Consider the following 553,744-nt stretch of genomic DNA (forward strand, 5'->3'; position numbering starts at 1 on the left):
TGGGAGGGAGAGGTTTAGTGTGTGTGTGTGTGTGTGTGTGTGTGTGTGTAGAGGGGGAAGATAAAATTGTGGCTTTTTCTGCCTAAATACTTTTTAAATTCTTTCTGGCTGCCCTAGGTCTTCATTGCTGCACAGGCTTTTCTTAGTTGCAGCGAGCGGGGCCTATCTCTAGCTGTGGTGTGTGGGCTTCTCACGGCGGTGGCTTCTCTTGTGGAGCACAGGCTCTAGGTGGGCAGGCTTCAGTAGTTGTGGCTCAATAGCAGTTGTGGGGTCAATTGTTGTGGCACACGGGCTTAGTTGCTCTACAGCATGTAGAATCTTCCTGGACAAGAGCTTTGAACCTGGGTCCCCTGCACTGGCAGGCAGATTCTTAGCCACCATACCACCTTATCCCTAAGTTGTGCCTGCTCCTAAGTGCTGCAAAGTTTTGATTTGTTATTAACCACAATTATTGGCTGAAAATAAAACTTGAATGCTTTCCAAAAGCTGCCACACACAATCACTGTTTCTCAGCCAGAGTAGCACCCTGATATCTGGGATGCTTTAAAGCATTAGAGGGTATTTCCAGTTGCCCCAATGACTAGAGTGTGAGCGCTGCTGACATTTGGAACCAGGAGCCAGGGAAGCCAAATGCTCCACCAGGAAGAACTTGCCAACCAAGATGCTAGGGTGACTTCGTGGAGAAACACCAGGAGGCAGTGCAATGACTCATACTGAGGACTGTATGAATATTACCATTAAAATGATACCTGAGAGAGGACTGAACTGGCTTGACAAATGCAGAGGACAAAGACCAGCGAGGTTAGGGGTCATGACCCTACCCAGGAAGAGGGGCCAGGGCCAGGGCCAGGGCAGGCCTGACTGTCCAGAGCTCTTCCTGCTCCAACGCATGTTCTTCCACAAAGCCTTCACATAGCTCCTGGCACATTACTTGGACTCCTGGATTTTAAGAGCTGTCAAGTCTTGGTCCACCACGTGACATCAGGATACTCTCTGGGATCAGAGAGGCCTGACTGGATGAATGGGTCTTAACCAAGGCCCAGATTCCCTAAGTGAAGGCCAGATGCAGCACGTCGGGCGTTTCCTGTTAATTTTCTACGATCATTTCAAATAACCACATCTTCACATCAACGGTGCACGTAGCATTAAACAGTATAAACACGGGCCTGTCCCTTTAGCCATCTCAAGTTCTCTGCCCTCATACTCCTCAGCACAACTTTCTTAATAAACTCTTAGTATTGCATCCCTAACGAATGTTTCAATGTATCTTAGTCACAGAGAGGATATTAACATCTATTCCTGAAGCCTGAATTCCTAGGGAGAGTACAGTGTGCCTGGGCCTTGAAGCCACATTGGGGTATTTGAGGTACCAACACCTCTGGTGTCCGTCAAGGTTGCCTGGAGTCCCCAGGCAGACTCTTGGGGGTTCTGGGGCCTGCTCCCTTGCAGCTCCTTGCAAAGGCAGGGTGGCATCATTTCAGGGACCAGGGGCACCACTCTCCCAGACCTCCCCACGTAGAGTGGGAGGGCCGGAAACAGATAAGCTTGAGGTTGCTAGCCTGGCTGAGAAGAAGAAGGGATGGCATAGGCTTTCAGTGAGCATGCAAAAATTGTCATGAAATGCACCCCTCCCCATGTGTTGGTCTCATGAGGGTCTGTTTTCTATTGCAAACAACTGTCATTGAGATTTAAACCTTCTGTATTAACTCAGCATGCTGTTAACTCCACAGAATTGCATCAACCAAAAATGTGATCCTCTGAGGCCCACCCCCACCCTGGAGTGAGTGATGCAGACACTCTGCACAGACTTCACATACAGGCCAGCATGGGGGAGCTTGTACTTTTGCAGCCTTCATCTGTGATTTAAAGTCATATTATGGACCAAGGGACTCACCAAGGGAAAAATGTGGTTTTACCCTTTGGTAGTTATACAAAGACAATACAGAATATATGTTGTGTGTATGTACATGTGTGCTGTGCTGTGTATATCTATGTGTGTGTGTATATTGGAAAAGACCCTGATGCTGGGAAAGATTGAAGGCAGGAGGAGAAGGGGACAACAGGGAATGAGATAGTTGGATGGCATCACTGACTCGATGGACGCGAGTTTGAGCAAGTTCTGGGAGTTGGTGATGGACAGGGAAACCTGGTGTGCTGCAGTTCTCGGGGTTGCAGTCTGACATGACTAAGCGACTGAACTGATACATATATATATTTCATTTGTCCTCTTAAAAATAGCAACAAAATCCTCCCTAAACTCAGTCATCACTCTTAAAAAACAAAGACAGCAAGAACTTATTGTAAAGTACATGGAACTCTATTCAAGTTATGTGGTAGCCTAGATGCGAGGTGGATCTGGGGGAGAATAGATACATGTGCAGGCGTGGCTGAATCCCTTCACTGTCCACCTGAGACTACCACGAAATTGTTCATCAGCTACACCCCAGTACAAAAAAAAAAAAAGCACTCAAACAAAACCCCCATTTCCTTTGCTTTCCTGTATCAATTTGACATTTCTTTTTCTATTTCAGTGAAATAGGCTGATGATCCAGACCTTGGTCAAGGGCAGAGTACCCAGTCATGAAAGCCAGAGCAGTGACTTCAAGGGGTTTTAGGCAGGAGGCTTTAATGTCTGTGCCCTGTCAAGTTCCTCCCAACCCCAGGACCCGCTTCACCACTGCAGTTCTCAAGTGCCATCTCTCTCTACCAACCAGTACTCTGGTCATCTCCCTGAATACATCCAGCTCCTGTAACTGGCTGTAATCTGTTCCCCAAAAGGCTAAGATTACCATGTTACTTACCTCACTAGGAAGCTTTCCAAAAGCCGCCCACACAAGCATACCCCTTCTCAGAAGAACCTTCCAGTTGTGCATAATTTAATAAAACTGACCATGTAGGATAATGCTGTTTATTAAAAATATATTCAGGGAGAAGGAAGTCAGTGCATTTATGCAATTTTACATACACATCTGTATTTTGAGGTTCCATTATTCCAACAGTTCATATAAATCACTGTTTCAGATAAGAGAAAAAAAATGCTTTACACAGGAGATCAGCAATTGGTTATAGGTTTGGTAGTATGAGTAGGCTTGTTGTAAAAATAAAACCACCTCTTCCAATATTAAAGAGTGTCTCCTTGATGCTGAACAAGTCTTTAGAGTTAAGAACTTTTTCTTGCATAAGAATTAACTTGAAGTTCTTGAAAACAGCCAATTCTCCATTTTCTATAAATATAAATGCTTTATTTTGTCTGGATTTTTTTTCTTTTGAGGTAACAAAGGAAGCATTTTCAGTGATTTGTCACTAGGTTATCCCTTACCAGGTATGTCAACTACTGCAACGTCAAACCTACGACCCATACAAAAGCATTTCTCAGAGTTAGAAATACAGAATACGACATTTTCAAACAATGTTCTCATTACAGTAGGGAAAATAAAGTGGGTCAAAACAACCAAAGCCCAAGATAACTGAATTAAAGGCTTGATCATCTTTGCTGATGAAAAATGAACCTCAGCATCCAGAACCTCTCCCAGAAGGATTTGGTTTCTGAATGCAGTTAGGTCTTTCCCCACCAAGTCTCCTTTTTCATCACATTTTTTCCCCCCGTGGAATATCAGCAACATTCCCATTTCCTCAGTCTACTCACTGACAGGAATCAGGAGCACAGTCTCAACACCTGTTGGACTAACAGGAAGACACACTCAGTTTGCTGGCAATAATCCTCACTGTGGAAAAAACAAGAGCTGAATCTCACGTCTTAGATGCAGAAGTTGGGGCTGCCGCCCGGCCTTAACGGCCTTTATGCACAGGATGCCCCAGAGGAGGACAGGAAGTGACGTCGGCCAGCCAGCTGCACCTCTCCTTTCCATGTTATGTACCAAACTCACAAGAACAGCCAAACGTGGGACACAAGGGCTTTAGGATACTACCTTCTTCAGAGAATGCTAAGTTGAAGGGCAGTTCCCCATCACCGCCAACACAGGGAAGCAGAGCTGAAGCACAGGAAGAGCAGAAAGTGTCCCGTGGACTCTGTAGAAGGGTTTGGCTAAAGCATCTAGAATTCTCTCCACGTCTGTTCCTAATGAGACTACCGGACACTCACAATCCACTTTGGGGGTGGGGTTGGGGAGAGGCTGGGGGGACGGGAATACATTTCACTAACTCTTTCTTCTTAAATAGTCAAAAATGTTTTCATCTACAAAGCAGAGCAAATCAGTCACTATCTGAATGTCAACCCCACAGTCGATATTAGCTATGACTAACATCTGACTGACTCCACCTCAGAGAGAACTATAAAGGACAACAAGATCTTAGTCACTATCCAACTGTCTATGTGTGTAAAGCATCCTTAGAGAGCAGTGAGTGGTGACAGGGTTACTCAGCAAATAAATTTAAGGCATAACTGGAGTAACAGCAAAAGAAGGGTATTTTTCCCTATGATGCAGTATTAAGGCCTCTGCCAAGGCAGACTGCTTGAAAATAGGAAGGGTCTTCCTGCCCCTAATTAACCAAGGACCAACCCCCGCCCCCCACCCCTAAGTTAAGGACTTAAGCTGGACTGAAAGCTTTTAAACAGGTTAACTAACTACTGACTTTGAAACAATCAAGCTCCGGAGTGTGATTCAAAAACCATCTAACGTACTCATTAGATGCTGACATCAATGAGGCCAAATTTGCCAGGGCCATGAAATGACTGAAATGGTAAATACAGATATCCAAATAGGAAACATTGTTTATACATATGTGGAAATTTTAACAACAGAATCCTTTAAAAAACGAGGAACAAAAATGTTATGTTCAGGCAAAAATCTTTTGTGCTTAAAGTTTGTAAAAAGGTAGGTTTCAGAACAGTTTAAAAACAAATCAGTTCATTCATTAAAACTAGTTTTGCTTGATTAAACTGCACAGGTCCTGGTGTTGATATTAGAACTGCAGAGACACAGCTCCCTCAAGGTGATGCCAAGGTGAAGCCCTTTGCTTCCTAGAGCCTCTGAAAGGACCCAGGAGGTGCCTCAATCTCCACTCACTGCTCCATCCCACCTAACACCTAACTCACCCAACCGGGGTCACTGCCCAGGTTCATTAAGAAGATGCTCGTATAAGGCCATTTGAGTGTAAAACGACAAAGTAATCTAAATAAAACAAGCCACTGAATTTCTTTAAGGTGGTGGAATAGGGAACAAAGGAGTTTCTACATCAATGAAGTAAGACTTTAGAACAAACAAAATTGATTTCTCAAAGTCCAATAAAAAAAATTAGTTCATCCCTCATTTTCAGAAAGATGAACTATTGAAATTCTCTCAAATTTTATGCAACTGGCTTAATTTTGAACCTTAGGAAGGAAGGAAGGAATCTCCTCCCACTTTTTATGTTCAAGTTGCTATTCTTAATTCTTTGAATAGCGCAATCAGCCATGACGCAAATCAGAGCTGTGATGATCTGCTTGAGTTGAGATGCATCTATACAATTGAGAGTTATGCATACAGCACAGAATATAAACCAAAAGGTGAAGCAAACTTTATTTTCAGGTAAAAACAGGAACCTGATGAATTGTTGCAGATTTGAGAAATCAGCACATCAAACAACAGGACAGAGCACTGCTTACAGGTGTTCTGTCTGTGTCGAGACAAAGGCCGGGATGTTTGTCCCAGGTGAGCACTGGGAGGAGGGTAAGAGGAGACTGGAGCAACCAAAGACGGTGGGGAAAAAACTTAAAAATGAGAACAAGGGGGAAAAGAAAAAAAATTTGTTTTTTTACTCCAACAGGGAATGAAAACTGCTAATTTTGCTTAAAACCATATATATCAATTCAAAATGCTCTGGCCATAGAATAATAAACATTGGCCAGGCCAAGTTGCAGAACTTTTTAACCGACACAAAAGAAAACAAACAAGCTCTCCCTGCGTCCACTACGGAGGGGGTGGCTGCAGGAATCACCGTGTAATAAACAGTCCTAGTGTGTCCCTGGTGTAAGGCCAGTGATACCCCACGGCTCTGTTACATCTAAACTCTTAGACAAAGCTACCTAGTTATAAGGGCTGAATTATACTGACAATATACTTTAATTCCATGAATTTTAAATTGTATCTTAATTTGAGAACATGGAACAAAAGCCCATGGCTGACGAAGATGTACCAACTGTGGATTTTGTACACAAAAAACCTGTGTGAGCGGCACAGACAGTACACGGGTCGGGGTGGGCAAACTCGAGAGGGGTGGGAGGGCACGGAGCGGAAAGTACAGAGCTCGCCTGCTCAACTGTTTCTGTCAAACACACGTGAGCCTGAATTTCTGTACAAGAGTTGTCTTTGGAGGAAGCAAAACTGCAGACTTAGCTAGATGGATACACACAGCCCAGAATTAAACTGCACAGCGACATTTATTGTTTCAGCCTGGAAAAACATCCCTTTTTTAAATTTCACACAGCAAAGCAAGTTAAAAACTTCACTCGTCAAATAAATGATAATTTAAACAAGAACTTGCTAAAGAAACCTCATCACAACAACGTTTTAGGGCCTGATCACTTTAAGTCCATGGGGCCATTAATGAAGAGGAACCAAGTGTCTCTTATATTCTGCAAGCCATTTTCCTACAACGGGAAGGCGTAACATGTTTCCTTGACTCAGGTGACACACTTAGAAAAGAAATCATGATTGCTGTCTTTTGCTGTTAACAGGCAGACACCACGCTTCCTGATGTGATCAGGAAAGATGGAACGACTGCTGCCCTTCTCTCGCAGCCATCAACAGCTTTTCCCGCATTATCTCGAGGCTTGAATAGTCCGGCAACTTAAGATAGTTCACACAGGTCATGACAGAGGGTAGGAAGTCATCTGGGTTCTCTGTTGATTCGAAGGTCTTCCGGACAATGGTCAAAGGTGGATTCAAGCTCCGGAAGCCTGATGAAGAGGGAAGGAAGAAGGACAAAGGAATGTGGTAAGTTGACAGGACGCCCGCCAGACAGCACAGGGAAAACTCGTGTCTCAACCTTGAGGAGAATCGGTCTGGAATCACAAGCATAGGCACCCTTTCTTATCTACTTCCATCAGAAAACGTCCCACACTGCTCTGCTGCACAAAATGACCACAGAGAGAAGGCACTTTTTCTTCCTGGGTAATGAACTCTACCCATTCAAGCTACACGGAGTGAAAGGACTCTGGTGCCTGCTTTAATTACATTCAAAGCCACTGTAACATGGCGGCAAACAGTGCTTTATGCTTTCCTTATGTTTTAAAGAGTGTCAATTCAACCCATATTAGGATTCATTTCTGAAAAAACAGACTTTAGAACCACTTCTCATCTAAGGGTTTATAAAATGTACAAATGCCTGAGAGTCTGAATAGAGGGAAGCAGCATTACATGTACATGAGCAATCCTACTTCAGTGTAAGAGTCTCTATGAACTGCCTTGCTAGTGATCTCTCTTATCTCTTAGTACACTGAAAACTTAACATTGCAATATTATACAACTAGAAAGAAGAAGAAAGTGTTAGCTGCTCAGTTATGTCTGACTCTTTGCAACCCCATGGACTGTAGCCCACCAGGCTCCTCTGTCCATGGAATTCTCCAGGCAAGAATACTAGAGTGAGTTGCCATTCCCTTATCCAGGGGATCTTCCCAACCCAGGGACTGAACCCAGGTCTCCCACATCGCAGGCAGATTCTTTACCATTTGAGTCACCAGGGACCTAAGAGGCACTTGTAAGTCAAAAAATATCCTGCTGTTGGCACTGAAGTTTTGCATGCACACACACTCTCTCTCTCACCACCCCCCTCCACACAGCTACAATAAATCAATAGTTGTACCCACCTCCAACAGGCAATCGTGGGCTACCTGTCACAAACTGGAGAAATAACCTCTGCTGTTCATTGTCAAAACTACTGAGAATCTCAAACAAGAACTTCACAGCCCGACTACAACAGAAATAAATACATCAAAGTTATCTCATCATATTAAAATATACTTCTGACTTACAATGAGCTAGAGACTGTTAAATGTAAATATGACTACATATGAATTCACTTTATAAATGCACACAAATTTGTTGTTACAGCTGGAATTCAAATGGAATAGTTACTCTGGTGATAAATGAGACTTGTCTGGGACTGTTACAGGTATTTCCACTCTACTGTACATAAAATGGGTAATGGGGTGACAATGGCATCCCCATCTTTGCCTATCCTGCCCATTTTCACAGAAACACTTGGGGCAAAAAAGCCCAAAACCCCTTTCAGTCCTCAAGTCCCAGTCTTGAGAGAAATGAAGCCAAAATATTGGAAAGCCTCCTTTAATAGATAAACAAACTTTAAAATCTAGACCTATGTGTGTATCTGAAACCTGGCAGAGCCCAGGCCTTACCTGTCATGAGTGTAACCGTGATCTGGCCTGCAGCATTCCATCAGTGTCTTTGCATCCCAAGTGTCTGCTTTACTACCACACAGAAGCTGATCCAGCTGTGTGTTTAAACAAGGGCAACAGATTACTAAGGACACAACTGAGCAAAGTGGCACACGTTCTGTTTTGTGGTGTGCTGATACGAAGTCCACAAGCTTCTGCCTGGTGCTCTTTATACAACGTGCTCTTCCACTATTAATCACAGATTCACTCTTCTCTGTAGCTGACAGTAACAGGTGCCCTGACCATCTGCAGGGACTAGGTTCTAGAGAAGCCTTTAACTGAACCAAAACCTACCTAATTCTTCTCATTTCTTTAGAGGCTTTAACTTCATAATCTACCTCTGACCAGAGAGATTGTATAAATCCTGACTTCTAGAAACACAAGGGCACACAATAACAGAAGCTAACAGAGAGAATACTGAGCAGGAGAGAGAAGTAGGAGAAGAAAGCTGAACCCACAGCAAATAGGGAGGTTTTCCCGCTTTGCAAAGGCACTTCTATGCCAGATGGTTGTCTAGGACTAAGACAGTCAATATAGGACAGATGTTGGAAAGAAAGAAATGCTCATGTCCTTAGGATAAAAACCTAACATCAGTATCCAATTAAACCATCTCTCACCTGGTTGACGGCCCATTTGCAGGATGACTTGTCTACTTTGAGAAAATCTATTCCGCACATGTGAAATTTGCTATCTACTACATGTCACTCACTGTCAAGTACTTTATGTATCTTGTTCAGTGAGACAGAGTTTACCTCAATTTTATGAACGAGTCAGTCAGGTTATATACGAAAACCTGGATAAGGTCACATAGCTAAGCAGTGAGGTTGTTGATTAGTTACTAAGTCGTATCCGACTCTTTGCAACGCCATGGACTGTAGCCTGCCAGGCTCCTCTGTTCATGGGATTTCCTAGGCAAGAATACTGGAATAGGCTGCCATTTCCTTCCCCAGGGGATCTTCGTGACTCAGGGTTGAACCTGCATCTCCTGCACTGGCAGGCAAATTCTTTATTGCTGAGCCACCTGGGAAGCCCCAAGTAGTGAGGACCAGGATCCAATTCCAAAAGCAACCCTTGCTGTTCCAGGTGACACTTAGTGCCTAAAGGTGCCAGGTACACACGTTTTCAATAAGTAGCAAATCAGAGTGGACATAAAAATAATTGAGATTAAAATGCTAAGTCGTTCAAAGATTTGCAGATTCAGCCAGAAAATATATTATAGAAAAAATACTCACATCATAATGAATATTCTTCCTCACTCAGGAAATGATCTTATTTTTCCCAAACTACCCTCTTAAAGCACAACACGCCACAATTTTATTTGCTCATAACAACAGGGTATCTGACTAAAAAGCACAGAGATACCTCACGAAGATAATTACAGGTATGGAACTAGAGATGACCATTTCTTTTGCACACAAGCTACTCACTTCTTCTGGGTAGAAGTACTGGAGATGACTGAGTGGGAAGACTGATTCAAATCCATCTCTAAATGAATCAAATTGTCTGGAAACACCTTCATTTAGTGCCCAAAATATAACCAGCTGCAAAAAAAAAAGAAAAAAGAAAAAAGGTCTCTTTAAAAATCTGTGACCAGAGTTCAAGTTTCTTTCCTATTTAATATTTGGCAAAGTACAGTGAAATATCCTTCCTGATTACTTAAAAAAAAAAAAAAAAATTTCCAAGGTCTTTAGAATATGTTCCAGAAAACTGCGTAACAGATAGGTGAGGTCAACTTCTGATTCAGGGTCTGGCCATTAAGAAAATGTAAAAAATGCCACATGCATTTATATTTAGTGTGTTTTACATTTTTATTTATATAATATCCCTGTGAGTTACAAATTACCTTATCAGATGAAAAACAGATGAAACTTCCCAGGAGGACGAAATGTTATTGAGAATTAAAGATAACATTTCAAGAGTCACAATTAATTTTGGAAAAGTCTGGTCTCAGATCTGTAGGTGGCTTTCTAGAATCCAATGCTCTTTCCATTCAATGTCAGGATTAAAACAAAAGAAACTTTTCCAAAAGTAGTGATGATAAAGACATATAGACTGCAATCCAAAATATAATTTGGATCAGTACAAAGTTGTTTTTCCTTAATAAATAGGGTCAAGGATGGTGAGAGGGCAAACAAACATAAACGTCTCTACACAGGTATGGAGAACATCAAAGGCAATGAGGTCAAGTTAAGTGGCTTGAGGAGAGACAACACAAGGGATGTTCCTTTTCACTCATGTTTTTCTTAAACTAAGAAAATATGATGTTATTATATGGCATTCAAGCTTGAAGGCAGAGAGTTCACAGCTATACATGAGGCACTGTGAAATACCTGACAATGTCTCAAGTGCAAACCAAAGTTAAGGCCTGAAAAAAGGGACTTCATGTAGTCACCCCAGGCATTGAAGGTCTCAAACCAGTCCTTGCAGCAGCTCCCAGACACGCACCTGTGCTCCCTGGATCACCCACCCTCCCCCTCATAGCAGTCGGCCCCACCCCACGTGACCACCGCTGGCCTTCTCTCCAGGGGATGTGGCCAGTACGCACTCTTAGATACTCCTCCAAATTGTGGATGGTGACCGGTATATCCTTTCCTCCTTTCTTTAGTTCAATGTTAGGAAACCCTGGCAGAGTGAAATCCAATCCCAGATCCTCCACGGAGCAGCCATTCATAGTCAGGGTTTCTAATGCATACTGGAGACTCTCTTTGGTCTAAAAAAAGTAGGGGAGGGTGTTTGTCACAAATAATAATTCACTCATTTATGTTTGTGTTTATAAAATAAAAGGCTAATAAACTTCATACGTTTCTTTAGCTCTTAGGCTGTTCTTTGTTATAATTTACACAAAGTCACTGAGATCACATAGGAAATAAACATAAACACTTCAAAATCCAACTATTTTTATATAAGAAAACAAGACCGAGTGTTCCTTCAAAATGAGATGTTTGCTACTCAGTTTGACCATACTCAGATTTCACAGGTCATAACAGATAGCACCACTGGCTCAATGACATGAGTTTGAGTCAACTCCGGGAGCTGGCAATGGACAGGGAGGCCTGGCATGCTGCAGTCCATGGGGTCGCAAGGAGTTGGACACGACTGAGCGACTGAACTGAACTGAATTGTCTGCATAATGGTTGATTTAAGAGTGCAGGCTCTAAAGCCAGACAAACTTTTCACAAATTTTCAGCTAATCTTAATGAATTCAAGGGGGAAAAAAAAAAGTCACTCAGTCGTATTCGATTTTCTGGGACCCCATGTACTGTTTGTTGCCTGCCAGGCTCCTCTGTCTATGGAATTCTCCAGGCAAGAATACTGGAGTGCTAATTCCAATATATGTACGTAGCAAATAATAAGTAATACAACACAGCTAGGAAATTGCAAATACAAATAATGTACTTTCTAGTCAAAGTAGTTAACTTGTTTTCCCTGCAAGCTCAAATCTAAAGAACATTCAGAGATCCTTCATTCGATTACTGCAGGCCCAGCATTAACAACTCTGTATTCATACAGCAACACTGCGATGAAAACGGTTCCAATGAATTCCTAAGAAAAGTCAAGTCCCACTCTAAAGAGAGATGCATGTTAACAGCAGTTTGTATTACTCACTTTTTAAAAATGCTTAAGATTTTGAAGGCCTTATATAAAATATTATTTCTGAATCAAAGACCAACATACACACACAACTGCAAATTCTCTTTGAAAATAAGATGTCAGGAGAAAGAAAAAGAAGTACAAGACAAAGAAGGTAAATGACTTTCTGAATTAAAGATGCCCCTGGGTATGAAATTCATAGCGGTTAGACAGTCAAGATACAGAAAAGTAATCATTTAACAACAATAAAAAAGACTAGCAAGTTCTGGTTAACAGTCACTTTTTAAAAGAGGAAACGGAAAGCCGCTTAGGATTCCAGATAATTCAAAACACAGAGCTGGGGCGGGGCAGAGTTATTTAACATTAAGGTAAAATACTTTGTTGAGAATGTTTGCTTCTCTGCAAAAACACATGCTTAAGTCTCTCTCAGTTTGGGTACATCATTTCATGACACACAAGGAAGGTTTTCCATTTATCATTTGAAATGCTTGTCAGCAAAAGGACTTAATAAAAACTCTTCATTTTAATGTTCTCCCACTGGAAAGCTCTCAACAACGCTATTATTGATAGGAATCTAGAATATACAGAATGTCCTTTAGATGTTTAAAAGGGATTAGCCATTTTACATATTACATATTAAATTAAGAGTTACGCTTTAGCCCATTTTCCACGTATTTTTCTAGAATTTAAATTACCAAGTGGACGCTCAGCTTGGACACCTTGTTCCATCTGTATGCTTTATAAATAAGGAGGTAATACATTTAAGAATACCACCAGTCTTCAAGTTCTGGTTGAAGTTTTCTGGAATGTGGTTCTTTTGCTATGCGTCTTACACTTTTAAATTGGTAACATCAGAATAATAAACATTAGAAGAACAAATCTCAAAAGATCTGAGGAAGAGAATGCAGCAGACTACACAGGAGACAAGGATACATAAGAGAGCTTGTAAAAGCTCTAAGACCATGGCCTCCAGAGCAGAGAGCCTGGGTTTGAAGTCCAGCTCTCAGGTATTTCAGCTAAGTGACCTTGGGTAGGCAACTCAAACCATCTGCCTTGGGTTTATCATTGTAAGTGTGTAAATGTGTAAAGTAGGGATAACAAAAACATGTGTATTTCACAGGGGATTAAATGAATTAATACATGTAAGGCTCTTGGAAGAGGGTCATGAATTGTACTTTACTGGTGGGTGGAGAGGTTTGAGGAGGGGTGGTTTGTGGTGGTACTGCATTATTTACCTAAGAGATGATCTTGAATAAGATTATAGTAGTTTAAATTTTACAAAGTTGGTAAGCATAAGCCTAACTGGTGCTAAAAATCCTAAAACAACAGATTTTATATAGAAAAGATGGATCTGGCTTCTTTAAAAATGAATTTCTCTTAATAAATGTTTATCCAAAAATTACCATTAATAATTATCAATAAATATGGGAGAGAAAATTCTTACAAATCATCTTCTTTCTTGACAAAAAGGTACTCTAAAAGCCCCATCTCCAATAAGCTCCTGAAACATAATGTTTTACCTAGCTATAGAATCTTAATTCTTTATTTTTATTTTATGCAGTTTACAAAACATATGAGTTGATTTATCACTGGTCCATGTTACTTGCCCCAATATAAAGACATCTGACTCTATGCTGCTTCTCAAAAAATAAAATTTTGTCTTCTTCCGATGTCAGATACAGAACCCTACTCTCAGACTGAATCAAATTATTTAATTTTGTTTTTATATGAAGAATATACATTAATGATATAAAGATCAAGATTATTCATGAGATCTAACAGAGAAATCTCAACAGAAATAGTAACACCACCATGACCTTTAAAAATACCTTCCTGAGATTTCTCTAGAAACAAATGGGTTGTTCCTAAATTAAGCCATCTTTTCAGAAAATCAATCTGCTGTCCTGAGAATAGCTTTATTGATTTAAATGCTTACTGAAAGAATTCAATATGACAGAGTATCTGCCTGGATACACAGTGAAGTCGTTCAGTCATGTACGACTCTTTGAGACCCCATGGACTGTAGCCTACCAGGCTTCTCAGTCCATGGGATTTTCCAGGCAAGAGTACTGGAGTGGGTTGCTATTTCCTTCTCCAGGGGATCTTCCCGACCCAGGAATCAAACCTGGGTCTCCCGCATTGTAGGCAGACGCTTTACCCTCTGAGCCACCAGGGAAGCCCTGGGCCCGGATACATAATGTCCACCTAAAATGTAATAAACAAGCCCTATGGTTTTAGTTAGGGTGTATTTTATTTGCTGGTCAAGTTGCTTACTCATCATCTGGTGTTATTACAGGCCATCTTACCCACTGTAAAATCATGTTTCAGCTGTTATAATAACAATTAAACTCTTCCAATATAAAATAATAACCAGGTCAAACAGAAATCACTTAACACAGACCCCATCTTCTAAACCTACCTGGGATTTATCTTGTTCAAGTCTTTTCTTCTGTCTGACGATGTCTTCGAGGTGATACACTGACCTGGCTACAACTGGGTCAATGTCAAACAAATCGTGTGACGTCAGCGAAGTTTCTTGCCGGAGCATCCATTTATAAAAAGGTAAGCCCAGGGGAAGGTCCACCTAAAAGAGAAGATGCAAATGCTGTAGTCACATTAAGCTTCTAACAGTGCCTCCATGGGAGAAGGTGATGGCACCCCACTTCAGTACTCTTGCCTGGAAAATCCCATGGATGGAGGAGCCTGGTAGGCTGCACTCCATGAGGTCTCTAAGAGTTGGACACGACTGAGCAACTTCACTTTGACTTTTCACTTTCATGCATTGGAGAAGGAAATGGCAACCCACTCCAGTGTTCTTGCCTGGAGAATCCCAGGGATGGGGGAGCCTGGTGGGCTGCCGTCTATGGGGTCGCACAGAGTCGGACACGACTGAAGCAACTTAGCAGCAGCAGCAGCGCCTCCATTCTTTAAATGACACTCCAAGAAGTCATTTTAAAAGGTGAAGTAATCCCCGGGGGGCGGGGGTGAAGACGACAAATTTAAAAGCTGTTTCTCTTATTACATAAAACTGTCCCCATTTAAACTCAATCTGGGGCCCTGACAGTGAAAAAAAAACTGAATACTAAAGATTTCTATTTAAACACTGACCCTAAAAAGGAAGCGTTCAACGATGGACGTATATTCTCCATAAGGACCTCAACACCAAGAGATGTTCAGAGGCAGCTTACTCTATTTTGGACCAAGTGAACATAATTCTACTTTAGCCTGTATTACCGCACATTCAGAAACAAGAATTTTAAAGAAACAATTAGTTGTAATTAAAATGAAACTTCAAAAATAATTAACAGCTCATTTTTTTCAACCAGGATCCCCCAGAGATCAAGCCACCCTTGATTCTCTGAACCTCTGCTACCACAGAAGTGGTCCACAGACTGGCATCTGGGTATCACCTGGATGCTGGTAAGGAAATGTGGAAACCTAGGCCTGACCCATGAGCTGCTGAACCAAAAATGGATTTTCAAAGAAATTCTCCAAGCAATTCATGTGCACATTAACATTTGTGAAAGCGCTCTCTTAAAATACAGCATTAAGTGTAGGGGATTAAGGGACTGGTGTAGAACAGAAGTATAACAGAACTGAAGAAAAACAACTCTAAACTTACCAATCTGAAATCCATGATAGCCTTGGCCATTAGTTTTCCTAAGAAGCGAAACTTCATTTTAACCTTTGCGATATGAGCTGGCTTAGCTGTCCTACCAAAGGGAAGTGCAAACAGGCCTTGGAGGTTTTGAATATACTTGGTCCCTTCTTGGCTTCCTATAAAACGAGTAAATCATCAAACTTTAGGTGTCATTTCACAAAATAAGGCAAAACCCGGTAATTAAGAACATTTAAGAAATTCAGTATTCTCAGGATCAGTCAGTAGATCACAGAATGAAGTCCTCTGGAGATGGAAGGGCCTCTCTTGTTGGATAAATGAGAAAACAAAGGTGAAAAGAAATGTCAGAGGTCCTGGCCCGCCACTGTAAGCTAAACATATATAATGAATTGTTACGGGCCCTTTCCCTGATAATGACAAACCGACACACTCACAAATGAGTTATTTACCTTTTGGATTGCTAAGAGTTACTTCTTCCCCTCTCCAGAGACCCAAGTCAGCTCTCTGCAGTTCCTGAGATACAAGTGCATAAAACTCCAGTGTAGGCCCAAGACCTGTGCCAACCTACAGAGGAAAAAAAGCAGGACAAGGGAAAGTTTACAATCTGTGCTGTCCCCTTTTTTAACCTGCTGACCTTTTGGCAAAGTCGATACTAATAGCAATTGTTTATCAGGATATATTCAAGCCTACCCCCCAAACTGTTGTCTTCCCTCAGTCCTGGTCACCTAGATGGAGAGCCCTTTATCACTTCCCACTCCTTGTGGCCCCAACATTTAAATTGTATGGTTTAAGTTCGTACACTGACAAGATTAGTCTTGTAGCCTCATGCCCTGGCCTCAGGGATAGATGGCAGTGTCTCGAAGGGATCCCCTTCCCTTCTCTCTTTGTGAACTGTTCCCCTGGTCCAAGAACAGTTTCCATGTCCACTCTGCAGCAGAAGCCTCTGTAGCTTTCCAGTTACCCTGCTCCTTTTTCAGAACTTACATTCTGGCTGCAAAAGGACTCATCACCTTACACTGCCATGATTTCACTCTATGCTAATGGCGTACCTCACCTGGGTTAACTTTAGTTCACCTTGTATCCTTTATAGTGCCTGGGAACATATTAGCCATTTAACAGAGGTTGCTGAATAAAATACACATAAAAACATGAAGGTCTGAACCCACATCAGCACCCACAGGGCTAACTCAGAGTGTGTTGGTGCTGCTTCAGATCCGGGGTGCCCTGGAGTCTCCCAAGAGCCGGGATACATACATGGGAGTGGCATGCCTTGGAGAGTCTGATTTGGGAGGTCTGATTTACAGCCTGGGCACTGATATTTTTAAACAAGCTCCAAAGGGGGAGCACTGAGTAAAAACCCCTGCTCCATGCGACACATGATCCTGGCAGTCATCATTAACTTTCATGTCCTATGTGCTTACACCATAAATCAGATATGCAACTAATGATAAGTTAATACCATAATTTATAAGCTTATTCTGTTTATAAGCTTATTCTAACCACAGTCCTGTTAGGAAGGTTCTATTTCACTTACTGATTACTAGTAAATAATGGGCATTATCGTACCATTAACATGGTTACTTTTTTAAAGGCACCCCCACTAGCTTAGATCTAGTCCACTGAGTAAGTGTAACTTTCTAAACAGCTACCTGCTTGGACCTGGCAATGCTTCCTGCCCCAGCTCACATCAGTCAGTACATAGTTTTAACTGCTATCAGCATTTACCTCCTGTTGCAACCAAAGCCTTGGAGCCATCCATGGCTCTTTCCCTTCTTGCATCCCATGTAACAACCCTCCATTAAACACTGGAAACCCCATCTTTAAAATCTGTGCTAAACTGGTAACCAAAGGATCTCTCATCTAGCCCAGTGCTGGAGCCTGCTAAGTGGTCTCTTGCGTCTCTACACCTCACATCCTACTCGAACAGCTCGAGAGTGATCCTCATACAGCCCAAGTTCACGTCATTCCTCCATGCCCTCCAAAGGCTCCCCATATCTCATTCAAGCAGAAGCTCAGATTCTGAGCTCGGCCTGCACGTCCTGTGTGACCCCTTGACACCTTCTAGCTAGCGTCATCCTTCAGCAGGACAAGAATTCTGCCTCAGGGCTTTTTGCTTCACTTTTCTTTTGCTAAGAGATAGTCTTTCCCCTAGATAGTAATGCTTGTGGTGGTTTAGTTTCTAACTTGTGTCTGACTCTTCTGACCCCAAGGACTGTAGCCCACAAGGTTCTTCTGTCCATGGGATTTTCCAGACAAGACTATTGGAGTGGGTTGCCATTTCCTTCTCCAGGGAATCTTGCCAAAGCAGGGATCAAACCCTTATCTCCTGCACTGCATGTGAATTCTTCATACCTCTAAGCCACCAGGGAAGTAACAGTACTGGCTGTTGCTCAAGTGTCAACTTACACCATCCTACCCCCGCCCCCATCATGCTCTTATTTTGCTTTAGTTTTCTTCAGCACACATCCTAACATATATATGTGCACCTGAGTGAGTGAGTGTGTATTGGCCTTCCCAAACTAAAAGCTCTGTGACAGTAAGGACTTTGTCTCTTTTGTCAGCTCTGGAGAAAGGTGGGAAAAGGCAGCAAAGAAAAAAACTGCATTAACACCTGGCGTCCACCAGATGGTGCTTTAAAGCAATTATCCCTATCTCCTTTCAGCATAATTACCCCAGGCTAAACAGAAATCATAGATCAAAGCAGCCTATTTTCTTCATCCCAATATTGTTATTTCTAACAGGAAAACAGACTCAACTTAAAATATTAAATGACATGGGAATCACTGCATCCACCTTCATTCTAGCAAGTCTCTGCGAGAGAGGAAGGACCAGGGCACAGCTGCTCTGACAAGTCACCCTCCACTGGGTGACCAACAACCCTCCAGACCAACCGAACCTTTTCAGGGATTTTCATCCTGCCCAGCCGCTTCTTAAAAAAAAAAAAAAAAAAGCAGATATTCTGGTTTTGCATAATCAGTTTTTAAATGAATGTGGAGGTAACAAAACTTGCCAATCTCAAAATGTTTCTTTGGCATGTGGATCACTTACAGCGGAGAACAATCAAGGCCCAAAAGACGGAGAAGAAACTTTGACTCACTCGCTAACTGCCTAGAAGAATTAGACAAAGGGCCTGTCCCCAGAATAGAGCTATCACCAGTGGCATCTGCAAAGAATACAGGCCAGAGACGGCCAGGGACAGTTTGGGGGGTGGGGCGGCGGGGGACAGAGCTTTGAGAGCAGAGTCCACTCTTGGGTCCCATTGTCGCTGCCTGGCCCAGCAAATATTTATTTACGAAACATCTGCTCCATGTGAATTGCCTTCCTCTCCTTTGAAGTCTGAAACCACTACCCCCACATCCTCTTTTGTCTTTGGGCTAAAGGTGGTATTTAAGATGAGAACTTTGACCATTTTGATGAGTTAAGAGTCTGTTTCATTTTTTCCTGTAATCTGTCCCATGCCAATTTTGTAGACCAACCAGAAGAATCTAGAAGGGTAGAGGAAAATGTCTTCCTCTCCAACAGGCAGGAAAAACATAAAGGTCTAAAAACAAACACTGAAAAACAAAAACAGTTTGACAACTCTCTTATTTGAAATTTTCAAAGTCTTTTTCTTTCCAAAATTAAAGCTTATATACTGCTGCTAAGTCACTTCAGTCGTGTCAGACTCTGTGCGACCCCATAGACGGCAGCCCACCAGGCTCCCCCATCCCTGGGATTCTCCAGGCAAGAACACTGGAGTGGGTTGCCATTTCCTTCTCCAGTGCATGCAAGTGAAAAGTGAAAGTGAAGTCGCTCAGTCGTGTCCGACTCTTAGCGACCCCATGGACTGCAGCCCACCAGGCTCCTCCGTCCATGGGATTTTCCAGGCAAGAGTACTGGAGTGGGGTGCCATTGCCTTCTCCAGCTTATATACTAACATATATTACTACCATGTGACAGATAATGTGCTTTTTATATTTTAGCTCATTTAATCATTTTAACAACATAATGGGGTAGGTACATTTATTGTGCCCTTTGCTGGGTTATCACTGGGGAGTTTACATAACTTGCCCAACTTCATATAGTCAGTAAGTGGCAGCACCAGACTTGCCAGTCTAGGCTCCTAACCTTTCACTGTTGGGGCGGCTGGGTCACCTGTAGCTTCAAATCCTGGGCTTGGGTGGTTTGCTGAGCCCAGAGACTGGCTTAGTTCCTCCCTGGCTTACCAGTCATCTCTATTTGATAATGGAGCCCATTTCGTTTTGACATTTTAGATCAAGTTTCTTCTAGAGCTAGTGAGAAAGACTTCCTAACAGCCACCAGCTGACTTAAACGGTTGAATATGACTTATAACCTGAGGCCCTGGGCACATATGAAGCCAGCACCTCTCCCAACTCCTCTTTCCCAACGAAGCCAGCTCACAGACTCTTTGCTTCCAGAATCATCAGGTGAGACTCATTAATGAAAATCATAAAATTATGATTTCTCTATCAGTAATTCAATCCTGTCCCCTGGAATAATCAGTGTGATGCTATTCTGAACCTGTTTAGGACTCATGTAAGATGCAACCTGAAGAGAGGCATTAAGGATGAGAGAGAAAGGACACTCATGCCTGGTGAGAGGAAAATACGGAGTTAAAAAACATAGACAAGGCATGTTTAAATAACCAAGCAGACCAAGCTGACTAGGGCAAAGATCTTACAGTTTTATAAATAAGAAATCTGGGTTTGTAAACAATTAAGTACTGTATCTCTTCAGTCTGGCAGATTACAGTTTGTGGGGTTGCAGAGAGTTGGACACGACTGAGTGACTGAGTAAGCTAGCAATCAGTATAATGGAACATTATATGTTATGTTCATGAGTTTTAGAAATCTAAAGACTTAAGTTTTGTCCTAAAGAAAAAAAAATTAAGGGAAAGAGAAAGGAAAGCATCCTCAGGAGACTCAATACTTCTGGGTCAAAGTAGACAGAAAATCATTATTTCTGTCAAAATCTGATTATTTCTGTCAAAATCAGTGAGCCTCTGGTGCACTGGCCTGGCTGTTTAAAAACATCTCAAAAGAAACAAAAGACAAAGATTAGAAAGAAAAGTTGTCTTTTTTCATTGATGACATGACGGTCTCCAACATGGATCACAGCTCACACCTACTGCCTGCTTTGTACAGTCTGTAAACTAAGAACGAGTTTACAATAATAAAAATTCTTGAACAATATCTCATCATGTGTAAAAATTACATGACTTCAAATTTCAGTGACCACAAATAAAGTTTCACTGACACAAGGCCACGCTTGTTTCATGTCTGCATTGTGCAGGGCCATGTTCACCTACCAAGGCAGAGCTGAGGTATTCTGATGAAGATCCAAGGGCCCACAAGTCTGAAATATTTATTTTCTTGCTCTTTATAGAGAAGTTGCCCAAGCCCTGTATCTACAATCCTCCCAAATGATTTAGAAATTTCTAGAACCAATAAGTTTATCAAGGTCACAGGAAACAAAGTCAAGGTGAATAAAGGCTGGGGACTGACTGTAAAATGGTCGAAAAGACCTTTTTGTGGTGATGGGATTTTATTCTTTATCTTGATGTGGTAGTGGTTATAGACCGCATACATCTATCAATTTTCAGAACTGTGTAACTTAATGATAAAAGAGTGAATTTATATGAGTTGTAGCTCAGTAAACAGTAGTTGGAAGATTTTGAAAGTTATATTTAAAATCTTTCACTTTATCAACCTAAACAAACACTTGCTTTTTTGCCAGGGGAAAAAACCCCAGTCTTTCATTATACGATGTAACCTCAAAAAAATGGAGAACTTGGAACAAATCACTGAAGGGAAAACAGACTAAATCTCAGGTTCTGAGATAAATTTCCCAATCATCTTTTAGAACTTCACAGGACCAAGAAACTCCAGTGCCATCTTGTCACAAGCACAAGTCAACAGCCTCCTAAGCTCACCTCATTTTCATACTGGATTTCTAACATGGCCCGTGAGCTGCCAAGATCCTGCATCACAGACTCCGCTTGTTTCAGCAGCTCCTCTCTGTTCACAGTACGCTGCAAAAGCAAGTACAAATGTGAGGAGATTTTAATAAACACATGGCATTTCTCTCGGTGGGGGGGGAAGGAATCAACTGTTAAAAATTATTTCTTAAAAAAGCACACCTGAAAATGTTTAAGATACAGCTGCAGTGCTACAAACATAAACAACATCCTGCTATCGTGAAGAAATGCTGAGTGTAATTACTATCTTGAGCACATGGGATATTCAGAAAATTCAAGATGGTAAAGGAAGGATCTCTGTAACCTTCTCAAACATCAATGGAATTCAGAGCTGTGGCTCCACAAAGTCTCGCTGGGTACATTTGCTGATGATGGAGAAGTAACATGCAGGTGATAGCTGAGCAGCAGACCGCCTGGCTCTGACCTGCAGAGATCCTACAAGCACTACTGCAAACATCTACTGAGGATTCATGGCGCCAAGAAAGGTACTGACAGACTCCCAAATTCTACCATTGCTTTGTGTTTCAGAATGATAAATGATACGAACAAAGACAGGATTTAAAAAATGTTTTTCTGTTTCACTTCTCATTCCTCCCAATCCCCCCTCTTTAAGGCCATCACTAATGGCTTTCATGGAGCCATTCTGGAGACAGACATTCTTATTACAAAGACAGACTTGAATAGGACTCCTCAGCAAGAAAGAAACAGATGAACACACAAGTCCTGAGGAAAAGGCAGTGCAGTGTGGGAAGTGCAGGACAGGTCTTGGATGGAAACAGCCCAGGGCTATGTGGTTTAGAGCTATCAATGTGAGGCCAGGATTAGAAGCACAAAAAAATGAAGTCAGCAACACAAGGGCTGACTGGCTTAGACACATGAACACATCAGGGATGTGATGTATCTCTTCTGATTGAACTGATTCACCAAGGGAATGATGTGGATTTGATTAATTCTACCTACAGCATAAAGGCATCAGTTATAAAAGGGAGACAGAGTTCATAATTTAGAAAGAAAAGAAAGTCTCAATTAAAGAACACAGATGATGTTTTTCTGTTTGGAGACTAAAAGAGAAAAACAATCATAAAAATCATTATAGAAACTGAGGATGGGAGAGGACTCTTACTGGAGTAAAGAAGAATCTCAAGAGATTCTAAGACATTGACAGGAAAATATGGAGAACACATTTGGATAAGAAGAAAACCAAAGACTATGACTAAGGTAGGTCCATGAATCAAGCTCCATGTTAGATCTATGAATCAAGGCAAACTGGAAGTGGTCAAACAGGATATGTCAAGAGTGAACATCAACATTTTGGAACTGGCAAACTAAAATGGACTGGAATGACTAAATTTAACTCAGAAGACCATTACATCTATGACTGTGGGCAAGAATCCCTTAGAAGAAATGGAGTAGCCATCATGGTCAACAAAAGAGTCCGAAATGCAGTACTTGGATGTAATCTCAAAAACAAGAGAATGATCTCTGTTCGTTTCCAAGGCACACCATTCAATATCACAGTAATCCAAGTCTATGCCTCAACCAGTAATGCCGAAGAAGCTGAAGTTGAATGGTTCTATGAAGATCTACAAGACCTTCTAGAACTAACACCCCAAAAAGATGTCCTTTTCATTATAGGGGACTGGAATGCAAAAGTAGGAAGTCAAGAGATACCTGGAGTACGAAGCAGGGAAAAGGCTAACAGTGTTTTCCCAAGAGAACACACTGGTCATAACAAACACCCTCTTCCAGCAACATAGAAGACTCTACATATGTACATCACCAGATGGTCAATATGGAAATCAGACTGACTACATTCTTTGCAGCCAAAGACAGAGAAGCTCTATACAGTCAGCAAAAACAAGACTGGGAACTGACTGTGGCTAAGATCATGAACTCCTTATTACCAAATCTAGACTTAAATTGAAGAAGGTAGGGAAAACCACTAGACTATTCAGGTATGACCTAAATCAAATCCCTTACGATTATACAGCGGACGTGACAAATAGATTCAAGGGATTAGATCTGATAGACAGAGTGCCTAAAGAACTATGGTCAGAGGTTCATGGCGTTGTATAGGAGGCAGCGATCAAGATCATCCACAAGCAAACGAAATGCCAAAAAGGCAAAATGGCTGTCTGAGGAGGCCTTACAAACAGCTGAGAAAAGAAAAGAGGTAAAAGGCAAAGGAGAAAAGGAAAGACATACCCATTTGAATGGAGAGTTCCAAAGAATAGCAGGGAGAGATAAGAAAGCCTTCCTCAGTGATCAATGCAAAAAAATAGAGGAAAACAATAGAATGGGAAAGACTTGAAATCTCTTCAAGAAAATTAGAGATACCAAGGGAACAGTTCATGCAAAGATGGGCACAATAAAGGACAGAAATGGTATGGACCTAACAGAAACAGAAGATATTAAGAAGAGGTGGCAAGAATACACAGAAGAACTATGCAAAAAAGATCTTCATGATCCAGATAACCACAATGGTGTGATCAGTCACCTAGAGCCAGACATCCTGGAATACGAAGTCAAGTGGGCCTTAGGAAGCATCACTACAAACAAAGCTAGTGGAGGCAATGGAATTCCAGTTGAGCTATTTCAAATCCTAAAAGACGATGATGTGAAAGTGCTGCACTCAATATGCCAGCAAATCTGGAAAACTCAGCAGTGGCCATGGGACTGGAAAAAGTCAGTTTTCATTCCAATCCCAAAGAAAGGCAATGCCAAAGAATGTTCAAACTACTGCACAGTTGCACTCTTCTCACATGCTAGCAAAGTAATGCTCAAAATTCTCCAACAGGCTTCAGCAGTACGTGAACCATGAACTTCCAGATGTTCAAGCTGGATTTAGAAAAGGCAGAGGAACCAGAGATCAAATTGACAACATCTGTTGGATCACTGACAAAACAAGAGAGTTCCAGAAAAACATCTACTTCTGCTTTATTGACTACGCCAAAGCCTTGGACTGTGTGGATCACAACAAACTGTAGAAAATGCTTCAAGCGATGGGAATACCCAACCACCTGACGTGCCTCCTGAGAAATCTGTATGCCGGTCAAGAAGCAACAGTTAGAACTGGACATGGAACAACAGACTGCTTCCAAATCAAGAAAAGAGTACATCAAAGCTGTATATTGTTACCCTGCTTATTAAACTGTAGGCAGAGTACATCATGAGACATGCTGGGCTGGATGAAGCACAAGCTGGAATCAAGACTTCTGGGAGAAATATCAATAACCTCAGATATGCAGATGATACCACCCTTATGGCAGAAAGAGCCTCTTGATGAAAGTGAAAGAGGAGAGTGAAATAGCTGGCTTAAAGCTCAACATTCACAGGACTAAGATGATGGCATCCGGTCCCATCACTTCATGGCAAATAGATATGGAAACAGTGACAAACTATTTTGGGGGGCTCCAAAATCACTGCAGGTGGTAACTGCAGCTATGAAATTAAAAGACACTTGCTCCTTGAAAGAAAAGTTATGACCAACCTAGACAGCATATTAAAAAGCAGAGAGAGACATTACTTTGCCAACAAAGGTGTGACTAGTCAAAGCTATGGTTTTTCCAGTAGTCATGTGAGAGCTATACAGAAAGCTGAGTACTGAAGACTTGATGCTTTTGAACTGTGGTGTTAAAGAAGACTCTTGAGAGTCCCGTGGACTGCAAGGAGATCCAACCAGTCCATCCTAAAGGAAATCAGTCCTGAATATTCATTGGAAGGACTGACGATAAAGCTGAAACTCCAATACTTTGGCCACCTTAAGCGAAGAACTGACTCACTGGAAAAGACCCTGATGCTGGGAAAGATTGAAGGCAGGAGAGGAAGGGGACAACAGAGGATGAGATGGTTGGATGGCATCACTGACTCAATGGACATGAGTTTGAGTAAGCTCTGGGAACTGGTGACATGACAGGGAGGCCTGGCATGCTGTAGTCCATAGTGTCACAAATAGTTGAACATGACTGAACGACTGAACTCGTCTGTAAACCAACAGGGAGAATTAGATGCATCACACGTGTAGTTTTCCCACTATTTTAAAAGCTCAGTATGACTTAACTTTAAATACTTATGGGAGAAACTTACTTTTTTTCTGTCCAATCTAGGTGCAACTCTGCTATCTTGAGAATCAGACTGGTTGATCTCTGGGTTGGTATCAAGTAATCTTTGCATTGCTCGGTCCCGATCAAATGCAGTTACATAGAAAAGCATTTGCCGGGTATCAAAAGGGAAGAAAAATGGGCTGTAAAAAGATGTGATATAAATTTATTAACAGAATTAGAATCAGAACCCACTTAAAAATCCTATCTTAGAAACAACTTTTGATATGATACAGATTAATAATTACAATGTAATCAATAAAAATGGTCTACTCAAACTAATTTTGAATAATCTTCATAATTCTTGCATGAACTTTCTAAGTGATTTAGTAATAATATATTAAGCAGCCATTCACTATGAAATCTGAAATTCAACCACTAAGATCAAGTCCATCCAAGATCATCTTAAATCTACCCAACAATCTCTTAGTAAATATGTATAACATGATTTGCTCAGTTGCTCAGTCGTGTCTGACTCTTTGCGACCCCATGGACTGTAGCCTACCAGGCTCCTCCATCCATGGGATTTTCCAGGCAAGCATACTGGAGTGGGTTGACATTTCATGATTAGGGAAGGTTAAATTTTAAAATATAATCATCACTTCACCAGCCCACCCCATTTCACCATATACACACAAATAATGGTTTTACTAAACTTACGATTTTCCTCTTAGTTTTGGCATTTGTCAAGTCACTCAAAACTGCCAAGGCAGCTGGTGGTTTTTAAAAAAATGAATGCTGCAGTAACATAGGCCTTGCTACCTCCTGATACACGATTTTGGAAGATCTTGACACAGAGCTGCCAAGAGCATTTCTTAGGGCTTCCCTGGTGGCTCAGAGGGTAAAGTGACTGCCTGCAATTCAGGAGACCTGGGTTTGATCCCTGGGTCAGGAAGATCCCCTGGAGAAGGAAATGGCAACCCACTTCAGTATTCTTGCCTGGAAAATCCCATGGACAGAGAAGCCTGGCAGACTACAGTCCATGGAATCGCAAAGAGTTGGACACGACTGAGTGACTTCACTTAAACATTCAGTATCCATCCTGTCCAATATGGAAATTCAGGCAAGGATGTGAAGAATGTGACTAGAAAACTCAATTTTCTTTCATTTTAATTCATCTAAATGTAAATACAGCCACATTTGGCTATGGTTACTGCATTCACCAGTGTAGTCCTATTGTCTCTGAGAATGTAGGTCTGGACCCAAAGAGGCTTGGCAAATCAACCAACTCCACCTTTGGTTTCCAATTTTATGATGGACAACAGTCGAATCTCTTTGGTCAAATATCCTTTTTTTCTTTCCTATTTCACATATAAAGACACTATCAAGTAGACCCAGGACTGGCCCCAGTTAACCCTGTCTGGCCACTAAAGTGACATCATTACGCTCAACTAACGACTATGCTTTTGTAACAAATTATGTTGTGTTACTGACATAAATGGTAACACTCTCAAGCCCACCAGGACAGAAGTGATTGTCTTACCAGGTTTTTCCTAGTTCAGTGAGCCATGTAGGGATGTTTCCTGTCATGATTACCAAAGGATCTTGAAGCTGCCTATTTGCTTTTGCTGTCAACTTACTGTTAATAAATTCACTAGTTGGGATAATCTCCTTGCACATTGCATTCTGTAAAAAAAAAAAAAAAAAAGAAAGAAAGTCTGTTATGTAGTAAAACATGAGGATTATGTTTCTGTTCATCTCCTTTATCCCCAAATACGTACACAGAGTGCTTAGATATCCCCTGCTGGCTTCTAACATACAGCTTCCCGTTGGTATGTCCCAACCCAAACAACAATTTTTACAATGCATAGCTGAAACATCCCAAACCCCACAGGCCGCTGGCACTAGCTCAGCCATGGACACACTAGCTGATGTTTCAAGCAAGGCCAACTCCCCTTCATTCTTCCCTCCATTATTTTTATGTATTGAAGACAGCATTCAACTTTTGCCTGACCTCATATACATCTTGAATAAATGGACTTTAAGCTAAACGTACCTAAAGATTTAATTACAATAAATTAATGTTCAATTCTTACTTTGTTGCTTGATTTCACAAATTATACCTAGAGAATAATTTATGAGTCTGCCAAGAGAACTAATCCAAGAACATGGGGTGGGGGCAGGGAGGGAGAAGCTCCGCTGACAAGTACACTGCAAGTCACTGGGCTGGGATTCCCGCTATTTGGCTGAATCACTGTTTTTCTTTCTAGTACAACAGGAAATTGATCAACCACTAGACAGAAACTATGAGATAACATGTTATGACAATACAACAGGAAAACTTCAAAAGTAGGCAGCATTACTCACATCATACAAGTAATACCAGTATCTACTGACGGCGTGTAAAACTCTTAAAAGAAGAATTACATCTAATGACGGGTCTTCAAAAGTTATATTTTCGGGTGCTGTGGGTATGAGGTAAACTTCTAAAGGATTTGATACGGATGGGCACACTCCATCTAGAGGGCAAAAGTTCAAAGTTAAGTGCTGATCAAAGTTAGAAAGTTATAGCTAATGGAGCCAGCATCATCTCTTTGTGCCTAAAACAGTGACCACAAGTGATTAAGGTTTAACGCTCAGTATCTTATTAGTATAGTAAGTACTGATAGCTTAAACATTTCTTTCTCCTTATCTTATAAATAAATCATCCAGGCTTAGGAAAATTTCACTTTTCCTCCCATACCAATACACTATAGAGAAAAACTGACTCCTTTGTATTTCCTCTTTACACTAGAAAAACAGTTAACAAGAAAATGGCCATAGAGGAGTAAAGACAAAATATTTACATTCACAGTTATAGATATTTCCTGGATTTTTTAATATCCAGTTTAAAATGACCATATAAAACAAACACTAGCAAGTTTTAAGGACATGACAGAATGTGACAGTTTCAAGTAGGAGCTGAGATTCCTTTGCTGTTAGATCTCACAAATAGCAATTTAAAAAAAAGACTGAGCTGTTATCATTTACTTTTACCAAGCAAAGAAATTAAAAAGTACAACATGATCACTGCATAAAAGGGCAATTTTTTAATATTGAAAACACAGAGACAAATATCTCAAAATAAAGACCATCTTATGTTGAAAAAAAACTTAGTTCTATGAAAAACTAAATTGCTATGATCACTTATTTCTGTAGACCCGGGAAATTTCAACATCACCAGTGACTGGAAACCCCTGATAGGGAGTGGTCCCCCAGGAAAGCAGCCTATCAGTAAGGCATGGTTACCATCATATTAAAAAAGGGTGGGAAATGAGCAAAATCAGACTGGAAGGAAATACTACAAAGAAAGGTAAGTCAACTGGGAGGTGTCAACTACTTTCGGTAGTCATTTTATATCCTGGCAAAACTTTCTATTGCTTTTATAACTGTTAGATCATACTATTATAACAAGTAACAATAAAAGCTAAGGGACACCCTGCCAATGACCAGTCTCTTCTTTAGTGAATATGTTCTACTAATGAAATTTGCTTTTGATTTCATGAAAAAGTTTTTCCCAATATTCTCTGAAAATAAGGTTTCACACGGTTCAATTTAAAGCAACCAAGTGTTTGTAGTAATTTACATCTTTATAAATTATACATAAAGCTTTTACTACTAGATATAAAACACTGTTAAAACCTTGAGGGCAGGAAGTCTACTGCCCCACAGCAGTGGCAATCCACTGCCCCGTCGGCATCGCTCACCATTCCACAGCTCATCATGCTTTTTTGCATTTCTAGGGGAAGTTTTTGTTGGAGCTGTCTGGGCTCTTCCTCTTTTACCACCAACACAATCTTTATTACTTTCTTCGTCCTCTCGCACAGGTTTGTACCTAAAGTAATAGAGTGTGAAAACCAAAAGTAGATTTTAAAACTGCAAGTTATTCTTTAAGGCCAAAGTGCAAGCCACAGATACCACAGTTACCAGAACAACTCTCTGAGATCTAGCCACTCTCTCCCTAGTTGTGGATTTGGAGAAATGTCAGTGGGACTGCAAAGACCCCCCGAGACTACCATCCTAGGAGAGGCCAACTCCAAGGGCTGGTTCTGGGAAGAATCACTCTCTTTCAGTAAGTATGCAGACATTCATCAGCAACGTAGGAAACTGCACCCAAATGCCTCTAAGGGATAAAAGGTGCCAAACTTCCTACTACCTACAGGAACATCATCTTATGTTCTTTTCTGACTTATTTAAAGAATTGAAGCTACTAGAAAAGTAGAGACAAGTTATGATTATTTATTGCCCAAACACATTTTCATGTAGATTTAATGAGGAAGCTCACACACACACACACACACACACACACACACACACACACAAAGATGGAACGCTGAAAGTGGCTTTCAATAACAAACTACAGAATTCAGAGTCCATTCTCTCGTTATGCAAGCCAGCCAGTAATAGGAATTCCAAAACACACGAACACTGCTGATGAAAAACCAAAGACATTTTCAGACTTGCCATATCGTATGAGTTTTCGTCCAAATACCAGCTCTTCCTAGAGGATTGCTCTCGTCATCCGTGGACTCCCGTTCATCTTCAGCCTGTATACTGAACTGCCGTACTGCCTGATACACAGTCATGTTATACGGTAGCAAATGCTCCCCGATGTAAAACTGTAGCCTGTGTCTCACATTTCCGGAATTTAAGAACTGAGCAGCCTAAACAGAGCAAAAACAAAATCCTTTTAAGCTATCGGCCTCGAACTTTACACATTAAAACAGGGTGGGAATAGCACCCTACCAGAGATTCGTCTATTTCCTCGTCAGAACCATCGTCGTCACTGTCTTCGTCATCTTCTCTTACTCTTCCATACCCTAAGGACCCAAGAAGTCTGTTAAATTCCTGGCAATTTTGGGTGGCAAAGAAAAACCTATATATACGCTTGTTAAACTAACATACTCCTAGAAAAATATGTATATTACATTTTGATCTAATCATTCCTGGAAAAACATATATATTACCCTTTGATCTACAAAGCAGAAAGATCTAAGGAAACTGTCAGGTACAAAATGTCACATCTATTACATTACATTACAAAATGTCATTTCTATTACACCAGCATAAATTAAGCCATCACCCACCCAGTCATCCAAGCAAGCAGTCAACCCCTAAAAAAACTTAACATTTCTATATACTACATATAAAGTAAGTAATGAGCACACAAGTTCCTGATGCTAGGTTTTGACAAACACAGCAATGAACAGGGAGATAATTTATATATCCCTTAATGTTAATTTCATCCCAAATGTACACATAAACACACAATATACATATATAGAAAGTACCTCTAACTACAAGGTATCTCTCAATAGCCTGCACCAAAGCCAGGGGGTCAATCTTGACAGGTCCACCCTTCCACTGCTTCACATTTGCACAGTCTGGATGTCTTTGTAACTGGCATTTTAACTGATGTGTGTTGAAAAATTTTAAAGCCTGTGATCCTCTGTTGAGAGAGAAGCTCAAGATAATTTGTGAAAAAAAGTTATTCTATTATTTTCAAAATCAGCATACATTAATTAAAATAAAAGCATGATAATACAAACTCTGCATCTTCCTGGGGCACAAAGTAACTATGTAAATAGTACAGCCAGCAATTCCAAGTTACTGGAAAAGACTTATCATAAAACAGGATGTGCACACATGCATATGAGAACATTCAATCAACATTTCACCTCTGTCCCACCATGAACCTATGTGAGCAGAAATACCTCACCACTGAGAATGAATTATTTCCTCAGGATAAAAATTCCTGAACCATTTGAGCGTGCTCGTTTCTGCAATATTTTGCCATTACCTACTAAGTCCTATTTATTTAAAAACAAACAATAAACCCTCATTTTTTGCTTTCAAAGATTTCAGCTACAAAATTACTTTAAAAACTAACCTTTACATTTTACTTTGCTACAGTCTTTTGAGTGAAGCAGTTTGACAGCTACATCAGTCTACACCTGGTAATGATATTTAATTACTCATTTCTGAAAAGGTCTGGCAAGAGTAAGATACAGAGGAGTTTGAAATGCAGCTATGAGGTTTGATAAGGCATGCAAATAGGGGTATAAGAAAGAATATTCCATTATATTGATACATACATATGCAAATTCAGATAAAAATGAAAAAATGTTATGGTTTTCTCTTGTATGTATTAGAAAGTACCCCTTTAGCTCATAAAAATCTTCCAGGACAGTTTAATAATCAAAATTAAATACCACTCTATACATTAAGTTTCAAAGCAGGAAAAAACCTAGACAACACTGATCACTTCATTATTCAATATTGCATACCGTTTTAACTCAGTCAAAACTTTAAATATCTTTAAGACACACCAGACTATGTTTTTTAAAACCAAACTAATTTTTTAAGTTTTCCATGCTGCTAGCCATAATATTCCAGGAAACTTGTAACATTCTGTAAAAACACATCAAGGAATTTAATGTATTCTTTCTATAGTTGAGTCCAGTAAAGCTACTACATTATGGGAAAAAATAAACATTTGTTAAAACCCATTAAAACGCAAAATTATAACCACTTGGGTCACATATGAAATCACATTATTACACAGAATGTAATCATTTTGTCATCTGTCACTACAAACTTCTTGGAGAAAAGCTTTATACATTAAAGTACATCAATTTAAGGAAAACTAAGCCTAAATTTAAGGAAAACTAAGCCTATTGAGACTTGCCAACACAAGTTGGTTTCATATTTTCAAAACATCATATTTAAGATACAGGGTATGTTTTAGGAATAAAAGTTATTTGATTCACGCACTAGAATATTTAATCTCCTCAGTCCTTATAATGAGCGTTCTTTGAGCACCAAGATGTCACCAGACCTCTTGCCACTTTACCTCAACAAAAATATAAAATCCAGTGGCAAGGGCCCACCTAGGCAAGGATCCTTACCTGCCTCCTGTCCCATTTCCACTGGGAAAGTCATGCACTTTGACTGGAAATTGTTCCATCTGGCTGAGGCAGTTGTTCATTTTGTGAACTAATGCCAACAAAGGTGCATTACCCACTGGTTCTACTCGTTCAATGGGCTCTTCTCCAGGAAGCTAAAGTTATAAATAAACCAACAGGTTAAGCAAGGCCTCATGAAATAGAACACTCAATAAGAATATTTAATAGGCAGTTTTACAAAAGACTTACTCTATTGTATTTTTTTATGATGGATTTAGCTGGAACAATGGCTTCCAAATAATTTCAATAAACACACTTTTTGTATAGGCACACAATCCCGTATTCACAATTCCTAAGTCCAAAAGGCTTGAAAACACTACTCATTTGGTGGCAAAATCTGACCCAGACAGATACGTGGCTGTTTGAAGTCTTTATTTACATTTTGTAGGAATATTCATATGTTTTGTTGCAAAAATACTTAATGTGTATGGAGTACTATTCAGAATCCACTGGGGATTATCAGATAATAAGTGCTGTACGTACTGTATGGCAAAACTCATGAAACCCATCCAGCCCCAAGGAATTTTCAGTAAGTGATTACAGACTGTACATAATTCTAGCATGGTATAAAACTATATCCAATATTAACTATACAGCTAATGAGTCACAAATAATTACCAATTCTGCTTTAGGTAGTAGAACAAATTAAAATAACGCAAGCAATGTCTGCAAACAATGACCAGAGACGGTGAGTTTGACTGACACACAAGCGAGCTGTCCTTAGCCCTATTACACAGTTGATCCAGAGAATCACCTTCTGTTAAGCCATTATGAACAAGTAGAATGGTGTTAAGTCACCAGTGTCCAGGTTACTCTTTCGCTTTCACTCACTGAGAATGAAGAAAGTAAAGCTGCTCTGTACCTTCTGGTCTTATGATCCACATTATAAATGGTGATCAACCATTCCTCAATGAAATTGTTAGTTCTGTGTCTTATATACAAAACAGAAATGTTTACATATACTCTATCTTATGCCTATAGATACATGATGTCTACCATATTTCTATTAAAAAATATACTGAAAACTGCAATATGCTTAAAAACAGATATTCAGAATCAAATACACTCACAACTGTTAGTTGTGTTAGTTGCTCAGACGTGTCCTATGCTTTGTGACCCTATGGACTGTAGCCCACCAGGCTCATCCATCCATGGGATTTTTCAGGACAAGAATACTGGAGTGGGTTGGCATATCCTTCTCCAGGGGATCTTCCTGACCCAGGGATCAAACCTGGGTCCTTCCACATTGCAGGCAGACTCTACCATCTGAGATATCAGGAAGTGAAAGTGAAAGTTGCTCAGTCGTGTCTGACTCTTTGAGACCCCATGGACTACACAGTCCATGGAATTCTCCAGGCCAGAATGAGTGGATTGTCCTTTCCTTCTCCAGCGGATCTTCCCAACCCAGGGATCGAACTCAGGTCTCCCACATTGCAGGTGGATTCTTTACCGTCTGAGCCACCAGGGAAGCCCAAGCTATCAGGGAGGCCCAAACAATTAATGGTCTGTCTTACACAAAAACACAGAATCAAGATACATCAATCACAGCACAGGCACTTGCTTCACCATTTTCTTGTGTTACTGTTTACCTAATGCATAAAAGACCAAGGAATCCAAATGTGTATAATATCCAAGTTAAAAACTTTACCTCAGTATCTTGACCAAAAACTATTACAAATTACTCCTGGGATGAAAATATCTGCATGAGTAAAAAATGACTCTCAAAATAAGACACACAGGTATGATTATTAGGTAACTTACTGGAGAAGAAAAAAATACATGAAGGAATCTCTTTAATCTGATCTCTCTGCTCACAGCGTCTTTTTCACTTTTAGATGTCAAATAAAGCAACAGTTGCTTCACAAATCCACTGTGTTGGATTTCAAACGATGAAACATCAGACTCTGAGACTATGCTACGGATTTCTACAAGGCACTCAGCTCCACCATCCACCTGAAAGAGATGAAAACAGTATTCACTGATTTAAAGAGTCCGTAATAAATACACAATTCATATTTCCACCAAAGCTACCCGATACTTGAACACTTTTAAAAAAGAAATCAGGGGCAGGTGGTACATACTTGGTATATCCTTGAAAAACAATACTTTACAAACACACACATTCACAAAATGTTATTATTTCATGACAGAAAACCAGTGTCCATTCTGACATTAAAAAAAAAAAAAAAAAAAACTTAGCATTTAACCAATGTAGTTGTATTAAAGAAAAAAAAAAGACAAAAGATGAGAAAGCAAATTGGAGGAACAGAGCTATAATACCAAAATGAAAAGAGTTTAAGGTGTGGCTTTATAGTGCATTTGAAGTCTGAATGAAATAAGACAATTTCTTAGAAAACATGTGCTATTCACACAGTTCAAAGTACATCAAAAATGGAAAAAGAATCAGATGAAACACAAAAGGTTTATGACACCTCTACCCTCTCTGAGCACTCTTAGGGCACAGGTAAAGAGCGGTGAAGGAGGGGCTTCTCCTTCACTTAGGAAACCGTTAGGCTGTAGAGTCCATAGACATTAAAACTGCCTTTTTTTTTTTCCCCCTTCATGTAGTGACATGAAATGTATTTTAAGTATTAACTGTACATTTCTCTAGGTATATCTTGGCCCGTTTTCAAACTGAAACTTAAGTGGTTTAATGGGGAATCTGGATTTACTAGTCTATAAACATAAGCTAGTACCTGTAGCTGAAGACAACTGAGAGGAGAGATGTGCCTGAGGGACACTTTTGAAATCTCTCCATTTCTTAAGAGACAAGGGAGGCAAGGGAAAGCAAAGTCAAAAATCAGATGTCTAGCACACTTAATGATAAAATGAGGGAGTAAGGAGTCAAGAGACAAGTTAAAGAAACGTCAGCGCCAAAGGTACAGGTCTGGTTAGAAAAGTTGCTCTAAGACAAATAAATCCACGGAAATCTAGAGTCACCAAGGCAAGGAGGAGCCGGATGGAAGAGCCCAGAGAAGCAGCTAGGTGCACTGGCTGCGGTACCTGGAGGTTGAGTTGTTCAGTAGCAGCACAAAGTCTCTGAAGGACATTCAATGCAGGGTTGCTTCCATCCATGTTCTCAGAACTGAAGTAACGCTCTACAAATTTATGTGCCTGCTCTTTAATCCAACCTTTAATTTTTTCTCTGCAAGAAGGAAAAAGATATTAAAAACTCAGTGTACATAGAAAAGTTTTCAATTATAACTTCTGGTCAAAAGCAGATAGCTGCTACATTTAAAATCCTTTTTTGGCCTATGTTAGCTGCTGCTGCTGCTGCTAAGTCGCTTCAGTCGTGTCCGACTCTGTGCGACCCCATAGATGGCAGCCCACCAGGCTCCCCCGTCCCTGGGATTCTCCAGGCAAGAACACTGGAGTGGGTTGCCATTTCCTTCTCCAATGCATGAAAGTGAAAAGTCAAACTGAAGTCGCTCAGTCGTGTCTGACTCTAGCGACCCCATGGACTGCAGCCTACCAGGCTCCTCCGTCCACGGGATTTTCCAGGCAAGAGTACTGGAGTGGGTTGGCCTATGTTTATAGACTAGTAAATCCAGATTCCACATTAAACCACTTAAGTTTCAGTTTGAAAATGGGCTAAGATATACCTAGAGAAATGCACGGTTAATACTTAAAATACATTTCATGTCACTACATGAAGACCAAAAAAAGAAAAAAAACCAGTTCTAATGTCTATGGACTCTACAACCTAACAGTTTCCTGTTAACCTGAAAGCAATTTTCCAAGACTGTTTTCTAAGGTATAGACATATCTGCACTGTCCCTTATGTTCTATAGACCAGAAACATGTACCTATTAGGCACATAATAAGCTATGACAACTGAGACCTCACTGTTCAAATAACAAATTCTAATAACTTCAGAAATATATCTGCTTATTTCTACTACCTGAAATTCAGAACCACCCACCAATCAAGGCAATAAACCAAAAAAGAGCTTGTTTTCCCAATGGAATTTGCTTTTTAAAAATTTCTTATTTGCAGAGGAACTAATCCCTGTTGGTATTTACATCCAGAGTCAAACAAAACAAAACAATCCTTGAGGATTTTAAAGGACTGATTTTTTTAAAGCCATAAATTGGTGTGAAATGGTTTAACCGACAGTTTTACATTTCCAAAAAAGGGCTCTGCTCTAATGCAGAAGAGGGCTATTATAAAAGAGCATGTGTGTGTTCGGAAAATACATCAGTTTTCCCTTTTCCAGAACAAAACTAAGGAACAAATTCAAAGGGAAATCTATTTGCTTGGTTTTGAACATAGAAAACTCCCAACTAGACATGTTCAAATTTTAAAATATGAGAAAAAGTCAGACATGGGGCTCAAGAACTGAGAATCTGCTCCATCCTGGACCTATGCGACCTCTGAGCAAAAATTAAAGGCCTGTGTCCATGTTTCCATCTCTATGTAATACGGACACTGACTAGAATACCATGAAGCTTTTCCTAATCTAGGAACAGAAGTAACACAGAATCCCCCCACCTCACCTATTATTGGAGATGGTGTCCTTTGAGGCGGCCCTGGCAAGACCACTAACTCCCGCAGTTCGTGCTGGTTCAATGTTGTTGCTGTTAGACTGTGCGCTTAACCTTCCCCACGTTTTTGGATTCAAGCTTGCCAAGAAAGAAGACTTAGGTGACTGAGTAGTAGTGGGGCTTTTAGCTATGGAGAGAACAATAATTAAATCATTTTAGTGCAAATGATGAAAACCAACAGAATTTTAAGACTTCCACTCAACAGATTAATTAGCTACAAGAACTAAGAACACTGGGAATTCAGCAAACTCAGGCATGATTCAAAGCTGGCAGCAAAAATAAAGTATGTGTCTTTAGCCACTAGTTCCTTTCCATTCACCTCCCCATGGTTTCATCACAAATTACCTTGATTGTCTACTTTGTCATCATCTCTCGGAGGTGAATACTTTGGCCTTCTTGATCCTCGTTTTGGCAGTCGTTTTCTCTTTAGAACATCACTTAATCGACTATCACACGGGAAAACATGGGGTAAGTTTAGCAATTATCATGATCTAATACCATCACTCACTTTAAAGCAGGCCAAAATGGCAGAAACAATGTGTTATAAAATACTGTCGTAACAGTATTTTCCATTTAGTGATTATTTAATGCCAACTCTGCACCAATGTTCTACAAGTGCACAGACACAGAAATTGATTACTTCAGAAAATACCTAGCTATACAGATACCCTGACTACTGAATTACTAAAAGAAAACCAAATAGACAGAATATCTCATTAATCCTTGTTAAACTCCATTGTTAAATGCAGTACATAAAGTATATAAAACAAATATACAATACAAAGAAAGAACCATGCAATCATAAATCAGAAAAAGAATATGTTAAATCTGAGTACCTTTTTTCTTTTCTAATCTAAATGACAGTAAGTAAAATAATAATCACAGCACACTAAAGTTAACATTATCAAAATACTTTCCGATATTACCCAAAGTAATTTCATGGTGTGCAATGATAATAATATCCAAAATGAATGAATTTATAAATACTTTTATAAAGAATTCAGTTATCTGTAAACAAATGTAGCAGAGTGATAGTGTAAACAACCTATTTGAATTAGAATATATGAAAGACAACACATATGGCCTTGTGCACTATTTTTTACTATATTTAACAACTTTAGAAATAGTTTATACTATCATTCGTAGAATAACAAAACTACGTAAGATGGAAAAGATAAAAAAAAGTTATGGTTCAGTTAAATTATAATTCAAGTAAGAAAAATTTTGACAAAAAATTTAAAGTTTTCCAACATCTGATATGTCCATTGAAAACACTTAATAGCATGATCAATATACTTGACAATCAGGACAAGTGAACTTTCAAAGAATAAACTTAATTCCATTTATACATTTTTATGAACTTCTCATTTAAAACCATATTAGAAGAGAAATGAATCACTTAGAGCGCTGAAAGTCTCTCTCTGAAAGTATTTCTCTTTCCTTAGAAGCATTGACTGTCAGAACGTATAATCAACTCTAGTTCTTTAATTTAAAGTAGCTCAGGAGCACTGCATCTCTGTAAGCTGCATCATATTTTACCAACCACTTATGCTAGAGCTCAGGCACCATGCCTATGCTATAGAGTAAAACCCCGCAATGACCTCAGGTTGCCACAGCAGCTAGGGGAGGGAACTGGGCTAGCAAGGAAAGAGAGAGGTGGGCAAGGCTGGGAGAGAAAATGGCAAGACAATTCAACTAGAGAACAGGGAAGGTGGAGGGTCCTTGGTAATACTGCTAGGTCCCAAAACCCCGGACTGTGCCCATTACATAGTACCACTTAAACCCAGCAGCTTCCTAAGATAACACTGGACCAGGAGTCACAGAACTCTCAAAACTCATACATACATCAGGGTGGACAACTGTCACCAGGGGGCACCAAGAGCAGCTAGGATTCTGAGCTTTACAGCTGGTAAGATTAAATTTTTGGACCCCACTTATTAAATATACACTTTACCAAGATCGACTTTTTAGCTTCCATCAAAGGAACAAAAACACTTTTAATAGTGTGATTTGTTTCAGTACAAAATGATAACCGACATGAGGGCTGGTAACGTTCTCAGCAGCAGAGTACAACAAAGGAATGAAAAAAGAGGTGCAAGCAGAGAATTTTCTTAGAATTCTCATTAGCCTTTATTAAGAGCAAAAGTTCCGATATGCCAGTAAAAGACAGATGGGAAATCAGGTTCTTTTCTTATATTCTAAAAATTCCAATTTTTAATATTTTTCACTATATCAATATCTAGATGTCTCAAAGTTGGTAATATATGCTGCAACATAATAAATAATCATTAAGATTATGGTATCAGAAATGAGGCTCAAATCCTTCATCGTTAATAGTAAGTTCAAGACATTATGTCAGTCACTTAGCTTCTCTGAGCCTTAGTGCCCTTGTAGGTCAATGTAAATATTATGTCTCTACTGTGGTTTCTAAACATGGCTCTGTACAGCAGGTTTTCAGTAAGTGTTCAATTTTTTCCCCATTCTCATTATATACCTAACAAAACATACGTGAAAAAATGGAAAATGTACACTCTCTGTAGTGCCCTACACCTTTCACTTCCATGGGTGCGACTCAGAGACCAGGGCAGAGTTCCAAGCAAAGAGCACAAGAGTCACTGCAGGACTCTGACTTACCCTTGAGGGCTCAGGTCTAGAGAATCGTCTCTGCTGTGCTGCAAGCTGGGGGACCCCAGGTCAGCCGAGGCATTGGTGGCGGCCGTGGCTGTTCCACTGTTGACCGATGGCGTGGACCCCAAGGATCCGGACCCATTTGTACATGCCTTTGGTGGACTTGTCAACAATGACTCAGATTCTGCTAAGTGTTTTACTTGATGCATTACACCTTTATAGAACAGAGGTTAGAGTGTGTGTTAATCAGGACTACCTCCCCACCATTACAAGATCCCTAAACGCTAATGGTGGTTCACAAGGAATGAATAAAAAGTACGAAAAAACAGGACAATAATTGAGGTGCCAGAGTCTTCAACCTGACTCCAAAAAACAGAAGGAAGTAAATTCAAATTTAAATAAACATATTTATATTGAGGGTAAGATGGTTAGATAGCATCATCAACTCAATGAACATGAATCTGAGCAAACTCTGGGAGACGGTGAAGGAAACTCATTGGAACCTGGTATGTTCTAGTCCATGGGGTCGCAGAGTCAAATGCGACTTAGCGACTGAACACACGTCTCTTCTGAGGCCTTCCAATATGCTCAAAATGTTAAATGGGGTCACATATAAAGTCCTACCAGAAATTTAAAGTACCCACTGTAAGAATCAAAAACAATTACAAAAATCAGTGCACCTGTGGCTGGATAGCCAAAAGATAAGAAAAGGACCTACAATTATTAACTTCAAATGCTACAAGGAGACAAGATCACAATAACACTACTGTCAATAAAGAGAACACCAGCTATTGAAGGGTGGAGATTTTCACATCCCTCCACGTGTACAAGGAGACGGAATAATAACCCATTAAGGCAGAGATTTGTATTTGGGGTTCGATTGTGGGAGGAAGCACATGGGGTGGTGGGCGGCGGGGGGGGGGGGGGGGCGGGGGGGGGGGGCGGGGAGACAGAATACAAAGGTGTGTGCTCACATGTTCACAGCATTCACATTTTTCTGGGGAAGAGTCCACAACTTTCCATCAGATTATTTATATTAAAAAAAAAAAAGATTTTTGAGTGAATTCAAACTTCAGGCATTCATTCCACAAGTACTATTTGCAACCGTCACATACCCAGACTGTGAGCGAGGCACTAAGAATATGGCCATGGCTAAGAAAAATGTATTCAGGGCACTTACTAACTAATGAGAAAGATATATTTAACAAGAACTTAAAAATACAGAATGAACTGCTTATGAGAAATAAAATACAGTGCTGCTGGAGCATACCATAGGGAGATCTAACAATTCAGGAGGCAGGATAGGTATTTAGGAATAAGTGATCTTTAAGTGGAACCTCAGAGAACAGCGAGACAAGCCACATGCAAAGGGGGAGAACCAATCTAGATATCTCCATATACCTCACCATGTATACGCTATACAAATACTTGGGGGTGGGAAATTCAATCTGATGGCATAGTTGATTGATAGGATCAAAAGTTTTTTAAAAAATCACTGAAAAAAAAGACTGATTCTCATATTCTCATATATATATTCATATACCAATTCTCAAATCATAAAGCAACTAAAAGTAAATGACAACAAATATAGAATACTTAAAACAAAATAAAAATGCAAGATCAGATCAGATCAGATCAGTCGCTCAGTCGTGTCCGACTCTTTGCGACCCCATGAATCACAGCACGCCAGGCCTCCCTGTCCATCACCAACTCTAAGGCTAAAAATAAGAATATACACCAAGTGTTTATGTAAGCACAGAAAAGGTACATAAATCTAGTTTGTTAACCATAGTTATTGCCTCTGGGATACGAAGAGAGTTTGCCTTCTATTTCATACAAACATGTAGTGTTGGATTTTTTCCATTATTACTTGAACAGAGCTAACAATAAACAGTGAGAATTTCTTCCCATTTGACTCAATATTATTACACTAGTGTGTCTATTACATTCTCAAGATGTAAAGAGAAATGAATCCCGCATAAGAAAAAGTGATTATGAGCATAAAGAACTGGGATTGAAGACAAAGTATTACATGCCAGGAGAATACCATTATTTTTTGCATCCTCACAAGACCCAAGTAACCTGATAGACCACAAGACCCATAAAGAGATTTCTGTTGAGAAAGAACTTCTTTTATTATCTTTGCAGGTTTAAAAAAGGATAAACACCCTGAATGAGTGACAGTTTCATCTTCCAGGTTTTCAAGAAGAGAATGCTAAAATACCATGTCCCCAAGGCTGATTTCGAAACTGAAATTCCTCAAATTAGAGGACCAGACAAATTGCATTCTGAAGATTATTCCAAGTCTTAAAATATTTCATTATTTACACAATGAAGTAAAAAATAATCCCTTATACAGCTGTACTGATCTATTAACAGGATTCCTTGGGAGAGAAAGTGACCTCTGACTTTTTCAAAGAATCTTTAGGGCAACTGTATGCTACCAGCATAAAAAGAAAAGTCAGCAATTGCTTCTAGGCCATAAACACTCAAATCACTGAAACTTAGTAAGTGTTCATCAATTAACAAGTCAATCTCATACAATCTGTAATAAAAGGTTTTAAAAAGATGCATGTTACATACTTAAGCTGAAAGCATGTAAATTATATAAAAGTAACAATTTTTGTTCCACAGATTATAATTCTACTAAAATAATATTCAGACTAAAAGATTAACCATCAATTATCATGAACGGAATTACCTTCTCTTCTGAAGTAAACACTAAAAATATCAGGTAACTTCTGCATTAAGATCTCTGCCATTTGAAGGGCTCCAACTACTATCTTCAGGTCTTGGCTTGATAGCATGGAAGCAATATGACTAAAAAAAGAAAGCATTTGTATATAAAACATCTGCCTGGATTTGATAATTATTGATGGCCACACAACTTTAAATTTGAGAGTGAAATATTTCAGTTTTGAAACCTGTTGACTAAAATAAGAATTTTTCTTAAATGCTCAACTTTTCCATTTAATCTATTTTTTATTGAAGGTGTCTGTGAATACAGAAAGACAATGAAGGGCTCAAGATACTCCAGATTAACTGTTTTGTGCATTTTATACTATAATATGGCTTTAAAATTTTCTGAAGTTAACTGCAGAGACTTGGGTTTCTAAAATGTTTCTTTTTACCACTTTCATGAACACACCTTGAAACAGCATGGTTTTTCAGGACATCCTTTAGAAGTTCGGCATCCGCGAAATAAATTATCCTAAGAATTGCTCTAAGGCACTTATGTCTGACCGCAGGTCCTGCTGAGGAACTATACACTTCATAAAGAACACCAAATAATGTCTTAATAAAAGACTTAGCCAGTTCCGGATCCTCTTTCATAAGCTGTGCTCGAGCATCATCCTTCTTTAACTCTGAATATCCACCTGCAATAAAAAATGTAAAATCTGAAAGGCTTCAGAAACACAATAAAGCGAGCTAACATAAAATTCAAGTGGATGTACAATGCTATAAAGGAAATTAACTTATATAATGCAATCAACTGGGGTCTATAAAGATGCCCCAAACAACATTAAGACAAATTTTAAAATTAAAAAATTTTAAAAACCACTGACTATTCCAGCTAGCTGCAAAACACAAGGTAGCACTACACTGTACCTCTTATTTTTACTAATACCTGTTCCACAAAATATTGGGGACATTTGAGTACTAACCAGTTAAAACTACTGGTAAGAAATAAACGCAGTTGAAGAAATGAATATTGAGTATGCAGGAGTAGCTCAGCTGGTAAAGAATCCACCTGCAATGCAGGAGACCCAGGTTCAATTCCTGCATTGGGAAGATTCCCTGGAGAAGGGATAGGTTACCCACTCCAGTATTCTCGGACTTCTCAGGTGTTCAGGCAGTAAAAATTCCACCTGCAATGTGGGAAACCTGGGTTCGATCCCTGGAAGAGGGCACGGCAACCCACTCTAGTGTTCTTGCCTGGAGAATCCCCATGGACAAAGGAGTCTGGCAGGCTATACATAGTCCATGGACTCGCAAAGAGTCAGACATGACTAAGTGACTAAGCACAGTAGACATACAGCAAGAAATTGGAAAAAGATGACCGGTCACTGGGCTTAAAGGGAGTAAAGTGTAGGAGAAAGGTAACAGATGAAAAGCTCTAGAACAGGGGTTGGCAACGTATGGTTCGAAGGCCTAACCTACCTCACCACTGATTTTTGTAAATAAATTTTACTGAAACACAACCACTTACATTTGTTTACATACTGTGCATGGCTGTGTAGGGGCTACAAGAGCAGCGCTGAATACAGACTGCGTGGCCTGCAAAGCTTAAAAGTATGCTGACCTTTATACTCTGGGCTAGAACTACAAAAGCACTGAACTAAAAGCCCTCCAGAAAGGAACAAATGACAGAAACTTGAGGGTAAAAAAATTCTCATGAATTAAAGAGAATTTTGATGCGAAAGTATAAAACAAAAGATTAGAAAGAACTGATCTGATGGGGTGTGACTGGATCTAAATGTAAAACAGGAATAAAAAGATCAGATTTTAAAAACTGCCTGGGCTGAAGAGAACTAATTAGTGACTGCTGGGCAGGGGGGGTGGTGGGGTGGAGGGTGGGGAATGGGTTGGAGGGAAAAAAGAAACAAGTGAGGAAGATTAAGGGATACAAACTTCCAGTTGAAGAATAAATGAGTCACAAGTATGAAATGTACAACATGGGGAATACAGTCAATAACTATGTAATACTTTTGGTGACATCATAAGTAGACTGATCGTGGTGATTATTTTGAAATGTATGAGGTACTGAATTCACTATGTTGTGTAACAGGAACTAACACAGTGTTGTAAGTCCACTATACCAAACTCAACATAGTATTACTGGGGGAAGGGGTGGGGGACTGGATGAAGGCAGTCAGAAAGTTACAAGATAAATAAATACTAGGGATGTAATGTACAACATGACAAAAATAATTAACACTGCTGATATTATATGAGAAAGCTAAGAATTTCTTACCACCCAAATTATCTTTTTTTCTCTTTCTTTAATTTGTATCTATATGAGAAGATGGATGTTTACTCTAACCAACTAATGTGGTAATCATTTCAGGATCTACGTGAGTCAAACTATTATGTGGTACATCTTAAATTCACACATTGCTGTGTCAATTATATCTCAATAAAACTGAAAGCGGAGAAAAACGCACAGGACAATTCTGACTAGAGTCCAGGACACTGCAAATGACAAAAGTAGGAAAATCTTGGGGGAAGATACCAGTCAAGCTATGTTGGCTGATTTACCGATTAAAGCACATGATAAAACAACAACAAAAAGAACTATTTCCTACCATGCAACTACCTCAATATAATAAAAAACACTCAATAAAACAATTAAATGTTATTGCAAACACTATTCACTAGACAACATGGTACTACTTTTGACTTCAAAAGGTACTTACTAGTGTTAGTATTGGCTAAGGGGTTAGGTTTTCTCTGAATGGCACGTGCTGTTCCCGTGTCCTCATTGATTTGCTGCATAGAATTAAAATCAATAGTATAAACTCGTCCCAGAGTGGACAAGCTTATCTCATCCTCACCGACCTGATGGGCTGCCTGAGAGCAAAGAGAGAGAAACCTTGAATATAAACATGGAGAAACTTATTAACTCAAGACACAGTGGGGACCTCCATAAATGCTAACTTACATATTTGTTGCATCAGGTTTCAGACAGTAAGTAACAGAATGTGGAAGTTTTAATAGTGTGGATATGACAAAACTTACTCAATCAACAAACCATTTTTAATTAAATATATATATACACCCCCAGGACCATTAGGTCCCCTGAGACAAATACAGGTAAAATCCAGTCATGCAGGATCGCTGACACGGAGAAGATACTATTTGTGTTAAAAAGGCCTTGAAGACACTGCTGACAGAAAAAAATCAGTTATCCTTTGGTATAACTTTTGGTACCTTATTCTTAGGTTAAAATATTATTTACATCATGGATTCCTAGGAGCCAATCAAGATCCTCCTTTAAACAAAATGATCCTACAAAATTATCCTTAGGTCATCAAAAAAAAAAGACTTTTACATTGCAATGATGCCCTAAGATTGAAAGGGACACAACTGGAAGTAGAAAAAGTAATCCCAAGAGGTGGCAAGCATTACACAGTATGTATCTCAAATGAGACAATGTAGTTAACACTGGTGGATTTTAGACAGCCTAAAGAAGTGACAAAATATACATTTTTATGGAATTCCTTGGTTGAATGGAAGTCAGGATTCTCAGAAAATACCAGAGAGTAACCTAACAGGGAAAATCCAATTACTGGGAAAATGCTAAAAAGAAGAATGCTCAGTATTAGAGACCACAACCAGCTCATAAAGTAAGGCTAACAATTACAAAAGACTAGTCACCTCTGACTTTCTCAGAACAACTGGTCCTGAGTTTAGATACTGTCATAAGAATTTGATTTCATAACATAAATTAGTGGTTCCAAAGTTTTCCAAACATTCATTTTTAGAAACTAGTGGAAGATAACTTAAAGAAAAAAAGTCTATGTGTAAATGTCCTAAAACATTCTAATTACACAGGCTGAAATTAGAAAATATATTAATACTTGAGTATCTTATAGATGAAAACATTAGTAAATGATGCATGGCATCTCAAATAAAGCAGTGACCAACGCTTCCTAAATAAGGGCAAAAATTTTCCTGAGAAAGTTCTGAAGTATTTCAATGCAAATTTAATATTGAAGTATGGAAATAAGAATAAAATCACACATAAAACCTCCACAGAAAAATCACTATAAATATTGTGGTATATTTCTTTCCTTTGCTATTATTCTTTTCTTTTGCTGAGTTTCCATGGATCACATAATTTTGTTTTCATTTATAGCATATCACACTGTAAGTAATTAAACTTTATCCCAGTAAGGTCTGTACTACATAGAAGCTTAGGTGTATACCACAATTTACTTATTCACCTAGAGCTAGATATTTAAATTCTTTCTATATTTTTGCTCTTTTAAAAAATACTGAAAAGCAGCCACTTGTATGTAATCTTTGCTTTTGAGAGATTTCTTCTGGATAGGAGACTGAAGGAACTTTTTGAGACATGTAGCCTAACTCCTCCCGCGTTTCCTTTTAGAAACGAGGAAACCATGGAACAAAGAACTTAAATTACTTGCTCCAAGTCAATCAGGTAGTGAGTAGCAGAAGCAGGACTAGAACATCATGTTTTCTGACCTCAACAGAAATGAGGACCTTGTTCTCAGGAGACAAAATGAGAGAATCGTGAGTTAATTCCACGCTAAGCACATTTACGTCCACATGCCCCCTCCCGACTCCAGCCCTACACCCACACTCCATCCAAAGAAGACATATTTAAACGGTACGAGGAAACTACTACCTCAATGATCCGGCTGTCTATCCTGTTATAGGGGTGCCAGAGGCCCCGGTCATCCCGCCACTGCCATATGGCCCCATCCGTGTTCTGTGCATTGCCTTTCTTCAGCATGGTATCAACTGCAAAAATGCCTTCCTTTGGTAAACATGGCATAAGTTCACTGAAAATGAAAGGTGCAATTATTTTAATAAGTAGCTTTCTAAGCTGTCAGTAAATACCAGGTCTCTAAAGCAAAATGCCCTCCAGTTATTATTAACTATTGGCCCAATCTTTACCAAATCAGAGATGTCAGTTCATACAGTTCTTGAGGACTTCGTGGAACAAGATCAATCTGCTCCTGACAACTTCCATTGGAGGCACCACACAGGAGAAAGTGAAGCGTTTCTGCAATGTCTGTAAAGCCAACAATGAAAAGCCAAAGCCTATGAAACTACTTGTATTGCCATATTTAAAAGGCAATCATTCCCAAGGGGAAAAACAAAAGTATTTTCCTGTTTGGCCATACCATTCAAGATAGGTGAAAATAACTTGGAATTAAAACCTTAAAAAAAACTATGAAGATTTAAACAATTTCCTTTTGAGGACTTAAGTCGTAAGTTCACTGCAGAGACTTTAAGAATCTTGTATTACTTTCCTTAAGGAGCACAGAGTTTGCAGAACAAGTGCACTAAACATTTTATCCTTGATTCACATATATCTGTGTATTTTCTTCAATTCAAATATAATATACTGAAATCGTGTGGCCAATAGAATAAAACACAGCGATTAAAAGCATCTGAATCTTGCCATTTTGTCATAAGGAAAACCTTTACTTAAATGACAGTAAGCATGCCAACTACCTTTAAAAATCAAGAAAATATCCTCTACCACAAACTTCCATTCCCAGAAGATCTCAGTTTATAGAAGAACTGGGGTGAAAACTTGTCTAATGCATTGACACAGTGAGTGGAACATGTTCCCAGTTGCCAAGGTTTTGATCATTCTAACAACCAGGACCTAAAGACAAGGCTGTGTCTCTGTTGGTTGTGGCATATGGTTCTATATGCACATACAAAACATGTATAAATATTTCACTGAAATGTCCTGCCAGTAATCAGTATTCTACTGTTAAGAAAGTACTCATCATTAATTCGGGCAGAAAGAAAGTGAAGTTGCTCAGTTGTGTCCGAATCTTTGTGACTCCATGGACTATAGCCTAACAGGCTCCTCCATCCATGGTATTTTCCAGGCAAGAGTACTAAAGTGGGTTGCCATTTCTTTCTCCAGGGGATCTTCCCAACCCAGGGATTGAACCTGGATCTCCCACATTGCAGGCAGATGCTTTACCTTCTGAGCCACCAGGGAAGCCTCAATTTGGTTAGAGGAGTTATGAATAGTTAAATCTCTGCCTCATAGAAATTTCACAAGTAGTGATTAAATCTTTAAAAATTTTTGAAAAATTCATTTTGCCAACTTTCTTAAGAAACAGGAATATATGGCAATGGTGTAATAGTAACTTAAAAAGAAAAAAAAGATCAGAGATTGAAAAAAAAATAGAACAAGATAGGTTCATGTTTCCTTTGTGTTACTGAGGGAGAAAGACAATGTAAGTCTAGTGGCTTCTATATGATGAATATGTGGCAAACTTCCTAAAATATGCAAACGAGGTAATTCCAGAACATTAAAAACAAAAACAAAACTTAGATAGCAATTTCCCAAACCAGGATATAGGAAAAATGCTGTGCCATATGGTAACAAGAGATAATCTATGTGCAAACTTCGGGAAACCAAAATTCAAGGGACTTCTAGGAATTTTAATTAGGAAAGTACATTATGACTACTCAAAAAAAAAAAAAAGATCTTCCCCAAACTTATCTTGGCAGAGAGGACTTTGTTCAGGGCATAAGCAAAACAGTGTTCTCTGGAATACTAAGTTTAGGAATGACAAAATGCTTTATGTCTTCAATAAATCACCTCAGCAACACTATTTTTCTACGAAGAACTGTGCCATGTGCTAAAATTCACAACTAATGTGACTAAATTTAAACCTGAGTTTCCCATCCTCCCTCCCCAGCAAGAAAAGTACTATCATACCGCTTAATAATCTACCTGAGGCAGAGGTACAAAGACTGTTCGTCAGTGAATGTCATCACTGACTCCCAAGATAATATTCTCAGAAAGCAAAATTATGGATATACAACTACACACAATTATGAGTGTTTCATACAGAAGTGATCAATGCTCTACTAGCAATAATCAAAATATACAGATGTTCTCTGAAACCCACAGTCTTCTGACATTAACTTGTGAAATCTAAAGTAAAGATAGTAACGGGCAACTGCAACAGCAGTGTGTGTGTGTGTTCAGGGGTGTGTGTGTGTACACATGTGTGCACTCACTCAGTTGTGTCTGACTCTTTGTGACACCATGGACTGTACAGCCCACCAGGTTCCTCTGTTCATGGGATTTCATAGACAAGAATACTGGAGTGGGTTACCATTTCTTACTCCAGGGGATCTTCCTGACCTAGGAATAGAACCACATCTGCAATGGAAAGCAGATTCTTTACCACTGAGCCACCTGGGAAGCCCACTAGAGACTGTAATAGCAGTGGTGATAAAATGTTAATATTCTGCACAGGGTAAGGTTGAGAAGGGCTTAGAAATGTTAAACCAGCAAAGATCAAAGCCATTCATCTATGTAAATATTTTGAGGGAGAAGGCATTCTGGAATCATAAAATGCTGGAAAATCTAACGTAGGCAAAAGGACTACCTGTAAGCAGAAGAGAAGCAGTTATTGGTAACATAAACTCAGAATTCTCCTAATGAAGCATCACTGCTGTTGAGTCACTAAGTCGTGTCTGACTCTTGTGACCCCAGGAAGCATCATTACTTAACTGATTGTATAGAAAGCAATGACCTTAGCCCTCCAATAGTAAAGTTTTAATACACTATATACTTTGAAAACTGGATGGAGAAAGCATTACTATATTGTCACACCCAGATTTGTTACACAGTAACATTTTTCTTCCTTTACTATCCAGTGCCTACATATTAGTGATTTCTACTTGCTTATGTTGATTCTACTTATCAACAGAGGTTAAACACACACAATTTTTCTTGTTTAAAACAGAATAATAAAATAGCACTTACTTTGCTTCATAAGTTGAACTGCTAAAGTTGGACAATTGGAACACATCAGAGAAAACATGCGAACCACCATTATAAACATCCCAGAACTTAAAATTGGTGGAGTTACTACCAACAGTTGTTGAACATTTGTTAGCAGATCTTTGGAAGCAACCTGCTGGAGTAAATTCTGCAGAAACACAAGGAAAAAAAAAAAAAAAAACTGTTACATTCTGAGTTAGCAGTTTAACAACTTCATGAGAATATCAACAGACTAAATGCTTACCTCCTCATGTTGGAAGTTGTCCACTAGACGTGCAAAACAAAGGCAAGTGCTTTCTACTGACTTTTTGTCCTGTTTGTTTTTTTTTAAATAAAGGAAAATAAAGTTTGTTAATATAAAACATTTTCACTATCCTAACCCCAAATTCTTCAAAGATGTGAGTTTTGAAAATGCTGTGAACCTAAGCAAGCAATCAGTAAAGTCATGATTTTAATACAAAGGGAAATCATACTGATAAAATCTGTACTTCCTATAAGACCTCAACAAATAAAAAGCAAGTTATATCAAAAAAAAACCAACTTTTGTGCTTCTACAATTTCAATACCTAAACAAAAACTATAATAAAAATAACATCCTATCATTTTAAACAGCCTTATAAGTAGAAACTTTTAAAACATTCTTGTGATGCCCTTTATTGTGATCTTTTGCTTTATTGCAGTGGTTGGAACCAAATCCACACTATCTCTGAGGTATGTCTGTATGTTTTATGTATCTAATTTTCCCTGAGATGCTTTTAAGCATATTTTATAAAGATGACTTAAAAGCCAAATCTCTTAAAATCTCTTTAGCAATAACAACACTTTGAAACATTACAAGAAAATTATATTTCTCTACAACCTTCAAACTTGGCTCATCTGTCCTGCAAGAGAGGCTACATAAGCTCTGCTTATCATATAGTACACCAGGCCCACTGATGCCTTCTCCTCTAGAGCTGCTCCTGTTCTTTGCCAGTCCCAGACAGCTGCAATCTACATTTCTTATTTCATTTTTATGTGGAACATACATAGTCTCATTTCTTCTCTGATCTTAATCCATACCCTCTCTGGTCCTCTCTGCCTAACTCAACAGCTTTCAGGAAAGGGTGATCTTTATAAAAGCAAATTCTCATCATATTACATAGGAAACACTCAAGTGTCTGCTGAAATAATAAATTTACCCCTAAAGTCAAAATAGTTGATACCTTGTCATTTGGGTAAATCCATTGAAATTTCATAAAATAACCTAATATGGTCTATGACTAGTTAACAGGAAAAGACAAAGATCAGAACATTTCCAATTTACATACCCAGTTGGAAGATTTAAGACTCCAGGTGAAAATGGCATTTTAAAAAAATTTAATAAACATGTTTTATGCCGCATAAGATAGGTTTGCATTTTACCTGGTGGGTTAGCCTTTGGGTAAGCAATGGGAGGGAATCCGCCACAAAATGAAATTCATCTGGCGTGATACTCTGGCAGCAATTGGCTGCAATTGCTAGCGCGTTTCTTTGGGCATTTATGCTGAAGAACTCTAGATACAGCAAGCAGTCTGCCAAACCACCCTAAAATATAGGAAAACTGTTAAAAGCGAAGAAGTACTCTTTTATCAGCAATTATGAAAAGAAAGAAAAAAGTCTAGCACATCACTTTGGAAACAGCATGGGAACCTTACAGAGGCTGCAATCTAGGAGCTAATACAAACATGGATCTAAAATTCAACATTAAAGGAAATAGTCCTTTGGTAACAACACTTACCGCCTGGAGAATGGCTTTACTGTGTCTACGTGATAACATCTCCAAGGCCGTCAAGGCCTGCTCGGCCACATCAATACACTGAATAACTTGCAGCTGGAAACATACAAATAAGGAACAAGGTTATCATTCAAGTGCTCTACTTGCTACTCATCTTCTATGGGAATAAACATCTTTAATTTTCATCAATCTATACTGCCTCTATGCTTCCCTGGTGGCACAGTGGTAAAGAATCTGTCTGCCAATGCAAGAGATAACAGGTATGATCCCTAGGTCGGGAAGATTCCTGGAGAAGGGAATGGCAACCCACTCCAGTATTCTTACCTGGGGAATCTCATGGACAGAGGAGCCTGGCAGGCTACAGTTTATGGGGTCGCAAAGAGTTGGACATGATCTAGCGACTAAACAATAAATACTGTTTCTAACCTGAAACCCACCACAGGAAACCAGTGACTTATGCATGTAAGCTATAGCATATTGGCAATATAGCTTCCTTCCAACCACTTTATAAGATGTTGAAAAATATGTTTTAAAGAATAAACTAAATTCAATTATATAACTTTAAATCTTCAGATTTAAAATAAACGGGTTGGTTTATGGAACAAATTTTAAAAAATCAAGTTTTACAGTTTTTAGCATATTTCAAGGTTTTCAGATAATGCAAATTTTATTGTGCATTAAAAAGAAAAAGGTCCTTAAAACAGACCAAAAACAACCTACCACAGACCATATGAAAAAATTTCCTTTCTCCACTGCCTCACTTTATGACCTTGAGCAAGGCATTTTGTCTGGCTCAGCCTCCTCAGCTGTAAAATGAGGGTATAAATAGCTATCAACCTCACTGGGATGTTTTCTAGAAACAATGAAATCATTTTTAATCAAGTGCTTTAAGTTCTTCTCTGAAAGATTTTTACACTAGTGCAATAACTGCCATTATTAAAAATTTTAACACTGGGATGATATAACACAAATGCTTATTAGCATCAGCTTTAAACTACGATCTGCTAAACACAAAACATTTTTCTGGAATCTTGGCTAAAAAATATACTTTAGGTAGATAATGGATGCTAAAATGTGTCTTTTAATGTGGCCTTACAATCTGATATACAACTTTAGAATTCAGTAGTCAGGAGGTCCATTGACTCCTCTATGCCTGCTTTCAAACAGTTAGGCAAAAGTAGGATTACCTTTTCTAAAAAGACAGGAATTGCATCAACTACCACAGCCGATGATCGAGGAAGTGCTTCCATCATGTATGTTAAGGCTCGACAAGCATGGTTCATCTACAAAAGAAGCCATGTTCACTCAATAAAAACAAAAAAAAAATAAGTTTGGAGTGAGTCTTTTAAAACATAGCACATACTTACAATATCAAAATTATGTTCCATCTGCAGCAATGTTATCTGTTTAAAAAGATTTCAAAGTATTAGAAGCTATATTCTTAAAATCCTAGAAGTATTTCTTCTATTTCAACTGAAATAGAACAGTATGACTCATGAACTTTACCATAAAAAAAATAACCTCAAGTTAAAACCTAGCATGCATACACAAGAAATGCTTATGCTTAGGATGGCATGACTCGTACACTGAAGCTCTGACAAGGGATAATCATCACCTCATGATTGGGGTCAGCATTCAGGTTGCTTACAACCAGCCCTCCTAGTAACACTGTCTCCCGATTCAGAAGCCCATGAAAACATCACTGAGGACTTATCTGTCAGCAAGTACTTAGTACACAAATAAATGGACCAGAAGCCTACAGAAATGTGTTAAATTAACTATCAGTACAGATTCAGTATCATAGCTTAAACTCTTATAGATCAGCTTCTCTAAAAGTTGAGCTAAGCACCACTTAATTCAGCTGTAAAATACACAACAGTATAGAATTTGAACACAATATTGATCACATGAAAAACGAATTAGGCACTAATTAAAATTCAATGTAATTATTTCAAAAACACACGAATTAGTCCAAACATCAGATCTAATTTTAGTTTTTCTTGTGGAAAAGACCTTAAGCAGTTTCCAACTGTGTTTTTCAAAAAAGGGCAAGCAAAACTGCTACAGATACACACACTCCATCTTCTTTAAGTAGTAAAAGCTACCAAAGAAACTTCCTACTTGGGGAAGCCATCATTGCAGTTCAATGGAAAAGTTTAAATGTGTCAAATTTAAGCTGTAAAGTACCAATTAAATACATGATTATAATAACAGACATCAGATATTCTAACATAATATTCATTTAATATGAATTCTTCTCAGCTCTGAATTATGCTGGGTAATTATATCTATATATAAGAGGTCTTGATAACTATTTCTATTAAATATACCACATAAACCCACAAACACATGCGAGCATGGACACTCTGTCTCATATCACCTATAAATCACTCACAAAAAACATCTACTCTAAATTGAAAGGAATTCTTATGTTAACAGATAGAACAGTAAGTTCTCCAATTCTTTAAGGGGGAATGAACCTTGTAGATGACACCACCCTTATAGAAGAAAGTGAAGAGGAACTAAAAAGCCTCTTGAGGAAAGTGAAAGAGCAGAGTGAAAAAGTTGGCTTAAAGCTCAACATGCAGAAAACAAAGATCATGGCATCTGGTCCCATCACTTCACTGGAAATAGATGGGAAAACAGTGGAAACAGTGTCAGACTTTATTTTTCTGGGCTCCAAAATCACTGCAGATGGTGACTGCAGCCATGAAATTAACAGACGCTTACTCCTTGGAAGGAAAGTTATGACCAACCTAGATAGCGTATTCAAAAGCAGAGACTACTTTGCCAAAAAAGGTCTATCTAGTCAAGGCTATGGTTTTTCCAGTGGTCATGTATGGATGTGAGAGTTGGACTGTGAAGAAAGCTGAGTGCCGAAGAATTGGTGCTTTTGAACTGTGGTGTTGGAGAAGACTCTTGAGAGTCCCTTGGACTGCAAGGAGATCCAACCAGTCCATTCTAAAGGAGATCAGCCCTGGGTGTTCTTTGGAAGGAATGATGCTAAAGCTGAAACTCCAATACTTTGGCCACCTCATGCGAAGAGTTGACTCATTGGAAAAGACTCTGATGCTGGGAGGGATTGGGGGCAGGAGGAGAAGGGGACGATAGAGGATGAGATGGCTGGATGGCATCACCGACTCTATGGATGTGAGTTTCAGTGAACTCTGGGAGATGGTGATGGACAGGGAGGCCTGGCCTGCTGCAATTCATAGGGTTGCAAAGAGTCGGACACGACTGAGCGACTGAATTGACCCTTTAAAGACCACATTTGAGAACTGCTGGAAATAGATTCTTCACCAAAATGACTGTTTATGATCATACAAGTGTATGGTGATTGATGGATATATTTTTGTAACATTCAACTGTTATGAAGGACAAATCTGGACAACTCACTACTAATAGCATGAGCTGACTTGCACAGGTCCACTAAGTACTTGAATCCAATCAATAAGCAGCAAATTAAGAAGAACTAGATTTTGTTAATGTTTTGGTCCAGATTTAACAGCTTCTTTATTTAACTAAAAGCTGCAGTTTAAAAGAGACAGTATTGCTACATGGTAACCTAGTTCTTTATTACTGTTTATTTTTAAATGAACAAAAACAAACAAGGAAGTTAATTCAGGTCCTAAAAGACAGCTGTTGAAGAAATCAATAACTTGAGCATGCATATAAACATAGGTGAATGTCAGAATACAAAGGATAATATCACTTTCATGAAATGTTAAAAAATATTAATATGCAAGCCTGTGGGATGGCACAGGTAGGCTTGAGAGCCAGCTTCTGTTAGCAGGAGGTCTGCACAGGAAGAGAGACTGCTCTATCCTTCACTACTCTCTGCTAGAGCAGAGCCAGCCAACAAGCAGAACCAAGACTGTATCATCCTGTATTTGACTGGCTCTCCACGAGACAATCTGATACTCCAATCCTGGTTCCATTTTTCTCAACTTTACTAGATGTGCAAACAAAGACTTAAATGATATTTATTTTAACTTGCAATGTAATATATGCTATGAATATATTCATGTCTATGTTAATCTTGTCTTGATTTTATTCAGATTTAATTTTAATCTTAAATTATAATCAATTTCTTTAATCTTGCATTGTGAATATTACCAAGCCACTACTTAAAAGACTTATCATGTTTAAGGGCCTACACACTTACTAATGGCAATTTCTCTTTTTGTTTTCACATTAAAAAGCATAAGGGATTAAGATGTTAAAAAATTCTAAACATCAACTCATAACTGTGTTGAAAATCATTTTTTTAACTCGTTTTTCTATTGCTGAGTACTGTTGTTTTGTTTCTCCTATTTCTATTTAACATAACCCCCTTTTTTAAGCTGGAGAATCCATTTGGTCTTCTTCTGGCTGGACTGCATGGCCATGCACACAACTATCAAGCAGGAAGTATTGACTGCCTACAAAGACAACCCACAAGTGAGCTGTTTTGTTACTGTCCCATGAATCATGAGTTTAAAAGAAAAAAAGCATGTGAATTTTGGCATAGTAAGTCAAGTTACCACCTAAAGGGGATAACCACTTAAAATGGAAAACTACATGGATCATTTAGGTATCAAAGATAAGGTAACTATTCACCAAGAGATGGTTTAGAAATTTTAGTCATTCATCATTAAGTCATGCACAATCTCTATAGGCCTGAAATAAAAGGATAAGCTACACTCTACTCTTAGTTCTATTATATTCTAAAGTTCCTAATGACAATGATCATGCTTTTATAAAAATAAGAGCAGCACTCAGGGCATGAGTGGGATAAAATGAGGGGAAAATTCTCTTACCAAAGCTGGAACTACACTCTTGACAGGAAACCCTCCCAGCGTCTCCTCATTCCCCATAACCAGTAACTGACACATCTCAATAACGGCTTGGAGCTGCTGGCTTTCGTCGCTTGCTTGTAGTCCTTGCAGAAGCTGCTGGGCCTTAGAACCTGCACACAGAAATAAAATCACTACTTTTAAACCTTTAAGAAAATTATTACTAGGTGTTAAGTGTAACTTTACACAGTCAGCTGGCTACTTTTCTTCTTTGGATCCCAACTAAAGAGGGATTTTACTCGGCCTTAAAGCAATGTCACAGTTATTTATACTCTCCTCTTTTAATCTTGTTAAATGAGAGATGTTGATTGATTTTAACAGATGCAACAAAAAGTAATATCCCTAAGACTAACATGGACTGACTACACTTAGCATGTGTATACTGAGTTGCTCAGTTGTATCCAACTTTCTGCAACCCCATGGACTGCAGTCTGCCAGGGTCTTCTCTCCATGGGGATTCTCCAGGCAAGAATACTGGAGTGGGTTGCCATGCCCTCTTCCAGGGGATCTTTCCAACCCAGGGATCAAACCCAGGTCTCCCACATTGCAGGCAGACTCTTTACCAACTGAGCCACCAGGGAAGCCTAAGAATACTGGAGTGGGTAGCCTATCCCTTCTCCAGGGGATCTTCCTAACCCAGGAATTGAACCGGGGTCTCTTGTATTGCAGGCAGAGTCTTTATCAGCTGAGCTACCTGCTTTTTAAAAATATGTATTATCTAATGAGCAAAAAGTCTCTTCTGCCGTAATAAAAACCTGGTAAACAATGATGCCCAGGCATCAAAGGAAATGTTATATACCTCTAAACACCTCCATCAGAATAAATGGAATGCAAGTAACAGTGAAAGCACAGAAATAAAGACAAAAAGAACAATAATGCATTTAACCAAAGGGAATGCCAAGAATGATTTCCCAAAACATCAAAAGATGAGCCTTTTCACCTCCTCTCACTTCATGTGCATATGCTGCTACCACAGTGCTTTAGAGAACTTCTACCTTAAAGGTTTAATTCCATCCTCAAAACATTTGAAAAATGCTAAGACTCAACTACCACAATAAATAAGTTATCAATAAACTAAGTCAAAAATAAAGTCTACAAATGTGTTTCAAATTTTCCTGGACACCCTCCTTCTTGTAACCATTATTAACTCCATTAAAACTTACAAATGTAAACCTGATGTTATTCAAACCCTTTCATTCTCAAGACCTTTTCCAATTGCTCCTTGTGTATTGGATTTTTCCCACTTACTACTGAAATGAAAAAATCCACTTACTACTGAAATGCTTAGAAATGATACACATTTGGAAACTGTCAATGAATGTAGAATTCACATGAACAGCAATTCCCCCCCCCCACCAATTAAACAGGAATGATCTTCTTGGAGGGCAAACACCTTTCAAAGGGATGCACAATAATCCGCACAAAGTCTGTTTTCTCTATTATTTAAGGCTGTGGCTATCGAACTGCAGAATATCACTAACTCTTTTCATCATAATTAAGAGTCCACCCATAAATATACTACAAGAAATTGCAGTTCAAAGGAACAGCCTCTTTAAAATTCTTCAAACTAAATAAAATCAGTTCCACTTAGGGCAGGCTTATCATTTTTGTGTTGAAATAATGTGAGAGAAAAAAAAATTAAGGGAAAATAACTGTGAAAACAAAAGAATCCTTAGCTGCTTCTGGATTTGTTTTTAAAGAATGAAATCATTCAAAGTATACCCTAAAAACCACAATCTAAAATAGGAAAAATTAACACAAGCAATGGTATGTCTTATAAATATTGAGGCTGGCAGTTCTAAGCATATGGATCATTTCAGCATGATCAAAGTAATCATTAAAAAAAAAAATTGTCATAATGCCACTGGTCTTTTGGGATGGTCGTAAAAAGACCTTATCTCAAACTGAAAGCAACAACAGAAAGTCAATGCCATTATTTTCCTTTGCTATATGAAGAGAAATAACCTCAAACAGATCAGTGAATTTTGGTTCTAAGGATTATTTTATACAAAATTACTGAGAATCCCTCCCCAGTCCCCAAAGCACTCTTGCGTACATGGTTTATATCTACTGTTATTTATAAAATGTGTCAGGAATTAAAAGAGAAAAAATTTTAAGTACTTGATTAATTCATTACATATTAATATAAACAAACTTTTTGTGGAAAAGACCATATTTTTCCAAAACAAAAAAAATGTAGTAGCACTATTTTGCTGTCGCTGCAAATCATTTAAATGTCAAGCTTAATAAAACAGCTGTACAGTCACTTTCACTTCCACTCTCAACCTATGATACAAGGTTATCTGAGATGAAGTGGAAGAAAAAAAAAAAGGACCCTACTTTGTCACGAAGATTATTTAAAAGACATGTACCTATTTAACATTGCAGAATAACATGACTGCCAGTCATTTGGTATCTCTGCCTTGATTCTTATTAAGGTACCAGCAGTTTTACACCCACCACAGCTTCTACACTTTTAGTTCAAACGAGAGAAAAGGAAAAATCTTACTAATTACCATCAGCCTTGGCCTTATGAATTCAATGTAAGGATCTCAGGCACAACCGAGGAACTCACAAACTACACTTTGAAAAAAACCACAGTATCAAAGGTTGCTGAGAGGAGCAACCCCACGTCGAAGGAGCACTGGCTGCACGGGTGCAGGAGGGCCAAGAGGAGCTACGCCACGTTCAAGGTCAGGAGCGGCGGCCAGTGAGGAGATACCCCTCGTTCAAGGTAAGGAGCAGTGGCTGCACTTTGCTGGAGCAGCCGTAAACAGATACCCCACGTCCAAGGTAAGAGAAATCCAAGTAAGACAGTAGGTGTTCTGAGAGGGCATCAGAGAGCAGACACACTGAAACTATAATCACAGAAAACTATCTAATCACACTAGGACCACAGCCTTGTCTAACTCAATGAAACTAAGCCATGCTGTGTGGAGCCACCCAAGACGGGTGGGTCATGGTGGAGAGGTCTGACAGAATGTGGTCCACTGGAGAAGGGAACGGCAAACCACTTCAGTATTCTTGCCTTGGGAACCCCATGAACAGTATGAAAAGGCAAAATGATAGGATACTGAAAGAGAAACTCCCCAGGTCAGTAGGGGCCCAATATGCTACTAGAGATCAGTGGAGAAATAACTCCAGAAAGAATGAAGGGATGGAACCAAAGCAAAAACAATACCCAGGTGTGGATGTGCCTGGTGATAGAAGCAAGGTCCAATGCTGTAAAGAACAATATTGCATAGGAACCTGGAATGTTAGGTCCATGAACCAAGGCAAATTGGAAGTGGTCAAACAGGAGATGGCAAGAGTGAACGTCGACATTCTAGGAATCAGCAAACTAAAATGGACTGGAATGGGTGAAGTTAACTCAGATGACCATTATATCTACTACTACGGGCAGGAATCCCTCAGAAGAAATGGAGTAGCCATCATGGTCAACACAAGAGTCCGAAATGCAGTACTTGGATGCAATCTCAAAAACAACAGAATGATCTCTGTTAGTTTCCAAGGCAAACCATTCAATATCACAGTAATCCAAGTCTATGCCCCAACCAGTTAATGCTGAAGAAGCTGAAGCTGAACGGTTCTATGAAGACCTACAAGACCTTTTAGAACTAACATCCAAAAAAGATGTCCTTTTCATTATAGGGGACTGCAATGCAAAAGTAGGAAGTCAAGAAACACCTGGTGTAACAGGAAAATTTGGCCTTGGAATACGGAATGAAGCAGGGCAAAGACTAATAGAGTTTTGCCAAAAGAACGCACTGGTCGTAGCAAACACCCTCTTCCAACAACACAAGAGAAGACTCTACACATGGACATCAGCAGATGGTCAACACCAAAATCAGATTGATTATATTCTTTGCAGCCAAAGATGGAGAAGCTCTATACAGCCAGCAAAAACAAGACCAGGAGCTGACTGTGGCTCAGATCAGGAACTCCTTATTGCCAAATTCAGACTTAAATTGAAGAAAGTAGGGAAAACCACTAGACCATTCAGGTATGACCTAAATCAAATCCCTTATGACTATACAGCGGAAGTGAGAAATAGATTTAAGGGACTAGATCTGATCGATAAGAGTGCCTGATGAACTATGGACAGAGGTTCATGACATTGTACAGGAGACAGAGATCAAGACCATCCCCATGGAAAAGAGATGTAAAAAAGCAAAATGGTTGTCTGGGGAGGCCTTGCAAATAGCTGAGAAAAGAAGAGAAGCAAAAATCAAAGGAGAAAAGGACAGATATAAGCATCTGAATGTAGAGTTCCAAAGAATAGCAAGAAGAGATAAGAAAGCCTTCCTCAGCAATCAATGCAAAGAAATAGAGGAAAACAACAGAACGGGAAAGACTAGAGATCTCTTCAAGAAAAGTAGAGATACCAAGGGAACATTTCATGCAAAGATGGGCTCGACAAAGGACAGAAATGGTATGAACCTAACAGAAGCAGAAGATACTAAGAAGAGGTGGCAAGAATACACAGAACTACAAAAAAGATCTTCACGACCCAGATAATCACAATGCTGTGATCACTGACCTAGAACCAAACATCCTGGAATATGAAGTCAAGAGGGCCTTAGAAAGCATCACTACGAACAAAGCTAGTGGAGATGATGGAATTCCAGTTGAGCTCTTTCAAATCCTGAAAGATGATGCTATGCAAGTGCTGCACTCAACATGCCAGTAAATTTGGAAAGCTCAGCAGTGGCCACAGGACTGGAAAAGGTCAGTTTTCATTCCAATCCCAAAGAAAGGCAATGCCAAAGAATGCTCAAACTACCACAAAATTTCACTCATCTCACACACTGGTAAAGTAATGCTTCAAATTCTCCAAGCCAGGCTTCAGCAATACATGAACCATGAACTTCCAGATGTTCAAGCTGGTTTCAGAAAGGCAGAGGAAACAGAGATCAAATTGCCAACATCTGCTGGATCATCAAAAAAGCAAGAGAGTTCCAGAAAAACATCTATTTCTGCTTTATTGACTATGCCAAAGCCTTTGACTGTGTGGATCACAATAAACTGTGGAAAATTCTGAAAGAGGTGGGAATACCAGACCTGCCTCTTGAGAAACCTATATGCAGGTCAGGAAGCAACAGTTAGAAACTGGACATGGAACAACAGACTGGTTCCAAATAGGAAAAGGAGTACGTCAAGGCTGTATATTGTCACCCTGATTATTTAACTTATATGCAGAGTATATCATGAGAAATGCTGGGCTGGAAGAAGCACAAGCTGGAATCAAGATTGCCAGGAGAAATATCAATAACATCAGATATGCAAATGACACCACCTTTATGGCAGAAAGTGAAGAGGAACTAAAAAGCCTTTTGATGAGAGTGAAAGAGGAGAGTGAAAAAGTTGGCTTAAAGCTCAACATTCAGAAAACGAAGATCATGGCATCTGATCATTTCCCATCGCTTCATAAGAAATAGATGGGGAAACAACGGCAGACTTTATTTTGGGGGGCTCCAAAATCACTGCAGATGGTGACTGCAGCCATGAAATTAAAAGACACTTACTCCTTGGAAGGAAAGTTATGACCAACCTAGATAGCGTATTCACAAACAGAGACATTACTTTGCCAACAAAGGTCCATCTAGTCAAGGCTATGGTTTTTCCAGTGATGATGTACGGATGTGAGAGTTGGACTGTGAAGAAAGCTGGGCACCAAAGAATTGATGCTTCTGAACTATGGTGTTGGAGAAGACTCTTGAGAGTCCCTTGGACTGCAAGAAGATCCAACTTGTCCATTCTAAAGGAGATCAGTCCTGGGTGTTCTCTGGAAGGATTGATGCTAAAGCTGAAACTGCAATACCTTGGCCACCTCATGCGAAGAGCTGACTCATTGAAAAAGACTCTGATGCTGGGAGGGATTGGGGGCAGGAGGAGAAGGGGACGACAGAGGATGAGATGGCTGGATGCATCGCCAACTCGATGGACGTGAGTTTGAGTGAACTCCAGGAGCTGGTGATGGATAGGGAGGCCTGGCGTGCTGCAGTTCATGGGGTCGCAAAGAGTTGGACAGGACTGGGCTACTGAACTGAACTGATCAAAGATTATGGGTCAGAAGGCAAACATTTTTTTATAAAGAGCCAAGACAGTAAATGTTTTGGGCTTTATAAGCCACAGGGTCGCTGTTGCCATTACTCGATCCTGGCATTGTGGCATGAAAACAGACACAGGCAATAAGCCAAACATGGCTATATTCCAACCAAATTTTATTTATACACACTGAAATTTGAATTTAATTTTCATGTAACAAAATATACTTCTTTAAAACTTTTTCAGCCATTTAAAAGTCATTTTTAGTTCATAGGCTATATCAAAACAAGCAGGAGGCTGACGTGGCCCATGGGCAGGAGTTTACTGACTGCTGATACTGAAGAAAAGATAAGTCCCAGCATTTTCGAGAGTCACAGGAGGCTGGTATGTTCAAGTGTGAATTGGCCCCACTGGACATCTGCTAAGTTCTGCGGCCGTGAAGAGGACCATGGATTGAGTCAGAGGTTCTGCTAAGACAATGCAAACACCTGCAGTCTCAGGGTACTCAGAGGACAAAATCCCCACAGAGGGAGGAGGCCTGACTCAAACACACATGGCCAGTGCCCCCATCCTCAAGACATCTGCAACATTTTCAGACTGCATAATGAATATAAAGTCTAAGTAGATGGAGATGTGCATGGTTCTCAACCCCACAAACCCTGGGAGAGGGAATTTCCTGGAGGTTCAGTGGACAGGACTCAGCTTTCAGTGCCGAAGGTGTGGGTTCAATCCCTGGTCAGGAAACTAAGATCCCACAAGGTCCATGGTATGAAAAATTCAAAAAAGAAAACAGGAACTCCCACCCCCCCCCCCCCACCGCCACACCTCCGCAAAAACCCTACGAGGCTCATGACAAACAGGGATAAGCCAGAGGTGAAATGAGCCATATATGAAACAAGCTACAGCCCTGACTGGAGCAAAGTGGTCAGCTTATGACAGTGTTTAACACTGAAGAAGAGGAAACACTAACAGAAAATACCACTTGGGGTCTCTTCAGTTCACATAATCAATTACCAGATATGACTGAGGAGTATGTGACTAACAATCAAAAGGGGGCAAAAGACAATAGAAGCAGACTAACACCAATAGTATGATTTGAGAGTTGGCCTGTGAAAAAGGTGAGCACCGAAGAATTGATGCTTTTGAACTGTGGTGTAGGAAAAGATTCCTGAGAGTCCCTTGGACTGCAAGGAGATCTAACCAGTCCATTCAATCCAACCAGTCCATTCTCAAGGAGATCAGCCCTGGGTGTTCTTTGGAAGGAATGAAGCTAAAGCTGAAACTCCAGTACTTTGGCCACCTCATGCGAAGAGTTGACTCATTGGAAAAGACTCTGATGCTGGGAGGGATTGAGGGCAGGAGGAGAAGGGGACGACAGAGGATGAGATGGCTGGATGGCATCACTGACTTGATGGACGTGAGTCTGAGTGAACTCCGGGAGTTGGTGATGGACAGGGAGGCCTGGCGTGCTGCGATTCATGGAGTCACAAAGTGTGGGACACGACTGAGCGACTGAACTGAAATGAACTGAAAACCAATAGAAACTATAAACTAGGTATTCTGTAACTACGATTGTGTTAGACACTCAGTCATGTCTGAGTCTTTGCAACCCCATGGACTGTAGCCCTCCAGGCTCCTCTGTCCATGGAATTTTAGAGGCAATACTGGAGTGGGTTGTCATTCTCTTCTCCAGGGGATCCTCCCAACCCAGGGATCAAACCTGGGTCTCCCGCGTTGCAGGCAGATTCTTTACTGTCTGAGCCACCAGGAAAGGCTCCATAACTGTAATTAATAAATTGCAAATTTAAGTCACGGAGGAAGTGATAGTTGAAGAGCTTGGGATCAACACGTATGCACTGCTATGTTTAAAATAGATAACCAAAAAAGTCCTACTATACATATACAGCACAGGGAACTCTGCTTAATGACATGTGGCAGCCTGGACAGGAGGGGAGCTTAGGAGAGAACAGATACATGTATATATATGGATGGCTGAGTTGCTTTGGTGTCCACCTGAAACTATCACAACATAGTTAATTGGCTATACTTGAATACAAAATAAATAAAACAAATTGCAAGGATAAACAAAGATGGACAAAATGGAATGTAATGAATTTCAAAGAGAACCGGAATCTATTTTTAAAAATCAAATAACTGCCTAGAACTGGAAAACACACCTGAAATCTAAAATTCATTGATGAATTTAACCAAAGATGGAAGAAGAAAACAGAAAAAAGAATTAGTGAATCTGAAATGTGGTCAACAGAAAGTTTTCAAACTAGGCATAAGGAAAAAAAAAAAATTCTGGGAAAAACAAAAACAGAGCTAGAGAGACCCAGTGGATGGAGTGCAAAGTCTGAACGTCTACAATCCTGATACTCCCAGAGAAAATGAAGGAGAACACCTGAATAGACAATGAGATAAAAGAAACAATGTATGAAGAGATAATGGCCAACAATTTTCCAAAACTGATGAAAGGTATGAACTCACAGATTCAAAGGTTCAGTGAAACTCAAGCAAATTGAAAATGAAAGAAAATGTCACATGGGCCTAATATAGTCAAACTATTAAAAATTAATACAAAGTAAGAAGCCAGGGGAGAAAAGAATTGCCTTGAAAAGTTTATAGTAAGATTTTTAAACAGAAACTATGGAAACCAGAAGAGACATTACAAAGGGCTAACATGAGATTTTTACACCTGGGGAAATGATTTTTTGAAACTTAAGGCAAATCAAGGATTTCAAACAAAAGCAGAGAGAAATCACTACTAGCATTTATTCCGATGTAAGAAAAGTTCTTTAGGCTGAAGGGAAACAATCCAGATAGGAGAAAGGAACTGCAGGAAAGAAGTAAGAGTACTGGAAATGGTACATATATGTGGGCAAAAATAAAAGAAGATGGATGTTTTAAAACAAAAACTGCCCCACTGTCTTTCTAACACATGTGTAAGCAAAACAAAACAACAACATAAAGGATGGCAAGAGAAAAAGTTAAACTGCTGCAAAGTGCTTACACTGTTTGGGATATGGTAACATTATTACTATAAAGTAGGCGATGTATAATAGCCCAAGGATATGCATTATAATCTCCAACAGAGGCTGATTTATTTACATCTGCCAAAATGTTGTATGCCTAGACCCTTTATACCACAATCCTCTTTCTAAAAATCTAGCCTAAAGATAAAAGTTAAAAATAGGAAAGCTGTATTTCACTGTAACACAACCAAGACTGGAAGTCACCCAAATGTGCAACACGGGACTGGCTAAGAAACTGTACATCCACACACTGCAGCATTATGACAACTTCACAAAAGGCATGGGAGACCCTCCCCTCCCTCTCTCCCCACTCCCTTCTCTGTGTGCATGATAAGGACAGCATCTATGAAGAGTGAACACCAAGATTTACTGTTAAAAGGAAGGCAAAGTTTACTACTCTTATCTAACAAAGGCAGTGTGTATGAAGTAGACAATATGGATTTGTTTTTGTTTTCTTAAGTAAACAGCAAAAGGACAGGCCATAAAATTACAAAGGTTATTTGTGTGGGAGGCGGAAACAGGCTACAGGGATAGTAAAAGATGTTAAGACTTTTAAAAATTTATTGATCTGACTTCAGGAACTTTGTAAATAACATGAATTATAAAAGCCAGATAACATTTTAAAGTCAATACCTAAAAATTATAAGCAAAATAAAGCAAAGGAGCCAAACCAACCTGGCAACATGAACATAATTATTTCAAATGACTCTAAAATACAAAAGCTGACCATAAAGTGAGATACAACCCAAGAACAAAAAAAAGAACTATTGCAAAATTAAAACTTTCTCAATGTGACTATTTTTGGTGTAAAGCTGAATTTTGTACTGTAGGATAAAGTAAATAAATGAAAGTGACATTCGCTCAGCCGTGTTCAACTCTCTTTGCCCCCAGGGACTATAGCCTGCTGGGCTCCTCTGTCCATGGAATTCTCCAGGCAAGAATACTAGAGTGGCTAGCCATTCCCTTCTCCAGGGACCGAAGGCAGGTCTCCAACGTGGCAGGTACATCCTTTACCATCTGAGCCACCAGGGAAGTCCTAATAAATAAATAACTATTCCTGGGAACTGAAATTTTTGGTATGAAATACCCGATAAATAAAATCCCTGAAGGCCTGAATTTGAATTGGCATTATCAGTATGAACTCATTATTTTTATCTTAAAATATTAAGTATAATCAAGTTTGTCCATTAAACAAGTCTAATAACAATGATCAATCCAGTAGCAAATACACCTACAGCCGAGACTGTGGGATCTAAATACCATTTCCTATAAAGAAAACCAGGGCTCTCTGAGGCAATACCTGATTTCAGGTGTGGGGTTGGAGTTATTGAGCTTGACTCACCAGAAAGCAAAGAGGGCTTCAAAAACTACTGAGATCACACCAAAAAAGATCAAAGAGTGGAAAATTTAATCATCAATGAAAATCAGTGAAATGTCTAAAACACATTTCAACCTGCTTGACAATGATAATTAATAACAGCAGCACTTTGAATGGAAAACTGGTTAATAAAGGGTAGGAGATATTTTTCCTATGCCAACTATTCCCCTGGGTAACCAAATAGAAGGGAGAGATATTCTTTCTGTGGGCTTCCCAGGTGTCTTTGATAGTAAAGAATCTGCCTACAATGTGGAAGACTTGAGTTAGATCCCTGGGTCGGGAAGATCCCCTGGAAAAGGAAATGGCTACCTACTCCAGCAGTCTTGCCTGGAAAAGTCCTTGGACAGAGGAGCCTGGCGGGCTAAAGTCCACAGGGCTGCAAAGAATAGGGACACGACTCAGTATATATTTCAACAAAATTACTTCTTTTACTCCTAATAAATGGAGACTGATCATTAGATATAAAATACTTTCATTTGTAATCCCTGTTATCTAAGAACCGAGTTTTGACGGCTTAGGAGGTGATCTAACTTTATATGCTTCCTAAATATGAGAAAACACTACCACTTCAGCTCTCCCCATCAGAGGAAAGTAAGAATCAAACTTGAACCTGAAAAAGTCTCTAGACCCAACTACCAGTTCACAAGAAATTTACTTATTTATTCATTTACTTTTGCTTTTCCATTTCAGACAATGGAAAGCTCACTGACTGGCATCTATTAAGAAGGAATTACTGGTTTCTTTTTCAGATATAACAATAGTAATCTGGATGTACGTGCCTATGTGTATGTGTGTTTTAAGGGGCATTATCTTGGCTTATATGCAGAGTACATCATGAGAAACGCTGGGCTGGAAGAAGCACAAGCTGGAATCAAGACTGCTGGGAGAAATATCAATAACCTCAGATATGCAGACGACACCACCCTCATGGCAGAAAGTGAAGAGGAACTCAAAAGCCTCTTGAGGAAAGTGAAAGAGCAGAGTGAAAAAGTTGGCTTAAATTTCAACATTCAGAAAACGAAGATCATGGCATCTGGTCCCATCACTTCATGGGAAATAGATGGGGAAACAGTGGAAACAGTGTCAGACTTTATTTTTCTGGGCTCCAAAATCACTACAGATGGTGACTGCAGCCATGAAATCAAAAGACGCTAACTCCTTGGAAGGAAAGTTATGACCAACCTAGATAGCATATTCAAAAGCAGAGATATTACTTTGCCAACAAAGGTCTGTCTAGTCAAGGCTATGGTTTTTCCAGTGGTCATGTATGGATGTGAGAGTTGGACTGTGAAGAAAGCTGAGTGCCGAAGAATTGATGCTTTTGAACTGTGGTGTTGGAGAAGACTCTTGCGAGTCCCTTGGACTGCAAGGAGATCCAACCAGTCCATCCTAAAGGAGATCAGTCCTGGGTGTTCTTTGGAAGGACTGATGCTGAGGCTGAAACTCCAAATACTTTGGCCACCTGATGCGAAGAGCTGACTCACTGGAAAAGACCCTGATGCTGGGAAAGACTGAGGGCAGGAGGAGAACAGAGGATGAGATGGCTGGATGGCATCACCGACTCGATGGACATGAGTTTTGAGTGAACTCCGGGAGTTGGAGATGGAGAGGGAGGACTGGCGTGCTGCAATTCATGGGGTCACAAAGTGTTGGTCACCACTGAGCGACTGAACTGAACTGATCTTGAGCTATATGATGAAATGTTTACAGATAAAATTATAGAATGTCTAGGATTCATTTCAAATTAATGCAAGAAGAGAGATGTTGGCGAGTGTAAAGACAGATTGGCCACGAAGCAGGCACTGCTGAAGCTGAGTCGTGGGCACGGGTGTGTGTGACTGTTTTCTACTCTGGTTCTAGTGTATGCTGCTGCTACTGCTGCTACGTCGCTTCAGTCGTGCCCGACTCTGTGTGACCCCATAGACGGCAGCCCACCAAGCTCCTCCATCCCTGGGATTCTCCAGGCAAGAACATTGGAATGGGTTGCCATTTCCTTCTCCAATGCGTGAAAATGAAAAGTGAAAGTGAAGTCGCTCAGTTGTGCCAGACTCTTAGCGACCCCATGGACTGCAGCCCACCAGGCTCCTCCGTCCATGGGATTTTCCAGGAAAGAATACTGGAGTGGGGTGCCATTGCTTCCACGTGCAATGCTGCTGCTGCCAAGTCGTGTCCGACTTCAGTCGTGTCCGACTCTGTGCGACCCCATGGACTGCAGCCTACTAGGCTTCTCCATCCATGGGATTCTCCAGGCAAGAACACTGGAGTGGGTTGCCATTTCCTTCTCCAATGCATGAAAGTGGAAAGTGAAGTCACTCAGTCATGTCTGACTCTTAGCGACCCCATGGACTGCAGCCTACCAGGCTCCTCCATCCATGGGATCTTCCGGGCAACAGTACTGGAGTGGGGTGCCATTGCCTTCTCCCCCACGTGCAATAGTCAAGCCTTAATATGGAGTTCTGATGTTTAATGACAATATGCTTAGGTAGCCCTGCAACAATTTTTCTCTCCAGAAAAAAATTTCCCCCAAAATAAATGAAGTGGCAAAATAAATGAAATCAAATTTCTATTAAAACACACACACACACACACACATTAACTTATGGCAAAGTATAGATCTTAATATAACCAGAACACTGTCTAAAAATGTTAATATCCTTACTTTTATAGTTAGAAATTCAAATATATCCAGGTGAATAAGTTAAAAAAAAAGTCTTGGGAGCGGGGAGAAGAATTAAGGGTATAAATGAAACAATGGCTGTGTGGACTGATAATTGTTGATGAGCTTATGGAAGTTATTATACTACTAATACTTTCAACTTTCATCTGTTTGATCTTTTTCATAATAAAGATAAATCCTGATTATCCTTAGGATAAACCCCACATTTGCTGCTGGCCTGCAAAGGTCTAACATGACCTGCCAAGTACCTTTACCTCTGAGATTTCATCTTCTACCACTTTTCTTTCACCTTCCTATGCCCCTCCCGCAGTCTAATGAGCAGGCCAGACTTATTTCCATCTCTGGCTGTGCACTTCCTTCTTCCTTCAGATCCTCTGCAAATCTGGTTTTCTCTCTTCGTTTTATTCAGCACAAAATCTCCACACCTGAGAAGGTTTCTCTAACCAGCCTATCACCACACCAGCAATCTTCTTCCATTCTCTGCATTGCTTTCCTTCACTGTAATGACACTACCCGAAATTTTACAATGTAATGACTGTCTTCTTTACTACAAGGGTCACACTCTAACAGGGAAGCTTCCATGTGGGAAACAACTCTGCTTATCATCCTATTCATGACTCTGAACAATCCCAGTGCCTCATAAATGACACTGAATAAAAAAATCAATTTTCCAGGGTCCTCGAGAACTCTGCAGGAGAGTGTTATTTGAGAGACGAGTAACAGGGCAATAAAAGCAAAAGAAAATAAAAACAATAATACCAACTGCTTCTTGAAACCCTCAGGTATTTGGTTGGTCAAAAAGTTCAAGTTTTTCCGTAAGATCAAGTTAAGATGCAAGTACATTAGAAATCTAGCCTTCTATTCATATTAAGTCAACAACTTAAAAAAAGAGATGTGCAACAATCAACAAAGATTTACAGTATACACTGTGTGAGTATATGCTTAGTCACTCAGTCATGTCTGACTCTTTGTGACCCCAGGGACTGTAGGCCGCCAGGCTTCTCAGTCCATGGGGATTCTCCAGGCAAGAATACTGGAGTGGGTTGTCATGCCCTCCTTCAGGGGATCTGCCCAACCCAAGGATCGAACCCAGGTCTCTCATATTGCATGCGGATTTCTAACCAGTCTGAGCCACCAGGGAAGCTCACTACAGCCAATATCTTATAGTAACCAATAGAAAATAATCTGAAAATAAATGTGTATATGTATAACTGAATCACCTTTGCTATGTACCTGAAACATAAGTCAACTATACTTCAATAACATATATAAATAATGAAAAAAAAAAAGATTCAAGCACACATATATGAACACATATACACACACGGCATTATTTTTAAAAAAAGAATATTTTATTGAAAATTGTATGAATATGTATTTTTAAGTTCAGAGCTAATAAGCTTTGGTACACTTTAGAAGTTTTTGAAATTAAGACTGAAATCTGCCAATAGCCTACTGACTCTATGGAAACATTATAGATAAGTAAAACAGAATGTATATATGTATGTAAAAAAGAATGTATGTATAACTGAGTCAATTTGATGTACATCAGAAATTAATACAATACTATAAATCAATTATATTTCAATTTTAAAAAATGCTTAAATGTAAATTTTTTTACTGCTTAAGGAAGCTAAAGGTAGTATTCTATACCAAACAGAATTTAATGGAATTTGTAATTATGTAAAATCATACTCTTAGTTACAAACTAAGACTTAAAGAGTCACTCTTATGTCTACCATATATGGTAAGATTTCTGGGTTTAGTTACTGGTTATTCTGCTGAGAAATCTTTCCTCTTGGGCTCACTGTATAATCAACTGCCTATTGGGTTAAATTTTATTATACCATAAAAAACACAAGACATGAATCTATGCAAATCATGCAATCAGATGTTACAATAACCGAAGTCATCACCTGAGAGTCTTTACTCCTCTACAGCTCAAAAAAAGGGTCTTGCTGTTAACTTTGGATGGTTTTTCAGTGGCTCCAATTTAGTAATCAAACATAAAAGGATAGAAGAAAATCTGGAAGAGTTGGTATTATTTAAGGTAAGAATATGCACAAGCTCTATTTTTAAAAATAGGTTAAAGTTCATGTAAAGTCCCTATGTGAAAACTCTCCTATATGAATAGATAAACAGTTTAAGAACAGCAATCAACTAATAAAGAGTTTTGAGGAGAGGACAAATTTAAAAGTATTCACTTACTAGCTCCGCTTCCAATTGTTCTATGGAAAAGCTGTGACATCCGAGGACCAAGAGGACCAAACAGGTGAGGGGGAAGACCCCTGGCCTCTAACAGAGCTAAGGAAAAGAGCAGAGCAGGAGAAACAGTTGAGTTGTTAATATAACTTACCTCATCTAGAAGCTTCCAACAACTGATTCATCATGTAATTCGTTTAAACAATTCTAGTTTAAATTTTAAACTTTAAGAGAAGCTACATGATATATTATCATATGTGAAACAGATCACCAGTCCAGGTTCAATGCATGAGACAGGGTGCTCAGGGCTGGTGCACTGGGATGACCCTGAGGGACTGGATGGGGAGGGAGGTAGGAAGGGGGTTCAGGATGGGGAACACATGTACACCCATGGCTGATTCATGTCAATGTATGGCAAAAACCACTACAATATTGTAAAGTAATTAACCTCCAATAAAAATAAAATTAAAAAAAAAGAGAAGGTACAAGAAACTTTTCAAAACCACACTTATATATACTAATGCAATTACTATAAATTACAACACCCATATGTATCAACTCCAGGGCATCTTAAAGTTTTATGGAGATATTAAACATTAGTGCCACCAGGGACCACGTAAATAGTCCAAGAAAAACCTAAAGTAAACATTTATTTTGAAGAATTATATGTTAAGCACATTTGCTCTGTTTTTATTCCATTACCTAATCAGATATGACGAGATTCTCTAAAAACATAGGAAAAATAATTTTTATCAGTTTCCAAAAATGAGAAAAACTGTTCATGAGAGTTTCAGTCAAAAAGACTATCTGAAACTCATTCATTAATGTTTCTTGTAAGCCTCACATTGGGGACCGACTGGATAAACAACTGAAGACAATAAAAATACATACTCATGTACTTATAAACAATGTATACATAAAATGAAGCTGCTTTTAAAAAAGCGCTTACAACATTATAATGCCTGGAATTTATGTATACACTGTACATTATTTTGAAACAGCTGATCAAGAACACAAAAGAATACAGCAAAAAAGCATCCTACCAGATGTGCTGTTATTAGGTACCAGAGAACAATATATGAAGCAACCCCTTTTCAGTATGATCCTTAACTGATTACTAGCTGCATATGTAACCATAATGGAGAAAAAAATTAACAACAAAAAATATACTATGTAAGATTTTATCTATCTAAATAGCAAAGATGAAGAAACAAATGGGTCATCTTCCAATTCCAAATCAGTAAATCAAGAGCTTTTTTTGGAGATATGGGTGGGCACTGCTAGATTATAGTTATATGAGCTTATTCAAATTAATTTCAACAAAGAGCACAGTGACAGGCAGCCCATGACCATGGCTTTGTATAAGCTTGATAACGGTCTTTACCTTGTAACCGTCCCATCTCGGAGTCATCAGATTCGCTCTCCCCAGAGGTGGTCATGCCCACAGCCCCTGCAACAGAACTAGAGGCTGGGGGGTGGGGTGGGGTGGGGGTGGGTGGAGAAGGTGAGGGTTAGGAGAGGAATATTTAAAACTCATTATGTCTGGTTTATCTTTAAAAAGAAAAAGCAGAGTTTTACCGACAATACTACATTAAAGGCAAACATGTACACTGCACACCAGCTGTTCTTCTAGACTTCATCATGTAGCTTTTATGGAAAAAAGATGGCTTGACGACAACAGAAACAAACCTAACATACAAGCCTTGCGTTTCACTCATATATGATTGTCACTGTTTCCTCCTGTCTTTGAAACTGCTCCTCAATTCAGTGTTATTCTGAACTCTACGAAAAGTCCATAAATGTAACACGGCTAAAGCCACTGTGATATTTAATAAACAGGCAAATAATCACAAACATAACATAGGGAAAATGTTCCACAGGGATGTGTGCCTTCTTCAGTCTGCTCTATTTCTGGACTAGTCTTGAAACAATCATTTGCCATGTTTTCTTCCACTTCAAGAGTATGCAAAGATTATGCTTTCTTATTTTCAGGGCAAAACACTGAAGATATACATTACAACTAACAGAAGACCACAAAACACTTAATTAAATTTAAGTACAAAAGAGAAAGCAACCAATATGTCAAAACAAAGGGAAGAAGAAGTCAGATTCAGAAGGCTTCTACTACCCAAAATGCTAACCTGATCAATACTTCAGTCTAAGTAAACAGTGGTTGATTATATTACAAATCTGACCAAGAGATGAAAATATATTCCTGTAAAACTAGCAGTTTTACTGCCCCTTCCTCTCAGTGTCTGTTGAGTCCCAAAGCACTTTTTGTACAAACAATTCATCTATGTATGACCACATCATCCACAATACTTTACTATGTCCATGTGACAGATTATTGACAGAAGAACACAAGCCAAGATGAATAATTTTGTCATTATTAAAAGAGGCACATGGATCACCTATGTGAATATACCAAATTTTTCTGAAGAAAGAGATGCTAATATACCAGCCATCAACTCCATGTTTTCATGATATTTTTTTTCACTCCTCATTTAAGTATCCTATCATTTCACTAGAATTTTTTTTAAGCTTGTAAAAAAAATAAAAGAAAAAAAGTATGGTTTAGAACAGGAATCAGCACACTGTGGTCCACAGGCCAAATCCAGTCCAGCACATCACTATGTCAATAAAATTTTGTTAAAATATACCCAAACTCATTAATTTACCTATTAACTGTGGCTACTTTTGTGCTACAACCACACAGTGGTTCCAACAGAGCTTATATAAAGCTTAAAACATCAATTATCTGGCCTTTACAGAAAATGCTGGCAACCCCCTGGATCAGAGTTACAGGCTAAGAAGAAATGGTAATATTAAAGAGTATCAGAGTTTAGTAAACTTCATACCTGTTGAAAACAAAAAAAATAAAAAAAACAAAAAAGGAAATAACCATCACTATACTTTGTAATGCTGCTCAAAGGTACTAACTAAATGCTAACTCCATGGAGAATGTGTCCATATGTTTCCTCCCAACCAAACAAAGAGGTATTACAAGAGGAAACCTAGGCTTTGTGTGTACTTGCTCAAGATCAGACAACTAACAACGGATATGAGATCTGAACCCAGGAAGTCTGACTTTACAAGCTGTACTCTTATTAACTATACACTATCAGCACCTTCAATATATTTTTCAGTACTAATTTTTAATTTATGTACACTGGCTCTTTCACATGATACAAAAACCATGTTAACAAATTCTGCTATTGGTTTCCAATTATTACTAAACTTAGCAAAGTGGCTCTTAAACTTGCCCTGAAACTTTTACAAACTGTGGAAATCAAAGTTGTGACAGACAAAATTGCTGTTATGTATTCTCTTCCCCTCAAAAAGCATACTCTGGAACCACATATTTTTTAAGAAAAAACATAAAAGTTCAGTAAGGTAATGTTGGAGGGTTTTATAAGAGGGTCTGCTGGTTTTACTTTAAACCATTCTACAGATTTACAACTTATGATTTTAAAGGTTTAAGTTACTTCTTAAAAGAGTATTCTAAGAATTTACATAATGAATTAATAAATACCTCAAACTGCCCTGCTACAAAGACCTTAACCAAGACATAAAACTTGTAAAAGCAGAGAATTAAAAGAGCTTTTAAGATTATTATAGTGAGGTCCCAAGCTTCAGGGAGCCACAGATCCTCTACAAGAAGGAGCAGGGATATTCTCACTTTTAATTGAGATGAGTGCCTATTTGGACACAAATCATTGAACCCAAAGCGAAAGATCCTTTCAAGCTGCCATACCTTTGATGTATGTGTTGTGCTTAGTTACTCAGTCGTGTCCAACTCTTTGCGACCCCACAGACTAGAGTCCGCCAGGTTCCTCTGACCATGGGGATTCTCCAGGCAAGAATACTGGAGTGGATTGCCATGCCCTCCTCCAGGGGATCTTCCCAACCCAGGGATCAAACCCAGGTCACCCACTTTGCAGGTGGATTTTTTAACCACCTGAGCCCTCAGGGAGAATAGTGGTCTGGGCAGCCTATCCCTTTTCTCCTGGGGATCTTTCCAACCCAAGAATAGAACCAGGGTCTCCTGCATTGCAGGCAGATTCTTTACCAGCTGAGCTAGCCATATCTTTGAAAGCAAATATTAATAAGCATTTGCCTACTGTAGCTCCCTTTTTTAAGTTTTACAAAATTAGATAAGCCAAACTAGCTTAGCCTATGAGTGCTGTTTGTAGTCATGCAGGTAAGGAAACGTATTCCATTCCTAGGAGTCAGTGACACAGCTCTTCAATGAACACATCAAATGTTGGGCAATACACACAAAATCCATCCCCAGACACAATGTATTAATAAAAACAAGGTTATCAAGCAGAAAAAAAAAAAATCCAATCTCAGATTTTAAGAGACATCAATCTGTTCTTTTAAATTGGTATCTTGCCCATAGAGTCTCTGCATATCATCACAGTACCATGTAAGGCAGTTTCCAATATACAGTTAAAGCTGACAGAATTCACTTTTACTTCACGGGAATGGCTAAGGGTTTGCCAGATACCCAAGTACAGGAGGCAACAAGAATACATTCTTAGTGTCATAAAAACTTTTGAGCAAGGCCAAAAGAATGGTTGTTCAGAATATAATTACACATTATACGGGTGCATGCTAAAAGATGCTCTAAACTAACACCATCAATTAATATTCAACACAAACTTAAGAGTGTTATAATTTTCTTTAAATTTCAATTTTATATACTGAAAAACTAAAGCACATTACACTGAAGAACTTAATTTAGAGCTTATAAGAAGTTTGCCTCTTCCTCTAGAACTACCTGAGTGAACTGGCAGAGAAAGCCCTATGGTATACAATGCAGCCTCCAAAACGTAATCAAGTTAGTGCTTTCTAACATCAGCAAACAGGCCACATGTATCTTTGACATAAACTTGGACAATACCGAGATTACACTCTGATTTCAAATATGGAGGCAGGCCTTTAAGGAGGGCAATCTTATGAAATCCCTTAAAGCCTTCGTCTTCTTAGGTGAATATACCAGGGAACACAATTTTACTCACCGCCCCCTCATTCTGGCCTCCAATTACACTCATATGAATTAAACCAACTAGTAACCATAGGGAAGCAGAACAACACAGCTGTTGTTACAACTGTGCACTTCAAGAGTCACACATCCAGGCCTGTAATCCTAGCAAGCTTAACCATTGTGCATTTCAATTTTCCTCATTTATAAATGAGGATAACAGTGCTCACACCTCAGCAGGTTGCTCCAAATATTAAATGAGAATACATGCAAAATGCTTAATAGTGTGTATGCAATGGGGTGTACCCTGTGTAAATGTTAGCTATTATAATTATCATAATGAGTCCACTTTAACAACACACTCAGCAGCTCCATCTCGAAGAGTCATCCACATAGGAATTGCTCCACTTTCATATTCAGACTTGAAGCATCAGCTGTGTTATGCAGAGCTTCAACGAGCTGCACGTGCAATGTACTTTATTTTCCCAAAACTCTACCACTTAACCCTTCAGAAAAACTATTCTAGGAAAAAGGCACTACCAGATGAGATGCTGTTCAGTTCACCATGTAGTTTACTATACAAAACCAGGAAAGACTGGTTGGTAAAGATGTTAAGCTGGACAGAAAAAGGCAAAAAACATGGACAGTAGTGGGCAAACCAGAACCTTCCTGTCAAACCAGAACATATGAGCGACTGTAGGCAATAAAGGAAACTGGCACATATTCTGATATTAAATAATAATACATGAAAGAACTTCATTCAAAAGAAAGAATATATATGCCTACACCTAAAGTTACACATATTATCTAGATTTAAGGGACTTATAACCATATGTTCATAATGCTGAATTCTAATATTTTTGTATCTGTTTTAATAGTAGTGACAAATGCTTATAACAAACTACTTCTTAAACTTGTTAGCCACAATCAAACACTGAAGTCTTAGCCTGCTTTATGTATTGGTAATGGATACATACTTGGAGTGGGGTGACTTAATTTTTGCTGTGCTAAGATATCAAGAATAAAAAACCCATAAAAATAGGAATAATATTATTCTTAAAGCTGTTAGGTTCAAACCAAATACTTATTTTTAACAGACTATAACACTCTAAATTAAAACCTGCACATTTATGAAGCAATTTAAACTATATCGATACATTTTTATTATGAATTTAATTTTTTCAAGCAAATCAGCAGGCAACTATTATATGTACTGATCGATGTTTAAGAAGCTTACACAGAAAGAGTTTCTGCTTCTTAAAAGCCCTTTGAACTTAGTTAATACCAATTTGGATTTGGAAAAAAAAATTATACAAAAAACAAATGAATACAACTAATCAAAAACCAAATCTATAAAACGAAAGAAAACAACAAGTTTGATGGTTATTAACACCTTAAGATGTAGCTGTCACCTCTTTTCCATTATACCTCGTATACCTAAATAGTAATTTATCTCCAAATAAAGCTGGAAGATACATAAACACATTTTAGGCCTAAGAAGTGCCAATCTACCTGCTGCTCCTTGGGGAGTCTCGTCTGTCCGTGCAGCTGAAGAGTTCACCGTCTCCTGGTTGCCTTCAGGGTCGGCCATCTTCTCCTGTCGACGAGCTTCAGCTGCTCCTCTTTTGCCCAGGCCAGAGCCTCGCCGACTACGACAGAAAAATGCCATCATAGGCAGCGCTCCCAGTGACCAGGAGCAATGTCCACACAGCACAAAGCTCCAATGCATGGAACACAAAGCGAGTTTCTTCTTTTTACATAAAAATTGTTGCAGAAAATCACTATGGGTAACAACCAAGACTTTGTATATTTAAAACTCTTCCAAGCTATATCACGTTGACAATACAAGCTTTTGTGAGGCTATGAGCTGTTGTCATCCTTTCAGACAGAAGTGATCTTTAAACACTTCAACTAAATGGAAAAGTGATTCCTTTAGCAGAAACAATTCATTCAAAATAGATCTCTAATTCTTGGGTAAATAGTGGATCAATACATGGAGTTTCAGATTGATAGTTGAAAATGGGCGACGGGTAAGAAGAGAGACGACAATAGGCAAAATCCCCATCCCTTAAGTCCCAGATGACTTACATCATCAAAAAAGTTACTATCCTCATCATGGACAATAGCTTCTCCTTTAAAATAAAGAACTAAATATTCAATATTTACAGATAGGTACAGATTAAATCTGGGAACACACCTGCTTCACACTGAGGCATTACTATAAGATGTGGAAAAAAGAATTATTAGTCATTTATCATGAAGCAAACTACATTTCATTGACACTTTTTCTATTTTAATAAGTGAAATCAGTAAGCAAATCATGCATAGACAAAAGACTTCCAAATTATTACAACTTTAAACCGCAGCTCCCCCGAATGACCTTGGAAGTGCAAAAACCTACTACTAAAGAAATGTTTTAGACTAAAGTCAAGCTACAATGAATAATGCTGCTTGGTAAAGAACAAGGAGGAAGCAGGCTTAAGTGCCCTGCAAATGAAGGCTGAATTACCAGAGTTGTAGAAGAGTTTATTCTTCCAATTAGTTAAAAAAAAAAAAAAAAAAAAAGTATGCCCCTAAACAGGGATTTACTCAGCCAGTCTTTCCTTTAGGGAAAAAAAAAACCTCATTCCAAACCCAAATTACCAAGCTACAAATTACTGCGATTCAAATTAAGTCACTTATTTAACATTTAATTTGCATCAATCATGTGACACGCTCTGTGCTGAACATTTGGTTGCTGCCCTCAAGTGTGTCAGTCTACAGAGCAATGAAACTGCAGCTGTGAGAGGCTATGAAAATACTAAATTTAAGAGAATTTCAGCAAATTCAGAAAAGCCTGAGATGAAGAACGCTGCAGACAGGCGGGTAGACAGCTTGTGTGCAGCACATAAGTAAATAACTCCTAGTACATTAAGACAGTGCTCCAGAGGAGAAGTAAAGAAGGCTGCCAAGAAAGACAGGACACTAGACTACCTGACTCCATGAACAGTTCAAACTTAATTTTTAACCACAGTGAATTCAGGTTATATCTAAGACAATAAACCTTGGGTAACCTGGATTCAAAGTTTGGTCCAAAATAGGGCAAAAGCCCTGAAAAACCAAGAAATCATCTCAGAGGTCCTCATAAAAGTACTGCCAACAAAATTCAAAGGCAAACAGGTGTACTAACTCCAGATATTTAAACAATATTTTAAACAATCCTAATAGAACCAGAAAACAAGTGGAAAAGCAGAGCTTAAAGGGCCTAGAGTCCTTTCCTTATGACTTATTATTAGGCAACAAGTCATTCTGTTTCCTTATGTTATTACTGTACCAGCAGTCAAAGGTATGAAGTTGATTACCTTAGAGAAGAACCAAAGAAGCACTAAACCTTTCAACTGACCTGAGATGGGAAAAGCAAACTAAAAATCACCCACGCCATCACTGGTTTTTGGCACATTTAGAAAAGGAGCAAATTACACATAAAGGAGGGAGAAGTCCCATATGGTTGTGATAATTAGCAGCACAACACCAGAACTGACCAATCCTGAAAATCTGACGTGAAACTGGAGTAACAAGGTTTTTTAACTTCAACCTAAGATTCTCAATCAGTTAATGAAAATATGGGAAATAACATACTATGTCGTATGTCAAAGGTAGATGATTTTCTGAAAATGGGCTCAAAGTGGGAAAAATGGAGACATGAAAGAACACAAACAAAACCCACATTTTCCCCTGAGGATGGGTGTTGTAAGGCAAAATAAAAATGAAGTACATCTCTCGCCCTCACCCATTAAACTCAATAACTCATGCCAACACTTTTAGAAACTAATTAGGCAATATTACAGCCATTACAACAGGCATCCCTTTTGATCCACTCATCACACAACTGGGAAATTTAGCTACCTTTAAAAATAACCCGAATCTGCATAAAGATGCTTATTAGAGAGCTCTTTGGCAGATAGGAACTCCAAAAACCACCAAATGTCCAACTGCTGGCAGGAACTCTGTGCAAATAATGTAAAACAACAGAGGAAAAGGCAGAAGACAAAGGTGTTGTCCCCAAAAAGGCATGATTAAAGCTTAGCAAAAAAGGAAAAAAAGTTAAGTTAAATATTGGGGAAGAATTCACAGAAATAATAGTTCTATTTAGAATGAATTTCTTTGCTCGATTTTCAAAAAGAAAACTTTCATGAAATTTTTTTTAAAACTCATAAAATGAAGGCCTTTGGGGAAAGCTGGACCCAGGAAATGAACTAATATCACACTGACAGGCCCAAATTATTACCTGGCACTAGCGCAGGAGCCCGTGGTCTTTTGGCGTGTGCTCCGCCTCAAACTGGGGAGCTCGGCAGGCGGGGATTCGCTGCGCTTCTTGGTAGATTTTCTTAAACCTACAAACGTGAAACGCAAGAGGGACATGTTTAAAGGAGTCAACTTAAATTAAAAATGACAAAATTCTTCAGGCCGCCATCCTGGTCAAAACTCCACGGACTCTTCTCACGGGCTCCCTAGCAGCCTCTAGGTCTACTTGCATGGTCAGCCTTCACTGCACCAGCTCACACTGGGGAAGTTCCTACGGTGCCTGGCATGACTGTCCAAGGAGACGTCTTCTCACTCTGGCCTAACCTTGACTCAAGCTTTCCGACACCATGAGTGATGGTCCCTCATCCGTCAAATCCTCCGCTTTAAAAAGTTCCCATCACATCTCTACTCCTCCACTGCTTTTCTCTACTAACTAAAGCGAAGAGGTTTTTTTTAAATTTTTATATATACTATATATTTCAAGACTTTCAGTATTTCATTTAGCACTTTATTGCTACATTATCTTTGCAGTACCCCATGGCACCTAGTTTCTATAATGCTCATCAATAAGGCCACAAAAGAACAAAATGTTTTCTTTCACCACCCCGTCTGCAAGGAATACACATTTGAACTGAAGCCTATTAGAATGTCCAATTTAGACAATACTATACAATTAGAGGGAGAAAGTTAAACAAGCACAACACTTCACATGATAATCTGCAATCTAACATCTTTATAGGATAACAGATTCTAAAAAGGTATAGCAACTATGTAAAGTTATTTGTTATCTTATGAACAACGGGGAAGCCACCAGAGCATTTTCAACTGCCGCCTCCCCAAACCATGTTGTTACCCTACGCCGTACATGACATGACAACACCCTGGGTGGTGTGCTCTATCTAAACACAGAACCCCAGCAGTGGAAGATCTCCAAAGTCAACAGACCAGATCTCATTAGAACTTCGGGGTCATCTTGAACAGACGTTAACGTTCTCAGAGACCAAATGTACAATAACAATTCTCCAGATCACCTGTTTCTTCTCAAGTTTTAATTTTTTTTTCCATTGAAATCTGAAAGATGGACATGGTCTATAGACAGATTATGAGCGAAATGATTCCTCAGTTGCTCAGTCATGTCTGACTTTTTGCCGCCCCATGGATTGTAGCTCGCCAGGCTCCTCTGTCCATGAGATGAGTATCCCCGCAAGAATACTGGAGTTGGTTGCCACTTCCTCCTCCAGGGTAGCTTCCTGACCTAGGGACTGAACTCGACTTTCCTGTGGCTCTTGCCTTGGTAGGCAGATTCTTCACCACTGAGCCACCTGTGAAGTCCCAGACAGCTAATGGAGTAAGCTTCATATGTTCAGCTAATAATATCACTATTTTTTAACATTTAAAAAATTAAGAAATTAAGTATTTCAGAAAATATTACTTATATCTCTATCCAAAATAGGCAATGAAGCTGGAACAGACAAAAAATGTTCAATTTAGAGGGAAAAAATCATCAGTGCACATTACATTAAAACTGCAATTAAAAAAACAAGTAAGGTACTTTGACTTATCAGTTTAGCTCAGCCGCTCAGTCACGTCTGACTCTCTGCGAGCCCATGGACTGTAGCACGCCAGGCTTCCCTGCCCTTCACCAACTCCCAGAGCTTGCTCAAACACATGTCCATTGAGTCAGTGATGCCATCCAACCATCTCACCCTCTATCATTCCCTTCTCCTCCTGCCTTCAATCTTTCCCAACATCAGGGTCTTTTCCAATGAGTCAGTTCTTTGCATTAGGTGGCCAAAGTACTGGAGCTTCAGCATCAATCTTTCCAATGAATATTTAGGGCTGATTTCCTTTAGGATTAACTGGCTTAATCTCCCTGCTGTCCAAGGGACTCTCAAGAGTCTTCACCAACACCACGGTTCAAAAGCATCAATTCTTCTGCACTCAGCTTTCTTTATAGTCCAACTCGAACATTCATAACATGACTACTGGAAAAACCATAGCCTTGACTAGATGGACCTTTGTAGGCAAAGTAACGTCTCAGCTTTTTAATATGCTGTCTGGGTTTGTCATAGCTTTTTTTCCAAGGAGCAAGCGTCTTTTTATTTCATGGCTGCAATCATAATCTGCAGTGATTCTGAAGCCCAAGAAAATAAACTCTGTCACTGTTTCCATTGTTTCCCCATCTATCTTCCATTTTCCACTTTTTGCCACTTTCACTTATAAAGCACTTTAAAAACCTGTAAATTATTGTCACTGCAGATGGTGATTGCAGCCATTAAATTAAAAGATGCTTGCTCCTTGGAAGGAAAGTTATGACCAAGCTAGAGAGCATATTAAAGAGCAGAGACGTTACTTTGCCAACAAAGGTCCGTCTAGTCAAGGCTCTGGTTTTTCCAGTAGTCATATATGGATGTGAGAGTTGGACTATAAAGAAAGCTGAGCACCAAAGAATTGATGCTTTTGAACTATGGTGTTGGGGAAGACTCTTGAGAGTCCCTTGGACTGCAAGGAGATCCAACCAGGCCATCCTAAAGGAGATCAGTCCTGGGTGTTCATTGGAAGGACTGATGTTGAAGCTGAAACTCCAATACTTTGGCCACCTGATGCGAAGAGCTGACTCACTGGAAAAGACTCTGACGCTGGGAAAGACTGAGGGCAGGAGAAGGGGACGACAGAGGAGGAGATGGTTGGATGGCATCACCGATTCAATGGACATGGGTTTGGGTGGACTCCGGGAGTTGGTGATGGACACGGAGGCCTGGTGTGCTGCGGTTCATGGGGTCGCAAAGAGTCGGACACGACTGAGCCACTGAACTGAACTGAATATGACTCAATTCATGTAATACCGAAGTGTCTTTGAATATACTATGATATACAGTAATGGACGCTAGCATAAATTTTCACAACTATTCTGTGACATTCAATATTTAACGTTATGGCCTACTGCTTTACTACTAATTCATGGTGACAGCATACTTTTGGACACTTTCACTACTCATGCCCTATTTTAGACTTCTGTGTTTAAACTCTCTTTTAAACTTCATTCAAAGGTAATTTCCATATGATAAAATGTACTCATTTTAAATGGGGTTCGATGAGTTTGACGAATATATTCACTGGTGTAACCAACACTGCAATTGAGATATCGAACGTTTCCATCACTTTAAAAAGTTCCTTTATGGTCCCTGCAATACATCCGCCATGCCCCCTCCCACACACACACTTCAGATCTCTGGCAATCACTGGTCTTCTTTTCTGTTGCTATTGCCTACTTGGGAGTTTCTCACAAATGGAATCATAGTGTTTTGGATGACCTCATGCTGTTGCGCATATTGGTCCATTCCTTTTTACAGCAAATAGGTATTCCTTTTCTATGGCTGTGTCACAAGGTCTATCCATTCTTGTTGTTAAACTTTAAAAGAACTGTACTAAGTTACAGACAAGTAGGGCAAAGAAAAGTCAAAACAAGAGTGAACAGAAAAATATTTATAATTGATGTCATAATATCATAATGTAAAATGACTCTCAGGCTAATTGACATGACTCCATCCAGCCTGATAAACTAAGAGAGAGAACCTCAAATATTTTGCTCTCTAAACTTTGTTACAGAACTATATAAATTCCTCCAAAAGTCTAAAATGTGTTTAGAACATAGAAAGGTCATAAATTCTGGAGAAAAGGAAGCTGAAACCTCAGGGACAGCTTAAACTTCTTTTGGCCATTCAGCAAACTGACAATGTTAAGCTATGGAGATTTGCAAAAGCACTTTCAGATACAAAGTTGTTATAATAATTGTTTTTCATACACAAAAATATTAACTGACTTGCTTAAAAGTGCATAATTCAACACCATTCTAAGCTTAGTTCTGAAGCAGAACTGAGTACTACATCTTCAAATACTTGTGACAAGGTGTTAAAATTTTGCTTTACTAGTTCACTTACAAAACTCGAAAACTCTCGGTATAAAGAGTATGTTTGTAGAAAACAAGGTGAAACGACAACCCTCAGAATGGGAGAAAATAATAGCAAAGGCAACAAATGATAAAGAATTAATTTCCAAAATACACAAGAATCTTATACAACTCAATACCAGGAAAGCAAACAACCCGATCAAAAAGTGGGAAAGGGACTGGAAGTGACATTTCTCCAAAGAAGACATACAGATGGCTAACAAGCACATGAAAAGATGCTCAACATCATTCATCATGAGAGAAATGCAAATCAAAACCATAGTGAGATACCACCTCACACCAGTCAGAATGGCCATCATCATGAAGTCTGCAAGCAGTAAGTGCTGGAGAGGGTGTGGAGAAAAGGAACAGTCTTGCACTGCCGGTGGGAATGTAAACTGACACAGCCACTATGGAAGACGGTATGGAGACTCCCTAAAAAGCTAGGAATAAAACCAGCATATGACCCAGCAATCCCACTCCTAGACATATACCCTGAGGAAATCAAAAGTGAAAAAGACACATGTACCCCAATGTTCACTGCAGCACTACTTACAATAGCTAGAACATGGAAGCAACCTAGATGTCCATCAACAGATGAAGCTGTGGTACATACATACAATGGAATACTACTCAGCCATAAAAAGGAACACATTTGGATCTGTTCTAATGAGGTGGACGAAAACTTGAACCCATACTACAGAGTCAATTAAGTCAGAAAAAGAAATATAAACATTGTATTCTGACACATATATATGGAATCTGAAGAGATGGCACTGATGAATTTATTTTCAGGGCAGCAATGGAGAAACAGTTACAGAGACAAACCTGTGGACATGGTGGGAGGAGGAGGGAGAAGGGGAGATACAAGGAGAGAGTACATAGAAATTTACAATACCATGGGTAAAACAGATAGACAATGGGAATTTGCTGTATGACTCGGGAATTCAAACAGGGGCTCTGCAATAGGCTGAAGGGTATGGAGAGAGGTCCAGGAGGGAGGGGACATGGGTGTACCTATGGCTGATTCTTGATGTATGACAGAAAACCACAAAATTCTGTAAAGCAATTATCCTTCAATTAAAAAAAAAAGTATGTTTGTAGAACCCAAGTGTTTCCAATCATTCTACTGGTCAAATATGGAGGATTTTCATAAAGGAGGAAACATGGAAAGGTGTAAGCCAACAACCTACCGTTGTGTGTGTACAACACATACATACACCTCTCTGTCCCAGGCTCTGTAATGCAGCAAAACTGCACCTTATCATTTATTTTTACAATGCCACTTTAAGCAGCAACCAGAATTATCATGGGTCAGATTAATATATTCTTATCCACAAAGTCTTTGATAATAAAGTTAGGGTTAGGTGTAAATCTTGTATCAAAGCTCTTGACCTTTGAACCATTCACGGTCCACTTATACTCAGATACTGTTCAATAAATAGTAAATAACTATAGGACAAAACACTTTGTAGTTAGTTGAATCCAAGGATGTGGAAGAACTGTGGGTAAGAATAGCCAACTATGAGTTACATGCAGACTAACCTCCTTATTGTTCAAGGATCAACTACGTATTGGTATAAGGAAACCTGCACTTGTTCCTAAATATATTCCTATCATCTTTATTCCTCTGAATAAAGGTGAAGCTAGCAGTATTTTTTTAAAACTAATTGATTTGTTTTCTAAAAGACAGATATGTCTTACTTTTTTTTTCCCCCCTTTTTCAAAGAAGTATTCCTAACCAAAACTAATTTATAAAAAGTCCAGGACTTCAAAATAGTCTTTTTTTCTGAAGTGTGACATTTTGAAAGTGTGACATTCGATGGTTTTTCCAGTAGTCATGTATGGATGTGAGAGTTGGATTATAAGGAAAGCTGCACGCTAAAGAATTGATGCTTTTGAACTGTGGTGTTGGAGAAGACTCTTGAGAGTCCCTTGGACTGCAAGGAGATCCAACCAGTCCATTCTAAAGGAGATCAGTCCTGAATATTCACCGGAAGGACTGAGGCTGAAGCTGAAACTCCAGTACTCTGGCCACCTGATGCGAAGAACCGACTCACTGGAAAAGACCCTGATGCTGGGAAAGATTGAAGGTGGGAGGAGAAGGGGACGACAGAGGATGAGATGGTTGGATGGCATCACCAATGCAACGGACACGAGTTTGACTGACTCCAGGGGTTGTGATGAACAGGAAGCCTGGCATGCTGCAGTCCATGGGGTCGCAAAGAGTTGGACATGACTGACTGACTGAACTGAACTGATGTTCAAGTACATACATTGCTATCAATGGCTACTTTTCTAAAAGAAATTCACAAAAATTGACCACATAATAAGGGATCGTAGATGTTTATTTAAAAATCACTCAGAAACAATAAAAGATAAGTTGTGCAGATGAATGACAGTGAGCTAAAATCCAAGTGGAATTTTCTAAGCCAAATTTTTATTTCCTAGTCAATGCATAGCAATTGCAGGCACTGATTTGACGCCATGAATTAAAACTTAGAAATGTGCAAGGATACTTGTCTAACCACTGTAATAATGAGACACTGGAAAAGCGCTAAATGTTAAATAATAGGGAATGGTTAAATAAACATCAGTACAGTAATAAAAACTGCAGCAACACAATGTTAGCTAATGAGGATGTGAACAAATTGGCATTTTTACACTGCCAGTGAGAATATAGGGGGTTCCCTGGTAGCTTAGATGGTAAAGAATCTGCCTGCAATGTGGGAGACCTGGGTTCAATCCCTGGATTGGGAAAATCCCCTGAAGGAGGGCATGGCAACCAACTCCAGTATTCTTGCCTGGAGAATCCCCAAGGACAGAGGAGCCTGGAGGGCTACAGTCCATGGGGTTGCAAAGAATCAGACACGACTGAGCTATTAAGCACAGCACACAGTGAGAATATAAACTCATATTTCTGGGAGGAGTTCAAAGTATATATTAATATTTAAATGAAAAATAACCAGTGACCTAACAAGAAAATAATGAATTACTGAGCTAGAATCAATTTTTAAGTTTACAACAACAATGTAAATGGGAATGGGCTAAGAGGTATATCCATATGCTACTAAAATGATATAACTTATAGGTTATTTTTTAAAAGGAAAAATGTCAGTTAAAATCAGTTAGGCAGATAAAACACTCTGGTTTCTTCATTCCTAAAACATGGATAACTACGACACCATCTAAGTGTCTAACACTAAGGATAACTATCATGTGTCATCATGATAATGAAATTTAATGTATGTCAACTCTCTAGTATGAAGCCGGTCTTGTAACAGGCACTCAAAAAGCAATACCCACTGTCATGTGGAGTGAGCTTCTACTCTTGATAAAAATACATGTATATACATAGAAAACTGTCTGCCTTCTAGGTAAAGACAAAGACCTGACCACACATGCATTCGCTTCTGTCCTCTAGTGAAACTCTACTAAAATAGCTTTAAAAGGATCTGAGGCATAAATTCACAAGGGTGGGAAGAATGGCAGAGACAACTATCACAACACAACACAATTTCAGAAGATGAAAAAGTAGTAATTCCAGTGCTAAATACATGGGAAAGACAAGAAGACTGAAGGCAGAAAATGGAGATAAACTACCAATCAGACTGACACTCAGAATCCCACAAAGGTCCAGGAGTTGATGGTACCAAATACCTCTGGAACAACTGCAGAGTTTAAACCAAGGACTGGTTCACAGGCTGTTTATGAGCTGTCGGAGTCTAGATCCCCTCCCCTACTTGTACAGCTGTGTAAATGTCACTCTCCCAAGGCAGGTATGCCTAAGATCTTTATTCTTCAGAAAGTGCAAAATACAGAAATTCTAGGTTAAAGTACACAGTTGCAAACAGGTGCACCAAACCAAAAATGAGAGAGGGGAGGTGATCAAGAATATATAGATCAACTGGATGACATATGGCCTCTTTCCTAGGCATCTTCTCCCACTAAGCTCCAGAATTCTGGCAGTAAGGTTTTCACCTCCAAGCAGGAGTCTGAAAGAATCTTCCCTGTGGAATTTTACCAAAGAAAAAAGATCTAAAAATGATGATCGCCCAATTAGTTCATTAGATAGTGAATCTCAGTCAAATCTCATCTATGTGCTCAGAGCTTACAGGTTACGTACTTGGTTTCCCTACTCTTGTTAATGAGGAGACAGCCAGCAATTACCAGAATTTTAATAAAGTTCCTACTATGAAGTCAAAAGCAAAGTAAACCTACCTCACAAAAAAGTACATAAGAGGTTTCTGCAAGAAAAGAAAACTTACTCTGAATGGGAGACAGAGACACAGACAGAAAGACATGTATCTATTGAAAAAAAAAAAAACAAACAGCAGGACTGTTTTCAACAGCCAAGACACAGAAGCAACCAAAATGCCTGTCAATAAATGACAAGAGTAGGGAAATGTGATGTGTACACACACACTACTGTTACTCAGCCATAAAAAAGAATGACATAATGTCATCTGAAGGTATACAGATGAACCTAGAGAATATGATGCTTAGTGACATAAGTCAGACAGAGAAGGACAAATATAATATGCTATCACATATATGCAGGATGTAAAAAAATAACAAAAATGAATGTATATACAAAAAAGAAACAGACTCACAGAAACAGAAAACAAACTTGTGGTTACCAAAAGTGTGTATGTGCTCAGATACTCAGTTGTGTCTGACTCTTTGTGACCCATGGACTATAGCCTGCCAGGCTCCTCTGTCCACGGCATTTTCCAGACAAGAATACTGGAGTGCGTTGCCATTTCCTTCTCCAGGGCACCTTCCCGAACCAGGAATTGAACCCGCAACTCCTGCACTGGCAGCTGGATTCTTTAGCACCGCACCACCTGGGAAGCCTAAAGGCAGGGCAGGGTGTGTGTGGGCGGCAAAGTACAGACTGCAGGGGACTAGCAGCTATAAACTACTAAATGTAAAGCAGATAAGCAACAGAGGTTTACTATATAGCATAGGAAATAATATCCAATATCTTGTAATAACCAATAATGCAATAAAATAAAAAGGGCAGCCATCCAGAGGTCTCATTACTTCAGGAAAATGAAACAAAATCATACAGACAGCTTGAGAACATTTGTAGACAATCAGTTATCAGTCTGGAGTTGAGTGATGGGGTCAAGAAAGGGTAAAGAACAAAATAATTATTAAATTCAGTAAAAACAAACCTGAGTAAGAAAGAAAAGTTCCTACAGACTCAAGTGTTAGCTGAGCAACGATCGTGAGTGGGGAAATGGAAAGCATGTACCGCACGCGTTTGGTGGGTAAAGTGGCAGGGTAAATTCCCCAAAAAAGGCACACACTAGCGCTCAAAGTGAAAAAATCCCAACAGATAAAGACCAATGAGCACATAATTAATACATACACAAATAAACACAAAATGATCAGCTGCGTGGAAGGGCAATGTAACAGAAAGAATACTACTTTTAATAATTTTATATCACTTGACTTTAAACTGAAAATAAGTACTGATTAATATGAAGGAAAAAAATGTTAGCAAGATACACACAGGAAGAGAGAGTTCCTAGGGACGGGATTAAGTGATTTTTTTTTCTTCTTTGTTATGTTTTGGTATTTTTCTGGATTTTTCATTTTTAGTAACAAACACTTCATAATCATAAGTATCAAAGTATTACAGAATACAGAGGCATGAATACAAAAGAGCATCTTTCATTTGATTTATATGTAAGTTCAGTAAAGAGCAATTTGGCTGAATTAACCCTCATTCCGACTTGGTACATAAAAATACATACCAAGGTTGTTTAAAATTCAGAGTATAAAAGAATGCAAGCCTAAAAGAGGCCAATAATGTTTGCTTCCATTTAAAAGTCCTTTTTTTAATATCTGGCAACTAATTTTTTAAATTTATTTTTTATAGCCTTAAAAATGTTAAGAAAACACTATTGGTAATATGTGGTTGGTTACATTATAGAACTATGAGAACTACTAAATTACTTCAACACTTGCCTTATAATATATAAAACTCTTTTAATACTCAATTCTTTTCCCTTTAAGCTTCTCATTCATTACCTCATCAGGCTAAAAGATAATTCATTTTTCTTCAAACTCAGCAGGTATGTCCCTATAAGACCTAACTAGATAAAACCAAGAGTTTATTTTTATCAATAAATTATTCTGTCCCACTCAACTCATTCTTCTTTCTTCTCTCCATGCTAGAGACTCAAAGTACCCTGTTTCAGACTGATGGAAAGAGTCCTAATCTTAGCAGAATTACCTTCCCAGAATTTGACATCTGCCTGGTTCTTGTCTAGTTCTAATAATGGCTACAGGCTGCATGCAAGTCGCAGAAGAATATGAAACTCAAGCTGAAAATAAGCTAGTAACTATGGCTATGTTATTAATAATGTGCACATGATGGTCACTTTAAGGAATGAGCTACAAACAGATATGGCACTCAAAGTATAATAACTTAAAATTTTCTATAAATACATTCCATAATTAACTCCAGATTTGATCACAAACTGTTCCTTATAGGAACGTCTATGCCATCCATCACCTTCTACTATTAAGACAGTAAGTATATACTTTGAAATAGTCAAATTACTGAAAAATTAGCCTAAAGAAAAGGTAAGCAGATTAAGCAGCATATTATAAGAATATTTTTTAAAAGTGTATGTATCATTACACTGCCCCACTGGTTTCACATTTATGCTACAAAGTATGTAAGACTGCTAAGGTTAAACAAGTCACAGCAAGAAAAGTTTCCTCATGCAGATTAAAACTGTCATATAACACTATCCCTCCTTGGGGTATTCTCAAGACTTCTATCAGTTAACACAAGGTGACCTCTGTCCCAGGGCCATTCTGATCAGCTGTAGCTGACAAGCCACAGGCTTCCAGAAGCCCATCACAAAGTAGCTGCTTCTCTAGTCTTCCTGCCCGCCCTAGTTCCTCCCCCAAAACTTGTTCAACAGTTGCCGAAGCAGCACAACAGAAAAGCTCTTCCTGCGTTAAGTGATCTGACTAAACACATCATTTCCAAAGTGAGTTCCATGGCCCACTGTTGTCTCCCAAAAGTAACAGGTGATCAAATATTTATAAAATAATGGGTTAGGGAGAAGTTACCTTAAGAATTCTTCCAGCTTTCAAGATATGAAAGCATATCCTGAATCTCCTTGAGTAATATTTGGCCATGGCAAATGGTTTTACACAAAAGCATCATGTAAGTACTGCTATTCCTACAATTTGGAAACAATTTGCTTTACCAGGAAGCTTTACTGAAGCCAACCAAATCTTAGAATAATCCTATATCTGAGGAAACATATCACCTTCAAATTAACAGGTTCACGGATTCTTAAAAGTTGAAGAAAATCAATAATGTACCAAATCTGGAATGCTTTCTAACTCACAAAATATCCACTCCATTTTTTAGATAACTTACAGAAATTTTTCACCAGAGTTGCTCATCCACTGAATGACTGTAACCATTGGAGCTGATTCTGCCTCCAGATTAATATTAAATTAAAAAAAAAATCAAACTAATTCCTGATGCACACAAATGCCCTTCAAATCTATCACAACAATTCAAAATTCACCACTGCATATTTATATGGCATTTTAATTTCACAAATGTTTCCGCCTACATTCTTTCCTTTCTGCTTCATCAGAATGAATATTATCATTCTGCAAAGACTAGGGATTAGGTAGCTATCATAAACACAATTCAATGATTTGCCAATGCCACAAAACTATTTTTTGGTCTTCCAAATCTAAAAGTAGCCATACCTTCAATTAATCAATAGTTAGGATGTGTATCAATCCTACATTCTCAGAACAATGTACTTGAATGCTTTAAGTCACTCAATTTCAGTTATACACCCTAAATTTAGTGACGCATTCTTACGTACTATAAGCGTTGTGCTATGTCTCTTCACATATATATTCATTTGTCAAGTAACTATTGTGCCTATTTTAACAATGAAAAGGTTACCAACTTTCTCAGATACCAGATGATAAAATGGCAGAACTAGGATTCAAATCTAGGATTTTTAGCTCCACAGTAAGAGCTCTCTCTCCTCAAAATAACAGTACTTGAAATCCAAGGATTCCTCTAAGATACCTCATCTTGCCTCTGTATTCTTAAATAAAATTATCAAATACTGCCAATCCTCTTGCAGTACTCTCCTGAAGTGACCCATTTAATCATGTTAAAACTCCCCCTGCCCCGATGACTCCAGGAAGCCTGTCTATATTGAGCTCATCCAATCTATCAGTTCTCCGCACCCTAATCTCACCCTAAACTACTTTGTGGAATCACATGACCTGGGTTTGACTCTTAGCTCTATCACTTCGTAGTTCTGTGACCCTGGACAGGTAACTTGATCGAACTGACCCTGAATCTCTTTGTCTGTAAGATGGGACTATTACTACCTGACACACAGCACAGGTAAATGAGATGATCCACGTTGTTTACGTACTATACACATAAACTGGTGTCTGAGAAAGTTGGTAACCTTTTCATTGTAAAATAGGCACAACAGTTATTTGACGAACGAATATATATGTGAAGAGACATAGCACAGCGTTTATAGTACATAAGTACTATAAAGTTGTCAGGCACTACGAAGCACTTTAAATATTTGGTATTATTTCATCTTGAAATATTTTTCACTTAATACTTGTAAAGAAGCCAACATGCAGTTAATGCTATAATGTGAATCTCTGGGTCAACCAGTATTATTCATTCCCAAAGATGAATCGATACTAGTAAAGAAGGATCAAATAAAAGTTCATCTCCTCTGGGAGAGCCTATTTGGATTATTAACATCTCTTAATGATCCAAACAGGTTGCAAGAGCAAAACACAAAGAACGATGGGTAAAAAATAAGTGACACAGCAAAGGAAACAAAGGTTTCATAGGCATACATACCCCTATCTTCAAATCCTAACTCTTGTCACTTAGGAGATATGTTACTATGGCAAGTTATTTCACCTCCCTGGAATAAATTTCCTTAGTAACTATTAACAAGCACCAATTTTTCTGAAAATTAAATGAGACTGCATTTGTAAAATCCTTGGCACTTTTAATGCGAAACAAATGCTGGTTCCCGTCTCTTGTTTCAACAGCTTAGGCTATAATTAGAGCTTAGAAGTAGGATAGTGGCAATAAAAATGGGAAAGTGATATTAGTGACCACAGAACACACACAGATTTTCTGAATATAAGAAAAACAATTATGAAGTGAGTTTTAAAAACTACTCCGTCAGATGTGATCATGTGCAGTGAGTACAGCAGCATATCTGGGCTTGGTTTCATTATGGCAGTGGCAACATCAACACATCGGGGCTTTCTGTTTGAGAGCAACCTCACAACCAAGGGAATCTGGCTGGTCAGCCACTGACAGAAGGGACTTCCCTTGTGGTCCAGTGACTGAGAATCTGCCTGCCAATGCAGAAGATGTGGGCTGGATCCTTGGTCCAGGAGGATCCCACACGCTGCCGAGAGCAACTAAGCCCCTGCACCATACTGAGCCCACATGGCCTAGAGCCTGTGCCCTGCAACAAAAGAGCCACTGCAGTGACAAGACCACACACGGCAACTGAAGAGTAGCCCCCCAACCTGTTGCAACTAGAGTAAACCCATGCACGGCAACGAGGATCCACTGCAGATAAAAATAAATAAAAAATAATAAAAAAAAAGCAGACACAAGAATAGGTATAAAGGTGGAGATAAATAACTTCAATTCTCAAGAAAGCCTTGTCAGAACCAGTGGACAAACAGCTGTCCCTTTTTATTGAACCTTTCATTTCCTTCTGACTTTAAGATACAGATCCTAATCTTCAACCAATATTTAAATTCAAATTCAAATAGTTCAGTGGTAAAGAATCTGCCTGCAAATGCAGGAGACAAGGGTTCAATCCCTAGTTCAGGAAGATTCCCTGGAGGAGGAAACCCAGTGCAGTATTCTTGCCTGGAGAATCCCAAAGATAGAGGAGCCTGGCTGGTTACAGTCCATGGGGTTGCAGAGTGGGACACAATTTGAGCTACTAAGCATGCACGCACACACTGCATATTTAAAATACCACATAGAACAGTTTTTACGACCTAGGAGTGAAAGAGGTTACCTTCAAATAACCCTATGATACAGATTAAACATAAAATTTTAAAATAGTGTCTACTAGTATTCTGGCCAAAGTTTCACTAATACTGAATCAACTGAATTAACAGTTTATTGACTGCAGGATTCAACTATACAGAGCTAACAGTGTGGACTCAACACTAGGTTAGGCGGATTCAATATGACTGATACTTTGACAACAACAGTAGACACGGTATAAAATCTTCCAAAAACCAAAAAATGGTCTATGCATATCAAAACATGGATCTGAAATTTTCCAAGAGGGCTCAAAAGGAAAAAAGATGGTCAAAACAAGCTTCCAGGTTCAATATTACAAAAACTAAATGCTTTAAAAACCATAGATAAGTGTCGTATTATTCTCTGTATTTGTGCCTTTTAGATTTCTCAAAATAGGGGGGGGAAAAAAAAAGGCACTTCAGCATTATAGTAATTGTAATTGAAGAGGGTCCCTATCATTTCTAATCAGTTCTAATGAAATGAACATCTGGCTTCCTGAAGTTTATCTTTTCTTTTTAAAAAAAAAAAAAGAGAGAGAGAAAGAAGTGTCTCAAGATACCTTTCTCTTATGTAGTTTCTTTGCTTGGATGTATTATTGTCAAACATTATTAGTTTTTTCTACTCCACTATACGCTTCAAGAAGGCAAAATTCTCCCCCATTTACCTAGGAGCCATAGCCCAGTGCTTTGTTTTTTTTTGAGGTATTCATTTTTAAACTAAGCTCCTTAAAGGCCATAAAATATTACCTATGAATGAGGTTTAAAACTAAGGTACATTTATATTCTAATAAAGTAGCTCAGAGTTTCCACACATCAAGAATGTACAATACCAAAACGGAATGTTTGATCTCCAACTGTGGTCATAACCACCTCGTAACTAGCAGTTATGTTTCTGGTTAAAGGAGAAAAACCAACTTGCTGTCCTACTCTGACATTAGAAAATAAGCAGCAAACACTGCAAAGATAAAGATACAAACACTAAAATATGACAATTTACTAATAAGGTGGTAGCATTCCTTATCCATCTCCATAAAACCAAATGGGGTAAATCAATTATTAGACACTGTTATGTACAGACACAAGTACAGTAATAAATCTAAAACTGCCTCGGACTGCCCAACTTGAAAACCTGACAAACCAAAGGAAATTTTCTTTAATAAAAAAACCTTTCCAGTAAACTTACTTGCTAATTTGGCCTGTAATCCAGAAGGTCCAGGTTTGGATGTTTCTGACTTAGAAGACCCTGGAAGAGACAGTTTTGTTTTAGGAAGGCTAACTTTAGGGCTGAAGCGAGCAGCCCAATCGAATTTTGAAGAGCCACCAGTTTTACTCTGTTCCTTTTCCCTGCTGCTTCTTCTGGGGCTGGGACTGGATGCTGAGCGGGAACGCCTGGCCTTGTTCTGGTCTTTTCCTTGTTTCACCCTGGCACCTGGTGGAACAGCAGAGGAGGCCGAGGCGACGGCAGAGGACGAGGAGGAGGTCGAGGCAGCGGATGACGAGTCGGTGATGGTGCTACACCCAGCTTTGGCTGAGGCGGCCGATTTTGAAGCCAGCTTGGTAGGTTTTGCAGATCTCTCTTCGGCACCAGTGGCTTCAGACACAGAAGCACTCTTTATACAAGAACTCTCTGTCCTCTTTCTTTTCTGACTCCGCGAACCAGCAGCGGCCCCACTCTTTCTGGTATGAGCCTTGCTCGTGGATGGAGACGGTGCAGATTTCAGTTGTGGCTCCTGGTCTAAGTGTCTCTTCTTTGACTTACTATGTGGCTTACTCGTTTCCGAGGGAGATTCAGTATGCTGAAGTGCTTTGGGTTTTTTGGCAGAGCTAGGAGAATTGGTCCTGTTGTAGTCTGGACTAGCACTGCGTTTCACTCCTCGAGAATTGTCTTTCTTAGGCACCTGCCCCGTTTTCTGCTTTTCTGAAGTATTGGCTCTGTCTGGATCCTCTGGTTGTGGGACTATGACAACAGATGACGAACTGCAGCTTCTAAGAGGTTAGATAAGAAAAGAGTTAGTATCAGCCCATCATCATAAAACCTGTCCTAATACACTTACATTAATTTCTCAAGTCGATGGAAATAAGATTTTTTTTAAGTGCTAACGTATTCCTGGTAAGTCCAGTAACTAAACAAACACAGGCTTACAAATGGTTCAACACTGCAAAAAAATAAAGGGCGGGGGGCAGACAGGGAGAAACTTTAGAGGGTAAAATATCAAAAAATCAGGTTCATTCTTTAGCCCAAAGATGACTGACACCAATACTCCTAATCACAACACAAAAATTAGGATTACCAAAAAAATGATGCTTTTTTAGTAGTTCAGAACCAGTTTAAACTAAAATCTTGATACTGTTTACAAGCGCAACTTGTGACAGCTTAAAGTAAATAAGCATTAACATACACATTTATAAAATGAAGGTTAAAAAGTTTTTTACTGTGGTATCAAATATTTACAGCTATATTCTTTTCTAAAGACTCCTATCAATTAGATCTTAAATCACTGACCTATGGCTCTGACAATAAAAAAACCCAAGAAAAATGGATTTTAAAATGGCACTGCAGATGCCTGTAATGGTGTGTCAAGCAAAAGGAGAAACTCAGGCAAAGGGAGAAACCTGCAGGTCTCTGATCAAGGAGAATAAAAGCACTGCCTAAGGGATGTTGCATTGACATCACTGCAGAGGTGATATACACCGTTCCTCCTAAAAGTTATACCCACAGAATGACGAAAACACATATCACAACATTTTGGCATACCCTGGTATGTTTTAATATTAGGCAATGATTCAAATGCAAATAACTCTGCCTTGAAAAATGGATAAGCAATGTGAAGTTTTACCTTTTAGAAAGGTGTCCCCTTGACAGTTCAGAAGTAGTATTAGACTGCACTTTGGGTGCCTTAGAATTAGATTTTCTACTCTCAGGAGGGCTATATCCCTTATGTTTTGCCTGCCCTAAATGTGACCTGTCAGCAGAAAACCAAAACAGAAATCTATCAGGAAAAGGAGATGCAAATACACACTGAAAGTGAAATATTTTTTCATAAAAACAAAAAAAGCCTCCCAATTCATTATTGATCCTATCCTTTTCCCAAATATTTCTATAATCAATTATTCTATCAAATAATCTGGCCAAAGAAATTACCTCTTAGAACCAATCCCCTCAATACTCAAGAGTTAAGATTTTTTTATAACCAGTTGCTTAATATCATATAGCAATATTACAGTTGCTTAAGTAATAATGAATTTTCAGCAATTAAGATATTCAAATATGTCCAATTTTTGCAAAACACAAACCTAGGCTTTAGATCTAAACACTCCTTTAATAGACAATGTAACTATAATAGCTTAAAGGGTTTACAGAAAATGCAATTTGTGATCCCTACAATTATACTGATCACCAATTTGTACACTGTAATTCAGGTTCGCACAATAAATGCAGAAGCAGATAAGAGTCAATTCTCAAACTGATTTTATACATAAAATCATTAAAAGCACTAAAAACAGTTAACAAGCTTACATGAAATCAATGGTGATATTTACTATGAATTTAAAGCACTAACTAGTATAAAGTACACCAAAACCAAGTCCTAGAGATACAGAATTTGCCACAAAATATTCCAAACACATTCATAACAATTGTACCACTGATACATGGTTAGGTTATATTTATAATAATTCAAATCCTGATGCTGCACTATTTTAAGAGCAAGTTTGAGGGATATGAAGAAACTTTTCAGTTGTTAAGATTTCTTAACCTCTGGCAAAGGTCACATGAGATTTACACAAGCAAAAGAAGCATGCATGAATATACACCCTTGAAAAGCTGGTGTTTCAGAGGAGAAATATTAAGGTTAATAGATTCAACTTATGTAATTCATGGCCAAGATCCATCCTTCATGTAAATAACATAAAAGAGCATATTCTAATGAGGGCAACAAAGTTTCATTAATACTAAAGCTGTTTATTTTGTTTAAAAAATTTTTTTCAAGTCTCATTTTGAACATGATCTCAAAGGAATTAGAAATAAGTCACTCAACACCTCATATGACAACTCCATCTAAATGTACCAGGATGCCATACAGTTCTCAATGTATCATATATGTTCCATCATCTCTTCAAAAAGTTGATCTAAGGTTTCTAGTCTCAGTGTCTTTGTTTTCTTTCATTTTTGAAGAAGAACTCAATACTGGATTCTTGAAAGAAGATATGACATTAGCTTCTCAGTGAATATTTCTCAGGTTCATACTATTATTTTCATTTTTAAGGTTCTAATCCGTAACACAATAGTATTCTCTAAACATTTAACTGGATCAACTACTGAATAACTACAGTAATCTATAGGCTTTCATGTATCTTAGTCTTTGATGATTTTTCCTTCCAGGGTATTTGTTGTATTTTCTGAGTGTATCCAAGCTGAACCGTGTAGAATTTTATATATTGTAATTTAGTCTTTATTTTTCCTAGATATTCTTACACTGGCAGACTGATATTTTGCTTTATCCCATGAGTTTCTTACCAAGAGATTTAGTTTCCAAAAGTTGCTTTTGTTTTTGTTTCATTTCTAGTTTCAGATATGAGAGTTCTAATAGTTTAGCCACCTGATGTGAAGAATCAACTCACTGGAAAAGACCCTGATGCTGGCAAAGATTGAGGGAAGGAGGAGAAGGGGACAACAGAGGATGAGATGATTGGATGGCATCACCGACTCAATGGACACCAGTCTGAGCAAACCCCAGGAAATAGTGAAAGACAGGGAAGCCTGGCTTGCTCAGTTTACGGGGTCCCAAACAAACAGTTACAACTTAGCAACTGAACAACAACTCTTTTTTAAAGGAGTTAAGATTGAGCAAATTCTCAAATCACTTCATAGTTACTTTTTAAAAAGGAAAGTAAAATATTGTTTTCAGGTATACAATTTACTATCCATGGAATACAATTTACTATCCATGGAATAATATTTATAAATTATGTCATTCAGGTTCTCTACATTCTTATTTTTTTTAAAGTTTGCTGTATCTTTTAAATGAATCACAATTTCTAATTCATGTCACAGTAAAATTTAAATATCCCTTGAAAATTTTAAGATCATATTAAAAGAAAATCTTATCAGTTCAAAGCTAGACAACTTTGTGACAATGTTCAAGTAGTTAAGTATTTAAATGTCAATCCCAGAAAGAAAAAAAAAAGACACAATATATTCCTAAGTATCAGTAACTCTCTTTGTCAACAGAAACTGACCAACATTAACCTACGCTGATCACACAGTAGAGGTAGCAGTCTTCCTTTCCTCCACCCAAATAAATCATTCTCTGGTTTTAAAACATATTGAAACTTATAGCCACCCAAACCCACTCCTGCAGTTTTCACGTCCTTATTCATCATCAAGGAACTAAAGAATATAGCAGGCAGTCTCAATGTGTATGAAAGAGGAAGGGGAAAGAAGGGAGAGGAGGAGAAAAAGAAAGAAAATGTGTCCAATCATTCAAGAAAGTGAGGCTCACAAAACTGGCTTCAATCCCATACTGATCTTATTGGATTAATAACTTTCCTAAAATTATTTTAGGTGTGATATTCTCACTGAGGCCTGGTGAAAAAAATTTTTTTAAATATTACAAAATAGTGATCTTTATGTCTTTCTGACCATTCTTTGGTGGTGATGGTTCAGCTGCTTGGTTGTGTCCCGATTCTTGTGACCCCATGAACTGCAGCCTGCCAGATTCCTCTGTCCATGAGATTTCCCAGGCAAGAATACTGGAGTGGGCTGCCATTCCCTTCTCCAAGGATTCTCCACAGCCTCAGGAATCAAACCCTCATCTCCTGCACTGCAGGCAGATTCTTTACTGCTGAGCCACCAGGGACGACCCTCTGACTATTGTTCAGCATGGTCTCAATACATTTTCTGTAAAAGGTAGTAAATACTTCCAGTTTTGTGGTGGTACTACGTGTCACAGAAGCAGGTATAAATAACATATAAACAAATGGGCATGGCTATGTTCTAACCAAATTTTTATTTACAAAAGCAGGCAGCAGGCTGGATCTGGTCCATGGCTTACCACAAGAGGAGTAGGCAACCAGATGGTTACCATAAGTAACAATGTGTGCCCTCCCAAAGTGGGACTCTATTTTATTACGCCCATTTATAAATTGTTAATGCTCAGACACTGTAAAGAAATCTCCATAAAATAATAATGCCCAATTAGAACAGCCAATGAGAATATAACAGCATTCAGTGCTAACGGAGTCTTGATGCCTGTTAGCTCATTTTATCAACTCCCTCATTTATCAAAGTTTATGATTAATATTAATTTTTATTGAAAAGCATGATCTCTTTAAGATCTGTAAAATTTATACCTACTATAAATCAAATTTGCAAGACAGTAAAATTCAGGACAAACTGTTAAGTAGCACTAGAATGAGCCCTTTAGTGAATTAGAATCCAAGATAGTTGGGTGGGTGGATGGGTGTGGGGACTGAAGCTTCTCAACCTATGGATGTTACTGGGGGGAAAAAAAATCCTCATGCTCTGCAGTATCACCTACTAAAACTAATAGTGAAAATATGATTAGAAACACAGCATTCAAACCTATGTTATTATTTTGCAGTTAGAGTCCTAACAAAACCATCATCAATTTTAATAAAGATTAAACCTCTACTAACATTTGCACCAATAATCACAGATGGTCCACTCATTAGAGTCTTATTTTTGTACTTTCTCTTTTAAGGTATTTTCTTTTAGGACCAGCTTTGACAAAATTAAAAATATAATTCTGGGGAAGACTTCCTTTTTCTCATTTTCCTTCTTTATAAATATAGGAGAGTAAATAAATGGTTTTGAGCTTCCTGAGAGTGTTAAGCAGTGCAAAGTGTGGTGGTTCTGGAAACCACTGAACCAGCTATTTCTTGCACTAAATGATTTCTTTAACTCATTTCTGCACGATTTCCATGTATTTTTTAAGAGCGACATATATGTCCAAATCTTACTCTCTTAATTGAAATGTCTGTCCCAACTGAAGTGCATATATTAACACTACAGAAAAAACTGCCTATGAACCAACACGATTTCCACAGCATACTGACATCATTTCCAAGTGGATGTGGGCAAATTCAGGTTAAAGAAATCTATGCTGCAAAAGGGCATGCTATTATCAACTCTTGGTTGTGTGCTTTCAAGATTAACTTGAAACCAAGTTTCAAATGCCTCATGGTGACTTTCCGGCAAACTCTAGTGATTGTTTTCTAGAGACTTTACTTTTCTATGCTTTAGAGTAAAATCTTTGGTATCCTGGAAGATTAGAAACCAACTCTGGTTCAGTCTAAAAGGGGCCAAAACCTGGGAGCAAAGAGCACATTCCTAATCTAATCGTAGGCAAAACGAGCAAAGCGGCTCATTACAAGCAGCTGGCAATGGCACCCACTCCAGTACTCCTGCCTGGAGAATCCCACGGACGGAGGAGCCTGGGGGGCTGCCGTCTATGGGGTCACACAGAGTCAGACACGACTGAAGCGACTTAGCAGCAGTAGCAGCAGTTAATTCCTTGTATTACAGGTCTCAGATTCTGTTTGAAATTATTATCTGTGCTAGCATATATGTTACCAAACAGAAATGATTTGGTATATAATTACACCTCCAAATGTGTGTATGTCCATAGAGACACACAGACATTTTTATGCCTTTACGTTTTACATGCACAATTATAACATTTAGTTTTATCTTCTATAAATTAAATGCTTGCTTATAATGCTATAAAACGCATGTTATAAATAAGCCTCTGATTTTCAATCATCAAGATGGAAAGTTCATTCAAAACACTTTAAACAAAAAACTCACTAATGTCTCCTGTAAAATGTACTAGTTTCTATTTCAGTCACAAAACAGAAGTAGTCTGACCAATGTTCCTATGTTGAGTTATGGCAAAATGCTAGCTCCAAAAATTCTCTAATATAGAACTCCTTATTTATTTTAACAAAACAGTGTCTTTAAAAAAGAGGGGAAAAAAAACCAGTGGTTCCTCTTCTAGGGAGTATTTTCAAAACATCTGAGGAACAGTGGTGCTATTGGCATTTTTAGCAGTTAAGCACCAGAGGTAGAAGATATCATGACCTAAGGGAAAAATGGGCTTATAATTAATTTCTCAGCTTAGATTTGTTTTGCATGGTCCTCTACATACTTAGTAATGCCCTGGTGGCTTAGATGGTAAAGCGTCTGCCTACAATGTGGGAGACCCGGGTTCAATCCCTGGGTCAGGAAGATCTCCTGGAGGAGGAAATGGCAACCCACTCCAGTATTCTTGCCTGGAAAATCTCATGGATGGAGAAGCCTGGTAGCCTACAGTCCATGGGGTCGCAAAGAGTCTGACACGACTGAGTGACTTTACTTACTACATACTTGAAGCTTTCCAGGAATGAATGGCAATCAACAAGATTGTATTTTCTTTTTTTTGGCAGCTTTATCAAGAGCCATGCATCAGTTTGGAAAAGTTTATAATAAAAATGCTGCTTACAGAATTGAAGTCTGTTGTTAGCAGTTGTCAAATTCAACAAAAATACAGATGCAAGCATCTGAATATAGTGTCATCTTGCATCAAGTACCCAAGCATTTACTTACTGAGATAATAAGTACTTTGTTATCAACCGTTTTCCTTCTACTTGTTTATTTTTACCTTTGTAAAATGCTCGTACATTGTATCAATGTTTCTCGACTGTGTAGGCAAGCATTTTATATACTTCCTAATTCAAGATACTAGAGGGGCATCAAAGAAAAGATATTTTACATTATATGATACACACTATACCGTGGGATTGACTGGTTTGATCTCCTTGCAGTCCAAGGGATTCTCAAGAGCTTCTCCAAAACAACCAAACCAGTCAATCCTAAAGGAAATCAACCCTGATATTCACTGGAAGGGCTGATGCTGATGCTCCAGTACTTTGGCCACCTTATGTGAAGAGCCGACTCATTAGAAAAGACCCTGACGTTGGGAAAGATTGCAGGAGGAGAAGGCGACAACAGAGGATGAGACGGTTGGATGGCATCACTGACTCAATGGACATGAATTAGGTAAACTCCGGGAGTTGGTGATGGACAGGGAGGCCTGCAGTGTTGCAGTTTATGGGGTTGCAAAGTGTTGGACACAACTGCATGTGCTAAGTTGCTGCATGTCTGACTCTTTGCGACCCCATGGACTGTAGTCCGCCAGGCTCCTCTGTCCCTGGGATTTTCCAGGCAAGAATACTGCAGAGGGTTTGCCACGCCCTGCTCTAGTCTTTCACATATGACATTATAACTTGCTGTTCAATTATTGAAGAAACATTTGTATATATATATGTTTAGTCGCACTGATAACTCTTCTAGGAAAAGCATTCTTCTCTTCTAGGAAAGCATTCTGAGACTGAGAAAGTATTTGCCAAAAGTGGTGAGGGACATCAGATTCCTTCAATACTGAGGGACAGGAGAATCAGAGTAAACCGTCAGTGAAGATATGAAATAATCCACGGCAGCTGATGGCTTATAGGCTTCCAGTATACTTAAAGAAGTGACAGCTGGAAAAAATTTCACACCTGATGGTTAAAGGCAAATAATCTATAATGCAAGGAAAATTGCACAATATATAAAATATTTCTCTATTGGTCCAAGAAATAAAGAATCCAATGTGTATAACCTCTACCTAGAAAAAAGTAGCCTCTGTTCCTCTTGAGGCCATAACAACCACGCTAAACGCAACACTGTCAGTCTTGCCTCCCAGCCCAAGGCCTGAGGGGATACACCAGCCTTCTCAGCATTACCAAAGCAGCCCAAGAAGTGGAAGAGTGTGTGCACATGCACTTCTGCTGGTGAAACTCAAAGTGAATAATTACGCTGTAAGATTTGCCCTTACTGAGAGGAGTACATGACAAGTTACCTGGACAACTCTAGTATAAACTGTTTGAAGTGTTTTCAATTTAATCATAAGAAACAATAAAGTCGTTTTCACATCACACCATGTCTCCCTTTAACATGTCTCCCTCCTCCCAAAGATGAAGAAGCTTCCATCTGACTGAGCAAAGGTCAGGACCAAAAAAGATGGAAGGAACATCAAAAAACGAATATTTAAAAAGGCATCCATACTGGTTAATCAGGGAGAAGAATGAAGAGAACACACAACTATACGGGCATGCTGCACTGAGCAGAACTAAGGGAAATAAACGGTCTGGTATAGATGTTTAACAGCTCTGATAGCTAACAGGTGCTGTTTACAAATATTCCACTTTCTTTCCAGGCAGACGGTAGGATAATACCTGCCAAACCACCTGGAAATTACATGCTGCCATGTAACTTGCTCTGGTCAAGGGAACATGGGTGGAAATGGATCACTTTAGGGAAGCCTTGGACAGTCAGAAAGCAATTCAGCACTTTCTCTTGCCACCAGAGCAGTGATACCCAAATACCTGAAAGTGTGCACATGGAGCAGAGCCTGCAAGCAACCCAGGATGAACAAATCTAACAGCTAGATGATAACCTAATGTTTAGGAGCTGTTTGTTACCACAGCATAATCCCTGTAGCATACCCATTTAAACTGGGCCCTATTTTAACTCTGCCTTCACTCCAGGCAATCACCTTTTGATGACCATGTCCATAAAAGAAAGTGACACTTCTGCACCTACAAATGCCAAGGAAGTAAATCTCCTTATTTCAACACTAGTCTTTGTTGAACACCTACTACTTATGAACAAAGTACCAAGAAGAACAGAAAAGAACTAAAATCTACTCTGGAAGTAACTAATGACTCTACTTTTGAAATACAGACAAACGTGGCTGACGTGTACCCTATGTTTTACAAGTGCTTCCTCAGCCTTCAAAGCCCACATCCATAAGGCCATTACTAGAAATATTTCTCTGACTTCAATAATCACCTACGTGCCAATATCCCTTACTGAGCTGGAAACTGCTTGTGACAAAGGCTATTCTACTCTCATTTTTATAACTAAGGCAGGACTTGTTAAAACTCTAAAGCCAAAAAAGAAAAAGAGGCTTTATTAAAATAAGGCATGCATACCTCCACAATCAAAACAGTTAAAGAATCAAGCCTAGAGAAAAGATTCAACATAGATCTGAAAAACTAAGGAATGGAAACTAGTCAGAACTTGAACCACACATACTCTAATACATTTGCTTTTCTCTGCCCATCTTCTTCCATAAATAAGGCAGGAGACGTGCAGCTGGCAACTTTAAATTCACACCTGTTCTTTGCAACCAGAAGGCAAACACTTGACAGAATGATGAGAAAATGCACTTTTTTTCCTGATGGTGGTAAGTAAATTGGAGGGCAAAAGATTTATGTGAAATAAGTTGACTATAAAAAACTCACTTTGACCAAGCAATTTCATTCCTTGGAACCTATTCCTTGAGAGATACCAAAATTGCAAACATCTAAAAAGCAAGAGAGTTCCAGAAAAACATCTATTTCTGCGCTATTGACTATGCCAAAGCCTTTGACTGTGTGGATCACAATAAACTGTGGAAAATTCCGAAAGAGATGGGAATACCAGACCACCTGACCTGCCTCTTGAGAAATCTGTATGCAGGCCAGGAAGCAACAGTTAGAACTGGACATGGAACAACAGACTGGTTCCAAATAGGAAAAGGAGTACGTCAAGGCTGTATATTGTCACCCTACTTGTTTAACTTATATGCAGAGTACATCATGAGAAACTCTGGACTGGAAGAGGCACAAGCTGGAATCAAGATTGCTGGGAGAAATATCAATAACCTCAGATATGCAGATGACACCACCCTTATGGCAGAAAGTGAAGGGGAACTAAAAAGCCTCTTGATGAAAGTGAAAGAGGAGAGTGAAAAAGTAGGCTTAAAGCTCAACAGTCAGAAGAAGATCATGGCATCCGGTCCCATCACTTCATGGGAAATAGATGGGGAAACAGTGGCTGACTTTATTTTTCTGGGCTCCAAAATCACTGAAGATGGTGACTGTAGCCATGAAATTAAAAGACGCTTACTCCTTGGAAGGAAAGTTATGACCAACCTAGATAGCATATTCAAAAGCAGAGACATTACTTTGCCAACAAAGGTCTGTCTAGTCAAGGCTATGGTTTTTCCTGTGGTCATGTATGAATGTGAGAGTTGGACTGTGAAGAAGGCTGAGTGCCGAAGAATTGATGCTTTTGAACTGTGGTGTTGGAGAAGACTCTTGAGAGTCCCTTGGACTGCAAGGAGATCCAACCAGTCCATTCTGAAGGAGATCAGCCCTGGGTGTTCTTTGGAAGGAATGATGCTAAAGCTGAAACTCCAGTACTTTGGCCACCTCATGTGAAGAGTTGACTCATTGGAAAAGACTCTGATGCTGGGAGGGATTGGGGGCAGGAGGAGAAGGGGACCACAGAGGATGAGATGGCTGGATGGCATCACTGACTCGATGGACGTGAGTGTGGGTGAACTCCCGGAGTTGGTGATGGACAGGGAGGGCTGGCGTGCTGCAATTCACGGGGTGGCAAAGAGTCAGACACCACTGAGTGACTGAACTGAACTGAACTGAAGCACAAGCAAAAACTTTTCCCACTGCAATTATCTAACTATCCAAAAAAGGAAAATTAATAGTGGAAAATACTGCACATTGAGTCAGCAAATCATGTGACCATTTGTAAACAAATGCCAAAAATCATAATGATAAGAGGAAATGTTCATGTTGGGATATTGAGTGGAAACAATAGTAGGATCTAAAAGTATTTACAATGTAATCAGCTACATGCTAAATGGCGCTTTAAAGACAGGGAATTCCCTAGAGGTCCAGTGGTTAAGACTCCTCGCTTCTATTGCAGGGGGCACAGGTTCAATAACTGATCAGGGAACTAAGATTCCCCCCACCAAAATAAAGACAGATAAAAATCAAAACAGACTTAATCTCTGGATGATATTTATTTTCTTTTTTGTGTTTTTCTGTATCCCAACCCTTTGAAATAATTTTTTTAAGCAAAATATTAATACAAATCTATATCTTTCTATAAAATTAACCCTGGCTTTAAAAACTCCCTGCTTTGCAATGTTAACAGAAAACAATAACCTCTAGATCTCATAATATATTACTCAGTAATAAATAACTAGTAAAACCCTGCAGACAAATTTTGTAATGGGAGTGTGAAGGTGGAGTGGATTGGATTCAGGCATTTTTTCACACCATTAAAAAAAAAAAACACTGAGAACGGAGAAGAAAATTTTATTCTGGGAGAAAGCAAAGGAAGAAAAGAAACAAACAGCTGATATACCTGACTACCTAAATTTAAAATCTACCATAAATTAGTACTAGAACAAGTAATAAAAAATACTAGCCCATCTCTGTAGATTGATTCCCTTTTCATAAAGGGTTCTAATAAAAGAACAAACATCCTCAAAATTAAAAGAGAAAAGGGACACTAAGACAACTCACAAAATATATAAAAATGCCCAATATGTGGGGAAGACCTTCAACTCTATGGTAACCAAAGAACAGTAACTTTAACCAAAGGAATCCCTTTTCCCCACAAACTTATACTAAAAATGCTGTGCTGTTTGACCAGGATTTGAAGAACTAGGCATTCTCACGAAGTGTTAGGAGTATAAACTGGTTTAATCAAAACAAGAAAAAAAAAAACCAAAGTGATTCGATCTTTCTGAAAGACAATTTAGTATTCTGTTAAAAAAGTCTTCAGGGACTTCCCTGGTGGTCCAGTGGTTAAGACTCTGTGCTTTCAATGCAGGGAACATGGGCTCAATCCCTGGTAGGGGAACTAAGATCCCACATGCCATGCAGCACCAAAAAAAAAAAAGTCTTCAAATTAATTCATATCCTTGGGTCCTATGAACCTATTGTAGGAATCTGACTCAATAAAATCAGAATCATAGTCAAATGTGATAGGCATGGGAGTAATGTATTTTACAGACAAAAAATGAGGGATAATTCAAATCATGGAGTAGAAACAGAGTAGAAATATGAACCACCATTATCTCTGGGTAGAAGGATTAAATTTATCTTAATTCTTTAATTCTCCCGAAGCATCCAATTTTCTGTTCTCATCATTCTGTGTTTTTATAACAAAGTCAAACAAACCTTCACTACAGCAACCTTAACTGAGCTTGCTATAAAACTGAATTCAATCCTACCACTGACATTTGAGAAAAACAAAAAAATTGCTAAAGAAAATGTTAATGAATGGCCAAGAGAGAGGGAGAGCCTGCTAGCAGTGGGAAGGCTAGGTAATATCTCTCAGAGCAAGCCCACACACAAGCAGAAGAGGTGAAGGATTTCCTGAAGAAGGAAGAGAACACACAGAGAGGAACAGATCAATGGTAGCCCAACAAATTATGGAAGAAGGGAGAAGAGAAAAACAACAGAAGAGGGGAAAGATATCTAGTTTCATTAGGAACAGAGATGAAGAATGGGTGAAAAACAACAGAGGGAATAATCAAGAGAAAATAAATATATCCCAAAGATCCAAGTTTATTTTACCTTATGGATGAACTAGACCTTTTCTTCTTAAGGCAAAAAAAAGGTAAGTGACCTGATTTGGGAAAAAGACAAAGTGGTCACAGAAATGAAGCTACACAAAAAAGGACACGTTCACCCAAGTTGGGAAGGAAACAGAGCAAATCAAAAAATGAATGAATTAAGAAATTCTAGGAGGGAAAAAACTTAAATTCTAAACTGAAAGAGTTAAATAATCTTCAATTGTAAGTACTTCATGCCCTCCTCTAAGTCTTTCATCATCTGCATCAAGTGGTTTGTGCAGTAAGAACAGCTGGCATAAAGAAAGAATCGGACTGGAGAGTGAAGCAGTCAGGAATCAAGCCTTGTCTCTACACAGCAGCTGTGTAAAGCTGAGCAAGCATTTATAAAACAGGGACTACATATTTACTAGCACACAGCTTCTGTGAGTCTCAAAGTGAAAGAATATGTACATCTGTTGGAGAAGATGCTCTTATTATTGCCACTATTTCAATCACTGGACCACTGTGAATACATCCACAAGACCAAAGCCACTGTGTTTTGGAAACAAAAGTCACAATAGTAGTAGTATTTTACTTAGGAAAGGTAGGCAACAGGAATCAGGTTAAAAGAATGGAAATACAGTTACAACTGCTCTCTCCCAATTAATGCCAATCCTCTCACTCCCCAACATCCCTGGAGAGGTTTCTCAGAAGTTACATAATTGGGTACTACAGCACACTCCATTGGGGCTTCACAAGTCAGTCTGGGGTTTGAGGTCCCTTCCAGTCCAGACAATCTATCACAAACAAAAGTATCAACCTTGCTAAAATGGCAAAATGAGATTCCAATGTGCAAATATATTCTCATTTGCATTATTAACCAAAATGATAAGACTTTTTGGCGGAAGTTCCAAATTCCTACGTACTGATCATAATTATACTTCTCCCCATAAAAACAGGAAACACCTGAACAATCAATATTACTAAATTATGGTATTAACCACACAACTAGACATGAAGACTTTAAAAGTCATGTTTTTAAAAAATTTTTAAAGACAGGAAAACAACACATATGATACTAGACTTCAAAAAAGTGAATATGCCCTCTTTTGTGACTATTTTTTGCCAGGACATGTTTCTTGAAGACATAAAAGTTGAAATCGTGAGAGATGAAATGAGGCTGCATTACTGAAAGGGAGGAAGGATTCAAGTCTTACAAAAACTCTTAATTACACCTTGCTTTACGTATTTTGGCATGTTTCTGCCTTACCAAAGAAACTTAAATTTCATTATTTTCCATCAATTGAGCATGCATCATTGGCTTAAAGTACATAAACTTTAGGGAAAGATCCATTCTACACATCTAATTGAATTCAATCTTGAGCACAACTTAGCTATTAAAGCCAATGCATCTTAATCAACTAGAATTAACTGTGTCTATTTGTTTTCCACTCACATTTTTAAATACATAATACAAGAGATATTTAAATAATTTTCCCTATTACTGACGTGCAGAAAAGATAATGGTGCTGAAACATCACTGGATTTACAAGTAATATACTGTGTGACAGTGCAAAATGTTTGTCAATCATATCAAGAGCCTAAGCATAACCTGAGGATTAATATGTATGCATGCACATCTAGTATGGCTCAGCGGGTAAAGAATCCATCTGCGATGCAGGAGACACAGGAGATGTAGCTTCAATCCCTAGGGTGGGGAAGATCCCCCTGGAGAAGTAAATGGCAACCACTCCAGTATTCTTGCCTGGGAAATATTACAAACAGAGGAGCCTGGTGAGCTATGGTCCAGGGGCTCAAAAAAGCTGGACACAAATGAACCACCTAGCACACGCCCATGCACGTGCACGCACATGGAGGAATGGGTCAATGTTAGCAGTGATTCTAAGTGGACTGTGAAAATATGATGTTTTTCTTTATACTTCCCTGTATTTTCCAAGTTCTCTAAAATATGTAACATTTTTGTAATGGGGGGTGTTATTTTCTAATCAGCAGCATAAATAAAGTATGCTGCTTTAAATGTAAAAAAAGCAAAAAATTTAGAACAAAACTCTGTACTAAGCACTGTTCTAAAAGTTTAACATACTATAATACTGAAATTAACTAGTAACCCTGTAAAATAAGTATCCTCACTGTACGGACTAAAACAAACAAAAAAAAAATTGAGGTTTTCTGAAGGATATATAACAAAGGACACACAGCTATTTCACAAGAGACAAAAATTACACACAAACTGTCCTAGCCCAATGTCCAAATGTTCAACCACTAAAATGGCCTGACATGAGCAAGATATACTTCAATTTCTTCTTTACATTTGACATTTACCTTTTATAAATATATAAAATATTTATAAATTATATATAAATTTTATATATATTTTACTAGGCAATATACTGGAGAAGGAAATAGCAACTCACTCCAGCACTATTGCCTGGGAAATTCCATGGATTCTGATGGGCTACTGTCCACGGGGTCACTAAGAGTTGGACATGACTTAGTGACTAAACAAGACAATATATACATGATAATGCCTCAAAATGTTGCATAAGGTAATCTTATTAGAGTTTAGCCACAATCTACTTTAATCTATGATGAGTCCATGCACTGGAAAAGTAGGCCCAAGCAAATCTGAGTATGTTATGCATAAAATGAGAGTACTTAGCTAAATGAGACATGGAATTCAACATTCAGCAGAATGTATCTGATTCTTCATATTACCTCCTATACAACGACTCCAGCTAAAAAAGACCAACTCAACATCAAACACTAAGAATGGATGTGCTAACAGACAACCTCACCAGCCTGTCAGCATCCATGTGTTGTCAAAAAATAAGATGGGGAAAAAACTCAAAAGCTAGGTAACAAAACTCAAGATCTTAAAACAAACGAAGGTTCCTTTCAAATAAGGTAAATAAACCAAGTCACTACACACATGAAGGAAGGGATCACAAATGGCTGAAAGGTATGTTGTAGCCTGTGTATAAGACAGTGAGGAGAAAGAAAAGGGGCCAACAAAACATGATGTGCCACATGTTAACAACCCAGAGATTCAAGTTTTGATAATGACTGAGAACTATTTTTTGAGCCTGGGGGTGGGTGTAGGGATGATTAAATAATCGCTCTGAATTCCAGGTTTCTGCTACCTAGCTCAAAAATTAGAAAAGAAATTCCCATTTACAGTGAACCATTTAAGCTCTGGTCCATATAGTGAGGTTTTAAAAAAACTTTCTTCAATCTCAGTTTCTTTTCAAATTACCATTAAATACATACCTTCCTCCTATCGAGTCGTCTTGTGGTTGGGCCCCGGCAGTGTTCCTCTGTGAACGTCGCAGTGACCCCCCTGGATTGTTATTAGGCCGGTTGGACATTGGCACCTCTCTCTTGAAGGGACATACCCTTTCTAGACACTACCATTCACTAAAAGGGAAAAAAGAGAGAAAAAAAAAAACGTCAACTATATATGATACAACATCAAAAATGAAGGAACCATAAAAGAGGAAACTCTATATAATACAGTTTGATCAGACAGCCTTCACCAACGCTGCACTATCTTAACCTCTGAAGTCTGCCCGATTAATGTGTCATAAAGTGTTGCTCAGTCATGTCCGATTCTTTGTGACCCCATGAACTGTAGCCCACCAGGCTCCTCTGCCCATGGGGATTTTCCAGGCAAGAATACTGGAGTGGGTTGACAATACTGGAGTGGGTCCCCAGGGGATCTTTCCAACCCAGGGATCGAATCCAGGTCTCTCCACATTGCAGAGTCTTTACCATCTGAGCCACCAGGGAAGCCCCATAAACTGTCAGGATTGTATCAAATTCAAGGCATTAGGTCCAGAACCCAGCAGATAAAATCTACTTGTATTTCTCATGGAATGACCAAGAAATTCCCAATTCAAAAAAAAAAACAAAAAAACAGAGCACAAGTAGAAATCTTTGTTTCCACATTTCTAGTAAAAGAAAGGGGCATTGCATCTAAAGTCATAACACCTTGGCTGAAGTCGTGTCACAGAACAGGTTTTAAAGGAGTCTGCCTTTGTACAATCCACAACCTCTAGCCTCAGATTCCCCAGCCACAGAATAGAAACAATATATGCCATGGGTACTTCACAGTACTGCTGTGGCCAAATGAAACCACGAATACAAAGGAAATGGCAAAGTTGTAATATCTTAATGGAGAAACCAGGAAAAAGCAGCTTAAAGTACAGTAAACTGAGAAATGGCCCCAGATCACCTGGATTTCAGCATCAGCTGTGCTGGCTCTGACTCCAGTCAAGAAACTTGCTCTCTAAATTTGTTTACCTCTTCTGCAAAATCAGTTATCATCTACCTCATGGAGATGTTAGCAATAAGAAATTTGTGAACATAGTAAGTGTAATAACAATTTAGTTCAAAACAGAGTTCTTAATTTGTTTCAACTTTTTATCTTTCTATAAGAAACTAATACACAGGGGAAAAGGCTGATACTCAAAGAAAATAAGTTTAGCTGATAAAATAGGTCAAAGTTACTACAGAGACAGAAAAAACTGCAATTTTTATAAGTCAAATCTGACACTATTTTTAAGTCTCCAGTCAAATTCCAAGTACAGTTCTTTAGTTAACTTCTATTTATTGGGGCGGGAACAGAAGGACTAATCATATGACATTACAAGCATTGTGCCAAAAGGAAAATAAATTAATCATAACTCAATCTATTGCTGGATTTTAAGAGATTTCCATCCACTGCAACAGCAAAGTGGGTTTTCTTTTGAGTCACATACTGACCCAATTCAGTAGAAAACGGCTATCTCTATCACACATTACACCACCAATTAATATACTAAATAAACTTTAGTCAGAAGGTTCAAATTACTAATAGAATTACTCTCAATTTTATCAAGAAAAAAAGAGAAAATACTATGCAAACATTAAAAAAGAAAGAGGAAAGTTCAATTTACATGAACTGATGGAAAGGTCTCTCCCAGATATGCTACAGGAAAAACAGTATAATTTCCATCTATGTGTACACATAAATTTAGAAGGTTTGCATATGTAAGTTTATGTATTATTTACACATTAAAAATTGGTAGAAATAAATTCATAAAACAGACATTGTTAATTTAACCCCTCCCCTCCGGCCTTATCACCAGTTTCACTTTCCATGGTTTCAGTTACCTACCTGATCAGCCATGGTACAAAAATATTGAATTAAAAATTAGTTTTCAATTTTCTTTTTTTTTTTTTTTGGCGGGGGGAGTTTCATCCTTTATTTTTAAGGAGAAGTCTGTATATTATAAATACAATACAAACAGTTGTATCATTGAGTACAGAGTTCATGTTGCAAATATTAAAGCATGTTCATCACATATCTGATGATATAAAATCAAAACTGCTTTTAAAAGCTTGTCTTTCACTGTTTCTATCATGAAAATCATGTCATTACGTTTCAGTGACACACTATTGTTTAAAGGCTCCTTTTAAGTAAAAATAGAACCCAATAATTTTTAACCAAAAGTGTATCCTATAATCCTGTTTGCTGTAGGATCAATAAACACTATACTAAGACATGGCATTTAGATATGAAATATGTCTAAAACCTTGAAGAATACAATAGAAATAGGCTAATTAAACTTTTCAGTTACAATTTTCAAAGTAAAGTTTTCAATTCCAAATAGCTGGTGAAACCACATGCCATCCGTGTCTGTCCCACTCAGAACGTGAATCATCCCTCTATCTACTGCGTCCATTATATATATGCTCCCCAGCCATTAGTATAAGAAAAACACACAGGATATACAGAACTCTACTATCTATGGCTTCAGGAATCTACTGAAGATCTTGAAACGTATCCCCCTGAAGATGGTACTGACTGACTGTGAGAAAGAGGACTGGGTCTGAGATGAAAGGAGTAATTGTTATCTATTCTTTGAAAGCAATAAGGTAGGTCATTTGATTACAAACGTTGGGCTCTTGTGTCAAACTGCCTCTGACTGAGTTCAGATCTTAACTCCAGTATCAACAAAATGTATGACCTTGTATGGTTTCCCTGGTGGCTCAAATAGTAAAGAATCTGCTGCAATGCAGGAGACTGCCTGCAATGCAGAAGACCTAGGTTTGATCCCTGAGTCCAGAAGATCCCTTAGAGAAGAAAATGGCAACCCATTTCAGTATTTTTGCTGGGACAATCCGATGGACAGAGGAGCCTGGCAGGCTGCATGCAGTCCATGGGGGGTCACAAGAGTCGGACACAAATTAGCAACTAAACCACCATCATCACAAACTAAATAAAAGACCCATCCTATTTCAGAATTCATCCAGGAAGTTTTACCACTTCAAAGGCCATCTCGCCTGGACCCCCAACAGTGTGGACACAAGAGAACAGCATGATACTGTTTCTTTCACTTTGAAAAGCAAAGAAAACTATTACTCAAGAGGTTTAGGATATCTTACCTGCCCACTTTTGGCTATTAAATGCCTACTGTATGTTATGGGGCGTTAAGTGATTCAAATGAATATAGAAGTCATACTGGTTAATTTAACCTATAGGTAGTAAAGTAACCTTAATGATGCTCCCAAAACCTTCAGAGTTTGTCAATCAGCACCAGGCGATTCACTGATACTTCTTGAAATTTAAGAGAGGAAAAGTGGCAAGAAGACATTTATCAAAGTGCTACCTGCTTTTAAAGCATAAACTGCTCTTTAAGTAAGGAGGCCAGGCTCTGTAAAACTTTGGAGTTTGAATTGCCCAAAAGTAAATATAAGAGTAACATATAATACACATAGGATCTCCCCCTCTGCCAGCTATCAACAAATTCAGAGACAGAAGGGACCCTTGGGGGTCATCAAGTTCAAAGCTTTACATTATAGACAATTCCAAATGAAGAACGTTCAAGTCATCTGATGAGGAACTAGTCCTCTGAACCCTGATATGCAGGCAACCTATCCCCTCTATAGAGTTCACCTGAAATTCTCAACTCTTTGGCTCCAGACATGAGCCCAAAAATCAGCATGCAATACTTTCCTTCTTGCTATGTGAGTATTCTGTGCTGTCTTCACCAATTAGTATACCTACCATATTTTATTAATTAAATTTTTAAAAACAAAGTTAGAGTTACACTAATAAAAACATTGCTGAAAATTGTTTTGACAAACTGAAATGAAAACAAACTCAAAGATTCCATCTTAATAGGCATCTCATAATGCAGAAGCTAGAAGGTTTAAGTCCAGTCTACTAATAACTCTTTCAAGTACTGAAATACGTGAGTCTTCTAACCATGGATTATATGCCTTCATTTCAGTAGAAATAATCACCAACATTTTCCACATGAAACCTTTGACATTAATTCCTAAAGCACTGAAATCAAAGAGATGGCATATATGACTTTGATTTTAATAGAAAAAGCGTAAAAACACTGATATGTTCAAGATTGAAAGCAAACTCATAGAACAGTAGATGGTTACCAGAAGCAGGGTATAGTGGGTGGGCCAAATGGGTAAAGGAGTCAAAAGACACAAACTTCAGCTGTCAAGGAAGTTTTATTATTATAGGAATTTAATCTACAGCATGATAATTAAGTTAATACTACTGTACTGCATATTTGAAAGTTGCTAAGAAAGTAGATTTTGGAAAAAATTCTGTATATATGGTGATGGATGTTAACTATACTTTGTAATCATTCTGCAATATATAAAAATATCAAATCATTATGCTGTGTATCGGAAACTAATATGATGATGGATGCTAATTATACCTCAATTAAAAAAAAAAAAAACTTGCCCTGCAAACAAACTCATAACTTTGTTCACAGCTCTAAGCATCAACAAATTTACCCACTGTATAGATTAAATGGCATATGAATTTTATGTGAAAATGTATTTACCTCTTCAGGCAAACAGAATTTCTTCAGGAAAAAAAGAACTGTATTATTAATCTATATTTTAAAATTCATTCTCAAAGTTTCATAAGGACATTCTTTCAATAAACCTTCAACTGTAAACATTCTGGAAATTGTTTTCCTTTAATTTCACAATTCAAAATCACAGAAGATAGGTTAAGGCTAGGGGAAAAAATTAATTAAAGTTATAGTTAACTTGGTATATGGAAGATATGGTACTTCTTCCTAGTCAAATGGCCAAAAGTATGAAGGAAAATAAAAGTTAGCATTTGTGCAAAATTTTTATCACATGAAGGAAGCTGGAAAGACTGGGGAATATATCTCCAATTTAGTGACCAAGAGCAGTCATGTACAGCCCCAAACCAAGCTAATACGTTTACCTATGTAACCACTATCATCTATTGACAGGCAACTCTTAAACACTGAAGAAAACTTCTATTATTTTCACAGTAAAGATAACACTTTTCTAAAAATCTAATATCCCACAGAGCATTTGTAGAAAGTTAGCAGATTTCAGAATTGACACTTAAAGGGAATTTTTTATTTATCCAACGTGTTTCCCCTCCCCAATCCTCAATTTCTTATGCTTTCATTTAGATATTGTCCTCCAAAGAGACATTTGGCTTCAGATTATAAAACTGGGGTTTAATAGCAACAGTAATTAACACAATTTCCACAGCACTTTATTCATTTGTTTATCTTAATAAACAAGATTTAAATGTGCCAATAAGTCTTATTAACCATGTTGCTTATTATTCCTACTTTACAAATAAGGAAACTGCAGCATTACAAAATTAAGTTGCCTGCATTCAACAAGTATTAGCATCTGGACATGCAGGCCGCAAGGAACAACATCCAGAATTGTGGAGGTAAACAACTGCAAACACCAGATCAAAAAGGATATGACTCACTACTATCTTAGGAGAAAGGACAGTAAGTTAAACGTACCAAGGGCAGTATTAAACAACTCTACAGTAAAATGGAATGGAAGCCACCCTAGCTTTTAACAGAAGTCACTCTGGCTTAAGCAGGAACAACAGCGTCAAACACGACTATCTTTAAAATGGGAATGAATATCCTTTAAGCTTCCCTAAAAGCAATGGATTCAGAGGTGCTGAGATACAGAGGCAAATAAAACAATCTGTGCTCACAAAGAGCTTATTACTGCTCTATATCCCCCTACTCAACTATCCTACAGAAAGGCCGAGGCTCAAATCCTAGCTCTGCGACTTAATAAGACATACAATACCTGACCTTCATCTCTGTTTCCTTCACCATTAAACTATAGAGATAATACTATTAGCTTAGGGTTTAGGAAAAAAACAATTATAAGGCTCTTGGAACAGCGGCTGACACGTACAGCAGCCATTTAATGGGTGCCTAAAAGTACAATAAATGACTGGTGAATCTGGGGGAAAAGGAGGGGATTCATGAAGTCCAATATCTTGAATAAGAAAAGAATTAAAAAGAAAAAAAGAAAAGAATTAGGAAAAAAGAAGTAGAGAAGGAAAAATAACCCCTGAAATTCTATAAAACCATTTAGAACTGTTTATATTTCACTCTGATTCAGGAAGGAGGTAATAAAAAAAAATTAATACATATAGCATAGTATAGTTACAAGTCAAATGTTAAACTCTTAGTAGTTTTATCTGAGAACAGTGCAATGTGGCTTATGAATCTTTAATGAACTAAACATTTGTTTAGCAAGCTAAACACTGGTTTCCATTAAGGAAGACAGAAATGTATTTTCTTTCTTCCAGTTAATCAGAAAAGTTCTGTTAAGAAATAAGAGCCACTGACTACAGGGAAAAGAGTAGGTTATCTGCATATGGGGTCTGTTAGGCATTTAATTCAATTTAGGGGCATTTGAAACCATTCTAATGTCATGTTGAAATACTGTGCAACACGTAAAAATAGTATTTCCAAATTATATTTTTTCTAACTCTAGAAAGTAACATTTACTGATAAAAATACAGATTTGAAAGTGAACACAGAAATATAAATGATTATGGGTAATGTTTATTTTGTGTTTACCATGTCTCAGGCAAAGTACCTCTCCAGTTAATTTTCACAACCCTACAAAATTGGTACAGACTGGAAATAAATTTCTTTCAGAGAAACTGTGGCACACAGTACACTGTAATCAACATAAGGCTACAAAGCTAACAGGTAACAAGGCCAGCAAACATGGGTTTGATCTAAACTCCAGGCTCCTATGACTATACTCTGTGCCTGAACAAAAGCAGAAAAACATTCTACATTTATACCTTTTCTAAAAATTCGAAATATTAAGAGAACATGACATTCCAAGCTAGGGGAATACCTAGAGACTACTAATCCTTGTATTTCTATGAGATAACCAGTTTAATGGAACAAACCTTAAATGAATAATTATCATGAAACATGCTAAATGGTATGAGAAGCAGTATAAAGGTAATATTGCAAACAAAAAGGGTAACTTAAATTTGCCCTCAGCAGGTTGTAAAGGTCCAATTTAAAAGGTTAGAGCTTAACAATGAAATATGAGAAAGAGAAATTAAGGAAACAATTCCACTTGCCATCATATCAAAAAGAATCAAGTACCAAGAATAAACTCTACCTAAGGAGACTTCCCCAGGTGGTGCTAGTGGTAAAGAACCTGCCTGCCAATGCAGGTTAGACCTAAGACTCGCCAGTTCGATCCCTGGGTCGGGAAGATTCCCTGGAGAAGGGAATGGCAATCCACTCCAGTATTCTTGCCTGGAGAATCCCATGGACAGAGGAGCCTGGTAGGCTACAGTTCATGGGGTCGCACAAAGCTGGACATGACTGAAGCAATTTAGCACAGCATGGCACTGCAAGGAGACAAAAGAGGGCTTCTCCCATGGCTCAGTGGTAAAGAATCCACCTGCCCATGCAGGAGACAGGTTCGATCCCTGGGTCGGGAAGATCCCCTGGAAAAGGAAAAGCCAACCCAGTCCAGTACTCTTGCCAGGAAAATCCCATGCACAGAGGAGCCTAGTAGACTACAGTCCATGGGGTCTCAAAGAGTCAGACACAACTTAGTAACTAACCAACAACAACAGGAGGTAGAAGACCTGTATTCTGAAAACTCTTAAGACGCTGATGAAAGAAAGAAAGACAACACCAACAGATGGAAAGATATATTATCTTCTTGGATTGGAAGAAATTGATTTTTTTAAAATGACCATACTACCCAAGGCAATCCACATATTCAATGCAATCCCTATCAAATTATGAAGGGCACTTTTCACAGAACTAGAACCAAAAAAAATTTGTTTTAAGTTTGTATGGAATCACTAAAGATCCCAAAGAGCCAAAGCAATCTTGGGAAAGAGAGCTGGCAGCGCCAGGCTCCTTGACTTAAGACTACACTACAAAGCTAGTCATCAAAACAGTCTGGTATTGGCACAAAAACAGACATACAGATCAATGAGACAGGACAGAAAGGCCAGAAATAAATCCATGCACCCATGATCAATTAAGCAATGACAGAGGAGGTAAGAATATACAATGGAGAAAAGATAACCGCTTCAATAAGGGATGCTGCAAACACGATGGCCACATGTAAAAGACTGAAATTAAGAGCATTCTCTTAACACCATATACAAAAATAGACTCAAAATGGATTAAAGACCAGAACCTGAGACCAGATACTATAATACTCCTAGAGGAAAATATAGGTAGAATATTCTATGACATAAATTGTAGCAAAACTCTTTTGGATCCATTTCCTAGAGTAATTGAGTTGCGAAGAGTCTGACATGACTGAGTGATTGAACAACCACCACTACCTAGAGTAATGGGAACAAAAGCAAAAATAATTAACAGGACCTAGTTAAACTTAAAGAAGTTTTTGCACAGCAAAGGTAACCATAAACAAAAAGAAAACCTACAGACTAGGAGAAAATATTTGCAAACAATGAGATCGACAAGGAATTAATTCCCAAATATGCAAATAGCTCATGTGGTTTAATATAAAAATAAATAAATAGGCAGAAGACCTATACAGACATTTCTTCAAAGACATGCAAGTGGCCAACAGGCACGTGAAAAGATGTTCAATACTGCAACTCAGAGAACTGCAAATCACAACTACACTGAAGTATGACCTCAGACCAGTCAGAATGGCCATCACTGACAAGTCTACAGATAATAAATGCTAGAGAGGGAGGGTGTGGAGAAAAACGAATCCTCCTACCCTGCTGGTGGGAATGCAAAATGGCACAGTCACTATGGAGAACAGTATGGAAGTTCCTTAAATTAAAAACAAGCATTACCATATGATCTTGCAATCCCACTCCTGGACATCTATCCAGAGAAAATTGTAATTCAAAAGGATACATATTCCAATAGTTATAGCAGCACTATTTACAATATCTAAGACATGGAAGCAATTTAAATGTCCATGGATAAGGAAGGTGTGACCAAAAAAAAAAGAGGTAGCACTTATCTATAACATGGAGTATTACTCAGCCAGAAAAAAGAATGAAGTGATACTACTCATAGCACCATGAATGGGTATAGAGATTATGAGATTAAGTAAATCAGACTGAAAAAGATAAGCATCATCTAATATAACTCATATATGGGATCTAAAAAATGATACAAATGAACCTATTTGCAAAACAGAAATAAACTCACAGACATAGAAAAAAACTTAAAGTTCCTAATGGCAACAGCAGGAGAGTGGCCGGGGAGGACAGATTTGCAATCTGGGATTATCAGATATACACTGCTGCTGCTAAGTCACTTCAGTTGTGTCCAACTCTGTGCGACCCCATGGACTGCAGCCTACCAGGCTTCTCCGTCCATGGGATTTTCAAGGCAAGAGTACTGGAGTGGGTTGCCATTGCCTTCTCCGAGATATACACTACAATACATAAAATAGATTAACAACAAGAACCTATTCTATAGCACAAGGAACTATATTCACTATCTTGTAATAACCTATAATGGAAAAGAATCTGAAAAAATATACGTGTGTACAATGGAATCACATTCAATTCAGTCTCGCAGTCGTGTCCGACTCTTTGCGACCCCATGAATCACAGCACGCCAGGCCTCCCTGTCCATCACCAACTCCCGGAGTTTACCCAAACTCATGTCCATCAAGTCGGTGCTGCCATCCAGCCATCTCATCCTCTGTCGTCCCCTTCTCCTCCTGCCCCCAATCCTTCCCAGCATCAAGGTCTTTTCCAATGAGTCAACTCTTTGCATGAGGTGGCCAAAGTACTGGAGTTTCAGTTTCAACATTAGTCCTTCCAATGAACACCCAGGACTGGTCTCCTTTAGGATGGACTGGTTGGATCCCCTTGCAGTCCAAGGGACTCTCAAGAGTCTTCTCCAGCACCACAGTTCAAAAGCATCAATGCTTCAGCGCTCAGCTTTCCTCACATCCATACATGACCACTGGAAAAACCATAGAATCACTTTACTGTACACCTGAAACTAACACAACACTGCAAATTAACTATACTTCAATTTTAAAAATGGTTAAAGAGAAAAAAAAAAAAGGTGGAACTGTGAGGAAAGGCACTGAGGAATAAGAGATTAAGATACAATGTAAGGGATGCTAGGTAAGTTCATCCCTGAGGCTGAAACATGAAGTACAGGAAGAACATGGACCTAGAAATAAGTCTAAACTGTATCATGAAGAGCCTAAAGATAAAAACTTGGGATTTAAGACCTACAGATAAGCAGATCAACTATTAAGTCACCAAACAGACTTAAGGATGGATGTTGTTGTTTAGTCACTAAGTCATGTCTGACTCTTCTGCAACCCCATGGACCGGAGCCCACCAGGCCCTCTGTCCAACTGAGCCGCCAGGGAAGCTCGAAGGATGGATGAGGGTCCAATAACAATGGAGGCTGAAATGAAGAGATGGGAATCAAGAAACATTTAGACAATAAAATCTATGCAATGAAGAAAAAAGTCTAGAATTCTGTTTATCAAACTTCAGCAGACTTTGCATTAAAATGTCACTCTAGTTTCTGGTGCTAAGGGTTAAGAAAAGTTTTTTAAAACACAAAAAATTTTGGTAACTGTTTATCTTTTCAATGCCATATGACAGAAACAAACAGGCTCACTTAGGAATTACTAAATTTTTCTAAAAGAACATTAATTTTGCTATTTCCTATTAATTAGGGTTTCAGACAATAAATTTGTATGTTGAAACTCCCGACGGTCCAGTGGTTAAGACTGTGGTTCCAATGCAGGGGGCGCAGGTTCCAAACCTGGCTGGGAAACCAAGATCCAACACGCAACTAAGTCCACAACTAGAGGGTACGTGTGCTGCAACAAAGATCCCACATGATGCAAGGAGGACCCTGCGTGCCACAATTAAGACCTGACACAGCCAAACAAATAAATAAAAAGTTTGGACCATATCTATATATGTAAAGAAAACGAATGAAAGAAAAGGACCAGGAAAAAGGTACAGTTTACTAACAAGATCATACAGGAGGAAAAGAAGAATTAAGAGCACAGGTCTTAGAAGAAAAGCACATCAATCTCCAAGACAAGAAATGACAAATGGCAGCAAGGATGTACATGCCTAGCTTAACAAAACCTGGATTTTAAAGTATGAGACCAGGAAGGGAGAACGGAGATTTCAAAGAGTTCCCTAACACAAACAGGGAAAGGAGCTGACTATGGGAACAGAGGACTGCCCAGCGGCATGAAGAACCTACCGAGATTGGAAATCCAAACCTAAGTGCCAGTCCACACCTTTTGTAGGTGTGGAAATTTTTGTAGGAGGAAACTCTCATCCAGAGTGAACTGCTCCAGAGCAACATCTACTCAGAGATGGACCAGAACAGATGAATCCAGCTCTCCAGAATAACGGGTACACTTTCCATGATGCCATTCTACTCCTAAACATGAATTTAACCACTCTGTATGTATTGATCTGTTGACAGTTAAACAGAGATGGAAAGAGGTCACAACTGACCCTCCAGAGTCCAAACTGAGTAATTTCTATACTATGCCTTCATTTACAAACAAATCACAAACTGAAGAGCTTGCAGCCAACACTTGATCTTCTAAGCATTGCCCAACACTGAACAACGGAATTCAACACTGGGCATGCATATTGATGCCAGCACCCACATTTTATGACTGCAATAGGCCTTGAGACTCTACCTTATTGCCATCTGGCAAAAGTCAATGAGATTAATTTTGGCATCATTTTCACAAAGAATACTGTTTTTTTTAGTATTAAGCCACACACTTCATACTGTAGCTCTCTTAGAAAGGTCCTGTTTCTTGTTCAGTGGAAATTAAGATTCACAACTATCTCTATAAACACACTGCTGCTGTTCAGTCACCCAGTCGTGTCAATGCATGTACTGCAGCACACCAGGCCTCCCTGTCCCTCACCATCTCCCAGAGTTGCCCAAGTTCATGTTGACTGCATCAGTGATGCCGTCCAGCCATCTCATCCTCTGATGCCCTCTTCTTCAGCCCTCCATCTTTCCCCGCATCAGGGACTTTTCCAATGAGTCATCTGTTTGCATCATCAGGTGACCAAAATACTGGCACTTCAGCTTCAGCATCAGTCCTTCCAGTGAATATTCAGGGTTGATCTCCCTTAAGATTGACTGGTTTGATCTCCTTGCTGTCCAAGGGACTTTGAGGAGTCTTCTCCAGCACCATAGTTCGAAGGCCATCAATTCTTCTGCATTCTGCCTTCTTTACGGCCCACCTCTCACAACCATATGTGACCACTGGGAAGGAAGACCATAGCCTTGACTATATGGACCTTTGTCAGCAGAGTAATGTCTCTGTTTTTCAACAGAGAAAATTAACATATTAATTACACAATAGCTACAAATACTCGAGCCTAAGCACCCTTGATTCAAAAGATTTTTTTTTAATTTAACCATGATATTATCGCAAGAATAGAAATAGGAGATAGCAGGGAAATGGCTCCTTTCTTTACTTCCTCCCTGAAATCAAGAAAAATGAGCAACTGTTTAAAAAATTAAGGAGAAATCTTCACTTATAATGGAACTAGAGAAAAGTTGGTTACACCCTAAATCAGAGAAGAAAACTTGCCAGATACAATAAAATCTGTACCAAAAAGAGGGAAGAGATAAAGACTATGGAGTATTAAAAAAAAAAAAAGGTAAGAAAATAATCTTAAAAGTTCCTGTCAATGACCCTTTCTTTGAAAAAAACTATAAACTGTGAACCAAGGGCAACAAAAGATCAAAATACCTCCTCCTAGGGGCCAGCTTCCCATGCCAGATTGGCAAGGGAGGTGTTGTTCAGTAGCTAAGTTGTATCCAACAATTTGCGATCCCATAGCTTTCAGCATGCCAGGCTTCCCTGTCCTTCACTATCTCCTGGTGTTTGCTCAAACACATGTCCATTCAGATGGTGATGCCATACAACCATCTCATCCTCTGCCATCTCCTTCTCCTCCTGCCCTCAATCTTTCCCAGTAACAGGATCTTTACCAATGAGTCGGCTCTTCACATCAAGTGGCCAAAATACTGGAGCTTCAGCTCCAGCGTCAGTCCTTCCAATGAATAATCAGGGTTGATTTCCTTTAGAATTGACTGGTTTGATCTCCTTGCAGTCCAAGAGACTCTCAAGAGTCGTCTCCAGCAACACAGTTTGAAAGCATCAATTCTTCAACACTCAGCGTTCCTTATGGTCCAACTCTCATCTCTGTACATGACTACTGGAAAAATCATAGCTGTGACTATATGGACCTTGGCCGGCAAAAGGGATGTCTCTGCTTTTGAATACTGTCTAGATTTGTCATAGCTTTCTTTTCCCAAGGAGCAAGCAAGCATCTTTTACTTTCATGGCTGCAGTCACTGTCTGCAATGATTTTGGAGCCCAAGAAAATAAAATTTGTCACTGTTTCCACTGTTTCTCCATCTATTTGCCATGAAGTGATGGGACCGGATACCATCATCTTAGTTTTTTCAATGTTGAGTTTCAAGTCAGCTTTTTCATTCTCTTTCACCCTCATCAAGAGGCTCTTTAGTTCCTCTTCCCTTTCTGCCATTTGAGCGATATCATCTGTATATCTGAGCTAATTGGTACTTCTCCGGGCAATCTTGATTTCAGACTGTGCTTCATCCAGCCCAGTATTTAGCATGATGTACTCTGTGCAGAAGTTAAATAAGCACGGTGACAATATACAGTCCTGACGTACTCCTTTCCCAATTTGGAACCAGTCCATTGTTCCATGTCCAGTTCTAACTGTTGCTTCTTGACCTGCAAACAGGTTTACTGGGAGAAAAGTAAGGTGGTCTGGTACTCCCGTCTCTTAAAGAACTTTCTACTGTTTGTTGTGATCCACATAGTCTTATAGCATAGTCAATGAAGCAGAAGTACATGTTTTTCTGGAATCCCCTTGCTTTTCCTATACTCCAATGAATGTTGGCAATTTTATCTCTGGTTCCTTTACCTTTTCTAAATCCAGCTTGTACATCAGGAAGTTCTCAGTTCACGTACTGCTGAAGCCCAGCTTGAAGGATTTTGAACATTACCTTCTAGTATGCAAAATGAGCACAATTGTAAGGCAGTTTGAAAATTCTGTGGCAGGTGAGAATCCAGGTGAGGCAACTAAAAAAGGAGGCAGGCAGGCATTTGTATTTAAAAGGGCCCTGATTAACCAAGACAAAAAACAGCCTAGAACTGGAGGAGAGAAGCAGGTAAGAAAAAGATTAAAAGGAAGATCAGCTGGGCAAACAATCACTAAGTCACCAAGAAAAAGGTAACACAATGACTTTCTACCAAGATGATATGCTCTGCTCAAAGGTAGAAAATAACCAAAAGCAAATCTGAGAATTAACTAACAGGCAGAGGAAGCAATTCAAAATGGTGAAAAGGTATTCTGAAAAAATCTGAAGGACACAAAAAGGGAGAACATGGTTAACAGAAGAAACAGAAAAAAAAAAAAAAAAAAACTATTGCACAATTGTAAAAAAAATTATAATAGGAAGAAGACAATTTTAAAGAGTTTTAACTCCGCCACAGTTAGAAGGAAAATACTGTATACACTAAAAATGGAACTCTATTGTCAAAGAGTATTAACTCTATTGTTAAGCAAAAAAGCAGATACAGAATACTGGGCACAGAATATATCAACATATGTATTACTATATATGTAATAATCATTGGCTTAAAATTATCAATACAGAATACATTAAAAAAATTATTTAAATCAGATACTTTTTAGAATAGGACCCTTTAAAGCCTTTTGCATTTTGAATCATGTGCTATTTCCCTATACAAAAAAATATTTAAAAATCTATGTATGTTGCAAATTTTAGCTCTATAGTGGGTGTTAGCCGGTAAAAGTAACCAGAAATAATACCTCAAAAAATTAAACATTTTTAGAGCATTCTTTTCTCAGCTTAATTTTCTTTTTAAATTATGTGATCTCATTATTAAAAACTGGAGAAACACTCTGCTTATTTCACAGGTTTCTATATCCCAGGCACATGTTCATCTTCAAAAAAAAAATAGTAATTTTGTAATATAAATCCTGTTTTCAAGACAATGGAATTTTTAACTGCCTAAAACACAGACTACAGAGAGTGACATACTGCCAGAGAGCTTGTATCTATCCCTGGCACCAGAAGTTTCTTTTTGTTCAACATCATAATACAATCACCAATCAACTGATCACAGTGCAGCCCAGCCCAGCTACTTCTAAGACACAGAACAACTCAGTCCCTAATATAAATCCTATCTTAATGCATATAGCTTGTATAACCTTTCAGACTACTAATTACATTTAATAGACTATTTTTTTCTTCTTTGTAAAAGTCTCAAGATTAGAGTCAGCAACTTCTAGCCCATACGCCAAAGATGGCTCATAGGTCCAGTTTCAACAAGTCCCAGTTCTGTTGGCTACCATAATTAGCCAGTCAGTGGAGGCTGAAGGTCAGCTTACACTAGCATTTTTAGTACATCCTCTTAAAGATGTTCCTCTCTACTAGCCAGGAATGAACAGACAAAAGGGAAAGGTTATTGAGCTGGTAGTTTCTAAAATCTGATTCAGCTCTAAGTGCTGCAATTCATGGGGTCGCAAAGAGTCAGACACGACTGAGCGACTGAACTAACCAAACTGGACCTAATATTTATTCTCACTTTTCCTAAATGGAACACTTCTCAAATTGCTCCTTATAAAGACTTAGGGACACTACTCTTAGGTAGTGTGATTATCAAAACGGAAGAACTACTGAGGGAGGGAGGAGAGAATTATTTATAAATGCCTCTCCACCAAGGGACAGAGAGATGCCTGCTGGGTAAGAATCAGTTACTGGAAATAAAATTCAGGGTAGCCTACACATTACACCAAGGTGCTCCCTATGGACAGAAACAATTTTATGTTTGGCAGATGACCTTTAGAGCATAGGGACATACATAATAAGGCAATACTTTCAGAGTACTTACTTTAATACATATTCTTGTTAGTGCTGTGTACTCCACCATAATAATGAAATCACAGAGGTTCATTTCTTTAACATAGCTTGTATGAGGAAGTTTGCCTGCCTTGCAACAAATATTATTTCAACACTGTGATAATCACAGATTAGTACAAACTCTTGAAAACAACAGATATGTACCCTGTCATAAATAGTATTAAATCTGGAGAATTTTCAGGAACAAATATTACTAAGTTTGTGGTTAAGGCTCAGGAGAAAGAAGGCAATGACATGTAATTCAAAGTCAGGGAGAAAATACACAGACCACTACTTTAACACAGGTGAACAATGTACAGTGCCAAATGTGTGCTTAAGATCATGTATGTCATACAGATTGCACCTAAATTCAGAAACAGTCTCAAGAGAATATTTTTCAAAGGTTTATTAAAAAAAACAAAACACCACATTTAGAATGACATACTCGAGTACTCCCTTCAATAGCTCAGCTAGTGCAGGGTTGTAGTATTGCCCAGAATGTCATACTCTAATGACCAGTGTCTCACATTTCTACAAATAGTAGCACTTTCACCAAAAATAAATATGTGCTAATGACTGTTTCTATATTGAGCCAGAATATATACAAACCTATAGCCAGGACAAATACAAAAGTTGTTATTCCTAAGATTTAGTTTTTAATACAGACTGCAGGGCCCTATCAGATTAACTATTATTCAAAAGCCCCTACACTCTTCTAATTACCTGCTAGGTTTAAGAGCAGGCAGTTACACTTGTTTTGCTATCATTACGTATCACCTAACCCTACGCAATCTTTACGTGACTCCCATAGCCCATAATTGAAAACTACCACTCATGTCCTTAGAATTCACAATTCCACTCCCATGAATATTCCAGGAAGCCAGCCTAAAGAGACACTTGCACAAGTCTGCAAAAGTATACGTAATCAAACTCTCCTCGTGGTACAATGGTTCAGAATCCACCTGCTAGTGCAGGGACAGGGGTTTGGTCCCTGATCCCGGAAGATTCCGCATGCCACAGGGCAACGGAGCCCGTGCACCACAACTACCGAAGCTCGTGTGGCCCAGAGCCCACGCTCTGCAACAAGACAAGTCACCCCATGAGAAGCCCATGCACCACAACAAACAGCAGCCCTCGCTCACCACAACTAGAGAATGCCTACGCGCACCAACGAAGACCAAGTGCAAGCAAAAAAATAAGTAATTAAAAAAGGAAAAGAATATATGTAACCAAAATGCCCGCTGCAGTATGTCACAGAGGGAAAAAACTGAAGACTGAAATATTCTTAGTAGAGAAATGGTTAAATAAGCATGTTGTAGCAGTTCTGTGGTACGCTACATGTCTTTAAGAACAGACACAGATTTGTAAACATTACACTGATATATGGAGAGAACACTTAACTGCTTCAACAGATATTTAGAAGCCTATCCAGCAGGCATCAACAGACATCATCTTTGCCTTGAAGAAGCCTGCACTCATCTGGGAAGACACAAAATAATAAAGCTTTTTGCACACTGTGGTAAGTGATATGAAAAATGGAATAGGAGAAATACAGGAAGTACAGAGAATAAGGAAGGGGAAAGAAAAAAGCTACTTGAGCTTTTTCATCAGCTAATACCTCTCTGAAGAGATATTTTAAGCTGAGACCTGAAGGAAGGGGGAAAATTTTATGTATTTGTCTGAATATGAATAGGAAAAAAATGTCCTGAAAAAATATACCTAAATGTCTACAGGAGAGAAAGAGGAACTTGTGTTAACTGCCTAGGTCTTCAGTCCGTTCAAAACCTGGCTCCACCAGAAACCTGTGACTTGGAGAAATCTCTTACCCTAGCAAAGCCTTAGTTTCCTCAACTGTAAAAGGTTAACTAGATTAAGTTATGAAAATCAACTGGAACACGGAAAATATAGTAAACGCATTACAAGGGGAAAAAAGGAAGAGAGGATCTACATATTAAGTTTTAAGAAAAATATCAACAAAACACAAGAATGGAAAATATGGACATTTTTGGATATTTACAAATATTAAGGACCTATCTTTTTTTATTATACTACCATGGTATTAGTGTATATCTTTTTAAAAAGTCAACTTTTAGAGAAGCAGTATGAAATATTTACAGATCAAATAAAAACTAGAATTTGCTTCAAAATAACTGGGGTAGGGATAAAAGTATGAGTGAAAAAGAGTGGCCACGAGTTGATGATGTTGTAGCTGGATCCTGGGTACACTGAGGTTCTTTATACAATTCTATTTTTGTGTATGTTTGGAATATCCCATAATAAAAGCCTTTTATAAAAAGAATAAGCACTCAATTCTCTGTTGTGATTATCTTTGGAAAGAGGAAACTGTTGCTTTTGTTTGCTTTCAAAGAGTCATCACCACTTGCTTTTTTAAAAAATATGCTCACAGAGATTTCACCTTTATCAGAAATGAGAAAAATTAAGTTTCTGAATATGGAGCAAATCATCCTTGATCTAAATGCACCAACCTAAATTTCATTAATTCATCCTTTGAATTCCTTGTCTCCCAATTCTAACACTGTATAAGATTATCAAAGAAAACATTGTTCCTTTCAGAGGTGAAGATATAAAAGAAAAACCCTATCACCCACCCACTGGAGAAGAGGCCACAGTGACCCTATACATCTTCCAATGGTTCTATTTTCAGAGCTCTTGAGTGTAGAATTCCTTCCTCATACAAGAAGTCTTCCAATCAGGTGGGATGCAGCCACTTAACAGTGAACTTAGAGGAGGCAGAATCAATTCAACACTTCGCCTAACTCTTTGTAGTAGTGCTAAACAAGTATTACACCACTCCATTACAGCACAAGAAAAAACATCTACACTTAATACTGTAGGATTAGTTACTCAGTCGTGTCCAACTCTTGGCAACCTCATGGACTGTGCAGCCTGTGTCAGGCTCCTCTGTTCATGGGATTCTCCAGGCAAGAATACTGGAGTGGGTTGCCATTCCCTTCTCCCGGGGATCGTTCCAACCCAAGGATTAAATCCAGGTCTCCCACATTGAAGGTCGATTCTTTACCACCTGAACCACCAGGGAAGCCCAAGAAGTAAAGGTACTAATTAATTACAGACTTTATTAAGATATACTGTTAGTTTCTAAACTATCCAAAGTCTAGAATCATACCTCTATTAAAAATAATAAATACAAATGAAAGCAACAAATTTTTAAAAATGGTAAAAATGCAATCTCTAGTTAAGATTACCAAAGTGGATTTTTAAAACATTTCAACTACAAGAGACAGAATTAAACACAAGGATATAAAAGAAGATAGAAAAAAATCATACAAAATTAGATACAAGAATGCTGCTGTAGCTATTTTAGTATCAAAAAATGTGACTTTACAAATTTTTTTAAAAGACATTACTTGGAGGTAAAAGGGATACCTTCATAATGATAAAAGGTTCAATTCATGAAGATACCAATTTAGTTTTTTTTTAAACTTTAAAACAAAAAATTTTTAAATATACTAATCCAGGGTGAATTTTAAAGCACCTCTCTCTGTAGCTAACATCAACAAGACAACCAAAAAACAAATCAGTAAGGACACAGATAACCTGAACACTGTTATCAACAGAATTAACAGACAACTGCAAATACATATTCTTTTCAAACATACTTAGAATACTGACAAAAACTATTCATATTCTGGGCCTCATTAAAGCAAATCAACAAATTCAAAAGCAATGAAATCATATACAGCATATTCTTTCACCACAATGAATAGAAATCAGCAAATCAACTACATTTCAATAAAAGTTAAAAAAAGAATGATGCACAAAGGCAGACTATAAATAATCGGGAATCAAAATAAATAGAATTAATATTCAAATGTATTTTAGAAATAAAAAATCAAATCAAGATAAAGAGGTTGTCATGCCAAAAAAAAAAAATCAGAAACAAAAAAGGTAACCATAAAAATCCCACTGCTGGAAACTAAGCACACTTCTACAGTGACTACTGTAAATACTTTTAACAGACAAATAGCAATTAAACTCAAGAGTTCACTATCCACCAGCAAGGTTGTGATTTATTGTCCCCTAATTCATTATCTGTACCTGCCCCTACAAAATTCATCTGAAATCTTGTCTATTCAAGTTTTATGAAATACGCTTGCCTTAAATTTCTCAAAGTGCACACTACAACTCCGAAGAGTTCCATGGCACTTTGCAAAACTAAGACATTTCAATAAATGCTACTACAAGTACAATTTGGAAGGAAACTTATGGCCAACCTAGACAGCATATTAAAAAGCAGAGACATTATTTTGCCAACAAAGGTCCGTCTAGTCAAGGCTATGGTTTTTCCAGTGGTCATGTATGGATGTGAGAGTTGAACTGTGAAAAAAGCTGAGCGCTGAAGAAGATGCTTTTGAACTGTGGTGTTGGGAAAGACTCCTGAGAGTCCCTTGGACTGCAAGGAGATCCAACCAGTCCATCCTAAAGGAGATCAGTCCTGGGTGTTCATTGGAAGGACTGATGCTAAAGCTGAAACTCCAATACTTTGGTCACCTCATGAGACGAGCTGACTCATTGGAAAAGACTCTGTCTGATGCTGGGAGGGATTGGGGGCAGGAGGAGAAGGGGACGACAGAGGATGAGGTGGCTAGCTGGCAGCACTGACTCAATGGACATGAGTTTGAATGAACTCTGGGAGTTGGTGATGGACAGGGAGGCCTGGCATGCTGCAATTCATGGGGTCGCAAAGAGTTGGACTGAACAGGTACAATTAAGTGTTTGCAGTCTTGTTTTCGCTATGAAATTTCCTGTGGATGAAACAACGGTTATACTGAACAAGTATTTATACTTAAGCAGTTGCATCATACTGAAATGAAAATTTAGCATGAAAACAAACTACTTGTATAGACAACCATTTGTAATATGCTGCATATAACCATCTGCCTCTTTCTATCTACTGTATCCCATAAAGCCTATGGAAGCTGGCACATGGTAACAAGTTCCCACAGCCCACAACACAGGTGAACTAGGGTTCAGTCCTCTGCAAATGACCTATGACGGACCAATGAAAGTCATCCCCCAAGACTCTTTGGGTACCTAGATTGTTAAGGATAAAGTCTGGCATCATAATGGCTGTTTAACACAGTCACACTGAGAAACTGTCTTGAGAGAGAGATAAGTAGACAAACCACAGTAAAGACAACAGGTATCTGAATTGTTGGTTTCAGTTCTTTGTTCCTAAGACTCAGCTACCTGATTTTATCCTTAAAGATTTCATTAGACACGCACAGCTAATTGATCTCAAACGTGACGGAAGTCTGCATTTGTTTTTTACATCCTACTTTACCTTTTTATGCTTCAAAATCCGTGGCACTGCTGCTCTTTAAAACCGGACTCATTTGTGAAGATTCAGTAACAAAGGCAAAACTTCAATAACGAAGGCAAAACTATTAAGTCTTTGTACACTGCTGTTCCTTACAAATCCTTTGTTTTCTTCTGACATGTGTCTAATTCTAACCACCCCAGAATTACAGAAAGAAAAAATGTATTCATATTTAACAGAAGAGAGGCTCAAACAAAATTCATCTAAGCTCAAGAATCTAAGTCTAAAATCAGATTAGCAATCTCCTGACTTACAATGTCCTTTAAAAGGATAAATCATACCCACCAAACCCAGTTTATAACTTTCCATTTGAAGTATGTTATATAAATGTTTAAAAATCAACATTAAGTGACAACATATACAATATCCTTAAAATAAGGTTCCATTCTAAAATCTGTACCAAACAGCATAACTGAATACATTAAAATCACTCATAAAATTCAGTAACTTCTTTCTCCATCCTTTATTAAACTTTAAAGAAAAATATGAAGACAAAACTTGTATTAGACAAAAGAAGGAGCTGAACAAAACCATAGCCACCAAATTTCTATGCTCAGTCATGTCTTACTCACAAATGACAGAAAAATAACCAAAATAATCCAGAGGGAGAAATATCAAGTGTTGCCACACCTCCAGAATGTAAAACAGGAGCCTTAAGTTTCTTCTGGGAAAAAAAAATCACAAACACCAACAGTAAACCAGATGTGCCAAAGGTGTCCTGAAGATTTTACCCTGTGCTGAGACCTCAACCTGCCCTGGCCTTCTTTATAAAGTCGACTCAGAGGTGAGCAGATTGGAGACTTTGCTAGGATGCATGCAAGATTTAAAGAGGCTCTGAGAGGCTCAGAAAAATGGACCACCAACATAAACAAGACAAAAAAAATTTCAAAAAACAGAAGCACTATTGTAACAAATTAAATAAAGGCTTTAAAACTATGATCCACAACAACAACAACAAAAAACTTTAAAAAAATAATAACAATTTTAAGCAGAAACAGTAAGTCAAAATGGCCAAAAGGGATGAGTGAGCCCTCCTCCGAGGAGAAAGCCAAATAACAAATAGTTCCCATTGGTAGGCCTACAGTACCACACAGCAGAGCAAGAGACTAAGATTTTTTTTTTAAATAATAGGAAGACAGCACATCACAATGGAATGGTCAATTCTAAAACATAACCTACAAGTCTGTAGAATCCAACAAATAAGAGGGTTTCTTTTGGAGTGATGAAAGTTTCTTCAGTTAGATAGTTGGTGATACTTGTACAACTCCGAATAGTCAACACGTTTTGCACTTTAAATGAGTGAACTGCCTGGCATATGAATTTTATCTCAATAAAGCTATTTTTAAAAACCCACTTTGCTCTGAAAATATCCTGCCTTCCAAAGTATTGTATAGAAAGGAAACCCTTCAATCTGTTGCTTTTAAACCTTCAAATATGCCAACCAAGTATGATATGCCAGACTCTTTCCCTGCAAGTATTGGGAAGTACTATAAACCAACTGACTTTTTAAAGATAATCATCATCTGTTAAGAATGAAATGACTCCTAAATATAGCGGACTGCATTTCTAAGGCAGGTACTAAAACCTCACTGAAAACCTGATTTCCTTATGACTTACACCACATCTTCCTATTCTCTAAACTAATGACATTTTCTCTACTCCAGGAGTTGGTGATGGACAGAGAGACCTGGCGTGCTGCAGTCCATGGGTTTGTAAAGAGTTGGACACAACTGAGTGACTGAAATGAACTACTTCACAGTCCATTAAACATAAAAATAAGATGAAAACCAGAAGTATTTAACATAAGAATTAACAAAAATTTTAATGTTAAATTCCACAGTACTTAATGTTGAATGAATTTAAGCAATATGATTTTTTTCTAAAGCAAACAACAATAAATGCAACATGGATATAACATCTCTTGCTGTTGTTCAGTCGATGTCATATCTGACTCTTCGTGACCCCTTGAAATGCAGTGGGCCAGGCTTCCCTGTCCTTCACTATCTCCAGGAGTTTGCTCAAACTCATGTCTGATGAGTCAGTGATGCTATCCAACTATCTCATCTTCTACCGCCCCCTTCTCCTGTCCTCAATCTTTCCCAGCATTAGGGTCTTTGCTAATGAATCGAGCTGGCTCTTCACACCAGGTGGTCAAAGTACTAGAGCTTCATTTACTTGTCCCCCAAGAAGTTCTAGGATTCACAAAGCCCTGTAATCCAAAACAAAGTACTGGTTTACCTTTTAACTAAGCTTTTTAACTAAACCTGAAGATTGAGGAGGAGATATTCAAGACAGTTATGGGGACTGAAAAAAGTTTATCAACATATGTTCATGTTCTAACTTCACAGAGTACTGATGTGTCTTATAGTTCAGGAATACTGCTTGAAGAAAACCTTAAAATAAGATGTAACCACCAACTTAAAATGAATGCTAGCAACCAATTCTTTCGGCACTTTCATTTAACAGGTTTGCTGCATTTTAAGTCAACCTACTTTAAAAAGGAAAGAATGCCTGCTAGAGAGAAAGCAGATAATTTTAAGGTTAAAGGGGGTTGGGGGACGGGGGATAAAAAGGTTAACTCCAGGGATATTTAATGTCCTGAGATGACAATTCATTACCAAGAGTAATTTTCTTTTTATTCCTCTATACCATTTTTCAAAAACATGTCTGCTCCTGAAGTTAACAAACTATCTGAGATATATCCTACACTTCTAAAAATGCAAGGAATCATATGAACACAAGTCAGTTTACAATCTTCCATTAAGGAAAAACATCTCATTTGTACAGCACTTCATAGCAGTGACTTTACATAAATGCTCTCACTTTTAAGCCTTTACATCAGTTGCACCTGTTTTGGGGGAGGGTGGCAATGAGAGGACATCCAGGCCTCATCTGGTTAACTGTTAAGCAGGACTGCCAGGTCTTACTCAGCTACTTAACAAGTATTTATTGATTACCCTACTTCAAAGGTTTTAGGCATTGGGGGAAAAGGGTAATAAGACAGTCTCTCCTCTTTCAGAATTTATATTCTACTAGGGAAGGCAGCTGCTATTGTTTAGTCCCTAAGTTATGTCCGACTCTATGACTCCATGGACTCTATCTAGCCCACCAGGCTTCTCTGTTCTTGGGATTTTCCAGGCAAGAATACTGGAGTGAGTTGCCATGCCCTCCTCCAGGGGATCTTCCCAATTCAGGGACTGAACTCCATGTCTCCTGCTTGGCAGGTGGATTCTTTACCACTGAGCCACATGGTAAGACCCTAGGGAAGGCAGACAAACAGCAAATAAGGTAATACTGTGAGAAAATTAAGGAAACTACAGTCAGGAGAAGGTAGAAGACAGTATTCCCTACCGAAACCTCATTTCTCCTTCCTGCTGGAAGAATCCTGCTTTACAAGGAGTACAAACTTTCTCACCTCCAAGAAGTAAGCCACTCCCCTGGCTGTAGGAGATGAGTCATGGTTGGGCCAGAGCCAGTGTGTTCCTCAAACTGTAAGATTAGTGCCTTGAAAGCAATTTACACCAGGGGTTTATAATCAAAGAGGTTCACAAATTTGGACTGAAAAACTTAATTTCACTAACCTCTCACTGAAATTTAACATTTCTATCATGAACAGGCAACAAACCACAATATTATTGGCAGTACCTTGATTTTGCACCAACAGAAATCAGATATTATCATATCACATTACAATTGTTGAAGATACTTCAAAATATCATTTACACTCATCACTACTTTGAACAGCTGCTAGATTATGTTATTGAAAGTGCTAATAAAGAAACATTACAACAACAAACTAATTTAACAGTTTGAGAGCTAGAGTTTCAGCTTTACAGATGGCGCTAGTGGTAAAGAATCTGCCTGCCAGCGAAGGAGATGCAAGTGACACGGGTTTGACCCCTGAGTTGGGAAGATTCCCTGGAGGAGGAAATGGCAGCCCACTCCAGTATTCCTGCCTAGGAAATCCCAGGACAGAGGGGCCTGGAGAGCTACAGGCCATGGGTCACAAAAGAGTCAGACACAACTGAGCACACAATCACAAGCTAAACTGTAACATACTTGGGTTTTCTCTTATGTGTTGACTTTATGAGTTTAAAAATATTACTTTGAGGAGCCCACAGCTTCAGACTGTTAAAGCCCTTATCACAATAAAGGCTAAGAATCCTTCATCATAAAAGGTCATAACCAAAAATTCTCCTCAAAATAGAAAACAGAAAATATCAATAGCAGCATGTGTAACAGTTAAGAATCATTTGTGAAGTTTATTTCAGTTACACACATGTATCTTATCATGTACTGCAGTTCAAAGAATTTAAAAGCCAGGTGGCCTAAAACTACCTCTGCACAAAAATACTTAGAAGTAAAAAATTAAAAATACATTAGTATTTTGTTTTCGTCAGAGGTATGATTCAATTCTCCCCAGTAAGAGGTATGAGGAGGTATGCTAGGAAGAGTTCTGCTTTCTTAAGTATAAAAAAAAGCCCTCCTCTTCTTCCTGCCTTGAATGTGAAATAGACAAGCCATGACATACTTCAAGCCATGATCGTTATCTGGTGTCCAAGAGAACCATGTGCTGTGAAAGGCAAAGCAGGTTCGGACAGAGCCTGGTCTGAACCACTGTACAGCTAAACCATGCTGCATGAATAAAATTAAACCCTGAGCTGTTTAAGACCCCGTTAGTCAAGTTTTCTATTACTTGCAGGTGAAATGTTTCTATCCGATAAATGAATGACTACGGATAGGGTGACAAGTAAAGCTGCTGTGAGTGCTAACATCTGAGCCAAGACCTCATGCATGAGACAAGAGCCAGGTAAGATCTAGAAGAGCACTCCAGGCAGAATGCTGGAACAAGCAGAACCAGTCAAAGGCGAAAGACACAGGAGATGATGTCAAAGAAGTGGGCAAGAGCCAGCCCGCACAAGACCCTTGCCTTCCACCTCTTCCATGGAGTGCTACAACACACACACACACCTCACACACACAGTACATTTCCCAAGTTAATACAAAACACAAGGGAGGGAGACACCTCCAAGCCAGTTTAAAAACTGGCTTGAGGTATAGAACTATTCCTTGAAACATAGTAATAGTTCTTTAAAAAATCGAACAAAGGACTGCTGCTGCTGCTGCTGCTAAGTCCCTTCAGTCGTGTCCAACTCCATGCGACCCCGGGGACGGCAGCCCACCAGGCTCCCCTGTCCCTGGGATTCTCCAGGCAAGAACACTGGAGTGGGTTGCCATTTCCTTCTCCAATGCATGAAAGTGAAAAGTCAAAGTGAAGTCGCTCAGTCGTGTCTGACTCTTAGAGACCCCATGGACTGCAGCCTACCAGGCTCCTCCGCCCATGGGATTTTCCAGGCATGAGTACTGGAGTGGGGTGCCATTGCCTTCTCTGAACAAAGGACTAGAGACTGGATAAATTATGTTGTCACATAAATACAAAGTAATAAAGAACTAATAATAAATTGGGTAAATGTTCATCACACTAGCATGGGTGGGGGAAAACATAATATGGACCCATTTTTATTAAAACAAAAGCTAGAAGAAAATATAAAAATGTTTAAATCAGGTGATAAGATTATGTGTTTCTTAATTTTCCTTTTTCTTCATTTAGATTTTAACTATCACTCTGTACTTTATGATCAGAAATACATGCCTCCAAAATTGAAGAGTTTTTAAAAGCTGCTCACCAAATGTAACGTGGCACCCTGTGTGCGTCCTGGAACAGAGACATCAGGTGAAGACTAAGCAAGCCCACCTCAAGTATGAGCAGTAGTGATGCATCGGTACTGGTTCACTAGCTGAGTCAAACTTATCATACAAGATCTTACAAAAAAAAAAAAAACTGGGGAGGAGTATAGGGTAACTATCTTCACAACTTTTCTGTAAATCTGAAACTACTATAAACTGAGAAGTTTCTTTTTTAAAATGTTTAAGTCCTCTTACCTAATAAGACTCTTCAAGCGGCAAGTACAGACAGTGGGAGCCATTACTAAAGAATGGTAGGCAAAGGGAAAGACATCTAGGAATGAAATTAGGAATTTCAGGCATTTAGGGAGAGATGAAAGTTAAGGACAAGTTCTGCATATGTCTGCCTGGTATACAACAGGCCCTTACTTACTGCAGATAATACAATACTTATTTTTTTCTTTACAATTTTCAGAAACCAGAGGTTTAATCTGTTTTGAAAAGGCCTTATTGATCCCTTCAACTTAAAAAAAAAGGCAGTGCTGAGAACTAATATACTTTTTACAATACCTTTGAGTTTTAAGAATTTTCACTCTTAAAACCGCAGGAGGACTTCCCTAGTGGTCCAATGACTGACTAAGGCTCCTAGTTCCCAATGCAGGACGCCTGGGGTTTGATCCCTGATTGGGGAACTAGATCCCATATGCTACAACTAAGGGTTTGCGTGCCTCAACTAAGACCTGGTGCAGCCAAATAAATATTTTTTAAAGGGTGGGGGGGGGGGTGCAAGTCTTCACTCTCAACTTACCCACTTAATACACAATTCTAGCAAGTAGTTTTGTAACTCAAAGCATAATAAAAGCTAGAGGGAGTAGGTCTAAACATAGCCAAGCCCATCCACTAGAGAGGACAGGGAAGGCACTTACTAAACAAAGCAAAAGCAACTAAGTCTCTTAAAAAGCAGGGAATTTAGTAATGTCCAACTGCCAACGAGAGCCTTAAGACTCAGGGTAATAATGTTCACCAATGACAGCCAAGAGTCAGGAATGAGACATTCTGGTGCACTCACAGCACTCTGAGAAGCACGTAAACACTGGTAAAAAGCCACACTGAAAAACAACATGTTCACCGTACTTTGCAGTAGATTCTACATCCATTTCTTTAAATTTTTACTGATTAACAACAACAAAACCTTGACCTCCTTACTCTACTTTTACAACATTTTAATAAACCTATGAACCTATATCAAACGGAGAAATCACTCCTCAAAAAGCTTTTCAAAACACTTAATGTACGTAATACCAAGTCAGGGATATTTTTCCTTTCAATCTTTAAAGTTTCATTTTAACCATTAAATTTACTCAACACCAAAATTATAACATGTTAAAAATAAAAAGTTTACATAGTCAAGTGTAACTTCATATACTAAAACAATGTGAAAGTAAGTCGTCATTTAGAAAAACTACTAGAATAAAAGCTACTATTAAATTTCTTCTAGAAGTCAGTTATCTTAGTCAAAAAAAAATGTAATACAGCAACTGCTTAACTATGAACCAGGCCCTGTGCTTAATACTTCACTCTCATTAAAAACTCAAAGGAATTCTATAAATTTTGTATTGAGTTGGCCAAAAAGTTCATAACATCTTATAGAAAAATCCAAACAAACTCTTTGGCCAATTCCGTATTTTCTATAATTTGCATGTTAATCAACTTGCCCAGGATCAAACAACTAGGAAACTGGAACCCAACCAGAAACCATCTCATTGCAGAGTCTACCAATACTTCTGCTTCAAACGATCCTCCTGCTTCAAAACCTAAAACTCTTGTCACTCAAGTAATTCCAATATATCAAAGATATCCATCTTCTTTCTCAAACCTGTTGTTTTATCAATATAAGAAAATAAAAATGCTTCCTCTCAAAAAAAGAATGATTACTAACAACAGTTAACACACTGAGCACTTATGCTGTACCAGGCGTTGTTCTAAAACTTCTACATATTAACTAATTTAATTCTAAAAAAAGCCTACGATAGGGACCATTATTATTATTCCCATTCTACAGGTGGGACATTGAAGCCAAAATAAGGTGACAAAACAAAAGTCACACTGGTAATAGTATTAGACCCAAAATTTAAATTGAATCCCAATGTCTGCTCTTAGCCACTTATCCTAAACTCCTTTATCTTTGAGACATTATCATGTTATCTTTGAAAACATACAGAGAGCATTTCAAATTCCTATCAACAACGTAAAAAAGCAGCTAGTAATATTCTGGAGCAGAGGTTGGCAAATTATAGCCCACAGGCCAAATCTGGCCAACCACCTCATTTTGTAAAGTTTCAAAATGCTGATTTGGCTGCTTTTTTTTTAACCCTTTAAGATCTGGCCTTCAAAACCGAAAATATTAACACCATCTGGCACCTTGCGAAAAAAGTTTGCTGACCCCGGCTCTGCAAGATGACACTATGTAAACCTTCCTCTAAATAGTGAAATTAACATATATTTTTTATCATTATAAATAAAAATAGCAGCAGCTCCTATTTATCAAGTGTATACTATTTATGAACCATCCTAACAGCACCCATTTATAACCAAGTAAACTACACCTCAGAGAGTTTAAATGACTTGCCGAAGATCACACAGCTAGAATATGAGGACCCTGTTTAAACAGCGTCTAGCCTGCTTTATTGACTATGCCAAAGCCTTTGACTGTGCGGATCACAAAAAACTGTGGAAAATTCTGAAAGAGATGAGAATACCAGACCACCTGACCTGCCTCTTGAGAAACCTATATGCAGGTCAGGAAGCAAGTTAGAACTGGACATGGACCAACAGACTGGTTCCAAATAGGAAAAGGAGTACGTCAAGGCTGTATATTGTCACCCTGCTTGTTTAACTTATATGCAGAGTACATCATGAGAAACGCTGGGCTGGAAGAAGCACAAGCTGGAATCAAGATTGCTGGGAGAAATATCAATAACCTCAGATATGCAGATGACACCACCCTTATGGCAGAAAGTGAAGAGGAACTCAAAAGCCTCTTGATCAAAGTGAAAGAGAGTGAAAAAGTTGGCTTAAAGCTCAACATTCAGAAAACGAAGATCATGGCATCCGGTCCCACCCCTTCATGGGAAATAGATGGGGAAACAGTGGAAATAGTGTCAGACTTTATTTTGGGGGGCTCCAAAATCACTGAAGATGGTGACTGAAGCCATGAAATTAAAAGACGCTTACTCCTTGGAAGGAAAGTTATGACCAACCTAGATAGCATATTGAAAAGCAGAGACATTACTTTGCCAACAAAGGTCCGTCTAGTCAAGGCTATGGTTTTTCCTGTGGTCATGTATGGATGTGAGATTGGACTGTGAAGAAGGCTGAGCGCCAAAGAATTGATGCTTTTGAACTGTGGTGTTGGAGAAGACTCTTGAGAGTCCCTTGGACTGCAAGGGGATCCAACCAGTCCATTCTGAAGGAGATCAGCCCTGGGTGTTCTTTGGAAGGAATGATGCTAAAGCTGAAACTCCAGTACTTTGGCCACCTCATGGGAAGAGTTGACTCATCGGAAAAGACTCTGATGCTGGGAGGGATTGGGGGCAGGAGGAGAAGGGGACGACAGAGGATGAGATGGCTGGATGGCATCACAGACTCGATGGACGTGAGTTTGAGTGAACTCTGTGAGTTGGTGATGGACAGGGAGGGCTGGCGTGCTGCAATTCATGGGGTCGCAAAGAGTCAGACACCACTGAGCGACTGAACTGAACTGAGCCTTGAAGTCCATAATCTTTCTATATGACACTTCCCTCAAAACATAAATGTGCATAGCCATGGAAAAACAACATTTTCTGTAAAAACTGATTAAAATTACAGGATAAAAATGTCAACTTTCAGCCTGGATGGGAGGGGAGTTTGGGGGTGAATGGATATATGTATAGGTATGGCTGAGTCCCTTTGCTGTCCACCTGAAACTATCATGACGTTATTTGTTAATCGGCTATACTCCAGTACAAAATAAAAAGTTACAAAAAATGCCAACTTTAAGAAGAAATAAGATGTTCATGTAAATGTATGCACAGGTATGAATCTTATTTTCTACTATATTTATATTTTTGATATTATTCCAATTGGAGTTATAACCCAGGGATACTCAAAGCATAATAAGAATATAGCTATCTTTCTTATGTAAAAATATGGGGCAAAGAACTCATTAAAATAAACACAGAAAGCAAAATATATTTATTTAGTACATTTAACTCTCCTCTGCCACTTCTGAAAACTGACACCCTCTTCTGCTACAGCCTTGTCCACCCTCACACAGCCCTTGTCTAAAATGCCCAGCTCTTTGGCTCATCCACTCTTCTCTCCATCCCCACCCCACCCAGCTCCCTACCCTATCCCGAGAGACTCCGTTAACATTAACCTATGTAAAATATCAGTGTACCAAGGAAAGAATTCAATCGAAGGGAGCTTCTGGTACATTGATTCATGAAGTCTTTTTTATTATTATGCTGTTAATCTCCCACACTACTGGACTGATTTAGCTATCAGACTATATTATATATATTTACAGTGAAAGCCATATCACAAAGATAATAAGGAACTGAATTCAGAACTCAGTGTGGGCAAGTATGCACGGATGCAGCTAAAACAACTATTCTGAGAAATACCTTGGTAATATTTTTACTATATTCTCCTTTCCAAACAGCTAGTCACCTGATGAGGCATCTGAGTAATGTCTCAGAATTCGGCTTAAGAGTTTCTATGATTAATTCTGTCTCTGAATTTACCACCCCCCTCCTAATAAAACTATAAACTCAAGGTCAAGGACCACATCTGTCTATCCTCATAATCCCAAACCTTAACCTAAGGCTTGAAATAGTGACCAAAGCTGCTTATAAATACATATCATTTGCTTATTATTCACATACATTAATTGTATCTCCACTGCTAACTTCAGACTAACTTCACTGAGAACAGAGATGTTTTAAACGATTGCTTTCTAGGTTTAAGAATATTACTAATAGAATTCAAGAAATAACTTTAAAAGATCAATGCACACACACACAAAAAAGATCAATGTAGTCGTTGCTGAAACCAAGATAATTTCTTCCCTTGTATCATGATGCTAATATGGCCCTTAAACAGAAATAATCGCAGAAATTTTTAGAAAAATGGTTTTACTAAGTCCTGTATTTCACATTTGTTAAAAGAACTATGGATTAATCCACTCCTAACTTTAAAATTCTTTTAAGTAATGTGGAAACTTCCCAAATCCTTTGTGTGTGTGAAAGTCGCTCAGTAATGTCTGACTCTTTGCGACTCCATGGACTATATATACAGTCCATGGAATTCTCCAGGCCAGAATACTGGAATGGGTAGCCTTTCCCTTCTCCAGGGGATCTTCCCAACCCAGGGATAGAACCCACGTCTCTCGAATTGCAGGTGGATTCTTTACCAGCTGAGCCACAAGGGAAGCTCAAGAATACTGGAATGGGTAGCCTATCCCCTTCTCCATGGGATCTTCCTGACCCAGGAATCAAACCAGGGTCTCCTGCATTTGCAGGCAGATTCTTTACCAACTGAGCTATCAGGGAAGCCCAAGAAATACCTTTAAAAGATCAATACACACACACACTCAATGCAGTGGTTGCTGAAACCAAGATAATTTCTTCCTCTGAACCTACTAACCCAAATTCTTTATTATAGCATTAAATGTTTAAGTAAATTCAGCAGGTATCCTGAAGTTGTGAGTTTCTCTAAATACAGTAAACTCAAGTTAACTGTGGAGAAGGCAATGGCACCCCACTCCAGTACTTTTGCCTGGAAAATCCCATGGATGGCGGAGCCTGGTAGGCTGCAGTCCACCGGGTCACTAAGAGTCGGGCACAACTGAGCGACTTCACTTTCACTTTTCATCTTCATGCACTGGAGAAGGAAATGGCAACCCAGTCCAGTATTCTTGCCTGGAGAATCCCAGGGACAGAGGAGCCTACTGGGCTGCCATCTATGGGGTCACACAGAGTCGGACACGACTGAAGCGACTTAGCAGCAGCAAGTTAACTGCATAATTATGAATCATCTTAATTTTCTTTTAGTAACAAATTAATATACTGATTATAAGTAAACACATGACTGAAGCAGAAGGCCCATTCCATAGAACAGAAAGAAAAGCAGCTATTCCAGCAAACATTAAGTTTCACCAAATCCTCACCTGATGCAAGAAATATAAACTGAGTATCACCTTAAAGAGGTGTTACAAGGAAAATCCCATATGATGGGCTATTATCTCCAGTAATTCGTCTCAGTTGGACTTAGTTTGTGTAATGAGAAGACACCTGGAAAAAAAAATGGCATGGCCTAACATCCAGGCAGCTGAAAGTAATCCTAGCTGGTCAGAAGAGGCAGCAGATTACCTTACAGTGCCACACCGAAGGCTGAAATTCCCCAAGTCTTACCTCACAGCAGCAACTGGAAGGGCAAAGCTTGTCAAAAGGCAGGGTGAAAAGATGAACTCTGCAATTAAGTCTAGCTTTATAACAAAAGTATTTTGAGGTCAAAAGGTAAAAATCAACACTAATATACCTAATGAGAGTTGAGAAATAACTAGCAAACAGGTCTGATCACAAAGTTAAGAATTACTCAATCTTCTCAGAAATGAGCCTAATTTTTGTTGCCATCTACTGGGAGAAGGGCCCAAATGCTGTTGGTAGAGACCAGGTCTAATCTCCTTTGGAAACTAAGTTGCTTTCCCTCGGTGATTAGAACAAATGGAAATATGTGCTTGATAAAGGAAAAAACTGGGAAGCTGCAGGACTGTCTTGCAGAAAAATAGGTACTACTGCCTGTTGCAGCAATAAAATACTGACACTTCACAAATGCTTCAACTGGAGTCCACAAAACCCCACAAATTTTGGCCTATACAGCCTTAACAGATACTATTTTAAGTCATAAACTTGCAATAACAGCTAGCATCTCTGCTGTCCCCACATTAGGGAAAAGATCAAATTAATTCAACTACAGTCATCAAAGTCTACAAGAACATGCTAGAAACAAAAGATGCTAAAGAAAGCTAAATATTATGGCTACCACACCCCCAAATATTCTCTTTTGCTTTAGTTTCCCTTCAGCCACATCTAAGCTCATTTCCCATTTTTGAAATCCTGTTGTACATACTTTTGTAAAAGTATTAATAAAATGGGTAACAAATAATCTACTGTGACATCAACCAGAGAGCAAGGGAAATATCTGACTAAAATATCTCACTTGATTAAACTGGGTAATATTAATTTCCACCTTTGAAAAAATAAAGTGAAAGTCACTCAGTCCCGTCAGACTCTTTGTGACCCCATGGACTATACAGTCCGTGGAATTCTCCAGGCCAGAATATTGGAGTAGCCTTTCCCTTCTCCAGGGGATGTTCCCACCCCAGAGATCAAACCCAGGTCTCCTGCATTGCAGGCGGATTCTTTACCAGCTGAGCCACAAAGGAAGCCAGAGAATACTGGATTGGATAGCCTATCCCTTCTCCAGCATACCTTCCCAACCCAGGAATCGGACCAGGGTCTCCTGCATTGTAGGTGGATTCTTTCCCAACTGAGCTATCAGGGATTTTATATATATGTACTAAAACCACAATTTGCTTTTGTTTTAAACAGTTTTCTAGAGCAGTAGACACTAAACAAAAGGTTCCCCATAAATAAGACTGATTTAAATAACTCAGAAATAACTCAGAAGAAATATGTATTCTTAAACAGTACTGATTTTTTTTTTTAATCTCTGAACAAACAATAGTTGAGTGAATGTGTTAGGAGATGACTGCCAGCTTCCAGTAAAGGAAGAATTCTGTGACTGAACAGAGGGGCAGTGGGAATCATTTAGATACCAGCTCCTGCCTACTGAACAAAACTTCAAGTTTTGTTAATCTATCAAAGATCTACTTAATCTATCAAGTAGGGAAATGGAACAAGAAGTAAGTTTTACCTCCACTGCTTCTACTGCCTCAAAACTTACCACAAAGACCCTTATATGCAGTCCTGAAAAGGAAGCAATTTCATAAAAAGATAAGTAAGATCTGGAAGCACTTTTAGTTTTCTTTTCACTTACATATTAAATATTTTTGTACATTTTTTTCATATTATCACTGCCTATTCATCTATCAACCATAACTTCAATATGTCTATTTGTTATATTGAATTTCTTAATCTCCCATTTCAGAACCTCAATAATCTCAGCCCAAATTTCATAAATGTGGACCCTCTCCTTCAGAGGGCCAGTTTACCTTACCATTAGATCCTTGTCAACTCCACTTTTAAGCTCCCTACCCTCCTACACCTATCCAAGTATCAGGGTCAGCTCAAGCCCTTCCTCTGTTCATAAAGTCTTCCTCAATAACTTCAATCTCTCTCTAAACTTGAATACTCACTATATAAAACTCAAATTTGCACTTAAAACCAAATATGTACGATGTTATATGTTGTGTTCTTTTGACATAGTCTGAACTCATCTGCAATATTAGTACATTTTGAAATAAAAGATCTCACTTTATAAATCTTATTTCTCCTCAGCACTCTACAAGAGGGCAGACCTTATATGGAACCAGAAATGCACACGCGTTGGTTGTTGATGAAATATTTGTGCAATGGAGGCACTTCCAACAATTTATTCAGCAAGGCCAAAAAAGCATGCCCTAATTCATCTGTTTCTTAATTTAGATTCTCGTATCAAGTTTTCTAAATGCAGAACACCTGCATTTAGAATATCTACAGAATACCTCTCTGTGCTAATTATACATAGTTATCAAGTCAGTTTGATTATCAACTAAAGAAACGTAACAAAACTCGGAAGACAAAAACTACGTCTTAAGTCCCTTTTGTATTTCCCCCAGCACAGTCCTGTGGTGCACAGTAAACACCTGATAAAACACGAACTGACAAACTTATCTACTAATAACCATAATCCCCAAATGCTAAACCTGGGGTATCCAAGTCACTAAAACAGTCTAGTACTATTTAGCAATCCCTTAAGAAGCTGATTTTAATGAGCCTGATTCTGAAAAATTTATATTCTAGGATCCTACCTTCAGGTACCAAACCCTGAAAAACTAAAAATAAGCAAGTTGAGGGAATTCCTTGGCAGTTCAGTGGTCAGGACTTTGCACTCTCACTGCTGAGAGCCCCGGTTCAATCCCAGATTGGGGAACTAAGACTCTGCAAGCCGCCAATAAAATAAGCAAGCTGACAGCATGTGCATGCATGATCAGGCACTCAGTCCTGTCAGACTCTTTGCAAACCCCTGTACTGTAGCCCACCAAGCTCTTCGGTCCATGGAATTTTCCAGGCAACAATACTGGAGACAGTTGCCATTTCCTACTCCAGGGGATCTTCTCAACTCAGGGATCGAACCTTTATCTCCTGCATTGGCAGGTGGATTCTTTACTGCTGTGTCACCTGGGAAGCCCAAGCTGACAGTAGACTATGTCAATACTATTATTTCACAATATAGTTCTTTAATGTCTCACCAGAATGAACTCTACCACTGCCATCTACCATGTACGACACATTATATGGAGACTTGTGCCAGCCTCTGTGAGGAGAGAAGAATGAGACCTCTACTCTCAAGAAGCCAAAGATCTCATAAAGAAGATGTAAACAACTAGAAAGACCGTAAAAGCCATCAGTGAAAGAAATGCTGCAGAAGGGAGCAGAAGAGTGAAGACTGAAAATCTTCACAGGAGCTACTGAAAGAAAGTTAAGAGTGTATGTAGCTACAGAGATACAAGGTTGGGGAAAGGTACTAATCCAAGTGAAGAGACAATGAAAGCCAGAGCACGAATGAAGCTCCTGGGTGTTTTCAGAGCAGAAGAGGCAGCTCCTCTGACTGCCCGCAGCCAAGACTGCAAAACGGGATTATAAAATACTGGGGCCATAGCAGAAATTATAGCATTTTCACACATTTGCTATTTATAAGGCAACTACAAGCACTGACGTTTTAAGAATTTTTTTTTTAAAGGGAGATTGGGGAAGGCCCCTTCATATGATCTCCATGAACCTGCTCTCTGAGGACACAAAGCAGCTTATATTACAACTCAACAGTGACTTTCAAACAGGTTATCCATACAAACTCACTTTGGGTTTTCAGGGCATCACACATGCTTAACAGTATGAGGACTTGAAGATGAGTTAATATGACCTTAAGACGATAGCACAAGGTCCATCTATTTATTCAGAATTGTAAAGTCAGGGTGGAACTCATTCACTGCTTGTGACAGCCAACAAGCGATTAAAACACACATTAAAAGGCTATAATTTCAAGTCTTGAAGACTTGTTGATAGACACTTCAGCTTATAAATAATAAATAACTCAAAAATCCATGTATGGGTAATAACATTTATAGAAATAAATATATCCTTTCTAAAAAGAAACAGAATAAACTAAAATTATGTGTAAAATTCAGTTCTGTACTTAAATATGCACTGTCTCAAAACATAAGTCCTCAATGAAGCATTTAAATGATCAACTATTTCATGCAAATAATGGATAATTAAATAATGTGAAATGGCTTGCCTTAATTTTTTTTAATATGATTCAACGTAACTTGCAGTCTCTAAAACATGTATCAAGAGATTAAAGAAAACCCCCCAAACCTTGTTAACATAACGGTGATCCAAAATGCTTATCAAAACAAATCAAATAGGACACTACATTAAACCATTACAAAATATTTTCACTTTCAGAATCTTATTTTCACAACTTATTCCTTCAGTAAACGTTAAAAGAATCTTTACTATGGGACAGGCCCTGCGCTTGCTTCTATGGATAAAAGAGCAAAGACTAACTTCAAGAAATTCATAATCTACTAAGGAATACTATTCTATACTCAAATATCTTCAAGCAGAACACCTACATACATTATAAAAGAATGTTCTAGGTAGAACAATGTAAACAAATCAGGCAGTAGTGATCAATGCAGGGATGAACCAGGGGAATAAGGGCTGTGTTCCAATCCATCTTTGTAGCCTGATCTCCTGAATACAGTGCCTAGCACTGATATGGTGGCCATGATCACATTTTTCAGATTAAGCACTTGAAGTTCACAAAGGTTGTATTATTTGTCCAAGGTCACAAACACAGAAAATGCATTACCAGAACTGGAACCCAAGTCTTCTACCTTCAAATCGGATACTCACTTGAACAGTGCTGTTCCTTAATGAAAGATCGGAGCAACAGGCAGCTTTTTAACTCTAGGCGTCTAGAATGACTGTTTAAATCAAGCATAACTCCAAAACTGACTATTAACAGCTTCTCGGCACACTCAAGACAAAATGAGTTTAGTCTAAATAATGGTCTACTCGAGTAGCTTTTTCTTCTGGCCAATCCAGTTTACTGAAACTACAAGAATTATAAAAAAGATCTACAAGTCCTAGGAGAAAAACTATCTAGCAGACTCATTTCAGTCTAGAAAACAACTTCTTTTGCCCATACCCTGAAACTAGCAATAAATTGGGGTAGTACTGATAAGATTTTATTAAAGAACTGCATTTGTGAAAATCCAGGACATTAGCCAAGTCCACTTAAATACAAAAGACTGGCTTGATATCAGTATACAGATCTATTTACCATAAATAACAGCAAGCACCCACTGTGTACAGAGAAATCTAGCAGACTGGGTAGAAAGTGAAGAACAATTTGCTAGGGGTTTATGCCTTTAAGAAATCTATATAGCACAGCTAAACTACACCCAGACACTAAAAAATTAAACACACACACACACACACACACACACACAAATGTAAGCTAACATTACATGTTAAGAGCTAAAAGCACCAAGATTATATAACAACCTACAAATTATATGTTTTATATAATATTCACCAAATTCTTACCCTTCTACCCTATCCAGGCACTCTGATGGCACAGCAGTCAGGAAGATGTGAGACGCTGAGCACTAAACCAGACAGCACCCTGAGAGACTTGTTGAAGCCAAGAAATTTTCCAAGCAGGAAGACTGGCTGCATAGCTGGCATGGCCAGGCTACCATTATCGCTTTGGAGTGGGAAGGAAAATGGGTGTTATTTTCAATCAGGTTTATGAGTACACCTTCAGGCAAAACACAAGGACACTGAGATAATCCTTGCCCTCAGGAAGCCCATAATCCAGTCAAGGAAACAAAAGCAATGCTTGTCAACAAATCTAGCACTATAATCCCCAAATGAAGCATAGATAGATAACAAAGAAATAAAAAGGAAAGATCATGGGGTAGAAATTTTTGAGTAAATACTTGTGAGTTGAGGTGAACCTAAAATGACTCAAAAGAAGGAAAAAAGCATGTCAGGCTGGCAGATCAAGAACCTGAAGATGAAAAGCAACAAGCAGGTTACTTTTTCAATTTGAGTACATCCAATTACCTCAGCAAACATGCAAAAAATAAATGGGCAATTGGTATCAGTTTGTTCGAAAAGATTCCCACCCACATTCCCTTGAAAGAATTAAAAACAAAAACTCCCTCAGATTCTGTAAAAGAAACCAGACCAAGATCCTGAAATACTTTTCCTTAATTGTGGTGGTCGCTTAGCTGCTAAGTCGTGTCCGACTCTTGAGACCCCATGGGATTTTCCAGCCAAGAATACTGGAGTGGGTTGCCATTTCCTTCTCCATCCTTAATTGTAGTCTCTGATATTAGAAAATCAATTTCATAAAAGCCATGAACCAGAACAGCAACAAATTTTTTCCACAATAAAAACACGAAGCAATTGTCTGAACTTTCTCTCAGCAGAATTAACAAGGTATGGTGAACAAGCATATCGCTGCAAAAAAAAGTAACATAACAATTGGGGTCCAAGTTCCACTACCAATTAAGAAGCAATTTCATATTATAAAGTGCTATAACTTCCTATCTCCAACCTACCTTACACTGACAACTTTCCACCACTCCAACTGATGAAAATTTTTTGTAATTACCTCAAAATAGATAATTTTCTAAAGCTAATGACAATTGTCTTACACTTATTTAGCAGTTTGTATTTCTTCTCAGCCATTATATCCACTGGATCTCACAATCAGCCAGTAGGAAAGAGATGGACTATCCATTCCCATTTTACAGATTAAAACAAATGGAGATCAGACAGGGTCAGAGAATAATAACTCAAGGTTACACAGCTACTAAGTGGCAGTGTTATGAATTCGTAGGCCAGCGTGTGTCTTCTTTGCTAGGATGATGACCTCAGACAGGATCAAACAAGCATATCCAGATAAAAATGCACTAATCTCAAAAGTTAGAATGGAAAAGTAAACATTACTTCAAATTTACTTTGCTAGATGAAAGCATTGCTTTTATCCTGACCAAGCATCCTGTTCTTCACTGTAAAAAATAATTTTGTTTAGCACCTTCAGAAATTCTACCAACATGTTCTAACTTTAAGAAAGTAAATGAAAAGTAAAATGCCTGTTTACAGACACAAAACAGTAAATGTCAGCTGAAGCAGACTTAAAAACCACTCAAACTCCTGAAAAACTGGGAATCGAATGGAAGCAGTGATAATCTTAATTGTTGTTCTTGTTTAGTCGCTAAGTACTCTTGTGACCCCATAGACCACCGTAGCCTGCCAGGCTCCTCTGTCCATGGGATTCCCCAGGCAAGAATACCCGAGTGGGTTGCCATTTCTTTCTTCAGGGGATCTTCTCCACCCACGGATTGAACCCAAGTCTCCGGCAATGCAGGCGTAATCTTAATTACGGCACATTCATAGAAAGGGTGATGTGGACAAAGCCCACAACCCTCAGCCATTTTAATGTGCTCTGTCTCAACTTCAAATAAATGAAATAAAAATTCATTTTTTATCCCCAAACAATTTCACAAAGATGATATAAAAGCCACACGAGTTCAGTACTTCTGAGGCTGAACGTAGAGCAGAAGTTTCTAAAACAATTAGAAATGCGCTAGAAATGTGTTTACTCTAAAATCCACACTTAATACTGAGTTCTTTCCATGCTCTCTGTGCTAAAAAAATAAATAAGCCTCAATAAAACCCTCTGCCACGTACTGTTTCTAAACCTCTGATAATTCCACTCCATAACCCTAACTGCTGTCCCCCTTACCCCAACTCGCCAGTAAATGCGACACACACTCAGGATTCATATATAGGCCTCTTGCCTTTTTCTCTAACAACTAGGACCTTTGTTCCGAACGTCGGTTTTTTACCCCACTCAATAGCTCTTTCAAGTTTCTATCCCGTATTTTTTTTGTTTTGTTTTGCTTTTTTGAGAGGAGATTCTGAGCCTCAACTTGCCGGGTCTTTTTAACAAATGAAACGCCAAAAATAGCTAGATACTGGTGAGGAATATAAAGTTCAACAACACACCACAGAAGGGCCTACAAAACCAAGGAAAATCCGGGGATCGGGTGATCTGGCAGGCCAGGCAAGACCGGGGAAGGCCGACGAGGAAGGGAGACAGCAGGGGAGCAGTTAGACGTCCACTCGGAACAGGCCCACTGCGCCACTAAACGCCCACCCCCCCCGCGCCCCATTCCACACACACCAACGTTCCCCCTGACACATTCTGTCCCCCCCAATTACCCGACGAAGCAATTAAACCATACCCACCACCAGTTACCAGGCTTAAGCTAAACCTCCCCACAAAGTTAAAAAACAAACAAAAAAAAACGGCATTATCAAAAACAAACAAATCTGTCTTAAGGGTTCAGAAGCAGCCCCTTCCGTCCTCTCCTCGCCACACGGGGCACCCAATTCCCTCTCGTTCCCTTGTCCCCCCGCAGGAGTTCAAATGTCTAAGCTACCCCTCGACCTCCCGCCACGATTTGCCTGTGTGTTTAAATCTTTCTTTTTTTCCCCTTCTCCATCAAATGAAAAGATTTCGTTTATTTTTGAGGATGGGACCGACACGGAGAAAGGACAGGATGGGGGACGCTATCACCTCCGTTATTTGCACTCCCCTCTAACTTGTTCCACAACTGGAAACCCACTCACTGTGGAGGAGGATGGAGAGAGGGTGAACTGAACGGACAGACGTTATAATAGGTTTTATGTAATCCACATATAAATAAATTAATCGCCTGACTCGCTCTGAATACTAATACGACAGGAGTGACAACCGGTCCACCTCCCTCCTCACAGGTCCTAACCCCACCCCCACCCCCAATTTCCACGCCGATCAATGGAGGAGGATGCTCCGCTCCTCTCAGCCAAGTTTCCCGGCCTGTTTCACGCCGCCCCCCTCCCCGCGCCCTCCCCGCGTCCTCTCTCGGCGTCCCCCCTCCGTCAAGCCTCAACTTCCCACAGGCAGAGAAAACAACTGCCCAGCGCAGACCCCTCGTCTGCAGCCTCGGCCGCCCTCAACCGTCTCCCCCCACCGGCGGCAAGAAACCTCTTACTGCGGTCTAAAAGTCACTCCGGCCGCTCCCTCCTCTGACCCTCGCTTCCCACAACTGTTGTCACTCGAGCTGCTCCCTAGTTTCCATTTCCGGGCCGTTCCCTGGCCCCGGAGCCTCCCCTCTCCCAGTTTCCGGGCCCCCCATCCCATTTCCGGGGAACCCTGGCCGTCTTTCACACCCCCCCACCTGCACTTCCGGCCCCCCACTTTCTGTCTTCCTAGACGCCCTCCAAGCTCCAAAGCCCACTTCCGGCCCCCCCCCACACACACGACACCCGCCGGGTTCCCCCAGACCCCGCACGCCTTTACCCCCCGGGTTCCGTGAAGGAGCCCTCCTCATGGTTGGCGCGGGGGGGGGGGGGCACCCAGAGCCCCGCCCCCCTCACCCCCCACCCCCGGCTCCCGCCCAGCCCCAGGTCCCCTCCAGCCGCGGTCTCTCTCCCTCGAGCGCCTAACCCGTCAACCCCTGTCCCGGTCCTTCCGCGGACCCGCCGACGCCGCCGCTGCCGCCGGGAATAGGCCGAGCGTGGGGGGCGGGAGGGGGGCCCGAATCGCGGCGATGACACAACCGGGCTTCCTGGGACTTTCTGTTCCAGCTCCTCCCCGCCGCCACCACCACCAACCACCACCAACCACCACCACCACCCCCCCACATTCAACCCCTCAACGCAGCCCCCTCCCCCCCACCCAGGCCTGGCCCCGCCGCCGCTCGGAACTGCGCCCCAATTACCTAGTTGGGCCCCAAAGTCTCCGGTCCGGACTCGGTGGCGCGGCAGTAACTTCCTCCTCGCTCCCCCCACCCCCCCCAAGCGGCGGCGGCGGCGGCTCCTCGGGTCCCTTCAATTATCAGCTGAGCCGCAGCACCGCTCCCGGCGTGCGCCTCCGCCCGCGCCGCCTTCTTCCCTCCCCGCCCGTTCCAACACCCTCCGGGAACTACTTTGCCCGCCGCGGCTCGGGCTGACGGTGCTCGTCCGCGGGACAGGCCCCCCGCTGCCTACTCGCGGCTCCTCACATAGCCCCTCCCCTCCCCTCCCCTCCCCTCCCACCCCGCCCCCCTCGCCGCCTCGCCACTGCCGGGCTCGACTTCCCCCAGCGGCCTGCGACCTCCTCCCGATCCCTTCGAGGGACCAGGAAGGGGAATGTGAGACTTCGCTTGGTATCCCTCCGCCGGGGTCACCGCCCCCCCCACCCCGCCTTCCCCACTCCCCCTCTGTGGTAACAGGAACTAATTCCCCTCCAGGTCACACGGGACCTCAAGGTGGATATTTCACGGCGCAAGAGTTCCTGCTAACCCTTGGATGAAGGGGATAATCATCCCCAAAGCTAGAAACACCCCGCCAGCTCGAAAGTAGGGTTCGGTTTTTTTAAACCACGGCTGTGGCCCCCGTGACCCCAGGCAGGCCCCGCCCCTTCCTGGTTGTCTTAGCGACGGCGGTGGCGTCCCAAGATGGCGTCGTGGCTGCCGGAGACTCTGTTCGAAATTGTAGGACAAGGCCCAGCGCCGAGCAAAGACTATTACCAGTTATTGGTCACCCGGTTCCAGGCAAGTGCGAGCCGCGGTTTCCCTTCCTACCAACTTTCCGCCAGCCCCGGCGGAGCCGGAAGGCGAGCCACGCTAGGCCCGAGAGCGACCGGTCGTTAGCCGGAAGCGCCGGGTCCCAGCTCCGAGCCGGGAGATTTCCCCTCGTCACCTCGGCCTCCCGTGCGGGCCTGGTGGCCCGCGTCGTCCCTTGCCCCCAACCCCCAGCCCCGCTCGTACCCGGCAAGCTTGGCCTCCTCACAACGCCTCCCGCTCCTTTCCCGCCACTCGGCGTTCCTACCCGTCGAGTTCCCTCCGCGCGAAAAAAAAAACAGTCGTCCGCGGCTTGCGTGCAGCCTCTCTGTCAGCGTGGGAAGGAGGGAAAGAAAAGACTCAGCCAAGTGTCCCGAGGAGGAGCCGGCCAGGGAGGGGAGAAAGGGAGGATTTCTTTTCCAGGGTAGGGTTTAATTACGGGAGATTTTGTACATCTTATCGCGGGCTTTTACGTATATACCAAGGCCAAGGCCACATCAAAAAAAACTTCCTTGTTTCTGGGAGGAATTGAGCGTTGGAAGCTTTCCCCTTACCTTTTTGGAGCCCCTTCTATCCCATTGGAAAGAGCGGGGCGGGGGTTGGTAAAAAATGTTTCAGCTGCTCTGCGCGTCAGCCCCACCCATAAATGACATCTGCTCTACAACAATAAGACCGCGGATTATGTTATCGCTCGAGTAACCATCGGCCTATTTTTCTGACTACTTGAGCTGTTTAAGGTGGGCTTTTATGAATGATTTATTGTGCCCACGAAACTTAGAAGTTCAACTGGGTCTCCACTCGGAACTCGTTTCTGATTTTCTCGCCGAGTTTACTTAACATCTGTCACCGAGATATTCGTGCACCTTGCACTTTTCCTAGATGGTATTTCTGTAAAATGAAATTTAGAATTCTGTATAGCGTACTTATTTTGGTGCATGTATTGACGGTTTCATCAGTTTTTCCAAGAGCACTTCAATAAACTGACTTTTGTAGCTTCAAGAGCATCTTTTAAAAAAGGAATAATGTGTATTTTTTGTATCTAAGATTTCTAAATATTACATGCGTAATGTCAATATTACAAACGTGATAGCTTGTCGAACTTAAATTTTTCGTTAAACACTTCATAAGAAATGTTTGCACATTGAACTGGGATTTCCTAAAGGCTGAAATTTACTTGTTTTGTGCATTTATTTTAGGATTGACTATTTTCCATTTGCTTTAAAATGTATGAACCTAACAGTTCTTCACATTTAGCATGAATGATTGAACAGTATCATATGTATTCTGACTTCATTTCCTATTTTATCTACTTCAAGTAAGATAGAATGTTCTGATTTTCATTTTGCAGTCATTTCCGTAACTTGTCTTTAAAACTTGTTTTTGAATATTTCTTTTCCTGTTATACTCAGTGTTGTAAGCCTCAACAGACTAAATACTGTTTACCTTTTTTTTTTTTTTTTTTTTTAGGAAATTACCATAGGAGTCCTCATGGTATTACTTTTCCCCAAGAATGGTTCTGTTGTTGGTGTTCTTCACACTTTACTCCCTGGTCTAACTTGGGCACATGCCTTCCTCCAACTTCTCTCGTGAAATTTTTCTTGGCCCACCCCCCAGTATTATTCTTTTTTTTTCTTTCTTTCTTTCTTTTTCTTTTTATTTTTTTAACACATCAAAAACTCTTGTCTGTTTCAGGCCCTATATTTTTTCTGTCTGTTGCTTGTGTATTAAATTCTTTTCAAGTTCTGATCCCTTTATTTTTTTAAAGCAGACTGAGTATATTCAAGTTCTGCCAGTGAGAATTAATCTCAAATCTGATTAATTCACTCTCTTGTTAAAACTTGTTAAAAATAGTAAACCCCAAAAATAGTCTTTTCAGTCAAATGTCTTGAGAATATGTTATTTTCTAACCACATATAATTTTTCTAAGTCTCAATCCAGGAAACTAAACATCCAGTGAGAGATGATCTGACATAAATAAGTACTAAAAGACTAGAATTACAATGTGTTTTGTAAAATGGACTTTTTTCTGGAGTAACTTTTTAAAATTGATTCCTGTGCATTTCTTCTCTCACTTTCTTTCTGCCTTTGTTCCCCAAAATGATGTATATTATCCAAAATATGCTCCAGATTTAGATGGATACTTCTTTTTCTGTGATTCCCTTTTTTATTCTTTTTCATTGCTTTTATTTTTGTTTGCTTTAAATCCAAATAGCTGCGCATTTGACATGGATTTAAAGACAGATAGATCTCTCATTAGAGCATCATACCATTGTCATAGTCCAAAATATATAAATATTATACATTAGTATTTCCTTTGTCTTCTTGCTTATACAGTGACATCAAGTACATGCTTGTAGAGACATTCCCAGTTAACAGCTTGATGCCATGATTTTTTTTTTTTCTTTCAAAAAAGGAACTTAGAGAATATAGCTTGAGGTTAATATAGCTTAATTCTCAAATCTGATCTTTTTAGTGATGATCCAAAGGCATAGAAAAATCAGTGTCCTGCTATCTAAATCCAAGATTTACCCAAGTATTCCTACTCTAGTTTTAGTAATATATATTATATCGGGTTCTAATCCTTTGAAAACTAGCAGATTTATAGTTAGGGCCAGAAGGAATCTTGAATATAGTTCAGACCAGGGATATTTCACCTAGTTTCTAAGAAAGTCTTATGTTGTGTTTCTGAATGAAGATCCTTCCTTTATTTTAAATCAGTAACTTGTAATTTATTGTGGGGATGCAAAATATAAGAGGATTCCTGCCTTCAAAGAGTTTATCATTTCCTTCAACAAAAATTGAGCACCTTTTATATGCCAGGTACCTTTTTTGATTCAGAGAATCATCAGTGAACCAAAAAAAGTCCCTCTTCTCCTGAAGCGTATAGTCTAGTGGAAAGAATATAGGTAAGTGACTTGTTTTCTATAAACACTCTAATGCTTTAACTTTTGTTTTAAGTACAAAGGAGATTCTTGAGGAATTGCCAAGTTAATGAATAGCTCAAACATTTTAAAATCAATGAGTCCAGAGGAAGCAAAAATCACTTTAGACTATGAGGTGCAGGAGAGCACTATGACAAGTTTTTTGTCTTGAAATTCTATCTTATTTGTTCCCTTGAAATAGAAGTGTTGCTTCAGGTGGTCAGAACTAGTGACTTGGATTTAATGTGACAAATACTGGAAAACTGCTAGAAACACTAACCATGTGCTAAGTAGGTAAGAGTTGGCAGATATGGCCTGTTGCTCCTAAAAACACAGGTGGTTGCCCGAAGAGCACAAGTATATTATAGTCACTCCAGCAGATGAAAGAAGGCTGAAGAATTATAAAATAGATTAGTCTTATTTTATCTATCTCATTAAATCTGAGAACTCCCAAAAAGATACCTGAAGCTAATGTCATCTGGAAAAAAAAAAATCTGAAAACTTACTCCCCCAAAGTGGCAAATATTTTTGACATGCTTTAGAGCTATAGCACTGATAAACTGAGAACTCCTGAGGTCCCATGCCAGTCTGTGATAGGAAGCTGTCATTTTAGTGACTTCTGAAAAAGGAATTAAAACTAGACTTGGTGGCAGTTGTTTGAAAGAGACTTCACAACAAAGAATTGTGCTGCTGACGCTTCAATCCACTGACCAATTTGAGAGATTTAAAATTTAGTACAGTCTAATAAAACTGTCAATCCAAACACCCTTTGACCAGGCATATCCATATCTAGGATTTTATATCCAAAAATGTGTTCACATGTGTACAAGGATATGTGAGCAAGGATACCCACCAGTGCTCGCTTCAGCAGCATATATACTATAATTGGAAGAATACAGAGATTAGCATGGCCCCTGCACAAGGATGACACGCAAATTCATGAAGCGTTCCGTTTTGTTTTTTTTTTTTTTGACAGAAAGCAATAAAATTTTGTAAAGCAATTATCCTTCAATAAAAAATAAATCACACCCCCCCCAAAAAAAAAAAAAACAAAGAATGTACACCAAAGTAAATACTTGTAAAAATATCTTTCCATAAACTACTATGCAATCTTGGGCCTTCCCAGACGGTCCAGTGGTTAAGACTCCACCCTTCTACTCAAGGGGCAGGGGTTCAATCCTTGGTCTGGGAACTAAGATCCCATATGGCACAAGGCACCCGCAAAACTAAAAAGATGAAAAATATTATGCAGTCTTTTGAAAAAGATGTGCTAAATCTCTTATTTTTTCAGTTGACCAAATAAAATCTTAAGCAAGGAAAGCAGGGTTAAACATCGTACGATCCCATTTTTAAAAAGAGCACCAATAGTTTTTATTTTGTTTTGAGTAAGTGCTAGAGGGAAAAGCTAGAGAGATTCTCTCTCATGGATAGAATTATGGGTTGCTTTTGCTTTCTCCATTACATATTTCTGACAGATCTGCAGTTTTCCTACAGAAATATTTTTATAATCAGAGAAAAACAATAAAGGTTCAAAATGAAGACACAAAGAACCCTTACTCTGAGAAGTTGCCCTCTTCCGTGTATCGTCTTCCTCCTGTTTCACCAGTGCTGCCTTTGAGCCACCTCCCACAGTAAACCATGGGCCACATCAACAACTCTGTCACCAAGATCCTGCTGTGTTGTACTTGGGGTGGGGCTTCACACAGTGCAGAAGTAATGTTTATTCCAGAAATTCAGAGGAGGTGCAAGTTGGGTTAATGGTTGCTTGTAAAATTTTAAGGAGATCTAACTGAAACTCCTGGTCTTAGGTTTTTGCTTTCAGGGTAAGCAATAATTACTTTTGAAAAACTAAGGGACAGCCCACCCATGTCTTGTTGGGTGTGTGATTGTACTAACGAGCTATAAAGAGACGTGGAGGGAATTCCCTCTCGGTCCACTGGTTAGGACTCGGTGCTTTCACTGCTGTGTCTGGATTCCATCCCTGGTCAGAGAAGTAACCTGACCAACTAAACTAACCTTCGATGCCCTGGCTGCGAGCATCGAAGCCTAAAAAAAAAAACGAGAGAGAGATGTGGAGAATAAGGCAAAGATGGTTTACTGAAGAGATTTATTTGCCCTCCAGTAAAGCTTAAAGAGGGCTTCCCTGGTAGCTCAGACTGTAAAGAATCTGCCTGTAATGTGGGAGACCCGAGTTCGATCCCTGGATTGGGAAGCTCTCCTGGAGAAGGGAATGGCAACCCACTCCAGTATTCCTGCCTGGAGAATCCCATGGACAGAGGAGCCTGCTGGGCTCCAGTCCGTGGAGTCCACAAAGAGTCGGACATAACTGAGTTATTCACACTTTAAAGCTTAAAGAACGAAATTTCATAAGTAAATTGAAATCATATCAAATAGACATCCAGATTACACATTTTTGGGAACTTGAATGGGATGCACTCAGCTTGATATTATGTTGGTATTTTCCCAGGGGACTCAGGCACCCCTAAATCATGCTCTGCTATAGCCATGCCCCCTCCACATAAGAGTCACATGAGTGGAGAAGATAAAGCAGAAGCAAGTAAACTTACCCCTTCCTTGGCCTTAGTGGAACTTGCCACTGATAGAACTTCACAGCCATGGTGCCTCCTCTACCCAGTGCCCACCAGCCACCACCAAAACGTTTCTACACAGAAAGAGCTGCTGCTCCTTTTCAAGTCCAAAGTACAGCGGAGTGCTTGCATTCACATGTTTTCCTCCCCTCAATTGCTGAAGACCAGACTCACACTGCTCTTCTTCAGGTACCTGTCAAAGGCCCTCTTCCTCTGCCTGCAAAGATGAACTTTTCCCTTCTCCGCTGCCTTTTAGGACTTTCCACCCATCCCTGCACAGGGCCCTCATCCAGGAATGTTTGGGTTTTCCCTCCCACTCCTCCTGACAGTAGCACCTGAGGTGAACATACCCTTCCCTGCCCTGCAGGTTCAGCCAGGTGTTCGTACCTCCCACATGATGCCTCTTCTCTTCCTCATATCTGAAACACCAGAGAAATGATCCCCAGCCCAGGACACTTCAGAATGGGCCCCACTCGAGTCGTGAAATTACTTTTAATCAGAAATGTAAATTCCTTTTAATTTTTTTAAGTGGCCTATGGCACTTGTCAGAGGAGAGGGATAATATAATACCAACAAGGTGGTTAGAGTTTTTAAAATAACAATATTCAGTACTTTTATAACCTAGTCTTCAAATGGGCTCCTAAATCCTCACTTCAAAATTACACAAGAACTAGCCGGAGCTTCAGGATCGGCTTCTCCCAGGTAAATCGTTCATTCAGCATCTCTGAGTGCCTCCTCAACCTGGGCAGTTAATTTGGTCTCACCCTCCATTGACCAGGTTTGTCTCCTAATTATATGGGGCAGTAGAGCACTTAATTGGGAGTCACTGAGTCATGGATCCTTTTATTCCTTCTGGTAGTCTGCAAGCCCTCGACCTGGGGCATGACACTTAATTTGTCTCGGCCCCAGTTGCCTCATCAACATAATAAGGTTACTAGTCTAAGAGATCAGTAAGGTTTATTCCATCTCTGAAATGCTGTTCCGTGTGAAAGTAGTGTTTGACCCTAGGAAAAAAGCACTAAAAAAAAAGTTTTTTTTCTTTAAATTAAGCGTGCTTTGCAGATCTTGTATTAGTGGCTTTATGACCTGTTGTAAGTTTCACCTGCCTGAGGTTTCATGTCTTTATCTGTAGAAACGAGCAGTTCATCCCTGGGCTGCTTCACACATCATGGTGAGAACCAAAAAATGTCAAAAGCACTCCGGGCCAGGGTTTCTCAAAGAGAGGTCATGATCAAATAAGACTGGAAAATCCTGGGTTCAGCACAAATCTATTTGCTTTTCTTCTCCAGAATTTCTCAGAGGCTTTCAAATCCTGCTGTGCAACAGGATTTCTCCGAGAGGAAACAGCAGGGCGAGCTTTTCCTACAAGCACGTGACTCCCGAACCCCTTTTCCTCTGAGCGTCGCAGGATCTGAGGTTCTGTGGTTGCTCTTTGGAAAATGCCCAGTGGTAGGCCTGCTGTACAACACCAAAGACTGAAGAAATGTCTGTTGGGCATTTGTGTCGCCTTACCTTCTTCCAGCGCCAAGCCAACCTTCACTTTTCCGTGAAAACGATTGTTGTAACTGGTTAGTCATCTCAGGACTGTGTTACTTTATTTATTCTTCCCATCATCTTATGTTTCCACAGAAATAGCTACTGATGTCTTGATTGGGGTTGTAATGCCTGCGTAGGTTCCATTTGTGCTGAACAAACATCTTTGCAATGCCAAATTTTCAATCTGAAAACATAGTATTTCCTTCCTTTTAGAATTTTTTAGATATACTGAAGTTTGCTCAAAGATTTCTTACAGTGTAGAAATGTTACATATATCTTGTTAACATTCTAGGTGTTTGACTTTTTTTGAGTTAAACTCCTTTTTACAATTGGATTTTCTGTTGTTTTTTGCTCCTAGTAAATTTCCTGTCATCTAGTAACCTTGCTAACTCACTTACTAATTCTGGTAATTTGTGATTCTTTTTTTTTCCAGTTTTATTGAGATATATTTGACATACAGCACTGTATAAGTTTAAGGTGTACAACATAATGATTTAACTGACATACGTTACAAAATGACTCCCACAGCGAGTTTAGAGAATATCCATCTTCTCATATTGATACAACTTCCCTGGTGGCTCAGATGGTAAAGCGTCTGTCTACAATGCAGAAGACCTGGATTCAATCCCTGGTTCGGGAAGATCCCCTGGAGAAGGAAATGGCAATCCACTCCAATACTATTGCCTGGAAAATCCCATGGACAGAGGAGCCTGGTAGACTACAGTCCACGGGGTCGCAAAGAGTCGGACACGACTGAGCGACTTCACTTTCACTTTCATATTGATACAAAATAAAAAAGAAAAGGTTTCTTAGGATAACTCTTAGTATTTACTCTTTTAAAACTTATATATATAACATATAACAGTTTTTAACAGATTAATCATGTTAATCAAGATAAATCAGTACTTATCTCAAACTGGAAATTTCTTCCTTTTGACCACCTTCATCCAGTTCCTCCTTCCTCCAGTTCCCACTTCTAGTAACCACAAGTCTGATCTCTTTTCCTATTAAGTTTGTTTGTTTGTTGAAGTTTAATTGACCTATAATACTCTGTTAATTCCTGATGCACGAAATAGTGATTCCATATTTCTATACATTACAAGCTGATCATGATAAATCTAGTTACCATCTGTCACCATACAATGATATACATGATTATTAACTGTCTTCCCCACTCTGTACATTTCATGCCTGTAGCTCATTTATTTCACAACTGGAAATTTGGACCTCTTAATTTCTCTTATGTATTCCATTCATACTCCCACCTCCTTCCTCTCTGTCAACTCTTAATACCTCCTTGCTCTCTATCTATGACTCTGTTTTGTTATATTTAATTATTTTTCAGATTCCACATATAAGTGAAACCATACAGTATTTGTCTTTTTCTAACTTTTTCCACTTAGCATACTACTCTCTAGGTCCATTCGTGTCACAGATGCAATATTTCATTCTTACATGGCTGAGTAATACTCCATTAGACATATAGACCACATCTTCTTTATCTAGTTCATCTGATGATGGACACTTAGGTTGCTTCCATATTCTGGCTATTGTGAATAATGCTGCAGTGAACAAAGAAGTGCATATATCTTTTCAAATTAGTGTTCTTGTTTTCTTTAGAAAAATACTCGGGAGTGGAATTGCTAGATCAAAGACACTTGCTCCTTGGAAGAAAAGCTATGCCAAACCTAGACAGAATATTAAAAAGCAGAGACATTACTTTGCCTACAAAGATGCATATAGTCAAAGCTATGGTTTTTCCTATAGTCATAAGTGAATGTGAGAGTTGGACCATAAAGAAAGCTGAGCACTGAAGAACTGATGCTTTTGAACTGTGGTGTTGGAAAAGACTCTTGAGAGTCTCCTTGGACAGTAAGGAGATCCAACCAGTCCATCCTAAAGGAAATCAGTCCTGAATATTCTTTGGAAGGACTGATGTTGACACTGAAGCTCCAATCCTTTGGCTACCTGATGCGAAGAACTGACCATTGGAAAAGACCCTGATGTTAGGAAAGATTGAAGTCCGGAGGAGAAGGGGATAACAGAGGATGAGGTGGTGGGGTGGCATCACTGACTCGATGGACATGAATTTGAGCAAGCTCCAGAGTTGGTGATGGACAGGGAGGCCTGGTGTGCTGCAGTCCGTGAGGTCACAAAGAGTCGGACATGACTGACCAAGTAAACTGAACTGACGGTAGTTCAGTCCATAAGAAAACCAACCCTGAATATTCATTGGAAGGACTGTTGCTGAAGCTGAAACTCCAGTACTTTGGCCACCCGATGCAAACAGTCAGCTCACTGGGAAAAGGCCCTGATGCTGGGAAAGATTAAAGGCAAAAGAAGAAGGGAGTGGCAGAGGATAAGATGGTTGGATGGTATCACCGACTCTAGATAAATCTTCACAAATTCCAGGAGGTGGTAGAAGACAGAAGAACCTGTCGTGCTACAGTCCATGAGGTCGCAAAGAGTTGGACTTAGCAATTGAACAACAAATGGTAGTTCTGTTTTTAATTTTTGAGGTACTTTCATCTGTTTTCCATAGTGGCTGCAATCATTTACATTCCCTTCAACAGTGTACAAGGGTTCCCTTTTCTCCACATCCTCACCAACACTTGTTATTTGTTGTGTTTTTGATAACCATTCTGACAAGTGTGAGGTGATATCCCACTGTAGTTTTGATGTGCATTTTCATGATGATCAGTGATGTTGAGTATGTCTACTGACCATCTACATGTCTTTGAGAAATTGTCTGTTTAGACCCTCTGCCCATTTTTTAAATCAGGTTACTTGTTTTTACTGTTGTTGAGTTGTATGAGTTCTTTGTATATTTTGGATATTGACCTCTGATCAGATGTAGTTTGCAAATATCTTCTCCCATTCAGTAGGCAGCCTTTTAGTTTTGTTGATAGATTCCTATGCAAATCTGTTTGACATAATCCTATTTGTTTATTTTTGGTTTTGTTTCCCTTGCCTGAGAAGATAGATCCAAAAAATAATTACCAAGACTCATATCAAAGAATGTGCTGCCTGAAAGAATCTATAATTCTTTTCCACTTTCTGACACATTCATGTCATCTGTGAATAATGACATGCATTTCTTCCTTTCTGATTGTCATGTCTTCTTTATCCTTTCCTTATTGCATTGGCTAAGACTTCCACTAAAACGCTGAAGAGAGATAATACCAGGCATTCTGGTCTTGTTCTGACTTTGGAGGAAGACTTTCAATATTTCACCATAAAGTATGTTGTTTGCTGTAAGTTTTTTAAAACTCAGATAAACTATGTTTCCTTTTATTTCAAGTTTGCCAAAAGTTTCTGTTTTGAATGGATAGTGAATTTTATTTTTAAAAAATCTTTTAGCTGTATAACTAAAATTTGCTGTTTTTCTCCAAATCTGTCTTCAGATCATTATCAGTTGTTTGCTTCCTGGCCGAGGCTCCTGTGCTCAACATTCCTAAGTAACACCTATTGCTTTCCCATGCAGCTGCCCCATTGTTCTTGTTCAGTAGCTGAGTGGTGTCCTACTCTTTGCAAACCCATTGACTGCAGCATGCCAGGCTCCTCTGTCCTTTGCTATCTCCAGGAGTTTGCACAAATTAATGTCCCTTGGGTCGGTGATGCTATCCAGCCATTTCATCCTCTGCGGCCCTCTTCTCCTGCCTTCAGTCTTTTCTAGCATCAGTATCTTTTCCAGTGAGTCAGTTCTTCACATCAGGTGGCCAAAGCATTGGTGCTTCAGCTTCAGCATAGTCCTTCCAATGAATATTCAATCCTTTTGGATTGACTGGTTTGATCTCCTTGCAGTCCAAGGGACTCTCAAGAGTCCTTCGGCACCACAGTTCAAAAGCATCAACTCTTCGGGGCTCACCCTTCCTTATGGTCCAGTTCTCACATCCATACATGACTACTGGAAAAGCCATAGCTTTGTTGATCTTTGTCAGCAAAGTGATGTCTCTGCTTTTTAATATGCTGTCTAGGTTTGTCATAGCTTTTCTTCCAAGGAGCAAGTGTCTTTTGCTGTGTACTTGGCCCCAGTCACCCAGGGGACTTCTGTTGGTCACCCCACATCCAAATCCTGTTCTCTTCTTTAAGTCTCATCTGAAATGTCCACTTGACATTTCAAATCAGTGGGGAAATGGAGAACCATTCTATAATTATCATGACAATTGGCTATCAAATTTGTCACAGAATAGAAACGGTTAACTAAATCCCTATCACCCATTAAAAAATCTGTACTCCTGCACTATATATTTAAAATTTTTATATGGATTTTAAAACTTAGTGCTATGCACACAAACATACACTATGAAAGTTCCATACAAAAATAAGACTGGATAGCGTTTTCATTTGGAGGTAGAGTCTGAACATTCTGAACAGCATTCTGAACCTGAAAGCCATAATGGAAAAGAATGGCAAATCAAGTACGTGTGAAATAAAATTTTTTCTTCATGAATGATACTTCAAATTAATGCCTATGGAAATGATACTTCAAATTGCCTATGGAAAGTGTTGGCCACATATTTACCAGGCAAAGGATTAGTATATCCTGTGTCCAAAGATTTTCAACCCGACAAATTAATAAGAAAAACAGCCTTATGGAGAAATGGGGGCTATGGACAGTCACCTGAAGAAATACCACATGACTAATAAGCATATGAAAAGATGCTTACTAGTAACCTTACTGAGTGATCAAGAAGTTTGAAAACCAGCAGATTCAGATTTTTCCACTGGCAAAAACAAACCATCAGGTTGTCAAGGCTGTAAGAGGTGGCTTTACTGAGTGCCATCAGCTCCAGGACCGGGCCAACAGTACCAGAATGGAGCACCTTCCCCCCCAGAATCTTGCCATCTACAGGGAGGCAGACCAACTACAGAATGTGATCTGTACAGCACAGAGGTGATCTCTCTAGTGAGGAGAGCCTTGCAGGGAATCCCGAGTAGTTGGCAGTGATCAGGGAAGACTTCAGGAGAACTAGACATGTGGCACTAGTAGTAAAGAATCTGCCTGTCAATGCAGGAGATACAGGAGACTTGGCTTGGATCCCCGGGAAGATCCCCTGGAGTAGGAAATGGCAACCCACTCCAGTATTCTTGCCTGGAGAATCCCATAGACAGAGGAGCCTGACGGGCTACAGTCCATGTGCCTCAAAGAGTTGAACACAACTGAGTGACTGAGCACAGATGTGAACTGAGACCAAGACGAGGTGGGGACAGTCCTGTGGGCCCAGGATGCAAGAGCACAGAGCCTGTCCCCAGGATGGGTGGTGGTCATGCCCTCTTGTAGGCTGTAAAGCTGGCTGGGACCACCGCGAAGCAGCCAGGGAACAGATCAGGAAGTGCCTGGTAAATCTTGAAATAAGACTTGATTCAGCTAGTCAGTGGTTTTCACATTACCTTTTGGTTTTGCAAATAAATGCACTTGGGAGGCTCCACAAGCATTTTATTTATTCCAGTCTCCTCTTTAGGAATATTTTTTGCTAGTTTAAAGCTTGTAAAACCAAAGAAATACTTACACCCTCAAATATTTTGTATACCAAGTTTTATCACCTTAACTGTGCTTCCAAAAGCTAGATGAACATGTTTTGGTGCAGACCACAGAGGAAAGCATCTGTCACTGCTGTAAATACAGTAGAGACTCTTACAAATGTGTCATTGTTTGGGAAGGTGGAGCTCTGACCAACTCTCTGGAGTCCTGCCCATACAAAGCAGGTATAATCAGAGCAAAGTTAGCCTGAAAATCAGGAGAGGCTAAGGAGCACCAGCTGTGCACAGAATCGTCAGACACTGAGAGTTCATAAAAACGCACGAGCCAACTTATTGTCGAGTTTCAACACACAGTAAGTGGTTTTCAGTGCTTTTTGTCTGAATTTGGCATTTGTGATGAGGCAAGAATTTAGTAGATAGTTGTTAATCCCATTCAACTCTGAAACAGAAGACTTTTAAAAAATTTTTTTGACGTGGACCATTTTTAAAGTCTTTATTGAATTTGTTACCGTATTGCTTCTGTTATTTTTTTATGTGCTGGTGTTTTGACCATGAGGCATGTAGGATCTTAGCTCTCCCAGCAGGACTTCAAGTCATATCACCTGCATTGGAAGGGGAAGTCTTAACCACTGGACCACCGGGGAGGTCCCTGAAACAGAAGTCTTAACTATTCCCACATTTCTGGATTTCCTGGATCCTTTGAATTGAAGAGCACTTATTCTAAAATCAGCCATGTGAATTTTTTTTTTAATGTGATTTCAATTCATTCAACAAATATTTGAGTGCCTCCTGTCCACCAGGTGCTACTGGGCACCGTGCCAAGCACAAAGTATACAATAGAGTGCAAAAGTTCATGTTCTCGGTCCTCATGGAGCTAGATGCTAATGAAATAAACCTTCAAGCCAAATTAAGATGTCAACCAAACAAGATCTCAGCCCTGGTAAGTGCTGTCAAGGGGAGATACCCACGTGCCTGAGGATGTGGCCTGGTCAGGGAGGTCATGGGAGGTGCTCCGGAGGAAGTAAAGCTTGAGCTTTGGTCATGAAGATGGGTGAATGGAAAGAGGAGGGCAGGGAGCAGGTGGCTGGGCCATGCCAGCTTCCAGCTTTGTCCTGATACGGAGAGAACCAGAGCCCTTGATTTTGAAGAGGATGCAGTGGCATACCCTATCCTAGTGATTGCAGGGCACACCTTTTTTTTTGCATCTTCATATCTCCAGAATCAAAGTGTAATTAGCAGTTTTTTCTTTCTGAGCTAGACATAAAATAATGATACATACAACTAGAGTTGATGAAGTATGGTGATCAGGTTTTGCATTTTTAAGAGATTACCCTGGATGTAATGTGGAGAACAGATAAGATTATCTGCATGGATCAGGGTTTTCTTTATATTACAGTAAAATGCAGAAACCTGCTCCTGCTGCTGAGTAACGGTAATTTCACTTTCACCTATACCTCACTGTCTAATTTCAAAGTTCTCCTTTTATCAGAAGAGTTTGTTCTCATTATTAATCTGAAATCATAGATCTACATAAAAAAACTCCTTTTATTCAATAGATAAATTTAAATTGACAAACATAAAAATCTGTACAGAATGTCCCTTAATAAAAGGGTTTTGGGGGCTTCCCTGGTGGTGCAGTGGTTAAGACCCTGCACTTCCAATGCAGAGGGCATGGGTTCGATCCCTGGTCAGGAAACTAAAATCCCACTTGCCCCCACAGCCAAAAGATAAAGGACAGGGAAGGGGAGTTCTGCTATGGAAAACTATGGTAACTATACTGTTCTAGGTAATAGGGATCCCTTGAGGATTTTTGCAGAGAAGAAATCAAAACTGCCAACAAAACTCTTAACTCTGGCTACAGCAAAAAGAAGTCCTGAGGGAGAGGGAGGAAACCTCATGGGAATGAAAGGAGGGAAGTGGGTGATCAAACTCTTAAAACTCTTGAAACTCCCATTTTCTAGAAGAAGAAGGAAAATGGAGATAAAACTTTTATAACCATCTATAGGACTTTGTGAAGTAAGATATACAAATGATTGACATGATTCCCTTCCCTTCCTTTATCCTAGTAAGCTCCTTTAGTTCCAAGATAAGTCTTTTCTCTTCTGTAAAACCATTTTGTCTCTTTGTTGTTGTTGTTGTTGTTTTTAAGGAAGAGATTAGCATTCAAAAGTAAAAAACTATACACATTCAGACCCTTTCACACTGCCCTCTGTTTCAGCGGCCGCCCCCAGCCCCTCAGTGACTGGGGCTCCAAGTAAGACACTCTGAAGAACCGAAGAGACAGTTGGATACATTTTTAGTGCTTTAGTATTTTGCTTACTCTTTCAGATTTATTTTTCCCAGTTGGTAGACTTTAAGCAGTGACTAAAGGATCTTAAGTGAAATATAAATTACTCCTCAACATTACCTTTGAATACTGGATTACTTTGTTTTGTTGGTTGTTTCTTGGAGGGAGGTTAGTAACACCAAGCTCCCTCTATTAAAGACACAGCAAACACATCCTCATCATAGTACCCACTGCAGTGTCATATGCCTTTCACATGAGGATTGTGCATTTGAGAGTAATTCTCCCAAAATAGTTAGGTGTGTGTCTGATTTGTGGAGAAATTGGCCATAAAGCCCATGTAGCTATATTGGTTATGGATTGAATTATGTTTTCCCCAAAAAAGATACTTTGAGGTCTTAACCCTATTATCTCAAATGGTGACCTTATGTAGAGATTGCAGATGTTACTAGTTAAGTAGGGCAGACCCCAAAGCAGTGTGACCACTGCCTTTATAAAAAGAAGGCATTGTCATAACCAGGGCAGAACTGGAGTCATGCCTCAAGGAATGCTGAAGGTTGTCAGCAAACCACAGAAGCCAGGAAGAGGTTTCCTCTATAGGCTGCATAAGGGAGCATGGCCCTGCCAATGCTCTGGTTTCAGACTTCTAACCTCCAGAACTGTGAGACAATACATTTCTGTTATTTTAAGCCAGCCAGCTTGTAGCAATTTGTTAACAGCAGTCCTCAGAAACCAACATAGTATATGAGGATATTCATGGCCACTTACTCAACTCACCTGAAATAGGGCAGTGGAAAAATATAGTTGTATGGATCCATCAGGCATTGCATGCCTCATCTTAAGTTGCCATCTGCCGCGTGCGGTCCCCCATCCCTCCCTTTGCCACAGTTAATTGGACCAAGATGGAACCTGTCTTTGGGCCCGTGGCTCCCTTGGCTAACCAGCAGCCATATGACTTGTGTGTGGCCTGGTGTGGAAAAGATTTGAACTAAGAGGCTCAAGGGGATATGATCAGTTAGCTGTAGGGAAGTGAAATAGAAAGGTAAAGAGGAAGCTCGAAAAGGCCACTCTTAACTGTAAGCTACTGGCCAAGAGAGGAGCGGAAAAAAAGACACCCAGAGCAGAAGAGAAAGGACCGTGGGGGTGGGGGGGTGGCACAAAGTAGGGGGCATGGAGCTCAGCTTTGGTGAGTTGGCAACTTGCCTCTCTACACTCATCCTCACTTTTTAATGAAGAGCTCAACTTTGGGAGTTCTCTGATGGCCTAGTGGTTAGGATTCCAGGCTTTCACTCCCGTAGCCAGGGTTCAATCCAGGAAAAAAAAAAAAAACTTTTAGTTGGGCTTAAAGTTGCCTGTCCAGTAGAGTACATGACCCACCATCCTGGAAATTGAGTTGTTGTTGTTCAGTCACTCAGTCATGTCCAACTCTTTGTGACCCCACAGACTGCAGCACGCCAGGCTTCCCTATCCTTCACCACCTCCCAGAGCTTGCTCAAACTCACATCCATTGAGTCGGTGATGCCGTCCAACCATCTTGTCTTCTGTCGTCCCCTTCTCTTCCCACCTTCAGTCTTTCCCACCATCAGGGTCTTTTCCAGTGAGTCAGCTCTTCACATCAGTTGGCAAAAGTATTGGAGCTTCAGCTTCAGCATCAGTCCTTCCAATGAATATTCAAGGTTGGTTTCCTTTAGGATTGACTGGTCTGATCTTGCAGTCCAAGGGACTCTCAAGAGTCTAGGTATGACCTTGAAACTAAGTATTCAGGACTTAGTGTCAGGCAGGAAGAGGGCATGGCCTTTCCATATGGCTGCTGAGAATGAAAGCCAGGGCCAGGGATAGGTGGACAGGGAAGTCAGCTCAGCCCCTGTCTCACCTGGCACAGCAGCCAGGCTTCCCAGAGCACAGGAAATAGTGCTCTCTGCCACTCCACCATTGCCACATGGTGTCCCTTTGTGTCTCTTCCTTCTTGTGTCTCTTCTCTGCATGCAAGTGTCAGTCAGGTCCTTTGGAGTCCTCCTCTCACAGAAGGCCCTCAGTCTTCATCATGAGGAAGCCTCAGGAGATAATGACAGGCTTCTTGGCAGTTCAGTCTTCAGAGCCTTGAGGACCCACAAGAGGCCAGGAGGGGAGGGTGTGCAGCTCTAGGCTGGCCTCCCTCCGCAGCAGCAGTCAGTCTGGTCTCCCCTGCTCCTCTCCACGGGGCCTTGGCTGCTGCTAATTCCTCCCTGTCCCTGGGCCTCCGTGTCCTCCTTGATGCTGCCCCTGCCAGGTGACCAGTGCTGGGCCTCAAGTTTGCTTCCTCCAAAGGGAGGACCTCATGTTTTCTTTCAGCCGCTGGTCCCTGTTGGGGAGCTTTTTTCCATTAGACCTCCCCACTGGCCAGACAATCCTGTGTATTGCTCATCCTTGGGTCAGGTGTTGAGTTGACCCTTTTGCCACCAGCATCTGTCTTCCTTCTTGTAGTAACGGTACCCAGATTTTCCTCCGAACCACGCTTCCCTCCCCCTCACTGCACGTGATTTGAATAGCTGGATGCCACATTGTCAATGGCCAGGTGATATGGAGAACCCAGTCCCAGCCAATTAGATGCTTAGACTGTTGAGAAAGGAGCGTTCCCTTCACCTCTGCTGGGAGCTGTAATGATGTCAGCCAGGGCGACGGGGGAAGAAGCAGCCAGGAGGTAAAAGGCAGAGCAGGTATTTGTGGTAGGGTTTGCAGCTCCTGGAGCCTGCTGGTCCCACTGCTGTATAAGCCAGTGAGGTTCTCTTTTTCCCTCAAACCAGTTTGAGAGGATTTTCCACCACCTCAAACTGAAAACGTTCTGACTGGTCCAGGTCAGATGGCCCCTTCAGTCCAGTTGGGAGTGGCTGGGATGGCCAGCCAGGCGTCATCTGTATAGCAAAGTGTCCTAGGGGAAGGACAGCCTCGGAGACAGGAGGCTGGGTGAGATGGGCATTTTGAAGTTCAGCATCTCCAGTGTGATTAAGAGCCTGCAAGGCAAGATCAGGTGGCTATTGTTGTGAGACAAAAGTTAAATTAAAAAAAAAAAAAGTAGCTGTGAAAAGCAGGTGAGCAGATACGTGAAGCCTTCAGGAGCCCTGGCCCATTGGTAACTTAGCTGGCACACTGTGGCTCTGTATGCGAACCTAGACCAGCTGTCTAGTGGACGGCTCCCAAGATCTGGTCATAAAAACTGCCTGAGTTTATGGGTTGAATAGAGGGGCCCGATGCTGAGTAGTGTGTGTTTGCTGAATTAAGTTCCTCCCACCCTTCTCTCTCAAAAACTACCTCTCCCAGATACTCCCCACTAGAGATCAGCTATGTTTGAGAAATCATAGTTCAATTGAAATTAAAGCAAGCAAACAAAGGAGATAATTGTGTAGATGTTCTAGGCAAGTTTACATTTCACATTAAAACACTTGCATTTATTTAACAGTTCCATTCCAGCTGTTTTATAAATATTATTATAGTATTCCAACTAGAAAAACTAGAAAAATCACTCCTTAAAACACGATTGACTTGCTTAAAGCAAACAAATAGAATTCTTTTATTAGTACCTAAAAATCCTAGATTTTGTTACCATTTTAAATATAAAAGAAAAAATTTCTGATGAAAGCTCACAAAACTCATCTAAGTGTTAGAAAATGACGAGCTTAGTTAGACTGATTCAGAAGAGAAACTTTATGAAGGTTTAGGGATTTATGAGCTAGTTTGAACTAGGTCTAGACAGCTAAAGATCATTGTTTTTTTTAGAAACAGTTTTGGCAAAGCCGTAAATCCAGTGGAGGGGAATGGTGGGAATTATTGAGATGGGGCCCAGGGGAGGCAGGAAACAGCAGTGTGGTCAAGGAGAGTCTGTAAACAGTAACCAGTTTTAGTAGTCTGACGTAGTAGTTAAACATATGGATTCTGTAAGCCGGCTCCACCATTCTCTAGTGATTGGGCTACAGGCAAGTTACTACCCTTTGCCTCAGTTTGTTCAACTGAAAAATGGGTCTATTAATGATATCGCAGAGGCTATGAGAAACAAGCTCTGCAAGAAACAAGAAAACAAGCTCTTGTCAACTGCAAGAGCCCAGGACAAGGCCTGGCACATTTTAAGTGTGCTATATATTTAGTAGTGCTCAATCATTCAGTTGTGTCTGACTCTTTGAGGCCCCATGGACTGTTACCTGCCAGGCTCCTCTGTCCATGGGGATTCTCCAGGCAAGAATAATGGACTGGGTTGCCACTTCCTACTCAAGGGATCTTTCCAACCCAGGGATCAAACCCAAGTCTCCTGCATTGGCGGGTGGATTCTTTACCACTAGCACCACCTGGGAAGCCTGTATTTAGCAGTAGTAGTAACCAGTGGGGTTTTTTTTTGTTGTTTTTTTTTAATATTTATTTTTTTGACTGTGTTGTATCTTAGTTATGTGTGTCAGATGCGATCTTTTGTTCTGTGCACGGACTCAGTAGTTGGGGCTCGTGGGCTTAGTTGCTCCTTGGCATGTGGGATCTTAGTTCCCTGACCAGGGATCGAACCTGCATCCCCTGCATGGCAATCTAGACTCTTAACCCCTGGACCACCAGGGAAGTCCCAGTAATGAGGTTTTTGATTGGAAATGGAGAGATTTAGTAGTAGAACAGTACTCATTCCTTTAAATAAATAAATAATGCAAGCCTTGCATGGAATTCTAAATTTATTGAGCTACTGATGCTCAGTTATACAGTATTGCACCACTTCAGTTAAGGCTTTTAGTTTGCATTTGGCTCATAAGTAGTTGTAACCTTAGGTTGGTCAATTTAAATACCGTGATTCCCTGTTGGATAGACGCACAGTCTATACACCCAAACGTTAATGCAGACAAAGCAAGGAGGCATTGTTAAATAAAACAACAATAGTTACTGCAACTTAGACTCTGTGACCAATTACACATGATTAAAATTACTTCCCTCATTCATATCCACAGTACTCATCCCCCATCTAACATCTCAACTAAAATGTTACACTTTCAGGGACTTCCCTGGAGGTCCAGTGGTTGAGAATCCACCTTACAATGCAGGGTACTCAGGTTCAATCCCTGATTAGGGAACTAAGATCCCATGTGCCACAGAGCTACTGAGCCCACGCACCACAAATAGAGAATCTGTGCACCTCAACAAAAGACCCTGCACAATGCAACGAAGATCTCTCATGCCTCAAGGAAGACCCGACATAGCCAAATAAATCAATGTTTAAAGAAGAAAATTACACATGTGAAACCAAGGCAAAAATACTAAACCTGTGCGTTTGCTATTGCACACGCACTATGCATAAGCAAGCAGGGGGTTCACAGTGAGAATCTGTAGCTGTAGGAGCTTTAGAAAAGGATTTACAAAAATTGTGTTTATAGTTGTGTGTGCAGTGGGGGGTCTACAACAAGTATATTTTCAAACAATTTTTTTAATATTTGACTGATGATTGCTGTACAATATTGGTTTGATTTCTGTGATACATCAATAAGAACTAACCATAGGTTAGTCCTATGTACAAACAATTTTTTAATGATTTCACTCATTACTTTTTAAGTCAGTTAAATGTATACTTAAAAAAAAGAATCTCAGTGAGGAACACATGGCATCTGACAGGGCTAAAGCCTCCTTTCAGAATTCATCACCTTGTGCCTCAAAATCAGGTTCCCTTCCAGACGGTTTAGCATTTTTCTAGGCTCAAGTCTGGCTTCTCCCTCCTTGAATTTACCCTCTTCCTTCCTTTATGTCCAGCTGGACAGTTGGAAGTGGAATCCTGTCCTTCCTCCCTTTGCACTCTGGTGTTCATCCCTGTCTCCCTCTCCACCCCCGCCATCGCTCTTTCAGACCCTCCACATGGTGCGACTACTTTGCCCTTAATTTTTCAAATATTGAGGGGAAAAGGCCGTTGATCCTTATTATTCACAGACTCCACATCTGTGGATGTGTCTGCTCCCTTGGAAAATAACCATCACCACCGCCCCCCCACCGTCAGTATGTTCTGGATACTTTCCCAGTCACCCCCAGGGCTCACACAGAGCAAGGATCCATATCGAGGTCCACCTGGATCGAGTCCGCCGGCGGGTTCCCAGCTGACACTAGTCAAGGTGATGCTCTGCCTCCTTGTTTCAGCTCATTCTGTCAACAAGCATCCTTCTCACGGCCTATTTAGTGCCATATTTTCCTCTTTTGTGTGCTTCTTGGTGATTTTGCTCTTTAAAATGGCCAAATATAGTGCTGGAGAGCTGTTCGGTTTTCCTAAGCACGAGAAGACTGTGGCGTGCCTCACAGAGAAAATATGAGTCAGATAAACTCCATTCAGGCCTGAGTTGGCTGTAACCCCAGGGTTAATGAACCAACACCATATATTAAATAAAGTGTCTTTAAGAAAAACACACACGAAACAAGGTTATGTATTGATCAGGGAAAAAGGGGACCAGAGGCTCTAAGTGCCGGCCTCTGTGATTCCTCTAGGACAGAGATTCGGGATCCCCTCACTCAGAGTTGCAGGTGACTTAATGGTGTTCATTGGAAGGACTGATGCTGAAGCTGAAACTCCAATATTTTGGCCACCTGATGTGAAGAGCTGACTCATTTGAAAAGACCCTGATGTTGGGAAAGATTGAGGGCAGGAGGAGAAGGGGATGACAGAGGATAAGATGGCTGGATGGCATCACCGACTCAATGGACATGAGTTTGGGTAAACTCTAGGAGTTGGTGATGGACAGGAAGGCCTGGTGTGCTGCGGTTCATGGGGTCACAAAGAGTTGGACACAACTGAGCGACTGAACTGAACTGATGGAACCTAAATAACTGAGTGACAAGAACCAGCTGAGCATACAGGTACACACACGCACCTGAGCTTTTCAGAATATGTGGTGCCTACATTTCACCTACAAGATATTGATCTACACAATCTGGCCCCATTTCTTTTTCTTTCTTTTTTTAGTTGTGGCATGTGGGATCTAGTTCCCTGACCAGGGATCAAACCTGGGCCCCCTGCTTTGGGACCATGGAGTCTTAGCCACTGGACTACCAGAGGAGTCCCTGGCCCCATCTCTTAATTTGGCTCCTAATACTCTTTGCCACAAGGTCTCTGTTCCAACAAAATTGGCAGATATTTTTCTGCTCCGAACTCATTTCAGCCACTGCCCCTCCCCACTCTTTCTACCTCATCTCCTTTGAGGGGATCTACTGGGGTTCGATCACAAGGACAGGCACATGACCTAGGCCAGGCCAACCATTAACCCACCTGCCTCCAGGATGGGTGTGGGGAGTGACACCAACCAGACAAATACAATCATCCCCTGGGATTTTTCATCCTCAGAGTTATTTTGCTTTGGTAATTTAGTCACTAAGTCATGTCCAACTTTTGTGACTCCGTGGACTATAGCCTGCTGGTCTTCTCCATCCATGGAATTCTCCAAGCAAGAATACTAGAGTGGGTTGCCATTTCCTTCTCCAGGGGATCTTCCTGACCCAGGAATTGAACCTGGGTCTCCTGCAGGGCAGGCAGATTCTTTACCAACTGAGCTACAAGGGAAGCTTTGAAAATCCTCAAACTGGGTGACATAGGCTTGGACTTCCTAGCTGCCAGGCTCCCCTCTGCATGAGGGAAATGCACCTGTGGTGGAAACTCACGAAGCCAACAGCAGAGAGGAGCAGAAAACAGGAGAGAGCGAGCCACTGATCTGATGCTGTCATTTTGAACACCACTGTCTTTCCAGGTTACACAAGCCAGCGCAATTGCCTTCTTACTTAAACTACTCAGGATTGAATTTCTGTCTCTTAAGACCAGCAGTCGTGAATAATACACCCAGACCTTTCTAATCTACTTGGAATGGCATTGCTCAAAGCCACACATTTCTGTCTAACTTGGATTTATTTCTCCCTAACCTGGATTTATTTATTTGCAAAAGTTAGTATACCTGGATTTCCTTCTGTGTATCTTCTCGAGACTGTTGTTGTCTGGAAAGACCTACTGTATAGCACAGGGAACTCTATTCAATGCTATGTGGCAGCCTGGAAGGGAGGGGTGTTTGAGGAAGAATGGATACATGTATATGTATGGCTGAGTCCCTTTGCTGTTTACCTGAAGCTATCATAACACTGTTAATCAGCTATACTCCAATATAAGATAAATTTTTAAAATTATAAAAAAAATTTTTAAGGCTTTTGTTGTTTGGGATAGACAGTAAAAGAGAAAACTGGGAATTGAGAAGATGAAAAGGAAATAAAACAGGAATAGAAATATTGCAGCACACCCCTAAGGGAAAGTAGAGAAGCAGAGGCAGGTAACCAGGACCTTAGAACTTAACTGAGCCAGGTGGGTGCAGTCATGTGTCAGCATTCTGTTCTGTCTAAGGTGTCTGTGAGCTAAGCCCCTGCAACCTTTATGGGGGTCCTAGGTCCGTCTAGTCAAAGCTATGGTTTTTCCAGTAGTCATGTATGGATGTGAGAGTTGAACTGTAAGGAAAGCTGAATGCCGAAGAATCAATGCTTTTGAACTGTGGTGTTGGAAAAGACTCTTGAGAGTCCCCTGGACTGCAAGGAGATCCAACCAGTAAATTCTAAAGGAAATCAGTCCTGAATATTCATTGTAAGGGATTGAAGCTGAGGCTGAAACTCCAATACTTTGGCCACCTGATGCGAAGAACTGACTCATTGGAAAAGACCCAGATGCTGGAAAAGATGGAAGGCAGGAGGAGAAGTGGATGACAGAGGATGAGATGGTTGGATGGCATCATGAACTCGATGGCCATGAGTTTGAACAAGCTCTGGGAGTTGGTGATGGACAGGGAAGCCTAGCATGCTGCAGTCCATGGGGTCGCAAAGAGTCGAACCTGACTGAGCGACTGAACTGAACTGATCCTCAGGTAAGGGCTTCCCTGGTGGCTCAGTGGTTTAAAAAAAAAAAAAAAAAAATCTGCCTGCTAAAACAGGAGACATGGGTTTGAAGCCTGGGTTGGGAAGATCGCCTGGATTTGGAAATGGCACCCCAATCCAGTATACTTGCCTGGGAAATCCCATAGATAGAAGGAGCCTGGCATGCTACAGTCCATGTGGTCGCAAAGAATCAGACATGACTTAGCAACTGAACAACAGCAACAGCAAATCCTCAGGTAAACATCTCTTTAACTCACCCAGTGTCACCTCTGTCTTTCAGTCTTTGCTTATAATACGCCTCCACCTGGAACACCCTTTCCCCCACGTTTGCTTAGTTATCCATCCTGTTCTCAGATCTACCTTCATCTCTGCCCAGAATCCCCTTAACCTGGCCTTTTTCAGGGGGTAAGTTTGAGGACAGAGCTTGAGAAATAATGGATCAAATATAGGTTACCCCCAAATTTTCCATTTTAAACATCCATGTGACCCTGGATAGTGGCAGTGAGCAGCATGGAGTCATCAAAGCAAAAATAAACATTTGAATAAGCAATAAAACACTGAAGAAACTATCTCTTGACCTGGTCACCAAAAAGGCAACATCCATTTCTTAGCATCTCATTGAGATTGATGGTGGAAAGAAAATTTCTAACAAACAAGAGACAGCAAGTGGGAATTAGCCTTTATGAACGTAAGCTGTATTGATTCTAGGCTGTGAGAACCTAAGTCTACATTCAGCTCACACATGGCCATGAATCTAGCTCTTAGCACAATGCTGAGTACATGGTGGGGATTCAGTAAATATTTATTGGATTAAGAGATATTAATCCTATTTGCTAGAATATTTTAGGAACAAGCACAGAACACATAAATGGCACAAAGAAAGGAATTGGCCCTTATGGTAGGAAGTCACATCATAGGAAGGGTTTCTTCAAGATGTGACTCTGGGATTTGGATTTTTAAAAAGGGGAACAGATCTTTTCGAGGGAAAGAATTCTAGGCAGGAGGATTGCATTTTAGCAAAGTCACCGAATTGTGATACTACAGTTTGAAACTGCAAGTGATGTGTTGAAATGTGAAGTGTAGTCAGGGGTTTAGCATGAAATGATGCTGAAGGTCACTATCTCAGAGCCCTTGTATGCCACACCAAGGATTTCAGTCACAATTTAAAAGTCGCATGCATATTGGCATTCTTCGTATACCCATGACTGAAGACTGATCCAGGGATGCTCATCCTCTTCAACCGAGCACATGGAGCAGTGAGGGAGGAAGGGGACCCCACGCCAGATCAGCCAAATCAGATCAGGGGGCTTCCCTGAGAGCTCAGTGTTTAAGAATCCGTCTGCCAATGTGGGAGACTTGAGTTTGATCCCTGGGTTGGGAAGATTTCCCTGGAGAAGGAAATGGCCACCCACTGCAGTATTCTTGCTTGGATAATCCCTGGATAGAGGAGCCTGTGGGGTATAGTCCATGGCATTGCAAAAGAGTCGGACACTTAGCAACTCAACAACCACCACAATGAGAGGCCTTTGGCTGCCATGTTGGATGTAGCCTGATTTAAGGGTAGAGCTAGAGAGGCCTCAAGAGACTTTGTCTTGATCCTCAAGAGCACAGTGGAGCTGAAGGGAATGTCAGGGGTTGTTCAGGAAGTTGAAATTAATAGAATTTGATCCTGGAGGCAGTGTTCTGTGATGGCAGAGAGGTAAGAGCCTAGAATAACCCAACTAGTGCCACCAAAATAAGAGTGGGGGAATAGGTAGGTTTGTAAGAGAAGGTGATGAGATTCAAATTTTTTATAGTTGATTGCAAGATGCTGTTGGATTACCCAGTAAGCAACTGGTGAATTTAGAAGGACTTTGGAGATTAGAAGTGCAGATACAAATTTTTGAGTCAGGGACATTTACAGCTGTGGATGAGATTACTAGGAGGGAGGGAAGGGCGAAGTCAGCTAAGGGCAGAGATTTAACCCTGAAGCACAATTCAAGGCAGAAGAATGCCCCTGTCCCCGCATTTGCATCTTCTTACTTTGGGGAGGAGAAGTGTACATCACCGATACTAGTGGCATAAACTACACAGTTCATTTGAGGATGGGTTAAACCGTTTTCCTTTTAAGTAATGAAATGCCTTTGCAGTGGAAATGGTCTGATAGAACAATGTTGATAAAGGCGGGGGAAATGGCTCCTCTTGGGTGATGTTGACAAGAGTGTAAATTAGTATATCCTTCCTATGGCAGAAACCATTTATTGTCCCTAGTATCTATTTTCCAGAGAAGGCAATGGCAACCCACTCCAGTTCTCTTGCCTGGAAAATCCCATGGACGGAGGAGCCTGGTGGGCTGAAGTCCATGGGGTCTCGAAGAGTCTGACACGACTGAGCGATTTCACTTTCACTTTTCACTTTCATGCATTGGAGAAGGAAATGGCAACCTACTCCAGTGTTCTTGCCTGGAGAATCCCAAGGATGGCAGAGCCTGGCGGGCTGCCGTCTATGGGGTTGCACAGAGTCATACTGAAGCGACTTAGCAGCAGTATCTATTTTCCCCTGTTCTTAGTAAAAAAAATTACTTGATTTTTAGCTGAACATATGAACATAGGGAGAAAAAAAGACTACATTTCCCAGTCTTCTCTGCAGCTAGATGTAGCCACGTGACCAAATTCTGGCTGGTGGGATGTTGGGAAAAGTGGTGGGTGTGACTTCACAAGTGTCCTTAGAAGTTGTATCCTTTTGTGTCCCTTCCTCCTTCCTGCTACCTGAAATACAGATGCAATGACTGGGACCTGAGCAGCCATCCTGTGCCATGTAGAAAAGTCAGGTTCTAAAGATGATCAGTCACTCAGTCGTGTCCGACTCTTTGTGACCCCATGAATCGCAGCATGCCAGCCCTCCCTGTCCATCACCAACTCCCGGAGTTTACCCAAACTCATGTCCATCGAGTCGGTGATGCCATCCAGCCATCTCATCCTCTGTTGTCCCCTTCTCCTCCTCCCCCCAATCCCTCCCAGCATCAGAGTCTTTTCCAATGAGTCAACTCTTCGCATGAGGTGGCCAAAGTATTGGAGTTTCAGCTTTAGCATCACTCCTTCCAAAGAACACCCTGGACTGATCTCCTTTAGGATGGACTGGTTGGATCTCCTTGCAGTCCAAGGGACTCTCAAGAGTCTTCTCCAACATCACAGTTCAAAAGCATCAATTCTTTAGCACTCAACTTTCTTCACAGTCCAGCTCTCACATCCATACATGACCACTGGAAAAACCATAGCCTTGACTAGACGGACCTTTGTTGGCAAAGTAAGGTGATGGAATACCCCAAATGGAAGATACCTGGTCCCTTGGGTCATGCACTGCCGCCTCCCTTATATAAACTGTCTGTAAGCCACCTTTGGGTGTTCTGTCACATTCAGCTAAACCTAATCCTGACCTATATGCTTCCCCAAAGCAGTCTAGCAATATTTAGTCAGATATTGTATGTATGTCCTTTTCTCTGGCATCCCACCTCAGGGAATCTCGGGAGATAATCACACAAATTTGAAATGATCCATAAAATGAAGATTCATCAGAATGTTTTTTATAATAAGCAAAAACTGGTTGGTGGTATGGGGGTGGGGTGGTGCAAACCAGAAGTTTTTCAACACACACAATCAATCTAGAGATGTATATAGAGTCTGAGAAATGTTTGAAGAATGTCTGTAAGAATATTCTTTACCACTAATGCCATCTGAAAAGCCCTCAAGAATACTCTTTAATGCCTGGAAATGAGATTAAAATTTTTTTTTATCTTTCTCACCATGTTTTAAAATATTTGAACTGTATACTATGAGCTTTATCATTCTTACAAAAACCGTAAAGCCTTTTTAGTGTTTTCAAATGTTCTCTTTAAAAAATATCATTAAGAAAGTAGTGTGAGGAGTTTTGCCAGCTGACTGTTCAGGAAGAGGCGTGGCCACTGTTGCTCAAAGCTAAACAAATGAGAACACACTCCAGGAAAACTGACTCAGCTTTTTTAGGTAGTCCATGGTAGGTGGAGACATCCTAATTGGCAGGCTTTTCAACTTTCTACTGAAAAAACAACTGGAATGTAGATGATCTCCTTAATGTTGCATATATTTCCATTCTTTAATTTTACTTTTGTAGATGTGAGGAGTTGAGATGGGGAAAGGAAGTATATAGATGATGTCAGAGTAAACTTGAATCATCACAATGTAAGAACTTCTTATTGTCATTGAAACTTTGGGTTTTTATAAATGGCTTCCTCCGCTACAGTAATCCTGTGTAGCTTTCCTCCCCATTCCAACCTCAGGGCATTTATTGCTTTTTATGTTTTATTTCATTTCTTTTTTTTTTTTTTTTTTTCTGGCCATTCTCTGGCAGAGTTAATGGCAATCTCCTCTATGAGGGCTTATGCCATACCCAGGTTTGCCATACCCAGGTTTGCCGCACCCAGAGGCCCTGCCCCTGCAGCAGGCCACTGCTGACCCATACCCCTGCAGGAGACACTCAAACACTCAACGGCAGGTCTGTCTCAATCTCTGTGGGGTCTCCTGGTGCTCACAAAGGTTTTGTTTGTGCCCTCCGAGCATCTCTGGCGGGTATGGGGCTTGATTCTAAACGTGATTTCACCCCTCCTACCATCTTTCTGGGGCTTCTCTTTTGCCCTTGGATGTGGGTTATCTTTTTTTTGGTAGAATCCAACATTCTCCTGTCAACGATTGTTCAGCAGCAAGTTGTAATTTTGGAGTTCTCGCAGGACAAGATGAGCGTACATCAGGCCCTGCACACACCTTATTCTTATAAGCAACCCCACTCCTGAACTATTGTTATAAAACTCCTCACCATATCCTCCTGGGTTGGGACACACAGCTTTTGAGGGTAGCAGTTTCTGTGTCCCCCTTTGCCTGGCAAAGAAATAAAGCGATTCTTTTCTACTTCAACCAAAATTCCGTCTCTGAAATTCGATTCAGCACTGGTGCCCAGAGGCCGAGCTTTCAGCATCACTCCTGGGAATTGAAGCCTTTCTGTGTCCCTGTTTCTTGTTTCTATTTCATTTCTTTTTTTAAGAAAGTAATTCTATTCAGTTCAGTTCCGTCACTCAGTCGTGTCCGACTCTGCGACCCCATGGACTGCAGCACGCCAGGCTTCCCTGTCCATCACCACTCCCAGAGCTTGCTCAAACTCATGACCATCGAGTCAGTGATGCCGTCCAACCATCTCACCCTCTGTCATCCCCTTCCCCTCCTGCTTTCAGTCTTTCCCAGTATCAGGGTCTTTTCCAATGAGTCAGTTCTTCGCGTCAGGTGGCCAAAGTATTGGAGTTTCAGCTTCAGCATCAGTCCTTCCAATGAATATTCAGGACTGATTTCCTTTAGGATTTAATTTTGGTTGTGCTGGGTTTTTGTTGCTGTGCAAGCTCTTCTCTAGTTGCAGCGCGCCGGGGTGCTATTCTTCGTTGCTGTGCGAGGGCTTCTCATTGCAGTGGCTTCTCTCCTTGCAGAGCATGGTCTCCAGGGCGCTTGGGCTTCAGTAACTGCAGCACACGGGCTCAGCAGTTGTGGCGCACAGGCTTAGTTGCTCCACGGGATGTGGGATCCTTCCAGACCAGGGATCAGATCCGAGTCCCCTGCATTGACACGCAGATTCTTATCCACTGTACCACCAGGGAAGTCCTATTTTATTTACAGAAAGCTTACTGTATTTACAAAGAAATGAGATGCATTAATACACTTCACAGCAGTTAAAAGGAAATAAAATTGTAGGGCACTTTGAAGAAGTAAGGCTACTTGTAATCTATTTCCTGGTAGACCTGTTTAAGGCAGCACTTCCCAGTTCTAAAATTCTACAGCAATAAGTCACCCTCCTTTCTTTAATTTAAGAGATTGCCTGCCAGTTTGATTGGAAATAGTCCGAAGCCCAGCCAGCAAAGTGTTCAGCCCTTTTGTGAAGTTTAATATCTTTTTCTCTTTTGTGGCCATTTATTAAATAACACTGCATGAGAATTCCTCCCTCCCTTTTATCACAATTTCCCCAGCACCTGCCCTTACTTAGCATTTCAAAAAAGAAGAAAAGCAGCAGGCAGCAATGATTTAGCCCCTTTTTAAGCCCTGCTGTAAAATCAAATGTGGCTGAATTATAGTCTTAATTTTTAAATGTATTCAACGTGATTAAATATGATTAAAATACTAAGCTTTACTTATCAGAAAATAGCCTGCTCGTTCACAGAAAAGTGCTTTTGTGATAATTCCATAATACTAAGGATTTCTGAGCTATTAAATTGCTTGGTATCTTTAGTTCATTCTCTTTGATGTTTAAAAGAAATACATAAATGCATAATGAGTATATGTATAAAGATATGTTTAAATACAAGTAAATTAATGTAAAGTAAATCTAAAATGTTTACTAATCCAACTCTGTAAATAGAAGTTAAAATATCAATATTATTTACATAAATAAAAGTTTGTATCTTTCAAAGTATAGTTTTACGTAGTTTATATCACACATTTGATGAGTTCTGATACCTAGAAAACTTCGTGTCGCTTTCAACAATATAGTCTATTGGAAAAATCTCTCACCTTTTTTTAATTTTTTAATATTTATTTTTATTTATTTATGTATTTGGCTGCACCGTGTCTTAGCTGTGGCATGTGAGATCTAGTTCCCTGACCAGTGAAGCTCAGAGTTTTAGCTACTGGACCACCAGAGGAGTCCCATCTCTCACCTTTCTTGATAAGTTGATGTTTTAATTTATTCAATAATTTATTCAATAAGCACTGACCAACTTCAACTTTGTGCCTTTCACCACGGGCACTTGGCAGGTTAAAAAAATTATAATAACAACTAAGACTTGGAGATGGCTTTGTAGTCTAGTGGTAGTAACAAAAGATAAACAGGGTTCAGTGGACTCCATGCCCCCTGAATAAAACTCTCCAGTAGATAAAGGGGGACTCTTCTGGGAGGAGGAGGAAACCAGGCAAGGACAGGTATCCCCGCTTTTCAAAAGTTTGCTTTTCGGGAAGATAGACATCAGTACCTGCTTTCACTAACTGAATCAAATCCAAAGTTTTTCACTTTTATGAAAAAAAGCGAAAAGCAAAAATAAAGCAGGGCGTCATTTTCCAGTGGCCCTTTATAGATGCAGCTCACACCCCGAGCAGCCAGAGTCGTGCTGCCAAGCTCCTTCCCCTGGAACCACACTCAGCATCTCAGCAGCGGTCACCATAGCTTTGAACTGTGTCTGTGAGCATCTGTGCTTGATCTCGATTTATTTTGTGCATCCATTAACAAAGTGTGTCCCGAAGTCATTGCTGCTTCTTCACATTATGCCATTCCAGTTTAGGAAAGATTGCATAGGAACTCGGTACTTCCAGATTGGCGGGAGGGGTGGAGTAGCTGTAAAATGAAGATTGGTGTGCCCTTAGATATGGAGGTTGACAGGATTCGAGTATTTGCAAGATGGATTCAGTAACATGATGCATAAGAATGAAAAATGAGGAAATAATGACAAGGAAGATGGTTGCTTTTTCCAAGAAATTTATTTATAAAGGTAGGGAAAGCATGATCAAAGGATTGTTGTAGTTATTGGAAAGGAAAGGTTTGAGCATGTGAAGGCTAAGAGGAAAGAGCCGATGGAAGGGGAGAAGATGACAAAAGGGTATAATTAAAATAACATGAACTTTGGTGTCAGAATTGAATTAGAATCTTGTTTTTTTAAAAAAAAAAACTTGTTGTGCAACCTCAGCCAATAAAACCACCCCATGAATCTCACTTTTCTCAACTATAACATGAAAACCCAGCATACGAATGAAGTTTCTTCACTCATTCATATAATTATCTTTAATGGCAGGTGCTGAACATGCAGTAAAGAGAAAACACTTGTCCTTGCTTTCTGGGATCTTACAGACTGGAAGATGTAGTTGTAAAGAATAGAAACCAGCAAATGTAAGGGAGATGTTTAGGAGGATAAAAAGTTTTTGAAGACCCGGTTATTGTTTGGATTTTGATTTTTGGAGTTTGCTTATTGTTTGGAGTAAGAGAGAAATTTGTACAGTAGACAGTGGTGTGGGCATGTGTCCTAATTAGATGAGAAACATGGGCAGGAATTCCTCCTTTTCCATAGTTGAGAGAATAAAGTGAAATGTGTAGAGCACTTAGTGTCTCAACAGGGCTAAGTCAATTTTGCTAACCATAATTATTAATACTAGTCATAGTATTAATAATGCTAGTAGTATTATTAATATTGATTCCCATTTGGCAAACAGTGATGCCTGAAGGTCAGCAAAATTTTTCTCTAAAGTGTACCAGATAGGAAATATTTAGGCTTTGTTGGCCATATACAGTCCCTGTTGTATATTCTTCTTTGTGTTTATGCTTTTTTGTTCTTTCCTTTTTTGAAATGTAGAAACCATTCTTAGCTCAAGCTGTGGGCATATTTGGCCTGCTGGCTGGAGTGTGCCGAGTCCTAGTAATGCCATTTCCCACGCAAGAATCAGGAAGAGGGGACAGGAGGAGAAGGCACTGGTGGCATATCCAGGTAGAGATCCTTAGGCCACAAGGTCAGGGCTGGAGAGATAGTGTGAATCATTGACACATAGATGGTAAGAAGCCAAGGAAAGAATCTTCGAGATGGAAGAGATCACCCAGGAAGACTGTGTAGAGTCTACCCACGAAGAGGAGGAAAGGGCCACAGATAGGACTACAGGGAGCCTTCTCTAGGATCGGAGCCAAGGTCACAGCCCCAAGCAGGTTAACCAGACACCCCACAAGAGGTGAACCAGTTTCAGTGCAGTGGCTTACATGCTGTCACAAGTTATGCATAGGGTCCCCTGGGAAGGCACGTGGGAAAGACATCTAACCAGCCTGGCCTTGAAACAGGAGCTCAAAATATGACACCTTAACAGTCTTATGAGATGCCCAGGAATTAGCTAAGTATTCCAGGCAGAAGGAATAGCCAGAGCAGAGAGGAGAAAGAGACAAATACAGGTGCTGGTTTGTAGACAGATTAAGGCATACATAAGGCATAGGCTGGAGAGAGCAATGGAACCCCACTCCAGTGCTCTTGCCTGGAGGATCCCATGGACGGAGGAGCCCGGTAGGCTGCAGTCCATGGGGTCGCTAAGAGTCGGACACGACTGAGCGACTTCACTTTGACTTTTCACTTTCATGCATTGGAGAAGGAAATGGCAACCCACTCCAGTGTTCTTGCCTGGAGAATCCCAGGGACAGAGGAGCCTGGTAGGAGGCCGTCTATGGGGTCGCACAGAGTCGGACACGACTGAAGCGACTTAGCAGCAGCAGCAGCAGCAGCAAGGCATAGGCTGGGACGGATAAGTAGGACCAGATCAAGAATGCCAGTACCTTGAAAGGGATGGGGAACCCTGGAAGACTTTTAGGTGGAGAGTTGACACAATCCCATTGATGTTTCAGAAGGAGCACCCTGGCAGCAGGTGTATGAAGGATGACTTCCAGGAGGGTGAAATAGGGGTTGGTGGGTATAGAAAACACCTGGACCTGTCCAAGAGGAAAATACTTAGGGTTCCTTCATCTGCCATAGTCTGGTAAATGATTTTCAACTGGTTCTCCAAGGGAGAAAGCCCTGATGTGTAGCAGTTGCCAGTTTCTGTGGTATAAATGTTTCCATCATGACCACACTAAGGCACATAGTGGGAATACAAAGAGGAGGTGGATTAGAGAGAGAAGTTGAATTGATATTTAGTGACTGATCAAATTGGTGTGAAGAAGTATAGACTTTCCCAAGCTTTTGTGGGATTGAGATGGGGATATCACTGAAATAAGGACAATAAAAAAATAAGTAAATCTACATAGTCTCTCTGCCCCTACTGGAGTGTCAACTCCATGAATATAGGGATTTTTAATTAATTCCTACACTGCTGTGTCCCTAGCACCTACAACAGTAAGTATGGGATGGCCCATGGTTGACACACAGTTTTGGGGTGGGGGAGAAGTTTGTTGTTGTTTGTTTTAATTTTCTTTTTTGACCACACCACAGGCTTCTGAGATCTTAGTTCCTTGTCCAGGGATTGAACCTGGGCCCTCAGCAGTGAAAGCACAGATGGACTTCTAACCCCTGGATGGCCACAGAATTCCCTTAATAAATTTTTTTGAATGAAAGAATGAATGAATAAATATTTCCCAATTAAACCACTGCAGGGATCACTGTTGACTTAAGAAGTAGCTGTGCCCGTGAAGCACTGTGGAGTTGTTATCTGAAAAACTGGGTTTGTCACTTGGTAGGTGTTGAGCCAAAATATACAACCAAGCCAAAGGTCAGGAGAATGAAGGATTTATTATTACTTGCAATGAGTAAGGAGAACATGGGGGACTTTTCCCAAAGCACCATCTCCTTGAACAGCAAAGCAAGCTAAGTTTTAAGCTAAGGGTACATGCACACTCATGAAGGGGCTTGGGTGGTCGGTGGACAGAGTCTAAGCTTTAGTTCACTGAAGTCACCAGGGCTGGAAAAGGTCAACGTCATCATCTCAGTAGATCTGGTTGTTGAGTGCCTCAGGCTAATCTTTACGGTTGACACAGAACGGGGAGTCTTTACCACTGAGATGTTATCTTTGCTGTTGTTACTTTTCTTGCCTGATAACACTTTGTTTCTGCATTGTTTTGTTCGATTAAGATCATTCATTGCTAAGACCCTGTTCAAGGACAAGCATTTTGGCCAGGCTTAGATCACAAAATGGCTTAGGCCCCAGTGGCTTTTGTTCTGATGAAAAAGGAAAGAATGTGCCTGGTTCTCTTTCTCCGGGACCCCCCATCCCCACTGCTGTCCCCCCACGCCCCTACGCCCCTGCCACCCTATCTGCTTACAGAGCTAAGGTGTTGTAGGTTAAAAAGAGACGGGATGCGGAGTTTGAGACAGTACACAGAGAACAGTTTGAAAATCTCTGAAAAACAGGTGACACAATGGATGGCAGCCAACAGGAGGAAGTTTTACATTACTTTGTCTAAGGAAAAGTGACTCTTGGCACATGGCTTCCAGGAACCACTGTGAGCCCTAGGACTGGGGAGCTTTTGGACAAAGTCTTGTATTAAAATCACAGCCTAAGTGAAAAATGTAGAATTGAGTCTGCAGGCGTGTGAAGGACAGATAGGGGGTGTGGAGGTAAAGTGAGTTCCACCGGAGGTCAGAAGTCAGAGCCTGGAAACCAGGAAAGATCTAGATTGTATAGCTTGTCAGATGATTTTGTTGTCATTGTTTGGTCAGCTCAGAGTCAGGTTCTTTTTCAACCCCGTGGAGTGTAGTCCACCAGGCTCCTCTGTCCATGGGATTTCCCAGGCAAGAATGCTAGAGTTGGTTGCCTTTTTCTTCTCCAGGGAATCTTCCTGAGTTAGGGATCGAACCCACATCTCCTGCATTGGCAGGTGGGTTCTTTACCACTGAGCCACCAGGGAAGCCCAAGCTGATTTTGCTTGATTCCAATTTAGTTTAAACAGAAAGAGTCTGGGATGCTTTGGCCAGCTGTTAAACTTGAGCTCAAGAATGCTAAGTCGCTTCAGTCGTGTCCAACTCTGTGTGACCCCATAGACGGCAGCCCATCAGGCTCCCCTGTCCCTGGGATTCTCCAGGTAAGAACACTGGAGTGGGTTGCCATTTCCTTCTCCAATGCATGAAAGTGAAAAGTCAAAGTGAAGTCGCTCAGTCATGTCCGACTCTTAGCGACCCCATGGACTGCAGCCTACCAGGCTCCTCCATCCATGGGATTTTCCAGGCAAGAGTACTAGAGTGGGGTGCCATTTTTGACGTGCAAACTCTCGCCCAGGCTTGCATTGTGGTCATGGATGTAACTTGGGAAAAGAACTCTTTGAATACGATATGTTTCTTTTTTTTTTTCCCTTCAAGAGAAAATGTTTTCTCTCCCCAAGAGAACATTTGTTATAAATTATTTTAATTTCTGTACCTCACATAAATATATTTAGGCATTGCTTTCTTTTAAATTGTATATTTGGAAGTTGATGCTATCATACCAGACAGCAGGCAAGCCAGATAAAACTTAAGGTTTAATTGAGGACTTTTCCTTGAATTATTTTATCTTCTTTTCCTTTAATAACTACTTTCCTCCCTTAAATCAGCTTCATTCCTAGCCTTCGGGGAGTTCCCCAAGACCAGGCTTTGAGATTCAAGATTGTTTATTCCAAAAACCCATACTTTGGGTGGGGAATGGAGACAAGTTTTTGGCGCAGACAATAGATCGGTTAGAATGCGCAGATCAACTGCCTCCCTATTCTCCAGTCCAGGAAACCTCCCAGATTGTAGGTGGGAGTAGAGATGCAGAGAGGAGGGATGAGGAGTCAGATGCTGCCGATCCACACGAAGAGTCCTTGCCTAGTTCCTTCCAAGCTGGCTTGGGGGTGAAGGTCAAAAACCCAGCAGACTCTCCAGGTATATTGAGGCTCCAGGAGCTGACCTCCACCCTCCTCCTCCCCTGCCCTGCCAGGTGAGGCATAAGAGAATCTGCTCAGAGGTCCAGGTGTCTCCCACTGCCAACTTGCTGCAAGAGAAGGTGATGGTGGACATACCTCAGAGCTTCCTGGCCCCTGTGCAGGGATCAGAGGTCACCTCCTTCTGCGTCTACCAATGAGGGAGGGGTGTGTTGCCAAAAGGGGACTGGAAGAAGACCGAAGCTACCCTTACCTGTTGCCATGGTAACCCAAGAATAGATGGGATGGGGATAGCTCCCCTGTTGCTGGCTTGTAAATAATCAGCCGCATGGAGGACTCACTTCTCCTCTGAAACTTGAACTCAGCCTCAAGCAGAGACAAGAGATTAGGTTTAGGAAACACATTCTCTTGGCCCTGGGACAGGGAAAGATGCTTTCTTTGTTTACCTTGTTCATTTTGCCATGTGCATTTATTATCTACTCTAATATGAAATAATGTTCACTTACAGAAAAAGTTTTATTTCTCACCCATGAATGTTAAGGAAATGAGAGTCCTATTTACTACATTAGTATAACAAAATACTGAGTCTAAGTAACGAAAGCCGTATATTCATCTTTGACAAGGCAACACAGATAATAGTTTTATATTACTTTGTGTTCATATTCTGGCCCTTACAATTATAATCTTGAACAAGACTGTCTTCATTTTTTACACTACCCTCCTCCCATGCATAAGACAGTTGCCTGGTTCACTGCTTTGCAAATAGCAGAGACACAGTAAATATTTATTTGATTGATAAATATATTGACCTAATGAATATGTGACCATCATTACAAACCCTTTGAAGATTTGATTCAAATCACTCTGGAAGTTTAATCATATATCAAGGGCTAAGTGTTTTGCAGAGAGCAGAGAACATTGATTAATCCAGCAAGTCATGTGAGTGGAGAACAAAGAAGATCTTTTACTGATTATCACGATATGATAAAAGTTGTTCAGCTGATCAGTCGTTTCTGACTCTTTGTGAACCCATGGACTATAGCACACCAGGTTTCCCTGTCCTTCACTATCTCCCAGACTTTGCTCAAACTCATGTCCATTGAGTCGGTGATGCCATCCAACCATCTCATCCTCTGTCATCCCCTTCTCCTCCTGCCCTTAATCTTTCTGAGTATCAGGGTCTTTTCCAAGGAGTCAGCTCTTCGCATCAGATGGCCAAAATATTGGAGCTTCAGCTTCAGCATCAGTCCTTCCAATGTGTATTCAGGGTTGATTTCCTTCAGGATTAACTGGTTTGATCTTGCTATCCAAGGGACTCTCAAAAGTCTTCTCCAGCACCACAGTTCAAAAGCATTAATTCTTCGGCGCTCAACCTTCTTTATGGTCCAACTTTCATCTCTGTACATGGCTACTGGGAAAATCATAGGTTTGACTGTACAGACCTTTGCAGCAAAGTGATGTTTCTGCTTTTATATACACTGTCTAGGTTTGTCATTGCTTTTCTTTCAAGGAGCAAGCGCTTTTTAATTTCATGGCTGCAGTCACCATCCACAGTGATTTTGGAGCCCAAGAAAATAAAATCTGTCACTGTTTCCACTTTTCCCCCATCTATTTGCCATGAAGTGATGAGACCAGATGCCATGATCCTTGTTTTGTGAATGTTTGGTTTTAAGCCAGCTTTTTTACTCTTCTCTTTCACCTTCATCAAGACACTCTCTAGTTCCTCTTCACTTTCTACCATAAGGGTGGTGTCATCTGCACATCTGATGTTATTGATATTTCTCCTGGCAATCTTGATTCCAGCTTGTGCTTCATCCAGCCTGGCATTTCACATGATGTACTATGCATAGAAGTTAAATAAGCAGGGTGACAATATACAGCCTTGACTTACCCCTTCCCCAGTTTGGAACCAGTCCATTGTTCCAGGTCTGGTTCTAGCTGTTGCTTCTTGACCTGCATACAGGTTTCTCAGGAGGCAGGTAAGGTGGTCTGGTACTCCCATCTCTTTCAGAATCTTCCACAGTGTGTTGTGATCCACATAAAGGCTTTAGCGTAGTCATCAAGCAGAAGTAGATGGAATATTAGTCAACCATAAAATGGAATGAAATTGTGCCATTTGTAAAGATGTGGATGGACCTAGAAACTGTCACAATGAAGTAAGAGAAAAACAAATACCATATATTAACGCATATATGTGGAATCTAGAAAAATCGTACACATGAACCAATTGGCAAAGAAATAGAGACACAGACATAGAAGGAAAATATATCGACCCAAGGTGAGGAAAGGTGGAGGTGAGATGAACTGGGAGACTGGGATTGACATGTATACACTACTGTGTATAAAATAGATATCTAATGAGGACATACTGTGTACACAGGGAACTCTATCCAATGCTCTGTGTTGACCCAAACGGGAAGAAAACCTGAGAAAGAGGGGAGATTCACTTTGCTGTACGGCAGAAAGCATAACTTTGTAAAGCAACTACACTCTGATAAAAATATATATTTTTTTAATTTTAACAAAATGAAAACAACCCATCTAATGGCAAATATTAATTTGTGGATCAGCACTGTTAGGGTTATAAATATCACTGCTTCTCTCAGTGATTATGGACATTGAAGAGTTGAGGCTTTTTATCATTTCAATCAGGTAACAGGTTGACCAGATTTAGAGGCTTTGGGGTCAGATAGACCTGGATTCAGATTCCACTGAATGAGCTAGGGCAAGTTTTTCCTAAACTTCCTTGAGTCTTAGTTTATTCATCTATAAAATGTACAGTGATACTAACCTTCTAGGGTTGTTGTAAAGACTGGCTGGAGTAAAGCCTGCAGCACCCTACATGTGCTGCAGAGTGTATCCTCAGTGAGACCTGTTACTATTTTCTCATGATCATTTTGGGAGCTGTGTTAGTCTGCTAGCGATGCCCATAATAAAATACCACAAACTGGGTGGTTTTGACAGCAGAAATTTGTTTTCACATAGTTTTGGAAGCTAGAAGTCCAAGATCCAGGTGTTGGCAAGTCTGGCGTCTTCTGAGGCTTCTCTCCTTGGCTTGCAGACAGCCACCCTCCATTGTGTCCTCACACGGCCCTTCCTCTGAACCTGTGCCTCCCTGGTGTCTCTTCCTCTCCTGAGCAGAACATAAGTCTTACTGGATTAGGGCCCCACCCTCATGACCTCATTGAGCCTTACCTCTTCGAAGAACCTATCCCCAGTATAGTCAGAATGAGAGTTTAAGGGTTTCAACATAGGAAATTGGGGCAGGGGGCGGGTGTGGGGGGAAACACATTTCAACCCATAACAGATGGTGAGGAACTTTCAACAAAATATTTCCAATTTTGATATTTGTTTTATTTTTTAATGTTTTCTCTTTAGGAAATATTTAATTCACAGAAACAAAAGTGTTTTTTGTTTTATTTTACTAGTAGATAGGCACCGGCATAGATACAAGTATATTCAGTAGCTGGTGTTCATTTTACAAACGAGAAGAAGGGAAGCCAAAGGAAGAGGAAAATATTATATGGAGAGAACCAAAAAGAAGACACAGAAATAAATCTATGAGGTGGGCCTCTTACTGAGTGGTAGGGCTCTACCCAAGGATGCATTTGAAGAGAACAGCAACAGGAAACGAGGAAATACAAGAAGTGGCTCCCACTGGAGAGAAAGAGGGGAGAGAGAGATTGAGAAACTGTTTTCTCTCTCTTTTTTTTTTTTTTTGGCGGGGGGCGGTGGTGCCACACCACAGGATATGTGAGATCTTTCCCAACCAGGGATCAAACCTATGCCACCTAGAGAGTGTGGCATAAGTGCAGAGTCTTAACCACTGGATCACCAGGGAAGTCCAAGAAACTGTATTTCTGATGGTGAATGTGTGTGTGAGAGAGAGAAATTGCATTTCCAATGGCAAATGTTTGTCTAGTCAAGAGATACACAGTCAGCTTCTTGGCCAGTTGAGTCTGATGTCCTCTCCTTCCCAGCCAGGGAATTAGGCACGTGCAGAGCACACCTACTTCTAACTAGACCCTGAACAACTTGGGGAAGACTTTTTTAAAAACTTTTTTTTTTTTTTACCAGTAGTTACTATTTTGTACTCAAAGTGAAACCATAGGCGTCTTCCAACTGTAAATAGTAATTTTATAAAGAAGCAGCTTACAGGCTTAGGGGCAGATACATGCTGAAATTTGCTCAGTGAGTACAGCCATGGACACTTGGACCTTCCTACCTGCTTAGTCACTTTTCCTGCCCGTATTCAGGGTATTCAGGAAGGTTTTGGCGAGGGGGTTCCAGATTGTATTATTTTTTCCAGGCATTGTTCCAGAAGATTATATTGCACTAATGCAAAAGGGAAAAATAGAAAAGAAAAGGCTTCACTTGCATCTGAGTTCAGAGCTTTTATTTTTTTTCCTTGGTTTGAACTTACTGTTCATAGAGCACTTTGAGTTCTTTGAGATTTCTAGCACACCCATCTGGCAGACGCACTTAGTATTTTGGGGTCAGGCCTCTGCAAAGTGTGTGTTAGAATTGACTGGCGTGTCCTTGACTCACACAGCCTTCCTACACTTGGGAACGGTCTCACCATCTCCAGACTTAGAAAATTGTGGGTTTCATCCAGTTCTTTAACTGGAGCTGTAAGAGTGGATCTATGCATTTTCTAAACCTAGGAAACTACATCTGTATTCTTAGCCTGTCATGTTAACAGATTCCAGTAATAATTCAAAAGGTAAAGAAAATAAAAATGTGTCTGGTACTTTGCTAAGCGCACGTATGCATATCAGTTCATGTTAAGCTTCCCAGAGGCATGAACAACAAGAGCAGGTAAACAGAGATTATGAGCTCCACCCAGGGCCATCCGCTAGTAAGTTTTCAGCTGGAATGTCCCTGAGTCCAGGACACCTGCTCCAATATGCTTGAAGCCCCATCTGTGCCTTCACCTTTAAGAACTCAGTGACATCCATCTCCTTTGGTATAATGTCCATATTTTATCCTCTCACTACTTATATGACTATTTCTCTCCCTGAATCATAAGTACTCATGTTGGATTTCTATTGGAAAAAAAATTTATCATCAGTATATGTAGTTTTCTTACTTATTTTCTTTCCTTTTGCAAAATATTGTAGAAGTTTTGCTTTCAGGGAATCGGCTGAGGGACTTCCCTGGTGGTCCAGTGGTTAAGAATCTGCCTTCCAATGCAGGGAACCTGGGTTCGATCCCTAGTCAGGGAACTAAGATCCCATACGAGTGGGGCAACTAAGACTGGGTTCTGCAACTACTGTGCCCACGTGCTCTGGAATCCGTGCTCCACAGCTAGAGAAGCCGCCTCAAGCCACAACAAAAGATTCACGTGCCACAACTAAGACCCAACACAGCAAATAAAAAAATACATAAATATATAAAAAAAGAAAAAACCTGCCTGGTATGACATTGTGTCTGAGGTGTAAATGGCTAAGTCAAGATACATGGTAAGGAGAAAACGATGTAATTATGAATTCTGTAGGGCCTCCAATATGATTTATTGTAGTATAATGTTTTTTAATAAAGACTATTGCTTAAATCGGGCTTCTCAGGTGCACAGTGGTAAAGAATTCACCTGCCAATTCGGGAGACACAGGACCTGTGGGTTTGATCCCTGGGTTGGGAAAATCCCCTGAAGAAGGAGATGGCAACCCACTCCAGTATTCCCATGGACAGAGGAACCTGGCTGGAGGCAGTCCAGAAGTTTGCAAAGAAAAAAAAAAAAAAAGAAGTTTGCAAAGAGTCGGACATGACTGAGCACACAGGCAATGCAACAAGAGCTTCAGGTTACATTTCTCGATCTCAAGAACCTAGAGAGGAAGCAAATCTAATAGCTACCACCTTTGTAGTGAATTTTTAAGTCAAAATAATAGTTTCTAGTCAGTCATCTCTAGAATTCTGATTCTAAGATTTCAGCCAGAGAATTAGGATGATACTAAAGCAGGTCTAAGCATTCTTTTTTTTTTTTTTTTCCATTCTTAGTATCGTGCTATCCCTCATTCCTGTGCCATTTTATAAAGTAAAAATAATATTATTATTTTTAAAGTAATGCACTTATCATAATAGTCCATCTAGATTTTATTTTGGAATGTATTTGGAGGTAGGAGTTTAAACTTTTTTTTTAGGTGGACGCCTTATCATATCAACATGCATGTGTACTCAGTTGCTGAGTCATGTCTGACACTTTGTGACCCTATGGACTGTTGCCCTCTGTCCGTGGGATTCTTCAGGGCAGAATACTGGAGTGGGTTGCCATGCCCACCTCCATGGGATCTTCCCAACTTAGCAATAGAACCTGTGTCCCCTGTTTCCTGCCTTGGCAGGTGGATTCTTTACCACTGAGCCAACTGTGAAGCCCTAAAATATCAACACTATTAACTAAAGCAGCCTTTCCTTCCCAAGTTGAAATAATACCTTCACCATATATTAGTTTCCCATTTACATCTGATGATACTTCTGAACTTTATCCTATTCTACCAGTAAATTTATTTATTACATAGAAATACTATACTATTTATTTATAATTGCCTTATATTATACTCTGGCAATTATAAATAAATATTGGGCTTCCCTGGTGGCTCAGACAATAAAGAATCTGCCTGCAATGCCGGAGACCAGGGTTCAATCCCTGGGTCAGGAATATCCCCTGAAGGAGGAAATGGCAACCCACTCTAGTGTTTTTGCCTGGAGAATTCCATGGACAGAGGAGCCTGGCAGGCTACATTCCATGGAATCACAAAGAGTTGGACATGACTGAGTGACTAACACACACACACACACACACACATAAATAAATATTACATTCTAATAGGCTTCCCGGGAAAAGGCAATGGCAACCCACTCCAGTACTCTTGCCTAGAAAATCCCATGGATGGAGGAACCTGGTAGGCTGCAGTCCATGGGGTCGCTAAGAGCCGGACATGACTGAGCGACTTCACTTTCACTTTTCATTTTCATGCACTGGAGAAGGAAATGGCAACCCACTCCAGTGTTCTTGCCTGGAGAATTCCAGGGACAGGGGAGCCTGGTGGGCTGCCGTCTATGCGGTCGCACAGAGCCGGACACGACTGAAGTGACTTAGCAGTAGCAGGCTTCCCAGCTGACTCAGTGGTAAAGAATCTTCCCGCAATGCAGGAGACCCAGGTTCGATCCCTGGAGAAGGAAAGGCAACCCACTCCAGTATTGTCTGGAGAATCCCATGAAGAGAGGAGTCTGGCAGGGTACAGTCCATGGGTCACAGAGAGTTAGACACAACTTAGTCTCTGAGCAGACACACATATATTCTCACATATTGCAAGATATTATTCTTTTTTTTCCCAAGATCTTCTTGGCAATTTTTTCACACGTTTACTTTACAATATGAATTTTACAAAATTTTGTCATCTTACCCAAATAGGAAAGTAAATTTCTGATTTGTGTTGCATTGGGTTTATATATTTATTTGGAAAGGGTGTGTTTTTTTTTTAATGATATTGAAATTTTTAATCTTAGAATATGAAATGTCTTTCAGTTTGTTCAGATGATGGCATTAGGACCATCAATAAAATTGAATAACATTTTTTATTAGGTTCTATAACCTTTATGCTGGTTATTTTAGGTATTTTCCTGTTGTAAATTATTGCGTGTGGGGTGCATTTTTTCCATATCCATTTCTAACTAGCTTATATTATAAATGTTATATCAATTATTTATTTTAAATAAATATGGATATTTCTTATGAATTCTAGTAGAGTAGGAGCTCTCATATCTATTAAAATAACTTCTCTTCCTTCCAGTTATTTTCTTACTTTATTGTACCCCAGTGGCTCAGTTGTAAAGAATCCACCTACAGTGTAGGAGACACCGGAGATGTGGTTTGATCCCTGGTTCGGGAAGATCCTTTGGAGGAGGAAATGGCAACCCACTCCAGTGTTCTTGCCTGGAGAATTCCATGGACATTGAGCCTAGCAGGCTAGAGTCCATAGGGTCGCAAAGAGTCGGACACGACTGAAGCAACTGAGAATAGCACAGCTAGAAAACCAAAAGTACTGTTTTTTGGGCTTTTTTTTTTCTGCGCTAGGTCTTCCTGGCTGTGCTGGGGTTTTGTTGCTTTGTGTGGGCTTTCTCTAGTTAAGGTGAGCGGGGCCTACTCTTTGTTTTGGTGTGTGGGCTTCTCACTCCCGTGGCTTCTCTTGTTATGGAGTACAGGCTCTAGGCTCTCAGGCTTGGTAATTGACACTGGCCGCTACTGCAGAGCATGGGGAATCTTCCCGGACCAGGGATTGAGCCTGTGTCCCCTGCATTGGCAGGCAAGATTCTTATCCCCTGTGCCACCAGGAAGTCCTGAAAACCAAAAATATTGTTGAATAAAAGTGGCCTTTTCCTGATTTAAATGTCAAGACTTCAGTGGATTTCCCTGGTTGGTACAGTGGATAAGAATCCACCTACCTGTCCTGGGAACATGGGTTTGATCCCTGGTCCAGGAAGATTCCACATGGAAGGGAGCAGTTAAATCCATTCGGCACAAATACTGAAGCCTGTGTGCGCTACAGCCCATGCTCCACGACAAGAGAAGCCACCACAATGAGAAGCCCATGACCTCAATGAAGGGTAGCCCCCGTTTGCTGCAACTCTAGAGAAAGCCCCTGTGTACCAACAAGGACCCTGTGCAGCCAAAAATAAATAAATTCATTAATTTTAAAAATGTCAGGGCTTCAATGTTTTACCATTCAATATGATGTTTACCTTGAGAAGGAAATGGTAACCCACTCTGGTATTTTTGCCTGGAGACTCCCAGGGGCAGAAGAGCCTGGCAGGCTATAGTCCATGGAGTCGCAAGAGTCGGACATGACTTAGCGACTAAACAACCACCATGAGGTTGACCAGGTTTATGGGTTTGTGTATATGTAAGTGTGTGTGTTATAAATAAATTTTATCATATTTAGGTAGTTTCATTCTATCAGTATTTTACTTAGGATTTATATTCACTGAATTTTGTCAGCAATTTGGGGCATTGATTATGCTAACCCTAGGATGTTTTCTCTTTATTATTGCAATGAATTATATTGATATTAAATATTAGAATGGTAGTTTATGAAAATATATGAGTATCCTTAGGCTTTCATACTAAGCTGTGCTGTGCTTAGTTGCTCAGTCATGTCCAACTCTTTGTGACCCCATGGACTGTAGCCCTTCAGGCTCTGATGTCCATGGGGATTGTCCAGGCAAGAATACTGGAATGAGTAGCCTTTCCCTTCTCCAGGGGATCTTCCCAACTCAGGCATCGAACCCAGGTCTCTCATATCGCAGACAGATTCTTTACTGTCTGAGCCACCAGGGAAGCCCAAGAATACTGGAGTGGGTAACCTCTCCCTTCTCAAGCAGATCTTCCCGACCCAGGAATTGAACTGGGGTCTCCTGTATTGCAGGCGGATTCTTTACCAGTTGAGCTACCAGGGAAGCTCAGAAAAGCCAAAAGGGAAAAGATTTCAAGATATAAGTTTTAGACAAAATTGTTGGGGGCTTTCCTGGCAGTTTCAGCAGTTAAGACTTTGTGCTTCCATTGCAGGGGGCACAAGTTCGATACTTGTTTGGGGAGAGAAGATCCTACTTGCCACACAGTACAGTGGGGAAAAAGAAAAAAAATGTTACATTTCTGAAATGGTATATACAGCATAAACAATGTCAGCTGACACCCTCGTCAAATAAAAAATTATAACCATGAATATAAAAAGACCTTTTATGAATTGATAAGAAAAAGATAAGCCATGAGGGAAAGTAAAAACACAATATGATCAGGCAATTCATTAATTCAGCAATTTCATTTTTACTTCCTACTGTATTACTGACGCACATCTAGATCTTAAGATAATAGCAATGAGCCAAACAGACAAAGACTCCCAGCCTCATGGACCTAGTATTCTAGTGGGGAGTCACTAGTGTTACATCACCTCCTCTTTTGTGTGATTGTGTCAAAACTTTTTTCACAACCAGTCTCCTTTTGCCCAACGCAGGTTGCTTCTAATTTTTGAATCCACCTGTCAATGCAGGAGATGTGGGTTCAATCCTTTGGTCAGGAAGATCCCCTGGAGGAGGAAATGGCAATCCATTACAGTATTCTTGCCTGGGACATCCATCCCATCAATAAAGGAACCTGGTGGGTTATAGTCCCTGGGGTCCCAAATTTCCCTTCCTAGCTTTTGTACCATAATTATGAGATTACCTGTTTCTACACAGCCTTGCTAACAGAGTGCGCTTTCAGTCCTTAGGATTTTGTCAGTCTGGATAGATGAGGAACAGAAAATACATAGCTTGGCATGATTTTAGTGTCCTTTTCTATTCTTCTATGTGAAATTGAGCATCTTTTCATGTTTATAAGCCTTGTGAATTTTTTTCCTGTGAACTTTGTTTTCCTTCTTTTTTTTTTTGGCTCATTTTAAAAATTATTATTTTTGGTCATTGTTGGTCATTTCTCTATTTCTACAACCTCTTTAGGGAGATTAACCCTTTGTTGTAATATTCATTATGAATGTTTTCCCCAGTTTATCACTTTTCTTTTGTCTTTGTTTGCCCTTTTTTTTAAATCAGGTTTGTTTTTAAAAAATAATTTTACTTATTTTTGGCTGTGCTAGGTCTTCCTTGCTGTGCAGGCTTTTCTCTAGTTGTGGCTGGTGGCAGCTACTCTGCAGTTGCTGCTCAGTAGTTGTGGTTCCCGGGCTCTAGAGCAAAGGCTCAATGATTGTGGCACACAGGCTTAGTTGCTTCTCAGCATGTGGGATCTTCCTGGACCAGGGACTGAACCCATGTCTCCTTCATTGGGAGGCAGATTCCTCACCACTGAGCCACCAGGGAAACCCTGAATCAGGCTTCTTGCTATTCTTTTAGTAAAATAAAATTTATCCTTTTTCGATTTCATACATTTGATAAATGTATAACCAACACCATAATAAAGATATAAAATATTTTCACCAACCCCAAAAGTTTACCCATGTCGCTTTGCAGTCAGTCCCCTTTCCCTCCCTCATCCCCTGGTACCACTGACCTGATTTCTGTTTTACCTTTTTCAACATGCTCTAAATAGAATCATACAATATATATAGTTCTTTTTTAAATCTTGCTCCTTCCTCTTAGCATAATGCTTTTGAGATTCAACCATATTTTTGCATGTAAGAGCAGTTCTGTTTATTGCTGATTAATATTTTTTATCATATTGATGTATTTATCTATTTACCAGTTGATAGATATTTTGTTTTTCCCAATTTGAAGGCATTATGAACAAAGCTACTTTAAACATTTCCATACAGGTCTTTGGAGACTTTGCCATGCACAAGTTTTTTGTATTTATGTATTCAAACGTATAAATCAATTTTCTTTTTCCAAGTGGCCACCCAAAAGTTCCCAAACTCCTAAATCAATCATTTAAATCTGATTTAAGAAACATTATTTTAAAATTATTTGTAATTATTTATAATTTACTTAAAACATTTTAAATTTATTATAATTATGTATTTATCACAATATTCAATTATCGCAAATATTCAATTAAACTTAGAAGTTAAAAAACTATTTTTCTTTAAACCCTCAAATACCACTTGCAACCTAGTAAATTCAGTTATAAACCAAGTACTTTTGTGTAAAAATTAAAAACACTCATTTTCATTGTACTTTGAGTAATGTTTAATTTGCTTATACATTTAACAAGTTGTAATCCTGCAGCCATGAAATTAAAAGACGCTTACTCCTTGGAAGGAAAGTTATGACCAACCTAGATAGCATATTCAAAAGCAGAGACATTACTTTGCCAACAAAGGTCCGTCTAGTCAAGGCTATGGTTTTTCCAGTAGTCATGTATGGATGTGAGAGTTGGACTGTGAAGAAAGCTGAGCACCAAAGAATTGATGCTTTTGAACTGTGGTGTTGGAGAAGACTCTTGAGAGTCCCTTGGACTGCAAGGAGGTCCAACCAGTCCATTCTAAAGGAGATCAGTCCTGGGTGTTCATTGGAAGGACTGATACTAAAGCTGAAAGTCCAGTACTTTGGACACTTCATGCGAAGAGTTGACTCATTGGAAAAGACCCTGATGCTGGGAGGAATTGGGGGCAGGAGGAGAAGGGGATGCAGAGGATAAGATGGCTGGATGGCATCACTGACTCGATGGACATGAGTCTAAGTGAACTCTGGGAGTTGGTGATGGACAGGGAGGCCTGGCGTGCTGCGATTCATGGGGTCGCAAAGAATCCGACACAACTGAGCGACTGAACGGAACTGACTGAATCCCTTAAACATTTAAGCGCTGTTTACAAACTTAATCAAATTACCTAGAGATGATAAATTAAAGTCACAAAACTTATAAATCTAACACGTTAAATTCTCTTAAATTTAAATACAGTGTGCCCCCTACATATGAACCTTCAAGTTCATTTGTGGACTTCCTACATCTAATCACGTAAGTTAGGTCATGTGTCTGGGATATGCACTGTCATGGGCACTCATCCTCTACACGTGGTTGTCTTTTGTACTTTAATACAGTACTGTATAGAGTACAGTAGTGCTGTATCTTTAAGTCCAGGGTGTCCAGAAGCAAGCATAACAGAGTGGTAATGTATGCTGGCTGTTGTACTGTCTTACGGTACTTCTCAAAGTATTGTACTGTAAAATTAAAATCGTTTTGTTTACTGTTTGTGTTTGTTTGTTTTCTATGTATTATTTGTGTGAAAAGTACTATAAACCTGTTACAGTACAAGTATTATACATTTGATTGTGTTAGGTGGTACCTAGGCTTACTTTGCTAAACTTACAAACAAACTGGACTTACGAATGTGCTCTTGGAAGGGAACGCTTTCATATGTAGGGGACTTACTCTAACACTGACAAACTTGATTAAATCCTCTTAAGAATGTCAATCTATATCAAGAATGGTTTTCTCAAGCACTTCTGAAATCTAAAGAGATAGTTACAAATTTAACAAAATTAAGCCACATGTTTGGCCACACTTTGGCCACCTCATGCGAAGAGTTGAGTCATTGGAAAAGACCCTGATGCTGGGAGGGATTGGGGGCAGGAGGAGAAGGGGACGACAGAGGATGAGATGGCTGGATGGCATCACTGACTTGATGGACGTGAGTCTGAGCGAACTCCGGGAGTTGGTGATGGACAGGGAGGCCTGGCGTGCCGCGATTCATGGGGTCACAAAGAATCCAACACGACTGAGCGACTGAACTGAACTGAACTGAACTGAAGCCACATGTTTATAATGAAGTAAACTTAAAAATGTAGATAGTCAAACTCTTTTAAACATTTAAACATCTTAAAATCATTATACACTTAATACATATTCCTGAGTTTAAACATTGACTAAGTTTGCTAGTGCAAACTTAATCATTTGCATTAGCCTATGTATTTAAATTAAAATGATATATATAATATGTCAGGTTCTGGACAGCATTTTAAACATCTTAAGGATACACAAAGCACAGCTTCTAGTTAAAGTCCTATTATATATCTTTCCTCCCTCTGGCAACGCTGCTAAAATAACAATTACAGGGTTTTTCTAAAGCATAAACCCACAAAGACAGAGAGACAGGGAATGGCGATGAAGGCAACAATTTTGCATGCTACAAAGATGACTTAGCGGTAGCTGGCTTAACAGTCCTGAAAAAGCTGAATTTTAAGCTAGTGGTAGAGAAGTCAGGAAGTAATCAGATTTGTACCCCAGAACCTCAAAGCAGGGGCAATTCAGGAACAGGGAGAAACAGGTACTTTGAAGAAAGTGAGAAAGGACCTGTCAACAGGAGTGATGGTTGATATCCCGTTTAAGATGTGGTTAGAACCCCCTTCTTCATCCTCTACTCACAACCTCCTTTCCTCTGCACAACCAGCAACAGCTTTCCCTCACCCCTCAGGAGAGGACTGGAAGTTTGGTCTCTGGAGGGGCAGACTAAGGATTCAATGGACTCCGGACCCCAGGTCACTGGGGACAAAGGAACTCAGAGCTAAAGATGGCAAGGAAGTAAATCAAAATCCAAATACTGAACTGCGCGACTCATTCTGACTTCCCAGTGGCTCATGGAAAGCTTCAGGCAGTGAGGTTTACACCCTCCAGGGAGAAAGCTGGAAGATGTTTCACCAGCCAAGGAATCTTAAGATGTTAATAGGATCCTCCAACCAAAGAGCTTCAGCAGATCACCCAACAGAGATCCTCACTGGATAATTCCTGCTCAAAGGCCCAGAACCTCCACGCAGCTTCCTAGCACTCTACTCTTAAATAGATGTGAACAGTGAAGAGTTATCAGGCTTTTGTGTTTGTGCTCAGTGGCTCAGTAGAGTCTGACTCTTTGTGACCCCATGGACTGTATAGCCCACTAGTGGGATTTCCAGGCAGGAATTCTGGAGTGAGTTGCCATTTCCTTCTCCAGGGGATCTTCCTGACCCAGGGATTGAACCCAAGTCTCCTGAAGCCCCAGCATTGGCTGGTGGAGCCACTGAGCCATCTGGGAAGCTCCTATCAGTATTTTGAGGAAAGCCAGAACAAGTCAACAACAAAAACATACAGGAAATGTAATTTTGGAAAAAATGACTACAGTAAACAAAGAAAAGATAAAATACTCCTCAGTGATATCCTTGGAAGGGTAAGAAAGTTATTATAGCCACAAAACAAGAGCATCACACAATAAAAAAGAAACATTCGGAAAACTAAGAAGAAATTTTAGAAAAAAATATGATAGGAAAAATGAAAAACTCCATGGAAGAGTTGGAAGATAAAATAGAAAAAAATCTCCTAGAAAAACAGAACCAAAAGTAAGAAATAGACAATAGGAAAGGAAAACAAAATAATAAAAGAATTGGACCAGGATGTCCAGATCTGGAAATAAGAAATTCCAGAAGAAAGTGTACAAGAAAGTCTTCTAGATGTGAAGTATTCCCAGGTACTAAGCTCTTACCAAGTACCCTGCAAAATGAATGAAAAAGGATTCATAACAGCTGTCTCAAACAAGATCCATTGAGGAGGCAGAAATCATCCTTACTTTATCAGAGACAATTTATTGTTAAGAATTGCTAAGTAACAGAAGACGGTTAACTACATAAAGAGGATAAAAGTGGGCAAAAACTTGTACGCAGATGTTTATAGAACTTTGATTCGTAATAGCTAGAAACTGAAAACAACTCAGCAACCTAAGCAAAAGCAAAGTTTGGAAGAAAATGCAGACACTGTGGGAGAGCACAGTTTGAGACGGGAGGGAGTGGGGGTGAATCTGAGGTGTTCACAGCATTTCCAAAGCGGAAGTCAAAAGGAGGCTAGTCGAAGTGACTGCAGAGCCAGCCTAAGAGCCAGCACCTTATTGCTGTGATTCCCAAGCTCTTGATGTCACAGAGATAACATTCTGAGTAAAACGTTAAAGACTCAGATGTTAACTATGGGAAAATGTTAGGAATACCTTCATCTGTTGACATTGTGTGTGTGTGTGTGCATGCACGCACGCTAAGTTGCTTCAGTTGTGTCTGACTCTTTGCAACCCCATGGACTGTAGTCTGCCAGGCTCCTCTGTCCATGGGATTTCCCAGGCAAGAATACGGGGATATTCCTGACCCAAGGATTGAACCCGAGTCTCTTATGGATCCTGCATTGGCAGGCAGGTTCTTTACCACTAGTGCCACCTGGGAAGACTCTTAGGTATATATGAGAGTAATATAAATTTATTATAGTAAAATTAATAGAATATACATATTGTATTAATGTAGTTCATAAAATTAATGAAGTACAGTTGACCCTTGAACAATGTGGGGGGTGGGGCATCAACCCTCCCTGCAGTTGTAAATTCTTTTATAATTTCCCTGTCCACCCTCCTCATTGAACATTTTATACTTGTGGATTCAATCAACCACCGGTCATGGGGTACTGCAGTAAATATTTAGTGAAAAAAATTTGCCTGTGTATGAACTTGTATAGTTCAAACCATGTTGATCAAGGGTCCACTGTAATATAACTGCTGAAAATAATATAATAAAATGCATGTCTAGTAAAGAATAAAAGAGCTCTTTCAATGTAAAATAAGTGATAAAAATCAATTTGGTTTTAGTTTCCTTCACTTTTTTCTTTATACATAATATATTATGCTGTGGCATTCAGTATATGGTATACTAGATCTGGTGGAATATGGCATTATTTCACATAAAAACACATTTAAAGGAAAAGAGATTCCCAACACAGTGATGGTGCTCTGGCATCTCCTGTCAACAATCTATTGGTTCTGTCTCTTGGTGGCACTGTTGTCACCTCAGGCTGGTGACATTCAACCTCATAGTGACAAAATGGTTGCTGCTACTCCAGTGATCACATCAAAGCCCAGTAGCCAGTGTCCCCAAAGAGGCTGTGTTTCTCATGAATAAAAAATGTCAGCTGCCATATATAGGAAGTTGGGAACTCAGGATGGAGACAAATGGATTGCCTGCTGTCAAGCCCTTAGTGACTATAGCCACCCCCAGCAGTGTACCATGAGGGGACTCAGGATGGGAAAAAACATGATACCAACCCTGGATAGCTAGGGTGCATATCAAAGGAATGATTACAGTAAGCCCAGATTCTTGCATCTTTCCATACATAGAAAAGCACTAGTCATTAACTTGAGATGTCTGGTTTTCTTTAATTATTGGTAATCTTTTAATGTTCTGACTACCTTATCTTTGTCACAAAACTATATATCCTGTCTCCTTACCTCTTCAGAGCTATCTGAGAGGTTGCCTCCTGGACTTGAAGTCCTCAGAAAGTCTGCAAATAAAACATAATTCTCCAATTTTGTGAAATTTTTTTTTTCAGTTGACACTCCTTATAAGTGATAAAATCTATCCCAGAACTTCCTGGAGATTTCTCCTGGTGTCTCACATGCCTGCGCTCACACTGATCACTGGCAGGGGGAAAAACCTACCAAGAATGGCTTACACCAGGACTTCCCTGGTGGTCCAGTTGTTAAGACTCCATGCTCCCACTGCAGGGAGCCTGGGTTCGATAGCTGGTTGGGGAACTAAGATCCTAAGAAAAAATAAAGGAAGAAAAAAAAGAATTGCTTAGACCAATCATATCCTACCCGCTGGATCTAGAGGTGAGGCCTGTGCCCTGAGCACTAGCAGTGCAGAGAGGCCACAGGATAAATCAGGATTCCTGTAGGAAGAGCAGGTGGGCAAAAGAATGCCAGGTAGCAACCGACAGACAATGTCTGCCACTGGTTCCTAATCACATCCGCTGTGTTGAGGAGTTAGTTTTCCAAAGACAACTTCATTTCTGAGTTCCTAAAGGAAGAAAGAATTTCAATGCAGTCAGTTCTCCTTTATTAAAGATTTCAGTTTATTCCATTCTCATTTCAGCCTCAGACTCATCTTTCCCATAATTCGTAATGATGCTTTTATTCCCAGTATAGAAAAATTCCTACTATTCCAATTTCAATAGCTGAAAATCTTAAGTTTTGCTGTGTCTAGACAAATCGAGCCAAACAGAGGAATGCATAGTTGACGTTGTAAATTTGGATCAAAGCACATCTTAATTGTTTATAATTTAAATATGCATTGAAATAAAATATCTTCATTTTTAAAAATAATGTCTTTCTATGTTTTGGAATGCCAGTACTTTGTGAGCTTTTGAGTAATATCAAAAGGTAAAATTACTCGCAGTGTCCCCTTTGCAATTTTTTTGCTTCTCCATTTCTCAGTAGACTGTTCAGATAACAAAATCCTTCTTTACTAAATAGAAGATCTAATTTCATAAACTCTCCCTGACACAGTATCTCAACCCCATTCTGTAAACCCCCCTAATCATATATGATTCCCAAAACAGGGGAAAATTTGATCTCATGGAGTAACACTAGTCTGCAGGAGAAAGCAGAAATAGTCGTGTGCTAAATTACAATCGTATTTCCTGGGCAGATGCTTCGAAAGATTCAGAATGCCTCATTTAGTCTGTGGTATCTGGCAAGTCACCCTAATCCTTCACAGACAGATAATTGTGCCATGGGGAAAATACTTAGAGCAAAGGATATACAATTCTTAATGATTATTGATGATCAGAAAAGTCAAATACCAAGTCAGAATGAAATAAAGATTTTTTGTTTTTTTTGGTCCATGCCATGCAACTTTTGGGATCTTAGTTTCCCAACAAGGGATAACCCGTTCCCCCCGAAGTAGAAGCTCAGAGTCCTAACCACTGGACAGCCAGGGAATTCCCTAAAGATCTTTAAGAGAGCAGAACTTAATGACATATGATTGAATATTGTTAGATAGTTGATGAGAACAAAGATAAGGTTCTGGTCTGTGGGTATTTGGAATTGAGTGTGTTATAAATACGAAGAACTGACCAACAAGGGAACAGGAAGGAAAAGGGAGAAAGAAAGAGGCAAGGACCCCCCTCCACAGTGCTCACGTGCTGGCATCATGTGCCTGGCTTCCTGCTGGGCACTTTGCACTTATCCCAGGTCATCCCTCAGAAGTTCAGTGAGGTGAGCATAGGGGGTTATCTTGGAGAAGAAGAAGCTGAGGTCCCAAGAGATTAAGACTTTTGCCTAATAAACATGACAGAGACCAGGCTTTAAACCCAGGAGAAGGAAATGGCAACCCACTCCAGTATTCTTGCCTGGAGAATCCCATGGACTGTAGCCTGCCAGGCTCCTTTGTCCATGGGGTCTCAGGAGTCGGACACGACTTAGCGACTAAACCACCACCACCATTCCTAATACCAGAGTCTCTTCTGTTATCCCAGTAGCAGGAGTTTTCAGCCAGGTATCGTGATGGGAGTAGGATGGTCTCTGATCTGGGGGACTGGGATTGGGGTGTGTGTTGTCCAAATATATCCAAATGCTGAGATGCCTGTGGTGTACAACATTTCCCAATGCCCCCTGGAGGGCTGCCTTGTGAGTCCCTCTCCTGTTGGAAAAAGACTTAAGCTCTAGGGACCTTCACTGGGTGAATGACAGATACCTCATTGTCTGGATAATTTGTGCAGAAAAGATGTTGGGGGATTAGTGAGGAATCTTAGACTTCTCTTTTGGAAGTAAGTTCAGTTTTCAAATTTATTGAAATGATTCCCTGGAAATACATGAGAAATCTAAATATATGCTAAATTTAACCAACAATTTTAAAGAATTCTCACAGATCACAGGATTTCTATTGAGATACAAAATGATAACGAGGCTGACTGCTCGCCCCTCCTGGAGAGGGTATTCGGCAGTGAAAAAGAACTAGACTTTTTCTAGGTCAGCCTCTGCCTGGTAAGAGATGCTGGGGCAAGTTATTTTACTCATCTGAGATCCACTTCTTCATAATAGACAGTCACGCACTGCTCACAGGTAGCTGGGAGATTGGTGAAACTCTCATTCTAGCCAGGTCTGTTGTGTTAGTTATTCAGTCGTGTCTGACTCTTTGTGACCCCGTGGACTGTAGCCTGCCAGGCTCCTCTGTCCTTGTAATTCTCCAAGCAAGAATACTGGAGTAGCTAGCCAGGTCTAAACAGTCACAAAACCCCTGGGAAGCGCCTCTGTGGCTTTTCTTGCAGGCAGGATTCTTCATTACCAAAACATTCACATTTGATAAGAATATGTTCAAAAGAGTATTTACAGATTTTAAGGTTTTCAAAATAGAGATAAACATATAAGAATAACTTTCTATGTGTTCTGACTTCAGCTAATACCATGAGAGCTGGTACCCAATTCATAACTACTTAGGGGATCCTCTTTGGCTTCCTTCAAGCTGATCTGTCATGTGAAATTGTTGCATTTACTGCCAAGTTAATGCCCCTTCTCCCTGCACATATATTTTCCTTTAAATATTTGGAGCTGTGGTGTATATACTTTCAAGCCTTTTGACCAGTGATCGTTAACACTGGTCTATGTTATTAGTCATTTCTTCACAAATTATTTTATTGGCGACAGAGTATTCCATCATCTAAATGTGCCATGATTATTTAATTACTCCCAACTATTGGACCCTTAGGTCAGCACTGATTTTTCATTATTATAATTAGCCTATGGGCTTCCCTGATGGCTCAGATGGTAAAGAATCTGCCTACAATGCAAGAGACCCAGATTCAATCCCTGGGTCAGAAAGATACCCTGGAGAAGGGAATGGCAACCCATTCCAGTATTCTTGCCTGGAGAATTCCAGGGACAGAGGAGCCTGGCAGGCTACAGTCCATGGGGTCACAGCTGAGTGACTAACACACACACACATAATTAGACTACAACAAACTTTCTTATATAAAAAATGTCGTATACATCTCTGATAAATTCTTCAAGAGTAGAATGTCTGGGTCAAAGGAGATGGATGATTTCAAGGTTTGGGGGAGATATTATCAAGTCAATTTACATTCCCCTCAATGAGTGTTGAGGGCTCCCATTTTTCCTTGTCTTCAGAAGTATTGAGTTTTGTCATTTAAGAAAAGCTTAACTAATTTGAGAGACAATGTTTAGTATCTTTTTCTGTTTTAATATGTTTTTTAAGGAATATTTGTTTGGCTGCATCGGGTCTTAGTTACAGCATGGGGGATCTTCTTGCATCACGAGGGATCTTTTGTTTTGGTGCATGGCTCTGATGATCCAGTACTTCGGTCACCTAATGCGAAGAGCTGACTCATTGGAAAAGACCCTGATGCTGGGAAAAACTGAGGGCAAGAGGAGAAGGGGGTGACAGAGGATGAGACAGTTGGATGGCATCACTGACTCAATGGACATGAGTTTGAGCAAACTCAGGGAGATGGTGATGGACAGAGAAGCCTGGCATGCTGCAGTCCATGGGATCGCAAAGAGTCAGACATGACTTAGAGACCAAATGACAACGGGCTTGGAGCACATAGCCTTCAGTAGTTGCGACACACGGGCTTAGTTGCTCTGTGGCACGTAGGATCTTAGTTCCCTGATCAGGGATCGAACGTATGTCTCCTGCATTGCAAGGTGGATTCTTAATCCCTAGACCACCAGGTAGTCCTTTTAACAAGTTTTAATATCTCACATAATAGAGTCTTGACCAGGCTAAGTTATGGTTCTGAGGGTCAGATTTCTGTGAACTGCTCTGATACGCAGAGCAGTGTAGATTTTATGTAAAGAGAGCTTTGTGACTCACAACAAGCCCTGTGTTTGCGAGTGAGGAGTGAGGAGGCTGGCTTCTGGTTCTAGTCAGCTGTGTTTCCTTAGGCGAGTGTTCTATTCTCAGGCATTTACTTTAAATACCTCAGAGGAGCCAGTAGGATGCTTGTCTGTGTTGCAAGGTAACTTGAGTCTGTGCCCTGAGGAACCTCCCTTCTGAGGCTGTTACAACAAGCACTTCAAATATTGCCTTCTAAATCAGTCCCCGAGGGTTTAATTAATTAGCAGAAGGAATGTCAGAAATAATTTTTAATTGATGAAATGATTGATGTGCAAGATATGAAGCTACAAGTAAGGCTGTAAGGTGTCTTTCCGCATTTTTTTGAACAACATAAGTAGGCTCAGTAATCAAATGTTTCTGGGGTCGCATCCTGTCTAGAACTCCATGTGTTCCAAAATTTTCCATTTTACCTACAATATAGTTGCTTGATCTGGCTAGAGGGGTAGCTGATTAGATCATTGTAACAGGAGCACTTGCCCCAGAGAGAAACTTTGCTGTGAAGTTTCCTGTAGAATGTTAAAGTGGGTTGGGGCTGCGGGGCACTCCACTGAGCTTCCAGAAACATGATTTGGACTCCTGCGGTGTCTGTCTTTCTTCTGTTAGAATTCAATTGTAAGATAACATCTGGTAGGTATAGGCCGCAGGTGAAACAGGAGGGAAGCGGTCAGAGCACAACCTTTAAAGGAATGGGACTTGACAAACTGGTTAGAACCAGCTAGATCCAAGGTGGCAGATGAGTAGACTTCCAGTGGACCTTGAGCTTCATTGTAGGATCACTGTAATACGTTAGCATGCTAAATGACACCCACCAGTACCAGGACAGCTCTGAGGCCAAACATAAGAGGTCAAAAGTGGCCCAATTCCTGGAAATCTCTGTCCCCTCCACCCAAAATAGTTGGAATAACCCTCCCATTCATTAGAAAATTACCCAGCCCATAAAAACTAACCATGCCATTTTGTGAGGCCCCTCAGCTTCTGAGATGGCCCACACTGTCTGTGAAGTGTGTTTTTCTCTAAATAAAGTCAGTTTTCACCTATCATTTCATCTCTGAGTTCCTTCATGTCCAGGCAAAAGCTATAAATTCACTGGGAATGTAAGGAGGGATACCTATCATTTCTCACGTAACCTCTTTGAAGTGTTTTCCTCATTCAGATGAGTGGCAGGAAATGGACTAAATTATTTCTGAGTTCACAGCTAGTCCTACAAGTTCCAGATTATGTGCATAAAGAACCCAGCGTTAGATTCAAATGACCTTGCATATCCAATAGAAAGGAAATATTTGTCATAATATTTAATATTAATTTTAAAGATACTTAATAGAAGGAAATGGAAATTAAAATAGAAGTACAGAGAGATTAAATGAATGGGCTAGGTCTAGCTTTGCTCCAAGATTCATGCTCTTCTACTGTAACTCCTGATATCCTTTTTTAATAGATTGAATTGTGTCCCTGGTGGCTCAGATGGTAAAAATATGCTTGCAATCCTGGAGTCCCAGTTTTGAACCCTGAGTCAGGAAGATCTCCTAGAGAAGGGAATGGTTACCCACTCCAGTATTCTTGTCTGGGAAATCCCTGGACAGAGGAGCCTGGAGGGCTATAGTCTATGGGTTCATGAAGAGTTGGATGTGACTGAGTGACTAACACACTTTTTAAATTCTTATGTTGAAAACTGTATTTGTAGATAGGACTTTTCAGGAACTAAATAAAGTTAAATAAGGTCATAAGGATGGGGCCCTAGTCCTACAGGACCAGTGTTCTTAAAGAAAGAGGAAGAGACACCAGGGTTGCACATGCTCAGAGGAAAGGCCGTGTGAGGACACAGTGAGAGGTGTCACCTGCAAGCCAAGGAGAGTGGCCTCAGGAGACACCAAGCTTGCCAGCACCTCGGTCCTGGACTTCCTGCCTCCAGAACTGTGAGGGAATACATTTCTATTGTTCATGCCACCCAGTCTGTGGTATTTTTCTATGGTATCCCTAGGAGACTGATTAACCCTTAACTTTATGCAGATGGGGCAGAAAGATGCTTAAGAGAATGATTTTGGCGAGCCTCATGCCAGGAAAAAAACAAAAGAGGAAGGCTAAGGGATTTTCTGAAAGGAATCAGCTACCTCAGTTTTGTGAGATTACGGAGCTCTGTAACTTAAGTACATATTTTCCCCTCAGCTCCTGTGGTGGTGGTTTAGTTGCTAAGACATGTCCAACTCTTATAACCCCATGGACTTTAGCTTGCCAGGCTCTTTGTCCATGGGATTCTCCAGGCAAGAACACTGGAGTGGGTTGCCATTTCCTTCTCCAGGGGATCTTCCTGACCCAGGAATGGAACCCAGGTCTCCTGCATTGTAGGCAGATTCTTTACCAACTGGGCTACTCCCAGGGAAGCTCCCGTAGAGATTAGCAATAAAATCTAAGTGAAAAGCACTCGTTAGTTCATCCCATCCCATGGGGCTTCCCTGGTAGCTCAGACGGTAAAGCATTTGCCTGCAATGCGGGAGACCTGGGTTTTATCCCTGGGTCGGGAAGATCCCCTGGAGAAGGAAATGGCAACCTACTCCAGTACTCTTGCCTGGAAAATTCCATGATTGGAGGAGCCTGGTAGGCTACAGTCCATGGGATCGCAAAGAGTTGGACACAACTGAGCAACTTCACTAGTTCATCCCATGAGTATTTTCTGAGGACCTACTTTCTGTTGGGCAGGGAGCTAGGTAAGATGGCATGAAGGGTCTCTTTGCTCCTGAGAGAGAGTTGCGCCATCTTTCAGAAATCAGAAATGGAGAGTGGTTGGGGAGATTGGAGGGAGGGGACCTCGGGAGATGTTAGGCCATTTGGAGGCAACTCTTGAAGGGGAGGAAAGCTGGCTGATGACCAGACCCACAGGCAAGGGGAAAGGAGTGAGGAAGAACGGAAGTTGTGCAGTTCATAGGCTACAGGGATGGGCTTCCCAGACCAGCACCAGGAAGGGCCTCCAGAAAAGAGAGGAGAATGGATAGAGACCAGGGCAGTGGCCCAAGGAGGTGCACCTGGATCTGTGAGGACCACCAGGAGTGCTGAATGGACAGGCTGGACGAAAGGAAACTAAACAAAGGGAGGCCTCTTAGTGAGTTTCACTTGCTTAACTATTTCTCCTTGAGTAGAAACTTGAGCTCATTTTTAACCTGACATGGTAATGCCAGTGAGGGAAGAACCCAGGACTGTGAAGCCAGCCAGTTTCTCAGGACTGTCTATCTCCTTACCCATCTGTTCCTGGGAGCCCCGGTGCAGAAAGAGTTCACTGTCATGAAATCAACACTGAATGTAACTGCAGTCCATAACTGTGGAAAAGAGGTTGCTTCTGATAAACCAAAATGCTCATGCATTATCAGATTATCATTAACATGATAATGCAACAGTCAAACGCATTATCAGATTACCATTATCAGATCCATTACCGAGAAGTGTCCTGGGTAACGACACTTTGATGCATCAGTCAAGGCATGATGGTGTTTTCCCTGGCTCTGTCCAAGTACCTGTCATTCTCCATGAGAAAGACATCCATTCCTTGTGTCTGCCTGGTAGACAGGACAGGGAGGAGGAGGAGAACCAAGCAATTTTTACTTTGGAATTGGCTCCTGTACGTAAAGAATCTGTGTTCTCAGAAACACCTATCCTTTCAGTTCTGGGTGATTTAAGCATCAATTTACTTGATAGATTTTTTTTAAGATTCCTTCCAGCATTTTGGTTTTGTGCCCCTAATCTCTAAGGAAAATGTTCCCTGATGCACAGACCTCACTTTTAATTTGATGTGACACCAGTTTAGAAGTTATGGCTGATGTTGGACACACAGCCTATGTGCCTTCCAAGATAGTGATTTTTTTTTAAAGACCCCAGACCTAAACTCGGCTGTTGGCATTGCAATTGGTTTTAACTCATCTCACCTTCAGTCTGTTCAATCGCAGGTAATTTTTAGATGGTGGAAGATCTCTCTGAGGAGTGAGTATCGATCAACAAAACCTGGAGAAACAAAAGAAACTCATGAAGACTTCCTAGAGAAGTCACATCTTCAGGGTAAGGAAGGGAGTGTATTATGTACTTGCTACTGTGAAGTTCTCTTTAATTAGTGACAGAGTTTGTCAGTGAAGTAGCAAACATCTCACCATTTGAAATATTGATATGTAGCTATGTGCTTAATTGGCTATAACAGATATGATAGAATATTGGGTTCTTAAAAAATAGAAAATTGTTAACGTATCCTGAAATTTCTTTTGGAAAAAAAAATCTCTGAGGGACTTCCCTGACTGTCCAGTGATTAGGACTCCACACTTCCACTGCAAGGGGTGTGGATTTGATTTCTGGTTGGGGAACTAAGATTCCACATGCCAAGAAATGTGGCCCCTACAAAAAAATCGTTAATAATCTTTTTTTATTTGGCCGTTCAGCTTGTCGTGTCTTAGTTCCCTGACCAGGAATCCATCCTGTGCCTGCAAGCCATATGGATGAAAATGCTGAGTCCTAGGCACTGGACTGCCAGGGAATTCCCATCATTAATAATCTTAAATCATGTAGTAAATATGATTTTTTCCCTAATATTTAATTAAAATGGTTTTCCTTTAGTTAAAAATAAGTTAAAAGATTATTCCAAAACAATCAAATTATCAAGTCCTTAAATTCTTATGCATTTTGGCATTCATTTAAAATCCCTACCATTTCTTTTAATAGCCAGGTTTTCATGAGAAGCAGTCTTTTTTTTTTTTTGGCCATGTCACATGGCTTGAAGGATCATTAGTTCCATGACCAGGGATGTAACTCAGGCCCTAGGCAGTGGAAGCATGGAGTCCTAAATCCTGGACCTCCAGGGAATTCCCCAAAATCAGTCTTAAGTAGCACTTGGACTAAATAATAGAAATTGCCCTTCAATTTCTCCTTTGCTTTTTTTCTTCTCAATGTGAAAATTTCAGACATAAATGTAGACAGAATGTTTAAAAAAAAAAAAGGTCAGATGCACCCGTAACCCAATTCAACAATACTCAAAACACAAACCTTCTGTTCCCATTGGATTACTTTGAAGTAAACCTCAGATGTTACATCATTTCATCCTAAACTACTTCAGTATATGTCTCAGAAAGGACTCTCTTTAATAATTAGTTCTTAATAATAAAATCTTAAATCTAGAAGGCATTTTAGAGATTCTCATTTTATTAGGAGTAGGTAGCAAGCAATGTTCAGAGAAGGCAATGGCAAGCCACTCCAGTACTCTTGCCTGGAAAATCCCATGGATGGAGGAGCCTGGTAGGCTGCAGTCCATGGGGTCGCTAAGAGTCGGACATGACTGAGCGACTTCACTTTCACTTTTCATTTTCATGCAGTGGAGAAGGAAATGGCAACCCACTCCAGTGTTCTTGCCTGGAGAATTCCAGGGACAGGGGAGCCTGGTGGGCTGCCGTCTAGGGGGTTTCACAGAGTCAGACACGACTGAAGCGACTTAGCAGCAGCAGCAGCAGCAAGCAATTTTAATAATATTAACATCAAGCACTTTTATATGCATATTCTCATTTAATTGTTATAATATTCTTGTGAAATAGTCTTATCCCTATTTCTCAAATGAGATTCAGAATGGGTGTGACTTTCCCAGATCCCATAGCTAACTACTGACATTGCCAGGCCTAAGCATTGAGAGTAGGAAAAAAAATCTTTGTTTTATTATTTGTTTATTTTTATTTATTTATTTGGCTGAGCCTGGTCTTAGTTGTGGCACGTGGTAGCTTTGGTTGCAGCATGCGGGATCTTTTTTAAGTTGTGGCATGTGGGATCTCGTTCCTCCACCAGGAATCAAACCCAGGCCCCCCATATTTGGAGTGCGAAGTCTTAGCTACTGGACCACCCGGGAAGTCCCCCCAAATCTGATTTTTAAAAGGCACACTCTGGTCTAGTAATTTACTTAGGAGAAATTATTACCACCAATTAAAGCATATCATCAATTATTTTACTTTAAATAACTTTTATTATTTCCATAGACAATTTTAATAATGATGGAAGACTGCTTTTTATTGTTTTCTCAGCGATTCTAACAAAAAAATAAATTAATGACATATGATCAAAGTCATGGCTCTTTATATACCATCTCCATGACTATTTTGTGCTCATACATGCAGCTTTAAAAGAGATTTTATTCCATAACTTTGATTGAAAGGAACTATCAAATAAAAAATGCAAATTAAAAAAAGGCACATTCTAGGTGGATCTTTGATAATCAAAATTCTGAAAGATTTTCTCTCTTTTAACATTATAACATGTGAATAGGTTTGGTTGGGTTTTGCTTCCTCAAACAGTTAAACATTTGGATTGATTGTCCTCAGTTTTTGGTTATGAAATTCATTACAGGCCTGCAAAGAACCATGCTGAAGACTGTCTACTTTTCACTGAACAAAAATAAGTCCATGCATGCCTTACTTATTTAATTGTGGAATAGACAGGTTTCTGCAAAGATAGTTATAAAGTAAACGTCTATAAAACACATTTTGTTTCCGAGTCAGGTTCCATTTTATTTTCTAAGCACAATAGTACCTAATCTGGAGCTATATGACTAGGGAGTGCTGAGCATCCATTGACATGGGATTTTCTGACAGCTCTCGACAAAAACCTGAAGATGGGGATTTGGGCCAGAGAGATGGGAGGTGATTGTCTTTTTTTTTTTTTTTTTTTTTAAGAACTTAGCTGTTTTATTTTATTTTTATATTATTTATGGCTGCACTGTGTTTTTGTTGCTGGGCACAGGCTTTCTCTAGTTTTGATACACGGGCTTCTTATTGCAGTGGCTTCTCTTGTTTCGGAGCACGGACTATAGGGTGCTTTTGGGCTTCTCTAGTTGCAGTGAAGCTGCACAGGCTCTGGAGCACAGACTCAATAGTTGTGACACATGGGTTCAGTTGCTCCATGGCTTGTGGACTCTAAATCCACCCAGAGCATGGATCGAACCCTGTACTGGCTGGCGGATTCTTATCCACTGGACCAACAGCAGAGTCTGGGAGGTGACTGTCTTTTGAGTAGAGGTGTGAGGGCCAAACCATTACCTGTTTCTTGCAGCCCCAGGCGTCTCCAACACCCTTGCCCCCTCATAAAACACCAGAGTGGGGGCAACATCAGCTTCAGGATGACCACTTGTGGATTTCCTGGTCCTGGAAGAGTAAGCAATAAAGGGGGAATTTATGAGTCTGACTGAGGCCTCCTGCTGGCTCCACTCCCTCCTGGAGAGAGGTGAGTTGAGGAGTTCAGTTGAGGAATACACCCAAACAGGCTTTTAAAATTGCAGCCTTGTGAGCTGCAGTCTCATGCCAGGAACAGCACGGAGATAGCAAATTAAATCGGCCTGGCAAGTTCAAAGACGTCTATGTCTCACTTTTTAAACTTCCTATAGCACTGGAATCTTGACAGAGGGGACAACTCTGAGCAGCACTGCTGTTTCCCCTCTTCCTTCCCCTTGGTTCTTAGGGAATCCCTCAGAACCCCTCAAAGCCCTCGGCAGCAGAAGAGGGGTATGCTGTGGCACAGAGTGGGGTCAGGGGTCAGAGCCAGGTTTGAATCTCTGCTGTCTCTGCCCAGATGTGTAACCCCCTCTGTGAGCCTATGTCCTTCTCAATGCGTGCTAAGTCGCTTCAGTCATGTCCGACACTTTGCAACCCCATGGACTGTAGTCCTCCGGGTTCCTTGGTCCATGGGGATTCTCCAGGCAAAAATACTGGAGAGGGTTGCCATTTCCTACTCCAGGGGATCTTCCTGACCTAGGGATTGAACAAGAGTCTCTCGTGTCTCCTGCAGTGGCAGGTGGATTCTTACCACTAGTGCCACCTGGGAAGCACTCTCCTCCTCATATTAGGGGGTCAAATGCTTGCTCTGTGTGTTCGCTGTGAGCATTTGATGACCTGACATATGAAAGGTTTTTAGAATGGTACAGAATCAGCTCTTTAATCTTTGTTTGCTGTTCTTAGTAAGTATAAGATGTTTGGATTTATTTTACCCACCAGCTCTTCATCACATTCCCAAGATCCCCTCAAAGTTTTGTCTTCCAAAGGTCTTCTCCTGCTAACATCCTAAAGACCAGTGGGAAGTTTCTACAAATTGCGGTCAATGTTGGTGTCAGCCCCGACAGAGGACCAGAACCGTGTTCTCTTGCTTTGGGTGACGTTTTCTTCTCTGGCTTCCTGGAGTACCTTGGTCTTGGTCCTCCTCTAGCTTCATTGGCATCTTCCTGGTCTCCTTGCTGGGTCCTTCTCATCTTTCCAAATCTAAATATGGGGCCCTGGGTTCAGCTTATGAGCCTCTTCTCTTGTCAGCTTGTCAGTCTGCACTTATTCCCTGGGAGGATCGGCTCAGTTTTCTGTTTTTAATTTTTATTTATTTAACTATATCAGGTCTTAGTTGCAGCCCTTGGGATCTCTAGTTGTTGGCTTAGTTGCTCCGTGCCAGGTGGGATCTTAGTTCTCCCATCAGGGATCAAACCTGCGTCACCTGCATTTCAGGGTGGATTCTTAACTACTGGACCACCAGAGAATTCCTGTGGCTCCAGCTTTAAATGCAGCCCATAAGCGGAAAGTTCCAAATTCGTGCCTCAAGTCTGCACTTCTCCCCATAACTCCACACTCATATATTTATGTAGGTGCCCCCTTGCTATCTCTACCAAGGTTATCTAGTAGGCGCTCAAAGGTAACATGTCCAAAAATACCTCCTGATCCTCCCCCTGCCAAAATGTGGCCCCAGTCCTAAAGTTATCCTTGGTTCCTTTCTTTCTCTTTCGTATTTGATCTAATCCATCAACAAAACCAGAATCCGAACTCTGTTCCTCTGTGTGGATACCCTGTCCCTGGGGCCTCTCTGTGTGTCCAGATTTCCTCTTCTTATAAGAATCCTAGTCAGATCAAATTAGAGCCCACCCATGTGACCTACTGGGCTTCCCAGTGGTGCAGTTGATAAAGAATCCACCTGCCAATGCAGGAGACATTTCAGTCCCTGGGTCTGGAAGATCCCCTGGAGTAGGGCATGGCAACCCACTCCAGTATTCTTGCCTGGAAAATTCCATGGAGAGAGGAACCTGATGGGCTGTAGTCCATGATGTTGGAAAGAGGCGGACATGACTGAGCACACACGCACACACCTGTTTAAAGGTTCATCTTCCACTACAGTCATACTCGAGGTACTGGGGTTTAGGATTTAAATACATGGATCTGGGGGAGTTTCAGTTCAGTTCAGTTCAGTTGCTTAGTTGTGTCTGACTCTTTGCGACCCCATGAATCGCAGCACGCCAGGCCTCCCTCTCCATCACCAACTCCCGGAGTTCACTCAGACTCACGTCCATCAAGTCAGTGATGCCATCCAGCCATCTCATCCTCTGTCATCCCCTTCTACTCCTGCCCCCAATCCCTCCCAGCATCAGAGTCATTTCCAGTGAGTCAACTCTTCGCATGAGGTGGCCAAAGTACTGGAGTTTCAGCTTTAGCATCATTCCTTCCAAAGAAATCCCAGGGCTGATCTCCTTCAGAATGGACTGGTTGGATCTCCTTGCAGTCCAAGGGACTCTCAAGAGTCTTCTCCAACACCACAGTTCAAAAGCATCAATTCTTTGGCACTCAGCCTTCTTCACAGTCCAACTCTCACATCCATACATGACCACAGGAAAAACCATAGCCTTGACTAGACGGACCTTTGTTGGCAAAGTAATGTCTCTGCTTTTGAATATGCTATCTAGGTTGGTCATAACTTTCCTTCCAAGGAGTAAGCGTCTTTTAATTTCATGACTGCAGTCACCATCTGCAGTGATTTTGGAGCCCAGAAAAATTAAGTCTGACACTGTTTCCACTGTTTCCCCATCTATTTCCCATGAAGTGATGGGACTGGATGCCATGATCTTCGTTTTCTGAATGTTGAGCTTTAAGCCAACTTTTTCACTCTCCACTTTCACTTTGATCAAGAGGCTTTTGAGTTCCTCTTTACTTTCTGCCATAAGGGTGGTGTCATCTGCATATCTGAGGTTATTGATATTTCTCCCAGCAATCTTGATTCCAGCTTTTGCTTCTTCCAGTCCAGTGTTTCTCATGATGTACCCTGCATATAAGTTAAATAAGCAGGGTGACAATGTACAACCTTGACGTACTCCTTTTCCTTTTGGAACCAGTCTGTTGTTCCATGTCCAGTTCTAACTGTTGCTTTCTGACCTGCATATAGGTTTCTCAAGAGGCAAGTCAGGTGGTCTGGTATTCCCATCTCTTTCAGAATTTTCCACAGTTTATTGTGATCCACACAGTCAAAGGCTTTGGCATAGTCAATAAAGCAGAAACAGATGCTTTTCTGGGACTCTCTTGCTTTTTTGATGATCCACCGGATGTTGGCAATTTGATCTCTGGTTCCTCTGCCTTTTCTAAAACCTGCTTGAACATCAGGAAGTTCACGGTTCACGTATTGCTGAAGCCTGTCTTGGAGAATTTTGAGCATTACTTTACTAGCATGTGAGATAAATGCAATTGTGTGGTAGTTTGAGCATTCTTTGGCATTGCCTTTCTTTGGGATTGGAATAAAAACTGACCTTTTCCAGTCCTGTGGCCACTGCTGTTTTCCAAATTTGCTGGCATATAGAGTGCAGCATTTTCACAGTGAAATCATATTTCAGGATTTGAAATAGCTCAACTGGAATTCCATCACCTCCACTAGCTTTGTTCGTAGTGATGCTTTCTAAGGCCCACTTGACTTCACAGTCCAGGATGTCTGGCTCTAGGTCAGTGATCACATCATCGTGATTATCTTGGTCATGAAGATCTTTTTTGTACAGATCTTCTGTGTATTCTTGCCACCATTCTTAATATCTTCTGCTTCTGTTAGGTCCATACCATTTCTGTCGTTTATCGAGCCCATCTTTGCATGAAATGTTCCCTTGGTATCTCTGATTTTCTTGAAGAGATCTCTAGTCTTTCCCATTCTGTTGTTTTCCTCTATTTCTTTGCAGTGATCGCTAAGGAACGCTTTCTTATCTCTTCTTGCTATTCTTTGGAACTCTGCATTCAGATGCTTATATCTTTCCTTTTCTCCTTTGCTTTTCACTTCTCTTCTTTTCACAGCTATTTGTAAGGCCTCCCCAGACAGCCATTTTGCTTCTTTGCATTTCTTTTCCATGGGGATGTTCTTGATCCCTGTCTCCTGTACAATGTCATGAACCTCATTCCATAGTTCATCAGGCACTCTATCTATCAGATCTAGGCCCTTAAATCTATTTCTCACTTCCACTGTATAATCATAAGGGATTTGATTTAGATCATACCTGAATGGTCTAGTGGTTGCCCCTACTAGGGGAAAACCACTACTGGGGGAGTTTAGGAGGGCACAATTCAGCCCATTCAAGATTGTACTTTCCATGAAGAGAATGTCCTGTAATCTTTGTTACAGATTGTATCATTATTAAGTTAATAATTAATGGTTATATTGGTCTCCTATTTCTGGTGTGACAAATTACCACAAATTTAGTGGCTTAAATGATAAAAATGTATTTTCTTAGGTTTCTGGACTGCTGAAGTGTCACTGGGCTAAAATCAGTGTGTTGATAGGACTGTTTTTGCAGGAGGGTCTGAGGGAGAATTCGTTTCCTTGCCATTTCCAGGTTTTCGAGCTGCCCATTCCTTAGCTCAAGGTCTCTTCCTTCATCTTCAAAGTCAGCAGTGGCTGGTCCAGTCTTTATTAACCTGACACTGCTTCCGGGTTCACATCTCCTCCTCTGACCCTGCACTTCCTGCCTCCCTTGTTTCCTTCTAAGAATGCCTGTGATTACACTGGGCCCTCCTGGTTCATCCAGGGTTATCTCCCTTTGTTGTTCAGGTACTAAGTCATGTCTGACTCTTTGCAGCCCCATGGACTGCAGCACACCAGGCTTCCCTTTCCTTCAGTATCTCCCAGAGTTTCCTCAACCTTTCCCAGCATCAGGGTCTTTTCCAATGAGTCAGCTCTTCACATCAGGTGGGCAAAGTACTGGAGCTTCAACTTCAGCATCAGTCCTTCCAATGAATATTCAGGACTGATCTCCTTTAGGATGGACTGGTTGGATCTCCTTGCAGTCCAAGGGACTCTCAAGAGTCTTCTCCAACACCACAGTCCAAAAGCATCAATTCTCTGGCATTCAGCCTTCTTTACGGTCCAACTCTCACATCCATACATGACTACTGGAAAAACCATAGCTTTGACCATATGGGTGCTTGCCAGCAAAAGGATGTCTCTGCTTTTTAATATGCTATCTAGGTTTGTCATAGCTTTTCTTCCAAGAAGCAAGCATTTTTAAATTTCATGGCTATCTTCCTTTATCAAGATCTTAATCACATCTCTGAAATTCCTTTTGCCATGTAAAGCCACAAGTTCTGGAGATTAGGATATAGGACATCTGAAGGAGGGGAAGGGTGGTAACATGATTCTGCCTGTGTGCCTGCCAAGTCACTCATCGTGTCTGACTCTTTCAACCCCATGGACTGTAGCTCGTCGAGCTCTTCTGTCCTTGGGATTCTCCAGGCAAAAATACTGGAATGGGTTGCCATGCCCTCCTCCAGGGGATCTTCCTGACCCAGGGCCTGAACCCTGGTCTCTTCTGTCTCCTGCATTGGCAGGTGGGTTCTTTACCGCTAGCACCACCTGGGAAGCCTGTTATTCTGCCTACCATAATGATATGTGTCACAGCAACCTAAATTGTAAAATCAAAAACGTGGCTGATTTTTTCCCCCAGATTTGTATTTTTTTTTTTTGAGGTATCCTTTTATTACGCACATATGCTAGGTGCTATTGCCTTTATTATTATCATTATTTAAATTTTTTAATGTTTAATTAAATTAAATTTTATTTTCTGGCCTTACTGGGTCCCTGTTGTGTTTGGGCTCAGAAGTTGCCACACAAAGGCTTAGCTGTCCAGTGATATGTGAGTTCTTAGTTCCTGTTCCAGGGATTGAAGTCGTGTCCCCTGCATTGGAAGGCAGATTCTTTACCACTGGAACACCAGGGAAGTCCCTAGATTTGTATATTTAAAAGACAAAAATTATATATTTTTTATTTTAAAAGTCATCCATACACTACAAAGTATAGAAAACTGTTAGCATGGCAATTAAGAGTGTTGCTTAACATGGACTATGCTATGCTAAGTCGCTTCAGTTGTGTCCGACTCTATGCAACCCCATAGACGGCAGCCCACCAGGCTCGCCCATACCTAGGATTCTCCAGGCAAGAACACTGGAGTGGGTTGCCATTTCCTTCTCCAATGCATGAAAGTGAAAAGTGAAAAGTGAAAGTGAAGTCGCTCAGTCATGTCTGACTCTTAGCGACCCCATGGACTGCAGCCTACCCGGCTCCTCTGTCCATGGGATTTTCCAGGCGAGAGTACTGGAGTGGGGTGTCATTGCCTTCTCCAACATGGACTACCTCTGTTCAAATTCTGGCTCCAAATTCACTAGATATATAACCCTGGGCAAATCTCTTTGTATCTGTTTCCAGAAATATAATAGCATCTACCTCAGAGGGTCCTTATGAAGTTTAGTTGAGTGAAGTGCTTAGAATTTGCCTAGCACATGAGAAGAACTCTCACAATAAACTGTGGAAAATTCTGAAAGAGATGGGAATACCAGACCACCTGACCTGCCTCTTGAGAAACCTATATGCAGGTCAGAAAGCAACAGTTAGAACTGAACATGGAACAACAGACTGGTTCCAAATAGGAAAAGGAGTACATCAAGGCTGTATATTGTCACCCTGTTTATTTAACTTATATGCAGAGTACATCATGAGAAACGCTGGACTGGAAGAAACACAAGCTGGAATCAAGATTGCCGGGAGAAATATCAATAACCTCAGATATGCAGATGACACCACCCTTATGGCAGAAAGTGAAGAGGGACTCAAAAGCCTCTTGATCAAAGTGAAAGCGGAGAGTGAAAAAGTTGGCTTAAAGCTCAACATTCAGAAAACAAAGATTATGGCATCCGGTCCCATCACTTCATGGGAAATAGATGGGGAAACAGTGTCAGACTTTATTTTTTCTGGGCTCCAAAATCACTGCAGATGGTGACTGCAGTCATGAAATTAAAAGACGCTTACTCCTTGGAAGGAAAGTTATGACCAACCTAGATAGCATATTCAAAAGCAGAGACATTACTTTGCCAACAAAGGTCCGTCTAGTCAAGGCTATGGTTTTTCCTGTGGTCATGTATGGATGTGAGAGTTGGACTCTGAAGAAGGCTGAGCACCGAAGAATTGATGCTTTTGAACTGTGGTGTTGGATAAGACTCTTGAGAGTCCCTTGGACTGCAAGGAGATCCAACCAGTCCATTCTGAAGGAGATCAGCCCTGGGATTTCTTTGGAAGGAGTGATGCTAAAGCTGAAACTCCAGTACTTTGGCCACCTCATGTGAAGAGTTGACTCATTGGAAAAGACTCTGATGCTGGGAGGGATTGGGGGCAAGAGAAGAAGGGGACGACAGAGGATGAGATGGCTGGATGGCATCACTGACTTGATGGACGTGAGTCTGAGTGAACTCTGGAAGTTGGTAATGGACAGGGAGGCCTGGTGTGCTGCGATTCATGGGGTCGCAAAGAGTCGGACACGACTGAGCGACTGATCTGATCTGAGAAGAGACTCAGTAAATTCTAGCTGTTACAGGTTTCTAAAATTTTAAAAGTGAAAATTCCTCTCTTCCTCCAAGTTCCATTTCCCAGGGATAACTACTATAATAGCTTTATTTACATTTGAATTCTTTCTGCTCTGGATTTTGTGTGTATTTGTTTACAAAAATAGAATTTGTACTTCATAAATTTGTTTTTGCACTTAATATATTGTGAACATTTTTCTGTTAGCATACATAAAGATGTACCTTGGTCTTTTCTAAGACTATATGGTGTTCCAGTGTACAAATACACAATCTTCAATTAGTGGGCATTTTCAAAAGCCTTTAGGTACATTCTGGGACATATGTATCTTTCCTCAGTTGTATGAGAATGTCATTAACCTAGATTCTTAGTCATGGAATTACTCAGTCCAAAGACATTTACATTGATAGGTATGGAATAATTTATTTCAGGGGTGAACTTTTGAAAACCTTGTGTGAATCAAAGTTAACTTGACAAAGATGATATTTCTGTTAACCAGCTTGAGTAGCAGTGTGAAGGAGGTAGCGCAAATGCCATCTGCAACTCATTTGACCTCTATAATTATGCCAACTTTACAATTATGCAATTTTTGAAAGAATTTTAAGTTGAGTAATTTACGTTATTTCAAAATTTATTCGTGAAATGAGACAGCATTAATATTTTGATATCATGATATTTCAATTTTCAGTAATTAACACCTTACATAAGATGCCAGTCTCAGCTACACTCACAAATTGCTTTCCCAAAAAGTGTGTATTAAATATTAAAGTACTGAATATTAATATGTCCATCCAACAGGATATAGGAATTTTCTTATAGTTTTGCCATCACTAATTAAATATTTGTTACTCTTTTTAATCTGTTCCAGTCTGATGGTAAAAATAGCATGTTTAATTAGCATTTTCCTGATAACTAGTAAAAATCCCATCATATTTAATTGCCATTTACATTCTTTCAATGGCAACCCACTCCAGTACTCTTGCCTGGAAAATCCCATGGACAGAGGGGCCTGGTAGGCTGCAGTCCATGGGGTTGCTAGGAGTCGGACACGACTGAGCGACTTCACTTTCACTTTTCACTTTCATGCATTGGAGAAGGAAATGGCAACCCACTCCAGTGTTCTTGCCTGGAGAATCCCAGGGACGGAGAGCCTGGTGGGCTGCCGTCTATGGGGTTGCACGGAGTCAGATACGACTGAAGCGACTTAGCAGCAGCAACATTCTTTCTGTAATTTGCCTGTTTGTACTTTTTGCCTATTGTCTATGAAGTTGGATTTTTTCCCCACCTCTGAGGACTCTAAAAATCTGAGGAAATAGCTATAGATTTTTTTTTTTCTCGCTAAGCTAAATAGATAGAAGCAACCAGAAAATTAGCTATCAGAAATACTTTTAAAATTTAGTTTAGGGCAAAGGTGTGCCCACATAACCTCAGTTGAAAGTTCTGATTCATGCATGGGTTGAGGTTGAATCCCACCTAAAAATAAATTGTTTTCCAACTTATCTCCAGTTTTAAGTTGGTTGCTTAGATCTTTAGTGAATTATAAGTTGTGGTTAGGCATTTAGGCCAATCCACAGAAATCCCTGTGATAAAACCAAATGACCTCAATAACCATATTTTCTGAACCAAATGGCAAGGGTTTTTTTTTTCTTTCTGCTATTGCATGTGAAAGGAAATGTGGGAGACAGGGTTTAGATGTCAAAGTGTTGAAATTCTTTAGATATTTAGATGATTTATGGGGAGAGTGGGACAATGACTGAAATGGAACTATAAAGGAAAATGATAACACTAATAAAAACTAATATCCTAAAATATTGGCCTGAGTTCTAGATCCTAGGAATTTTGGTTTCCCTTGAATCTCAAGGTGGAAAAGAACATAGTCTTTACCTTCTTCTCAAAGCTGGGCCAGCCCCATTCCATGGGTCCCTGATCCCTTATCTCTAGGTCCTTTCTTTTTTTTTTAATTTTATTTTATTTTTAAACTTTACAATATTGTATTAGTTTTGCCAAATATCGAAATGAATCCACCACAGGTATACCTGTGTTCCCCATCCTGAACCCTCCTCCCTCCTCCCTCCCCATACCCTCCCTCTGGGTCGTCCCAGTGCACCAGCCCCAAGCATCCAGTATCATGTGTCGAACCTGGACTGGCGACTCGTTTCATACATGATATTATACATGTTTCAATGCCATTCTCCCAAATCTCCCCACCCTCTCCCTCTCCCACAGAGTCCGTAAGACTGATCTAAAAAATATGGAACACTTCACGAATTTGCATGTCATCCTTGCGCAGGGGCCATGCTAATCTTCTCTGTATCGTTCCAATTTTAGTATATGTGCTGCCGAAGCGAGCACTTTAGGTCCTTTCTTGAGGCCCATGTCTCCACCACTGACCTGGGATTTGATTCTCTTAGTCCATTCTTCTTCTCTCTGTCTTCCCTAACCAGCTGCTCCTTGTCTTCAGTCTGAATCCGTAGAATTTCTGCAGAACTGGGATCGGGTTCTTTGGGTGAAGAGGGAGGCAGAAGGGAGCAAGAGATAGAAGCGTGGGAGCCTGGCTCTGGGCTACAGAGCAGGGGAGACAAATCTAAGTAAAGCTGTCTTATTTTACCACTTTATATTACCTAACTTTCGAGATATTTAAAAAAACACAAATAAAATGCATGTAGTAAAACAAAAGATAAATCAGTTTTAAAAGGTATAGGATAAAAATAAGTTCTCTTCTGGCCCCAAGTTCTCAGTTCCCATGACAACCATCACTAACAGTTTCATATATACCCTTCAAGAAATGGTCTATCCATATATACAAAATATGTTAACACAGAAAGAAGAATCTTGTACATTATGTTCTATACCTTTCCCTTTAAAAGTTTTAAAATTCAGAAATATCTTAAAGCTACAAAAAAGAACAGAAGATAATATTTTAGATACCCAACACTACTAACAAAAGATTTTAAAATTTGTCACATGTACCTCTTTTTATTCAATTTATCAAATATGTTGGTGTAAGAGTCGACTCACTGGAAAAGGCCCTGCTGCTGGGAAAGATGGAGGGCAGAAGGAGAAAAGGGCGACAGAGGATAAGTTGGTTGGATGGCATTACCAACTCAATGGAGATGAGTTTGAGAAAACTCTGGGAGATAGTGTGCTGCAGTTCATGGGATTACAAAGAGTTGGACACGACTTATCAAGTGAACAACAATGACAAAGTTACTCATACATCCTGTTCTTTCCAGTGTCTATAGCATCTGTAGTGCTGTTCTTTTTTTCATTTCTTGATAATAGTAATTTGTACTTTCTCTCTTTTTTCTTGATCAACCTTGTCATCAGTTTATTCATTTTATTTTTTTCAAAGACCTAACTTTATCTCCGTTGATATTCTCTATTGTTGTTTACTTTTATTGTTGATTCCATGAACTTCCTGATGTTCAAGCTGGTTTTAGAAAAGGCAGAGGAACCAGAGATCAAATTGCCAACATCCGCTGGATTATAGAAAAATCAAGAGAGTTCCAGAAAAACATCTATTTCTGCTTTATTGACTATGCCAAAGCCTTTGACTGTGTGGATCACAATAAACTGTGGAAAATTCTGAAAGAGATGGGAATGCCAGACCACCTGATCTGCCTCTTGAGAAATTTGTATGCAGGTCAGGAAGCAACAGTTAGAACTGGACATGGAACAACAGACTGGTTCCAAATAGGAAAAGGAGTACGTCAAGGCTGTATATTGTCACCCTGTTTATTTAACTTATATGCAGAGTACATCACAAGAAACGCTGGACTGGAAGAAGCACAAGCTGGAATCAAGATTGCCGGGAGAAATCTCAATAACCTCAGATATGCAGATGACACCACCCTTATGGCAGAAAGTGAAGAGGAACTCAAAAGCCTCTTGATCAAAGTGAAAGTGGAAAGTGAAAAAGTTGGCTTAAAGCTCAACATTCAGAAAACGAAGATCATGGCATCCAGTCCCATCACTTCATGGGAAATAGATGGGGAAACAGTGGAAACAGTGTCAGACTTAATTTTTCTGGGCTCCAAAATCACTGCAGATGGTGACTGCAGTCATGAAATTAAAAGACGCTTACTCCTTGGAAGGAAAGTTATGACCAACCTAGATAGCATATTCAAAAGCAGAGACATTACTTTGCCAACAAAGGTCTGTCTAGTCAAGGCTATGGTTTTTCCTGTGGTCATGTATGGATGTGAGAGTTGGACTGTGAAGAAGGCTGAGTGCCAAAGAATTGATGCTTTTGAACTGTGGTGTTGGAGGAGACTCTTGAGAGTCCCTTGGACTGCAAGGAGATCCAACCAGTCCATTCTGAAGGAGAACAGCCCTGGGATTTCTTTGGAAGGAATGATGCTAAAGCTGAAACTCCAGTACTTTGGCCACCTCATGCGAAGAGTTGACTCATTGGAAAAGACCCTGATGCTGGGAGGGATTGGGGGCAGGAGGAGAAGGGGATGACAGAGGATGAGATGGCTGGATGGCATCACTGACTCAATGGACGTGAGTCTCAGTGAACTCCGGGAGTTGGTGATGGAGAGGGAGGCCTGGCGTGCTGCGATTCATGGGGTCGCAAAGAGTCGGACACGACTGAGCGACTGATCTGGTCTGATCTGATCTGTTCTTTCTTTTATTATTTCCTTCCTGCTACCTTTCTTAGGTCTGATTTGTTATTCTCTTCCTAGTTGCTTGAGATGAAAGCTTAAATTATTGTTTTCAGCCATTTCTCCTCTAAATTTTCCTTAAGTGCTGCTGTATCTGTATTAGAAAAGTTTTGATATGTTGCATCTTTATTCTCATTCATTGTAAAATATTTTCTAAATTTCATTTTGATTTCTTCTTTGATCCATAGATTATTTAGAAACATCTTATTTAAGTTCCAGATGGTTAGGAATTTTTTTATTACATTTTTTCTTGATTTCTAGCTTAATTGCATGTGTTCCAAAAATCTACTCTGAGTGGCTTTAATTTTTTTGAATTGTTTTAATTTTGTGTTATCCTTTCTTAGGGCCCTAAGAATCTTCTCTTTATTATCCCAGTTTTAATACAAATGCTATTGAAGTGAGACCCATATTTACTTAATGTCTTTCAAAAACGTTTAAAATTTTACACAAACAGTCAAATTTCTGCTCCTCACCCATTTTTGCTCTATTCCCTTCTACTAACTGTTCTGAAATTGGTATCATTTCCAAGCATATTTTATTATATGTAGTCACAAATACATAAATAATACATACTACCTTTGTAAGTTTAAATTTTTACATAAGTGATATACTATATTTTCAACTTTGTTTTATCATTGAACACTTTTTGAGATTTATCCATGTTGACAAATGTCTCTCTCTCTCTCTCAAGTTCATTCATTTCAATGGCTTATGGTATTTTATATTGTAAACCCACAGTTCACTCAATCATCTCCCCTACTGAGGATAGTTAGGTGGTTTCCACTTTTTTGCAACAATAAATCTTCATTTATCCTGGTGCAGTGTGTAAACATTTCTCTAAATCTAGCACATCGTGGTGTGTTTGTTGAGTTGTAAAATATGTGCCTCTTCAACTTTATTAGGTATTGATAGTCTGCTCTCCAAATAAGTTAAATCATTTTAAAGGATTTAAATATATTTCCATTGGCATTTTATGAGAGAGATGCTATTTCTGCACATTCTCACCAATGTTTAGTGTAATCAGAGATACATGTTAATTGTGCCAAGCTGGGCGTGCACATTCCCTGATTAGTTATGATGTTGAATACCCCTTCTTATATTTATTGACCAATTTCCTTCTGAGAGCTGCTAATTCATCTCCTTTGTCTATTTTTTATGACTGGTTGTTTACCTTCTTTGTATTCATTGTAGAAACTTTTTCATGTATATTTTGAATACCAATTCTTTGGTTTGGCTATATGTGCTACAGATATTTCACCAACTCTTTGGTTTATCTTTTCACCTTGTTTATGAGTTTTACTCATAAAGAAGTTTATGGTTTTAATGGAGTTCAAATTTGTCAATCTTTTCATATATGACTTGTACTTTTGTGTTTTGTTTAAGAAATCTTTTCCTACCTTGATTTCATAAGGATATACTCCTATGTTTAATTCTAAATATTTTGTGACTTGTTTCTCATATTTGGTCTTTAAGATATTTCAAGTTTGCTTTTGGTTATGATGATATGAAATATTATTATTTTTCTGTATGGCCTGTCAATATGGCCAGCACCATTTAAAGGATAGCTTATTATCCCACATAATAATCCCATCCTTACATTTTGCAAGTTCCAATGTACATCTGCCATTTACAGGGATATTTAATTCTGTTGGTCGATTATTCATCTTACACCAACTACACTGCTCTCATTGCAATTTTTACAGTAAGTTCTCTTACCTGTGGAGATGAATTCATCTGCTTCCTCCTTCTATTCTTTTTTTTAAAAAATTAATTAATGTATTTATTTTTAATTTTTTGGTTGTACTGAGCCTTTATCATTGCAAGTGGGCTTTCTCTAGTTGCGGCAAGCGGAGGCTTCGCTTCATTGCCATTCATGGGCTTTTCATTGCGGTGGCTTCTCTTGTTGTGGAGCACAGGCTCTAGGTGCATGGGCTTCAGTAGTTGGAGCATGTCAGCTCAGTAGTTGTGGCTCAAGGGCTCTAAAGCACGGGCTCAGAAGTTGTGGCACAGGCTTAGTTGCCCTGAGACATATGGGATCTTCCTGGATCAGGAATGAAACCCGTGTCCCCTGTGTTGGCAGGCAGACTCCCATCCACTGAGCCTTCAGAGATGTCCAGTCTTTTTAAAATTAATTATTTATTTTTGGCTGTGCTGGGTCTTCTTTACTGTGCAGGCTTTCTCTAGTTGCAGTGAGGAGGGGCTGCTCTCTAGTTACGATGCATGGGCTTCTCACTGTGTTGGCTTCTCTTGTTGTGGAGCACGGGCTCTAGGGCACGTGGTCTGCAGCAGTTGCAGTGCGTGGGTTCAGTAGTTGCAGCTCTGGGACTCTAGAGCAAAAGCTCAGTAGTTGTGGTGCATGGGCTTCCTGGATCTTCCTGGACCAGGGCTCAAACCAATGTCTCCTGCATTGTCAGGCAGATCTTTTACCACTGAGCCAGCAGGGAAACCCCTCATTCTATTCTTTACATGGGCTGTTCTTGACATTTTATTCTGCCTCTGAGCTTTAAGATAGGCTGGTAAATCTATGCAGAGCTCCCTGCTTAAATTCTAATTGGATTTGGATTCACTTTTTAGGTTTTTGACAGAACTGTGATCCTTTGCTCTTCCTAACATGAGCATGGTATTTCTCTCCATTTATTTAGATTTAATATTTTCTTCATTATGGTCTTATATACCTTTTGTTCAAATTCTCCCCAATCACCTTACAATTTTTTATAGTTAAGAATAGAATCTTTAAAAAAAGTTTAAGAAATTCTGTTTTGAGTTTTGACTATAGAAAACACACATGTGCTTTCAAAGTCAAAATTGTAGAAAAATGTACATTCAGAAGTTTGCAAAACTTTCTGCCACTACATAGCAAGGATTCCCTTTCCTCCAGCTTTTTCCTTCCTTTTCTCCAGTTTTCTTTTTTTTTTTAAATAATATTTTCCTCACTTTTCTTTAAACCTACCCTGTAAAGCCTCCTCAGAGTCTGTCAGACTTCTGTTTACTTAGTATAGTATTTGGGCTTCCCTGGTGGCTCAGACAGTAAAGAATCCGCCTGCTATGTGGGAGACCTAGATTTGATCCCTCAGTTGGGAAGATCCCCTGGAAGAGGGCGTGGCGACCCATTCCAGTATTCTTGCCTGGAGAATCCCCGTGGACAGGGGAGCCTGGCAGGCTACAGCCCATGGGGTTGCAAAGAGTCGGACACGACTGAGTGACTGAGCACAGTACAATATTTACTGAAGGTTTTTCACACTTTAACTAACACTCTCCTCAGTTCAGTTCAGTTCAGTCGCTCAGTCGTGTCCGACTCTTTGCGACCCAATGGACCGCAGCACACCAGGCCTCCCTGTCCATCACCTGCTCCTGGAGTTTACCCAAATTCACATCTGTTGAGTCGGTGATGCCATCCAACCATCTCATCCTCTGTCATCCCCTTCTCCTCCTGCCCTCAATCTTTCCCATCATCAGGGTCTTTTCCAATGAGTCAGCTCTTCACATCAGCTGGCCAAAGTATTGGAGTTTCAGCTTCAACATCAGTCCTTCCAATGAACATTCACGACTGATCTCCTTTAGGATGGACTGGTTGGATCTCCTTGAAGTCCAAGGGACTCTCAAGAGTCTTCTCCAACACCACAGTTCAAAAGCATCAATTCTTCAGTGCTCAGCTTTCTCTATAGTCCAACTCTCACATCCATACATGACTACTGGAAAAACCATATCTTTGACTAGTCAGACCTTTGTTGGCAAAGTAATGTCTCTGCTTTTTAATATACTGTCTAGGTTGGTCACAGCTTTTCTTCCAAGGAGCAATCATCTTTTAATTTCATGGCTGCAGTCACCATCTGCAGTGATTTTGGAGGCCCCCAAAAATAAAGTCAGCCATTGTTTCCACTGTTTCCCCATCTATTTGCTATGAAGCAATGGAACTGGATACCATGATCTTAGTTTTCTGAATGTTGAGTTTTAAGCCAACTTTTTCACTCTCCTCTTTCACTTGTGCTTCATCCAGCCCAGCATTTCTCATAATGTACTCTGCATATAAGTTAAATAAGCAGGGTGACAATATACAGCCTTGATGAACTCCTTTTCCTATTTGGAACCAGTCTGTTGTTCCATGTCCAGTTCTAACTGTTGCTTCCTGACCTGCATACAAGTTTCTCAAGAGGCAGGCCAGGGGGTCTGGTATTCCCATCTCTTTTAGAATTTTCCACAGTTTATTGTGATCCACACAATCGAAGGCTTTGGCATAGTCAATAAAGTAGAAATAGATGGTTTTCTGGAACTCTCTTGCTTTTTCGATGATCCATCAAATGTTGACAATTTGATCTCTGGTTCCTCTGCCTTTTCTAAAACCAGCTTGAATATCTGTAAGTTCATGGTTCACATACTGCTGAGGCCGGGCTTGGAGAATTTTGAGCATTACTTTACTAGCGTGTGAGATGAGTGCAATTGTGCGGTAGTTTGAGCGTTCTTTGGCATTGCCTTTCTTTGGGATTGGAATGAAAACTGACCTTTTCCAGTCCTGTGGCCGCTGCTGAGTTTTCCAAATTTGCTGGCATATTGAGTGCAGCACTTTCACAGCATACTGTCCTCAAGCTCATTCAAATTTCCGCTACTTGCCAGTTTCAAAGCCATTCCCACATTCTAGGTTTCCACAACAGTTGCAAGTACCTTATTGTCTACGGTTGTGTAATAAATTACCCCCAAACACAATGGCTTAAAAAAATGTGTGTGTGTGTGTGTGTATGTGCACACACTCAGTTGTGTTGACTCTTTATGACCCCATGGATGGTAGCCCACCAGGCTCCTCCATCCATGGGATTTCCCAGGCAAGAATACAGGAGTGGATTGCCATTTCCTTCTCCAGGGGATCTTCCTCACCTAGGGATCAAACCCTCTCCTCTTGTGTCTCCTGCACTGGCAACTGGATTCTTTACCACTGTACCACCTGGGAAGCCCTAAAAAATAATAAACGTTCATTAACTCAGAGAGTTGGGTCAGGAATTTGGGAGCAGCATAGCTCAGCCATTCTGCTCCAGGATCTTGCATGATGTCGTCTGAACCCCAGTCATCAGAAGGCTTGGTTGGCGCCGGAGGATCCAGTTCCACCATGGCTCACATGGGGACACACACACACACACATGGCTCTTTCAGGTTCCTTCCCCACAGACCTCTCCACGGTGCTGTAGTGTCAGGTCATGGCCCTCGACTTCTCCGAGAGTGAGTGATCCAGGACAGCAAGACAGAAGCCCCAATGTCTTTGGTGAACCAGCCTTGGTATATTTTTGCAATTCCTCTTGGTTACCCAGGCCAGCCCTCATTCACGGTGGCTGGGAACACACAGGGGTGTGAATCCAGGAGGAGAGACGCAGGGTCTCTCTGGAAGGCTGCCTGTCACACACTCCTACACAAAGGAATTTTACTCTTCACAATGGAGTTTGTTCTAACCTTGTTTTCCTTATTTTAAAAGGTTGGTGACCTGTTGGCTATAAAAACAAAAAACATAAACATGCAAAAAAATTTTTTCTAAGTGCCCCCATACCTGTATACTTTGAAACTACCCCGTTACATACTTAGGGGCTATATGTCCTTTTATAACTTTATCTTAACTTTTAACTGTCATAACTTTATATCTGACAGCTTTTATAACTTTAACTTAAAAGACCTTATTGTTAGAGACCTTCTGTTTTTAAAAAGTGCTTATTTATTATTTTGACTGTGTTGGGTCTCAGTGGAGGCACACAGGGTCTTTGTTGCAGTGTGCAGTCTCCTCGTGAATTGACGCTTGTGGGCCTAGTTGTCCGACAGCACGTGGGTGGGATCTTAGTTCCCTGACCAGGGATTGAACCCTCAGACCTTGCATTGGAGGGAGGATTCCTAACCACTGGATAACCAGGGAAGTCCTGGTAGAGACTTTGTAACGTACATCTGAACATGTGCTTTGAGCGTTCTTTCCTGGCATTTTAAAATGTTCAAATATCTCCAGTTATTTTAAAGAAATTTATTATACTCAAGGTTTTGTTTTACCAATAAGTAAGTGCCTCTTTTTCCTTCTTATTCTGCTGGTGAGCCAGGGGTTCCCTGTGAGGATGAGTTTTTGAGGGGTTATTTTCCTCCCAAGAAAAACCTTGGACTTTAGAAGGGCTTTGAATTAGAAGCACTTGCGATTTAGAAGCAACTAAAACCCTTAATGCCTCTAGAAAGCTGGACTGACCAGTTTTGGAGAGAAATCTTATATGGCTGGTTCTTCAGGTTAGCACAATCAGAGCTTTTACATAAATATAGCCCTCACCTTACATCCATTTTGAAATTGGAGAGTCATCAACCTCTAGGATCACCCGTCTGCCTGCTTATGCAAGGAGCCCGGTATTCTTGACAGCTTCATCCCACTTACCCTGGAAGGAATGTTCCATGTTGGGAAGGAAGTGTCCCCAAATCTTGGACACTTAGTCCCCTGTACAGAATCCATTCTGTCTATTCTGAGAGAAGTTCTCTAAAAAGGCCAGACATGGTGGTGCTTTTGGAGGCAGAAGTGAAAAATGAGCTTCAAGAAACAAAGTCTCCAGTGCTGGAACCGCCGTGATCCACATGCATAAAATCCTCTGTTGTAACCCCATTTTTCTTTCTCATAAAAGGGCGGTAGCCTTCTTCCCTTCTTTTTTCCTCCCATCCATTCGTTCTAGATTATGAAAAAAATTACATCAGTGATACAGAGTTTATGATAAAAAAAAGATTGCAAAATACAGATAAGCAAAAGGAAGAGAAAAAAATCACCCCCTGGATTTAACCACTCATAATTCACAATTTCAAGGGAATGAAAAAACATGAAGAAGGAAGTTTGGTAGAGAAACAATGTATAACAAGAAGAGAACAAAAATCGATCAAAATTAAGGGCTATTAAAGTGTTTCACACCAATTTGGGGGCGGAGGGGTAGGAAAAAATGACATGGAGCAGCATTCTGCCTAGTCTCGGCGACTGGGAGGATGAAGATGGGGATGACATGAAGAGTAGTTAAGTCAGTTGTCTGGACTGGAATTTGGTTCATTCCATCACTGTGTTCAACACTGAGTAGACCTAAAAGATTTTGATCTCAGGGCAAAGGCAGCTGTTGGAAACAAATACTTCGTAAATACATACCACTGGTCCCAGAGACAGCTTGGTGAAAGTAGGAATGACTCAGCAAATCTAACATTGCTCTCAGGGGCAAAATGCCTCAAAGCTTGTCTTACTGATAACGATCATAGTTTTTATGTGACTGCACATGATAACCACGTTGTTTTGTTGGCTTTTTTGAATTACAGTTCAAATTGCCTTAATATTTGGTTCAAGAATATTAGACTATGTCTTCAATTTATGTGAAGGTAAATTTGACTTCCTTGAACGGCTCTCAGACAGTTTGCTGCTGAATATCATTTCTTACCTGGATCTTGAAGACATTGCCAGGCTTTCTCAAACATCACGCAGATTTGCAAAGGTAACAAATTATTTTGTGTCTCTGTAGAATTGTCCTTGTGCTTCCTCAAAATTGTTTAATTTCGTTTCAGGTTTTCTTATTGTTAAATATAGAAGTGGTTTGTCATTTACATTTATTTCAGCAAGCATTTAGCATTTGTTGAATTCTTATTTATGACAGATGCTGTCCTAGGCACAGAAGCAACAGAGTTGAAAAGACATTATTCTTGCACTTGAGAAACTTACAGTCTAATAGAGAGCCATACAAGTACAAATCATTACAGTGTAGTGTTAGCAAGTCAACAAGGGAAGTGTGAAAAGGCACGAAGAGTACAAAGTGATTTCCTCTGCCTGGTTTCACAGAAATGGGTTACTTTATCTGGGTTTTGAGGGGAAAATAGGGGTCTGTCGTGTGGTCTGGCCAGCTAGGGATATTCCAGGTCAGAGGGGCATTCCAAGTCCAGGCAGGAACTGGGCAGAGGTATGGTGGCATAAGAGAAGAAGGCAAGTAGTCATTACTCCCCATCCACTTCCATTTCTTCCAGTAAGAGCCCTTTTCTGAATTACCTGTCCTCCCACTATGGATGATTCTCAGGCACTGCTCATTGTAGTGCCTGTTTTTTGCCCCATGCCCCAAGCTTGTCAAAGCTCTCTTACTAACTCTGGATCCTCAGCAGAAGGATACAGGAATGGAAAACACAGTGGTGATTTCAACCAACATTAGGACCTTGATGCAACTATTATTAGTTCCTCTCCCTAGATCCTGGTTCCTGCCCTTTCAGCCATTCATTCTAGAGTGCTGCTGTGTACTAAACACACACATACTATCCTTCCATTATGGGGCTTCCCTGGTGGCTCAGTGGTAAAGAATCTGCCTACAATGCAGGAGCTGCAGGAAACGTAGGTTAAGTTCCTGGGTTGGGAAGATCCCCTGGAGGAAGGCATGGAAACCCACCTCTAGTATTCTTGCCTGGAGAGTCCCGTGGACAGAGGAGCCTGGCAGACAACAGTACATGGGGCCACCAAGAGTCAGACATGACTGAAATGATTTAGTATGCTTTTGGGCTCAAGTTGGACTTCCATCACAGCTCAGTTGGTAAAGAATCCACCTGCAATGCAGCAGACCCGGGTTCGATTCCTTGGTTGGGAAGATCCTCTAGAGAAGGGATAGGCTACCCACTCCAGTACTCTTGGGTCTCCCTTGTGGCTCAGCTGGTAAAGAATCCGCCTGCAATGTGGGAGACCTGGGTTCAATCCCTGGGTTGGGAAGATCCCCTGGAGAAGGGAAAGGCTACCCACTCCAGTATTCTGGCCTGGAGAATTCTATGGACTATATAGTCCATGGGGTCTCAAAGAGTCAGATACAACTGAGTGATTTTCATCATCATCATCATGGGCTTAAGTTAATCAGAGTTGGAGTCTGTTGTTTGCAACTGAAGAACCCTAACTCAGTATTTAGCTGTAATGTACCAGAGCAACGTCCTTTCACAAGAGAGTGTGCAATATCTCCCAAGGTGATTCAAATCATAATCTTATTATCTAAAAAGTCAACATTTTTTCCATAGTTATACAATAAAATTTCTTCATTTTTGTATATTAAGTTATACAGTCTGTATTACTTAGTATACCCCTTTTTAGTACAAAAACATATATACTTGATTTCCCCCCCACCTAAAATGGAGGACCAGAAACAGGTATTATGAATAATCATCATACCATATGTTTTTTTTCCACTTAAAAAAAAGGCATTAAAGTTAAGAGTTTTGTACTTGTTGCTGCTAGGAAGCTGATTATTCATATTTTTAAAGAAAGGAGGATTCTTGTTTGTTTGCTGTTTGGTTTTTTTGGTTTTTAATTGATATGCAATTGACTCACTCTGTTAGCTCCAGGTGCATAGCGTGGTGACTTGCTGTTTCTATATATCACAAGATGATCACCACTGAAGGAGAGTTTTAAGTGAATAAAATATAGGAGTGGGAATGTATGAAAAGCTTCTCCCGGGGCCTGGGTCTGTCCTGAAAGTCAGTGGAAGGATTTGATAGAAAGTAACAGCAGCTGCAGGAGCTCGAATCGATTCCTCACGTGGAGCAGCTGTCTTTCCTCCGGGTTTTGCTCATTTCCATTTGCTAGTCCTCTCCCTCTCAGTGTCCTGCCATTATTTTAGCGCAATCTTGATAATAGCCTCCATAATTTACCCAGAGCTCTAAAGTAAGGCTTTTCTAGGTTGCTGATTTCAGCCCTCAGAATCCTTGCGGAGCAGAATTATTCCAAGATGGAACATGATCCAAGGCTGCTGCTTTTTTTTTTTCTTTCTGTGTAATATTAACCTTTCATTTCTGTCTTTAGTCTGAATATTGTGGTCATTTGCCTATTTTCCCCTTCATTTATAAACTATTTTCATTTTTGTTTTTGTCCCATCAGTTATTACATTATTTTATTAAGAAGTCTTCTATTTCAAACTTTGGGGGCATTTTTCAGTCATGGAATTGATTTATTATCAATGAACATTTCCTGAGCACTGACGACATAGGAAAAAACCTTCTATACGTCGCGGGCAGCCATATGCGTCCATCAGTCCCTGACCCCGAGGAGCTCGTCATCCTGAACTGGGGGCAGGTTTACTGGCAAATTATTCATGTCCCTGTCCCGCCCTTCCCTGTGGTCCCAGGGAGGGATGTCTCCTTCCTGTTCCAGGTCAGTGCCATCTGCCGCCTGGTGCCAAGGTCTAGCTGGAGGGATTTCAGGTTGTCACTTATCTGCTTTTTCTTTTTTTTTTTGAAAAGAAAAAAAATATTTTATTTATTTCTTTTGACCATGCTGGGTCTTCGTTCTGCACTTGGACCTTTTTCTCTTGCTGCAGTGAGCGGGGACCACTCTCTAGCTGGGCTGGGAGGGCTTCTCTTATTGCGGAGTGAGGGCTCTAGGGTGCACGGGCTTCAGTAGTTGTGGAGCGTGGACTCAGTAGTTGCGGCTCCCAGACTCGAGGGCACAGGCTCAGTAGTTGTGGCCCAGGGGCTGAGTTGCTCTTCGGCAGATGGATCTTCCCAAATCAGGGATGGAACCCGTGTCTCCTGCATCGGCAGGCAGATTCTTGACTACTGAGCCACCAGGGAAGCCCTTTTTCCTCTGTGTACTTGTTGTTATGTATATTTTTGCTTTTTATTTATAAAAATTTTAGATTTATAAAAGTGTCGTAAAGATAATGCAAAAGGTTTGAATATGCCCTTCAACCAGCTTCCCCTAACCTGGGACATTAATCAGAACTCGGCAGTTAATGTTGCTCCAATCTATTAACGAAACCACAAACTTGATTTGTATTTCATCACTTTTTCCACCAAAGTCCTTTCAGTGTTTCACAATCCAATCTGGGATACTACCCTACATTTAGTTCTTATTTCTAAATCTTTCAATTGTTTTTTCCTCTCAGTATATTGATTTTTCTCAAGTCAGTCTCATCCTTCACAAAACAAAAACTCTTGACTATATTCTTATTAAAAAAATTTTTGGCTTCCAACACTGCACAGCATATGGAACTTCCCCAACCATGGATTGAATTTATGCCTTGATCCCTGGGTTGGTAAGATCGCCTGGAGGAGGAAATGGCAACCCACTCCAGTATTCTTGCCTGGAGAATCCCATGGACAGAGAAGCCTGGTGTGCTACAGTCCTTAGGGTCACAGAGTCGGACACAACTGAAGCAACTCAGCACGCATGAAGTGGAAGTGCAGATTCTCAGTCACCAACCACTAGACCACATGGGAAGGAAGTCCTCTTGGCTCTATTCTTATTCAATCTCTTTTCTTCCCTGTTTGGGGAAAAAAAAAGGATTTACATGTCGGTTCACACTCAGCAAACCAGCATCATTCATCCGACTGAGATTTTATAATCCCTGAGAAAAAGGGAACAGTAAGGGTGTGTCCAGGTGACAGTGTAAAGAATCTGCCCTCCAATGCAGAAGATGCAAGGGATGTGAATTTGATCCCTGGATCGGGAAGATCCCCTGGAAGAAGAAATGACAACCCACTGCAGTATTCTTGTCTGGGAAATACCATGAACAGGGGAGTCTGGAGGGGCTACAGTCCATAGCATTGCAAAGAGTCAGACATGACTGAGTGACTGCACGCACACACACATACACAGGTGGTAACAATATAAATTTGTTTCATATAAATGACTATTCTTTAACAGAGGTCAGCCCTTCCTACTGGGGGGAGATTTAAAATATCCCTTCTTTTATAAAACAATGGTATTAAAACATGATAATTTTAGCAAATTACCCTTACTTGGAGAATTACAAAGTGAGCAATCTTCTTTTGGTTCTTAATTGTTGTTTTGTTTGATTTCTAAAAATTTCACTGGTCTTATAACATCCAGAATTCTGGGAATCCCTGCTCTTCTGTCTGCCCACCCCTCCTCTCTCATCTCCCCTCTGTCCACGCCTCCTAATATCTCTGGCCTCATTCACAGTAACCTCTCGGTTGTCACATCCAAAGGATGAGGCCTCCCACTCCCTGACCCGTCTCTGCTTCCAGGATTCTCTGGCGGGTTTCTTCCTGGTGGCTTGCTTGCTGATTCATTGGCTAAACCTTTCATGCGGGCTGAAGGGGGCTTTCTAAAATACACGCTGGTCATGTCATGGCCCTGCTCAGTGACCCTTAGTGATGTGCCATCTTTTTCAGAATGAGATCCAAAGTCTTGGCTGGCACTTCAAGCCGCTGCGTCCCAGCCCCTGGTTCCCGCCCACAGCCCCAGCAAGGTAGACGGTGCGCTGTCCTATGTGCTCAGTTCTGTGTCCCCAGGCCTTTCTTATGTTGTTCCCTTCAGCTCAGACGGTAAAGAACCCGCCTGCAAAGCAGGAGACCAGAGTTCAATCCCTGGGTCGGGAAGATCCCCCTGGAGAAGGGAATGCCAACTCACTCCAGTATTCTTGCCTGGATAATCCCATGGACAGGGGAGCCTGGTGGGCTACAGTCCATACGAGTCGCAGAGTCCATGACTGAGCAACTAACACTTTCTTTTGGAGGAATGTCCTCCCTTCTGACACACCACTCTTAACTCCTGAATGCCCCCTCCCTTGTTTGGGTTTTGTGCTATGTCAATTTTGTTTTATTTTTGAAAAAGAAAATTGATTTACATTACAATAACCAGGTTGACAATTGAAAAAAATTATGTCTTTTAATGTGTAGTAAAAAGTGATTTTCCCTCCCATTCTTGATCCTCATTCCTCTAATTCTCATCTCCAGCAACAGTCATGTTACCAGTGTCTTGTATGTCCTTCCAGAGAGAGTCTATGCACATGTAAGTGTGTGTGTGTGTGTGTGTGTGTGTGTGAGATGTGTGAGCATATAAACATATATACATATACACACTCTTTTTAAAAAGCATAAAAGCATATGGTAGCACTTTATATATTGTTCTCTGTCAGTGTTTTTATCTAAAACATATTTTAGATACTCTTTCATGTCTACATATAAATCTTCAATTTAGAAAAGTGATTTAAGTTATTGTCATGTGGACAAATTGTAATTTTTAAAACTAGATCCCTAATGATAGACATTCAGGTTGTTTTCCCTCTGCTATTTATAAATAACGCCCCAGACTATGGCCAGACCAGACTCTGCAGAACTGAGTTTGCCTTGGAAGCATAAAGACACATGAGAGACACAGAGGGTGTGGGGACTCTGGGTGGGCGGGAGTCTGAGCCTGGGAGAGCCCGTGGTGCTAGGCCACAGCCAAGTCTGTAAGTTTCCACTTATCACACTTAATGCCACCAGTGATCAGGGCCATCTGGCTGCCTGGCCTTGCTCTGATTTCACGTTGACCAAGCCATGGAGCCTCCAGGGATGAGCATCCAAAGGTCTGGTGAGCTGGAAGGTTGTATTTCTCTGGGTACACCAACACAGAGGCATCCTCCCTATCGGTGCTGTTTAGTCATTCTGTGTGCTGTGTGCTAAGTCGCTTCAGTCGTGTCCGACTCTTTGTGACCCTGTGGACTGCAGCCTGCCAGGCTCCTCTGTCCATGGGATTCTCCAGATAAGAATACTGGAGTGGGTTGCCATTTCCTCCTCCAGGGGATCTTCCTGACCCAGGAATGGAGTCTGCATCTCCTGCATTAGCAGGTAGATTCTTAACCATCTGAGCCACCAGGGAAGCCCCTCTTCTTTACTGGAACTTGGCTCAGATGAGCACACCCTTGAAAGGTGGGTCCTGTGTCACGGGACACCAGAACATCACACTGAGGGCCAGCCCTGGGGTTGTGGTGGGCTCACAATGGCACCCCACTCCAGTACTCTTGCCTGGAAAATCCCATGGATGGAGGAGCCTGGTAGGCTGCAGTCCATGGGGTCGCTAAGAGTCGGACACGACTGAGCGACTTCACATTCACTTTGCACTTTCCTACATTGGAGAAGGAAATGGCAACCCACTCTAGTGTTCTTGCCTGGAGAATCCCAGGGATGGGGGAGCCTGGTGGGCTGCCGTCTATGGGGTCACACAGAGTCAGACACGACTGAAGCGACTTAGCAGCACTGAGGTGAGGCTGCCACGTGAGACCTTCCTGGGGGCTGCTGAGGTCCAGATAGGAGGAGGTAGGTACGGTTGTGACTAGCAAATGGACATATTTGTCTCGTCCGGAACTCAGGGACAGGCCCCCGTGAAACCCACTGAGGAAGAAAGTCCCTCCTCTGTCACGTTTTGGCCTATGGAGAGCAGATATTTCCTCATGGTCCCAAATTCTCTATGACCTGTGAGTCCCAGGTCTGGCCAAGTAGGCAAGCCACCTGGGGAGCCAGTGGATACAGCCAGGCCAGGCTCCAAGCGTTGGATTGGGTAGTTCTTGGTGGACCCAGCAAGTGAATTTATTTACAACCCCAAAATTCTAAGCATCTGGGACAAGAATCTGACCACTTGCTATTAAAACTCTACAGATAAAATATCTCATGAGACTCTGAAAGGCTGGAAGCCTGGGGTGGGGGTGACAGGGTTGTTTTGACATCTCCACTGTGCACAGAGTGTGGGTGTTTAAATCAGCTTGAGGCCAAGAGAGCTGGGTTCTATTCTTCACTCAGTGACTCCCCACCATGAACCCTGGGCAGCCACACCCGTATCTTCTCTCAGCCTTAACTTTCACATTGTAAAAGGAAAGATTTCAGCTATTAATAGGTACGTCCTAGGATCCCTGATGTGAAGAACTGACTCATTTGAAAAGACCCTGATGCTGGGAAAGATTGAGGGCAGGAGGAGAAGGGGACGACAGAGGATGAGATGGTTGGATGGCATCACTGACTCAGTGGACATGAGTTTGAATAAACTCTGGGAGTTGGTGATGGACAGGGAAGTCTGGCGTGCTGCAGTCCATGGGGTCACAAAGAATCAGACATGACTGAGCGACTGAACTGAAGGATCCATCCCTTACAACTTCTGCACAGTTTATGTATGTTAAGTTCATGCACCACCACCAGGGGGAGCTAAATCCACGATCAGCTATGTTTTGGATCCAAGTGGCTGGAATCAGAGTCAAGATGGGTCTTTTGTGTTTTGCACCCTGACATGCATCAAGCCAAAGAGCCCCAGGGTTTGGAGTCCTGGCTGGGGGTATTTTGTGCACCAACTTATAATGCAAAACAAAACTAAATATTTTCCTTATGAAATATGATGAGCCATAAATGAAGTTACACTGGTGGAAATTTCAGCTCTAAGAATTCCTTCCTTTCCCCCTAAACCTCATCATTTTCTCCCATAATCTCTGTTATATAAGATACACTGACACCCTGAAATGTATTGTGCTGGGAAAGATATAATCATCTAGAGTTCATATTTTTAAAAGGAGGTTCAGATCTGTTTGTTTTTTTTTAATACTAAGAAATCTTTTAAGAGTTTTCCTTTATTGTTTATATTTAGAATACTTTGTAATCTGAGTAAAGAAACTGGACCTTGAAGGACTGTTGAAGGTGGGATAAAACAATGAATGACCTGCCTAACATCAAAGTGTCTGGAACGTTGTCAGTATCATAAGATTCAGTATTGCTGTTTAACAGTAACGTTCATGATGTGAATATAATAGTTTTTGCCTTTAATATTTATGCAGAAAGGGTCTTAAATGATGATGGCCTATTATTCTGTTCCTTTCTGTTTGTAATTCACTCTTTTCCTTTATTGCAATACGTTGAGACCAGCATGAAATATGAAAGTAAAGACTATAGCCTGCTTTCTGCTCCAAAGTGAGTATAATAGTATCATGAACAGAGATAATGCTTACATGCTTTTCCCCTTCTCCAGAAAGAAAGCAGAATGCATGGGAGCAAAGCAGGACCCCACCAAGGCCAGGCCAAGGGTGGTGAGAGTGGACTGCTTGGCCTCCTGAAGTTATGGGTGGGTAGTGGCAGCTGGTACGACCAGTTGGGTCCACACACCAGGTGGGTCCGTGGTGGGGGACATCAGTCAGGTGCATAGTCAGTTCACCTTCAGACAGCTGTCACATGGTGGCGGGAGCTCTCAATCCTGGTGCTGGACCTCCCCAGACTCCCAACCATGGTGACTGAACTGGCCCCCCAGTAGCTAGGTGCCCATGGGACCTTTCTTTCCGGTGTCTTCTCAGAAATGACTGAGGTAGCATCTGTTCCGTCTCCCCTTCCTCCCCATCAATTACATCTTTCCAGGTACTTTACCTGTGTTACCCCCAGTAACTTTCACAGCACTAAAAGTTTAACATCATTTCCATGTAGTCACGGTAAGTACCACTTACTGAATATCTACTATATGCTAAGCATTGGATGTACATAATCCAGTGCAGTCCTCAAGCAGAGCTGTGGGATGGATGGGTAGAGACCACCCAGTCTTGATTATCAAGGAGGAAATAGAGACTCAGATAAAGCACACAAGTAATGAGCAATGGAGTCAGGTGCTGTGCCCAGGCAGCCTTACTCAGTGGCCAGTGTGCTTAAATCACTTTATTCTGCTCCTTAGATGACCAAATGCAAGATCAGATGTGGAGACAGGCTTAGAGCAATAAGTAGGATGTCCAGGAGGACTTAATTATTAAGTGTCAGGGCCAGTGCTCAAATCAACTGTGTTTGCTGGTTACCTTATCTACCTTGGTACCCGAAGAATGTAGGAAAAAGTTCTGTCTCTTAGAAGATGGAGTTAAGCATGCAAATGTGTTTTTTCACTCATTTGGACAAGAGCTGCAGCAGGTAGGTCCCACAGTGACAGGCCGTGGCCTTGAAAGACTTTTCCTCGGGTCACATGGGAGCACCCATGAGCAGTAAGGCAAAAAAGGTCCTCACACCTCAGGGCGTACCACTGTCCTTACTGCTGTGTGTGTGGTGCTTCGTCACTCCGTTGTGTCCCACCCTTTGAGACTCAATGGACTGTAGCCCACAAGGCTCCTCTGTCCATGGGGTTTCCCAGACAACAATACTGGAGTGGACTGCCATTTCCTTCTCCAAAGGGTCTTCCCAACCCAGGGATCAAACCTGGGTCTCCTGCATTGCAGGCGGATTCTTTACTATCTGAGCTACCAGGGAAGCCCCATCCTTCCTGCTATGTTACTGTATACTTGTGATAGCTCAGATTCCTTTTTAATACATCTTTAGAATATTTACCTCTGAGGCATTTCTAATGACAGGGCTTCCCCAGTGGCTCAGTGGTAAAGAATATGCCAACAATGCAGGAGCCTCAGGAGGTCCCTGGGTTCATTCCCTGCATGGGGAATATCCTCTGGAGAAGGAAATGGTAACCCACTCTAGTATTCTTGCCTGGAAAATCCCCTGGACGGAAGAGCCTGGTGGGCTACAGTCCATAGGGTCACAAAGAGTTGAACATGACTGAGTGACTAAGCAACAACAACAGCATTTCTGCTGAACCAAGTCTGCAACCTTGGAATTTGTACTGGTTGGTGGTTTAGTTGCTAAGTTGTGTCCAACTCTTGTTACCCCACGGACTGTAGCCTGCCAGGCTTCTCTGTCCATGGGATTTTCCAGGCATTTGTACTGACAGAATGGATAAAATCAGAAGATGGCTTGAGTCTATAGCAGTTTCTCATTTCATTGATGGGATTCCACAAAGGTGATCCATCCTCAGTGAGTTTCACTACAAGAAGGACCCCCGTCATTATCTTGTGAAGGAGTCAAAGCTTGTAGTCATCCTTAAATTGCAGTTACATATCAAACACTAGAAAAGTTCAAAAGTTTTCACTACTCATCATATTAGGATAGACCAGGTTAGAGATTGTAACTTGGGGCACAAACCACCCTAAAACTCCAGTGGCTTGAGACAATAATAGATGTTCATTTCTCTCATGATTCATACCCACTGGAGGCTGACAGGAGGCCCTGCTCCACAAAGTCCCTCAGGGATTCAGGTTATAAAAGGCATCACTGTCTTGTAACTGAACATCTTTTACATAGCTGTTCAAGTCAAAGAGCTCATCTTTAATTCTTCCTTTTCCTCCTGCTTCTCATTTAATTCACTAGCAAGTCACATGAACCCTGCCTTCAAAATATATCTACAGTCTGATCATTTCTCAATCATTTCTCACCTCCTACCTTGCCACTACCTGTTACGCACCCTCCTTATATCTTCCTGGATTTTCCAGAAGGAATGACACAGTAGATTTGCTTTCACCTGGGGAGGATAGCAGCGCACTTCATCGTTTTGCCTGAGTACTATGTCAGCTCTCCAGCTGTGAGTCATACTTACATCACAGAAATATTGACTCCTATACCTTCTTACCGGAGAAGGCAATGGCACCCCACTCCGGTACTCTTGCCTGGAAAATCCCATGGATGGAGAAGCCTGGTGGGCTGCAGTCCATGCGGTCACTAAGAGTCGGACACGACTGAGTGACTTCACTTTGACTTTTCACTTTCATGCATTGGAGAAGGAAATGGCAACCCACTCCAGTATTCTTGCCTGGAGAATCCCAGGGACAGGGTAGCCTGGTGGGCTGCCGTCTATGGGGTCGCAAAGAGTCGGACACGACTGAAGCGACTTAGTAGCAGCAGCAGCAGCATACCGTCTTACATGCTAGTCCACACTGATGACATCATGCTGCTGAGCAAGGGTAGCAGGTAGCTTAGGTGCCTTGGTGTAAGATATGTCTATGTGAAAGAGTTGGAGATGAACTCAAAAATTGAGAGACCTGCCATCTCCATGTGTTATCTAGAATCCATTGCCTTATTGTAACTTGCTACTCAAAAAGGCCTTCCCTGGACTCAGATGGTAAAGAATCTGCGTGAAGTGAAGGAGACCTGGGTTTTATCCCTGCATTGGGAAGATCCCCTGGAGAAGGGAATGGCAACCCACTCCAGTTGATTCTTGCCTGGAGAATTCCATGGACAGAGGAGCCTGGTGGGCTACAGTCAATAGGGTCACAAAGAATCAGAAATGACTGAATTGACGCGTCCTAAGAAAGCAACACAGCTCTTTGAGGATCTTTTTAGTTTTCAAGGTAACATACAACACATTTGAGTTTGCTTCTCTGATTCATTTACCAAGTAGCCCATAAAGCTGCCAGATTTAAGTGGGACCCAGCAGCTGGGCCAGAATGCAGGGTAAACAGATGAATCACTTGTTCCTTACGATCTTGCAGATTGGTACTTAGAGTGTCTGTGGCCTGTATGGCTATGGTCTATCTTGATCCTTGCATCATCAGGAAAATTACAGCTCATATCTCTCAGGTTTTAGAGCAAAGGCATGGATGCTTTTGCAGATAACTGTTCTGCTACTGAGAAACAGCTCTTGAATTCCTGTGGGGCAAAGGCTGATGTTTTGCATAGATGGTCTTGAACCAGATTTGGAGATTAATGTGGAATTTGGGGAAAGAGGTATTTGGATTGACTTTTCAGAATAATCCAAAGAATCAGGATATTTGTGTCCCATGGACTGTTCACCAAAGAGCACTCAGTGCCGAGGACATCTTCAGTAATGAGATGGATGAGGTGGTCTGTTCTGTGGACGTTAGTTAGCGCCTATCCCCAGCTGGGTTCATAAACCAAGTGCCCAGGTGGCAAGGATGGAAGTTGTACATAGACTCAACCACATGAGTCTCCTTTTTTCAAGATTAATCTGGCCACCATCACAGGAGGGGCAATGCTGAGCCCCCAGGAAGGTACTCTAAGGTGGGGTCCTGTCATTAACAAAGTGCTCGGTGGGTTACACAGGCTTCCAGGTGGCACCAGTGGTAAAGAATCTGCCTGCCAATGCAAGAGAAGCAAGGAATGCAGGTTCAATCCCTGGATCAGGAATATCCCCTGGAGAAGCAAATGAAAACCCATTCCAGTATTCTTGCCTGGGAAATCCCATGGACAGAGGAGGCTGGTGGGCTATAATCCACAGGGTCACATAAGAGTTGGATGTGACTTGACGACTAAACACCACCACCAGGTCAGTTACACTGGACCCTCTCCACCTGGAGGAAGCAGCGACGTGTCTTTCCAGGCTGAGGTTCCTAATCTGGGTCCGGGTCTGCTTTCCTGGCACACCATGCTCCTTCAGCAACTTGTGTATAAACTGACCCAATGCCTTATTTTTCCATTATGGTAGCCCACACAAGATTGCTTTAGATGATTTTTTTCTGAAATAAATAAATTCACTTATTAAATAAATAGACATAAATACATAAGATAATGAGTACAAAATTTCCCACTCTTAGCATATACTCCACTATCTAGAAATAGTTGTTTTCAGCGAATGAGGGAATGGCTTTTTAGAGGCACTTACTCCTTCATCTCATCAGCTAACAGACAACACTTTGGAAGGTCGGAGTGCAGTCTGACAGGATGTAATACACGCTCCCAGTCACTGAATGGAATGTGGTCCTCTTTCTTCTGTAGCTACAACCGAAGGATGGACGTGGGAGAACCCTCTCCTGGAGTCACACCTAATCACCAATGTGAAAAAAAATGTTGCTTTCTTCTTCACAGCTTTGGCTGCTACTAGGCTAGAAATGTTGATCGTCAAAGAAGCAATACATTCACGTAAAGAACAAGAATGATTCCACCAAACTAGAAATTAAAAGTGTTCCCAGTCTATCTGGGGCTCCTAATGCCACTGGACAAACAGGCAAAAAGAAAAAAGAAAAAGAAAAAACCACCCAAATGAGCATTACTATATTGACTCAGGTGATTAATCCTATTTACCAGAGAAAAATAGACTTGCTGGTTCTCAAGAGAATTACAGAGAAGTATTTCTAGGACTCAGACCATCTATGCACATGAGCTGAGTTTTTTTGTTTCTGTTTTTTGTTTTTTTAATTGGGCTGCACCACATGGTTTTCGAGGATCTTAGTTCCTCCACCAGGGATTGAACCCGTGGCCCCTGCAGTGAAAGTACAGAGTCCTAACCACTGGACCACCAGGGATTTCCTCTGGCAAATGCCTTCTAATACTGGCACATTCAATGGCAAAACCTAATTAAGAAAACTAAAATATCTTCTACCGATAAGATCAAGAAGTGCTTGCACCTGGCAGGAATTGGAGAAGGGTTGGATCACATCAGTAGGTATAGAATCTTGACCAGTTCAGGTGCTGGCTGAGGACAAAAGGAAGATGGAACAGGGAGTATAATGAGAAAATCACAAACACAGCTCCTGCTGGCGACCAGTTTCAGAATCCAGGACTGTAGCAGCTCCCTGTATTTTCTTCCTCACCCAGTGATATATGCATTTGTATGTAAACCAATATTTCCTCTTTCCCTTTTGCCTAGTATTTTAAGTAGGGCAAGTTGGTACCCATTGACTATAATTCTAGGATACAAAGATGAACTGGGATTAACTAGAAGGAACAAGCCTCATCCAGGTCTGCAGTGACTGTTGGGATTTGGCAGGAGTGGGGTGGCAAGAGTGGAAGGCAAAGACTAGACACGTTTTCAGCTGTGGGAGGACGAGGTGGAGTGTGGTGTGCTGCCACTGTTGTTTGGACGTTTAAATGTGAGAAGAAGGGTGTGTGTGGAGAAGAGCCTAGAGGTCAGACTGAGGAGCATGTACAGGGTCAGTGGTCATGGTGCATGGGCTCAGTTGCCCCTCGGCATGTGGGATCTTAGGTCCCCAACCAGGTATCAAACCCAAGTCCCCAGCATTGGAAAACACATTGTTAAGTACTGGATGACTAGGGAACTCCTGCTCTTCTTTCCACTGCTAGATTTTCACATGTGATGACCACTGGATGGAACCCATGAAAGGGGGAATCAGGTTGGCGACAAACTCCCCTGAGTGCCCAGTTGGCACAGGAATAGTGGAACCAGGAAGTGTCCTGGGGCCCACATGGGACCCTTCTTCAAGCACATTTTGAGTTGCTGGGGTTATCACTGTGCTATGTCAAAAATCCAAGCATCTTTCAATGCTCCTGGTCTTGCATACACACACCAAAAAACAAACCATGGCCGTCGCTAAGGTCAGAGATAATAAATGTAACGGAAGCTTTAAGAAGGATTTGGGGGAATGGCAGCAAGGGATCAGGAAATCTCCATGGTAAGAATGTTTAGTAGCAGGAGGCTGATGAACAGCATTGTCATAAATGATGGTAGCAATTGGAAAAGTCCTGGTGGGAAATCTTTGGTTAGTGGAAGCTGAACTGTAGCAGCTTTGAGCTTGTGGGAGGGCAAAATGGTCTTGTGAAGATACTGGGCCGGAGGGGTCTTGTCTGTCCTTAACCTCCTGGCCCTCAGGTAAAGGACCAGAGAGCAGAGGGATATCCAGGGGACGGTATTCCATAGAACAGCTCTCTTTGCCCTGTGCCTACAGGCTCAGGGAGCAGACCAAATTTTCCAGGCCACTCTGCTGCATGGTGTGATGTCAAGCATGCAAAGGACTTGGAGAGAAACTTGTGGACAGGACGCTGGGCCCAGGAGTGTGTAAATTTTAGTGTGCCGATTGGCAGTCTCCAAGGGCTGCTTGTCTGTTTCGATGTGGTTCACTACTGAGCAGCCCGCAGTGAGCTAAGGTGTCCACTGAACAACCCCAGGGGAGAGTTGTTATCTGTTGTTGTTTAGTCACTAAGTCCTGTGCACCTCTTTTGTGACCCTATGGACTGTAACCCTCCAGGCTTTTCCATCCATGGGATTTCCCAGGAAAGAATACTGGAGTGGGTTGCCATTTCCTACTCCAGGGGATCTTCCCGACCCAGGGATCGAACCCACGTCTCCTGTATGGCAGGCAGATTCTTGACCGCTGAGCCACCTGGGAAGCCAGAGGTGACTTAAGCCAGGGTTTAACATGAAGGCACCTGAGCAGCAGTTAGCAATGCTTCTGCAGCCCTGGGTGAAGATGGGTCAACCACACATTGTCAGCCTCTGCTATGTGGCTAAAAAAAATTCACCCTACCAGCCTATCTGCATAAACTAACTATGTTATGTTGTATGGGCACTATTTATAACTAGCTGGCATTTTGCACCTCAAATGAGATCAGGACTCGGTTCACTCTCTTAATCGAGTATTGCTCAGTCCTTTAGATACTTGGGTGCTTGCCTCTCTCCCCACAGAGGAAATTTCAGGAACTGGAACCATGGCTTGCATCTCTCCATTAACCCGCGGTGTTTCCTCCCAGGTCTCATGGGCAGCAGGAGTTGGACAGCGATGCTGAGTGAGTGAGTGAATGACTTTCCCTTAACCCGTGTGTGATGTCACCGCCCTCTGACTTCTTCCACCCACAGTTGTGCATGTCGGACGAACTGTGGGAGCAGATCGTCCGGAGCTCCTGTGACCACATCACCCCCGACATGCGAGCCTTGGCCCAGGACATGGGTTGGAGACAGATGTACTTCACCAACAAGCTGCAGCTCCAGCGGCACCTCCGCAAGAGGAAGCAGCGGCAGGGAAGCCAGCGAAGCAGTCAGCTCTAGATGCACAAGTTCCCGCCGCCGGGGAGTAGGAGGCACGGCTGTGTTTTCCTTCTGTGTCAGACCTCTTCCGCTGCCTTCCCTTAAGGGAACCGCTGCCGATTCAAGGTGTCATAGAGTACTTGCACACGCACGCAGCACCCTGCCTGCCTCTGCCAGGTCTTTTGCCTGAACCACAGTCTCGGCTACAGGTCAGGGAGGGTCAGATCGTGACCCCAGCACCACTGAGGGGTGGGGGGCTGCAGGAAGGAGGCCCCCATGTCCTGCCACCCCATTAGAAAAGAGGCTTCTGCTGTATGGAAATAATAAATGATTATTGGCAGGTTTTTATTCCAGATGTATTTTATCTAGGCATTGGAAAGGGGGAAGTGGGCTTCTGGAGTTTTTCCTGGTGTTGTGTCATCTGAGTCCACCCACGAGTAGGTGGTTCAGTGTGCCCACAGGGAGCTGTGAGGGGACAGGGGCCACAGAGTTGGGGGGAGTGCTCCCGTGAGGGCAGCTGCCTCCCCAACTCTGCTCCTCGAAGCTGGTATTCAGGGCCCCCACCCTGTGGACCAGGGATGCCAGGCGTGTGTCCCCCAGGTGGACAGCCTCTGACCTGGCCCCCTGGGACGTGGCTGGAGAGAAGCCTAGACATTCTGCTTGTAGACTGGGTGCAGAGTTTAACGTCTCAGGACTTTATGTTGTCAAATAAACCTGTAAACATTTCTTAGAGAGATGCTGCTCCCCGCAAGGAATCTGGAGTATCATCACTTTCATAACAGGGATATTTTTTTTTTTTTTGCGGGGAGGGTATTTGATCTTTATTTTTATTAAAATATTTTATACAGATTTTTAAAGGTTACTTTCCACTTATAGTTATTGCCAAGTATTGGCTGTATTCCCCATGTTGTACAATACATCCTTGAGCTTATCTTTTCCCAGCAGTTAGCACTGTCCACTCTCCCACAGCTACATTGCCCCTCCCCTTCCTGCCTCCCACTGGTGACCACTAGTTTCTTCTCTAGACCTGTGAGTCTGCTGCTTCTTTTGGTAATATTCACCAGTTGTGTTTTTTAGATTCCACATGTGAGTATAACAGGGAATTTTAGGAACACAGGTTGGGACTTCCCTGGTGGTCCGGTGGTTAAGAATCCATCCCACAGTGCAGAGGACATGAGTTTGATCCCTGGTTGGGGAACTAAGATCCCACATGCCAGCGAGTTAGCCACAAAGAAAGATCCCTTAGGACACAACGGAGACGTGAAGAAATAAGTATTTAAAGAAAACACACACACACACACAGGCTGTGGTAATGGAGGTTGAAAACCCCAGCACAGTTTGTATTCTGTTAAGTTGGCAGAGGGGCAAAAGCAGTACAGTTTGCAGGGAGGAAAATTCTACCTCCCTGAGATGAGTTACTTTAACAATTGTTTTCTTCCTGAGAGCTCATACCAATTAAGTACCCATACAGTGAATAGTCTCATGACTCCTTTCAGGGTACAGAACAAAGTAGTTCTCAGCCTCCCATCACCTTATCAACCTTATCAGCGCTTCTTGCCTGCAATCTCCACTTTGCTACCTAGAAAAAATACAGCCCCCTCCCCAGGCCAGAGGACCTTCCTGTGATGCCCCGGGACATCCTAAATGGGAGCCAGAGGTGGGCTCTGGCTTTTCTCAACACCTCACTCCTCAGGAACAGCTCTCTAGCCATGGCTTAGTGACAGATTCTTGTTTCCTGTTTTACTAAACCTGGATTCCTACCAGATCAGATTTTAACCCTCATCCCCGCGCCCTTAACACTCAGTCTTGGGTTTCCAGGGCTGTCTGTGAAATCAAATGCAGTCTGCTTCCTGGCAGATGAAGTGTCTGTCAAAGTGGCGTCTGGATTTAGTCCAAGCACAGAGCAAAGATTTCACTGGCGAGAGACCCAGGCCTCCGGTCCTGCTCAGGAACGAGGCAGGGTGGCTGGCACGCAGGCAGAGGGCTCATGCCTCTGTGTGGCTCCTGCTGCTTTGCTTCACTTGGAAGTTCCAGACTTCACTCCCGGCCAGGTTTTCAGTGACAGGTTAATACCACGTGTGGACAGCCACTGTGTGCATGTACACTGTGGCAAGTCAACATAACTGTGTAAATATCAAATTACAACCCATTTGTGACCTTGATGCAAAATGTCAACAGCTTAAAAATTTCATGTGTAATGTTTTATCAACTGAGTTCTGAAAGCTTATGGGCATGCATAATAAGCTAGATTCAACCTGCATTAATAAGAACACAAATATGGCTGTTTAAAAACTTGCTATCTATATCAAAGGTTATAAGATAAAAAGATGCTAAAAATGAAATAATTAAAAATGAATTACTGTATGTTGGCTATTATTAATAGTTAAACAACATAGGTTATTAGCTGATTTTAATAATTATTTGCCCTCATAATTTCACTGCCTTATTACCTAATTGAAATTATTTTTACCAAAATAGGAGCAGTATCATCAACCTAAAATGCTGTAAGACATCAGCAACCTCAGTGGTCGATCATTCTGCCTCTCTCTCCCGCCTCCATGGGGAGGCGATGGTGGTTTTGCCTCTCCGCCTCTGCTGACAGTTTTTATGTGGACAGATAAATCTGCTTCGTTCATGACACATCGTTTCAGAGTGAAATGCCACAGCAGTTTATACTTTTGTCTCTTTTTGTCTTTTCACTCAAAAGTGCTTCTACCCGGCTATCACTCACCATTGTAACTGTAAAAGTAAAATGCTGATATTCTCCAATGACTCATATGTTTAGTGTTATAAAAATAATTTATTAACAGTCGCATATGTGAATATTTAATTTATAAACTAAAGAAATATGTATATTTTACTCCATGTCAACTTCTATTACTGCTTTTTATTCTTGAAGAGGTTAGTATATTACAAGCATTAAACTTTGATTATATGGAATCTGCAATTTTTAAAAAAATAATTTTATTTATTTTTGGCTTTGCTGGATCTTGGTTACTGCACAGGCTTTTCTCCAGGTGAGCGGGTGCTACTGTCTAATTGCAGTGCACGGGCTTCTCATTGTGGAGCTTCTGTTCAAGGGCTTCTGTTGTTGGGGCGCACAGGCTCTAGGCACACAGGCTCAGGACTTTGGTTCACGGGCCCTAGAGTGAGCAGGCTCCAGTAATTGTGGCGGACAGGCTTAGCTGCTCCGTAGCATGTGGAATCTTCCTGGACCAGGGATGGAACCCATGTCCCCTGCACTGGCAGATGCATTTCTTATCCACTGTGCCACCAGGGAAGTCCCTGTTCCAAGCCTTTGACGAACTGGATTATTGCCCACTTTTCCATAAGCATACTATTATATGTGCATGTGTGCGTGCTCAGTCGCTCAGTCGTGTCCACAGACTGTACCCCACCAGGCTCCTCTGTCCATGGGATTTCCCAGGCAAGAATACTGGAGTGGCTTGCCATTTTCCCCTCCAAGGGATCTTCCCAACCCAGGGATTAAACCCATGTCTCCTGTGTCTCCTGTATTGGCAGGTAGATTCTTTACCACTGCGCCACCTGGGAAGCAAGCATACTACTATACATTTATTTAAATAATAATAAGCATATTCTTCTTCAAGGCCCTCACATGCTCTAAGAGCAAGCCAAGTAAAGGATTGAGTTACGGAGTGGACCATGTCTCACTGGCACCTTCCCAAATTCAGTCCTCTCTTCTTCCTGCTACTTTCCTCCACCAAAGACCAGGCCTTCCCAAGAACTCGCACCTCTTCCCACTTTACCTGACATTGGAAGAGGCTCCCCAGTGCCAGTTTGAGACCCTCAGCCCAATCCTGCTTTGACTGCTGGAGGTCCACACAATTCATTTATGGCATCTTTAATGTATTGCCAGTGATCTGCTCTCTGCCCTGACTCAGTTTTCCTTTCCTGATGCCAAATGCTGCTGCTTCCATCTTTGCAATTCAACATCAGCCTTTTCTCCCCCACCACTGTTCCCCCAACATTTTGGCTTTACAACCCTCCATTCAGTGTTACGTTTAAGTCACACTCCATTTACTGTTATATTTAAGCAAGGATCATTAACTTTCAGGGAGATTAGAAATCTTGTTTCCTTGGTTCACAGCTGTACCATCTAATTGCAAAGATGCTGAAAAAGATGAATCTAAAATCTACTGAAAAAAAGTATAGATTTGAAACAAAATATGACTTAAAAGCTACCTATTCCTTGGCTTTACAATGTTAAAATTTTACCTTTGTGTTACCTCATAAGTTGTGGCATCATGTTAAGAGAAATCATTCAGAGTCTAAAGAAAAAGGAATTGAATATTTCAAATGCAGATGTGATGAATTCATTAAATGCCAAAAATTGTTCATTATAGCTTTTCAACCCAGGAAGGCAAAGCCACTGGAGTCCCTGCAGGTAGGCAACTTGTGCAGTGTGTGCCATCACAGAAAGTTCCTCTGGCAGAAAGGCATGTGAGCCTTCGAGTTGACACTGCCGACTGCTGGCTGGCCAGAGAGTCAGAAGAAGACGTCACAGTGGCACCACTTTATAATCATACAGGAGCTGGTGAAAGCAAAGACTAAGCTGCAAACAGGAAGGCTAAGTCAATACCTTCTCTGCAGAATGGTACTTCTGTCTCACAAACAGGCAAATCAACGGATGTGTCCAGACTCGCCATTTTGCTTGTGTTCATCCAGTGTTACACCAACTAGACAAAGATCTTTTATGTGAATGCTTAGAAGCAAACACAAGGGGTGCTGAAACGTTCAAAATACTGAATAACTTCATTCAGTCTCATGGTTGATCCTGGAGTCACTGTGTTGAGGTTTGTACTGATGATGCAGGGCAATGGTGGCTGCTGTTAGTGCCTTGGCACCAGTCAGAGCAGGGCCACTCAAATGTACCAGAAGTCACTGTATTTTTCATTGGCATGCTTGTAGTCAAATAAGGGCCAGATTCACTTAAGGACATCCTTGATGAAACAGTAAAAATGATCACTTTTATGAAATCTTTACTCTTGATTTCACATCTTTTTGAATATCCTGTGTGACAAAATTGTTACCAAATCAAACTTGAGTCTGATAGAGCAGCAAAGCCAATCTACTGATACCTGGTTGTGGTGAAGGAAAATACAGTATTTATTGCAGGGTGCAAGGAATACAGGCAGCTCATGCTTAAAAGACCCAAATTCTTCTAGCTTTCCAGGGAGGTTTTTAAAAAAAGTGTGAGGTAACAGATTGCATGCAGAAACAAACATGAGAACCCTATCTGTTCTCAAACATGAGAACCCCCAACTGTCTTCTGTTAATCCAAATATTAAAGAAATTTGCAAAAATGTAAAACAATGTCACTACTCTTACTAAAATTTTTTTGGGGAAATGTGGTTACTTTTCAAAAAATGTTTTAAACGAGTGTGAGTTCATTGTTATTTTAGAATGAAGTAATAACATAAATATTTTTTTAATTTTCTTAGTTTTGTTTCCTAATATGGTAAATATCAACAAGATATAGCCTATAAAAACAGAAGATCTTTGGGACTTCATTGGGGACCTGAGACCCAAGAGTCTGAGAACTCTAAGTCTAGGATTTGTAGTCGGTGTCTTTCATTTGACAAGCAGACGTACCTAGGGATGGTTCTTCAATTGTCTTCTTGAGCCTCTATGTATTTTACATTATTAATTACAATTTCATTTAAGCAGGTCACAGGTCTAATTTCCCTTAGCGTCCTAATCAAATTGTCACTTTTAGCAACAGTAGCTTCCTTTGCGTGCAGGCAAGCGCTTTGCATGAGCTGGCCTTGTTCTATTAGGAGCCCAGTTTACATCTGTTGAGTGGAAAGGAACTATGGAAGGACACAGTGGAATAAAAATACTGTGTACTAGGAATGCTCCATAGGTAGTGATCGACCAGAATTTCATCCTGAAAAAAGGAAATAATCAAAGCAAGGGAGTCAGGGTGAGCACTTGAAACTGATTGGAGGTTGAGAGAAGTATTTATCACAACATTACACATTATGGTTAAAAATCAGAAACAACCTAAGTGGCCAACAATCAGGAGTTTGTTTTTATTTTTTTAAAAAAAGATTTATTTATTTTTGGTTATTCTTCATTGGCTGGGACTTCGTTGCTTTGCTTGGATTTTTCCCACGTTGTGGTGAGCAGGGGCTTCCTCCCTAGCTGCAGTGCACAGGCTTCTCAGTGTAGCAGCTTCTCTTGGGCAGAGTATAGCCTCTAGCATGGGCTTCAGTAGCTGTGCTCGTGGGCTCTACAGTGCAAGCTCAGTAGTTGTGGCACATGGGCTTATTTGCTCCGTGGCATGTGGGATCCTCCTGGATCAGGGATCGAATCTGTGTCTCCTGCATTGACAGGTGGATTCTTTACCACTGAGCTGCCAGGGAAGTTTGTTTTTAAAACATTATAATTTATACAATCATTAAAAGTGATATTGCAGATAGGTATTTGTCACATGGAATTTTTTTGGACATAAATTGACCATTTTTTCTCCCTCTCCTTGCCCCTTAAAAAAGAGTTGAAATAGAATACCATTATCAAAACTATGTTAATCCCTCAGTTGTGCTGGAGTGAAAAAGCTGGTTGAGACCACTGGACTGAAGATGCGTATCAACTGATACAGAGAAATGTCACTGACACAGTGTTCATGCAAAGAACACATTATAATTTGCTTTATAATAACATTTAATTATACATTGTAATTTAAAGTATAAAAGTGATTTTTGTGAAACACACAAAAAGTAAGAAGATATAAAAGATTGCAATCTCTGTATCAGAGTATTGGAATTACATTAAAATTTTTTTTCTTGTTGCTTATTTTTATTCTATTTTCAGTATACTAATACATACTTATATGCTTATCAAATTCAGTATATCAATGAACATATAACAATACTTTTCTAACAGGAAAACAAAATTATTTTTAATTTGTTAAAATACAATAATAACTCACAAGTTTCTCTTTATTAAAGTGTTACACTGGTAGCGATTTAGCAAAAGGAAAAAACCATGCTAATAAACTCACTGTTGCTTTTTCAAATTGGCTAGAATGGTTTATTTTTTGGTCGTGCTGAAGGGCATGCAGGATCTTAGTTTCCTGACCAGGGATCAAACCCACAGCCCCTGAAGTGAAAGCATAGAGTCTTAACCACTGGACCAGCAGGGAAGTCCCTGGAATGTGTTATTCTTAAATACACTGAAAGCTGGTCTCCAATTTTAGTGACCATAAAGGAACTGGAATGCAAAAGTAGGAAGTCAAGAGATATCTGGAGTAACAGGAACGTTTGGCCTTCTCAACAGGAAAGTTGAGCAGTTTGGCTCAACTGCTAAAGAATCTACCTGCAATGTGGGACACCTGAGTTCGATCCCTGGGTTGGGAAGATCCCCTGGAGAAGGGAACAGCTATCCACTCCAGTATTCTGGCCTGGAGAATTCCAAGGACACTATAGTCCATGGGTTCACAGAGTCAGACACGACTGAGCAACTTTCACTTTCTTTCACTTGGCCTTTTAGTACAAAATGAAGCAGGACAAAGGCTAACAGAGTTTTGCCAAGAGAACCCACTGGTCATAGCAAATGCCCTCTTCCAACAAAACAAGAGATGACTCTACATATGGATATTACCAGATGGCCAATACCATAATCAAATTGATTATATTCTTTGCAACTGAAGATGGAGAAGCTCTATACACTCAGCAAAAATAAGTCTGGGAGCTGACTGGCTCAGATCATGAACTCCTTACTGCAAAATTCAGACTTAAATTGGAGAAAGTAGGGAAAACCACTAGACCATTCAAGTATGACCAAAATCAAATCCCCTATGATTACACAGTGGAAGTGACAAATAGATTCAAGGGATTAGATCTGATAGAGTGCCTGAAGAACTATGGACAGAGGTTTGTAACACTGTACAGGAAGCGGTGATCAAGACCATCATCAAGAAAAAGAAACGCAAAAAGGCAAAATGGTTGTCTGAAGAGACCTTAAAAATAGCTGAGAAAAGAAGAGAAAGAAAGAAAGTGAAGTTGTTCAGTCGTGCCCAACTCTTTGAAACCATGTGGACTCTTTGAAACCAGGCTCCTCAATCCATGAAATTTTCCAGGCTAGAGTACTGGAGTGGGTTGCCATTTCCTTCTCTAGGGGATCTTCCCGACCAGGGATTGAACCCAGTTCTCCCGCATTGCAGGCAGACGCTTTACCGTCTGAGCCACCAGGGAAGCCCAGAGAAGCTAAAGGCAAAGGAGAAAATGAAAGATATACCCACCTGAATGCAGAATTCCAAAGAATAGCAAGGAGAGATAAGAAAGCCTTCCTCAGTGATCAGTGCAAAGAAATAGAGGAAAACAATAGAATGGGAAAGACTAGAGATCTCTTCAAGAAAATCAGAAATACCAAGGGAATGTTTCATTCAAAGATGGCACAATAAAGGACAGAAGTGGTATGGACCTAACAGAAGCAGAAGATATTAAGAAGAGGTGGCAAGAATACACAGAACCATACAAAAAGGATTTGAATGACCCAGATAACCACAATGGTGTGATCACTCACCTAGAGCCAGACATCCTAGAGTGCGAAGTCAAGTGGGCCTTAAAAGCATCATTACAAACAAAGCTAGTGGAGCTGATGGAATTCCAACTGAGCTATTTCAAATCCTAAAAGATGATGCTGTGAAAGTGCTGCACTCAATATGCCAGAAAATCTGGAAAACTCAGCAGTGGCCACAGGACTGGAAAAGGTCAGTTTTCATTCCCATCCCAAAGAAAAGCAATGCCAAAGAATGTTCAAATGATTGCACAATCGCATTCATTTCACATGTTAGCAAAGTAATGCTCAAAATTCTCCAGCTAGGCTTCAACAGTATGTGAACCAAGAACTTCCAAATGTTCAAGCTGGATTTAGAAACAGCAAAGGAACCAGAGATCAAATAGTTAACATTTGTTGGATCACAGAAAACAAGAGAATTCCAGAAAAACATCAATTTATTCTTCATTGATTATGCTAAAGCCTTTGACTGTGTGGGTCACAACACACTGTGGAAGATTCTTAAAGAGACGGAAACACGTTACCTGCCTCCTGAGAAACCTGTATGCAGGTCAAGAGGCAACAGTTAGAACAGGACATGAAACAACGGACTGGTTCCAAACTGGGAAAGGAGTATGTCAAGGCTGTATACTGTCACCCTGCTTATTTAACTTCTATGCAGAGTACATCATGTGAAGTGCTGGTCTGGATGAAGCAGAAGCTGGAATCAAGATTGCCAGGAGAAATATCAATAACCTCAGAAATGCAGATGATTCTACCCTAATGGCAGAAAGTGAAAAGGAACTAAAGAGCCTCTTGATGAAAGTGAAAGAGAGTGAAAAAGCTGGCTTAAAATTCAACATTCAGAAAACTAAGACCATGGCATCTGGTCCCATCACTTCATGGCAAATAGATGGAGAAACAATGGAAACAGTGACAGACTTTATTTTCTTGAGCTCCTTAATCAGTGTAGATGGTGACTATAGCCATGAAATGAAAAGACTCTTGATTCTTGGAAGAAAAGCTATGAGAAACCTCGACAACATATCAAAAAGCAGGGACATTACATTGCTCACAAAGGTCTGTGTAGTCAGAGCTATAAAAGGAAATCAATCATGAATATTCATTGGAAGGACTGATGCTGAAGCTGAAGCTCCAGTACTTTGGTCACCTGATGCAAAGAGCTGACTCATTTGAAAAGACCCTGATGCTGGGAAAGATTGAAGGTAGGAGGAGAAGGTGATGACAGGGGACGAGATGGTTGGATGATATCACCAACTCAATGGACATGAGTTTGAACAAGCTCTGGGAGATGGTGAAGGACAGGAAAGCTTAGAGTGCTGCAGTCCATGGGGTCACAAGGAGTCAGACACAACTAAGCAACTGTCAACAATAACAAGAATCAACTGATAAGCTTATCTACAAGGAAGATTTATTGGCCCCATCCCCCAAGATTCCAATCCACTAGGTTTTTATGTAGCTCCAGGAACCTGCATTTAAAACAATTTGGGGGACTTCCCTGGCCGTTCAGTTGTTAAGACTCCATGCTTCCAATGCAGGGAGTGTGGGTTTGACCCCTGGTTGGGAAACTAAAGATCCCACATGCCTTGTGGCCTAAAAATAAATAAATAGATGAAACACGAAAAAAAAATCTGGACACAAGTTTTGAATTGGAAAAACATCCTGTGTATAAGGGAAAATGTCAGTCCCACCCCAGAACCCAAACTTCCTCCCCAGAGCTGAACATTGTTAATGTTTTTTTGTGTTTCCTTCCAGAAATGTTCCATATATATATACATATGTGTGTGTGTGTATATATATATATATGCATACACACAAGCCATGAATCACCTTTTTTGTAGTTAGTAAAAATGTAATTGGGAGTGCATTACACATCTTGATTTTTTTCTCTTAGCAATATATCTTGTTGAATACCATTTTCTAATTTTATAGATAGATCTATCTCTTTTTTGTAATATTTTCATAAATACCATACTTTATTAAACAGTTCCCACTGATGGACATTTAAATTATATCCAGTCTTTTATATAGCCAACAATAAATCAAACAACCCTTATTCATTTGTCTTTGTTCATGTACAAAAAATTTTAGAAATGTAGTTGCTCAGTTAAAAGGTTTTTAACCTTTTAAATTTTGTAGCTAAACTTGGCCTTCTAACAGTTAATGTTAGGTAATTTTCTCCAGGTGGTTTGGTAACCATGCATGCATGCATGCATGCTCAGTCACTCAGTCATGTCTGACTCTGTGGCTCCATGTAGCCCCCACTAGGCTCCTCTGTCCATGGGATTTTTCAGGCAAGAATACTGAAGTGAGTTGCCATTTCCTACCCCAGGGGATCTTCCTCACCCAGAGATCAAAGCCACGTCTCCTATGTCTCCTGCATTGGCAGTGGGTTCTTTACCACTGTGCCACCTGGGAAGCAGGTTTGGTAACCACACCTAGAGAAAAACTCTTTTCCAGGGAAAGAACCGAACTGATAATCATCCCTTCGGAATTTTCCTCTTAAAACCAAGAAAATAAAGATTTTGTACAGAAACTCACTGACCAACTTTAAAGTGGACAAAATTTATTTAGTTATATGTAAATAAAATTATTTGGATACATGAGGGAAAACCTATAAAGCATATAACATTACAATCAACTGTTTATAATATCTTCAAAGAACTGTAAATAATATTTTAAACAGGATATATTAATGTACTCGCTGTAATTCTTTACAAGCATTCTCTTTTTTTCTGTTGGCAACATGAATATTGCAAGTAAGACTTACTTTGTTTTTGTAAAATGAGGATTTGATTTGGAAGAAATCATCACTTCCATAAATACAGTAAATCAACAAACAACCGGATGGACTGAACATGAGCAGGTCTAACTTGGATATTTAAAGCTGGACCATTGGATAAAAAGTTTGTATTTTGTGATCCACAACTAACAGTGCACACATTAACACTGGCTGTATAGCACCATTCCAGATATTTAACTCTGCCTGGAGAAGACTCTTGAGAGTCGCCTGGACTGCAAGGAGATCAAACCAGTCATTCCTAAAGGAAATCAACCCTGAACATTTATTGGAAGGGCCGATGCTGAAGCTGAAGCTCCAATACTTTGGCCACCTGATGTGAAGAGCCAATTCACTGGAAAAAATCCTGATGCTGGGAAAGACTGAGGGCAGGAGGAGAAGGGATGACAGAGGATGAGATGGTTGGATGGCATCATCGACACAATGGACATGAATTTGAGCAGACTCAGGGAGATAGTGAAGGACAGGGAAACCTGGTGTGCTGCAGTCCATGGGATCACAAGGAGTCAGACATGACTGAGCGACTAACAACAACTTGTTAATTTGATCGTGTCAGTAAATGAAAGTAAGGAAGCAATGTCATCAGTTTTAAAACCCACAACATGATTTTCAATCTAATCATCCTAAGTTAATGGTAAATATATATTGAGAGAGAAAAAACACTGTGTCCGCATTGAAGATTACCTTTATCAAAAACAGAGAGCAGGATCCTTTCATAGCAACCGAAGCTGTCACGATTACAAACAGGTCGTGTTGGACCGAATGGAGTATGACATGCAATTTGTTATCTATCATAATTTACAGGCAATTCTCGAATCAGTGGAGGTAATATTGTGTGGGTATATTAGCCATGCTTCTGTTCCTCCTTTCCATTAGCTGCCTTTTATCATTATTGTTATTTTGGTGGTCTTTTTCATTACACAACCCCTCCCACTAGACATTAGAGCAGGAAATAATGGCGATGAAACAAAAAGGAAATGTGTGCATGTAATCACTTGTTAACAGCTCTGAAGGGTTTGGTGGAGTAAAAGACTGAAACAGCTGGCTAAAATTAGACTGGGGTAACATTCTGTGACTCCAGTTACTAGTACCATTCCTGTCTAATCATCAAGGATAATTGAGAATGGTCTGTACTCACTTTAGATAAATTTGACCTGAGACACCGGCAATGATATTAAAATATTTGTGTGTGTGTGATAAGCAAATCGTGAGTGAAAATTTAAATAGTTCTAAAATATGTGTAAACAAGTAAGGCAGCCAGAAATTTCAAAATGATTCTCGGAAGAACATATTGCAGTCTGAAAAATGTTTGGCTTAGAAAAATAGAGATCTCCGATAAAGGAAGAGCATTATTCAATGTCATGAATCATAGTTATCTTCTGTATGAAATCAATCAAGAGAGCTATTTTAAAAACTGTGCTGAGCTCAGGCAAATGAATTGTCCATAGCACACCAAGAGGCACTGGAGAGGGGCTGTTTGTTACCACCACTCCAATGTCAAGTGCACAGACGTTTGGACCAAGGGCCTTTTGCTTATTATCCTCACAACATGATAGTCTTATATTTGGGATTAGTAACATGCTTTACAAATGATTTAAACAACCAGCTTTACATGTCAATCAGCAATTAGTTTTCTACTTTATTTACTGGGTAAGAGAAACCCAGAAAAAAATGTCTATAGGCCCCAGAGCATGCTGATAAACTAAGAGGCCAATAAAACGAATAAAAATGCTTGAATTTTAGCCCTTGACTCAATGGTTATACGCACAAATATGACTTTCACTAAGGATATTATTTATATTATTTATTTGTTAAGATTTGTCTCAGATTCAGTTTATAACTATATAATACTGCATTAGGAGTAATGGCAAATGCTATTTTTAGAGAAAGATTTAGAAATTGTATGCCTTAGCTGCAGAATTCTTTAATAAAAATATAAACTGTGTTTCTTTAATTGTACTAAATGCATTGCCTTTGAAATTAGGGTCTGCCTTTGTTTTACACTGGTAGCGTGATTGCTCCCTGTAACACTTGCTGAAGTCTAGCATTTTCTTGTGCTTAAAATTCATTTACAGGTTTCCTCCACCATCTGAAAGCAGAGAGCATTCTATGAAACCTTAATTGAAATGGCATAAAGCAAAGAAGCCATGACCTCCAGACACATCTTGCTAATGGATGCACAAATAAACTGAGATCAAGCATGGATGCTCAGAGACACCATCCAAAGTCCTGGTGACTTGATGCTGAGATGCCTGTGTGGTTCCTGGGAGGGAGCTTGGCACTGCCTCTGCAAAGGTTCGCAGCAAAACAAACGCTGAACAAGGTTCCCCTTTTTTTTGTAAAAGCAAAAATCCTCCTCTAGTTTTTTCCTGTGAGCAAAAACTAATGCAGGTCTTTCGTAAAAGCAAAGTAGTGAAAAGCACTTTCAAAAAGCAGGGGAAACCTGTAACTGTTGAGTTTTCCAGAAGCACTTAGACACCTTATTTTCACCTTACAAAGAAGTAACTAGGTTGAGAAGCTTTCATTCTCTGTGTTAAAAGCTATATCTAAAACCCTAGTCGGAGTATGGATGATGAGATAGTTTTTAGAAGGGCATTTCTACCAGTGACTCAACAGGCTGTCTTTGCAGGACACTGTCATCTCTAAGGTGCACGTGGTCCATAGCACCTCTCCCCACACGGACAGGCAGCGCTGCTCTCACATGAAGCCATGGCAACGGCATTTAAAACAACAGTGCCAGTTACGGGACAACACGCTTTCCCACGACATGTCACAGGCTCCTCACAGGAACCATGTGAGGAATGCATGAGGATGACAAGGGAATCTTACACGGAACATCACAGGACACTACACATTTGCACCATCCATGTATTTTTTTCTGGATTGTTCTATAATTTGAATACACGGTTGAATGAGTAAAAAGAGGATTCCTACCATGTAGAGTAAACCGCTTATATAGAAGGAAAAGTCATATTTTTGGGTGATGTCGTAGATCCACCCTACAAAACAGAAAAGAATATATTCAGCATAATGAAGTTGACATAAACAAAGTCAAGAACACAAAGCAAACATTTATTGCTACTATAAGTAATTTTCTAAGAATGTATTATATGTCATTTAATGCCCCAGACATTTCTTGTAGCCATTTTTGAGTCTGGGCACTGTTGGAACCTGAATTCTCAGTGCCTGGGAATGACTACATTTACCTTTAAAGCCACTGGGGTGCTTTTAAAGGCACTGAAACAGTAGCTGGCAGACTTATGGGGAAAATGTGGCTCATAGCCCTTGGGGGTAACTTTTAAGCAGGCACAAAGCCAACAGTGAAAAATGACTCTAACGATTGTCTTTTTTACACAAATCTTTTCTAAAACCTCAAAACATTTCTGAAGAAGTTTCTAGTGTGTATCCAAAGAGGCTGAGCAGAAGATACTTGAACTTTGATTCATTCTGAAGTATATGAGGGTAAACATCTGTTCGAGAAGGAATCAAAATTTCTAGGTTTTATGAAATTCACATTTATAACTATAAACTTTAATATATATTTAAACTTATGAAAGTTTAAATTGCCAAAGACATAGCCTTAAATGGTAAGTTATCAGTTCTTTTAAAAAATACTTTACTCTTAACGTTAGAGTCTGATGGGCTTCCCTAGTGGCTCAGGGGTAAAGAATACACCTGTCGATGCAGGAGACACGTGTTTGATCCCTGGGTTGGGAAGATTCACTGGAGAAGGAAATGGCAACCCACTCTAGTATTCTTGCCTGGGAAATCCCAGGGACAGAGGAGCCTGGTGGGCTATAGTACTTGGGGTCACAAAAAGAGTTGGAAAGACTTAGCAACTAAACAACAACAATATTAGTCTGATACTTTCATATAATCTTACTAGGGACTTCGTAAAATTCTACCGTACTTCATGGATTCTAAGATACCATGAATTACATGATGCTTCATTATCTTATATATCAATAAAAAAGGAATAATTGTCAATTAAAATATGACTTGATGTTTTCTTAGAACTATGTAAAAGGCATTCTGACTTCAGAGATGTTAAAATGTGGAAAAAAAGTTTCAGAAACTATGAGGCATGATGTTTCATTCACTTCAGTGATTAATTCTAAGGATCAGTCACATGTCATGGTCCCCACATTGCCAGTTATGCAAACTGAGAGGATTAAGCTAGATGCAGAATTTTATTTATGGTAAAAATGTAAACATTCACTTTTTCCATTTCAGCAAGTACATTAATTAGCAGAGGCACACGACCAAGATAATCACGATGGTGTGATCACTCACCTAGAGCCAGACATCCTGGAATGTGAAGTCAAGTGGGCCTTAGGAAGTATCACTAGGAACAAAGCTAGTGGAGGTGATGGAATTCCAGTTGAGCTATTTCAAATCCTGAAAGATGACTCTGTGAAAGTGCTGCACTCAATATGCCAGCAAATTTGGAAAACTCAGCAGTGGCCACAGAACTGGAAAAGGTGAGTTTTCATTCCAATCCCAAAGAAAGGCAATGCCAAAGAATGCTCAAACTACTGTACAATTGCATTCATCTCACACGCTAGTAAAGTAATGCTCAAAATTCTCCAAGCCAGGCTTCAGCAATACGTGAACCGTGAACTTCCAGATGTTCAAGCTAGTTTTAGAAAAGGCAGAGAAACCAGAGATCAAATTGCCAACATCCGTTGGATCATGGAAAAAGCAAGAGATTTCCAGAAAAACATTTATTTCTGCTTTATTGACTATGCCAAAGCCTTTGACTGTGTGGATCACAATAAACTGTGGAAAATTCTGAAAGAGATGGAAATACCAGACCACCTCACCTGCCTCTTGAGAAACCTACATGCAAGTCAGGAAGCAACAGTTTGAATGGATATGGAACAACAGACTGGTTCCAAATAGGAAAAGGAGTACATCAAGGCTGTATATTGTCACCCTACTTATTTAACTTATATGCAGAGTACATCACGAGAAACGCTGGGCTGGAAGAAGCACAAGCTGGAATCAAAATTGCTGGGAGAAATATAAATAACCTCAGATATGCAGATGACACCACCCTTATGGCAGAAAGTGAAGAGGAACTAAAAAGTCTCTTGATGAAAGTGAAAGAGGAGAGTGAAGAAGTTGGCTCAACATTCAGAAAACGAAGTTCATGGCATCCAGTCCCATCACTTCATGGGAAATAGATGGGGAAACAGTGGAAACAGTATCGGACTTTATTTTTTGGGCTCCAAAATCACTGCAGATGGTGACTGCAGTCATGAAATTAAAAGACGCTTACTCCTTGGAAGGAAAGTTATGACCAACCTAGATAGCATATTGAAGAGCAGAGACATTACTTTGCCAACAAAGGTCCATCTAGTCAAGGCTATGGTTTTTCCAGTGGTCATGTATGGATGTGAGAGTTGGACTGTGAAGAAAGTAGAGCACCAAAGAATTGATCCTTTTGAACTGTGGTGTTGGAGAAGACTCTTGAGAGTCCCTTGGACTGCAAGGAGATCCAACCAGTCCATTCTGAAGGAGATCAGCCCTGGGATTTCTTTGGAAGGAATGATGCTAAAGGTGAAACTCCAGTACTATGGCCACCTCATGCGAAGAGTTTACTCATTGGAAAAGACTCTGATGCTGGGAGGGATTGGGAGCAGGAGGAGAAGGGGACGACAGAGGACGAGATGGCTGGATGGCATCACCGACTCGATGGACGTGAGTCTGAGTGAACTCCGGGAGTTGGTGATGGACAGGGAGGCCTGGCGTGCTGCGATTCATGGGATCGCAAAGAGTTGGACACAACTGAGTGACTGAACTGAACTGAACTGAAGAAAAATATAAATGATTTAATGACCAAACATAGTATTCCATGGCCACTTTTAAAAAGTATCTAATGATACTGCAAATGAATGCATAAATGTAACTTACAACCCTCTCCCACCAATAAACAGCTACACAAAATCAACTGCTAAATGTGTAAACTAGTTCCTCTGACTTCCTGCCTGATATCTGTATCTCTTGCTTATTGTAGCCAGTGCTTAATGTTCCTGAATGAGTCAAGGCCATCATAAAGAAAAACAAACACTTAATAGCATCAAAAATGTATACTTTTCAAAAATCCCTCAACAGCTATGAATTCTGGATATACTTTAAAAGGAAACCAAGCTTTTGAGTCTGTTATTTGATACATAAAAGAAGAGAAAATCAGAATCTTTAAATGTGGCTTAGTAAATGTTCTATCCAGAGAAGGCAATGGCACCCCACTCAGTACTCTTGCCTGGAAAATCCCATGGACGGAGGAGCCTGGTAGGCTGTAGTCCATGGGGTCGCTAAGAGTCGGACACGACTGAGCGACTTCCCTTTCACTTTTCACTTTCACGCGTTAGAGAAGGAAATGGCAACCCACTCCAGTGTTCTTGCCTGGAGAATCCCAGGGATGGGGGAGCCTGGTGGGCTGCCGTCTATGGGGTCGCACAGAGTCGGACACGACTGAAGCGACTTAGCAGCAGCAGCAGCAGCAAATGTTCTATCATCTTTTTTTTACTCTCCAATTTGAGACAAGAGGGACAGATAAGATTACGCATATAATCCAGAAACAGTGATTCGGCTTCAGCACTGAATCAGAAAGTTCACTGACACGTGAACTAAAATACACCCAGCTTTGCTAGTGCCTCCATTTGTCAGCTGTGGAGCACTGTGAATGATGATGAAGTGAAGAATTCACTGGCAGATAATGCTGAGTGGTATGTCTTCACAAGCAGAGTACAAGACAGCACTATCTTAAGTTATAATTTGTAAAAAATCAATACATATAAACAAGGTTCTTTTAACAGTCCACTCATTCCAGATGAACACTGATCTTGTCGGTTTAACAGTTCATTCCTCACTTTTCTATGATCAAGTCATTGGGAGTTAGAAAGTGGTGCCTCTAAACAACCCACAGCTCAAACAGGTTGATTTTCCACCACTGCTTAACATGAACTCAGAGACAGGACAAAATCCTCATTAGAAAATTAATATGTACTTGGGCTTCCCTGGTGACTCAGAGGTTAAAGCGTCTGCCCCCAATGCGGGAGACCCAGGTTCAATCCCTGGGTCAGGAAGATCCCCTGGAGAGGGAAATGGCAACCCACTCCAGTATTCTTGCCTGGAGAATCTCATGGATGGAGGAGCCTGGTGGGCTACAGTCCATGGGGTCGCAAAGAGTCGGACATGACTGAGCGACTTCACTTCACTTCAGTGATTTTTTTCAATAAAAATTTCAGTTCAGACTATTTACTTACTTACTGTTTTGTTAGAAGTGGTTGAGTACAAGCTCCAGGGCTCTGGGACATGGCCCCTATGCACCTCTCTTGCTGCCCCGAACCCAAATAGAGGCACAAGCCATTCTGAATTTTTTGGAGTTTCAAGCACATTTGTCTTGGCACCCTGACTGTACATGTACTATTACTCCTTCTGGGGGGACAGTAATAAACCCATCACCCTTAGAGAACATCCTACCATCGCCTTCCACCACTCCATCATCCCTGTTGCCTGCAGACTATAGAAAACAGCACTTGGTATTGTTATAGCCTCACACTGAATTAGTTATATTTTAAACTCTTTCACCTTTCCTCTACAAGTATAAACTTCTGTAAAAACACCTTCACACGTCCCAGTCTTTAAAAGTAACTCAATTTTTCAAAAAGTGCAACCAACTTTACCAAACAATTTGACAGTGCAAATTGTTAGGAGTGGCCCTAACTGTTACATTAAATGAATTCCATGGTTTTCTCCAATCTACCTTTAGGATTTATTCTGAAATGATTCCAGATCCTGCCATCTCTGCTAGTTTGAACTCAACCCAGTCCTGAGTCTGATGCAAAGCAGGTCGGGAGACAGCACTTCTATCACATGCTTCAGTCCAGCACATAGGGACAGAACTCATTAGCAACGACACATTTCAGAGGAGACGCCCACCTCATTCATCCATCACCCATCTCTCCCGTCCTTCACCCATCTCTCCCTATAGGTCTGATCTCAGTCCTTTGTTTTGGAGCTCGGAATTCTTGGCAGTCCTGATCCAACCATCAACTGAAATCAACAGCTTCAAAGTAAAAACCTGGTTCCTTATTAATTTGCATCCCTTTTTCATTTGAGTCTATCAAATGAGGAGTGATGGCTGTTTTTCTTACTTAATAAATAAGTGTTCCAAGCTCTTGGTGAAAAAAATTACAAATTATTGTTAGCCTGTTACATTTTGTGTGAATACTGGAGATAATTGTGGATGCTTGGTCAGTCAAATCTGGTGGCTGAGTTTTGCTATACTTTACCCTGGAAACATCTAAAAAAGGATCTACTATTACTACGTCTTTTAAAAGAGACAAACTGAATGCCCAGAACATTATACAATGAATTACATCAAGAAGTTAGTGTTGCTAAATGACACGGTTGAAGTGACTGTTCAATATCTCTGATTGCATATTCTTCTGCTAAATGGATATGTGTGATTATCTAACATGCTACTAAATTGTACCAGATTTTTTTTAATGCCAGTAGAAATCACTTTGAAAAATGGAAAACACATTCATTTTTAAACCCATTAAAAAAGAAAAAGCTAATGTGAACAGTAATTTTCCTTATAGCACTTCAAGCTAAGTAATAATTTCTAGCCCACCTGGAATTTCTAGCAAGAATTTAATGTGGTTATTTAGTCACTCATATTGCCAGCCACTGCTATAATGCATAAAGGCTGGCCTTGTGTCTCATTGCAATATTGGCTCCTTGGCCTGGAAAATCAATGAATTAAACACAATGCAGTTAGCCAATCATGATGCTCAGCATTTCTCAGCGCATAGGTTCAGTGGAAGAAGAAATAAACAAAAAGAAGGAAAGGCCCCTTTAGGTTGCTGGCCTGGAGATGTACATCAGAACATTGATTTTAACATTTCCATGGCAGCATTTTGAGGATTCCCTGGTGGCTTGGATGGTAAAGAATCTGCCTGCAATGTGGGAGACCCAGGTTTGATCCCTAGGTTGGGAAGATCCACTAGAGAAGGGAATGGCTACCCACTCCAGCACTCCTGCCTGGAGAATCCCATGGACAAAGGAGACTGGGGGCTACACTATGGCAGCATTTAACACACATCCACCATTAATACAGTGCTTTCTACCATCCATTGTGGATCAAATTCAGCTACAGACTCCACTTCTAGGGAGGAACCTTGAAGCAGAGATCAGACCTGAGGACTGAGAGGTGGGTATAACTCCCTATCTTCTAGTTGTAATTCCTTTCCCTTCCATTCAAGAAAGGGCACTAGAATTCAAATGTGTGAAAAGGAAATGACCGTAGGGATGGGATAAGAAAACCATGCTGTCAGACCTTGGTGCTTTAATTAACACTGATCATGAATTACTTACGCAGTACCTCATAGCTGCTTTGTGATAGATAGATTGCTACTGCAATCTAATGAAAAAGTAAAAGTGAAAGTCGCTCACTTTCTTTTCACTACTCTTTGCGACCCCATGGACTATAGAGTCCATGGAATTCTCCAGGCCAGAATACTGGAGTGGGAAGCCTTTCCCTTCTCCAGGGGATCTTCCCAACCCAGGGATCAAACCCACGTCTCCCGCATTGCAGGCGGATTCTTTACCAGCTGAGCCACAAGGGAAGTCCAAGAATACTGGAGTGGGTAGCCTAGCCCTTCAAGGGATCTTCGAGACCCAGGAATCGAACTGGGGTCTCCCACATTGCAGGTGGATTCTTTACCAACTGAGCTATCAGGGAAGCCCATTGCAATCTAATGGATCAGTATAAAATAATTTCAGACTGACCATTAGAAGCAGAAAGTACCCCTTGATCATGCAAAGAAACATCAATGGCAGATTCTATTTCCACATACAATATATCTGAAGGACTTACAACAAGAGGGTGGATGAGTCACTGATTAAGTCCCCATCCCCTTAATGGATATTTAACTTCTTTGGAAGTTACCACTGGTTGATTAATCCAATTCCCATTCCAAATCTTTTCTCCTTTCCTTCCTCTAGTCCTGAGGCTAGAACACAAAGTTCTCCAATTTTCATTTTCCCTTGAAGCTTAGACTCACTGTGAGACATGGTTCTGGCCAATTAGATATAAGTGGAAGTCTGCTGGGACTTTCATCCCTTCCTCTTTCTTGTTATAAGTAAGTTTGTAGTGACTGGAGCCACTGGAGCCAGTATGTGACTGTGAGCAGCCAGCATGAGTAAAAGGCCAAAAGGATCTTGAGACATTGTCTCAGTATCATCTAGTTTCTGAACTCCAGATTTCTGGTTATGTGATGCAATTAAATCTCTATTTAAGCTATTGTTGTTGGGGTGTGATTTTACAACCAAATGCATCCCTAACTGATAGAGAATTCTATACAATGAGATCACCGAGCAGTTCTGACTTTTCAGCTGCCAACAGTCTACTGCATTGCTATAGATATTCACTGTCACCTAGAAATGCTGGCTTGCACTTCTGTGTATGAGCAGAAAATAGGAGCAGCCGGACTCAGAAGGGGCCCCATATGTAGCCTCTGGGTTTCCTAAAACAAGTCTTGCGTTTTAAACCTTTAGATAGCCAGCTGCCAGCGTTGTCAGCTGAACTGTTATTGTTCAGTTGCTAAGTTGTGTCCAACTCTTTACGACCCCATGGACTGTAGCCTGCCAGGCTCCTCTGTCCTTCAGTATCTCCGGGAGTTTGCTCAAACACATGTCCACTGATTCGGTGATGCCACCCAACCACCTCATTCTCTGTCACCCCCTTCTCCTCCTGCCCTCAATCTTTCTGAGCATCAGTTGAATAAAAAAAAAAAAATATATATATATATATATATATAATTTCTGGAGCTTCAAATCGTGTTGGGTGGGACATAAAGATGGGTGTGTTAGTTAGCACAAGCCCTCTGCCAGTAGGGCCCTAGAATAGGAGATGACTGTGGGTCTGTAGGGAGACTGGGAAGAGAGGTGGGAGGGTTTCAGTCTGAATCCATGAGTTTCCCCAGCTACCGGGAAGAAGTATTTCTGCACAGGATATGAGAATAAAGGGCCAGGAGCAGCCAGAAAGGAGAGGGTGGGACATTTGAATAGGTGAGGCTCCTCCGGTGAAAACCTGCCCAGAACTTCTGGTAGCTCTCACAACTGCTGCCCAACCCCGGCCTGGATGCCCCCAACAGCCACCTCCTGAGACCACCTGGGTGTTAACATTTGACCCCAGCCTCTGTCATGCCTTGCAGGCTCCTGCCTTCAATCTCAGGACTGTGGGGAGACTCTGTGACTTTGCCCAGCACCTGACTTCTTGGGGACTGGGTCAATCTGCCACAAAGCTTAAAACTTGCCCAGAATGACAGGTTCAGAGATGTACCTGCCCAGGCATGGGACTCCTCCTGGGTGCCTATGGCTTCTGGCATGCCTTATGCAAGTAGTAAATTCTCCACTGAACTGAGGTGAACGTATGTGAGAGATCTCACCCTAGATGTTGGCAACTGGAGGCCTCTGGGCCTTGGGTAAGCAGAATGTCCCACCTCTCCCCAAATGCCCACATGTTAATCTCTGGAACCTGTGAAGTTACCTTAGGCGGCAAAAGGGACTCTGCAGATGGAATTAAGTTTAGGATCTTGAGATGGGTTTTTTTCTGGATTATCCAGTGGACCCAATGCCACAGGCATCTTTAAAAATGAGAGGAGGCAGCAGAGTCAGAACCACGGAGAAACAAGAAGATGCTCTGCTGCTGGCATAGATGATGGAGGAAGGGGTCAGGGGACAAAAAAGCAGGTGGTCCCCAGAAGCTGCAAAAGGCAAGCAAACATATTGCCCCAGAGAGCTTCCAGAAAGAATACGGTTCCACCAACACCTTGGTTTTGGCCCACTGTGATCCAGTCCTTGGAAGGAAAGTTATGACCAACCTAGAAAGCATATTAAAAAGCAGCGAGACATTACTTTGCCAACAAAGATCCGTCTAGTCAAGGCTATGGTTTTTCCAGTGGTCACGTATGGATGTGAGAGTTAGACTATAAAGAAAGCTGAGCGCTGAAAAATTGATGCTTTTGAACTGTGGTGTTAGAGAAGACTCTTGAGAATCCCTTGGACCGCAAGGAGATCCAACCAGTCCATCCTAAAGGAGATCAGCCCTGGGTGTTCATTGGAAGGACTGATGCTGAAGCTCAAACTCCAATACTTTGGCCACCTGATGCAAAGAGCTGACTTATCTGAAAAGACCCTGATGCTGGGAAAGATTGAGGGCAGGAGGAGAAGGGGACGACAGAGGATGAGATGGTTGGATGGCATCACTGACTCAATGGACATGGGTTTGAGTGGACTCCAGGAGTTGGTGGCATGCTACAGTTCATGGGGTTGCAAAGAGTTGGACATGACTGAGCAACTGAACTGAACTGAACTGATCCAGTTTAGCCTTCTGACCTCTAGAACTGTAAGATTATACATTTGTATTGTTTTAAGCCAGTAAGTTTGTGGAGATTTATTACAGCACCAGTAGAAAACTCCTGGGCTTCTCAAGTGGCACTAGTGGTAAAGAACCTGCCTGCCAATGCGGGAGATGTAAAAGATACGGGTTCGATCCCTGGGTCAGGAAGATCCCCTGGAGGAGGGCATGGCAACCCACTCCAGCATTCTTGCCTGGAGAATCCCATCCCATGGACAGAGGAGCCTAGTGGGCTACAGTCCATGGGATCGAAAAGAGTCGGACATGACTGAAGCAACTTAGCACACACACAGAAACTCCTACAGGGCTAGCTCCAGCCCACAGATCTGTTGAATCTACAGATGTGTTTTGAAAATCTGGAAAAGTCACCTGAGAGTGCAGAGTCCTAGCTTCTCGTGGGTTGTTGGTTGGGAGTGGGGGGAGTGCTAACAACAGGAGAGCTAGTCATGATTTTCTGTTATTTCTTGGTGAAATCAGCTTGAACTGGCAGAGACTGCCTCCTTCTAATGGGGTGCAGGCTCTGCACTATGGCACTCTCTGTTTTACCAGCCTGGTTGTTTATCTCACAGGTTAAGGACCAAAAGTTCATCTACATTCTATGTGAAAGAATAACCTTCAAGTTGCTAAAATTTATACACAAGAAATTGGGGGCAGGAATGGGGGCAGGGAGAAAGGAGTGTGTGCACACATGGAAACATACTTCATATTCATCCTGGATTTTTAATTTAAATGAGAACCCGACCTTTCTACATGCACTCTAAGCTCTTAATGTCTTGAAGGGTTTACCTGCAAAAGGCGGTCCCAGCAACGCAGAGATGCCGTTAGCACAGATGATGATTCCGTAGGCATTGGCCAGGTGCTCAATCCCTACCAAGTCTTCCGTCACCACGGGCATCAGGGAGAAATAACCGCTGGAAAAGCCTATCAGGGCACAGATGACTGCCAGGCCGGCATAAGTGTGCATCAAGGGCAGAATAAAAATACTGAGGACCAGGGTGAAGTTGGCCATCAGGAAGACATTCCACACGCTGATGCAGGGTAGGTCGGCCACAATGCCCAGGACCACTTTCCCGAAGATGTGAACTATGGCTATGATCGAAGTCAGGGGGAACACATCATTTTGCTCTGATAAATTGTACAAGTTGACTATTTCTGGGAGGTGAATGAAAGGGATGACGAAGCTGCTGTAGGCAAACAGAGCCCAGAAAATAAAGGCGACAAACATCCGATTAGTAAAGAGCGAGGCTGTCCCAAAATAGCCCGAGTACCAGTCCCAAAAGCCCTTCCTGACCCTCATGGTCAGCTGGCTCACCGTCTTCAGAAGCCGGAAGGCGCACATGTCCTTTCTGTGCGCGGCTTTCTCCTGGCACGCCTGGGCGGGCGCGTCCCCGAGGGAGCTGTCCTCGGTGCCAGGGCCTCCCCGCTTCTCCTCGGCGTCCCTCAGTTGTCCGCTGGACCTGATGGATTCGGTGGAGTGAGCCGGCAGGACGTGGTGCGGCGCCTTCCCTTCCGGACCATCGCCGTCCATCCCAGGCGAGAGGGGCCTCATGAGCGCCCCGCACACACACAGGTTCAGGGACACGGCGCCCTGGATGAACATGGCGTTCCGCCAGCCGTACTCCGCGCACAGGTACTTGAGCAACACCGTCATGAGGAACGTACCGAAGCCGGTCCCGGTGGTGCTGAGACCCTGGGCGAGCGCGCGCCTCTTCTGAAAGTACCTGCCCACCATGACCACGGCCGGCAGGTAGGCCATCCCGCTGCCGAAGCCTGCGGCCCCGAGAGGGGAGAAAAGGCAGACAGCACAACGTAAATGGCCACAGCCCCAGCTGGCAGCCTTCGAGATCATCTGCATCTCATTATCTTCATCTCGGTAACTGTTTTTGAATAACAACGATGGTTTAGCTGCTAAGTCGCCTCCCACTCTTGCAACCCCACGGACTAGATATAGCCTGCCAGGCTCCTCTGTCCATGGGATGTTCCAGGCCAAATACTGGAGTGGGTTGCCATTTCCTTCTCCAAATAACGATAGCCAGTACTTATTGACCACTCACCGGGGTCCATGTGCTTTACAGACATTACCACAGGTAATCCCCTCTATAAAATTGTAACATCTTACACAATAGATGCCATTATTCCCATTTTGTACTTGGAGAAGCTGACACTCAGAAAGACTCTGAACCCAGGTGTGTTTTTGGCGTCCAAAATGTGGGCTTTTCCTGCTGTGGCCTACACCCACCCCGAGTTTTCTCTTCTTTTGTATAACTTTTAAACAAAGATATAATCATGTTTGTTTAAAAAAAAAGGAGCTTGGGAGGTAAGTACCAAGACCATCACCCACAGAAGCCTGTTTCTAGTCCATCATTTCTCCCAACAGGCTTTTCAGCATAGGTTACACCAATAATAATAAAAAATTATATTAGATAAATTATATATACTAAATAAACAACTAAAGTAAAGTCTGCATTCTCACATGAGAATATAAGCTCCACTAGGGCAGGACTGTGTGTATTTTAGCCCCTGGTATGCTGGGCTTTGCCCAGAATACATAGCATGTGCTTAATGATTTGTTGAAAGATAGCATGCATTCTGAGCCCTCTGCTGTCAGTGCTAATTGCACTTAAAACACAGGAAGTACTCATGGACAAGGGGAGGAAGTGATTCCAGGCAATTTGCAGAAGCCTTAGGAATGGGCCAATGTGTTTCCAAATTCATCAGAAGAATAAAAGGAATTAAAATGTACCCATGAGTATACATAGCTACTAGACATCAAAACCACCTAATACTCATTTGTAGCTCTGATTTTTTAAATTGTATTTCTCTTAGAAAACAGGAACAGCTGGTGGTTTACATGGGCAAAATTAATGCTGCTGGGGAAGATGGTGTGTGTTGGGGGCAGGGGTACTGGGAACATCGTGCTTTCGCACAGTTTTGCTGAACCTAACAGTTGTGGTGCTGTGCTCAGTTGTGTCCGACTCTTTGTGACCCCATGGACTGAAGTCCACCAGGCTCCTTTGTCCATGGGAATTTTCCAGGCAAGAATACTGGAACAGATTGCCATTTCCTTCTCCAGGAGATCTTTATGACCCAGGGATTGAATCCACACCTCTTACGTCTCCTGTAGTGGCAAGTGGGTTCTTTACCACTGCAGTGCACCTCGGAAGCCCTAAAATGGCTCTAAAAATGAAGTTTATTAAAAAATAAAATAAATATGAAATCAAATAGAGCACTGGCCAAGAGGTTAAGGGTTGTGTTCTCAACTTCTAGGTACAGATGGAGGGAAACCATAAAACCCCGCTTCAGTTGTTCAAGGGGTTCCCATTCTGTTCTAATGCTTACAACCTCCTGATATTAGGATAGCAGCTTAATAGCAGAGAAGAGACTGTGACCAACAGCATGCCCCAAAGCTGAGAAGCTTCCCTAGTTCAGCATCATTTAACAGTTTCAAAATTACTTGAATTTGGAAGGAGACCAGAGCAGTCATACACACAAATATAATAATAACAGTTACCGCTAATTGAGTGGCGATGATGTTCCAGTTGCCTTTCAGGTTTTATCTGGTTTAATTTTCATAATAACCTGAAAGCTACCTGTTGGTTATACCCAAATTATTAAAGGGATCATTGAACCTCATGGAGATTAAGAAACTTTCCCTGCAACAGGTAGCTGGAGAATCTGGATTGGAAGGCAGACCCAACTGCAGGGCTGGGTCCCTTTCCATCGTCCGTGCTCTGTCTCATCCTTAACTGCTCATCCCCTGGCTGCCAGGATGGAGCTGCAGAAGCATTTTGCTCCAGCTTTTAAAATAGATGAATTCTTTAAACTGGATAATCTCATCATTATCTTATCTTAAAAATGAATCATTCCTTGATATCATAAAATATCCAGAAGGTATTTAAATTTCTAATTGTCTTAAGCTGCTGCTCAGTTGCTTCAGTCATTTCCTACTCTTTGCAACCCTATGGACTGTAGCCTGCCAGGCTCCTCTGTCCATGGGATTCTCCAGGCAAGAATACTGGAGTGGGTTGCCATTTCTTTCTGCAGGGGATCTTCCCGACCCAGGGATCGAACCCATGTCCCCTGAATTTGCAGCTGGATTTTTTTTTTTTTACTGCTGAGCCACTGGGGAAGACCCTGTCTCAAAAATAACCATATTTTTAAAAGATTTGTTTAAATCAAGTAAGGCCCACACATTGCTATTTGTTGGTCTATATATATATATATATATATTTTTTTTTTTTTTTTTTTTAAGTCTCTTAAGTTCTCTATTTTCCTCACAATTTACTTGTTGAGGAAACTGGATCATTTGTCCTTTGAAATTTGCCATTCTTCATTTTTCTGGAGGCACAAAAGTTTACTTTTCAAAATCTGATTTGTCACTGACAATAACCAACATCCCAAATTAAATGTGGTTACGGATCACTAAACAGCAGCAGAATGAAATGACTAATAAGGAACCGAATTGAGAGACCAAAGCATAAGAGTAGCACCAATTATAACGTCATTTAAATAATAAATACTCCCATGACGTGGGAGAAAAAAAAATCCGTGCCTGATGCTATAAGCATCTATTACCTCTCCTTGTCCTGAACAGCATCCCCCTTCCTCATGTGACTTTGTGATTCATAATTGGCACAATTATTCTATGAGTGTGTAGGACAGGCCTTGGAGATACTGAGACCCAAGCCCAGTGGTCAAGCAGGGCCCTGGAACAATTCTTCACCACATCAGGTCGATTCCCTGGTGGCTCAGCCAGTAAAGAATCCGCCTGGAATTCAGGAGACCCATGTTCAATCCCTGGGTGGGGAAGCTCTCCTGGAGAAGGGAATGGTAACCCACTCCACTATTCTTGCCTGGAGAATTCATGGTCAGAGGAGCCTGGAGGGCTGTAGTCCATGGGGTTGCAAAGAGTCAGATTCTTTGCAAAGAGTCAGACTGAGCGACTAACACTTTCAACTTTGTACCCGGATAAGCCAGGAAGAAGAAGAGCAGGGGAGAATCAATCTTGTGGTTTTGAGTAAAAAGCTCGGATTGGAGGGAAAGGTTCTTCCAGGAGCCGAGTAAGAAAATGGAGCCCTTAAATGGCAGAGCTGAAGAAATTTGTCCAGACTCTCCTGGGTAAGTAAGATCACTCAAACAGATGTTAATTTTCTGCTCATTAGGAGGACATCCATGCAATTTTAATTGCCTAGATGTTAAAAAAACAAATACAAAAAAATCTGCCTCAAATGCTTCTTATAATGAAGGATGTCACCAAAGTCTCTTTCAAACATAAAGAGATATGTACATACAGATATACAAATATGTTTATCACTGTACTGTGATAAACATGCATACCCACATATGTATCTCAATAACTTGCCTTTAAAATTTTTTAAATTAATTTAGTTTTGTTTTTGTTGTTTCAGTCACTAACTTTTTGCAGATCTTTGCATCTAACTTTTTTTCTTTTCTATAAAATAAGGTCAATCAGTTTCAAAATGTCTCACTAATGACAGCCCAACAGTATACAAGCTAGCTGACTTAGCTGGATTTTCCACTTAAATATAATTATATTTGGGGAGAAAGTGGATACATTTATTTTCAGAGACTTTCTTCAGGTGTTTTCTGTATAAAAAGTGGGTACAATAAAGTGTTTCAAGAAACACTTTCCTTTCACTGGTCTCCTGATCTTTTTCCTACTTCCTTAGATCCATAAATACTTGTTGAATAAATAAGTAAATGAATGAATATGGAGATCACATTATTTGAGGATCCAAAGCAACTAATTGCAAGACATAAAATTCCATTTAAACAAAGAGTCTGCCCATAGGCACGTCTAAATGATGGGAATAAATTTCAAGTCCTAGTTTTTTCTTTTGACCATGCTTGTGTGATCTTAGTTCTCTGACCAGGGATTGAACCTGAGCCATGGCAGTGAAGGGCAAAATTCTAACACTGGTAAACCCACTGGACCACCAGGCAACTCCCTCAAGTACCAGTTTTGGGGATCAATTCATAGTACATATGTCCAGACAGCATGGATCAAGTTCCTAGGGGCGCCCATGTGTCTGCCCAGAGACCCTGGAGTGACTCCCTCAGTTTTAGCAGAAGTAAAATCCCTGTGCCAGCTCTATTCATTGGACTGTTATGGGGAAGTTTCTAAATTGCCTCAGGAAAAACATTTTGAATTGTTCTTTAAGAACTGTTGTCAAGTCCTTCATTTCAGATCAATGGTTTCCAAACTAGGCTTCATAGCATACAGAAGTGCTTTTTCCACCTAAAGATGTATATGTGGATACATCCTAGAGAACCAACTTGTCAGCTTATGTGGACAATTGGTTTTTATGTTCACCTTCTCCTGCTACCTTAAAGCATAAACTTAAGCTTACAATAAAAACATTGTATTATATATAATAGCAATTATATATTAGCTAACATTTGCTTAAGACTTTATTATGTGCCAAGCATTGTGCTAAGTGCTTCATACAGATCATTTCATGTAACCTTTTCAATAATCCTGTAGGCCAAGCAGTCAATTATTCCATTTGCAGATAAAGAGACTGGGGCATAAGCAAGTTAAGTAATTTTCCCAAAGTCACACATACACGTGGGAAAAAAAAACCCAAGGGTTCCAATTCTAACTTTGAACTCTTATGAAAACAGCGCCATCAAGGTGCCATTTATGACGATTATAGCTCTGTATTCTAAAAGGTCAGGCTGGATCCAGGTGACTGAAATACAATAGTATGAGTAAGACACTACTTATCCATGTGCATTCTGCTATCTGTTGATAGAAGAAATTATGGCTGGGAATCATTTTGCAAAATGGATATGCAAACTGTGCTGCCTGAGCCAACTGTTATATATCTCCTGGGGACTGCCACTCTGCTCTGGATTTGATTCTTACAGTCTCTAAATCTGTGTGGGTTTTGCTGCTATTTCATTATTTTGAGCAGAGCCAAAGGAGAACGTGATTTTTCTCTGATTCACGCTGGATTCTGCAGTTCTTAAATGAGAGAATGTTGTTAGTACGTGGGTTTTGTTACAAGTAAAGGACTAGCACTTAGAACCAGATATAGAAAATTTAATTAAATTCTATTAGGGAGGCCAAGTACAGGTGTTCGGTTGTTTCCTCACGCTTCAGGCATATTAATATCTTATATTAAAAGTATTACCTGGAGGATAGGATATGGGTAGGGTAGGATGGAGACAAAGGGACTAAATATTTAATGGATCTCTTTTCTCCACGACGAAACTCATTGCCCAAATGCTCAACAGAAACACATAAAGTCAAGTTTAGGAAAACCACTTATGGGGACTCCCCTGGAGGCCCAGTGGTCAAGACTCTGTGCGTCCAAAGCAAGGGGTCTGGGTTCCAGCCCTGGCTGGGAAACTAAGATTCCATACGGTGTGCGGCGTGGCCAAAAAAAAAAAAGGAAATCCACAATGCTTACCAGCTGCCAGTCCAAAGGTAATAAAGAGATAATACACGTTCACGGCGTAGGCACTCAACACCCAGCCCAGCGAGTTCAGGAGCCCTCCGATGATGGCTGTCCGGCGGCACCCACAGGTGTTAATGAACAAGCCGATGAAAGGCCCTGTCACAGACATTGAGAAAGGAACTGACTAGCGGAAAGTTATGACCAACCTAGACAGCATGTTAAAAAGCAGAGACATTGCCAACAAAGGTCCATCTAGTCAAGGCTATGGTTTTTCCAGTGGTCATGTATGGATGTGAGAGTTGGACTGTGAAGAAAGCTGAGCGCCAAAGAATTGATGCTTTGGAACTGTGGTGTTGGAGAAGACTCTTGAGGGTCTCTTGGACTGCAAGGAGATCCAACCAGTCCATCCTAATGGAGATCAGTCCTGGGTGTTCATTAGAAGGACTGATGCTGAAGCTGAAACTCCAATACTTTGGCCACCTGATGCGAAGAAGTGACTCATTTGAAAAGACCCTGATGCTGGGAAAGATTGAAGGTGGGAGGAGAAGGGAATGACAGAGGATGAGATGGTTGGATGGCATGACCGACTCAATGGACATGAGTTTGAGTAAACTTCGGGAGTTGGTGATGGCCAGGGAAGCCTGGCGTGCTGCAGTCCATGGGGTCGCAAAGAGTCAGACATGATTGAGCGACTGAACTGAACTGAACTGAGTGGCATTTTATTTTCATTTTATTTTCTTAGGGAATCTTTATATGAAGACAAAACATTACTAGAGCTGTTAACTAAAACAAACCAAACCCCCTGCCGTGGCCTTATGTGCAGAGAGCTTTTGGCACGCAAAGACAGGTTTCAAAAATGTCCCTGAAGAACACAAGGTTCTAGATTTTCAGGGAAGACAGGCCTGAAATAAATAGACATGTTGATTCATTTTCTGGTCTACAACAGATCCTACACTAGAGGTCCAGGGGCTCCACACAGCCTGTATATACATTTTGTTTATCAAGAACAAAGTTTTAAATGTTTTGAGTCAGTTGCCAACATTTAAAAATTAGGATTATTCATAAAAAAATCCAGGGGCAACAGATCTTCCCATACGGCCCAAAGCAGCTGGCTGTGCACGGTAGGTGATCCTGTTTACCTGTGTCACACCCTCTCCGGTTTGCCGCAGTCCCCACCCACATGTCAGTCTCTTATTTGGCCTCCTGGTTTCATGTACGTGGCTTGTTTGGCTTCTGTACACATTTGAGTTTTTTCTCCAGACTTTAAGGGAGTATGGAAGGGGTTCTCGGGACGTCCATGCTTCAGGCGAGGCACCTGTAGCCTGTTTTCATGAGGACATCTAGATGCAAACCAAGCCGGAAAGAACTTCTCATGACTTCACACATACTTCAGGCTCTGCTGACTCTCAGTTCCAATGAGACCCATCAGGCTATGCATTTAGGACACTGTGTGGAGATTCAGGAATACACTTTGCTCTATTTTTTTTTTTTTTTTAAATTTTCGTCAACCCTCTTTTCTTCCTGCCTTTGTGGCAACTTGTCTTGGGATAAGTGATTCCTTCTTCAAACATTTGAGGCTGTACTCAACATTCAGTGTTGTTGTTCAGCCGCTAAGTCGAGTCTGACTTTGCGACCTCATGGACTGCAGCACACCAGGCTCCTCTGTCCTTCATTATCTCCTGGAGTTTGCTCAAATTTGTATCTACTCAGTCAGTGATGCTATTTAACCACCTCATCCTCTGGCTCCCTCTTCTCTTTTTGCCCTCCGTTTTTTCCAGCATCAGGGTCTTTTCCAATGAGCTGGCTCTTCACAACAGGTGGTCAAAGCATTGGAGCATTCAGTAAGATCATCCATTTTATTTATTTTTTTTGACTGTGCTGTGTGGTATGTGGGATCTTAATTCCCCAACCAGGGGTGGAACCCAAGTCCCCTGCATTGGAAGGGTGTAGTTTTTACCACAGGTCTACCAGGGAAGTCCAAGATCATGCATTTTAAACATCATCTTAGGGAATTCCTTGGCAGTCAGTGGTTAGGACTCAGCACTCTCATTGCAGTAAGATCCCTTAGGTTGTGCAGTGTCGCCAAAAAAAAAATAAAAAAGATGTCCATTTTTTGATCATGATTACTTTATGCAGTTATGAAACCCTATGTTCAGGTGGGACTATCTCAGGCTAAACACTTACTAAGCTGGGACTTCCTGGTGATCCAGCAGTTAAAGAATTAGCCTTGCAATGCAGGGGACGTGGTTTCAGTCCCTGGTCAGGGAACTAAGATCTCACATGCCGTGGGGCAATGAAGCCCATGCAAATACTGAGCTTGTGCGCTACAACTAGAGAGTCTGTGCGCTGAGATGAAAGACCTCACATGACACAAGGAAGGCCTCAAGTGCTGCAACTAATACTCGACGAAGCCGAACAAAAAAAGAATGAATTTAGTTTCCCACGGGCGAGTCACTGCCCGAGAGAGTGCTTTCAACTCTGTGCGTAGTTCATGGAATTTTTAAATTTAAAAGCGGTAACTCAACGTCCTTACAAGAATGAGAAAGAGAAAACAATTTATACTTATTCACTTCAAATATATTTTTGGTTCTCATTCAATGTCATGGCAGGCAGGGTGGTAGAGTGGGCACCATTTTGGAGTCCAGTGGACCACATTTGAAGCCTGTCCCTCACTTACCGGTTACAAGTTAACTTCAGTAACGTAACGTCTCTGAGTGTTGCATGATCTCCTCTGTGAGATGAAGATGATGGTCTGGCCCCCAGGCTTGCCAGAGAATCAAATGAGATCATGTACATCATATGCACTTGGCATGTGCATGAGTTCATGTATGCTAAGTAGCTTCAGTCGTGTCCTACTCTTTACAACACTGTGGGCCCACCAGACTCCTCTGTCCATGGAATTTTCCAGGCAAGTATACTGGAGTGGGTTGCCATACCCTTCTCCAGGGGAGCTTGCCAATCCAGGGATTGAACCCACCTCTCTTACACTTCCTGCATTGACAGGCATGTTCTTTACCACTAGCACCTGGGGAGCCCACACTTGGTGTGTAATAAGTGCTAAATAAAGGAGAGCTGTTTTTGCTGGCTTCTGCCTTGGAAAAGCACCCAACATATCTGCTGCCACCTGTATCAGGCACCTTAGATAATGAATGGCAATTTAGGGTCATGATAGACAGAATAAAAGACCTTTCATTTATATAACTATGAGTGTTGCTGTGCTATAATTTCTGAGCACAAGATAAAAGATGTTTATCTGGCAGGTACCTTTCCTGAAGAAAGGTTATTCTACTGTCGGAAGCTCCACTGTCTGGAATTCAGAGACTCTCAGAATTCAGAATCCACAGTTACCTCCCAATTAAAGGTGACAATCACATTTCATCACCACTGTTGAGTTAGGTGTTCTGATTTGGGGGATCATCTTCAGGAAAGTGAAAGTGAAAGTAGCTTAGTTGTGTCCGACTCTTTGTGACCCCACGGGCTACACAGTCCATGGAACTCTCCAGGCCAGAATACTGAAGTGGGTAGTGTATCCCTTCTCCAGGGGATCTTTCCAACCCAGGGATCGGACCCGGATCTCCAGCATTGCGGACAGATTCTTTATGAGCTGAGCCACAAGAGAAGCCCAAGAATACTGGAGTGGATAGCGTATCCCTTCTCCAGGGGATCTTCCTGACCCAGGAATTGAACCAGGGTCTCCTCATTACAGGCAGATTCTTTACCAACTGAGCTGTGAGGGAAGCCCAAGAACCACATCCAATAACTTTAGGACTGATTTCCATTGTTTATGCCTATGGAACTTGTGAAACATGAAATAATACCAAAGACAATCTTACTGGATGGCTTGGAAAATATTGGGACTAATATCCTGGCCTTTGGCTGAATTTTCTTTTTTGTTGTACACACACACTTCCTAGTTTAAATCTGAAAGTATTTTGTTCTACCCTCTAAATGTTTATTTTAAAAAAGGTAAGAAAATGGATTTAAGTATTTCAGAAGACTAGTTTTCCTTTACTTACTCATTGAAAAGGTAAAATTATATCGCTCAGTCATGTCTGACTTTTTGCAACCCCCTGGACTGTAGTTCACCAGGCTCCTCTGCCCATGGAATTCTCCAGGCAAGAATACTGGAGTGGGTTGCCATGCCCTCTTCCAGGGGATCTTCCCAACCCAGGGATCACACCAGGGTCTCCTTCATTGCAGGCAGATTCTTTGCCATCTGAGCCACTAGGGAAGCCCATATCCAACATAAAACTAGCAAATTCCCTGCACTAAGATTAACCTCCTTGCACTTCTCATATGATACAACAGTCCTGATGTGAACAAGGCCACAGCAGGGTTGAAGGAGTCAGTTCATTACAGTTACAGGCAAAAATGATTTATCAGCAATTCACTCACACACGTAATGGTGCCCTTATTTAATTTTAAAACTACATCAGTAACCAGTCCCTGTGATAAACACATACCCCCTGCACACATCTTGGGAAGTAACACTCTGTCCTTGTTTTCTGTCATTAGCACTGCCACTGTTACTAATGTCACTGGTATTATCCAAAAAGAAACTGGCTGAATACCAGCCAAGATCCACAAATCTCTGAATTGAATTCAAGCAATTAATTACCAGTGTGGAAAACACTGACAAGGCACAGACTCTCGTCAAACACAAATATGCCTGTCATACACATCCTTTCACAAAACCAGGAAGATATCTGAGGCCATTTATGTTTTCCCTGGAGGAGGGCAGGGCAGTATTCTCCAGTATTCTTGCCTGGAGAATCCCATGGCCAGAGGAGCCTGGCGGGCTACAATCCATGAGCTTGCAAAGAGTCAGACACGACTGAGTGACTAACCACTTACACTTTTTTTCAGCTTTCTGGTTTACTGTCTCCAATTAGATAAGAATTGCTTTCATAGATTTCTGGGTGGTTAGCTTAAACAACAAAATACAAGAATATATTATTATTCCTTCCTGTTTGCTGTATCAATAACCTTTCTAAAAACAGCTTAATAGATTTTTCAACCACATGGGATCAATATTTCAAATTTAAAACACCAGGGCTCTGAAATAGGATGGCTATTTACTTTTACTGTGTTTTCTCTAAGTTTTTTTATCTTTTAAAAATATTGATAAGTGTTTAAAAACAGATTTGTAATGGTAGGTAATGGTTTACAATAGTTAAGAAAACAGAGGCAAACATTTTAATGATCATTTTTTTAAATGCTCAAAATGTTTACAGTACTCAAATAGGAGTATCACACAAAAGAACAAATATTGTCTGATTCTACTTATTCAAAGTACTTAGAGTAAACAAATTCATAGAGACTTTAAACAGAATGGTAGTGGTCAGAGACAGGGGGCTGAGAGGAGAGGTGGCAATGGGGAGTTATGGCTTAATCGGTAGGATTTCAGTTTAGGAGGATGAGAAAAGTTCTGGAGATGGACGGTGGTGATGAATGTACTCAATGGTACTGAACTGTATACCTAAAAATGGTTAAAAGGTTAAATTTCATGTTAGGTATATCTGACCACAATAAAAACAAGAGTAACCTCCACCAACATCTCATCTCTGGTACTTCAACGAGATAAAGCATGACTTACAGCGAGGGACTGTCATAGTATAGTTATAATTGACAACAGGTCACACGTGAACATACCCACAATCAAAGTGACACCCATGCTGAGGGAGCTGACCCATGCCGTCAGGCCACGGCTCTGATGGAATTCTTCAAGCCACTCCACGTTGAGGACTCCCAGGGCCATCTGGGAGCCCATGATGAGGATGTGCACAAAGAAAGAGGACAAGACCATCACCCAGGCCCAGCCGCCGTCAATGTCTGGGTGGGGTTTAAGTGTCTTCTTATCTTTGGGGTCATCTTCGAAATCATACCCAATGTCTTCATGACTTGTATACATTTTCCAAGATGTTCTGAAATACATAAGGACAAATAATTTCATGGAACATTAGAACAAAAAATATCTCCTTCTTCTTTGGACAGCACTACCTCCCCATCAAAACCAAAGTCAGCCCACTGTCACACTGGATCTTTAGTCTTCGTCATTATGTAGATTTGGGAACACATCTTGCTTTTCACAAGACCAAGTGCTTTTATGAAACCTGTTTCATCTTTGCAGTCATCCTGTATACAAATACTATGATGGTTATTTCAAAGAAATGAAAATCGACTCAGAGAAGTTAAGCACTTTTCCCAAGTTCTCAAGGCCAGTAGATAGTATGGCTAGACAGGAACCTGGGAATTGAACCCAGCGATTCCTGATTCCAAAGCCCAAGCCTTGTGTCCCTTACTGAGATGGAAACTGACAGATAACACAGATGTCAGAGAAGGAAGGCTCCTGGCCTTAGGCAGGGTAGCTCGGTCCTGTGCAGGCTCCTGGCAGAGGTTATTGTTCATAGTTTTGTGGGTCCAAGTGTTCAATTTGTTCAGTACAGCTACAGGGGGTTGGCCTCAGGGGGACTGACTCATACAAACCCAACTCGGGAGACTGGTAAAGAAGAAGCTAATTTGTTATCTGACAATGGGAGATAGAGTTTTCTAATAATGATGATGCTATATCTGACATACAAGACTTACTTTTATCCCTTCTGTCCACCCCTATTCTGAGCATTTACCTGGGAAGCTAGAAAACTGCTAAGACAACAGGAAATCGGACTAAAGAAATTTGGATACTACAGTGATGTTCAGGTTACCAGAAAGCCAGGGCTAGATCTTGAAGGCCTTTATGTGTCAAAAAAGGATCTTAGAGTTTATCTTTACAAAATGAACAGTTGGCAGCTGCATTTGCACAAGGATGAGATAAGATGGCATATGTGCTTTGTATACACCCATCTCTCAAGTTGTTCGATCAAGAGGATGGAGGTTGGATGGAGCTAGAGGGGAGATGATACCAGGTCAGGGAAGGTCTCTGGTTTTATCTTGTAGGATGAGATTGAAGTATGTGCATAGGACCTGAGAATAAAGAAAAAAAAATAGAGATAGAGATAAAGACAGAGACAGACATAGATGCATGCGTGCTAAGTCACTTCAGTCGTGTCTGACTCTCTGTGACCCCATGGACTGTAGTCTGCCAGGCTCCTCTGTCCATGGATTCTCCAGGAAAGAATACTGGAGTGGACTGCCATGCCCTTCCCCGAGGGGATCTTCCCAACCCAAGAATCAAACCCAAGTCTTTTGTGACTTCTACACTGCAAGCAAATTCTTTACCCACTGAGCCACTTGGGAAGCCCAGAGAGACAGAGAATGATTAACCCCAAAGGTCATGGGACAGGGTTAGTCTTGATCAAGAAGGGTGACCAATCCTCTAAGACTGGAGGAAGCAGCAGATAGATAGAGATAAGACAGTAAGCATGGGATGGAAAGTTATGCTTGTTAGTGTAATTTCTTTGGTGAAGTCCAGGGAAGCTAGCTCACTGGTTGAGAATGAGGAGGATGGTGGCTATGTTGGGGCCTCAGGGTTCAGGATAATGAAACAAACCACTGTCTACAACAAGTGGAAGTGATTGTTGGGCAGCTGAGCCCTACGGGGCAGTGAAGCCCCACGGACAGAGCGGAGGGGGCACTCGGCCCCAGAAGCCACCAACGAGGACAAAAAAAGCAAGAACCAACGACTAGAAGTTGGTCTGCTTTTTTGTCATCACTGTTGTGCCAGTAATTCTGGATGTCACAGACAAAACACTCTTCCCTGAAAAAATCTGTTGTTGGTCAAGGTTTCAAACAGTGATGTTTTCATATTATGTCTGTAAGCATCGCATCAGCATCATTTTCTAAACACTGTGTTCTACATGGAAGTTATTTCAGAGAACTAATGGTGATATTTTGGCTTTGGCCACCTGATGAGAAGAACTGGCTCACAGGAAAAGACCCAGATGCTGGGAAGGATTGAGGGCAGGAAGAGAAGGGGATGACAGAGGATGAGATGTTGGACGGCATGACTGACTCAATGGACAGGAGTTTGAGCAAGCTCCGGGAGTTGGTGATGGACAGGGAATCCTGGCATGCTGCAGTCCATCAGGTCACAAAGAGTCGGACAGGACTGAGCGACTGAACTGAACTGACACATATAGGGCCCCAGCTGCACACATCTGGCTTTTTTTCCTTACTGTCTTTTTCTTTTTAAAAAATCTTTTTATTGAAGTATAGTTGATTTACAATAGCATGTCAGGAGTACAGCACAGCAATTCAGTTTCCTTTATAGGTTATTATATAATATTGAATGTAGTTTCCTGTGTTATACAATAGGTCCTTATTGATTATCTATTTTATATACAGTAGTGTGTATATGTTAATCCCAAACTCCTGATTTATCCCTCCCTCTGACCTTTCCTCTTCGGTAACCGGAAGTTTGTTTTCTAAGTGTGAATCTGTTTCTGTTTTGTGAATAAGTTCATTTGTTTCATTTTTTAGAGATTCCACATGAGTGATACATATGATATTTGTGTTTTCCTATCTGACAGAATTCACTCAGTATGACGATCTCTAGATCCACCCATGTTACTGCAAATGGCATTATTTCATTTTTTTTTAAAATGGCTGAATATTATTCTATTGTATATATGTACCACATCTTCTCTATCCATTCCTCTGTTGATGGACATTTGGCTACTTCCATGTTTTGGCGATGGTCAACAGTGCTGCAGTGAAAATTTGGGTGCATGTATCTTTTTGAATTATGGTTTTCTCCAGATACATGCCCATGAGTGGAACCACTAGATCGTATGGCAACTCTATTTTAAAGGACTCTCCACACTGTTTTCTATAGTGGCTGCACAAATTTACATTTCTACCAACAGTGTAGGAGGGTTCCCTTTTTCTCCACATCCTCCCCAGAATTTATTATTTGTAGACTTCTTGACGGTGGCTATTCTGACCACTGAAATTTTAATTTGCATTGAACATCTTTTCCTGTGTCTTTTGACCATCTGTATGCACATATCTGTTTTGACAGTAAGAGTTTCTAAGAATTTAGAACTGCTGACACTCAGCTCAGCTCAGTTTGAGTCTGCAGTGCCTGCAGTGTTGCACATCACTGCCTTTAGCAGGACCTTCGAGATGGACCCTGACATCACATGATGGTGGGGATGAGGAGCAGGATGCCAGCTACTTGACTTTTGCCCTCCACATGCCCACCTGCAGTCTTCATTTTTGTTTAAAATTTAAAAGAGCGAAACAGAGTGCCAGAGCGCAGGGTGAAAAACTTGGGTTTGGAAAGCAGTCAATGCAAGAAATGTTTTACTCAGTTTGAATATGTCTTTAAAATGCAAATGCATTCTTTGTTTCAGGTAATTATTTTAAAACAGAAGAGCAAATCAGAAAACAATTATTACTGACCGTGACATGTGATTATTACTGAAAATCCTTTAGTTGCAGTGGAGGAAGGTGATGTAAAAAACGGTCCCAAATACACTAGGAACACCTCCAACTGGGGGGCTTTTCTGTGCAGTACTGGCCCATGGACGAGAGGACAGAAGCAGATTGTGGCAAAGCACCCAGAGCCCAACCTCCTTTAGGGAGGCGCCCTGTGCCGTTTGCACAGCCTCTCTCTGTACACTCCTGAGCAAAGAATTGTTTTTACTTTTTTGAAGGCTATGTGACCTGCAGAACTTAAAATGCTTACTCTCTGACACTTTATAGGTAAAGTTCACTAATCCCCAGACTAAGAGTTTGTTGGGAAGAAACAGGCACTAAAAGATCAAGGATGCTAGTGGAAGAGCAATTTAAAGGATCTATCCTGGGGCTCATCGTGACTCTTCCCTTCTCTCCTAATCATTATTTTTATCTATTGGGCTTCCCTGGTGGCTGAGACAGTAAAGCGTCTACCTGCAAAGCAGGAAACCCGGGTTCGATGCCCTGGAGAAGGAAATGGCAACCCACTACAGTACTCTTGCCTGGGAAATTCCACAGACAGAGAGCCTGGCAGGCTACAGTCCATGGTGTTGCGAGAGTCGGACACCACCGAGCAATGAACACATCTTGACTCTTTCTTTCGCACTCATTGTTTTTATCTTTTAGATGATTCTATCTCTTAAACAGCTGGGCAGTTCTCAGCCACTACACTTCCTGCCCACGATGCTGCTCTCTGCTGGGTTCTTCCCGTCACCTCTTGTTTACCCAGGCTGCTGGGAGCGATAAAATGCTATCTTACCATGTAACTTCCCCACCCTGTCAGGTTATCTTGAGGATCAAGTTCAAACTGCCCTGTCTGCCCCCAGGTTCTCCTCTTGCGTTATCTGCCGCTCTGCCAGCTCCCTCCTCCTGCTCTTCACCTTTGCCCTCTACTTTCCAGGCTGGTGGAAGCACCTGCAGCTCCCTGAACCTGGCACAGCCTTGCAAGTTTTTGTGCATGATGTTTTCTTCTTTCGGGAACACTCTTCTCTCCTTCAAATCTCCTGCTCCTCTTCTGCTCATCCTTCAAGGTTTAACTGAATTCTAATAGTGAAATTTTGAAAGAATGAGAGAAAAAAAAAATGACCTTACAAATATCTCTAATATCCAACATTACAGTAAGTGTTAAATCAGTCACTCATGCCATAGCTATGCAATGCCAGTGCACCATCAAAAATGAAACTACACAGGCTCTTTGAAGACATATAAAGGTCACACTAAGGTGTGAATTATACTTGGGGGGGGGTCACAAAATGGGGTGCATGAAATAACTCCTTTTTGGTTGTTTTTAAAAATATGTTATCCATAGTGGGGGAAAAACAGACTGGAGTGAAACAAACCTGTTGATGGAGATTATTCTTTGAATGATGGTCTTTCAAGTAATTTCTCTCTTTACTTAAATTTTTGGGGAAAGTTCTAAATATATATCAAGGAGATCCAACCAGTCAATCCTAAAGGAAATCAACCTTGAATATTCATTGGAAGAACTCATGCTGAAGCTCCAATACTTTGGCCATCTGAAGCAAAGACCTTGATGCTGGGAAAGATTGAGGGCAGGAGGAGAAGGGGGCGACAGAGGATGAGATGGTTAGATGGCATCACTGACTCAATGGACATGAGTTTGAGCAAGTTCTAGGAGATGATGAAGGACAGGGAAGTCTGGTGTGCTGCAGTCCATGGGGTGGCAAAGTTGGGCACAACTTAGTGACTGAATAACAAACTTTATTATAAGAAAGTAAAGTTCCCTCTATCTTTTAAACATCTCCTGGTTCAGCTTCTTGCCTCCAGTAGACTGGTGGCAATTCAGAGCCGTTTCCCTTGGGAAGACTAGTCTGCATTGGGCTGTAGACTTGTGTGTGTGCTTCCCCAACACTCTCTTCTCCCACCATGAGAGGACAGTCTGCCTAATGATAGAAAGGGAAGTATAAGATGTAAGCCATTCTAGGCTCACCTGCAATAGAAGCTCTGCCAGTCACATTAGGGCCTTGCACTGAAAAAGCTGAAGGAAGGAGATGGGAAGATTAGGGACCAATAGTCAACTTCCCATCCTTCCCTAAAGTGAGCTCATTACCAGTGAAAGAGAAACTATTCATGGGGTAAATGAAGTAACACATGCAGGCTATGACATGGAAATCAGCTACATATTTACCTGGTTACAGGCAGAAATGAAAATAATTCAGAGCCTGCGGGAGTGTTTCAGAGATTAAAAGGAAATTAAACTTTCCACACCACTGTTAGGGGAGTAAGTTTTATAAGCAAGTCATCGATTTTTAATTTGACTATTGTGATGCTGTTGTTTGGTCCAACTCTCTGTGATCCCATGGACTGCAGCATGCCAGGCTTCCCTGTCTTTCACTATCTCCCAGAGTTTGCTCAAACTCATGTCCCTTGAATCAGTGATGCCATCTAACCATCTCATCCTCTGTTGTCCCCTTCTACTCCTGCCCTCAATCTTTCCCAGCATCAGGGTCGATTATGTTAGCATATAAGGAGTTCATTATAAGTGAGAAGTGAAAGGGAAAGCTCCAAAATAAAATATAAAATACAGTCTTCCCCAGAGGTGGACAGCTATGCTGGTAGCAGGTTCGTCATTAGATGTAGGTGTGTAGGGGCCTCTCTGTAATTTGGCTTTATCAATATTTGCACTCTAGACCTGGTGTGCACTGGAAATATCCAGCCTTTAGAGGGTGCACTTGAGGTCAACAGGCTGAAGAGCCTGGAACAGCTGAGCTAGTGCGGAGACCACAGCGCAGTAGAAAAGACTGTCAGGTGCCCTAGCCAGGTTCACGCTGAATTAGAGGGAAATGAACACCTGAGTGCCTCCTATGGCCAGGGATTGTGCTTGGTGGCTTCTCCACCACGATTCTGTCCAGTTGATACTAATGTTCCATTTCACAGATAAGGAAATCGAGGCTACTTGTAGAATGGGGGCCATGCAGCTTAGAGAGGCTAAACTACCAGGTGCACGCGTGCTAAGTTGCTTCAGTCATGTCCAACTCTGCGACCCTATGGACGGTAGCCCACCAGATTCCTCTGTCCATAGGATTCTCCAGGCAAGGAAACTGGAATGGGTTGCCATGCCCTCCTCCGGGGATCTTCCCAACACAGGGATCGAACCGACCTCTCTTAAGGCTACCTGCATTGGCAGGTGGGTTCTTTACAACTGGCGCCACCTGCGTGGTAAGCCAAATTTGGAACCCGGGTCTGAGGGATTCCAAAGCCTATTTTATCCACCATCACTAGTGAATGGTGAATGACTGACTGACTGACTGTCTCATACACATACACACATCACAGGCAAAGCGAAAAGGAACCTTTCCAATGTCCAATAATAACCCTCACTCATCCTTGCTAATGAGCCTAGATCAGCTTTTCCGTGGAAAGAAAACGGCTTAATTGTTAAGCAGAGTTGAGCTCCTAAAACGCCGTCCGAGGCCTCAGCGGCGTCCGGTCCCGACAAAGCCGCCCCCGGCCCCGGCCCCTCGCCTCATTTTTGTCTCCCCTTCCCTTCCTGAGGGGCCTCGATCAGAACCGCAACTGAGGGACCCGAATCTCAAGCCGGGGGCTGGACCCCCGCGGTCTGGCCTTCCCGCCGCCTGCCTCCCCCGATCGCCGCCCTCTTCGAGAGGGACCCTCCGTGCTCCCCCCTCCCCAGCACCTCGAGACTGCCTCACCCCCGCTCCATCCCGTGTCTCCCCACACGCTGGGAGCCCGCCAGCTCCGCGGGGAAGCGGGGCCGATCGCAGTCCCTGCAGCCTGCGCCAGGAGTCCTCCAGCAACCCCGAAAGTCCTCTGACCCGGGTCTCCCCGCCCCCTCTTCCTCGCGCCCCATCATTTGTAGTTCGAGTCCCTAACAGGGGTGGAGAGAGGATGCGGGGGGCGAGGCTGGGCGCGGGGCCAAGGGCGCCTCCGGGGCCGGGCGGGAGTGAGGAGGGGAGCCCTGCGCCCTGGACGACGCGCGCGGGGCCCTAGACACGGTGGGAGAGACGCGCGTCCCCACGCTCCGCCCCGGCCCGGCGCTAGCCCGCCCGCCCCGAGGTGACCTCACCCGCGGCTCCCGAGCCCCCAGGCGGGCGGCCTGGGCTGGACCACCGCGCCTCCGCGCAGCCCTGCCCTCGATCGCCCCGAAGCCCCTTCCCCGATCCGGCCCGGGGGCCCGCGCCGCCGCTTCCCGGGCGTCTCGGGGAGCAGCGGCCACCGCAGTCCAAGATGCCCCCGGCGTCTCTCCATCCTCGGGCCCGCGGCGCAGCGCGGCCCGGAATACTCACCGCCCACAGCCCGCCGGGCGGCGGCCTCACTCGGCTCCCGGCCCGGATCTCCGAAATCGCTGCCTTTCTCTGAGCCCCCGGAGCGGTTGGGCGGAGAGATTTGTGGCGATGTCGCGGATCATCCCGAAGCTGCCTGAGCCCGCGGCTCGGCGCTCCGCCCGGCTCCGCGCGCGGTGCGGGCTCCCGGCGCCTCTGCTTCTCGCTGCCCGGCCAGCTCCGTCCTGGGGAGCTTGGAGATCGAGACCTCAGTCCATGTGGCTTTTAAAAAAAGGGGGGTGGGGTGCGTTTGGAGGTGCCCGAACCTAACCTGAGCTTCCTTCCAATCCGTGCAATTTCAAATCTCCACGCTTGTTCATTCCCATACCGGCTAATTCTGGTTTGGCAGGGAAAAAAAAAAAAAATGCAGTCACCTCGCGTGCACACTCTTGTGGCGGGTTGTAGTTTCCAGCTTTGACTGAGGTTTTCAAATGCTCTCGGCACGTTTATAACTGGAGGAAAGGGCCTGAAACCTAAGATGCAGGTGGGAGTAGAAGGACCTTCTATTTCTCTGAGATAGGAGAGAAGTGATGGGGGAAGAAAAAAAAACAAACCTAACTGAAGGCTGGGCCACATGATATAGCAGTTTGTAGGTGGAAGAGTCGGGCAGGCCCTGCAGCGTTCGCGACCAAAGCCTGCGTGGTGGGTTCCCTTGTGGCTCAGCTGGTTAAGAATCCGCCTGCAATGAGGGAAACCTGGGTTTGATCCCTGGGTTGGGAAGATCCCCTGAAGAAGGAAAAGGCTACCCATTCCAGTATTCTGGCTTGGAGAATTCCATAGACAGAGGAGCCTGGCAGGCTACATTCCATGGGATCACAAAGAGTCGGACGCGACTGAGCGACTTTCACTCACATCACTTCATCCTGCGTGGTACCTCTCCTTTTCTCTTTCCAGTATCTGACCATTGTCTGGTTCCTACATTGATGGGCACCATAGATTTCATTTCCACCTGTACCTGCTTTGTTCCCAACAGGGTACCCAACTCAATGCTTTGCCCAGGGAGAGTTTTCAGTATTTAAGTGAATGTGTGAATAAATGAAACCAGCGCTATTTTACTTCACTGGACACACTCTGTTCTCTATTGCTATTCTGATAGAGTATCACCATCTTCGTGACTGAAAGCAGTAGCTTCAGTTCAGCTCAGTTCAGTCGCTCAGTCGTGTACGACTCTTCGTGACCCCATGAATCGCAGCACACCAGGCCTCCCTGTCCATCACCAACTCCTGGAGTTCACTCAGACTCATGTCCATCGAGTCAGTGATGCTTACTATTTCATAATGCTGGGGGTCAGAAGTCTGAAAGGGATCTTGGCTAAAATCAAGGGGTTTTCAGGTTTGTGTTCCTCCTGGCAGGCCTAGGGGAGAACTCAGACTTCTGGAGTCAGCCCACATTCCCTGGATCCCGGCCACTTCTTCTGTCTTCAAAGCCAGAAATGGCTGCATCATTCTGTACCTTTCTACACAGTCACAGCTCCGGCAGGCTCTTCTGTTCTGCCTGTCTTCCACATTTAAGGGCTCTTGGGATTACATTGGGCCTACCCGGGGTAACTGGGTTATTGGATAATCCAAACAATCTCCCCATTTTAAGGTCAGCTGATTAACATTCTTAATGACACCTGCAACCTCAATTCCCCTTTGCTCTGTAAGGTAACATATTTACAGGGTCCAGAGTTTATGATGTGGATATCTTTGAAAGTGAAACTGTTAGTCGCTCAATTTTGTCTGACCCTTTGCGACCCTATGGAACTGCAACCTGCCAGGCCCCTCTGTCCATGGGATTCTCCACCCAAGAATACTGGAGTGGGTTGCCATTCCCTTCTCTAGGGGACTTTCCCAATTTAGGGATCAAACCCACATCTCTTGTGTCACAGGTGGATTTTTTTTTTTTTTTTTTTACCATCTGAGCCACCAGGTAAGCCAGTGGACATCTTTGAGGGACTATAATTCAACTTATCATAAATTTCCATCTTTATTCCTAGTTCCTTTTTTTTTTTTTTTGCAAAACAAAAATATTCACATTGCTCCTTATATCAAGCCTTGATTAAAAATAATTGAGAACATTACAAGAAACTGTGGTTAAGTGAGAACATTTTGATGAGGTACCAGGCTTATGTGGTTCATATGTTTTCCTTTTGCTGATCAGAACATGAGCAAATGGATGGTTAGTATTCTTGTGGGGTGACCTTCTCAGATACCATTCATTTCAACCTGGCTTTTGACAGTAAGTCAAGATAGAGTTTCTGGCAAATACCTCAAGTGTAGATGATGCATCTTATTTGGAAAGAGCTCTGTAAGTTTTTTTCTCTGTAAGACTAAGTCTTTTCTTTATCCCTCTGAAATATTTTAGATTTATTGAGGTATAATTCATGTAGTGTGAACTGTATATATTTAAATATACAACTTGATGAGTTTTAGCATAAGTCTTTGGAACCATCAGCTCAATCAAATAACTCCAGAATTTTTCTGTGCCCTTTGAAAGCCAGCCACCTCACCCCCCACAACCCCAGGCAAACTCTCATCTGCTCTCTGCGAAACTTCTCCTCTGGACCATGGGTACTTTGCATCCAGAATACCCACAAAAGGCTTTTCTCTTTTCCCCTTCCAGCTTTATTGAGGTATAATTGACAAATAAATTATACACACTTAAAGTGTACAATGTGATGGTTTGATACACATATATATTGTGAAATGACTATCACATCACAATCAAGTCAATGAAAACAACTATCACTTCATGTGTCACTGGGTTGTTTTTTTTTTGGTGGTGGTGAGAATGCTTTGTCTACTCTCTCAGCAGATTTCATGCATACATTTAGTGAAAGTGTTAGCTGCTCAGTCATGTCTGACCCTTTACATCCCTATGGATTGTAGCCCACCAAGCTTCTCTGTCCATGAATTTCTCCAGGCAAGAATACTGGAGTGGGTTTCCATTCCCTCCTCCAGGGATCTTCCTGACCCAGAGATGGAACCCAGGTCTCCCTCATTGCAGGCAGATTCTTTACCATCTGAGCCACCAGGGAAGCCCTAAGCATACATTACCATATTGTTAACTATAGTCACCATGCTGCACCATAGATTTTTGACCAACATTTCCACATTTCTCTCACCCACTAGACCCTGGCAACCACCGTTCTGCTCTCTGCTTCCATGAGTTCGACTCTTTTTTTTTGGATTCTACACATGAGTGAGATCCTACAGTATTTGTCTTTCTCTGCCTGGTTTATTACACTTGCCACAGTGTCTTCCAGATTCACCCTGTCACAAGTGGCAGGATTTCCTTCTTTTTTAATAGCTGAATAATATTCCATCATGTATATATCACATTTTCCGTCAATGGACACTTACTTAGATTGTCTCCCTATTTTGGCTACTGTAAATAATGCTGCAATGAGCATGAGACTACAGCTGTCTCTTCAGGACACTGATTTCATTCCCCATAGAAGGCTTTTCCAAGAAATCATTTTATTTTCACAAGTGTCATTGCTCTTAACTGTCTGGCAGTCTTTTGTTGACACAGCTAGGTTGAGAGCAGGCCCGGAGCAAAGGCACTTACTATCTGTGTGTCACAGATTGGTGTGTTTGGGTTAAATGAATAAAAAGCCATTCTAAATCAGAACATTAAAGGCAAGCGCTGAACTCTTTTCATGTGTCTGAGGTAGAAGACCCTGACATTATCTCTTGAGTTCTAGGCAAATCACATATCGTTTCACAATAGTAATCTTACTTTAAACTTCATTGTATCAAGTAATAACCTTGTCCTTTAAGGAGATAAAATGATTCAAGTGCTGCTTCTAAAAGCCTTTCCTCTTAGTTTTTATTATATATTTATTCAGCTGCTTTCAGAACTCATTGTTGAAATTGGGGTGGAACTAAGGCTGTGGACAATCTGTGCTTCTATTTTGGGGCCTTGATGGTATGGATTAGACAGAAAGTAGGAGCAAATCAACTTTTGAGGAAGTTCTAGCACAGAACATTGAAGGTTTTAGCGTAAACCAGTGCTTCCCAACCTTTCTTGGCACCAGGGACTGGTTTCCTGGAAGACGATTTTTCTACAGACCAGAGAGGGGGAGGGATGGTTTTGGGATAATTCAAGTGCAGTATTTTTATTGTGCACTTCCTTTTTGTTTTTTGTTTTTGCTATACTTTATTAAGTAGTTTCTTCTGGAACATACACAATTACCATTTCGAAACAATTTTGAATGAACTTGTAATTACCAAATTATTCATATGTTCTATTTATTTATAAACTTATATACTTAAGCATTACTAGCAAGGTAAAACTGTTGGGCAAAGTGTGTAAAAAAATTTTTTTTAATTTTTATACACATATACACATAGAATTATTTCAGTTCGGTGATGCCATCCAACCATCTCATCCTCTGTGGACCCCTTCTCCTCCTGCCTTCAATGTTTCCCAGCATCAGGGTCTTTTCAAATGAGTCAGCTCTTTGCAGCAGCTGGCCAAAGTATTGGAGTTTCAATTTCAACATCAGTCCTTCCAATGAATATTCAGGACTGATCTCCTTTAGGATGGACTGGTTGGATCTCCTTGCAGTCCAAGGGACTCTCAAGAGTCTTCTCCAACACCACAGTTCAAAAGCATCAATTCTTCTGCACTCAGCCTTCTTTAGAGTCCAACTCTCACATCCATGCATGACTAGTGGAAAAACCATAGCCTTGACTACACGAACCTTTGTTGGCAAAGTAATGCCTCTGCTTTTTAATATGCTGTCTAGGTTGGTCATAACTTTTCTTCCAAGGAGTGTCTTTTTATTTCATGGCTGCAGTTACCATCTGCAGTGATTTTGGAGCACCCAAAAATAGTCTGCCACTGTTTCCACTGTTTCCCCATCTATTTGCCATGAAGTGATGGGACCAGATGCCATGATCTTTGTTTACTGAATGTTGAGCTTTAAGCCAACTTTTTCACTCTCCTCTTTTACTTTCATCAAGAGGCTCTTTAGTTCTTTTTCACTTTCTGCCATAAGGGTGGTGTCATCTTCCTAAGGCTAGCATTAATGTGCCAATTGCACACTTTATTTCTAATCTAATGCTGCTGATCTGACATGAGGTACCTATCTGCAGTCTGGAGGTTGGGGACCCCTGCCCTAAAGTGTCAGCTTGACAAAACTGTTTTTATAGCCAGTCCAGATATGAAGGTGACCTAGAAACTACATAGTTATCCCAGACCGTCATTCTGCCCATCTGTCAGTATAGAAGGCAGTCCACCCACACCCTTCCAGGCTTAATGCAATAGACTATGATGGTTGATTTTATGTGTCAACCTGACCAAAATGTGTTGGTGAGGATATGGGGAAATTGGAACCCTCATATACTTTGCTTTGGAAAAGAGGTTGGCAATTCCTCAAAAGTTTAAACATAGAATTACCATATGGCACAGCATTTCCACTCCAAGGTATATGCCCAAGATTAATGAAAACATATGTCCACTCAAAATCTTATACATGAATGTTCATAGCAGCGTTCTGCATAAAAGCCAAAAATGGAAACAACCTAAATGTCGAGCAACTAATGCACGGATAAATAAAATGTGATATATCTATATACTAGAACTTTATTCAGCAATAAAAATAAATGAAGTATTGACACACGCTACAACATGGATGAGTCTTGAATGCATTATGCTAAGTAAAACTGGTCAGTCACAAAATAGCATGTACTGTGTGATTCAATTACATAAAATGTCCAGAATAGGTACAGAGAGACAGAAAGTAGATGAGGGGCACCTAGGCTGGGAATGTTGGGGAGGAAATAGAATGTCTGCTAATGTGTACAGGGCTTGTTTGGGACGATAAAACGCTCCAGAAGTGATTTTGGTGATGGCTGTGCAAGTCTATGAAAGGAATGTAAGTAACTTCTACCTAATTAAACTTAAAACCTTTTCACAGCAAAGTAAACCATGGACAAAGTGAAAAGACAACTTACGGAATGGAGAAAATATTTGCAAATGATATGACTGATAAGGGGTTAATATCCAAAATACATAAACAGCTCATACAACTTAATATCAAAAAACTTAGCAACTCAAAACATGGGCAGAAGACATAAACAGACATGTTTCCGAAGAAGATATAATGGATGGCCAACAGGCATGTGAAAAGATGCTCAGCATCATTAATCATTAGAGAAATTCAAATCAAAACCACAGTGACTTATCACTTCACACCTGTCCGAATGGCTGTCATCATAAAGACTACAAATAATAGATGTTGGCAAGGATGTGGAGAAACGGGAATCCTTGAACGCTATTGGTGGGGATGTAAATTGGTGTAGCCATTGTGGAAAACAGCATGGAGGCCCCTCAAAAAATTACAAGTAGAACTACCAAGCGATGCAGCAATTCCACTGCTAGGTATATATCTGAAGAAAATGAAAACACCAATTCGAAAAGATACATGCACCCCAATGTTCATAGCAGCCTTTAAAAAGCCAAGATACTGAAGCAACCTAAGTGTCTATCAACAGGTGAATGGATAAAGAAGATGTGGGGTGTGTATATATATACATACACACACACATACACACACACAGAGTAGAATACTACTTAGGCATAAAAATAAATTAGAGTTTTTCATTTGCATTTGTAACAACATGGGTGAAGCTGGAGAGTATTATCCTTAGTGAAAAAAGTCAGACAGAAAAAGACAAATGCTGTACGTTATCACTTATACATAAATCTAAAAATTTCCTGGACCAGGGATCGAAGCCACATCTCTTACGTCTCCTGCGTTGGCAGGCAGATTGTTTACCACTGAGCCACTCAGTTCAGTTCAGTTCAGTTCAGTCGCTCAGTCATGTCCGACTCTTTGCGACCCCATGAACTGCAGCACGCCAGGCCTCCCTATCCATCACCAACTCCTGGAGTCCACCCAAACCCACGTCCACTGAGTCGGTGATGCCATCCAACCATCTCATCCTCTGTTGTCCCTTTCTCCTCCTGCCCTCAACCTTTCCCAGCATCAGGGTCCTTTCAAATGAGTCAGCTCTTCGCATCAGGTGGCCAAAGTACTGGAGTTTCAGCTTCAACATCAGTCCTTCCAATGAACACCCAGAACTGATCTCCAGGGAAGCCCAAAGCTTAATTATTTTTAAGTTCATCAACCTCTGTCCTGCTCCCTGGTTCCTGCAGCCTCGCCATTTGTCTCACTGCCGGCACATACATATCTGATGGACATGCTACAACACAGCCCTCATGTTTCCTGCAAGTCCAGTTCACGAGACCGTGTGAGAAGCCCATTTGCTTTTCCCAAGGGATATTTATAGCAAGCAGGATGGAAGAGACATCCTAAGTGCTTCAAGATTTTCTTCCTGGTCTAGGACTGCCCCAGTCTTTATTCCAAAACACCTTCAAAACTTTCCCTGCCTCTGGTGATAGTTACAAGCTTACATTTACCTTGGCTTCAAATTCAAAGAACAGATTAAGGGTGAAGAGATGCGTAGCCAGATTAGCGACGTGTTCCTGTCTTTACATTCCTCTTCCAAGTTTGCTACATTTTTCTTTCTGATAAAAATAACCAATATCCTCATGTAGTAGCATATGCTTTCATAAATGTACAAGGTCTAAAACACCAGTTCTGCCATTAATTTGGAAATCAAACATTTTCTCACACATATGTCTTTAAAAAGTAATGCTTGGTTCAGGGGGTTGTATAATAGTTTTGTTGGCTAACATTATAAATTGTTTTCAGATTTTTTTTATGAAATCAGTGATACTAGCAAATGATTATGGCTTTTTCTTGCAGCTGTAGATTTTTGTTCTTTTCTTTAATACCCATTTCCCTGACAATTGTCACATAGATCAAATCTTACTAATATTTTAACTGCTGTCAGGGTATTCGTTAATGGAATTTCAGGGAATCCTTCTGAGGCTAGAAGAATCCTCATATACTGATATGTTTAATAGGTATACGCTTAAATTTTATTCCCCATGAAACAGGGCACACTCGTAACTTATACTATTTTTAAAATATTTTGTGGGTTCAAAAATGGGTCATTGGCATTAAACAATCATGTTTAACATTCAAAAGTCAGCTCCAGAACATATTCTTTGAGAAGGTCATCAATAAATAGGACTAAGTCTGGGTGAGAAAGATCTAGTGCTTTTTCCTGTCAACCATGACTTCAGTGTGCCTTTACTTGCAGAAGCAAATGGTTCTGATGAAAGCAGTTGAAGATATGAGATGTGAATGCCCTAACTTTAAGAGGAAAGGAGTTTGGGAGAAGCACTTGCACCATGTTTGTGGGATAAATGTGTTATCTGGTAAAAGTAGTATAAGCTATTGAAGAATAATGTACAGATGGTTTAAGGGAGAATCAGTAGACAGGTTCTTTTATCTTACATAGGAGGAAGATGGTTCTCTTTTCTATGATCATTTTTTTGGGGGGGGCGGGGGATGGATTTCGTATACTTCTACTCTGTACCTGTAAGCTGGAAAGACAAATCTAGGAAATCTATTAGCCAGAGATTAATCAGAATGGGTTGCAGCTGTCCAGCCCTGTTGTAGCAATGATCTTGGACCTCTTTGCTCTGTCCTGCCCTTGACCTTGGACTTTCCTCCTGCCTCTTGCTTGTGTTGATCTGGCCTTGGGTCTCAAGTCCCCAGATTTCTCTTCACCTTGAGAACAAGTTGAGCTGCCGGTGCTCTGATATACCAGTGGACCTTCCAGCCCCCGGCCAGTTCCCTAGCTGGGCCTGCCCTGGCTCTCCTGCAAGGGAGGATCGGATGATTTCAGTGTCTTGTGAAGGCCGAAGGCTGGCATGAGGAAACTCTCAAGAATGTGTAACCGGTGATTATGAAAACCTAGGAGCTGTCCTTCTCCTGGTTGCGAAGCAGCAGAGCATGAGCACAGAAGCCAAGAGAAGGTAGTGCTTGGAGGTCCACGTGGTGAGGTCAGACCCAAGAGGAGAGCCCCGTACCTCCCCTCTGTTCTTCGGAGCTTGGGCATTCACCCAAGAGTGAGTATGATGACAGAACTACTTCGAAGGGATATTGAAAGTATTCAATAAGAAGATAGCACGTGTAAAGTGCTGTGTTGGCACAATGGTTGGCATGTAATTGAGACTTGTTTCTAACGTTGTGGTAACAGTGTCACTGAAACCTATAACCTCTCAGAGAAAACTGCCTTCCAGCAGAGGACTTTGGAGAGGCAGCAACAATGAGTGGTTCAGAGCATACACCCTGGAGCTTCATTCGTGTGTGTGTGTGTGTGTGTGTGTGTGTGTGTACGCACGCATGTATGTGCACACGTGCTCCATCGTGTCTTTGCATCATGATTCTTTGCAACCGCATGAACTGTAGCCTGCCAGGCTCCTCTGTCCATGGGTTTCTCCAGGCAAGAAGACTGGAGTGGGTTGCCATTTCCTCCTCCAGGGGAATCTTCCTGACCCATGGATCGAACCCTCAGCCAAAGATGTGTCTCCTGCATTGGCAGGAGGATTCTTTACCACTAGAGCCACCTGGGAAGCCTGCTTACCTGGATTCAGACCCCAACTTTCATTACTTTTTTCACCTTTTAATGAGGTTAGTTACCATTTGTAAATCTCAGTCTGATCTTCTGTAAAATGGGAAGAAGCAGGGAAGGGGATTGAGGAGGAGGAGGTAGAAGAAGAAGAAGGGGGAGGAAGAAGAGGAGGAGAAGGTTTACCCTTTGGACTCTGGTGGGGTGTAAATGACTTAAACTGTATGAAGTCAATCAATGTGCCCCCCGTCCCCCCAGAGCATGATACACTAAGCACACAATGTCTTTTCTGTGAGACTCTTGACAAAAAGGATACATAACCTCCATCTAATTGTGAGGATGCATCAGATAAACCTGAATTAAGGGACATTCTGAAAAACAACCGGCCTGTACTCTTCAAGGTCAGCCTCATGAAAGATGAATGAAGATTCTGGAACGGTCCAGGGTAAAGGAGACAAGAGAGACATGACAACCTAGCACAGCACACGATGCTTAGATTGATTTTACCAGTCAGAGGGGGACAGCGGCCCAAGTCCGACTCAGGGACAGAGATTAGGTAACTGTATTATAACTTCACTAAATTTTTTATTTTGAAAACTTTACTGTAGTTATGTAAGAAGAGTGTCCTTATTTTTAGGAAATGCTCCCTAAAGTATTTAGGAGCAAAGAAGAACTTAGAAAGTATGTAAAGTCCTTAGAACAATGCCTGGCAGGTAGCGGGACAGGAGTGTTCTCTGTTCCTTTCTAACTGAATTTTTCAATGCTGAATTCCATATAGTATCAAAGAGTGTTCATATGACCTTTGTTAACAATGTTGCACTGCTTTTGCTTTTCCTGTTTCCCAGCCTTTGGTTTCAGATCTTCTGCAGACCTGGGAAATATATCAGAAAGTTACAAGGAGTTTCCTTTGCTCAGACAAGTAGTATCTCTTAGTTCCTCTGGGTTCCTCCTGTGCCCTCCACCGCTCTCATGACTCTTTTGTGAGGCTCCTTGTGCATTCAGATTGTGGAAGCTGAGCCCACCTGTGACCCCTGGAGCGAGATAGAGTGAATCAGACATGTCGACCCCGGTGGAGCAATTTGCTGCTGGGCACTGAGAGGGCTGCTCAGCTGAAGAGTGAAGGTTTGCAGGAAAGAGTGTCCCCCTTAAGTACTTAGAGAAATGTTCTCTAAGTACTTTACTGTGGTCCCCTCTCCCCTTGTGGGATGAGATGAAAGTGCGTTAGTCACTCAACCACGTCCAGCTCTTTGTGACTCCGTGGACTGTAGACAGCCAGGTTCCTCTGTCCATGGAGTTGCTTTGCAGGCAGATTCTTTGTGGGATGAGATAATCAGGTGGAAGATGGGGGAGGATGTTTAAATAAAGATGTTGACCTCTAAGTCATGTGCTGGTTCCCAACTGATGGTGTGAATAGCTCCACAGGGACCAAGGTGGCCAGACATGGGAGTTGTCTTTCAAAACTTTTGTCATGAATGGATGTTTCAATCTTGAACCCAGCCCTCAGTGACTTTTACCTCAGGGTGAATAGACTAATGATGGGGATTCCTTTGGCTACTTAGCTGCTCCTACACAAAGCATGGTTGACTGGGCTTCAGTGTAGTGGAAGTGAGCATTGTGCACAGATGGGTAACTAGCCTGAGATCTCACCTACTTGAACCACAGTGGGGTCTTTAGGATACATGGGGTTAAAAAAAAAACCAGAAACCTACTGATAATCAAATGTGCTTCATGTGGCTTTAAACCTCCATGGAGAGAAGTGTGTCAATGGGAAGGATGAGAAACATGGTCTGGCCCACTTCAATTTGGGTATACCTAAGAGGAGTGAGGGTGACGTTGTTCCTTGAGGTTGCGTTGCAACATCAGGAGGAGGTGCTTCTTGGGCATCAGGACTGGCTGTCAGAATGACTTGAGACAATATCTTCCGGAGAGGGAGATGGGAACACTGGTGATTTTCAACTGTGCAATGCCTAGCAATGGCTAACACTGAGTCTCTCTCATGCATTGCAAAATATTATTGAGCTCCTATGAGGTACTGGACACTGTTTCTAGATGCTGACAAGTCAGTAATAAACACATGCATGTCCAATTCCTTTTTAGTCCTTTGAATAGAGAAGAAGAAAGTCTCAGGAGTTGAAAGGCTTTAACACTTCTCTCTGGTTAAGGGCAAGAACAGGCTTCAGGCTTAATAGTCATCTCACAGTAGCCCTATTAGCTGAAATTTATTTATAAATAGGGCTTTATAAACAAGCCCTATTAGCTTGTTTGTTTTAATTTATTTATTTATGGCTTCCTTTATTTATTCAGGGCTTCCCTTGTGGTTCAGCTGGTAAAGAATCTGCCTGCAATGCGGGAGACCTGGGTTCAATCCCTGGGTTGGGAAGATCCCCTGGAGAAGGGAAAGGCTACCCACTCCAGTATTCTGGCCTGGAGAATTCCATGGAATGTATAGTTCTTGGGGTCACAAAGAGTTGGACACAACTGAACGACTTTCACTTTCACATTTATTCAGCTTCCCTGATGGCTCAGTGAGTAAAGAATCTGCCTGCAATGCAGGAGCCACAGGAGATGTGAGTTCCATCCCTGGGGTGGGAAGATCTCCTGGAGAAGGAAATGGCAGCCCACTTCAGTAGTATTGCCTGAAAAATCCCATGGACAGAGGAGCCTGGAGGCTATATAGTCTAAAGGGTTGCAAATAGCTGGACACAACTGAGCACAAGTACCTTCCTACCTTTGTGTTAATTATTCACTTATTTAACAATAGGTATTAGTTATTAAGAGCTTATCATGTGCCACGTTAGTTTCCATGATGTAGAATGCTACCCTGGGCAAAGATGGCCTGAGCCTCTGCACTCATGGAGCCTGTATTCTAGGGGAGAATAAAATGTGCAATATTTCAGGTGATGTGTGTTAGTGTCAGCTGCTCAGTTGTGTCCAACTCTTTGAGACCCCATGGACTATAGCCTGCCAGGCTCCTCTGTCCATGGAATTCTCCACGCAAGAATACTGAAGTGGGTAGCCATTCTCTTCTCCAGGGGATCTTCCAGACCTAGGGGTCAAACCCGCATCTCCTGAGGCTCCTGCACTGCAGGCAGATTCTTTACCATTTGAACCAGGTGTGTTAAGGGCTGTAGAGTAAAACAAGGACTTCCCTGGTGATCCAGTGGTTAAGACTTCGCCTCCCAGTGCAGAGGGTTCAGGTTCGATCCCTGATTGGGGAGCTAAGATCCCACATGCTTTGGGGTCAAAAAACCAAAACATAAATCAGAAACGATATTGTAACACATTCTATGCTGCTGCTGCTAAGTCGCTTCAGTCGTGTCCAACTCTGTGTGACCCCATGGACTGCAGCCTACCAGGCTTCTCCGTCCATGGGATTCTCCAGGCAAGAACACTGGAGTGGGTTGCCATTTCCTTCTCCAATGCATGAAAGTGGAAAGTGAAAGTGAAGTTGCTCAGTCATGTCTGACTCTTAGCGACCCCATGGACTGCAGCCTACCAGGCTTCTCCATCCATGGGATTTTCCAGGCAACAGTACTGGAGTGGGGTGCCATTGCCTTCTCCCAACACATTCTATAAAGACTTTAAAAATGGTACACGTCAAAACAAATCTTTCAGAAAAGTAAAACAAAGGAGGCTAAGGGGAACAAGGAGAGAGTTCTCTTTGTTCTTTTATGTGTTTAGGTAGGTTTGGCAAAGAGTAGGCATGTCTTCTATTTACACTAATGATACGACACTTCCTTTTAATATAAAACGTAAGTTAAAAGCCAGCTTCAAAGAGATTTGTAAGTAGATAGCAGTTCAGCAACATGGTAGTCAAATAACTGACATTTGGTATGTTTACTTTAAGGTAATGTTCTGAAGCATTGGCTGACTGTTAAAAATCCCGAGGTGAGTTTTAAAAAACTTCCAGATGGTCAATCCACACTCCAGACTAATCGTTTCAGACGATTAGCCAAGCAATGCCCATCTCCCAACCCGCAGTGGGGTTGTCTTCTGGAGAAACAGAATTTCAATTTCAGGCAGAGAGCTGGAGAAGGGGGTGCAGTACAGTCTGCTTCCTGAACAGTGGGATCCCTCCACCTTTCCCCAGCATCTTTCACCTGCCCTGCTCCCCAGATGCCAGAGGTCTGGATCATATTTCCAACTTGAGACAGGATGAATCTCCCTTTTGTTGTAATTGAATGGGCCCAGGAAGAATAATTTGCAAATAATGATGTTTTGGGGGTACTTGGTGAAGGAGTTGACTTTCTTCCCAATCATAACCAGTAAAGCACAGCCTTCAGCCCTTGAACACAGAGCTTCTAGGCAGCTTTCCAACAAAGGGATATGGGAAGGAAGTCCAGATGGACACATGCTAAATTAATTGAGTTTGAAGAAGCTGGTTACAGCAGTGGAACCAGAGGGCTGGCCCTGTCAGGAATAAAGTAGGTCACACGGGGGTGTGGCCGGTAGGTGATGCCACTCAGCTGGCCGGCCCCTGGTGTGTGCTCGCTCAGAAGAGCGCTCACAGCGCTATTCACTGTGTGACGCAATCCTCACAACTCCTCCGCGAGGGAGACACTCTTATTCCCCCAAATACAGGTGAGTAAGCAGGCGCACAGACAGGTTAAGGAACTTGCCAGGTCCACACAGCTGAGATTTGAATCAGGGCAATTTGGCTTCAGAGTCCCTGCACTTCATCCCACCACTGCATCCCATGTTCTCCTGCTGAGTAAGTATTTCTAGACAAAAAAAAAAAAAAATCCCACAAAAAAGGCAGGAGCGCACTCCCTGGTTTCTGCAGGTTACAGTTGCCTTGAACAACAGGCATACCAGTTTCCCTAACCAACTGCTTAAAGATCTCCATCCGAGCCCAGCTCATTTTCTGATGTCATCTCCTCTATATCTCTGACATAGGTGATCCAGGCAAAGTGGATTTTCCTGAGTTTATGCCTCTGTTTCCATGTGCTTTTTCCTTCCTTGGCCTGTTGTTCAATTGCTCAGTCATGTCCGTCTCTTTGCGATCACATGGACTGCTGCACACCAGGCTTCCCTGTCCTTCACTAGCTCCCTGAGTTTGCCTAAACTCATGTTCACGAGTAGATAAGTAAACAAATAGATGACTTAACCAGATAGAGATAAAGGCAGAGAAGTGATAAATGGAAGATGGTATGATAGGGAGAGGAACTTGAAGGCTATGAAATGTTTTCTTGATCATTCTTATATGATAGACATTACAGATATCTTGCATATTCCCAAGCTCAAAAGCATTTGGGGAAGATGAATAGAGGAATAAACAATGAGATATATTGTAACTCCCTGAGGGCTCTATTATTCTCACTGATTCTAGGTAAAGAATCTGCCTGCTGGTGCAGGAGAGGCCAGAGACACAGGTTCAATGGCTGGGTCAGGAAGATCCCCTGGAATAGGAAATGGCAACCTGCCCCAGTATGCTTGTCTGGAAAATTCCCTGGACAGAGGAGCCTGGTGGGCTACAGTCCATGGTGTCACAAAGTGTCAGACATGACTGAGAGACTGAGCACGCAGAGAACACACATAGACCCTTGTAAACTTACCTTTAGAGAGCCATTCACGGCAGTTCTTACTCATAGATTTCACTGGGAGAGCGCACTCTTCTGACTGGGAGCAGTTAAACACAGATGATTCCTCAGTTTCTTAGGAGAGCAGAGAACTGATGGGATGAGACACAAGGTAGGGTTTTTATATAGGTCGAAAGTTTCAAGAGCATGGGCTGCTACGTGGCCACTCCAGCATGGCAGCCTCGCCTTAACTGGATGATGTATATGGCAGCTCCAGCTCCGAGGATGAGTGCTCCAGAACGCTCAGAAGGTTCTCTAGCAGTTGAAGCAGTCACAGCCCACCCTGATTCCGGGGCAGGGTCACCCACCTCTCAAGGGCAGGGGTGGCAATGTCACATTGTGGAGGAGCAGGAAGAGTGGAAGATTTTGCTGTAATCATCTCTGAAAAAATGTCATCTGCCAGGGGTATTGTCCTAAATTCTATCCCCTGCTTTTTCAGAACCACCTCCAAAAGATGACCCAGCTGGGAGAGGAGTTTTAAGATGCTGACATTTGGCAGAAACCCAAAAAATTCTGTAAAGCAATTTTCCTCAATTAAAAATAAATAAATTTAAAAGAAAAAAGGAGATTTTCTCCACTTTCCTTAGCCCTGCCCCCTCTCAGTTGCTTTCCGGCCTCTGCACAGCAATGGTCCCATGAACTACCTGGCAAACCCTAGACTGGTTTCAGTTTGGACTTCGGCGGCTGTGTCATTTGGTTCCTCTGTGCTTTGATAGTCAATATATGGTTTTGCACAGGTGGCACTAGTGGTAAAGAACCCTTCTTCCAATACAGGAGAAGGAGACCTAAGAGACGTGGGTTCTATCCCTGGGTTGGAAAGATCCCCTGGAGAAGGGAATGGCAACTCACTTCAGTATTCTTGTATAGAGAATCCCATAGAGGAGTCCGGTGGGCTACAGTCCAGTTCCGTTCAGTTGTTCAGTCGTGTCCAACTCTTTGTGACCCCATGGACTGCAGCACGCCAGAATTCCCTGTCCATCACCAACTCCCAGAGTCCACCCAAACCCATGTCCATTGAGTAGGTGATGCCATCCAACCATCTCATCCTCTGTCATCCCCTTCTCCTCCTGCCTTCAATCTTTCCCAGCATCAGGGCCTTTTCCAACGAGTCAGTTCTTCTCTTCAGATGGCCAAAGTATTGCAGCTTCAGCATCAGTTCTTCCAGTGAATTTTCAGGACTGGTTTCCTCTAGGATGGACTGGTTGGATCTCCTTGCAGTCCAAGGGACTCTCAAGAGTCTTCTCCAACACTACAGTTCAAAAGCATCAATTCTTTGGCGCTCAGTTTTCTTTATGGTTCAACTCTCACATCCATACATGACTACTGGAGAAACCATAGCTTTGACTATATGGACCTTGGTCCATAAAGTAATGTCTCTGCATTTTAATATGCTATCTAGGCTACAGTCCATAAGGTCACAATGAGTCCGATAGCACTGAAGCAAAACTTAGCATGCAAACATGCATCATTTATTCATTAAAAGAACAACAAAACCCTAAATTTATGGCTTTGCACAATCATTTTCTCTATTGCATGATGCTTAACAGCTTTGCCTTCTTGATTTTAGAGCGGGGTTAGAACACAAGAGAGGCCATTTGATCATTTTCAGGAAGGTCTTTTGGAAAATTTCCAGCAGGGTGAGAGGATTCATTTTCCACCTCTTTCCCCACTACCTTCTGGAGGAAATTTTCTGTCTGCATTAGGAAGGCCATCTGACCCTGGGAATCTGGGGAGTTTGGCCATGGCCTCTTGCTCTGCAGGGCCCCTGATATGGGTTACGAGACCCACATCTGTCTTTCCTCCTCTCTCTCACTTTTCCCTGGCCAACAATTATCCTACTGTTTCTGAGAGTTTTTGAATAGTTGCTTTGGGAAGAAAACTTATTATATGAACATTGGAATCAACACTTCAAAATATTCCTAACCAGTACCAGCAGTTTGAGCGCTAGGTATAGGAGAAGAAGGAAAGAGCTTGTAGGAGAAAAAGTGTATTATTTACTGTTAACTGTCTTATTTATCATTTGTGTATGACTGAGCCATTTTGTAACTTGATATAATTCGAGTCTATATCAAAGGGAGGAGAAGGAAATGGCAACCCACTCCAGTATTCTTGTCTGGAGAATCCCACGAACAGAGGAGCCTGGCAGGCTACAGGCTATGGGGTCACAATAGTCAGACATGACTGAGCAACTAAGCATACATCAAAAGTAGAGCTTATCAGAAAGAAATAAAACTTGTGGTCTTTAACAAAGATATTAGGCAAATATGTGTGTATAGTTTATTTTTAAATTTTTTCTATTTTTCTTTTTTTAATATGTATTATTTATTTATTTTGGAGTATAATTCCTTTACAATGTTGCATTTCTGCCACACAACAAAGTGAATCAGCCATATATATACATGTATCCCCTCCCTCTTGAACATGCCTCCTCACTCTTCCACCCTGTTTATATAATTTGTAAACTGAATAGTTTCTACTCCCCTCGCTGTGGGGAACCCACTGTGAGTTATCACTGATGCTGTGATGTCACCGAGCCCGCCTCTATTTGGTTTTTACCCACTGGTGCACATTCCATCGCAGCTGTGTGCTAGTCCTGGCCAATCCCAGCCAGTCCCTGTCCTTCAGAAAATCTGGGCAGTAGGTGGAAGATGTAGCTAGGGACCTGTCATGCCCAAGATCTCATTTTTCCATTCCTGGAGTTGGAGACGTTTTCTTACACTACCAAGGCACCTAACTTTATTTGCATTAAAATCACTGCAGGTGTTTGTGAAAACACAGCTTCCTGAGCTCCATCCCTGAAGAGGACCTATGTTGTAGGTCTTGGGTGGGGCAAGGAATCGTTTGCCATCACCTGCAAACTGCACTTTGCTAAGGATTTTGCCCATCTCAGCTTCTGTACCTTTTGCTGCACTGACCCTCAGGTGAGGTGCTACTTTCTGCTGAACTGTGTCCTGAGTGTTTTAAAGACAGATAAATAGATAATGATAGAAAGACCCAAGGGGCAAAGATATAAATCCTCTGCCTTCATGCTGCTGTTGCTGTTCATTTGCTCAGTCATGTCCGACTTTTTGCAGTCCCTTGGACTATAGCATGCCAGGCTTCCCTGTCCTTCACCGTCTCCTGGAGTTTGCTCAAACTCATGTTCATTGAATTGGTGATGCTAACCATCTCATCCTCTGCTGCCCCTGTCTCCTTTTGCCTTCAGTCTTGTCAACACTGGAGTCTTTTCCAGTGAGTCAGCTCTTCACAACAGGTGACCAAAGCATTGGAGCTTCAGTTTCAGCATCGGTCCTTCCAATGGGTATTCAGGGTTCAGTTCTTTTAGGATTGACTGGTTTGATCTCCTTGCTGTCTAAGGGACTCTCTCTTTTCCAGCACCATAATTTGAAAATATCAGTTCTTCAGCGCTCAGTCTTCTTTATGGTCCAACTCTCACATCCATACATGACTACTGGAAAAACCATAGCTTTAACTATACGGACCTTTGTCAGAAAAGTGATGTCTCTGTTTCTGAATACACTGTCTAGGTTTGTCATAGCTTTTCTTCCAAGGATAAAGTGTCTTTTAATTTCGTGGCTGTGGCCTCTGTCCGCAATAATTTTGGAGACCAAGAAAATAAAGTCTGTCATTGTTTCCATTTTTTCCCCATTTATTTGCCATGTAGTTGAGAGTCCTGAATATTCATTTGAAGGACTGATGTTGAAGGTGAAACTCCAATACTTTGGCCACCTGATGTGAAAAACTGACTCATTTGAAAAGACCCTGGTGCTGGGAAAGATTGAAGGTGGGAAGAGAAGGGGATGAAGGAGGATGAGATGGTTGGATGGCATCACCGACTCAATGGACATGAGTTTGAGTAAACTCTGGGAGTTGGTGATGGACAGGGAGGCATGGTGTGCTGCAGTCCATGGGGTCTCAAAGAGTTGGACACGACTGAGCGACTGAACTGAACTGAACTGAGCATAAACCTGACTGTTTAGCCTGCAGGGCCTCTGACTAGGGGTGGAATTCAGCTAAAATAAGCAGTTTGTCAGAGGAGCCCTTCTCTACCTCCTCTCTCCACTCTCTTGTTGAGAGGGTCTCGTGCCACCTCTGGAATGATTGGGCAGCCAAGCAGCCATTTCAGGTCACGTCTAGAGAAGTGGGAGGAAGTACAGCTCTTTTTCCCCAGCCTGAGAGCGAGAAGTTTCTTCTGTCTTTCTGAGCTCACAGCGGGGAATCAGGCTCATTCTCACCAAAATCTCTGTGACCTCTGAAACTTTCAGGTGCCTGTGAATCACCTGGGATCATGGCAAACTGCAGAGTCCGATTCACGGGGTCTGGATGGGAGTGGTGTGTGAGTGCCTGCTTAGTTGCTTCAGTCAGTCCAACTCTTTGCCACCCCATCGAACTGTAGGCTCCTCTGTCCATGGAATTCTCCAGGCAAGAACACTGGAGTGGGTTGCCCGTGCCCTCCTCCGGGGGATCTTCCCAACCCAGGGATCAAACCCAGGCCTCTTGGGTCGATTGCATTAGCAGGCAGGTTCTTTACCCCTAGCACGACCTGGGAAGCCGCGGTGGGCTGGTGCTTCTGCGTTTCTCACGAGTCCCGGGACCATTCCAGTGCTGCTGGGCCTCAGGCCCCACTGTGAATGGTTAGGAGGTGAACACCGATAAGGGTCTCATGGAAGAGTGCACCGAGTCTGCCCGGGGAGGCCCTGGGAGGCCCTGACCTGAGAGGACTGGCCAACCAGAGTAGGTGGGTAATTAAATGAGTTTCAGGACTGAGATCTCTGAATTGAGGGCAGGTAAGGAATGTCGGAGGACCCAGCCAGCACGCAGAGAAACAGGATGAAGTGAGGAAAACAGTCTGGGGAAACGAGAGGGTTGACTTCCAAGGAGGGCTTCCTACCAGCTTCATTTGTAGGGCTCACGGTGAGGCGTGGGGAGGTGGGCTGAGGGCACTGCTCATCCCAGGACCCTTCTCCCAGGTGCAAAGATGCCAGATTTAGCAAATAAAACATGGGATTCCTAGTTAAATTAGTTTTTCACATAAAGAGTGAATAACTGTAAGTATGCCTCAGGTATTGCGTGGGACAAACTTATATGAAACGATTACTCATTCTTTACCCAAATTCAAATTTAATAGAGCAGCTTGTGGTTCTTTATCAATAAATTGATTCATTGCTGTTAGGATAAAGTGTGTGAAACATGTTTGACATTTGTACTTGCACATAATATGACTGAGCACTATTTTTCCTGGCTCTAAAGATTTTTTTTTTTATTCTGGTCTTAGACTCCTTTGTTCAGGGTATAAAAGTCAATGAGGCCCATAGTCACATTTATACTACAGAGAAAGTCATCAGGAAATGATGTGCTTATCAATGATTTTCATAGCCTATTAGATGTTGGTCTTAAGCAGTAAGAGCGATAAATTTGAACATGGTAACAGTACTGAAGATTGCTTTTAAAAAACACACAAATTGCTTTTGCTTGTTTATAAAATATCTTTTCAGAGATTTCTCTGGATTCCTTACTGTAGCCATACAAGTCAGAAGGAAGGCAGATTTGGGAGCTCTAATTTGAGAACAAGTTTCTGTTGAGAGACTGAGTCACTGGTATTCAAAGATGAACAACCCAAACAGAGCTTTTCTGACATTTCTGCACATTCCTACACTCTGGCAAAGATGCTCACTGATGCTTTGAACCCCGTATTCCAATGTAGTTAAACAACCTTGTAGATCTAATGGGGCTTCCCTAGTGGCTCAGACCATAAAGAATCCACCTGCGATGCCATATGGGACAAGCCCCAGGCTGGGTACCAAAAGTGATGAGATAATGAAAGGTGCTGGAACCTCAAGGAGGTGACAACCCAGTCTGTAGAGATTAGCTTGGTACCAGGGGGTCTGGCCCCAGGGGATTCTTTGCTTTCCTTAACTCCTCCCATACCTGCTCCCATCAGTTCTATTAACAGCTGGAGCTCAAAAACTTACCCTGAATCTGTCCACTGCTCTCTCTTCACCACCATCATCCAGGTCCAAGACATAGACATTTCTTGTCTGGATATGGATGATGGCTGCCAATGGTCTCCCCAGTTCAGCTCTGGGGCCCTGTAGTAAGTTGAATAGTGTCCCCCAAAGACATCAGGTCTTTCACATGTTGCTTTTTTTGGGAAAGGGTCTTCACAGGTGTTATTAAGTTAACAACCTTGAGACTGAGAGATTATCATGAATTATCAGGGTAGGACTGTGTGTGTGTGTGTGTGTGTGTTAGTGGCTCAGTCCTGTCCAACTCTTCACGACTCCATAGATTGTAGCCTGCCAGACTCTTTGGCCCATGGAATTCTCCAGGCAAGAATACTGGAATGGGTAGCCATTCCCTTCTCCAGGGGATCTTCTCAACCCAAGGACTGAACCCTGCTCTCCTGTGTTGCAGGCAGATTCTTTACCATCTGAGCCACCATCAGGGTAGGAGCTAAATGCAATCACAAGTGTCCTTATAAGAGGGAGGCAAAGGGAGCTTTGACACATGGAGAAGAGAAGGCAATGGGATGGCAGAAGCAGAGGCTGTAGTGATGCAGCCACAAGCCAAGGAGTGCCAGCAGTCACCAGAAGCTGGAAGAGGCATCTCCTGCCATGTGAGGACACAGAAAGAAGATGGCCATCTGTGAACCAGGAAGCCAGTTCTCCCCACACACTGAATCTGCCAGAACCTGGATCTTGGACATCCCAGCTTCCAGAGCTGTGAGAAATACACATTCTGCTGTTTATAAACTGTGTTATTTTGTTTTAGCAGCTCAAATGGACTTAGACATTCTCTCTCACTATTCTTTCTAAAATAGCAACCGAGTCCTTTGCTATGACTCCACTCTTTTTAAATTCCCTACATAGCAGTTAATTAATGTTTCTTGTGTATTTGTTGGTGCATTTATTACTTATCTTTTCCTCTTATCCTATAAAGTTTGTGAAAACTTTTGTGTGTTGACTATCTTTGAATCCCCAATGCCTCAAATATCACGCGGCACATACTGGCGTGGGTGCCTGCGTGCGTGCGTACTCAGTCATGTCCGACTCTTTGCAATCCCATGAACTACAGCCCACTAGGCTCCTCTGTCCATGGAATTTTCCAGACAAGAAAACTGGAGTGGGTAGCTATTTTCTACTCCAGGGCATCTTCCTGACCCAGGAATCGAACCCTTGTCTCTTGCATCTTCATCGCAGGTGGATTCTTCGCCACTGTGCCACCTGGGAAGGCACATACCGGCACTCATGGAATATTTGTGGAATGAAAATGAAGGGGAGAAATAAGTGCAATAGCAGGATCTTTAAAGAGTGTCATGGGAGCACAGAAGAGAGAGGGCTTTTCTAGCCTCATAGCCTAGACGCTTTATCAGGTAATTGCTTCCTGGAGCTGTCATAAGGACTAGATTGATGAATAGCCAGCCTGTGTGCTCTGTGACGTGGTCTAACAAAGTAAACTCCTGACAAAGCCTAAAGACACACCAGTCTTCCTGCTAACAATTATCTGTTGCTAGTTGCCACCAGAATCCTTTTTTAAATTTTTGAAATGGTCCAAAGTGCACCTGGCTCCCTGCTGTCAGACACAGCTGCACCCTTCACAATCTCACGTGTGTCTGTAGCCTCCAACTGCCCTCACCCTTTGCCCCTCCGCCACAGCTCAGAGACAGCTAGCAGATCTTTGTCTTTCAGTAGTGGAAGGGGGCAGAAATTGCTTATGCTTTTCAACCCAGAAATATACTTTTGTCTAAAGAATCCGACTGAATTCCTAAATCCTGGGGTGCTTTGGAAGTCTCTGGAGATGAGTCCTCCTATATTCTGCCTATGGAACCTCATCTTATCCCTCTTATCCACATTTTGTCCCTGGGGTATTTTGTTGTGCTCAAATAGATCAAGTGTAGACACCTGTCGTCTTTGGCTAAATCCTGTAGGGAGCTCTGAAAAGACCCAATGCTGCGTGGGATCCATGAATGAATGGTAGCCCCGGCATCACCTGGGAGCTTATTAGAATTGAAGACCCAAGACTTCCTACATTAGAATCTGCATTTGATTCAATCTCCAACCAATTCATCCAAGCCTGAAAGTGTAAGAAGCAGTTGTATTAAATATACCTTGGAGCTGTCTTCATCAGGCACAAAGGAGTTCCTGTATCTGCCAGTGCCAATACAGGACTGCTCCCAGGAGGAGTGAATTCTTCCCGGGGGGCATCTGGTTTACCAAGTGCAGTAGGCAGGTGAACTTGGGCAACCTGAGGGTAGTCTTCCAACAAAGAAACAGAAGCTGGGTGCTGGGAGGGAAGGCATATAACTAGGGAAAATAAAAAAGGAATCGAAGAGAGTGTGGGCAGAGCATGGATTCTGCTTGCCACACCTCTCATAGGAACAGCTTGGATCCAATCTCATCTCTCCTGACTTTATCCATTACTGCCCACAGTAACCTCCTCTGAGAGGAAGTGAAAATGCTTGAAACAAAACATCCTCTCAACTAGCAGCCAGGCTGCCAGCCTTAAAACAAGTGTGTCCAGGTTGGAGGAAGAGAGAGAGACAGTCCTAGCAAAGCTAATTTCTTTCTCAAAAAAAGTAAGTAGTCTGTTGCTAAAAATGTCTACAATGTTGGTGTTGTGTGAATGTTCATAGGTGCTTAACTGTGTCTTAGAAACTGAAGATCTGGAGCAGGAAATGGCAACCTACTCCAGTATTCTTGCCTGGAGAATTGCATGGACAGAGGAGCCTGGTGGGCTACAGCCCATGCAAACAGTCAGACACGACTGAGTGACTAACACACAGAAACTGAAAAGGGTTTCCTTTTCTCCACACCCTCTCCAGGATTTATTTTTTGTAGATTTTTTTATGATGAACACACTGGTGTGAGACGATACCTCACTGTAGTTTTGATTTGCATTTCTCTAATAATTAGTGATGTTGAACATCTTTTCATGTGCCTCTTGGCCATCTGTACGTCTTCTTTCGAGAAATGTCTATTTAGATCTTCCACTCATTTTTTGATTGGGTAGTTGTTTTTTTTTTATATTGAGCTGCAGGTGTCGTTTGTATGTTTTGAAAATTAAGCCCTTGTCTGTTGCTTCATTTGGAAATATTTTCTCTCATTTTGAGGGTTGTCTTTTCATCTTGTTCATTTGCAGAGATGTGGATGGATCTAGAGACACAATGATTTAAGTCAGAAAGAGAAAAAACAGATATATTAATCTGTATATGTGAAATCTAAAAAAAAAGGGTACAGATGAGCCTATTTGCAAAGCCAAAATAGAGACACAGATGAAGAGAATAAATGTGTGGACACCAAGGGGGGATGAATTGGGAGATTGGGATTGACATATATATACACTAATACGTATAAAATAGATAACTAATGAGAATTTACTGTATAGCACAGGGAACTCTACTCAGTGCTCTGTGGTGACCTAAATGGGAAGGAAATCCAAGAAAAGAAGAAATATATGTATACGTATGGCTGTATACACATGACTAAACAACTATACTCCAACTGTTGTTTAGTCACTAAGTCATATTTGACTCTTTGGACCGCATGGACTGCAGATTGCAAGGCTATTCTGTCTTCCACTGTCTCCCAGAGTTTGCTCAAATTCACGTCCATTGAGTTGGTGATGCTATCTAACCTATCTCATCCTTTGTTGGCCCCTTCTCCTCCTGCCCTCAGTCTTTACCAGCATCAGGATCTTTTCCAATGAGTTGATTCTTTGCATCAGGTAGCTAAAGTATTGGAACTTCAGCTATAGCAACAATTCTTCCAATGAATACTCAGGGTTGATTTCCAATAAAATTAACAAAAAAAGAAAATGAAGACTGTAAGTTTTTGAGGAAATAAAGCTACCTGGCATTCTTTCTTTATGGTAATCTCCTCACATTAAAAATAATAATAAGTTGCATTAGTTTTTTTTTAGAGAGAGGAGGTAGATTAAGATAATATGGTTAGTTTTTTTAAAAAATGGATTTATTGAAGTATAATTTACATTCAGTAAAAAAGTCACCCTTTAAAACATACAGTTCTCTGAATTTTAACAAATGTTGACAGTTGTATAATCACCAGAACAATGAAACAATAGTACAGTTTTATCCGAATAAAAAACTTTCCTTCTGCCCCTTTGTAGGCATCTTTTTCTTTACCCCTTTTTCTTTTCTAATTCTTGGCTACTGCTAATCTGATTTCTGTCTCTACAGTCTTGGAGTATCTCCATATGGTATTGTTTTGCAGAATATCATAAAAATGGAATTAAGCATTTGGTAGCTTTTTGTGTCTTGTTTCTTTCACTTGACATAATGCTTCTGAGATTTACTCACATTGTGTGCGTAGGTATGTATATAGCTTAACTATTTCTTCTTATGCTGACTTATACTCTGTACCAAGATTTGTTCATCCATTCACCAATCAACGGACATTTGTATTGTTTCCACTTTTATCTATTAGGCAAATTCGGCTATGAACATTTGTGTATAGTTTTTTGTGTAAACACGTGTTTTCATTTTTCTTGGATTACCATCTAGAGTAAAATGGCTGGATCATATGGTAGCTGTATGAATTTTGTAAAAAAAATAATAATTAATTTATTTATGGCTGTACTTGGTCTTCCTTGCTTTGGAAGGACTTTCTCTAGTGGCGAGCAGGGGCTACTCTTCATTGTGGTACTCAGGTTTCTTGTTGCGGTGGCCTCTCTTGTTGCAGAGCACAGGCTCTAGGCACACAGGCTTCAGTAACTGTGGCTCCTGAGCTCCGCAGCTGTGGCTGGTAGGCTCTAGAGCATTGGCTCTGTGGCTCTGGTGCATGGGCTTATTTGCCCCATGGCATGCGGAATCTTCCCAGACCAGCGATCGAACCCGTGTCCCCTGCGTTGGCAGGCAGGTTCTTATCCACTGCACCACCAGGGAAGTCCGTAACTGTATAAACTTTTAAAGAAACTACCAAGCTGTTTCACAAGCTGATTGTACTATATCACATGGTCACCAGCAGAGGATGAGAGTTTCAGTGGCTTCACGTATTTGATAGTGCTTGGTACTGTCAGTCTCCCCTCTGTAATTTTAGATATTCTAACAGGTGTGTAATAGGTCTCACTGTAGTTTAACTTACGTTTTCTTCATGACTACTGGTGTTGAGCATCTTCTCATATCCTCATTGGCCTTTCCTCTTTTCTGTAAAGTATTCAAATGAATTTTTAAAATGGAATTGTTTTCTTATTAAATTCTGAATTGTGATAGATCTTTTATATTCTGGTTACCTTTCTTTTATCAGATGCATGCTTTGAAAATATTTTCTCTCAGTCTCTGTCCTACCATTTTCTTAATGTCTTTCAAAGAGCTGAAGTTTTTTGGTTTTGTTTTTCTCTAAAACTTTTAATTTTGTATCAGAGCTTAGCCAACTAACAACATCGCTTGGATAGTTTTAGGTGGACAGCAAAGGGACTCAGCTGTTCTTAGAAGTGTTTTTTTTTTCTCTTTAATCTGTTTCTTTTTTAAAAATGGAGCTAAAATTCTGTTTTAAAGTATACAATTCAGTTGTTTTTAGTATATACACAAAATCTTACAACCACCATCACTATCTACAGGACATTTTAATCCAAAAAGAAACCTCAGACCCACTGGCGGTCACTCCTTGTCCCCTCCTCCACCTGGATCCTGGCAACTGCTAATCTACTTTATCTCTTTAGATTTGCTTATTTGGGATATTTTATATAAATGGAATCACAATATGTGGCCTTTGTTTTCTGGCTTCTATTACTTCGCATAATGTGTTCAAGATTCACACATGTTGTAGCATGCATCATTCCTTTTACAAGCTGAATAGCATTTCACTGTAGAGTTATAACCTACTTCATTTGTTTATCAGTTGATGGACACTTGAGTTGTTTCCCTTTTTGGCTATTATACATAAAGTTGCTATGAACATTGGTGCACAAGTTTATGTGGGGGGACATATGCTTTCTGGGTATATACCTTGGAATGAAATTGCTGGATCATATGGTAATTCTGTCCTTTATGGTGCCCATCTTTGCATGAAATGTTCCCTTGGTATCTCTAATTTCCTTGAAGAGATCTCAAGTCTTTCCCATTCTATTGTTTTCTTCTATTTCTTTGCACTGATCGTTGAGGAAGGCTTTATCTCTCCTTGCTATTCTTTGAAACTCTGCATTCAGATGGGTATATATTTGCTTTTCTCCTTTGCCTTTTGCTTCTCTTCTTTTCACAGCTATTTGTAAGGACTCCTCAGACAACCATTTTGCCTTTTTGCATTTCTTTTTCTTAGAGATGGTCTTGATCACCACCTCCTGTACAATGTCACAAACCTCCATCTAAAGTTCTTCAGGTACTCTATCAAATCTAATCCCTTGAATCTATTTGTCACTTCCACTGTATAATTGCAAGGGATTTGATTTAGGTCATACCTGAATGTTCTAGTGGTTTTCCCTACTTCCTTCAATTTCAGTCTGAATTTGACAATAAGGAGATCATGATCTGAGCCACAGTCAGCTCCCAGTCTTGTTTTTGCTGACCGTATAGAGCTTCTCCATCTTCGGCCACAAAGAATATAATCAATCTGGTTTCAATATTAACCATCTGGTGCTGTCCATGTGTAGAGTCATCTCTTGTGTTGTTGGAAGAGGGTGCTTGCTATGACCAGTGCATTCTCTTGGCAAAACTCTGTAGCCTTTGCCATGCTTCATTTTGCACTCCAAGGCCAAATTTGCCTGTCATTTCAGGTATAAATAACAGGCTTGACTTCCTACTTTTGCATTCCAGTCCCCTATGATGAAAAGAACATCTTTTTTGTGTGTTAGTTCTAGAAGGTCTTGTAGATCATCACAGAACCATTCAACTTCTTTGGCATTAGTGGTTGGGGCATAGACTTGGATTACTGTGATATTGAATTGTTTGCCTTGGAAACAAACAGAGATCATTCTGTCATTTTTGAGATTGCACCCAAGTACTGCGTTATGGATTCTTTTGTTGACTACGATGGCTACTCTATTTCTTCTAAGGGATTCTTGCCCACAGTAGTAGATACAATGGTCATCTGAATTAATTCTCCCTTTCTGGTCTATTTTACTTCACTGATTCCTAAAATGTTGATGTTCACTCTTGCCATCTCCTGTTTGACCACTTCCAATTTACCTTGATTCATGGGCCTAAAATGCCAGGTTCCTATGCAATATTGTTCTTTACAGCATCAAACTTTACTTCTAATCACTAGTCACATCCACAACTGGGCATTGTTTTGTTTTGGCTCCATCTCTTCATTCTTTCTGGAGTCATTTCTCCACTCTTCTCCAGTATCATATTGGGCACCTACCGACTTAAGGAGTTCATGTTTCAGCGTCATATATTTTTGCCTTTTCATATTGTTCATGGGGTTCTTAAGGTAAGAATACTGAAGTGGTTTGCCATTCCCTTCTCCAGTGGACCATGTTTTATCAGAACACTCCACCATGATATGTCCATCTTGGGTGGCCTACATGGCATGGCTCATAGTTTCATTGAGTTAGACAAGGCTGTGATTCATGTGATCAGTTTGGTTAGTTTTCTTTGATTATGGTTTTCATTCTGAAGTGAATGAAACAGAAGCAGAAGATATTAAGAACAGGTGGCAAGAATACACAGAAGAACTATACAAAAAAGATCTTAATGACCCAGATAACCACAGTGGTGTGATCACTCAGCTAGAGCCAGACAACATGGAATGCGAAGTCAAGTGAGTCTTAGGAAGCATCACTACGAACAAAGCTAGTGGAGGTGATGGAATTCCTGTTGAGCTATTTCAAATCCTAAAAGATGATGCTATGAAAGTGCTGCACTCAATATGCCAGCAAATTTGGAAAACTCAGTAGTGGCCACAGGACTGGAAAGGTCAGTTTTCATTCCAATCTCAAAGGAAGGCAACGTCAAAGAATGTTCAACTACTACACAATTGCACTCATCTGACACACTAGCAAAGTAATGCTGAAAATTCTCCAAGCGAGGCTCCAACAGTATGTGAACCTTGAACTTCCAGATGTTCAAACTGGATTTACAAAAGGCAGAGGAACCAGAGATCAAATTGCCAACATCTTTTGGATCATGGAAAAAGCAAGATAGTTCCAGGAAAACATCTACTTCTGTTTTACTGACTACGCCAAAGCCTTTGACTGTGTGGATCACAGCAAACTCTGGAAAATTATTCAAGAGTTGGGAATATTAGACCACCTTACCTGCCTCCCAAGAAATCTGTATGCAGGTCAAGAAGGAACAGTTAGAACTTGTTTCCCATCTACTTGTCATGAAGAGATGGCCCAATGCCATGATCTTAGTATTTTGAATCTTGAGTTTTAAGCCAGCTTTTCACTCTCCTCTTTTACTTTCATCAAGAGGCTCTTCAGTTCCTCTTTGCTTTCTGCCATCAGGGTGGTGTACTGTGCCCTTAAAAAAAAAAACAAAAAACACTTGTCTTTTTATTGTTAAGTTGTAAGAGTTCAGAGAGCAGAAGTTTTAGATACTGGAAAAAATTATGCAATTTTTATTTTATGGTTTGAGCATCTCATGTTCTATATAAGCAATAATTGCCTGACCTAAGGTGGCAAGGATTTTTCTCCTTTTTTTCCCCCTGTAAGTTGTAATGTTGTTGGTTTTATATTCAGGTTTATGATCCATTCAAGTTGAATTTTGTTTATGATTCTGGGTACAAGTCAAAGTTCATTATTTTTATAAATGAATAAATAAATACTGCAGCACTATTGAAGATACTTTCCATTTACTTTTGATTTATGTTGACATCTGTGTCAATAATCAATGGCCACATATGTATGAGTCTTTTTCTGGACTCTACTCTGTTCCACTGATGTCTAGGTCTACTGGCACACTCATCTCACATTATCTTAATTATTGTAGCTCCTATAGTAAGTCTTAAAATTCAACAGTGTTGGGACTTCCCTGGTGGTCCAGTGGTTAGGAATTTGCCTTCGAATGCAGGGGATGTAGTTTCAATCCCTGGTTCGGGGAACTAAGACCCCACAGGCCTTGAGACCAAAAAACCAAAACATAAAACAAGCAATAAAGACTAAAAATGATCCACATCTAAAAAATCTTAGAACAAAAATCCTAACAACCTAACTGAAGTCAGTATAAATAACATGATGTTAAAAAAAATTCAGTAGTGTTATTTCTTCAACTTTGTTTTGCTTTTCCAAAGTTGTTTTGTGTACTCTAGGTCCTTGGATTTTCCACATAAATTTTAGAATCAACTTCCTGTTTTTAAAAAGAATTTTTAAAAATTTAAAGTAAAAATAAAAAGAATTTTAGAATTTCTGTTTTTAAAAAGCCTGCTAAGTTTTGTTCAGAATTGCATTGACCACATAGATAAATTTGGGGAGAAATTAACAATATTAACTTTTCTGATCTATGAACATACCCATGAACAGATAGTTCGTTTTTTATTTTCGCTTGGCCACGCCACGTGACTTGCAGGAATGAACAGATGTCTTTGGAAGGCTCATTGCTAGTTTCAGTTCTGGTATGTTTATCTCTCATGATTGATGATCAGTCAAAGGGTAATTCCCCTCTTCTTGCAAAGATGGGTTCAGGAAAGGGTTTGTGACTCCATTCTGGCCGTGAGGCTGGAGGGAAATTGGGTCTGAGAGTTCTGGGAACAGTATCTCTGTCCTAAGAAGACACAGGAAGAGAGGCCCCTTTCTTTCTCCGGATGTTGTGATGTCTAGATATGATGCCAGGAATCGCTGCGGTCATCTTATGAGGGGAACCAGAATGAGGCCAAACTGCCAACACGAAGAAGATGACGAAGCAAAGACAGAAAGACCCTGGATCCTGACAACCACGCTGAGCCAGGCTCCAACCAACCTTGAAGCCAACAAGGATGCTTCCTTGTTAGGTGAGAAAAAGATCTTGAGGACAGTCAAGTCTGTTTGCATTGGAGTTTTCTGTTATATGCAGTGGAAATCATCTAATATCTTATCAAACCGCTAAAACACAGTCCTGGAAAATCTATAAGCTATAGATTCTTCATTTAAAGAATTTGTTGGTTTATTTTTCTTAATCTTTGTTTAAAACTTTTGTACTGTTTTCCATTATGCACTCAAAATATGAATTCAGCCTCATTATAAAAGTACAAACAATATAAGCAATATAAACCAACAAAAAGTCAGATGTTGGTGGAAATGTATATTTGTGCAACCCCTGTGGAAAACAGTATGGAAATTCCTTAAAAAAAACTAAAAATAGAACTACTATAGAATCCAGAAATTCCACCCCTGGGTATAAATCTAGAAAAAATGAATACTTTAATTCTAAAAGATACATGCATCCCAATGTTCATAGCAGCCCCATTTACAATAGCCAAGACATGGAAGCGCCATAAGTGTCCACAGACAGATAAATGGGTAAAGAAGATATGGTGTATGTACACAATGGAATATTACTCATCTGTAAAAAGGGTGAAATGATGCTATTTGCAGCAACATGGATGAACTTAGAGATTATCATAAGTAAGTCAGACAGAGACAAATATCATATGAGGTTACTATGTGTAGAACCTAAAAAAAATTATACGATGATACAAATGAACTTATTTTCAAAACAGGCTGATAGACACAGGAAACAAATGTATGGCTACTGAAGGGGCAAGAGGAGGGATATATTAGAAGTTTGGAGTTGACAGAAATGCACTACTATATGTAAAATAGATAACAATGATCCTACAATGTAGCACAGGGAACTTTATTCAATATCTTGTAATAGCCTATAATAGGAAAGAATCTGAAAAAGAATATATATACAAAACTGAATCACTTTGCTGTATACCAGAAACTAAGACAATATTGTAAATCAACTACTCTTCAGTAAAAAAAAGTCAGTTTCCTCTAGCTCTCCCTTCTCCCAAAGATAACCTGATACCCTTACTGGAGAATAACCATTATTATCAATTTGCTGTGTATCCTTCTGGATTTTTTTCTATGGGTGTTCAGTTCAGTTCAGTTCCGTTCAGTCGCTCAGTCGTGTCAGACTCTTTTCGACCCCGTGAATTGCAGCACGCCAGGCTTCCCTGTTCTTTGGGTGAGAGATTGACAAATATACGTATTTTAAAAACATAGCTTATTTAAATATTTATAGGTGCAGGTGAATGAATAAAATTTACAAGGAATTTTTTTAAAATACAAGAACTTTTGTCACATGTATATTGAAAGGATTTGGAATGTTTTTCCTTTTACAAGGAGAACATTATGCATTGAGATACATGTGTGAAAGTGAAAGTGTTAGTCACACAGTCATGTCTGACTGCTTGTGACCGCATGGACTGTAAGTTGCCAGGCTCCTCTGTCCATGGGATTTCCCAGGCAAAAATACTGGAATGGGTTGCCATTTCCTCCTTCAGGGGATCTTCCCACCTCAGGGATTGAACCCAGATCTCCTACACTGAAGGCAGATTCTTTACCATCTGAGTCACCAGAGAAGCCCTGCTGAGATACATATTATATGTTATATCTTAGAATCCAGTAGAAAGTCCTGGTAACCTTTAAAAAAGATAAAAATGGAAATCTAAAAAGAAACATGATGATATCATTGAATATTGGTCCATAGTAGTTATAAAATACACTGCTGCTACTGCTAAGTCGCTTCAGTCATGTCCAACTCTGTGCAACCCCATAGACGGCAGCCCACCAGGCTCCCCCGTCCCTGGGATTCTCCAGGCAAGAATACTGGAGTGGGTTGCCATTTCCTTCTCCAACGCATGAAAGTGAAAACTGAAAGTGAAGTCGCTCAGTCGTGTCCGACTCTTAACAACCCCATGGACCGCAGCCTACCAGGCTCCTCCGTCCATGGGATTTTCCAGGCAAGAGTACTGGAGTGGGGTGCCATTGCCTTCTCCATTCATTATTAAAGATATAGTTCCAGACTCAACCAATTCTGTTAGAATTAGACTATTCCACCTGTCATATTCTTGTACCCTTTCCTCAGTTACACTTTTCTTCCACCCATTCTGTCTAGGGCTGTGACTTTACATGAAAAGGAGCTGTTAAAAGAAAGTGTTTAACCACCTTGGGTAATGTAAGTTATTGAGTCAAAACAACCTGGATTAAAAATTCATAATCCCCCCTCCACCGGCAAATTCCAACAGTCTCATTCCCTGAACTACTGTTAACAGTTTGATATGTCATTTTCTTTATCTTCTCTTATGCTGGTGTGAGTGATTGTGTATTGTTGTTGAGTTGCTCGGTTGTGTCGAGTCTGTGACCCCATGTACTGCAGCACTGCAGGCTTCCTTGTCCTTCACCATCTCCTGGAGTTAACTCAAATTCATGTGCATTGAGTCTGTGTATGTATGTGTGTAAAATGGGGTCACGCATTACCATTTAATTTAGAATATGGGTTTGACTAATAAAGACCCAATACAGTGGCTCACACCTAACAAAAGTTCATTTCTCATTTACAAAACAGTCCAGTTTTAAGTGTTAATAGTCTAGGAGATACAGACATTCCCCAGTGTCGGGGACCCTGGAGCCTCCTGGCTTGTAGTTCTGAACTTCCTAGGTATTGTACTCATTTGTAGGATTACTGTCAGTAATTCACTCCAACCTAAGCAAGAAGCAAAAATCTAAGGAGAACACATTTCCCTTTCTAAAGAGAACAACCTTGAAGCTGCACGCATCTCATCAGCTCTCACGCTGTCGGCCATACTTTAATCACAAACCACGTCTTCGAGGGAGGCAGGAAGAAGCAGTCAGGGATGGAGGGATGCAGACAGCTTCCCGACTGCCTCCCAACGGGACAGAATCTCGGGCACCCTGAGCATCAGCGTGATCATGCCAGATCATTTTTATGAGCAGAGGCTGAGGCTGGAGGACTGCAAGTTCTCTGATTAAAGAATGACACAGAAAGGGCAGAAACAGCAAAGGGAAGGATTGATAATCGAAAATTCAAAACTTCAGAACCATCAAAAATACCATATGCGAGTGAAAAGGCACGTGGTGTGCCGTGAAAACTATTTGCAACATATATAATAGGTCAATGCTTAGTAATCTCAGTATATTAATAGCTCCTACACATATGGAAGAACTAAAGAAATGCTCTAGTTGAAATGGGCAAAGGATATCAGTGACAACTCAGAAAAGGAGAAATACTGTAAGCAAATAAATATATGGGAAAAATCCTCCAAGCTCTGTATATGGTTTTTAAAAATGCAAATTAAAACAGCAATGGATTACTATTTATCACACAGAGTCTTTGTGTTGAAACTTTATGTATGTTGAGTGTTCTGGGCTGGGAGAAGCGAGGGAGCTTTTTTGGCATTCTCATGCTCTGTTGGTTGAAATATAAATAAAATAACCTTTTGGGAGAGCCATCTGGCAATATGAATCAAAAATCTGTCAAAAAGGACAGATTCAGAAATCCTACATTAGAAACGTGTCCTGGGGAAATAACTGTGTTTTCTAATATTTAGGAGACTCAACACAGAATTGTTTATATAACATGGAAAAACCTAGAAATGACATAAATACCTCACAATAAGGGATTAGATATTTAATTTAATATTTGCCCATACAACAGTTTACTCTGAAGCAATTAATAATTTTGTAAAAGCATATTTATCTTGAAAATGAATGATGATTATGACATATTTTTAAATAGGAAGTTATAAGCAGTATGTTCAATATGGCCTCGCTTTTATAAAAATATCGAGATGGATACACTCAGTTACAAGTCACAGAAAATTCAATTTAAACTGATTTCAACAAGCAAATTTATTGGTTCATCTGCCTAGTGACTCCAGAAGTAAGACAGATTTGGGTGTTATCTTAACTTAGCAGCTCTGAAAGCTCTTTGAAAACCTAATTTCTTTTTCTCTCTCTTTTTTAACCTCTGAAGCATCTACTTCCCCTGAGAGCTGGTTTGTCTGGTGGAGGCAAGAGAGCTGCCAATAGCTCCCAGGTCTCTGAGTCCAAACCCAGAGGAGTGAGTGAGTGTCTCCCCTACCTCTGCCCCACCCTTTAGCAAGAGTCCTAGGCTTCCCTCTAATTGGATCATCTTGATCACGTGACTTTCCTTGTGGTCAGGGAAGAGCTTTGTATTGATGACTTAGGTCTGGGTTAGATGCTGGTCCTTAAAACACTGTGGCAAGAGCATGAGGTGATCGTACTTTCGTTTAGTCAAATTAGGATCTACGTGGGGGCTGAGAGTGGGCAAATCCCAACAAAACTGTGTGAATGTTCCACAATGGTGCGGCATGGAATGTGTGTTGAGAGGCTTACACCAAGATCCACCTAAACACAGAAAAATGTCTATACACTGAAGTGCCAACAGAGGTTATCTTCAAGTGGCAGGAATATAAGGAATTAAAAATCTTGCTTTTTAGGTCTGTCTGCATTTTTCAGTTTTGACTGCATGCATGCATGATTTGAATAAATTTTAAAAATGAAAACTCTAAACATAAGGAAAAGTTGACACATAACACTTGCAATGCAATTAATTGCTTGAGAGATTTAAAGCAGACGTGTTGGCAAACAGGAACTATGAGTTTTCACAGTGGTACCAACTGTGCTTTGCAGAAGTTTCTAACTGTCTTTCTCTTGCCTCTGTTATGAAATTGTGGTCATTTCGAAAGGCGTAATCTGAGATCTTTGAAGGTTAGTCTGGTTTGAAACCACTGGTTCCAGTGGTTAGAATTTTTCCCTAATGTTAGGGTAAGAAATATTTTAGCTTTCTCTAGAGACATTTTCACTTGTCACCTTTAGGCACTATGAAGGGGGGTCCCAATACCATATGGGGTGCAGAGCACGTGTGTCTCTTTGTAGAGGAGCCTCTGTGCACATAAGGGGAGGAGCTGGCCCTGTTCCCCCACTTCCTTCTTGCACAGAGGGTGCTGAGTGTTCCTTCAGGAAGTGGCCACCCTAGAGAGTCCCCAGCATTCTCGGCACCCTGAATCACAGTGCGATACTGGCTGTAGACACCACAGAAGGGGCCCCAGGTCTGAAGACTCAGGGTGTAGGGAGAAATCAAAGTGGAGTAAATGTCTGGCTTCACTTCTGTTAGATGCTGGGTATCGGGAGTTCTTCCTACAATTCATGAAGAAACTCCTGCTGCTCTTCCATGTACTTTATCCTAGAAAAGAGAACTTGTTCCACTGGCAGAAAAGACTTCCACTGGTGAAAGAAGGTAAGGAAAGCTCATGGCAGCCTGGGTGTCCCATGACTCACTTCTATTTCTGCTTGAAATTGATTCTCAGCTCTGCATTTTCAGAAACTTGATTTTATCTGATCCTGCACTTCCAGAATTATTCTCACTGAGATGGGAAGAAACGAACTGGCAATTCTGTGTCATGGTGAGAGCTGTACTTACCAAAAGGATTAAAATGCTCCCGTTTGAGAGGTCAAGGCACTCTGGTCTCAGTCAGAAAATATATGTGGGAGAGGAAATGAGGCCAGAGGGTGGATATTGGGTGGTCTGAAGGGAACATTCTGTGTTTCTCCTGGTAATGTCATCCACTCCCTCCCACAGGAATGGATTAAATAAGTACCACTCAGGGAGGAACCTTGTCTTGTTCAGTAGAAAGATCAGAAGTGCTCCACACATCCATGATGAATGAATGGAAGTCCAGCTAGTTGAATGGATGAATCCTTATTAATTTCTAGGGGCGCTGCCTATGAGAATTTTCCCTGATGCTTCTGGGAAGATTAGACTCCCTCCTCTGGATTTCCATGACACTTTGAATTAAACCTCTTAACTCATAGTATTAAAACTATTTGCTTACATATCTGTTTTCCTTAAAAGACTGTGAGCTTCACAAACATAGGGATTCTGTCTTATTTTTCTTTTTTCTTAAGTGGGATGTTGTTTTATTTTAAAATTAATTTTAGTTACTTATTTACTATTTTTAGTTGCAATGGGTCTTTATGGCTGCACTCGGGCTTTCTCTAGTTGTGCTGAGCAGGGGCTACTTTTCCTTGTGGTACACAGACTTCTCATTGCAGTGGCTTCTTTTTTTGCAGAGCATAGGCTCTAGGCACATGGGCTTCAGTAGTTGAGGCTCACAGGCCCTAGAGTAAGTCTCAGAAGTTGTGGCTCAAAGGCCTAATTGCCCTGCAATTTTGTCTTATTTTTCCAGGTAGCTAAGTATAAACATTTTACATAGTACTCTGGCACATGGTAGACATTCATTGAATACAGTGATAATACTGTGGCAGCCTTGTGAATATCTCAGCTTGTGGGACGTACTTGTTGAGTGGATCAGGATATTACAGTAATCAAGGCCCCTTTGCTTCTTTGGTGTTGGCCTTTGCTTTTTTCTGCTTCCCAGGGAACAAATATCCTTCTTCTTCTTCTTTTTCAAAAATATTTATTTTTATTCATTTGGTTATTCCAGGTCTTAGCTGTGGCATGCAACTCTTAGTTGTGGTGTATGGAATCTAGTTCCTCAACTGGGAATCAAACCTGGTCACCCTGCATTGGGAGCCCAGAGTCTTAGCTACTAGATCACCAGGGAAGCCCCAGGAATCCTTTTATTTTCAGCTGTTATTACAGCTCTGCTGAGGATACTGTAATACACTGAAGGGTTTCCATGGTTTACGTTATCTGTTTTCAGCTGTTATTACAATATCCTCTGCTGAACCCACAAATACGCTGAATGGTTTCCATGGTTTACGTTGCCAGGATCAAATTAGTCACCTCCTAATGTTATGCAAAGAGACACCTTAATCTTATCAGCAAGCCATCTCTGTCTCTTAGAGTTTTCAGTTTGTTGTGATCCACACAGTCAAAGGCTTTGGCATAGTCAATAAAGCAGAAATAGATGTTTTTCCGGAACCCTCTCACTTTTTTGATGATCCAATGGGTGTTGGCTATTTGATCTCTGGTTCCCATGCCTTTTCTAAATCCAGCTTGAACATATGGAAGTTCACAGTTCACATACTGTTGAAGCCTGGCTTGGAGAATTTTGAGCATTACTTTGCTAGCATGTGAGATGAGTGCAATTGTGTGGTAGTTTGAACATTCTTTGACATTGCCTTTCTTTGGGATTGGAATGAAAACTGACCTTTTCCAGTCCTGTGGCCACTGCTGAGTTTTCCAAATTTGCTGGCATATTGAGTACAGCACTTTCACAGCATCATCTTTTAGGATTTGAAATAGCTCAACTGGAATTCCATCACCTCCACTAGCTTTGTTTGTAGTGATGCTTCCTAAGGTCCACTTGACTTAGCATTCCAGAATGTCTCGTTCTAGGTGAGTGATCACACCATCGTTATTATCTGGGTCATGAAGATCTTTTTTGTAAAGTTGTTCTGTGTATTCTTGCCACCTCTTCTTAATATCTTCTACTTCTGTTAGGTCCCTACCATTTCTGTCCTTTATTGAGCCCATCTTTGCATGAAATTTTCCCTTGGTATCTCTAATTTTCTTGAAGAAATCTCTAGTCTTTCCCATTCTATTGGTTTCCTCTATTTCTTTGCATTGATCCCTGAGGAAGGCTTTCTTATATCTCCTTGCTATTCTTTGGAACTCTGCATTCAAATGGGTATATCTTTGCTTTTCTCCTTTGCCTTTAGCTTCTCTTCTTTTCTCATCTATTTGTAAGTCATTTTGGCTCATCTCTATTATCACCTATGATCCTCTGATCTGGAGACTGCACTTCCTCCGGTAGGTACATTTGCCTTCTGACCAGGTCACATTTCCCTGGGGACCAGGTGGGGATTTATATGGCATCACTGGTAACTCTAAAAAAAGCAAGTGGTCACATGTGGGCATCAGTCTTCGTCCAGAAATAATATTCATTGTTCTGAGACCAAGAATCTAGAAAGTCAAGACCTAAACAGAGTGGCAGACACACATTTGTGAGTGGGGCAGGCTGACAGTCTGAAACAAGGTAAATACTCAAGTAGGGTAAAACTGGCAATAACCAGGAAATGGTGATGGAGCCTGATGTTCTGGCAGAGTTTGCTACAGCAGCACACGTGCACAAGGACCCAATGGATAGGTTCCTGGAGCCCATGGATATGGATAGTTTAAGTGGTTGAGGAGGTGGGGAAAGGGAAGGTTGGAAATTTAGAGTTATCTTGGAAGGTTCTTTGAGTGCTGGTGCAAGGCTGACTAGACCAGAGTGACACAGCTGTGCATTTATTGGGAAGAACCAGTTGTATGTATTCATCTCAGCCACTGTATTCTTATTTAAGGCATCCCCACCCCCGCCGCCCCGCCTCACCTGCCAGGGCTTCCCTGGTAGCTCAGCTGGTAAAGAATCCACCTGCAATGTGGGAGACCTGGGTTTGATCCCTGGGTTGGGAAGATCCCCTGGAGAAGGGAATGGCTTCCCACTCCAGTGTTCTGGCCTGGAGAATCCCATATAGAATCTATGGGGTTGCAAAGAGTCGGACACAACTGAGTGACTTACACTTTCATCTCACCTGCCAGAAGGCCTTGCATCCTGCACTTGTATTCATCCAGGTGTGTTGCACATGGAGAATCCCTGTGATGACTGCTCCTTGTTCCTTGAGGAGGTAGCTTCTCCATGTCTGCATCCTGAAGGTTTGGAAACCCTCTTAGTTAAAGCTGGCCAGTATCTAGATCTAGCTAACTGTGCCCTTCATGTGTTTCCTAAACCAGGCACTTTCCTGACTGATTCTTCCTCTGTATCATCTGTAAGTTTGTCTTTATCAGGTTTGCCCTCACCTCCTGTCCACAGTGCCAGCCTGTTTTTTTTTTTTTTTTTTTGAGCAGTTGTAGTTTCCTAGAGGCCTTCTTTGGGCTTCCCGGGTGGCGCTAGTGATAAAGACCCACCTGCCAATGCAGGAGATGCAGGAGGTTTGATCCCTGGGTTGGGAAGATCCCCTGAAGGAGAGCATGGCATGGCAACACACTCCAATATCGTTGCCTGGAGAATTCCATGGACAGAGGAGCCTGGCAGGGTACGATCCATAGACTTGCAAAGAGTTGGACATGACTGAAGCGACTTAGCATGCATGCACAGATTGAAGGATTCTTTACAAGTTTCTGTTTTCCTCAAACAGGGTTGTTAAAGGTTTGATGCCCTTACTTTTTCTAGGAGGTTTTCCCTGCTAGCCTCATGTCTGTACTGCCGGGGATTCATCTCAACATCTCCCACCCTGATTTTTCATGCAAGAGAAGAAAGAATACCTTCTCTAGAACCTCCTTTTGGGAAAAAGAGAAAGGAACTCACCTGTCTTTATTTTAAAGGTTTGTGGTTTCATATATATTCTTCAAAGTAAAATATTTGAAACTTGTCCATGTTTTGCCCACCTTTCTCATAAATGATTCCAAGTTCTCAGAACAGGGAAACAGTTAAGACATTCCATGAATTTTCACTTTCAATTATTAGATTTGTTTAAAATCTTATAGTTAATACATTTTTCAGGTCTAGAGAGTTGATTTTGAGTGACATGTATAATATGAATGGTGCAAAGATATCTGGTAAAGATAAGAATACTGGGACTTCCCTCCTGGTCCAGTAGTTAAGGCTCCAAGCTTCCACTGCAGGGGGCACGGGTTCAGTCCCTGATCAGGGAAGTAAGATCTCACATGCCTTAAATATTTTTTTTTTTTAAATAAGAACTATTTTAACACAGCACTGTTTATTATATGTAGATTTCAAAGCCTAAGGAGTTCTTTTTCCATAAAACCCATCACACCATACAAAAAAAACTTAGTAAGACTAGTTAAAATTCAATTGTACTTTAATTTGGGGTAATGAAATCCAATCTGACAGAAAGTTTACGATCATCCCCAAGGCCAAATCAGAGAGAGAAAACCAAAGCATTTCATGAAAGCTGCTGATTGCAACTTTGCCAAGATTGTACTGATAAAACATCCAGCTCACTGCTAAAGCCAGGCGTGGTCGTCTGAGACACAAGGAGTATGTTTATTGCTTAGGATGGGGCAATTATCGTAACTGTGCAAAGAAAGGAAACCATGGACTATGGAGTGGAGGACTGCCTGCTAGCAAACACAAAATTCACCATTGTGGCTGTTGTATGTTATTTTATAAGCTTTAATAATGTTAAAGTCATATACAGGTAAGTTAACTTGCAACTAGCTTAATAATTGCAACAATGTAACAATAAAATCACCACAATATTGTAAAGTAATTAGCCTCCAATTAAAGTAAATAAATTAGTTTAAAAAATTAAAAAGATAGCTTTAGCATATTTCAAAAGTAAATGCCGCAAGGTGAACTCTTGTTATTAATAGAAACTGATAGACCAAGGACAAAAATCCTTTCAGATGCTGAGAAGTAGTATTGAGAATCATTTTCTCAGCAGTATTTAGATTGCTGCTTGCTTTTTGTGGTTTATTGACATCGTATTGACCTTTGGCATCCGGAGAAACAGGCAGGAAAGGAGAAAGGCCAATTATTTACTACCTGCCAGAAGATTCAGGATTGTGTAAACCCCCTAATCCCAGAGCCGTGGCCTGTGTTGGTTTCTGAATATCTGCAGCTCTTGATCTATGCGCATAGGCAACTGGAATTCACCAACCAATTGAGTAACTTTTTTTTTTTTTTTGTACAGTTCTTCTGTGTATTCTTGCCATCTCTTCTTATTATCTTCTGCTTCTGTTAGGTCCATACCATTTCTGTCCTTTATCGAGCTCATCTTTGCATGAAATGTTCCTTTGGTATCTGATTTTCTCGAAGAGATCCCTAGTCTTTCCCATTCTGTTGTTTTCCTCTATTTCTTTGCATTGATCGCTGAAGAAGGCTTTCTTATCTCTTCTTGCTATTCTTTGGAACTCTGCATTCAGATGTTTATATCCTTCCTTTTCTCCTTTGCTTTTCGCTTCTCTTCTTTTCACAGCTATTTGTAAGGGCCAGATAATCACGATGGTGTGATCACTGACCTAGAGCCAGACATCCTGGAATGTGAAGTCAAGTGGGCCTTAGAAAGCATCACTACGAACAAAGCTAGTGGAGTGATGGAATTCCAGTTGAGCTATTCCAAATCCTGAAAGATGATGCTGTGAAAGTGCTGCACTCAATATGCCAGCAAATTTGGAAAACTCAGCAGTGGCCACAGGACTGGAAAAGGTCAGTTTTCATTCCAATCCCAAAGAAAGGCAATGCCAAAGAATGTTCAAACTACCACACAATTGCACTCATCTCACACGCTAGTAAAGTAATTCTCAAAATTCTCCAAGCCAGGCTTCAGCAATATGTGAACCGTGAACTTCCAGTTGTTCAAGCTGGTTTTAGAAAAGGCAGAGGAACCAGAGATCAAATTGCCAACATCCGCTGGATCATGGAAAAAGCAAGAGAGTTCCAGAAAAACATCTATTTCTGCTTTATTGACTATGCCAAAGCCTTTGACTATGTGGATCACAACAAACTGTGGAAAATTCTGAAAGAGATGGGCATGCCAGACCACCTGATCTGCCTCTTGAGAAAGTTGTATGCAGGTCAGGAAGCAACAGTTAGAACAGGACATGAAACAACAGACTGGTTCCAAATAGCAAAAGGAGTATGTCAAGGCTGTATATTGTCACCCTGCTTATTTAACTTCTATGCAGAGTACATCATGAGAAACGCTGGGCTGGAAGAAGCACAAACTGGAATCAAGATTGCCGGGAGAAATATCAATAACCTCAGATATGCAGATGACACCACCCTTATGGCAGAAAGTAAAGAGGAACTCAAAAGCCTCTTGATGAAAGTGAAAGTGGAGAGTGAAAAAGTTGGCTTAAAGCTCAACATTCAGAAAACGAAGATCATGGCATCCGGTCCTACCACTTCATGGGAAATAGATGGGGAAACAGTGGAAACAGTGTCAGACTTTATTTTTCTGGGCTCCAAAATCACTGCAGATTGTGACTGCAGCCATGAAATTAAAAGACGCTTACTCCTTGGAAGGAAAGTTATGACCAACCTAGATAGCATATTCAAAAGCAGAGACATTACTTTGCCAACAAATGTCCGTCTAGTCAAGGCTATGGTTTTTCCTGTGGTCATGTATGGATGTGAGAGTTGGACTGTGAAGAAGGCTGAGTGCTGAAGAATTGATGCTTTTGAACTATGGTGTTGGAGAAGACTCTTGAGAGTCCCTTGGACTGCAAGGAGATCCAACCAGTCCATTCTGAAGGAGATCAGCCCTGGGATTTCTTTGGAAGGAATGATGCTGAAGCTGAAACTCCAGTACTTTGGCCACTTCATATGAAGAGTTGACTCATTGGAAAAGACTTTGATGCTGGGAGGGATTGGGGGCAGGAGGAGAAGGAGACAACAGAGGATGAGATGGCTGGATGGCATCACTGACTTGATGGACGTGAGTCTGAGTGAACTCCAGGAGTTGGTGATGGACAGGGAGGCCTGGCGTGCTGTGATCCATGGGGTCGCAAAGAGTTGGACACGACTGAGCAACTGATCTGATCTGATCTGATTGAGTAACTGTTCATCTTTACCAGTTTTGTTCCTTGGCTAGTCCCATGTCAATGCAGAGAGCTCCATCCAAGTAGAATTGAATGCCTGTTTTATTTTAACCAGTGTACCTTAATTTCATATACATTCATTACTTAAGTAATGAATATACAATAATTACATTCATTACTATGATTTATGAAAATGCTATTTTCATATGCTACCATTATAGTTAGCATTGCATAATCTTTTTCTGAAATTCTGGAATGACCCCCATGCTTTATTTCTGTTTTCCTAGTACACAGATGTACATAGTACAATGAGATCTGTCATTAATTTGTGTCCTCTTTTTTCAAACAGATATCATCATTACTGTAATAAGTGGGATCACACACATCTATCAATGTCTAAGTTATAAAATGAAAGAGCTTCATCACCATTTTTATGGCAACCTTCTTTCCAATACTTCTTGAATATTTATTTATATTCCAGGTCTGGAGATTTGTTTCAACCTGCCCTTGTGAATGGGCTGCCTGGTGTTTCAAAAATCTCAAGGTATTCAATAAAGACGTGAGTGCAAACTTTTTTTATTATTATTAAAGTACAGTAGATTTACAATGATGCGTTAGTTCCAGGTGCCCAGCAAAGTGATTCATGTATGTCTATGTGTATGTGTTTGTGTGTGTATACCTTTTCAAGTTTTTTTCCCATTATAGTCTATTATAAGAGGTTGAATATAGTTCCCTGTGCTATACACTAGGTCCTTGTGCCTTATCTATTTTATATATAGCAGTGTGTATCTGTTAATCCCAAACTCCTAATTTATCTCCTTCCTATGCTCTCCCCTTGGGTAACCACAAGTTTGTTTCCTGTGTCTGTGAATCTGTTTATGTTTTATAAATAAGTTTGTTCATATCATTTCTTTTTAGAGTCTACGTAGAAGGAGTATCACATGATATTTGTTTTTCTCTGCCTCACTTCACTTAATATGATAATCTCTAGGTCCACCCATGTTGCCGTAAATGGCAGTATTTCATTATTTTTTTATGGATGAGTAATATTCCCTTGTAGATATATACCACATCTTCTTTATCCATTCATCTGTCACTGGACATTAGGTTGCATCCATGTCTAGGCTATTGTAAATAGTGCTTCAGTGAACACTGGATGCATGGATTAATATTATTTTGAATTATAGTAAGTATTTTCCAGATATATGTTCAGGAGTGGGATTTCTGGATCATATGGCAACTCTGGATTTTTAAGGGACCTCCATAGTGTTCTCCCTGGAGAAGGAAATGGCAACTCACTCCAGTACTCTTGCCTAGAGACCCGTGGACAGAGGAGCCTGATGGGCTGCTGTCCATGGGGTCGCACAGAGTCGGACACGACTGAAGTGACTTAGCATGCATGCATGCATGCATTGGAGAAGGAAATGGCAACCCATTCTGGTATTCTTGCCTGGAGAATCCCAGGGACAGAGGACCCTGGTGGGCTGTCATCTATAGGGTCGCACAGAGTCAGACATGACTGAATCGACTTAGCAGCAGCAGCAGAAACAGCATAGTGTTCTCCAGGCTTCCCTCATAGCTCAGTTGGTAAAGAATCCGCCTGCAACTCAGGAGACCCAGGTTTGATTACTGGGTCGGGAAGAGTCCCTGGAGAAGGAAATGGCAATCCACTCCAGTATTCTTGCCTGGAGAATCCCATGGACAGAGGAGCCTGGCGGGCTACAGTCCAGGGGATCGCAAGAGTCAGACACGACTTAGCGACTAAACCAGCACCATACTGTTCTCCATAGTGCCTGCACCAGTTTGCAGCCCTTTTCTTCACATCCTTTCCAGCATTTGTTATGTGTAGACTTTTGGATGATGGCTGTTCTGACCTGTGTGAGGCAAATAATTATGGTTTTGATTTGCATTTCTTTAATAATTAGTGATACTGAGCATCTTTTCACATACCTGTTGACCATCTGTGCGTCTTTGAAAAAAATGTCTGTTTAGTTCTTCTGCTCATTTTTGATTGGCTTGTTTGTTTATTTTATACTGAGCTGTATGATCTGTTAGTATATTTTGGAAATTAAGCCCTTATCTGTCACATGGTTTGCAAATATTTTCTCCCAGTTCATAGGTTGTCTTTTTATTTTATTTACGGTTTTCTCTGCTGGCAAATGCATAGAAGTCTGATTGTGTCATTAGTTTATTATTTTTTTAAAAATTTGGAGGGTAGGCTTGTGAAGTGCAGTTTGTAGGATCTTAGTTCCCTTACCAGGGATCATCTCATGCCCTCTGCTGTGGAAGTTTGGAATCCTAAGCATTGGACCCCCATGAAATTCCCTCATTTATTTTTGCTTTTATTTCTTTTGAGCAGCCTAAGAAAGTATCGCTATGACTCTTCTAGAGGTTTTATGGTGTCATTACTTATATTTAAGTCTGCAAGCCACCTTATGTATGGTGTGAAGGAGTTTTCTACTTTCATTGATTTACATGCAGCTGTTCAGCTTTCCCAAAGTCACTTGCCCCCAAAACTGTCTTTTCTCTTGCCTCCTTTGTCAAAGATTAATTGTCAGTAGGTGTGTGGTGCATGTCATTTTTTAGGAAGTGTTTTTGAGCATTAAGGAAAAGTCATGTTTCTATTAAAACAAAGTCGCTAGATTAAGGAGTCTTAGCGGTGCTTAGAAGAATGTCTGTAGATCAAAGTTTTAATCAGAAAAAAATTGGGGAAGGAAGCTAGAGGATTTCCTTTTTTATAAAAAAAAAAAAAAGTTGGGGGGGGGGCAGGTTAACAAAAGTTAACTGCGTGGGAAAGCACTCACTAGAAAAATATGTGATTCTCCTGTCTTTAGAAGTCACAAGATATACCTTCATGGCTTTGTGATTTCACGCAGTTCCCCATGTCACCTCTGGGAGCCATTACCAGATGGTGAACACTCACAGCTAGTACTAAGTGCTTATTCTTGATGTCAAGTGCCTGGTGTTCAGTAAATACAGGCTCCCTCCCTTCCTTCCTGCCCACTTGGAGAAGAAAAACAGAGGCGATCACACAAGCTTCACAGACTGAAGTGGTTTTTAAAGCACCAAAGAAGTAAGACTGCAATTAGAGCAAAGGGGAAGACATGTTTAAAGAGAAGGTTGTAGGTTTATTGTGGGAAAGGAGGTCTCATCATTTGGGAAGGTTTTGGGGGCCATTCTGGAAGCATTCACTTTTTCTCATTGGCCTGTCAGCAGCCATTAGCTGCTGAGATCTTTTCTGAAGTTTGTTTTCAGCTAAATGAGGCCTTCTTCTTGTGGCCTATCTCCCAGCAATAAGTCTGACACTGGCCCTAGTCTTGACAGACGCTGCCCGACTGACAGTGGGCACCCAGGAAGGAAAGCCTGTCTCCCTCTCAGAGAGCGGAGACTTTTCCTCCTTCAGAAATTCCCAGGTGCAGGATCTGGGTTGGGCAGGGTGCTGCAGGTGGTAGGTGAGAGCTGTGTTTTTATATATGATCTGGCTATATCCATTTGTGGATTCAGTCTCTTGCTGAGGGTGGCATGTTGCCCTCAGGGGTTGGTCCTAAGCAGGGCTTTTAGGACAAGACCCAGGTGCTTCTCTGGGCCTGTATGGACCCACTCCAGCCCTCGCACACATCTGTTTCCTACAGGATTTGGGTAGGGAGGCGTGACAGCTGATTCTGATTTTTTTTTTCAGGACCGTTGTGGACATAACATAATTCTTTGCTGAACTCTCTTATTTCAAAACTGAAGCCAAAGTAGCATTTTGGGCTAGAAGGAAACAGTTATTCCCATTTTAAAACTACAGAAGGAAAAGACTTTAAGAACTGTCATTAAGTGGAGGTTGTATGTAGAGATAAGGGCTGATTATATGGGTTTGGTAGCTGTGGGTTCTTGATATGCAAATATACCTCCGAGAAGGAAATATGAATCTGGAGACTGGGAGATTCTTTCTGGCTGCATGATCCTGAATAAATTGCTGATCTTCTTGAAGTCTAATAAATAAATTAAAGCTAATATTATTGCCCTAGCTGATTTTGCAGAGTTGCAGCTTTCCTGGAGATTTTATGTGTTTAAAAGAGTATTTGAAGCTCTTTGCTATGGTTGTACTGTCTTCATTGAGCACATTTCTGCCTTGCAAGCTGCCTGCTCTGCAGAGTGAGTGAGCGTTAGTGAGAGTTAGTTGCTCAGTCATGTCCAACTCTTTGCAACTCCATGGACTGTAGATTACCAAGTTCGTGGGAATTCTCCAGGCAGGAACTGGAGTGGGTTGCTATTTCCTTCTCCAGGGGATCTTCCTAACCCAGGGATAGAACCCAGGTCTCATTCATTGCAGACTGATTCTTTGCTGTCTGAACCACCAGGGAAGCCCCCTGCTCAGCAGTTCAGTTCAGTTCATTTCAGTCACTCAGTCAGGTCCGACTCTTTGCGACCCCATGAACTGCAGCACGCCAGGCCTCCCTGTCCATCAATTCTTGGAGTTTACCCAAACTCATGTCTATTGAATCAGTGATGCCATCCAGCCATCTCATCCTCTGTCGTCCCCTTCTTCTCCTGCCCTCAATCTTTCCTAGCATTAGGGTCTTTTCAAATAAGTCATTTCTTTGCATCAGGTGGCCAAAGTATTTGAGTTTCAGCTTCAACATCAGTCCCTCCAATGAACCCCCAAGGACCGATCTCCTTTAGGATGGACTGGTTGGATCTCCTTGCAGTCCAAGGGACTCTCAAGAGTCTTCTCCAACACCACAGTTCAAAAGCATCAATTCTTCTGTGCTCAGCCTTCTTTATAGTTCAACTCTCACATCCATACATGACTACTGGGAAAACCATAGCCTTGACTACACGGACCTTTGTTGGTAAAGTAATGTCTCTGCTTTTTAATATGCTGTCTAGGTTGGTCATAACTTTCTTTCCAAGGAGTAAGCGTCTTTTAATTTCATGGCTGAAGTTACCATCTGCAGTGATTTTGGAGCCCCCCAAAATAAAGTCAGCCACTGTTTCCACTGTTTCCCCATCTATTTTCCATGAAGTGATGGGACCAGATGCCATGATCTTCGTTTTCTGAATGTTGAGCTTTAAGCCAACTTTTTCACTCTCCTCTTTCACTTTCATCAAGAGGCTCTTTAGAGTTCCTATCAAATACCTCTCTGTAAGCAGAAGTGGCCATATCTTATTAGCTTCCAACTTGGAGAAAGTGCTGCTCTTAATTTTAATCACGCAAGCCTCCTTATTGCCTACAAAATGAATCTGAACTCTTAGAATGGTATCAAGGCCCTTCAAATCTAGTCCTGGCTTTAGTCTGTCCGTAGTCCTCTCAGCAAGCCTTCACTCTGCCTAAAGGGATCAGAGGTTGGGTCTAAGGTCTTGGGAGGGGGCCTGGCAAGGCAAGGCAGGCCTGTCCTAGAGAGCCAGGGTTTCTATTCAGGTTAATGAGATGGGGAATAAGATGAAAACGTTCTAGGGGTAGAGGTGGGGCAGTCTTGTTCTCAAGAATAAGGTACAAGCCCAGATACTCCAGGGCCCTTGAGGATGTGCGTGAGGTTGACTCTGTGTCTGTAGAGAGAAAGGATGCAGAGCTTGGTGATGCTGCCTGGCTGTGATTTAAGGAACCCAGGATCAGAGAAGTAACGTGAGTTCAGCATCCAAAGTCATATTCCTCACTGGCAGCAAATCTAGGCTTAGAGCTCAGTTCATGTGATTCCCCCAGGCTAGGGGTAGAGTGTTCCCTCTCCGGGGTCTTCACACAGTCACTATGGGGGCTATCCATTTCTCTGGTGGTGCTCTGTATACTCTGGGAGCGAGGGATTGAGGAGGAGGCATTTAATGCAGGCAGGTGTGCATTTTCCAGTTTATAATTGACAGGTTCTAGGGTAAGATTTTGATGGAAAAATCTACAGCTAAAATAAAGCCTGACAATGACCATTACAATTTCTAGTCCTCTCTGAAGAACTGGAGAATCCAGAGAATAAAAGCCTGGAGTTCAACAGTGTGACAATGGCACAAAAATCCATCAGAACAGGGCAAATTTTCCACAAACGATGACAACACAGTATGTACGAAAAAACTTATGCCTTCAGTAAGGGATTTCATGAGGAGCTTCAGCATTGGCAGTTCTCAGGAACTCGCCTAGCTGTGACTTGCCATTATCTCTGTTGTGACTTGCCCTTTAGGAAACCTCTAGCATTTACTGTGCCTTGTCAGGGTCCATTTTATATATTTTACTCTCTAGGAGCCAAAGTAAAGGAACAGAAACCTATTTAAGATAGCTCAAATAATCCAGGGGGGTGTGATATTTTTAGAACCCAAGGCAGAAAATGCAAGGCATCTTAGTGGACTCAGAAACCCAGGTTGCTTTCTGTCTTGCAAGGGCTTTTGTGGTTCCACTTTGCTCCTCTCCAACCTCTCTCTGTCTCTCTCTTCCTCTTGTCTACACTCCAACATGAGTGACAGGTCAATTACATGACATCACACTCGGACTACGTTCTCTGAGAATCCTTGGGTTGGATTTTTAAGAGACAGACTCTGATAGACTCAGCAGGGTCTGCAGAACAACTTTCCCCGAGACAGATACTCCCTCACTCCTGGTCCAATCAACTTTGATGGAGGAGAGGGAGGTCTGGAGGAAGTGAGACAGCAGATGACTTCTCTCCTTTCTTTGGTCCATGTCAATACTCTTGAAAGTTGTCATCGCCTATAGTGAAAAATGGGCAGCCTGTTCCTTGGGACTGTATGCAAGGTCAGAGAGTCAGAAAACCATGTGAGAAACTTTAACACAGATTCATTCTTTCTTATTCTTTTCTCCTGCAGGAGCCAGGTTGCCCTGAAGACCATGAACGTGTCTTCTGAGCACTGCAACATGTCAGATTGGCTGAGGCTGGAAGCAACTGTAAAGGCCTCCGTGTACGTGGTGGCTTTCTCCTTCGCCACGCTCATCACGGTCATCATTATCACCATCGTATTACAGAATTCAAAACTGAGGAAAGAGGTTCGATACATCCTCCTCTGTCACCACCTGCTGTGCATCTCCTCCTACTGTGGCCTGGGGGTGGTTTTCCAAGGGATGAGAGCCTTCCTGGCCAACAGCCCCGTCCTGGTGTGCTGGGTGGTATTTGGGGCACAGCTGAGTGTTGGAGAAGGGATCCTCTTCACTCTGGCCTTGATGGCTGCCCACACGTACCTGGTGATCTGCTGGCCCCTGACCTCTGTGTCCTTTGTAGATTCTGTCAAGTATAAGATTCTGGCTGGGACTTGGCTCATTATTATACTGAAGAATGCTTGCCTCTTCCTCATAGAGGGCACTGGCCCTACTCAGATTGCTCTTTTAAAATCTGAACCCCTTTGCCCAGTGGTCTTGAATGGCATTCTTGCCAGAGCCATTGGCATGGTTTTCCTTTTCCTTCTTCTGTCCATCATTCTTGTAAGTTACTCCCTGATATACAAAGAAGGGAAACGGGCTGGTCATTTTAACAGGTCAAATATCAAAGCAAGGAAAACAGTCCTTATTCATTTAGTGCAGCTGGGCTTGCATGTAATACCAACTCTGTTATTCATTGGTTTGGGAAAGATGTGTGGAGTGTTTTTCTTTGCTTTAAATCTGGTGCTTTTTGGAGTCTTTGCCTTTGCCCAGTGTTTTAACCCCCTGATCTATGGGCTCTGGAATAGAGAGTTGCAAAGCAGATTATACCACTGGATGTGCTGTCAACTGTGGTGTGGTCACTGTGGTGTGACCAGCAGAGTGTCAGTTTAAATAAAAATTCAGCCGTTTTGAATCAGTAACGCTAGTCCTAATGGACCACGAGCTAGGGTTGAGCATTTGCTGTTCTCTCAACCTAAAATTGATGCCTTGATTTGATTTTGAGAGTAATATGAGTAAATCAAAGTTATCCATCTGACTTACAAACTTTGACTACTGTGTCCACTGAATTGGACTCAGAGAAATCATTTTATGTCTTTAGTTCTACACCCAGATTAGCATTTTGAGTAGCATGCCTCATTGTGTTTCAGGAGTTGAGCAGTTTTTTTGTGAATGCACTTGTTTTTAGAAACTAAGAAACAGACCATGGTTGATAGGGAGAGAAGTTTGGCTGTTCCACTTATATTAAGTAGGGGCAGGTTTGGCTACATGTGATAACAAGTCAGCAACAAAATGAGTGACTTTAAAAAGTTGAGGTTGATTTTTTTCTTATGTAAAAGAAATCTGGAGCTACACAATCCAGGCCTATGTGGTAACTCTGTAGGCCACAGAGATGATCCCCTTCTACTCTGCCATGATTAGTGTACTACCTCATGACCCAGGATGGCTGTTAGTTTTCCAGTCATCACATTCACACTCCAGCCAACAGGATGGAGGAAGGGGCAAAGAAGTCTCTGTACCTTCCTTCTAAAGACACTTTTCAGAAGTTACAAAACACTTTTTCTTACATCTAACTGGCTAAATTTTAGTCATTTGACTATGACCTAGCTTTAAGGGAGAGTAGCAGTGTAGCAGTGTTTTGTTAAAAGTTGGGTTTCTTAATACTAAGAAAATAAGTAAGAGTAGATATTGGATAACAAAATTATTTCAGGGACCATTTTTCTCTTGACCAAACAGAATATAAAGACAATGGATAGATTATGATCATCATAAAAATATACTCTACCTTTTAAAATGATACGTAGATACAGAGTTATCTGTTCTGGATCCCAGAAAACTTTAATTGTATTATGTCAAAGAGAATGGCATCAATAAAGAGATCACTGAACTGGTTTAAACATGGGAACTCATAATTTAAGTCTAAGTAAGTTTGGGGCCATAGTATGAAATAACTTCTTTCACAGAAGTCTCCATATGATATTTCTTTAGATAAAACACCCATTTCTGAATCAGTCAGGATTCAGTCCTAGAAACAGGAATTGTTACCATAAGTATATTGCCCCATAAAGATTTAATACAGGAATTGGATGCATACAAGTCATTGAAAGGGCTTGGGAGTGGACATCAGGGGACAGCATTTGTGGATGTCAAGAGCAAACCAATGAGCTGTAACCTGGAGGTCAGGCAGGCGCTTCTTCCACCGCCTGCCCCACCTCAGCCTGTCTCCTCATGTTCCTCGTGACTGTGAGACTTTGTTTGGGGGAGAAACAGCAACAGGAAGATGGCCTCCACCTCTTCCATCTTCCAAATCTCATGTGATTGCCTCTAACTGGTAGAACTTAACTGGCACCCAGACTCTAAGAACAAAGGAGTCTGGGAAATGTAGTTCCTAGTTTCACAGAATTGGCAGTGCAGAAAGGCACCCTGAAAGGTGTACAAATGAGGATTGAATGATCTAAATCATGGGATCCACCATTATGATATTTATATTTTCAGGTAACAAAACAACAAGGACAACAGATGCCATGTATTGAGCAATTCTTATGCTCTTGATATTATTATGTAAGCTCTTTTATATACACGATGTCAAGTCCTCCCAACAATTTTATAATGTAGAGATTATTATACCTGATTTACAAATAAGAAAAACTGAGGCTTATAAAGGTCTTACAGGAGCTTAGGAGGTTGGACCATCCCTTTAAATTTCCATACACGTGACTTGACTCAGGGTGATCATTTCATCACTGTTGAGAGCTGGACCTGTTGCTTGGGAAACTGGGGCCTTGGTTCTCCACTTTGCTTTGGGTGTGGACAGCTGGCTTGTGGGAAAAAGCTCCTTTTTACTGATTGCTTTGACCACACTCTACATCCTTAAGCCGCCCTTGGTTCCAGGTCCTAGCAGTTTCTGAATCATGTGTCTGGACTCCATCTTGGCTTCCAGTTCTTCTTATGTCCTCTCTGGGTATTCATTCTAAGTTTTCCTTCTTCCTCTGAGAATAGCTCTGAGACTTCAAAGCACCACCTTCTCTTCTGTTCGCGCAGTTCTCTCTCCAGGGCGGGCGCGAGTCTCTTACCTTGTCTCTCGGCATCCAGTACAGAGCCTGACAGAGGGCAGATCTCGACAAATGATAAGCTAGACTTGTCAGTCAGTAAGACATGCCTTTGTACAAACTCTCTCCCCACAAAAACCAAGTTGTTTCTTCGTTTTTGTTGAAATATTAAGCAATCTGAGAGCAGAAAGAGGAAGAAAAACTAAAAAATTGTCCAGGCTTAATTGTAAGACTTAAATGTAATCCTCACAATTTAATTTAACCTCAGAACTTTTAAAACTCTGTTTTCTAATATCAAAAGGTAACTTCTACTTGTACCACTGATCATTACAATGGTTGTTTTATACTTTCAAATGGAAATCATTGCTTTTTAAAATTAAATATTTTGAATTGGGAAGGTATAGTAAAAGATTCAAAAGGCTCAAAATGGTATTTAGTGAAAATTAAGTCTTCTCTGGGCTTCCCAGGTGGTGATAGTGGTTAAGAACCCACCTGCAAATGCAGGAGATGGACCCGGGAGGAGGGTATGGCAACCCACTCCAGTATTCTTGCCTGGAGAATCCAATGGACAGAGGAGCCTGGAAAGCTACAGTCCATAGGGTCACACGGAGTCAGACACAACTAATGCAACTTAGCCCACAAGCACACGTCTTCCTCCTCCCTATTTTTCGATATCTTCCCTGTCTTCCAAGAGTCAACAGCTGATCCACTTCTGAGCTTTCCTCAAAAGATGATCAACGAAGGGGAAATTATTGAGAATTTCTCATTTGTAAGATAATTTTGGTTTTAATTTCCTGGACTTGCATTTGAAAGTTGTTTAAACTGATATTAAGAATGATAGTTTATGTCATGAATGACATCAGTAATCATGCTTCCCATAATGTGAAAATACTTTGAGAAACTTAAGCTTGGGCAAGATACAGAGGAAAGGGGAGAGGCTGACGTTACTTGCAATTATTTGAGAGTTCCTGTAAACTCTCCTTTCCCCTATAGACGTGGTGCCATTATATTGAATTTAAAGTCAGGGAGGATAGGAGTTTAGGGGAAATGTTCAAAGAGCTCTAAAAAAAACAAATTACTGAAACAAAAATGTGAATTATCTCAAAATTCCCGAGTTCTTGGAAACATTTCATTTATTGCAACTGTTACCATATTATCACTGCATGAAACCATTTCTGGCTTAACTATAGATATGCTGCATAAACACATTGACTTATATGTAGATATGCTCTATAAACACTTATTCTAAAAATGAACTTGGGCAACATCTTAAAAAGTAAGAACAGAAAAGTAGTTTATAATATCCATCATAAGAAAATGTAGAATGAATCCAGTCCGTTGTTTAGAAGAAGTTCAAGAAGGTAAGATCAGCCGCATTAATGTATTTTAAGCATTTTTTATTTCTAGAAAGGTCAAAGACTGTGGCTAGAATTGCCTTCCTGGTGGCCAAGTGAAGACATTATCTCTGCAGTGGAGAGAAAATGGCACATCTGTCCCTAGGGGGAGTGGGGAAAGCATGCCAGAACGTTCCAGTGAACCAAGAGGACTGTGGGAAGCATCTGGCCTTGAAACTGTTGGAAAGGCTTGTTCTAAAACGCTTCATGCCTAAGGGGAGGGACTTTCATCAGTAAGAGAATGAACGTTACCACTGGCTGCAGAAGATGAAGATGGGGTGAGAAGCAGTCAGCCAGAGACAAGGATTGTCCAAGGGCTCCGAGGGGATAACTTTGAGGACCCCACATAGTACTACAGAAGAGAAAGAATTGTCACTGGAAATCTATCCCACCCAGAAGATGCAAAGGTCATACTATATCTGCCTTAGACAAGGATAATCTTTGCTGTCTCATACATGTCCTCCCAGCTCCCATCTCTTCTAGATCAGGAAAAGTCATAGGCAATCTGGGGGTTTGAGGGGGTGGCTGTAGAAACCTTAATTTCATCTGCAACCTTCACTCGTCCTTGTAAGGTAGCAAAACATCCATGGGTTCCAGTGGTTAGGGTATCTTTGCTGGGGTAAAGGATGTTACTCTGCCTATCACACTTATAAAATGAGATTGTTCCTTGTAGCTGAAAATGACCAAAGAACGTAAGAATTACTTAAGAATGACTAGCCAAAGTGGATATCAAAATAGCAACAAAATAATACCTCATTCTCATTTGGATGACTACTATAAAAATAGCACGAAATAAGTATTGGTAAAGATATGGAAACATTGGAACCCTTGTGCACCCTTGGTGGGATGTTCCCATTTCCCAAATGGGAACTGTACAGCCACTACAGAAAATGAGTTCCAAAAAATTAAAAATAGGACTATTCCATGATCCAGAAATCCCACTATTGGGTATAAATCCAAAAGAATTGAAAGTAGAGTCTAAAAAAAATATTTCCACATCCATGTTTATGGTAATGCTCTTCACAATAAGCCAAGAAGTAGAAGCAAACCAAAAGTCCATAAATGGATAAGTAAACAAAATGTGGTATATCCAAACAATGGAATATCGTTCAGCTTTGACGAGGAGGGAAATTCTGTCACATGTTCCAGTATGAATGAACCTTGAGGATATTAAGCTAAGTGGGCTTCCCTGGTGGCTCAGTCAGTAAAGAAACTGCCTGCAACGCAGAAGACCCACGTTAGATCCCTGGGTTGGGAAGATCCTCTGGAGGAGGGAATGACAACCCACTCCAGTATTCTTGCCTGGAAAATCCCATGGAGAGAGGAGCCTGGCGGACTACAGTCCGTGGGGTCATAAAGAGTCAGACACGACTTAGCTACTAAACCCTCACCACAAAGAGACAAATGTTGTCTGATCCCACTTATAGGAGATACACAAAGTAGTCACATTCATAGGAACAGAAAGTAGAATGGTGATTCCCAGGGGCTGAGAGGAGGGGGAAATGGGAACTATTTAATGGGTAGAGTTTCAGATGAACTTTTTTTTCAGATGAAAAAGTTCTGGAGATCTTTCACAACAACATGAATATACTTAACACTACTGAACTGTACGCTTAAACATGGTTATGACAGTAAATTTTGTTATATTTTTAATAAACATATAATAAAAAAGAATGATAGGCAAAAGAGTGACAGCCAAGATCTCACCCAAGTTTTCATCTAAGGTGGAGGGGTAAAGGTTGAATCTTCGAATGGGGTATGAATGGGTCCCTCTTTTATAAGGCCCTAATTCCATGGCTTAAGCTCCTCCCAAACTCTCCCCTACTAATATCATCACATCAGAAGTTAGTGTTTCAGCATATGAATTGCTGTTCAGTTGCTGAGTCGTGTCTGACTCTTTGCAACCCCATGGACTGCAGCACACCAGGCTTCCCTGTCCTTCACTATCTCCTGGAGTTTGCTCAGATTTATGTCCATTAAGTCAATGATTCTATCTAACCATCTCATCCTCTGTCGCCACCTTCTCCTTTTGCCTTTAATCTTTCCCATCGGCAGGGTCTTTTCTGGTAAGTTGGCTCTTCACATCAGGTGGCCAAAGTATAGGAGCTTAAGCTTCAGCATCAATCCTTCCAATGAATATTCAGGGTTGATTTCCTCTAGGTTTGACTGGTTTGATATCATATGATACTGAACAATTGCACTCATTTCACAAGCTAGCAAATACTCAAAATTCTCCAAGCCAGGCTTGGAGACAGTATGTGAACCATGAATTTCCAGATGTTCAAGATGGATTTAGAAAAGGCAGAGGAACCAGAGATCAAATTGCCAGCATCCACTGGATCATTGAAAAAGCAAGAGAGTTCCAGAAAAACATCTACTTCTGCTTTAACGACTACACCAAAGCCTTTGACCGTGTGGATCACAACAAACTGTGGAAAATTCTTAAAGAGATAGGAATAGCAGACCACCTGACCAGTCTTCTGAGAAATCTGTATGCAGGTCAAGAAGCAACAGTTAGAACCTGACATAGAACAACAGACTGGTTCCAAATTGGGAAAGGAGCATGTCAAGGCTGTATATTGTCACTGTACTTATTTAACTTCTATGCAGAGTACATCATGAGAAATGCTGGACTGGATGAAGCACAAGCTGGATTCAAAATTGCTGGGAGAAATATCAAATAACCTTAGATACACAGATGACACCACCCTTATGGCAGAAAGTGAAGAGGAACTAAAGAGCCTCTTGATGAAAGTGAAAGAAGAGAGTGAAAAAGTTGGCTTAAAACTCAACCTTCAGAAAACTAAGATCATGGCATCTGGTCCCATCATTTCATGGCAAATAGATGGGGAAACAATGGAAACAGAAACAGAGTTTATTTTTCTGGGCTCCAAAATCACTGCAGATGGTAATTGCAGCCATGAAATTAAAAGATGCTTGCTCCTTGGAAGAAAAGCTATGACCAACCTAGACAGCATATTAAAAAGCAGAGACATTACTTTGCCAACAAAGGTCTGTCTAGTCAAAGTTGTGGTTTTTCCAGTAGTCATGTATGGATGTGAGAGTTGGACTATGAAGAAAGCTGAGCACTGAAGAATTGATGATTTTGAATTGTGGTGTTGCAGAAGACTGTTGAGAGTCCCTTCAACTGCAAGGAGATCCAACCAGTCCATCCTAAAGGAAATCAGTCCTGAATATTCATTGGAAGGACTGATGCTGAAGCTGAAACTCCAATCCTTTGGCCACCTGATACGAAGAACCATCTCATTTGAAAAGACCCTGATGCTGGGAAAAATTGAAGGTGGGAGGAGAGGGGATGACAAATGCTTGGATGGAATCACCAACAAGATGGACATGAGTTTGAGTAGGCTCCGGGAGTTGGTGATGGACAGGGAAGCCTGGCGTGCTGTAGTCCATGGGGGTCACAAAAAGTCGGACATGGCTGAGTGACTGAACTGAACTGATATGATGTGAACCTGATATGAATTAGACCATAGCACTAGCTCATAAAAATGATACCTTCACCTGGTGCGCTTTCTCTTTCTCTCTCAGATAGCTCACTCTGGTGAAGGCCAGCCACTAAGTCATGAGGACACATAGGCATCCTTTTGAGAGGCCCACACATGGCCAGGTGGACAGGAACCAATGCACCAGCACCAACCTGCTGGCCATGTGAGTGGATCCTCCAGCCTTATAAAAGAGGCTGCAGTGAGATCTGTGCCCCATCCTCCATGTGAGGATCTGGACAAGAAGATCCAGAACAAACTAAGCCATGACTTACGTCGTGTAACTATCAGAGCTGATTTCATGGGCAGTCTGACCATATTTTTGGCACTTATAAAAATGTTTTTCTCTGGGAATCTTAGGAGTGGGGGCATATGGAACACCATTTCTCTCCTCTACACACACACTCATTCCCTGTGCCAGTGGAATTCTTGGCTTGGTAGGCTCTAAAGTCGAAGGAAGCTATGAAAAGATCCCCTGGCTCCTCCATCTTGCTTCTTTGGGGTGGGGTAGGCACTTCCTTGGGAACATTTAAGAAGAAGGCATATTGAAGAGGGACAGCAATCTTTGGGCTGATGGGATACAGGTCAGAAACTCAAGGCAGGATTGGTCAGAGTGGGTCAATTCTAGACGGATGCTATGCAAAGGTAGAGGACGCGAGGGTGAGGCCCAGACGGGATTGGGGTCTGAGTGGTAGACAGAAAAGGAATCAGCTAAAACGATGGGGGCTCGGACTTCTCTGGTGGCTCAGTGGTCAAAACTCTGCCTGCTAATTCAGGGGCGATGGGTTCCATCCCTGATCTGGGAAGATTCCACATGCCGCGGAGCAACTAAGCCTGTGTGCCTCAACTACTGAATCGGTGTTCTAGAGCCAGGGAGCCACAACTACTGAAGCCTGTGGCCCCTAGAGCCTGTGCTCAGCAACACGAGAAACCACCGAAATGAGAAACCTGAGCACTGCAAATAGAGAGTGGCTCCCACTCACTGCAACTAGAGAAAAGCCCACACCGCAACGAAGACCCAGCACACCCCAAACAGAAACCAAAAACCTTTGGAAACAGGCAGATCACAACATGTGCCACTTAAAACAGGAAGTTGCCTCTTTGTAGGTCATGCCCCCGACTTGGCTCGCTCAGTGGTGCTGGTATCACAAGAGACCCATTAAAGAGCCTGACTCCTAATGTGAAAATACACAGCTGGGCTCATAGACCAGCCCGGTCTTCAGAATAAGTCAAAGGGCAGAGACAGATCAATAGATGAGGTGCAGAGTCTTGAATTCTTCTTCTTATTTTTAAAATTATTTAGTTATTTTTGGTTGCACTGGGTCTCCATTGCAGTGGGCAGTCTCATTGTGGTGGCTTCTCTTGTTGCAGAGCACAGGCTCTAGGGAGAGAGGACTCAGTAGTTGTGGCACATGGGCTTAGTTCCCTGCAGCGTGTGGCATCCTCCCAGACCAGGGATTGAACCCATGCCCCTGGCATTGGCAGGTAGATTCTCAGCCACCAGGACCACCAGGGAAGTCCCAAGAGTTGTGAATTCTTTATCTATTTCTTTCCTGAGTAAAAATGAGAGTTGCAGCAGCTAAGCTTACTGAGTCTAAAGCCTCTTGTTCCTTCCTCAAAATCCTTGGGTGAAACAGCCTGAGGCAACTGTCTCCAAGTCGAGGTCAGAACTGGAGGTGACCACAGGGGTACTTGAGATGACTCCTGAGATTTCAGCTGCAAGCATGAGGGACTGACAAGTATTTCAGTGATTTTTTGCTTGTCTTCTTTCTGGCTGTGCTGCATGGTATTCAGGGTCTTAGTTCCCCTACCAGGCATCGAACCTGTGTCCCCTGCACTGGAAGTGCAGAGTCCTAACCACTGGACTGTGGGACCTCTGAGAAGCTATTCAGTGATCTTTGGGAAGCTGTGGGGGGCATTCTGGCTCCCCAGAAGCCGGGTTCTGCATTTCCCCACCCATCACCCACTGCGTTATCTGGAGGCTGTGGGTGGTGGGCAGCTAGGACTGGGTGGGAGCCAGTTCTTCACCCCCGTGGGACGTTCTTGCCCTGACTTGACTGGACTGGTCTGTTCATCAGGGCAGGGTGGTAAGGGTGGATCCAGCCCTGGAGCGAGATCAAGTGAGGTAGGTGCCAGTGGTGCCAGCAAAGGACTCTGCTTGCCAAGGTAAGGATGGAGGCTTTCACCTTGACTAAACCTTACTCAGGATCCTCTAAGCCTTCTTTGACCTTGGACTTTAGTATCCCTCCTTGTTGGGCCTGTATTGCCCAGTTTCAGCAAGAATCCTGCTAAGTTAGCTTGGAGAGAATCCCTCATCCTTGTTACCTAATTACCCTTGCTGTGTGATCATCCTCAACAGCTGGCCAAATTCTTCACACCCACCCCCCATTTTGGTATCTGCTTGCCTTCAGCAAGAATCCTGTGCTCTTTAACCAGAATCCACCCTCTACCCCCTGACCCTCGATATTTCTTGTTATTAATTTTCCTCCCACAGAACCCCCACCTACTCCTTGGCTATAGATCCCCTCTTGTTCTTGTTAGATTCGGATTTGAACTTGGTTCCATACTGAGGTGTCTTCCTGCCTATTGCAATGCTGTGGTCATTTAGTCACTAAGTCATGTTCGACTCTTTCACGACCCCCACGGACTGCAGCCCACCAGGCTCCTCTGTCCATGGGATTTCCCAGGCAAGAATACTGGAGTGGGTTGCCATTTCCTTCTCCAGGGGATCTTTCTGACCCAGGGATCACACCCTCAGCTTGATTCCTGCAGCTTCTGCTTGGCAGGCGGGTTCTTTACCACTGAGCCATCAGGAAAACTCCCTGTCGCAATAGTTTCTGAATAAATTCTGTTTTTCCTTCATTAATGACTGCCATCCTCTGTTTGTTTGTTTTTTTTTTCTGAGCGGGAGCACCTCTCCGCCAGAGCTCAGGTGAGCAGCACGGACAGGTAAAGTAGCAGGCTCCCACAGCCCCCAGAGGCCAGCTGGACCCCAAGGTGGGCGAGGGTGAGGGTTAGATGCATCCATCCAAGTGAAGCAAGGCTCTGGGCAGGGAGGGAACTGGGCCCAGACAAGACAGGCATGGGCAGAAGTGGGTCTTGGGGCAGTTGACCAACCCCGAAGCCTGGCTTACCACATGGAGGCCCGGGAGTGAGACCCCCTCCTAACGAATGGTGTGGAACCATGGGAAGCAAGAGGCTTGCTCAGAGATGCTGTGGACCCCCTAGGCCAGCTGGCCCAGACTAATGGGGCATTCAGCCCACAAATATTTATGAAGCGCCGAAGAGCTTTAGAGGGGTATTCTGGCAAACAAAATAGAGAATTTTGTCCCCCAGGAACTTAATAGTGGTGAGAGACAGACACTGCAAACAATACACAGACCACATGAAGTGTTAGAACATGCTCAGTGAGGCTCTAGGGAAAGCAAGCCAGCAGGCAAGACAAGAGAGTGGGAGAGAGATGAGGGTTGCTGGATTGGCCTCCCCCAGAGGTGGTGACATTTGAGTGAAAACCTCAAGGACAGGAGAATGAACCCTGAGCATTTCTAGGGGGAGGAACCTTCCAGACACAGGGACGGGCTGGCAGAAAGGCCTTGAGCAGGGGTGACCTGGTACTCCAGGCACAGTGAAGAGGCCAGAGGAAAACCCACCAAGGGGAGCAGACGAGAGGAGGCCCCCAACCCCGTTGAGGACCCTGGGATTTCACCCTGGGTGGTGGTGGCGGGCAGGGAGTAGGGAAGAGCAGATGGCCCAATCTGGCTGCTGAGCTGAAAACAGGCTTTAGGGTGGGGGTTGGGCAGGGTAGAAGTGGGGAGACTAGGGAGGCCTCTGCAGACCCAGGCAGAGGTGGAGTCCGGAGGGGTGGGGACTGTGGGCAGCTCTCACTTAGAGGCAGAGCCAGAAGATCAGGGGCCAGCTCTTTGGGGCTGCGGCTGTCGGCCGTCTTCCAGATGCTGGTCTGGAATGTCCATGGAGCTGGACCTCGAACAGATCAGGAATTTCCACCCTGGGGACTTGGGGGAGGAATGGGGTCGGAAGGAGGCAGGGATGACGCCAGGCCATGAATGCCTCTGAGAAAAACATCCTATCCTTTAAAAAAAAAAAGGTTTTCCACAATATAAACTACATCCAGGAAAACAAAGCACAAGAGGCAGCCAACCTCAAGAATTCCAGTCTTACAACTTCCCTCAGTCCCCAGTCCCCTGGGCGGGTGCTGGGGGTCCCTGTTCTCTTTGGGGGTCCCCCTGTCTGACCTCAGTGGGAGTCATGGAGCCCGGCTACCATGATAGAAGCTGGTCACTTGTGCTCCGCCTGGGCGGAAGCACGGAGCATGATGGGACTTCAGCCCCACAGGCCACTAATGGGGGGCAGTGGTGGTGGGCGACACCCTGGCCACACAGGTCAAGGGCAAGGAGCTCTGGCTGTCTCCCGATGCAATGACTTGGCTTTATTGAGATGCCAGTGTGCGCCAGGCACTTTGCATATGTGGTTGAATCGAAAGACACTTCTTTCCTCCTGAGAAAACAGGAGGGATGATTAATTTGGGGCTGGGCAGCCTCTATTATGTGTCATCGAAGGAAAACTTGACATACCCCATGCTGAAGGCCGTGTTCTTTCAGCAGAACATAGCTTAAGCCAGGCATAGCAGTTCTCAACAAATGATCCCCTGGAGGAGGAAATGGCAGCTCACTCCAGTATTCTTTCCGGGGAAATCTCATGCACAGAAGAGCTGGGTGGGCTACAGTCCATGGGATTGCAGTCAGACACAACTGAGCGACTAAACGTGCATACACGCAGAGAAGAAGGCTGAGTAGACGTACTCTATCAGCTGATAGAACTAGGAATCTTTACCTGGGGATCAAGAATGGGGGTCAAAAAGAAATGAACTCTTCTGGGTAAAAGGTGTGCCTTGATTATAGGTGTAGGTGTTTTAGGATAGAAAATGCAACCTATGGTAGACCCATTCCCCCCAGTACATCATCTCCCCTCACCTTTCCTGGAACAGTATTCCTTCTCCCCCACCCCACTTCACCCCCCAAAAAAGCCCAACCAGTGGGAAGTTGATTCTTTGCAGCACTAAGAGGTGGTTATACCAGGGGCAACCCCAGCGCCCCCCCTCATCTCCTGTCTCTGCTCCTCACCTGGTCCCTAGACGGTGGGTGTTTTTAGCATCTCCCTGGGGCCCCTGTGCCTTGTCTCTGGGCCCCTCCTGCCTTTTCTTCTTGCTTCCCTGTGCAGACACTGCAGCGAAGCATCTCTATCCCAGACCTGTCAATATTCTGAATTCTGTGTTTTTCACAACACAGAATTGTGTTGCCTATAGCCCCAGTACAATGTGGGTACCTGGCAGCCACTTCAGGGTAATTTCACATTCAAGGATGACACCAACATCCAAAGAAAACTTCATAAGGAATGTAAATATTTCAACTCTTTTGCGACTGACCCACTGCAAAACATCTTAAAGACCCGTCTCTCTGAAGTCCTGTTGACAGCTGCTCAGGAATGACCCTTCTTGCCCATCTCTCATGTGTTTCTGCCCCTCGCCTTCTCCAGGCTGGCCCACTGGCCTGCATTTTCGCCTAGCCATCTCTTCCCTCTTACTCTCAGCTGCCTTCTCTTCCTGGTTCAGTTTTTTCCTCCTGCAAATGGCTTCATTTTTATCACTGTTTCTGAAAATCAATTATACTTACATTAAAGTTAAGTTCAGTCTCTAAGTCATGTCCCACTGTTTGTGACCCCTTGGACTGCAGCATGCCAGGCTCCCCGTCCTTCACCATCTCCCAAAATTTGCTCAAATTTATGTCCATTGAGTTGGTGATGCAATCCAGCCGTCTCATCCTCTGTCGCCCTCTTCTCCTTTAGCCTTCAATCCTTCCCAGCATCACAGTAAAGTTAAAATAACCACAAAATCAACCAAAGCACACACAGAGGGCTGACACAACTCTGGATATTACATTGCGGACTGCCCAGCTACTGCCTGCACCACCGATACATTCGTCAGATCTGTTCCCCTGTTGAAAGACAGAGACCAGTCTTACTTAGGGCGATGAGGATCCCTTAGAAAATTTATGGTGTTAGAAACACCACTTCCTAGGCCTTGATCATAGAAATTCTCCTCCAGGGCCAGGGACCTCCCAATCTGCATCTTCACAAGCTCCCCGGTGATTCTGAAGTGATGGTCCATGGACCCTCTCCATGGGAAATGGTCAGACTGTCTCAAGGGGACCCTCTTTAAACAGCGTCTGGCCAAATTCACTTTACTGGGACTGAAGACTCCTTTACTGGTGCAGTTTCTTCAGCAGATCCCCACCCTTCAGCCTCCTGGAAGAGCAGACCTCATGAGGCGTTCTTGAAAATAGAAGAGTCTAGAATCCAGGCCTGAGGATTCAGCCAGCCATCTTTGGAATGGGCCTATCTCCAGACTCCAACTTGTTCAAATGAGAAAACAAGATCCCCCGGCCCTCTCTCCACCCACGTTCTCATCACAGCTCTGCTGTTACATTGTGCTAGCTGTGAGGTTGGAAGTTTGTGGTAAAGAACAGAAGGGACCTCCTAGCACAGTAAGGAAATTCTTACTCACATGTCAGAGGCACAAACATGTGCCTAACCGTGACTGTCCAGCTGGTTATTCTTTATTTTTCAAAACCACATATGATTCTGTTCATATGAACTGTCCAGAGTCGGCTACAAGCTATAAAGACAGAAGATAGATTGAGTGGTGGCTAGGAGCTGGGGTCGCAGAGGGAAATGGGAAGTGACTTAGGGGTCAAGGGTTCTTTTTTTTTTTTTAATTGGAAGATAATTGTTTTACTATGTTGTGTTAGTTTCTGCTGTACAACTGAACCAGTAGACATATATCCCCTCTCTCTTGGACTTCCCTCCCACCCCACCCCCATCCTACCCCTCCAGGTCATCACGGAGCCCTGAGCGGAGTTCCCTGTGCTATACAGCAGCTTCCCCTGTATATATGGGCTTCCCTGGTGGCTCAGTGGTAAAGAATCCTACTAGCCAATGCAGGGGACTTGGGTTCTATTCCTGGGTTGGGAAGATCCCCTGGAGAAGGCAACGGCAACCCACTCCTGTACTCTTGCCTGGGACATCCCATGGACAGAGGAGCCTGGTGGGCTCCAGTCCGTGGGGTCAGAGTCGGACACCACTGAGCACCGCAGCACCAGCACCAGCGCATAATGTCAACGCTACTCTCAGTTTGTCCCGCGCTTGCCTTCCCCTGCTGTGCCCACAAGTCTATTCTCTGCATCTGCATCTGTAATTAATTCACTTAATCTGTGGACGCCCTTGGTTGGCTCTCCTGTTCCTGGATGCTCAACTACAGAGCCTTTGAGAGTTCCTTTGACCCTGAAAAACCCTCGCTACTTCTCCTAGTTCCCAGTTCCTACAGGGTTCTTCCCTCGTAGCTCAGTCGGTAAAAAAATCCACCTGCAATGCAGGAGACCCGGCTTCGATTTCTGGGTCAGGAAGATCCCCTGGAGAAGGAAATGGCAACCCACTCTGGTATTCTTGTCTGGAAAATTCCATGGACAGAAGAGCCTGGCGGGATACAGTCCATGGGGTCGCAAGAGTCGGACACGACCTAGAGACTAAACCACCACCGCCACCATGTTCCTGCCTAGCACCTCTGGAAGGGGTTCACACTGCCCTCTGGTGGTGGGGCAGCACTGTACCATCGCCTGCAGAAGTCCAGAGTGCCTGCTGGGTTGAGTCTATTCTGAGAGAATAGGAAAACCTCCTCTACATGTTCTGCTTTGCCCGGATTCTCCCAAGAGCTCAAAACCAGGGCTACAGGAGTCCAGGGAAAACTTCTTTGAGGAACTAGAAATTGAGATGGTGTTGATATAAGGCACAGCTGCCCAAATAAACAGGGTCATGGTCTAGATGCAGAAATAGCCAGGCCTGCCCTTAGGCTCCGGCTGGGAAAATTTAGGTTGGCATCAGCACTTGTAGGTGTCGCACTTCCCTGTGTTGAGACCAGTCCTCTGTTGTACTTCTGAGGGGTTGGCCTCTCACGCTGAGATATTCCTACCCCCAGGATGTGAGGATGTGCTGGAACACCTCTGGCTTTTCCTGCAAGTAAGTACTAATGTGGCGCTTCCCAGGTGGCTCAGCGGTAAAGAATCCGCTGCAATACTGGAGATTCAGGTTCGATCCCTGGGTCAGGAAGATCCCCAGGAGAAGGAAATGGCAACCCACTCCGGTATTCTTGCCTGGAAAATTCCATGGACAGAGGAGCCTGGCGGGCTACAGTCCTTTGGGTCACAAGAGTCAGACACAACTTAGGATCAAAACAACAACCAAGTACTAACATGTGCCTGTGAACTTGAAGCCCCTTTCACTGGCCGCCAGAACCCACCTGCTTGTGGGCAGAGAGACCAGGCTCCCATGCTCCCCAGGGCACTTTCGTGGGCCCATGAATCAGTTCAGAACCTAGTCACAGGGTCAGCTGATTCACCCCCTCCTTCCGCATCTTGACCGCCAGGCACAGTTACAGCCTTGGATCTGAATGTTGCAACCGCGGAGCCTGGATGCTCTGCCTGGGGCTATGGAGCCTAGAGAACCATTGTTGTGCCTGAAACTAGAAACCTTGATGCTGCCCTTGTGAAGGAAGGATGTTTCTGCCTCCATTCATCCCCTACAGAGTTTATTCTGTCAAACTGTCACTCCACATTAAACAGATCCTGCCTAGGGCGGCCTGGCAGATGAGTTCTGGTATCAGCTGAGACTCTGGACATGCCGCCGCCCCTTTTTGCTGCTCCTCAGGTCTTGTGTCCAGGTCTGGGTCACTGTCCTCATTGCTGAGTTCCTGCTTGAGGCCTCGTGCAGTCTTTTGGAAAACTGGCCTCCGTGTAACATCCGGATGATGGAAGAGGGAGTTCCTGCAGGGTCTGCCCAACCTCTCTGTACATAATCAGGTGCCAGTGGCTGCTCATGGGGAGAAGTACCTCCAGTGCCAACCGTGTCCTAGCTTTGGCTTTATCCAGTTGGCATGCCTGTTGGCACTCAGCCTGAGGAGTCCAGGCTGGCAGGGCTTCACTGAATGGTACTCCCTTTTCTGGATGGTTTTTGAAATGCAATGGCCCCTTGAGACCAGAGCAGAAGCGTGTAAGACCATGGCTTCCTGGATTTCATGATCTTGTGTCACCCCACGGTGCTAAAGTGATAGTATGTGTGCTTTGATTTTTTTTTTCCCCAGGGATGATAACAGAAGGGAGAGCTGAGATTCCTGTAGCCCTCACGCTCAATTGCAGGCAGAAAGTTTCTAGGGAATGGAGTGGGAGCATCTTTAGGAGGAAAGAGAAACAGTCAGGGTCCTCACGGCTTGGGGGAGTGAAGAAGAGGGGCCATGGCACCCAGCAGGACTGACCAGGCCAGCCGGAAGCAGGCCCCACAGCTACACGTGAGATGTGAGCTTGCTCAGCCAGGTCTGGCTCAGCAGAAGTTTGGAAAGCATCTAAGAAAGGCACTCAGCCCAGTCTGCTCTCTCAAGAGCAGGTATTCTTGACCAGGAAACCACGCCTGCCCAGCTCCTAAGAATGACTTTTCCAAGGTTGAATTTCTGGAATCAGCTAGAGGGGACACTATATTTTTATATATAATTCCTCCAGTCACTCTGTAAAGTTTTCTTTATTCAATTTTTGAAGCTGTAGCTCTTCCCAGCTTCAGAGGATCATTTAAGAGTCATTTATTACCTCCTGCAGCCGTGAAATTAAAAGATGCTTGCTCTTTGGTAGAAAAGCTATGACAAACCTAGACAGTGTATTAAAATACAGAGACATCACTTTGTTGACAAAGGTTCATATAGTCAAAGCTATGGTTTTTCCAGTAGTCACATACAGATGTGAAAGGTGGACCATAAAGAAGGCTGAGCACCAAAGAATTAATGCTTTCCAACTGTGGTTCTGGAGAAGACTCTTGAGAGTCCCGTGAACAGCAAGATCAAACCAGTCAATCCTAAAGGAAATCAACCCTGAATATTCATTAGAAGGATTAATGCTGAAGCTCCAATACTTTGGCCACCTGATACAAAGACTCATTGGAAAAGACTCTGAGGCTGGGAAAGATTGAGGACAAGAGGAGAAGGGTGTGACAGAGGATGAGGCTGTTGGATGGCATCATTAAATCAATGGACATGAGTTTAAGCAAATTCCGAGAGATAGTGAAGGCTTCCCTGGTGGCTTAGATGGTAAAGCATCTGCGTGCAATGTGGGAGACCCAGGTTCGATCCCTGGGTCTGGAAGATCCCCTGGAGAAGGAAATGGCAACCCACTCCAGTACTCTTGCCTGGAAAATTCCATGGACTGAGGAACCTGGTAGGCTACAGTTCATGGGGTCACGAATAGTCGGACACGACTGAGCGACTTCACTTTTCACTTTTTCACTCAGTGAAGGGCAGGAAAGCCTGGTGTGCTGCAGTCCATGGGGTTAGAAAGAGTTGGACATGACTGAGGGACTGAACGGCAGCAACAACAACAGTCACCTCCTATGTCACAACTTGGGAGGGGGCAGTCCTGAGGTGACCTGGATTCTCAGCAGCTCCGGCCAGTAGGGAATGGGACCATGTTGGACCAGGAAGAGAGAAACAGCCTGGGTACAGGACTAGAAGAGGTCTCCAGGGAGACACAAGTCACACTGTCTGCAGGGATGTCACTGACACTGATTTCATTAGGAGTTTTTATGTATTTGCCTGTGCACGACAAATCGAACCTGTGGCCCCTGCAGTAGAAGCACAGTCTTAACCACTGGACCACCACAGAAGCCCCACACTAAGAGTTTTTATCGTTTAAGGAGATGGGGGCCAAAACTTGGTGGGCCTGGGCAGTGACAGAACAAAAGGAGGATGGATCTGAGTCTCCAGCTCAGAAGGACTGGGGAAAGATATGGACCACTAAGCCTAGCAGAATAAATCAAACCCCACTCTTGCAAGTAGGAAAGAGAACAGCAACAAAAGGAAGTTAAAGGATGGTCCCAGGGCTAAGGGTCTTGGTTGTCATAGCAACTGAACTGATAGTGGCTGAAACTTTCAACCTGAAAGAAATGACTCTTGAGTGGTTTTCTTTTTTTCCCCAATAACAGAGCAATCCAGAGCCATGACAGAACAGAGTGAGAGAGACCTGATTCAGTTTATCAGTGCCAGAATGAAAGAGAAGGTCACAAATGGATTCAAGGTAATTTACAGCACAGCAATCCTGCCTACTGGCAAACCAGTGGGGAGAAGGGTCTTTTACCATAACGCATGGAGACTGTGTTGCAAAGAGAAACCTTTAGTACTCCCCTCAGAAGGAGTTGGAAATCCAAAGCCATCATTATCTCTAGAATCCATCATGCTCTCCAGGAAGGGCACCAGAAGTCCTTATGGCCGTATTTGTCATCTTCCTTTCCAACTATAAAAGGAGCTCTGTTTCATTACATGCTTTTCTTTAGGTGCCCAAACTGCTTACACCCCTTTCTGGATGACAGGTGAAGTCAGTCCATTTCACAGTTCACACTACTGTGGAAACAGTGGGAAATCAGAACCAAGGGATCTCTATGCATTTCCTGTTTATTCGTCTGTGACACTAGGTACCTAAATGGGAAGTTGCAAGATCCTGTTGAAGAGTTTTCAACTTGCTATGGGAGCAGGGATGGGGACTCTGATGATGGTGTTACTTGATTTTTATTTGTCAGCTTGTGCTGCCTAACAAAATCTCACAGACTGAGTAGCTGAAACTTCTGCTGCTGTTGCTGCTAAGTCGCTTCAGTCGTGTCCGACTCTTCGCGACCCCATGGACTGCAGCCTACCAGGCTCCTCCATCCATGGGATTTTCCAGGCAAGAGCACTGGAGTGGGGTGCCATTGCCTTCTCCGAGCTGAAACTGCAGATATTCATTTCTCACAGTTCTGGAGAATTTGGGCAGAGCAGATCAGAGCAATCTAGTAATTTGCACTGACTTCCTATTTTTGTCTTGAGTGAAGAAAACCACTGTGATAAGAAAAGTTTTAATCCTTTGAGGCTTTGTTAATAGATAGCAATTAGCAAAATGAAAGTGCTAAAAGATCATTAAGTTTAAAATATTGACCATAGAATTGCAATTAAGTTAGTATATTTAAGTCTCATACTAAGCGCCTAAGAAGAAGAATGTTTTTTGAAATTATTTTTTAATGATAAATAGGGAGGACCAAGCAAGGATAAAAGATGTTCTTGACAGTAAGCCCAGAACTAATGGATCAGAAAGATGTAATGGAGCTGAAAATAGAACCACATGTGTATACTGAAAAGGCTCAGTGTGCCAGGCAAGACCAATGATAAGAATATCACACTGAATCCCATCCTGTCAAAAATAGCTAAACATATAATTACAGAGATAAAGGGGGAATATCATACGTGTTCATACACTAGAAATATAATTCTGACTGAAATCAGACAGTAGAGTTGCAGAACAAAATGCTCAAAGACAGTGGAACAAAGTCTAAATCAATTTTGAAGGTGAGAAATTGTGATAAAATATGTATTGTAGCACAATATGTTGTTAGTTAATGAAAACAACAGAAGACATTCTGAGATATGCCAAGACAGAAAACATAACAGCCACGTGCTCTTCTTTTAAAATTACTTAAAAACATACTTCAGCCAACAGAAAGATGTATCAAAAAAGAAGTATGGAGATGCCATGGCAAGATAAGACCAGATAGGAAACTTAAACAGTAAGAACAGAAAACATTGCTATTGTTCTCAAAAATCACTGCAGATGGTGACTGCAGCTATGAAATTAAAAGACACTTGCTCCTTGGAAGAAAAAATATGGCAAACCTAGACAGTGTATTAAAATACAGAGACATCATTTTGCTGACAAAGGTTCATAGAGTCAAAGCTATGGTTTTTCCAGTAGTCATGTATGGATGTGAGAGTTGGACCGTAAAGAAGGCTGAGTGCTGAAGAATTGAAGCTTTCAAATTGTGATGCTGGAGAAGACTCTTAAAAGTCCTTTGGACAGAAAGGAGATCAAATTAGTTAATTCTAAAGGAAATCAAGCCTGAATATTCGTTGAAAGGACTGATGCTGAAGCTGAAGCTCCAATACTTTGGCCACCTGATGTGAAGAGATGACTCATTGGAAAAGACCCTGATGCTGGGAAAGATTGAGGGCAGGGGAAGAATGGGGTGACAGAGGATGAGATGGTTGGATACAATCACCGGCTCAATGGACATGAGTTTGAGCAAACTCTGGGAGACAATGAAGGACAGGGAAGCCTGGTGTGCTGCGGTCTATGGGGTTGAAAAGAGTTGGGCACGACTCAGTGACTGAACAACAGGGTAACTCTAAACCTGACTGTGGCGCCCTCCGCTTCCGCTCTCGTTCCCACAATGCTGTGCGGCTGAGCGCCTCCGAGCCCGCGGGGACACTGTCGGGGGATCACCGCCTGAGGCGGCGGCGGCGGCGGCGACGTGTGCTGCGGCGGGCCCGCGGCGTCGGGCGGTGCGGATGTCGGGCTGGGAGGACGAGCGCGGCGGCGAGGGCGACGGGCGCATCTACGTGGGGAACCTTCCGAACGACGTGCGCGAGAAGGATCTGGAGGACCTGTTCTACAAGTACGGCCACATCAGCGAGATCGAGCTCAAGAATCGGCACGGCCTCGTGCCCTTCGCCTTCGTGCGCTTCGAGGACCCCCGAGATGCTGAGGATGCAGTTTATGGAAGGAACGGTTATGATTATGGCCAGTGTCGGCTTCGTGTGGAGTTCCCCAGGACTTACGGAGGTCGGGGTGGGTGGCCCCGCGGTGGGAGGAGTGGGCCTCCTACAAGAAGATCTGATTTCCGAGTTCTTGTTTCAGGACTTCCTCCATCAGGCAGCTGGCAGGACCTGAAGGATCACATGCGAGAAGCTGGGGACGTCTGTTACGCAGATGTGCAGAAAGATGGAATGGGGATGGTTGAGTATCTCAGAAAAGAAGACATGGAATATGCCCTGCGTAAACTGGATGAAACCAAATTCCGCTCTCATGAGGGTGAAACATCCTACATCCGAGTTTATCCAGAGAGAAGCACCAGCTATGGCTATTCACGGTCTCGGTCTGGGTCGAGGGGCCGTGACTCTCCATACCAAAGCAGGGGTTCCCCACACGACTTCTCTCCTTTCAGACCCTACTGAGACAGGTGGTGGGAATTTTTTCTTTATTTTTTAGGTGAACTGAGCTGCTTTGTGCTCAGAATCTACATTCCAGATTGATGATTTAGTGGCTTAGGAGATTTTTTTAATTTTTTTTTTTTAAGGAGATAAAACTACATAATTTCTACCAGGGCCATATTAGCAGTGAAACATTTTTAACTGCAGAAATTGTGGTTTTGGTTCAGAAACGAGTTGTATATTTTTCACCCCAATGATGTGAAAAAAATCAGTGCTGTATGCTTGTGGGTTGCTCTTCTATGGAGATCAGCAGTTACTGTGACTGAGTCGGCCCATTCTGTTTAGAAATGTATTTTAAACGTTTAATAACTGACAGGTGTAGTTGTCTTTGATTGTGTTCATAGATTTCACCAAGAGGCACACTCATATGTTAAAAAAAAAAAAAAAAAAACATTGAGTTGCAGTGGCAACTTGTGCCCAATTGGTAAGGAGCAGGAGTGGATTACTTATTTGGGGATAAAGTTAGTTGCTCTGACGATGGTCTGAGAACATCACATCCGAGGGAAGTTTCAGGGTTTTCTTATAATTCAAGGCCAACCATATAAACTAAGCTGCTTTAATGAAAAGGGGAGCATTGCAGATAGGGGAAGGGAATGAGAAGGCTAAAAACAGGCTTTTAAAAGTGGGTGCCAGCATAAAGATCACTGGGAAATTCTTAACCAAAACCAACTTTAGCAAGTTGGTCAGGGGAAAAAACTCATTTAAGTTTTGGTTCTGTCACTTTTGCTCCTAAATTTGTCTCATATTTGTCCTTGGTATCTGAGCTATAAAAAAAGACAACCCCCCCCCCCAAATAAATAAATAAATCTGACTGTGGCAATATACAAAAACATGCAGACCTATCTCATTTATAAATACAAATGCAAAATCCTAAAAAACACCCTGTGCAATGGTATATTAAATACACAACAGGAACAAAAATTCCACACTAATTTAGAATTCCACTTAGTTTTTTTTCATAGTGTTATGAGTGTAGAAATTCTGAAAATGTTGTTGTAGTTTAGATTTGAGAAAATGAGGAAACATACTGTGGGAGAAGACAGGCACAAATATTGCCTGTAGGAAGACATGGGAGAAGCCTGTGGTGTTGGATGGGAATTAGAGGCATATAATATTTATAAGTCATGGGATTATCAAGGAACGTTCTCTGTCCTGCCAACATGCACCTGATTGGATTTCTGAATTACTATGGACCGGGGGAGCCTGGTGGGCTGCCGTCTCTGGGGTCACACAGAGTCGGACATGACTGAAGTGACTTAGCAGTAGCAGTGGTTGCTATATACTATCCATTTCCCCCTGTTTGAATGCAAGTGTCTACAGTCTGTGTCATTATTATATTTGGAAAGTGGGGGAGACTAACTTGTCCTTTAGTTCACAGGTCTTTGGTTCCACAGAAGTTGTACCTAGGCCTGCATCCAGTGAACCACACCTAAGGAACTTATCTGAATTGAACCTGATATGGATGATGAGGTCCTGGACTTTGTTCCAGTCCTACAATGAGTGAGACTTATTGGGATGGGGTGGGGGGTGAGTGTCCTTTGCATGTGGGAAGGATGTCAATTGCTGTGGTCAGAGGGTAGACTATGGTAGGGTGTTTCTGAAGACAGTGGCAACATTTCTTGCCAAATAACATTCCCTTTGAAACATGGCTTTGCCACTCATCCTATTGAGAGGTACAGCCCATTTCCCCTCCTTTTGAATTTGGTCTGGTGATTTGCTTGGACTGACAGTATGTGGAAGAAGTAATACTCTACAAGCATGAAAGGGCTTGGTCAATACCATGTGGAACAAAGATAAGGCATCCACATGGAGCTCTTCCTAAATTTCTGGCTCACAGACAAGTGAACAATAAGATGACTACTCCTTGAAGCCACTAAACTTTGGGATCATTTGTTACACAGCAGTAGGTAGCTAATATGCTATCAAAGGTCCTGGGGTCATTTCAAAACAACTCAGGAGCCAACGTGAAGACTCTCACTCACTGCTAAGCAATCTGAGCAGCAATAAAGATATTAACTGCAATGGTTGGGAGCACATTAAATATTTAAATCCATGAGCTCAAGATACTTTATAGAAAAAAAAAAAAAAAAAGAAAGAAACCTCCATGTCTATCTTTAGAGGCTATTAGGGAAACAACTAACTTGAACATTTTAAATAAAGAATCCAGAATTTATCCTTTATTTCCTATACAAACTGTACTTCAAGGCAGCCAAATATTGAAGCGAGTTCTTTGCAGAAGAATTCTAACTAATAAATGTAGAAAGAATAGAGTACTCATGTGCTCAGTCATGCCCAGCTCTTTGCAACCCTTTGGAGTATAGCCTGCCATTGTCCATTGGATTTTTCAGCAAGAATACTGGAGTGGGTTGCCATTTCTTCCTCCTGGGGATCTTCCTGACCCAGGGATCAAACCCACATAGAAGGAATAACAGAATCTAAATATCATCATTTTGCAAACCCTATTGAAATAGGTTTAGGCAATAAGCATCAGTGGCTGCTAAAATCATTAGGGGAAAGGATGATGTGTAACAGATGGGTCAAGTTGATAACACCTGAACCTGCTGTAAGATCTTAATTACCATTGCTAAGTCGCTTCAGTCATGTCCGACTCTGTGCGACCCCATAGACGGCAGCCCACCAGGCTTCCCCGTCCCTGGGATTCTCCAGGCAAGAATACTGGAGTGGGTTGCCATTTCCTTCTCCAATGCATGAAAGTGAAAAGTGAAAGTGAAGTCGCTCAATCGTGTCCAACCCTCAGCGACCCCATGGACTGCAGCCTTCCAGGCTCCTCCATCTATGGGATTTTCCAGGCAAGAATACTGGAGTGGGGTGCCATTGCCTTCTCCGGTAAGATCTTAATATTACATATTAATACACAGACCCCCCCCCCTCCGGGAAGTCTCTATACTAAACAATCAACTCGAAACAACCTCCCCCAAACCTGAATCCAAGTAAGCCTCTAGATCTAACCTCTAGGTCTAAAAAAAAAAAAAAAAAAATGCCAGAGAGAAAAACACATGCCACTAAGAGCATGGGGGCTTCCCTGGTGGCTCAGATGGTAAAGAATCTGCCTACAATGCAGGAGACCCAGGTTCAATCCCTGGGTCGGGAAGATCCCCTGGAGAAGGGAAAGGCTACCCACTCCAGTATGCTTGCCTGGAGAATTCCATGGACAGAGGAGACTGATGGTCTATAGTCCATAGAATTGCAAAGAGTAAGATACCACTGAGCGACCAAAGCTTTCACTTTCACAGGAGGATGTAGAAAAACTCAGAATATGGGAATTCCGGTCTAGTGGTTAGGACTGTGCTCTCACTTCAATGTCTGGTCAGGGAACTAAGATCCCACAAGTCAGGCAGCGTAGCCAAAATTGAAAACAAAGAACCAAGGCTCCAAAACTGTGGCCACCTGATGCAAAGAACTGACTCATTAGAAAAGACTCTGAAGCTGGGAAAGCTTGAAGGCAGGAGGAGAAGGGGACAACACAGGATGAAATGCTTGGATGGCATTACTGACTCGATGGACATGAGTTTGAGCAAGTTGTGATGAGTTGGTGATGGACAAGGAAGCCTGGTGTGCTACAGTTCATGGGGTCGAAAAGAGTCAGATGAGACTGAGCAGCTGAACTGAACTGAAGGTCCCACAAGCTGCACGGTGTGGCCAAAAGAAAGGAAAAGAAAATTCCAGAACATGAAAAATTGTACAGGGCAAAGACACCAGGTTATCCAATAAGTAGACAGCAAGGAAGAAAGGAAGTGGGGAATTTACAGATGAAAAGAACCTTAAGAGACAGATTAGCTAAATTCAGTGTGTGAAAGTAGTTAGGATCCCAATTTAAACACATCAATTGGAAAAGGATTTATGAGACAATGAAGAGAATGTGAACGGTGGTGAGGTATTTAATGGTATTAAGAAACAATTCAATTTTTTTTTGAGGGGGGAGTGAAATACAAAAAGAGTAAAAGGAGGTGGAGGACATGATGATTATATGTAAAGTTGGATTTGAATGACGAGGGCAGCCAATGGCATCCCAGAGTCGTTGGCAATCTAAGGATGGCCAGGGTACCATTATATGGATCCTGAAGTTGGGATGCTTTTAGTCCATCCAGAACAGGATCAAGGATGAGCCTGGAAGCTGTTGTCACTGACTTCATGACAAATAAGCACTTCTTTGAGGTCCTTTTCAAATTCTGCCTCTAAATCCAGTCCTACCTGACCAAAGTCGGAAGCCTGAAAGAGAGAGAGAGAAAAAAAAAAGCAAGCACACAGGGCCTAAGGACAGAGAATTAGGATCATAGATCACTTATGCTTTCTTAGGAGATCTCCTCTCCCTGCTGGAAAGCTGCACTCCCCCAGGCGAGCAGAACAGGAGGGAGAGGCCGCCACTCAGATGTTCAAATGCACGAGGCTCTGCCTGGTTGTTAACCTGGACCTGACAGGTGGTCTGGACCAAAGAGCTGATTTTGACCCCTGCAATGCCTGACTTTGGGGCAAACCAGATAAAACTTTTCTTGAAAGCCCACTCTCTGAAGGAAAGATGACCCCTTCCATTCTCCAAGGCTAAGACTGTGCTAGGCATTGAAGGGCTCCCTGGGTTGATTCTTCCCCCTCCAGCTCCATTGTTGGACACCAGTTTACAGCCTGTGGCTCATGAACAGGCCAAGTGGCGGCAAGGAGGGAGGGAAGGAGGCTGGGTGGAACTGAGAATTCGCTTTATATATGTCCCAAGAAATATCTGGACAAGTGAGAGTAAAAAATCAGAGTAAATGCAATAAACTAAAGAATGCCTTGGATTGCAATACAGTTCAACCAGTTGCTCTTCCTACCAATGAAAGATGAAACCAACACCAGCTGAGAGCAAATCTGGGTATTTGAGTCCACTGGGAAACTCAAGAGTAAAAAAATCCGAGCATGAGCATCCTGAAAGTTTAATTCATTTCATCTTGATTAATTAATTTCTGTATTTCTGAGGCATGAAGGACCATGTAAGCATAAACTTCCTCCCCACCCCGCCCCGCCTCCCCCCATTTGAACAAAGAGGCAGGATGAAATTGACCATTCTCAGTGGGAGTGGCCTGTCCTTCTGGGACTGAAGATGAAATTTTTTTTTCAGGTATCATTTACAAGGACCCTGCTTGCTGTTCTTTTTGACATTCTCCTCTCCACCTCTGGGGCTTCCCTGGTGGCTCAGTAGTAAAGAATCCACCTGCAATGTGGGAGACCTGGGTTCGATCCCTGAGTTGGGAAGATCCCCTGGAGAAGGGAATGGCTACTGATGACAGTATCCTGGCCTGGAGAATTCCATGGACTGTATAGTCCATGAGGTCGCAAAGAGTCAGACACGACTGAGCGACTTTCAGTTTCTTTCTCCACCTCTGAGATTGAGAGACAGTTTCCTTCTATAATCCTTGCTTTTTGAGCTCTCCCCAGGACAAGACTAGGCACGATTCTTGCAAAGCTCTGCTGTCCCAGAAATGAGAGGGAAGTAGAAAGGATGTGAAAGGGAGGCAGGAAATTCCCTTTACCTTGTAAAATGTTTTATGGTTGTGAAATATTAGGCGCATGTCCCGTAAAAACCAAGCCATTGTGTACACTTTCTCAGTCAGCCTTTCTTTAACCAGGTCCAACCACATGGCTTCCCTAAAGGGCTCACCATAATCTCGAATCTAGGGGCAAAGACATCAAAGAGGTGATGTGAGCACAGGCATTGCCACTGGAATGGATCCAACACCAACCTTTATTTGCAGGGTAATACCCAAGTGGCTTAGTGGGTTAAGAATCAGCCTGCCAATGCAGGAGATGCAGGCAGATGTGAGTTCGACCCCTGGGTTGGGAAGATACCCTGGAGGAGGGCAGGACAACCCACTCCAGTATTCTTACTTGGAGAATCCCATAGACAGAGGAGCCTGTAGCCTAGTGGGCTACAGTGCATAGGGTTGCAAAGAGTTGGGCATGACCAAAGTGACTGAGCACACATGTATGCACTGATAATGGTATCTGATGTCTATGTGCCAGGCATTGTTCTAAGCACTGCTGATGCATTAATATATGATCTCCACAACAACAGTAAGAGATTGTTACTATAATTACTCCAGTGTTATTGATGAGAAACCAGAGAATGGAGAGGTTAAGTAACCTATCCAAGATTTCACAGCTAAAAACTGGTTGAGCTACATTGAACCCATAGTTCAAGTCTCCTGAGTCTGCACCCTCAACCCTATGCTCTCTGTAAGGAAGACATTCCCACTGAAGAGAAAGAGAACCTAAGATACTGTGTCCCAGAGCTGGTATGCAATGGGGTGGACTTTGAAGAGGCAGCCCCACTCCAGAGCCTGCAGCTAAACCTTCCACCCTCTACAAACAGAGATGCCTGCAGGATGCACACTCCACATTTCTAAAATGAGTTTAACAGCAGAGAGATGCCCAGAGGATGAGAAATGTCGAACAGAACTTACATTACATGGGGTCTCCGCAAAGAAAGAGCTTTGTGGATGACAGTAGGCTTTCAAGAGGAGAAATTCACATTTCTGTAAAATACGAAGAGGGATTTAAAGGCAAATGCAGTTTGGAGAAAGTGAGGCCAAGCCTTTGCCCAGAAACCACACATAGAAGCAGCCAGACACAACCAGCCTTCTGACTGCATCTGCCAAGGTGCTGTGGTGGGGAGGTGAATGCTGAATTCTGTCTGTGCTCCACGTTTGGACTGAAGCTCCATCCTCGGAAGTGAGACACTGAAGGCTTTCTTTGGGTGCCCTTCCCTGGACCCTCTGCCTGTTTGAGGGGAAGGCTTGGGTCCCCATCCCACTCACCAGCTGCTCCTCCAGCTGCATGGACCTTGCCCAAACCTCAGATTCCTGGAGACCCTGCTGGTTTCCTGAAGACTCCTTCATCCTGCAGAAGGTGCAACTCCATGGGCTCCTGTGGGGCCGGGCATAAATGAGCGAGGACAAGGTCCTCAGAAACAGCCACTGGTTTCCTTTTCCTGATAGATGCAGCCAGGGAAGGAAGGGGCCACCTCCCGGAGTCTCCAAGACTCCCAAGGCTGAGGGGGTTGGGGGTGGGGGGATAGGTGGGTGGGAGTGGAGTGCAGGAAGGGGTCCCATTGAGAGAGCCACAAAGCAGTCCGAGTGTGGAGGGCGGTGTCAGGGTGACAGGTGGGTTCTCCTTTCCTCCTCTGCCCTCCCAGGAGCACAAGGAGCATTGCACACCTGACTGGAGTATCAGAAACTGGGTCTTAACCCCCTGGGTGACTGAGGCTCCATCAGCCTGTTGAGACTGTGGGGGAAATCGGAGAAGCAGGCCATGTTTCCTGCCTTTCCTGAGAAATTACAGAGCACAAATGGTGTTTTTCCGCCCTTTGGACAGGAGTCTAGGTTACGAAACCGGGAAAGGACAATTCCCAGGGGCAGAGGTAGTGTGGGGGTCAGCGTGACTCAGCCGCAGACTCAGAGGCACTGATACCACAGGGAACACAGGCTACGGACCGATGGGGCTACGCGGGGTCACCCGGGCAGAGCCCAGGATGCCCAGATGCTCTCGGGCCCGCGGCTCTTCCACCCAGAGATGAGCGATCAGAGGCGGAGCCCTGGCGGGGCGCCCGCACCCAGCGGGGCTGCGTCTCACTAACCTCTCAGCCTCCGCGGGTGGGATGTGACAGTCCTCGTGAAAGAATCGCGGGCAAGTGTCACAGCGGAGCAGCGAGCCCCCTTTACAGCACACCGCACATTCCTTGGAGTTTTCCTGCTAGAAGGGGATTGGTACCTGAGACAGGTTGCTCCCTCTTCCCAGGCCTGGCCCAGAGATGCTCTCAGCCGCTGCGCGCAGGCCCAGGTAAGCTCGTGGGCAACTCTGAGAACAGTCCCTGAGGTTATACTGACACACGGAGGGACATACACAAAGACACAGAGCTGCTGTGTCAATGGGTTGTTTGGTTAGGGGCCGGGGTGTGTGCTGAGGATCCATAGGGGTCTTTCTTGTGGCTGTAAAATGTAACCTATTAAGTTTTACAAGTAACTATGTGAGAGGCATGATCCTTACAGTTGGACAAAGATTCAGGTGGTGCTGGGAAAGACTGAAGAGAAAGGAGGAGGAGGAGGAGAAGGGGTGCCAAAGTGCCCCACTGTGGTCCTTTCTCCCCAAGACGGATGGTGGGTGGTCAGGTAGACCACCACTCAAAGCAACTGAGAGTCAGTTACAACCAAGAGGGGACCCTGCCACCACCCGCTACTGTCCGTAACACAAATATGAGCACCCTGAGGGGATGGTTAGATAGCATTATGGACTCAATGGACTCGAATTTGAGCAAACTCTGGGAGATAGTGGAGGACAGAGGAGCGTTGCATAGTGCAGTCCATGGGGTTGCAAAGAATTGGACATGACTCAGCGGACACGACTTAGCAACTGAACAACAACAAAGATTCACAGGTGGGACTCCTGATTCTGCTCCCAGCCCTACAGCACGGACAGGGTGGGGCTCCACACAAGTTAATTGCTCAGTCGTGTCTGACTTTGTGACTCACTGACTCTAGCCCGCCAGGCTTCTCTGACTGTGGGATTCTCCAGGCAAGAATACTGAAGTGGATAGCCATTCTCTTTTCCAAGGGATCTTCCCAACTCAGGGATCGAACCTGGGTCTCCTGCACTGTGGGTGGATTCTTTACCATCTGAGCCACCAGAGAAGCCCTCCACATGCACAAGGGAACCTTTTGTCTGCACAAAGGGTAGGAGTCTGGAAGAGAGGTCCTTCTTCCTGTGCCCCACCGTGGTATTCTCCCCGCAAGACAGATGGTGGGTGGTCAGGAAATAGACCACCAGGAGCTGGAGCAAAGGCTCAAAGCAACTGAGAATCAGTTAGAACCACGGAAAGGACCCTGCCACCACCCACCACTGTCCCTAACACAAATATGAGGGCCCTGACCAAGGGCATCAGGGACGGGAATGTTTAGTCCATTGGCAAAACTAGCCACTCAGCCAAAGGGAAACGTCTTCCTGATCTGGGATGGTGCTCATCTCTCTTAGCTGGGGAGGCTTCCTGAGCGCCCTCTCCACTTCCTAAGCCCCAAGGCCTCCTAAGGAGTGCTCCATAACCCTGACGGTCAAAGACTCTTTCTGGCCTTCCCCTCCTGAACCTGTTAGTCTGCCTCTCTCTGTCTTTAGGGTTGACACCCAACAGCCATTCTTGTCTCAGTGATACCTGGCCTGTGCTGGTCCAGAGTATAGATGCCAGTGCAGACCTACCTGCTCCTCCTGATGGAGAACCTGGTTGGGCCCAGAGCCCTGATACCCCTGCCCCCTACCTCTGTGTTCTGGAGGGAAAGTTTCCAGCACACATGATGCAGCAGGGAAATGACAGAGAAAGGACACACATACCCATGGTCACACTCTAATAAAGGATCTGACTCTGGTTTTTATATTTGATGACTGGTGGTTTCTCTAATCCACCCCTCCCTCTTCCCCTCTTGGCATATCTGGGCAAGGTGCTAAGAAAACCTCATGGGCTCCCTCTCTTGGCCACAGTGAGAAGTTCAAGTCGGACAGACCTCGCCCCAGCAAGGGGACCCTCACCTCGGCCACATGAAGTGAAGTGAAGTGAAAGTCATTCAGTCGTGTCCGACTCTTTGTGACCCTATGGACTATACAGTCCATGGAATTCTCCAAGCCAGAATACTGGAATGGGTAGCCTTTCCCTTCTCCAGGGGATCTTCCCAACCCAGGGATTGAACCCAGGTATCCCGCATTGCAGGCAGATTCTTTACCAACTGAGCTATCAGGGAAGCCCATGGCCACATCCCTAACCATAATAAACCTTGGGCTATACCCTTTCTTAGGGTGGCACTAGTGGTAAAGAACCTTCCTGCCCCTGCAGGAGACATAAGAGACTCAGGTTCTATCCCTGGGTTGGAAAGATCCCCTGGAGGAGGGCATGGCAACCCACTCCAGTATTCTTGCCTGGAGAATCCCATAGACAGAGGGAACCCGGCAGGCTACAATCCATATGGTCTCACAGAGCTGGACATGACTGAAGTGACGTAGCACGCATACCCTCCAGCCACTTTCAGGCCAGCTTGGGTGCCTGCCTTGCCTCTCCCCAGAAAGTCTCTGTATATGAGCAATAAATATTTTATTCTCTCTTGGCACATGTGTTGCATCATTGGTTTCAACATCTGAACCCAGTTTTTGGTGCAGGGCTGAGCTCACTTACCTGCAGGCAACCACAAGACAGTTGGGTTGGCAAGCAGGAGTCTGGATGACCATTCCAACCTAGGGGTCTCTCTTTGGATTGCTAACTGGCTCAGGTCCCCGCTGACTTATGCTTGAAGTTATGTTGTTCTCTTCTGGGCACTGAGGTTGCCATCATCCACCAGGAGGCACCATCCATTCTTTCCAAGTTTAAGAACAGGCCAGATTGGACATTTAAATGGATGAAAAGTAGAGATAATCACTCTTGCGCTAAATAGATCTTATATGGGCTTTCCTGGTGGCTCAGGGGTAAAGAATCCACTTGCCAATGCAGGAGACTCGGGTTTGATCACTGGGTCGAGGAGGTCCCCTGGAGAAGGAAATGGCAACCCGCTCCAGTATTCTTGCCTGGGAAACCCCATGGACAGAGGAACCTGGCAGGCTACAGTCCATGGAGTTGCAAAAGAGTTGGACACAACTTAGGGACTAAATAACAACACAACAACATGATAAATTTCTATTCTTGAAGGCCCTGCTTTAATTTCTACCGAGTTCTATTAACTATTTTAACAGAGTGGAAGGTCCATGGGCTTCATTATGTAAAACCTATTGTGTCAAAGATTTAATTTTATTTTACTTCATCATTTGTTAGCTCAAAGCATCCATGCCCACTACAGGACAGTTTTGAGCAGCGGGTGTTATGGTGAGGCATTAAGGTGAGGTATACCTGTTTGTCCTCTGTTTTATGTTTGGCAAGTCCCCCAAAAGCATAGTAGGTACCTTGTTTAAATTTAATGGGATGCAATTACTCACAAAGGACCCCCATGATATAGCCAATATTAATGCCGTTACTGATGCCATCCATTTCAGTTCAGTTCAGTTCAGTTGCTCAGTCGTGTCCGACTCTGCGACCCCATGAATTGCAGCATGCCAGGCCTCCCTGTCCATCACCAACTCCCAACCATTTAGCAACTGGCAAGTGTTTTACATTCACAGGTTTGGCTCTTATGTTCTGTTCAGTGCCTATCTCAACAGCCTCTCTGCTGGGGTTGGCCTTCATCTTTGCAGGCAAACAAAACTTTACCTGGCTATCCTGGGGTACCTTGACAGCTTTGCTATCATACACACTCTCTGCAGACAAGATTGTAGCTGCAGCCAACTTCCCCCAGGAACACAGGAATGACACCACATCGATGCAACCCTTCTCATTTGACATATTCAGAATATACAACTACAGGAAGGAACTCAGGAGAAGGGAAGGGCCATCACCCCACATGCAGAACAAGGCCCTACCTGCTCAGCAAATTCCTAGGCATTGTTTGGTCAGTTGAAGGCTGCTCTATCCCTGACACTGTCAAGAAACAATGACTGACCCTCTTAAAACTCAATCCTACAACAACTGCCCAACATTTTAAAGCCTTTTGAGTTCTGAAAGTAACCCCATCCTCATGTGCAGATTTTACTTATACTTATTTAAACTGTTGGTTGCAAATCAGCCCACTTGAATCAGGTTGTTACTGTTCAGTCACCCAGCCATGTCTTTGCAACCCCATGGACCGCAGCATGCCAGGTTCCTCTGTCTTCCACTATCTCCGGAAGTTTGCTCAAACTCATGTCCGTTGAGTTGGTGATGCTATCTAGCCATCTTGCTATCTAACCTGAATGGGGACTCCTCAACAAAAAGTTCTAGGGTTTGTTCAAAAAGTTAAAGAAAAAAAAATAAAAGCAAAAGCAGAAGCTGTCAGTTTCACCCTATATGCCGTTTGTATAGCAACTGTAGTCTGCATACTGGGCCCTTCCAGTGGTGGAGATTCTCACGGGCTCGGAGCCCCTGATTCTCTGCACCAGCTGCTCAGGTTGCCTTGGGGTCCTGGGAGCAGCACCCTGCAGGCCAGCCACAAAGCAAACGTTTGCAGTATTAGGTTGGCCAAAAAGTCCATTTGGGGTTTCCCATACAATGTTATGGAAAAATCCAAATGCACTTTTTGGCCAACCCAATATCAGGATCAGGTCTCTTGCTGGTACACAGAAACTGAGCAAGGTGCCAGCAGAGACTTGGTATACTGCAGAGCGACAGTGGCGTGTTGGGGGAAGAGCCTGCATTGGTCCGTTTGTGATCAGAACTAAACTTGGTTTTCTTTACCTCACTGTGACTCCTGATGAGGTGGGGGTGGGGGGGGGACTGAAAGGTCAAGTGTGTCCCTGGCTGTCATTTGCTGACATGTAGCATTGGGAAACAGATGTGGAAACAGTGGAAACAATGTCAGACTTTATTTTTGGGGGCTCCAAAATCACTGCAGATGGTGACTGCAGCCATGAAATTAAAAGACGCTTACTCCTTGGAAGAAACGTTATGAACAACCTAGATAGCATATTCAAAAGCAGAGACGTTACTTTGCCAACAAAGGTCCGTCTACTCAAGGCTATGGTTTTTCCTGTGGTCATGTATGGATGTGAGAGTTGGACTGTGAAGAAAGCTGAGCGCCAAAGAATTGATGCTTTTGAACTGTGGTGTTGGAGAAGACTCTTGAGAGTCCCTTGGACTGCAAGGAGATCCAACCAGTCCATTCTGAAGGAGATTGGCCCTGGGATTTCTTTGGAAGGAATGATGCTAAAGCTGAAACTCCAGTACTTTGGCCACCTCATGCGAAGAGCTGACTCATTGGAAAAGACCCTGATGCTGGGAGGGATTGGGGGCAGGAGGAGAAGGGGACTACAGAGGATGAGATGGCTGGATGGCATCACTGACTTGATGGACATGGGTCTGAGTGAACTCCGGGAGTCGGTGATGGACAGGGAGGGCTGGCGTGCTGCGATTCATGGGGTCGCAAAGAGTCGGACACGACTGGGCAACTGAACTGAACTGAACTGAGCATTATGAGTAAGAAGGAATTATAATATTGGGGCCATTAATTAATGATCTGGGTTTTAAAAATCTTTATTTCTTTCTGGTTACAAGAGTAATAAATGATCATTATAAAAATTCCACCTGTATATAAATATATAACGTGGAAGGCAAACATCCCTTGTCATCCCGTCCCAGAACTCTTCCAGATATTTTTTAGTCATAGCCCTACACATTCGCATAGACAATACTGCGCTCCTTCTGTACATGTTATTACCAGGTTGAGCTTCCTGAAGCTTTCCTGACCTTAAACCCTTAGATGACTATAGGATGAATATACACTGGCAAAGCATTTTTAAAAACCACCATTCTGTCAATTATCAGTTTATTTTAGAGTGTTGATGGATATCTATAGTCTTATTTTTTTTTGCTATTACAAGGAACCTCCCTAAACATATCAAGGTATTTCAAATCAGCATGGAAAAGATAATTTATATAATAAACAACTTTGGGGGACCTTTGGGGGACCTCATTGCCTTATCAACTTTGAGTGAATCCAGCCAAGGGTCAGGTTAACCTCCTGGACAAGATGGAAGAGGCATCATTGCATCTGTTGGAAGTCCATATCTATGGGAAGCCCATGAATGGGACTCGAGACTAGAAGACCTATCTACGTAAGTAAAGGCACCTGAGGAGGAGCAGTGGGTACAGCCAATGAATGAATGCCATCGGGAGGCCCTGCAGAGACAAAGCTCAGTTCAAACACATTATTCCATTCTGCTGTTACCAATAAGGAGCATGTCGAAGTTAGGAATCCTTGGAGTTCAATCAAGGATGATCTTCTTACTCTTATTTCTTACTATTTGTCTATTCTTGTCTATTTCAATACCATATTTACTTTTCAAACTAGAGCACTCTATTTCTGACACATTTGGTTGCTGATCATCCCAATACACAAATCTTTTTTGTAGAACACACGCTAGTGACCTAATCTTCATTTTAAAGAGTTACCTGCTTCCCTGTCTTAACTATGAACATAAGGCGGCATGTACAAGCATCGGTGCGCTAAAGCAGTCGTCAGGAAACCGCAGTGCTGAAATGGGAAGGTGACTCGGGCCTGGGAAGGTCGAGGATGCCCGGGCCAGCCTTGGCACATGGTAACTCTGCAACGTGGTGGCTGAGAATGTGGTAGGAATTCACCTGCTATTTACCTCTGTCTTGAGATGTTTTCTTGAAGGACAGAACAAAATTCCGTTCTGCAAGAGAGGACGGGTCAATGAATGGGACTGTTCTGAAGGCTTTTCTTTTGTAAATATCCAAGTCCCCACTTGTGAATGAATATTTGTACATGGACAGCCTACTGGGTCTCCAACCCAAGAGAGCAGGAAGAATAACTAGCTCCCTCCTCCCATTGGTCTTCTTCTGGACCTTTTCTTCTCTCTCTGTGCTAGCCTACCCACTCCTTTTCCTTCCCATTTCTTCTCTGGATAACATCCTTATGATTTCATTTCAGGGATCACATTCTGAGTGCTATGGAGCGGTTTCGTGTTGGGACCTGGGATCACAGAGACGAGTGCCCTTGTTTGTTGCCATGGGCTGGAACAGGGTACCGGGGAAATGGAGAGGAGGGACTAGCCATGGGCAGGATGGTCTGGAAATGCTTCACCAAGGGGCCCACGTGGACTGTGGTCTTGAGGAGGCGTTTATTGGGTGGTGGGCACAGGGAAGCTTTCAGAGGGGTCTCTCTCTTCATCTAGTTTCCTTGCAGCCCACCCTCTCCCATAACAGCAGGGTAAGCTTCTTAAATCCCTCCATCTTGTATTTAAAGTTTCCCCTCATCAGCACCAGTCTGGGTTCCTAACTTCCTCACCCACAGTGTTTTTCTATGATCGGTTAGCTCTTTCTCAGTCCCGCTGTGGAATCCTGATGGGAATTTCCTCACACTGCTGTTATTGTAATTCTGCTCATCCTTCAGGGAATTAAACTCCCCACCTATGTGTCTCTTGTTATTACAATACCTGCAGCAGCTTTCCTAGGCTCTTTCCTCCACAAAACACACTATGCTTCCAGTTCCTAGAATGTTTCCGCTTTCCTTCAATTTCAAATTCTGTTGGTGTGAACCAAACTCCCTTCTCATTCTGAATACACTTCTTTGAGGATCCTGGAAGGTAAAGACAGTCCATCTTACATCCACCTCCATCCTCGGTGAATTCACCCTAAACCTCCATCCCCCTACTCATGGTGCTCTACCATTCTGGGTTCAGAGACTCCCTGTGAGGTGGGAGAATGAGCAGGGAAACCCGACTCCTCCTCTCTGATTGAAGGAAGCCCTGAAACCCACCTGAGTGGTGAGGGACTGGGACAGGATTTGCCTTTCACTTGGCAAGGACGTGTGTCACAGGTCCATGGATGACTTCCACGTGGGAAGGCAGTGGCCTGGTCACCAGATATAAAATGACATTGAAAAGGTGGAAAAATCCCTTCATCACAAGCCCAGCTTTTTCTAAAGCAGCCTTGCTTGCAGGGTCCACGCCCTGAACAATGACACATGCGGATATTCTCTTCCCTTCTAGTGATTCCTTCATCGTGGGGTTCCAAAGGGCAGAAGGTCAAGGAACTCACCTTGCTTCATTTTCTCCTTATATAAAATCCCCTTTGCCTCCCCACAGGTCACGGGGAGTTCAGGAGAGTGAAAATCGATAGTTTTATCTTTGGGTTTTTCTGAAAGTAGAAAAGAACAGGTTGGAGTTCCCTGGTGGTTCAGGGGATAGGAATCTGTCCGCCAATGCCGGGGACGTGGTTTCGATCCCTGGTCAGGGAAGACGCCACATGTCCCAGGCAACTAAAACAAGTGTGTCACGACCACCAAAGCCCGTGCACAAGCGCGCCTAGAGCCTGTGCTCCGCGACAGAGTAGACCACCCCCAACCACAACTAGAGAAAGCCCACTCGCAGCCACGAAGACCCAGCCCAACCAAAAATCAAATAAATACATTATTAAAAAGGAAAAGAACACATTAGTGTTCTTCAGTCTTCGTTCTGTCTCCCCCTTGAATTTTCCATGAATTCTAATAATAAGAGCAGTGACCATAATAACATAAAGAACTCTGGGGGAGCATTCTCTGGTTAATTCACAAGAAGTCTTCCATTTTGAGTGGCAGACTACACGGGTGTACCGAGGGGTCCTTAATAAACAAAACAACCCCCACCAACACAATACCACATAAAATACTTTAATAAACATATTGTGCTTCAATTGTGTGAATGTGTTTAAATTTACAGACTAATCCACTATCACCTAATGCTCCTTTATTCCATAAGCATCCTGCTTGTCCCTCTGTGCTGATGGGAGTTGCCAGCCCAGAATATTCCTTTGCATTCATGTAGTTAGAGAACATTTCTCTGTCTATGATTTTTTTTTTTTTTTTTTTGGCTTGATTCAAACAAAGATGGGGGTAAGTGAAGCAGTTAGCACTGAGAGGAGAATGTTAAGTCTTGTCCCTTTTCATTTGATTGCTCTCCCGTTTCTTCCTGTAAGAGGAAAAGAAAACCCCCAAGAGTTCTAGACTAGTCTGCACATTGCCTATGGAGAGTAGGCAACTCAGAGCCTTAGAGTAGGGATCTGGGGTTCTGATTCAGGAGAAAGAATTGTAAAAGTAGAAGGGGTAACAAACATCGGGCTTCCCAGGGGCACTGGTGATAAAGAACTCGCCTGCCAATGCAGGAGACATAAGAGACTCAGGTTTGATCCCTGGATTAGGAAGATCCCCTGGAGGAGAAGAAGGCAACCCACTCCAGTATTCTTGCTTGGAGAATTCCACGGATAGTGGAGCCTCTTGGACTACAGACCAAGGGGTTGCAAAGAGTTGGACATGACTTTAGAGCCTTAGCACAAACACAACATCAGTTCAGTTCAGTCGCTCAGTCGTGTCCGACTCTCTGTGACCCTATGAATCGCAGCACGCCAGGCCTCCCTGTCCATCACCAACTCCCGGACTTCACTGAGACTCACGTCCATCGAGTCAGTGATGCCATCCATCCATCTCATCCTCCTGCCCCCAATCCCTCCCAGCATCAGAGTCTTTTCCAATGAGTCAACTCTTCGCATGAGGTGGCCAAAGTACTGGAGTTTCAGCTTCATTCCTGCTTCCCCCATCCCCCGCCAACCTCACCGTGGGCAAGTTCATTAAAGACAGACGCGGGAGCTGTTTCTTGGGGTGGGGGTGGGGCAGAGAGAAAGAGCTCCCCAGAGCTGATGTGCATTCATACTGGACGTGGTTGCATCTGCAATGAGGCAAGGAGAATATATAGCCCAACTCTCACCCTGGTCTCAAACACTTATAGAAAGATCTAAAGGAAGACATGTGAAAAAGCAAGCGCATCATTGGGGGAAAAAAACCGAAACAGAGAAGCATCAACGGCAAGGAAACCATGAGATAGTTCAGAAAGATATGAGCTAGGTAGAGTCAGATGAGAAATGAGAAGTGAGGCGAAAGTTGCCTTCTACAGACCCCAGAGGAAGCTCAGCCTTGTGGAGCAGGGGTTGTAGCAAGGTAGGTAAGAATAAGGGGTGGGAAGACCTTGGTGGGAAGAACAGCTGGCCAGTGCTCTTGCACAGAGTGGCTGGCTCCACCACTGGCCCCCAGCATCTGCCCACTAAATACGACCCAGTGAACGAGAGCGTGGCACTGGAAGCCAGACTGGGTGGGCTTGTAATCCTGGCTCTGCAATTCACTAGCAAGGTTACAACAGGGTGTGCTGATGTCATCAAAGCTGAGTGGGGCATTTGCACCACAGGTTCTTAACTTGCTGACAAGGCGGAGTCATGGGTAACTTTGAATCACTGTGAAAATCCCGAGGGGGATTTGGATGGCAACAGGGACCTTCCATAGTTATCTGTGTCACCAAATGATGTAGTACAGGTCCAGTGGACACAGACATCCCAGACATGCCCACAGGCAGATGTGGCTGCAGTGTGTGGCTTTGGGAACTCTGGGCAGCCAGCCCAGTGTGCAGAGTGGTGGGCACGGGCAGCTCCCCCTCCTTTGCCTGATTAGGAGGGACCTTGTGTCCCTAATGCTTCCAAAGCCACCCCCCCACCCCCACCCTCAGGGAGGAAGAAAGTTTTCTGATCTGCTTCCCATGATCTTTCATTTGGCTCCATCCCACCTCTCATCTCAGTAAACAGACGTTTAAGGTTGGAAGCCTGGAGGGGTGGAGGGCGGTTTGAGTGCAGCTCTCCCACATCTATTAGGTCACCGCTAGTAAATGCGAGCAAGGACGAGGAACCTGCTAGGAAAAGTAAGCAATTAAAGAGCAAAGGGAGGGACTTCCCTGGTGGTCCACTGGTTAAGACTTCATGATTCCAGGGCAAGTGGTACGAGTTCGATCCCTGGTCGGGGAACTAAGATCCAGCAGGCTGAGCAGCGTGGCCAGAAAACAAACAAACAGAAAACAACCCCAAATCAACCAAACAACAAGAAACAGCAACAGCAATAACACCAAAAAAAAAAAAAAGGAGTTCATAGAGATGAAAAGCCTGGTGGAGAAAATGAAAAGAAAAGCCTAACCGAGACAAAGAAAAGCGGAATGGAAAATCCCCCATTAGTGATGGGGAAGACCACCTCCAGGGATTCTTACAGAACCTAGGGAAGAGGCACAAGGTGAACACTATGCCTGGGGACTTCCCTGGTGGGTCAGTGGTGGAGAATCCACCTGCCAATGCAGGGGACACAGGTTCAATCCTTGTTCCGGGAAGCTTCCACACGCCACAGAGCAACTATGCCCGTTTGTTGCAACCACTGAGCCCATGCTCCAGAACCCTCGAGCAGCAACTACTGAGTCCATGAGCTGCAACTGCTGAAGTCCATGCACCCTAGAGACTGCTCCACCACAAGAGCAGCCACCGCAGTGAGAAGCCCTTAGACCACAACTAGGAAGTAGCCTGCTCACAGCAATGAAGACCAAGTGCAGTAAAAAGTAATAATAATAAATTAAAATCAAAACAGAAAAACCCATCATGGCCTGGGGAAAAGTCTGGACCTCTGTATCTGTAGAGGAAGGGCCTGTGTGGTGATGGAGTGGCTGGAGAAGCACTGGTTAGGGGCCTAGTAAAAGCAGCACACACATGTTTTCTTGTTTATTTGCACAACAACCTTAGGAAAGGGAAGGCAGTGGCCGTGGTCCTCATTTTAGAGTTGGGGACTTTGGCACAGATTTGGAGAGAGAATGCCTGGCGGTCACCGCACTGTGAGATGAGGCTGGCATTGGAATCCAGACATGCCAGCCCCTATGTGTGTGCTCTTTTCATGCCATCAGGAACACTGCGACAAGATTCCACATTGTTTAAAGCAGAGTGTGTGTGTGGATACTCAGTCGTTCAGTCGTGTCCAACTCTTTGTGACCCTATGGACGGTAGCCCACCAGGCTCTTCTGTCCCACACAGGGTGTGTGTGTGCCTCCTGTCACTTCAGTCACGTCTGACTCTTTGCCACCCCAAGACAAGGTGTTAAATCAGAAGTCAAAGCCGGGTGGGCGGACATGCTAAGGAGGTGGGAGAAACTGATGCTGACGGACAGCTGTCAGTGTTTGCCTAGACTCTTGCCTCCTACTTGGTTTCCTGCAAAGACCTGGAGGGGGAGTATTTATTTCTCAGCGTAAACAAAGGACTTGAGATTAAAACACCTAGGTTGGTTTTAGCTCATGCCAGTCCTTTATGTGGAGAAGGCAATGGCACCCCACTCCAGTACTCCTGCCTGGAAAAATCCCATGGATGGAGGAGCCTGGTAGGCTGCAGTCCATGGGGTCGCTATGAGTCAGATACGACTGAGCGACTTCACTTTCACTTTTCACTTTCATGCACTGGAGAAGGAAATAGCAACCCACTCCAGTGTTCTTGCCTGGAGAATCCCAAGAATGGGGGAGCCTGGTGGGCTGCCATCTATGGGGTCACACAGAGTCGGACAAGACTGAAGTGACTTAGCAGCAGCAGCAGCAGCAGTCCTTTATGTTCTAAGAGAATCTGCAAAATGGGCTGGAAAATAACCTATTTGAGGATTAAATGGCAAAAAGTAGAACAAATCAGTTGCCAATTGTAAAGTGATGTACACACTTACATATCGTTGGCAGGGCTTCTGTGTATGGTCGTGTGGAATACACATTGAGCAGAGTCCCCCTTTAAGGTGGGGAGGGGAGCTCCTAGTGACATCAGAGCTATAGATCATTCGCACACTTCCTGCCTCTTTCCAGCAGGGGGCAGTAAAGGGCCTGGTTACAAGAATCAGCTCTGCCAGATTAATAAGTCAAGTGTGTTTCTCTTCTAGTTTATATGGGTCAATGGAGGCCCTGATATAGGTATTCATACTTGATGAGGAAGCATGGATAATGTATTGATCTGACAGCTATTTAAGCACAAAGTGCAAGGCGCAGAGGAGAGCTGGAGCCACGAGCAAAGCCTTCTGACCTCATTTGACTTTCCCGAAGTGAATAGGATGTACACAGTTAATCACACTTGTGATAAAACAAACTCACAGCCTTAGAGAAGAACTTACAGTTACCAGGGAGGAACGGTGCAGGGAGGGATAGTTAGGGAGTTTGGGATGGACATGTACACACTGCTGTATTTAAAATGGATAACCAACAAGTACCTTCTGTATAGCACAGGGAACTCTACTCAGTATTATCTAACAACCTAAATGGGAAGAGAATTTGAAAAAGGATACATGTATAGGTATAACTGAGTCAGTTTGCTGGACAGTAGAAATTAACAGAACATTGTAAATTAACTATACTTCTTTTCTTTTTTTTTTTATAAAGAGATCTGAGTACTTCCCTGGTGGTGCAGTGGTTAAGACTCTGTGCTTCCACTGTAAGGGGCATGGGGTCGATCCCTGGTGGGGGAAGTTCTTGCCTCAAGTTATGGCCGAAAAAAGAGAACCAAAAAAAAAAAAAATCCAAAAAAAAAAAATATATATACTTGTGATAAGTGCCACCAAGAAAAAACACTGTACCTGCTGGGTTCAAGAAGCTTTGTTCAAGGTGAGTCTGAAGCTGTGTAGCAAAGAAAGGAGGATGGAGGGGTTGGCTATGGGGATGGAGTGTGTGATGGGGGAGGAGATACAGGAGCTGGCCCTGAGCAGGATGGAGCAGGAAGCACTGGGTGATGCTCAGAGAACCAGGCTGGAAGAGGCCCTGGGGGCTGTGGCTAGGGGTTGGAATACGGGTGTAGATTATGTTCTGTTTCTTGACCCGGTGGTTGGGTACACCTGGGCTTTTCCTTCGTGTGAGTCCCTCAAGTTGTATACTACGCACCAGCATTTTTCTGTAAGCACAGTATGCCAGTGCTCCTCAAGATGTTGACCTGCGATGAGCTTGACCAGAACAGGAATCAATGCAGGGCTGTCTATAATACTATACATAAAATAGACAACAAATAAAGACCTGCACTGCACAGCACAGGGAACTCCGCTCAATACTCTCTAATGGCCTAGATGGAAAATAACCGAAAATGGAGTGGATGTATATATTACGTATACCTGATTCACTGTGCTATGCAGCAGAAAGTACTACAACACTGTAAATCAACTACAGTTTGATAAAAATTTTAAAAGTAATAAAAAGAGTGCGTGCTAAGTCTTCAGTCGTGTCCAGCTCTGTGCTAACATATGGACTGTAGCCTGCCAAGTTCCTCTGTCCGTGGGATTTTCCAGACAAGAATACTGGAGTGGGTTGCCATTTCCTCCTCCAGGGCATCTTCCCAGCCCAAGCATCGAACCTGTGTCTCATGTCTCCTGCATTGGCAGGTGGATTCTTTACCACCAGCGCCATCTGGGAAGCCCCAGATAGAAACAGTGATGTTAGTAATGGAGGCTAGAGAATGCTGAAGTCATTTATGGTCCTCCCAGAACTCAGTGGTTTATTATAGACTTCAGCCAACTACGGCCCAGGAGCCAATCGGCCCAATGTCTGTTTCTGCGATGAATGTTTTATTGGAGCGGAGCCAGGCCTACTTGTTATGTTTTTGCCTCTGCCAGTTTCCTGCTCCCAGGAAAAGGTTAAAGTAGCAGCACTAAACCAGTATGGCCAGCCGAGCCTAAATGACTCACTCTCTGGCCCGTTATAGAAAAAGTTTTTCAAGCTTTGGCTTGCAGTGACCCTCTCACTTCTGTCCACATTTCTTTGGCCAAGTCACATGGCCCTTCTTGAGTACACAAGGCAGGAGTGTGTGACCTTCTGAGATGCTGGCAAGCAGTACTGTGACCTCCCACCTCGTGTTTAACCCTGCGCAGTGGGCAAAGAGGTTTCGAGGAAAACACTGGCAGACTATCACTCTTGGCCTGTGTGTTCAACAAATGGAAAAGGCTTGTTATTTCTGTGTCCAACTTGTTATTTCTATGATATGTCCAACTCTTTGCGACCCCATGGACTATAGCCCACCAGGCTCTTCTGTCTATGGTATTTTCCAGGCAAGAAGACTGGAGTGGGTAGCCATTCCTTTCTCCAGGGGCTCTTCCCAACCCAGGGATTGAACCTGGTTCTCCTGTGTTGCAGGAAGATTCTTTACCGTCAGAGCCACCAGGGAAGTCCTTATTATTTCTAGTGCTGGTGAAGACGTAGGGGAAAGTGTGTCCACACCATATTCATGGGAGTCTAAACTGGCAACAGTCTGATCATTGGGTAGGGCACTATTTATTTTACTTTATTTTTAATTTAGTTTTTTGGCCACACCGCACCACGCCACTTATGGGATTTAAGTTGCTCGACCAGGGATGGAAGCCAGGCCCTCGGCAGTGAGAGCACAGAATCCTAACCACTGGATGACCAGGAGTTTCCCAGTATGGGATAATTCTACTTTTTAAAATATTTATTTGTTCATTTGACTGTGTGGGGTCTTAGTTGTGGCACACGGATCTTTGTGGCACACAGGCTCGGTGGCTGTGGCATGCGAGCTTAGTTGCCTGACCAGGGATTGAACTCATGTTCCCTGCACGGTTAGGTGGATTCTTAACCACTGGACCAGCAGGGAAGTCCCGAGATAATTTTAAATACGCAGACTCATGGGTTAGTCTATGTCACCTCCAGAGACAAACCATGAAGAAATAAGCCAGAGAATGTGTCCACCCCCGTCAGTGGGTCGGCCCGAATCAGAGAGCAGCCCCCAGACTCCACGGAGCAGGTGACTCTGCTGATGGATGTAAACAGCAGAACCTGGGAGAGGTGACCTGGGTCCACAGGACACAGCTGAGGCAACCTGCACCCTGGGGACGCGATTACTTCTCCCAGCAACCACCCCCAGACCCTGAGACCCTGCTCTGTCTTCATGCCGCCTCACGGATGCTTCTCCCTCCTTCCAGTAATCACTTTAGATCTACATCACCTGTGCGGGCTCCATGAGAGACCCTCCCACGCTGAGCATTCAGGTGACCAGTGCCACCACCAGCTTTATCCTTTTGTGCAGGCATTCGGGCACCTTCAGCCTGTGCCTTTCGGGCTCTTGTCATGACTGTTGATTTTCTGGTTGAGTCATCCTTCTTTTGAGTCACCTGATTCACCCCTTGGAGCTTCTCTTGGATTCTGAGCCCTGATGAGGCTGCTCCTGGAGCAAATAGAGATTTGTGATGAGTTTTCACTGGGGTCCCAGTGGCCCTCCTGTTAGCAACCTCCCTCTCACATTCCCAGTCCCCTCACTTTGAGTTCCCTTTGTACCCCTGCCTGCCTCTTACTATTTCTCTATAATCACTCCTCTCTTTTTCTTGGATGTATCTTTCTTCTCCTCCCTAAACCCTGTTTCTCTTTTCCTCCTTCAATTCCTCTTTCTGACTCTTCATTACATGTGTATCAGTGAGAATATAAGCTCCATGAGGGCAGGAATCTTGTCTGTTTTGCTTGTTGCTGAGTCCTCAGAAGCTAAGGCATGTGGCCAGAACACACCTCAGCTCAATGCATCTCTGTGGAATGAATGTGTAACAAGCAGCATAGTTTAGAAAATATTCAAATTATGTATTTTTCATCCTTATACATTGTATGCTACTGCTAAGTCGCTTCAGTTGTGTCTGACTCTGTGCGACCCCATAGATGGCAGCCCACCAGGCTCCTCTGTCCCTGGGATTCTCCAGGCAAGAATACTGGAGTGGGTTGCCATTTCCTTCTCCTTATAATGGTCAGGGTTCCCTAATTATGAAGTTAATCAATTTTCGGGAAAGGGCAGAATCTAGCCCAGGATCTCAGTCAAGGCCACTTTGGAGATACTACACAAAATCTCAGAAACACAAGAGTGAAAGGGGATTTCTATGTTCCAAAAATTATTTTTATACACCAACAAGAAAAGCTCAGAGGTCTGAATGTCAAGTGTTCCCAGAAGTTGTTGGTAGAGAGAACTCAGCATGTGACAAGGAGGCAGCGGGGCTGGGGACTGGGAAAAAGAGTCAAGGGGAGGAGAAGGGTAGGGAGGAGGTTCTGGTCCCTTCCCAGGTCAGACCCCAAGACTGAGGGGTATTGGCAACAAGCAGAAAAATTGGGAAAATGTCCAAAGCAGTGAAATGCATGTCATGATTTCAGTTTGGGCGCTGAGAGGAGATTTCCTCCCAGGGTGCCACATTCCCTCCTAAGGGCTGGGAATCCAAGACAATCCCCACTAATCGGCACATCTTGAACTAAAGAAATAAGGAGAAAGGAGAGGGGCAGGGGAAGAGGGAGAAAGTGCAGAGGAAAAGGATAAAAGGTGATGAGCATGAAAAGGAATAAAGCAGAGGGTCCAGAAAAGCACAAAGTTACATATAGTTTTCTTTCTTGTGCTGCAAATAACATGCTTTGTCATGCATGGAGTCAATGGCATGCTAAGCATCTCTGCGGGTGGCTTTGAACACTCGATGACCACAAATCTAACCCCAGTTTGGGACTGGGAATCTGGATCCTGCCTGCACATTCAGGTTTTTGCTTTGTCTGTTCTTCTTGGCTCTGAACTTGCACTGGACATTGTGTGTGCTAAGTCACCTCAGTCGTGTCCGACTCTGTGTTATCCTATAGACTGCAGCCCCCCCGGTTCCTCTGTCCATGGGGGTTCTCCAGGTAAGAATACTGGAGTGGGTTGCCATGCCCTCCTCCAGGGGATCTTTCCGACCCAGAGATTGAACCCATGTCCCTTGTGTCTCTGGCATTGGCAGGTGGGTTCTTTATCACTAGGGTCACCTGGGAAGTCCCATATCTCAAAATTGTCTGATGCCTCCTGTCCACCTCCGCCTCATTCCTTCCCAGTGCTAAGATAAAAGAAGCCTGTTGGAAGCAACATGGTTCTCTCTTTGTGGGGCATAGTCCTTGATGAAATGGTCTAGGCACTGGGGTGGAGTTGGCCATGTGGCTGAAGAGAAGAACCCTAATGAACACCAAGGGAATGACAACTTCATCTTTCTTGCTCACCTTTTGAGAGACATTTTTTCTGTCTTTTTTTTGAACTTGACCAGTTATGTATTTTTCTCTTCTTTTCTGAAACAGAAAAGAAAATCATCTTTTATGGCTATCTATAGCTATGGTTTTCCCAGTGGTCATGTATGGATGTGAGAGTTGGACTGTGAAGAAAGCTGAGCGCCAAAGAATTGATGCTTTTGAACTGTGGTGTTGGAGAAGACTCTTGAGAGTCCCTTGGACTGCAAGGAGATCCAACCAGTCCATTCTAAAGGAGATCAGTCCTGAATATTCATTAGAAGGATTGATGCTGAAGCTGAAACAGCAATACTTTGGCCACCTGATGCGAAGAGCTGACTCATTAGAAAAGGCCCTGATACTGGGAAAGATTGAAGGCAGGAGGAAAAAGGGATGACAAGGATGAGATGGTTGGATGGCATCACCGACTCAATGGACATGAGTTTGAGCAAGCTCCAGGAGTTGGTGCTGTGATTCATGGGGTCGCAAAGAGTTGGACACGACTGAGTGACTGAACTGAACTGAACTGATAGTGATCTACAAGTTTGAAATTTTTAAGTAAAATTTTTTCTATCTTCCTATCACTTTGGGGAGGAAAGAGACCCAGGAGCCAATGTGAAGAAACTACTTGGAAATGAAAAAGGATTGAATAAAGAATAACAGAGATGTGGCAAATTATTAACATTAAAATATGCCATTTTTTCTAATAACTAGTTTTTTCAAGACTAGAAGAAAATATATAGAGAGATTGTTATAAGCCATAGATATAAATGATCTTCTTAGCCAAACTCAAGGCCAAAAATCATAAAGGTAAAAGATGAACAGATTTAACCATTTAAAAAACTTAAATGCCCATACTTCAAAAAGTATCCATGTGATATTAAAATAAAACTGGGAAATTCGAATATATGTAACATTAGAGGATGAATGTCCTTAATAGATAAAATAAAAAATGAATAGCATACTAAGAAAATGGACAAAAAGCATGAATTGAAAGTACATAAATTAAATTAAAGCATAAATTAAAAGAAGAAATACAAATGAAAAAAATTTTTAAAAAGCATCTTTAGACCCCCCCTCAAAAGTCCAAAAAATTCATTGCTTGGTTTGAATTATACCCAAACTTGTAAAAACCTCTATCATATCTGGGTTGATGAGAATGCAGTTAATGAGCACTTGTGTTGTTAAAGGGAACAACAGCAAAACAGTATAACAAATATGAAATTTAAGATACATAGACTCTAACCAAGTAATTTACACTTAGAAATTAATTCAGAGGAAATTATTGGGCAATTGTGTAAAGATACCAACACATGCAATATGATTTCTATTTTTATATAAAAATGGGAAGTATCCTAACTTACCGCCAATAGGTTATTATTGAAATAAATTGTCACTCATGCAGTAATGAGTTGTATATCCCCTCCCTTCCGAAAAAGGAAAATAGATAATGGATAACATTGATACAATGAGAAAAATGTTTAGAAGTGTTTATAGAATAGACTATGCAGAATAAGCATGTGTGTGTATATATACATATATATAATGTATATGCATATAAATATATATATGTAAAGAATGTACACACATATATGTACATGAATGCAGACCTTTTTGTAAGGTACAAAAATAAGGTGGCAGAAGCAGATTAAACAGATATTTCACTTCCTGATTGATAACTTTGCATACTTTTGGCAGATTTTATGAGGAACTTTACATGGGGCTGGACAGGATGGGCTACTCTTCAGTACAAGCTGAACCAGATCTTGGCTTAACCTGCACAGCGTATTTCTCTGCCAGGCATAGTTCTCTGCAGGACAGGGGTCTCCAGGACAGCTGTCTGCTATGGATGGTGCTGAGATCCATGCTGCTTGGCAAGGAAATGATAGCAGAATTACTAAATTTAACCTGCAGATAGAGTCCTATAGTGGAGGAGGTGTGCCTCTCCTTGATCTTGCCTCTTTCCTTTCTTGTGGGCTGTAGCCCAGTGAAGGGGATGCTGCATGGTAAGGATGATAGAGCGACAGCCAGAATGAGCCATGTATGGTGCCAGCCCCGACCACCTACTTCTGTACAGGAGAGAGAAATAAGCCTTTTTATCTCACCCACTATTTGGAGGGGGAGGGTAAGTGGTGGTTTTCTGTCACATCCAGCAAGTTAGTCTTAATGGCCACAGAGTATTGCTTTTATAGTACTTTTTTTTCTTTTAATGTTGCAAAAAGTTAAATTACTGCTGTAAAAAGCACACATCTTTTTCTGGCTTGGATATCCTAAGGACATAACAATCATTAAAAATAATATCAAATCTACCCTACCAGGGACCAAATAAGTTCTTTACACTTACGCTTTTTCCCGGGAGATTTTTCCAAAGACAGTTTACTGTCATCATCCATGGAATCTTGAAAGTAATAAGAAAGAAACTTTTGAATAAGCAATCTTTGTATTCATTTCCATCAATATTGAGTTGGTAAAGCTTTAACAGTATTATTTCTATCCCTTAATATAATGGGCTTCCCTGCTGGCTCAGAGGTTAAAGCGTCTGCCTGCAATGAGGGAGACCAGGGTTCGATCCTTGGGTTGGGAAGATCCCCTGGAGAAGGAAGTGGCAACCTACTCCAGTATTCTTGCGTGGAGAATCCCATGGAGAGAGGAGCCTGGTAGGCTACAGTCCATGCGATTGCAAAGAGTCAGACACAACTGAGCTACTTCACTTTCACTTTATTATAATGGAGAATGGAGGCTCCTCAAGAGGGCTCTAGGGACCAAGATTCTCTAGTCCTGCGCATGCACACAACAAAGTCAGGGCTTCATGCTCAGGTATAGTATTACATTTGCGTTTATGACTAGCTGTTCACTTCCCAGAAACGTCATGTGAGAAATATGGTGATTGGGGTTTTAGGGAAAAACTGGATGGCTTGGCAGTGTAATAAAGTACCATGAATATACTCAGAGCATGAACTCTTCATGGTAGAGAAAGAAAGTGAAAGAGTCGCTCAGTCATGTCCACCTCTTTGTGACCCCATGGACTGTAGCCCGTCAGTCTCCTCTGTCCATGGAATTGGCCAGGCAAGAATACTGGAGTGGGTAGCCATTCTCTTTTTCAAGGGGTCTTCCCTAGCCAGGGATCAAAACTGGGTTTCCTGCATTGCAGGTGGATTCTTTACTGTCTCAGCCACCAGGGGAGCCTTAACAGTGATGGGTTGCCCCCTAATTGTTTCTTGGGATGAAAAAACTTAACTCTTTTCATGTATAAAGCATAAATAAATATATCAAGTACAGAAATGGATGTATAATATACCTGTGTTATTAAAATACCCTGGGGGGTAGGGTTCATGATTAGAAAACAATATCTAGATGGGCTCTCTGGAGCAGCGATAATGAACAAATGGCTGAGAAACACTGACTCAGTAAAACAGCTCTAAGTCTGGGTTCCTGATTATACACTGTGAGACTTGCGATCCCTCACCTTTGCCGTGGGTGATTCTTGGTGGTGTGCTGGGTGGCTCCTGGGATCTCTTCCCTTCATCCATTTCTGAAGTATTATCACTGATCTCTGGGGAAAAAAAAAACCAGCATTCATGTCACTTTCCCCTCTGGAAAGTCAATGGGGAATCTCCCAGAGAACCAGGAAGGACCTTGAACACTCTGGAGTTGAAGGCTGGAGGTTCCAGTCTTGCTTGAGCCTCCAAGACACCCTCCTGAGAATAATTCTACCACTGATCTGTCTGCCAGTCAGGGGAGGGCCATAGCAAAGCTGGTCAGTAATGGTTCCACTATAACAGAATGTCCTTTGGGGAGCCGTCATTTGAGCCTCTGGACCAGAGATTCAAAGTGAGGTTGTGAACCCCTTGGAGAGTCCTGAAAACTCTTTCAGGAGACCTTCCAGGTCAAAATTGTTCTCATAATGAGATGTTCTTTGCCTTTTTTTGCTATGTTGGCTTTTGCACAGATAAAGCAGGTAAAAACTCTGGTGCTTCAGTACAAATAAAGTCCCCAAATCTTAGAATTACCTATTGAGTTCTCCACCACCACTTACTCAACATGAAAAAAACAAACAGCAGTTTCATTTAAGAATGTTCTTGATGAAACAGTTAAAATTATTAATTGTATTAAATTTCTACCCTTGAGAATACTTCTTTTTAATAGTCTATGTGAGGACTTCCCTGGTGGTCCAGTGGTTTAGACTCTGCCTTGCAGTGCAGGGGACACAGGTTCGATCCCTGATTAGGGAACTAAGATCCCACATGTTGTGGAGTGACTAAGCCTGTGCTCCACAATAGAGAGTCTGTGCACTGCAATGAGAGATCCTGCATGACGTAACTAAGACCCGATGCAGCCAAAAGGAAAAAAGTCTATGTGAAAAATTGGGGAGCACATACAAAGTAGTTTGTTGCGTCTTGAAGTACCATGATTGTCTCAAGAATAATACTCAGGTGATTGAGTTGTAAGCTCACTGTAAAATCCAGTAAACCAATACTTTCCAGTTGTATATGCTATTATAAAGTCTGGCATGAGTAGGAGATTCATTTGAAACACAAGATAGTGTGAAACATCTTACTACAACGGAGTATGAAAAGCTCATTGATATGGTTTCAGACTCTGGTTACAGCAAACCTTTAAGAAACTATCACTTGTGGAGTTTTGGTGTAGTATCAAATGTGAATAACCATAGATATCTCAAAAGACTGTTAACGTACTCCCCCCTTTTGGCTACAGATTTGTGTGGCGCTGGATTTTCTTCCTATGATTCAACCAAAGGTAAGGGGGATTAAGAGGTACAAACACCCAGTTATAAAATAAATAAGCCAAAGGGATGTAACATACGGTATAAGAAATAAAGTCAATAATATTGTAATAACTTTGAATGGGGATAGTTAATAAGTTACTAGACTTATGGTGGTGATCATTTTATAGTGTATGCAAATGAAACCCTTATGTAATGTACCTGAAACTAACATAATATTGTACACCAAACATATTTCAATGAAAGAAAAAAAATTTTAAAGAAGCTTTAAAAACAGAAAGCAATTGTTAACAGGGTATAGACTGTGTTATTAAAAGTGTTCTCTCAGCTCTCAATATAATACAGTAAAGATATGTACAAAAATATTGAAGAAGCACATTGAAAAGATAGTTAATAAAAATTTTTAGAAGAATCCAGCTTTGATTAAGGTAGACATTAAAGAGAGCTGCAAAAATGTAAAATGATACCACTCACCTAACTAATATTTTTATTTGAAAAGTGACGACCCAGAGGGATGGTACGAGGAGAGAGGAGGGAGGCGGGTTCAGGATGGGGAACATGTGTACACCCATGGCGGATTCATGTTGAGGTATGGCAAAACCAATACAATATTGTAAAGTAATTAACCTCCAATTAAAATAAATTTATATTAAAAAAAGAAAAGTGTGCTATTTTCCATAAAAATATATTATTTATGGTAATGAGTTATTGGTCTATTGTGGGTTGCAGGAGAGAGCCTTCCACACTGAGCTTCCAGCTGACAAATTCCATCACCAGCCTTACCCTCTGATTTAGGCATCTGGGCACATTCTGTCCTTCTCTTTTGTGTCCTTGTCATGACCTTTGTATTCCTGATTGAGTCGTCCTCTGTATGAGTCACCTGATCCAGTCCTTGGAGTGTCTTTTGGATCCCATGCCCAGGTAAGGCTGCCCCTGGCCAAACAGTGATTTGGGTACAGTTTTAATTGGAATCCCAGTGGCCCTCCTCCTTCCCTGAATAGTGATTGCCTTCTCACACCCCTAGTCTCCCCACTGTGAGACCTTGGTACCCCTGCTCTGCACCTCACTTTTCTCCTGCTATCTCTTTGTAGTTATGTATATATATATTTTCTTGTATGTACTTTCCTTTCCCCTGAAAACTTACTGTCTATTCTTACTCTCTGTGCAACTTGTTGAAATCAATCAGATTAATCTGTGGGAATCCCAGAGCACTGGGGCTGATTTCCTGTTTCCTGGCTTCAGACCCCGACTGCCAGAAAGTGCCACATCCAAATAAACATGGTCAGATGGTCTGTTTCAGCAGAGGAGGGGTCTTGTAAAGCACTTTTCCAGGTTCCCTAGGGCCTATGTGTGATACAGGAGACAGGAGAGACCCAGGATGCCTCTAGTAGGGAAAGGGCAAAAAGGTATCAAAGAATTGAGAGGCAGGGGCCCTGCAGTGGAGGGTGAGGCTGAGACCCAGAGGATGAAGGGGAGTGGGAGTGGGAGTGTTAGCACTGGGGCTCTCTTCTCCCTTTATTTTGCCAGTGGATTTTGTATTTACATTTTTGGACTAGATTTTTTTACTGAGTGCCACATTGACTTCTCTGGTGGCTCAGATGGTAAAGAATCCATCCACCTGCAAGGCAGGAGACCAGGGTTTGATCCCTGGGTCAGGAAGATCCCCTGGAGAAGGGAATGGCAACCCACTCTAGTATTCTTGCCTGGAGAATCCCATGGACAGAGGAGCCTGGCAGGTTACAGTTCATGGGGTTGCAAAGAGTCAGATATGACTGAGTGACTTGCATTTTCAAATTGGTGTACTGTGGGGAAATTGTCTCCTTGATTTCTCAGTGCTTCTGTGAAAAGCTCTAGCTTCCTGAGACACAAAAGAATATATAAAAATAGGAGATGTCTTCTTTCACTTCCCCTAGAATTATTTCACTTTTCACATACCATAGAAATTAAATCTCTAGCTAGTTAATTACTGCCTGATCCAAAGAGGTGATAAAACTTCTCATTCTGGTCATGATCAAATGTTTGTGGCCAGGGCTAGGCTCCTAGGTTAAGTCCCACAGTACCAGGGACATGGAACACTCCATCCCTAGGTGTTCACATGTCAAAAGGGATGGAGCCCAGAACTTGGAGACTCTTTAGTAAAAGCTGGAGACACCTGGGGTTTCTTTGGCTCTTAGAAAGAGGCATTTACATTCTCCCAAATTAGGGTGAAGACTCAGGATCTTTTCAATCTTATCTCAAAGCAGTTTAAAAAAAAATTGCTTTTCTCTTTTCAGGAGCAGAAGAGGATGTCCTGTATACAAACAGAAAATCCATCCTTCTTTCTCCTGTGTCTACAGGATGTAATCTGCATTCACACAGAAGATTCCATCAGCTCCCTCCTCGTTCCTGTGGGTCTGCGTATGAGAAATGCTACAATGTCGAACTGGTTGTGAATATCAATAAAGAATTCTTCTCCCTGACCCAGGTGCTTTGTGGTTTTATAATAGTCATATTTCTAAAGAACATCACTCTGTAGGAGGGGGTAATCCCGTGGTTCTTGACAAACCACACACACGCATAGACAGTTAGCACCAATCTTGAAATGAACAAGTCAAAAATTGAATTCTAAAAATTTCCCTCAATATATTTGCATCCTTTCTCAGCAACAGCATCACCTACCATTCACCCAGCCGTTTAAGCCAGAAACTGAAGAACAAGCCTTGATTTCTCTCTCTCATTCTCAGCTTCCAATTTACCAAATCTTGTCAACTCTACCTCCAAACTGATCTTGAATAGACCTTCTCTCCAACGTCTGCCAGATGTGAATCCAGGCTGCTGTCAGCTCCCACGGCATCTGCCCCTTAAAGGGGTGCCCTATATCTTTTCTATTTCCAATTCATTCTTTACATAACACCATAATTTTTTGTTGGTGAAAATTGAATCATGTCATGTACACACTGCTATATTGAAATGGATAACCAACAAGGCCCTACTGTACAGCCCAGGGAGCTCCCCTCAATGCTATGTGGCAGCCTGAATGGAAGAGGAGTTTGGGGGAGAATGGATGCTGAGTTCCTTTGCCGTCCACCTGAAACTATCACAACATTGTTAATTGACTATATAATCCAATATAAAATAAAAAGTTAAAAAAATTGGATGATGTCACTTCACAGACTAGGTCTCTTCAGTGGCTCCCTACTGCACTTAGAATAAAATCCCATCTCCCACACCTTGGTCAACAGGGATGAGCTGTCTCTGGCCTCCAGCCCCTTCTTGTTTTCTCATCTTACTTCCTTGGTGGCTATTTTTCTGCTGTCTCTTCTTTGAGGTGGCCCAGATACATCTTTTTCTTTTCTTTCCTGAAAAGATACAGATCATCTTTTATAGCTACAAACATTGATCTATCAACCTCATATGTCAACAATGCTTAGCTTCAAATCACAGTGGCCAGGAGGTCATTGGTGATCTTTGGTGATGCTGAAATTCTAAAGCAGCAGAGGAGAGAGAGATGTAAAGAAATGGACACAATACGTTTGGGTAACTCATTTCTAGAAGTTTCATTGTGAAACAGAAGGGAGAGCAATGGATGACATGAGAGGAGAATCAAGAGAAAATTCCTTTTATGAACTGTGATAGGATTGGGCATTGGTTGAATGAATATCCTTGTGAGAAAGTGAAAGTCGCTCAGTCATGTCCAACTCTTGTGACCCCATGGATGTAGCCCGCTAGGCTCCTCTATCCATGAGATTCTCCAGGCAAGAATACTGGAGTGGGTTGCTGTGCCCTTCTCCAGGGGATCTTCCTGACCCAGAGAACCTGGGTCTCCTGCATTGCAGGCAGATTCTCGACCATCTGAGTCACCAGGGGGAGATGCTGAATTCTCAAGAAAGAGAGGGACCATAGAGATGGTCAGGAGAGGTGGAAGGGTTGCTTTGGAGAGAATGAAGGAACTGGAAAGGAGGGGGCAGATGCAGGGTTTACTGGGTGGGAGCGGGAAGAGAGGGAATTCTCATCTGATGCTTTTGTATGAAACAGGAGGAAAGGTCATCTGATGTGCAAAAGGGAAGCAGTGAGGTATAAGAGGTTTGAAAATAAAAAACTGTTTTTTTTAGATTTGAGAGGATCTTGAAAGTGGAGAGTGAAATAATTGGCTTAAAGCTTAACATTCAGAAAACGAAGATCATGGCATCTGGTCCCATCACTTCATGGGAAATAAAGGGGAAACAGTGGAAACAGTGTCAGACTTTATTTTGGAGGACTCCAAAATCACTGCAGATGGTGACTGCAGCCATGAAATTAAAAGACGCTTACTCCTTGGAAGAAAAGTTATGACCCCCCTAGATAGCATATTCAAAAGCAGAGATATTACTTTGCCAACAAAGGTCCGTCTAGTCAAGGCTATGGTTTTTCCTGTGGTCATGTATGGATGTGAGAGTTGGACTGTGAAGAAAGCTGAGTGCCAAAGAATTGATGCTTTTGAACTGTGGTGTTGGAGAAGACTCTTGAGAGTCCCTTGGACTGCAAGGAGATCCAACCAGTCCATTCTGAAGGAGATCAGCCCTGGGATGTCTTTGGAAGGAATGATGCTAAAGCTGAAACTCCAGTACTTTGGCCACCTCATGCGAAGAGTTGACTCATTGGGAAATGAATCCCTCTGATGCTGGGAGGGATTGGGAGCAGGAGGAGAAGGGGACAACAGAGGATGAGATGGCTGGATGGCATCACTGACTCGATGGACGTGAGTCTGAGTGAACTCTGGGAGTTGGTGATGGACAGGGAGGCCTGGTGTGCTGCGATTCATGGGATCGCAAAGAGTCGGACACGACTGAGTGACTGAACTGAACTGAACTGAACTGAGAGGATCACAGGAACTGGAGTGGTCATGCAGTGTGGGGGGTCATTTATGCTGGAGTCATGAAGACACAGGGAGAACACGCTGCCCAGCCATGTGCCTCTCTCCAACTGTGCCTGATTTCTGGTACAGTGCACTGGAAGCAGCTAATAGTCTCCCCCAAGTTCTAGGAAAAGAAAAGAAGCAAAGCAGGTAAAGATAGCAGTAGGTTACTGAAACAATGGATCTGGCACTCTAAACTGGTAAGAAGGGTTATGAAGAAAGGCAGATAGGGCTTCCATGGTGGCTCAGTGGTAAAGAATCTGCCTGCCAGTGCAGGAGACATGGGTTCCATCCTTGGTCAGGGAGGATCCCATATGACTTGAAGCAACTCAGCCTATGCACCACAACAACTGAGCCTATGCTCTAGAGCCTGGGATTGACAACTACCGAAGCCCTCATGCCCTAGATCCCATGCTCCCCAACAAGAGAAACCACTGCAATGAGAAGCCCATGCACTGCAATGAAGAGTAGACCCTGCTCGCCACAACTATGGAAAAGCTGGAACATGGCATGGAAAACCCAGCGCAGATAAAAATAAATACATAAATAAACAAATAAAAGAAAGGCAGAGGACTGAATGGAGAAGGGAAAGGTCAGTGGACTGCTCACCCAACTGATATTGAAAGAAAGCTGCAGAGGAAGAAATCGTAAGGAAGAAATCAAAGAGGGATACTTTTGAATTCATTTTTATAGACTGGGGTGAGAAGGAGAGATCAGAAGTTGAGCAATAGGCTATAGAAGGAACAAATTTCAAGCACTGAATGTCAAAACAAGGAAATCTCAAATTATTGGGAAGATGAGCCGGATTCACATGATGAAAAGGCCCGTGGGTCACTTTTGGGTTCAGGAGGCCAAGAATGGGTTGGGGGAAAAGTCACTGGAAATAAGGAGTTGAAGGATTTGAGAGTCAGAGTCTCGGATGGGTCTGTTACTCACAGGGACCTTGCAGGTGTCCAGGGGGATAGCAAGACTGGAAGTGACAGAGAGACTCTAAGTCAGCCTTGAGGTCCTCCAGGGAGTGGTGGGGAAGTCAATGTATGACAGTGATGAAAAGGGAGTGAGCCCTTCTCTTGATGACTAAGCCTCAAAGGAGAGGATGGGGAGCAAGGGGCTGGGTGGGGCAGTGGGTAGCCAGGGGTGGCATTCAACCTACCTTCCTACATGAGAAGAGAGTAGCAGAGAATATGCAGTCTTGTCTTAAGAGGAAGCAGTGTCCTCTTGGGGAACCAACTTTCCATGAAAGAGGGAAATGTAACTAGCCCTATAAGAAGTTGTGTATGTAGGAGACCTTGATGTTTCCGGAACAATTCCAGTGGGTGTGTATTTCAATGGCCCCAAATGCCTTCTCATTTCCCTATAATTTTTATGAAGGCCTTAGAGGAAGACGTAGTGAACTGGAAACAAACTCTGTTGGGCATGATATCTACAGGCACCTAGTGGGTGCTCATGACAAGATGCAGCCCCAAACCCACCCTCCTGAGATCTGCAGGAGAAAGGCAATCCTTACCTTTCTTGCTGGGGAGTGTCCTGGATGCCTCCTGGAGCTCCTTTGGGTCGCTTGGTTCAGGGACATCATCTCTTTTCACTGACAAAAAAATATAATTCATTTTAGAACTCAGAGCGGGTTGATGAGAAAGTGCCGAGGGATTCTGGTGGGAGAAGCAGAGAGTGGAGAGCACCCCTAGCACAGGTCTGGGGACTCACCAGGTTCCCTGGCTTGGCCTGGGTTTGATCAACTTGTAGTTACTGCTCCCTGTGTGATTATCACAGTGAACTTGAAACAACTGTCCCACAGAGGAGGACTCAGTCTGAGCTCTTTAGAGAGATTTCCCTTTCCCAGTGGAAGAAGAAGAACAAAGACTCTCAGCAGCCAGCCTTTGCCATATGAAAGGTACATGCTATTGCTTAGATATCTGTGATGGGATATTTTTAAACTGCTGTATCTGTGATTATTCATCTTGAGAAATAATGAAGAAGAACTAAGTGTCTTATACACGTCCATCTATCTGCTATTGAAGAAAGCAGGAGTCAGCTTGTGCTTGCCAGCATTTGTTAGCCGCAAGAATACCCAAAATTCTGCTAGTTTTTGCTGACCTAAGAAAGACAGAAGGACCTGAAGCCATATCAGATAAGGGCTCATTTCACAAATGGCAGTCACCATCTTGCTTCCACAGTGCTATGAGATCTGTGTCAAGTTCCAGCCTAGAGAGGATTAGCTAATGGAGGCAGCTAGCCAGCAGTCCTCAGACTTTAAAAGTGATTTGTTGCACTTCAAATTATTTAAATACCTTAAAAATCCAAATGATGTAAAAAAGGATACAATTTGAAAATGAAAGTTCTCACAGTCAAGGTGGGGGCTGGAAAGGAGGACCGTCCACGTCTGGGGCACTGATTCAGTCACATAGTATTTTTGTTTGCTTTGCATTCTTTTTTGTCTGGTTTTCCTTTACTGTTCAAGCTATAGCTCAGGATAACCAAAATAGCTGATACGGGGAAGTTTATTTTTCCAGAAGCAATTCAGAGAGTTGAGCAGTTTGGATGGACAAGTTAAACAGCATCATGGAATGCAATTTGCAAAACCCAACCTGTGTAAATATAAGGGGTAAATGACCTAATTTCAAAGAGTAAATTGCAAGGGAGAAAAAAAGGCACAAAAGTTGAAACTTGCCATAGTGGCAGAAGGATGGTATCTTTTTATATATTTATTGGCCACCCCTCGATGCCTGTGGGATCTTAATTCCCAACCAGGGACTGAACTCGTGCTGCCTGCATTGGAAGGAAGAGTCTTAACCACTGGACCACTGAGGAATACCATTTTTTTTTTTTTTTTAATTGGAGAATAATTGCTTTTACTTTGCATTTTGATGCAGCAGTTTGGAGTTTTACCTACTCAAGTGGCCTCTGGGAGTTGCTGAGCCAAATAGTCCTTCTCCACTGGGATTCACACATCACCTGGCAGAGGAATGTTCTCTGTTTGCAGACTCCTTAGTGGTGTTTGGAATCCAGGTCTTGATACTGTGCAGGACCCTGAGGGGCTCCTGGGCACAAAAGCTTTTCTCTGTCCCCCATTTCTTGAATACAGGAAATAGGCTTCATCTGACCTCCAAGGCCTTCCCTAAGTTCCAACCAGGAGGTTCAAACAGATGCTAGTTAGGGTAGGGAGTGGGGTGTGGAGATAAGGGAGGAAGGAACCATAGTACAGCCTTCCCGCAAGGTCCAGTGTTCCCCCTCAAGGGATATACATGGCAATATCGTGAGCTGTTTTGCAGATACTGAAACCCTCACCAGGAGGGAGAAATGAACAGTTTGCTGCCCATAAGCACAGAGGCCCCAGAATGGTAGAAACAAGAAGTTGATGATGCTGTCTCCCAATTACCTCACCACCGACCAATCAGAAGAACATCCATGGGCTGATCACACCCTCTCTGAACCACTAATATAAAACTTCTCACTTACTCTGTCCAAACTGGGACACACAGTTTTGAGGACATTAACCTGGTCCCTTTTGCCTGGCAAAGCAATATAGCTATTCTTTTCTACTTCATCCAAAGCTCTGTCTCTGAGCTATATCAGTAATTCGGTGTCAGGGTACAGAGGCTGGAATCGGCTTCAGTCCGGCAAGTACTAGTGGGGTTCCTGTCCCTCACCCTCGGTGTCCCTTCTCTGTCCACCTTTCCCAGACCCATCTCCCTCACTCCAGCATCCATCCCCGCCCCTGGGACTCTGTCTCCTTTCAGGAGCTCTGGTTTCTTGTCTGTTCGAGCTCCTGAGGGCAGGGAGCGAGCAGCAGTGGGAAAGCTGGACCATGATGGTGATGGAGAGTGGAGAGAAGAGCCCTGGGCCTGGATGTTCCGAATGGCTTTTCCTCATGGAAGACACAAAAGTTAAGGTGAACCTCTGTGTGTGTGTGTGTGTGTGTGTGTGAGTTGCTCAGTCATATCCTACTCTTTGTGACCCGATGGACCCGCCAGGTTCCTCTGTCCATGGGATTCTCCAGACAAGAATATTGGAGTGGGTTGCCATTCCCTTCTCCAGGGGATCTTCCTGCCCCCAGGAACATGGATCTCTTGCATCGCAGGCAGATTCTTTACTGTCTAAACCACCAGCGAAGCCCCAAGGTAAGGCTGAGTAGTTCAAATCTAGATTACCTGGCACAGGATCTGAGGAAGTGCAGGGCATCTCTTGAGTGTCTTCTTTATCTTTTATTTGAGGGGTCAGGCTGTCACTGGACACTGCGCAGAGAAAGAAAAGAAATTTCAGATCCCAAGACCCACCAGCAGGAACCAGAGATGGGAGAAACAAGAACAATCTGTTGTAGCAGGTAAAAATGATGGGCCAGCTGAGTACCAAGACTCCTCGAGGGCGGGGTAGGCAGGGAGGGAGAACAATCATTTCCTTTCTTTCTTTCTCCCCCTCCCTCACCTACGGGCCTTGCTGCATGGCTTGAGAGATCTCAGTTCCCCAGCCAGGGATCAAATCGAGGCCCATGACAATGAAAGCACTGAGTCTTAATCGCCGTACTGCCAGGCAATTCCCCAGTCGTTTCCTTTCAATTAGTCTCTTACTGATGTAAAAATAGCACTTATTTTGTTTTAAATCTAGAGGATGGACTCTTGTCATTGGCTTCGTGATTATGTTAACCTCGTGTGCATGCGTGCATGCTCAGTAGTGTCTTTTTCGACCCCATGGACTATAGACACTAGGCTCCTCTGTCCATGGAATTCTCCAGGCGAGAATACTGGAGTGAGATGCCATTTTCCTTCTCCAGGGGTTCTTCCTGACCCAGGGAATGAACCCACATCTCCTGCAGCTCCTGCATCGGCAGGCAGATTCTTTACCACTGTGACACCTGGGAAGCCCCAATGTTAACCGTATTTGATGGTAGTTTTAGATGAGTGGAGAAAACTTTTGGACCAAATAGGACCCTTTATTCCCAGTATGGGAGACCTCAGAATCCATGATACCATTTTTAACAGTGGCCAATAATATTCCACAGTTAACATTTTACATAATCAAAGTGCTTTATCATGATGGTTGGGGGAGATAAATGACATAACGGTAGAAGTGAAATCAGGCCCAGCAACCTTTAAACATTTGATCATCTTTCCTAATAACTTCAATAACATCCCTCGTAGAATCCAAGCTATATGAAAATGAATCTGGTTTAAACAGATGTCCCTGTAGTCAGAGGGTGAGCAATCTGTAAAGCATTGAGGCTGTCTGTTGCCCAAGTTACTTGTCAATTCAGAGCAGTGTGTTTTGAGTGCTGGGTGGGCAGGGCTCTTGGACATCACAGTGTCAAATGGCTGTGACAGCATCCCTGACAAGAGGTCAAGTGCATTGACCTCTGCTTCTTTTTCCTTGTCACACCAGTTCTTTTTCCTGGGGTTCCTGCTACAGCCCTCTTGACTTACAGGCAAGTGTTCTCCCTTCACAGCCACCTTGAACCCCGGCAAGTCAGCTCCAAGCAACATTTCTCTAAACAGGGACAGGGGAGTGTGGGCATCCTATATGAATATTTATCACTTATTTGGAGTGTTGTCATTGATCATTTATGTGTTTGAGTGTTAGTCACTCAGTCATGTCCAATTCGCGACCCCATGGACTGTAGTCCACCAGGCTCCTCTGTCCATGGAATTCTCCAGGCAAGAATACTGGAGTAGACTGCCATTTCCTTCTCCAGGGACTCTTCCTGACCCAGAGATGGAACCTGGGTCTCTTGCATTGCAGGCAGATTCTTTACGGTCTGAGCTGCCAGGGAAGCCGGAAGAAAACCATCGTAGGTTACAGGGACAGGATGTCAGGGAGAGGAGCAAACAGTTAAAATGCCAGGAGCCAGCAGAGTACAAGAGCCAAAGAGCAGAGGCTTGGGCTGTTCTAGGGGTGAGAAGCTGGTGTTCTGGGCTCCAGGCCTTACCCAGGCTCCTGACAGTCCTTCTTGGAAAGAGCTGTGTGTGGTAGTAAGAGCTCAGGAAGAAGCAGGTCAACAAAGAGACGGGACCCTGGGGTTCCAGGGCCACTGGCACCCTAGGCTGGGGAGGTACTGGTGTTGGAGTCTGTGTCTCACCTGGACTGAGCCTTCCTTTCTGGATGGTTTCCCGGAGAGTCATGGTGAGGCCGGTGCGGCTGGGCAGCTCACGCAGGACCTCAGAGCTACGCTGGGCGGGTGCTCGCTCGCTGACACTGGGTCCACAGGGTGGGAGGCTCCGTAGGGGTTGTCGGCAGGGGAGACGCGGCAATAGCAGGGTCCTCGGGGAGCTCCTTCCTGCTGGGTTGGCTGGGGCTTCGAGAAGGGTGGTTGTGATTCTGCTCCAGCCTCCATGGGAAGTGACAACTGGGATTGGCGAAGGACCACACATAAGTACGTTGGAATTGTTTGGGGAAGAGATTTCTTTTCTGTTTTTAACTTTATATTTTGTATCGAGGTATAGCTAATTAACAATGTTGTGATAATTTCAGGTGAACAGTGAAGGGACTCAACCACACAGATACCTGTATCCATTCTCCCCGAAACCCTACTCCCCTCCAGGGGAACATGACATTGAGCAGAGTTCCCTGTGCTATACAGGAGGTCCTTGTTGGCTATCCATTTTAAATACAGCAGTGTGTACATGTCCGTCCCAAACTGGGAAGAGATTTCTTTATACTTCACATTCAGTAGGACAAAGTCATGGAGGTATTCACTCTCTCACAGATGTGTAGAACGAATCCATCATGCATTTGCGGACCCGGTAGATTTTCTTTCTTTGATGTGGCCATTTAGTGCGATACAGCTGTTAACCTCTGATGTGACACCAGAGTGGTTTACACACATGGAGTTGAGATTGGTTTTGTATCTAGGGATTTAATTTCCTTTAGTTTCTCTCTAGTTTTGGCTTCAGAATTTAGACAATTATGTCTAATGCTATAATTTTAAATGTTGTCCTTGTTTTAAGAAATAAACATCTCACACATCTCTGGAGCAAATAAGAGAAAATATAAATTCCTTCATGCTTCCCTGGTGGCTCAGTGGTAAAATAATCCACCTGCCAATGCAGGAGATGTATGTGGGTTTGATCTCTGGGTCAGGAAGAACCCCTGGAGAAGAAAATGGCAACCCATTCCAATGTTCTTGCCTGGAAAATCCCATGGACAGAGGAGCTTGGTGGACCACAGTCCATGGGATCACGAAAGAGTTGGACACAACTTAGCAACTAAACAACAACAACAATAATTCCACTGCACAGTGTATGTTTTTATTTGTGTCCAACTCTTTGCAACCCCATGAACTGTAGCCCACCAGGTTCCTCTGTCCATGGGTTTCTCCAGGCAAGAATACCGGAGTGGGTGCTATGCCCTCCTCCAGGGGATCTTCCCGACCCAGGGATCAACCCAGGGTCTCCTGCATTGCAGGTGGATTCTTTACCAGCACAGTGTACTAGGACCCCTATATTCCAGTTTCTGCTCAATTCTGCAGACTCAGTTTCCATGCCTCCTTGCCTTGCACCCTGTGATCTGGCCACACTGAACTCTCCCATCCCAAAACCCCAGGGCCTGGGCTTTCTGCCTGCTGTTCCCCTGCATGTCCAGGGCTGGGTTTCTTTTATAATTCTTCTCCATTTTGTCTCAATCAGTGAACAAAAAAAGGAAAGTAAGGCCAGATTTTGGAGAGGATCCTAGAACAAAATCGCAGAGTTGGATCCAGAAAGATGCTAGAGCTCAGTCAGGCTGGAGATTGGGGGATGGGTTAAGAGTATATTCTGTGTGTGCATCCCTTTGACTCTTACGCTTATTTGGCCTGGCCTTTGAGAACTTGTTTCTCCCAGAACTGCCCTGTCGCTGCTGTGATCTCAGGCGCATGTGCAGCTGTGCCAGCCTGGGGGAGGTCTCTTATCTTCTGCTGCCCTTTTAGCTCGAGGAATCATTTCTCCCTTTGAGAAGGAGCCTCTTGATGGTAAAGTGTCAGAGAGCTGTCAACAATGGTGACTCCAGTAGTAAGAATGCTACCATTCAGTGTGATTTGCTGATCCTTTCCTTGTGGTTCTCAGATAAACGAACCATATGCTTTGACTAAATAAGTGATTTAACCGCCTGCTTCTCTGACTCTTGCTTCTCTCTTCCCAGCAATGTCATTGCTCATTTAATTCCACTTTATTAATTCAGTTCCTCTCTTTCTCAGGGAGCTTCATTTTCTGCTTCTTACTCATACTCTCTCTTTTTATCTCTGTGTCCACAATTCCTTCTCCCTTCCTCTTTAGCTGATTTTCTTTCCTCATTTAGCTTTATAATCTGCCCTCTAGCAGATTGTTTAGAATAGTGATTAAGGGACTTCCCTGGCAGTTTGGTGGTTAAGACTTCATCCACTTTCTAATGCTGGGAGTGTGTGTTCCATCCCTGGTCAGGGAGCTAAGATCCATACCACATGCCTCATGGCTAAAAAAAAAAACAAAATATAAAGCAGAAGCAATATTGTAACAAATTCAATAAAGTCTCTGAAAATGGTCCACATCAAAAATAAATCTTATATTAAAAAAATAGTAATCAAAATCTTGGACCCTAGTATTAGGAGATCCAAGTAGGACTCCTGGCTCTGCACTTAGCAGACAAATAACTTTGGGAAAGTTATTCTGAGCCTTAATTTCCTTATATGTCACATGGACAAGAATGACTTCAAAGGATTGTTTTAAAGATGACATAAGATAATCATACAAAGTGCCTGGGATAATGTCTGGCACACAGTAAGCACTCAGAAAAAAAACCCAAAAACCCCAGCAACGAGGACCTACTGTACAGCACGGAGAACTATATTCAATATCTTGTAAAACCTATATTGGAAAAAAAATCTGAAAAGGAATATAAATATATAACTGAATCACTCTGCTATATACCTAAGACTAACATAACATTGTTAATCAACTGTACTTCAACAAAGAAAAAGATGCTTATTATTATTCATCCATATCCATCTTTCTTCCTCTCTGGCTCTCCTTCTGTCAGGCTAGGTCTCTTCTGTCACTTTATGTGTTCCCTTCCCTAGAGACTGTCCAGTATGCTAAATTGTACAGTCACCTCCCCTCCCCTCTCCCACCCCATAGAACATGTAAGACTGAAAATGGTTATGTCATCTGGAAATTCACCTTAGAGAACCAGAGCCAGGGGCTGTTTTCCTGCCACACTCATGAGAGAGAATGGTCCATCTCTTCCCAAAGAGAAAGTAGGGAGTTAAAGTGCATATTCCTGAAGGCAGAAAGCCAGTTTGAACTTTTAGCATGACAACTTCTATCGTGTTCCTAAAGCCACAAAGGTATTCATGAAGCCTTGGACTTCCCCGGTGGTCCTTGGGTCAAGAACCCACCTGCCAATGCAGGGGATATGGGTTTGATCCCTGATCTGGGAAGATCCCACATGCCACAGAGCAGCCAAGCCCATGCACCACAACTACTGAGCCTGTGCTCTCGAGCCCCCGCGTCATAACTGCTGAAGCCTCTGTGCCCTAGATCCTGTGATCCTCTAGAAGAAAAGCCACTGTATTGAGAAGCTCAAGCACTGCAACAAAGTCTAGGCCCTGCTCACTGAAACTAGAGAAAGCCTGCTCAAAGCAATGAAGACCCAGTACAACCAAATGATAATAAATAAATACAATTTTAAAAACAGAAGCCTCATACCTCTTGTGAAGCTATTGAGAGTCGTTATCAGGTTGGGGTATTCATTCAGGTTAATTTGGCTGAACAATATCTTCAGAAATGATAGACTAAATGTCTTCTCCAGTTGGGTAAGAATGTTGTACACAACTCTGGATAAAGGGACCAGATTTTCGCAGGCTTCCATAGATTCCTTAAAAAGCAGAATAAGGATTATTATACATCATTTTAAAACAGAATGGAGATTTATTACACATTTGTGGTTTTCTAAGCTGTAAGAAAGCGATTTTTGCTCTCTTAAGGAATTTAATGCAAGCTGTGTAGCCAAACTCCCTAACAGAGAGAAATCACATTTCTGTATGTTTACATTCGGAGCTTCACACATACTGATATTTGGGTGGTTAGTCATAGGAGTTTAGTATTCTGGAAAATAAGTCTCTCTCGTGAACCTTATTTTAGGTACATTTGAAGGAAGAGACGAATGTTAAGGAAGAAAAGCGGAGACAAAGACTACTCCTGTCTAATCTCCAGGAGTCTGGCCAGGACTCTTTAGCTGTGGACCTATGAACTGGTCACAAGTGGCAATTCTGTGGATTTCTTGTTAGCCTCTGCTCTCTCTTTCCTTCTCTCATGAACTTGAAATGCCCTAAATGGGAAATCAGAGATATCCTCCTGGGAGGTTGGCCAAGAGGAGAAACATGGCAGGAGAGAATTGACTGAAAAATACTTGTTGAGCAATGACTTGGTTTGGTGAGCAATGGCTGGCTTTGGGTATCTAGCAACAGATAAGACCAACATGGTGCTACCATGTTGGGGGAGGGGTGCTTTATGTTGAAATGATAGGCATCAAATAATAAACACAAATTAAATAAATACCCAATTCCTATCAAAAGCAGTGTTATGAAGGAAAGTGTAATTTGCTATGAGGAAGAATACTGAGGGGGACTTAATTAGATGAGTGGGCCAAGGATGCCTCTCTGAGGAGTGATGAGAGAGTTAATTCTTAGGTAGATTGATAAAGAGTCCGAGGCCCTCAAGGAGGAAGGGGTCCGCCGCCCTTGAAAAGGAGAAAGGGGTCTGGGGCTCTCAAGGAGGAGAAAAGGACAAATGGTTTTTTCTACATTGCTTTGTCTTAGTCACATAAGATGTTATTTTCTTTAAGTTCAGAGCTAATGATTACACAACAAAACTCATCTTGAACTCTCTACTAAGGATTATATAACAACAATGTATCTTGCTCGAGGACATGTTTCTCCTTTTTTTTAATTTTATTTTATTTTTAAACTTTACATAATTGTATTAGTTTTGCCAAATATCAAAATGAATCCATCACAGGTATACATGTGCTCCCCATCCTGAACCCTCCTCCCTCCCCATACCATCCCTCTGGGTCGTCCCAGTGCACTAGCCCCAAGCATCCAGTATTGTGCATCGAACCTGGACTGGCAACTCGTTTCTTACATGATATTTTACATGTTTCAATGCCCTTCTCCCAAATCTTCCCACCCTCTCCCTCTCCCACAGAGTCCATAAGACTGTTCTATACATCAGTGTCTCTTTTGCTGTCTCGTACACAGGGTTATTGTTATCATCTTTCTAAATTCCATATATATGCATTAGTATACTGTATTGGTGTTTTTCTTTCTGGCTTACTTCACTCTGTATAATAGGCTCCAGTTTCATCCACCTCATTAGAACTGATTCAAATGTATTCTTTTTAATGGCTGAGTAATACTCCATTGTGTATATGTACCACAGCTTTCTTATCCATTCATCTGCTGATGGACATCTAGGTTGCTTCCATGTCCTGGCTATTACAAACAGTGCTGCGATGAACATTGGGGTACACGTGTCTCTTTCCCTTCTGGTTTCCTCAGTGTGTATGCCCAGCAGTGGGATTGCTGGATCATAAGGCAGTTCTATTTCCAGTTTTTTAAGGAATCTCCACACTGTTCTCCATAGTGGCTGTACTAGTTTGCATTCCCACCAACAGTGTAAGAGGGTTCCCTTTTCTCCACACCCTCTCCAACATTTATTATTTGTAGACTTTTGGATCGCAGCCATTCTGACTGGTGTGAAATGGTACCTCATAGTGGCCTTGATTTGCATTTCTCTGATAATGAGTGATGTTGAGCATCTTTTCATGTGTTTGTTAGCCATCTGTATGTCTTCTTTGGAGAAATGTCTATTTAGTTCTTTGGCCCATTTTTTGATTGGGTCATTTATTTTTCTGGAGTTGAGCTGTAGGAGTTGCTTGTATATTTTTGAGATTAGTTGTTTGTCAGTTGCTTCATTTGCTATTATTTTCTCCCACTCTGAAGGCTGTCTTTTCACCTTGCTGATAGTTTCCTTTGATGTGCAGAAGCTTTTAAGGTTAATTAGGTCCCATTTGTTTATTTTTGCTTTTATTTCCGATATTCTGGGAGGTGGGTCATAGAGGATCCTGCTGTGATGTATGTCAGAGAGTGTTTTGCCTATGTTCTCCTCTAGGAGTTTTATAGTTTCTGGTCTTATGTTTAGATCTTTAATCCATTTTGAGTTTATTTTTGTGTATGGTGTTAGAAAGTGTTCTAGTTTCATTCTTATGTTTCCCCTTCTTAAAAGGAACCTTCTGACTTATCTTGTTATCTTAAGACTGTATGTTGTGGGAGTGGGTCTGGTAAGACCTTTCCACTGTTAGTTCTAATTTTGTTAATCTAAGATATATGTTGTAGGAGTGGGTCTGGTAAAAGTATATAAGGCCTTGATAAGAGTCGTGGACCGGGCACTCTTCGTCCCCCTTCAGAAGTCTGTGTCAGAAGCTTTCTTTGTTCTTTTTCACTTTAATAAAACTCTGCTACACAAAAGCTCTTGAGGGATCAAGCCTGGTGCCTGGTCCTGAAGCTAAATCTCCTTCTTTGGAGATCACAAATCCAACATCATTCATTGTAAGCTATCAGTGACACCCTGATCATGATCTGAAAAGGGGTTGGATCCAACTGGGCCAAGACTGGGGGAAGATTGTCCCACCACTGCTAGCACTTTTCTGGGGCTCAGACTCTAGGGGCTCAGGAAATGCTTTAAGCAACCTAAATTATATGAAAAGAATCTCACTTTGTCCACATAACCATATCTCCCACTGTCTGTCTTGCTTCACATCAGAATGGACTTTGAGTGAGAAACTTTTATGGATTGAATGATGCCTCCTATCCAAAGATATGTCTGCTTGAAACCTGTGAACGAGACCGTGTTTGGATAAAGGGTTTTGCAGGTATAATTAAGAATCTTAAAATGAGACCATCCTGGATTATGGTGGGCCCTAAATCACAGTGACAAAGTGTCCTTGTAAGAGAAGAAAAAGGGAGAGGCACAGTAGAGAAGGCAGGGTAGAAATGGAAAGAACGTGTGAAGCGAAGTTTCTATAAACCAGATTCACCTCAGAGTGCTGGCAGTAGGAGAGGACAGAGGAATTCAGGGAATGGATTGTCCCTCAGAGTCTTGAGAAGGAATCAACTCTGACAACACCTTGATTTTGGACTTCTGGACCTCAGAACTGTGAGAGAACATATTTCTTTGTTTTAAGCCATCTAGTTTGACAGAATGTGGTCCACTGGAGAAGGGAATGGCAAACCACTTCAGTATTCTTGCCTTGAGAACCCCATGAACAGTATGAAAAGGCAAAATGATAGGATACTGAAAGAGAAATTCCCCAGGTCAGTAGGTGCCCAATATGCTACTGGAGATCAGTGGAGAAATAACTCCAGAAAGAATGAAGGGATGGAGCCAAAACAAAAACAATACCCAGTTGTGGATGTGACTGGTGATAGAAGCAAGGTTCGATGCTATAAAGAGCAATATTGCATAGGAACCTGTAATGTCAGGTCCATGAATCAAGGCAAATTGGAAGTGGACAAACAAGAGATGGCAAGAGTGAACATCGACATTCTAGGAATCAGCGAACTAAAATGGAATTGAATGGGTGAATTTAATTCAGATGACCATTATATCTACTACTGTGGGCAGGAATCCCTCAGAAGAAATGGAGTAGCCATCATGGTCAACAAAAGAGTTCGAAATACAGTACTTGGATGCAATCTCAAAAACAACAGAATGATTTCTGTTCATTTCCAAGGCAAACCATTCAACATCACAGTAATCCAAGTCTATGCCCCAACCAGTAACGCTGAAGAAGCTCAAGTTGAACGGTTTATGAAGACCTACAAGACCTTTTAGAACTAACACCCAAAAAAGATGTCCTTTTCATCATAGGGGACTGGAATGCAAAAGTAGGAAGTCAAGAAACACCTGGAGTAACAGGCAAATTTGGCCTGGGAATACGGAATGAAGCAGGGCAAAGACTAATAGAGTTTTGCCAAGAAAATGCACTGGTCATAACAAACACCCTCTCCCAACAATACAAGAGAAGACTCTACACATGGACATCACCAGATGGTCAACACCAAAATCAGATTGATTATATTCTTTGCAGCCAAAGATGGAGAAGCTCTATACAGTCAACAAAAACAAGACCAGGAGCTGACTGTGGCTCAGATCATGAACTCCTTATTGCCATATTCAGACTTAAATTGAAGAAAGTAGGGAAAACCACTAGACCATTCAGGTATGACCTAAATCAAATCCCTTATGATTATACAGCAGAAGTGAGAAATAGATTTAAGGGACTAGATCTGATAGATAGAGTGCTTGATGAACTATGGACTAAGGTATGTGACATTGTACAGGAGACAGGGATTAAGACCATCCCCATGGGAAAGAAACGCAAAAAAGCAAAATGGCTGTCTGGGGAGGGCTTACAAATAGCTGTGAAAAGAAGAGAAGCAAAAAGCAAAGGAGAAAAGGAAAGATATAAGCGTCTGAATGCAGAGTTCCAAAGAATAGCAAGAAGAGATAAGAAAGCCTTCTTCAGCGATCAATGCAAAGAAATAGAGGAAAACAACAGAATGGGAAAGACTAGAGATCTCTTCAAGAAAATTAGAGATACCAAGGGAACATTTCATGCAAGGAAGGGCTCGATAAAGGATAGAAATGGTATGGACCTAACAGAAGCAGAAGATATTAAGAAGAGCTGGCAAGAATACACAGAAGAACTGTACAGAAAAGATCTTCATGACCCAGATAATCATGATGATGTGATCACTGACCTAGAGCCAGACATCCTGGAATGTGAAATCAAGTGGGCCTTAGAAAGCATCACTAGGAACAAAGCTAGTGGAGGTGATGGAATTCCAGTTGAGCTATTTCAAGTCCTGAAAGATGATGCTGTGGAAGTGCTGCACTCAATATGCCAGCAAATTTGGAAAACTCAGCAGTGGCCGCAGGACTGGAAAAGGTCAGTTTTATTCCAATCCCAAAGAAAGGCAATGCCAAAGAATGCTCAAACTACCACACAATTGCACTCATCTCACACGCTAGTAAAGTAATGCTCAAAATTCTCCAAGCCAGGCTTCAGCAATACATGAACCGTGAACTTCCAGTTGTTCAAGCTGGTTTTAGAACAGGCAGAGGAACCAGAGATCAAATTGCCAGCCTCCACTGGATCATGGAAAAAGCAAGAGAGTTCCAGAAAAACATCTATTTCTGCTTTATTGACTATGCCAAAGCCTTTGACTGTGTGGATCAAAATAAACTGTGGAAAATTCTGAAAGAGATGGGAATTCCAGACCACCTGACCTGCCTCTTGAGAAATTTGTATACAGGTCAGGAAGCAACAGTTAGAACTGGACATGGAACAACAGATTGGTTCCAAATAGGAAAAGGAGCATGTCAAGGCTGTATATTGTCACTCTGCTTATTTAACTTATATGCAGAGTACATCATGAGAAACGCTGGGCTGGAAGAAGCACAAGCTGGAATCAAGATTGCCGGGAGAAATATCAATAACCTCAGATATGCAGATGACACCACCCTTATGGCAGAAAGTGAAGAGGAACTCAAAAGCGTCTTGATGAAGGTGAAAGAGTAGAGTGAAAAAGTTGGCTTAAAACTCAACATTCAGAAAACGAAGATCATGGCATCTGGTCCCATCACTTCATGGGAAATAGATGATGAAACAGTGGAAACGGTGTCAGACTTTATTTTTGGGGGCTCCAAAATCACTGCAGATGGTGACTGCAGCCATGAAATTAAAAGACGCTTACTCCTTGGAAGGAAAGTTATGACCAACCTAGATAGCATATTCAAAAGCAGAGACATTACTTTGCCAACAAAGGTCCATCTAGTCAAGGCTATGGTTTTTCCAGTGGTCATGTATGGATGTGAGAGTTGGACTGTGAAGAAGGCTCTGGGAGTTGGTGATGGACAAGGCCTGGCGTGCTGCAATTCATGGGGTCGCAAAGAGTCGGACACGACTCAGCAACTGAACTGAACTGAGTTTGAAGTCCCCTACCTTGGACACCTTCTCTCCCTGGTAACGACCATTTTAGTCTGGAACTTTCAAATCTAGAAGCTCTGGAGTGTTGTGGTTTGAGACCTCGGTGGTCGGGCGTTCTTGGTCGGGGTGGGTTGCCATGGCAAAGCACCAAGTGACTCACCCTGTACAGTCTCTCAGTGATGAAGAAGTTGTCTCGGAGGCCTTCGAAGAAGGGAAATGGCTTGTTGATGGCATAAGCGATCTCCAGCTTCTGTTGTATAAAATGCTGAAGAAGAGCCTTTTCCAAGGCCCTGGTCATGGTGTCTCTCCTACAAAAGGGGCACAAGAAGAAAGGAGAGTAAAGATTTTGCAGAGTTAGGGGAGCCACTCTCTGTGTTGCACAGGCATCTGGAGACAGGCATTCTGGTCCCAAAGGCATCCTTTAGCGGTCCACAAAGCCACCTCTGCTGAAAAGACTCATGGGCTTAGGAAGCAGTGACAGTGCTCAGCAACACAGAGGGCAAGGTGACCCACAATGTGACGCAGGAATCCCGAAGGGGCAGCTGGTAATAAACAGAGCCACTATGTACCGAGTGCTTCCTGTGTCCATTTCACATCTCAGAACAGACATGGCCGTGGGACATCACAATAGTTGACCATTTATAGGCCATGCAAAATATCAATAAGTTACAATAGGAAGAAAATGCAGCTTTGATATTCTTGACAAATTGTTGAGAAAAGGGAAGCAGTAACAAAAAATTCAATCACCTAGAGATTAAAAAAAAAAAAAACACAAAATGAACACAGATCTTTTTTTCCAACTTTGTATCGAAGAGAAAATTGAACTGTAATTATGGAGACACAGGAGATTCAAGTTCAATCCCTGGGTCGGGAAGATCCCCTGGAGTAGGAAATGGCAACCCACTCCAGTATTCTTGCCTGGAAAATTCCATGGATAGAGGAGCCTGGTGGGTTGTAGTCCATGGGTTCGCAGAGTTGGACACGACTGAGCATGCCTGCACAATGATTTTCTAGGTATTTAATCCTAGTGGCAGATTGAGCTCCTCTGTCGCTTTCTCCTCATTCCCAAATATGTTAAGTTTAACAGAAAAAAAATATATGTTGCAAAAAACAATCATCACAACAGTACTAGAAAATAAGAGAAGATGCTATCAGGATAATGTGAAGAAATCCTAGAAGATAGAGAACCAGTGGGAAAGGAACTAACTAACCGTTCACCATCTGCGTAGGGGAAGGATATGGCAAAGATCAGCACAGAGCCAGAAAGCACCAGAACGACCACTTGCTAGGACGAGGAAGGGGGCCTGAATGACTAACTATACCACATCATTCAGAACAGAACATCCATCATATTCCTCACTCTTCATCTGTTGTGATTGCCAAGGAAGCACTTGAGGCACAGAGAGGTTAAATAACTAGCATAAAGTATTTGGTGGCCAAGCAGAACTCATCTGACCAAGGTCCCATTTCTCACTAGTGCAAGATATGGCAGGCATCTCATAGATGAGTATTCATGTGCATATTATGTAAAAGGGTCTTAAAAATGAATGAGCAAAGACAAACATCCAGTAAGGGAAAAACAAGACAAAAGACATATACAGACAACTGAGTCTAATGCACAATAAATATGTAAAAAACATGGTAACTCTATAGTAATCAGAGCCGTGTGAGCAAAGACAACTTTGTAAGTTTTGCCTGTCAAGTTGGTCAAGATACAAATAAAAGCAATAATCACAGACACTCCTGGTCCAGATACAAACAGGTCCCAACATTCTGGAGATTAATTTAGTAACCAGTACCAAATACCCTAAAATATATACCCCCTTGAGTCCTAAATTCCATTCCTGGGAATTTATTTCAAGAAAATAATCATGAATGTGCTTCAAGAAAAAGTATTGAAAAGTCAATACACTAGAGCAGAAATGAAATATCCTCTCTTGAGTTTCTCTTTCCCACTTGCTTCCCAGCTACTTCTGGTCGCTTGTGAATAATGAATGAGCTGCCCGTTGGGGGCAGAGTGCAGGATCACCCTTCATGGACAATGAAGAGCAAAACTTGAGTTCCAACCACAAAAACAAACTAGAATTTAGGGAATAAAGGACTGAGCTGTGTTTGCTTCCCCTCATCATTTGTCTTCTTTTTAACTGTCTCCTCTTAAACCCTACAGTCCCCTCTCTGACTCTTTGGAAAATACTATTTTACAAAGAAAGAGTCACAGTTGAAATTGTTTAGTTTTATGCAGCAGCTGCAGCTGCTGCCAGGACATGAACGGTAAAAGCCAATCACCCAAAGTGAATAAAGCAGACTAGACAAAAACCCACCTGGATGCTGAGATGGCTACGTGTTCGTGCCCCCTTCCAGATCCAGGGGCTGGTCTGGGGTGGCTCCTGGGAGACTGAGAAAAGGGCAGAGAGATACCAGTCGGCAAAACAGGAAGTCTCTGCTTTGCTACACACGAGGAGGGCCTGGCTTCCAGGAAAGGAAAGTGAAAGTACTCGGGCCGATCCTGCGGAGCTGCCTCGGTGTCCGCAGCCTCCCTCTACCTCCGGAAACAGGTGAGATTCCCGGGCATGTCGGGGCTGGGGAGGGGGATTGCGAGGATTGCTGCTTATCGGTACCATCCTGGGAGGCGGGTACAGAGGGGAGGAGGCCCAGGGGTCAGCCCCAGGGTCCCCAGGAACTGGGAATCTGCCGTCTGTTTGCCTCCCTACCCACCTCTATATTTCCCCAGGACTCCTCTTCCTTCTATACTTTTTGGAGAAATGAAGATGTACCCAAACTGAATTGTGGTGATCGTGACACAACTGAATAAATTTACTAGAGATTATCAAATTTAAGGGAAAGAAACAAAGCAGAGGTGAGGTGACTCAGAAATGCCTGTACTTTGTCAGGATAAAATTACTACCTAAGAAAATTGAAATCAAAGGCAGCCTGAACATGAACTGAAATCATGCGGTGGCAGGCAGACCTCCAGGCACCAAAGTGTCTTTGAACAGGCTGGCAGGTGGGAGCTGAGAGCGTGTGTAACCCAGATCTAGGGCAGAGTCGGGGCCAGGAGATGCCTCCAGGGAGGCAGGGAATGCCCGCTCTGTACAGCCCGTTAAAGATTTCTAATATGCAATGTTGTGTAGGGTCTGTGAGAAATCCTTTAATGTGGGAATCTGTTTAACTTTCTTTAAATCACTGCTTACTCCTTGGGAGAAAAGTTATGACCAACCTAGACAGCATATTAAAAAGCAGAGACATTACTTTGCCAACAAAGGTCCATCTAGTCAAGGCTATAATTTTTCCAGTAGTCATGTATGGATGTAAGAGTTGGACTATAAAGAAAGCTGAGCACTGAAGAATTGATGCTTTTGAATTATGGTGTTAGAGAAGACTCTTGAGAGTCCCTTGGACTGCAAGGAGATTCAACCAGTCCATCCTAAAGGAAATCAGTCCTGGGTGTTCATTGGAAGCGCTGATGTTGAAGCTGAAACCCCAATACTTTGGCCACCTGATGCAAAGAGCTGACTCATTTGAAAAGACCTTGATGCTGGGAAAAATTGAAGGCGGGAGGAGAAGGGATGACAGAGGATGAGATGGTTGGATGGCATCACTGACTCAATGGACATGAGTTTGAGTAAACTTGGGGAGTTGGTGATGGACAGGGAGGCCTGGTGTGCTGCGGTTCATGGGGTCGCAAAGAGTTGGACACGACTGAGCGACTGAACTGAACTGAACTGAACTGAAATCACTGATGCTCAAATGTATTCAGTCCATGGGTTCCCCTACCAGGACACATATGGTGTCCTATCCCTCAGAAAAAAGAAAACAAAACAAATGGGAAACACAGTTCTAAGGTCTAAGAATCCTTGAAACCAAGGTTAACCTACATGGGCAAGAGCTCAATTTTATTGAAGTGTAAAATACATCCATTGTTGGTGTGCATATGATGAGTGTTTACAAATAGAGTTACAACCACAATTAAGATACAGACCAAGCCTATCACCCCAGAAAGTTCCCTCCTCTCCGACCCCAGCATCAGGTAATCACTGATCTACTTTTTCTATTGACTATAGATTTGTTCTGCTTGTATTAAAGTTTTACATAAATGGAAACACCCAGTATGCACCTTTGTGTGTCTGGCTTCTTTTGAATCACAGTGCTTTTGAGATTCATCCTTGTTGTTGAAGGGCCAGTAATTTTTTTCCTCTTTAGGTGTGTGGCCCCACCTCATCCTATCTGATCACCACCATGTCACCAAGATAATCGATCTGTGTAATGTTCTTTAAGAGGCCCAGGTGATCCAGATCTGTTTTGACTGTGTTATAACAAAGGACAGGTGAGTTAATATAACTTCAAGAAAAGCTGTGAATGAATCATCTTATCTGTCCTGTGAGAATAAAAAGTTTCTGATCCCCCTTTTTAATCAGAATGGAAAGAATATATTTGTCAAATCAGTGGCCACATACATGGCCTGGGCTGGGGATCTTACTGCCTAGACTGCCTATTTTCTTATTCCAGTCCTCCAGCCTTCTTATAAATTCTTTGAGCTACCCAATATACTTCTAAGAAATTGATTTTCTGCCTGAGTTAGTCTGAGTCAGTTTTGGTTAATTGTACCCCCACATCCCAACTAATTAAAAAGTTGGTTGTTGCTTTTGAGTTGCCAAGTCATGTCTGACTCTTTTTTGAACCCATAGACTATAGTCCACCAGATTCCTCTGTACATGGGGTTTCCCAGGCAAGAATACTGGAGTGGGTTGCCATTTCTTACTTCAGGGGATCCTCCTGATCCAGGGATCAAACCCATGTCTCCTGCTTGACAGTCAGATTCTTTACCACTGAGACACCCAAAAAGCTGGTAGCAGAGAGTGAATTGTGGGCAACAGATCTTCACAGAAATGTCATCAATCTGAGATGGGTTATCTGACCTAATTAGACATAAATAAATAATTTTAAAAAAAACATAAATAAATAAACCAATAGTGTTCAAAGATGAGTAGACGTCAGTAAGTTAATAGCAAATTAACTAATAACATTGGATTGTGATCAGGACTCTGCAATTCACACATCTATTCCAAATGTCAGATCTTAGCACACTTAACAAAACGGAGAGACATTTTTTCAGGGAGAAAGAAAGTATTAACTTGCTTTCAAAGATTATCACCTACTTGACCTAAGTCTGGGTGGGAGAAAAGAGCAAGGAGGCAGGTCAGAATCTCCTCATCCCCCAGGTCATATGGAAGAAGAAGGAGACAACGCTACCCCTCCATTATGAGCCAGGGACCATCTGATGGTCATCAGTGGGCTTGCACCAGACATCCCTGATCTTATCCTAGAGACACTGATTCCCTAGTGAATTCAGAGGAAAACTGGCAGTGGGAAAACAGAAGCTAAAGTTCCTATCATTATCTGGCTAATGCAGAATATTGCCAAGTTAAATTTTCTTGTAAATTTGGCAGAAATACCCCCTAATCCCTAATCTTACTACCATCAGCTGAGGAACACCAAAGACCCTGTGCTTATAAGCAAAAAAGGCGGCATATTTATGCCAGCTGGTCTAGTCTGTGTCCGACTTTATTGGGGCCACTGTGTTCAGTGGAGTTCAAAAACCAAGGACAACGATGCCCGACAGAGGCAGGGTTTACTAGCCTCTTTGCCAACAAAGTGAGGGAGAGAGAGAGGTGGGCAGTCCCAGGTATGTCAGCACCTGGTAGGCACACAGACCCTGCCCACTGGGCTCATCACGTCCTGGCACCTGATTGGGGGAAAGAGAACAGACGAGGGTAGAGAGGTAGAAATCTTCTGCCCCCATACTTGGAAAACATATTTATGCAGATTTTCGAGCATACCTATAGTGAGCCAGAAGCACTGGGATTCAGTGAGACATACTTCGGAAACACTACTTGGAGGTCCCCAGTTCTCACCTACTTTGGCCCATGACTCTCACCAAGACCCTGGAATCTACAGACACCTTGACTGCCATTCACCTCTATCTTTGCCCCATTGTCCTGCCTGGATTTCTATTCGTCTGGTTTTACTTATTTATCTGTGCTTTGCCCCTGTTCCTTTATCTTTCAACTTTATGCTGATGTAGTGTGCTTTTCCTGAGTGCCTGTTAAGTCGCTTCAATCCTGTCTGACTCTTTGAGACCCTGTTGGGCTCCTCTGTCTGTGAGATTCTCCAGGCAAGAATAACTGGAGTGGGTTGCCATGCCCTCCTCCAGACCCAGGGATAGAATCAGCTTCCAGACCCAGGGATGGAACCAGCTTCTCTTATGTCTCCTGCATTGGCAGGTGGGTTCTTTACCACTAGCTCCATCAAACTTTTCCAAAGTTGCTCCAAATCCTTTACAAAATGAGAGCTGGCTATAAATGAAAAAATGATGTACAAACATAAATGTAACACACTTGTTGCTAGCATCATCACTTTGTCCTTTAAGATGTAGGGAGTCTTAGTTCTAAACCCTGCTACCATCCAATGAAAAGCCTGTCACTTTGAGATTTCAGAGACTAGTTGAAGCTCAATTTTTTTCCTAAGCACTCCTGGCTGCATTTGAAAAGTGCCCATAGATTCAAGAAAACTTAGAATTGCACATCAGGCTTCTCTGCCCAAACTTAGCTCTTCCTTCTGGTTGCAGGAGTTGGGAGAGATCTTTTTGGCCTCTGGCTGCTTTCCAGAAATTTTGAAGAATATTTTCTCCAGCATTTCGGTTCTCTCCAGTCCTGGGTCTGAATATTGGATCTGAATACTGGGTCTGATTCATCCAATCCAGGCTCACGACTGTGCCGGGTCAGCCCATGGGCGTATGGCGTATGAGAAAATCTGAAATGTCTGACTTTCCTTTTTTTGCTTCTCACAGCCACCTTGGCAGGGGGCAGGAGCAAACGTGGTTTCTTCCTCCTAGTCAGCACTGTGCCACTTCACCTCAAAACGCGTCTGATCTGTTTGAGTTCAAGGAGTCTTCCTGCCCTCTCCTCTTTGCAGGAGCGAGGCGTTCCCTCTCTTCTGTGGGTGCTCTGTTCCTCCTCCCTGGGGGCTGAGACTGGGAGGAGGAAAGACCAGCGTGTTGAAGGCACCCAGTTCAGCTGTTTCACTTTGCTTTTATCCTTTAGGTGCCGAACCCAGGGGCTGATAGATGGGCAGACTTTCTCGTCACAGCTCCGGGAAAGGACAGAGGCAATGAAAATCTAAGCAAGAGTGATCTGGGGCTGGCTCCATGGTCTAAGAAGAAGATGGCAAGTGCAGGCAGCCCCTCTAACTGCAGGTTAGTCCTGGCCTCCTGTGTCCTGCGCCTCTCCTAAGGAGAGAGCATGTCCTGGCGCCCGTGCTCGTTGTTTCTGCCTACCCGGTCTCAGCCTGCAGGCATAAACAGAATGAGATGACAAATCAATCAGTTAATGAGTGGAGGCGATTTCACAAATGGCGGTGGATTAGCCGTGGGGAAAGCTGAAGGACACCTTGACTGATGCCCCCTTCTTATTTCCCTGTAACTGCCATGAAGCTGGGTGGGCCCTGTTGGAACTCCCCGGCCCCTCGGAGGCTTGCAGCAAGGTTGGGTGAGTCCTCATGCCCTCTGAGCCCTCTCATTCCCCCCAGTGCCTTCTCCATCCCTACCTCCAAAGACAATTCTGTCCAGGAAGCATCTTTTTAGAAAAATTAACATCCAAATCGATGGCCCAACTGTTGTTAAAAATGTTGTGCGGTTTCTGGGTAGTGAGGGGTCCCAGTTTTGTCAGAGCCCTGAGTCTGAGAGTCAACTCAGGAACTCGCTAGGAGGAACTGAAAGTAGATGGGGCTCAACACGAATGAATGCAAACAGGCAGGGAGGGAGCAGCTGTCTTTTCTATTCTGGGAGGTTTTACACGTCGGGCTAGAGAAAGAGGGAAATTGTCTTTGAAAAAGAGAAGACTTATTGTCAACCATCAATCTATTTTTAGTGGTAAACAATTTCAGCAATGTAAAAGTGTATCATAACTCCTCTAACCTGGGCTGCCAAGCTGGGGGCTATTTCTGGCACTAGCTGGGCCCCAGCATTTCTACCTGCTGTGGTGCAGCCTGCCAGGTCCTTAGTGCCCAGCGCCCTTTCTCCTGGAGGCTGACTGCATCCCTGCTCCCACTTGCTCCTGAGAGATGGGAGAATGAGCCAGTGGAGCTTGAAGTCCAACTAGCCTTTGGCTTCCAGGCAGGAAAAGAAAAGCTCTGAGGTGGGGTAATGCTGATCTCACAGAATGAGCTAGGAGGGGGTACATCTGCTTCTATTTTCTGGAAGAGGTTATAGTTGAAGTGGTTTGGTAGAATTCACTAGTGATACCATCTGGGCCTGGTGCTTTCTTTTTTGGAAGGCTATTATTTATTGATTCAGTTCCTTTAATAGATACAGACCTGTTCAGATGAGCTATCTATTTGTGTGAGCTTCGGCAGTTTGTTTCAAGGTTTGCCCATTTTATCAAATTTGTAGGGACAGCGTAATCTGTAGTATTATTTCTTTACTATCCTTTCAATGTTCACAGGGTTAATAGTGATGAGCCCTGTTTTGTTTTTGATATTGGTAATTTCTGCCATCATTTTCTTTATTAGTCTAGATAGAAGTTTATCAATTTAAAAAAATTAGCTTCTGGTTTCATTGGTTTTTTTCTGCTTTCCTGTTTCAGTGTTATTAATTATTACCTGATTTTTATGATTTCTTCTGCTTGACGTAGGCTTAAATTTCTCCTTTTTCTCTAGTTTCTTCAGATGGAAGCTTGTGTTATTGATTTAGATCTTTCTTCTAATATGCATTTTAACACCACACATGTTTCTCTAAGCACCTTTGTGCTGCATTCTGTAACTTTTGTGAAAGTGTGTTTTCATTTTAATTTTGTTCTAAATAATTTTAAATTTCCCTGGAGACTTCTTTAATTCTAGAAATAGGCTGTTTTGTCTTTAAGTATTCTGGAATTTTCAAAATACACAGGTATATTTCTACTTTTATATTTTCTACAGGTTATTTCTACTTTTATTGCTGTCTGAGAATATAATTTTTTCTGATTTATTTTCCTTTTAATTTGTTAAGATAAGTTTTACAGCTCAGAATGTGGTGCCTTTTAGTAAATATTTCAGGTGAGCATGAGTGGTGTGTATATTTTGTCACTGTAGAATAAATAGTCTTTAAGTGTCAAGTAAATCAGATTGGTGGTGCTGTTCAGGTCAACTATATTTTTACTTACTTTCTGCCTCCTTGTTCTATCAATTACTAAAAGAGGGGAATTGAACTCTCCAACAACAGAAGTGGATTTGTCTATTTCTTCTTGTAGTTCTATCAAATTTTGTCTCGTATTTTGATGCTACTTAGATGAGTTGCGTACACATTAAGGATTACTAACTCTTCTTGGAGAAATTTTCTCTTTATACAATACTTCCCTTTGTCTCTGAAATTTTCCTTACTTGAGGTTTTCTCTGAAATTAGTATAGCTAATACCACTTTCCTGGGATTAATGCTGGCATGGCACTTCTTCATCCCTTCACTTTTAACCCATCTGTGTTTTATGTTTAAGATTCCTTTCTCAAAGACAATATATAGTTGGGTGTTACTTTTTCACTCTGTCAATCTCTGTCTTTTAATTGGTGTATTTAGACCATTTATATTTAAAGTGATTATTCCTGTGGTTGGATTAAAATCTATCATGTTTGTAACTGTTTTTTATTCATTGTGCTTATTTGCTTCCATTTTTTCCCCTTTCTTTTTCTGCCTGTTTGTTTAATTGAACATTTTATAGAGCATTTTGTGATTTTATTTTCTCTTCTCTCTTAGTCTGTCAAATATACTTCTTTTAGAACATTTTATTGGTTTCCCTAGAGTTTGCAATATATATTTACAACTAACCGTATCTACTCTGAATTATGCTATATTGCTTCTTGTTTGGTGCTATACATTAACATATTTTGTCTCTCCTATTTTCTTTGTATTTCCCTAAGAATTTATTAAATAGAGCCTTTCAGCTCTTTCAGCTATCAGATCAGATCAGTCGCTCAGTCATGTCCGAGTCTTTGCAACCCCATGAATTGCAGCACGCCAGCCCTCCCTGTCCATCACCAACTCCCAGAGTTCACTCAGACTCACGTCCATCGAGTCAGTGATGCCATCCAGCCATCTCATCCTCTGTTGTCCCCTTCTCCTCTTGCCCCCAATCCCTCCCAGCATCAGAGTCTTTTCCAATGAGTCAACTCTTTGCATGAGGTGGCCAAAGTACTAGAGTTTCAGCTTTAGCATCATTCCTTCCAAAGAAATCCCAGGGCTGATCTCCTTCAGAATGGCTGATCTCCTTGCAGTCCAAGGGACTCTCAAGAGTCTTCTCCAACACCACAGTTCAAAAGCATCAATTCTTTGGTGCTCAGCCTTCTTCACAGTCCAACTCTCACATCCATACATGACCACAGGAAAAACCATAGCCTTGACTAGATGGAACTTTGTTGGCAAAGTAATGTCTCTGCTTTTTAATATGCTATCTAGGTTGGTCATAGCTTTCCTTCCAAGGAGTAAGCATCTTTTAATTTCATGGCTGCAGTCACCATCTGCAGTGATTTTGGAGCCCAGAAAAATAAAGTCTGACACTGTTTCCACTGTTTCCCCATCTATTTCCCATGAAGTGGTGGGACCGGATGCCATGATCTTCGTTTTCTGAATGTTCAGCTTTAAGCCAACTTTTTCACTCTCCACTTTCACTTTCATCAAGAGGCTTTTGAGTTCCTCTTCACTTTCTGCCATGAGGGTGGTGTCATCTGCATATCTGAGGTTATTGATATTTCTCCCGGCAATCTTGATTCCAGCTTGTGTTTCTTCCAGTCCAGTGTTTCTCATGATGTACTCTGCATATAAGTTAAATAAACAGGGTGACAATATACAGCCTTGATTAACTCCTTTTCCTATTTGGAACCATTCTGTTGTTCCATGTCCAGTTCTAACTGTTGCTTCCTGACCTGCATACAAATTTCTCAAGAGGCAGATCAGGTGGTCTGGTATAATCCTCACTTATTATTATACTGGAGCCCTCTTGATGAAGAGGTAAGGTACAGAGAAAACATTCTTTAGTCTTATGATTAAATTCCAATCTTGTAGAGGAACTGTGTTCCTAGACTGTAATTTTTAGAACGACTTCTTAGATATTTTCTCTTTCCTCACTCCATTAAATGATATAGAAGCCTAGAAGGAGCTGGATTTTGAGGTAATTGCCCTTCCCCTGGGTCCCCAGGAGTTTCTCATTCTCATGTAAATCCACATTCAGTCTCCATTTAAACTTACCATTTAAGTGTTTCTGTGGTCTATGACTCTAAGTGGCTTCTATTCCAGATAGCTGATTTCATCTGTAATTCCCTGGATTTGTCTATCAATCAGTTTTGGGGGTGACAGTTTGCCCTATCACTTCAGTTTTCCTGTGTGTACATGAAATGCATTGATATTCAGGTTGTTTAGCTTTTTTCTTTTTGTAAGGATGTCAGTGATGACTTCTTAGGTCTTTGCATTGTTAGAACTGAAACCAAAAATTGAACTTTTAAAACCACTACAACTTAGATTTTTTTCCTTAAAACTTTTATATTAAAATTATGGTTCTATTGTAATATTATCTTATAGCCAGAACATGCAACCTATTTAATATCTCCTTATTATTATTTATTTAGATCAATTCAGGGCCCAATATTTGGTATGCTCTTGTGTTTATGACCAAGTTATTAATACATATATTTTGCAATTTTAAAAACTTATATCCCATATATCTTTTAAAATACACTTGTGGAGTTGAAAATTTAAAGTAAAAATTTTTAACAACCTTGAAAGATTTGCCCATTGGTAGTCTTAAATGTTATTAAAATACAGATATTGTGAATTTTGCTCTCTGTCTTGTTTGCAATTCTTTACTATTAGTCACTTGCCCATTTTTTTACTTTTAACATTTTTAATGTCACTTTGTTGTTGTTGTATCTTTGGTAGTTGTATCACAGCTAAATTGTATCTTTGACAGATGAAAATTTCATCTACATAAAATGACGCATATCTTCTTGCTTATAAATTTTGAGGGAACTTTTAATATCTAATGCTTCTCCATTTTTCTCCATTTAAGAAACACTGTATGTTTTCTTTACTTTTATCTTTTGTAAGATTTATAGTCTCATTTTCATTCTATTTGTTACCCTTATGATTTCTAATTAATTCTCAAGTATATGTTTCTCTAATTCAACACATCAAATGTGAAGCCAGCCCATTTGAGTTTAGTGTCTTTGAAATAAATAATTTAACATAGTTTTTTAACTTGCCCATATTTGGTTTGTTAAAATTTTTAATATACTCTGAAGTTTTTTATTAAGTTTACTCTAAGTTTAGTGTAAGTTTACTGCGTTTATTACTATATGCAATATATATCCTCTCTTTCTAGAATAGGTCTTCTGAAATTTTTTTTGTTTTTGAACCCTCTATATTCTGAAATATTATTAGGAATTCCAAAGAATTAGCTTTTGCTCATGTAGATTATACCCATTAATATTTACTGTATGAGAAAGTAGAACTTTGGACAATTAAATATATTTATTTACTCATTCATTTAATAATAATAATGATGGTGAGAACTCATTACTTGCTAACATAAATGACATATTTTATGAAAAATAACTATGTCTTCTAAAATAAACTGGTGAGATTAGCGATGTTCACATTTTTGCAAATCTAATAGCTGATTCTGTAGAGAACAGCTTGATTCTCCTATCTGCTTCTTCATTCAATCTCTTGTGATACCACTGGCCATGTATTCTCTGGAAAAATTTACTATACATTTGTAAGAGGATGAGAGAAAAAAGGGTAAATAACATCTTATATGAAAATAGTTTTGGCTTTGATGACACCTGAAAGGGTTTTGCACAAAATCCCCAGGGTCCCCAGATCACACTTTGAGAATTACTGTTGTAAAATAATTTTGAGATGTACTTTCTGTTTTCAAATGAAATTTACAGTTTTTAGACATTAGTATTTTAGCTGTTTTTAGTAATGCCTTCCACTTCTTGTATAACAGAACTTGCTGGTATTGATTTCCTGATTCTCTTATTATAAACATCAGCAAATAATTTGTCCCAGACCATGTGTCAGTAAGATTGGAGTAGATTATTGTATTGTAATGAGCTTCCCCAGTGGCTTAGCGGGTAAAGAATCCGCCTGCAACACAAGAGCCATAGGAGATGCAGGTTCGATCCCTGGGTTGGGAAGATCCCGTAGAAGAGGAAATACTGACCCACTCTAGCATTCTTGCCTGAAAAAAATCCCATGGATCAAGGAGCCTGGTGGGCTACAGTCCAAAGGGTTGCAAAGCATGGGACACGACTGAGCGACTAAGCACCACAGCACATTCCTTTGGAACAGACAGTTCTAAAAATCTCACGGGTCCCTGGCTGCTTCAGGGACTCCTCATCCTGGACTGTCTCCGACTGGTGGAGAGCCACCATCTGAAATGACAGCCATCACAGCAAGCTGAGGTACGGTGAGCATGACTCACGTGCTGGCTCCGAATTCCTCTCCAAAGTGACACCCATCAGCACAAGAAGGCAAGAAGGTGCAACCCTACCTTTGCCCAGAAGGAAAGAACTTTGAGGGCTTCCCTGGTGGCTCTGATGGTACAGAATCCGCCTGCAATGCAGGAGACCTGGGTTCGATCCCTGGGTTGGGAAGATCCCCTGGAGGAGGGCGTGACAACACACTCCAGTATCTTGCCTAGAATTCCATGGACAGAGGAGACTGGCAGGCTACTACTGTCCATGGGGTCACAAAAAGCTGGACACGACTGAGCAACTAAGCACACACACACAGAATATTGAACACTGAAGACTGTGTGACCAACACAGAGCGCGCGCGAGTGATGTGTTTTCTGAGCCTTGGTACAGCTATTTTTCCTTCACATTTCACACACGAATGACTGAACAGGGCATATATGTTTTACTCATTTCCTTTTAATTCTGAATCTACACACTAGCATAACTATTTTAGACAGTCAGATGTTTCAAATTTGCTTTCCCTTTCTCCTTTACAATTTTTTTCCAGCTATGTTCTGGAAAAATTCTGTTGTCTTTATTTTATGATCATTTGAGTTAAACTTTAAAAAAAAAAAAAAAATTCAGTAATCTTTTAAAATTTCCAGGCCCATTATCTTATTTTCTGGTCTTTTCTTCTTGGCATCCTGGACATAATATCATCTCTTCTGTGTATTTTTTAAAGAAACTCTGTTTCCTGTAACATTTCTATTTATGCTGGAGTAATTTTTGCTCTCTGATCATCTTGGTCCCACCCTTTCATGCTGTTGGTTTCCATGAACGGCTGTGGTCTATAATTGTTCATTCTTAAGGGCAAGGCACTGATAAGCTAGCTTGGGACTCCGTTTAATGAGATGGGCTTGAAAACTTGTGGCTTTTCTGGGTGGATCCCAAATGGCCAAAGGCGAAGAAGTTTTTTCCCTGAGTCATTTGCAGTTTCCTTAAGAAGGAACCTCTAGTCTCCTGCCTAGATGGAGAAGTTCTGTGTCGGGGTCAGGGAGGAGTAAGGGAGCACATTGATTTATATTTTCTCCTTTCAAACAACCCCTCTGTTTTCATTCTTGTGTCTTCTTCACTGCCTGCTCTACCTCCCCAGGGGCCTCTAAGGCACACTAGGCCTCTCTCTGACCCCTGGGAGCATCCACCACCAGTAATAGTGATGAACGTTCTGACCACTTTTTCAGACTTTGGTTTAAGTATCCCATCTAATCCTTTTATCTTAGTCATTATGACTTTAATTCCTTTACTAATGTTTTATAGGACTCTCTAGCGAGAGAGGAGGAAAAGCACTTGTTTTCAATCAACTATCTTTAACCAGAAGTCTTTTTCATTTTTTAAGGAATTCAATGAAGAAATGGATTTTTTTCTATCATGATGTGTATTTGGAGAATGGGAAATTCCAGTGACCCTCTTACAGTGGGATAAAAAATATCCTATGAGTCTATGTACCTTTTAGCAACACCAAGAAGTGGATTAAGAAATTATCAGCAAGGGAAACAATTTATCAAGCAAGAATCAGAATTACAAAGCTTTTCGAGTACTAAAATTACTTCTCAGAGATGTGGTTATGTCTGAAATCCAGAGCTCTTATAGTTCTTAGTGCATATAACACTTCCACAGACAGGTTAAGATACAGAACAACCCTGTCCTAGTTTTGAATATTCATACACACCTCTATATTAGACCAAAGAGAACGACATATTCTCAACATTTAATTGAAACTTTATCAGATAAAAGTCTTTGACCTAATGTTATGATGTGGAATGCCATTCCTGCCTCTGCAGTTACAGATGGGAGTGGTTTATTTCTCTTATACCTTCCAGAGATTTCTTCTATTTGTTATTAACTAAGAAGACTTTCAGTTCAGTGGTAGATTCTGTAGTATTATCTCAGTTTATTTTTTATTTCTTTGTAACTTTTTTTTTGATGATGTGTATTTGTCAGAATTCTTCAGAGAAACAGAACCAATAGGCTGTATTGTGTGTATGTGTGTGTGTGTGTGTGTGTGTGTGTGTGTGTGTGTGTGTGGAAAGAGAGAGAGATCTATTAATAAGGAATTGTCTCACACAATAATGGAGGCCAGCAAGTCCGAAGTCTGCTATGGGCCAGCAGCCCAGAGACCCTGCAGAGTCTCTGAAAGGAGTCAGCTGGAGAATTCCTTCTTAGTCAAGGAGGTTGGTCTTTTTGTTTTATTCAGGCCTTCAACTGATTGCATGAGGCCCAGCTCACATTATGTAGGGCAAACTGCTTACTCAAATTTCACCAATTTAACGTAAAATAGTAGTCTTATCCTCCCAATCCCTCCAGTTTGACACTTAAAATTAACCGTCACAATATCATTATAAATTCCTATAAAGTTTTATCATTTTAAATTTCAGTGTTTTCCAAAGAGAGTTTGGGTGAAAGTCTCTTTACGGTAGTTGTAAGTAGCACAGGGTGAGCTCTTTAAGGTTCAGGTCTTCCTTAAGCCCAGGGTGTTCTTCCACTACACCCTCGATTATTCTCTAAGTAGATTCCATCTATTCTGGCCCTTCCACAAGAGCATAGTTTTATCCATGTGGACTCTCCACTGAGTATCTATCATCAAAAAGGCAAATAACACATGTTGGTGGGGATGTAGAGAAAAGGGAGCCTTCCTATATTGCTGATGTAAATTGGTGCAGCCGTTGTAGAAAACAATATGGAACTTCCTCAAAAAACTAAAAATACAATATGACTCAGCAATTTCACTCTTGGGTATATATCTGAATAAAGCAATAACACCAATTTGAAAGATATATGCACCCCAGTTCTTCTAGCAGCATTAGTTGCCATTGTCTTTATATATATATATGGCTTCCCTGGAGCCTCAGATGGTAAAGCATCTGCCTGAAATGCAGGAAACTCGGGTTCAATCCCTGGGTCAGGAAGAATCCCGTGGAGAAGGGAATGGCTACCCACTCCAGTATTCTTGCCTGGAGAATCTCATGGACAGAGAAGTCTGGTGGGCTACAGTCTATGGGAGTTGCAAAGAATCGGAAATGACTGAGTGACTAGCTTTCTTTTCATATATATATTAACTTTCTTTTCATATATATATATATATATTCCATATGTATATGGAATACTGTGTGCTGTGCTGTGCTTAGTCACTCGATCTTTGTGACCCCATGGACTGTAGCCCACCAGGCTCCTCTGTCCTTGGGATTCTCCAAGCAAGAATACTGGAGTGCGGTGCCATTTCTTTTTCCATGTGGAATACTACTCAGCAATAAATAATGAATGAAATTTTGCCAGTTGCCACAACATATATGGATACTAAGTGAAGTAAGTCAGACAGAGAAAGATAAATACTGGATGATATCACTTACATATGGAATCTAAAAACTACAATCAACTAATGAATATAACAAAGAAGAAGCAAATTCATAGATTTAGAACTCAAACTAGTGATTACCAGTGGGGAGAAATGGGGGAGAGGGAATTTAGAGTGGAAGACTGGGAGATACAAACTATTGAGTGTAACATAGGCTGCAACGATGTATTGTACAACATGGGGAATTATAGATAGTATTTTGTCATAACTGTAAATAGAATGTAACCTTGAAAAATTGTATAAAAATACATGCAGTGAATATTCATGTAGAAAAAAGAATCGTCATTATAATATACCATTTCATATATAAAGCATTCAGAAGCTATAAAAAAAAGAAAATAAAATCTAAGGAAAGTTATGACCAACCTAGACAGCATATTAAAAAGCAGAGACATTACTTTGCCAACAAAGGTCCGTCTAGTCAAGGCTGTGGTTTTTCCAGTGGTCATGTATGGATGTGAGAGTTGGACTGTGAAGAAAGCTGAGCACCAAAGAGTTGATGCTTTTGAACTGTGGTGTTGGAGAAGACTCTTGAGAGTCCCTTGGACTGCAAGGAGATCCAACCAGTCCATCCTAAAGGAGATCAGTCCTGGGTGTTCATTGGAAGCTGAAACTCCAATACTTTGGCTACCTGATGCAAAGAGCTGACTCATTTGAAAAGACCCGGATGCTGGGAAAGATTGAGGGCAGGAGGAGAAGGGGACGACAGAGGATGAGATGGTTGGATGGCATCACCAACTTGATGAACATGGGTTTGGGTGGACTCCGGGAGTTGGTGATAGACAGGGAGGCCTGGTGTGCTGCGGTTCATGGGGTTGCAAAGAGTTGGACACGACTGAGCGACTGAACTGAACTGAACTGAGCTTTCATATCATGTCTTTGTTTTTCAGAATGATCACAGAGGACCAGAACCTGGAGGAGCAGCACCTAGAGGAGCAGCTCTGCTATGAGTTCATATTCATGCTCTTCAAAGAAAAGAAGGTGGAGATCGCAGGTGCCATACTAAAGCCATTTCCTTTCCTCATGGGCCTGCGAGATCGGGGCTTCATCTCTGAGCCAATGTACCAGGTAAGTGAGGGGAATTCCCTCTTGATAACCAGACCCACACTATCTTCTGCCAAATTTAAAATGCAATGAACAGGCTAAAGGGCCTCCTTTGAACAAGGACCTTCGCCATCCTGCCAGTTAGGAGGGGATAGGAGAAGCAGCATCACAGACAATATTCCTTCTTCTGTCGTAAATGGGAGAGGGCCATGGCAATGGAAATGTGGCAACACTGGAAATGGGAATGAGACACAGGTGGGAGCGTCTTAGATCCACTGACACAATGTAATAACAATAACAAAATTAAAGTGAAGAAGTGAGTTGGGCAACATTTCATCACAAAGCCCTCTTCTTTTACACGCTTGAATCTGAAGTGAGTGAACTCACAGGGAAGTTGTGTCACGCTAGGATGAATTCGGAACACGGTGCTTGCTGCTGTCTCTTGCTGACAGTTTGTTGTTCTTTAGACATTTCTGGATGCAGAATGCGCTCTGGGCCTTCCTGGGAATCTGGGGGCAAGTCATCATTTTGTCTTTGTGATTTTTCTTCGCCCTTTGGCCGTATTCATAGGAGTGGAGAGTGGTTGCCAGGTTTCCTGGAAGCGAGGGCAGTGCTTATTGTCTGGTCAACAAAATGGCTGCTCAATACCAGTAAGGACCACTCCTGAAGTGTCCTGGCCAGGCTCTTAAAGTCCCCACACCACCTTCAACTTTGAAGTTATTTTTATTCTACAGAATTGCTCTCTTAAATGGACATCAGTGTCAAAGAGGCAGGTTAACAAAATAAGAGTCTATTTTTACAATGGAGGATATTTTAGATGTCATCCAAATATATGTAGCGAAAGTGAAAGTCGCTCAGTGGTGTCCGACTCTTTGCAAACCTGTGGACTATACAGTCCATGGAATTCTCCAGGCCAGATACTGGAGTGGGTAGCCGTTCCCTTCTCCAGGGGATCTTCCCAACCCACAGATTGAACCCAAGTCTCCTGCATTGTAGGTGAATTTTTTACCAGCTGAACCACAAGGGAAGCCCGAGAATACTGGAGTGGACAGTGGTGCTGGTGGTTTAGTTGCTAAGATGTGTCCGACTCTTGTGACCCCATGGACTGTAGCCCGCCATGCTCCTCTGTCCATGAGATTCTCCTGGCAAGAATACTGGAGTGGGTTGCCATTTCCTTCTCCAGGGGATCTTCCCAATCTAGAAATTGAACTGGGGTCTCCCCTGCATTGCAGGCAGATTCTTTACCAACTGAACTATCAGGGAACCAGTCCAAATATATGTAACATTCTAACACTTCACCAGGGAACAAATTTGTTTATTTCTGATCTGAGTCTCCCATAACCCATACACTCAAAGCTACATAATTCTCCATTCAATATTTTTTAAGGATTTTCAAGAAGCTTGTAGAAATCTGGTCCCTGTGGAAAGAGTGGCGTATAACGCTCTCGATGAGCTGGAGAAGAAATTTGACAAGACAGTTCTGGAAGCCCTGTTCAGCAAGGTTAACCTGAAGGCCTATCCTGATTTACTTCAGATTTGCAATAACTTCCAAAACGGTAATTAGAGCTTTCAACAACTTTTGGGGACTCAAGTCTGCTTCATTCACTGATTCGCTCATTCACTTTTCATATATTTGCAAGTTATTTTACTGAGTGACTACCTAGTGGCAGGTAAAATGGGAAAGAAAACACACATCATCTGGGTCTCCATGGAGCTTACTCGTAATAGGGGTGACACCTTAACCCAGTAATGCCGCAAATGATTGCTCAGCCAGGATCTATATTTGAAGCTGAGAAGCATAGGATTTGAGTCTCTACTTTTTTGGAGGGAGGCATGAATTATGCCCTTTTGTTGGAAAGGAGGGAGCCTTCCCTAATACTTGCAGACACGCTCAAAGACAAAACGATTTTCTTTGTAGGAAAAAATGTGTCATTCGGGGCAGTCGCATGCCAACTTCTTCCCCTAACAGAGTGGAGAACTTGCAGGAGAAGGCCGGCACCTACCCATGCATTGGGGAGGGGCAGCATGGGAAAGCTACATCAGGAAAAAGAGACAGTAGGCTTGCAGAACCATGTGGCTACAAAAGGGAGCGTGGGCGGGAGGTTTTGGAAGCCCCTTCTGGAAAGGGGAGTTGCAGGGGATTTTAGAAGGTTGGACATCCTGTGCTAAGGAATTTGAAATTTATTATTTGAGAAATAAAGAAGTAATATAAGATTTTTGAGCAGAGATAAAGTAAAAGAAGTCAGTATAAAGAATGGGATGTGTTTATTTGTGAAAATTATGTCTTGTAAAATAAGAGCTATCTCATTTCCACAGTGCTATATCGAAGCCCAAAAAAGAAATAAAGAAAAGCCACAAATTTCAAGTTAATACTATATTTGTAACCATGGTGTCCTCAGGCCACGGGTAGGAAGGGAAAGGTGGTTACCTTTACTGCCCACATCTCAGGGGCTCTGACCTTCTCCCAATACTGTAAGGATTCTTCTCCTTGGACCCCAGCACCCACATCACGTGTGTTAATTTCTGGGGCTTCCTGTGCTGAGACGTCCTACCCACCAGGCTTGCCATTGCCAAGCTCCTGGTGTAATGCAGCTGCCCACCTGCCCCCAGAGGAGGTTGTTGCTGGTACCGTCCAGGCCCAGCTGTCCACAGGAGCTTAGGATCTGCAGCCCGGAGCCAAGATGCTGGTAGGAGGGGTCAGAGAAACACCCCCACTCCCATCACTGAAATGCCTGCTTCTGGAGCCTCCTTACATTTCTAAAACCTCTCACCCACACAGCACTTGCCCCCCATGTCCTCTTCCAAAGCTGGCTCGGGCATGAAGTCAAGGTGTCCTGGAGATGGAAAAAGTATCTCTTACTGCCCTGAACCCTCAGTGGGTATTGACCCCCCACCCCCCGCCCCGTGAGGTGTGCTCCTGCCATCCATCCTTCTAGCAGCATCTTCTGTGAGTGTCTTTCTCTATTTCTTGAGTGTTTTTTCCTCATATCTTGTGAGTCTTGCTTTTCCAAGTATGTGTGCTAAGTCACCTTGAAATGCAGTTTTGATGTAAGGGTGCCTTGGCCTGGTTTCTCGTGCTTGTTACCATCTCCTGGGTCACTGGTACAGCTATGGCAATGTTTACTTCCTGTTTGTGCCGTTCATAAAATAGTCGCTTCCTGTCTGTGTCTTTCAGACAGGGTCTTTCCCTGTTTCCTGGATCTCTCCCCACCCATCCCACCCCAGGGAAATAAGAGTTTCTCTTCAGTGTTGTGTCTCTATAACCAGATCTTCTTCCGTGGCTCAAGATCTTTTTTCCTTCTTTCCTTCTTCCCTCCCTCCATTCTTTCCTTCCTTCCTTTTTCTCTTCTTTTTAAAATCTTCATCTTCTAAAGACGTTGGGGCTTTTCTTCTATAACATAGGTCTATTTCTTTAAAAACATCACCTTTCTCTTGAAGAAATCCTTCTGCTTCTTCCCTAGTCTTAGTTGCACATAGAATTTACAAAGCACATTCCACATTTATTATTTATTTTAAATTGGCTTTCATTGTTTCCTGATCATTTGGAAAGGGGATTGACCCCTGTTTACAACTTTCCACTATCTATTCTTTTTTAAACCTTGAGAGGTGTGTTCAGTGTGGAACAGCTGTAAGATTACAGGGGCAACATCAAGTCTCACAGGACTTGAGAGACCCACTGAAGCCCAGGGTTTCCTGAGGGCTGGGAGGTTTTCCCTGAACTGTGGGAGTCAAGGATGTGCCTGGATGCATAGCTGTGAGATGCAACTCGTGGTCCCCATCTGAGATCTCTACTTGTCTTTCTCTTCTCAGCGATTCGTGACAAATTCTATTACCAAATCCTTGATGAAGGAGAGACAAAGGAGATGCTCAACTCACAATTAAACCATGAACAAGGTAATTCTGACTTGACAGAAGCTTGTTTTCTCATCTGCTAAGAAAGAAGGAGATCAGAGGTCAGGAGACCGAGCTCTTGGTGCAGCAGGAGATGAGGAAACCAGAGCAGCAGTGTGTGTGTGGGCTCAAGTAAAGCAACCAGATTTGGAATACAAGAATATTACCAGGCAGCTGTGACAACCAAGAAGGCAGAACGTAAATCTGAGAGAGGTCTCACTAACCGTGAGGCAGAATTAAGGGGAAGAACTGATAGCAGTAACCATGAGTTAGGAATTCAGTGGACCTGGGAAAGAATAAGGGTTTGGTATTATTTGGACTTCTCTGGTGGCTTAAATGGTAAGGAATCCACCTGCCAATGCAGGACACCCAGGTTTGATCCCTGGGTCAGCAAGATCCCCAGAGGAGGAAATGGCAACCCACTCCATTATTCTGGCCTGAAAAATCCCATGGACAGAGGAGACTGGTGGGCAAGAGTCCACGGGGTTGCAAAGAGTCAGACACGACCGAGTGTGTAACATACAGAGATAGAGAAGTCCAAAGAGGAAGCCACTGATGTGTCCAAAGAAGGAACTATTGTAATGTTCGCTCATAATAAAAGAGAGGAAGAGAAAAAGGAGTAATTGTATGCAGAAGAAAATGTGGAGGAAATAGTGTTTTGTAGCAAAGAAGAAAAGGAAAAGGGAAGGAGTAAAAAGGAAAGAAGAGAAGCAAGGGCAGTAATAAATTTCTGACAATAGTTACAACACACAACATCCATGAACCAGTAGACACACGGTCAACAATTGACGTGGATCAACTCGCTTAATGCTCACATATGCAATATGTAATTTTGTAGCCAGTATGCACGGTTTCTAACTTTTTAATCACTTCATTCATATTATTACTAATAGTTATTCATTCTAAGACATTAATTGAAAATTATTGTTTCTTTCTAAGTTACTGTAATTCAAATATTTCTTTATCAGGAGCATCTCACTTAATTCTCATAACAATCCTGTCATAAGGGTTTTGTTACTCCCATTTTTCAGGAGAAGAAACAGAGGTGTGAAGGTAGCTAGAGATTTAGTGAGTGAAAACTCCCTTGAAACCCAGGAAAATTGTCTCCATCCTTAAGCCAAATGGTCAACAGTAAATTTAATTAGTTGTTAAATGTTGGGTTTTTTTTTTTTTTTCCCTTGGAAATGACCAGTGCAAGAAAAAACCACAGAATGGCTTTGCAGAATACCATGAATATGTATCTTTAATTTGTATTTATACCTCAAAGATTACATGTTTTAGACATGCATTAATACATTTATGTAACATTTTGATGTATTTAATAATACTTATTCTTTTGAATGATGACCAATTGCTAAAAGTATAAAATGTACATTAAAAAGTACAAAGTATGTAAAAAATATATTTAGAGATTCATCTACTACTGGGAATAGTGGAAATGAGAATGGGTGGTGGAAGGATTTATAACAGTTATTAGTAAAGAGTAAAAGGTTCATCACATAGAGTGATGGAGAATGTACAAAGAATTCCTATGAATGAATAATAAAAAAAAAAACACACCACCAATTTAAAAAAGTGACAGAAGTCTTGAAGAGACATTTCACTCAGAAGATATAAAATGGCCAATAAGGACATAAGTGAAGTGAAAATTAGTTGTTGGGGAAAAGCCACAACAAGCTACCATTTGGTTATTAGAATCGCTAAAATTAAAAATACTGACAACACCAAATGCTGGAGGGACCTGTGGAGCAACTAGAACTCCTTTATGTATGTTGCTGGTTTGAATATAAAGTCATATAACCACCTTGAAAAACTGTTTAGCAGTCTCTTATAAAGTTAAACATAACTCACCACCCAGCAGTTCCACTCCTAAGTATATTTTCATACGGAATGAAAACATATGTTCATACAAAGATTTGTACAACAATGTTATTGTAGCTTTATTCCTAATAGCTAAAATCTGGAACCAATTCAAATTTTCATCAATAAGAGAGGGAATAAACTGTGATATATTTATTAAATGCAATATTATTCAGCGATATAAGGAATGAACTACTGATATAGGTAACCACAGGGATGAATCTCAGAAACATGTTGAGAAAAAGAAGCCAGTTACAGAAGGACTGTGTGATCATATTGACGTGAGCATCCCTACAGACAAGTCTCTTCTCTGGATACTGCCTGAGTTCTGTCATTTCCTTGTTGCTCTCTTTAGTGTCCTTGGAACACTCACCTCTCCAAATGAACAGTGTAAGAGGATTTGAAAGTATGCCCAGACTACTGCCATATAATAGGCAAGGTAACTATCATTTAATCTGTCAATTTCAAATTAAATACAAAGATTTGTACAACAATGTTATTGTAGCTTTATTCCTAATAGCTAAAATCTGAAACCAATTCAAATTTTCATCAATAAGAGAGGGAATAAACTGTGATGTATTTATTAAATGCAATATTATTCAGCGATATAAGGAATGAACTACTGATATAGGTAACCACAAGGATGAATCTCAGAAACATGTTGAGAAAAAGAAGCAAGTTACAGAAGGACTGTGTGATCATATTGATGTGGCATATGTTTAATCCTTAGTGTAGAAAGAAACTACACTATGTAGGAACACAATCTAATTTTCATTTTCAAATGTCCCACATAGTTGAAGTAAAAATGACACATTTCCTTGTTGCTCTCTTTAGTGTCCTTGGAACACTCACCTCTCCAAATGAACAGTGTAAGAGGATTTGAAAGTATGCCCAGACTACTGCCATATAATAGGAAAGGTAACTATCATTTAATTTGTCAATTTCAATTCTGTATCAAATCTTTGTTTTCTTGTCTTCATGGAAGCAAAGCCTACCTTCTACCTCCTATCCTAAGCCTCTGCCAGATCCCACTTCTACCTGCGCTTACCTGCTCATAGATGGAACAGAGACAATGAGAAAAGGAAACTGAACTCCTGAGTAGGTGGGGCATCCATAGATAGGGAATATAAAAAGAGAAAATGGAAAAAGTATATAAAGTGTAAATATGTGACCAGTTAAAAGAATGGATCCAGTTTTCCAAAAGGAACATAAAATCCTACCCTTCCAGGCTGAGATAGGAGAATTTTCAGTTAGGTTCACAGAATAGTTATGAGAAACTGGGGAACATCATGCCATGTGAGGTTCACGTGGGAGAGCTGGCCAGTTGGAGGTCCCTGGGATTGTAATCAGAGTCCAAGAGGAGAGATTTGGAGATGATGAGAGGGCAGAATTTGGAGGATGAAATCACACAGAAAGACAGAAGTTGAGTAGCACTGAGAGACAGAGGTCAAAGTAAAGTGGGAGGAACAGAAATGGAAGGGGAGCAAGTGTAAGACACAGCAGAGGAGAGATAAACTGAAAAATCTCCAAAGAATCTGAGATAAAATTTGAGAGCCAAAAGTATGGAAAGAGAAAGAGCAAGAGGAAAATATCAATGCTAAAAATTGGGAAAAGTCAGAGAGAAGTACAAGGGCAACTGTGTAGAGAAATAGCTGGAGAATGGATGGAAAACAGGTTGAGTGAAAAGAGGATAAAAGAGAGGAAGAGATCAGGACATTGCAGGCTTGAGGTAAGAGCACTGGGTGTAAGCAACTTAGGGCACAAGTGTTGGCAACATCAGCTGTGAATTTTCAGATCAAACTGTCCTTAATCACCGAAGTGGCACTTGTAAAATACTCAGATTGAAAAAGTCCTCTCCCTGAACATTCCAATGATTCCTAAGACCAAATCACCACCCTAGATTGTCTTCAGAGTGTATTTATCCATGGACTCAAAGACCATCATCTGCTAGACATCAGCACTTGAGTTCTTTCAAGAACCTTGAACTTGGCACTTCAGGACTGAATATAGCTTCTTCATTGCTCAAGCTAGATCTAACTCCTCTTGATCATTCATGTCTCAGTGACGGGTCACTATTGTCTCATGGGTTTTCACATTGGGTGTCTAGGTGTCTCCAGGACTCCTCTTACTCTCAAATACATGCCCATTACTCATCCAGCATAGTCATCTCTCTTCCAGAATAACTCGCACCTGTCCAATCTGTCACACCCTCAAGTCTCGAATCCAGATCTCTGTCATGGTTCTCAAAACAGGCTCTACTCATAACTTTCCTCTAACCTTACTCCCATCAAATGTGTCATTTTTACTTCAACTACGTGGGACATTTGAAAATGAAAATTAGATTGTGTTCCTACATAGTGTAGTTTCTTACTACACTAGGATTTAAACATATGTTCCTCTGAGTGGCATCCACGGTCACCCAAGGTGAGCCCCATGTCTATTTTCCCAGCCTCATCACCTGCCTCCTACATTGTTAATTCAATATAGGATAAACTACCCCCACCCCAGTAATTTTATTTTTTTAATTTGTATCTTTTTCATTTAAAAAATTTTATGGATTTATAGTTGATTTACAATGTTGAGTTAGTTTCAGCCAATCACTTTGCTGATTCAGATGTACATATCTATGTGTGTGTTCAGTCTCTCAGCTGTGTCCAACTCCTGTGACCCCATGGACTGTAGCCCACCAGGCTCCTCTGTCCATGGGATTTTCCAGGCAAGAATACTGGAGTGGGTTGCCATTTTCTCCTCTAGGGGATCCTCCTGACCCAGAGATCAAACCCGGGTCTCCTGTGTCTCCTGCACTGCAGGCAGATTCTTTACCACTGATCCACTAGGGAAGCCCATATATATATATATATATATATATATTCTTTTTTACATGTTCTTTAATTTTACATTATTACAAGATATTTGGTTTTGGTTCCCTGTGCTATATAGTAGGTCCTTGTTAACTATTTGATATATAATAAAGTGTATATATTAATCCCAAACTCTTAGTTTATCCCTCCCCCATAGCCCCTTTGTAACCATAAGTTTGTTTTCTATGTCTGTGAGTCTGTTTCTGTTTTGTAAATAAGTTCGTTAGTATTATTTTTTTTTAGATCTCATATAAGCCATATCATATGATATTTGTCTTTCTCTGACTTACTCCCATGATAATTTTACTTGTTAAATCTCTCTTTCATATCTGAGCCTTTTCATATATTTTTTACCTTATTATGAACTGTTTTCACGTTCCACTATCTTCCACTTAACCACCTCACTCTGGCTAAAGCCTACTTAAAACATACTATCTCAGAGACATTTTTCTAGAGAAAGTTAGGAAAAAACAGTTGAGAGACAAAGAATAGCAGAGAAGGAGCAGCATCAGAAAAATAAGAGAAAAAGCTGCAAGAAAAGAGAAACAGACAGTCCAAGAGACACCAGCAGGAAGAAACAGAGGCAGAGATGGATAAAACACACAGAGTCGATGGAAAGGGAAGAAATAGAAAGAAAATGCAGTATAAAAAAAGGAAGATTGTCCCACAGTGGGTGAATTCCTCATCCCGTAGTGAAACCTGATGAAGCAAAGTTAACCTTCAGATCAGGTTATTTTCTTCTCAGGTGCTGGAGTGGTTAAATAATCTGCCTGTCCATGCAGGAAGCACAAGAGACATGGGTTCAATCCCTGGGTCAGGAAGATCCCCTGGAGAAGGGAATGGCAACCCGCTGCAGTCCTCTTGCCTGGAAAATTTCATGGACAGAGGAGCCTGGTTTGCTATAGTCCATGGGGTTGCAAAAGAGCTGGACATGACTTGAGTGCAATATGGCATGGCATGGCAGGTTGTTTTGGGGAGCAGGGCTTTCCAGTTTCTCAGCCTTTCTTGATTTTCCAGTTATTTTCTTGCTGTGATTCTTCCTTGGTCATAAATTGAAATGCTTATGGGATTGCAATCTTTTCTGCAGAGAACAGCAACGCCTGGGATGAAGAATGGCCCCAGGAAGCCTCGAGCTTCTCACCAAGATATGTGCCAGGTAAGGATGGGGAGGAACTGCCAGCCGAGGGTGTCAGGTGGCTGAATTCACAGCAGGTGTTTATTGAGTGTACTTCACAGTCAAAAGATCTAGAGTGTCCTAGAATCCCATGAGTCCATAACAGCATAAGTAACATAACAGATAGCACAAATATTCCCAGTGCATTCTGCCAGCAATATGCTGGAGAAAAGGGATGTCTCTCACAGCTATGAACAGTAAAAACTTGCATTAATACCTACCCACCTTTTATCTTCTCTAGAGAATAAAACCTCAGTATTTTTCTGTTTGTTTATAATGCTATTATTTTGTTATATGTTGTTTGCTTATATATTATGTTTGCTTATAATGCTAACTTTGGAAACCTCTCTCCCTAAAGAAACATGTCCTCCAGATCAATTGCTTCCAAGTTTAAAGTGCAATTTTTGTCAACCAATAATATTATTTATTATGTGACTATTATTTTTCAAAGAATCTTGGCAAACAAGGCATCATTCTTATCTCCACAAAGTTATGGGTGTAAACAGATGGACTGTTACGTGTTCCTATTGTATAGGTGAAGAAATAGAAGCACTGGAGTGTGTAAGGGTCTTTAGGAGTTCAAAACAAGCTAAACAAGCTAGGGAACCAGCATCCTCAATGACTCACAGTGGTGACTGCTGTGTAGGGCTGGCGGAGAGTCAGAGCAGCTAAAACCTACAAAGAAAGACTGTCACGAGTAGGAAAACTGTTAAAGAATGTTGAAGGGCAAAGAAGAAAAAGCCCAGAGGGTAAAGGCGGTGTGTGATCCTTCATGGCACAGAAACGACCATGTGTGAGGACAGAAAAATGAGAAGAAAGGTGACTGGGGGCTAAAGAGAAGGAAAACAGGCAGAGCAAGGCTCCAGTGGGTCTTCAGTGAAGTCCTTGGAACAACAGTTTTGTTTTCCCAAGGAGAAGCTTACCCGAGCACTGGACATCGGAATTCAGCATCATCCATGGTCTGTTCCCCCATCACAATGTCTGGTTGGTCTTTTCTGTGTTTCTCTTCAGTTTCCTCTAAGCACAAATCTCTCCAAAGGACCAGCAAAGGCAATTCTGAAGAGATGCCCAAACTGAAGCCAGGTAAACGGGCAGCTGGGAAACAATGGAAGTAGTGGCTGACTTTATTTTTTTGGGGCTCCAGAATCACTGCAGATGGTGATTGCAGCCATGAATTAAAAGACTTCTTGGAAGGAAAGTTATGACCAACCTAGACAGCATATTAAAAAGCATTACTTTGTCAATAAAGCTCCGTCTAGTCAAGGCTATGGCTTTTCCAGTAGTCATGTATGAATGTGAGAGTTGGACTATAAAGAAAGCTGAGCGCCAAAGAATTGATGCTTTTGAACTGTGGTGTTGGAAAAGACTCTTGAGAGTCCCTTGGACTACAAGGAGATCCAACCAGTCCATCCTAAAGGAGATCAGTCATGGATGTTCATTGGAAAGACTGATGTTGAAGCTGAAACTCCAATACTTTGGCCACCTGATGCAAAGGGCTGACTCATTTGAAAAGACCCTGATGCTGGGAAAGATTGAAGACAGGAGAAGGGGACGACAGAGGATGAGATGGTTGGATGGCATCACCAACTCAATGGACATGAGTTTGGGTAAACTCAGGGAGTTGGTGATGGACAGGGAGGCCTGATGTGCTGCGATTCATGGGGTCACAAAGAGTTGGACATGACTGAGCGATTGAACTGAACTGAATTAAGTGACCAATGATCTCACTGATTTGTTCACATGTCTGTATGCAAGGAACATGTTCCTCCTCCCTCCAAACACAGATACACCCATTTACTCAGCCTCTGATTGTTTTCTTCCATGTAAGGGAGGCAAGGGGGAAAGAGGGGCTAACAACCTTAATGGAAGGGCTTCTGGGTAGAGAATTTAAGGGCACAGAATAATAAAAATGTAGATTGAGGGCACCACGTGGAGTTGCCTGCTGCTACTGCTGCTGCTAAGTCACTTCAGTCGTGTCCGACTCTGTGCGATGCCATAGACAGCAGCCACCAGGCTCCCCCGTCCCTGGCATTCTCCAGGCAAGAACACTGGAGTGGGTTGCCATTTCCTTCTCCAATGCATGAAAGTGAAAAGTGAAAGTGAAGTCACTCAGATCAGATCAGATCAGATCAGTCGCTCAGTGGTATCCAATTCCTAGCGACCCCATGGACTGAGCCTACCAGGCTCCTCCGTCCATGGGATTTTCCAGGCAAGAGTACTGGAGTGGGGTGCCATTGCCTTCTTTGGGAGTTGCCTAAGTAGGTCTAATTATTTAAAAGTATGTGGAATCTAAGGCTTCATGGGTGGTTCAGTGGTAAAGAACCCGCCTGCCAATGCAGGAGCCACAGAAGCCACGGGTTCAATCCCTGGGTTGAGGAAATGGCAACCCGCTCAAATATTCTTGCCTGGGAAATTCCATAGAAAGAGGAGTCTGGCAAGTTACAGTCCAAGGGGTTGAAAAGAGTCAGATGTGACTGAGCAACTAAACACACATGCATGCCGCATGCACATATGACATCTAAATACTACCAAATTGGAGTTTAGAAGAGAGCAGTCATTATAAACTTGCTTTCCAGGATTGCATAGGATTAATGAAATACTAAGAATAGCAGAGACAAAGAGGAAGTGAATGAAAGAATAAACAGGGATGGATTAAAGACCTAAATGTAAGGCCAGATACTGTAAAACTCTTAGAGGAAAACATAGGCAGAACACTCTGTGGCATAAATCCCAGCAAGATCTTTCTTGATCCATCTCCTAGAGTAATGAAAATAAAGAACAAAAGTAAACATGTACATTACCATATGTAAAATAGATGACTGGTGTAAGTTTGTTGCATGAAGCAGGGCACCCAAAGCCAGTACTCTGAGACAACCCAGAGGGACAAGGTGGAGAGGAAGCTGGGAGGGGGGTTAGGATGTGGGGACTACATATATACCTGTGGCTGATTTATGCTGATGTATGGCAAAAAACATCACAATATTGTATAGTACTTATCCTCCAATTAATATAAATAAATTAATTTTAAAAATTAACAGATACAAAAAAAAAATTAACAGATGGGCCCTTGGTAAAAGTAAAAGTATTTGTGTAGCAAAGGATACCATAAACAAAACAAAAAGACAGCCTTCAGAATGGGAGAACATATTTGCAAAAGAAGCAAATGACAAAGGATTTATCTTCAAAATATGCAAGCAGTTGATGCACTCAATATCAAAAGCACAAACAACCCAGTGATAAAATAGGCAGAAGATATAGACACTTCTCCAAAGGAAACATACAGATAGCCAAAAAAAAACCCAAAACAAAACATGAAAAGGTGCTCAACATAACTAATTATTAGAGAAATGCAAATCAAAACTGCAATGAGGTATCACATCACACTGATTAGAATAGTCATCATCAAAAAGCCTACAAACAATAAATGCTGGAGAGGGTGTGGAGAGAAGAGAACCCTCCTACAGTGTTGGTGGGAATGTAAGTTGGTATGTCCACTTGGAGGGACTTCCCTGGTGGTTCACTGGTTAAAAATCTGTCTTGTGATATAAGGGACACAGATTCGATCCCTGGTTGAGGAACTTAAGATCTCACATGCCATGGAGCAAATAAGCCTACGTGCTACACCTACTGAGCCCAAGTGGTCTGGAACTTTTGTGCCACAACTAGAGAACCTGTCAGTCAGTTCAGCCGCTCAGTCATGTCCATCTCTTTGTGACCCCATGGACTGCAGCACACCAGGCTTCCCTGTCCATCACCAACTCCCAGAGCTTGCTCAAACTCATGTCCAGTGAGTCAGTGATGCCATCTAACCATCTCATCCTCTGTTATCCCCTTCCTCTTCTGCCTTTAATCTTTCCCAGCATCAGGGCTTTTCCAAAGAATCAGTTCTGTGCATCTCAACAAAAATATCCCGCATAATGCAACGAAGATCCTGCATGCCACAACTAAGACCCAACAAATCCAAATAAATAATTGAAAGTAAATTGGTATAGCCACTATGGAGAACAGTATGGAGGTTCCTTAAAAAAACAAAAACAAAAACAAAAAATAAAGTTGCTATATGATCCCATTCCTGGGCATATATCCAGAAAAAACCATAACTCAAAAACATACATACACACCAATGTTCATAGCAGCACTATTTTCAATAGCCAGGACATGGAAGTAACCTAAATGTCCATCGACAGATGAATGGATAAAGAAGATGTGGTGCTTATATACAATGGAATATTACTCAGCCATAGAAAAGAGCAAAGTAAAAACATTTGCAGCAACATGGGTGTACCTAGAGATTGTCATGCTGAGTGAAGTTAGTCAGACAGAGAAAGACAAATAACATACAACATCACTTATATGTAGAATCTAAAAACACGAACTTAATTACTCAGCAGAAATAAAGTTGCAGATGTAGAAGAGCAAGTGAAAGTTGCTCAGTTGTGTCCGACTTTTTGAGACCCCATGGAATTTCATGGAGTCCGTGAAATTCTCCGGGTCAGAATACTGGAGTGTGTAGCCTTTCCCTTCTCCAGGGAATTTTCTCTACCCAAGGATCAGTCCCAGGTCTCCTGCATTGCAGGAAGATTCTTTACCATCTGAGCCACCAGGGAAGTCCATACCTTCCCCCAATCATCCTCCCACCACATCCATTCTCTTCAACTCACCTAGATGACCCTTTGAAAAGGCAAGTTGGCTTATTTCACTTGCCTACCTTAAATCAATAATTCCTGTCATCATAAGGATTAAATCTTTCCTTTATTTTTCGTCCCATGGCTCCAGCCTCATGCGTGCCACTCTGGCAATGATTCTAAAGTTCATGTAAAACTTTGCAGTACTTTCAATTTTGATGAATATTTCTTGTTTGAGCCTTTGTACACACTTAGTCTTATTCTGGGAACAGTTTTCTTCGTCGATTCCACTCTCCATTCTGCTCACTAACTGGTGAAATTACATGGAAATTATAGACCATCTCAAAGATACCTTCTCTGATCCCTAGTTCTAGAAAGTAACAGTCTGAGAAATGGGGCGAGGAAGGAAGGGGGAGAAAAGGCAGGTGGAAACAGACATGAGAAAAGAAACAAATCAGGACAAAGAGAAGTACCAAGAGGTTCCAACAGCAAGATGCTGAGGTAGAAATAGAAGAAGCAGAGATGTGCGGAAAGACTGGGAATGACAAAGAGAACAAGATCGGGAGACAAAATGTGCAAGGTCCCTTAGAGTCTCCATTAGATTATTGGATTGTGCAAGCCCTCCTCTCGCCTTCATGAAACAGTAAGACACAGGCATGCAAATTGTCTTAACCTCTATTTTATGGCTGGGGAAATAAGCACAGAAAGGCATGACAGTTATTTTTGCAAGAACAAGGTAGAAAAGGAAGAGTGGCCACCAGCATCCTGGGTGTGCCCCTGAGGACAGTGGTGTGCAAAGCCAGCTGGCAGTCAGGGTGGGGTCACATGGTCAGAAGAGGAAGAGGAAGCCCAAGGAGTTCTGCAGGTTCTTAAAGAAGTGAGCTCAGGTCCAGGAGAAAATTTTAGCTAAGGAAAAATTTATATTGGTGGGGAGGGAAAGGAAACCACAGAGAGATGGGGAGTATAGAAATGGACCCAATCATTTGAGCTTTAAGAGAAGTAGAAAGGATAACAGGGGAAAGGAGATATACTATCACTGAAAAACAAGCAAACAAACAAACAAAAAACTCAAGACCTGAAAACAAGAGATGAGGAGAGAAGCCCAAACAATCAAATGGATGCACAGCTAGGAAACAGCTGCGTGGCCGCGGAACTGTGGGTAGGACCCTGACAGGGAGACCGAAGGGGAAGAGGCGCAAGCAGATGGCAAAGAAACAGGAGACAGGGTGGCTCTCAGACCAGTGCTTGGAGCAGACATGTCACTGTCCCATCGTGTTCGCATGAGTGCGCTGAGGTCTGTCTCTGATCACCCTCCATGTCCATCATGCTCTTGTTTCTCCACAGTGACCAGTGATCCCAAAGCTCCCCAAGTGCCTCCTGAAGGAGAACCCAAGGAGGTGCTCAGCCTACTACCAGCAGAGGGAGAAGGTAATTATTATTTAAATTCCTAACTGCTTCAATAAATGGGAAAAAAAATCCTCCATGTTTCTCATCTTGCCATTCTCTTCTTCATAGTCACATACGTACACATGGAACTGTGTCAGTTTCTCTTTTTTTCCCCCAAACTGAGAGAGACTAAGGATAAAGGTGAACTAAGCTGGGTGGGGAGAGCGCCCCTGGGTGAAGGAGGTAGGGAGACAGGATGTGTCAAAGGTGAACTGGGATCCGGAAGTAGAAGTGCCGGGGTAACTTCAGCTGCATATACAATTCACACTGACATATGGCAAAAACCACCATGATATTGTAAAGTAATTATCCTCCAATCAAAATAAATTAATTAATTTAAAAAATCCAATTTGGCCATTGAGGCAAGGAGATCACCAGCTTCCTTCCGGAAGTCCTAGGAACACGAAAATAAGTCTTGTGAATGATGGATAGACTTGTGATGTAGAAAGGTGGTGTAGTATTCTTAGGATAGAGCTGATAAGGGGAGGCTCTCTGGCCCTGTGGTCCATGAGAAGATGGAGGGAAGAATGGGGTGGGGAAAGGTGGTAAAGAGCAGTGTCAAGGCTGAAAGAGAAAAAAAAAAGACAGAAGCAGAGGAAACATCACACACCAAAACAAAGAGAAGCATCTAGAGACACTGGCAGAGGAAACAAGGGCAGAGAAAGAAAAATATGCAGTCAATGGGAAGAGAAAGAAGGAGAAAGAGAATTAGATGTGCAGGGAGTGCCGGGAGAAGGTGGCTGGTTCTCAGCCTCCGGTGGTAATGATGGGAGGGAGTTACCCTGCAGATTGGGGGATCTCCAAGGGCAGATCAAGATGGTCTGGGACAGGGACAGCCCCACCCAGGAGAGAACTGAGCTTTCTGTGTCTTCACCATGAGTTTGTTTGTTTGTTTTTTGCCGTGATTTCCCCTCGTTGCATACTGAGACCTCTGAGGGATTTTATTCCTTTCTGCAGAGGATAACAATGCCTGCTGTGTGATCTGTGAGGAAGAAGAGCCCCAGGAGGCCCTGAGCTCCCCATCAAGATGTGAACCAGGTAAGGAAGAGGTATTGTCAGCCCTAAACTTCAGGGTGTCAGATATCTGAATTCAGAGCTGAATAGCATGACCCTGGTTATAACAGATGAGTTCCCACTTAGAGTGAAATGTTAGTTGCTCCATCCTGTCCAACTCTTTGCAAACCCATAGACTGTAGCCCATCAAGCTCCTCTATCCATGGAATTCCACAGGCAACACTGGAGTGGGTTGCCATTCCCTTCTCCAGGGGATGTTCCTGACCTGGGGATAGAACCGGGTCTTCTGCAATGGAGGCAGATTCTTTACCATCTGAGCCACCAGGGAAGTCCTCATGTTGTAGTAGGCCAGTCCTAAAGAAAGTCTTTTGTCCTCCACAATCTTTATGTTTATTTACACTAAAGATTTGATATTGTGGTTTTAACTCTTGAGTACCCTTTATTCCTATGAAGAATAAAGATAGATATTTATCTAGTGTTTAACAATAATACTATTAATAATATATTTTCATAACATTGGATAGGCTTTCAAAGGAATATGGTCCTTGAGATCTACTTGTCAGAAAGAAAAAATCAATGACCCAAAATCTCACAAGACAGTTATTGCCACATATTTTTTTAATCAATCTATTGGATTATATAGCACTTTATTCTTTTCTAAGTACTTTGGCAAACATGATTTCCTTACAAAATTTTAGGACTTAGCCAGGGAAACAGTTATTATTTCTCCTTAAAGATTAGGATATGGAAACATAGAAAAATGATGCTTGTTATTCCCTGAAATCAAAGTAGAAGGAAGGACAAAGACTCATCTGTGTCCTGAGTATCCCACTGCAGGTAGTGGCTCTGTGAGGCTCTGCGAGGCTCAGCCTCACACAGGGAATTGGGAGATTGGGATCGACATATGTGTGTGTGCTCGGTCACTCATTTGTTTCCGACTCTTTGTGGCCCCATGGACTGTAGCCCGCTAGGCCCCTCTGTCCATGGGATTTTCCAGGCAAGACTACAGGAGCGGGTTCCCGACTCAAGGATCTAACCCTCGTCTCTTATATCTCCTGAATGGCAGACAGATTCTTTACCACTAGAGCCACCTACCAGATATAAAATAGACTAACAAGAATCTATTGTATGGCACAGGGAACTCTACTCAATACTTTATAATGACCTATATGGAAAAAAGAATCTTAAAAAAGAGTGGATATATGTATATGTATAACTGATTCACTTTCCTGGGTATCATAAACTAATACAATGTTTTAAATCAGCTATACTCCAATAAAAATTAAGAAATAAATGGATACGAAATCTAAATAGAACCAGGCTGCAATATGCTATCCGGGAAGGGAGATAATTTTCAACCTGCTTTTGCTAAGATTGTCCCAAGAACATGGACATAGTGAGAATAATCGTAATACAGAAAATTCATGTGAAAGACATTTGAAATTAGCATGCCAAGGGGAAGGAAAGATTCCTGCTCATTTGTCAGTGGCAGAAGATGAGAACTTTGACAATATGGAGAAGGAACAAAGTAAGATGTGAGAACAAAGTGAGATGGACAAAGTAAGCAGAAAGGCTGGAATTTTAACTTTTAGATTTAAATTTTAGGTGGAAACATTGCAAACAGAAAGTTAACAGTTAGAGAGAAGAGACAGAAGCAAGGAAATGAGTTCCCCAGAAGAAAGGAGTTAAACAAGGTACAGTGTTTAACAGGTAGAGAAACTGATATGAAGAGAAAGACCCTAAAAGGGAAAGTGCTAAGAAGTAGAAAGAGTGGAGGAAAGCATGACAGTTATACACAGAGGAAAAGATAAAGGAGAATGAGTGAAACATCTGTAGACAGGAAACACCATGTACAAGGGATGGAGAAGACCGTTGAGGACGTTGTAGGAACTGAAAGAAGGGTTGCTGCATGGAGGCAACTTCTAAAACCAGGAGCTGAATGTGTTAACGATGAGTTTTCACTTCAGTTCAGTTCAGTCACTCAGTCGTGTCCAGCTCTTTGCGACCCCATGGACTGCAGCATGCCAGGCCTCCCTGTCCATCACCAACTCCCAGAGCTTGCTCAAACTCATGACTGTCGAGTCGGTGATGCCATCCAACCATCTCATCCTCTGTCATCCCCTTCTCCTCCTGCCTTCAATCTTTCCCAGCATCAGGGTCATTTCCCATAAGTCAGTTCTTCGCATCAGGTGGCCAAAGTATTGGAGTTTCGGCTTCAGTCCTTCCAATGAGTATTCAGGACTGATTTCAGATTACCCCAATGATCAAAGTGGCACCTGTAATAGCCTCTGAGGCAAGGGGCCTCTCCTCAGCCATTCTTGTCTACTTCCATCTATAACTTCATGGTCCCCACATTCCTATCTCTGGCCCAGACTTGTCTTTTAAGCTCATTCATCTAAGTGTCTGGATTTATTTGTACAGGAATCTGTGAGACTGCCCCATTTGGGTGGTTTTGGGAAACTTCAGTAGCAGACACTTCCTTAGTTGTATGGACCATCTTTCTTGATGCCGCATCTGCCTCCTTTCCTGGTGTTCTTTGTTTCAGTATGGAACTCTATTGTTCCGTTCTTTAGGCAGACACCTAGGGATCGTCAATGTCTCTTCCCCCTCCTTCAATTCACACAACCCATCAATCATCCAGTTTAATCAACTACACCTTGAACATGTCTCCTGCTCGTCCATTGCTTGCCGCTGTCAACACAAAAGCGCTCATCAGATCTCTCTTCTCTCTGGAACCAGAGCCAGAGCAACAGTCTCTGTCTAGTCTCATACCTTCCCCTAATCACCCTATCCCTGCATCCATCCTCTCCAACTCACCTAGATGACCCTTTGAAAAGGCAAGTTGGCTTATCTCACGTGCCTACACCTTAAATCAGTACTTCTTCTTGTCATAAGGAGTAAATCCTTCCCTTATTTTCCTTTCCATGGCTCCAGCCTCATGTGTGCCTCTCCTGCAGTGACTTTTAAAGTACATGTAAAACTTGGCAGTAATTTTAGTTTTGATGAATTTTTCTCATCTGAGCCTTTTGTACACACTTAGCCCTGTGCTGAGAACAGTTTTCTTGGTCCATTCCACTATCTAATCTGCTCACTAATTGGTGAAACCACATGCCAATTATATTTATTTAGCTATTTATATATTTTTGAGTGCATTGGATCTTACTTGTGGCACGTGGGATCTTCATTGCAATGTTTGGGTTTCTTTCTAGTTGTGGCCTTTGGACTCCTGAGCACCTGGGCTCTGTAGTTGCAGCTCATGAGCTTAGTGGCCCCTTGGCTTGTAGGATCTTAGTTCCTCGGCCAGGGATCAAACCCACATCCTCTGCATTAGAAGGTGGATTCTTAACCACTGGACCACCACGGAATCCCTCACATGGAAGTTATATACCATCTCAGAGATACCTTTTTGGATCCTTCGTTTTAGAAAACAGCAGTTTGAGAGATGGGGTGAGGATGTAAGGATCAGCATCAGGGAAGGAAGGAGGAGAAAAGGTAGGTGGGAACAGACATGGGAAAAGAAACAAATCAGGACAAAGGAAATAGCGAGACATTCCAACAGCAACACACTGACTGAGGTAGAAACAGAGGAAGCAGAGATGCATGAAAAGCGCGAGAATGAAAAAGAGAATGAGATTGGGAAACCATGTATGCAAATTTCCTTACATTCTGCATCAGATTACTGGGTTGTACAAGCCCCCCTCTTAGCTTCACAAAACCAAAAGACAGGTGTGCAAACTGTCATAACCTCTATTTTATGGCCGCAGAAATAAAGCACAGAAAGGCACGGCAGTTATTTTTGCAAGGGCAAGGTAGAAAAGGAAGGGTGGGCACCAGCATCCTGGGTGTGTCCCCGAGAACAGCGGTGTGCGAAGCCAGCTGGCAGTCAGGGTGGGGTCGTGTGGTCAGAAGAGGAAGAGGAAACCCAAGGAGTTCTGCAGGTTCTTGAAGGAGTGAACCAGAGTCCAGAAGGTTTTAGTTAAGGAGAAAGTAATGCTGGTGGGGAGGGAATGGAAATCACTGAGAAACAGGGAGCATGGAAATGGACCAACCACTTGGACTGTAAGTGATCTAGCGTAAGAAAACTAGAATGGATAATAGAGGAAAAGAGACACACTATCACTGAAAAACAAGGAAACAGGAAACCCCAAGACATGAAAACAAGACATGAGGAGAGAAACCCAGACAATCAAATGGATGCACAGCTAGAGCTGCGTGGAGGTGGAACTGTGGATAAGACACTGAGAGGGAGAGAAAAGGAGAAGGGGTGCGAGTAGATGGCAAAAAACAGCCAGCCCGTGGCTCCCAGGAGCAGAGCTTGGAGCAGACATATCAGTGTCCCATGGTGTTGGCACGAGCCCACTGAGGTCTGTTTCTGATCGCCTTCCACGTCCATCGTGTCCTTGTTTCTCTGCAGTGACCTGGGATCCCAAAGCTCCCCAAATGCCTCCTGAAGGAGAAGCCGAGGAGGTGCTCAGCCTACTACCAGCAGAGGGGGGAGGTAATTATGACTGAAATTCCCAACTGCCTCAATAAATGGGAAAAAAATCTCCTCTTCTCTCATCTTGCCATTCTCTTCTTCATATTCACTTATGTACACAAAAAATTGTGTTGATTTTCTCTTTTGTTTTTCCCCAAACTGTGAGAGAGACTAAGGATACAGGTGAGTGGAGCTGGGTGAGGACAGCACCCCTGGGTGAAGAAGGTAGGGGGTCAGGATGTGCCAAAGGTGGGCTGAGGTCCCGAGGTAGGCGTGCCTGGATGACTCTGTGTGTGTGTGTGTGTGTGTGTGTGTGTGTGTGTGTGTGCTCAGTCATGTCCAACTCTTTGCAACCCCATGGACTCAAGCCCACCAGGCTCCTCTGTCTATGGAATTTTCCAGGCAAGAATACTGGAAAATTTCCTTCTTCAGGGGATCTTCTCGACCAGGGATTGAACTTGGGTGACTTTAACTGCATATAAAAATCCAGTTGTCAGCAGGTTATGGCCACTGAGGCAAGGAAATCATTTTCACCTTCCTTCTGGAAGTCCTAGGAACACGAAAATAAGTTTTGTGAATGATGAGTAGGCTTGCAATTTAGAAAGGTGATGTAGGATTCTTAGACTAAAGCTGATGAAGGGAAGCTTTTGGGCCCTGTGGTCCATGTGAAAAATGGAGGGAAGAATGGGATGGGGAAAGGCAATAAAGAGCAGTGTCAAGGCTGAAAGAGGAAGAAAAAAAAAAGACAGGAGCAGAGGAGACAGCACACACCAAAACAAAGAGAAGTATCTAGAGACACTGGCAGAGGAAACAAGGCCACAGACAGAAAAATATGCAGAGTCAATGGGAAGAGGAAGAAGGAGAAAGAGAATTAGATGTACAGGGAGTGCGGGAGAAGGTGGCTGGTTCTCAGCCTCCGGTGGTAATGATGGGAGGGAGTTACCCTGCAGGCCAGGGGAACTCCAAGAGCAGATCAAGATGGTCTGGGACAGGGACAGCCCCACCCAGGAGAACTGGGCCTCCTGTGTCATCACCATGAGGTTTTTTTTTTTTGCCATGATTTCCCCTGGTTGTATACTGAGACCTCTGAGGGATTTCATTCCTTTCTGTAGAGGATAACAATGCCTGTTGTGTGATCTGTAAGAAAGAAGATCCCCAGGAAGCCCCGAGCTCCCCACCAAGATGTGAGCCAGGTAAGGAAGGGGTATTGTCAGCCCTGAGCTGCAAGGTGTCAGATGTCTGAATTCAGAGCTGAACAGCATGACCCTGGTTCCCTGCTCATGTTGCAGTTGTTGTTTAGTCACTCAGCTGTCTCCAGCTCTGTGTGACCTCATGGACTGCAGCAAGCCGGGCTTCCCTGTCCTTCTCCATCTCCCGGAGCTTGCTCAAACTCATGTCCATTGAGTCAGCGATGCCATCCAACCATCTAGTCCTCTGTTATAGTAGATCAGTCCTAAAGAAATAGTCTGTTTTTCCTCCACAATCTTTATGCTTGTTTACACTAAAGACTCAATATTGTGATTTTAACTCCTGTGCACCTCTTATTTCCTATAAAGAATAAAAGGTAGGTATTTACCTAGTGTTTAATAGTAATATTATATTGTTATAACTTTGGATAGAGTTTCAAAGAAACTTGGTCCTTGATATCTACTTGTCAGAAAGAGAGACCAATGACCCTAAGCCCACAAACAGTTTTTGCCACATATTCTTCATCAGATTGTTGGATTATATAGTGCTTTATTGGGCTTCTCTGATAATTCAGTTGGTAAAGAACCCACCTGCAATGCAGGAGACTCTGGTTCAATTCCTGAGTCGGGAAGATCTGCTGGAGAAGGGGCAAGCTGCTCACTCTAGTATTCTTGGGCTTCCCTTGTGGTTCAGCTGGTAAAGAATCTGCCTGCAATGTGGAAACTGGGTTTGATCCCTGGATTGGGATCCCCTGGAGAAGGGAATGGCTACCCATTCCAGTATTCTGGCTGGGAGAATTCCATGGACTGTATAGTCCATGGGGTCACAAAGAGTCAGATGTGACTGACTTTCACTTTTAGTGCTTTATTCCTTTTCAAAGTACTTTGGCAAGTGAGATTTCCTCACAGAATTTTAGTTCTTAGCCAGGGAAACCGTTATTATCCCTCCTTAGCAATTAGAATACAGAAGCACAGAAAAAAGAATATTTGTTTTTCCCTTGAGATCAAAGTAGGAGGAAGGGTGAAGACCAGTGTCCTGAGTATCTCAGTACAGGTGGTGGCTGTGTGAGGCTTGTAGGAAGTCAGTGTCATCACACGATGGGAGTCCAAAGGCAGACCTGCAACATCTCAATCACGATAGAACAGAACCCAAACCAGAGAGCCTTCCACTTCTCAAATAGAGACTGTCGGTAGGGAGTGGAAGAAATTAAGAGAGAGAGTGAGGCAAGAAATGAATCCTGCTACAGGGTTTGGGGGCTTCCCCTGTGGCTCAGTGGTAAAGAATTCACCTGCCAATTCAGGAGAAGTAGGTTCGATCTCTGAGTTGGAAAGATCTCTTGGAGAAGGAAATGGCAGCCCATTTCAGTACTCTTGCCTGGAAAACCACATGGACAGAGGAGACTGTGGGCTATAGCCCACGGGATCACAAAACTTGGACATGACTTAGTGACTAAACAACAATAGGATTTGAAAGACCTAGAGGAATAGAGCTGGAGAGAATAAGCAAAATAATGAGAGTTCAAGATCATCACTGCGGAAAAAATGTAAAGATAGGAGATGTTGGCGGGGGGGAGAGCACACAAAATGAAAGATACATCTTCATAATTATACACAATTATTCTCCTAGTGCAGAAGCAGAAATGTTTAGAGGCAGGTCTATAGATAGGAAACTGAGAAGCAGAGGGCAGGAGAATGAGGTGAATGAAGTGGAAACAGAGGCAGAACAGGCTTCATTGGATCTCAGGTGTGGTCCTTGGAGCAGATGTCCTTTTTCCCAAAGGGCAGCTCACCTGTGCTCTGAACCTCCTAACTCAGCTCATTTCCTTCTTTCTTTTTTTTTTTTTTAAGTGGAGTATAATTGCTTTACAATGTTGGGTTAGTCTCTGTTGTACAATAAATTGAATTAGCTATATGTATACATATGTCCCCTCTCTGACATCCCTTCCATGTCTGCCTCCCGCCATCCCACCAGCCTAGGTCATCACAGAGCTGAGCTGTCTGAGCTATACAGCACCTTCCCACTATCTGTTTTACACATGGTAGTATATTCGGGTCATTCCTAATCTCCCAATTAGTCCAACCTCCCCCTTCCCTATCCCTGTGTCCACATGTCCATTCTGTACATCTGTATCTCTATTCCTGCATGGAAATAAATTCCTCTATACCATTCCTCATTTCTTTTCAGAGTCCTGTGATCCTGAAGCTTCCCAAATGACTGACAAAGAAGAACAAGAGGAGCTGCCCAGTCAACCACTGGATGGAGAAGGTATTCATGACTTCAACTCCTATGTAACTAATTGAATCTTTTTCTGTCTACGGGGAGGAAGATCTACTCTACTCCTCTTCACATGCGCACACAGAAGAAATACAAGGTGCCACGTGAAAAGAATCAAAAAGACGGAGGAAATTAGTTGTATTAGAAGGGAGTGAGATGGGTTTGTTGTGAGATTATGTTCAGCCTCTGGTGATAGTGTCAGGAGCCTTGTTAACCTCCAGGTCAGCTGAGTTCAAAGGCAGGAGGGTCTACGGGTTGGGACATTCCCACCTTGGAGATTCTTTAGCCACCATAGTCTTCCCGGTTGTTTCTGGTAGGGCTTTCCTACTATGGTTTCCATTGGTCATACACTGGGTTTCTAAGAGATTTCATTCTATTTATCAGAAGGCAGTGGCACCTGTTTAGAAATATGTGATGAAGAAGAGACTCAGGAATCCTTGAGCTCACCACCAAAAAGTGGACCAGGTGAGGGAGGTAAGGATGGTCTGAGCTGCAAGACGTCAGGAGGATGGTGTTTCCTAATGGATGCTACTCTGGGAATACCCCACAATGGAAGTTTCAGTTAATTCTGAAATACAGTCTTCACGTTTACCTTGATTCTTTGGGAAAATGCCAGGACTTCGTGCGTGCTGTGCTCCATTGTGTCCAACCCTTTGTGACCCCATGGACTGCAGCCTGCCAGGCTCCTTTGTCCTTGGGATTCTCCAGGCAAGCATACCGGAGTGGGTTGCCATTTCCTTCTCCAGGGGATCTTCCCCACCTAGGGATTGAACCCATGTCTCTTTCATCCCCTGCACTGGCAGGCAGATTCTTTACCACTGAGCCACCTGCGGAAACCCCCACCACCAAAGCATGGACCAGGTGAGGGAGATAAGGATGGTCTGGGCTGCAGGGTGTCAGGAGGATGGTGTTTCCTGAGGTATTGTACTCTAGGAATACTCCACAATGAAAGTTTCAGTTAATTCTCAAATACCGTCTTCACATTTACCTTGACTCTTCCGGAAAACGCAAGGGACAAGAAACCTTGAGCAACTCCACAATTAGGAGGTCATGCTGTTTGATAGTAAGTATCCATGTATCCATTTGTAGTAGATACAATCTCACACAGGAAAAAGAACAAAGAAGCTGCACAAAAATGTGATTAATTTTTAGTGAAACTGTTAGTACATTATATCTATTTAGTATCCCCGAAGAATATTTACATTCACCTCTTTCAGAACAGGAACATAACCTTTCGTTTATCTGTTGTCTATAGAGACTTAATTTATTGCTTAAGTTGGTGTGACATGTTTTATATCACCATCAATGGTTTCTTTGTCTAAATGTTTGAACTTTTGATCTTACTATGGGAATAACTCATGACTTCAAATGTTTGAGGTTCTTTGGGGGTTTTAGTGGTTTCCTACTCCATGGATAACTCTCAAAGACAAAGTACAACTGGGTTTAAGCTGATTCTCATGACTAAGTCATGGTCTTGATATAAATGGTTTGTAGCATCCTTGCCCTAAATGGCAATCAATAGCTGCCAGACTGATGTTTCTTAAGGCTGTTTTCTGGATTAAAATTGATTTTAGAAGCATAATTGCAACTGAAGTCATAATGTTTTTTAAGAAGTTGGTTTGGGATGACAGTGTATTCAAAAATTCTTAAAATTGGCTCTACTAGAAATACTGTAGAAGAATTAAATTAAAAGTTAGGGTGGTGATCATAAGTGTGTCAGTCTTGGAATGTTATTATTAGCAGTAAAGGTAACATTATGAGGAAGTCAGAGGCTTCAAACATTAAATGAGTAAATTGAAAAGCTGAAATAGCAAGGATAAAGGATAAAAAATGCGAAGAAGAATGTGACAATCAGTGTGACAAGCTAGACATCCAGGAAAACCTTACTTTGATGATCTTGAGTGGAAGCAGTTCTACCTTATGGAATTGTCTCTATGTTCTGGGAATCTTTGGGAATTCACTTAATATCCATTTTTCTATGGGTTCCTGAAGATATTTAAAATCTGTTTCCATTGTATTCAGATGTTATGATCTACTCCAAAAACATAATAGCTTTCGGTTTTAGCAATCTGACATATCCTAGAAAAAGCCCCAGGCTTCCCCAATGGATCAGCAATGAAGAATCCACCTGCAATGCGGAATGCAGGAGACATGGGTTCAATCCCTGGTTTGGGCAGATCCCCTAGAGGAGGAACTGGAAATGCACTCCAGTATTCTTGCCTGGAAAATCCTATGGACAGGGGACCCTGGTGGACTACAGTCCATGGGGTCGCAAAGAGTTGGACACGACTTATCAACTTAACAACAACAACCACAGAGAAGGTTCTACATTCAGTTGCTTGAGATAATTTTGCTTTCTGTAAGGGAATGAACTCTACAAGGAAATCTGAAGCAGTCATTGCATAACCAGCCTGGGATCTATTTTTCGTTATTATCTTTTGTCTCAATTTTTATTTTTATTTTAGAGATAATATTTATCATCAAATAATATTAAGTCAGGATTTAGTATGGAAGTGAACTTCCAGATGTTCAAGCTGGATTTAGAAAAGGCAGAGGAACCACAGAACAAATTGCCAGTATCCATTGGAGCATTGAAAAAGCAAGAGAGTTCCAAAAAAACATCTACTTCTGCTTTATTCACTATGTCAAAGCCTTTAACTGTGTGGATCACAACAAACTGTGGAAAATTCTTAAAGAGGTGGGAATACCAGACCACCTGACCTGCCTCTTGAGAAATCTGTATGCAGGTCAAGAAGCAATAGTTAGAACTGGACATGGAACAACAGACTGATTCCAAATAGGAAAAGGAGTACATCAAGGCTGTGTATTGTCACCCTGCTTATTTAACTTATATGCAGAGTACATCATGAGAAACACTGGGCTGGAGGAAGCACAAGCTGGAATCAAGATTGCTGGGAGAAATATCAATAACCTCAGCTAGGCAAATGACACCGCCCTTATGGCAGAAAGTGAACAACTAAAGAGCCTCTTGATGAAAGTGAAAGAGGAGAGTGAAAAAGTTGGCTTAAAACTCAGCATTCAGAAAACTAAGCTCATGGCATCTAGTCCCATCACTTCATGGCAAATAGATGGGGAAAGAGTGGAAACAGTGAGAAATTTTATTTTGGGGGCTCCAAAATCACTGCAGGTGATGACTGCTGACATGAAATTAAAAGATGCTTGCTTCTTGGAAGAAAAGCTATGACCAGCCTAGACAGCATATTAAAAAGCAGAGATATTGCTTTGCCAATGAAGGTCTGTCTAGCTATGGATTTTCCAGTGGTCATGTATGGATGTGAGAGTTGGACTATAAAGAAAGCTGAGTGCCAAAGAATTGATGCTTTTGAACTGTGGTGTTGGAGAAGACTCTTGAGGGTCCCTTGGACTGCAAGAAGAGCCAACCAGTCCATCCTAAAGGAAATCATTCCTGAATATTAATTGGAAGGACTGATGCTGAAGCTGAAACTCCAATACTTTGGCCACCTGATACAAAGAACTGCCCCATGGAAAAGACCCTGAAGCTGGGAAAGACTGAAGGCGGGAGGAGAAGGGGATGACAGAGAATGAGATGGTTGGATGGCATCACCAACTCAATGGACATGAATTTGAGCAAGCTCTAGGAGTTGGTGATGGACAGGGAGGCCTGGCATGCTGCAGTCCATGGGGTTGCAAAGAGTTGGACACAACTGAGTGTGTTGGCCATCTGGTGATGTCTATGTGTAGAGTCTTCCCTTGTGTTGTTGGACCAGGGTGTTTGCTATGACCAGTGCAGTCTCTTGGCAAAACTCTTGTAGCCTTTGCCCTGCTTCATTCTATACTCCAAGGCTAAACTTGCTTGTTACTCCAGGTGTTTCCTGACTTTCTTTTGCATTCCAGTCTCCTATAATGAAAAGGACATCTTTTTTGAGTGTCAGTTCTAAAAGGTCTTGTAGGTCTTCATAGAACCATTCAACTTCAGCTTCTTCAGCATTACTGGTTGGGGCATAGACTTGGATTACTGTGATATTGAATGGTTTGCCTTGGAAATGGACAGAGATCATTCTGTTGTTTTTGAGATTGCATCCAAGTACTGCATTTCGAACTCTTTTGTTCACCATGATGGCTACTCCATTTCTTCTAAGGGATTCCTGCCCACAGTAGTAGATATAATGATCATCTGAGTTAAATTCACCCATTCCAGTCCATTTCAGTTCACTAATTCCAAGAATGTCTACATTCACTCTTGCCATCTCCTGTTTGACCACTTCCAATTTGCCTTGAATCATGGACCTAGCGTTCCAGGTTCCTATGCAATATTGCTCTTTACAGCATCAAGCCTTGCTTCTATCACCAGGCACATCCACAACCAGGTGTCGTTTTTGCTTTGGCTCCATCCCTTCATTGTTTCTTAAGTTATTTTTCCTGATTTCCAGTATCATATTGGGCACCTAATGACCTGGGGAGTTCATCTTTCAGTGTCCTATCTTTTTGCCTTTTCATACTGTTCATGGGGTTCTCAAGGCAAGAATACTGAAGTGGTTTACCATTCCCTTCTCCAGTGCAAGTTAGTACTTCTTAATACATTTAATATAGTTTCATTTGCAGGATAAAGCCCTACCTATTACATTTTTAGGAGTTTCTTTGAGGGAAATATTATTAAATTTGTCATTTACTTTTGACATACCAAAAATTCCCCACTGAAACCCAAAGATATCTTTTGTAAAAATTTTCTGTTTAAGTGCAAGAGTTTAGACTCATACTGAGAGTACAAAGAGGAAGTGGAAATTCTGCCAGTGGGAGCTTGTGACTTTGGTAGAGACAAACCCATGACAAACAAAGAGGCCACTACACCCAGTCATAAGTATGAATAGTGTCCTCGTAAATGAGGCATTGAACTCATCAACCAAACAGAGATGAGAAAGAAGACATATGATCAAATACATGATAATAGTTATGTACTAAACAAAGTGATTTTCTTTCACAAATTAATACAATGTCAAATATCCTCATGAAGGTTTTGGTGAGAGACTCAAGACAAATGTGACCAAATATATTTGCACAAATTGGCTATGGTCTACTGGAGCCCCACCCATTAATTAGTCTTTGGGGCTGGCATGGGTTGGGGATTTATCAAGTCTGTGTCTCTATGTATTTGCTTTGGATCACTATCTTCTAATAATTAAAAAGCATGGGAAATTCAGGAATACACAAACACATGAGATAAGACTTTTTAAAAAATAGACAGAAGAAAAGAGAGTAAATGAAGAAGTGGAAGAATAAGTACATTGACAGAATATTTGTTAAATGCTGTGCTGCCAAACCAAAAGATCCAATGATTTTGTATCTAATTTCACACATATCTTTAAATACTAAAATAAATTCAGTAAAACCTCAAAGAAACAAGTCAGAGCTCAAGTTGTTCTTGGGACAGCTTCACTTGGAAGTGGATCAGGAAGACAATCTGAGTCATGCACAAAAAGCTGTAGGTTTGTACCTGTTGGTTCAAGGGTCTCAAAAGACACCCCTAAACAAGTCTTTGTGATGATCTTGCTGGGAGCTCTGTTTTTGAAGGCAGAGGTCATTATGCAATATCTGAAGCTAAAGCTGGCAAGGCACATGGCAAGAGGAGGCACTGTGCTTATGGGACTCAGTGTCTTTCAAAAAATAATTTTATTTATTTATTTTATTCATTTATTTTTATTTAAATTTTATTTATTTATTTTTAATTAATTTTTATTGCAGTATATTAGATTTGCAATGTTGTGTTTTTATTTACAGTTTTAGGAAGCATGTAGTTCAGGAACAGCAGATTTTCAGAAACAGGAGTGTTTATAACTAGGTTAGCATCTAGCCACACTCAGGCTTGCTGAAGTGTGTCTGTTGCTGATTGGCTGATTTTCATAAGTGTAAGGCCACCCTTAATTGGCTGGATTTAAATGTGGCTAGTGATGTAAACAGTCATTGGCCAATTGGGATAAATTTAAAACTGGCTCTGGTAATTATGGTTTGCAATTTTCAAGACAGTTTTTCCCAGAAGAATAAGATCTTTATATCTTATTCTTAAAGCTTAAAGTAGAAAAAGAAAAGTAGAGAAAGCAATTCAGTTCAGTTCTGTCGCTCAGTCGTGTCCAACTCTTTGTGACCCCGTGGACTGCAGTACACCAGGCCTCCCTGTCCATCACCAACTTCTGGAGTTTACTCAAACTCGAGCCATCCAACCAACTCATCCTCTGTCGTCCCCTTCTCCTCCTGCCCTCAATCTTTCCCAGCATCAGGGTCTTTTCAAACGAGTCAGCCCTTTGCGTCAGGTGGCCAAAGTATTGGAGTTTCAGCTTTAGCATCAGTCCTTCCAATGAACACCCTGAAAGGTTGTTGTTGAATCACACAAAGACACTGGGATTCTTGGCCCCCGGAGGAGAAGAATTCAATCCGGGGCCAGAGACGACGCTTGATCGCTCAGAGCTTTTGTGTAATAAAGTTTTATTAAAGTATAAAGGAGATAGAGAAAGCTTCTGACATAGGCATCAGAAGAGGGCAGAAAGAGTACCCCCCTGCTAGTCTTCAGCTGGATTGTTATATAGTCACTAGCAGTCTGTTAATGAAAGAAAGGAATGTCTTAAAATTCAGAATGGCACCAGGCCGCTCACCCATAAGATGCATTTTGGGATAATCTTGGCACCAAATGGTTTATCCTGGGCCATAAAATGATTAACTTGAATCTTGAAGAAGGGCGGACTACCATACAAATAGTTTCATTTACATAGATTAGGGGAACAATATCTGAGTATAACATACTGGTTTGTCAAGTACGTTCTGAGCCAAGAGGCGAACGGACTTGAGGACAGAGTTTGGGGTAAATGCATAACACATTAGCATAGCTTAAGACAAATATTTTATAAGAAAAAGGCATTGGTTATCTCTAGGTTTGAGAATAGTTAACTTCAGGTGAAACCAGGTGTTCTTATGGCAACACAGTATTTTAAGAGAAATCTCCTTTTAAATTTATATAGAGAAGAAAAAAATATCGCTAGTTTGTTTCCTCCTGCCGATTAAGACGGAAAAGGCAATGGCACCCCACTCCAGTACTCTTGCCTGGAAAATCCCATGGACGGAGGAGCCTGGTAGGCTGCAGTCCATGGGGTTGCTAAGAGTCGGACACGACTGAGCGACTTGACTTTTACTTTTCACTTTCATGCACTGGAGAAGGAAATGGCAACCCACTCCAGTGTTCTTGCCTGGAGAATCCCAGGGACGGGGGAGCCTGGTGGGCTGCCGTCTCTGGGGTCGCACAGAGTCGGACACGACTGAAGCGACTTAGCAGCAGCAGCCGATTAAGAGAGATAAAAATGTCTGACACTTGCAGGCTATTTCCTCCGTTTGGAGACCCCTGGCCTTCCTGCCTGTTACCCTCTCAACCCAGGACCGAATTCCTTTAGGATTGACTGGTTGGATCTCCTTGCAGTCCAAGGGACTCTCAAGAGTCTTCTCCAACACCACAGTTCAAAAGCATCAGTTCTTTGGTGCTCAGCTTTCTTTATAGTCCAACTCTCACATCCATACATGACTACAGGAAAAACCACAGCCTTAACTAGACAAACCTTTGTTAGCTAAAGAGAAAGCAGAATGAGGTACAAAAGATGGGAAAAAACATGGTTCTATTGGACCTCAGGTGTGATTATTGGAGCAGATGTACTTTTTTCCAGAAAGCAGTTTATCTTAGCTCAGAATATCAGTGTGCAGCATGAAAGCACCAGGAACTGTATCCTAATCACTGTCTTAGGATCTGTAATGTTCTTGTTTCCCTTCAGTATCTGGCAGACTAGAAACTCTCCAGATGAATACAGAAGAAGATTCAGAGGAGCTAGGTTCTAGCCCACTATCCTATGATAGCCAAAGTAATTATGAATTAAAAAAAAAACAAAAAACAGAAACAAAGTTCTGGTAAAGATAAAGAGATAAGAAAGGGAAACAGGGAGACTTAAAGAAAGAGTTAGATGTATGGAAAATCAGAGGAAGAAGTAGAAAAGGGGGATCAACAAAAAGGGGTTCAGAAAAGAGGATCATTGGGGAAATAAAAAATCTTCATAAGCCTTGGTTTTGACCCAGGTACAGAGCTACCAACGTTTGGAAATAAGTGCTCCTGTGTGATGTGCTTCTCGAAAGATGTGCCCAGAGATCCAGAAGGAAGAACTGAAAGTATGCAAGCTGATGACATGTTAGGTAAGGCTACCTGAGGGTGGTGAGATGGGGGTGGCTCCACTGGCAACAGAGACCTAGGTAGGGTGGTGGCAGATGGAAGGAAGGAATAAGGAATATGGCTGGCTTCCAGTCTATCCCAGTATCCTGATCTCTGCATTTGCTTGACCTGATCCTTTTGGGACTAGCAGGGAAGCAAGAGATCATTATAAAATTGTGTTTAAGGGATGGCCCGTGTTGATTATACATGGTTGATATATTAATTGGGCTTCCCTGGTGGCTCAAATGGTAAGAATCTGCCAGCAATGCAGGCAACATGGATTTGATCCCTATGTTGAGAAGATCCCCCAGAGAAGGGAATGCCAACCCACTCTAGTTTTCTTGCCTGGCAGGCTACAGTCCATGGTGGTGCAAAGAGAAATACACTCTTTAAAGTGGCAGTTTATTGTTTATTCCATCAGTGTATTACTAACAAAGCTTTGTGATTTCCAGTGATTTCTATCCCTGTCACCCAAGAAAGTCAAGTGTATGTCCATTAATAGGTAACACTGTCATTTTGTCACAATCTTAGAAAGGTCTCAAAAGATAGCTACTCCTGCCACTTAATTGTCAGAAGGAAAGACTTCAGATCAACTATTCTTAACCCAGCACATAGGTTTGATAAATGTTCTCCAGCATGTCACTTGTTTATATAGTGATACTATTCACTTTTGCATATAAGGTCTTATTTCATCCTAACAAAATTCTTAAGGACTAGACAAATATCCCTGAGTAAACTGAAATTTATAGATATTGAAGAATGTTTTTCAAAGTCCCATTAAGAAATAATGGAAGACCCAGGGTCCGGGGCTCCCATGTCTCGATTCAGTAGGTTTGATTCCTTTACGAGAAAGAGAGATAACAACCCAAATGTCTTTATAAATTCAAGCCTTCTGCAGTATGAATCATCTTAAGATTTGTAACTTTTATTTATTTATTTTTGTTTCCACATCTTGTGTTTTTTTCTAGATACGGTAGATCTTGGGAACAACTCTACTGTGAGAAAACCCAAGAAGAGAAGAAGTAAGAGTGCATGCAATTTTATTTGCTTTTGATACTAAAAAGGAGTTTTTAATGCCAGTTTCATTATTATTATAATTTATAATAATGTGTTAATAATATGAAAACCCCATAAAGGTGTCTATATCCTAATCTCTGGAACCTGTAATCTGTTATCTTACGTGGCAAAAGGGATTTTATACATACGATTAAGATCAGGACCTTGACATTGGAGATTATCCTGCATTTTCTGGGTGCACTCAGTATCATCAAGAGGGCCTTAAAATATGAAGAACTGTTCCTGACTGTGAAGAGAGGAAGAAGTGATTATGGAAGACAGTCACAGAGAGATGCAATATTGCTAGCTTTGCAGATGGAAGGAAAGAATAAGGAATATTGATGGCTTCTGTTAACAGAAAGTGAGAAAGGAAAGGAAAGAGATTTCCCTCTACAGCCTCCAGACAGGAATGAAGCCCTACTGAAACCTTGATTTTAACCCAGAGTGACCCTTGTCAGACTTCTAACCAACATAACTATAAGATAATGAACTGTTTTAAGCCACTAAATTTGTGGTCATTTGCTATGGTACCAATAAAAGAGTAATATGGATTTTGGTTATTGGAAGTGGGATGCAGCCAAAATTCATTCCTAAAAATGTGGAAGTGGCTTTGAATTTGGGCAACGGGCAGAGGGAATTTGGGTAATAAGAATTTTAAGTAGAACAATAAAAAATGTCTAGATTGCTTTGAACAGTTAGTAGAAATGTGGTGCTGAAGACTGCTTGTGAGGACTTGGAAGTGAAGAGCATGGTAGGAAAAATCTATGTCGTTTTGGAGAATATGTAAATCATTATGAAAAGGCTGTTGGGTCGCTAAGAGTCGGGCACGACTGACCGACTTCACTTTCACTTTTCACTTTCATGCGTTGGAGAAGGAAATGGCAACCCACTCCAGTGTTCTTGCCTGGAGAATCCCAGGGACGGGGGAGCCTGGTGGGCTGCCGTCTATGGGGTCGCACAGAGTCGGACACGACTGAAGTGACTTAGCAGCAGCAGCAGCAGCAATATGGAGGCTAAAGGTGTCATGAAGGAAATAAGGAACGTGTTTTTGAAAATGAAAGGGAATCCTTACTATTTAGTGGCAGAAAGCTCAGCAAAATTAAATCCTGCAGTTATGTGGAAAGCAGAATTTTTTGGATATATAGCTAAGATTCCTAATTACAAAAGGTGCAGCTGGTTTCATGTTGCTGCTTAGAGTAAACTGCGAAAGGAAAGAGGTAAGTCAAGGGAAGAGCTGCTAAACAAAAGGAATCAGGACTTGATGATTTAAAATTTTTTTAGCCTATTCAGATTGCAAAAATGCTAAAGTTAGGAGAGTCACTGTCAGGAAAACATGCTCTGCAGCGACAACCAGGAGTGTCACTATTTAACTTTTTGCGAATGTCCCAGAAGCAGTGAAACATCAAAGTATTCAGTCACACAAATTGTTCTTCAAAGAGATTAAGTTTGTGACCCATAGGTACCCTCAGCCATCGCAGCAGAAGTGAAAAATGGATATGTGAGTCTACAAGAAAGATTTGTGGAGGAGACGCTCGTCTAATGGATGAGATTCTCATGACATATATGGGAGATATAGAAGATTCTTAAGACATTTATACCAACAGAAACAGAGATGTCCTTGTTCTAGTCCTTAGAGCCTGTAATCTGTTACTTTACCTGGCAGAAGAGACACTGGTGGTGTGATTAAATTAAAGATTTTTAGATGGGGAGATTTTTCTAGATTATCTGGGTGGCCCCAATCAAGTCACATGGGTCCTTAAAATCAGAAAACTTTTCTGCTATGGAGAGAGGGATATGTGACTATAGAATAATGGTCAAAGGAGATACAGTGTGAATGGCTTTGGAGAATAAGGCAGGGAGCAGTGAGCCAAGAAATGTGGGCAGCCTTCAGAAGCTTGAAAAGGTAAAGAAATCAAATATCCCCTACAGCTTCCAGAAAGAAACAAAGTCTCTAGATGCCTTGATTTTAGCTCAGTGAGACTTGTGTCAGATTCCTGATCTTCCAAACTGCAAGATAAAACATTTGTGTTGCTTTAAGCCAAGAAGTGTGTGGTAATTTATAATAGTAACAATAGAGAACTAATACTCTTCATAAGACAAAACAGAAACAAACAAACAAAAATCCTGAGTTTCACCTTTATATCATTAAGTTACATCTTTTAAAATAGCAATTTATAGTTTTTCAAACCTTGTTGTTTTCAAAATTTTAAAATATATGATCCGTATAAATTTTGATTGATATGTATTTTTCCAGATTTTTCTGTGCATGTTTTAAGATATTTACATCATACACTAACACATTATATCATAAATCTATTTATACTGTTACATTTCCCTTACTTTAAAATCAGTATGTCATGCACAAGAGATTATAAACATTTAACATTTTGCCAACTTAACTGTAAAAAGTTTTCTTTTATTCTGCTTTAATTTGCGTTGCTCTCATTTTTATTGTGGTTGAGCATTTTTCATTTGTTATTGGTTATTTATTTTCCTTCTTCTAAAAATGGATAATGTGTATGCCTTACCAGTATTGCTGTCTTTTTTAAACCATACTGAACAAACATAGGAATATTTATATATACATTAAACTTTGCCTATGTATACTGTTAGTATTTTATTTCATTTGATGTTATTCTCTTAGGTTTGTTTATAACATATTTTGTCCTAGAGAAATTTGAAATTTTATATAGTAAGATCTATCAGGATTTTCCTTTATGGCATCTAGGTTTTGTTTACAATATATAAAGATGTTTTCCAACTTGAAATTTTAAAAATACTTATATATGCTTCTAAAATATTTGACGTACTTAATACTTTTAAATGTTTAAATTTATTATTCATAAAAGACTCACCTCTTTGTGTGTAATGTGAAATAGTAATTACAGGGAGTAACACCAACTTTTTTAAAAATTGAAATATGCTAATGTACAATATTATATGTTATAGGTATATAATTTTGAAGGTTATACTCCATTTATGGTTATTATAAAATATTTGCTATATTCCCCATGATATACAATATATTCTTATAGCTAATTGTATACCTAGTAGTTCATACCTCTTAATTCTCTGCCCCTAATTTGCCCCTCCCCTCTTACTTCTCCTCACTGGTAAGCATTAGTTTATTCTCTTTATCTGTGAGTCTGCTTCATTTTTGTTATATTCGCTAGTTTGTTGTATTTTTAAGGTTCCAGATAGAAGTTATATCATACAGTATTTGCCTTTCTCTATCTGACTTATTTCACCTAGCATAATTCCCTTCAAATCCATCCATGTTGACACAAATGGAAAATTTTTCATTCTTTTTTATGGCTGAGTAATATTCCATATGTATCTGTCTATGTCTATCTGTCTACCACATCTTCTTTTCCCATTCGTGTCTTGAAGGACACTTACACTGCTTCCATTTCTTGGCAATTATAAAAGTGCTGCTATGAATATTAGGGTACATGTATCTTTTCAAATTAGTGTTTTTGTGTTTTTTGGTTATACATTCAGGAGTGGGACTGCTGTGTCATATGGTAATTCTATGCTTAGTTTTCTGAAAAACCCCAACACTGTGTTTTCCACAGTGGCTGCACCAACTTACACTCCTGTAATAGTGTGTGAAGTTTCCCTTTTCTCCATGCTTTTGCTCACCTTGCTATTTGTGTTCTTTCTGATGAGAGCCATTCTGACAGGTGCGAGACGGTTTTGATTTGCATTTCTCTGAAGATCAGGGATGTTGAACATCTTTTCATGTGCCAGTGGATGCCAACACTATTTCCTTCATGATTTGAATGCCCTTTTGCCTCTTTTCTGTGTTCATGGATCTGTGTCTGATTCTACTCTGAGATGCTGGTCTATTTAGTTTTAATGTGGTACCAAGTTGGTTTAATTATAATATTTTAAAGTAAAATTTTCTATTCCTACTTGATATATATATATTTTTTTTTTCAAAGAAAAAAGTAAAAAATATAGTGAGGAGCAACAGAAAAGGGGATTTCAGAAGTCTGATTAATCTGGCTCACTCATTATGCATAAACTTTAGAATCAGTCAAGATTTCCTCCCCACACCTCCACAACTGCATTGGAACTTTGAAAATATATTGAATTTGGAGATTAGTTTGGGTAGAGTTGAGGTTTTTACAAGGAGCATGAGCTCTTCACTTATTCAGGTCATCTTGTATGTTCTTCAACAAAGTTTTAGCTTTTGTAAATAGATCTTGCCAATTTTTACTTTCCTAGATAGCTTTATTGACCTATAATTTCATATAATAGTATTTATCACTGTTAAGGTATGACTGGGTAAGTTTTAACAGACTGACCTCATCAATTCTTTAGAATTTGTTGAAGGCTCCTTTGCATCCTAATTTATGGTCAGTCTTTGTGAATGTTCTCTGACACTTAAAAATTGTATTTGAACTATTTGTTGGGGTCTGGTTTCTTCCCATTTACATAGTCTTTATTAAATACAACTTTGTTGTTTAATTCTTGCATCTCCTAAATTAGGCTGTATTTGTTCCATCAGGTTTGTATTTAAGTGTGGTAAACGCTCCCACATGACTCTGTGTATTTGACTCCTCACTAGTCTATTGTTTTACTTTAAATATTTTGATGGTATTCATGACTATATGACTCAATGAATCTTTTCCATTTATTGTTATACAGTGTTTCTCTTTATCCCTACTAATGCTTTTAATATTAAAATCTCTTTTTCTGGGTGCTGATAGTGTAATGTGAACTTTAATGTTTTATGCTTTTTGGTGCTTTTTACTTCTTTTATGTTAAGCCCATTTTTGCAGCTTTGTTTTATGCCTCTTTTAACAACACTTAGCTTCTTCTAATCTTCTCTGATCTTTTTTTAAATCCTAACCGTTTAATAGTTAAATTTTATTTGTTTACATTTGTTCTGATTCCTGATATACATCGACTTGCATATCACTGTTCATTTTTATTTTTCTGTGTTTTTGTGTCTCTTTCCTACACTCAAATGGATTGAGATAGAATTCTATATTCCATCTTTTTTCTCTGCTGGTTTAGAGATTAGAGATGAAATTTCTGTAATCTTTTTGACGATATCCCATCCCCCAAAGATGACAAGGATCTTAGCATGGATTCACTGAAGACTGACCATCCATCTCTACTATTTAGCTATTATTTAACATTTTATTTTAAATTTTCTTTTAATTATAATTTGGAGACTATTATGATTTTTGCAGCTGACATCTATTTAAACACTTAAAAGTCATTTTACGTACTCACCACTGTTTCTTTTCTTTGATTTTGCTTTTTGTCTAGTTGAAATAAATCATTTAGTTCTTTTAGTGAATGGTCTGTGAAAGTGAAAATTGCTCAGTTGTGTCTGACTCTTTGTGACCCCATGGACTATGCAGTCCATGAAATTCTCCAGGCCAGAATACTGGAGTGGGTAGCCTTTCCCTTCTCTAGGGGACTTTCCAACCCAGGAATTGAATCAGGGACTCCTGCATTGCAGGGGAATTCTTTACCAACTGAGCTTTCAGGGAAGCCCTATAAGTGGTAAATTTTTCAAGTGTTGTATGTGCAAATTTGTCTTTATTTTAATAGAATTTTTTTCATGAAGTTAACAATTCTAGGTTGACATTTATTTTTCATCAGTACAATAAAGTGTTTACTACATTGTCTTCTAGAATCTGTTTTGTGACTAATGAAAATTTCTCTTGTTGTGATTGTCATTTCTTGGTAAATAATCTGTGCTTTCTCTCTAAAAGTTCTTTCTCCAACACTGAGTCATGGAAAATTTAAATTTAGAGAAAACTTGGGAGAATTTTATAGTATACACCAGAATACTTTAATATAGATTCACAATTGACATTGTACTGTTCTTGCTTTATCACATTTCTTTCAATTTATCCATTTCCTTACATCCACTAAGCCATCTTCAAATCTGAAACATTTCAAAGATACAGATGTCAGTACTCTTTCCCCCAAATACTTTAATATGTACATCATTAACCAGAGTTCCATATTTATTTGTAGTTCTTTAATTTTTTTCTTTTGAAATAAAGTGTATAATAAAATGTACAAATACTAAGTGTACCATTAATGAGTTTTAATAGATTCAGTTCTCCCATATTATCCAAATCCTTATCAGGATACAGAACATGGCCATCACCCTGGAAACAACCCTTAAGCTCTTTCTGGGATATCCTTACCCCTTACTCATCAGTGACAACCATTCTTCTTCTTTTTTTGAAGATGATAATTTGGCTTGCCTTAAAACTTTATTTTTTTGTTACAATATTTTATTGTTTCCAGGATATTTTGTTTCCGCCCCCCACAAAAGACTTTAGGGGTGGTGTGATATTTTTCACAAAGGCTAAAATTCAGTGGTAGCATTTCAGATATTAGCGTGCATGAAGGCAGAAATATTTTGCAGTAGGACCCATCATCTTATTTTGTCTTCTTTTTAAAGAAAATTTTTTGTTGCAAGATATTTGCTTCATAATATTTTGCTGGTTTCTGCCATACATCACGGAGAAGGCAATGGCACCCCACTCCAGTACTCTTGCCTGGAAAATCCCATGGATGGAGGAGCCTGGTGGGCTGCAGTCCATGGGGTCACTAAGAGTCAGACACAACTCACTTTTACTTTTCACTTTCATGCATTGGAGAAGGAAATGGCAACCCACTCCAGTGTTCTTGCCTGGAGAATCCCAGGGACGGGGGAGCCTGGTGGACTGTCGTCTATGGGGTCGCACAGAGTCGGACACGACTGAAGCGACTTAGCGGTGGCAGCCATACATCAACATGATATGTGATTTTGGAGCATATTCTGTTTTGGTAGAAGTCTATTCCACTCAGCAGAGTGTTTTTGAGATTTATCCATATTGTTGAATGTATAAGTAGTTTGTATCAGTTTGTGACAAAGTAAGTTACATTGTATGACTATACCATATTTTGTATATACTCTCTCCTTCTGATGGAGATCACTAGTGTTTCCAGTTTTTGGCTAATGTGAAAAAGCTGCAGTGAACACTGTTGTAGAAATCTTTCAGTGGCTCTACGTCTTTATAACGCTCGTATAAATTCCTATAAATGAAATTGCTAAGATACAGAATAGGTGCATCAATTTTTTTCATCTCCCTAAAGCCACTGAGGAGTTAGTAGTATGGCACACACAAGCTGTGCCCAAGCTGAAGAATACCCCCCAGCCTTGGAAGGGTTTGTTGTTGTGCAGTCGCTAAGCTGTGTCTGACTCTTTGCGACCCCATGGGCTGTAGCGTGCCAGGCTCCTCTGTCCTCCACTATCTCCTGGAGTTTGCTCAGATTCATGGCCATTGAATCAGTGGTGCTGTCTAACCTTAGAAAGGGGCTACTAGCAAAACTGCACAGAACTTATCCAAGAGGGAGACATTATCTTATTAGCTGGAATTGAAGCAAAGTTTACTATCTTGGAATACTTCTAAGGAGGGAGACGTTCTCTGTTTTGTATCGGTTAGGAAACAAATCTGCCCTCTGACCTGGAAGGCTACATTATCTCTAGCTTGCAAAGCTGTTTGTTCAAACATCCTTGGAAAGACTGAGGTGTGTGGAAATACCACAGAGAATCCCCACCCCCACAACAAATTCACCTCACACATCATGCATATGTGCATGCTAAGTCGCTTCAGTCGTGTCAGACTCTTTGCAACCCCATGGACTGTAGCCCACCAGGCTTCTCTGTCCATGGGATCTCCAGGCAAGAGTGCTAGAGTGGGTTGCCATGCCCTCCTCCAGGGGATCTTCCCAACACAGGGATCGAACTTGCGACTCCTGTGACTCCTGCATTGCAAACAGATTCTTTACCACTGAGCCACTGGGGAAGCCCCATCTTACCCATCAGATTCTGGCAAATTTCCCCAAGGAGATAACACTCCATCAGCCATCCCGATTAATCCAACCAATGTAGGCTGTGCCTTCCAGGCTGGTTGGGGAAAGAATGAGGCATTGTGCTCTAGAGTGTTGGAACAGAATCCTGAGTTTTCAGAACTGACATGTTTAACCGCATTAATCCGTCAGCGCCTTTGTCCTGATCATTATCCAGGAAGGAGCTGAGCCCTTTCTGAGGACAGCTGCCATAATGCTGGCATCAAAATCATGGTGTCAGCCTCTGTTGGTAGAGATCAGGCATCTGGGAATTTCCCTGAGGGGCCTGGCTCTGAGTGACCACAGCCACTTTGGTTCTGCCAGCCTGGCTCTGAGACAGCAGTAACCAAAGAGCCTTATAGAGGTGTGTGGACAGGAGGAGATGAGGGATGTGGGCCAGAGAGTCAATATAGTGTAAAGAGATTTTTTGATAGAGGGCGCATCTTTATCAGAGCGCAGTGGTCCAGGGAGCTGGGCTCAAGATACCCTTGAGTTTGTAGGGTGTGTGGTGTGGCCAGAATCGGCCAGGAGCAGGCAGAGGCATAACCCCTTAAATGTGGCTCCCCTCATGTGAAACAAATGGGTCAGGAGTCATGAGCCTGACTGTCAACCATAACGCTGGCATCAAAATCATGGTGTCAGCCTCTGTTGGTAGAGATCAGGCATCTGGGAATTTCCCTGAGAGGCCTGGGCAGGTCAATCACGCCACAGTTCATTTCCACCATCACTGGCCTGGAGACTGGTGTTCCCACTCTGCCAGAGTCTGTAGTTCTCCACATGGCAGACCAAGAGTGTACTTACGTGGAGGAACCGAGTCATCTGATTTCCTCCGGCCAGAGGAGTGACCACAGCCACTTTGGTTCTGCCAGCCTGGCTCTGAGACAGCAGCCCAGTGCACTTCGGTTGTCAGCTTAGCCACACGCCAGGGCACCAAGCCTCTGGGGAGTCTTGGGGAACTGAAGACCCCAACGAGGCTGAGATTTCCTTTAAGCTGTGAAGTAGAGTACAAAGCCGAGGTGCTTCTGGCAAAGTCCCTGCATTCTTTCCTTTAATTGATTATAGTTGATTTACAGTATTGTGTTAGTTTCAGGTGTACAGCAAAGTGATTCAGTTATATATATTTCAGATAATATAAGAATATTCTTTTCCGTTATAGATGTTGAGTAGAGTTCCCTGTGCTATACAGTAAATCCTTGCTGTTTATCTATTTTGCATATAATAGTATCTGTTAATCCCATAAGTAACCATAAGTTTGTTTTTTATGTCTATGAGTATATTTCTGTCTTATAAATAAGTTCATTTGTATCCGGTTTTTAGATTCCACATGTAAGTGATAGCATATGATATTTGTCTTTCTCTGACTTACTACACTTAATATGACAATCTCTAGTCCGTCCATGTTGCTGCCAAGTGTCATTATTTCATTCTTTGTTACGGATAAGTAATATTCCATTATATCTATGTATATTACTATATATGTATATATATCACTTCTTAATCCATTCATCTCTTGATGCACACTTAGGTTGCTTTCAAGTCTTGGCTATTGTAAATAGTGCTGCTATGAGCACTGTGTCTTTTTGAATTAGAGTTTTCGTCTTTTCTGGGTATATGCCCAGGAGTGGGGTTGAACGCCAGCATTCCTGAATATACCATTTCCATTTGAAGAGCAAGGCTTTTTGGTCCTTCCTGCCTTGTAAGTCAGGACTGAACTACTTACCCAAGACCAATGGTCTCACGTTGACACATTTTCACATCTCTCACAGGAAAGCAAAACCCAACACAAAACCCCGTGTGGTTCCTTAATTTCCTCTGGTAATTTCAGGTGCTGTATTTTTAAAAAATATTTGTTTATTTGGCTGCATTAGGTCTTAATTGTGGCTCTCGGGATCTCTGATCTTCATTGCAGCATGTAGGGTCTTTAGTTGTGGCATCTAGTTCCCTGACCAAGGATCAAACCCGGGTCCCCTGCATTGGGAGCGTGGAGTCTTAGCCACTGGACCACCAGGCAGATCAGGCACCTGGGCATTATAGTCGCTCAGGCATTATATTAAATATAAGTGAGAGGGTTTTGTTACAACTGCAAGAGTACAGAGATTATTTAATGGCAACTCTCCACATCAAAGTTGAGAATGCCTCCTGAATTGGGCACAGTATATTATCCATGTGCACATTTGAATTTACATGAAAATACTTGAAAAGGGAATAAATTGATATATAACCACAGCAATAATCTTTCAGTCTAAGGCACCAGTGGAAGTTTATTTTCTAATTTTTAAAAAAATTTTCAAAAGAGGATCATCTCCTATAGTCTACCAAAGTGAAATATAGCTCAGAATCAACCTCACACTGCTACACTGGGAGTTAAGAAGTTTGCCCCAGTCTTGTGAACTAATGTCTCAAAAAATACTTGAAAATTACTGATATATAAGTTTTTGAACATTATATTTACAGCTCTAAGTAATTAACTTTATAATTTTTTTAAGAAAAAAAGAAAGGACATTCCTGGACAAGAAGACCAAGGAGAAATGTACATCGAAAAGGTAAGCAGTGAAGTGAAGTAGTCACACCTGTTTAGTTCATAAGGCCCTGCTTCCCGTATTCTTGCAGCCTTCAGTCTCTTGAGGACAATAATAGTTTTCTAGCTTATGTGTCAGTTAGGATACAGGCCAGGGCACTGTAACAAAGAGACTGCCATATATGTTGGCTTCAACAAAACAGTTTCTAGTTCACGTGTGCAGTAGTGCAGAGCTAAATAGTACAGACACTGCTGTCCTCAATATATGGCTTCTTTCCTAGGTCAAGAAATTATCATTAATTTGGAGAGATGTTCCAAAGAAGCCTAAATGAACAAAGCAGACTATATGTGTATGTGTGTGCAAGTGTGTGTGTGTTAAATATATGTATAAGCATTATGAGTTTTTATACCTCTATAAATCCTTATTTATACATATTTATCAATCTATATATAGAGGGAGAGACAGATATAGATACATGGAAAAATTAATGTCAGTACATCCAGAAGAACATATGCAGTAGTCATTGGAATATAGGTGATGTTTCTAGTTTTATGTTTTTTAAAGTTATATGTATAAATTCAAAATATTAAACATGTTCAACTATTGTAATGGAAGTGTCATTTAAACAGCAAAATATGCAAAAAGAAAGGTCTAACAGGATATCTTTGAACAAGGTAACTGTGGCTTTCTCCAGATGGTGATATTTGAAGCCATTTTTATTTTCTGAGTTTTCAGTAATGTATATGTATTACTTCTCATCAGACCCATGAAATCTTATTTATCTTAGTAGCAGTTTAAGGAACACTCTTTCTCTAGACAATGAGGACTAGACTTCATTTTCCATGTGATTTCCAAGGCTTTTTTTGGCCACACCCTGTGTCATATGGGATCTTGCTCCCCTGACCAGGGATCAAACCCACACCCACTGCATTATAAGCTTGAAGTCTTAACTACTGGACTGCCAGGGAAGTCCCTGATTTCCAATATTTGAGTCAGTAGGTCTATGTAGAGTCCAGTGAAAATTTATTATTTGTCACCAATCTATATATCTTATGTTCTTGCCAATTTCCATGGCTGCCCTATTAGTGAATGTGTACAATATTGTTCAAAAAGAAAAAAAAAGTGGTTGCATCCATTTTAAGAATGATTTATTTTCAAAACACTAAATATCTGTATTTAATCCTTTTAACATTTTCACTTAGGTCTTTGTGTCCACAGATCAATTCTAAACCATATTTTCCCCTAAGTGTAGTGAAATCTTGTACACAATTTAAAAGTCATCCCTCATAAATAAAAAATGCTCTGGACACCTGCTTGAGATCCCTTGCCATAACTTTCTTTCTTGTCTGAGTGCACAGTTCAGGGGGGTTCAGAATTAAAACCATTACCCGTTGCTTTTCTTTTTGGATACTTCTGAATTGAACTTTTTGTTTTCAACACACGGTCAATAGTAGATTGATACGTTTTAATGTATTTTTACAATTAGACAGCCATAAGGTATGGTAGCTTGTAATATACAACTTATAGAACACTTTTGAAAAACTTTAACACTTGACCTTCACCACAACTCTGTGATGAGACGGAATAAGAGTAGCAGATCTATGTTATGCAGGAAGAGACAGAGAGAGTTAAATGGATTTTCATGGGTTTCTGGCTCCTAATTGGCATTTTCCCCACTGTCTTATACTCTCTCTCGTAACATTTCTCACTTGCTTTTCATCTCACATGTCAGCTGTTTTTTGTTTAACTCTGTATTTTCCCCTGCCTAGCCCTAGACAACAGCAAAACTGCTGGCCAACAGGCCCCACGTGGAAAGAAGGTGAAAATGAGTCTGCAGAAACCTGCCAAGATCAGGAGTAAGACTGTGACACTTCTATTTTGCCCTGAAGGATCAATAGAAATTTTGCTATGCTTTTGAGGAACACAGATCCTCCCCCGCACATTTTTTTCCTACTCAAGCTTACCAGTCAATTTGACCACCATGAAATCTAGAAAGCAAGCCCATTTGAAGCCAGCTTTATTAATTGTTTGCATTTATATCATAGCTCTTATCTGCCCAGGATCTAAATTTTTTTTCCTCTTAGTTTTATCTGTTTTCACAAAAATTCCTTTATCTCACATGTTTGGTTTATTAAAATGGTTAGACTTTATAAATTGTAAGTAGAAAGCAAGTTCATTCTTTCATTGCCCTTTCAAATCAATCTTCTATTAGTTAAGTTTTTCATATTTGGGAGCAGGTCATAGAGCTTTCGTGTTCCCTTTTAACAGGAATAAAAGTCTTTTACAGTTATTGAAGGTCCTTTCTAGCCTTGTATTAAGACTAGTTTTTTCTCCAACTCAAAGCACCTCCACTCTTTCCTCCTGAGTAAGCTTGGTCTGAAATACCTATGGTGAAGAGGCGGCATAATTGCGGTCTTTTCTCACTCTCTCTTGGCTCTATTCCTGCTCAGGAACTGCTAGTCTGAGTCATTCAGGATTAGGAAAGTGGATGAGAGAGGAGAGATCAGATGTGGTAGCATCTTACCCGGCAGGCACAGCTGTGAGTTGACACTGTGGAGAAAAGCCCACAATCACTAGCTCTTTTCTCCATGAGATGCTTTCATCAATTGGTGGTGAGGGAAGAGGTGAGGTCAGGCCATGAGCCTGAAGTTTTGGGAAAGAAATATAGTCTGTATATGAAGGCAGATTTAGTACCTCCATAACCTGTTCCATCGAAACTTTGGATGTCACCTACCTGGTTCAGTCCATTGCCTTCGGATGTGGGGATCTTCCTGCTCGGAAGTAGGGTGACCAACTCAACCCGGTTTGCTGAGGACCTTCCGAGTTCTGCCGCTTTAAGTCCCACATCTTGGGTGCCCCTTAGTCCTGAATAAACTGGGGCACTTGGTCATACTTTTTGGCACTTAGTAATTTGTTCTCAACTTTTGGGTCTTAGTACTACTAAGATTTGGAGAAAACAGTATTAGATTAAAAATCGTCACATTTACTTCTAGGGGTTAATACCAGCCGTTTGGTTGGTTGCCGTTTAGTCTCTAAGTTGTGTCCAACTCTTTGGCGACCACATGGACATAGCCTTCCAGGCTCCTCTGTCCATGGGATTTCCAAGGCAGCAACATTGGAGTGGGCTGCCATTTCCTTCTCCAGGGATCTTCCCAGCCCAGGCATTGAACCCACATCTCATGCATTGCAAGCAGATTCTTTACCACTGAGCCACCAAGGAAGCCAATACTAACCATAACAATTAAAAATAATAATAACTTTAGATTATAATCTCCCATCCAAGTCCTAACCAGGCCTGACCTTGCTTAGCTTCCAAGATTAGGTAAGATCAGATGTGTTCAGAGTGGTATGGCTATAGACCTAGATTATAACCTGACTGCTAGAATATATATTAGGGCTTGTTATAGAGCTTCAGTGTTATTAAATGGGTACTATACCCTGGGGACATAGAAATAGTTAAATCCTGCCTTGATCAGCCAATCTGTTTTGAAAGTAAAATACAAGTAGTGTTATATTATGAAGCAGTGGGTTTTAAGCTCAAAATTTCCTTTTACTAGAAGCTCCAAAAACTAGAATGGACTGCAGTGTATTTTATTGTTCTCCTTACAGATAGTAGGCTAACAGATTTGATGGCTTCTCTGGTGGTGCGAGTGGTAAAAAATCCGCTTACCAATGCAGGAGACATAAGACTTGGGTTCGATCCCTAGCTGGGGAAGATCCCCTGGAGGAGAGCTTGGCAACCCACTCCAGTATTCTTGCCTGGAGAATCCCATGGACAGAGGAGCCTGGTGGGCTACAGTCCATAGGGTCACAAAGAATAAGACTTGACTGAAACGACTTACACACACACACACACACACACACACACGACTACAACACACCCATTATCCAGGAAAGGCATAACCAGTGAGCGACAGACAGAGAGAAAGAAAGAGCTCTACAGTTGCTGGACTGTCTAAGGTTGTGATTAGAGCTTTAGTGCCAAGCTGAGCTGGAATACAGAAGAGGCAAGGATGAGATATCTGCATCTCTTCTCATTGGGCTGTGAGCATGGACCTTTAGAAGAGGAGGGAGGAATGAGAAAGAGGGCCAGAAATATCCTGGTTTTCTAGAGTATTCTACCACTTTGGCATCTTAAGGGTTTCCCTGGTGGCTCATACAGTAAAGAGTCTACCTGCAATGCGGGAGACCCAGGTTCAATCCCTGGATCAGGAAGATGCCCTGGAGGAGGAAATGGCAACCCACTCCAGTACTCTTACTTGGAAAATCCTGTAGATGAAGGAGACTGGCAAGCTACAGACCATGAGGTCACAAAGAGTTGGACACAACTGAGCGACTTCACTTTCTTTCTTTCTTTCTTTCTTTCTTTGGCATCTTGGGTGAGCGAGGAGGTGAGGAGAGCCTTGAGAGCCATACCTGGCTGGATGGCCTTCTGCTGTGTAGTGGACCCACCTTCCAGAGGGAGAAAGTAAGAGGAAATCAAAAGATTAATCCACCTCTTTAAGAATCCCATTTCTACCTTTTTAGTGGTTCTCCCTGGCCCATGGCTATTACTTTTATTCTATTGGATTGGCCAAAAAGTTCATTCAAGGTTTTCTGTACATTTAAAACCTGGACGAGCTTTTTCAGGCAACCCAATACTTTCTTACACAAGTTTATAAATCTCTGTAGGCCTCTTCCTTGAGCTCATATTATCCTGTTAAATAATAACAGGTGACCACTTGCAAGGTTGTTGTAAGTTGTAGACCTTCTGATAAAGTCTAATCATCAAGATTTGTCCCATAGGGCCATTTTGATCTTGAGGAATTGAAAATCTTCTCAGTAACTGCTTAGTCTTAAGACCAGAAAGTAAAATTATTCTGCCAACCATTGGATCCACTTTGGGTTTGACTGAAGGAAAGAGTCTTTTTACTTTGCTGGTCTGATATACGCTCATAATCTGCTTAGAGTTTATAGCACTTAGGAAGGAGTAGCCTGGAAAATATTTCTTCTTGGAGTCTGAATTACCCTTCCCACCAGATGGCAGTCATTGGATGGTGGGCACTGAACTCAGAAAGAAGGAAATGAATTTATCTTCCTACCTTAGAAAATAAAGCACATGTGAATGATAGCAAACTTTGAGATACATATCCACAGCCAATTAACTTGTAAATGGCAGGACAGTCTCTGCTGCAATATTTACTGAGTCCATTCTTAGTTACTATGTGAAATCAAGGTTTTGGAGGACTCTTGGTTAGCATTCTTCTCTTTCTTAGTTTCTTAGATTCCAAAATCTTTGTCTAAGCTCAGGTGGACAAAACTCTTGGTTACATTACTAACACTATTTGTACACTAAATGTACAAACAGCTTCATTCCAGGTGATGTGTGTAACATGTGTCTCACCTGCAAAGCCTGCCATAGGGTTTCCTAGAACTCATTTCCCTTAATTGTACATTAAACAGTTAACACATGGTTGCTTGGGATATAAGTAAAATGCTGATATCAATTTCTTGTTTGTTTTACTAATGTGTGACAATGAAAAGTAAAATATAAGTCTAAAACTTGCCATCTAATTCTTGGTAGCTTAAAGACTAGGAAGGATGTATTTTTCTTTGTGCATTAGATAGGCTTCTGGGAAATTACATTTCAGTGGAAATTCTGAAAAGCACTAATAGATGCAATGCAGCTGCGTGTTGATTCTGTATGATTCTGTTTTTCTATTTCCTCAGGGAAAAGGAGAGGCAGACCCCGCTTTACTCATAATGACAGAATCCCACAGAGAAGAGCTAAGTCAAGAGGTAAGGAAGAAAAAGGAAATATTGTCTCAATAATTAGGCAGCTAATTTCCTGTTTTGCACTGTGTTTTTATTGATAAATCCATTTCCCTAATTGCTTTATGCAGCTTTACTAACAGGAAAAGTTTACGATTTGGTTCAAAATGTGCCTGGATGAAAAAGAAGATAATTTCACAAACAAGAAACTTGGTGACAGATCTAAACCAGACCCCGTGGGTCCAAGGGCTATCACAGTGTTGTTCTCCCCGCTGAACTGATCACTTTTAAGCCAGAAATAGTCCGTTTGCACATAAAGGGCACATACACAACCCACACATTATTTAACTGGCCCTTCTCTTGCTACACAGAAAGTCAGAGGTTGCACACCATGGATAGCCTGGAGTGGTGGTCAGAAGTCTGTCATCCTCTTCTGATTGTGTGGGCTTGGGCCTGTCACTTGACTGCTTTCCCTTCAGTTTCTTCATCTGTAAACTAAGAGGGTGAATGAGGCCAGCCATCTTTCACAGCCCATCCCAGGTCTCCTAGTCTACTATCTCAAAACTGGACCATGGACAGCTCCCCCTCCTCCCGCCATGGCTCTAAAACATTGACTTGCACGGTCAGGATCAGTTACACAGCCTCCTTGAGCTAGTTTATTCAAAGACCTTTCACCCCCACTTCTGTGGACTCAGTCTCCAGCAGCCCTCTCCCCATGTAACTTGCAGATTATTCTAGAGCTTCCTGAACTCCTCTTTTAGTTAAGGAGAGTGCTGATATGAGAAAGAAGCGTGAAACAAAGCAGAGAACACAAAGAGAAGGCAGACGTCTCCTCCACTAGGTTCCCCCATCATTGCCCTCTCTGCTCACTCAGCCAGACCTGACATAGAGAGATGCAAGTAGGCTCTCATTTTGCTCCAGCTACGTAACTGTGGTGAAATAGTTGGAGGATTCCCTTCAATGACGAAAGAAAGAACTTTTTTTTCTTCCTTTTGGCCTTGAGGCATGAGGGATCTTGGTTCCAGGACTGGGAATGGGACCTGTGTCCCATGCATAAAGTCTTAACAGTTAAACTGCCAGGGACGTCCCATGGGTCCCTTCAGAACATGAGGCAGCTATATGCTTCATTGTTGTATGAGAATCAGTGAGGCTGACTGGATTGGGAGCTAAGAGTTTTATTGAAGCCTGATTTTTTTACTAACACATTCAGTTTTGTGTGAAACTTGAGGGATGAGTTAGAGGTGGATATTCTGTAGTCATGTATCGAAAATGTCACTTGGAAGAAAGGCTTTGACTCTAGTGGTAGTGGTTTAGTCACTAAGTTATGTCTGACTCTTGAGACCCCGTGGACTGTGGCCTGCCAGGCTTCCCTATCCATGGGATTTCCCAGGCAAGAATATTGGAGTGAGTAGCCGTTTTCTTCTCCAGGGGCTCTTTCTGACCCAGGGATCAAACCCATGTCTCCTGCATTGCAGGTGGATTCTTTACCAACTGAGCTACCAGGGAAGCCCTTGACTCTGGAGATTTGTGGTATAAAGCTTTCTACATCCCTTCATACCTTTATAAGAACAAACTCAACATGGGAGAAGTGGTACAGGTGCAACTGAAAATGAGACCATGAAGGAATCTTCTCTTTCAGGGAAAAGAAAGTACACATATGAACGTGTGGATTTTCACTCTCAGATAATTCCTGTGACCTGTGGTAAGGTGAAGGGAAAGTTACACAAGAAGAAATTGAAACACGGTGAGTTCTAAGGTCTACTATGCAATGCCTATCTGAGGGAATCTTGAGAAGTCATGGGATTACCTATGTGAATTACACATAGTTGAAGGAATGGGGGCCACCATTTCGCTTGAGAAGGGGGAAGGGATACCTAGGTTAATATTTTCATACTTTAAGAAATCACACACATTAGGTGCTCATTCCCACGTGGACATGTCCACAAGGGACGAGGCTCTCAGTCCCTACCTTCATGTCCTTTCTCCCTCGGGATGATTATCACCAGGGCAGGTGCTTGATATAATGAGGACCAGCAAAGAATTCAGAATCAGATAACGTGAGTCCCAGCCTCTCCTGTGCCAAGAGGAACTGATTCATCTGAGTAGAGAATGGGACCTTTCTGAGCCTGAAATTCTTCATCCAAAAAAGAAATCGTTAAAACCTACTTCATGGTATAGCTGTCAGGAATTAATTTACATAATTGATATAAAGTATTAGTAAACAACTTAACCGAGATACAATTCACCACTCAGGGTGTACAATTCAATGCTGAATTTTGTTTGTATATTCACAAGATGGTGTAACTATCACCACAATCGAATTATAGAATATTTTTGTCAAAATACTTTCCCACTAAAGGAAACTCCATGTCTCTTAGTAATCAATGCCCAGTCTCATACTCACCCCACCACCCAACCCTGAACTGGCTAATCTATTTTCTGCTCCATAAATTGGCCTATTCTCAGTATTTCATGTAAAATGGAATCAGGTAATATGTGCCATTTTGTGACTGGCTTTCTCTCTTATGATGACAATTTCAAGGTTCATCCATGTAATGGCATTATTAGTACTTCATTCTTTCTTATTGCCACATAATATAATATTCCATGGTATAGATATACCATATTTTGTTTAGCTATTCATCAATTGGAGAAGGCAATGGCAACCCACTCCAGTACTCTTGCCTGGAGAATCCCATGGACGCAGGAGCCTGGTGGGCTGCCGTCTACGGGGTCGCACAGAGTCGGACACGACTGAAGCGACTTAGCAGCAGCAGCATTCATCAATTTGGATTGTTTCCACTCTTTTACTATTACGTATAATGCTATTTTGAACATTCATGTTCTAGTTTTTGTGTGAACAGTCTTTAATTCTTTCCAGTATATACCTAGGAGTGAAATTGCTGGTTCCTGTGATAATTCCATGTTTAACCCTACTGAGGAAACATCAAAATGTTTTCTACAGTGGCTGTAATATTTTATCTTCCCACCAGCAGTGTATGAGAGTTCCAATCTCTCTGTTTCCATGCGAATACTTGTTATTGTCTCTTTTTTCTAAGACAGTCATCTTAGTGGATGTGAAATAGTTTGGCTGTGCTTTTCTGTAATGACTAATGATGCTAACATATGATTATCTTTTATAACATAACTTAAATTTTCCATTGTATAGCATTTCACAGTTACTTTTAATACCAGCTATCCATGATTTTGGGGATGGGAAATCTCTGCTCAACAATGCCATTGAACTGGGTAGAAAGTGTGATAAAGGGCACAGATGCTGCTATGGTGCCATTCTGAGCCACAAGGTACCCATCGGAGATCTCAGTCTCAACTCGAGTTTCTGCTCCCATGGGCTCAAGGTCCTCTCCCTGGCAAATTGAAATGCTCTCTCACTTCAAAGTCACTTGCTTTTCCTTTTTAGGTGATTTTGAAATACTTTTAAAAGCTTGATTTTGATGGTAATTATCATTTTTGTTGTTGTTGTTGCACATCCGTTAAAGAAATGTTGCCACAAGGCAGTGAATCTCCTGTGAGGGGATTTGGAGGCTAGATGTGGGGATTCTGAAGCCTGAAAGGGGAGGCCAGACTCTTCTGTTTTAGATCTTGAGCCTAAACTGGGTGTGTCCAGGATCCAGTGTGGTGGGAGCCCGCCTTCTGAAAACAAGGAAGGCTGAAGATGAATTTACCCTGGTCTTACAGGATCCTGGGTGAAGTGTATACAGAGTGAGAACGGAGACTGGTTCACCCCCAGGGAATTTGAAATCAGAGGCGGCCACGGAAGATCAAAGAATTGGAAGATAAGTGTTCGCTGTGGAGGGAGGCCCCTGCTATGGCTGATGGAGGTATTCTGGGGGCCAGGACAGATGTGACTTTCCTTGTTGTTCCCCAAGAATAAGGTCACTATTTGCTCACAAAATATTTGTTGACTTATCACGAAAGCTCAGATGCCTCTGAGTTTATCCTCTCACCTGGGGAGAGTGTTCCACATTCCTAACCTCAGTACAACATAGCACATCATTGCTGTGAAAGAGGCAGGAAATTCCACTGCGTTTGTCAGGATGGAATAGGAGTTTGGAGGAGGGAAGGATCGTTCTGACTCAGGTGAATGTAGTCAACTTTATGCACTGGAAGAAGACGACAGTTTACAATCAAACAGGTAGGAAAAAGGTATTCCTGAGAAGGAATGATGTGAAAACTAGAACCATGCCTAGTGGGTTGAGATAGACATACTGTATATAATAAGGCATAATCCATCAATTCAATTGCAATTGTTTGTAGACGAATTTAATGCCAGGCTAAAGTGTTTAAACTCATAGACAATGCAGAATCAATGAAGTCTTCTGAGATATGAAATGACATGTTTAGAATAGTGTCTTATATGGCCAAGGGACACTGAAATGACTCCAGCATCTTTTCAACTCAAGAAACCTACACCCAACACGCAGTGTTCAACTCAAATGCTCTTCTTCCCTGAATATTCCCTGACCCACTTGGCCCCGACCACTTCTTCCCTGAGCTTTCTCAGCCCATTACTAAGATCTTCTTATAGTTTTACTCTTATCCTTTCGCGCATTGTTTTTTCTGTGTCCATCTTTGTGTGTCCAAGATTGTTGAGAATATCTGACACCCAGTAGGCATGGGATAAGTGTATATTGATTGACAAGCCTTGGTATATGGACTCAAGCTTGAGTGACTGGTAGGAATGGAGAGCGGGAGAGAGGTGTCAAAGAGATTATAAAGGAAAACCTCTTAAAACTTAAGGGGAAAAGCACAAGAAGGGAAGAATGTTCTAAAGATGATTTTTAAAGTGCCACTGATTGAATTTAGGAGAAATACAAGTGAAGAGAGGGAGATGGTTTCTCATTTAGATACCATGGCTTTGGGCCGACAGTGGGGCATCCAGGTAGAAATATTTGGGAAGAGGTTGGGAGTGCCAGACTCATAGGCAAACCATATACTTGGATCTTTTTATCTTTCAGAGAAGATTTCTCCATAATCCTCCAAGGAAATATGGCAGGAGAAAAAAGGTGATTATTACATAATTTTCTAGAAATTCATCACATAATCGATTTTGCATGCACAGTGTGTTATTTTGTGGTTTCTAAACTGTGTAACACCCTGCTCCCACCTTTAAAAAACTTTTGGCATATGCCTTCAGTGTTGCTTCTTTGAACATTATGTTGTTCTGGATGGCAAGGTCTTCTTGATGGCAAACCATTTGAAATAGAAGTGATAAGGAGCCATCAAAATAGGCCTCATGGATGTGCTTTAGCTACAGATGCAGATGTTGTCAAAATTGTAAAGGCAAGCATGATTCTGGAACATGCAGAAGTGTATTGTAAGAGGGTGATAAGGTCGTCTTCAAATCAAACCCAGATTTTTAAAATCAGTATTACTATTTCCTAACTTTAATGAAATCTAATGGAGTGAAAGCATGTTCACAGTCATTCAGAGAATCCCAGTCTAAGATTGTCTATCTTGGTCCATATACCATTTTGTAAGATAGGCAACAAGAAACATATTTCTTTTCTGATCATTTGTATCCCCTTCCACCCCTTAATAGTCTACACACAGACATACTCTTTTTCAGGGGGCCATTATTTGCCCTTGATGAAGATGGTGCTGTAGGGTGGGAAGCTCTTGGGAGATCAGTGGATTGTATAGGAAGGGCTGGCCAAGAAAACTGGTTACTTTGATGCCACTCTTTTGCTGTGCAGACCTCCCTTCTGTCTGTGAAAGTGATTCCTTCCTCTATGGAGACAACAAATATGTAAGGTGCAGTGTAGATTCAGGACACGGAGATGGCTTTTCCAAGTTTGGCTATGAATGAGAACTTGAAAACAAGATGGAGGTGAGAAGTGCCGTTCTTATGTACACATAGAAATGGCCATTCAAGGGACTTCCCTGGCGGTGCAGTGATTAGGTGCACCCTTGCAGTGCAGGGGGCATGAGTTCAGTCCCTGGTTGGGAAACTAAGATCCCACATGCTGCATGGTGCAGACAAAATAATTGAAAAAAAGAAATGGCCAATCAAGACATTCACAGAACTTCTAAGACAGGTCACACGTAGTTGGCCCATGGGACTTCATTTTCCACTGGGAATGTGAGATCCAGGACCTGACGTTATCTGAGGTTCTGGACAGTTGAAACTCTAAGTCCTTGGGACATTTCACCTGCTGGATTTCCTACAGGGAACTATTATTTGCCCTACTTAGTGAGTATCTTGAAGACCAGCATCTGTATCATTCCCCAAGTGCTAAGAGTTACTCAGTTAGTTTACCCGAGTAAGCTGGCATCTTCTTAACAATAGATTCTACCCTTAGTCATGGGTACAGCACTTTCTGGCAGCAACCTGCAGTTACCTCTTCATTTTGCATCTCCCTCTGCACAACAGCAGATGTTCCCCAAGTGGCAAACCTCAGGACTCATTACTACTCCCATGGGTCTTCTGTGTTTCTCAGAACCTCTTTTTTCCTTAGCTTTGGGAATCTTCAGTGTCACTCTCAGCACTACATGATGGCTTCCTGGCTCCTGACAAAGGTCATAACACCTTTTAATGACAATTGCAGTGTTGTAAAATAATTGCAGGAGATAGTGGAGGACAGAAGTGCCTGGCGTGCCACAGTCCATGGGATCATGAAGAGTTGGACATGATTTAGCAACTGTACAACAACATTCCTCTAGAACAATCTTTTTAATGTTGGGTAATATTTGCTTAAGAAAAAAAAATTTGCTTAAGAGATAGCAAGTAATCTCTTCCTAAGTGGAAAAAAAAGTATTAATAGCTCAGTCGTGTCTGACTTTTTGCAACCCTGTGGACTGTAGCTCACCAGGCTCGTCTATCCATGGGATTCTCTAGGCACAAATACTGGAGTGGGTTGCCATTTCCCCCTCCAAGGGATTTCTTAAGTGAAATGATACTCATTTATTCACTTATCCAACATGCAATTATTGAATGCTTACTAAATGCCCAATGGTCTTCAGAAGATTAAAACAATATCCTTGACCTCAAGGATTGTTTCAACTTCATTGCCTAACATGGAAGAATAACTAACGGGGTTATTGTTTAGTTGCTAAGTTGTGTCCCACTCTTGTGACCCCATGCACTGTGGCCCACCAGGCTTTTCTGTCCATGAGATTTCCTAGGCAAGAAGACTGAAATGGGTTGCCATTTCCTCCTCCAGTGGATCTTCTTGACCCAGGGATTGAACCCACGTCTCCTGCTTGGCAGGGATATTCTTTACCACTGAGCCACTTGGGAAGCAGTGAGTTTAGAATGGGCAATAGAAAGATGGGCAGTGACATAGCCACCTCTCAGATCATTGACACTGGATTACACTTGTCCGTGACCACTCTGCCCTGGGCTGGAGCTCAAAGCTGAGGCTGCCTGTGTCCTAGAGCAGTGGTCCCCAACTTCTTTGGTACCAGGCTACTGGTTTCATGGAAGGCGATTTTTCCATGAACTAGGGAGGAGGGATGGTTTCCAGAGGATTTAAGTGCATTACATTTATTGTGCACTTTATTTCTATTATTATTACCTCAGCTCTATCTCAGAGCATCAGGCATTAGATCCCAGAGGTTGGGAACCCCTGCCCAAGAGGGATGGAGGCCAGGTCATTCTATTGAATATTGGAAAGCAATGTAAAGCTAGTGGGTGGTAGTCAGTTACCTTTAAAGAGTCAGCTAGCTGACTTCTTGGGATTTGAAGGGAGGGGAGAGAAGGGTGACCTTCTGGAAGAAGAGCTATAGCCCTGGGAAGTTTGGGTACATTTTATCATTGAGGCTGTGCCCCAGGAGACCTGTGACAGGCAGTGGCATTTTCCTCTGAGACGTTTGCATGAACTCCAGGACTCTGGGCCCCGTGGTCACCTGGGTTGTTGATGATGAATCTTCGGCCTGATACTCTCACTGCAGCTCCTTTTGGTGGGATGGCATTTTATAATGCAGAGAAAAGTGCCCAAGGGCCTCTTGAAGTAAGAAAACCAACAGAGCTCCACCAACTCCATCTGTGGGAACCAGGGCTAAAGTCCCCAGATGGCTCCACCTTGCATCTAAGAGCCAGGGAATAGAACTTGCATTGGGCTGAACAGTGGTCCTTTAGTACTTTTTTATTTTCCAAGTAGATACAGTTCAGTTCAGTTCAGTCCCTCAGTCGTATTTGACTCTTTTCGACCCCATGAATCGCAGCGTGCCAGGCCTCCCTGTCCATCACCGACTCCCGGAGTTTACCCAAACTCATGTCCATTGAGTCAGTGATGCCGTCTAGCCATCTCATCCTCTGTCGTCCCCTTCTCCTCTTGCCCCCAATCCCTCAGCATCAGGGTCTTTTCCAATGAGTCAATTCTTCGTGTGAGGTGGCCAAAGTATTGGAGTTTCAGCTTCAGCATCAGTCCTTCCAATGAACACCTAGGACTGATCTCCTTTAGATACATGTATCCACAAAAACAGGTGTGAAGTAATGGGTGAACAATGGCTTGAATCCCTCCAGTGACTGGTATTTAAATAAGTGACGGATGCATACATCACATTCAGTATTGTCATTTAATCTTTCTTTTCTGCAGAAAAGAGGACCAAAGTCTCCTGACAACACCTTAGATAACCTTTGTGTAAGTACTAACTCCCACCTGTGAGCCAGACTAAAGCAGGCCTTTCCCTCAGCACCTTCTCTGAGTCATCACCGCATTTCCCTGAAGCACGCTCACACTCAGGTGGAGTGTGTCGCCCTGTGTGATGAGCAGGGCACAGCAAATACATCGCCCACCTCAGATACATGATTCTGGCATTGGGTGTCTTAAAGGATGAAAGCATCCTTTCCATTTGCGCAGTAGAAACTTTCCCATTTCCTCTTTTCCCCTTGAAAGTGCAAATAGGAGACAGAGCTTGAGACCACTGGGGTCTCTAGAGCCTGGGCTTGAAGTAGTAATGGGCACAGCTGCCCTGCAGATGGGGGGTAAGGAGGAAATTAGAGGGAGAGCAGCATTTTAAAGAAGGCAATAGAGAAGGGAAGAAAAATCCCAAACTTCTATTCCAAGGTACAGGGAGAGCGTGATGGTTTTAAGCATCAACCAGAAGGAACAGGCCAGGTGAAGCTGGCAGGTTAAGGTTTAAACACTGTCATGGATCCTGCCTGGAAAATCCCATGGATGGAGGAGCCTGGTAAGCTGCAGTCCATGGGGTCGCTACAAGTCGGACATGACTAAGCGACTTCCCTTTCACTTTTCACTTTCATGCACTGGAGAAGGAAGTGGCAACCCACTTCAGTGTTCTTGGCTGGAGAATCCCAGGGACAGGGGAACCTGGTGGGCTTCCATCTATGGAGTTGCACAGAGTCGGACACAACTGAAGTGACTTAGCAGCAGTATGGATCCTTCAGAGAAATGCACTTGGGGCTAGCGGGTTCTTTATGGAAGCCCTGCATCCAGTCTTGAGGGAACCATCATGGTGCTGAGCTGGTCACCATCTAGCAAATCACAGGGCATTTTAACTCAAACTGGTACCATGTGATTGGCTGCTTTGTGTGTCCGTGTGTGCTCAGTCACTCAGTCATGTCCAACTCTGTGCAACGCTATAGACTGTAGACTGCCAGGTTCCTCTGTCCATGGAATTCTCCAGGCAAGAATACTGGAGTGTGTTGACATGCCCTCCTCCAGGGGATCTTCCCAACCCAGGGATGGAACCTGCATCTCTTGCACTGGTAGGCGGATTCTTTATCACTGAGCCACATGGAAAGCCCTTTTGATTCCTTTCGCTGCAACAACATGGACATTTGCAGCAGAGTCACCTTTGCACAACTCCAGGGGGCAGCACTCAGGTGGGAAAGTACGCAGTAATGCTGATGCATGGCATCCAATAGAGGAGGGATAGTCAAATAGCTTTACATATACTTTACCTCCAAAATAATGCCCCCAACAAGATTTAGATCTTATTTACACTCTTTCTGACCCTTGGCCAACTGAAGGATTCTTCAGTCATCTAAACAATGCTGGAGTCCAGTGTTTGTGTGGCTTGTTTGGGATGGACATCGGTACAGAGGGTCAGGTCTCACAGCCCATGGCCAAGAGTCCACAGGGAAGAGGAAGCAACTGTTCCAGCAAGAGTACCCTCACTGCCGCTACTCAGTTTTCCTGGGACTGATTGTTGCTATTCAGTCACTCAGTTGTGTCCAACTCTTTGCGACACCATGGACTGCAGCATGCCAGGCTTCCCTGTCCATCACCAACTTCCAGAGCTTGCTTAAACTCATGTCCATTGAGTTGGTGATGCCATCAAACCATCTCATCTGTGGTCCCCTTCTCCTCCTGCCCTCAATCTTTCCCAGCATCAGGGTCTTTTCCAGTGAGTCACTTCTTCACATCAGGTGGTCAAAATATTGGAGCTTCAGCTTCAGCATCAGTCCTTCTGATGAATATTCAAGGTTGATTTCCTTTAGGATTGACTGGTTTGATCTCCTTGCAGTCCAAGGGACTCTCAAGAGTATTCTCCAACACCACAGTTCAAAAGCATCAGTTCTTCAGTGCTCAGCCTTCTTTATGGTCCAACTCTCACATCCATACATGTCTACTGGAAAAACCACAGTTTTTACAAGACGGACCTTTGTCAGCAAAGTGATGTCTCTGGGACTGATGTTACAGGACAGTTCAGCATTGACCTAAACCCCATACCTTAATAACAGACTTTGCTCTGACTAATACTCAACTTGGGCTGCAACTAAGACCGAAGTATTGATGCTTTTGAACTGTGGTGTTGGAGAAGACTCTTGAGAGTCCCTTGGACTGCAAGGAGATCCAACCAGTCCATTCTGAAGGAGATCAGCCCTGGGATTACTTTGGAGGGAGTGATGCTAAAGCTGAAACTCCAGCACTTTGGCCACCTCATGCGAAGAGTTGACTCACTGGAAAAGACTCTGATGCTGGGAGGGATTGGGGGCAGGGGGAGAAGGGGACGACAGAGGATGAGATGGCTGGATGGCATCACTGACTCGATGGACATGAGTCTGAGTGAACTCCGGGAGTTGGTGATGGACAGGGAGGCCTGGCGTGCTGCGATTCATGGGGTTGCAAAGAGTCGGACACGACTGAGTGACTGAACTGAACTGAAGACCTTTGGAAAATAGCATTGCTGGGATTCCAACTTAGAGGAAATTCTGTTTATCAGTCTAGGCTAAGACTTGGACATCAGGATTGTTTAAAAGTCCCCAGATGATTCTGATACACAAAATTACCCATTCTATGAATTAAAGAAGAATACCAATAGCTGTGCCCCACCTGGACAAACTGATTCAGACTTCTGGCACTGGGACCAGGACATTAATATTTTATATACACCGCCCTGAAGGTTCTAATGTGGAACTGGTCTAGAAACAAAGAGGTAGATAAATCTACTAAAAAATACACAAATGTGAGGTTCTTAGGGACTTCTCTGGTGACTCAGTAGTAAAGAATCCATCTGTAGTAAAGTAGTAAAGAATCCCGCAGTAGATGCATGTCCGATTCCTGGGTCGGGAAGATCCCCTGGAAAAGAAAATGGCAATCTAGTCCAGTCTTCTTGCCTGCAAACTCTGTGGACAGAGGAGCCTGGTGGGCTACAGTCCATGGGGTCAGAAAGAGTTGGATATGACTGAGCAACTGAGCACACACGAGGTTCTTAGACATTGATTATATCTGTTATTCCTTGTTCCTCTGGGGAGAGGGGTCATTACTTTCTGGGGAATGATGATGGCAATCTGTGAGTGTTTACACTGAAGGGAAGAAGCATGGTCCCGTGGCTCCATGCCAGAGCAGTTTCAGTCCCCAGTTGGGGATGTCTTTGAGGATGCCCCAGAACACTGAAAGGGAGCTTTAGGCAAGATGGTCCTTGGGGCTAGCACTTCCTCATGTATGGCCATTTCAAAAACAAAAGAAATGGCCAGAATCCCAATTCACCCAACACAAGTAGCTTCATGCAAAAGCCCAGAATAAGACTCAAAATAATTGTTAAAATAATCTTGTACTACTTTCCACACTAAGAAGTTTAATCCACCGTATTAAGTTCTCAATATATCACCCTCCCAGCAGTCAATTTAATTATTGTGGTATAGGCAAACACATGTAGCACTTTATTTCCGGACTTTATTTTATCTCTCATCTGCAAGGTAATAAATTCCCATAAAATTACCTTGTTTTGCTGCTAGTCTTTCAGTGTTAGATTCTCTGGTTTTACAGGGAAGACTTTTTTGGTCTGACATATAGACTCTTCCTCATCAATTTCATTGCAGAGCACATTTTCTTCTTCTGAAATGCCAACACCATGCTGTTCTTTAATGTCTCAGGGAGAACCACATGCGTCCATTCAGGTTCATACAAAGGCAGTGGGCTCTTGACTCCCAGAGTGCTGGCCTTCTGGGGTCTCACTGGGGATATAGATGTTGTTTTACCTTCTAGCTGGGAAACTCAGATGTGTGTGAGACCTGCCGGGATGGAGGAAAGCTGTTCTGCTGTGACACTTGTTCGAGGTCTTTTCACGAGGACTGTCACATCCCGCCCGTGGAAACTGAGAAGTGCGTGAGATGCTGCCCCTCCCTTCTGATTAGGGCCCTTCCCTCTGGCCACGCCCACTCTCCCTGCCTAGTTCTTACTATGTCTGGATGGGGAAAGAGCGGGCCCATGGGTACAGGGTCCAGCGGTATGATGCAGAGAGCTGCTTCAAGATGCAGGCAGTGGCAGGTGGATGCTTTTTGCCACTCAGTCTCCTCTAGGACACTGAGGCTGGTAGCCAGGTCCTTTGTCCACCAAGCTCCTGTCCTTTGCTAGAAGTTTTCCAACCTGACTCCTGGTCACAGGGGTGGAAACACACTTGTTTAGTGTTGTTGTTGCTGTTGTTCAGCCACTCAATCGTGTCCGACTCTTTGCGACCCAGGCTTCCCTGTCCTTCACCATCTCCCAGAGTTTGTTCAAACTCACGTCCATTGAGTCGGTGATGCCATCCAACCATCTCACCATCTGTCGCCCCCTTCTCCTCCTGCCTTTAGTCTTTCCCAGCATAGGGTCTTTTCCAATGAGTTGGCTGTTCTGTGCTTATTCAGAAAACAAAGGAAGCATGGGCTGGTTCCCTCATTTTGTCACATTATTAATGGGCTGAGGGAAGCCGGAGGACCCCAGGGGTAAGGCCCAGTTTTGACACGCAGGCCGGGCGGACAGGATTCCTTGTGCTCCCAGAAGTGGGCACAGAAAGGAGAGCCCCCCACTGACTCTGACACCAGCTCCACACACTGTAGTGGGGGTCATTGACTCAGACCCCGTATGGTAGTCTTGGAGACTCTGGAGGTCTTCCTTCCTCCCCCTTCCTCCCAGAGCTGTGCCCACCAATGTTCCTGAAAGGAGAACGGTGGCAGACATGGGAGTGGCAGGTGTTTCTGGGGACCTTGTCCTCGATCACTTATTCCCGGCCCTGCAGGGACCCGTGGAGTTGCACCTTCTGCAGGATGAAGGAGTCTTCAGGAAACCAGCAGGGTCTCGGGGAATCTGAGGTCCTGGCGAGGCTGATGCAGTCGGAGGAGCAGCTGGTAGGTCAGACGGGAACCCAAGCCTTCCCAAGTGTGAAAAGTCAAGCACAGGGTAGGGGGAAGGCAACCACAGGGTGAGCCATGACTCAGTCACACTCAAGTCACACCAGGACTTGTTTGCAGCCATTGCACGTCTGTGTCCAAGAGCCATCCCCATCTGGGGAAACTTCCAGAGACTGGTATGAGTCATGTTTGGCCTGAGGATGTGTATGGGGCTCAATGTCTCCAAGCTGCTTTTTGTTGACAGCTTCCTTCTTTTGCAGAAATGTGAGTTCCTCCTCTTGAAGGTCTATTGCCATTCAGAGAGCACCTTTTTTGCGAGGATTCCCTATTATTATTATGTAAGTAACCACAACAAGGGCTCCCCAGGTTGTGCTAATGGTAAAGAACCCACCTGCCAATGCAGGACACAGAGGAGATGTGGGTTCGAGGAGATCCCCTGGAGTAGGAAAGGTCAATCCAATCCAGTATTCTTGCCTGGAAAATCCCAAGGACAGAGGAGCCTAGTGGACTCCAGTCTAGGGGGCCACAAAGAATCAGACACAACTGAGCACACAGAGATGCACACTGATCATAAGTAATCACGACCAACAGTGATCACAGGTGCCATGATGTTCCCCCAGCTGGAAACCGGCACCTGTGATAGTCGAGGCTGGACTCCCACAGGAGCAAGAGAGTGAGCTCCTGTTATCGTTACCTTGTGTTTCTACCAGATTTGATGGGAATCCACAAGAGGCACACGTTGAACTCTGCCAGTAATGCTCCCAGTGACTTTTGTTTTTCCCTAGATGAAAGAGGCTTCTAAAAACCTCAAGGAGCCCATGTGGCTGGACAAGATCAAGAAGAGGCTGAATGAGCAGGGCTACTCCAATGTGGAAGGGTTTGTGTGGGACATGCGTCTCATCTTTCAGAACCACAGGGCATCTTTCAAGGCAAGTGGCTCTCTCTGCTTCCATTTCATTTTCTCTTCCTTTCTTAAAATTTTATTTTATTTTATTTGTTTTCGGCTGCACTGGGTCTTCGTTGCTATGTAAGCGCTTTCTCTAGTTGAGGCAGGTGAGGGGCTACTCTCTAGTTGCAGCATGGGGGCTTCTCATTGTGGTAGCTTCTGTTGTTGTGGAGCACAGGCTCTGGGCGCATGGGTTTCAGTACTCAGCACACAGGGTTAGTGGCTTCATGGCAACAGGAAAGGAAGTTCACTGAACTAACACAGCCACCCTGTACTATTTGCACTATTACAAAGAACACAGATTACTTTTCTGATTCTCACTGAAATCAATAACCCAGCCAAATAAGTAAGAGCTCCCAAGTGTGGTCATCATTTTCCATTCCTGTCCTGTTAATATGAAATAATCATGCTCTTAAGAAAGCATAAGTTACTCTGGGCTGCATGAGTTTTTAGCATAACCTGGTTCACATAACTCAGGATGTCAAAGATAAAAGAGCCTTGATCGTCCTCAGTTGCAGGGTATCCAGTGATATTGATAATAAAGATCATTATTTTTTTATCATTTTATTATTTTTTTCCAGTTCAATGATTTTGGCCAAATGGGGCTTAGACTGGAGGCAGAATTTGAGAAGAATTTCAAGGAAGTGTTTGCTCTTCAGGAAACAAATGAATAATGGAATAATGGATGTTGTTGGTGTCCTGGAAATTCCTCTTTTGGCCAAATGTCTCATTCCCCAGCTGCATGAAGGGTTGGCTGCTGATGCCACCCCTCCCCATAGCGCTGCCTTCAGCCAAGTGGAGCCAACTTCACCTGGAGGTGACACGTCCTTGGCCTGGGGGCCGGCCTCCAGTCGACCCAACCTTGATGCTCTGTGCATCCCATGGGATCAGGCTGGAGCCTGTCTGAATATCCATCCTTAGCTTTTGACCCAATACTGTCCTGCTTCCCTCATTCCTTTCTAGCAAAGAAATACAAAATAAATTACTTACGTAAGAGACTTTATTGCAGAGTCTGTTTCTAGGGAACTCAACTTAAGATCATGGTCCTAGCAAGCAGGCTAAGAATGGGCTCTGAAGCTGGATCACAGCCTGTTAGGTAGTGTATTGATGGTCGTGCTCTAGTTGTGCAGTTGCTAAACATTCACTTGTAGGAAACTGGATGAGATAAAGGCAAGAAGGTATACAGTGGGTGAAATTCTTTGGCATTTACAAAAGAATAAATGGTGACTAAAAAACTGGATTTTGGTGGCTATCATTGAGTGCCCCTAATATATTGAAAAGAGTAAATGGCAGGCTTAAATCTCTTCAGTTCAGTTCAGTTGCTCAGTAGTGTCCAACTCTTTGCCACCCCATGGACTGCAGCATGTCAGGCTTCCCTGTCCATCACCAGCTCCCAGAGTTTACTCAAACTCATGTCCATTGAGTCAGTGATGCCATCCAACCATCTCATCCTCTGTCATCCCCTTCTCCTCCCACCTTCAATCTTTCCCAGCATCTCGATCTTCTCAAATGAGTCAGTTCTTTGAATCAGGTGGCCAAAGTATTGGAGTTTCAGCCTCAACATCAGTCCTTCCAATGAATATTCAGGACTGATTTCCTTTAGGATGAACTGGTTGGATCTCCTTGCAGTCCAAAGGACTCCTAAGAGTCTTCTCCAACACCACAGTTCAAAGCATCAATTCTTCAGCACTCAGCTTTCTTTATACTCCAACTCTCACATCCATACATACTGGAAAAACCACAGTTTTGACTAGATGGACCTTTGTTGGCAAAGTAATGTCTCTGCTTTTTAATATCCTGTCTAGGTTGGTCATGACTTTTCTTCCAAGGAGCAAGTGTCTTTTAATTTCATGGCTGCAGTCACCATCTGCAGTGATTTTGGAGCCCAGAAAAATAAAGTCAGCCACTGTTTCCATTATTTCCCAATCTATTTGCCATGAAGTGATGGGACCAGAGGCCATGATCTTAGTTTTCTGAATGTTGAGTTTTAAGCCAGGCTTTTCACTTTCCTCTTTCACTTTCATCAAGAGACTCTTTAGTTTTTAGCTTTCTGCCATAAGGCTGGTATCATCTGCATGTCTGAGGTTATTGGTATTTCTCCCACAATCTTGAATGCAGCTTGTGCTTCCTCCAGCCTGGCATTTTGCATGATGTACTTTGCATATAATTTAAATAAGCAGGGTGAAAATATATAGCCTTGACATGCTCCTTTCCCGATTTGGAACCAGTCTGTTGTTCCATGTCCAGTTCTAACCGTTGCTTCTTGACCTGCATACAGATTTCTCAGGAGGCAGGCCAGGTGGTCTAATATTCCCATCTCTTTAAGAATTTTCCACAGTTTGTTGTGATCCACACAGTCAAAGGTTTTGACATAGTCAATAAAGCAGAAATAGATGTTTTTCTGGAACTTTCTTGCTTTTTCGATGTTCCAGCTGATGTTGGCAATTTGATCTCTTGTTCTTCTGCCTTTTCTAAATCCAGCTTTAACATCTGGAATTTCACAGTTCATGTACTGTTGAAGGCTGGCTTGGAGAATTTTGAGTTTTCTAGTGTGTGAGATGAGTGCAATTGTGCAGTAGTTTGAACATCCTTTGGCATTACCTTTCTTTGGGATTAGAATAAAAACTGACCTTTTCCATTCCTGTGGCCACTGCTGAGTTTTCCAAATTTGCTGACATATTGAGTGCAGCACTTTCACAGCATCATCTTTTAGGATTTGAAATAGCTCAACTGAAATTCCATCACCTCCACTAGCTTTGTAGTGATGCTTCTTAAGGCCCACTTGACTTCACATTCCAGGATGTCTGGCTCTAGGTGAGTGATCACACCATCGTGGTTATCTGGGTCACTAAGATCTTTTTTGCATAGTTCTGTGTATTCTTGCCACCTTTTCTTAATATTTTCTACTTCTGTTAGGTCCATACCATTTCTGTCCTTTATTGTGCCCATCTTTGCATGAAATGTTCCCTTGGTATCTGTAAATTTCTTGAAGAGATCTCTTGTCTTTCCCATTCTGTTGTTTTCCTCTATTTCTTTGCATTGATCACTGAGGACGGCTTTCTTATCTCTCCTTGCTATTCTTTGAAACTCTGCATTCAAATGGGTATATTTTTCCTTTTCTCCTTTGCCTTTATCTTCTCTTCTTTTCACAGCTATTTGTAAGGGCTCCTCAGACAACCATTTTGCCTTTTTTGCATTTCATTTTTTTGGGGATGGTCTTGATCACTGCCTCCTGTACAATGTCATGAGCCTCTGTCTATAGTTCTTCAGGCTCTCTATCAGATCTAATACCTTGAATCTGTTTGTCACTTCCACTGTATAATCATAGGGGATTTGATTTAGGTCATACCTGAATGGTTTTCCCTACTTTCTTCAATTTAAGTCTGAATTTGGCAATAAGGAGTTCATGATCTGAGCCACAGTCAGCTCCCAGTCTTGTTTTTGCTGTCTGTATAGAGTTTCTCCATCTTTGGCTGTAAAGAATATAATCAATCTGATTTTGGTATTGGCCATCTGGTGGTGTCCATGTGTAAAGTCTTCTCTTGTGTTGTGTTTGCTATGACCAGTGTATTATCTTGGCAAAACTCTATTAGCCTTTACCCTGCTTCATTTTGTACTCCAAGGCCAAATTGCCTGTTACTCCAGGTGTTTCTTGACTTCCTACTTTTGTATTCCAGTCCCCTATAGCAAAAAGGACAAAATCTCTTAATCACCACCTGAAGCAAACAGACCCTCATACCTACAGCTGGAAGGCAGACAGTAAGGAAGTCCTGACACAGACTCTAATTTTAAGAATGGGAGAACATGGGGGCAGATTGAAGCCTAAACTTAAGATGGGCTCCTGCGCCAAAGGCAGAGCCCTAGTGAAAAAGAAGTGACCCTTGAATCAGAGTTGGGCTTCCCAGGTAGATGCAAGTGAGAACTTTGAACCTCAGGTCTCCCTGAATGCATGGGCCCTGCAGAAGAGTCCCTTCCCACTGGTTGGAAGACAGATCCCACCCTTCCCCAACCCTAATCTTGCTTGAATGAAGACTCTGCAGAGTCCTCTCAGCAGGACCCCACTGGGAAAGTCCTGTGTCCTCTTGCCAGCTGCAGCAAGGATTTACCCCAGCGGAGTTGCAGGACTGGCCAACATGTACAGCAGGTACCAGGAGTCTAGGGGTGAATCCTGGGCGAAGAAGGGGAATATGAAACAAGAAAAGGAAAAATTGTTAATACAGAAGCACTCCTCTGTGCCAAGAAGTTTAATTACCCTGGCAAGGGCCAAAAGGGATTATTCAAGTATGTTCCTAGCAGCTCTTAAAGGCATACATATAAGTAAGTATATGTATATGTGTGTCACACACGTATGTGTATATATATATACACACACATATACACACAGACATATATGTATGCCTTTAAGGACCACCAGGGGCATATATACACACACACACACACACACACACACACACACACACACACATACATGGTTCGAATGACAGCTGGAGCCCTGGCCCATAGATGTTTATGAAGATAGTTACTAGGACATGGTCATTAAACTTATTGTGGCAATCACTTTACTATGTATATGGTCAAATCATTATGTGTGTGTATGTATATGTATATATATTTATGTGTATATGGGATTTCTTTGGAAGGAATGATGCTAAAGCTGAAACTCCAGTACTTTGGCCACCTCATGCGAAGAGTTGACTCATTGGAAAAGACTCTGATGCTGGGAGGGATTGAGGGCAAGAGGAGAAGGGGACGACAGAGGATGAGATGGCTGGATGGCATCACTGACTCGATGGATGTGAGTCTGAGTGAACTCTGGGAGTTGGTGCTGGACAGGGAGGCCTGGCGTGCTGCGATTCATGGGGTCGCAAAGAGTCGGACACGACTGAGCGACTGATCTGATCTGATCTGATCTGATATATATAAAGCACTAATTTAACAAGGTAATAAGGAGCACACAGCTGAGGGGCACCAGTATCCTTGCACTGATGTTTGGGGCTCTCCTCCATAGGTTAGCATAAGGGAGGAATGCATTTCTGTTCCTTTCATGTTGTACTTCTATGAAATAATGGATGTTCACTAAACTTATCACGGCCATGATTTCATGATATATGTATATATATATATATATATATAAGTCAAATTATTATGCTGTACACTTAAACTTATACAGTGTTGTATGTCAATTATATCTCAATAAAGCTGGAAGAAAAATATCTAATAAAAAATCTTTAATTAAAACAAGACTTTGTGTAAACCACGGTACACACTGGGTGTAGTGGAGGCAGGGATACCAGACCTACCAGGAAAAGAAGATCCAAAAGCCTAGGAGGGTGGCACAGCTCTACTTCCTACAACATGTAAACCCCTCCACCAGGTGCCTATGCTTCTCAAGAGGCCTCACAGACACTAACCCAACAAGGTGAGGAGGAGCACACAGCTGAGGGCGCCAGCATCCTTGCAATGCTCAGCGTAGGCTGTCCTCTGGTCCTCTGTAGGTTGCCATAATGGAGGAATGTCTTACAGAACTGGATTCCCAAGTAGCAATGGAAGGGATAGGATTCCAGAATGATAGATGCCAGGCGGCAGCAAGATGGCAAGTGTCAGAGCAAGATGAAACTCTAATTGTAACGTGTAGTGAGGTTAGAATGACAGTGAGGGCCCTGGCTCATAGATGTCTATGAAGATAGTTAATAGGACTTGAATGCTAAACTTATTGTGATAATCACTTTGTGATTATATAGATCAAATCATTAATGCTGTACACCTTAAGCCTATAGACAGGTGGGCAGCCAATAGCATATTGCAAAGAGTTTAAAAATGGATGAACAGATTGCTGAGATCAGCTGCCCCAATCAAAAATAAAGATCCCTTGCCCAGTTTCCAGACCTGAGCCAAATCTAGGACCTGCCCATGGAAATGAGGGCAGGTCTCATAACAAACTGCAAATGTGGTCATTCCCTGAGTTCTTCACCAAAATGCCCTAAGGCCATTTATGCAAGTATCCATATGGCAGACAAAGGAAAATGCACAGATCTTTTAACAGTTGTTACAGCATTTGAGTTGATGCTAGTTCCTGGAGCCCAAAGCACCATCACAGTTCTTGTTAGAGTATAGCAGTAAGGTAATGTCCGTCTAACAGAGTCCACTCAATCCACAGAGCCACCCAGCCATCATCACCCCAGTTCCTCGGTGTGAGGATGATGAGAACATACATAGCAGTTAGCTGAGCTGGGTCTTTAACCTCTGAAATGGCAATGACTGTCTTAGGAGAGGCCAATCAGAAGGCCTTGAAATTGAGGTTTCCCTTGGTGAAAATAAGTAGAAAGAAAACTGTATTCCTGGGGAATGAGGGGATCACGAGGATGAGTGCCACAGGCGAAGATTTAAGGATGCAGGGCTCCAGTCCTCTTTACCTCTTTGAACAGCAGTCTGGCTTCTGCAAAAGCTGCTAAATGACCACTAGAAACTAACCAATAGCAGCCCCAGTTACACCGTTGTGCTTTTAATAGGTATGCTATCTTAGAGCAGATCAGCATGGCCTATGGTACGTATCATGCAGTTATCAGTATGCAAAATGTACTTTAAAAATATCCAGTGGGAAGTAGGATAAGAGGCACTTCACATTCACAGGGACTGGACAATAGTACGTGTTTACAGTCTGGCCCCAGGGCTACGTGAATTCTCTTGCTCTCTGGCACAGTATATGCTGAAGGGGCAAAGTCCGTCTGGACACTCTGCAGTATGTTACGTTGGTCCACTATATTGATGCTTGTATATATAGGAAAAGGAGTGCGTCAAGGCTGTATATTGTTACCCTGCTTATTTAACTTATATGCAGAGTACATCATGCGGAGAAGGCAGTGGCACCCTACTCCAGTACTCTTGCCTGGGGAATCCCATGGACGGAGGAGCCTGGTGGGCTGCAGTCCATGGGGTCACTAAGAGTTGGACACGACTGAGCGACTTCCCTTTCACTTTTCACTTTCATACATTGGAGAAGGAAATGGCAACCCACTCCATTGTCCTTGCCTGGAGAATCCCAGGGACAGGGCAGCCTGGTGGGCTGTCGTTTATGGGGTTGCACAGAGTTGGACACGACTGAAGTGACTTAGCAGCAGCAGCAGCAGAGTACTTCATGAGAAATGCTGGGCTGGAGGAGGCACAAGCTGGAATCAAGATTGCGGGAGAAATATCAATAACCTCAGATATGCAGATGACACCACCCTTATGGCAGAAAGTGAAGGACTAAAGAGCCTCTTGATGAAAGTGAAAGAGGAGAGTGAAAAAGTTGGCTTAAAGCTCAACATTCAGAAAACGAAGATCATGGCAGCCTGTCCCATCACTTCATGGCAAATAGATGTGGGAACAGTGGAAACAGTGGCTGACTTTATTTTTCTGGATTCCAAAATCACTGCAGATGGTGACTGCATCCATGAAATTAAAAGACGCTTACTCCTTGGAAGGAAAGTTATGACCAACCTAGGTAGCATATTGAAAAGCAGAGACATTACTTTGTCAACAAAGGTCTGTCTAGTCAAGGCTATGGTTTTTCCAGTGGTCATGTATGGATGTGAGAGTTGGACTATAAAGCTGAGCTCAGAAAAATTGATGCTTTTGAACTGTGGTGTTGGAGAAGATTCTTGAGAGTCCCTTGGACTGCAAGGAGATCCAACCAGTCCATCCTAAAGGAGATTAGTCCTGGGTGTTCATTGGAAGGACTGATGTTGAAGCTGAAACTCCAATACTTTGGCCACCTGATGCGAAGAGCTGACTCATTTGAAAAGACCCTGATGTTGGGAAAGATTGAAGGCTGGACGAGAAAGGGATGACAGAAGAGGAGATGGCTAGATGGCATCACCGACTCGATGGACATGAGCTTGAGTAAACTCCAGGAGTTGGTGATGGACAGGGAGGCCTGGCATGCTGTGGTTCATGGGGTCACAAAGAGTCAGACACAACTGAGCGACTGAACTGAACTGATGCTCAGTCGTGTCCAACTCTTTGCCACCCCACCCCATGGACTGTAGCCTGCCAGGTTCCTCTGTCTTTGGGATTCATCAGGCAAGAATATTGGAGTGGGTAAACCATTTCCTTCTCCACAGAATCTTCCTGACCCCAGGATCAAACCCAGGTCTCCCTCATTGCAGGCAGATTCTTTACCATCTGAGCCACCAGGGAAGTCCATATATAAATGTTTGCCTAATGACGATATCAGTTTAGTTCAGTCACTCAGTCGTGTCCGACTTTTTGCAACCCCATGGACTGCTGCATGCCAGGCCTCCCTGTCCATCACCAACTTCCGGAGTTTACTCAAACTCAAGTCCATTGAGTCGGTGATGCCATCCAACCATGTCATCCTCTGTCATCCCCTTCTCCTCCTGCCCTCAATCTTTCCCAGCATCAGGGTCTTTTCAAATGAGTCAGTTCTTCGCATCAGGTAGCCAAAATATTGGAGCTTCAGCACCAGTCCTTCCAATGAATATTCAGGGCTGATTTCCTTTAGGATTAATTGGTTTGATCTCTTTGCTGTCCAAGGGACTCTCAAGAGTCTTCTCCAACACCGCAGTTCAAAAGCATCAATTCTTCTGCACTCAGCTTTTTTTATGGTCCAACTCTCACATCCATATTCAGTCTCTCCCATCAGAAAGCTTCCATAAGCTTCTTAACCTTATTCATCAGAGGGCTGACAGAATGAAAACCACAGTGACAGGAAACTGACCAAACTGATCATATGAACCACAGCCTTGTCTAACTCATTGGAACTATGAGCCATGCTGTGTAGGGCCACCCAAGACAGATGGGTCATGGTGGAGAATTCTGACAAAATGTGGTCCACTGAAGAAGGAAATGGCAAACCACTTCAGTATTCTTGCCTTGAGAACTCCATGAACAGTATGAAAAGGCAAAAATATATGACACTGAAAGATATATGTATATGTGTGAATATATATATATATATATATATATATATGCTTCCCAGGTGGTACTAGTGGTAAAAATTCAGCTGCCAATGCAGGAAGCACAAGAGAGCAGGTTCAATGCCTGGGTTGGGCAGATCTCCTGGAGTATGAAGTGGCAACCCATTCCAGCATTCTTGCCTGGAAAATTCCATGGACAGAAGAGCCTGGAAGGCTACAGTCCCTGGGGCCACAAAGAGTAGGATACGACTGACCACACACATACACATATACATGTTTGTTTATATATATGAAATGGGAATTGGTTAATGTGAATATGAGGCTGAGAAGTCCCATGAGATGCCATTTGCAAGCCAGAGACCCAGTAACAGTGGTAAGTCCAGTCCAAGACTGAAGGCCCAAGAACCAGGGGAGCCAAAGGCATAACTTCCAATCCAATAGCATTGGATACACCTGTCCCAGCCCAACTAGGCAGGCAAGAAGAGAACAAATGTCCCTCCTTCACTTTTTTTTTATTTAGGCCCTTAACAGATTGGATGCTGCCTGCTTACCTTGAGGAGGGCCATCTACTTTACTGAGCCCACATTTTCAAATACTGATGTCATCCAGAAACACCTTCAAAGACGTCTAGGGGTGATCTGCACATCTCATGGTCCTGTAAAGTTGACACATATCATTAACTATCACAATGACAGTATGTTAATTGGACCTGATGAGCAAGAAGTGTTGAGTGTTCTAAAACCCTAGTTGAGTCACACGCACTCCCAGTGATGAGACATAAACCTTTTAAGATTTGAAGACATGTCATATAGGCAAGTTTTTAGGGGTTAAGTGGTCTGGCACTTAACAGGATGTCCCTGGGTTGGGAAGATCCCCTGGAGGAGGAAGTGGAAACCCACTCCAGTGTTCTTGCCTGAAAAATCCTATGGACAGAGGAGGCTGGTGGCTACAGTCCATGGGGTCACAAAGAGTCGGACAAGACGGAGCACACATGCACACACAGTAAACATCTCCTCCGTCTTGTTAAGGAGCTGCCACTGAACAAATGTTATCCAACTGTATTTGAGCTCCTTAATAAACCTCACCTGAGAGCTCAACTCCCCGAAGGGAGTCTGGCTGGCCCAGCTTGCTCAATGGCCAGTGTCTTGATTAACATTCCTTCTATGCCTACATACAAAGAGGGGAAGTCCTCACCCAAAGGAATCCAGGTCTGTCTACAAAGTGGTGGAGTGGGCTGGACGAACAAGGATAACACAGTTGACCCGCGGAATTCAACTCAGGGACCATTAGTGGAGTCTGATGTCTAAGGAGAAGAATGGGGTGGTCCAGGCCAGTCAGAGAGGCTGCAGAGACTGGGAGTGAGGGGCACATTCCTGGAATCAAACAGAGCAGGTTGACTGTGATTCCACCGCCTGTGCTTTGCAGATTAAGGCTGAGAGCATCCACTCCACTCCCTTGGACAGCCAAGGGCAAGGATGGCCACTAAGCCTGTCACCTCTGTCTGTTCCATTAACCTGCATGCAAATGTGGGATGCTGGCTGCAGAGGAGCCTGGCTGTGGTCTTACCTGGGTGGAGCATGGCTGTGTCCCCAGAAACTGCAGGAGGACCTGGTGCTTTTGGGGTCTGGGTCACTTGGGCATGACCCCTCAGCCCGAACCTCTCAGTGTGGACCCCAGGGCATCAGCACCCACCCTGTTGTCTGGAAGAGAGAACAAAATTCACCTCTCTCATGGAAACTGGGTGGGAGGACGTTCCCGTGAGGACAGTAGGCAAAGAACAGCTGCCAGGGCTTCTAGAAAGTGTACAGAAGCAGGTTGATGAAGGAGAGACGTTGAAACTCTCCGGAAGCAGGCAGGATGACTGTTTCCTGTTTATTATTACTTGGCTCTGAGAGCTGCCCCAGTTTTGCATGAGGCGGCTGAAACTCTGGTGGGAAGCCCACCTTGTCTCTGGTCAGCAGAGCCAGGGAAGAAGCCCAGGGCAACCAGGTTTTCTGGGAAGAGAGGGGGAAAATCCCAGGAAAGTCATAGAGAAGAACCCCAAATTCTGAGTATAAACCCTCCCCACTTGTGTTTGAAATCGACTCTCAGGCAAAAAGGTGAGATAGATGGCGATCAAAATATCGGCTTTCTTCATGGTAAAAGCTGGATCAGGCTTAGCACTGTGGCTTAGCATGTGGCAGAAAAAGAAATCCCTGAACTGAACCTCAGAATCGGGCTCATCCACACAGCATCACACAGCTCCAAGCACTCACACCCCACCCCACCCCACTCCCCCCAGCCCCTGGGCCAGTGCACTTGACCTTGGAGGGGCTGACAGAGCCCCAGCCTCTGCAGGCAGGATGACCCCAGGGAGACACAGCAAGGAGCAGACTCACCCCTTCCACCCACTCCCAACCAGAGTCTCCCAGGAGTGGGGAGGAGCAGGGGGTCCAGGAAAGCCCTGCTGACTGAGGTCCTGCCCTGGAAGGGGACCCTGGAGCCAGCCTTAGTGTAGCCATGGGTCCCAGACGCCCACTTCCCTTCACTTCAGCTCTCATGGAGGAGCTGGGGGTCTTGATCCTCTGGCCCCAGGGACCACAGTGGCTGCTGCTTCCTCCTGCCCTGCAGGTTCAAATCCCAGATCCCACTGTCTCATCTCAGGGACAGGCCTCGGGTCCCCACTGGGCTCTCTGAGCATGGAGACCACCCCCACTACTCAAGTCTGAACAGAAGCTGCTCCTGGAAGCTTGCGAAGCCCGTTGCCCTGGCGAATCCTGTGCCCCATGGTTGCTCCTCAAGCAGGGCCTCTCTTGCTCTGTGGGCTTCCAGTTCTGATAACTGGGCTCCTCCTGTGATAGCAGAAAGGCTCCCGCTTCAGTGCTCCTCACAGCCACAGAACATGCCCCAGGCGTCTCTTTATTTCCTTCAGTCACTCCAGCAGGGTCTGTACCAAGAGTTCAACCTCCTCCTCCTTCTTCTTTTCTAATTGAAGGTATAGGTGATGTACAATGTTGTGTTAATTTCTACTTTACAGCAAAGTGATGCAGTTGTATATACACATTCTCTATAGTTTTCCATTATGGCTTATCATAGGACCAACCTGCAACCTGTCCTTTCCCAAACTTGAGTGGGTCTGACATTATTTCCTGGATCAAAGAAACTGCTTTCTCCACAGAGGACTTGGGGTGCTTCAGACCCCACCCCCCACCCGACTGCTCTTGTGGGTGTGGTGCTGGGTGTGGCCCAGCTTTCTCTGGCCCACAGGAAGGTCTCCACCAGGGGCCAGGAGCAGCCCCAGCTCAGGACTGTCTGTCCTGTGTATTGTGTGCCCAGCCTCTGCTAGGTGGTCTCTAATTCCAGGTGTTCACCTTGAAGGTCCTAAACAGAATACAGAAAAATTGGCACATTTATGTCAACACATGGCACAGCACTGACCTGGTCCACCAGCCACCCAGGTACAGAGAGGAGAGAGAGGGGACCCTAGACAAGGCAGGTGTGGTCTGTGCCAGCCTTGTGTGGACCCCGTGCCCCATGGAGTCAGGGGCAGAGGACAGTCCTGCCCGGATGAGGCTCAGCTCAGTAGTCCTGCTATGCCCTGGAGTGAGGGGGACGAGAGAGGGGTCCACATATGTGTAGGACCTGGTACCACTGAGACCCTGCCCACTGGTAAAGAAGTCCTCATTCTAGTCCTGGGGTCTATCCTGACCACTGTGTATCTTGTTCCTTTGGGGGAAAGAAACATCAGAAGTGAGAGAAAAGGTGGAAACTCCTCCCTTCATCTTCAAATGTTGCTGGGTGAGAACTCTACTCACAACTGGAGGAAGTTACACTTAGGGGCCACGGAGCAGAAACCATTGCTCTAGCAGATGTCTACTTCACCAGCCCTCTGGCTGGATGTGGGGACCTGACTTGGTTGGTCCAGGCTCTCCCACAGGCTGGAGAGAGGATCTGAAGTCTCTGTCTTTCCCTCTTCCCCTGACAACCATCTCAGCAAAGGGGAAGGGGCATACCTGAGTTTGCCCTTGACCCCATACTAAACTCTGAGCCGCCCTGAGAAGGCAGAAGCCTGCAGACAGTTGGGGTCGCACAGATATCATTGCTGTCTTTGCACAAACAGGTGGACCCCTGGGGGCTGACCCTGCCCCTCCCTCTGCCCTCCGGCCCCGCGTGTCACTCCTTGTCTTGCACCCCTGGGACCACGTGTCTTGATGGCTGGAAACACCAGGGAGCTGCGGGTGGAGGGAGGGAGCCGGTGTCTACCAAGCACAGCTCACTGGCAAGTACTTTCACTTCTCTTTGCCCCTCCAAGGGCGGAGCCGCCAGCCCTGGATGAGACCCAGAGCTGACTTCCTGCTTGGGGCTCAGGGCTCTGGTGGCCTCTCCGGACCCAGGCTGGGGAGACTGGAAGAATCGGAGGCCAAGCTCAGGCCCAGGCCAGGCTGGGCGGGAAAATGGCTGGAGAGGGCAGAGAGCTCAGCACCAGGTCAGTCTTTCTCCCCGTTCCTTCCGCCTTTCCCTGTGGCCCGGTGCTATTCAGTGCTGTCTTTGGACTCTGCACTGAACCTTTGCTTTCCACCTGGTGTAGGGGAACCTTCACCTGCCGTATAAGGGTGGACAGGAATGTGTGACGAGGAGATGGGATTTCAAACTGCAGCAGGGCGCCTGCTGGTTGAGTCCTGCTGCCACAACACACATGACTGCTTGTTTTGCAACTACTGCTCCGCTGGCCCGTCTGCCTGAAGGCACTTTGTCCTGTACGAGCTTCTGCAGGAAGATTTTATTTTCCTGTGACCCTGTAGCACTCTTGTTTCTCTCAGGTCACCTCTACCTTGACATAGGTCATTTCAAAGAAGGTAGTTTAGAAAACACGAAATTCGGGTAAACCCCTGACTTATTTTGAAGCCCTGGGTGGTGTGGTCCCATGCCTGTCCAGTGGACAGGGTCTCCGTCAGCTCTGATGCTATTTCCACCTCTGGCTGGGGGCTTGGGATCGTCCTCCAGCAATCTTGAGCAAAGAAAGTAAAAGGAAGAGAAAGACGCAAGACTGCACAAGGCTAGCCCAGGCTGAGTGTTTTTATTTTTGCTTTGATATTCTGTTCTGGACTAGGTTTCCTCTACAAGGAAAATCCTATCTTTAGTAATCAGTTCAGAAATAACATTACTTCATCTATTTAATTTTCTGTTCTTTTAATACAAAAGAAATACATTGTACATTCTGATTCATAAAGTTTCAAACAATATGATAAGAATATAGAGGGGAAAAGTCTCATTCAAGACACATTCTTTTGCATGTGTCTGTCCAGTTTTCCCAACACTATTTATTATAGCAACTATACTTTCTCCACTGTATGTTCTTTGATCCTTTATTGCAAGTTCAGTTCAGTTCAGTTGCTCAGTCAAGTCCGACTCTTTGCGACCCCATGAATCGCAGCATGCCAGGGCTCCCCATCCATCACCAACTCTTGGAGTTTACCCAAACTCATGTCCATCGAGTCGGTGGTGCCATCCAGCCATCTCGTCCTCTGTTGTCCCCTTCTCCTCCTGCTCCCAATCCCTCCCAGCATCAGAGTTTTTTCCAATGAGTCAACTCTTCGCATGAGGTGGCCAAACTATTGGAGTTTCAGCTTCAACATCAGTCCTTCCAATGAACACCCAGGACTGATCTCCTTCAGAATGGACTGGTTGGATCTCCTTGCAGTCCAAGGGACTCTCAAGAGTCTTCTCCAACACCACAGTTCAAAAGCATCAATTCTTCGGCACTCAGCTTTCTTCACAGTCCAACTCTCACATCCATCCATGACCACTGGAAATATCATAGCCTTGACTAGACAGACCTTTGTTGGCAAAGTAATATCTCTGTTTTTTAATATGCTACCTAGGTTGGTCATAACTTTCCTTCCAAGGAGTAAGTGTCTTTTAATTCTATGGCTGCAATCACCATCTGCAGTGATTTTGGAGCCCAGAAAAATTAAGTCTGACACTGTTTCCACTGTTTTGTCATCTATTTCCCATGAAGTGATGGGACCGGATGCCACGATCTTCGTTTTCTGAATGTTGAGCTTTAAGCTAACTTTTTCACTCTCCTCTTTCACTCTCATCAAGAGGCTTTTGAGTTCCTCTTCACTTTCTGCCATAAGGGTGGTATCACCTGCATATCTGAGGTTATTGATATTTCTCCCGGCAATCTTGATTCCAGCTTGTGCTTCATCCAGCCCAGCATTTCTCATGATGTACTCTGCATAGAAGTTAAATAAGCAGGGTGACAATATACAGCCTTGATGTACTCCTTTTCCTATTTGGAACCAGTCTGTTGTTCCATGTCCAGTTCTAACTGTTGCTTCCTGACCTGCATACAGGTTTCTCAAGAGGCAGGTCAGGTGGTCTGGCATGCCCATCTCTTTCAGAATTTTCCACAGTTTATTGTGATCCACACAGTCAAAGGCTTTGGCATAGTCTTAACTGTCCATATATGTGTGGGTTTATTTCTGGCTTCTCAATTCTATGCCATTGGTATATGTGTCTGTTTTTCTGCTGTTTTGATTAATATGGCTTTGCAATAACTTTGAAATCAGGGCTTGTAATATCTCTAGCTTTGCTGTTTTTCTCAGGATTACTTTGACTCTTCTGGATCTTCTGTGGTTCCACGTAGATTTTAGGATTTTTGTTCTATTTCTATAAAAAATGTGACTGGGATTTTGATAGGGATTGCACTGAAATCTGTGGATTGCCTTAGGTAATCAAACACAAAACATCTGTCTGTCTTCACTTTCAGCAATGTCTTATAGTTTTCAGTGTACAGGTCTTCTATCTCTTTTGTTACCTTTATTCCCAGGTATTTTGCTGTTTTTGTTGGATACAAATGGGATTGTTTTCTTAATTTCTCTTTCTACTAGCTCATTGTTAGTGTACAGAAATACAACAGATTTTGTATATTGATTTTATGCCCTGCAACTCTACTGTATTTGCTTATTTCCAGTCATTTTTTGGTGATGTCTTTAGGGTTTTCTATATATAAAACTATGTCATATGCAAATAGTGATGGTTTTACTTCTTCCTTTCCAATTTGGAGGACTTTTGTTTCTTTTTCTTACTTAATCAATCTAGCTATGATTTCCAGTACTATGTTGAATAAGAGCAGCAAGAGGAGGCATCCTTGTCTTGTTCCTAATCTTAGAGGGCTAGCTTTCAGTTTTTCACCTTTGAATATGATATTAGCTGTGGCTTTGACATGCATAGCCTTTATTATGTTGAGGAACATTCCTTTTATACACATTTTATTGAGAATTTTTGTCATAAATGGGTGTTGTCTTCTCAAATGCTTTTCTGTGTCTATTCAGATAATCATATGATTTTTTGTCTCTCATTTTGTTAATATGATGTATCACTTTGATTGATTTGTGGATATTGAACCATTCTTGCATTCCTGGAATAAATCCCACTATCTCACACCATACACAAAAACCAAAGTGGGTCAAAGACTTGAATGCAAGACCAGAAAGCACACAACTTCTAGGCCAAAAGAGGCAGTACACTTTTTGGCATTGGTTTTAGCATTACCTTTCTGGATATGTTCCCTCAGGCAAGGGAAACAAAAGCAAAAATAAACAAATGGAGCTATATCAAACTAAAAAGTTTCTGCACAGCAAGGGAAGCCATCGACAAAATGAAAATGAATCTGTCAAACAGAGAAAATATTTGCAAATCATATATCTAATAAGGGGTGAAATGCATAAAGAACTCATACAATCATACAACAAAAACAAACAGCCTGATTAGAAATTGGACAGAACTAAATAGACATTTTTTCCAAAGGGGGCATAAAGATCGCCAACAGACATACAAAAAAAATAAGTGTTCAAAATCACTAATCGTTGGGGAAATGCAAATTAAAACTACAATGAGATGTCGACTCACACCTGTTAGAATGACTATTATTGAAAAGGCAAGAAATAACAAGAGTAGAGAGGATGTAGATAAAAGGGAACACTATACTGTTGATAGGAATATGAACTGGTGCAGCCACTGTGGAAAACAGTATTAAGACTCCTTAAAAAATTAAGAATTGAATTATCATATGATCCAGCTATTCCAATTGTACTTATTTATCTGAAGAATTAAAAAATACATTTTAAAAGTAATATTAACCACTTCATATGTTCACTGAAGCATTATTTACAACAGTCAAGATATGAAACAAAGTTCTCATTAATAAATAAACGCATAAAGACGTAGCATACATATACAATGGAATACTATTCAGTCATGAAAGGATGAAACTTTGCCATCCGTGACAACATGGACGGACTTTGAGCATATTATGCCAAGTGAAACAGGTCAGATGGAGAAACACAAATACCATATGATTTCATTCATATGTGGGATATAAAAGAAATGAAAAAAAAAATAAATGAACAAACCAAATCAAACAAAAACAAACACATAGATACAGAGAACAGTTATTGAAGTTTTCAACCCCAATCCTTTTAGAGTTGTGGGTATAACTTTAAGATCTTCTATGCATTTACATATATAATTCATTTTCCTAAATATATAATTTGTGCTCTCATTTTTAATAAAAGACTATATTGTATATGCTTTTAAGTATTTTTTCATTTTTATTCACTTTAATGTTAAGAATATTAGAGATTTTTCACCTTTTTAATTATGTGGCTCTACCTTAGACTCTAGAAGGGACTCTTTTTCTTGCCTTTTTTAGCTTCTAGAGGCTCCCTGCATTCATTGGCTCAGAGCCCCTTCTTCCATCTTCAAATCCAGCAACATAGCATCACCAAATCTTCTTCTGACTAACTTTTCTGCCTTCTTCTTATCCTTATAAAGATTCCTGTGAATATTTTGGGCTCATCTAAATAATCCGAAATAATCTAATCTTCCCCTCTCAAGATCTTTAACTTCATTTTCAGTTGAAGTAAAATTGACATATATTATTATATTAGTTCCAGGTGTACAACATAAAGACTGAATATTTTGTATACATTTGTATATATTGCAAAATAATTATCACAATAGTCTGTTAACATTCATCACTATGCTTAGTCACAAAATTTTTTATTGTGATGGGAACTTTTAAGTTCTACTCTCCTGCTGCTGCTGCTAAGTCGCTTCAGTCGTGCCCGACTCCCAGCGACCCCATGGACGGCGGTCTACCAGGCTCCTCCATCCATGGGATTTTCCAGGCAAGAGTACTGGAGTGGGATGCCATTGCCTTCTCCGTCTACTCTCCTAGCAACTTTCAAATATGCAGTACAGTATTGTCATCTGTAGTCACTATGCTGCTGTAGCTTATATCCTCAGGAGTTACCTATTTTATAACTATTGTTCTGTCGCTAAGTGGTGTCCAATTCTTTGTGACCCCAGGGGTTTCAGCATGCCAGGCTCCTCTATCCTTCACTGTCTTCCAGTTTGCTCAAATTCATCATGTCAATTGAGTCGGTAATGCTATCTAACCATCTCATTCTCTACTGCCCCCTTCTTCTTTTGCCTTCAGTCTTTCCCAGCATCAGAGTATTTTCCTGTGAGTCAGCTCTTTGCATCAGGTGGCCAAAGTATTAGACCTTCACCGTGAGTCCTTCCAATGAATATTTAGTACTGATTTCCTTTAGGATTGACTGGTTTGATCTCCTTGCAGGCCAAGGGACTCGAGAGTCTTCTCCAACACCACAGTTCAAAAGCATCATTTCTTCAGTGCTCAGCCTTCTTGATGCTCCAACTCTTACATCTATATATGACTACTGGAAAAATCATAGCTTTGACTGTACAGACTTTTATCTGCAAAGTAATGTCTCTGCTTTTTAATTTGCTGTCTACGTTGATCATAGTTTTTCTTCCAAGGAGCAAGCATCTTTTAATTTCATGGCTGCAGTCACCATTTGCAGTGATTTTGGAGCCCCCAAAACATAAAATCTGCCACTGTTTCCATGTTTCCCCATCTATTTGCCGTGAAGTGATGGGACCAGATACCATGATCTTTGTTTTTTGAATGTCGAGTTTTAAGCCAGCTTTTTCACTCTCCTCTTTCACCCTCATCAAGAGGCTCTTTAGTTCCTCTTCGTTTTCTGCCATAAGGGTGGTGTCATCTGCATATCTGAAGTTATTGATTTTTCTCCCCGAATCCTCAATTCCAGCTTGTGCTTCATCCAGCCCAGTATTTCACATGATGTATTCTGCATATAAGTTAAATAATCAGGGTGACAATACACAGCCTGGATGTATTCCTTTCCCAATTTGGAACCAATCCATTGTTCCATGTCCAATTCTAACTGTTGCTTCTTGATCCGCATACAGGTCAATGATATAGAATAGAAATCTAGAAACAGTCTAGAATAGAAAAATCCAGAACAAGACCCATGCTTATACTATAAATTGCTTTCTGAATTTTTATTAACTTGGGGTAGGCAGAGATTTCCTAGATAGTACATGTAAGTCACTAACCACACACACACACACACACACACTGATAGACTGGATCATAAAAATTAAAACGTTCTCTGCATCAGAAGACATGGTTAAGAGAATGAAATTCAAGCCACAGACTTGGGAGAAAATGTTCACAATACGTAGATCAGCTGAAACACTTCTACCCATAACATATAACAAATTCCTATGCATGAGTAAGTGGAAGACACCCAGTAATATAAATGGATAATGGGCTTTGCCACTCCACAAAGGAAGATGTATAAATTGCCAATGAATTGCTAACCATATGAATATGTGCATAACATTATTAGTCATTTTAAATAGAAGTTAATACTGAAATGAGATACCACATCACACATACTAGGATGGCTAAATTAGAAAGGCCATTTATAACAGAAGTTTAAAAACAGTTTGGTAGTTTTCTTTTAATGATTAAACATACTCTTATACAATGACTCAACAATTTCATTTCTAATCATTGACCCAAAAGAATGAAAACAACTTGCTACCAAAAGATCTGTACAAGAACAGCAGTTTTATTCATTCTAGTTCCAGACTGGAATCAACTCAAAATGTCTTTCGGAAGGAAAGTGAATGAACAGATTGTGCTAGATCCACACAATAAAATATCCTCAACAATAAGAGAAACAAACTTCTATTCATCCAACAATATGGATGACGAGCAGAAGTCAGACACAAAGCACATGTGATGTATTATTTTCATGTATATTAAGTCAGGTAACAGATAAAATTAACATATGGGGACAGAAAGGACAGTGCTGCTTCCCTCTGAGAGGCTGTCTGGGTATAAGTGCTCAGGATGCAAGCTGAGGGGTATAGGGTGTGCTGTTCTCTTCCTCATTTTTCAAATAACACATCAGCTTTCCACACCATGTCTCCCTTGGGATCTCCACTGCCCCACCAGGGTTCTGCAGGACATACTGGCTGCTTTCCTGACCTCTGGGAGCATACTCCACCTTAAACAGTGATTAGCAATCCTCTGGCCACTTTTCATCTTACAGATTTTGGTAGAAATCTCTCATCTGCTCATTGCCTCCTGCCATTCTCCTTGTCATTGTGAATCCAACCCCTTTATTAAAATTTTAGTGGGGGCTTAATAAAAGAGAAGATAAGTGTTTCTCTTCAATCTGAGATCTTTAAGTAGAAATTTTTTCTTGAAAAACTCAACACAGTAATGTGACATTACTTTTCCCTGATGATTTTGGGTACTAGTAAGTGACAATAATTCTCTTTTGATTTGACTAAGAAAGCTAACATTTAAAATGGGTCTTCATAACATTTAAAAATGTGAAATGTTGATTAAACATAAATATCAGACCTATATAACAACTAAGAACCAAATTATAGACTCAGGTTTAAAATTAAGTTTTGAAGGAAAGAACTGCTAAGAAAGAACTGCTATTTTTAAAATTGAGATGTCTAAAAACATTCACTTCATATTGCAATAGCACAGAGAAATTTATATTAGCACATAGTAGAAGTCCCAGGAGAAATGATTGATATTCTTGTGAAATTCCCAATTTATACCTTATTATATTATTATTAAAACATCTTTTCATTTATGAACCAGTTTCTAACATAGGATGAAACTTCTTTTTTTTTAATTTAAAAAGCATGTTAATTGAAGTATAGTTTATTTACAATGTTGTGGTCATGATTCAGTTATACATACATATATTGTTTTTCATATTCTTTTCTACTATGATTTATCACAGGATATTGAATACAGTTCCATGTGCTATACAGTAGGACCTTCTTGTTTATCCATCCTATATGTAACTGTTTGCATCTGCTAATCCAAAACTCTCAATCAATCCTTCCCCCACCCCTCCTTCCCCTTGGCCACTGCAAGTCTGCTCTCTATGTCTGTGAGTCTGCTTCTGTTTTGTAAATAAGTTCGTTTATGCCGTATTTTAGATTTTACATATCAGTGGTATCATATGATGTTTGTCTTTCTCTTTCTGACTTACTTCATTGAATATGATAATCTCTAGGTCTATCCACGCTGCTGCAAATGCTATTGTCACTCTTTTCATGACTAAGTAGTATTCCATCGTATATAAGTGCCACATCTTCCTTATCCCTCTGCCGATGGACGTCTAGGATTTGTCCACACCGTGGCTGTTGTGAATAGTGCTGCTGTGAACATAGGCTGCATGTATCTTTTTGAGCTGTGGTTATGTCTGGGTATGACCAGGAGTAGGATTGCCAGATCACGTGACAACTCTGTTTTTAGTTTTTTAAAGAAGCTCCATGTTGTTTTCCATAGTGGTTGCACCAACTTACATTCCCACCAACAGTGCAGAAGGTTTACCTTTTCTCCACACCCTCTTCAGCATTTGTTATTTGTAGACATTTTTAATAGTGGCCACCCTGACCAGTGTAAGGAGGTACCTCATTATAGTTTTGTTTTTTAACTTTACAATATTGTATTAGTTTTGCCAAATATCAAAATGAATCCACCACAGGTATACATGTGTTCCCCATTTCTCTAATAATTAGCGATGTTGAGCAGCCTTTCATGGGCCAGTTGGCCATCTGTAGGATGGTGTTTCTCTTAATAGCTCTATGCAGAGGGGAGATACTATTTTTTATCTTTCTGTGGTTTATTTTCTCTTAGTTAATAAAGAAACATTTTCAAGGTTAAATTTTTATTTCATTGTTTTTCACTTTTTTGTTTACTCTATTTGGGTTTTGTTACAATTTTTTTTTAAAAATTTATTAAAATAGTGTACCAGGTAAGTGATGTATATATAACTGGTCTCTACTCAGGATGAGTATCTTACATGTGTTTGTTCTTTGCAACCTGTCCTTTATATGCAAAATCTTACAGCTTCCATAAGCATCTCATAATCTGGATGACTGTTTTCACATGGTATCCTTCCTCCCTAGGATGTCCTTAGAAGATCAGAACATAGACAACAGGCTCTTTGAGACTGTATTCAGGCACTTCAAAAGACACAAGGTGCAGATTTCAAATGCGATAAAAAAGACATTTCCTTTCTTTGAAGGCCTCCATGACAACGAACTCATCACCAGTAAAATGTATGAAGTAAGTGAAGTTTATCACATCATAATCTGGTAAACTGGCCTGAAACTAGGTTAACTTTCACATCCTGGACCCAAATATCAGGGTATGACTAGCCATCTGAAGAGTCTCCAGTGAGAGGGGGACATTTCCAAGTAGTGATGCAAGTGATCCTAAAAGGCAGAAAGGGAAGAGAGAGCAGAAACAGGCATCACTGGAGGCAGTCCTGTCTCTAACTGAAGGGGTGGTACTCGTAGTGAACACAGGAGTCAGGGTGAATAACATTGGAGACAGGCTGGATCTGAAGTGGGTGTTCTCTGCAGATATTTACTACCTTGTAGGAATGCACACAATACAGCATAAATTAAATTAATGTCAATGAACTGATGAATAAATTTAATTTATTGATTTGATAAAAATCATAATTGACAGAGCATTTCTTTTCAATGAATATCAATTTAAATAGATCTGAAAACATTAAAACCCACTGAGACAGTGTCGTGTGAGAGCAAATTTGGGAGTAGATGCAGGATTTTCTTTCTCCAACAGTTTTCAGTTTTCTTTTTTTCTGGTATTCTTGAGTCTTGGAATTTGAGTTAATTTTAGCAATAGGTGTTTCTGGAGTTACAGAGATGCTAGTCTCAGTTTGACCTACAGATATGCTTTCAAACTGTGGCCAAGTTCACAAAATGGAGCACTGTCCCCTGGCTTCCTTGAGCTCTTCCAGGCCAAGTCAGGATTGGTGAAGGGGCAGGAGTTGTCCAGTCAACAGAATAGTGGCTCGTCACCTGCCAAGTCTATTCCTCAAAGAGTTGACCAGGGTCTTAGCTACATATTCATTAACTTTGAACCCACTTTTAATCTTCAGAATTGTGCCTTCTTACATCTAATGTAAGTTAGGGTGAGGAGATCAGATTCACAAATGGATAGTTTTAAGAAGAGAGGATTTATTGTTTCGCTTAGTAGCCATACAAATATACAGAAATTCTAAACCTCTATGTGAAAAGATACCTATTTATGGAAATTGGAATACATTAACTTGAAATCTCTTTCTAGGGCTCTCTTGTAATGTGCAAGTCTGTATTTCTATTTTTCCCATTCAATGTTTTTAAGGACTGTCAAGATTCTTGTAGAAACCTGGTCCCTGTATCAAGAGTGGTGTACAATGTTCTCAGTGAGCTGGAGAAGACGTTTAACCCATCGCTTCTGGAAGCTGTGTTCAGTGAGGTCAACATGCAGGAATATCCTGATTTAAATAACATTTATAAAAGCTTCGAAAAGGGTAATTATCTTATTATCTACCTTTTGATGTTCAAGGTCAATTTTGATCAACAAGTATATAATGAGCTCCCATCACATGTCATAATTAGTGCTGAGCAGTGGGGATATATCAGGTAAAAAAACACGCATACCCTAAGTCTTCTCAGAGCTCATGTTATAATGGCTATGGTACAACACCCACCTGGAAGCCTGCTTAACTAGGCACTTAGACTCACAGGAGGACCAGAGCCACAGTGCCATCCGATTTAGATGGACAAATGAAAGGCCAGCCATGGTCTACACAGCAGTCCACACAGTTGACTACTACCCAGTTTAAGCTTAGCTGTGGGTGCAGGATCCATCCTGGAGTAGCAGCACCGTGTCTATGGGCATCAAAAATTCAACAACTCTATAGTTATAACTTTCAGGGACCCCATGAGAGACAAGAGTCACCGCTCTGAAGGAAGACCCAAGAATAGTCCATAGAGAGTCCCATCCAGTCTACACACAATTTACCACTCACGTGTCATTTTTTTAACCTTAAACCCAGGATTGGCCTAGTAACACAGACAAGAGTTCACCTTCATCAGATTTTCAAAGTAATTAACTGAATGTTAACTCAAGATCAAATTTGCCCTTCAGGAGAAATGGTTTTATTTAACTTGCTCCACAAAGGAGTAAAACAAAACGTTGCTTAAATACCATAAAACCTACTGCTCTGCAGTCTATTTTTGATGCTACACAAAACTAAAGCTTTGGTTCACCACTTTTTCCTGAGAAAGCACTGCTTATACCTGGTACTATGTAAGGAAGGTGTCCTGCCAAGATTTTTTTGTTTTGACTTCACACGAAAAATTTGGTCTCAACTAAGACTTCCCAAGAGTGATGGAGATTTCACAGGAAAAATGACTCTCTGAACCTAGGAGAGAGGGTGCTATGGGGACAGGCACAGAGTGAGAAGGGTTCTAGAGTTTCTGGAAAAGGACACAGTCAAGTGGTGTCACTCAGAGTGAGAAGCAGACTGGGGGAGCTGACTCCAGAGGGACGTGTTTGAAAAAAAGATCTTGAAAGGTCTTAAATCTAAAGGTAAGCAATTTGACAGTAAAGAGATACTACAGGCATTGCCCCAGGAGGAGCCCCTGCCATCAGCCCTGGGGCAGCCCAGGCTTACCATCCCTTCCCTGGATTCACAGCAGAGACCTACCCTCCAGGATCCCTGGTTTACTTTCTTCTTCCAACATTTGCCAGGTCATCTGGCTCAGACAGTAAAAGCATCCGCCTACAATGCAGGAAACCCAGGTTCAATCCCTGGGACGAGAAGATCTCCTGGAGGAGGAAATGGCAACCCACTCCAGTATTCTTGCCTAGAAAATCCCATGGACTGAGAAACCTGGTGGGCTGCAGTCCATGGGGTCGCAAAGAGTCAGACACGACTGAGCGACTTCACTTTCACTTTTCACTTTTCACTTTCTACATGCAGGGGCTCTGGGCTGGCGTCCTGTTCTTGTTAGCAGTCTCATGGGTCCCTGGTTCAGGAGTCATGGGGACGTCCTGCAGCGCTGTAATAGGCACTCCCTGCTTGCAGCTTCAGAGTGTCCTTCTTGTGTCCTGGGATCTGGGGCACCGCCAAGGAGGTGTCTAGAGTTCCTCCCGTATCTACTGGTTTGTCTCTTTGCAATCCACTCCTCCCCCAGGACCCAATGAACCCAACTTTCCTCTTATCTAGCATCATCTTTAAAGCTTTGGGGCTTTCTCTTTTATACACACAGATCTCTCTAGGATCCTAGCCCTTCTCCAGAGGAAATCTGTTTCTTTCTTACAGTTTGAACAGTTCAATACACACATTTCACTTCCCTTAGTTATGTAAACATGTGTCATCCTCACGGTGTAACGTTTATTATACATGACTGACAGCCTCAGGATGTTCCCACGACTCTTTTATCCTTACATTCAAGTGGCTCATTTCTGTGCAGAGAACATAACTGCTCCCTTGCTCGGGTTTCTCTTTTCTGTCCAAGGATGATGGGGGAACTTTATCATGAAGGTTGGGATCCACTAATCTCTGAGTGACCCAAGAGCTGGAAATTTCTAAATGTGCAATTCTGAGATGATGTTCCTGGTCTCTAGTGGAGATCTCTAATTGTCTTCTCTCTCCCTCTCTTCAGTGATCCAAGAGAAAATTAATTATGAAGAAAGTAATGGACAAAAGAGGCCTACCATCCAACTGAGCCTTGAGCAAGGTGATTGAGACCAAGCGCAAAAAGGAAAAGGAGAAGGGGAGGTGGAGGTCCGAGTCCTGAGCAAAGGTTGGGAATCAGGGAAGAAATGTTGAGGGACCACGGAGAAGGCAGAGAGGAGTGTTTGTATGAGCATCTAACCAGAGGCTGAGTCCTCGAGGACTGGCTGTGACAAAAGGCTGTTGCCCCAAATACCAAGACAAAGAAAGAGGAACCCAGGGTGTCATTAGCCAGATTTAAACAGAAGGACTGCCTGGAAGTCATTGTGATTTAGAAAGAATCCTATAGAAGAAGATCAATGTGAAGGTGTGATGGGCTAAGCACTATGGGCCCAAGGTCAATGTGAAAGAGAAGGCCCTTCATGATGGCAGAAGAAAGGATTGATTTAAATGTGGGGGAGGTTGTTCAAGAGCAGAATATTCAAGGAAAAAGGCAGTCATATAGATTCAGAGGTAAGGAAGTGGTAGAGATGTGAAAGAGTGGATGTGGGTGTTTGAGAGAAAGGGGAGAATAAAAAGGTAGCTACTTCCTACCTCAGGGGATCTTCTCAATCCAAGGATTGAACCCAAGTCTCATGTCTCCTGCACTGGCCAGTGGGTTTTTTTGTTTTTTTATTTTTTTTACCACTAGTACCACCTGGGAGATAGGGAAATACATAAAGACGGAAAGATACAGAAAAAAAGAAAACAAGGGCTGGGGAAAGTGGAGGAGAATCAGACATTGAATCCTCATGGGGAGGCCAACAGAATAAACAGATCCTGTACAGGGAGGGAGTGGAGGAACAGAGGGTGGGGAAGAGACTCCAGGACTGTGCAGGAACGTCACTAGTCATGGATAGCTCTGGGGACCAAGGCAGGTTCACTCTGGCTGTAGGAGTCAAGATAAACCATTGCTAGTCACTGAATGGCTGGTGGAGGTCACATGAGGAGATGGCCTGTCTGAGGCACTTTCAACCAGAGGTGAAGCTGATCCCAGTCTCTAGGATCTGACACACCTGTTAGTTGGAATTTCCCAGATGGTCCAGATGGTCTCCATCTAGACATCTGGAGAAGAAAGAAAAAGAAAGAAAGTGAAGTCACTCAGTCATGTCAGACTCTTTGCGACCCCATAGACTGTAGCCTACCAGGCTCCTCAGTCCATGGAATTTTCTAGGCAAGAGTACTGGAGTGGGTTGCCATTTCCTTCTCCAGGGGATCTTCCTGACCCAGGGATCGAACCCAGGCCTCCTGCATTGCAGGCAGACACTTTACTGTCTGAGCCACCAATCTTCAACTTCATCTTTATCAAGACTAAAAAGGGATAAGGGAAAATAGCATAGCTAATACTCCAGTTTCTGAAATAAACTTTTCCTTTCTGCCCCCTAGGAACTGGCGGTCATTCCAGCCCGACCTCCTCTTCACAGGCAGTTCCCTTGTCTCATGATGGTCTGTTCCTGGAGACTGTTGTGTGATCTTTTGGTGTCATATCCCATTTGGGGATGTGCTATGGAGCCTGCTTCTTTGTGTTGCTGACTGCACAGAATTGTCAGTCTTTGCATCTGCATTTTCTCCAAGGATTTAGACAACAGAGTCTTAGTTCTCTGAGTTGCCTGGGAGGGTCACTCCTTCCACTCCTTAAACACACTTGCTGCCAATCCCTGAAGGCTCTGGGCCTGGACATTTGGCCTAGCCACCTGGCTTTGCAGTGTTCTGCTCTGTCCTGCTTGGTCTGGCAGCGACCTCAGTACTTTGATGTCACATCCAGCAGAGGCCAGTGCTACAACCAGAGTGATGGGGGTGGGGGTGGGGGGGCGGCGGGCAGAAGGTGGGAGGGAGAAGCAGGTGATGGGTGATCCTCGGGGGGAAGGGTTCTTCCTCTGCTAGTCCCTCACATGGACCATGGACACCACATGACCCCCATACAAACCGTCTCCCATCATACCTGGGACAGAGACCAGGAGCTGCCCTCCAAACACCAGACAGGCCTCCAAGAAACATGTTTTGGTATTTTTACAACCAGTAACCACTATTTACAACACTTGACCTCCATTAATCCATAACACTCTTAATAATGATACTAAATTAATAAGATTAATATCAGTTTAAGACATTAACCATAATGATTTCGTTTTTCAGATCAGTCACAATATTCCAAATAGTGATACAGACAATAGTTTATTTAACCGCCTCAAAAATCCCAAAATGAGGTATATAACATCCTCATTTTTCAGACAAGAAAGAATCAGCTTAGAGAGTTTGGTTATTTGTACAAGTTAACCCAGCTGAGAATCAGAATTAAGTGCTGCTGTGTGCAACGTCACAGCAGGAATTCAGGGGCCCGTGGCCTGGCTTCAGATTCTGCTTCGAGATGTTGGGGTAGTGGTCATTCATTGTTCCTCAGTTTCACTGTCTGTAAAATGGACATGGTAATAGTAGCTACTTCAGAGGGTGAGGATTTTAAGCAAGTTCTGTCATATAAATCGCTCACAAGCTTGCCTGAGGCTGCGTCAGTGTGTCTATGCATTTGCTATTATTACTACATTTAATCAGCATCATTGTTTGGGTCTGGTGCAGAGTCCAAGCTTTTAACCATTACAGTGACCATTCCAGTGAAAAAAGCAACACCTACTCCTGACCCAGAAAAATAAATTGAAAGGCACAGTCTCCCCACCCATAGAGCACACTAGCCTATAATAAATTTCATGTCTTTCTTCCATGAGTTTCCTTTGAAAATTAGTAATGTAGAAAAGTCTCAGGGAACTTCTCACACCGTGGAAAGTCCTTATTATATAGCTTCCAGTTGGGATAGATTATTTAAGGAGAGATGTTCTAAGTTATTATTACATTTTTATAAAAGAAAAAAAAAACTTTTCAAGTGATTACTGAAAACATAGTTATACATTTATTAAAAAGTTATACATTTATTATAAAGTGACATTTATTCAAAAAGTTAACATTTAAGAATATAAAAAAAACACAACATGCATGAATCCATACTCTTAGCTGTTCATCTACTAGTGCAGCTGTCCAAGAGTCTTACCCAAGAAGAAGGGCTGACATACCCAGATGAGAGGAGAGCTGTGTCTCACATCCCCCTCACCCCAAGGGGAGGCTCCCAATCCTGAGGATGTGGCACAGAATAGGCACCAGGGCCCACAGTCTATATTAAAACTTTGGGAAATAATTTTAAATCACGTTTTACATTAATTAATTTGTTTACAAAAGTAGCACTAAATGAAAAAAATTGCACTGAAAAATATGTCTATGTGTTCATACGTTATTGAGGCTGGAAGGGACAGAGTGGGAGGGGTTGATGGAATCAGTGAGGACCAGAGATGGTTGCCATGGAGGAAGGGCGTGTGTGCTGGTCCTGGGTGGTTTGCCCGGGGATTCAGTCCTTCCCCTCCCCTGCTCTGCTCGGCCCTCTGTCTCTGGCCACTGGCCCCTGCAGACTTGTTTGTCAGCTCCCCTTGCTGCTGACTCCCTGCTGGGTTCCTAGCATGGAGACCCTGGCAGGAGAGTGGGAGTAAGGGAGGAGCCGGGTGTTTCTCCATCACTGCCTCCAGCCGCAGCTCAGCCTTGACTGCACCTTCCACGAAGCAGGCAAATCATGGTCCAGCCTCTGCCTGCCCAGCAACCTCAGCCCGTGATCTCATCCTCTATCCCTCCCTAGCTTCCTGTTGACTTTTCTTTATGTTGTCACATTCTTCCCCTTGGTCTTCTGTGCTCTTCCATCAGCTGTGTAGCCAATCCCTGGATTAAATTCCCTCTGCTTTAAAAGCTTAGAGTGGTTTATATCTTCCTGTTGGATGCTGACGGATGTGAGAGGAAAAAAAAATTTTTGATGAATCAAAACATGATTTAGGTATGACCCCGCATGAAAATGGACTCTCCGATCACCTCAGTGAAACAGAGCAGATGAATGCAAAGATGAAAGATAGAACCAGTGACCAAAATGGTGCTCTAGAAAGCCAACAAGCAAATGAACAATGTGCCCAAGAGTCTGAACCAGCAGGTAAGACCGACTGACTGGGCTTGACAAGTGTGGAGGGGAACAGGAAAGTGGAGGGACTTGGTGTGTGGACAAAGGTGAAGCCTTTGGTGACGATTAGAATGCTTGAGATGAAGAAAACGTAGAAAGACAAAATTGGTATAGAAGAGGCATATACCAGTCGTGTCAATAATTAAGAAGAGAAGGGTAGGAAGTATAATAGAGAGTGGATAAGCTGAGCAGCTAGGTAGAGGACAGCAGGGCCAGGCCTCGGATGAGGCAGGGAGACCCTTTCTTACGAGATGTGAGGACCATCTCATTCTAGGCACCTTCTTTGCCTCAACTCTAGACCCTGCTGGGCCCTGTGGGACACTGACTTAAAATGTAGAGAAAAGAGCATGCATAAATAAAAATACAAAGAACAATGAATACCAAAAAAATAGGGGGGAAATGGAGGAAGCACCCAAAGAGAGCTCCACAGAGAGAGGATGAGTAAAGAGCAATGTGGACCAAGCAGAGAGGAAGGAGAGAAAGGGAGACACTGTCCCGTTTGAGGAGGCAGTCATCAGAATGCAGGCACAGGGGCTGTTCCTAACACCACTGAGAAAGATAAGGTGTTCTCAGTGATCCAAATGGCCCTGTAACCCCTCAGATAAAAATAAGATTCTCCCCAGGAAAGGAAAGACAAACGCCAAAAGCCCAGAGCTGAGGGAGGAACAAAGGAAAACATGGAATCAGTTTGGGGAAGAGGTTTTGTGGATTCCCTGTCCCTTCCTTTGTTCCTCTAGAGTCACTTCTAAAGTCTAAAGTCACTTTCAAAGTGGTCTTAAACTTCAGGGACTCTTTTGTATATGAGTGCTAGTTCAGATTTAAGCTTGAGTCATCCCATGTCATCCCAGGAATGTAGACAATAGAAGGAATACCTTTCTTGTAGTTTCAGCTCTAGACTGAAAAGCTGGGGGAAGAAACTTCATTTTCTTTTTTTGCACAAATCAGAAAAACAGCTACTGTGTAGACTTTCCTTTTTGATCTCAGCAGATGAACTGGACTGATAGTGTTTATTCAGATTTAAGACATTATCTGAATCTTGGTTTGAGTAGATTTGGGATCTATCTGTAATATTAACTAGATCAGATAGCTTTTATATTTTCATATGTACACAGAGGATCACCTCACCCTTGTCAATGTCCATCAGTTTTTGAACTTTGTGAACTGGCCTTGAAACATTACAACAATGTTTTGTTGCACCAATTTTATAAACTTTTTCAGTTCAATATGTGCTATTTTTCAGAGACAAAGTAAAGTTTAATTTGTCAGGTTCATGCTTTTTGTTTTAGCAGCATTCGATAGAGGATCTTTTATATACATTTGTAATTGATAAACCAGTTTGCAAATTTGTTTTCTTTCTTTTTTAAGCAAACCATGTACCAAGTTTTTTGGTTCAGATGGCATAGGCCAAGTTAAATTGCATTCTGTTAAGCGATATGAGTATATTTCTGTAAGTATAAATATGTTGAAATAAGGTTTTAAAACACACACACACGCACACACACAGGAAGGGACAGAGTGAGCAGCAGGAAGGAGAAGGGTGGGTTGGATCCCCCCACCCCCAGCAGTGCAATTACAGGGAGAAGACTTCTTAATGCTAGTGAATGGTGCTCACTCCTTTTGGGGAGACAAATTAAAATTCTTCATTCATTAAAATTTGATCCAGGAGCAAAGCCATCCAACCACGGACTACAGATCAATTCCTGTTCTGTCCATCTAGAGGATATAAAGAAGGAAAAGCCATTTTTTAACTCAGAAGTTCAACTGCAAGCCCAAACAAGGACTGACCAGGTGTCTGACATAATAGGTAAGGCTGACAGAAAGAATGTGGAGCAGGGATCAAGGGAACAAGGCAAGAGGCTGGGGCATCAGGGTCAAGCCAGCCAGTCCAGGTGGCCTTGGGCAGAGGAAGGAAGGGCAGAGAACCAGCACCCTGTGCTGTGAGTTTAGCAGAAGAGGTTCCTCAGGGACCAGAAAAATATCAGAAGATGGTGGGTTATAAGTATTGATGACCAGGAGACTATTTCCAAAGTAAGAGAGGAAAGTAGGGGGGTAGAAGATAAAGAAAAGGGAAAGATCAGAGAGCCAAGATATTCATGAGAGGAGATGGAAAAGAAAAAAAATGACAGAGGGAGGCATAAAGAGATACAGTTCCCAGAAAGAGAGGTGTAAGTAGGGGAAATGGGCAAAGCCAGGAGGAAAGTGAAGAGGTAAAATGAGAATGAAAGAAAGAGGTAGAATGGAGTAGAGGGTCAGAGCTAGGGTGGGGGTGAGGGGTAGCAGGAGGGTGGGGGAGGGGAGTGCGGGCAGGATGGGCGGAGCCGCCCTCTGCGTGTGAGCGTCATCATCTTTCATACAGGACCGGGAGCAACCTGCAGCTCACCCACATTCAAGCACAGACCACGTGCCTTGAATTAACTTAGCTTCTAGGTCTCCCCGGTGCTCTCATTCTGGGGTTTCCTGCTGCGTGGGCTCCACCCTGAGATCCTAAGGGGGTTTGTTCCTCTGTGCAGTGATCAGCAGTGAGGACTCTGCAGAATCCAGTGACGGAGACGAGTTCCCAGAACCCTCCACACCAACACGAAGAAGAGCGGCTGGTAAGGAATGGGGAGAGCAAGACCAGGGCTGCAGGAATCTGCAGGAGAGCTGCATGTGAACTAGACAGCTAGTGGGAAGCTGTCTAGTGGGAAGTGTCTAGTGAACTAGACACCCTGCTGCATGTGAAGTGCATGTGAAGTGGGAAGTGTCTAGTGAACTAGACACCCTGCTGCATGTGAACTAGACAGCTAGTGGGAAGCTGCTGTATAGCACAGGGAACTCAGCTCAGTGCTTCCTGGTGACCTAGAACGGTGGGATGGTGGGGGGCAGGAGGGAGGTTCAAGAAGAGGATATGCATATGCATATAGCTGATTCACTTCCCTGTACAGCAGAAACTATCACAACATTGTAAGCAACTAACACCTAATTAAAAAACAAAACAAAAAACATTGTTACCATTGGAAGCCCATCTGCCTTGCAAGTTTTCATAGAAATTATCAGACTTTGGGGAACAGATAACTGTTTCTTCCTCTTACTTGATAGAGACCGTGTTGTTCAGTTACTAAGTCGTGTCTGACTCTTTGAGACCCAATGGATTGAAGCCTGGCAGGCTCCTCTGTCCATGGGATTTCCCAGGCTAGAATATTGGAGTGGATTGCCATTTCCTCCTCCAGGGGATCTTCCTGACCAAGGGATCGAACCGGAGTGTCCTCCTTGGCAGGCGGATACTTTACCACTGAGCCACCTGGGAAGCCAAAATACCCCGATTAAGATAGAGCCCAGGAACTTCCGAAAAACAACCACATCCAGAAAAAGGGTTTGGCAAAGAGGTAAGAGCAAATAAAATCTCACCACTGTTGTAAAGAAGCAGTGTCAAATGACCCATTCTAATTCTTTGCTATACCCTTCAAAGTAAAATATAAACTTACTCCAATTTAAGATGGTTCATATTTAGCTTTTGTATTCATCAGTTAGGCTAGTTACTGAAATAAACCTGAAGAAGTCAAGGACTCAAAAACCATAGAATTTTTATTTCTTGTCAAGTAAACATTGCAAGGAGTTTTAGATGGTGGGAGGGGGGTGGGTGTGGAGGGGAAAGGAGTCTGTTTAAGTAGTCTAGCTGGAATAGCCAAGTGGGAGATCCACCTTCTTCAAGACCAGACTTGGTCTCTTCAAGACTGCCCTGGGAGAGAAGCAACACTAAAAATAAATACAGACATAGACACCAAAACAGCAACAACAAATCTATAATGGGCCGGGAAAAAAGAAAGACTGTGGTGAAAGAAGTTGAGGGCTGGGATTTCCCTGATGGTCCGGTGGCTAAGACTCCATGGTCCCAGTGCAGGGGGGACTGGGTTCAATCCCTGGTCAGGGAGCTAGATCCCACACGCCACAGTTAAGAGTTCGCAAACCTCACCTAAAGATTCTGCAAGCTGCAATGAAGACCTGCTGCTGCTAACCTGCTACTAAGTCTCTTCAGTCGTGTCCAACTTTGTACAACCCCATAGACGGCAGCCCACCAGGCTCCCCTGTCCCTGGGATTCTCCAGGCAAGAACACTGGAGTGGGTTGCCATTTCCTTCTCCAATGCATGAAAGTGAAAAGTGAAAGTGAAGTTGCTCAGTCGTGTCCGACTCTCAGCGACCCCATGGACTGCCGCCTACCAGGCTCCTCTGTCCATGGGATTTTCCAGGCAAGAGTACTGGAGTGGGGTGCCATCACCTTCTCTGAATGAAGACCTAGCACAGCTAAATATTTAAAAGAAGAAGAAGATGATGATAAAGGGCCAATACAAAGCAGTGAAGCCCCCTGGGAGTAAAGTTTTCTCAGGTGCAGGCAATGTAAAGGAATAAAATACAGGCCTACAGAACATATGAATATGAAAGACAGATCATGATGGTCTGATCGAGGTACATTCTAGGCGTTGGTTTTCAGAGCTTCCCAGGTTGTTTCCTATATTGGTACCTTTGTCACACACTGAGAACTTCAAGGGACATTTTCTCCATTCTGTAGTGATAAGGAGTGAAGAGTCTTTAGAGTCCAGCGAGGACGAGGCGCCCTGGGGAACACAGAGCTCAGCTCTGAGAAGTGATCCTGATAAGGGTAAGGACTGCCATCCCTGGACTCCAGACATCAGGAGTTTTCTAGTGCAATTTACTCTGAGCACACTCCGCAGCCAATAGTTCAGTGGCCCTTCAGAGCCCATCCTCTGCATTTACTCCTGTGACTATTCTGAAAATTGCAAAGAAACCATTATAAATTCAGATGAACAAAATGGCTCTAGTTGAATGGCATGGTCATTTTACTGCATGCTCTCAGATGTATTCCCCCACAAAGTATTCGGTTATACAGTGATTTCTGCCTCTGCCTACCTGCTGTTTGCAGAGAGCAAAGTGAAGTAGCCTGCCTTTGCTTGATTCATTACTTGTCTATTCAAAACTCAGAAGCTTCTGGCCATACTCCCCAAGTATTGACAGAAGCAAAAGCTTCTGGTTATTACCATCAAATTTCATTTATAGCTTTTGGCAGATGACTGCCCCCCCCCCCCCCGCCAACATGGCATTGGTCTATATAATATTTGAAAATATTTTCTCCAATAAAATATCCTTTTATGTTTATAACAACCTATTATAAAAGGTAGCTCAGAAAACTGGTTCCCTCATTTCCCAGTTGAGGAGACTCCAGCATATAAACATTTAAGGATCTTTTACACATCACACAGAGAACGTTACCAGAAGATGCAAAACCAACAACTTGGACTCTTAGCAAACATTTGCAATCCTTTATTCAAAATCTTTAACACAACATTGTAAAGCAACTAGACTCCAAAAAAATTAAACATTAAAACAAAATCTTTACAGCCAGATATAAAATAGCAATGTTTTACTATTTTAGAAGGACAATGTGGTGTACACCCTATATGTTACAAAACACCCCAGTACAGAATCCCATGATTAAATATACCATATTAGTGTTCCTGTAACAAATTGTGTGAATTCACATCAATTGTGATATTTTATTGGACTCCTGGCAGCTGAAGTCCAGATTCATTGGCAAATTAGTTAGCTGCAAGCCTATGGAACAAAAAATGTTGGTTTTCAAAACTTCTTTGATTTTGCAATCAGGGCTAAAGGATAAGGGATCTTCACTCCATTTGGTAGTGATCACTTTCCTTTAGATGGGGAGAAACAGAAATGACCATCATTGCATCTTTATAGCCCATGTCCTGTCTACAATGTGAGTAATCACAAGATTTACCACTCTTTTAGTTACAGATTACTGATTTTATTTTCCTTTGCTTCCTAGATCCTACAGATATCAGAAACACATCGATCCGCAGGAGAAGCAATAGGAAAAGATGTAAGAACAATTAAAAATTCTTGATGTAACAAATACCTTTTTTGGCTACAAAAGCTTCATTTAGGTTTTTGGCTATACCCTTGAAAATAAAATGATATGTTTCTAGGTGTTTTCAATAATTCATATTATTCATTTTAAATTAGATGAGCTGAGCTAATTGATGTAACAGGTAGGCCTCTAGAAGTTCAGTGTCGTAAGTGCAATACAAGTTTATTCTTCACTCACATAAAAGGATAAAGCGGTTCCCACGTTGGAGGGGTGCTCATTGAGGGCCCAGCTGATGGAGGCTCTGATGTTGAGATTGTTGCTTCCACGGTCCCTCTGGATAAGAAACAGAGTGAAAGCAGGAATGTTAATCTGTGCAGACAAGAGGAAAGGGTAAAAGCTAGTGACCAAAGGGAGTGCCTTCCATAGCAAAGTCCTGGCCACTCTCAGCCTTGGGGGTGGTTCCTGGAGCAACCTTGACCACCAGATCAGATGGAGCCACGGAGAGGGAGGGGCGGGGGGCCTGGTGGGAGAATTATCCTTAACCCTCTTACACAAGCTTCCCTTTTCCAAATTTGCTGTTAAAGAATTCCATGCTGTATTGGTCCTAGGACACAGACTGAGATTTAAAGGACTTTTATTTCTTTCTGCAGGGATGAGCGATGGTGACTCTTCAGACTTGAGTAATGAAGGAGAGCCTCAGGCAACATCTAGGTCAGCCCTAAGAAATGGGTCAGGTAAAGAAGATTAGGATGTCCAGCCTTGGCCTGCAGCATGTCAGGACTGAAACGCCACGATTTTGAAGACCTTGTGTCTTGTTTGTCCTGGAACTTTCTTCAGCATTTTAAAAAATGGAATCAGGCAGGAAATTTGTTGATATAAGATCTGAGTTGATGCTGGAACCTGGGGGCCCAAAGCCCTGTCATGGTCCCTGTTAGAGTGGAGTGTATGACGTAAGGTAATGTCCATCTAACAGTGAGTCCACTCAATCCAGGGGGTCACTGGGCAGTCATTACCCAAGTTCCTAAATGTATAATCAAGACAGCCACAGTACTTGCTTAACTGGTTCTTTAACCCATAGTTCTTATCTATGAAATAACAATGATATCTTCAGATCAGATCAGTCGCTCAGTTGTGTCCGACTCTTTGCAACCCCATGAATCACAGCACGCCAGGCCTCCCTGTCCAACACCAACTCCCGGAGTTCACCGAGACTCATGTCCATCGAGTCAGTGATGCCATCCAGCCATCTCATCCTCTGTCATCCCCTTCTCCTCTTGCCCCCAATCCCTCCCAGCATCAGAGTCTTTTCCAGTGAGTCAACTCTTCACATGAGGTGGCCAAAGTACTGGAGTTTCAGTTTTAGCATCATTCCTTCCCAAGAAATCCCAGGGCTGATCTCCTTCAGAATGGACTGGTTGGATCTCCTTGCAGTCCAAAGGACTCTCAAGAGTCTTCTCCAACACCGCAGTTCAAAAGCATCAATTCTTCGGCGTTCGGCCAAGTAGAAAGTTCTGAAACTAAAGTTTCTCATGGTAAAATAGAAAGTTGGAAGGAATATTCATTCCTGAGAAATGAAAAGATAACATAGATTAATGCCACATGGAAAAATTTAAGGATGTAGGGGTTATGTCATGCAATCATTCAGTCGTGTCTGACTTTGCGACCCCTTGGACTGCAGCACACCTGGCTTCCCTCTCCTTCACTATCTCCTGGAGTTTGCTGAAACACATGTCCATTGAGTTGGTGATGCCATCCAGCCATCTCATTGTCTGTTGCCCCCTTCTTCTCCTGCCCTCAATCTTTCCCTGCATCAGGGTCTTTTCCAAAGAGTCGGCTCTTCGCATCAGGTGGCCAAAGTATTGAAGCTTCAGCTTCAGCATCAGTCCTTCCAATAAATATTCAGGACTGATTTCCTTTAAGATTGGTTTGGTCTTCTGACATCTGCAAAAGCTACATGGTTCATAGCTCCTGTCAAAGTTGTTCAGTCGTGTGTGACTCATGGACTGTAGCCTAAGGAGCTCCTCCGTTTATGGAATTTTCTAGGCAAGAGTACTGGAGTGGGTTGCCATTTCCTTCTCCAGGGGATCTTCCTGACCCGGGAATGAAACCCAGGTCTCCCGCATTGCAGGCAGACACTTTACCCTCTGAACCACCAGAGGTTCATGGCTACTGCATGACTATTATAAACCTAACGTGATTGGGGTTTATGGAAAGCAATACTCGGATCTTGGTAAATCATATTCCTGCTTGCTGTGGGGCCTAAATAAAGATCCTAGCTAGAGGCTCTGCCCTTCTGCAGAGCTAAAGCCAGTGGTCCCATCTGGTCAGAGAGCTCGGTTGGCAGTTCTGCTTGATTTGGGTCCCAAACACCAGGTTCTACCACCCGGCCCAGGTGGCAAAGTGTACTTGTAACCTCACCCATCTGCTGAGTGTAGCTTCCAGTTTTGGTCATTCAGAAAGTCTGGCTAGGTAATCCAAGTAGCCCAGAAACAAGCCTATGATGCCACCTGCCCACAGAGCCCTCTCCACAGCCCTGCCCAGCAACAGAGCCCTGTTCAGTTGCCAAATACAGCCTGTGATCTTGCCCATGCAGGGAGCCTAACCAGTGAATCTACTGTAGTCATGGAACAAAATTTGTGGCCCCACCCAGTGAGGGCACCTAGAGAGCCACACTCTGAATGTGGAGCAGTTTTGACCCCCACCCAACTGCAGGAAACTGCTGGAGCCCCCTCAGCCAGAGAGCTTGGCAAGAAATCATCCCCACAGCAGGGAACAGCTGGCAGTATAACCCTGTCTGTGGCCTCTTTTAACTATGGAGTCCAGCCAGTGGCACCATCAGGCTGGCAGCATAGCCTGAAACTCTATCCAACCAGGAGCTATGGCAGAGCCCATCTTGTAGCCTTACCTAATTGCTGTCGTTGTTGTTCAGTCGCTAGGTTGTGTCTGACTCATTGTGACCTCATGGACTGCAGCATACCAGGTTCCTCTGTCCTCCACTATCTCCTGGAGTTTGCCCAGATTCATGTCCATTAAGTCAGTGATGCCATCCAACCATCTCACCCTCTGCCACTGCCTTCTCCTTTTACCTTCAGTCTTTTCCACCATCAGAGTCTTTTCCAATGACTCAGCTCTTCACACCAGATGGCCACAGTATCAGAGTTTCAGATTCAGCACCAATCCTTCCAATGAATATTCAGGGTTGATTTCCTTTAGAATCGATTGGTTGGATCTCCTTGAAGTCCAAGGGTCTCTCAAAAATCTTCTCCAGCACAACAATTCAAAAGCATCACTTCTTTGGTGCTCAGCCTTCTTTACAGTCCAGCTCTCACATCCATACATGACTACCGGAAAAACCATAACTTTGATGCTATGGACTTTTGTTGGCAAAGTGATGTCTCTGCTTTTTAATATGCTGTCTAGCTTTGTCATAGCTTTTCTTCTAAGGAGCAAGTGTCCTTTAATTTCATACCTAATCATGGAGTCCAAAAAAACCGTGAATCAAGAATAGTACCTGACAAAGTTGTCCTTCAGAAATGAAGAAGAAATACACATTCCCAAACAAACAAAAGCCAAGGGAGTTCATCATCACTATATCTGCCTTATAAGACATGCTACAAGGCATTCTTCAACTTAAAATGAAAGGATACTAATTAACATCATGGAAACGTGAATACGCAATACTAGTGATGGTAAATACACAAAGTCAGATTCTCTGATACTGTAATGGTTATACGTAATTCACCACAACTCCCCTTAAATGTTAAAAAACAAACATATTCAAAATAACCATAATTACTTCAATTTGTTATTGGATACACAATATTTAAAAGATGCAAATTTTATCACTGATTAAATGTGAGGGGAGAAAAGTAAAAGTGTAAAGTTTCTTAATGTTTTAAAGCTAAGTTATCAGCTGAAAATAAGAATAATAAGGTATTTTATGTAAGCCTCATGATAACCACAAAAGAAAAGCCAGTAGTAGATACACAAAATATTAAGATAAAGGAGTCAAAGCATGCTGTTACAAGTCACCAAACCACAAAGGAAGGCAGCAAGAGAGGAAGCGAGGAGTAAAGTATGCACAAAACAGTCAGAGAACAATTCACAAAATGTCAATAGTAAGTTCTTCTTGTTCAGTCACCCAATCATGTCCGACACTTTGAGACCCCATGAACTGCCAGGCTTCCCTGTCCCTCACCATCTTCCAGACTTTGCCCAAGTTCATTGCATCGGTGATGCCATCTAGTCATCTCATCCTCTGTCACCCTCTTCTCCTTCTGCCTTCAATCTTTCCCAGCATCAAGGTCTTTTCCAATGAGTTGGCTGTTCACATCAGGTGATCAAAGTATAGGAACTTCAGCTTCAGTGTAGTCCCTCCAAAGAGTATTCAGGGTTGATTGCCTTTAAGATTGACTGGTTTGATCTCCTTGCTCTTTCAAGAGTCTTCTCCAGCAGCACAGTTCAATAGCATAAATTCTTTGGCACTCTCATCTTTTTTATGGTCTAGCTCTGACAACCATATGTGACTCCTGGAAAGACCATAGCCTTGATTTTATGGACCTTTGTCGGCAAAGTGATGTCTTTGCTTTTTAACACACTGTCTAGGTTTGTCATAAGTTTTTACCTATCATAATTACTTTAAATGTAAATGGATTAAATTCTCCAATCAAAAGACATAGAATAGATGAATAAACTTAAAAAATAAGATCTAGGGATTTCCCTGGTGGTCCAGTGGTAAAGAATTCATCCTGCAATGCAGAGGATGAAGGTTTGATCCCTGGTCAGGGAACTAAGATTCCTACACCCTGCACAGCAGCTAAGCCTGCACATGGCAACTACTGAGCCCACGTGCTCCTGAGCCCAAGTGTCACGCTAGAGAGTCCATGTGCCACAACAAAAAGATCCCGAATGCGACTAATAAGACTTGTTGTTTAGTCACTAAGCTGTGTCTGACTCTTTGTGACCCTATGGACTGTAGCCCACCAGGCTCCTCTGTCCATGGGATTTACCAGGCAAGAATACTGGAGTGGGTTGCCATTTCCTTCTCCAGGAGATCTTTGTGGCTCAAAAGTGGATACTTTTGAGATTCTTTTTGGCTCAAAAACCAAGAAGCCCAAATAAATATTTAAAAAAATAAATAAGATCCAGGTATGTACTGTCTACAAGAGACTCACTTTAGCTTTAAGGAAAGAGTCCATATCTGTGAGCCATTTGGTCACAAAGGAGTCTGGCTGTGGCCTTACCTGGGGGGAGTGTGCCTGTGTCCCTGGGAGTTATAGGAGAGTAGGTGCTCCTGAGGTCCTGGGCCACTTGGTAATGACCCCTGAGCCTGAACTTTCCAATGTGAACCCCTTTGTCAAGGAGATCAAACCAGTCAATCCTAAAGGAAATCAGTCCTGAATATTCATTGGAAGGACTGATGCTGAAGCTGAAACTCCAGTATTTTGGCCACCTGATACGAAGAACTGACTCATTGGAAAAGACCTTGACGCTGGGAAAGATCAAAGGCAGGAGGAGAAGGGGACGACAGAGGATGAGACGGTTGAATGGCATCACTGACTCAATGGACGTGAGTCTGAGCAAACTCTGGGAGTTGGTGATGGACAGGAAAGTCTGGCATGCTACAGTCCATGGGTTCGCAAAGCGTCAGACACAACTGAGAGACTGAACTGAACTGACTTTTCTTGTTTAAAGTCTATTTTTATGGTATAAATATAGTTTCACCTATTTTCTTTTGGTTACCATTTGCTTGTAATAGCTTTTCCAACCCTTCGCTGTCAGTCAATGTGTTTCCTCTCCTAGTACGGTTCCTGGGGTGGACATTGTGCTCCACTGAGCTGGAGAGAAGGACCTTTCATCTGGAGGGAGTGGACGGGCATCCTCCAGCTCTCTCTCTATAAACTGAGCGGAGAAATGTCCCTGTGAGTCCTCCCAAGACCCAGATCAGAATCTAGGGACTGAGCTATCTGTGTTTCCTATTATGAGGAACTCTTACTTATATACACATAGGTTAGGTGATCTTCCTTTCTAAGTTATATGCCCAGGAACTTAGAGCAAGAAGGAGGCAGTGGGAAAGTTGTGGCCCAAAGCCCTTGGAAACAAATGGTGGTGTAAATAAGTCCTTAGAGCAAAGCCAGATTGGATAACGATCACTCAATTTCCTCCTTTAATGACAACAAAAGATATTCTTAGTCATCTTGGCAACACCCTGTATGTGTCATCTGTATAGCTGAGTATTAACTCCAACTGGGATCCTAGAATTATCCATATCCTTCCCCCGGGCATGTTATTTGTTATGTTATTTCGTTTGTTAATACAAGCATACTCTAAGAAGGCAGGTGTTTGTGTTCCCGTGAGCATAGAGGTACAGAATGTGCATAGTTCTAGGCTTGTGTATCCTAACATAGGTGTGTTTTCTGTTTGACATACCACATAGCAGCACCCCTTCCTTGGGTGGGCAGGGGGCTGAGGGGGCACTGGAACCACTGACATCGCCAGAAGAAGGCCTGGGCCAGGGAGCGGGCAGGACTGGTCCGCCAGGGAGGAGGACCAGGAGTTCTGCTTTAAATCCCAAGAGTGAGCTGCAACCAACCGGTTTCTTGTGGGTAACAGCTAGAAACTCTGGACAGCTTTCAAAACGCAACCGCCTAAGGTTTCTGGAAAGGGAACAAAAGTAGGGTGGTTTGGAGGAAAATTGAAACTCAGGGGATGCTGCCAGAGCAAAACGTTTCCTGTTTATTGTCAGCTGACTCTGAGAGCAGCCATAGCTTTACATGGGGTGGTCAAAACATTGGTAGGAAGCCCACCTTCTCTCTGGTCAGCAGAACCAGGAAAGAAGCCCAGGGCAACCAGGCTTTCTGGAGAGAGGCGGGGAAGTCACAGGAGAGAGTCACAGAGAAGAACCTCAGATTCTGTGTATAAACCCTCTCCAAGTTTTCAGCATCCCTCCATGTGTGCATCCCTCTGACACCTCTGAAGTAAGTGAAGTCACTCAGTTGTGTCCTACTCTTTGAGACCCCATGGACTTTAACCTACAAGCCTCCCTGTCCATGGAATTTTCCAGGCAAGAGTACTGGAGTGGGTTGCCATTTCCTTCTCCAGGGGATCTTCCCGACCCAGGGATCAAACCTGGGTCTTCCACATTGCAGGCAGACGCTTTACTGTCTGAGCCACCAGGGAAGCCCCTGACCCCTCTGGGTAGGGACAATTTAACTGATCCTCTTCCCATGGTGAAGCCTCCTTACAATCCACCTCCTATCTTACAACCATTGAACCTTCATGAAGCTGTTCTTGCCAATCACACTGCTTCTGTTCTGTATAGTAGCACTGATTTCCCCGCCATGGATCTTCCCTTTGATAGAAGTATCCACTTAGAAGACAAAAGAAGCAAAGGCTGTCATGTGGAGGGATTTGCAGAAATATTATTAATAGAAGTGGGAAATCTGCACAAGCCTCACTGTTCATTCAACCGTTTCCTTCTCTGGTCCACCCTAGCTCCTTGTGGTGCCCAGCCCTGCTGACATTCTGGAGCTCCCTGGGAGACCCCATACCAAGGTAGATTCCAAGAAACGTTCCTCCCGCTTCCCAAGTGCAGGGCAGACCCTTACAGCCATATCCCCTGGGGGCGGCAAGTCCAGTATGGAACTGCCTGATCCCAGATCTGCCAGGGATGGCAGCCAGTGCCATCAGGGACTCGCTCAGGAGGCATGGAGATCCCACCAGCTATCTCCAGAATATCAGACATGGCAAACCCGTGAAAGGTCCACCCCTTGCTAAGTGATTGGGCTTCTAAGTCAACCATAGCTGAATGAAGCTGTTGTCGTTCAGTCACTAAGTTGTGTCCAGCTCTTTGCGACCCCATGGACTGCAGCATTCCAGGCTTCCCTGTTCTTTACCATCTCCCAGAATTTGCTCAAACTCATGTCCATTGATTCAGTGTTGCCATTCAATGAAGCTAAGACTAAGCTAAGACTTGGGTTCCCCTTCTCCTGGCAGCAGAGAATCATAACGGTGGAGGAAGGTGACGACAACTCCACTAACACCCAGGGTCCAGGGCATGAAGTTGCCTGCCTGAAATGCACAACTTCTTTTCTTCTTTTTAACTTTTTATTTTATACTGGAGTATAGCTGATTCACAATGGTGTGATAGTTTCAGGTGGACGGCAAAGAGACTCAGCCATACATATATGTGTATCCATTCTTCCCCAACTCCCCTCCCATCCAGTCAGCCACGTAGCATTGAGCAGAACTCCTTGTGAAACACAAAACTTCTTTAAAGTGTCATATTGTCTCTTAACAATTCATCCCATGCCATTCATTTTCGCAGCTTGTTTAATAATGTGAATTGCTTTCAACTGCTCACTATGGAGTGAGGTTCACATGTGCAGGAGAGACCTCAGGAAGCTTCTGCCACAGTTGCAGGCCATGAGAACAGAGCCTCAGGTGAGGAGGGGCAGTTTTGAGCAGTTCTCCTCCGGGAGGTGAAGAGGGCATGGTCACCCTGAGGCGCCTGGACAGAATGCAGCTCTCTAGGAAGACAGGGGCTGCAAGGGAATGGGAAGGACAAAGTCTCAGGGCTTCCCTCACCATTTAAGCCAAGACTTTCCTGTCCAGACCATAAATGTGTTTGTGTGCTCATGAACCGTCAAATATCAAACATATCTCAGGACCCAGTCCTTAAGTCAGTTCACCTTTATTTGGAAGGAAATAATGGTGTTTCTACTACTAATTTCAAGGGATTTAGACAGTTACAATTTGAGATGAGATTTTCTGCTTCAGTTTCTCTGCTGGTGTGTTTCAGTCGCTCAGTCGTGTCCAACTCTTTGCGACCCCAATTACTGCAGCATCCCAGTCTTTCCTGTCCTTTACCATCTCCCAGAGTTTGCTCAAACTCATGTCCATTGAGTCGGTGATGCCATCCAACCATCTCATCCTCTGTCGTCCCCTTCTCCTCCTGCCCTCAATCTTTCCTAGCATCAAGGGATTTTCCAGTGAGTCAGTTCTTGGCATCAGGTGACCAAAGGACTGGAGCTTCAGCTTCAGCATCAGTCCTTCTAAGGAATATTCAGAGCTGATTTCCTTTAGGATTGGCTGGTTGATCTCCTTGCAGTCCAAGGGACTCTCAAGAGTCTTCTCCAACACCACAGTTCAAACGCATCAATTCTTCAGCACTCAGCTTTCTTCACAGTCCAACTCTCACATCCACACATGACTACCAGAAAAACCATAGTTTTGACTCTACAGACCTTTGTTGGCAAAGGAATGTCTCTGCGTTTTAATACGCTGTCCAGGTTTGTCATAGTTTTCTTCATAGAGCAAGTGTCTTTTAATTTCAGGGCTGCAGTTTCTCTGAATAGGCAACAAAACCGTTCCAAGGAGATTGTAATACCAGGCAAGACCACTAGGTGGGGAGTGCAGCCAGCTAGAGCCAAGTCAGGCAGGAAAAGGGTACCCAGTCCCAGGGGATGCAGACCCTGGGTGCTGAAATGAGAAAGGTGAAGGCAGTGACAGGCTCCTTCCTTGCTTTGTGTTCACATGGTGTGTCTGGAGCTGGGTGGTCATAGCAGAGAGGTATGAGGTGGGTTCAGTGGGTTGCAGAGAGTGTAGCGCTGCTCACATGTAACCAGGGTACAGGGGAAAGCGGTCTTTGTTGAGCTGTTGATGCCACATCAACTACCTCCCTGGAGCTCAGGCCCAGGACTCCAGCTGAAGGGCTGTGGGTGATGTTGCCAACTGCAACTGTGGACAGGACCGCGCCCTGGGCCGGCCTCTTCCTTGCTAGGAATGCACAAGGACTGTGGGTTTCCTCGGGGGCGTTTCTCACAGATGGCCCCCAGACCTTTTGAAAGAGGCCCAGATGGATTTCCAGTGGTGCCCAGTGGTCCCCTTCTCTTCCTCACTCCC

General features: G+C 41.9%; 9 protein-coding genes, 2 long non-coding RNA genes and 2 other non-coding genes across 91 annotated transcripts; 8 read left to right on the plus strand and 5 right to left on the minus strand.

Annotated features, from left to right (window-relative positions):
- Positions 1–2,894: 2,894 nt before the first annotated feature.
- Positions 2,895–157,970, minus strand: TRIP12 (thyroid hormone receptor interactor 12). Of its 28 annotated transcripts, none has more exons than XM_025001283.2 (43): positions 156,509–156,716; positions 113,314–113,460; positions 98,410–98,535; positions 96,903–97,558; positions 96,756–96,815; positions 81,500–81,605; positions 78,745–78,881; positions 73,630–73,713; positions 72,252–72,347; positions 56,870–57,018; positions 53,438–53,473; positions 53,258–53,353; positions 52,074–52,166; positions 51,719–51,880; positions 50,562–50,630; positions 50,300–50,465; positions 47,443–47,560; positions 47,171–47,327; positions 45,216–45,369; positions 42,947–43,175; positions 42,500–42,618; positions 39,805–40,012; positions 37,516–37,616; positions 37,123–37,297; positions 35,630–35,771; positions 34,388–34,579; positions 32,570–32,721; positions 30,953–31,110; positions 30,408–30,481; positions 30,126–30,325; positions 29,369–29,496; positions 27,990–28,141; positions 27,166–27,308; positions 25,669–25,825; positions 21,538–21,636; positions 16,055–16,169; positions 15,609–15,763; positions 14,406–14,570; positions 10,941–11,105; positions 9,823–9,936; positions 8,357–8,451; positions 7,808–7,911; positions 2,895–6,898 (listed from the first exon to the last, which is right to left on the minus strand). In XM_025001283.2, exons 2-43 carry the CDS (start codon positions 113,409–113,411, stop codon positions 6,702–6,704), a joined length of 6,102 nt encoding a protein of 2,033 aa, XP_024857051.1. In that variant the 5' UTR covers positions 113,412–113,460; positions 156,509–156,716; the 3' UTR covers positions 2,895–6,701. The 28 variants fall into 28 exon arrangements, with proteins under 28 accessions (XP_024857051.1, XP_059749264.1, XP_024857035.1 ...); XM_059893281.1 differs by having other exon boundaries at positions 30,953–31,125; XM_025001267.2 differs by having other exon boundaries at positions 30,953–31,125; positions 47,168–47,327.
- LOC132342862 (uncharacterized) lies at positions 155,563–157,321 on the plus strand. Its single transcript, XM_059877572.1, has 3 exons — positions 155,563–155,763; positions 156,298–156,919; positions 157,019–157,321. The coding sequence occupies exons 1-3, from the start codon at positions 155,563–155,565 to the stop codon at positions 157,078–157,080; spliced, it is 885 nt and encodes a 294-aa protein (XP_059733555.1). The 3' UTR covers positions 157,081–157,321.
- Positions 157,203–277,005, plus strand: FBXO36 (F-box protein 36). Of its 3 annotated transcripts, XR_009491173.1 has the most exons (6): positions 157,203–157,321; positions 218,460–218,568; positions 241,110–241,282; positions 256,909–257,285; positions 259,555–270,712; positions 272,651–277,005. XR_009491173.1 is itself a non-coding variant. In NM_001082617.2 (5 exon segments), coding segments are annotated over 4 exon segments (567 nt in total). In that variant the 5' UTR covers positions 157,218–157,225; the 3' UTR covers positions 257,098–257,285; positions 259,555–264,115.
- On the plus strand, positions 158,246–206,086 carry LOC132343306 (uncharacterized). The gene is made up of 2 exons (XR_009492056.1): positions 158,246–164,407; positions 165,996–206,086. It is a non-coding gene; the product is annotated as an uncharacterized lncRNA (long non-coding RNA).
- On the plus strand, positions 161,107–161,210 carry LOC112443734 (U6 spliceosomal RNA). Its single transcript, XR_003032147.1, has one exon. It is a non-coding gene; the product is annotated as a U6 spliceosomal RNA (small nuclear RNA).
- Positions 231,398–231,504, minus strand: LOC112443688 (U6 spliceosomal RNA). The gene has a single exon (XR_003032096.1). It is a non-coding gene; the product is annotated as a U6 spliceosomal RNA (small nuclear RNA).
- SLC16A14 (solute carrier family 16 member 14) lies at positions 263,106–302,029 on the minus strand. Of its 6 annotated transcripts, none has more exons than XM_005202981.5 (6): positions 301,345–301,626; positions 293,927–294,198; positions 288,287–288,430; positions 281,637–282,620; positions 271,352–271,416; positions 263,106–263,420 (listed from the first exon to the last, which is right to left on the minus strand). In XM_005202981.5, exons 1-6 carry the CDS (start codon positions 301,503–301,505, stop codon positions 263,343–263,345), a joined length of 1,704 nt encoding a protein of 567 aa, XP_005203038.3. In that variant the 5' UTR covers positions 301,506–301,626; the 3' UTR covers positions 263,106–263,342. The 6 variants fall into 6 exon arrangements, with proteins under 6 accessions (XP_005203038.3, XP_005203039.3, XP_024832421.1 ...); XM_005202982.5 differs by having other exon boundaries at positions 263,106–263,452; XM_024976653.2 differs by lacking the exon at positions 301,345–301,626 and adding an exon at positions 301,939–302,029 and having other exon boundaries at positions 263,106–271,416.
- A 23,473-nt stretch (positions 302,030–325,502) lies between these two features.
- Positions 325,503–353,165, plus strand: GPR148 (G protein-coupled receptor 148). Of its 4 annotated transcripts, none has more exons than XM_059879275.1 (4): positions 325,503–325,607; positions 342,076–342,227; positions 345,889–345,966; positions 352,197–353,165. In XM_059879275.1, exon 4 carries the CDS (start codon positions 352,219–352,221, stop codon positions 353,134–353,136), a length of 918 nt encoding a protein of 305 aa, XP_059735258.1. In that variant the 5' UTR covers positions 325,503–325,607; positions 342,076–342,227; positions 345,889–345,966; positions 352,197–352,218; the 3' UTR covers positions 353,137–353,165. The 4 variants fall into 4 exon arrangements, with proteins under 4 accessions (XP_059735258.1, XP_005203081.1, XP_005203079.1 ...); XM_005203024.5 differs by lacking the exon at positions 325,503–325,607 and adding an exon at positions 337,831–338,195 and having other exon boundaries at positions 345,889–345,951; XM_005203022.5 differs by lacking the exon at positions 325,503–325,607 and adding an exon at positions 337,834–338,195.
- A 20,382-nt stretch (positions 353,166–373,547) lies between these two features.
- On the plus strand, positions 373,548–374,463 carry LOC101903900 (serine/arginine-rich splicing factor 9). The gene has a single exon (XM_059879282.1). It carries the CDS (start codon positions 373,667–373,669, stop codon positions 374,330–374,332), a length of 666 nt encoding a protein of 221 aa, XP_059735265.1. The 5' UTR covers positions 373,548–373,666; the 3' UTR covers positions 374,333–374,463.
- Positions 374,464–378,244: 3,781 nt separating this feature from the next.
- On the minus strand, positions 378,245–427,860 carry SP110 (SP110 nuclear body protein). Of its 7 annotated transcripts, XM_003585776.6 has the most exons (20): positions 427,737–427,860; positions 425,576–425,723; positions 419,070–419,238; positions 415,493–415,759; positions 413,574–413,657; positions 410,933–411,010; positions 407,762–407,890; positions 405,336–405,485; positions 403,275–403,361; positions 402,153–402,206; positions 399,806–399,871; positions 397,767–397,985; positions 390,015–390,113; positions 389,411–389,553; positions 388,604–388,648; positions 381,996–382,111; positions 381,178–381,286; positions 380,824–380,895; positions 379,894–380,034; positions 378,245–378,598 (listed from the first exon to the last, which is right to left on the minus strand). In XM_003585776.6, exons 2-20 carry the CDS (start codon positions 425,711–425,713, stop codon positions 378,485–378,487), a joined length of 2,280 nt encoding a protein of 759 aa, XP_003585824.2. In that variant the 5' UTR covers positions 425,714–425,723; positions 427,737–427,860; the 3' UTR covers positions 378,245–378,484. The 7 variants fall into 7 exon arrangements, with proteins under 7 accessions (XP_003585824.2, XP_015315341.1, XP_005203076.1 ...); XM_015459855.3 differs by lacking the exon at positions 399,806–399,871; XM_005203019.5 differs by lacking the exon at positions 379,894–380,034.
- Positions 427,861–427,899: 39 nt separating this feature from the next.
- Positions 427,900–509,057, plus strand: LOC510377 (nuclear body protein SP140-like protein). Of its 35 annotated transcripts, none has more exons than XM_059879223.1 (32): positions 427,900–427,970; positions 428,147–428,272; positions 429,616–429,739; positions 432,516–432,667; positions 443,194–443,371; positions 444,735–444,903; positions 447,158–447,241; positions 449,454–449,537; positions 449,933–450,016; positions 453,047–453,115; positions 454,145–454,216; positions 459,103–459,186; positions 460,162–460,242; positions 464,633–464,716; positions 465,808–465,888; positions 468,068–468,148; positions 468,542–468,631; positions 476,243–476,356; positions 477,341–477,394; positions 487,787–487,843; positions 489,589–489,675; positions 493,529–493,597; positions 494,999–495,100; positions 495,210–495,314; positions 497,270–497,412; positions 498,550–498,597; positions 502,132–502,176; positions 505,990–506,105; positions 507,002–507,110; positions 507,374–507,451; positions 507,899–508,042; positions 508,641–509,057. In XM_059879223.1, exons 4-32 carry the CDS (start codon positions 432,636–432,638, stop codon positions 508,731–508,733), a joined length of 2,637 nt encoding a protein of 878 aa, XP_059735206.1. In that variant the 5' UTR covers positions 427,900–427,970; positions 428,147–428,272; positions 429,616–429,739; positions 432,516–432,635; the 3' UTR covers positions 508,734–509,057. The 35 variants fall into 35 exon arrangements, with proteins under 35 accessions (XP_059735206.1, XP_059735210.1, XP_059735205.1 ...); XM_059879227.1 differs by lacking the exon at positions 428,147–428,272 and adding an exon at positions 432,759–432,959; XM_059879222.1 differs by lacking the exon at positions 428,147–428,272.
- On the minus strand, positions 483,225–485,356 carry LOC132343343 (uncharacterized). The gene is made up of 2 exons (XR_009492117.1): positions 485,271–485,356; positions 483,225–483,339 (listed from the first exon to the last, which is right to left on the minus strand). It is a non-coding gene; the product is annotated as an uncharacterized lncRNA (long non-coding RNA).
- Positions 509,058–521,315: 12,258 nt separating the features above from the next.
- On the plus strand, positions 521,316–544,958 carry SP100 (SP100 nuclear antigen). 2 transcript variants are annotated; one of them, XM_002685675.6, is made up of 12 exons: positions 521,316–521,442; positions 530,307–530,466; positions 531,556–531,724; positions 533,868–533,942; positions 535,304–535,363; positions 537,783–537,932; positions 539,623–539,763; positions 540,470–540,553; positions 541,169–541,324; positions 542,507–542,596; positions 543,800–543,853; positions 544,492–544,958. In XM_002685675.6, exons 1-12 carry the CDS (start codon positions 521,411–521,413, stop codon positions 544,587–544,589), a joined length of 1,269 nt encoding a protein of 422 aa, XP_002685721.1. In that variant the 5' UTR covers positions 521,316–521,410; the 3' UTR covers positions 544,590–544,958. The 2 variants fall into 2 exon arrangements, with proteins under 2 accessions (XP_002685721.1, XP_010800792.1); XM_010802490.3 differs by lacking the exon at positions 542,507–542,596.
- The last annotated feature ends 8,786 nt before the right edge of the window (positions 544,959–553,744 follow it).

The sequence above is a fragment of the Bos taurus genome, chromosome 2, assembly GCF_002263795.3.
Source record: "Bos taurus isolate L1 Dominette 01449 registration number 42190680 breed Hereford chromosome 2, ARS-UCD2.0, whole genome shotgun sequence".
Taxonomy (NCBI): Eukaryota; Metazoa; Chordata; class Mammalia; order Artiodactyla; family Bovidae; genus Bos; species Bos taurus.

Excerpts from the sequence above, each read along its gene's own strand:
- TRIP12 (XM_059893252.1), bottom strand. The coding sequence starts at position 113,411 with ATGTCCAACCGGCCTAATAACAATCCAGGGGGGTCACTGCGACGTTCA. Across the intron at positions 35,772-37,122 it reads GACACCATCTCCAATAATAG|AGAAAAAATTAAAGGTTGGA; the intron begins GTGAGGTGGGGG and ends TCCTTCTTGCAG. Across the intron at positions 32,722-34,387 it reads ATGTATTTTTTTCTTCTCCA|CTTCCTGGAGAAGAGCCCAT; the intron begins GTAAGTTACCTA and ends TTATAACTTTAG.
- LOC132342862 (XM_059877572.1), top strand. The coding sequence starts at position 155,563 with ATGGAGGAGGATGCTCCGCTCCTCTCAGCCAAGTTTCCCGGCCTGTTT. Across the intron at positions 155,764-156,297 it reads ACCGTCTCCCCCCACCGGCG|GCCGAGCGTGGGGGGCGGGA; the intron begins GCAAGAAACCTC and ends CGCCGGGAATAG. Across the intron at positions 156,920-157,018 it reads GAGGGACCAGGAAGGGGAAT|GTCACACGGGACCTCAAGGT; the intron begins GTGAGACTTCGC and ends ATTCCCCTCCAG.
- FBXO36 (XM_010802456.4), top strand. The coding sequence starts at position 157,226 with ATGGCGTCGTGGCTGCCGGAGACTCTGTTCGAAATTGTAGGACAAGGC. Across the intron at positions 218,569-241,109 it reads AGAGAAGTCACATCTTCAGG|TTCAAATTGCCTTAATATTT; the intron begins GTAAGGAAGGGA and ends TTTGAATTACAG. Across the intron at positions 241,283-256,908 it reads CATCACGCAGATTTGCAAAG|TTGTGCATGTCGGACGAACT; the intron begins GTAACAAATTAT and ends TTCCACCCACAG.
- SLC16A14 (XM_005202980.5), bottom strand. The coding sequence starts at position 301,505 with ATGATGGGGCGCGAGGAAGAGGGGGCGGGGAGACCCGGGTCAGAGGAC. Across the intron at positions 288,431-293,926 it reads GGGTGTCACTTTGATTGTGG|GGCCTTTCATCGGCTTGTTC; the intron begins GTATGTTCACGT and ends TGTCTGTGACAG. Across the intron at positions 271,417-281,636 it reads GCTGGGACCGCCTTTTGCAG|GGTGGATCTACGACATCACC; the intron begins GTAAACCCTTCA and ends TCTGTTTTGTAG.
- GPR148 (XM_059879275.1), top strand. The coding sequence starts at position 352,219 with ATGAACGTGTCTTCTGAGCACTGCAACATGTCAGATTGGCTGAGGCTG.
- LOC101903900 (XM_059879282.1), top strand. The coding sequence starts at position 373,667 with ATGTCGGGCTGGGAGGACGAGCGCGGCGGCGAGGGCGACGGGCGCATC.
- SP110 (XM_005203020.5), bottom strand. The coding sequence starts at position 425,713 with ATGACCAGGGCCTTGGAAAAGGCTCTTCTTCAGCATTTTATACAACAG. Across the intron at positions 419,239-425,575 it reads TCACTGAGAGACTGTACAGG|GAATCTATGGAAGCCTGCGA; the intron begins GTGAGTCACTTG and ends CTGCTTTTTAAG. Across the intron at positions 405,486-407,761 it reads GCTCATCCCTGTTGACCAAG|GGGCAGCCTTACCTGGGCAT; the intron begins GTGTGGGAGATG and ends CTGTTTGGCCAG.
- LOC510377 (XM_059879164.1), top strand. The coding sequence starts at position 432,201 with ATGGGCGTATGGCGTATGAGAAAATCTGAAATGTCTGACTTTCCTTTT. Across the intron at positions 432,411-432,515 it reads CGAGGCGTTCCCTCTCTTCT|GTGCCGAACCCAGGGGCTGA; the intron begins GTGGGTGCTCTG and ends TTTATCCTTTAG. Across the intron at positions 449,538-449,932 it reads ACTGCCATATAATAGGCAAG|TGTCCTTGGAACACTCACCT; the intron begins GTAACTATCATT and ends TGCTCTCTTTAG.
- SP100 (XM_002685675.6), top strand. The coding sequence starts at position 521,411 with ATGGCTGGAGAGGGCAGAGAGCTCAGCACCAG. Across the intron at positions 540,554-541,168 it reads AACACGAAGAAGAGCGGCTG|GGGATCTTCCTGACCAAGGG; the intron begins GTAAGGAATGGG and ends TTCCTCCTCCAG. Across the intron at positions 543,854-544,491 it reads GAGAAGCAATAGGAAAAGAT|GGATGAGCGATGGTGACTCT; the intron begins GTAAGAACAATT and ends TTCTTTCTGCAG.